At 48.3% G+C, this 473649-nt stretch overlaps 5 protein-coding genes and 1 non-coding gene across 14 annotated transcripts; 1 reads left to right on the top strand and 5 right to left on the bottom strand.

Annotated features, from left to right (window-relative positions):
• Positions 1 to 8252: 8252 nt before the first annotated feature.
• Positions 8253 to 15262, bottom strand: snrpd3 (small nuclear ribonucleoprotein D3 polypeptide). Its single transcript, XM_052032079.1, has 3 exons — positions 15094 to 15262; positions 10118 to 10310; positions 8253 to 8434 (listed from the first exon to the last, which is right to left on the bottom strand). Exons 1-3 carry the CDS (start codon positions 15217 to 15219, stop codon positions 8373 to 8375), a joined length of 381 nt encoding a protein of 126 aa, XP_051888039.1. The 5' UTR covers positions 15220 to 15262; the 3' UTR covers positions 8253 to 8372.
• gucd1 (guanylyl cyclase domain containing 1) lies at positions 15221 to 31826 on the top strand. 2 transcript variants are annotated; one of them, XM_052032077.1, is made up of 6 exons: positions 15221 to 15396; positions 19681 to 19765; positions 26804 to 26969; positions 28795 to 28886; positions 29693 to 29934; positions 30517 to 31826. In XM_052032077.1, exons 1-6 carry the CDS (start codon positions 15366 to 15368, stop codon positions 30606 to 30608), a joined length of 708 nt encoding a protein of 235 aa, XP_051888037.1. In that variant the 5' UTR covers positions 15221 to 15365; the 3' UTR covers positions 30609 to 31826. The 2 variants fall into 2 exon arrangements, with proteins under 2 accessions (XP_051888037.1, XP_051888038.1); XM_052032078.1 differs by having other exon boundaries at positions 15382 to 15430.
• A 3130-nt stretch (positions 31827 to 34956) lies between these two features.
• upb1 (ureidopropionase, beta) lies at positions 34957 to 117095 on the bottom strand. Of its 3 annotated transcripts, XM_052032061.1 has the most exons (11): positions 116907 to 117095; positions 109848 to 110019; positions 95972 to 96059; positions 91301 to 91395; positions 73777 to 73938; positions 62794 to 62910; positions 61831 to 62000; positions 51724 to 51805; positions 39313 to 39355; positions 38548 to 38702; positions 34957 to 35462 (listed from the first exon to the last, which is right to left on the bottom strand). In XM_052032061.1, the coding sequence occupies exons 1-11, from the start codon at positions 117035 to 117037 to the stop codon at positions 35376 to 35378; spliced, it is 1302 nt and encodes a 433-aa protein (XP_051888021.1). In that variant the 5' UTR covers positions 117038 to 117095; the 3' UTR covers positions 34957 to 35375. The 3 variants fall into 3 exon arrangements, with proteins under 3 accessions (XP_051888021.1, XP_051888023.1, XP_051888022.1); XM_052032063.1 differs by lacking the exon at positions 51724 to 51805; XM_052032062.1 differs by lacking the exon at positions 62794 to 62910.
• A 28962-nt stretch (positions 117096 to 146057) lies between these two features.
• trnar-ccu (transfer RNA arginine (anticodon CCU)) lies at positions 146058 to 146130 on the bottom strand. The gene has a single exon. It is a non-coding gene; the product is annotated as a tRNA-Arg (tRNA).
• Positions 146131 to 187238: 41108 nt separating this feature from the next.
• On the bottom strand, positions 187239 to 210639 carry adora2aa (adenosine A2a receptor a). Of its 6 annotated transcripts, none has more exons than XM_052032068.1 (3): positions 210623 to 210639; positions 204157 to 204860; positions 187239 to 188966 (listed from the first exon to the last, which is right to left on the bottom strand). In XM_052032068.1, the coding sequence occupies exons 2-3, from the start codon at positions 204501 to 204503 to the stop codon at positions 188087 to 188089; spliced, it is 1227 nt and encodes a 408-aa protein (XP_051888028.1). In that variant the 5' UTR covers positions 204504 to 204860; positions 210623 to 210639; the 3' UTR covers positions 187239 to 188086. The 6 variants fall into 6 exon arrangements, with proteins under 6 accessions (XP_051888028.1, XP_051888026.1, XP_051888024.1 ...); XM_052032066.1 differs by lacking the exon at positions 210623 to 210639 and adding an exon at positions 210404 to 210531; XM_052032064.1 differs by lacking the exon at positions 210623 to 210639 and adding an exon at positions 208142 to 208266.
• A 13339-nt stretch (positions 210640 to 223978) lies between these two features.
• On the bottom strand, positions 223979 to 472240 carry specc1la (sperm antigen with calponin homology and coiled-coil domains 1-like a). Its single transcript, XM_052032052.1, is given in 17 exon segments — positions 223979 to 225994; positions 225996 to 226058; positions 228761 to 228820; positions 235105 to 235221; positions 257657 to 257759; positions 259982 to 260141; positions 273353 to 273439; positions 286343 to 286433; positions 311218 to 311312; positions 324493 to 324656; positions 352620 to 352795; positions 361742 to 361815; positions 362218 to 362425; positions 367274 to 368898; positions 410733 to 410907; positions 448022 to 448214; positions 472100 to 472240. Coding segments are annotated over 16 exon segments (3381 nt in total). The 5' UTR covers positions 448178 to 448214; positions 472100 to 472240; the 3' UTR covers positions 223979 to 225967.
• Between the last annotated feature and the right edge of the window lie 1409 nt (positions 472241 to 473649).

Genomic DNA, 473649 nt, shown 5'->3' with positions numbered 1-473649 from the left:
TTTGCAGTCACCGATGGAATCCAGGGATCCCGGATTCTTTGCAATGCTCCTCCGCAAATTCCTATCTCACGGGCCAAGTGAAGGAGATTCTCCCCTTCCCTGCATGTCCCACTGTAGCTGCACGCGATGCCCTTCTCGTCCCAGTGACCTGTTGATTAATCCCTCCCAGTACAGCCAGCAACCACCATGGACCACACACTGGGCAGGATCTTTCCCAATGTGTGGAGCAAGGTCCCAGCGACATTTTAAAGTAATATTTAAAATAGAACATGCAGCAATTTGAAGAGGATGCAAGGAAGAGCCCTTCCTGTTCACAAACAAGGACGTGGTTTCTCCACCCCCGTTTTTCCCACAGGCCATCCGCAGAATTTCAGTAGAGGAAACACTTTTTATGGTACTGCTAAAACACAGAGCTCATCCCCATCACAGCAACCTTTCTGTGAAAACTGAAATACTGGAGGAATTGGGTGAAGGTGCAATCATCACAGAGAAAAAGGTTAAGAGTCACATAGCACAGAAACAGGCCCTTCGGCCCAACTGGTCCCATGCTGACCAAGATGCCCATCTAAGCAAAGTCCCATTTGCCTGCGTTTTGGCCCATATCCCTCTAAACCTTTCCTATCCACATACCTGTCCAAGTGTCTTTTAAATGTTGTTCATGGTATCTGCCTCAACCACTTCCTCTGGCAAACTCGTTCCATATGCGGACCAAACTCTGAGTGAAAAAGTTGCCCATCAGGTTCCTATTAAATCTCTCCCCTCTCATCTTAAACCTGTGCCCTCCAGTTCTCGATTCCCCAACCCTGGGGAAAAGACTGACTGTGCGCATTTACCCAATCTATGCCCCTCAAGATTTTTTAAGCCTCTATAAAATCACCCCTCATTCTTCTAGGTTTGAAGGAATAAAGTCCTAGCTTGTCCAACCTCTCCCTATAACTCAGTCCTGTGACCTGGCAACATCCTCATAAATCTCCTTGTGCTCTTCCCAGCTTAATAGCATCTTTCCCATAGCAGGGTGACCAAAACTGAACACAATATTCCAAGTGCGGCCTCACCAGCATCCTGTACAATTGCACCATGACCTCCCAACTTCTATACTCAATGTCCTGACTGATGAAGGCCAGTGTGCCAAAAGCCTTCACCACCCTGTCTACCTGTGACGTCACTTTCAGGGAACTATGCACTGTACTCTAAAGTCTCTCTGTTCTACAAACACTCCCCAGGGCCCCAACTGTTCACTGTGAAAGTCCTACCCTCATTTGTCTTCCCAAAATGCAAACACCTTGCACTTATCCAAATTAAACTCCATTTGCCATTCCTCGGCCCACTGATCAAGATCCCACTGTAGATTCTGATAACCACCTTCATTGTCAACAACACCACCTATTTTAGTGTCATTTGCAAACCTACTAGCCATGGCCTTGTAGATTCTCATCCAAATCAGTGATATAGATGACAAATAGCAATAGGCCCAGCACTGAGCCCCTGGGGAACATCACTAGTCAGGGGCCTCCAGTCCAAAAAACCAACCTTCCACCATCACCCTTTGCTTCCTACTGTCAGCCAATTCTGTATCCAATTAGCCAGCTCTCCCTGGATCCCATGTGGATCTAACCTTTCCATAGCTGCCTACCATGTGGCACCTTATCAAATGCTTCACTGAAGTCCATATGACCACGTCTACCACCCTGCCCTCATCAACCTTCTTGGCCACTTCTTCAAAAAACTCAGTCAAATTCATGAGGCATGATCTCCCACGCACAAAGCCTACCACAGATGTTAGGCTTCCTGGTCTATAGTTCCCAGGATTTTTTTGCAGCCCTTTTTTAAATAAAGGCACAACGTTCGCCACCCTCCAGTCTTCCCGCACTTCATCCGTTGCTAACGATGATGCACATATCTCAGCCAGGGTTCCCACAATTTCTTCTCCGGCTTCCCACAGTGTTCTTGGATATACCTGGTCAGGCCCTGAAGATTTGTCTACCTTCACACATCTTAAGAATTTCAGCACCTCCTCTACTGTAATGTGGACTGTCCCCAAGACATCCCATTAACTATCTCAAGTTCTGAAGTCTTCATGTCTCCATGGTAAAAACAGAGGAGAAATAGTCACTGAGGACCTCATCCATCTCCTGCGGCTCCACACGAAGATGTCCACTTTGGCTTTTGAGGGGCCTATTCCCTCCCAAGTTACTCTTTTTCCCTTAATATGCTTATTGACATCTCTTCGCCCTTCTAATTTCCTTCTTAAGTATACCATTTGTGTCAGTTATTTGTCACAATGATGATTCCTTTCTATGAAAGAAAGGAAGAAAGGGGGTTTGGGGACTAACTAGGGCAACTTGCAAGAGAACTATTGACAGGCCTGATTAATCTGTACTCATGATTGGGTTGGGGGGTGGGGGCAGAGCTTCAATGTCCATTACCCAGACTGGTTTGGTAGCAGCACCACAGACCGAGCCTGCCTGAGGGACAGAGTGGCTAGACTGGGTCTATGGCAGAGAATGAGTGAACCAACACTGGGGGTAAACCCACCTGACCTGTCCATCATAGCACTGGTAGAATTGACCACTGCACAGTCCTTAGGGAGACAACATTCCACTTTTACAACAAAGTGAGGCTCTACAAACATTTTAAATGGGACAGGCCCTGAACAGATCTGGCAGCTCAAAACCAGGCATCCATGAGGTACTGTGGATGATTAGTAGCAGAAATGTTCGCGAACATTACCTGTAGCCTCATGGCCCAGCATGTCCCTCACTCCGCTATTGTTTAGAGAGATGGGGAAGCCAGGAGCAGCTCCAGCCAAAGCTACAGAAGATGAGATGCCAGCCTGGTGAAGCTGCAACATTGGACTACTTGCAGTTCACCGTTCGACCTTGACCCTGGGCGCAGTCTGTGTGGAGTTTGCACATCATAGTTTTCTCCCGGGTGCTCCGGTTTGCTCCTACATCCCAAAGCTATGCAGGTCAGTAAATTAATTAGGTGCTGTAAATTGCCCCTGGTGTGTGGGTGAGGGAGGGTTGGTGGCAGTCTGGGGAAAATCAGTGGGAAACAGGATTGTTCTGAACCAGCAAAGACTCAATGGGCTGAACGAGCTCCTTCCGTGATGCAAGGATATATGAAGTAAACAGCATGCAACAGATGAATTGCATAAGCACTGGATCAGATCGAAACTCTGCTGCCCTGCCACATCGAGGTGGATGCAGAGATGTCCACATCACCCACACCATGCCAGGCACTGCCGGCGGCTGCAGTTGTCACCGCCAGACCCATTCGTTTATCTCCATCAACCTGGCCCCCAAACATCAGCACCAACAGAAGCATCCCCGCAAGGGGATTAATGTCAAAGCTGCCATGGACCCTGCAAAGGCAGCTGTTCTCAGACTGAACAAGTCATCAAATCCCAGCCTACAGAAGCCACGGAGAGTCCATGGCTTAAGGGCAGCCCTGGGCTTCACCAGAACTGGCAGCCGTGAGGAGAGTCTTGGCTGCTTCACCTTTATTAAGGGAAAAGAAACAGCTCTACAGGTACCCGAAGGTCCAACAGTAAGGCTAAGACCTAAAGAACAGACACACAAGAACACAAGGAAATAGGAGCAGGGGTAGGCCACTTGGCCCCTCTGATCTGCTACTCCATTTAGTATGATCATGGCCAATTTATGCTGACCTCATCTCATCTTCTGTGACGTTTTCTCCAAACCCTTGATTTTTTGATCCATTAAATATTTATCCACTTCCACATTAAGTACTTCTAATGATTCAGATTCCACCACCCACCGGGGCAGAGAATTCCAGAGATTTGAGAAGAAATTTTATGTATCTCAGTTTTAAATGACTGGCCCCTTATCTTGTAACTATGTCCCCTTGTTCAGAACTCTCCCACTAGTGGAAACATCTCGACATCTACCTTAGGATCTCATACGTTTCAATAAGATAACACTTCATTCCTCTAAACTCCAAGGAATACAGACCCAAACTGTTGAGCCTCTCCTGATACAACAAACCTCCCATGCCAGGAATTAGCCTGGTGAATCTCCTTTGGGCTGCTTGCAGTGTTACTATATTTTTTTTGGTAAGGGGACCAAACTGTGCCACAGTACTTCAGCTGAGGCCTCATCAACACCCTGTACAACTGTAATAAAACCTCCCTATTTTTAAACTCCAAACCCCTTTGCAATAAAGGCCAAAATGCTGTTTGCCTTCTTGTTGGACCTGGCAGCTAGGTTTATGAGATTCATGCACTAGAACACCAAGATCCCTCTGAACTTCACTTATTTGCAGTCTCTCTCCATCTAGATAATAATCCGCCTTTTGATTCCCCTTACCGAAGTGCATAACCTCACACTTGCCCACATTCAACTCCATTTGATGGTGGACGGAGAGAGGACAAGAGGCTCAGTAACTCACTGACAGCCATGACATACATGGCCATCTACAGTCGACACCCCACCCACTGAGAACCAACAACAGGATGAACTCACCAGCGTTGACAGACAGTCCATGCCTTCTGGAAGGAATACTTTGAAGACATTCTCAACTGTGACTGTTCTTGATGTGGGCACCTGGTCTCCATCTCACAGCAACCTACTGCCTAGCCTTACTGCCACACCGGATAGCTTGATAACTTGAGATTCTTAATCTCGGGATCATGGGTTCGAACCCCATGTCAGGGCAACTTTCTTTATTAAGATATGATGGTGATGCAGTGGTTTAGTCAGCAGACAAGTAATTGGGATAACAACCTAGAGATCCAATTCAAATCCTAGTAGCTGTGAATTTAAATTCAATTGATAATCTGAGAAAAAATAGCAGCTAGCCTTAGTGATATCTTTAAAAACTTCAATTTACACTTGGGCAGGTACATGGACAGAAAAAGCTCAGAGGGATATGGGCCAAATGCAGTCAAATTGCACTAGATCGGATAGACATCCTGGTCGGCATGGACAGGTTGGGCCGAAAGGCCTGTTCTGTGCTGTATGACTCCTGACCGACAGGAGGTTGAGCAGGAATATATAAATGTAAGAATAACAGGGCTCCAGGAGAAGATGGTGTCTCGAAATCCTAAAGCTTGGTGTGAGAGGAGCTTCAGTCACAAATCCACAATCTACACAGAACACAGAACAGTACAGCTCAGGAACAGGCCCTTCAGCCCACCATGTCTACATCAAGCACTATGCTGAATTAAACTAAATCTCTTCTGCCCTGCACACAATCTATATCCCTTCGTATTCATGTGCTTACCTAAAAGTCTCTTAAATGCCACTATTGCATCTGCTTCCCCCACCACCCCAGCAACCCATTTGAGGCACCCATTACCCCGTGCAAAAAAAAGCTTGCCCGCACATCTTGAAACTTTCCCCCTCTCACAAGGAAGAGAAATATATACCAGGACACTGATTTGTGACCATTTTCAAGAAAGGAGATCAAGTAAAACTGTGGTAATGACAGAGGGTCTCCCTGCTAGCTGCCGCTGGCAAGGTTCTTGCCAGGATCTTCCTCAGCCACTCCTGCCCAGTAGCCCCTATCAGCAGTCGCAGTGTGGATTCCATCCATCTAGAAATACAGTGGACGTGATCTTCACCACACGACTGAGAGGGATGCAGGGAACAGCACCAGACACTATCCATGGCCTTCCTCGACCTCACAAAATTCCGGCTCCATCAATCCTCAAATCCAGCTGCTCGCAGAAATTGTTTGCTCCACAATGTGCAAGCCATCCTACTAACCAACAGATCTACAACAGAACCAACCTCAGTGAAGACCATTGTCAGTCACTGCTCCAACACTTCTCTCAACCGTCTCCGCTGCAGCTCACCTCCAGTAAAGTTCCCACAAGAGTGGAGCTAATCGTAGGAAACTAATTGGAACCATGGCAATGACAGAACCAAGGAAACCCCAACCTCAGTGGCTGAGCTGTCTTATGTAGTCGACCCACTTCTGTGCACACTGAGAGCGAGCTCCAAGGCATCATCTTACTCACCAAAGGACACAACAGAATGGGCCTTACACTGAAGATCTGCAAGGTAAGGGTCCTCCACCAACCTCTCCCCAATGCACCACTCTGCCTATAAAGGCTCAAAGCAAAATCCTGGGAAATGCGAGGCACCCCACTTCTCGGTAAAGGCAGATGTGGATGAAATTCACCACTGCTTCCAGTGTGCCAGCACAGCTTTTGACCAACTGAGGGAGAACGTTTGAAGATCCAGATCTCAGAAGCTGGCACAGAACTCAGTCTACCGGGCAGCAGTGATTCCTGCCATCCTTTCTGCTTCTGAGACCTGGACCACCTGCAGCAGGTGTCTCGACAACTGTAGTCTGCACAAATCCTCCAAGTTCCCTGGATGGGATCAGTGTCCTCCCCAGTTATGTGCAGTTGGCTCCATTGGGCGGGCCACATTGTGCTTCCTTAGAAATAAAATGCAGCATCCCCACCGAATCCTGGTAACCTCTGACAGTGCAGAGGAGAGTTTGGGGTGGTATTGAGAACCTTGAGGTTCTCATAGAACCATAGAACACTACAGCACAGAAAACAGGCCATTCAGCCCTTCTAGTCTGTGCCGAAACTTTATTCCGCTAGTTCCATTGACCTGCACCCAGTCCATAAACCCTCCAGACCTCTCCATCCATGTACCTATCCAATTTATTCTTAAACTTAAGAGTGAGCCTGCATTTAGTACATCAGATGGCAGCCCATTCCACACTCCCACCACTCTTTGAGTGAAGAAGTTCCCCCTAATGTTCCCCCTAAACCTTTCCCCTTTCACCCTAAAGCCATGTCCTCTCGTACTTATCTCTCCTAATCTAGGTGGAAAGAACCTACTCACATTAACTCTGTCTATACCCCTCACCATTTTGTAAACCTCTATCAAATCTCCCCTCATTCTTCTGCGCTCCAAGGAATAAAGTCCTAACCTGTTCAATCTTTCCCCGTATCACAACTCCTGATGACCCGGCAACATTCTAGTAAATCTCCTCTGCACTCTTTCAGTCTTACTGATATCCTTCCTATAGTTAGGTGACCAGAACTGCACACAATACTCCAAATTTGGCCTCACCAATGTCTTATACAACCTCACCATAACATCCCAACTCCTGTACTCAACACTTTGATTTATAAATGCCAGGAGACAAAAGCCTTCTTTACAACCCTGTCTACCTGCGACGCCACTTTCAGGGAATTATGTATCTGAACTCCCAGATCCCTTTGTTCCTCCGCACTCCTCAGTGCCCTACCATTTACTGTGTATGTCCTCCCTTGATTTGTCCTTCCAAAATGCAACACCTCACACTTGTCTGCATTAAATTCCATCTGCCATTTTCTGGCCCATTCTTCCAGTTGGTTCAGATCCCTCTGCAAGCTTTGAAAGCCTTCCTCGCTGTCCACTACGCCTCCAATCTTAGTGTCATCAGCAAACTTGCTGATCCAATTTACCACATTATCATCTAGATCATTGATATAGACAACAAACAACAATGGCCCCAGCACAGATCCCGGAGGCACACCACTAGTCACAGGCCTCCAGTCTGAGAAACAATCATCCACTACCACTCTCTGTCTTCTCCCACACAGCCAATTTTGAATCCAGTTTACAACCTCTCCATGGATACCTAGTGTCTGAACCTTCTGAACTAACCTGCCATGTGGGACCTTGGGAGAAGCATTCAGAAGCCACGTGAGCTGTTACTGTAGTACCCCAGCTCACAAACTGCCCACCCACCCCAGGCACTCTCTGTCCCATCAATAGTCCCCACATTGCTCCCATCAGTCACCTTAGATCCAACAAACCCACAGTGGAAGCACGCCACTCTTAGTCCTGAGGGACAGTCTGAGAAGCCGTGAACAGTGGAGACAACCGAAAGCCCCCCGCTGCACCATTCTCAGTGATGGAGGGCCCAGTGTGCCAGTGCTAAAGGCTCGCAGCAATGTTCAGCCAGCAGTGACGAATGGTCTCGGCACAGCCTCCTCCCGAGATCCCCACCACCACAGAAGCCAGTCTCCAGCCAATTCCTTGTGATCCCAAGAGCACTGGATACAGTAAAGGCCAGGGCACCAGGCAACATCCCAGCTGTGGTACTGGAGACCCGTGCTCCACAACTGGCTGTGCCTCTGGCCAAGCTGTTCCAGAACATTTACAGCACCGGCCTGCACCCCACAATGTGTGTGGTATGTCCTATGTACAGCACGGACGTTGTGTGGTTAATGAAGGGGACACAATCCAATAAATCACCACCTACATGGGACCAAACAGTTTATGGAAAAAAGTTTATTGTCACCAGCCAGAACACAACGGACTCTGTGCACAGAATTATAAAACAACAAATACGTAGAGCAATCCTGGAAATCCTCTGTCCAGGTGAGTGGAAGGACCTCACCTCCTTTTCTGGAAGATGTTCCCTCGGCCCATACCACGGCCTCTCCCTCGCGCAGCCACTGTGGAGAGAAACAAACATCAGGGTCCAGACCTTCCCTTCCCGTCGGGCGCATCTCGAGCCCTCTCACACATGACCAAGCTCCCCTGACTTCACCCAGGACTGCCAGGGCAGGTACAGCCCAGGTGTGGTGCAGGGAGGGCCACATACAGAGTTCCCTCCTCAAATGATAAGAGTACAAGCAACAGGCGTATGCCGTGAGGGCCCCCAAGCCTCCAGCCGCAGGTCACCCATGGCAGGATCACAGCTGAACTACGAGAACACTTCCACAACCAAGCCCCACATCCCTCAGACCCCCGACTAACTGCCTGGATCATGTGACAGGCGCCGCTCTTCCTAATTAGCTGAACACATATTCAACAAGTAGCTGCTCTGTCAGTGACACAGCCCATCCAGATATGGATCGAAAAGCGAAACCCTTACCCAAGAGCCAGCAGCAAACTGACCTACCTCAGGGCTACCTGTCCCACCTTCCTCTCCAATCCTGCAACTCCCTTGGTGTCTGCCATTCCAATGGGAGTCCTCGGTGACCGAGTCTCCACAGCCCTCTTGGGTAGAGAATTCCGGAGACTCACCGCCCCCAGGTGAAATGTCTCCTCTCTGTCCTGAATGGTGGACCACTTACATTGAGACCCCCCCCCCCCAGCCAGGGGAATCCTCGCAGCATCTACCATCAACCCACATCACCGTTTTCACCTCTCATTCTCTAAAGCTCGTCAGGCCTCTCTCCTCATTGACCAACCCTCCCCAATCTGGTGAACCCCCAGTGCACTCCCTCCACTGGGAGTGCATCCTTCCTTAGGCAGGAGGCCGGGCCACAGTGGTCCAGGCAGGGTCTCACTGGGGCCCCGTCAGGTGGCTCCACTCTTGTCCTCAAATCCTTTCTTAAAAAAAGACCAACGCACTGTTTGCCTTCCCTCCTGCTTGTTGTAGCCCACATTAACTATCCATGTACACATGGGTCCCGCTGACCACAGGAGCGGTGTTCTCAGAGACGCCGCTTCCATCCACCCTTCACCTCACCCCTCGTGGTTCCCACGATCACCTTCCTTACATCAGACTCCAGCACTGTAGTCCCTGCTCCCGCCCATCACCCTCCCTGCTGCCTCCACCTTCACCCTCCTGACTCCATCTGCCCTGCATATCACCCACCTGCCTCTGCCCCACAACTCCACCCCTCCCCACCCGTACGGCTCTATCTGCCTGTCATCCTTCACCCCTCAGTCCACCAATCACCCAGTGGCCCCTGTCCTACCACTCCCCCTCTCCGCTTTATACCGGCCATCTCCCCTCTCAGTCCTGATGCAGGGTTTCGACCTGAAACGTCGACACTTCCTTCCTCCCCCACAGCTGCTGCTCGACCTGCTGAGTTCCTCCAGTGGACTGTTCACTCTGCCTTTTCCATCAGAGTGGATGGGATGATCCCACACTCCCACTGTACATTCCACCTGTCACCACCCTCCGGTCCAAACTGCCAAACATGTTTCTGCAGATGCTGTTAATCTGAAATAAAAACAAAACGCTGGAAACACTCAGCAGGTCAGGCAGCATCTGTGGAAAGAGAAACCGTTAACCTTTCAGGTTTGGATTGAAACCGCTTGAGGAATTCACTGCCTTCAGGGGCAGTAGATGGGCAAATCACATCAATGACATTCCCCAGGTGAGAGAGGACAGGCTCACCCACCTTGAGCTTTGAGAATAGCAGCCTTCCCTCGGCCAGCCCCCGTGCCCTGGTTTTTGTTCTTCATGCTCTTTAACATTGGCGCGTTCTTCAGCATGTCCGGTAAGATTAGAAAGCGGATCTTACTGCCACGGATGTACACTTGCTCCAGCTGTGCCACACGCCCGTCCCTGTACGTGACAGTGATGTTGGACATCTGGAGAGTAAAGGACAGGGTCAGTACAAGCACAGAGGTCACAGCATCACCCACTACAGACAGGCCGGTCAGGGGCAGAATGGAAACCCCCCATGGAATCAGTCGTCAGCCCCCTCACTGGGTGCACAGAACACCGGATGTTGAGAAGTTAATGGGAATTGGCAGCCTGTAGATCCTTCGGTGTGAAATGACAGCAGCACAAGACCACTGCATCCACCACAGTCCCGGAAACAGTGCCACAAAGCGAGTGTCGCCTGTGAAAAACTCCAGCTCTCCACCCTCAGAGAGCACACAGATAGGGCAGTTAGATTAGGGCGAGTCACTATCGAAAAGGAAACCAAACAAATGCTGGTTCTGCAGTTACCTCAGCTGTGGTGTGCATAGTGATAAGTACAACTCCAGGCACAGGACAATGGTGAATCTCACGGAAGGAATTGGCTGCATATGTCTCAGTGCTGATCTGGAGCAGACTGCACCTGACCAGAGACATCTGAACTACAGAGCCTGGGCCAGACTGTGGCTTCAATCACTGATATTCCAACACACAAGGTCCAGAGCACTGCAGCAAGAGGATCTCCAGCCAGTGCAGAGACTGCAATATAAGTATTATGGACTGGATTGCGAAGGGGATCAGAGGGAGAGAGGACTGAGACCTTGGGGTGGTAAAAATACAGTCACTGGATCAAGGCAGTTGAACACAGAGCTGGAGAGATGATCAGCAGTTGGCAGGTGATCTGGGGGTGGGGTGGGGTGTGGTGTACAGTGGCCGAGGACTTCAATAGGATGACCAATGGTGGAAGAAGCTTAAGAAACCACATCGAGGAGGCTGATGCCTCAGACCCTGTGGCAGTACCCAGGTAGGATGGAGTCCTCTAATAAATGCTTTAGTGTTTTCATGGAGCAGAGCTGGAGACAATTTCTGCCCATGGTCTTCTGCTCCAAAATGAAAATGGGCCTTCAAGTCCAGAGGTTTTGCCATCCTAGCTAAGTTTTGATCCTGGCACACCCAGCCCAAACAAAGACCAAGCCCAGTATGTGACAGCAATGAGGGATGAAATCAGGCAACTAAGAAACAGAGAATCAAAGAATTGCAGACCCCAGAAATTGAGACAGAATGCTGGGAATACTCAGCAGGTCAGGCAGCACCTGTCAAACCCTGTAAGAATTTTGACCGCTCCAATTAGAACAACTTTGATGAACAGTCACTGAGGTGAAACATTAAATATGCTGCTCAGCTTGCTGACCAGTGAGGAATGAGCAAGCTCTGTGCCCCACACCATTAACTTTTTGACTAATAAAATTTCGTCAGCTCACATTCCCAGAATCAGGGTCCAGCACCTCACCCGGGCCAAATGTCAGCACCCAATCTGTAAACAGGCAAACACTCCTCAGAGCCTACACAGCCTGACGAGGCCGTACTGCAGCCTCACAATAAAGTCAGCTCCAGGGACGGTGGCTCCAAACCACAGCAACTTGAATGAATTGGCTACATTCTGTGTTGGTCTGTCAGCCCTTGGTCCCTGACTCTTCCTCACCACACATCTCCCACCCTGTGCACACTCGCTACCTCCCCTCTACTCTCCTTGCATGCTTCCTCCCCCTCCAACCCAGGCTAAAAGTAGCAGTGTTGGTTAGAGAAGGTGATTAACACTAAAGTGAGGAAGGATATGAGCTCAGATGATGTGGAATCTGTTTGGGTAGAGCTGAAAAATAGCAAGGGCAGAGAACACTTGTGGGAGTTGGAATACAGACTTCAGAGCTGTGGTGATATTGAGGATGGAATTAGAAGCACATGCAATAAGTGTACAACTGTAATCAAGGGCAAGTTTAATCTACACACAGATTGGTTTTACCAATTTGATTAGTTCAATCAGCAGAAATCCCTGGAGTGTGTAGGGATGGTTGTCTGGACCACTACATTGAGGAAGTAACTAGACAGCAGACTGGGTAATGAGAAAGGATTACTTATCAATCTTGTTATGCAAAATGTCTTGGGGAGGGGCAACGCAATACAATAGAATTTTTCACTAAGGCAGAGAGTGGTGCAGTTGATTCAAGAATAGGATCGTGAATCTAGATAAAAGGCTAAAATGGATGGGAAATCATTACTTACAGGGTGGATGAGCAATGACAAGCATTTAAGGAGCACATGGGTGATCTACAACGATCTTCAGCACAAAGTTAAAACATGGGTCTTAACCACAGCTAGCGAGAAGAGTCAGGGAAAGTATCACATCCAAGGACGAGACGTATAAATTACTCCAAAAAGCAGCAAACCCAAGGACTGAGAAAAGTTTGGAATTCAGCAGAGGAGAACGAAGGATTAATGAGGTGGGGAAATACAGTACGAGTGCAGGCTTGCAGAGAACACACCAGCTGACTGATACAAACTAGATGTACACAGAGAAAAACACTACTGAAGACAAGTGTAGGTCCTTACACTCAGAAATGGGAAAATTATAACGGGGAACAGAAAAATGACAGAACAAATGAAGAAATGAAGGTGGGGGGGAGGAGGGAAGGTGGGGGGGAGGAGGGGAGGTGGGGGGGAGGAGGGGAGGTGGGGGGGAGAGATGGGATGGGGGATTGGGAGAGATTGGGAGAGATGGGGGGGAGGGGAGATGGGGGGGGAGGGGAGATGGGGGGGGAGGGGAGATGGGGGGGAGGGGAGATGGGGGGGGAGGGGAGATGGGGGGGAGGGGAGATGGGGGGGAGGGGAGATGGGGGGAGGGGAGATGGGGGGAGATGGGGGGGGAGGGGAGATGGGGGGGAGGGGAGATGGGGGGGAGGGGAGATGGGGGGGAGGGGAGATGGGGGAGGGGAGATGGGGGGAGGGGAGATGGGGGGAGGGGAGATGGGGGGGAGGGGAGATGGGGGGGAGGGGAGATGGGGGGGAGGGGAGATGGGGGGGAGGGAGATAGGAGATGGGGGGAGGGGGGGAGATGGAGGGAGGGGGGGAGATGGAGGGAGGGGGGGGAGATGGAGGGAGGGGGGGGAGATGGAGGGAGGGGGGGGAGATGGAGGGAGGGGGGGGAGATGGAGGGGGGGGAGATGGAGGGGGGGGAGATGGAGGGGGGGGAGATGGAGGGGGGGGGAGGGGGGGGAGATGGAGACGGGGGGGAGATGGAGGGGGGGAGGGGGGAGGGGAGATGGAGGGGGGGAGGGGGGAGGGGAGATGGAGGGGGGGAGGGGAGATGGAGGAGGGGAGATGGAGGGGGGAGGGAGGGAGGGGGGGAGGGGGGGAGGGGGGGAGGGGGGGAGGGAGGGAGGGAGGGGGGAGGGGGGGAGGGAGGGAGGGGGGGAGGGGGGGAGGGAGGGAGGGGGGGAGGGAGGGAGGGGGGGAGGGGGGGAGGGGAGGGAGGGGGGGAGGGAGGGGGGAGGAGGGGGGAGGGGGGAGGAGGGGGGGAGGGAGGGGGGAGGGGGGAGGAGGGGGGGAGGGAGGGGGGAGGGAGGGGGGGAGGGAGGGGGGGAGGGGGGGGGAGGGGGGGGGGAGGGGGGAGGGAGGAGGGGGGGGAGGAGGGGGGGGGAGGGGGGAGGGGGGAGGGGGGGAGGGGGGGGGAGGGGGAGGGGGGGGGAGGGGGAGGGGGGAGGGGGAGGGAGAGGGAAGGGGAGGGTGGGGGGACGGGGAGGGGGAAGGGGGAGGGGGGGAGGGGGAGGGGGGGAGGGGGAGGGGAATGGAGGGGGGGAGGGGGATGGAGGGGGGAGGGGGAGATGGGGAGGGAGGGGAGGGGGGAGATGGGGAGGGAGGGGGGAGATGGGGAGGGAGGGGGGAGATGGGGAGGGAGGGGGGAGATGGGGAGATGGGGAGGGAGATGGGGAGGGAGATGGGGAGGGAGTTGGGGAGAGGGAGATGGGGAGGGAGGGGAGGGGGGAGATGGGGAGGGAGGGGAGGGGGGAGATGGGGAGGGAGGGGAGGGGGGAGATGGGGAGGGGGAGATGGAGGGGAGGAAGGGGTGGGGGGAGGCGGAGGGAAGATGGAAGGGGAGGGGGAGATGCGGAGGGGGGGTGAGGATGGGGAGGGGGTGAGGGGGAGGGGGGTGAGGGGGAGGGAGGGGGGAGATGGGGAGGGGGAGATGGAGGGGAGTGAGGGGGGAGGCGGGAGGGGAGTGAGGGGGGAGGCGGGAGGGGGAGGGAGGGGGAGATGGGGAGGCGGGAGGGGGAGATGGAGGGGGAGATGGGGAGGGGGAGATGGAGGGGAGTGAGGGGGAGATGGAGGGGAGTGAGGGGGGAGGCGGGAGGGGGGAGGGGGGGAGGGAGGGGGGAGGGGGGGAGGGGGGGGGAGGGAGGGGGGGGGAGGGAGGGGAGGGGAGGGAGGGGGGGAGGGAGGGGGGGAGGAGGAGGGAGGGGGAGGAGGAGGGAGGGGGGGGAGGGGGGGGAGGGGGGAGGGAGGGAGGGGGGAGGGGGGAGGGGGGAGGGAGGGGGGAGGGGGGAGGCGGGAGGGAGGGGGAGGTGGGAGGGGGAGGTGGGGAGGGGGAGATGGAGGGGGGAGATGGGGAGGGGGAGATGGAGGGGCGGGAGGGGGGAGGGGGAGGGAGGGGTGAGGGGGAGGCGGGGAGGGGGGTGAGGGGGAGGCGGGGAGGGGGGTGAGGGGGAGGCGGGGAGGGAGGGAGGGGGAGGTGGAGGGAGGGAGGGGGGAGGCGGGAGGGGGAGGGAGGGGTGAGGGGGAGGCGGGGAGGGGGGTGAGGGGGAGGCGGGGGGGGAGGGAGGGAGGGGGAGGTGGAGGGAGGGAGGTGGTGCCGGTTGCCGGGGGTGGGGTGGTGAGGGGCCGGGGGCGGGGCGGCACCTGGCAGTTCATGTTGTCCTCGGCCTCGATCAGCTTGCCCCGGTAAACCTCGCCCGTGTTGGTCTCGCACGTCACCACGTGGCCCTCGGCCTCATGCAGAACCTTGATCGGGACCCCGATCGACATGGCGGCCGCTCCCTGCTCCCACACTGCAGCGCGCTGCCCGCCCCGCCCCCCAGACGTCACGTCCGCCGGTCCCTCGCACAACCTTCCCCCTGTGTCCGCCTCTGTCGGCGCCGGGCGGCCGGGGGAGGGACGGGGGCGGCCCCGACATGAAGCCGAGTGAGCCCGACATCCTGTCCAGTGAGTTAGCGGTCGGGGGGAGGGCGACCGGGAGGTAGGAGGTAGGAGGGAGAGAGAGGGAGAGGGGGAGAGAGGGAGAGGGGGGGAGAGGGAGAGGGAGAGAGAGGGAGAGGGAGAGGGAGGGAGAGGGGGGGAGGGGGAGAGGGGGAGGGGGGGGGGAGAGGGAGGGGGGGAGGGAGAGGGGGAGGGGGGGGGGGAGAGGGAGAGGGAGAGGGGGAGGGGGGGGGGAGAGGGAGAGGGGGAGGGGGGGAGAGGGAGGGAGAGGGAGAGGGAGGGAGAGGGAGAGGGGGGGAGAGGGAGAGGGGGGAGAGGGAGAGGGAGAGAGGGAGAGGGAGAGGGGGGGAGAGGGAGAGGGGGGGAGAGGGAGAGGGAGAGGGGGGGAGAGGGAGAGGGGGGGAGAGGGAGAGGGAGAGGGGGGGAGAGGGAGAGTGGGGGAGAGGGAGAGGGAGAGAGGGAGAGGGAGAGGGGGGGAGAGGGAGAGGGAGAGGGGGGGAGAGGGAGAGGGAGAGGGGGGAGAGGGAGAGGGGGGGAGAGGGAGAGGGAGAGGGGGGGAGAGGGAGAGGGGGGGAGAGGGAGAGAGGGAGAGGGAGAGGGGGGGAGAGGGAGAGGGAGAGGGGGGGAGAGGGAGAGGGGGGGAGAGGGAGAGAGGGAGAGGGAGAGGGGGGGAGAGGGAGAGGGAGAGGGGGGGAGAGGGAGAGGGAGAGGGGGGGAGAGGGAGAGGGGGGAGAGGGGGGGAGAGGGAGGGGGGAGAGAGGGAGAGGGGAGGGAGAGGGGAGGGAGAGGGGAGGGAGGGAGAGGGGAGGGAGAGGGGAGGGAGGGAGAGGAGAGGGAGGGAGAGAGGGAGAGGAGAGAGAGGGAGGGAGAGAGAGAGGGAGAGGGGAGAGAGGGAGAGGAGAGAGAGGGAGAGAGGAGAGAGGGAGAGGGGGGGAGAGGGAGAGGGGAGAGAGGGAGAGGGGGAGAGAGGGAGAGGAGAGAAGGAGAGGGGAGAGAGAGAGGGAGAGGAGAGAGAGGGAGGGGAGAGAGGGAGAGGGAGAGAGGGAGAGGAGAGAGAGAGAGGGAGTGATAGGGGTGAGAGTGGGGGAGAGAGGGAGAGAGGGGTAGAGAGAGGGGGAGGGAGAGAGGGGCAGAGAGAGTGGGGGGAGAGAGGGAGAGAGGGAGGGAGGGGGGAGAGAGGGAGGGAGGGGGGAGAGAGGGAGGGGGGGGAGAGAGGGAGAGGGGAGGGAGGGGAGAGAGAGTGAGGAGGGGAGAGAGGGAGGGAGGAGGGGGGAGAGAGGGAGGGGGAGAGGAGAGAGAGGGAGGAGGGGGGAGGGAGGAGAGGGAGAGGGGAGAGAGGGAGGGGAGAGAGGGAGGGAGGGGGGGAGAGTGGGAGGGAGGGGGGGAGAGAGGGAGGGAGGGGGGGGAGAGAGGGAGGGAGGGGGGGAGAGAGGGAGGGAGGGAGAGGAGAGAGGGGGGGAGAGGGGAGGGAGGAAGAGGGGGGAGAGGGGAGGGAGGAAGAGGGGGGAGAGGGGAGGGAGGAAGAGGGGGAGGAAGAGGGGGGGAGAGGGGAGGGAGGGAGGGGGGGAGAGGGGAGGGAGGGGGGGAGAGGGGAGGGAGGGAGGGAGGGGGGGGGGGGGGAGGGAGGGGGGGAGAGGGGAGGGAGGGAGGGGGAGGGGAGGGAGGGAGGGGGGGAGAGGGGAGGGAGGGAGGGGGGGAGAGGGGAGGGAGGGGGGAGAGAGAGAGAGAGAGAGGGAGGGGAGAGTGAGGGAGAGGGGAGAGAGTGAGGGAGAGGGGAGAGAGTGAGGGAGAGGGGAGGGAGGGAGGGAGAGGGGAGAGAGGGAGGGAGGGAGAGGGGAGAGAGGGAGGGAGGGAGAGGGGAGAGAGGGAGGGTGAGGGGAGGGAGGGTGAGGGGAGAGAGGGAGGGAGAGGGGAGAGAGGGAGGGAGAGGGGAGAGAGGGAGGGAGAGGGGAGGAGGGGAGAGAGAGAGAGGGAGGGAGAGGAGAGGGAGGGAGAGGGGAGGAGGGGAGAGGGGAGGAGGGGAGAGAGGGAGGGAGAGGAGAGGGAGGGAGAGGGGAGGGGGGGAGGGAGGGAGAGGGGAGAGGGGAGGGAGGAGGGGAGGGAGAGGGGAGGGGAGAGGGAGGGAGAGGAGAGAGGGAGGGAGAGGAGAGAGGGAGAGGAGAGAGGGAGGGAGAGGAGAGGGGAGAGAGGAGAGAGGGAGGGAGGGGGGAGAGGGTGGGAGGGAGGGGAGAGAGGGTGGGAGGGAGAGGGGAGAGAGGGAGGGAGGGAGAGGGGAGAGAGGGAGAGGAGAGGGGGGGAGAGGGAGGGAGGGAGAGGGGGAGGAGAGGAGAGGGGGGGAGAGGGGAGGAGAGGGAGGGAGGGAGAGGGGAGAGGAGAGGGAGGGAGGGAGAGGGGAGAGGAGAGGGGGGGAGAGGGAGGGAGGGAGAGGGGGGAGGAGAGGAGAGGGGGGGAGAGGGGGGGAGAGGGAGGGAGGGAGAGGGGGGAGGAGAGGGGAGGGGGGGAGAGGGGAGGAGAGGGAGGGAGGGAGAGGGGGGAGGAGAGGGAGAGGGGGGGAGGGGAGGAGAGAGAGGGAGAGGGGGGAGGGGAGGAGAGGGAGGGAGGGAGAGGAGGGAGGGGGAGGAGAGGGGAGAGGAGGGGGGAGGAGAGGAGGGAGAGTGGAGGGAGGGGGAGGGGAGGGAGTGGAGAGGGGGGGAGGGGAGGGAGGGGCGGGAGGGGAGAAGGGGGGAGCGAGAGGGGATGAGGGTGGAGGGGGAGGGGTGAGGGGGAGGGGAGGAGGTGGGGGAGATGTGGTGAGGGGAGGGTTTGGGGTGGGGAGGGTTTGAGGAGGGGAGTGGGGAGAGGCTGAAGGCAGGGGGGAGGTTCCTCGGACCTTGAGAGAGACTAGTGTAGAAATTGCAGGGCCCCTGGCAGATATACTCAAAATGTCCTTAGCCACAGGTGTGGTGCCGGAGGACTGGAGGGTAGCTCATGTTGTTCCGTTGTTTAAAAAAGGATCTAAAAGTAAAGCAGGTAATTACAGGCCAGTGAGCCTGGCATCAGTAGTGAGTAGAAGGTGTTCTGAGAGATCAGATATACAAGTATTTGGACAGTCAGGGGCTGATTAAGGATAGTCAGCATGGCTTTGTGCGTGGTAGATCGTGTTTAACTAATCTTGTGGAGTTTTTCGAGGAGGTTCCCAAGAAAGTAGATGAAGGAAAGGCTGTGGATGTTGTCTACATGGACTTTAGTAAGGCCTTTGACAAGGTCCCACATGGAAGGTTAGTTCAGAAGCTTCAGATACTAGGTATCCATGGAAAGGTTGTAAACTGGATTCGAAATTGGCTGTGTGGGAAAAGTCAGAGAGTGGTTGTGGATGATTGTTTCTCAGACTGGAGGCCTGTGACTAGTGGTGTGCCTCAGGGATCTGTGCTGGGGCCATATTTGTTTGTTGTCTATATCAATAATTAAATTTAAATTAAATTTTAAATTAACTTTTATTTACAACGTGGTAACAGGCCCTTCCGGCCCAATGAGTCCGCACCGCCCACTTTAAACCCATATTAACCTACCCGTACGTATTTTGGAATGTGGGAGGAAACCGGAGCACCCGGAGGAAACCCACACAGACGCAGGAGAACGTACAAACTCCTTACAGACAGCGGCGGGAATCGAACCCCGATCGCTGGCGCTGTAATAGTGCAATGATCCAGATGATAATGTGGTAAATTGGATCAGCAAGTTTGCTGATGATACTAAGATTGGAGGCGTTGTGGACAGTGAGGAAGGCTTTCAAAGCTTGCAGAGGGATCTGGACCAACTGGAAGAATGGGCCAGAAAATGGCAGATGGGATTTAATGCAGACAAGTGTGAGGTGTTGCATTTTGCAAGGACAAATCAAGGGAGGACATACACAGTAAATGGTAGGGCACTGAGGAGTGCGGAGGAACTAAGGGATCTGGGAGTTCCGATACATAATTCCCTGAAAGTGGCGTCGCAGGTAGACAGGGTTGTAAAGAAGGCTTTTGGCATCCTGGCGTTTATAAATCAAAGTATTGAGTATAGGATCCATGTTGCGGGGCCTAAGGCCAAGGGTCGGCAAGCAGGGTCCCAGGTTAGGGTTAGAGGCGACAGCCGGGGTCTGCAGCACGGCAGCGCTGTCCCCAGTCTGGGTGGAGACGGCGGTTGTCCCCCCGAAATTGTGGCTGCCTGCACCGCGGGCATCTGCTGGTGAGTGGGGAATGTGACGATTGGTTCGGCCTGGTGCACGCTGCAGCTTTTCTCAGGTCCTGCCTTCTCCTGTGCCCCCTGCAGGTGACCTGGTTCAGCTGAACGTTCCAGTCATCCAGCAGTCGTTTCACTGGGATTGTGGGCTTGCCTGCTCCAGGATGGTGTTGCAGTAAGTAGAATGGTTACAGCGCAGAAGGAGGCCCTTCGGCCCATTGTGTCCGCACTGGTTCTGTACCAGATCAACTAATTCCACCCTCTATCCACTTCCCTGCTGAGGTCCCCGGGGGAACCTGACCCCCTCACACCTGCAGGCTGCACACACTGCATACCCTTGGGGGTTTTCACCCATTTCCACACCCTCCCTCCCAACCCCACTTAAACTCGGATGAGTTAGTGGAGAATCTGTTTCTCAGGATTTGTAACTTGTGTTCCTCGTAAACCTCGGCTGCTGGAGACAAATGCAGGAGGTGATGATGGAGTACGAGGGTGAGCCTAATGCAGGCAGATGTAGAGACTTGTACACAGCAGTGTCGGGAAGTTTCCCTGCTGAGGTTCATAACTTCATGCAGTGTAGTACAAGACAGATTGCTGGCTAAACCACGGTGTGGGATGGTGACACTGGATCAGTCATCTCCGCCACCTTTATCAAGGAAGGACTTTGGAAATACTCACAGAACATAGTGACTATACTTGACATGTCAGTTCACTTTGCAAACATTTGCCACCTTCTGCAAGTAAAGTATTACAGAGCGAAGGGGGCTATTCCTGTCCAAATAGAAAATGGGCAACAGAGTGGAAAGGGGGGCAGTGGATTAAAAAACCACGTACTGGAAAACTAAAATAAAACAGAAATTGCTGGAAATATCAAAGACCCTTTGCCGTAAGGTTAACTCTATTTCTCTTCCACAGATGTGGCCTGGCCCGCTGAGTATTTCTGTCATTTTCTGTTTTTATTTTAGAATGGCGATGTGAGGTTTTATTTGAGCCTGAAGGGGGGTGGGAAGTGTGGGGTTTCCCTCCTTAAAAAAATTGTGAATAACCCAGACATGCTGGTCAAGGGTTTCAGAAGACAAGCGTGTAGATTCATTTTGGAAGGGCAGTGCATAAGACAACTAACCAAACAGTAAGATGTCAAACAGGAACGCTGGAAGAACTTGGCCAGTCAAGCAGCATCTGTGGTTAACCTTTGGGTGAATGACCCTCCCTCAGAACTGCCTCGGGTGACACACAAACAGAGTCGGGTCTGTACGTTAAATCCTGCAAGGTCAGAGTTGTACGGCATAGGAAACAGGCCCTTTGGCCCAACTCATCCATCCTGACCAAGTTGCCTACCTGAGCAAATCCGATTTGTGACAGGACAAGTTCAGAAAATCATTGAAGTAAATGGAATCCCGTGTTTATCAACAGAGGAAAGGAGCACAGGGGAGCTCTGCTTAGCGACTGGTTTGGCCTCGGCTGGAATTGTGTTCAGGGAGGATGTCACGGACTCGAGGGGCTTGGACTTGATGCAGCCCGTGCTGTTCTTTCCCGTGGGCTCTGAGCTGTTCTCCCTCATGTGCCCATCCACTTCCCTTTTGGAAGCTGTGACTGGACACCATCCTCCAGGCTGTGAGGTTAGGTTCAATACCACTCCCTGTGTTAAAGGGTTATCCATCTGTCCTGCCTGTCACTTGGTTTCTGTTCCGTCGTTCCTGCACTATTTGCAGATGGGGGCAGTTTCCCTCCATTTACACTATGGAAACACACCACGATCTTGCTGAATCCTAACAAATCTCCTCTCCACCTTGATGCAGGGTCTTGACCCGAAACATTGACCCGAGGCACCTTTAGCCTCCACAGATGCTGCTTGACCTGCTGAGTTCTTCAGTGTTGTGTTTGTGTTCTCTATTCCAGCATCTGCAGTCTCTTGTGTCTCCTCCCAACCTTCCTTGCTCCAAGAACAATGCACCCAGCTTTTCCTGCCTAACTTTGGAGCTAAAATCCCTCTCCCAGGGACCATTGTAATAAATCTCTCACCCTCTCCAAACCCTTAACGTCCTTCCTGCAATGTGGTGACCCGACCTGGATGCGTTACTCCACTTCTGGCCGAACTGCATCTGATGAAGGGTCAGTGCGCTCCCATACTCTGCTCCTCTGTGTAGCCCCAGATCCCACAAACTCCACTAACCTCCCTCTCAGCACGTCCTGCCACTTTCAAAGTTTTATGCTCATAAACCTGAACAAATGCAAATTTGTTGTTATCTGGACATTTTGAAATTCTGCCCTCCATACCCAAGTCTGAGATCATTCATTTTGCTTTAAAGAAGAGCTGTGGTCCTCGCCTGATACTGGGGGCAGTACCGTTTCTCTCCTTCCAGTCTGGAAAACATGCCCTCTGGAACTCTGCTGTTGATGTCAGCTCCTCACTCCATTCCCCAAAATGTCAGGAATTGGATAGTAATGAGGAATTTCGGGGATGTGAAGAGATGGGAGATGTTTTTGTTGGGACAGAGATGGTTAGTGAGGAGATTTGATAGAATTGATCAAAATCATAAAATAGAAGTGGTAGGAGAGCAGAGCGGACGGGGGGATGGGGGAGGGAACAGAGGGGCCAGGGGGTGGGGGGGGTTGTGCGGGTGGGGGGGGTGGTGCAGTCGGAGGGGCTGGGGGGGAGGTGCACGGCCAGAGGGGGCGGGGCGGACGGAGGGGCTGGGGGGTGGGGACAGAGGGGGTGGTGGGGCCAGAGGGGCCTGGGGAGGGGGACAGGGGCTGGGGGGGGCGGGTACGGGTGTGTGGCCGGAGGAGCCGGTGTGAGGTGACGAGATGGTTTACCCGCAGTAAGCCTGTGATCTGGAACACGCTCCCTGATGGAGTGGTGGGCAGGGGATCAGTGGGGGACAAACAACGGAGGGGAAGAAGCAGAGGACGATGAGCAAAAGGTGAAACGAGTTTGCCGGTTCCCTCAGTCAATGAAGGTGGCAGGGCCCGTAGCTGTCTCCTGAGCTCGTACCGTTCTCCGCTGCTGCCAGTGATGCTCCATTCGCCACCTCGCGTTGGACAGAAGACTTGATTGGTTTACTGTCACTCTTCAACGATTTGCCTCATCTGAACCTGATCCATCTTTCTCTGCTCTTTCTGTGCTTGTGCTCTGGAATACCGTGTCTAGCTGTCTCTCCACAGTTACTGACTCCTGGTTTGACTGCTCTCCTCATTGCTCAGTTGTTCTACTGTAGCTCGGCTAGTGTTGTTCTACCCAGTCTCTCATTCCAAACGATGTGACATCAGAGTGCAAGATGAACATCTGCCCTTTGTAGTTAAAGTGACTTTAATTTAGCATGATTGCACAGTTTAACCTATTTTTCTTATCCGTGGTATGCCAGTATTTATTCATAAAGCCTTTTAAATGCAAGTGTGTATTTTGAGATTTCTGCTCCTCACAATGCAAGGAATGGAAGAGATGGATGATTTAGACAGATTGTTATCTCTAGCTTTATTACAATTATGCCAACAAACGTACAAAAAGATATACCGTGCAAGTGAGCATTGACATCACGTACGCAGAGATCTCATGACTCCCTGTTTACTGACCAAATGTAACGAGCCTCTTCCAGTCACAACACAGGAGGCCACTTGGCCTAGTATCGGCTCCCAAATCCGATCCCACCCTCCTGCACCGGGACCATAACGGGCAGGTCACAGCTCTTCAAGCACAGCTCCCGGTACTGTTAAAATCTTTCTCGAAGGGTGCTGGGAAGATCCTGTGATCGTTTTGAAGGCAGAAGTAGATTTGTGATGGGTTGACATAGGTCTTCAGGATTGCAGAGCTGACATTGCAGTCAGATCAGCCATGAGCTCATTAAATGCGAGCGCAGGCTGGAAGGGCTGAGTGGCCTCCTCCTGCTCCTAATTCATACTTTTTTTTATTTTATTTTTTTATTCTTTTTTTATTTTATTTTATTTTTTTCTGCTAGTTAGGACAATGTCATTAAAATATCTAGTAATGTGTCACTCCATTGCAAGCATCATTCCAGTCACAGTGTTCCCTGCCACTTGACCAGCTTTGGACCTGATCTGCCACTTTCCCTTGGGTTCCATGGGTTTTATTTTAACGATCGGCCTGCTGCACAGTTTCTTATCAAAAGACTTGGTGCTGCCTCACAGCTCCGGAGACCCGGGTTCGATCCCGACTTCCGGTGCTGTCTGTGTGGAGTTTGCACGTTCTTCCCATGACTGTGTGGGTCTCCCCCCAGGTGCTCCGGTTTCCTCCCGCATCCCAAAGACGTACGGCTTGGTTAATTGTCCACTGTAAGCTGCCCTAGTGTGTAGGTGGCTGGCAGGAGAATTGATGGGCACATGAGAGAGAACAAGTTAGAGGGAAGTAAAGGGGAGCTGGCATACTCAATGGGCTGAATGGCCTCTTCCTATATTGTAAGGGAATAAATATATGGAAAATCCATATTGATACAAGATGGACCAAACAACATCCGAGCTGTGGTGCTGGAGACCTGGTGCTCCAGAACTGGCTGTGCCTCTCACCACACTGTTCCAGTACAGTCACAGCACTGGCACCTACCCAGCAACAAGGACAATTGGAGGCACAGAGACTGCGGACGCTGGAATCTGGAGCAACACATAATCCGCAGGAGGAACTCAGCGGGTCGAGCAGCGTCTGTGGGGAGGGGAAAGGGATTGTCGACGTTTCAGGTTGAGGCCTTGCGTCAGATCCTGGTGCAGATACTGCTCGACCCTCCGTTCCCCCAGCAGATTTTGTTGATTGACGAAAATTGGCCAAGTGTGTCTGTTCGTAAAGCATCACAAATCCAATCTGACTAATTATTGTCCAGTCAATCTGCTCAGCATCAACAGAAGGTGTTATCAACTGTGCTCTCAAGTGGCAATTATTCGCCACTGACGCCCCGTTTTAGTTGCTCCAGGACCACTCCATCAACATCCTGTGGGTCACCAATCAGAAACTCAGTTGGGCAAGTCACATGGATACTGCAGATGCAGGAGAGGCTCAGAGGCTGGGTGTCCTGTGGTGAGAGAGTCGCTTTCTGCCATCTCAAGGCCATTCCACCATTTACAGGTTAGCTACATGATGGAAGACTCTCCAGCTGCCTGGCTGATGCAGCTGCAACAATGCCAGAGAGGCTGGAGGCCATCCAGGGTAAAGCAGCCCATTGAATGGCACCCCATCCATCACCTTACCAACTCATTCCCTCCTCCACTGACGCACAGTGACTGCAATATGCAGCAGGCTGTACCTCCCGAAACCACACAGGCACTGTAGTTCCAAGGGAACACCACCACCTGCAGATTCCTCCCCACAGGTGCAGCTAGTGGAACTGCTGTCTCACAGCACCAGAGACCCGGGTGCAATCCTGACCTTGGGTGCTGTCTGTGTGGAGTTTGCACGTTCTCCCTGTGACCGTGTGGGTTTCCTTCAGGTGCTCTGGTTTCCTCCCACATCCCAAAGATTTGTAGGTCAGTGGGTTAATTGGCCGCTGTAGATCGCCCCTAGTGTGAGGGGTAGAGTGTGGGGAGGGTTGATGGGAATGTGGGGGGAATAGTGTAGGGTCAGTGGTGATGGTCAGCACGGACTCAATGGGCTGAAGGGTCTGTTTCCGTGTTGTACTTCTCTGTGACCATTCTGATTTGGAAGTACATCACCATTTCTCCAGTACGGTTGTGTCTAACCTAAGGAAGCTGCCCGGGCAGCACTGTGGGAGTACCTTCACTGGCTGGGCCGCTCACCACCCACCTCCCCGACAACCAGTTCGGTCCGGTAAATGACACCCAAACCCCCAAAAACACAAATCTCCCACCCCTCCCTCTCCCCACAAATCCATACCGACCACCTCTGACTGATCTGGTCCTCACCATCCCTTCGAGTCAGTGCCGTTGACTTGCCCACCACTGAAGTTGCAAGCACTGTAATCACTGAGTTGATCCCTCCTTTCTTAAACAACAGCACAATGTTTGTTGTCCTCCTGCCCTCTGCCCCCACCCCTGCAGCCAGGGAGCATTGAGAAATTGCAATCACAGCCCCTGCAATTCCCTCTTGTTTTAACAGCCTGGGATAGGTTTTCTCCAGGCCTGAAGGTTTACCCACCCAAAGATGTGGGAGCCTCATTCACATCCACCCACAGATTACCCCTTTGATTCCCGATCCTCTTTGCTATATAATGCACTGTTGTAATATCCTTGGATTTCCTTTGACGCTTACCTTCCAGTGAGCTTCCATTGTCACGGTCACAATGTTCTTTACTTTCCTGATTTCCTATTCAGTTTCACTCCCTTGCTTTCCGCCATCTTCCAGGCTTTCTGCTGCATTACACTCCCTGTGCCTGACACAGGCTTCCCGGTTCTGATGAAGGGTCTTCGAGCTGAAACATCTGCTCTTTTCCTACAGATGCTGTCTGATCAACATAAGTGTTTCCAGCACTCTCTGCTTTTGTTTAAGCTTCCCGCTAATCCCACTCTCCAAGCACCTCGTTACCCAGGGGTCCAGATCGAGCAGACCCATCCTTCTGAGGGAACATGTTGCCTTGAATGCCTCCCAATGCTCTGAGCTGGATTTCCCTTCCAGTGTCTGTTTCCAGTCCGCTTCTGCTGAGTCGTTTCACTTCAGTAACGTCGGTCTTGCCCAGATTTAGAAGCTTTACTCCTATCATCTTTGTTCTTTTCCGTAACTATGCTAAGATCCGTCTGAATTGTGATCACTGCCACTGCCACAAAACTGCTCTTCCACTCGTGCACCTTCCACTTGCTCAGCTTCGTTCCCGAAACTAGCTTCCCTAAATTCCCATCTTTCTTTGACTTTCCAGGTACTGGCTAGAAAGTTCTCCTGAAAGCTTTTTACACGAACTATAACCTCAGTTAATCTCAGGGCATTTAAGATCTCCTACTGTTACTGTGCCATTTCTCCTGCATTTGTCTGGTTTGCTTGCAAGTTTGTTCTTCTCCCTGACACTGTTTGCTCAGTACGGGTGTCCCCCACATTATGGAGGGGTTGTGTTGCTGGAAAACAGTCTGTATTTCTGTAACACGGACCCCCTTCTCCCATCGAATCCCATGTTATAAGCGGAGATCCATTCCTATAGAATATTTTTCTCTCATATTGAGCCATTTTGTTGGTGATGACTGGAGCTGGGTATCTGATGCTACCTCAGCCTGGCATGTGCACTGGTAAATCCCAGCTGTAACCCTTCCTCTCACCTTTGTAAAGGTACCTCCACCCTGTGAGTGAGGAAGAGTTCCAGACTGCCTGCTGGAGACTGCAGCTGGGTGAAAGTGTCTGGACAATTGACCTGGCTTATCTGATGCAGCAGTTTGGTGTTGTGCACAAGTTCTGCACACAAACCCTGGGAGTGGACAAGGGCTATCGATACCAGGTGAGCTTCCCATCACTTAGGGTTGGGAGGGGAGGAAGGGGTGGGGTGGGGCACTGAATATACCTCGTATTCCAGCTATCCCTGATATCTTTGCCTTCCCCTGCAGTGCATTCAACCTTTCTTCAGTCAGAGGTCTCTCCCTTCCTCAATCACGCTGCCCTGCTGGATTGTGTGTCCACAGAGAACAGAGGGACCTAGGAGTACAAGTACATGGTTCCCTGAAAGTGGCGTCACAGGTAGACATGGTGGTGAAGAAGGCATTTGGCTCGCTGGTCTTCATCAGTCAGGGCATTGAGTGTAGAAGTTGGGATGTTACATTGCAGTTGTACAAGATGCTGGTGAGGCTGCATTTGGATTATTGTGTTCAGTTTTGGTTACCCTGGTATAGGAAAGATGCCATTAGGCTGGAAAGAGTGCACAGGAGATTTACAAGGATGTTGCCAGGACTCGAGGGACTGAGTTATGGAGAGAGGTTGAGCAGGTTGGGACTGTTTTCATGGGAGCGTAGGAGAATAGAGGTGTATAAAATCACGAGGGGCATAGATAGGGTGAACGCGCACGGTCTTTTTCCCAGCGTTGGGGAATCGAGAACTAGAGGGCAAAGGTTTAATGTGAGAGAGGAGAGATTTAATAGGAACTTGAGGAGCAACTTTTTCACCCAGAGGGTGGTCAGTATATGGAACGAGCTGCCAGAGGAAGTGGTTGAGGCAGGTACATTAACAACATTTAGAAGGAACTTGGACAGGTACATGGATAGGAAAGGTTTAGAGGGATATGGGCTAAACACGGGTAAATGGGACTGGCTTAGATGGGAATCTTGGTTGGCATGGCCTAGTTGGGCCGAAGGGCCTGTTTCCATGTGGTACGAATCAATGACACGGACCCTGCAGCATCGTGCCCTCCCCCAGTGGCCCAATTCCTGACTGGTTTTAAGTATGAAGGCAGGCTGATCAACCATGGGACCGACTCGTTCTCTCCCCATGTTCATGTATTCACCTGGTTTCTGGCGGCAGCTGACTAACAACCACAGTTACATTCTTCTGCCCATTCCAAAGTCAGTGCTCGCTCCGTACTTATTGTTTCTGGCAATGCAGAGGAAACTATTGACTTGTGAACTTACTAACCCACCCAGCCACGAGTTCATCCAAGTCATTTATATACATCACAAACAGCAGAGGTCCCAGTACAGATCCCTGCGGCACACCACTGGTCACAGACCTCCAGCCAGAATGAGTCCCATCGACCACTACCCTCAGTCTTCTATGAGCAAGCCAATTCTGAATCCAAACAGTCACCGTGGATCCCATGCATCTCAATCTTCTGGATGAATGTCCCATGAGGGAGGCTCAGTATTAACCATTCTTCATGCTGAGGATGGTTGCTGAATGGAGATGTGTGTGAACTCTCGCACCTTCCTATTCTCAGAGATTCCTCCTGTTGGTCTGTGCTCCTTTTCGTCCCCTTACTACTGCCAGAATCCTTCCCTGACCTGGCCCCACTCTGTGTTGACATACTGCATGTCATGTCCATTTGTAGGGGTGGGCAGAGGATTCCTTGCCTTTCTGGGGGTGACCTACTGTCCGATCAATCAGTGTGTTACTGCATTCACAGGATACCTGGCCAGTGAACAAGCACTAGCAATATCAAAACAGAAAATGCTGGAAATACTCTTCCAACTGAAGAATTATCTCTGTTTCTCGTCCTGACCTGTTGAGTGTTTCCAGCATTTTCAGTTTTTATTTTAGGTTTCCAGGATCTGCAGTTTTGATTTTCATGTCCGGCCGTTGCCTTTAATGATCTGAGCCTTGCCTTTTCCTTTCCTCAGTCCTTCTATCGGAAGCATTTCGACACTGAAGAGGACCGGGTAAATCAGCTGTTTGCTCGTGCAGCAGCAAATTGCGTTAAAGTAGAGAAAAGGTAGGTTGTGCGCAGAGGACAAGTTGGACTTGACTCCGTGACGAGTGACGTTGAATCCAGGCCTGTTTGTTTCCAAGTGCCACGGAGGGACCCAAGGATGTTCCGAGTGTCTACGCCTGCTGCTCTTTCTACACATCAGCCCAACATCTCACGGCACACATGTGCACACATACCCTAATTACTAACCATCCCAATAACTGTCCACAGCTCTCCTGACTTCTCTGGTGTGCTTAACCTTTCTTGTACAATTAAGAAGACCCATCCTAAAAAAATCAGATCCACAGCTGTGACCTACGGGAAATTCACAGCATCAAGTGGGACATCAAAGGAGGTTCCTTGTAGTAAACAGCGCAGTGATCGCATACAGACTAGTACGGGAACCTCATGCTGACCAGCTAGTTTAGAACCACAACCTGCTCCTCCCTGATTGCTGTACAAACACCCATTTTCACTTCCACTGTTTGCCTGTGAGAGGAAGCCCTTTAGCTCCAAAGTTTTACTTTGAAGGGATGTGGTCCTCAGGGAGGGCTACCCGTGGACCTCAGGTGCAAGAGCAACAGGGATCCTTTGTACGAGACAAACGGGCACTGTTCCTGCGGCGGTGCTGCAGCTGCTCTGGTGCTGCCGAGGTCTCTGGGGGGAGGTGACCGGCGACCTTCGGCGGGCTCATGGTTTCCAGTGCACTGAACCGGACGACGTACTGTCTGCACTGCTCACAACCTTGCACAGTACCGGGGCTGGGCTTGGGCCTCTGGGTGTTCTGGCCCTTCAGTGGAGACTGAAATGATTTCTCTGCCCCAAAACAGGTCTGTCACCATTCAAGAGATCCAGGACCACCTGGCCCAGGGTCACGTGGTGGTGGTCCTGGTCAACGCCGTCCTGCTGGTCTGTGACCTCTGCTCAGCTCCACTCAAGTTCTGCTGCCTCCTCCCCATCGGTCAGAAATGCTTTTGCAGGAAGCCAGACTATCAGGGACATTTTATTGTGGTGTGTGGCTACAACAGGAACTCTGGCTGCATCTTCTACAACAACCCAGCATATGCTGACAGTAAGTGGAGCTGTGGGAGGGGGAACCATTCATTGTGACTGTCCTGTGGGACCCCGGGTGTACACAACGTACGGGAACCTTCCATTACCGGGTCACGGCAGCCGATTGCAACGAATGAGAAACAGTTGGAGTTTTACTCGGTGTTCAGCCTGTGCTTTGGGAGTGTTTGATGGGAAAATGTAAGGGTTTTGTGCCTCAGTGTTAATCCTTGTGCGGGACACAGAGAACTCCCTTTCTCCTGGGACCTACTGACGGGTTTGGACACTTACCACCTGAAATGTTGGACATTAAATGTACCAAGTGGATAGCAAAGCTGCTTCTGGTGAACATTAATGGTTTCTCTGCAGGGCTAATTGTGAGGGAAGTGTTTCTCAGTTTGCCATCTTCATCTGCTGGGCTGTTCCCTGCTCTCATGTTAAGTTGATCACACTGCAACAAGTCCCCGTAGCTCATCAGATTCCGACCTGGCGAAGAGGTTTCCGCTGTCAGTGTGACCTCCCCCAACAGCCGGGGGAAGGATCAGAATTAGCTCACAGTGGGCGATGTCTAACTTCAAACACGTCTCCTCTTTCTGCTTCACAGGAGTCTGCTGCACGTCCGTGAGTAACTTCAACGAGGCCCGCATGAGCTATGGGACAGACGAAGACATCCTGTTTGTGTACAAGGACAGCTGATGGCAGCGCTGCCCACAGGACCTTCTCTCCACCCACAGCACTCTAAGGATGTAGGAACATGGTACATGCCTGCGTTGCACAGAACATGCCCAATTCCACTGCTGCCCAGCACCCACAAACTGCTCCCCTCCTCCCCTTACCGATGGTCATCGAAAGGGATCTGTGTGCGACGCTTCCTGTGGGAATTCCTTCCCTTCTGCTCAAAACGTGCCAATGAATCTCTGGGAAAACGCACCAAGGAGAGGAGTAACAACCCAACCTGGTGCTTGTTCCCCTGCTGCCCTGCTGCTTACTCACTGAGCTAAACTGGTTTCAAAGGCCAGAGTCAAACCCATTTCCTTGTTCCCGAATCTTCTGTGAAGGAAATAATTTGAAATCTGGTAAACACTTTGGTTTTGTATGCTTGGAATGCTGCTGCTTGATTTTTGGGTGGGGTTGTAGGGAAGGTGGGAACCGTCCGGTACAGATTTGATGTGGTACAACATAGAATCTGGCTCCGTCTCCTGCCGTCGTCCTTCCTGTGTGACCTTTAATTGTGCTGGTGTCCTTGTCACTGGTGAGGCTGAGGGCTGTCAGACTCGGCAGCCAGTACGTGGCCAACTGAAGTATCAGGCTTGGGGATGGGCATTAGGAAGGACTGCACCTATATCCTGTGCATATGGTGGAGAACTGGAGTGCCTTGACCATTAACAGGCCCTTACTGACACTGGCTGCCCATCCACAGCACACTGTGGAGCAGCCTCCAGCCCTGGCCACCAGTGAGTGAAGGGGAAACATCCTTGCCTTGTCCTGGGACAGGATGCCCTGGACCCTGCACCCTTCCTGAAGGTGTAAAGTGCTAAATGGGATGCGTTTGTGTATGTCAAATCTGCTTAGCAAAAGAAAAATCTCCTCTCACTTCAGAGAGAGGACAAATCCCCTACACTGGTCTCACCACAGTTCAGATTCTGCCCTGATCCCCACCTGTCAGTCCATGTCTCAGTTCGGCAGGTCCTGTGTAACCACTAACTGGACCCCTGTGATGCCTGCAGGGGATATCGGACACACCTTGATTAGGATGGCGGATGTGCTTACGAATTTCTTTCAGATTTAGTTCTGTGGCTGTATTGATGCCATTTATCCACAAACATTTCTCCTTCATGTCGGTGATGCTTTTCTGGTTACGGTGACATTTACTTCACTATCATGGGTTGAATTAAAAGGTGATTTGGTAAGTTCTCCGGGCTATTGGATGGCTGTCTCATTTTCAGCACTTCAGTGAAGTTCAGGGGCGGTGTTGCTCATCTGTACAGAAAACTCCCTCAAGGATTGGTCCTGATGTCCTTTGACAAAACAATGTGGGTTGAATTTTAAAATGGAAGCAATTCTGTCTTTTATCACACGTCTTCACTGCCCAGTGGGCTGCACACCACCTGCCTCGCCTTTCTTTCCTTGATGGCCATTCATTATTGCCCTCGCGGATGGTGAACTACCATGTGGTGAAGATGCCCCCACACTGCTCCAGGATGGCTGGCTCTGACTGCAGATTGGGTGTGGGCAGCCCCGCTCAGCCGAACTGCAGACAAGCAATAGCTGATTGCACCATCCTCCTGTGTCCAGGGCGATTTGGACGAGTTGGAACCAGTTAAGGAAAGATAACAAAAATAGCTTCAGTTCGCACCACAGTTCTCCTCCCCAGCCACCAGCTTCATCCCTTTAACCTGGGGCTGAGCCAAACCAGCCACAAGCTCGGTGCTTCCAACACCACGTCCCCTCAGGCACACGGTCCCCTGCTCCCCCTTTGTAACATTGCCTATCACAGTCTCTGCTCTTGTTCACACTCTTGCCTTTGGCACCTCTGACCTGAACTGTTCATCGTCACAGAGTCACACAGCACGGAAACTGGCCCTTCGGTCCAACTTGAACACGACAACCAAGGTGCCTACCTGGGCTAGTCCCATTTGCCTGCATTTGGCCCATGTTCCTCGAAACCTCTCCGATCCGTGTACCTGTCCAAATGTTGTTTTAAACATTGTACCTGTACCCGCCTCCACCACTTCCTCTGGCAGCTCGTTCCACAGTACCCTCTGGGAAAAACTTGCTCAGGTCCCCTTTAAATCTTTCCCCTCTCACCTTTGCCCTCTAGTTAGACTCCCCAACCCTGGGAAAAAGCCGGTGACCATCCACCTTATCTACACTGCTCATGATTGTATAAGGTCACCCCTCAGCCTCCTGCGCTCCAGGGACACAATGCCAGCCTATCCACTCTCTCCTTGCAACTTAAATCCTCCAGTCCCAGCAACATCCTTGTAAATCTTTCCTGCTTATGACATTCTCCTTGTAGCTTGACGACCAGAACCGCACACAAGGGCGGTCTCGCCAATGTCTTGTACAGTTGTAACGTGATGTCGTGTACTCCATGCCTGACTGATGAAGGCAAGCGTGCCAAACACCACCTCCACTGCCCTGTCACCACTTTCAGGGAACTACGTCTCTCTGTCTGCAACACTCTCCCGGGCTGTGTATGTTCTTCCCAAAATGCAACACCCTCACACCTGTCGAATTAAATTCTGTCTGCCATTCCTTGGCCCAATATCCCAGTTGACCTGGATCCCAGTGCCTGCTGCACTACCAATTTTGGTGTCCTCTGCAGATTTACTAACTATGCCAACTTCATTGTCATCCAAGTAGTGAATATAGATGACAAACAACAGTGGCGCACTGATCCCTGTGGCACACCACTGCTCTGAATAACCACCAGCTGACTCCTTCCACCAAGCCAATTTTGTATGTATTTGGTTAGTTCACCCTGGATCCCATGTGATCTAACTTTCTGGACCAGCATCCCATTTGGGACCTTGCCGAAGTCCACGGAGACAATGTTTACCAGCCTTTCCTCTTCAGACCTCCTGGTCACCTCTTCAAAAAAGAAATCAAATTTGTGAGACGAGATTTCCCACGCACAAAGCCATGCTGACTGTCCCTGATCAGTCCTCGTCTTTCCAGATGCAGAGGGATCCTGTCTCTCAGAATATCCTCCACCACTTGTGTCGGGCTCACTGGCCTGTAGTTCCCTGGCTTGTCCTTGCAGCCCTTAAATAAAGGCACAACATTAGCCACCCTCCAGCCTTCTGGCACCTCGCCCATGGTTAACAGTGATACAAAGATCTCTGCCAGCAATTTCTTCCCTGGCTTTCCACAATATCCTACGATATTATTTGGTCAGGCCCCAGGGATTTATCCACCTCTAGGCACTTTAAGACCTCCAGCACCTCCTCATTTGTAACGAGGACAAGTTCCAAGACATCACTATTCCTTTCGCTGAAATCCCCAGCTTCCATGTCCTTCTCCATGGTAAATATTTAAGACCTGTGGCTCCACATAAACAACCACATCGTTCCTCAAGGGGACCTGAACAGCCACGGCGAACTGCTCTGCTCTCTGTCCGAGAGAATTCAAGCCCAAGTGACACATGCAGGGGCTAAGATGGGGAAAGTTTCCAAAAATAATTCAGTGAATCTTATAAAAACCGGGCCGAGCCTAGTGGGAGAAGGCCGTTGGAGGTGATGCACTGCTTCTAGATCGAGTGTTACGGAAGCCACAGGATATATTGTTCACTCAGTTAAATTCACTTACCTACGGTGCGGCAACAACAGGTCGGAAACATCAGAAGTGTGGAGTCAGGCAGTAACATTAAGGGATGGACTAAAATACACAGTGTGACTTTGTGTTCAAAACCCTTGCAGCTGTAGGATAAACATTACTGGCAGTAGCAAGCTCAGGCTGTTTTGAGAAGATAAAACTTGAGGGATGGGGAGGGTACCACTGGGATGTGTTTCACAATATAGGTGATGAAGGGGTGAGCACTGGGCTGGAGAGAGACCAGGGCCCACAGGACACAAGCATCAGTGTGCATGTGTAGAACAGAGGCTCACAAATGAAAAGGAGCAAGTTGAGTGCAAAACAGGCAACACACAACCTGAATAAAACTGGTGGTGGTAGATAATTAGAGTTGGGCAATGGCTCAAAGTGAAGAAATCCCCAATCGACATGTTATGAACTGACTTGGGGGAGAGCAGAGAGGCTCAGGCCCCAGAGGGGCAGTGTGCACTGTGTGCAAGCAAAGAGAAATTTGACTGCTGGCCACCGCTGTGGCAGAAACTTTGTGGTGACTGAACTTGATGATTTTCCTTTGGTTGTGTAACCAGAAAATCAGAAATCTAACCAATACCTTGAACAAGCTCGAGTGGATTTCTCCGGGCACTGACGTGTTTTATAGCACCAGAAACAGCAGCTGGGGTTAACACACAAGGTCACAGTGTATTGAAGAGCAGAGGTTTGAACACAACAGGGTTTGAACACAAGCAAAATCACTTGGATCATTTAATTAATCAAATGTTCTCACATCTTGTACTAGACCTATCATAATGATGAGAGATGCAATGGCTTCAGTAAACTCTGCCACTTGACACAGAACAAAGCAGCAGGTCCAGGAAGACTGCAGCTGTGTGACACCTCTGTCTGAGACCCTGGAGAAGGAGCCAGCTCAGTGGTGAGATGCAGCCAGGAGATCTTCACCCGAAAGGATGGTGTTGGGTGTCAGGTTGAGAGACAAATTGAGCAGGACAACTGGTGCTTTGAAGCTGTAGCCCAGGTCACAGAGTTGACAGCTCATTTTTAACATGGGACAGAGTGATCTGTGTAAAAACTGAATGATCTTGGGAGAGGGAGGAAGGTGAACTGGTGAAATCCTGTCCCCCTCTGTGTAGTCCAGGCCTCCAGCCTGTCTCACTGCTCAACGATGATGTTAGGCTGGAAGTCGTACTGCACTGCCTGCAGGAGTTCCTCTGCGTACATCTCCAGCCTCCCCGTCATCTGAGGAAGAAAAGTAAACAGGAGGCATTAGGAACACGTTACCCAGTGCAGAAACTGCCCCCGTTGTCAAGCTCACCCAGGGGCAAAGGCAGTCTCAAATCACCAATAAAGCATCCTATTGCCACACAACAAACATGGTGACCCACCCCAGCACTCACCACCCCCCACCTGTAGCCTTTGAGCATCAGCCTCTCCATTCTGGACTGTTTTGGGGGATACAGGGATCAGACGTTGCTCAGGAGAGACCCGTTAGGGAGCCCTGGGGTAGAGACTGCACCATACGGGCCTGTCCCACCGGAGAGTTCACCATGGCAGTATCTGCAGCGGGCTGTGCCTCAGAACTTCAGCAGGAGCTCACCAGATGTGGGTGCCCCAGTCCACTGGGCTTAGTGTGTTCAGGTCGAGTCAGCCTGGAGCTAGGAATGCCCCGATCTGGAGAAGGTTATGGTTACAAAGCTGTGCACGGAGCTCTCACAACCTTACGGCAAGTTCTATCTGGATTGCTCAGTCAGTCAGGACTCGACGAGCCAAAGCATTCTGTGACTCCACACTGAGTAACGGCAGAAGGATTGGGGGCAGACAAACCCCGCCCCCCCCCCCCCCCAGCAGAGCAAATGCTGGTCTGGGTAGGTACTGGACCTGACCGGTTATGAACGATCGGAGGTCAGAGACTTCGGTATCAGGTCCCGAGGCCTGCAGCGTACGCACACAGAAAGTGAGGCTCTGTTCCTCAGTCTTGTGCTGGGTCTGGGTTAACAGTTCAGGAGGCCACAGGCAGAAAGCTGAGAGTGGATGGGGAATTACAGTGTCGCAGGTGGAGAGCGAGACAATATGTAGTAAATGGAGTAGGGCAGAGATGGGTGGGGGAGCATGAGAGGGCCGGTAGGATTACGGTAGTGCAAGGAGCCTCACAGGATGGATGGATCAGCAAGTGGGATTATGATATTGTTGCAGTCACGGAAATGTGGTTGAGGGAAGGGCAGGACCAACCGGCAGCTCAGTGTTCTGAGGTTTTGAAGTTTCAGGTGTAACAGGAGGGGTTCCAGAAGGGGAGGGGGTGTTGCACTGCTGATTGGAGACAGCATTACCCCAGTACCAGGGAGGGTATCCTGCAGGGATCAGCCAATGAGGCTGTACAGGAAGAATTTAGGAATAAGGAAGGGGCAGCCACTTTGATGGGATCGTACTGTCAGCCTCCAAGTTGTCAGTGGGATTTGGAAGAACCAACATGTAGAACATGCAGTAAACGTTGTAAACGCAGTAGCGTTGTAGTAGTGGGTGATCTGAACCTTTTCAATGTTGGCTGAGACTGCCTCAGTACAAGGGGCCCGGATGGGGTGGAATTTGTTAAATGCGTCCGAGAGGGGTTTTTAAAACATTACGTAGAGAGGCAGTGAGCTGTACTTGCTCGACCTTATCCTAGGGAATAAGGATGGGGAAGTGGTGGTAGTGTTTGTGAAGGTAACCCTTTGGGAGCAATGACCACACTTCGGTAAACTTTACGGAAGTCATGGAAAAGAGGTTCTGAAAGGGATAAAAGGATAAGGATTAAGGTCTGTGGCTAGTGCTGTTCTGCAGGGATCAGAGCTGGGACCTCTGCTGTACGTGATATATACAAATGATCTGGATGAAAATGTAGGTGGGCTAATTCCTAAGTTTGCGAACGACACAAAAATTGGCAGAGTTGTCAAGAGTGACAAAGGTTGTCAAAGGATTCAGCAGGATATCGACCAGCTGGAAATGTGGGCAGAGGGACGGCAGGTGGTGTTTAATCCGGACAAGTGTGAGGTGTTGCACTTTGGCAGGTCAAATTCAAGGGGAAAGTGGACAGTAAATGTCAGGACCCTTGTGAGCATTGATGGACAGAGGGATCTAGGGGTGCATGTCCATGGCCCTCTCAAAGCTGCAATACAAGTAGGTAGGGTGGTAAAGGTGGCGTACAGTGTGCTTGTCTTCACTGGTTGGGTGTTGAATGTAAAACTCGAGAAGTCACGCTGCAGCTGTATAAAACTTTGCTTAGGCCACATTTAGAGTATTGTGTGTAGTTCCGGTCACATCACTGGATGTGGAGATTTTGGAGAGGGTGCAGGAGAGATTTACCAGGGTGGAAATGCAAAGCTAGAGGACATAGGGATAGGGTGAGAGGGGGAAAGTTTAAAGGGGATTTGCGGGGTAAGTAGTGTTTTATTTTACAGAGAGTGGTGGGTGCCTGGAACACACTGTCAGGGGAGGGGGTGGAAGCAGATACCAGAGCAACGTTTAAGAGACATTTGGACAGATACATGAACGGGCAGGGAATGGACGGATATGGACCCTGTGTAGGCAGATGTCCAGTTTAAATCAGCATCATGGTCGGCATAGACATTGTGGGCCGAAGGGCCTGTTCCTGAGCTCTACTGTTCTATTACAACATTTAACCATTTGGACATGGACATGGATAGGAAAGGAACAGAGGGATATGTGCCAAATGCAAGAAAGTGGGACTAGCGTAGATAGGCAGCTTGGTTAGAATGGACAAGTCAGGCCGAAGGGCCTCTTTCCATGCTGTATGACTAAGATTAGAAAGTAGTAGGCAACAGAAAGCTGAGGGTCACTCCTTTGGACAGAACGTAGGTGGTCCGCAAGGCAATCACCCAATCTGTGTCTGTTTTCTCCAGTGTAGGGGCGACCACACTGCCAACACTGAGGGCACTACGCTGGACTGGAAGTGCGAGTAATTCGCTGCTCCACCTGGGAGGGCTGGTTAGGTCTCCCTGGATGGTGGGAAGGGAAGAGCTGAAACCTCTTGTGTGTCTTGCAGCTGGATGGCAAAGTGCTGTAGGATGGGGAGTGGTTGGTAGGGATGGAGGAGAGGACCGGGGAGCAACCCCTTCAGAGAAGAGGAGGTATGTGTGACGATGCAGTGCTCGATGAGTGGTGATACTGAGCAAGTGACTGTATTGTTGTTTGGGCCGAGAGCTGACTGAGGCAGGAGTCAGTGGAAGGTGTATTAGGGGGCAATTTTACTCCGAGCCTGACACAGGCACAACATCCTGAGCTGCAAGGTCGGAGAGATAGAGCAGGGAGAATCATCTCTGTGAGTTACCTTGAAGCCCCATTTATCACTCATCTGTCTGCACAGATTGAGATCCAGCTCAGCAACAAGCAACCCATCCCTGGTACGAGACAGACCAGGAGTCCGACTACCATCAGGAGCAGCAATGTAGCTGGAGCCATAGAAATGGCCAAAGTCGTTGTGAGCTTCAAAAGGAAACAGAGAAAAATGGATCAGTGCAAATATGAGAGACCTCTAGCACTGTCCCTACAACGGCAGCCAGCCTCAAATCTTTAATGCCAGCTTAATCAATACATTTATCTGAGGCTGAAATATGATGTTATCCCCAAACGATAATGCCACAGTACACTCCTGACCAACGCATTGAGAAAACTATGCACCCTTGTCCCTCCCCTTCGTGACTGCCTTCCAACCAGGGTCAACTAGCCCACTGTTCCGACAGGGTGTTCCCTATCCCAACGAAGGGATGGATGTCCAGGATTGGATCTTTCCTGGTGATCCAGCTGCCAAATCAACAGCTCAGGCTGAGGTCGTAGTCTGGGGGAGCTGACTGCGGCAATGCTCCAGAACCAGTGATGGGAGGACTTGGGCTGGGCAAGGAGTGGTGCAAACTGCTGGCTCGGACAAGTGAGCAGCACAGAGCAGTGGTGAGCTCAGCCTGCAACACCGGCCTTTTCACAATATCACTGCCTTACACAGGTGCAGACTACAGAAGATGTGTTCCAGGGTAAGAGCTGGAAATAACAAAGACATCAGATTACAGACGTGAAGACACGGCTGGAGAGCTCTGCTTACCCTTCTTCCCATCGCCAGATGTGAACTCATTCTTGAACTGCTCCTGGTGGGGGAAAAGGCAGCAGATGAGGCACAGCGGGAGTGGACAAGCAGCCGAGAGTGTGTGCAGAGCAGCGAGGGCCTGGCGTTCCTCCAACAGTCCCCGGCTCCGGGTCAGGTGCTGCCCCGGTTTCTGCACCATGTTATTTACTCACAAACTACAACACAGGAGGACACTCAGCCCATCAGATCCATACCAGCCTCCAGCAGAGCAATCATAGAGTCATACACCATGGAAACAGGCCCTTCGGCCCAAATGGTCCATGCCAACCAAGACACCCATCTAAGCCAGTCCCATCTGCCACGTTTGGCCCATAACCCTCTAAACCTTTCCCATCCACGGACCTGTCCAAGTACCTTTTAAATGTTGTTTTATCTGCCTCAACCACTTCCTCTGGCAGCTCGTTCCATATACCGACCACACTCTGGGTGAAAAAATTGCCCCTCAGGTTTCTATTAAATCTCTCCCCTCTCACAATAAACCTGTGCCTTCCGGTTCTCCATTCCCCAACCCTGGGAAAAATACTGAGCGCATTCACCCTATCTATGGCCATCACGGTAGCGTAGCGGTTAGCGTAACGCTACTACACCAGCGATCAGGGTTCGATTCCCATCTCTGTCTGTAAGGAGGTTGTACGTTCTCCCGCGTCTGTGTGGGTTTCCTCCGGGTGCTCCGGTTTCCTCCCACATTCCAAAGACGTACGGGTAGGTTAATTTGGGTTTAAAATGGGCGGCGCGGACTCGTTGGGCCGAAAGGGCCTGTTAGCACGCTGTAAATAAAATTTAGTTTAAAATAATTTTATGCACCTCTATAAGGACCACCCCTCAGATCCTACACTCCAGGGAATAAAGTCCTAGCCAGTCCAACCTCTCCCTATAATCCAGTCCTGAGTCCCAGCAATATCCCTGTGAATTTCCCCTGCGCTCTTCCCAGTTTAATAGCATCCTTCCCATAGCAGGGTGACCAAAACTGAACACAATATTCCAAATGCAGCCTCACCAACGCCTTGTACAACTGCAACGTAACATCCCAACTTCTATACTCAGTGCCTTGACTGATGAAGGCCAGGGTGCCAAAAGCCTTCTTCAACATCCTGTCTACCTGACGGGGCTACCTGAGGAACACCACTAGTCAGGGCCTCCAGTCCGAGACACAACCTTCCACCGTCACCCTCTGCTTCCTACCATCAAGCCAATTGTGCATCCAGTTAGCCAGCTCTCCCTGGATCCCATGCGACCTAACTTTCCCGTACTCTACCATGCAGAACCTTATCAAAGGCTTTGTCAAAGATCTTGGACCATCCCCAAGATCTCCCCAGTAACTGTCTGAAGGTCAGCAGCCATGTTTCCCCTCTCCTTTCCCTGTAGACCACCACTTATTCTCTCTCACACCCCCCACCAACTCCTCTTTGATTCTTTTGCCTCCCACCTACACTGAGAGGAGTTTAGAGCAGCCAGTGATCCTTTGGGATGTGGGAAGAAGCTGGAGCACTGGGGAAAGCCACACGGTCACAGGGAGAATGTGCAAATACAAATGTATTTCTCCATGTGGTAGGGCATCACAAGAAGTCTGGGACTAGGATGGGGATAGCTCAGACACCGCGCTGCTCACCGGTACAACACACCGCTCTCTGTAAACACCGCAGGAATACACCTCCGTGCCTGGGCACTGTGCTGACTCACACCATCCAACCTGAGCTGCTCTCCACGGCGACAGGCTGCTCCATCTGGTCTGGGTCCGTCACTCCTGGGGGCCTCTGCTGTCAGTCACATTCCTCTTGCCTGGTCAGGAGATGTGGAGTGTGCTTGGGCTGGGGCTGCATTGGTGGCCTGGGTTTGACTTTGGATGGTGCCACAGAGTACCTAATCCAAGCTTGTGGCTCCTGACTGCACCCTTTCACTTTGGGAGGGGAGCATCCTGCTGGTTACATCCCACCACACAAAGCATTCCCCGTGCCGCCTCAGAAACAGGACGGCAGGGTTGGCTCTGCACAGGCCAACTTTGGAGGTCCCATCTCCCCCAGTGGTCACAGATCCCTTGGACCTGGAGAATGGGTGAGTGCCAGTGCTGGGTGGACTCCCTGCTCTTCCAATGGAGCACAAGGCACCTCCTTTATCTGAGGATCCCTGACCAGCAGACTGGCAGGGGTTGGCAACGAGAGGCACCACTCAGCTGCGGAGCAGGACAGGGTCGAGCACTGGTCAGAAAGCATCCGGGTTGTTGGTCACCTTGGGGCTTGATGACATCTGGGCTGAGGAAACACTGGGTCTGTACTGAGCTCCTGGAGTAGGACGGTCAGGAACTGGTGCGTCCACACCCAGTCTATGGCCACTGCGTCCCTGGCCCCACCTCAAGTACCCGCACTCCCCGTGCTAGAGACACAAGTCTTGCCACCAAGGTCACTGCCTTCACAGTGCTCATTGGCGAGTGTTAGCCATGTAGATGGTCGGCAGGGTATCTGGTATTGGGAATGGACAGGTGACAGAGGAGCAAGTCAGACAACACAACACAAGGATGCCCAGCCCTGGGGTGTCGAGGGCTCTCTGATGAGGTGACCCTAACCCATCTGACCCCTTCCTAGGGCAGAACTGCTGATTGGATCCAGCCCCGAAACCCCCCTTCAGCCATGTGCCTGACCTCAGTGAACTCAGCTCCAACCAGCCTCCAGTACACATGCAAGGAGTTCAAGCTCCTGTTCGGCAGTGCCCTGTGTTGCCACAGAGCAGGCGTCTACAGTGCTTTGCATCAGTAGTGGAGTCACCACACTGGCCACACTGGTGCACGGGCCACACGTGTGCTGAAGTCTCACTCCATCCCGCGGAAAAAACGCATGGAACGATCGACTTCACAGTCAGTCACACAGACAGGGACAGGCCCTTCGGCCAACCGTCAACCACACCAATCCTACGCTAATCCCATTTTATTCTCCCCACATTCTCATCAACTCCCCCCTGATTCTACCCCTCACCTACACACTAGGGGCATTTTTCACTGGCTAACTACCCTCCCATCCCCCCCGCCTTTGGGATGTGGGAGGAGAAACCAGGGGCCTTGGGGGAGACCCACGCGGTCACTGGGAGAACGTGCAAACTCCACACAGACAGCACCCGAGGTCAGGGTCAAACCCGGCTCCCTAGAGCTGCCCTCCCAGCTGTGCCACCCACCTCCTGCGATGAATTCCATGGCCACAGACAGCCCTTCCAGGCGAGGCAGTGCTTCACTGTCTGGCACACTGTCTGCACTGTTCACCCTCTACCCTGGAGATCGGGTGACCATCGCAGAGTGCCTGAGTTCCATCTGCAGCAGTGACCCTGAGCTCCCTGTTGCCCACCTTCCTTCCCCACCCCGCTCTCCCATCTCTGTCTGAGCCTCCTGCACTGGTACAACGAGGCCCAACAGAAGATCACCTCATCTTCTGCCTGCAGGGGCCCGATATCCAATCCTTCTTCTGATAGTTCCCTTTCTCTCTGTGTCCGAGCTGGCTCACGTAGTCTGGCCTGCGGGGTGTGTCCCACAGCCTCACCATTAGCAGGCAGGGTTAATCAGCTCTGCACTGCCCCTTCATGGCCACAGTAGGTTATCTGATCTCACCCTATCCCTCTCTCTGCCCCCCAACAACTGACTTGTTTTCTCTCTCCCAGTTCTGACGAAGGGTCCAGGACCTCAAACATTGACCGTTCCCCTTTCCGCGGATGCTGCCCGACTTGCTGAGCGTTTCCAGTATTTTCTGTTTTACTCCACCTTCGGTTATTCCCCAGTTGTCACTCAGTGCCTCCTGGTCTCCGCCCTGTCCCCGACAATCCCTCCAGTTGTCTCCACCCTGCCAGCTCCCCCACCCCACAACATGTCTAGAAAAGGTCTTTGACCCAAAACTCTGTTTCTCTCTCCACAGGTGCTGCCTGACCTGCTGAGGGTTTCCAGTCAATCCATCCATAACCTCTGAGATACAGCCCGCTGTACCACACCTGCCTCCCTATCACATCCCCCACCTGCCGTCAGGCGATCTGTATCCCAGACGAACTCAGCTGGGAGGCGGTGTGTGTGGAACACAAACACAACCTGACCCTGAAGCTGTCGTCGAGTGGCCTGTTCCGGTGAATAAGTAAAGGCAGAAAAATGGCCTTCCCCCAGTTCATCACTTCTCCCTAACAAGAGCAATATGCACTCAAAAGGCAATGTTAACACAGTAAAGCATCCAAGGTGCTACCAGCCAGTGAAGGATATTCCACCCGCAAGTGTCAACACGCTTCCGGCGCCAACATAGCATGCCCACAGCTTCCTAACCCGTACGTCTTTGGAATGTGGGAGGAAACTGGAGCACCCGGAGGAAACCCACGCAGACACGGGGAGAACGTGCAAACTCTTAACAGACAGCGGCCGGAATTGAACCTGGGTCGCTGGTGCTGTAATAGCGTTACGCTAACCGCTACACTATGCACCAAGAATCGGATGCAGATAGTTTTACTTTAATAGAAGCAAGGTGAACAAATAAATAATATCCCAGCTAAAAGTACTCCGTGCTTTAGAATTAAACCCCGGATTCTGCATAAATCCGTATCTGGGAATGTTGCTGTAATCCCCAGACTGAGTGTGAGACAGTATCTTGGAGTGTGGGTCATATTGATAGAGGCATTTGATACCATATGATAAGAGGCCTCTTTAGATAGGCACATGAATGTGCAGGGAATGCAGGGATATCGACATTGTGTGGGCAGGAGGGATTAGTTTAGTTGGGTGTTTAATTAGTTAAGCACAACATCATGGGCTGAAGGGCCTGGGCACAGTAGTGTAGCGGTTAGCGTGACGCTATTACAGCGCCAGCGACCCGGGTTCAATTTCGGCCGCTGTCTGTCAGAAGTTTGTACGTTCTCCCCGCGTCTGCGTGGGTTTCCTCCGGGTGCTCCAGTTTCCTCCCACATTCCAAAGACGTACGGGTTAGGAAGTTGTGGGCGTGCTATGTTGGTGCTGGAAGCGTGGCGACACTTGCGGGCTGCCCCCAGAACACTCTACGCAAAAAGATGCATTTCACTGTGTGTTTCAATGTACATGTGGCTAATAAAGAAATCTCATCTTATGTCCTCAATGGCAGTTAAGGGCTGGAGTTGAATCCCTGCAGCACCCTTATCCTGTAAACAAATACATTTTATAAACCTCAAGTCCCGAGCTCTGACCTCACTCAGATCCAGTCACGCGTCTGGGTCCCCAGCTCCGAATCAGACCCAAAACCGCAGACACATTGGCGGGGAGTCAAAGCCAGTCCGTCGACAAGGCTGCTGTGCTGCGAGGCCAACTCTCACAGGCAGCGGATAAGTTCTGGCCACTGTCTGTCAGCGATGGGATGGGGAAGTTGGCAAATGCACTGGGTGCAGTAGGAGCAGCACTGTGCCCGGCCAGGATTCACTCACCCGGCCCTGCAGAAAGCACCCCTCTCCCTGCCTGTGGGGAACCACAGTGGTGCAGCTGAGGAAAATAATCTCATCTCCAGGATAAATCAGCAACAACCAGATTCTAATCTACAGTCTGCTGCTAAGTATGAAAGTCGGCAAGTAATGTTGCAGCTGTATAAAACCTTGGTCAGGCTGCACTTGGAGCACTGTGTGCAGTTCTGGTCGCCCCATTACAGGAAGGATGTGGAGGCTTTGGAGAGGGTACAGAAGAGGTTCACCAGGATGCTGCCTGGATTACAGGACATGTGCTATAAGGAGAGGTTGGACAAACTTGGGTTGTTTTCCCTGGAGCGGCAGAGGCTGAAGGGAGACCTGATGGAGGTTTATCATATTATGAGAGGCACAGATAATGGAGGGTATACACCATGTTCAGTCAGACGTGCAGTTTAAGTTGGCATCGTGGTCAGCACAGGCATCGTGGGCCCAAGGGCCTGTTGTAGTGCTGTCCTGTTTGTTCTGTGTTGGCTTGAACCGTCAAACATTGACAAAAATCTATCACTGTTTAATATGACAAATCTACAAATAATCACAACTAATCTTTGTCAGTAGTTTGACCTCCCTGTGAAATGTTCAGCATTGAGTTACACTGCAGGTCTTTTCACCACTGCCATTTGATCAGGAGGCAATACTCTTTACTCAAATACTTCAGCAACTTTTCTGTCACATTGCTGACAAGCTCAAGGTAAGGAAACCCTCCAGCACCAGGGGGAGCTGCAGCCCCACAAATGGGCAGACACCGCAGGGAACGTGACGGTGGTGCAGTTCCTACCCCGCCGCAGGGAACATGACGGTGCTGTGACTCCTACCCCACTGCAGGGAACGTGACGGTGCTGTGACTCCTACCCCACTGCAGGGAACGTGACGGTGCTGTGACTCCTACCCCACCGCTGGGAACATGGCGGGGGTGTGGGTCCTACCCCACTGCAGGGAACGTGACGGTGGTGTGACTCCTACCCCACCGCGGGGAACATGGCGGTGGTGTGGGTCCTACCCTGCCACGGGGAACGTGACGGTGGTGTGGGTCCTACCCCACGGCAGGGAACATGGCGGTGGTGTGGGTCCTACCCTGCCGCGGGGAACATGACGGTGGTGTGGGTCCTACCCTGCCGCGGGGAACATGGCGGTGGTGTGGGTCCTACCCCGCCACGGGGAACATGGCGGTGGTGTGGGTCCTACCCCGCCGCGGGGAACACGGCAGTGGTGCAGATCCTACCCCACTGCACGGAATGTGACAGTGGAGTGGGTCCTACCCCACTGCAGGGAACATGACGGTGGTGTGGGTCCTACCCCGCCGTGGGGAACATGGCGGTGGTGTGGGTCCTACCCCACTGCAGGGAACATGGCGGTGGTGTGGGTCCTACCCCGCCGCGGGGAACATGACGGTAGTGTGGGTCCTACCCCGCTGCGGGGAACGTGACGGTGGTGTGGGTCCTACCCCGCCACGGGGAACGTGACGGTGGTGTGGGTCCTACCCCGCCACGGGGAACGTGACGGTGGTGTGACTCCTACAGTGGGGCAGCTGCATACTTTAACATTCCAGGATTCCCTCCCACAACCAGCTGCAGCTCCACATCTCCCCCTCCCACCTGCCTTTGGCTTTTCCTTGTGTCCAGAGGTGGCATGGAGGAAGGGTCAGATCAAGGCAATCCCCAGCACACCCAGTCCCAACCCTGCATTCCTGCCGGCTCGTGCTGTTTGGAATGCTTGAGGGGGCAGCTGTGGGAAGGGCACTTGGAGGGAAAATAGAATGTGAACTGCACGAGGGTCAGGCAGCGTGGGTTTGAGCTGATGGGTTACTGCCGTCCAGCTGCACTGTGTCCCACTGCCAAGTGTCAGCGTTCATCAGTAACATCTCCACAGGGAATCCGTGTCTGCAGAGGACAGCGCCCGCGCTTGGAGCAGTGAAAGAGCTGTCCTACCTGGGCTGTGCCCGGATCAGTGCGGTTCACCCCAGTCCCTGCCCCAGCTTTCTCCACGGCAGCCTCACCACAGCCCTGGCCAAACGTGCACCGAGGGTGAATTTAAGAGGCGAGGTGACTGACTGCCTTAAGTGTGACCAAAGTGTGGCATCAAGGAGCCCCTGTAAAATTAAGTCCATAAATATGGAAGGGGAAACAGTCCAGTGTTTGAAGATGAAACTCACACTGAGGAAGTGGTTGCTGGAGGGCAACTACTCCAGTCCCAGAGCGTTGCTGTGGGAGTTCCTCAGGACAGCCCTTAGGCCCGACCATCAGCTGAGATCAGTGCTCGACACCCATCCTTTTCCTGTCCTAATACCAGCTCATGCGGTTCTACGTCAAACACTGTCTGACAAGGTTTGTGCGGTGCTATGTAAATGTGGTGAGTTTCTGTGGTTGTTCAGTTGGACATTCTCCAGCTCATCCTCACCTTCCTTCACACTGCCTCTCATTCTCAGCCATTCCTTCCTGGAGTTCTGGTAGCACTCCCACACCCCACCCCACCCCAAATAACGTATCTGTAGTTGTTTATCTAACATCATGTTTAAAAGGTTCCAAAAGAACCAATCAACTGGAACTGCGGGTCAACAGCAGGCTGCTCCCTTGCTGTGACACGGTAATCTCCCCAGCTCGGCCAGCCAGGCTGATACCACACAGCAGAGTTGAGGGGGAAGGGTCCCAGCCACGATAATGGACCTGGTCCCGTCAGATTCCCTCAGTGAGCGACGGTAGCCGGTGGATCACCGACACTCCCTGAAGTCCCCGTGGCTACAGGCTCAGGTATCGTGCGTGCGACACATAAATTCACCTCAAGCCAAGTGTGACCCTGAATTTGGCGCCATGGTTGGCACAAACATCGTGGGCTGAAGGGCCTCTTCCTGTGCTGTAAAGTTCTAAGTTCTAGCTGCTGCAAAAACCTGCCATTAATGGAAAATGCCGTGCTGTATCCGACACCGGCAGCAGTACTCAGAGGAACTGGTAATATTGCTCTGTGAACCTCAACTGGAGCTGCTGATTGTTATGGCACTTTGACGACCAGCTTCAGTAGGACTGACCATGCTGTTTCAGTGCTGTTACAAGGCAGTAAAGCAAGTTCCAGACCATTGTCTTAAATCTTAATATGTCATTATTTTACATGACAGGAACCTGCAATCAGTATGGTGCACCTGGTTAATGCTGTGCTTGGCAGCCAGAGGTTGTAGATGTTTGTGGCCTCTTCAGTGTCACTAATTGCAGCACCAGAGGTGAAGCCAGCAAAAGAATAAGCTTTCTTGATGGCAGTGCCTAGAACAACAATGTATTGTCAAACCAAGAGCTGCCTTATCCAAGAGACCTGATCATCACAAGGCTCTCTCCACAGTGCATCTGCCAGCCAGATCCTTCCTACCTGCACCAGTTCTGGCTCCTCGTCACCAACACCGTTGTGGTTCTCAGATGTGTTCCGAGGGGAGACGTGCCTTTGCACACCTGAATCTAGAACACTCTTGTCACACAAGGATGGCAAAAATCCAGAACCCTGTGCCTTAAGCAGCTGTGGATGTGCAGGAGCTGATGAAGTTGATGGTGGACTTGTGTTGGTTGAGGGTATCAGAGGATCTTGGAGCAAAAGCAGATGGAGACGCGAGGTCCCTGTCAGTCACGGACCAACTGAATGACAGGATTGGCTCGAGGTGCAGAATGGCCTCCTTTCACAAAATCCCCCTCGCTCTCCAAGCTTCCCACGTGGGAACATTTACAACTATATCCAGTGAGGCAAGATGACAGAATCAACTTTCTTGCGCAGTTGTACATATCATGGATTCATTTTCAAGTTAACTTTTATCGTTAACAAGGATGCAACTTGGAAAAACCCTGCATTTAAAAAGCAACTTCAATGACTTCAGTGCAAGCACGTTTGAAAAATGCAGCAACTGCTTTAACAATGTATTCCTGCAGCCAGTGCTTTCCCTGACAGACTTACTACATCTTGTTCCCAGGCTTACCACAGGCAATCCGTGTCCCACAGGACGAATATCTTTCACTGGTGGAAGAACTCAGATGGCTGTTAGAATGAGAAGCTAACCAAAAATGTCTTCAGAATGTGGATTCTTCGGGTCAAAAGTTAGCCCAGAGCTTCCCACACTTCTGAAAGATCGAGGAGCTAAATAACGTCCTCGGCCCTGGGGGATTCTTCTGTTGTTTCTCTTAGAAACAACTCATTGATCTTGTTCCAGGGAATGCTTATGATGTTCCATAGAAACGATAGCTTGCATGCACATATGCTTTTTACAACCTCAGGAATTCCCAAAGCACTTTACAGCCAGTGAATGAATTTCTAAGTTTAGTCAGTGATATAATGTAGGAAAAACAGAAGCAACTGTGCAAAACAAGGCCCCACAAGCAGCAGTAACGTAACAACCAGATACCAGCAAGAAGTTGAACCGCACTAGAATTGTGAAGTGCTAAGGGAGTGATACCAGTCTGATCTGATGCAGCTCGAATGCAAAGTTGATGCATGTATCTCATTAGAAGGATTGCAGTTTATGGCCAGCACCAATCACTGCTTATTGTATCCGTGTGCAGTCACAGGGCACAATTTCAGGAGTCCCTCAAAACCTACTGAACCTAAACAGAGGCCACCTGCACCTCAAAGGAGGAGAACTCATTTCCTCCAAACCTTGCTCATCACAACCTTCAGAGGGGTGAATAAAAGCTTTGGCAGACTAGTTGTGGGAATCTGGAGCAACAAAGTGCTGGAGGAGCTCAGCGGGTCAGGCAGCACCTATCGACAGTCAACGTTTTGGGTCGAGACCTTTCATCAGTCCAGACGAAGGGCCTTGACCTGAAACGTTAACGGTCCATTTCCCTCCACAGACGCTGCCTGACCCGCTGAGCTCCTCCAGCGTCTTGTGTGTTGCTCCAGATTCCAGCATCTGCAGTCTCCGTGGGAACATGGTGTGTTGAGAGATTGGTAGGTTCATTGGCTGATGTAAATCACCCCTAGTGTAGGTGGGTGGTAGGAGAATTGTGCTGGGGGGGGTGGGGTGGGGGGGAGTCAATGAACATCTGAGAGAGAACAGGCTACAGGGAAATGCGGTGGGATGGGACTGAGGGGATTGCTCCGAGAGCTGGCATAGACTCGATGGGTTGAATGGCCTGCTTCTATGTCACGAGAAGCACGAGGAGGAGGGAGGTCCCTCCATGCCTAACAGAGAGATGGTAGGAAGATGTGACCAAGGAGATCCAAGTCAGAAGCTAAGTACCACCATCTCAATGCCTTGCTGGGAAAGGTCAGTGAAGCCCAACTACAGACGTCACACCCTGCTCCACCCGACACACTCCTCAATCACCAGCCAAACACTCGCACGTGGTCAGAGCTTGCACCCACTCCTGGCCACGGCAGACACACAGTCTGACCCGTCTGCCCTTCTCTCACTGGGATGGATGTCACACACCAAACCCCAGCAGTACCCTCACACAGGCTGGCTGCCCAGAGGAGAGGCACACACACAGTGAAGCCCGCTAACGCTCCCGGGTAGCAGACGCAAGCCTCCCAGGACCTGGGCTACAGGACGAGGGGATGTTGATGAGACATCCCAGAGCCCAGCTGCACGTCCCCAGATGTTTGGAAACAATCCTCAGCCACAGGGAGCAATGGCTCCATGGAGAATGAACCAGCTACTCCCCCAGGAGTAGCCGGACATCCCCAGCTACTACACCTGGGGATGTCCGGCTGACAGCTGGTTCACAGTCCAAATCCAGGCTGCCCTGGGACACAGCTGCTTGAGGGTGCCCTGCACCACCCGTCAGCAGCCTGGTGGGCCAATGTAACACAGCTGAGGGCTCACACACGGACCAGCAGCCGTGGTTACACCTGGCTGGCTGCTGACCTGGTGACCCTTGTAACTCTGACCTGGGTTCGGGGGACACGTGATCAGCCATGGGAGGGGGATATGGTTCTTTGTCAGACCCACCCTGGGGACTGGGATTGCCAGCAGGTCATCCCGTGGGTGTCAGAGGGTGCCCATGTGGCCCCCGTCCCACTGTGGGACTTGGCACAGCACAGGAGCAGACCCCTCAGCCCCAGGCCGATGGGGATGCCCCTCTGCACCGGTCCCATTTGCCCGCGTTAGGCCTGAATCCCTCCACCCCATACCTGTCCAAACGCCTTCTAAATGTTGTACCTGTACCCACCTCACCACCTCCTCCGGCAGCTCGTTCCACACACCCACCACCCTCTGTGGAAGACTTACCCCTCAGATATCCTTTAAAGTTCTCCCCTCTCACCTTAAACTTGTGCCCTCCACTTCTAGACTCCCCTGCCCTGAAGAAAAAGACTGACTACCTGTTCTATCTGTGCCCATCACTATGTTATAAACCTCTGTAAGGTCACCCCTCAGCCTCCTACGTTCCAGTGAGAGTAACCCCAGCCCGTCCAATCTCGCCTTACAACTACTGCCGTCCACTCCAGGCAACACCCTGGTGAATCTCTTCTGTACTCTCTCTATAGCTATCACATCCTTCCTGTAGTGTGATGCTCAGAACTGTACACAATACTCTGAGTGGGGCCTAACCAATGTTTTGTACAGAGACAACATGACGTCCCAACTCTTGTACTCAGTGCCTTGGCCTAAAAAGGCAAGCACATCAAATGGTTTCTTCGTTACTCTATCCACCTGCATTACCCCTTTCACCTAGGACTTGCACCCCAAGGTCTCTCTGTACATGAATGCTCCTAGTCCCACCAGAATTTGACCTCCCAAAGTGCATTACCTCACACTAGCCTGGATTAAGTTCCCAGACACTCGGGAGTAGGAACTCCCGGCGACTCACTGACATATATCCAAGTCAGGACAATATGAGAGGAGGTCACCGTGCCAGTGATGAAAACGTCCCCCTGGGATCCAGTTCCTAGACCGATCTGTTTCAGCGATGCCGATGGAGCGCGAGGTATTGATGCAGCACAGTTAGACCACAGAGTACTCACTGTTCCCACCCGGTTGATGGCACAGGTGAAGCAGTTGTTGGCGATAGCTGCATTCCTGGCTTCAATGGGCCACATTGGTTCACTGCAACAGTGACAAGAAGTTAACTTAACAGATGATTCCATTCGACAGGTGGAAGGTAAAAGCTCCCCAGCTTAAGGTGTCTCGGGAGCATTTGCTGATGGCCCATTTCTTTGGCTGAAGCGGTGTAAACAGTAATCCAGGTCTGCAACTTCCCTCTGGGATTCCATCAGTGACACTGGGAGAACACCACGGACGCTCAAAGTGGCTGTGCGGGTTGACTCTGTGGTTAAGAAGGCACATGGTGTATTGTCCTTCATCAATCGGGGAATTGAATTTAGGAGCCGTGAGGTATTGTTGCAGCTATACAGGACCCTGGTCAGACCCCACTTGGAGTACTGTGCTCAGTTCTGGTCGCCTCACTACAGGAAAGATGTGGAAGCCATAGAGAGGGCACAGAGGAGATTTACAAGGATGTTGCCTGGAATGCGGAGCATGCCTTATGAAAGCAGGCTGAGGGAACTCGGCCTTTTCTCCTTGGAGAGACGGAGGATGAGGGTGGACCTGATAGAGGTGTATAAGACGATGAGAGGTATTGATAGGGTGGATAGTCAGAGGCTTTTCCCCAGGGCTGAATTGGTGGCCACAAGAGGACACAGGTTTAAGGTGCTGGGGAGTAGGTACAGAGGAGATGTCAGGGGTAAGTTTTTTACTCAGAGAGTGGTGAGTGCTTGGAATGGGCTGCCAGAAATGGTGGTGGAGGCTGATACGATAGGGTCTTTTAAGAGACTGTTAGATCGGTACATGGAGCTGAGTAAAATAGAGGGCTATGGGTAAGCCTAGTAATTTCTAGGGTTAGGGACATGTTCGGCACAGTTTTGTGGGCCGAAGGGCCTGCATTGTGCTGTAATTGTTCTATGTTCTATATGCACCCTGTTATCTGTACAGGTCCTCCCCAGATTATCGGTGCCCGATTTATGGACAGCCCCCACATATGGACGAGCATCTGGGAGATTGGCAGGATGGACAGGGACGGGGGTGGATCTGCCAGCCGCTGCAGGCATCTTCTGCTGGGTGGGAACGGGGTATTTCCCCGTGCCTTCTCTCCCCACCACCCCTCGAGCCACAACAGTTGGGGGATGGGTGGAGCTGAGCAGACTCACTCACTCACTGTCAGTGAGGACGGCCGGCCGGGGGGGCGCTCCCCCCGTGCCTGCTCGATCCCCTGTCCCCGCTGTTTCTGGGATCCTCTCCCACACACCATGGTTGTTCATTAACCACTTATGAACAACTTTCAGGAACAGAACCCTGTCATAACCTGGGGACTGTGTGTAGTGCCAATAAAACCCCTTCAAAGTACAACACTGGCAAAGTATAACTGATAAGTAATGACCTTAACTTAGATCTAACAACATGCTTTGACCAAAGTGGAGCAAATGTCACCAGTACTTGCAGCTGCAAAGCAGTTTCACTCTCACAGGGATCTTCACACTCCTCCTGCTGCAGTAACTGGCTGGTCTGTCTGACAACAGGGAGGAGTGACAGATCTCAGAGTGCATGCCCACAGGTCCCTGAAGGTAGCAGGGTGGCAGATCTGACGGTTGTTGATGTGGTTAGTGTTTGTAATTATATCCTGGGGTCAAGCAGACACAGTCAGCACAGCTGGAAGGCAATGGGTATCCCGGTTCCAATGGCCTGCTTCCTTTTACCAGAGCAGAGTTAACCATTAGCCAGACCAGGAGTACTGTGTCAGCTCTGGGCACACCATTGGGAGGGCACGGGGCACAAGAGAGAGCATGGGGCATGAGGGAGGGCACAGACTAGAGCTATGAAGAGAGACAGGCTGGTTCAGGGCTACTTTCTTTGGAAGAAAGGAGGCTTAAGGGAGATTTAATGAAAGTGAACAGAATTATGAGCAGTCTAGACCAGGTGAAGAGGAAGGAGCTGTAACTGTGAGCAAAGAGGTCTGTAATTAGGGGCTGACTTAAGATAGTTGGTGGAATGATTAACACTGAGTTGTGGAACATTTTTCTTTCATCCAGAGAGTGCGGAGGGTGTGTAACTTATTTCCTGAGTGTGGTGGAGACAAATGAGGATGAAGTCCCAGACTGACACTCGAAGAGCCAAGACCCGCAGGACTAGGGGCTATACACCAGCATGTACAGGTACGATGGACCAAATTGCCTCCTTCTGTGACATTAACTTCTGGTTCCACCTCCAAGAAGGCAGCAGGTCCCTTCCAGAGCCAGCGGTCTGGGAGGGGGACGTACAGTGGAACACTTGTGGGTTTGTCTGAAATGGCAGAGGAGTTGAAATGGGTTGGGAGGAGAATTCTCTCGCTTTGGTACCCCTGTGGTGATATCCTGGGGCTGAGATCACTGGCTTCTGACAACCAGGGTCATCTTCTGAGGAGTCACATGCGACTCTGGTCACCCAGGTTTCCTGCTGAGTCCCAGTGACCTTCCATCACAGCCCTGAGGACTGGGAGCAGCCAGTTTCATGGACAGGGTGGAAACACAAAGCCACGTTGCAGCATTTAATGTGACGTAGCTGCGACTGTCAGACATCGGTAGTGTAGTCAGTGCCAGTGACCCGGGTTCAATTCCGGCTGCTGTCTGTAAGGAGTTTGTATGTTCTCCCCGTGTCTGCGTGGGTTTCCTCTGGGTGCTCCGGTTTCCTCCCACATTCCAAAAACGTACGGGTTAGGAAGTTGTGGACATGCTATGTTGGCGCCGGAAGCGTGGCGACACTTGCGGGCTGCCCCAGAACACTACGCAAAAGATGCATTTCACTGTGTGTTTCGATGTACATGTGACTAATAAATAAACATCTTATATCTGGGTAGGGCAGAGATGGTGGCACACCCTGCAGGGTGGGCCAGCTGTGCACACACGGAGATAGTGGCACACCCTGCAGGGTGGGCCAGCTGTGCACACACGGAGATAGTGGCAGACCCGACAGGGTGGACCAGCTGTGCACACACGGAGATAGTGGCAGACCCGACAGGGTGGGCCAGCTGTGCACACACGGAGATAGTGGCAGACCCGACAGGGTGGGCCAGCTGTGCACACACGGAGATAGTGGCACACCCTACAGGGTGGGCCAGCTGTGCACACACGGAGATAGTGGCACACCCTGCAGGGTGGGCCAGCTGTGCACACACGGAGATAGTGGCAGACCCGACAGGGTGGGCCAGCTGTGCACAGCAGCATTCAGCGTGTGGCTGGCACAAACCGCTCCAGTACTTGCAGCCTCACAGCACCTGGCTGCTCCTACACTGACACCTCACTGTCTGTGGAGCCCGTCACAGGGAACCCCTTACTGGAGGTGACAGCAGCTCCACGGCTTCACCCAGTCTGCCACCAGACCAGGCCTTCACCAGCTTGCCCTGCCTGTTCACAGACTTCTCCAGTGCCAACAGGCTGCCCTGGTTTCTGCTCACCAGCCACATTGTCAGACGGCTGCCCGATGGTACAGTTGCACTGGAATAAACCGCCCCAAGTGGTCATCTGTGGTGCAGTTAAAACCTTCCTTGGATTTTGTCAACAGTAGGTCCAGGAGATGGTTTGTTTGCAGAGAGCATCTTCAACCTCATTCAGCAACATCACTGAAGACGAGGACAGTAAACAGTCTGGCCCCTGCTAATCAGTTTACGGACCTTTCTACATGGCTACCAACAAGTGCTTGTGAAATCCTTCTGTAATCAGGTAGCCAACACACCTTGTAAAGCAGCACTATAGTCCTCACCTGCAGCTATTCCAAAGCAGAATATACTCGGTCACCTGAAGCCAGCCAGCACCACGCAGTTGGAACAGAGCCAAGATATGGACAAGGCAACACCACAGCCATGGCAAGTATGAGGTCACCCGTTCTGATCGAGAATGCTCACAGCCATTCTCTGAAAATCTGAGAAAGGTCCTTGGAGCTGAGCTATGATCCTGGTGTCCCTGCACAAAGATGGACAGGTGTAAGAATCGGTCAAAAGGTCAGTGAGGCACTGGCCGGTACCTTACAAAGGCCGAAGACAAAGGAGAGGAGATGATGCTTTTGTTGTTCCCAGCACTGATCAGGCTTCCTCCGTGGGGCCAAGGTACGTTGGGCTTAGATAGATTAACTAGAATGAAAACATCGCGATGAAGGGTTGCAGAAATTTGGCTTATACTCCCCTGATTTTGAATAGCTAAGGGGCAAGCTAAACAGACTTTCAAAAGGAATAAACTGTTACAGTTAGATGGGACCATCCAAAGCAGGCCAACCTCAGGCCACCGGAGCTATGCCGGAGGGGATGGGGAAGCATTATTTGGCTCGTGACATGGTGGGAATCTGTGACCCTCTCCACCAGTTCATACCCGGTCAATTCAAAGCTGCAAACCTCCACACGAGGCTCAATTTATATTCATTTCATCACTGGCCCATCCCCAGCTGCCCTTGAGAAAGTTGCGCGGAGCTGCCCAAGTGTGGCTTAGGTGCCAGAAGTTACAGTGGTGCATTCTGCGGAGGGAATAAATATTTAGGAGTAGAAGGGATGCCAATCAGGCAGGCTGCTTTGCCTTGGACAGTGAGCTTCTGAGAGTTGTTTAACGCTGCACACCTTCAGGCATGGGGGGTTGGACCAGCACATTCCTGATCCGTGCATTGTAGACACTGGGAAGACTTTGAGGCATCAAGAACCACTCACCACAGGATAGGCAGCCCCTGACCCAATCACGTAGCCAGGGAAAGTTTGGGCCCACAACCACCGCGATCTGCCGGACGTTGATGGCAGAGGTCAGTATAAAGCAACAATGCCAAGGGGAGGTAGTCAGGCACCCACTGGTCATTAGCTGCTAATTGCCACTCATCAGCCTAGGCCAGAATACTGAGCAGCTCCTGCAGGGTGGACTGCTTCACTATCAGGTGGTGGTGATCTGGGTCAGACTTCCCAGAGAGCTCACCACTGGAAACAACAGACTCTCTCTGGATAAGATATCTTTATTAGTCACATGTACATTGAAACACAGTGAAATGCATCATTTGCATTAAGTGTTCTGGGTGCAGCCCGCAAGTGTCGCCACGCTTCCGGCGCCAACATAGCATGCCCACAACTTCCTAACCTGTACGTCTTTGGAATGTGGGAGGAAACCAGAGCACCCGGAGGAAACCCACGCAGACACGGAGAGAACGTACAAACTCCTTATAGACAGCAGCCGGAATTGAACCCAGGTCGCTAGCCCGGAATGCCCCAGAGGGGACCTGCGTTCAGCTGAGTTGTCCCCTGGTCCTCAGACAGTGGACCTGGTACAGCTCTGTGTACGGAGAGACTCTCTGGCAAAGGGGATCCCAGGTCGAGGTGGAGCCCGGGGTGAGAGGGATCCCTGGAGTACCAGCTGTCTGTGGTTTTGTGCAGGAGGTGGCAACTTCTCCTCTCCCTGGACAGAGCACGTCTGCTACATCCCATCCCAGGGGGACAGCTGTAGTCTCCACAGACCCAGGGAAACAGTTCCACGTTTGCCCAGGGTTACAGCGCCGGGTGTCCCGGAGCAGAACCTCCGGCTGGAGACCTCCTCCCCTTCTGCGGCAGGTTGTCCTGCTGCACAGGCCCAGTCCTCTGTCACGTTGGAAACCCAGTCCCCGAACTCTCTCCTCCTCCTCCTCCTCCCCCACCCCCCCACAACCCCAGCCTCCCTCCTTCCCCCTCCTCCTCCTCCCCCACCCCCACAACCCCAGCCTCCCTCCCTCCCCCTCCTCCTCCTCCCCCACCCCCACAACCCCAGCCTCCCTCCCTCCCCCTCCTCCTCCTCCCCCCCCACACCCCCACAACCCCAGCCTCCCTCCCTCCCCCTCCTCCTCCTCCCCCACACCCCCAGCCTCCCTCCCTCCCCCTCCTCCTCCTCCCCCACACCCCCACAACCCCAGCCTCCCTCCCTCCCCCTCCTCCTCCTCCCCCACCCCACAACCCCAGCCTCCCTCCCACCCCCTCCTCCTCCTCCTCCCCCACCCCCATAACCCCAGCCTCCCTCCCTCCCCCTCCTCCCCCACACCCCCAGCCTCCCTCCCTCCCCCTCCTCCTCCTCCTCCCCCACACCCCCATAACTCCAGCCTCCCTCCCTCCCCCTCCTCCTCCTCCCCCACACCCCCCCACCCCAGCCTCCCTCCCTCCCCTCCTCCTCCTCCCCCACACCCCCAGCCTCCCTCCCTCCCCCTCCTCCTCCTCCCCCACACCCCCATAACCCCAGCCTCCCTCCTTCCCCCTCCTCCTCCTCCCCCACACCCCCCCACCCCAGCCTCCCTCCCTCCCCCTCCTCCTCCTCCCCCACCACAACCCCAGCCTCCCTCACTCCCCCTCCTCCTCCTCCCCCACACCCCCACAACCCCAGCCTCCCTCCCTCCCCCTCCTCCTCCTCCCCACACCCCCATAACCCCAACCTCCCTCCCTCCCCCTCCTCCTCCTCCCCACACCCCCATAACCCCAACCTCCCTCCCTCCCCCTCCTCCTCCTCCCCACACCCCCATAACCCCAACCTCCCTCCCTCCCCCTCCTCCTCCTCCCCACACCCCCACAACCCCAGCCTCCCTCCCTCCCCCTCCTCCTCCTCCCCACACCCCCACAACCCCAGCCTCCCTCCCTCCTCCTTGACCCCCCCAAACCCCAGCCTCCCTACTCTTCCTCCTCCTCCCACAGCCCTACCCACCCACGCTCCTCCTCTTCACCCCCCACCCACCCACCCCTCGGCCTCCCTCCTCCCCCCCCACCCACCCTTCGGCCTCCCTCCTCCCCCCTACCCCCCACCCCTCTGTCTCCCTCCTCCCCCACCCCCCGCACCCTCCCTCCTCCCCCACCCTCTGGCCTCCCTCCTCCCTAACCCCCACCCCCCACCCTCCCTCTCCAGGAACGTGCTGTGTTCATCAGACCTCCGGCCTGATCATGAGCAAAGGGCCCAAAGCCAACTCCTTGCAGACGGTCAGTGGGAAGAACTGGCAGCAAGGCTCCTGGTGACCTCTGGCTCACAGCCACACGGCCGCCACGTCACATACACATACACCTCATGTATCCCGCTCACATACGACGAAGGTGCCACAGGTAGGAGCCCAAGCTGGACCCTGCCCAGCTGCTCTGGTCTCCTCCCTCAGTCCACAGACGTGCATCCCGGGAGGTGAACTGCCATAGGCGTAGGCGAGTGGTAGACTCTGGGGGAGCTGATAGAATGCGGACACAGTGGTATGAATGAAGAATCAGTGTAAGTGGGTGGTTGGTCAGTTACGGACCCGGTGGGCCGAAGGGCCTGTTTCCGTACTGTACCTCTATGACTCGCGGCGTAGTGGACAGGTGGATGTTCCTGGGTAACTGGAAGCCGAGTGCAGAGGGTGGGGCCCACCAGCCAGCTGCATTTTGCAACTCAGATAAAAATACAGAACAAGGGCAGGAGGGTGGAGGACCAGGTCATCAGCGACAACCCCTGACCACCGCGCTGGGCATCCCAATAACGGCCAGCACCCTGCCCTTTGGACCACTGCCCTCTGCACCCATGAACGCCCAAGGCTGTCTATTGCAGCTTCTACCATTTCCTCCTGCAAGAGAGGAAGGTGCTGGTAAGGTAGACTGAGCGAGCTCGGGCTTTCCTCTTTGGAGAGGAGGATGAAAGGTGACTTGATAGATGTGTACAAGATGATAAGAGGCGTAGATCGAGTGGACAGTCAGAGACGTTTTCCCAGGATGACCACGGCTAACACAAGGGGACATAATTTTAAGGTGATTGGAGGAAGGGAGAAGGGGGATGTCAGGGGTAAGTTTTTTACACAGAGAGTGGTGGGTGCACTGCCGGCAGAGGTTGTGGGGGCAGATACATTCGGGACATTTAAGAGACTCTTAGACACATGAATGATAGAGAAATAGGGGGCTATGTGGGAGGGAAGGGTTGGATAGATCTTAGAGCAGGATAAAACGTCGGCACAACATTGTGGGCCGAAGGGCCTGTAGTGTGCTGTAATGTTCTATGACGCGTTCACCAGTGATGAACAGCTGGACGTGTGGGTAACTTGTGAGATTTGGGTGATTATGGTTTATTGGCAAGCAGGTGGGAGGGCAAGTGAATGGTAGGAATAGCTGGTGATGGACACAGGTTGCTGGTGAGTGGGAGGGGGAGGCGCGGTGCAGGGGAGGGGGAGGCGCGGTGCAGGGGAGGGGGAGGATGCACTGGCTGGGGAGGGGTTTGATGATATATTCATAAAGATCATGAAAGTTCCATCAGCATTACGCTTGTGGTTCAAATCTGAAGGTCACCATGTTGGACAGCTGCTGCTGGGGCCCAGGGTGGGTCACGCCGGTGTCCCCAGGCCCCACCCCGGAGCATCTACCTCCTTCTCTTCACACAGGCACCTGCCTAGTGCCCCTCATCCAGCTCCACCAAGGCTGGGTTCGACCTGCCTCCCTCCAACTGCACTCCCACAGCGGCTTCCGTGAGAACTGACAGCCACGCCTTCAGACTACACCCCTCTCCTGCAGCTGTGCAAGCAACAGCCCGAAAATGTGTGCTGAACAATGTGCAGGCAGAGGCTCCACCCTCTGAGACGTGTGCACAGACCACGGTTACAATTCTGCACCAGATCAAACGCACACGCTTTATTCGTACGTGTCTATCAGCACAGTCGGGTGCTCCCCATCAGCACCTTACTAAACAAAGAAATTCAAAAGGTGAACCTATCAAAACAATGCACTTTTAAACGAGCATAAGAAGTCGATACGTCACAGTCCATGAGCATTTTATCCCCAGAGGGAGCCTCATGCTGAGCAGCAACAGCTGCATTTTTATCAAAGTCATCCGCTGCTTTTAGAAAGTAAATACCGACCAATAGCTTAGAAGGAAGTGATGGACTTGTTTGGATCTGTGATCTTCTGTTGCAATTTGTTACTGGAAAGGAGCGTTCAAAGTTTGATATCGGATTGGTGCTGTGGAGGGCAGTATTGCCCAAATCTCAGACAAAACTCGAGGGTTAACGGGGTAAGTTCTGGTACCACAGCAAAATGACATTGCCTTGGCTGAGCAAGGTCACAACAGCCTGAAAACCATGGGAAAATATTTAGTATTTGCTTCTGATGCATTCACGAGTACTGAGACCTTCCCAGGGGTGGGTGCTGACTGACAATCTGCCAATTGGAGCCCAGTGATGTCCAACAGACCTCACCCCACCACATCCCCTGACACCCTCGATTCCTCTTCCGGCCCAGCTCGGTGTAGGAACCTGTGACACTCTAATTCCCAGCCTCTAACCAGTGAGCGGACACTAGCCCCAAGCTCGGTGTTCCTCAGCAATGCTCCCTTTAGAGGGAACAGTTCCACACAATTACGCCAGTGCTGGAAGTCCATCTCCCCCTCGCTGCCATGATACACAGCTCACATTCCCACTCAGGATGAATATTCAGAGGAATAGAGAGATGCAGCACAGAAATGGGCCCTTTGACTCACTGAGTCTGCACTGATTATCAACCAGTCATTTACTCTGATCCTACATTAATACAAGGATTGAGTATGCAGAACCCCAATCGATTAGCTGCCAGTGATGAAACGGCGCTCCCAGCTTCACCGTAAACAGAGAGAAATTTATGCTCATGTGCTGAGTTTAAATATGACAACATGCTCAGATTGAATTAGAAAGGTTCCATCTGGTGAAGGTACCTCCGTCAGTACCTTGCACAGCTTTCCAGCAAGGTCCTTATTTGGTTAATTGGACTTGCATTGCAGGCCCGTTAGTCTAGATATGCATGTAATTTAAAGCTGTGCATTAACATGGAGATTTCCTTCCTGAATACACCCCACCCACCCCTCCCCTCCCATTCCTAGTTCTCAACCTGAAGATTGCCAGTGTTTGGTAACGGTAGCTATTAGAAAACAGAAGACACTTTCACTGTCAAATCACTTGTCTAGTGTAAAGTTTCACCACAGTTAAAAGATGTCCCATGTTTTGCCCAATGCCAGCATATAAATGTTACTGACAAAACAAACTGCTCCTTTATACCAAGGCTACTTTGCTGAAGCACTCTAGGGTTCTGGCTAAACTCTGTGAAACGTGACTAAAGGTTACCATTAAATTGCTTTATACCATTCCCTTACCTCAGCTCCCCCACAGTAGCACAGGGGTTGAAGATAATTTCAGCTCCATTAATGCTGTACATCAACCAGTTCAAAGGGTGGTGTCGACCGTAGCAGATATTTACAGCAATCCGTCCAAACTGAGTCTGAAACACTGTGTGCCCAGTGTTTCCCTCCATGTAATATGTAGACTGTAAACAGAGAAATATAATTGTCACAAGTCCTAGAACCATAGAACATAGAACACTACAGCACAGAAAACAGGCCATTTGACCCTTCGAGTCTGTGCCGAAATGTTATTCCGCTAGTCCCATTTCCCTGCACCCAGTCCATAACCCTCCAGACCTCTCCCGTCCATGTATCTATCCAATTTATTCTTAAAGCTTAAGAGCGAGCCCGCATTTACTACATCAGATGGCAGCCTGTTCCACACTCCCACCACTCTCTGAGTGAAGAAGTTCCCCCTAATGCTCCCCCTAAACCTTTTCCCTTTCACCCTAAAGCCATATCCTCTTGTACTTATCTCTCCTAATCTAGGTGGAAAGAGCCTACTCACATTAACTCTGTCTATAGCCCTCATCATTTTGTAAACCTCTATCAAATCTCCCCTCATTCTTCTACACTCCAAGGAATAAAGTCCTAACCTGTTCAATCTTTCCCTGTAACTCAACTCCTGAAGACCCGGCAACATTCCAGTAAATCTCCTCTGCACTCTTTCAGTCTTACTGATATCCTTCCTATAGTTAGGTGACCAGAACTGCACACAATACTCCACATTTGGCCTCACCAGTGACTTATACCTCACCATAACATCTCAACTCCTATACTCAATACTTTGATTTATGAATGCCAGGATGCCAAAAGCCTTCCTTACAACCCTGTCTACCTGCGACGCCACTTTCAGGGAATTATGTATCTGAACTCCCAGATCCCTTTCTTCCTCCGCACTCCTCAGGGCCCTACCATTTACTGTGTATGTCCTACCTTGATTTGTCCTTCCAAAATGCAACACCTCACACTCGTCTGCATTAAATTCCATCTGCCATTTTCTGGCCCATTCTTCCAGTTGGTTCTAACTGAGTTAGAGTTGGTCCAGTTGTCCTGCAATACACATTAGAGCTGACCTGGCCCCTGGCCATTCCTACATTGACACTGGGTGAAACCTGGCAACAGCACCGTGGAAGCCCATTCAACACGTGGAGCCAGCAGGTCACAGAAGACCCAACGCCACCTCACCAAGGAGGACCTGAGGTGTCAATCATCTCGGTTTAACCAATCCGTTTTGGATCAGCCAGACCGAATGACTTCTGACTGACCCACCAGGTTCCTTCCAACTTTGCCCTTGCATTTCACACTTCCACTAATGTCCATTCATTTCAGACTTCCACAGAACAAAAACCTTTCATCCAAAAGCAAAATAATAGATATTGGAAAATGGAAATTAAGAAGAAAATGCTGAATGTACTCAGGTCAGTGGACTTCTGCTAGGCCAGAGCAAGAGGTAATATTTCAGGGCAATGACCTTAGATTTGAGTATGTACAGCATCTTCTGTTTTTATTTTATACTGAAAATAAACCTTCGTTAATCAATTTTTAAAAATCTTGAATCTTTTTTTGAAACAGAGGTGTGGGAGTCCCAGAGCAAAAGCATTGGACTGCTGCTCCTGCAGGTTCCCTTCTCCCAACACAAATTACTTGGATGCTCCAACCCCTGCCTACTGCTGACCAAACTTTCCATGGCTCAGGTTCCACTGCCCTGTGCCGTGTTGGTGTCTGGGGACAGGACGCTCTCCTGGACGCCGGCCTTTGGCTGACAACGACACCCGTTAACAATCAGAGAGGCCACCGAATGATAAACAGGACAATGGTTTCCAGCAAAGCCAAGCAAGAAACCACTGGGTTGTCGTAAAAACCCATCTGGCTCACAAGCGTCCTGCAGCGGAGGAAATCTGCCATCCTTACCCGCTGTGGACTGTCAGTGACGTCAGACCCACCAATGTGCACAACTCTTCGCACTCCTGCAGTTCAGGGGCAATTAGTAACGGACACTAAGTGCATGGCCAGTGACATCCACAGATTAAAAGATTCCAATAACCAGATGATGAGGGCACAGGTTTAAGGGGCAGGAATGTGTCTGGCCTGAGACAAACAGTGTAAGGTGGTGCTTGGTTGACGAGCCCTGCCGGGTTTACATGCACTGTCTCTCTGCTCCCTACCTACAGTGCGATGATTCTCTATAACTGCGCACCAAGCACTTGCTGTCGAACCAACCCCGTGCATTACGTGACATTAGGGCTCGAGCACTGAAAGGAGACCTGCCCACAAAAGCAGACACCACTGGAGGCTGTTGAAATGGATCCTCGGCTGGGCAGGGAGCAAACCCAGGAACCTGGTGCGTGAAGCTGAGAGGCTTTGTGAGGTGAGGGCAGGAAATCAGCCTTTTACGTGAGGCAGCATTGCGAGGTGATGGCCAGACGTACAGCATTACAGACCCAGCCCAGCGCAAAGGAAACTTACAGAATCTCACTTGATTGGTCAAGGTTAATGATGCAACCCCGGGATACAGCACAGGCTACTGGAGCACAGCAGCACTCCCACGTCTCGCACACTGATGGCAGTTCCACCATGACAGTCATTTCTCCTCAGGGCACTAAGTCACTCTTCACTGCAGAGAAAGGGGCCAGGAGTTGTAGGAGGGGATCCCTTCCGTGTGCAACATCGCACTGGGCTCGGGGGTCTCAGGATATGCCAAAAAATTAAAAGAGATGGTTAGAAAATTGAAAAAAAATGTTTTAACATTGTTAAAAAGCTATAAAGGGCACTCGTGGACTGAAAATCAATTTAAACGATTCACGTAAATAAATAACCTCCCCACTCCCAGGACTGATGTCTCTCCTCACTAAGCAGGGCAGTGGGATGGGAGGGTCCACGTGGCACCAGGTTTAGCCCATCACACACACATACACTTGGGGATGGGTTTTACGGGAGCCTGCAGAAGACAGTGCAGCCCCAGGGGACTCCGTGAGGATATACCAGGCAGCACAGTGTAGCTGATGCCAGCACTGGGACATCTGTGGGGATACCCGGGCAAGAAGAAACATCTGCTCTGGTCAATGAATCCTTCACAAATACAGAGACAAAACTGCACACCGACCACTGCACACATTCCCTTACTCCTGAAACCCAAGCCCTGCAGTGAAGGCCAGCGTACTCCTCCCTCACTACAAGAGTCACCTGACCTGCTGACCATGTCCAGTGATTCCGACTTTGTTTCCAGATTTCCAGCACCTGCGGTATTTTATAGGTTGGTTAGTTTTACTGTGGCCATCGGAAAATTCATGATACAAGTTCCAGGGGACATTCTTAAATCAAGGTATTGGGTATAAGAGTTGGGATGTTATGGTGAGGTTGTATGAGACATTGGTGAGGCCAAATTTGGAGTATTGTGTGCAGTTCTGGTCACCTAACTATAGGAAGGATATCAGTAAGATTGAAAGAGTGCAGAGGAGATTTACTAGAATGTTGCCGGGTCTTCAGGAGTTGAGTTACAGGGAAAGATTGAACAGGTTAGGACTTTATTCCTTGGAGCACAGAAGAATGAGGGGAGATTTGATAGAGGTTTACAAAATGATGAGGGGTATAGACAGTTAATGTGAGTAGGCTCTTTCCACCTAGATTAGGAGAGATAAGTACGAGAGGACATGGCTTTAGGGTGAAAGGGGAAAGGTTTAGGGGGAACATTAGGGGGAACTTCTTCACTCAAAGAGTGGTGGGAGTGTGGAACGAGCTGCCATCTGATGCAGTAAATGTGGGCTCACCCTTGAGTTTTAAGAATAAATTGGATAGATACATGGACGGGAGAGGTCTGGAGGGTTATGAACTGGGTGCAGGTAAATGGGACTAGCGGAATAACGTTTTGGCACAGACTAGAAGGGCTGAATGGCCCATTTTCTGTGCTGTAGTGTTCTATGGGACAATGGAAACCTTCATTTATATTCGTCACGGACAGTCAACAAGGATAAAAAGCAGAAAACTGCAGATGGGGTAAACCTGAAGATAAAACAGAAAATGCTCAGCAGGTGCCTTGTGCAATATTTAGGAATGATTTTGATCTAGATGTTGGGGCGTGAGAAAGAAATTTGCAGATGATGCAGGGACTGGCCGTGTGGTTGGTTTTAGCAAGGGAGGAGGCAGACAGATACAGATGGTCAGGTCAGTTGGGCTAAATGAAAATGGCACTTCATCCAAGAAGTGTGGAGTAATACAAGAGGGGAGGTGCAGCATGATGAAGGGAGTCTACAATAAGTGGGAGCATGCTGAGTGGTGTGAAGGAACAGAGAGACCTTGGCGTGTACGTCCACAGATCATTAAAAGGCAGCGGGAGAGGGAGAAAAGATGATTACAGGGGAATATCGGATGCTTTCCTTTATTAGTCAAGGGAAAGAAAGCCAGGGCAGGGAGGCGATGCTTGAATCGTCCAAAACACTAGTCAGACCACAGCTTGAGCACTGCGTACAGTTCTGGTCTCCACATTACAGGAACGATGTGATTGCATGGGAGAGGGTGCAGAGAGATTTAAGGAGATGGAAAACTGTAGCCACGAAGATTAGATGGGCTGGGATTGTTTTCTTTGGAACAGAGGTTGAAGGATTTAAAATTATGATGTGCCTAAAAAAGTAAATACAAAGGACTCATATCCTCTGACTGAGCAGCCAAAGGTTTAAAGTAATTGGTAAAGAATTTGAGAGAGGGACGATGAGGAAAAGTTACAGAGATCTGGAGGTCATTTCCTGAAAAGGGTAGTTGAGGCAGAGGCAATGATCATGTTTAAAACATACAGTAATACCTCATACGGTGAGGCTCATATCACACAAGATCCTTGTAGTGAAGCTTGTCCAGGAGTCTCCTCTCACATGTTATTTGGTCTAGTAAATAAATATTTGTCTGTTTATTTAATAGTTGTGTATGTGGTTCTTGTTTATTTATACATAATGAAATTGTGTATAATAAAGTGGATTCCAGGAAGACATCCCTTTGGTAATACGAGGTTTGACTGTACAGGGGGTGCTCTGGAAGAGCCATGACCTGCAGGGTATAGACACTGTGCTGGAGGTGGGATCGGGCTGGAGTTGGGACTGGGCTGGGCAAGACCTGCTCAGCAGCTCACGTGTGATGGGCTGAAATGTAAATTTGTTTTGGTTGTAGAAATGAACTGGCACACTTGGGAGAATCAGACAGCATATTTAACAAACAACGGATCCACAAGTTGTGTGTTCCCCTCCCACACCAACAATGATGCAACCTCCTTAGCAGCTGGAACGTTATTTACCAGTTGTGATACCTTTCTAGACAAATCTAAAGGTACATTAAAGAGATAAAAGCATCAAAATCACTTTCTGCAGGCAGCTTGGTGAAAAAAAAGGCCGACAATTGTCGAGCAGTTATCTTGTACAACAGTAGCACTGCTTCACACTCGCCCAGAGATCTCATGCTGCCAGGATTAGGCAGTCTAATGGAGTTATGAGCTTCTCATCATAAATCAAAGCACTTCCAGCCATTTATAAAGGATAGGCCAGAAAATGCAATTAACTGGTTTAATGTCTTCAAGTTTCAAAAACAAAAAAAAAATCAGGGTGATTTTTCAGAATATAGTGATTACACAAGAGTCCCAGCTGCTTCTCTAAGACAGTTTGCAGCTGTTGTTTGAAAGCAAATCCAAGACATGAAATTATTAGCTTTCTTTGGAGAGAAACTGGAAGCAGAGAGCTTGATCCTTAGACTAGGACTGATCTTGCAATACTTATTCAGCAAAATATGTGAATTCTTTTGAAAACAAAGCTCACCATTTTAATTATCATTAGCAGACAGGTTTACACCAAGAAAGACAAGGCTTACAACACAGTACTGGGCTGCAGCTGTGGTTTACATGATAGATAAACTTCCTGAGAATGATGCCGTCCAAGGGGAGAGGCACAGGGTGCTGGCAGGATGTGGTGGGCTTTGTGTGAACTGTGATAAGCAGAAATCAGTCCCTGCCCCATAGGAGAGAAAAGAAAGGATCAGGGAGGAATGGCTTGAAGTCTTCGCCGAACAGCCTCTAATGAAGTCTACAGAACAACTTCTGGATGAGTTGTGGGCACAACCACCACCTCACAGCTCCAGCGACTTGGGTTCAATCCTGACCTCTGGTGCTGTCTGTGGGGAGTTTGCACACTCTCCCTGTGACTGTGCGAGTCCCCCCCTCCGCAGCACCCCCCCCCACCCCCCCCCGGGTGCTCCGGTTTCCTCGCACACCCCAAAGACATGCGGGATGGCAGGTTGATCGGCCGCTGTGCCCCTAGCGTGGGGGCAAGTGGTAGAATCTGGCTGGGGTGGGCGGCAGCTGATGGGAATGCGGGGAGAACAAAATAGGGTTGGTGTAAAGGTGCGGTTGACGGTTGGCGTACACTCAGTGGGCTGAAGTGCCTGTTTCTGTGCTGTATCTCTGAGTCAGTAACTGGCTCTGCTGCTAAATGGTGGGCATTTAACCATCAGACTAAAACAACACTGCCTTAACCACAAGTTTACTAGCCCAAGTAGCATCAGGAGTGAGCAGCCCTCCCCTCATCCACTGCTACACCTACATGCCATGCAAGTACTGGCATATTTCGTGAGGATCTGAAGTCCCCCACATTCCTGCAACTACTGAGACTTGGACTGGCACACATCCAGCACACCTGGCTCCTGGACCCAGTTGACATTCCATGTGCAAGACCAGACGTTGCCCGGATTATTGGACTGTACAGGGCAGAGAGCTGGGGCTGATCCAGTCCTCATTTGCCATCCGCCCATACACGTGATCTCATATCCCTTACTGGAATATTGGGAAGAAAGCTGGCACACATCACAGGCACCATCGCTCCCCTTCCCCTCCATGCAGAAAGCCAGAGCCTAACCAGCACACGCCCCATTACAACAGGGCCTGCTGGTCACCTCTGTTAGTAACAACGCTTCTGGCAGTTCTGGAGACAAACAGTGGAAGGATCAAGACCACGGGACCAAGAAAAGAAGAGCTGGGACCCTCTGCTCTCCCAGACGACCCCAGAGCAATGGATGGCTTTAACCAAGAAGGAGGAGGTCCTACAATCAGATCAGAGGGTGGACATTACACCAGGGACACACCAGAAACTCTGCAGTCTTCCTGCCTAGACTAAATGGAGCCATCATCCTCATGGGAACAGCCAGAGTTTTGCTCAAGGTTTATGGTAAATTGTGATTCAACAGTATTTGTTGCTGCACATTAGTGCGTTGTGAATGGGAGCACAATGTTGGGTAGAATTATAACACCAGACAAGGGGAGATAGTCCAAGGTTAAAAAGAAAAGCATGAGAAAGTATTGGAGCAAATCTAAAAAACTATCAGAGCACATTTAATGTGGGGCGTCTAAAATGGTTTGGCATAAATAATAAGTTATATTTCCAGTAAAGTGTATCACGTACAGGCTAGTTCTCACTCATCTTCAGAATCAAACACTCTATTGTCTTACTACTCTTTCCTACCTCATTTAACGTCTACTGCATGCATCTGGGCTGATCCTTAATGGCTCATACAAAGGATGTGCTCCGTATAAATAAAACACATTAGACAGCCATCCAGTTCTCAATGTTAATAAAATGCAATAGCAGTGCTCTTAAAATGATTGCCAGTTCCTGTTGTATATTTAGGCCTCATTGCGTTTAATAACAGTTGCGTAGAGTGACTGTGATAAGTGCTTCCCTCTGAAATTAATGTGCAGTTTCCACTTTAATCTGTCTGCTGATGGTGCAAAGTCATAGATGTCAACACAGCGCAAGCTCCCAAATTCCTCAGGAAACTTCTTCATTAATCAGGATCAGGGGCAGATAGTATCGAGAAGGCTAACAGCACTCGGGCCTCAGCCACTCAATGACATGGAGAAGGGATCAGACCGTAATACTTTGAAGTTTGCTTACGACACACAACTGGGATTAAAAGTCTCGGGGGAGCATAAAAAGCAGCTTCAAGGCAACAGACAGATTGAGTGAGTGGGCAAGGACATGGCAGACGCAGTACAACTTGGGAAAAAGTGGCGAGGACGTCTTGCCTCGTTTATACACGGCCTCGGTGAGACCACACCGTGAGTACTGTGTGCGGTCCTGATCTCCTGCCTCAGGAAGGGTATACTTGCCTGAGGGGGGAGTGCAGACTGACTTTGAGGAGAGCGGGATTGTCAAATGAAGAGAGATCGAGTTGACTAGGTAGTCATTAGAACTTAAAGAGAAACTCTGACAGGACTAGAATACTGACTGTGGGAGAAAGTTTGCAGAGGGATCTGAACCAACTGGAAGAATGGGCCAGAAAATGGCAGATGGAATTTAATGCAGACAAGTGTGAGGTGTTGCATTTTGGAAGGACAAATCAAGGTAGGACATACACAGTAAATGGCAGGGCACTGAGGAGTGCGGAGGAACAAAGGGATCTGGGAGTTCAGATACATAATTCCCTGAAGGTGGCGTCACAGGTAGACAGGGTTGTAAAGAAGGCTTTTGGCATCCTGGCATTTATAAATCAAAGTTCTGAGTATAGGAGTTGGGATGTTATGGTGAGGTTGTATAAGACATTGGTGAGGCCAAATGTGGAGTATTGTGTGCAGTTCTGGTCACCTAACTATAGGAAGGATATCAGTAAGATTGAAAGAGTGCAGAGGAGATTTACTAGAATGTTGCCGGGTCTTCAGGAGTTGAGTTACAGGGAAAGATTGAACAGGTTAGGACTTTATTCCTTGGAGTGTAGAAGAATGAGGGGAGATTTGATAGAGGTTTACAAAATTATGAGGGGCATAGACAGAGTTAATACGAGTAGGCTCTTTCCACCTAGATTAGGAGAGATAAGTACGGGAGGACATGGCTTTAGGGTGAAGGGGGAAAGGTTTTAGGGGACCATTAGGGAGAACTTCTTCACTCAGAGAGTGGTGGGAGTGTGGAACGAGCTGCCATCTGATGTAGTGAATGCGGGCTCACTCTTAAGCTTTAAGAATAAATTGGATAGATACATGGACAGGAGAGGTCTGGAGGGTTATGGACTGGGTGCAGGGAAGTGGGACTAGTGGAATAACGTTTCAGCACAGACTAGAAGGGTCGAATGGCCTGTTTTCTGTGCTGTATTGTTCTATGGTTCTAAAGTTCCGCCTGGCTGGTACATCCAGAGGAGGTTACAGGCAGGAGATTAAGGATTGAGGTTATTCCAAAGAGGGTGTTGAACCTGTGGAATTTCTACCACAGAGGCCAAGCGGCTGGATGTTTTTGAGGTGGTAAATTTTTTAGATACAGAAGGCATTGAGGGATTTAAGGAGAGGGTGGTGGGGGAGAGCCATGACTGCGTTGAATGGCGGAACAGGCTAGAGGGGCTGAATGGCCTCCTCCTGCTCCTATATTCTATGTTTCTATGTCCAATCCTTGATGTTGCACCAAGTGGCTGAGAGGCCACACTACTTCCAATTACCTCACATCTTGTCCTCACTGTCACCCACCGGACTGGCCCACAGTCCCCAGAGCCTCCTGTGCAACATTCTCATCCAAATTAAATCCCTCCGTGGCCTCACTTTTCCACATCTCCACAACTTGACACATCCCTTGAACCGTCAGCCCCTAGCTGAGCATCCCTGACTGTGAGAACCCCTCCCCTACTTTCCAACACACCAGCCATTCAGGCGTCAAGCTCCCAAATTTAGCAGAGGAACAGGAAGAGGACAGTGGGAGAGATCTGCACAATAACCAGACTGAATGGGTTTCCCTCCAAACATCACAAGGGAGGGGTGAACAACAACACCCTCATCAAATTAATGACTTAATTCTCCAGAAATATGGAGAGTTTGATGGAAACAGGCCACCAGGGATACTTGGTACTTCTTCCACTGTTAGAGAAACCAATGAGAAGATTTGGAAGCACGGCCAACTATTATGAGGATTTATTGAGATCCACAGATTTGAAAAGGGCTAATTCTGAAAGGGGAAGGCAAAGCAGGTACAGGCAACCGCAGACGCATTAGATGTACTTCCATTCCATGTAGAAAGTTAGTGGTCAGTTAGTATGACAGTAACAACAGGGTTGCCAGCATCAGCAACCTGTTACCTCCAATCCAAGCCCTTAATCCATTATCCCAAAACCACAAGCCACATTCCTCAGTTAGCAATTCCCTAAAACGGGATTTATGTTCATTAGGAAAGGCAGGGCTGATTAGGAGTCAGCACGGTTTTGTGCAGGGGAATTCACATCTCACAAATCTGGTTGAGTTTTTTTTTGAGGAGATAACTGAGACTATTGATGAAGGCAGTACAGTAGACGTGGTTCACCTGGACTTCAGCAAGGCTTTTGACAAGGTCCTGCAGGGTTAAGGCACAAGGGATCTGATAAAGGATACAAATGCAGGTGGTCTGATGAGCAAGTTTGCAGATGACGTGAAAATTGGGGTTGTAGGTAGTGAAGAAGATAGCCCAAGGACGCGGTGGGATATAGATCAGATGGAGAGGTGGCAGATGGGATTATTACAGAAAAGAGGTGAGGTTATGAATTTGGGAAGTCAAATTCAGGTATATAGAGTAAATGGCAGGGACCTTCAGAGCGTTGATGTACAGAGACCTTCCAAGTCCATAGCTCCCCAAAGTGGTGACACAGGTGGATAGAGCAATGAAGAAGGCATTTGGTTACCTTCATAAGCTGAGGCATTGAGACGCCATGTTACAGCTGTACGAAACATTGGTTAGACTGCATTTGGAGCATTGTGTACAGTACTGGTCGCCACCACTATAGGAAGGGGGTGGTAGCAATAGAGAGAGTGCAGAAGAGATGTTGCCTGGAATGGAGGGCTGTGGTTATGGGGAGAGATTGGACAGGCTGGAGTGTCGGAGGCTGAGAGGTGACCTTATAGAGGTTTGTAACATCATGAGAGACAGTCAGAGTCTATTCGGGGCAGTGGAGTCTAGAAGTAGAGGGCACAAGGTGAGAGGGGAGAAATTTAAAGCAGATTTGAGGGGGAAGGTTTCCACACAGAGGGTGATGACTATCTGGAATGAGCTGCCAGAGGAGGTGGTGGAGGCAGATACAGTTACAAACACTTAAAGGGTGTTTGGACAGGCGCACTGACAGGAAAGGCCCAGGGTGATATGGGTCTAATGCAGGCAAATGGGGCGAGTGTAGAGGGGCGTCACGGTCGCCGTGGGCAAGGAGCGTCCACTTCAGTGCTCTACGATTCTATGGAAATCCCCACACTCGAATTCACCAAAGTCCTCAATCCCCAATATAATCCCACTCTCAGCTCTCCGTGAACAGTCAGAAAGCCACAGGCTGAAGACCCACACACACGTCCAGGCTGAGAATCCAGTGTAGTCCAGTGGGGTGTTGCTTGGTCAAAGGGTCTCTGTCAGATGGGATGTGTAACTGAGGCCATGCTGCTCTCTTAGATGGGCCTAGAAGAGCACATGACAGTACTCTGAGGAGCAGGGAGGTTCTCCTGGTGTCCTGATTATTTCTCTCAATCAACATAACCAAAAGGGTTAACAGGTCAATACCTGGTTGGTGCTGGAGGCAGCTTACTGCTGTGTTTCTCACCGATCTGACGATGGAGCACTCTGGGGAGGTCCTCACAGGGACATGAGAAGTGGTGCATAAAACCCAGACCTTCCTTTCAATCCCCAGTCAGCTGCAGGGTCAGTGGACAATAACATAAGCAGGGTCCCTTCCTTGGGCCAGGGGTTATGTCTGCAGCTCTCCGTCACCACAGCACGTCTTCACAGCACTGAGCAGGAGCTCCCTGCCCCAGTCAGTTCAACATCAGGGGGGCATCGTCAATCGGGAACACAACCTCATTACGGTGTTGCCACTGAGTAGCCAAAGAGACTGGACACAAGTGTCTCCTGCTGCAATCATCATGCTTTATACATTGAAGGGCTCAACATTTAACTTTGTTCTTACCTCATTAAAGTCTCCAACCCTGGGAATGTGGTTCTTCCTAGTCTTGCCCAGAACCCTGCCGGAGTTTGAAATCACCACCGCTGTGTTCCACAATGTGTCTCCGTGAAGCTCATCCCGCTCCAGGATTGGGGACACGACAACTAGGTTGTACTTCCTTGCAAGCTGCAGGAAGGGAGGCGGCGGGAGGGGACGAGAGAGCAGGAAAGAGAGAAGGAAAAACAAAAACGGTAATGAGAACCTGGTTTGTAGCTGATGAAAGGCCGGTGAAATGTTAATTCCATTTCTCTCGCTATGGATTCTGAGCATATCCAGAGCTTCCCGTTTATTTCAGATTTTTAACATTCTAGGTATTCTTTCAAATTTGGACCGGTCAGGTTTTGACAAAAATTAAGAGGTGAAACGAGCAGAGCCACTGACTACTCCACTTTTACTTACGACGCACATATTTGATGTCGGAATGCTGTGGAGCAGGGAGGATGCAGGACACCACCGCCAGCTCTGCCACAAGGGACGGTGTGGGGGTGATGGGCAGAGGCAGCACAGGACACTCTGCCACAGTACGGGAGGACCATGATCACCCTCCACAGGCAGTTCTCAGCTCCTGGGGGGAGGCAGCAAGTAACCCTGTCCCACGGGTCCGGCAGATGTGCTGAAACAGACTGCAGAAAACAGGCCCAGGGCATTCTGGCAGCTTTCCAAGTTACAGCCACTCCCAGCATACACAGCTAAGGTAACTCCAGGTGTCAGGTCCCTCGGGGGTCAGTACGTACGGGCCCTGCATCAGGTCCATCCGTGGTAAACTGGAGCTCTGTCATTGAGAACCAGATGTGGCTGCTGGCTCCGGATTCTGCCGGGCCTTTTGCTGCTGCTGTGACACCGGATTTGAGGACCGTGTTTATGGAACGTGCTTATGGAACTTCAGCTTACTCAGAAGCTGTTACTGCAAACTTAACTTCCTATCCAATTAAAAGTTAGCACTCGTTTCTCACAATTCCGTTCACACTCGTGTAAAGAGCTTTACTAATCCACTGTGGCCCAGTGTTTCCTCTTGAAGTGGCAGAATCGGAATCCAGCCGGAGAAGGAAATTCCCATCAAAACAAATGTTCTACAAAACGTTCAAACGTCATTGCAGAGACAGGAATGGACGACAGGTGCAAGAGCCACAGCAGCTATTGTAATCTGTCCACTGAACACACCAATTTAACAGTCCCAAATGGGGCAAAACTGCTCGGAAAAGGGAAGTCAGTACTTCTTCCCAATGCACAGAATGTGGGGCTGTTTGAGTAATGAACGCATACACCAAAGACAGTGATCCTTGCACTGCTCTCACTGGCCTCCACTTCTGTCTCCTTCTCCAGAAGGTCCTTGCTGGGATATGGTTCCACAGGTCCCGGCAGGTGTACCGCACCTTTCCTAAACACAGCTTTGCTCGAGTGAACCCCAGCTGGTCAGACAGCGGCGGAGTACATCACACCAGAGAAGAAGTGCATGCTTCTCCGGTTTTCAGAGAAAGCGATTCTCGGGTTGTGGACGCTACGGGAACGGTTCGCATTTACCGTCCACCCCTGGGTGCCTCCGAACAACCGAGTCGCCAAGCACAGAGTCATAGAATGTGAAAACAGGCCATTCAGCCCGCCACTTCCAAGCGCCCCACTGGGCACCCATTCGTGCTAATCCCATTTCCCAGCACTCCGCCCGTAGCCTTCCATGCCTCTTAAATGCTGTCAGCAACTCTGCCTCCACCTATGTCAGGCAGCATGTGCCAGGTACTCGCCACTCTCCGTGAAGGTGGTCCCCCTCAGATCCCCTTGACATATCTTACCCCTTAAATCTGCCTCCTCAAGTTTTACCTACCTCAGATGCGGGGAAAAGTTTCCTGTAGTCTACCCTATAATGTACCATTCAGAATTTTTTATGCCTCATTTATATCCCCCTTAGCCCATCTGCTCCAGAGAAAACAGATCCAGCCTCTCCAGTCGCTCCTCATAACTAAACGTTCCATCCCAGGCAGGAAGTGTTTCGATGTACATCTGACTAATAAAGATATCTTATCTTAATTCTCTGTGCGCCCTCTCCAATGCTTATTACTTTTCCTATAGCAACACATGCAAAACGCTGGAGGAACTCAGCGGGTCGGGCAGCATCCACGGAGGGAAATGAACAGTCGACGTTTCGGGCCGAGATCCTTCATCGGGACTGGAAAGGAGGAGGGCAGAAGCCAGAATAAGAAGGTGGGGGGAGGGGGAGGAGCACACGCAGGCAGGGGGTAGGTGAGTCAGGCACCTAGAGGTATAGATAGGGTGATAGAGTCTTTTCACCAGGGTGGAAATGCCAAATACTAGAGGGCATAGCTTTAAGGTGAGGGGGAGAAAGTTTAAAGGAGATTTGCGAGGCACTTTTTAAAAATTTACACAGAGAATGGTAGGTGCCTTGAACACGCTGCCATGGAAGTTGGTGGTAGAAGCAGATACAACAGCAACACTTACAAAACATTCAGACAGGCACATGAACAGGCAGGGAATGGAGGAATACACACTACATGCAGGCAGGTGGGATCAGTTTAATTTAGCATCATGGTTGGCACACACATGGAAGGTCAAATGGCCTGTTCCTGTGTTGTACTGTTCTGTAAACAGCTTATTTAATGCAAATGCTTTATCCATGACTACCATAGTGGAAAAGAAGCAACAGCTTGCAGACAGTGGCAGCGGTAATAATCTAGAGCCCTGGACAAGCCATTGGGTGACCAGAGTTCAGGCCCCACCTCAGCAGTGGAACTGGTTAGTAATCTGCAAGTAAGCAGCCATTAGTGATAATGACCACAAAACAGCAGAACCAGAAAGACCCATTGGATTCACCAATGTCCCTTAAGGAAATCTGCTGTTCTTACTCAGTCTGCTCTGCATGGGACTCCTTAACCACCAAAGTGCCCTGCCCCTAAATGCAAAATGAAATGGCCTCATAATCAGGGAATGGGAATAAACTCTGGCCTGACCAGTGATGCCCAGATCCCAAAAATAAAGAATAAACAGAAAAAATAACCCAAAACATTCACCTGCCTTTTCCTCTCCTGGAAACTGAAGAGTTAATTGCCTAGTTCAACATTTTCTGTTTGTATTTAATGATGGATTTATGTCTTTGAACTGTCACAGGTAAAAGGATTTGCACTTTAAACGAAAAGGGGCTGGAAAATCAATAGCCACTGACTCACAGAGTGCACTGTGGACAAAATATGCAATTAAACCAGCAAAGACAAAGCAATAAAAGCAAACCCAATCCCACCTGCATCCACAGAACAGCAGCAGTTAGTTTACATTTGACCTGAGTTAGTTTCTAATCTCTTTTCTAGCCAAGAGATCAAGCTGCAATCACACAAAGTCCTCATTTACTTGAAAAGGCGGACTGCACGTGCGTGCGTTTGGGTTTTCATTTGGCTCTGGGTGAAGGTGGCACAACTTGCACTCATCACCCATCCCCAATTACTCCCGAAGGTGGGGTGAGCCTCGTGTTGCTCCACCACTGCAGTCCTTCTGGGGAAGCCGCTCCCACTGTGCTGTGGCCGCCAAGTTATTTTCAAGTAACCGTTCTCTGTGCCTTGGAGGGATAGCTGCAGATTACGGTGTTCCCCTGCACCTTCTGCCCTCGTTGGTAGAGGCTGAGTCTGTCACAGGAGCCTGCAACAGTGCAAGTGTAGGTGGTACACATGCACCTCGATGTACTGCCGGCGAAGCGATTGCTGGCGGTCCTCCAGCACTCACCCCGGCCAGTGGAGACTGTTCCATCACACTCCTGACTTGTCCCTTGTAGAAGGTGGAAAGGCCACAGCAGGGGGTCAGGAGGGGAGTCACTTGCCACAGGACACCCAATCTCTGACTTCATGTCATAGTGAGATACAGCATGGAAACCTGCCCCCCAACCCACCCACCCCGACCTGCACCCACCCAACGAGCCCACCCCAACCCGCCCCCACCTGCCGAGCCCACCCCGGCCCACCGAGCCCACCCCCACCCACCAACCCGCCGAGCCTGCCCCCACCCCACCCCACCCCAACCTGCACCCACCGACCCGCCGAGCCCACCCCGAGCCCGCCCCCACCCCACCCCAACCTGCACCCACCGACCCGCCGAGCCCGCCCCGAGCCCGCACCCACCCGCCAAGCCCACCCCGACCTGCCAAGCCTGCCCCCACCTACCGACCCACTGAGCCCGCCCCGATCCGCCGAGCCCACCCCGACCCGCCAAGCCCACCCCCACCCAACGACCCGCCGAGCCCGCCCCCACCCCGACCCGACCTGCACCCACTGAACCGCCGAGCCCACCCCGACCCGCCGAGCCTACCCCCATCCACCGACCCGCCGAGCCCACCCCCATCCACTGACCCGCCGAGCCTGCACCCACCCACCCGCTGAGCCCACACCCATTCCACCCCGACCCACCAAGCCCACACCCACCCTACCCCGACCCCGCACCCACCCACCAAGCCCGCCCCCACCCCACCCCGAGATAACTGCAGCTGTTTCCCAGAGGCCTTGTTAATCATTCTGCAAGCACCATTATTTATTTTCCTGTAGCACCCTGGAACGTTTTGTGAACTTTGCTCGTATTTCAGGTTCATATAACTCCGAGATAACTCCCCCCAGATTCTACCTCTCACCCTTGGGACAATTTACTGTGGCCATTAACCTTTGTGACATGTGGGAGGAACCTGGGGCACCCGGAGGAAACCCACGTGGTCACAGGAACAACGTTTATAGGCTGTTCCAGGATCTAGACCCGGCAACAACGAAGGAACAGTGAGATATGGTCTGTGAGAGAGCCGTGGATGTGCAGGAAAAGTGAGGCGTGTGAATTTTCACATGTGCATGAGTGTGAATGTGTGGCTTGACAAGTTTACAACCTGAAACGTTCTTCCTGCTGAAGTCATCTGCCGAGGAGCAGATGGAAAATCCTCACTGAACATTTACAAGTGTATCGGGGACTATTTTTACTCCACACATAGTTTCTGCTGTGGAATGAGACCGGTGCACACACAACTGGTGGCCAACAGCCTTGCACCCAGTTACTGCCCCTCAGTGTCCAGGCTCACACGTGGAACCAGGAGGAACTGGTGTCAGTGACACCACACCCTGCATCAGGAAAGAAAATTGTTGATTGGATTGCAGTGTACCTTCTCTAGACTACAGTACCTTAAAACTGATACATTAAGTGTCAGAATCTGCTTCCTATTGATATGGTTCCATTCTGTCACAGGTTGGAGGTGATAATGAGCTGGCCTTGAGGCCAGTGACTCATTGTCTCTCCATCATCTCAAACACTGGGAGCCAATCACTTGCTGTGTGGAAAGTTCTAACACAAGATCACACGTTGTTATTAGTTGCTATAACGATGGCCTGTGCCAATAACCCAGCTGTTCAGAGGAGTTGCTTAGGGCCTCATTTTATAATCTGCATTGGAAACGTTCAGCTGAATTGTGCTGAGTAGTCAGATGGTCTCATCTGCGGCAAAGGTCTAATTCTTTAAAATTGGTTCATAGAGAGTGCACAACTAATTAAAACTTCTATTGGAAAAGCAAAGCATTTGCCTCAGTTGTTCCTGTCAATGACATCAAAGTAACTGCACTTCCTCTAAGTTCACCACAAGAAAACTAGAAGAGTGAATTTTGAACTGTGTCAACAGACAACTAACTTAGTTGGTTTAATACACCAAATGTGAATTTTATCAAAATACCAATGGGTCCCCCTCTCCTCTTTATATCAGTTATCTTCCCTCTCCATCCTTGATGCAGGGTTTCAACCTCAAATGTCAACAATTCCTCCCCCCAACAAATGCTGCTCAACCCACTGAGTTCCTCCAGCAGATTGTTTGTTGCTCCAGATTCCAGCATCTGCAGTCTCAAGAGAAATAATAGTTGTATGGTTCATCCTGCATCAACCAGGGCACTGACTCACATGCAGCAACGTAGTCAGCCTTGCAAAGTCCTCCCCTCTTCACAAACATCTGGGGACTGCTGTCTCAATTGGAGGAAGTGCTCGCAGATTGGCCCAGCAAATTAGTCATGTATAGTCCAAATCACAGAATCAGACCATACAATGTGGCAGACTCCTCCATCACAAGGGGATGAGGAGGGGGGCAGAGTGAGGAGGGGAGAGCACAGTGAAGAGAAGGAGGGAATAACCTCTGGAGCCTTCAAAAATGGACTCCAGGCCCCATTAAGTCTCAGGGCATCAGGTCAAACCTGGGCCAGCAAACCTCCTGTTCACCACCTACCATCCTCCGTCAGCTGAGGAATCAGTGCCTCTCCATGTTGAACAGCACTGGGAAGGAGCACTGAAAGTAGCAAGGGCACGGAATGTACTCAGGGTGGGAACTTCAATGTCCATCACCAAGAATGTTTTGGTAGCTCTACCACAGACCAAGCCAGCCAAGTCCTGAGGAACAGAGTGGCCAGACTGGGTCTGTGGTAGGTACAGAGTGAACAACACTGGGGATAAACCTAAACCTCGTCCTCACGAGTCCACCCCAGGCAGGGGCATCTGTCGTCGACGGCACTGGCAGAAGTGACTACCACACATACCTGTGAAGATGAAGCCCTCATCTTCATGCCAAGCAATCCCTTCATCGTGCTGTGTGCTGAATGGGACGGACTCTGAACAGATGTGGCAGCTCTAACCTGGGCATCCGAGGCACCGTGGACCATCAGCAGCAGATCACGGCCCAGCATATCCCTCACTCTGCCATCACTGTCCAACCAGGGGACCGACCCTGGGTCAGGGAGGAGTGCAGGAGGGAGGGAGGGAGGAGTGCAGGAGGGAGGGAGGGAGGGAGGGCAGGGAGCAGCACAGGCAAACCTAAAGAGCTTGGGGTCAACATGCTGGAGCAGCCACACGGGTCACACCTCCCCATCCCCATCCCCCAGTGCTGTGAAACCTGGCTCATTTCTATCTTTTCCCAGTTCTGATGGAGGATTGTCAACTTGAAACGTTAACCATTTCCCTTCCACAGAGGCTGCCCGACCTGCCCAGTTTCCCCAGCATCTTCTGTTTTCACATGATACAAAGGCACCCTAGCCCCCACCCCCGCTGTTCAACCTCACGCCTCCCGCCCCCCACATCCCGCCACCCCCCCCACCCCCAGCATCACGCCACCCCCCAGCATCCCCACGCACCCCCCCAGCATCACCACGTGCCCCCAGCATCGCACCGCCCCCCTGCATCACACCAGTGAGAGGTTGGGCATCCTGCTGCGACCAACTCACCTCTCGTGACCCTTCCATCATCTCCAAGGAACAAGTCAGGGGTGTGGTGCAACACTCCCCACTTACCCAGGCACTGCGCCAGTAACAAGAAACTCCACACACCCAGCAAATGGCAGCCCACTCGGTTAGTTCCCCATCCACCATGCTGAACATTCTTTCCCTCTGAGGGGAATGACCGTTTAGACCTGCAGATAGTCTAGGTCTTAGAGCAAGACCTGGGCTACCTGCTGCAGACATTGAGGCACTGCAGAGATAACCATTAAGTCTGTCACTGCCAAATTCTCCCAATTCACTGGAAAGATTCGCAAACCAACCTCTGCATCCTCTCCCAAAGCAACCTCGGCATCCTCTTCCAAACCAACCTCTGCATCCTCTCCCAAAGCAACCTCGGCATCCTCTTCCAAACCAACCTCTGCATCCTCTCCTAAAGCAACCTCAGCATCCTCTTCCAAACCAACGTCGGCATCCTCTCCCAGCACTGAGGATCTAATTACATCAGCTACCCTGGATGGACCACATCACTTGAAAATCAGACACCAAACTCCCAAAGCAGACACTACCCCAGGCTCTGTCACGGGAAGATGTTACTAAGTGGAAAGGGGAAAAGGTTCAAGGATACTCAAAATCTCCTTGAGGAAATGCAACAACCCTGAAATCTGGGTGTTCCTGGTCCGTCACCACTCAACATGGAGGGGGAGTGTTCAGTGTTCAGGAAGCACACAGAGTTCAGGAAGTGTTCAGGAAGCATAAACAGCACAAGGTGTACGTCAATTCACAAACTACCTGCCTGCCCCTTCAGGCACCTCCTGCTCCATCCGTGGAAGAGTCTGCAGTTCCCACAATCTTCAGAAGCCAGAAAACGCAAGTGGAAATAAACCATCCTCAAACCCGGGGACTACGCAAGATGACAGAAGATTCATTCCCTCCACTACTGCGCACTTTGGGAATCGTCCACAAAGTGCACTGCAGTTACTCGCCCTGACCCCTCCACAGCATCTCCCAGCCTGCATCCTCTTCCACCAACGACATAGAACAGATACATGGAAACACCACCCCCTGCAGCTTCCCTTCAGACGATCTCCCATCCATCAGGTGGTCAGAATTGGGGATATTCACTGACGGTTACACCCCTCAGCCAATGTAGCAAGGCCTAGACAACAATCAGGCATGGACTGACAAGTGGCAAAGGACAATTATAACACAAAACCAACAGCTTTTGACCATCTCCAACAGAAGAGAATCTAGCCACCTACCCTTGACATTCAAAGGCATTACTGTAGCAGAGTCCCCCACCATTACTGTCCTGAAGATCACCATTGACCAGAAAATCAACTGGATTAGCCACATAAATACCACGGCTACACAAAGAGGTCAGAGGCTGGCTATCCTGTGACAGCGGCACAGCGAGTAGAGACCTGGGTTCAAGCCTGACCTCTGGTGCTGTCTGTGTGGAGTTTGCAGGTCCTCCGTGACCATGTGGGTTTTCTCAAGGTGCTCCGATTTCCTCCCACATACCAAAAGCCCCACCGGTTGGTAAGTTAATTGGTCACTGTAAATTGCACCTAGTGTGTAGGTGAGAAATAGAATCTGGGGAGAGTTGATGAAAATGTGGGGAGAATAAAAGAAAACTGGATTAAGATAGGATTAGTGCGAATGGATACTGTTCGTCAGTGTGGACTCTGTTCAAAGTTTCTATGCTGTATCTCTATAACTAACGGGTAACTCATCTCCACCACCTACAAGGCATGAGTCAGGAATGAGATGGAATACTCCCCTTCTGCCTGGATGAGTCCAGCTCCAACAACTCTCAAGCTTGACACCGTCCAGGCCAAAGCCACTGTTTAGCAGCCCACCCACCATCCTGAGCATTTACTCCCTCCACTACCAGTGCAGTGAATGCCATGTGCACCGTCTAAATTCACTGCAGTTACTCAGCCGGGCTACTCAGACAGAACCTCCCAAACCCACATTCTCTGTCACCAAGTAAGACGAAGGCAGAAGGTGCACGGTAACACCACCACCTGAAGATTCCCCTCTAAGTCATGCGTCACCCTGACATGTAAGTATAATCGGTAGTCCATCACTGCAGCAGTCCTGGAGCTGCATCCCTGAGGAACATTCACTAGGAGCACTGCAGCAGTTCGAGGTGGTGCTGACCCCCACCTTCTCAAGGACAATTAATGGCAGCATCGCCCAGAACCCAAATACGAGCTATCAATGGCACGGTGACCTTCCCCTCGACAGACAGAGCAGCCCAAGCACAGGCAAGTGCCTGGAGCTGTCCCCACAAACCCCACAGCCTCCAGAAACCGTGCTGAGAGCTGACGGTGGGAGCCTGGCTCTCTCTGGGTTTATTCCTGCAGAAGCCATCACCCCCTCCTCCTTCCAGTGCCCAGGACCTGGCCCTTCCCACAGCACACACAGTGGGGTCCCCGAGACACCCAGAACGGGTCGGATCTCTGCCCACCCGAGGCTGCCATTCCAGCCAAGCTGGCACTCCGGGTGCGCGTCTGCCCCCAGACTCAGGCATACGCGCATCCAGGACCGGGTGGGCGATTGGACAGTGCAGCTGCTGCACACAGCGCGACATGAAAAGCTGTCCTGTACAAGTGCACTGCGCAGCTAAGTGTAGTTTCGAGTGCTGCAGGAGGACGGGTGTCATCCATGTGCCCCAGCACACCCACACCAGTTTGTGTGAAGGAGCTTTCCCACGCTGCAGCAACAGATAAATTCAGGAACAGTGTTAAAAAAAAACCCAGACCAATCCCACTGAATGGGCAGCCAGGTTTTGTCCCATTTAAAACCACGACAACGGGGAAGTGCAGCCTTATGGATGGATGAGAGCGAGGAAAGAGTGAATGTCTGTCATTCCGAACCAGCACCTCCAGTTGCACTCACAGTCCTCACACCCCTCCAGCACACAACTCTCTGCCTGGTAGAACAAACCAGAGGCCCACAGCCCAGACCAGACCGTGCTCGCTGGTCCCAGCTGGGAAACTACAACTGGCCTCCTTGGCCCAACAGCAGCGAGGTGGGAAGGAGGGAGGGAGGGAGTCATCACCTGTGATGACTATTAAATGGTTCCCTTATACGATGAGATGGACTCTAACCTCACGATCTACCTTGTGACCTTGCACCTTATTGCACAACACTTTCTCTGTAGCTGTGACACTTTACTCTGTACTGTTACTGTTTTTACCTGTGCTACCTCAATGCACTCTGTACTGACTCAATGTAACTGCACTGTGTAATGAATTGACCTGTACGATCGGTTTGCAAGACAAGTTTTTCACTGTACCTCGGTACAAGTGACAATAATAAACCAATACCAATACCTCACACTCCTTTGTTCGGTAAGAATGAATGGAAAGTGATGTATTTGGAGCTGGGCAAGGACACGGCCACAATGCTGCTTACAGTTCAATAACCTGGCATCACTCGCTGTCCAAAGTAAGTAGTCAGATGTTCAACAGAGAAAGGACCCATCAAAAAATGGGCCTGTGCACACCGCAGTGTCAGGGATCACGATGTACGACAGCACCAGCTCAGGCCATCCGTGTGCCTCCTTCAGAAACTCAGCCAGAGAGAGAGAAGAGCAGGGCAGGAGGGGGCAGATGTTTATACTGGACGCCACTGCCCTCACCCCTGCCAAAATCAGGACTCACAGTCAGGGCCTCGTCATGGGGCGACTCAGAGGGGGGTGGTTTTACCAGTTTAAGAAAGGAAAGTAACCAATTTGCCAGAAAAAATATAAATCTGAATGATAATTGAAATAGCAAACTGAGAAATACTGTAACTACACAGAGTGCAGAGTGCCCTATACAGGCACAAACACAGAGCTGCAGCAGGGAGCCAATCGACACCATCTGTAGTTGACTGCTCAGTAGTATCAGGCACAGCCGATGATGGATTTGTCCCACTGCTGATCTTGACAGTTTAATCAGAGATTCATTCACTTCCCACCTCACAACAACACACGTCCTTGTACACAGGATGGTAAAGGCAGCTATGGGGTGCACAGAAATTAGTTATGTCCTTGAACTACATCCACAGATCCAGCAGCTTTGTGACAAAGAAAAATTTATTTTACCATTAACTTCCTTCAAAACCAATGGCCACACATGGTGAGACAACAAACTGTGTTAGCCTCTGGATCACTCCAGCCCTTCACTCGCCCCAGCCCCCAGCCCCTCTCCCTGACGTTCCGTCCTGTCACCCGGCCTCTCCTCTCTCCACTTATTCAGCACCATGTGAAAGTTCCACAGCCATCTATGGTACTTGGCTACTTTGTCAAGAATGCGAGGAGGCCATTTGATCAAAGGGATATCCTCGCAGCCAGACCTGATCCTGCCCTCACCACGGCTGAGAATCTCCAGGAAGAGTGATGGGATACAGGAGCCCTGAGTGATCTCAGCACAGATCTCCTGCACCCTGAGTCTGTCTGTGCCATAGCTGGTCTCAACAGATCACCTACCATGGTGTCCAGACTGTTACACCTACACCAGAGATCAGGTGGGCTCAGTAGTGGTAGGATCTGTGAGCAAAGCAAGGGGAAACTGACAGAGGCTCACTGCCAGACGTGCAGGTCATACCACCAGCAATAAACACTGAAAATGCTGGACACACAACAGGTCAGGCAGCATCCGTGGAGGAAGAAACAGAGTTAGGGTTTCACGTTTCCACTGCCTGACCTGCTGAGTATTTCCTGCATTTCCTGTTTTTATTTCAGATTTCCAGCACTTCTTTGAACTTCAGACACAGTCAGGAGTTTGACAGGAGAAACACAGTCCACAAATAACCAGTCCCAGTCCGTGCGCTTCTCACCTCATGCATCTCAACGGGCCAAGGGCCGTCGAGTTAGTGATGCTGCAGAACGGTGTCCGGCAGCACGGCCGTGTGATCCAGTCAGGGCTGACCAAGTAACCACATGTTCCAGCAAAACTGTCAACATCCACACAGCTCCCACCAGAGACGGGAGTCAACCTCTGGGAACTCAGGGAGAACGGAAGTGATCACGATGGAGGGATGGCGTTGCACATCCAGGTAGAGAGACTGGTGTCAGCACCAAGATTCACAGATGCCAAGCCTGACATCGTTGCACAGATTTCAACAGCCCCAAGGGAACCCCAGGGGCCCGAGCAGAGTTGAGGCAGTAATGGAAGGGGGTGGTCTAGAAGCTCTGTCAACAGTCTTGGGGCTGGTCATGATTAATAGAGTCATCTATGTATCCCACCTAACACCGCACGCACTATATCCCACCTCCCACCTCCCTACAGCAGTGAAGCACACTCACCAACCTCGTCCCTTTTCTTACAGAACCTTACACCACACTGGAGGGGTCCTTGGGTCAGAGGGCAGAGGTTTCTAATCTCGAGCTCTGTGGCCAGAGACCCAACACAAGCAATGCACTCGCATCAAACCAGCCCTCAAACATCCCATCTGGCACCAGCGATCACCTCTGTCCGATGACAGCCATTGGGTTCAAGCACACTCCTTACCCACCCAACCCTTACCAAACCCTTCCCTACCTGCACTCTCCTTGCCACCTTCCCACCCATCTCCACAACGCCCCCCACCCCCACACAGGAACACGAGTGGGCTAGTTAGTCCATTCAGCCAGATCACAGCTGACCCATGACCACGTAACTGCCTTCTCTCCCAATCTACTACCAGTTCGGCTTAAAAAGCAATCCATCTCAGAACAAAACTCGATTGCTATATGTGGGCGAGAGCTCCCCCCACCCACTCCCACCCCAGAACACAGGCAGAAACATTTTCTGAATTTGACTCCCGGACAACTTTCCCTTTCAGATTCACCAATCCCTGGAGAAGGTATTCCCAGTCACCTTCAGAACTTGCCAGATCATCAGGAAGTTTCATCCAATCACCTTCTACCTTCCCAAATTCCAGGGAATACACCCTTGGTTTATGTAACCTGATGCAACAGCTGGACCCTAGCCCAGCACTCTGGGAACCTGTACCGTCAGTGTACCAGTGGTGTGTGCAGAGCTCACAGTTCTCCAAGTGGTCTGACCGAGGTGTAGTGTAACTAACCAACTCAAACTCCAGCCCTTCCCTCTACAGACCAGCATTCCAACAGCATCCACCTATCGCCCTCCACCCCTTCCCCCCACCTCCTTATACGGGCCATCTCCCCCTTTCTTTCCAGTCCTGAGGAAGTGTCTTGACCCAAAACGTCCAATGTCCATTTCCCTCCACAGACCCTGCCTGACCTAATGAGTTCCTCCAGCACTTCTTGTGTTATCGCATTAGTATTCTTCTCTCATCTTCTGCACTTGTCCACAACGTTTTACTGATTTCATTACACGGACCCTCAGATTTCTGCACCACCAACGCTCCCAGCTTTTCACCACCCAGAAAGCAGAAATGCCCAGCTTTATCATTTTTGGCTCAAGGGATGACCTCTTATTTGCAGGCTGAAGTCCATTTGCCACAGTTTTGCATGTTCACTCAAACTATTGCCTTCTCTTTTGAATACAGTGCTGCCAGCCTCACAAGCCTTGCCTACCCTGTCTTTATCGAACTCAGACACGCGACTTTCGATCAGCAAATAGCAGCAGCCTCTCCACAGACAGTCACTTAACCCAGTAATCTCACCCTGCAAGTTTGTGTCTCTGCCCATCTCTTAATGCCCTTATCATACAGGACCTCCCAAAGGACACTCCTGCATCCCGTGTACAGCCACGAGAATCCACTCTGGAAAAAGAGAACTAGATTGGTCTCTCCCAACTACAAGCTCTATTGTTTGCAGAATGTGTGGACAACATCCAAAGGGGAAAGGGCAGAGAGTGGACCTGTTTCCTGGAGTCACATATCAATCTGCTGCAGAGGAGCAGCTCCTAGAGGAAGCCTGACATACACGTCTGTGACAGTGACAAGGCATCGCCCAGTCTGTTCAACAGCCTGTGAGGGGCAGCAAGGAGAACGGAGCAGTGCAACGGCAGCCTTGATGAGTCTGTGATCAGTCCTTGCTGGCAGCTCTACCCTTGTTCTCTCTTCCTAGAACACTTGCCCAACCGCCCCAATACCACACGAGCCAATGTAGTCACGTCACTGGGGGCCCGGACAGACAGCCAGACAGTGAATTCCAATCTCACAGCAACAGAAATGCAACTACTCTTAAACAAAAGTCTGTCCAAATATACATGGTGTCAGTAGATCTCAATACAAAATCCCGCTGTATCAGTAACGTTCTTTCAGTGAAGGACATCCTATACATGATTCCAGACCCTTATTGACATGGTTTCTCTTAGTTGTGCTCAGAAGTGACCGAGCAAGTGAGTGACTTGCAATAAGCTGCTGCAGGAATTGGGTGGGCTCTCAAACCCTGCAGATCCAGTCACTGCTGCACCTTCACTAGAATGCAGTGGTTCACCACTTCTCAGACCAACACAGAGAGGTACCATACATATACAAGCTGCAGCAGCAGCATTTACTGATCCATACGCTCCACAACTGCCCACTGAATCGGTCATACTCTGTGGGGTAGTTATCCAGGACAATAACATCTATATAGGCAGGCACGGTAGTGTAGCAGTTAGCATAATGCTTTACAGCGCCAGCGACCCAGGTTCAATTCCGGCCACTGTCTGTAAAGAGTTTGTACATTCTCCCCGTGTCTGCGTGGGTTTTTTCCGGGTGCTCCAGTTTCCTCCCACATTCCTAAGACGTACGGGTTAGGAAGTTGCGGGCATGCTATGTTGGCGCCGGAAGCGTGGCGACACTTGCGGGCTGCCCCCAGAACACTCTATGCAAAGATGTGTGTTTCAATGTACATGTGACTAATAACGATATCTTATATCACACAGACAAAGACATCCTCAATACATGGGCTGTTTGATGCCGCCAGTCTTGGCTTTGTTGGACAGCATCAAGCAGGATGGTACAGACATGAACCATTCACCTCAACCATCCCAAAGCTTTGTTTCCATACACAAAGCTCCCCTTTTATTCCTCTCCTGAGACTTCAGTGGATTATGTTTTTTTTTACAAGCAGCCACTTTTGACTGGATAAATAAAAGACTTCTCAGTACACTGTAGCTCATGAACCTTCTCAGGCCCATTTCTGCCCCGATATACAATATTGGGCTGGATGTTATGAACCTGAAATACGAGCAAAGTTCACAAAACATTCCAGGGTGCTACAGGAAAATAAATAATGGTGCTTGCAGAATGATTAACAAGGCCTCTGGGAAACAGCTGCAGTGCACGGCTGAGGAAGGCCCACACTCGGCTGTAAATGTCAGCACGCAGAAGCGAGAGGCCCAAATGAAGTGAGACCAAAGGAAGGGGAGATTTGATGAAGACATGTTCCCAACCACATTAACAACTCCCAATAGCTCCCCTACCACCCACCTACACTAGTGAGTGTAGGTTGCAGTGTGACAACCAGCACATCTTTGGGGTGAACACCCAGAGAAAACCCACACAGTCACAGGAAGAATGTGCAAGCTCCACAGACAGTACTGGAGGTTCGGATGGAACTGGAGCTGTGAGACAGCTGCACTACCTGCAACACCTTTGTGCCTTAATGGGAGAGAGTGCTAGAGGGGCAGGCATGGTAGTGTAGTGGTTAACGTAACGCTACTACGGCGCCAGCAACCCAGGTTCAACTCTGGCCGCTGTCTGGAAGGAGTTTGTACGTTTTCCCCGTGTCTGTGTGGGTTTCCTCCGGGTGCTCCGGTTCCCTCCCACATTGCAAAGATGTACGGGTTAGGAAGTTGTGGGCGTGCTATGTTGGCGCCGGAAGCATGGCGACACTTGCGGGCTGCCCCCAGAACACTCTACGCAAAATGATGCATTTCACTGTGTGTTTCGATGTACATGTGACTAATAAAGATAGCTTAAAATTTCTTAAAATATCTTCCCCCCCCACCAAAGGTAATTTGGAGAGTGCCCCTGAATGTTTTGCCCTGTCCACCTGGGACTCCCTTCCCCTGACACTCAGAGTGGAGAGCCTGTTCAGGGAGTCCGGCATTGGGCACGCAAGTGACATTACCCACCAAACAAAGACAACCGAGTGTAATCAGACCCTCAACACTGGGGGTGTTGGTTTGAGAGAGGGCACCGATGTTGGTTCACTTACTCTCCCAATGGATTCGGGGGATTTTGCAGATATAGTTCCCAGTGCTCCGAGGTGTCTGCTGTCGGTGGGTGGTCCAGTCTCGGAAGGATACGAGGGCAGAGGTCACTGCTGATCAGCAGCTTGGTGCCTGATTCACATGGGAAATAGTCCACCGTTTCCAGCTCATGCTGCGGAGCTTTTTGTCAGAGGACGACGTTGTGTGGCAGGAACAGGTTGATGAATGACTCCTACCTTTTAGACGTTGAGCGTAAGGCTCATTCCCGTGTGTTAGCAAATGAGTTGACAATGACTTTCCTTACATGCACATCACTGGCAGTACCAACATTTCCTGTCCGTCCCCATCGGCCCCGGAGAAGCTGGTGGTGAGCCACTGAGTCCTTCTGGTGAAGGTGCTCTCACAGGGCTATGGAGAGGGAGGCCCAGGTTTTACACCCAGCGACGGTGAGGGACCAGTGATCCTTCCCAGTCAGAACAGTGTGCAGTGTGGAGGGGAACGACCAGGGGGTGGTGCTCCTCACACCTGCTGCACTCACCCGTCTTGGTGGGCCTGGGAGGTGCTATCAGAGTAACCCGGGCGAGCAACCACAGTGCATTTTGTAGATGGTGCACACGCTGCAGCCACCATGTACCACTGGTGGACAGGGTGAATATTCGTTGCTCATCAAGTGAGCTGCTTTGTTTGGAACTGTGCAAGGTTTCAAGTGTTATCACCACTGCACTCACCCAGGCAAGTGGGGAGCATCCCGAATTCCTAGCTGGTGAAAGGGGCTTTGTGGGATTAGGAGAAGAGTTGCTCACCACAGGACACACAGCCTTTGACCTGCTCGTAGCCACAGTATTTACCATAAAATTCTGGTAAATCCACTATCCAACCCATTGGAAACCAGATGGTTCAGCATCTGGGTCACAGGGTTAGGCTTCACCCCGCCCACTGGGAAATGTATTATAACGTTCTGAAACAGCTTTATAAAAATGAATTAAAAAGAGATCCGTTGTTTAAAAGTTTTAAGTTATTTGCCTGATCAGACAAAGATAATCAACATGGCTCCAACTGATACCATTCCAGCAAATGCCCCACAGGTACCTGCAGCTTTCAAACCAACCGAACTGCCGTGTTCCCCCGGATATCACGTGAATGGCTCACACTTTAGGTAATCGCTCACCTCCTGGCAAAACCTCGTCGTCGGTCCTTCCTCTGCAGATTCAGCAAATTCTGTCCACGGCAGCTTTTCTCTGGTGCAAAAGGCGAAGGGCATAGCTACAAAACAAAACGTTGCACTGAGCTCCAGCACCGAAACAGAACACTGTTCCCAAATCTGTTCATGGAGAGGTGGTACATTCCCAGAGATTCCGGTGAGTTACGAGTAAGAGGAAAAGCTCGGCCCCACCTCCCACACGACTGAGAACAGTGCGAGGACGCCAGCTTTAAGAACCACTGTGGAGCGGTACGTGGGAGCTCGCAATTCCACTCAGAGTTCCTCACCTCAGCTTAATACTTCACAGTCAAGAAGCCCAGCTCAAACCAGGAGGGCATCTTCAGATTTCCCCACCCACCCTCCTCCTGTCACTTCTGCCCTAGTCACACTCAGACTGACGGGAACTAACTGGCACCAAAATGCAAGCAGGAAGATCCTGATTTATAGGGCTCGGTTGCCCATTACATGACAGCACAGTGGCCCTCTGCAAGCACACTCCTGTTATACATCAACAGCCGCCATTCCAGCACATTTCAAAACAGCTCACAGTCAATGAAGTACACTCAGCATTGTGATGGGAAACTTGCACCTTGGCATTTCTGGCAGCCAGACAGGTCTGTCCCGCAGCTTGAGACAAAGCACCATCTTTGACAGCTACTGCAGTGGGTCGGTTTAATGGCTCATCCAAAAACGCCGCGCATGCAACAGTGCAGCACTTCGTCCGTACCCACAAGGAAGTAACATTTTAGAAAAGATTCGTGCTCTCCAGCTCTCAGCCTTGGCACAGGCCAGCACGCCCGCGGGAGATGGGATGTAAAATAAAGGACAAATTAAAGAAAACAACAGTTCAGAATCGTTGCGTCTCCTGAGCTGGTTATTCCATCACTGGATCTGGGTGGCAGAAACAGACGAGGCCCCCACTCCACATGGGGAACAGAGGGCTAGCGTAAAGGACCAGCAGTCAGAGTTCCTGACCAATGACACAGGGCCACAAGTTCCATTCTCACAGCAGCTGGGGAATTTAAATTCATCTACTTAATCAAATCCAGAATTTTAAAATTAAGCCAGTCTCAGTCATGTTAACAGAAGGACTAGATTGCTGCTAAACAAAGCCACACGACTGACTGACGAATGAATCCTGCTGTCCTCACCCAGTCTGGTCTATGTGCAACTCCAGAATCACCAATGCGACCTCCTCAGTTCAGAGGCAGTAGGGATGGGCAATAAGTGAAAGTGTTGCCAGCGATTTCATACCCAGTGAATGAATTAAAACAAAAGCACACCAGAGCCATCAGTACCAGGAGCGTATTGGAAGAGTGGTATGGATTGCAAACTTGAAAGCAAATTCTACTTTTCCAGTTTTCAAATGGATGACCATTTACCACTCAGCTGCCCGTGCCTTTAAATCTAGTCAGAGATGCACAGGTTTTAAGCCTCCTGCAGCTACAAAAGGCTGTGATCTAGCTGAATGGGTTGCAAAGATAATGAGGACAATCAAACAAACATTTCAAACTAAGGGCTTGAGGAAGGACACACACAAACAGAATAACATGTTCAGTTAAATGCACAATAGCCAGCGGTTTCTTAATTTGTGTCACTTTCTGAGAATTGAAACAAGCCACAGAACTGATGGCAGGCTATAGGTGACAGTATCTGCTCGTTAACCCAGCTGATGAAAGAGGTGCTTTCCCAGGAATGGGAGCTGTGGATCTGCTGCCCTGCACAGCCTGGAACTGGAGGAGAAGACGCACGGGCTCCACAGTGGGCGAGTTATGTTGGTAGTTTCAGTCAATCATTGAATCAACACGGGCCTCCTGTGAAATATCAAAAATAACTGCACTCGCTGGAAATCTGAAATTAAAACAGAAAATGATGGAAACACTCAGCAGGTCAGGTAATTTTTGTGGAAAGACAAACTGTTAACATTTCAGGTCCATGACTCTTTGAAATGTCGAATGTTTCTTCTTCTACAGATGCTGCTTGACCTGCTGAGTGTTTGTAAGATTCCACTGTCTTTGAAGATCAAAGCACTGCAGATGTTGGAGATCTGGAAAAAAAAGTGCAGGAAACACTCAGCAGGTCAGGCAGCATCTGTGGAGAGAGGAACAGGGTCAATGTTTGAAGATAACAACCATCAAAGAGTCATCTCTTCCACTGCTGCCTGACTCACTCAGCACTTCCTGCACTTTGTACTTTGAAATTTGCTTTGAAGTGATAAGTTTTCATTTTTCAAAGAAACCCATTTCCATTTAAATGGGGGGTGAACAAAGTAATTGAACGGAGACACTGGTGCAAACCATCCCCAGACATCTGCCAGCAGTGCACACTGTAACTCCAGCACTCTGGTGATCGAGATGGGAACTGTTCGTTCTGCCCTGAGTGACAGTGGTGATTGGGCCCTGGAGAGGAAAGAGTGCGCAGCCCACTGCATTATCTTGTCCCTCAGCCCAGTGTATTCCCTTTCAGCTGTTTACCAGCAATTACACAGTATTCAGAATTGAGTAAGCACTTTTTTGTTAAAAGAACTGAATTTCATTGACATGGGCAGAATTCCACAGATACTGCCTGACCTGCTGAGTGTTCCCAGCATGTTCTGCTTTTACTTCCGATTCGCAGCATCTGCAGTTTGAGAGATTTCACTGCAGAATCGCGTTGCATTCAGTGATGACGAAATCCAATGACGTCACCTCCCCCCCCCCCCCCCCCCCCCCCCCCCCCCCCACTGGGAGGTCTGAACATCTTCTCTTCCACTTCCAGACGGCAGGCCCAGCTGGTCCATTGTTCCCGGGAAGGCGACTCTTCAATTACTTTTTGTTAATTAATGAATTTTTGTTTGTTACAGATGTACAACTGATTTGCAGTTCACTCCACTTTTCAGGCATTTATCTTTCTCAAACAACTCCATGAAGGATCAGCACAGATGTTAGAACAATTCCGAATGTCAGACTCAAGAAGGTGGAGAGACAGTCTGCTCCAAGGGCTGAATGGCCTACTCTGTCATTCAATATGATCTCTCTCAACACCACATACCTACTCTCTCCCCATCCTCCTTAATGCCTTGTGTGTCTAGAAGTTCACCTATCTCAGAGTCGGTCACATAGCACAGAAAGTGCGCTCTCCCGACTCCACCCACCGAGTGAAAGAATCCTTGCCCAGCTCCCCTCGTACTTCTCACCTAAAACCGGAAGGAACCGGTTTAAGTCTCCATTGTGGGGAAGTTGCTCACTATTCATCTCATCTCTGCTCCTCATGATTTTGTATACCTTTGTCAGGTCCCCCTCCAGGAAAAGCAAACAGTCTCTCCTCAAAACTGAGACATTCCATTCTTCTCAAATATACTCAGTGACTTGGCCTCTACTACCTTCCGATTAACCAATCTCCGAGTGAAGAAATTTCTCCCCATTTCAGTCTGAAGTATCATGAGACCCCTGATTCTGGATCCCCCAACCAGGTAAACATCTGCTCTGCACTCACTTATCCCAGTCCTGTCAGAATCTTCTACATTTCATCCAGATCCCCTCTCACCCTTCTGAACTTAATGAATACAGGCCAGGTGACCCAAACTCTGCTTTACCAGAAACGAGTGAGGAACCCTCACTGTAGTCCCACAATAGCAAGTATCCTTTCTTAGGTAAGGGGACCACAGCTACAGACAGTTCCCCAGACGTGGTCTTACCAAGGTCCTGCAAGACATCCTTGCTCTTGTACTCAAAACCTCACCTTGGACTTGCTGCAGACACATTGCGGAGCCAGGCACTAACCGAACATCAACGTTATGCTGTAATTTGGTTAGGGTCCAGGGTGCCCGTCTGACCTGCTGAGTGTTTCTAGCATTTTGTTTTATTTCAGATTTTCAACATCTGCACTTTTTTTGATTTTCAAAAAGTTTCAAGGATCTTTTCAAAGTCTCTTTGGGGAAAAAAAATGCATCATCCTGTCCAAACTGTGGGACCCCTGGCCTATGATCATTCAAAGCGTTGGAGCATTTGGCACTGAGAACCTCAAGCCTTTTGGGCGTATGTGCACCCCACTGGGCACAAGAACATCGCCGCCCACACTGCCCATTCACCTAGCTAAGCATTTGTTGCTTGTAGCTGAAGCCGAGTCTGCAGATCCCACGATTCCCTCAGCACCAAAGGGAAAGCCCGAGCAACTACACTCCGGAAGTTTCTGCTCGAAGTTTCCTGTACCTCATTTCCTGGTGCAAATGTGAATTGCCACTGGTCAGTCCGTGCCTATGTGTTGTCTGTGTCTTGCTGCTTGGACTGATTTGTTATCAGACAATACAAATGGACCAGAAACTAATCAACAACAAACATCTCCACTTCTGACCTTATAAATGGAAGGAAAGCTCATGATGGGAGCAGCCGAAGAGGTCTGAGCTCAGAACGCCAGTTGGAGGAATAATTACACTGTCATCCTTTGTGCTACGTATGACTCTAGCCATTGAAGAGATTTTCCTTTTGATGCTCATTGACATGTTGGTTCCTTGTTGCCACACTCACCTCTTGACCACAATTGGGCCATGGTCATAAGGTCAAATGTTAAGCAAAGCTTGGGCACTGCGCAGGGAATCCTTGCTGGGTACTAGGTTTGCCAGTTACACTACGCTGCACCTTTTATGAAGAGATAACTTACTCCAAGCCTCCTGGAGACAGATGATGTTTACTCCACACATGGCAGCCACTTCCACAAGGTCTCCGATCCGTTTTTGGAGAGCTGCAACCTGGGGGGAGAAAGTTTACAATGAAAACACAGAAGATGGTTTGTTTTAAACACATTTACAATTTTACAAACTCTCTGGAGTGGTGACTTTGGATTTTCTGAACTGCTAAATCCCTCAGTGCTACAGCAGAGGGCCAGTCTCTGTCTGATCACTGTCTACATTCTCCACAAAACCACTTCAAACCTGAACAATTTGACAAATGTTTGTTGTAGCGACTCACCGTCCGGTCAGACGAACCGGCTCGGCGGTCGGGTCGCGCGGCGTCGGAACGACAAGGCCCAAGATGGCGGCGGGCCTCGTCTTTCCCGAGCGACGGGGAGAACCCGCGTGCGGGAAAGACTTGATGACGTAGTACCTATGTCATTGCCGGTTGCATTGGGCAGGAACAGTCTCCCTTAAAAGGCCTGCGCAAGGCGGGAAAATAAACCAGTTCTTGTTTGACAATCCTTCGACAAGCGTCTTGTTTTATTTCGCGGTAGCAACCGCTACATTGTCAATAATTAGAATCAAAAGGAAACGTAACCCCTCCACACCAGGTAGCCTCTCCCATCCTTTCCTTGTAAGCAAGAGCTCCAACATCAAACCAAATAATCAAAGATGGAGAGCAGTGAGGAATGGAAGTGGGCAAGGAGGACAGAGTTAACGGGCTTGTTAAAAGCAAAAACTGGGCATGTAGTTAGGTATCCACGTTGCAGCCTCTGGAAAGTTCCAATTTTTAAATCGCTCCACCACCGGCGGACACTAGCCACAAGCCTGGATTCCATCCTTAAACCTCTACCTCTTTTCTTTCTTTGAAAACCTGTCAAGACCTTTCGACACCTGCCTGGTGTTCTCTGTGGGTCCCTGTCAGTGACCGGAGACATAAACAACACTGAAGCCATGACAGAAATATAAATTGGTGATGATGTGGTTGCTTTGGATCAGATTGGTTCATTCCTCTTCATTATCTCCAAGACTGAAAGCCTTCCCTGTGTCACAGTGACCCAGCGTTCTTAGTTGGTCTGATCAGTATCATCCTAGCTCCTGGGGCACTCTGTGATATTACTGAATTGATGGACTGTTGGTGCAAAGTTAAAAATCACTTTCTTCTTTCCCACTGCTGGTTTCACAGTGTCAGAGGCACTCAGACATCCAGTAATTTGGGAAAAGTTGGAAATAGGTAGAAAGATGAACACATGAGTGTCACATAGAAGCAGAACAATTAGACACTTTCTACTTCCCATTAGACTGACTGTCCCAGACCCATTTTGACAATTACACACAGAGGACTACACTAACTCCTTGTATTCTCAGCACTTCACTGAATGTTATATTAACTTCCAATGGGATATTACAAACATCGAATATGTAAAATGTTGGTTAGGCCACAGTTCAAATACTGTCCACAGTTCTGCTCCTGACACTATAGAAGGGACATGATCGTACTGGAGATGCTGCAGAGGAGATTCACCAGGATGTTGTCAAAAAGCTTTCACAAGGTGCTTTACTCTACTTTACTGAACAGTTAGTATCAGAGTACAGCAGCGCAGGGAATTAACGACACACCCAACACTGCTGCCGCGGTGTCTGCAGACATCAGGCACTCAAGTTCCCGTCCCCTTCACCGTCAGGCCTGATTACCTGAAGGTGCTGGGGATCTGGTTCGGAGGGGCCGGGGCGTGCAACGAAAATTGGCGGGAGTGGATTGGGAAGGTGAAGCAGAGACTGGGACTGTGGGAACGGCACTCCCTATCGATAACTGGGAAGAACTTGGTCAGCAGGTGTGAGGCGCTCTCAGGGCTGCTGTACTTGGCGCAGGTGTGGCCTGTTCCTCGCTCCTCTGGCTTGGGAATCACCCATGCCGTCTTCCGGTTCATCTGGGGATCCAAGATGGAGCGGGTCCGATGGGTCACCATGCACAAGTCCCTGGACAATGGGGGTAAAGGTGTCCCCAATGTCACCCTCATGCTGATGACCACCTTCGTCTGTGGCTGCATCAGGCTGTGTGTGGAACCCAAGTACGTGGGCACCAAGTGTCACTACGTACCGAGGTTCTACCTGTCCCGGCTGTTGCGAAGGATGGGCCTGGCCCCGTTGCCACGCAACGTCCCAGTCAGCTGGACGCTGCCGCGCTACCTGTCCTTGGTGGAAAAGTTCTTCCAGACCAATACCTTTGACCACAAGTCCATCAGGCAGTGGTCAGCACGGAACATCCTGCAGGCACTGCAGGAGAAGGACTCGATGGACACTGTGGGGTGGTTCCCTGAGCAGACTGTCCAGACCATCTGGCAGAATGTCTCATCGCCAGAACTCACCAACAAGCACCAAGACCTCGCTTGGCTGGCGGTGAGAGGGGCCCTCCCAGTCAGATCCTTCCTGTATGGTTGGAACCTCACTCCCAGCGCGCGCTCCCCCCGGGAGGACTGCGCTGGGGACGAGACGGTCACCCACCTCTTTGCGGGCTGTAGGTTTGCGAGGAGGGTGTGGCGGAAGATGCAAGGGTCCTTGTCACGGTTCATCCCCGGCAGCAGCATAACAGAGGATTCTCTGATCTACGGGCTGTTCCCGGGGACACACACACAGACGGACATCAACTGCTGCTGGAAGGTCATCAACTCGGTGAAAGACGCCCTTTGGTCTGCCCGAAACTTGTTGGTCTCCCAGCACTGCGAGATGTCCGTAGGGGAATGCTGCCGGCTGGCACATTCCAGGCTGCAGGAGTCCGTGCTGAGGGACGCATTGAAGCTGGGCGCAGCCAACGCAAAGACTCGGTGGGGAAGGACTACAGTTTAGGGTTCTTCTGCCACTGGAGAGGGAGGGGCAGGGTCAGGGAGAAAGCCCCTAAATATTGTAAACATGGGACCGGGTAGTTTCCAGGGAGCCACACATGTGGCATCGGTGCTGTTTTTCTATATAAAAAGGTAACACTAATGAATGATCTGTACAAGAATGTAAAGGCTTTCACTGTTTTGTAATTGTATATAGTTTGTCTTTTATTATGAATAAAGTTGATTTTGTAAAAACAAAAGCAGGCACTCAAGTTCAGCAGTTGGTTCAAATCCACAAACCTCTGAGTTACCATTGAGCGAGAGGTGCTGCTGAGCGAAGGCCATTTTTTTACCATAATGCACGTTGTTGTATAATTTCAACACTGCCAGGGAGCACAAAACAGTTCAAACAGTTACAAAAAACTACCTGACTTCCTGCCCTTCATTTCAGTGGGAAGATCAGGTGGTGTCTATAACTCCTGACACAAAACAGATTCCTTCTACCCCTGAAGAGAGGCTAACAGGCCAATGTTCTGGATGAAGCCCTGTCCAATTCTATAGAATGTAGAAATGTGTAGCGGCTAGCTACACTACTATAAAGACACAGACTCCGTTGCTTGGAGTCAAAAGTCGATTGCTCGACAGGAGTGCAGTGCGCCTTTTATTCTCAAACTCCTCCCGCGCTTCAGTTCCCGCGCTGACGTCACGCGTGGGTCACCTGACCTTCCCACACGCGGGCTTTCCTAGCCCAACGATGGAGAAGGAGGAGGGCCCCGCGCCATCTTGGGTCGGGGCCTCCGACGACGCCCGCGATCTTGAGAGCCGGTTCGATATCGGTAAGGTGAGTCGCCACAAATGCATCAAAATTTCAACACTGACTGATACGTTTCCAGCATTCGTTCCTCTTTTTGCAAGAACGTTACAGTGATATAACCAGCAGATACCAGCATTAGTGGCAATCACTTTAGAGCCAGAGTTGGACAGCACAGAAACAGGCCCATCAGCCCACTCCCTCCATGCTGACCTTTTTGCGCACCTACACTAATCCCATTTGCCCACATTATGTCCATATCCCTCTATGCCTTGTCTACTTATATGTCTATCTAAATGCCTCTTAAACATAGTGATTGTATCTGATATTACCACCTCCTCCAGCTGCCAGAGTTGCAGAGAGCTACCATTCTCTGTTTAAAGTAAGTACCCCTTGGGTCCCCTTTAAAACTCCTTCCTCTCACCTTAAAGCTGTGCCCTACCATGAGAAAAAGACTTTGACCATCTACCCTATCGATGCCTCAAGCAACCCTATATGTTCCACCAGACCAGCCCTCAACTTCCTTCGTTCCAGCACAAACAAGCCCAGCGTTTCCAATCTCTCGCCACAACAGGCTTCGGTGAGGAGGCCGAGCTGTGATCAGGCAACGGTTCAGCCCATTTTCTCTCTCTTTCTTAGCAGAAGGATCTGGGGTAAAAAGTACATGGATGGTAAGGCAGTGATATGTTCCTCCTGCAGGACATGGGAGATCTGGGACACATCCATATGTGGAGGGGGGGTGGGTGGGTCGGAGGTGAACAAAGGGAGAAGAAGAAAAGGTCGATGGGTGAGTGTGTGCGGAGGAGAGCACAGCAGCAGCGGGTTACCTAAAAGTGGAAAATTCAGTGTTCGTACTACTGGGTTGCAAACTACCCAAGTGGAATATGAGACGTTGTTCTTCCGATTTGTGTTTGGCCTCTCAGTAGCCATGGAGAAGGCAGAGGACGGACAGGTCAGTGTGGGACTGGGAAGGAGAGTTAAACCGACATGCAACCAGAACCTCCAGATGGCCATCGTGGACAGAGCACAAGCACTCAGCAAAATGGCTGCCTAGTCTACACTTGGCTTCACCAATGTACCACAGCACGAGCACAGGATGCAGCAGACCAGGTTGGAAGAGGTGCAGGTGAACCTTTGCCTCAGCTGGAGGGGCTGCTTAGGTCCCGGGATGGTGATGAGGCAGGAGGTGTGGCAGCGGCAGAGGAAAGCGCCAGGGAACAGGAGGGATGGGCAGACCAGGGAGACATGAAGTGAGTGGTCCCCATGGAAGGCAGAAGGGGTGGGGCGGGGGGGTGGGGGGGGGAAGAGGGGAAGACGTGGTGGGATCTCCTTTGAGCTGGCGGAGATGACAGAGAATGATGAGTTGGATGTGGGGGCTGATGGGGTGAAAGGTGAGGAGCAAGGGAACTATTGCTGGCAGTCACACCACAGGCCCAGAGAGGAAGTGGGTGACCACCAGGAAAGGCAATAAGGGCAGGCAGGTACTGCAGGAGCCCCTGTGGTCATACCCCTCTCAAACAGGTATGTTGCGTTGGATACTGTTGGGAGGATAGCCTCCAAGAAGAAAACAGTAGCTACAGCCAGTTTCTTGGCACCACAGAGAGCTTTGCTGTATAGAAGGGGAGGAATACAACTAGGAAAGCAATAGTGTTAGTGGATTCAATAGTAAGTAGGATCGGGAGTGGTGGGTGTGGTGGGGGGGAAAACAGGCATCTCTGAGCTGCAAATGAGACTCTAGGATGGTATGTCGCCTTCCTGGTGCTAGGGACGTCTCAGAACTGCTGCAGGACATTCTGAAGGGGAAAGTCAACAGCCAGTGGTTGTGGTACATGTTGGTACCAACAACACAGGTAGGAGAAGGGACGAGGTCCTGCAATGTGAGTTTAGGGAGCTGTTTAAAAAGTAGGACCTCAAAGGTTGTCATCTCTGGATAGCTTCTGGTGCCACAAGGTGGTGGGTATAGGAATTAGAAACATAGAAAAAAACCAGCACAATTCAGGCCCTTTGGCCCACAAAGCTGTGCCGAACATGTCCCACCCTAGAAATTACTAGGCTTACCCATAGCCCTCTATTTTACTCAGCTCCATGTCTCTTAAAAGACCCTATTGTATCAGCCTCCACCACCGTTTCCGGCAGCCCATTCCATGCACTCACCACTCTCTGAGTAAAAAACTTACCCCTGACATCTCCTCTATATCTACTCCCCAGCACCTTAAACCTACGTCCTCTTGTGGCCACCATTTCAGCCCTGGGGAAAAGCCTCTGACTATCTATGAATTGAGGGAAAGGTCAGATGAATGCGTGCTTGAAGGGATGGTGCAGGGGAGTGGCTTTAAGATCCTGGGTCACTGACCGTTCCTGGGGAAGGTGGGACCTGTACAAGAGGGACAGGATGCTCCCATATCAGAGTGGAACCAACATGCTCGTGAGGAGGTTTGTTAGTGCCAGTGGGGAAAGGTTTAAACTGAGCTGGCAGGGGAATGTGGCTCAGAACAGATGTTCAGTCAACTGGAGGAGAAAGAGTTATCAGATACAGGTTTATTATCACTGATTTGTATGACGTAAAATTTGTTGTTTTGCAGCAGCAGTACAGTGCAAGACATAAAATTACTACAAATTACAAAAATAAATAAATACTGCAATAAAAAAGAACAATAAGGTAGTATTCATGGGTTCATGGACCGTTCAGAAATCTGATGGCGGAGGGGAAGAAGCTGTTCCTGAATCGTTGAGTGTGGGTCTTCAGGCTCCTGTACCTCCTCCCCGATGGTAGTTATGAGAAGAGGGCGTGATAAGTTAGTAAGTCCAGTAGGCAGAGCAGGTGGGTAGATACACGCGAGGGAAATACAAAGCTAAATTGCATCTCTTTTAATGCAAGAAGTCTAACTGGAAAGTAGATGAACTCAAAGCTTTAACACATGGGACTACAGCATTGTTGCCATCACTGAGACATGGTTGACATGGGCAGGACTGGCCCATGGGGTATGGAATTCTGAGAGACAGAGGGGGTGTAAAAGAGGAGCAGGCATTGCACTGTTAGTCACGGAATGTGTTACTTCAGTACTGAGGGAGGATACTCTGGAAGGTTCCTCAAACAAGGCCATATACGTACAAAGGAAGTTGTCACTTCACTGGGAGTGTATTGCAGACCTTCTAACAGTCAACAGGAGATAGGGGAACAGATATGGAGGCAATAGCAGAGAGATATGATTAAAATAGGGTTATGATACTGTGATTTCAATTTCCCAAATATTAACTGGGATTGTCTGAGCATTAAAGGCTCAAGCGGAGTGGAGTTTGAGGTGTGTCCAGGAGAGCTGTTTGAAACAGTTTGTAGATAGATCAACAAGGGAAGGAGCATTACTGGACCTTGGCTTAGGGGAAGTAGCCAGTCAAGTGGAGGGAATGCCAGTAGGGGTGCATTTTGGAGATAGTGACCATAAGAAGAGACTTGGCAAAGGTAGACTGGGAGCAGCTACTTGCAGGTAAGCCCACACGTACACAGTTAGAAGCACTCAGATGAGAAATAGCAAGAGTTCAGGGCCAACGTGTTCCTATAAGAGTGATAGCCAAGGGTAACAAGTACAGAATGGATCATGGATGTTGAGACAAAAAATAATGCTGATAGCAGGTATAGAGACCCAAGGATGGGGGAAGCCTGTCAAGAGTATAAGTGTAGGGAGATGCTTAAAAAGAAAAGTAAGAAGGCAAAGAAAGATCACTGGTGGATAGGACGGAGGTAAATCCAAAGGTATTTTATAAGTATGGTCACAGGTAGACATGGTGATGAAGAATGCATTTGGCACATTGGCCTTCAGCAGTCAGGTCACTTGAGTATAGGACTTAGGACATTACGGTACAGTGGTACATTGATGAGGCCGCACCTAGAGTATTGTGTGCAGATTTGGTTACCCTGTTACAGGAAAGATATCATTAAGCTGGAAAGAGTGCAAAGAAGATTTATGAGAATGTTGTCAGGACTTAAGGGCCTGAATTATAGGGAGAGGTTGGGCAGGCTGGGACTTTATTCCTTGGAGCGTGGGAAACTGAGGGGTGATTTTATAGAGGATAGGAAAGGTTTAGAGGGATATGTGCCAAATACAGGCAAATGGGCTTATATAGGCACCTTGGTCAGCATGGAGAAGTTGGGCCAAAGGGTTTGTTTCTGTGCTGTGACTCTATGAATAGGACTCTTAAGTATATTGAGGATAAAAGAATAACCAGAGGAAAAGGTAGGGCCTGTTAGGGATGACAGAGACAATCTGTGTGTGAAGCCAGAAGGTGTAGGTGAGGTCCAAAATGAATACTTTTCATCGGTGTGCACAAAGGAAATGGACTTTATAGTTGGAGAACTCGATGAAGGCGAAGGTGCAAGTCTAGTGGAGGTCTCCATACATAGAGTGGAGGTACTCGATGCCTCGGTGCGCTTAAAAGTGGATAAATCCCCAGGGGCAGATGAGATTTATCCCAGGCTGCTGTCAGACACGAGGGGAGAGATTGTTGGGGCTCTGGCTGAGATTTTTGCATCTTCACTGGCCACAAGTGAGGAACCAGGTGACTGGAGGACGGCAGATGTGGTCCCCTTTTCAAGGGAGGCAGCAGGGAAAAGCCTGGCAACTACAGACCTGCGAGCCGAATATCATCAAGAGGGGATGATCATGGAAAACATTCTGAGGGACAGGTTTAATGATCACTTGGAAAGGCAGGGACTGATCAGCATGGCTTTGTCAACAGCAGATCTTGTCCGACCCTAACCAAGTAGATCGATGAGGGTGGTGAAGTAGATATTGTTTACACGGACTTCAGTGAGGCCTCCGACAAAGTCCTACGAGTAACTGGTCCAAAAGGTTGGGGCCCCACGGGATCCAAGGCAAGATGGATCCAAAACTGGCTTGGCAGTAGGAGACAGAGGGTGATGGTAGAGGGTTGTTTTTGTGATCAGTGCTGGGACCTTTGCTGTTTATAACATACGCAAATGATTTGGATGTGGACGCAGGTGGCATGAACAGCAAGTCATAGGAAAGGTCATTGCACTGGAGAGGGTGCAGAGGAGATTCACCAGAATGCTGCCTGGATTGGAGCCATTATGAGGAGAGGCTGGGTCTGTTCTCCCTGGAAGTTAAGGGGAGGCATGATTGAGGTATATAAAATTCTGAGGGGTATAGATAGGGTAGGCTGCAGGAAGTGAATAAAACTAGAGGATATAGATTCAGGGTAAGGAGTGGGAATCGGAGGGAGACCTTTTATATCCAGAGTAGCGAGTACCTGGAATGTACTGCTGTAGAGTGGTGAGGGCAGAGTCACCGACAGCATTCAGTGAGTGTCTCGTCAAGCACTTGAGTTGCTTAGGCAGGGAAGGCGATGGGCCAGGTGCCAGAAGATGGGATCAATACAGATGGTGCCCACCAGATGTGGTGGGTGAATGGTCTGTTCCCATCTCTCTGACACTATAACTAAAGTCCTCCAATCCAACAGACCCAGCCTCTCCTCGTAACTGCTCCGTTCCAGCCAACATCCTGGGGAATCTCCTCCGCACTCCCTTCAGCGCAGGGAAAAAATACAGAAGTAAAATTACCCAGAGGGTTGAAGGGTGACACGATAACAGCTGTAAGATTTAAGGGGGCTAGAAATTGTCGATTCTAAGAAGCTCCCTCCTCTTCAGAAGCACAAACTCAAAGTTCACCCATGGAAGCCCCCAGATTCTGCCCCTCACCTACACACTTGGATCAATACACAGCAGCCAATTAACCTACCCACCTGCATGTCTCTGGGACATAGAAGGAAACTGGAGCACCTGGAGGAAACCCATGTGGTCACAGTGCAAATTCCACCGAGATCCAAGGATGATCCTGGATCTCTGGTGCTGAGGCAGCAGCCCCACTAACTGTGGCACTGTGCTGCTTTGTCCTGGATGGCTTGGAATTGTTGAAATTTGTTACTGCTGTACGTATCCAGGTAGGCGATAATATTCCATCGTGGTCCTGTTTTGTGCCAGGGAGATGCTGGAAAGGCCTCAGGATATCAGGGGGTGACTTCCTCACCTCAGGATACCCAGCCTCTGAACTGCTCTTGTAACCACACTATTTATGTGGCCAACAGTTTAGCTGCTGGTCAACAGTGACCCCCAGGTTACTGATGGTGGGGGACTTGGTGAAGGTAATGCCATTGAACGTCAAGGTTGCCTGGTTATACTCTCTCGGAGATGGTCGTTGCTTGGTACTTTTGTGGTGCAAACATTGCTTTCTACCTATCAGCAGTTGTTCAACTGTTGTCAAGGTACTGGCTGCTTCATTTGCCGAGGCTGTGAATGGAACTGAACATTGTGCAATCAGCAGCAAACATCCCCACTTCTGATGACAGAGGGAATCTCACTGATCTAACGCTGAAGGTGGTTGTGCCTAGGGCACTGACCCGAGGAACTCCTGCAACAATGTCCTGGGCTGGGATGGTTGACCCCAACAACTACACCTAGCTTCCTTTGTGCAAGCTACGATTCCCATCCACTTCAGTTTTCAGGACTTCCTGAAGCCTCACTCAGTCGAATCCCACCTTAAGACGAGGGGCAGTCACTCTCATCTCACCGACAGATCAGCTCTTTGGTCCACGTTTGGACCAAGGCCGGGATGAGACGTGGAGCTGAGTGGTTCTAGCAAAATCCAAACAGGGCATTGGTGAATCGATGACTGGGAGTAAGTGCTGTTTGACATCATTTTGCTGATGACAGAGTAGATTGATTGAGGAACAATTAGTCGGAGTGGAAGCATCCTGCTGTCCATGAACTAGACATATCTGGACAAGTCTGCACTTTGTCAGGCAGACGCCAGACTTGTAACTACTGGAACAGCTTGGCCATAGGTACAGCTAGTTCTGGAGATGAGATGAGATTTCTTTATTAGTCACATGTACATCGAAACCCACAGTGAAATGCATCTTTTGCATAGAGTGTTCTGGGGGCAGCCCGCAAGTGTCGCCACGCTTCCGGCACCAACATAGCATGCCCACAACTTCCTAACCCGTACGTCTTTGGAATGTGGGAGGAGACCGGAGCATCTGGAGGAAACCCACGCAGACACGGGGAGAACGTACAAACTCCTTACAGACAGCGGCTGGAATTGAACCGGGGTCACTGGCGCTGTAATAGTGTTACGCTAACCACTACACTACTGTGCCTGCCAAGCTGGACACAGCTGGGATGTTGTACCCAATGTTCTCAGCAACTTAATGATATCGAGTGCAGTGTATCAAATTGGTTGGAGACTGTCTTCTGGTTGGTGGGGATCTCAGGAGGAATACTTTATTGAAATTATACAAAATTTATCCGTGTGGATTTAAGAGACAGGGGTTGCATTGGGTTACGTCTGGCTCTTCACTGTTGTCTCATTACTTTCAGGTAAATAGCACAAGAATATCTTTTAGCAAGAGACAAAGGCTGGAAATGGTTTCAATCAAATGTGCAACTTTAGGATGCTCACCGACCGACTGTATTACCTCACCTGGGAGCCTTCAGTGCTAACATACAGTGGTTGTAACAGCAAGCACGAGAATGCCATTCCTCAAAGTGGTTTTCAGGAGACGAAAATTCAGATGAATTGTTTCAAAACCAGTTGTTTACCGATAACAATAATTAATTAGCCTCATCAGTGCCTTCTCCAGCCTTAAATTTCAGAGAACAGTTCATCCCTTCAAGTGCGACTTCTCTCTCTCTCTCACACACACACACACACACACACACACACACACACACACAGAGTGAAGCCCATTCATCCCATAACAATCTACTCTCAGAAGCCAAGAGTAACCTTTTTATTACATTTTTAAACAACAGCAATCAGTCAATAATTTATTAATAATAAACCTAATACATATTCTCTGGTACTAATCAACCATATAGAACCATAGAACCATACAGCACAAAACAGGCCCTTCGGCCCACCATGTTGTGCCGTCCATCAAACCACCCTCACACTACCTAACCCCTTCCTCCTGCATACCCCCCCATCCCACACTCCTCCATGTGCCTATCCAACAAGCTCTTGAACCTGTTCAATGTATCTGCCTCCACCACCACCCCAGGCAGTGCATTCCATGCACCAACCACTCTCTGGGTGAAAAACCTCCCCCTGACATCTCCCCTGAACCTCCCACCCATAACCTTAAAGCCATGCCCTCTCATCTTGAGCATTGGTGCCCTGGGAAGGAGGCGATGACTGTCTACTCTATCTATTCCTCTCAGTATTTTATATAGCTCTATCATGTCTCCTCTCATCCTGCTCCTTTCCAGTGAATAAAGCCCTAGCACCTCAAGCCTCTCCTCATATTCAATACTCTCTAATCCAGGCAGCATCCTGGTAAATCTCCTCTGCACCCTCTCCAATGCCTCCACATCCTTCCTATAATGAGGTGACCAGAACTGAACACAGTACTCTAAGTGTGGCCTAACTAGAGTTTTGTAAAGCTGCATCATCACCTCGCGGCTCTTAAACTCAATCCCACGATTTATGAAAGCCAACATCCCATTGGCCTTCTTAACTGCTCTTTCCACCTGTGAGGCAACTTTCAATGAACTGTGAATATGAACCCCCAGATCCCTCTGCTCCTCCACACTGCCAAGTACCTTGCCATTCACCCAGTGCTCTGCCCTGGAGTTTGTCCTTCCAAAGTGTACCAACTTGAATATGAATTGCTTTCCTGCAATTTACCATCTCCTCAGAGCCTCTTGATTTATCACCAGCTGCCAGAGAATTGCTGTACCTACAGCTTCACAATCCCAGGCACAACCATCAGGGAAAACAGAAACAATTATAAATTTCTCATTTGTTAAACAAAATGAGTAAATTGCCTGGTGGTATGCATCCCACAGCATTTTGTTAGTGTACATTACAGATTCACAAATCATGTACACAAAGTAGCACAGATTAACAGGCTTATAAAAAGCAGAAGGCAGGCACTGGGATTCACTGAGAAACAGAAATGAAAAGCAGGGAAGTTTTGTCAAGTTTGTAATGAACTTTAGTTTGACTACACTACAAATACCACACACAGGCTGGTCTCCACATCGGGAAAAAAATGAGGCAGCACCAGGGAAGAGGCAGTAAGAGACAGTACACAGTTAACGGCAGGTCCCTTAACAGTGTTACGTACAGAGGTACCTTGGAGTCCAGGTCCATGACTCCCTGAAAGTGGCCGTACAAGTTGATAGGGTGGTAAAGAAGGCGTATGGCATGCTTGCCCTTACTAGTCGAGGCACTAAGAGTCAGGAAGTTATGTTGCAGCTTTATAAAACTCTGGTTTGGCTGCATCTGGAGTACTGCATTCAGTTCTGGTCTCCCCATTATAGAAAGGATGTGGAGGCTTTGGAGAGGGTGCAGAAGAGGTTTACCAGGATGCTGCCTGGATTAGAGGGAATGTGCTATAAGGAGAAGTTTGAAAAACTTGGGTTGTTTTCTCTGGAGCGGCAGAGGCTGAGGGGAGACCTGATAAGAGTTTTATAAAACCATGAGAGGTATAGATAGGGTAGACAGCCAGAATCATCTTCCCCACGGTTGAAATGTCTAATTCTAGAAGGCATGAATTTAAGGTGAGGGGGGACAGTTCAAAGGAAATATGCGGGGCAGGTTTCTCTTTATTACATACAGAGTGGTGGGTGCCTGGAATGTGGTGCCTGGCATGCCGGTGGGGGGGGGGGGGGGGTGGGGGAGCAGTGGAGGCAGATATGATATAGGGGTGTTTTAAGAGGCTCTAAGACAGGAACATGAAGGGAGGGATGTGGACCACGTGCAGGCAGGAGGGATAATTAGGCGTCATTAGTTTAATTAGCTTGGGCAGTTCCTGTGCTGTACTGTTCGACACTGTCGAGGTTCACAAGAATATTCCCAGAATTGAGAAGCTAAATCCGTCAGGAAAGGATCATCAAGCTTCTCTCACCAGTCTCACATGGAGGAGGTTCTTGGCCCTTGAACAAGTTCATCTGTGGCACAGGAAAAGAAAAGCTCTGCTTTCTAATAAGTGTCCTACGACGCCTCCCAAAGGGATTGAATGGCATGCATACCTTTAAGGAAAATGTAGCTCATCCCAATGAGGCCGGGCTGATCCGGTGCAATGGGTTATGGTGGGAGCAGACTGACATGGTGCCAAACTCTGACACAGACAATCGGTGTTGTAAATCCCTTATCACATTGGTAATCATTGGCTCAGCTTAAACATTAACACAAACCCGTGCATCAGGCACACCTGCTCGGACACTGGTGAATCGGTGGGAAGGACAATCTTGTTCTGAATAAGTCCCACTCGAACAATGCGTGGCTGGCGGAGTTGCTCTGGGGCTGCCTCAAACCCAAAACCCTGCAGCTCAAAGTCCCCCTCCTGGGACGCTGCCACAGCGCACTCTGGCAAATCCAGTGTCCTGAAAAAGACCAGAGCAAACTTTCATCATCAAAGGCTGAAAGCTCGAGTTTTACTTTAGTGAAGATGTATAACAATATCTTGCCTCGGCTTCATTTCTTGAATTATCGTGAACAGATGATTTAGCAAATTTCGGATACCTCCTCTCGTCCTAGCACCTTGCTCTCCCCAGTAAATTCTTGCACCCCCACATCAGACAGACAGACAGGCGCGCACGCACGCACACACAGAGAGAGAGAGAGAGGAGGGAGACTCCCGCTTCCCAAGATGGAACAGACTCGAAGAACAGTGTTGAAAATTACAGGGACAGGGCCAATCCAGAGCCGAATCCCTGCAGAAACCCCAAGGATACAACAGGTAAAGGAGAGCCAGTAGTTATCCCGCTGGTTCAGATGCCAAAAACAGAAAGTGCTGGACACACTGGGGTCCGGCAGCATCCGTGGGGGAGAAAAGAAACACTTCAGGTTGACGACTTCACCAGAAACCAAGCCTGACAGAGGGTCTTTGACCTGAAGCACTGACCCTCATACTCTCACAACACTAAGGTATTTAGACAAATACTTAAAATATCGTGTCATAGAAAGTCCTGAGCCAAGAGTTGAAAGACAGACGAGTACAGATACAGACACGATGGCTGGCACAGATACGGTGCTTCCCTTCTGATGCTACTTCAGAGTACCAGCACCTACAGTTTTCTCCCCCCGTTCACTGCCATTTCAGATGCCTCCTCACTTCCCCCAGCACCTTGGTCTGTCTATCTATACATCAGCTGGGCATAACTCTTCAGAGAACCTTGCTCATGTGGTCTTTCGTCTTAATCATTGCTGATTCAGAAGAGATCCTGCCCACAAGGTACCCCATTCCCACAGGAGGAAGGCCCAAGGAGGAGAGGTACCAGCTCAGATCCTGGAATCATACGACTTATGGTGGAATACTTCACATGGGGAAGGGTGCGAGGTGGTGGGCATGTGTATTGTGAAGAGTCATGGCTGTCACTTGACACCACTGATCACCTGGTCGAAAGTAACATCACTGCCAATCAAGGTCTGGCTCCACCTACCCATTAGTCCACACTTGACCATTGGCCTCTGTAAACACCTGTGTACCTGGCCTTGGGCCATTGACTCATTTGAACTACCTGGGCTGGACCACCTAATCCTCCAGCCCTATAAAGAGTGCCACATGTGTGTGGTTCTCTCTCTTTTGACTGCTCCAGAAACTGTGAAACAACGCTGAAGAGACCATTGTGTGCACTTCCATAAGGGTTAGGAGTGTCCTAAGTAGATTCCCGGTAGCGTAGATCTGTGCCTGCACTGAGTTGAGGGGTGGCAGGCATCTTATTGTTTCTTCCTTGATTGTTTGTACCCAGCTCGTTGTGTGTGCATCTCACCCTTGTTGCCATTCCCCCCATGTTTGTGATCACCAGTGTGCACGTGTTCCTATTTATCCTGTCCTGCGTTTGTCTTTTATAAATAAATCATTTTAACTCCAAAGACTGTGTCCAGAGTCCTTGTCCCTCGAGACCCTCGAACTTGTCTCACAACATTATGGTGCCTGAGGGCTGCTGTTGGCAAACTAGCAAGGAAGCCAGCTTCCTGGAGGGACAGGTCACAGACCAGTTCTGCTCCAGGAGCCCAAACCTGAGCCGCTTGAAGCAATGGTCCTCAATGCCTTTGGTTCATCACTCCTGGGCCTGTCAGGAAGTTCAGAAAACCTTCCCCCAGTGGTCACACTGTACCAAGAGAAGACAAGTAGTTCTGTAACTCATCCAATCTGTACAGGTCCCACCTTCCCCGGAAGAGATCCCAATGATCCAAAACATCTATCTGGTCAGGATCTTAAGTTTCAGTATCATCCTTCAGTCTTCCAAGAACAAACCCATACACAGTCCTCCAGATGCAACCTCATCAATACCCCATACAAATGCAACAATACTTCTCCATTTCTAAAATTCAACCTCGTTGCAATGAAGGCCAATGTGCCAATAACTATTCGTAGTATGCAGGTACAGCTTTTAGTGATTCATATACAAGAACAACCAGATCACTCTGTATGCATTTATAACCTCGCTCCATTTAGACCATTGCATGTCTTTTGATTCCTCCTACCAAAGTGCATGACCCTCCCCTTCCTACATTAGACTCCATTTGCCAACCTTTAGCCCAATCTCTCAGCCTATCTATAACCTGTTGCAGAGTCGGAATATTCTCATTGCAACATGCCCTCCCACCTATTTTTGTGACATCGGCAAACTTGGATACCTTATACTTTGCCTCCTCCTCCCCATCATTAATTGTGAATAATCGAGGGCCAAGAACTGACCCTTGGGGCACTCAACTAGTTGCATCCTTCCAGCCTGAAAAAGACCCATTTATTCCGACTCTCTGTCCTCTATACGCTTACCAGTCTTCGATCCATGCTAACACACTTTCCCCATTACCATGAGTTTTTAATCTTTTCTGGCCTATCTATTGAATGCGTTCTGGAAATCCAAACGTACTTCAGCTACAGTTCCTCCTCTGCTTGTTACATCCTTGCAAATATGTCAAACAATTTTCCTTTCATAAAACCATGTGGACTTAGTTTGATCACATTAAACGTTTCCAAATGACTATTTCTTCGTAAACTATAGACTCCAGCAGCTTGCCAACAGCAAATTGGCATATCGTTTCCCCACTTTTTGCCCCCCCTTGAACAAACGGTGTCACATTTGACCCACTGAGTTCCTCCAGCAATTTGTGATTTGCTCCACGTTCCAGCATCTAGTCTCTCGTGTCACACTCACAGTTGGGAGTATGAAGAGGGAACAGAAAAGATTCACCAGGATAATGCCTGGGATGGACCATTTCAGTTATGAGAAAATAAATTGGAAATAGTGGGTTTGCTTTCCTTAGAACAGACGAGGATGATAGAAGTATAGATAGTGTGGAATTTATCCCCGTACCAGGGGTGTCTAAAACTAGAGGCATAGGTTTAGGATAAGGGGTAGGAGATTTAGAGGAATCTTTGGGAATAATTTCACCCAGTGGAGTACACTGCCTGAGAGGCTGGAGAAGGCAGAGACTCTCACATCACACAAGTATCTAGGCAAACATTTGAATCACCAAGGCATGGAAGACTACAGACCACAGTTAGTAAATGGAATTAGTACAGATAGGTACTTCATAACCAGTGTGGACTTGGTGGGCCAAAGGGCTGTCTCTGTGCTGTGTGATATTGACTATTAAAATCACCTGGTTCACTTTTCCATCTCCACTATCAACTCCCCTTCTTGGGGCACTTTCCCAGGCAACTACAGGAGATGTAGCACCCAAACTATTACCTCATCCCTTCCCATCATTGTCTTGCATTTCTCCCAGTTTGGTGAACTGCACTCAGTACTCACAGTATGGTCTTCTCTATACTGGGGAGGGAAGCTATTGGAGATGATTCTTAGGGATAGGATTTATGAGCATTTGGAAAACCATGGCCTGATTAGGGACAGTCAGCATGGCCTCGTGCTGGGCAGATCATGTCTTACTAACAATTGAGTTTTGAGGTGGTGACAAAGGTAACAGATGAAGGTAGAGCTGTGGATGATGTCCACAAGGTGTTTGGTCCCTCATGGCAGGCTCATCCAGAAGATTAAGATGCACAGGATCCATGGTGAATTAGCCGTTTGAATTCAGAATTGGCTTACCTATAAAAGACAGCGGATAGTGGTCGATGGGACTTAGTCTCGTTTGAGGTCTGTGACTAGTGGTGTTCCGCAAGGATCCGTACTGGGACCTCTGTGATGTGTAGGATGACTTGTAGGAAAACACAGATGGGTGGGATAGTAAGTTCGCAGATGACACAAAGATTAGTGTAGAAGATTGCCAAAGGATACAGTGGGATATAGATCAGTTGCCGATATGGGCGGAGAAATGGCAGATGGAGTTTAATCCAGCCAAGTGTGAGTTGTTGTGCTTTGGGAGGTAAAGGGACAGTACACAGTTAATGGCAGGACCTTTAACAGCATCGATGTACAGAGGTATCTTGGGGTCCAAGTCCATAGCTCCCCGAAAGTGGCTACACAGGTTGATAGGGTGGTAAAGGTGGCTTATGGCACGCTTGCCTTTATTAGTTGAGGCATTGAGATCAAGAATCCAGAAATTATGTTGCAGCTTTATAAAACTCTGGTTAGGCTGCATCTGGAGTATTGCATTCAATTCTGGTCGCCCCATTACAGTACAGGAAGGATGTGCTTTGGAGAGGATGCAGAAGAGGTTCACCACGATGCAGCCTCGATTAGAGGGTATGTGCTACAAGGAGAGATTGGACACACTTGGGTTGTTTTCTCTGGAGCAGCAGAGGCTGAGAGAATTTTATAAAACTATGAGGGGTGTAGATAGGGTACACAGCCAGAATCTTATACCCAGGGTCAAAATGTCGAATACTAGAGGGAGAAGCATTCAAAGAAGATGTGCGGGGCAAGATTGTTGTTTTCTTTGAAACAAGCAGAGAGTGGTGGGTGCCTGAAGTGCACTGCCAGGTGTGCTGGCGACAGATATGATAAAGGCATTTAAGAAGCTCTTAGATGCATGAATATGCAGAGACTGGAAGGATATGGACCATGTGCAGGCAGAAGGGGTTAGTGTAATTAGGCATCATTAGCTTAATTAGTTTGGCATAACATGGGGAGCCGAAGAGCCTGTTCCTGTGCTGTGCTAAATGTGGAGTGGGTGACCAGTTTGCACAACAGCCAAGTTCAGTCTGCCATGATGACCCAGAGCTACCAGTTGCCCTTTGCTCTAACTCGCACTCCCGCCATGCACGTGCTTGGAGAACAACAGCTCACCTCCTGTGTAGGCACATTATGGTCCTTTGGACTTAATACTGAATCCAACCGTTTAGATAACCAGGCAATTCTTATTTATGTCAGAACTGGCAAGGTCATTCACCAGTAACATTCTCAGTTTTTGTCACTCTGTCCACAGACACACAGTGCAGAAGGGAGCTAACTACACCCCACATCCATGCCAACTACACTAATCAGTTTCCAAAACTCCATGGCCTTTCATCTGCATACCTACCACGTTGTGAGAGGACCTGCCTCACCCCTCACACAGCGAGCACCAGGTTCCAACCAGCCTCTGTGGTTGAAAGTCCTTCCCCAAATCCCCCTCTAACCCCTTACACTTACCTTTGACCTACGCTGTGGTTATGGGCCTCTCTACCCTGAGAAATGCCCCTCACTATCTCTGCCTCCCAGGAATGTGTACATCACACCCCACCCGCTCCAACACAATCTGGGAAGGAAGGAGTGGGGTGGGGTGGAGTGGGGGGGGGGGGGGGGGGGGTGTGGTGGTGGGTGGTGTGCTCGGTGCAGGGAATCCTGCATCCCACACCTGCCCAGGACCGGTGGGGGTGACATTGGGGAGGGGGGGGGTCCGTGGGGTGACTACCTGCTCAGGGGGTGGGTGATTCCCTCCACACTGAATGCAGGAAAGGACCCCAAACCCAGCCACCCCCCATTGCACCCCCTTACACCACCCCCCCATTGCACCCCACTACACCGCCCCCCATGCGCGCCCTAACCACCCCACCCCCATTGCACCCCCTACACCACCCCGCCCCAACACCACCCCCATACACCGCCCCCTACACCACCCCCACCCCCCTACACCGCCTCCTCCCCATTGCACCCCCCTACACCACCCCCACCCCCAATGCACCCCCTACACCACCCCACCCCCCATTGCACCCCCTTACACCACCCCACCCCCCATTGCACCCCACTACACCGCCCCCCATGCACCCCCTACACCGCGCCCCCTCCCTATTGCATCCCCCTACACCGCGCCCCACCCCCCATTGCACCCCCTACACCGCCCCCTCCCCAATGCACCCCCTACACCGCCCCCTCCCCCCATTGCACTCCCTACGCCGCCTCCTCCCCATTGCACCCCCCACGCCGCCCCCTCCCCCCATTGCACCCCCTACGCCGCCTCCTCGCCCATTGCACCCCCTACACCGCTCCCTCCCCCCACTGCACCCCCTACACCGCCCCCTCGCCCATTGCACCCCCCCTACACCGCTCCCTCCCCCCACTGCACCCCCTACACCGCCCCCTCGCCCATTGCACCCCCTACACCGCTCCCTCCCCCCACTGCACCCCCTACACCGCCCCCTCGCCCATTGCACCCCCCCTACACCGCTCCCTCCCCCCACTGCACCCCCTACACCGCCCCCTCCCCCCACTGCACCCCCTACACCGCTCCCTCCCCCCACTGCACCCCCTACACCGCTCCCTCCCCCCACTGCACCCCCTACACCGCTCCCTCCCCCCACTGCACCCCCTACACCGCTCCCTCCCCCCACTGCACCCCCTACACCGCCCCCTCGCCCATTGCACCCCCTACACCGCTCCCTCCCCCCACTGCACCCCCTACACCGCTCCCTCCCCCCACTGCACCCCCTACACCGCCCCCTCGCCCATTGCACCCCCCCTACACCGCTCCCTCCCCCCACTGCACCCCCTACACCGCTCCCTCCCCCCACTGCACCCCCTACACCGCCCCCTCGCCCATTGCACCCCCCCTACACCGCTCCCTCCCCCCACTGCACCCCCTACACCGCCCCCTCCCCCCACTGCACCCCCTACACCGCTCCCTCCCCCCACTGCACCCCCTACACCGCCCCCTCCCCCCACTGCACCCCCCTACACCGCTCCCTCCCCCCACTGCACCCCCTACACCGCCCCCTCGCCCATTGCACCCCCCCTACACCGCCCCCCACACGGCGAGTCTGCGCAGGAGGCCGCGCACAGGCCGCTGGGATTGTAGTTCCCGCCCCCGCCGTGGTATCGCGGTTTTTGGCGGTGGGAACTACATCTCCCAGCAGCGCCCGCGGCGCCGCTCGGCTCACCTGAGTTCCTTGCCGTAGAGAAGCCTGTGGAGGTGAGCGAGCTGCTCGGGGCCGGGGCCGGGGGTAGACCCGGGGCCGGGACTGGCCTCCACGCCGCCGCCGGCCACACCGCTCGCCCTCCCCGCTAACATGTTACCTCAGCCGCCGCCACCCACTCCTCTCCGAGGCTCGGCGCAGACCAGCGGGCCCGCCCCTGCTCCTGATTGGTGCAGGGATGTGGGCGGGGCAAGGCGGGCCATTCGGCCCCTCGGGTCAAGCCATTCGGCCCCTCGGCTGATGGGCAGCAGGGCACCCACAGGACCTGCAACACCCGTCCTTTCACCTCTTCCCACCATCCAGGGACCCACACAGTCCCTCCAGGGTTCAGCCAGGCTTGTCTGCCGCACTAGGTGTTGGCAGTGTGGCCTCCTCTCACACAGGGTGCAGCAGCTGAAGCCACTGCCCTCACAGCACCGGAGACCCAGGTGCAGTCCTGACCCCCGGTGCCGCCTCCGTGGAGTTGACCCGTTCTCCCTGTGACTCCATGGGTTTCCTGCCGGTTCTCTGGTTTCCTCCCACGTCCTAAAGACGTGCGGGATGGTGGGTTAACTGGTAAATTCCCCCAAAGTGAGATAGGATAAGATCTCTTTATTAGTCACATGTACATCGAAACACACAGTGAGATGCATCTTTCGCGTCGAGGGTTCTGGGGGCAGCCCGCAAGTGTTGCCACGCTTCCGGCGCCAACGTAGCATCCCCACAACTTCCTAACCCGTACGCCTTTGGAATGTGGGAGGAAACCGGAGCACCTGGAAGAAACCCACGCAGACGCGGGGAAAACGTACAAACTCCTTACAGACAGCGGCCGGATTTGAACTCGGGTCGCTCGCACTGTAATAGCGTTACGCTAACCGCTACACTACCATGTGCGGTGAGTGCTAGAATCTGGGGAGAGTTGATGAGAATGTGAGGAGAATAAAAAGTGGTATTAATATAGGGTTAGTGTAAGTGGGTGGTTGACGGTCAGTCATGGCAGACTCAGTGAGACAAAGGGCCTGTTTCCGTGCTGCATCTCTTTATGACTCTAAACCAAACACAGCTTGAGTGATAGCTTGCAGAGCACAGTGTTCAGTCCACAGGAGCGACCCTGAGTTTCTGGTCGCCTGCCACTTTAATTCTCCATCCCACTCCCACTCTGACCACTCTGTCTATGGCCTCCTGCACTGGTACGACAGGACACAACGCAAGCTTGAGGAAAAACAATTCATCTTCTGTTCTGGGTATGTTGCAGCTTCAAGACTCGATAGCAAAGCGTTTCAGTTACGAGGGGAGACTGGATAAGCTGGGTTTATTTTCCTTGGAGCAGAGAAGGCTGAGGGGGGTGTGATAGAGATGCATAAACTTATGAGGAACATTCATAGGGTAGACAGTGGTAAACATTTTCCCCATAGCAGAGCTGTCTAAGACCAGAGGGCATATGTTTCAGTAAAGGTGTAGGGGGTTTAGAGGGGATCTGAGGAAGTTTTTTTCCATCCAGAGTCTGGAAGGCATCGTCTGAGCAGGTGTTGGAGGCAGACTCTCAAAACATTTAAAAAAGCATCTGGACGAGCATTTGAATTGTCATGGCATAGAAGGCCATGGACTGAGTGCTGGTAAATAGATGGGTACTTGATGATTCGTAAAAACCTGGTGGGCTGTGGGGCCTGTTTCTGTGCTATATTACTGTACGATGTATTGTAAACTACATCAACCTCACTAACCTCGTCAACACACTTAGTTTCCTCCTTGAAAAGCACAATCAAATTAGTCAAATACAATCATCCCTTAACAAAGCCACGCTGACTATCTCTGATCAAACCCTGCCTTTCCAAATGCAGATTAGTCCTATCACTCAGAATTTTTTCCAATAAATTCCCTACCACTGACTTCGAGCTCACTGATAGTATCTACAATCAGTAAAATGATCCCTTTTAGGACCAGTTTTGAGTCTACACCCACATTGACGAGGTATCTTTGCTGCCCTTCTTGAGCACAGGTACCACATTTGCTATCCTCCAGTCATCTGGCACCTACCTGTGGCTAATGAAGGTTTAAGAATCCCTGTCCAAGCCCCAGCAACCTCCTCTCTTGCCTCCAGTAGCAGGCTGGGATACATTTCATCGGGCCCTGAGGATTTATCCTGCTTTAAATCTGCAGAGACATCTAATACCTGGGTAGGCCACACTTGGATCTTTGACGTAGATTCCAGCATCTGCAGTCCTTTGTTGCTCTGGTAATACTGTGTACAGTTCTGGTCACCACATTATGGAAAGGATGTGGTACCACTAGAACCAGTGCAAAAGAAGTTCACCAGGATGTTGCCTGGAATGGTGGGCTTTAATTACAGGGAGATATTGGATAGGTTGGGGCTGTTCTCGCTGGAACACAGGAGGCTGAGGGGTGATTGTACAGAAGTTTATAAAGTTATGAACGGCGTAGACAGTCTGTTCCCCAGACTAGATGAGTCTAAAGCTAGAGGGCACAGGTTTAAGGTGAAAGGGGAAAAATTTAAAGGCGATTGAGGGGCAAGTTTGTCACACAGGGTGGTGGGTGTATGGAAAGAGCTGCCAGAGAAGGTGGTAGACGCAGGTACAATTACAGTTTTAAAAAACATTTGGACAGGTCCATGGATAGGAACAGAATAGAGGATGCAGGAAAATGAAATTAGCATAGATAGGCATCTCAGTCGGCATGGAAGGGCCTGTTTCTGTGCTGTAAGACTCTAAGATAAGATCTCTTTATTAGTCACATGTACATCGAAACACACAGTGAAATGCATCTTTTTTGCATGGAATGTTCTGGGGGGCAGCCCGCAAGTGTCGCCACGCTTCCGGTGCCAACATAGCATGCCCACAACTTCCTAACCCGCACGGCTTTGGAGTGTGGTAGGAAACATGACTCTACCTTCAACTTTACAGTGGTAATTTACACTAGAATTGCACAATTCCCCTCCCTACAATGTCCTTTTGTGAATACAGATCGATTCATTGAAGATGTCACCCACATGTAATTTTGGCCCCTAATCTCTCTACTTTTTCCCTGGTTACCCTCTTGCCCTTAATATGCCCAGAAATTCTTTGAGTATTTTCCTTAATCCTGCCTGCCAGTGAAATTTCTTTCCTCCCTTGTCCTTCCTGCACTAACCCCACATCCCTCAAATCCCTTAATGTCGAAATCTCTATCGATTTTTGTCTCGAATGTACTCAGTGAATGAGCAGCCGCATTCCCCACTCTCTAGCTGAACCTGGCAGCCACTTTCAAAGTATCTAAAAATATGTAGTGAAACGAGTTAGGCCACAGCTGGTGCACTGTGTACAGTTCTGGTCACCACACTACAGGAAGGATATGACTGCTCTGGAGAAGGTACAAAGGAGATTTGCCATGATGTTGCCTGGGACGGAGTGTTTCGGTCATGAGGAGAGACCGGGTTTGGTTTTCTTGGAGCGGAGGGGACCTGATAGAGGTGTACAAAATGATGAGGGTCATTGATAGGTAGGTAGTAGGAAACTTCTCCCCACCACAGAAGTATAGGTTTAAGGTGAGGGATACAGAATTTAGAAGGGTTTGAGGAAGGATTTTCACCCAGAGGCAGCTGGAATCTGGAACTCACTGGCTGAGGGGCAGTGATAGCTGGATGAACACTTGAACCGCCAAGGAATGGTTGACCGATGGCTGGCGTGGACACGGTGGGGAGAAGGGCTTGCTATATTACTAGTCTAACAGGCCTGAACCCACTGGATAGCAAAGCAACCACAACTCAGCAATACATCGCCAATCGAAAAGCAAATACCGCAGATGCTGGAAATCTGAAATAGAAACAGGAAATGTTGGAAATAATCAGCAGGCCAGACAGCGGCTGTGGAGGAAGAAACAGAGTTAACATTTCAGACTGATCAGGGTTTCTGTTCTTAATGCCGTACATTGCCAGTTTTGTGCCGAGATCCCAGAGCCGCTGGGAAGGCGGAAGGTATCAGATCAGCAGGTTGAGGGACGTGCTGCAGTCTGACCCGCCTTTGCCCTGTTGCTCCTTGACGTGGAGCACAGATACTGCTGCTTCCTGAGAGATGGTCAGAGCAATGGGAAAGGTTTGGCCCTCCTGAAACCCCATTCTCACCCTCCTGGTGTCCTTGAAATGATGGAGACATCACATCTCCAGTGTGGATGTTCGTATCGCCTGTTTTACAGTTAACTTCAAACAGATGAGAACACAGCATAAAAGTCCTGTAATTTCACTTGTAGCGTCAGGAGCCCGGATCAGTTCATTCCCTCAGGGTCTAAGCTTTTCCAAAAACAACAGCATCCCTTTGGACCCCACTGTCAGAACTTTGCTAACAAGGCCATTGCCAAAATCATGGTTCCTAGTGTTCATGGTTCACCAGCCTTCTGAGAACTCGGTGCATAACTTGTAGGTCTCTCCGCGATCCATGGGCTTTGAAGGTGTTGAGAATACCAGATGGTATTTCCAGATGGTAGTTATTCACAACAGTTAATTTTCAGGGCACTTAAACGGACAAAGACCTGGGGCAGTTTTTTCCTCATTCTAACTACTGTTCCACTTTGTAAGCACCTTAGGTTGCAGAGTTCTTTGGGAGCCTCTGGGACAGTAAAATATGCTGCCTTAATGCATGTGATTCTTTTTCTAATCATGCAGTTGTAAGGATGATCTGTTTTAATAGTTAAACAGATGTGCTAGCTGATATCTCAGCTATCTTCCCAAGAGCCCTTATATTTTTAAACACAGCTTTTTGCTTGTTTTGTTCATCTAATCCGCATGTGTTATCTATTTTGGCCTAATTTCATAAATGAGATCTTTAAAAAAAAATCTTGTTTTCATTGGGTTGCTCAGTGAGCAGAACTATTGTGTGATCTGTGGTTCAGCCAAAAGTAGGGATCAAAAACACGTGGGAAAGGTTTCCTGGTGCTCTTAGAGCAGTCGCAGTGCCTGTTGGGAAACAGGCCACATCAGTTCGATTGCTGGCTTTGCACCTTGCCCAATCTGCTCTCCACGAGCCTTCAACGATGTACAGAATTTCCCCTCCTGGATCTGTCAGCTCTGCCCTATGAGGGAAGCCCGCAGTAAGAGAGGCCAAGGAGCCTCAGGTCACCTTGCCCTGGGCCAGTGGTGTATGGAGAGCGGGACCTCACGGGGAGGAGGGGGTAACTGCTGCACTGACCGGCAAGGCCACAGTTCTGTAAACAGAGATGCAAGAACAGGGTGAACCATGCACATTTCTCATGGATATGGTCAAAAGCACCATTAAATTTGTTAACCAGGAGGTGATTTTGGCAAAAATGAGCGCCAGACAATGGTTTGAGCAAAGATGAGCACTTTGTAAGGCAGGGAGGAAGGCTCCACAGTGATCTGGTGTTGCCTACTCAGTCTCCCGTCATTGGCTGAGTGGTTAAAGCCTCATAAGGTAAGTTCAACCTCATCTGGAGGACTGTGCTCAGCACCGCCAGCCTCTCAGCAAGGGTGCCAATGCCCGGGAGAATCACTGGAAAGCTTATGGAGGGTAACAGAGTCACAGGTCTCCAGTTATGCGGAGGGGCTGGAGAAGTTGGGATTATTCTCCTCAGGGCAGAGTTTGACAGAGGAGCTTAAAACTGAGAGAATAGGTAAGATGCAGAAAGGTCAATCACCAGACATGGAGACAGGGTCTTGATCAAGATAACCAGAAGCAACATGAAGGTAAACCCTATTCACAGTGAGTTATTACTGTCTGGAGTTCACTTCCTGGAAGGAGAGAAGCAAATTCAATATTAAGTTCTGGAGGGAGATTGGATAAATAGTGCTCCCAAATTTACACGGTTATGGGGAAGGGAATTAGTGGGACAGCTCCTTCAAAGGGCCAGGGCACACTTGATAAGAAGCCTTCTTGTGCACAGTGAGATTCCTTGATCCTGTCCAATCTCCTACAGTTGGCATGTCCAAGGGGAACAAGTCCCAAAACTGCATCCCAAACACTCATCTTTTCACCACTTCCAGACTGAATTGCACCAGCCGAAAGATTTGACCAAAGGTGTTAGGATTCAACACCAACGTAGGTCCCACCACTGAAAGCACACCTAATGATGCCCACAGCATCGTTCCCAGCATTGCCGGTGGAGGCAGGAGCTCCCAGCCACAGGAGAGGACTTGACTAGCAGTCACACAATAAACAGGGCTGCACTGTGCTGTGTTCTCCATCCAAGGCCCACTCAGCCAAGTAGGATGTGATTGTTCTGGAGAAGGTGCAGGTGAGATTCGCCGGATGTTGCCTGGGATGCAGAGTCTCAGTTATGAGGAGAGACTGAATAGGCCAGGTTTGTTTTCCATGGAGTCGAGAAGACGGAGGAGGGACCTGACAGAGGTGTACACAATTATGAGAGGAATAGACATGGTAGATAGTAGGAAATTTTTCCCCAACAGCAGAGGTGTCTAAAACTAGAGGGCATAAGTTAGGGGTAGGGGTAAGAGTTTAGAGGGGATCTGAGACAGAATATTTTCACCCAGGGTGGTTGGAATCTGGAACACACTGCCTGAGGGGGTGGTGAAGGCAGAGACTCACACAACATTTATCAAGTATCAAGGTGAGCACTTGAATCATCAAGGTAGCATGGTAGTATAGCGGTTAGTGTAACACTTTACAGCGACAGCGACCCGGGTTCAATTCCGGCCACTGTCTGTAAGGAGTATGTACGTTCTCCCCGTGTCTGCGTGGGTTTCCTCCAGGTGCTCCGGTTTCCTCCCACATTCCAAAGATGTACAGCTTAGGAAGTTGTGGGCATGCTATGTTGGCGCCGGAAGCGTGGCGACACTTGCGGGCTGCTCCCCAGAACACTCTACACAAAAGATGCATTTCACTGTGACTAATAAAGATATCTTATCTTAGAAGGCTGTGGACCAAGTGCTGGTACATGGGATTAGTGTAGGCAAGTACTTAATGGTCCCTGTACTTTACAAAATGCCCACTTTTTGCATAAATTATAGCTTGGTGCTTTTTTTGTCGAGGTTACCTTCTGATTAATGAATTTAGTGGGCTTTGCTGGCCAGACCACTGACAGCAACATTTGAGTGGGAGCTTAAGCTAAGGGGACTGAGGGAGGCTCGGGACCCTGTGGGAGGAGTGGTGGTGTCCATGTATGGAGATCCTACTCTCAGAGCTTTCAGAGAGACAGGATGCCTCCATGATCTCAGACTGGGAGGTACACAGTCTCAGCCAGGTGCTTAGGCCTGGGCTGAGGTCAAAGTCGCGGTCACTCCCAACCTCCTGGCTTCAGGACTGTTCCAGGAGGCAGCCACTGATCTCTGCCACATATCATAGCCCGCTATTCACCACAGTGTAAGTACAGCATAAAGCCAGCTACAGTGCTGGAGGAGGAGCAACTTCATGAAGTAACATTGTATGTGTGGAGGTCTGCTGTCACCAGTCGCATCCTGGAGTTCCTGGCTACTGTCTACCACCAGTAGGAGCAGCCCTGAAAATCATGAGGTGTTCAACTCACTCAACGTCCGTGTCGTTGTTGATCACAAGGAGAATTTTCTTACTATCAATAGCAAGTTTCCTGGAAGGTCAGACAACTCCTTTATCCATAGTGGTTGCACTTGCCCTGTGGATAGATCCTTGCAGAGAGAAGCAGCCAGTCAGAAAGAATAAAGTGTAAAGTGGAGTAGCCATTCATACAAATCAGAACCAGTCTTCATAAACTATTGCAAAATGTTAGCTACAAGCAGTATTCAGTTTTGAAATTAAAAGAACAGCTGTATAAACAACAGCAGAGACCACTGCTCCACAGCTGGTGGTTTGTAAAATGACGTGACAATGAGACATTCTCCTATGCATTGGATGTACGGACAATAGAGCTGTGTTAATAGACCTGCATCAAGCCACGCACTAGTCATCTTCAGCTAAGTTGTTTTGCACCAATTGGGCAGAGATCAAGGAAGGTCCCAGACTGGTTAATTTGTCATTTAGCACATCGAGCATACTCATGGACATATTCACTCTGTCAGTCAGTCATCGGGGGTAATAAAGATAAAGATCTTATATTTGTCTACCCAGAAAGTGACCCCTCACTTCATGAATTATGAGTGTCTGGGGTGTTTGTCCTTAGAAGCTTTCAGACCACTCACACAAATTACTTTGTCCCAACAAAGGTCTGGTCAGTTTAGATGTGCTCCCATTGTAAATATGTAATTTGATGGAACTACTTTCTGCACACAAAATAGTGGCATAACCTATATGCAATTGTTGCTATTAAAATTGTATTCAATCACATGCTGTTATCTTTGTCCTCAAAAGTGTAAAAACTCGATGGACTTTGAGTTCAGAAAAATTCTACTGAGAGATTCAACAGAACAGTTTTCCACTGTGTCTGCTTGTACAGATCAGGGACAGACTGAATGGCTCTGCCTCACTAATTTGACTAAGAAGTAAGCAAAGAACTTGAGAGTGGTAGATGTTGCCCAAATGGATGTTTGACAAGGTCCTGCATGGTAGGTTGGTCCAGAAGGTTAAGGCACATGGGATCAAGGCGAGCCGGCTAATTGGATCCAACATTGGCTTGGTGTCAGGAGGCAGAGGGGAGCGGTGGAGGGATGTTTTTCTGACTGGAAGTCTGTGACTGGTGGTGTTCCACAGGGAACGGTGCTGGGAACTCGTTTGTATGTGATCTATACTAACAATTTGAACATGGACTTTGGAGTCATGGTCAGCAAGTTTGTGAACATGTAAACTAGTGGTGTTGTGGACAGTGAGGGAGGTTAAGGCTACAGCATGATGTAGATCGGCTGGATCATTGGCAGATGGAATTTAAACCTGAAAGTGTGAGGTGATGCATTTTGGGAAGTCAAATAGGGGTAGGACATTTACAGTAAATGGTAGGGCAGTGAGAATGTTGACGAACAGAGAGACCCAGGGATCCAAGTCAGTAGTTCCCTGAAAGTGGCAATGCAGGTGGATAGGATGTGAAGGGAACAAGTGGTACACTTGTCTTCAGAGGTTGGAACATAGAATATAAAAGTTGGGACATGATGTTGCAACTTTACAAAACACTGGTTTGGCCACACTCGGAGTACAGTGTGTGGTTCTGGTCGCCACGTGATAGGAAGGATGTGACTGCCCTGGAGAGGGTGCAGAGGAGATCCACCAGGATGTTGCCTGGATTGGAGGACCATTTCTGAATGGTCCATGAACACTACCTCGTTATTCCTCTTTTGCACTATTTGTTTTTGGTAACTTATAGTCATTTTTATGTTTTGCACTGTTCTGCTGCCACTTATGGGCAGAGACTGGATCAGGTGGGCTTGTGTTCCCTGGAACGAAGGAGGCTGAGGGGTGACCTGATACAGGTAGGGTATATTTAAGTTAAATTTTATTTACAGAGTGGTAACAGGCCCTTCTGGCCCAACGAGTCCGCGCCGCCAATTTTTTAAACCCAATTAACCTACCTGTACGTCTTTTTTGCAATGTGGGAGGAAACCAGAGCACCCGGAGGAAACCCACGCAGACACGGGGAGAACGTACAAACTCCTTACAGACAGCGACGGGAATCGAACCCCGACCGCTGGCGCTGTAATAGCGCCGATCGTCAGAATCTTTTTCCCAGGGTGGGGGTATCAAAAACTAGAGGGCGTGGGTTGAAGGTGGGAGGAAGGAGACGTAAAAGGGATCTGAGGGGTAACTATTTCACACAGAGAGTGGCTGATATCTGGAGCGTGCTGCCAGAGGAGGGGGTGGAGTCAGATACAGTCACTGTGTTTAAGAGGTATTTAGACAGACACTGAAATGGACAAGGCACAGAAGGGTACAGACCTATTGCCGGCAGATTTTTAAATTTTTTTTAAATTTTAAATTTTTAAGTTTTACTTACAGCGTGGTAACAGGCCCTTCCAGCCCAACGAGGCCACGCCGCCCATTTTTTAAACCCAAATTAACCTACCCATACGTCTTTGGAATGTGGGAGGAAACCGGAGCTCCCGGAGGAAACCCACGTAGGTGGGCAAAAGTGTTGGCCTGGACATGGGGGTCTTTGGGCCTGTTTCTGTGGTTGTTTCAACAACAGCTTCTTCCCCACTGCCATCAGGTTCTTGAACCCACCTGAGAAACCCCAACAGCACCGCGGACTGTATTTTCCACAAATTGCACTGATGTCGTTTTTGTTTATTTTGCCGTGTAAGTTATGTCAATTTTTTATGTTAATTTATGTTATTCGTGTCTGTAACATACTGCGCTGCTGCTGCAAGGAGCTAATTTTCACGGCATTTATACCCTGGGTATGTATGCCCATGACAATGAACTTGAACTTGACTGTGCTGTACAACTTGATGACATCTACAGTGCCGGTCTCCATATAACTCAAAGACACAACAGCCATCTGCTGCTCTCACAGCTTCTGACACCAGCACACAACCCACCCACTTCTGCTGAGTGTTACTACAAGAGTCACGCCACTCGCAGTGGGGAATACCATTAACCTCCTTATGGTGATACTCTACTGTCTAAACCAACCCAGGGTGTGTCCCGCATACACTGAAGGCGTGGAGACCCCAAGGTGTGGAGACCCCAGGGTGTGTCCAGTAGACACCATAACCTCACCAATAGAAGGGCACAGCCTGTGCATGAGCAGTCCGACCAGGGACAGGATACCAGAGGACCAGGAGTCACAGGACAAAGAGCAGATGGGTGGTGTTGCCGTGGATGAGGCACCTCAGCAAGATCAGGAGCTGGGCGGTGCACTTGTTCGGCAGAGGATGGAGGCAACATCTGGGTGGGCTGTTGAGGACTCTTCAATGCCGTAAGGTTCTCAGGAGTACACAGCACGGTCCCTGATTGTCCTCTGGTAACACTCTCTCCCCACACCCCATGTCCGCACACAACAGGATACCAGAATATTGGTCAGTGCAGAAAGCTTTCCCTCACACATTGATGCGAACATCCCCGCTCCATCGACATGCATTTCTGTCACCTGGTTGGCATTTTTTCCCTTAATGGAGGGCTCATTCACTGAGTCTGTATGGGTAGAATTCAAAAATAAGAAAGGTGCAATCTCTCTGATGGGATTATACTGCAGACCCCCCAGTAGCCACTGGGACATTGAAGAACAGATATGCAGGCAGGTCAGGGAAAGGTGTAAAAACAACAGGGTTGTTATAGTGGGGGACTTCAACTTCCCCAGTATAGACCGGGACGTACTTAGTGCAAGAGGGTTTACCAGGGCAGAATCATTAGGTGCATCCAGGAGAATTTCTTATAACACTGTGTGGATAGTCCAACAAGAGGAGGGGCCATCATACTGATGGCACCGTTGACACCACTGTTGGCAGAATCTCAGATGGTGACGAGGAGGCGTACAGGAGTGAGATAGATCAGCTGGTTGAGTGGTGTTGCAACAATAACCTCACACTCAACGTCAGCAAGACCAAGGAACTGACTGTGGACTTTAGGAAGGAGAGGTCAGGAGAACACACACCAGTCCTCATTGAGGGGTCAGCGGTGGAAAGCGTGAGGAGCTTCAAATTCCTGGGCGTCAACATCTCAGAGGATCTATCCCGGGCCCAACACATTGATGCAATCATAAAGAAGGCACGCCAGCAGCTCTACTTTGTTAGGAGTTTGAGGAGATTTGGTATGTCACCAAAGAGTCTTGCAAATTTCTACAGATGTACGGCGGAGAGCATTCTGACTGGTTGCATCACAGCCTGGTATGGAGGCTCCAATGCGCAGGATCAAAAGGGACTGCAGAGGGTTGTAGACTCAGCCAGCTCCGTCACGGGCACAACCCTCCCCACCATCGAGGACATCTTCAAGAGGCGGTGCCTCAAGAAGGTGGCATCCATCACTGAAGACCCTCACCATCCGGGACATGCCCTCTTCATGTTACTACCATCGGGGAGGAGGTACAGGAGCCTGAAGACCCACACTCAACATTTTAGGAGCTTCTTCCTCTCAGCCACCAGATTTCTGAATGGTCCGTGAACACTACCTTGTTATTTCCTCTTTTGCACTATTTGTTTTTGGTAACTTATAGTCATTTTTATGTCTTGCGCTGTTCTGCTGCCACAAAACAACACATTTCACAACATACGTCAGTGATAATGAACCTGATTCTGATTCTGACTCTGGACCTGATGTTGGGAAATGAGCCTGGCCAGGTGACTGATCTTTCAGTGGAGGAACTTTTAGGAAACGGCGGGAAAATATTAAATTGGGGCAGGGCAAACTACGATAGCATCAGGCAGGCATGAGGGAGAGTTAATTGGGAACAATTGTTTTTGGGCAATTCCACAGCTGACACAGGGAGGGTGTTTAAATTGCAACTGCACAGAGTACAGGACAGGGATGTTCCAGTCAGAAGGAAGGACAAGGATGGCAGGGGAAGGGAACCTTGGATGTTGAGAGAGGTGGTGAATTTAGTCAAGAAGGAAAAAGAATATGTAAGGTTTAGGAAGCTAAAATTGAACAGGGCTCTTGAGGATTATGAAGAAGCCAGAAAGGAACTCATGAAGGGAATTAGGAGAGCCAGAGGGGCCATGAAGTGTGCTTGGCAGATAGGATTAAAGGCATTCTATATATACATCAAGAGCAAGAGTTGTAGTTGTCTAAGTCATTGGTGAGGCTGCACTCGGAGCACTGTGTACAGTTTTGGTCACCCTGTTATTGGAAAGATGTGATGAAACTGGACAGAGCGCAGAGAAGATTTACGAGGATGTTGCAGAACTAGAGGGCCTGACTTATAGGGAGAGGTTGGCCAGGCTAGGAGAATGGAACATAGGAGAATGAGAGGTGACCTTACAGAAGTGTTTAAAATTATGAAAGGCATAGATAAGGTGGATGGTAACAGTCTTTTCCCCAGGGTAGGGGAGTCTAACACTAGGGGGCATAGGTTTAGGGTGAGAGGGGAAAGATTTAAAAGGAATCTGAGGGGCAACTTTTTCACAGAGAGGGTGGTGAGTATATGGAACGAGCTGCCAAGGGAAGTACAACAGTATCATTTAAGAAACACTTGGATAGGTACATGGAAGGGAGGGGCTCAGAGGGATATGGGCCAAATGCAGGAAATTGGGACTAGCTGGTTGGGCACCATGGTTAGCATGGATGGTTGGGCCGAAGGGCCTGTATCCACGTTGTATTGTTCTATGGCTCTATGACTCTATAACTAGGGAGAGGGTAGGAACACTCAAGGATAAGGAGGGAACATGTGCTTGGAGGCGGAGGATGTGGGTGAGGTCTTAAATGAGCACTTTGTGTCAGCGTTCACCAAGGAGAAGGACGTAGAGGATAGTGAGACCAGTGTGGAGCACACTAATATGCTAGCGCATTTTAAGATAAAGAAAGAGATGGTGTTGGGTCTCCTGAAGAACATTAAGATGGATAAGTCCCCAGTGCCAGATGGGATACACCCCAGGTTATGAGAGAGGCAAGAGATGAGATTGCTGGGGCTTTGTGTCCTCTCTAGCCACCAGCAAGGTCCCGGAGGACTGGCAAGTAGCTAATGTTGTTCCGTTGTTCAAGAAGGGAAATAGGGATAATCCTGGAAATTATAGACCGGTGAGTCTCACGTCAGTGGTAGAGAAGCTATTGAAGAGGGTTCTTAGGGATAGAATTTATGAGCACTTGGAAAACCATGGCTTAACTAGGAACAGCCAGCATGACTTTGTGGGGGGCAAGTTGTGTCTTACTAACTTGAGTTTTTCGTGGAGGTGACGAAGATGATTGATGAGGGTAGAGCTGTGGACGTCGTCTACATGGATTTTAGTAAGGTGTTTGACAAGGTGCCTCATGGGAGGCTCATCCAGAAGATTAAGATGCATGGAATCCACAGTAACTTGGCTGTTTGGATTCAGAATTGGCTTGTCCATAGAAGACAGAGGGTAGTGGTCGATGGGACTTATTCTGGCTGGAGGTCTGTGACCAGTGGTGTTCTGCAGGGATCTGTACTGGGACCTCTGCTGTCTGTGATGTATATAAATGACCTGGATGAAAACGTGGATGGGTGGGTTAGTAAGTTTGCAGATGACACAAAGATTGGTGGTGTTGTGGATAGTGTAGAAGGTTGCCAAAGTTTACAGAGGACATAGATCAGTTGCAGATGGAGTTTAATCTGGGCAAGTGTGAGGTGTGTGAAAAATGTACCCCTCAGATCCCCTTTACACTTCAGATGGCAGAGTGAGGGATATGCTGGGCCCTGAGGTTATCGGCAGTGGTGGGGAACATTTCTGCTGCTGATGGTCCACGGTACCTCATGGACGCTCAGATTTGGGTGGCCAGATCTGTTCAGGGTCTGTCCTGCGTAGCACGATCGTAGGAGAGGCTTTGGCTGGTATCTCATCAGGAGGGGCACCAGTGTGGGCCAAAGGTGCTAAAGAGAGCGGAGGAGCAGGGTGACGTGCGAAAGGTGTGGAAGTGAAGTGTGGAAGTGTGCAGTTCAGCTTCCCCACCAGCTCCGTCAGTAACAGCCAGGCTCACCGTGCTGAGGGAATCAACACTTGTCCTCACCAGCTGAGGCCTGACCCCAGTGACCCTTCCAGTCCCAGTGTCACCTTGCTGGGAGTTTCACCAGTTCCTCAGGACAGCCCCACCTTCATCATGTGACCATTCCTTGGGCAGGTTGTTACGTACCAGCAACAAAAGAAACACTCCGAGTCATGTATAAGTGTTAGAAGCTATTTTATTAATAACTACTTATGGTAATAAGAAAGGAAAAACAAGTGTTGGAATGTTAAAAGTAAAAATGTTAGATATTGAACATTAACCCCCAAAACTATGACAATCCCCGTTCGGTCACCAACGGGACAGCAGTGGGAAGTTCCTGCCGGCCTCGTTCAGGTGAACTCCTGGCCAAGGGGGCAGAAGGTTTACCAGACCTGTTGCGCTGTGTGTGGCCTGCCCTGTGCCCACCCCACCGTCACCCCCACAGCTTGGCCCCTCAACTCAACCCTCTGCTCACCTCCTGCATTCACCCTCCGATTGCCCCAGTGGAGGGGAGGGGCAAATTCCCAAACCCCAAGTCCAGGAATAGTTCTCAAAGTTCAGTTCAGCAAGCCGTAAGGTGAAACCTGAGCAAAGGCTTTTGCAAAACCACTGTTGACTGAAGAGAAAATGTAGAGAGAGAATAGAGAGAAATTACGAAATCTGAATGTTCCACGAGGGAACCCATACGACACCTCAATCACTGATGATCTCCGCTGCTTTGTTCCGAAGTATCTGCCACCCTGAAAGGCATCCGAGACGTGGCCGTCCACACAAATACCTCCTTCCCACTACAGGTTAACGACAAAGTGGACTCCACTGGATTAATCCAAAAATCCATACGTGGATTGTAGTGACAGACAGTTACTGTTTTTCATCCATCAATAGAAACTAGCAGGCAGTGTCTCTCTCCCTCTGTCTCTTTCCTGACTGAACCAAAACGTCAGCACGTCGTTATCTTCTGTTGTTGTCGTAATGATGCCAGACACGCACGCACGCACACACACATCACCCAATAGTAACCTAATCCATAGCAAGGTGAAGAGGTGGAGGTCCGGGAATGCAGGGAACTCAACCTGTGAAAACGTTTCCCACTCCGCTCCTGCCTGTCGAACCCAACACGGGGAACATCCGGGACGTCCTCTCCTGGGTCTGTTCAACCCTCACCTCAGGGGTAAGCTGGGGGTCAGCCTGAGGCACACCCGCATTGCCCCTCCCCTCCCCCTCCTCACCCTCTCATCTTCCCCTCCCACTCCCCTCTCCCCCTCCCCTCTCCCCCTCCTCCCCTTCCCTCCCCCCTCTCCCCCTCCCCTCTCCCCCTCCTCTCCTCCCCTCCTCCTTCCTCCCCTCTCCCCCTCCTCCCCTTCCCTCCCCCCTCCCTCCTCCTTCCTCCCCTCTCCCCCTCCCCTCTCCCCCTCCTCTCCTCCCCTCCTCCTTCCTCTCCTCTTCCCCTCCCCCTCCCCTCTCCCCCTCCTCCCCTTCCCTCCCCCCTCCCCCCTCCATCCCCTCCCCTCCCTTCCTCCCTTCCCCTCCCCCTCTCCTCCCCTCCCCCTCTCCCCTCTTGCCCCTCACTCCTCCCCCTCAGCCCCTCCCCGTCCCTTTCTTCCTCCTCTTCCCTATCCCCCTCCCCTTTCCCCTACACTCCCCTCCTTCCTTCCTCCCCCTCCCTTCCCACTCCATCCCACCCAGCCCCCTCCCCCCTCTTCCTACCTTCTCCTTTTCCTTCCCTCACTCCCCCCCCTCCACTGGGGCAATCGGAGGGTGAATGCAGGAGGTGAGCAGAGGGTTGAGTGGAGGGGCCAAGCTGTGGGGGTGACGGTGGGGTGGGCACAGGGCAGGCCACACACAGCGCAACAGGTCTGGTAAACCTTCTGCCCCCTTGGCCAGGAGTTCACCTGAACGAGGCCGGCAGGAACTTCCCACTGCTGTCCCGTTGGTGACCGAAAGGGGATTGTCACAGAGCCATGGACGCAGGCCCTTCGGCCCATCCGGTCCATGCCGACACACTGTCAGTACATACAACACTGCCTTTTTCAAGGGCCCCTGGAATATGCCCCACTTGTTGAAGCACTTGGAACTCGCAATAAACCAGGCAACTGTGGAGCGTTAGTGATCCATGGTATTGATGTGATGATACTTGTCCTTGGTGGGAAGAAGCTTGTGGTACGGAACTCTGCTCCCGTGTGAGGGAGATTGTCATCACACTGCCCTCAACAGCCCTCCTGTCCCAGGGATGGGTTCCTGCCCCCAACTGCAGACAAGTGAACCTGACTGCCTTACCACTGAGACTTAGTCTGGTCTGCCTCTGCCACTAAACCACTGGCATCCCTTGTAGGGAGGGGGCAAGGAAAATCAAGGCTTCCTAGGGGATTACAATGGCCAGAGCCCCCAGATCACACTGCCTCCCTGTCAGAGCCTCCTGACGGCAGAACTGTTGGCTGAACTCAAGCTAATGACTTGCCCTGTGAGGAAGGAGTCGCTGAGAGTGGTGAGGTGCCTGTGTGCATTGGCCACCAACCCATGAGTGGATTCCTCCTGCCTCTTGTTCCCATGCCCAACATAGATGAAGGACTCCACTATAATGTTCCAACTGCACGGCAGGTCAGGCAGGGTTTGTGTCTGCAGTGCTACGTTACAACATCCTCTGCGGTCCGTGCCAGTGACCAAAGTTGAAAACTGGAAAGTTTTCATGATTCCGTGTGTGTGTATCTGTACCTCCTGTGATTTCCATGCATGTGATCTCAAGTTCTGGGAGATCAAAGCCAGGGATCAATCTCAAGATGTGGAAAAGATGAGAGGCGTCCCGTTAGGGTGGATGTGGAGAGGATGCTTTCTGTGTGGGAGAATCTAGAACTGGGGTCACTTCAAATATAAGGGGTCAACCATTTAGGACCAGGATGAATCTAAATTTTTTTTTCTCATGAATCTTTGGAACTGTCTTCCTCAAAGGGCAGTGGAACAGAGTCCTTGAGTATTTTTAAGGCAGGGGGAGGTTGATACTTGGTAAGAGAGGGGGGTGAAAGGTTTTGGGGGTCGATCAGAATGCAGAGTTGACGTCACAATCAGATCAGCCGTGATGTTAGTGAATGGGGGAGCAGAGTCGGGGCAGAGTGGCCCATTCCTGCTCCTACTACATTGTCCGTGCCTGCGGTGTATGTCTTGACTTCACCAGGTTAACACTGTCAGAGGGGACAGTCTTACCCTGATCAACCCAATGGTGGTTCAGGGAAGGACTCTGGGCTGTGTCAGAGCTGGTGGGAAGGCTCCAACAGACGGGGAGTTGTGGGTCCTCGTCCATCCTGTTGATTGGATTTGGGAGTGACTTTAACAAGTAACGTTACAGTGTTTCCCAGTTCACTGGCTTCCCTCTCCGTTACCTTCAGAACTGCTGTTCCCAGTGGTCAGGTACAGTGAAATACCGTGACCTTCTGACTTCACACTGGAGCAGATACAGGTCATCGGCAAAGCAGCCTGCTCTGGTCTCCTTCTTGAACCAGTCCTCAGCCCACGGAAGGAATCCTGTTTATCTCCTTGCATTGTTCAGGGTCAATCGCTTCCATCTGTGCTCCCAGCAGGCAAGTGCAGAGAGCCTGAGAATGGAGGGGAAAGAGAATCAGCTCTGGCCGTCTCTCGGGACGAGGCAACCGGTCTCCCCATGACCCGTTCTCGTCGGACACAAAGCTGAGCAACAATCTGAGCCACAGTCTCCCTCAACGTTCCCAGCAAATCCAAGGGCAGTGTTACACATTCCGGCCGGGCGATGGGAAAAGACCGGATCAGGGGGCTGGTGTTCAGCCGCCCATTGCTAACCATGTGTGGCGGCCACCGGGATTGAAAAGGGATAGAAACATTCAGAAAGCTCAGGGTGATTTGTGTGGGGATTTGTAAAGTTGGGGCCTTCATGCCTCACTCCTCGCTGGCTCCTGTTATAAATGGGCACCATAAAACTCTTCCACATTCGATATAAATTTGACAAGGTCCCTCATGGGAGGCTCATCCAGAAGATTGAGATGCACGGGATCCATGGTCAATTGACCGTTTGGATTCGGAATTGTCTCACCCATAGAAGACTGAGGGTAGTGGTCGATGGGACTAATTCTGGCTGGAGGTCTGTGACCAGTGGTGTTCCGCAGGGATCCGTACTGGGACCCCTGCTGTTTGTGCTGTATATAAATGACCTGGATGAAAATGTGGATGGGTGGGTTAGTAAGTTTGCAGATGACACAAAGATTGGTGGTGTTGTGGATAGTGCAGAAGGTTGCCAAAGGATACAGTGGGATATAGATCAGTTGCAGATAAATGGCAGATGGAGTTTAATCTGGCCAAGTGTAAGGTGTTGCACTTTGGGAGATCAAATGTAAAGGGACAGTATGCTGTTAATAGAACCATAGAACAATACAGCACAATACAGGCCCCTCGGCCCACCATGTTGTGCCGACCTTCAAACCACACCTAAGACTATCTAACCCCTTCCTCCCACATATCCCTCTATCTTAACTTCCTCCATATGCTTACCTAACAATCTCTTGAACTTGACCAATGTATCAGCCTCCACCACCACCCCAGGCAGTGCATTCCATGCACCAACCACTCTCTGGGTGAAAAACCCCCCTCTGACATCTCCCTTGAACTTCCCACCCATTACCTTAAAGCCATGTCCTCTTGTATTGCGCATTGGTGCCCTGGGAAAGAGGCGCTGGCTGTCCACTCTATCTATTCCTCTTAATATTTTGTATACCTCTATCATGTCTCCTCTCATCCTCCTCCTCTCCAATGAGTAAAGCCCTAGCTCCTTTAGTCTCTCCCCATAATCCATCCTCTCTGATCCAGGCAGCATCCTGGTAAATCTCCTCTGCACCCTTTCCAACACCTCCACATACTTCCTATAATGAGGCGACCAGAACTGGACACAGTACTCTAAGTGTGGCCTAACCAGAGTTTTGTAAAGCTCCATCATTACTTCGCAGCTCTTAAACTCAATCCCACGATTTATGAAAGCTAACATCCCATAAGCTTTCTTAACTACCCTATCCACCTGTGAGGCAACTTTCAGTGAGGGAACCCCCAGATCCCTCTGCTCCTCTACACTGCCCAGAATCCTGCCATTTACCTTGTACTCCGCCTTGGAGTTTGTCCTTCCAAAGTCCTCACACTTCTCCAGATTGAACTCCATCAGCCACTTGTAAGCCCAGCTCTGCATCCTATCAATATCCCTCTGCAAGCTTCGACAGCCCTCCACACTATCCACAACACCACCGATCTTTGTGTCATCTGTAAACTTGCTAACCCAGCCTTCCACCCCCTTATCTAAGTCATTAATAAATATCACAAAAAGTAGAGGTCCCAGAACCGATCCCCGTGGGACACCACTAGTCACAGCCCTCCAATCCGAATGCACTCCCTCCACCACAACCCTCTGCTTTCTACAGGCAAGCCAATTCTGAATCCACACGGCCAAGCCTCCCTGAATCCCCTGGCCTCTGACCTTCTGAAGAAGCCTTGTGAAACGCCTTACTAAAATCCATGTAGACCACATCTACTACACTACCCTCAGCAATCTTCCTGGTCACCTCCTCAAAGAGCCCTATCACGCTCGTGAGGCAAGATCTTCTCTTCACAAAGCCATGCTGGCCGTCCCTAATCAGTCCATGATTCTCTAAATGCTCATAGATCCTATCTCTTAGAATCCTTTCTAACAGCTTACCCACCACAGATGTAAGGCTCACTGGTCTGTAATTCCCTGGACTATCCCTACTACCTTTTTTGAATAAGGGGACAACATTCGCCACCCTCCAATCCTCCAGTACCATCCCCGTGGCCAACGAGGACTCAAAGATCCTAGCCAATGGTTAAGCAGTCTCCTCCCCCACCTCCCGAAGCAGCCTGGGGAATATTCTGTCAGGCCCCGGGGACTTAACTGTCCTAATATTTTCTAACAGCTCCAACACATCCTCTCTCTTGATATCTACATACTCTAGAACATTATACATACCAACACTGTCCTCAGCATCATCAAAACCCCTCTCCTTGGTGAATACTGAAGAGAAATATTCATTGAGAACCTCACCCACTTCCACAGCTTCCAGGCACATCATCCCACCTTTGTCTTTAATCGGACCTACCTTTACTCTCGTCATCCTTCTGCTCTTCACGTACGAGAAAAAAGCCTTGGGATTCTCCTTAACCCTCCTCGCCAAAGCCTTTTCATGTCCCCTTCTCACTCTCCTCAGCCCCTTCTTAAGCTCCTTCCTTGCTACTCTATATTCCCCACGAGCCCTATCTGATCCTTGCTGCTTACACCTTATGTATGCTGCCGCCTTCTTCCTAACTAGTTGTTCCACCTCTCTTGTCACCCATGGTTCCTTCACCCTGCCATTCCTTCTCTGCCTCACCGGGACAAATTTATCCCTAACATCCTGCAAGAGATCCCTGAACATCGACCACATCTCCACAGCACATTTCCCTTCAAAAATGTCATCCCAATTCACACTCCCAAGTTCTCGCCTTACAGCCTCATAATTCGCCTTTCCCCAATTAAATATCTTCCCGTCCCCTTTGCTCCTATCCCTGTCCATGACAATGCTAAAGGTTATGGAGCAGTGGTCACTGTCCCCCAAATGCTCACCCACCGATAGATCTGTCACCTGACCCGGTTCATTACCTAAAACTAGATCTAATATGGCATCCCCTCTAGTCGGCCTGTCAACACACTGTGACAGGAATCCGTCCTGGACACACCTAACAAAATGCGCCCATCTAAACCTTTGGCACTAAGCACTAATGGCAGGAACCTTAACAGTGTTGATGTACAGAAGGATCTTGGGGTCCAAGTCCATAGCTCCCTGAAAGTGGCTGCACGGGTTGATAGGGTGGTCAAGAAGGCATTTGGCATGCTTTCCTTTATTAGTCGAGGCACTGAGCTCAAGAGTCAGAAAGTTATGCTGAAGCTCTATAAAACTCTGGTTAGCCCACATCTGGAGTATTGCATTCGATTCTGGTCGCCCCGTTACAAAAAGGATGTGGAGGCTTTGGAGAGGGTGCAGAAGAGGTTCACCAGGATGCTGCCTGGATCAGAGGGCATGCGTTGTCAGGAGAGGTTGGACAAACTTGGGTTGTCTTTTCTGGAGCAGCAGAGGCTGAGGGGAGACCCGATAGAAGTTTATAAGATTATGTGAGGCATAGATAGAGTAGACAGGCAGAATCTTTTTCCCAATGTTGAAATGTCTAATACTAGAGGGTGTGCATTTAATGTGAGAGGGGGTAAGTTCAGATGTGTGGGGCTGGTTTTTTACACAGAGAGCGGTGGGTGCCTGGAATGTGCTGCCAGGGGTGGTGGTGGAGGCAGATACAATGGAGGCGTTTAAGAGGCTCTTAGATAGGCACATGAATGTGCAGAGAATGGAGGTGTATGGGCATTGTTTGGGCAGAAGGGTTAGTTTAGTTAGGCAGTTAATTACTAGTTTAATTATTTTAGCACAACATTGTGGGCTGAAGGGCCTGTTCCTGTTCTACCTCCCATGTTCTATTGACCTGGAGCTTAGAAAAGGTCCACCAGTCAATGCTTCCCACTGAGCCCTGGCCTGTGAGCTGTGTTGCTTCCTCTGTACGTACTGATCTCTCTGCTCCTGAATCTGAGGCTGGATAAGAAGGAGTTGGGAAGCAATGTGTGATCCCATTTCACTCCACAAACTGAAATGAAATAGCGAACCGCCTTCTGACACAGTCTCCTCAGGAAGACCACCTGTCATACAGTTGGGTCAGAGTCCTACAGTGTGGTCAGTGGGGGTGCACGGTGAGGTGCTTTACCATCCAACACATGGTGACCACACCTTCCTTGCGATTGGACATGCTGGAGTTGCCCTGTGGATCACTTCCACACTTGGGCAACTGTTCCAGGGAGCTGTCTGCTGCAGTCCTGGGAGACTGTGCACTTGTTACTGATCTCTCCCACATCCTTGCCTTTCCCAGGACAATGGACAAAGCCACAGCTCTGGCTTCATGTTGTCCATAACCAGAGTGACCCACTCACTCCCGCCGTCAGTGACCCACCCACTCCTGCCGTCAGAGTGACCCACGCACTCCCACCACGGAGTGACCCACTCACTCCTGCCGTCGGAGTGACCCACCCACTCCCGCCGTCAGACTGACCCACTCACTCTGGTGAGGACGAACTTCCCGAGGTCTGTACCCGGCTCCTGACACTCAGTCCTCGCTCACCTCTGGTCTGAGTGGTCAGGGATACAGCTGCCCAGTGTGGTGTTACTTCAGTGTCCCAAACGTGCAGCAGAACTCCCCCCAGTACGGAGTCCAGCTGGTGGTGATGGAGGCCTTTGGTGTGATCGTCAGGTCAATTTCTGCGAGAGTGGTTAGGACATGGAAAATCAGAATCCCAGAATTCCTGCACGGTGCTCCCAGTGTGGGTCTCACCCAGGGATACGGAGACAGGAACCGTGCACGGTGCTCCCGATGTGGTCTGACCCAGGGATACGGAGACGGGAACTGTGCACGGTGCTCCCAGTGTGGTCTGACCCAGGGATACGGAGACGGGAACTGTGCACGGTGCTCCCGGTGTGGGTCAACCCACATACAGTAGGGTCCCTCTCCCACCCCTAATTTAACCCTCCAACCCCTCCAACACTCCCCTCATAAACTCCTTCCCCTGCTCTCTCTGTAGCCTGGCATCCAGACCTGGTCTCACATAGATGTAAGTAGCTGGGATGATGGAGAGAGACTCTGCAATAGTCTGACCCTTTGGGCTTACCCTAAACACCCGTCCAGTGTCTCACATCACCAACCAGAGTGAGAACAGGAGCACAGTGAGGTCACAGAGAGAGAGAGAGACGTCCCAAGATTCGACCCTCTTTGTGAGCTCACAGGGGCTGACCTCTCCCCCAAAATCTGGGCTAGCCCCGCCCCTTGCACCCTGATCACCAGTTTGTCTGCCTATCTCATCGTGTGTTAGAGGACACACTGGGACCAGGCATCATGGTACATTGGACCCCCTTTCCTCTCCCCCATGGGACCAGATGTCACAGTGCATTAGACACACCATCCTCTCCCCCTCTGGGACCAGGTGTCACAGTACATTAAACACCATGGACTGGGTGTCATGGTGTGTTATACAGCACTCGGTGGAGACAAAGTGAGAAGGAGATGAGAGCAGCAAGAGAGAGAGAGAGAGAGAGAGAGACGGAGAGACAGAGAGAGGGAGAGGGGGACCACGGAGGGCTGGAAATGTTACCACACTCAATTGTTAAATGTTTAAAGGGAGTAGGCTTCCCCACAAAGAAAGGGGACCTCCTACGAGTGGGATGGATAGTCAGCACTGCATCAATACAGCAGTGTCTGAAAAATGAAAAGCTCAACATTGAAATTGGATAAGTTAAGAAAAGGTTTGCCGCCTTACAAAAGCAAAATAGGTAGACAGGGTATTGAAAAAGGCATTTGGCACACTGGCCTTCATCATTCAGGGCACTGAGTACGGAAGTTGGGATGTTATGTTGCAGTTGTAGAAGATATTGGTGAGGTCGCATTTGGAATATTGTATTCAGTTTTGGTCACCCTGCTATAGGAAAGATGCCATTAAGCTGGAAGGAGTGCAGAGGAGATTTACAAGGATGTTGCCAGGATTCAAGGGACTGAGTTATGGAGAGAGGTTGAGCAGGTTGGAGGGTGAGGGGGGGTATCTCATTGAGGTATATGAAATCGAAATCATAAGGGGCATCGATAGGGTGAATGCACTCGGTCTTTTTCCCAGAGTTGGGGAATCAAGAACTAGAGGGCATAGGGTTAAGGTGAGAGGGGAGAGATTTTAGAGGAGTCTGTGGGGTAAGTTTTTCACCCAGAGGGTGGTCAGTATATGGAATGTGCTGCCAGAGGAAGTGGTTGAGGCAGGTACATGAACAACATTTAGAAGACACTGGGACAGGTACATGTATAGGAAAGGTTTAGAGGGATATGGGCCATATGGAGGCTAATGGAACCAGCTTGAAAGGCCACCTTGGTTGACACGAACTAGTTGGGCTGAAGGGCCTGCTTCCATGCTGTATGACTCTATCCCATGAACTGAGACAGCAAAGGGAACAGGACGGGGTCTGGAGGTCTAGGCAGATGAATGTAGTGTGTAAATTATCTACAGGACAACAGCAAAAGAAAATAAACAGAAAGGATTGGTGGGTGAGCCGGCAATGGTGCGCAGTATATTATCAGCAGACCGGGACACCAAGCGTTGGGACGGAGATATCTGGGACTCCAGCGACAGACAGGGGGGTGGAGAGGACAGTGGGTCAACAGCGGAGACGTGACCCTGATCTGGACATAAAGTTCAGGTAGAACACAGACTAGCAGAGGGCAGCTTTCCAGCACCGCCCACACAACAAGCATGGAGACCATTCCCAGGGATTTACAGCGACTGAGTTACAGGAGCCTGGGGACAACGGTGAGACAGAAGCCTGAGGAACAGCTTGTCTCTCGGCTCACCCGGTTACGGGATCAGCTACACGTTAATGAGGAGAAATCAGACACATGGGTGCCTCAAGTACGGATCTTATTGTGGGTGGAACATATGGAGTACCTTCTATTTGGGAATGGATCGACCAGCCAGTGGAGGAGGTACCAGTACCATGGACCGGCCCTGACGTACCGTACCAGGGGGAGTCTCCAGGTTTACGAGACATGGCCTCACAGATGGGACTGTGCAGACAGCAGGGGAAATATTTACCAGAGGTATGTGAGGCCATGTAATGAAAGTGGGGCCCAGACACGTACACGGCGCCTGTGGGCATTATTGGAACCGTCCGCGGGCCGACCGGTGCAGATGTTGTTAAACGTTGAGATGGTTCAAGCAAGTGGAAGACGAGTTAGAGCAGGGGTGACGAACGTGGCCCCAGGATAAAGGCTGGACCTTTAACGGGGAAAGTGGGAACAGGCTGGAGCAGACACAGAGGGTCACCAGGTGTTTACCTCCCTGCTAAAGGCCGCCCTGTCCGCGCCTCGCTCTGACTGCTGGACCTGACCTCGCTCTGCGACGGTGAACGGTGCTGGGGCCACTGAGTACTCCAGACCAGCCACCCCAGACCCGAGTCCCTGAGGGGCAGGAGGGCCTCAGACTCCAGGTTCTCTGTTCTCTTTCCATTAGTCCATGTACGTTCACAATAAACGCCTTTGTAAAGTTTATGGTGGGTTGCTCTCTTTTTCATGCATTAATTCGAATCCAAAAGAACCATTTCTCATTCTGGAAGGAGAGAGGGAGGGAGGGGGGGAGGGAGATTGGAGGGAGGGAGGGAGAGAGGGAGGGGGAGGGAGATTGGAGAGGGAGTGTGTCGGAGAGAGGGGGAAAGGGAGGGAGGGAGGTGGAGAGTGGGAGAGAGGAAATGAGGGAGAGGGATGGAGGGACGGAGAGAGGGAGACTCTAGTTTGGACAGGACGGTACACCTCTGATGCACCCTGTCCCTCCCCCCTCTGTCCAGCAGGACCTCCAACCTCGACCTTTGCCGTGGCGCCACCCCACTGGGCCATTGTTTCTGGGACAAAACCGGGAAAGCAGCTGCCCTCTGACCCTGGGCTCCCTGGCCATGTCCCAGTGATGGGCAATGCCCAGCCCTCCGCTCTGACGGGGCAGGACCTCTCCAAGCACACCCACAGGGCACTGCCACAGCTTCCTGATGGAATACTGCTGGAACGTGTCCCTGCCCTTCACTGGGTGTGAACATGCATGTCCCTGCCCTCCCCCCAGGGTGAGCCATCTAGTTTCAGGCGGAGTTTATAACCAGTGTTGGCAGGACACTGCTGAGTGTCCACGGCACCCCAGTGCCTGGTGCCCAGTGGCCGCCTGATACAGGAGGTTGTTCCTTATACCGGGTTTGTCCTGCAGAGATCCCTGTGGATGCCACTACCCAGCCCCTCACCCAGCTCCTCACCCCTCACCCAGCTCCCCTCCCCCACCGCCCCTCCCAGCCCCTCATCCACCTCCCCTCACCCAGCTCCCCTCCCCTCCCCCACCTCCCCTCACCCAGCTCCCCTCCCACCCAGCTCCCCTCCCCTCCCACCTCCCCTCACCCAGCTCCCCTCCCCTCACCCAGCTCCCCTCCCCTCTCCCACCTCCCCTCACCCACCGCCCCTCACCCACTGCCCCTCCCAGCCCCTCCCCCACCTCCCCTCACCCAGCTCCCCTCCCCTCCCCCACCTCCCCTCACCCACCTCCTCGCCCCTCTCCTAGCTCCTCACCCCTTACTTTCACCCTCTCCATGACCCCTCACCCTTCCTCTCCATCCCCTTTCCCACACAGGACACCTTCCCTGCCCCTCACTCACTGCCTCTCACACTCCCCACCCCCTCACGCACCAAGCCTCTCTCCCCTCGGCCTCTCCACCCACCCACTGGCCCCACAGCAGCCAGTCTCACCCCGCTGGCAGAGCCCAACCCTGCTTTGGTCATGTCGACCTCTGAAGGCATTGGACTGAACCGTGCCTTCAAATGTCGGCGGTGACGTGTCCTCACCTGTGGGCCGAGGGGCCGTGTCACAGGCGCCGTGTGGCTCTGCTCCCCCTCTCCCCCTCACCCCCATCCACCGCCAGAACCTCTCCAGCTGTTCCATGTGCAGGTCAAGCAGCTGGCACGTCGGACCCTCCCCTCACCAACACTGCGAGGTGGAGCAACACACAAGCCCAGCACGTCGGGCAGCGTCTACAGAGGGAAGTGGACGGGCGACGTTTCGGCTCGGGATTGAACGAGTGAGGGGAGGTAGTCGGTGTAAAGGGGGGTGGGGGGAGGGGGGGCAAGAGCTGGCAGGTGAGGGGTGGATCCAGGTGAGGGGGTGATAGGGAGGGGGGAAAGTGGGAATGATGTCAGAAGCTGGGAGGTGATAGGTGGAAGTGACAGAGGGTTGAAGAAGAAGGAATCTGATAGGTGAGGACAGTGGAGTCTGGGATAGAGGTGGGGAGGGGGACCGGTGGGGGGAGTGTGTGGGTGATGGGCAGGTGGTGGGGTGGGGGGGTGGGGGGAGTGTGTGGGTGATGGGCAGGTGGCGGGGTGGGGAGGTGGGGAGTGTGTGGGAGGTGGGCTGGTGGAGGGGTGGAGGGGTGGGGAGGTGGGGAGTGTGTGGGGGGTGGGCTGGTGGAGGGGTGGAGGGGTGGGGAGGTGGGCAGGTGGAGGGGTGGGGGGGTGGGGGGGGTGGGGGAGTGTGTGGGAGGTGGGCTGGTGGAGGGGTGGGGGGGTGGGGGAGTGTGTGGGGGGTGGAGGGGTGGAGGGGTGGGGTGGGGGAGTGTGTGGGGGGTGGAGGGGTGGGGTGGGGGAGTGTGTGGGGGGTGGAGGGGTGGAGGGGAGGGGTGGAGGGGTGGGGTGGGGTGGGGGAGTGTGTGGGGGGTGGAGGGGTGGAGTGGGGGAGTGTGTGGGGGGTGGAGGGGTGGAGGGGTGGGGTGGGGGAGTGTGTGGGGGGTGGAGGGGTGGAGGGGTGGGGTGGGGGAGTGTGTGAGGGGTGGAGGGGTGGGGTGGGGGAGTGTGTGGGGGGTGGAGGGGTGGGGGAGTGTGTGGGGGGTGGAGGGGTGGAGGGGTGGGGTGGGGGAGTGTGTGGGGGGTGGAGGGGTGGGGTGGGGGAGTGTGTGGGGGGTGGAGGGGTGGCGGGGTGGGGTGGGGGAGTGTGGGGGGGTGGAGGGGTGGGGTGGGGGAGTGTGTGGGGGGTGGAGGGGTGGGGTGGGGGAGTGTGTGGGGGGTGGAGGGGTGGGGTGGGGGAGTGTGTGGGGGGTGGAGGGGTGGAGGGGTGGGGTGGGGGAGTGTGTGGGGGGTGGAGGGGTGGAGGGGTGGGGTGGGGGAGTGTGGGGGGGTGGAGGGGTGGGGTGGGGGAGTGTGGGGGGGGTGGAGGGGTGGAGGGGTGGGGTGGGGGAGTGTGTGGGGGGTGGAGGGGTGGGGTGGGGGAGTGTGTGGGGGGTGGAGGGGTGGGGTGGGGGAGTGTGTGAGGGGTGGAGGGGTGGGGGAGTGTGTGGGGGGTGGAGGGGTGGAGGGGTGGGGTGGGGGAGTGTGTGGGGGGTGGAGGGGTGGAGGGGTGGGGTGGGGGAGTGTGTGGGGGGTGGAGGGGTGGAGGGGTGGGGTGGGGGAGTGTGGGGGGGTGGAGGGATGGGGTGGGGGAGTGTGTGGGGGGTGGAGGGGTGGGGTGGGGGAGTGTGTGGGGGGTGGAGGGGTGGGGGAGTGTGGGGGGGTGGAGGGGTGGGGTGGGGGAGTGTGTGGGGGGTGGAGGGGTGGAGGGGTGGGGTGGGGGAGTGTGTGGGGGGTGGAGGGGTGGAGGGGTGGGGTGGGGGAGTGTGGGGGGGGTGGGGGGACGGTAGGGGATTGGGAGACGGAAAGTTCCGGTGAGGAGAGAGAAAACAGAAAAATATGGGGAGAGGACGGAGGGGGAGCGGTCACCGTTGGTCACCGGTTTCTGATGGGCACATGTACGGAGACACAGACCCGGTGAGGGGCCATCCAGACAGCCCATTGCACACAGCAGCCCATGTGCCGGGGGTTCACTGGGTCTTGGTTCACCTTTCACTCAGCATTTGTGGGCTGCTGTTCTGCTCCGACCAGCGCAGGGAACCGCAGTGAAAACATTTCTGCGGAAGGGTTTGCTTTGCACATTAATGGAGTGGGCCGGCGGTGCTGGAAACACAAAGACGTGGAATGAAAACAAAAAATAAAGCAAAATGTTCCTCACCCCAGATGGGACTCGAACCCACAATCCCTGGCTTAGGAGGCCAGTGCCTTATCCATTAGGCCACTGGGGCTGCCCGGCTCCAGGGCGCGGCAGCGGCCCTTCATAGCGCGGCCGCCGGGGGGCGCGCAGCCGCAACCGACGCGGCAGCTGCAGCTGCAGCCGTGCGGGGCGGTGCGGGGGGACGGGAGGAGGGTCCGGTCCGTGGGGAGGGGAGGGGGGTCCGGTCCGTGGGGAGGGGAGGAGGGTCCGGTCCGTGGGGAGGGGAGGGGGGTCCGGTCCGTGGGGAGGGGAGGGGAGGGGGGTCCGGTCCGTGGGGAGGGGAGGGGGGTCCGGTCCGTGGGGAGGGGAGGGGAGGGGGGTCCGGTCCGTGGGGAGGGGAGGAGGGGAGGAGGGTCCGGTCCGTGGGGAGGGGAGGAGGGGAGGAGGGTCCGGTCCGTGGGGAGGGGAGGGGGGTCCGGTCCGTGGGGAGGGGAGGAGGGTCCGGTCCGTGGGGAGGGGAGGGGGGTCCGGTCCGTGGGGTGGAGAGTCCGGTCCATGGGGAGGCGGGGGCAGTCCGGCTCATGGGGGGTCCGGTCCAGGGGGAGGAGGGGGTCGGGTCCATGGGGAGGGGGGGGTCGGGTCCATGGGGTGCGGAGAGTCCGGTCCATGGGGTGGAGGGGGTCCAGTGTACAGATGCAGAGGGTCCAGTGTAGGGGTGTAGAGGGTCCGGTCCATGGGGTGTAGAGGGTCCGGTGTAGGGGTGTAGTTTGTCTGGTGTAGGGGTGTAGAGGGTCCGGTCCGTGAGGTGGAGAGGGTCTGGTCCATGAGGTGTAGAGGGTCCAGTGATGGGGTGTAGTGGGTCCGGTGTAGGGGTGTAGAGGGTCCGGTCCATGGGGTGTAGAGAGTCCAGTGTACGGGTGTAGAGGGTCTGGTGTAGGGGTGTAGTGGGTCCAGTGTAGGGGTGTAGAGGGTGCAGTGATGTGGTATAGAGGGTCCGGTCCATGGGGTGTAGAGGGTCCAGTGTAGGGGTGTAGAGGGTGCAGTGATGTGGTATAGAGGGTCCGGTCCATGGGGTGTAGAGGGTCCAGTGTAGGGGTGTAGAGGGTCCAGTGTAGGGGTGTAGAGGGTCCGGTGTAGGGGTGTAGTGGGTCCAGTGTATGGGGTGTAGAGGGTTCAGTGATGGGGTGTAGAGGGTGCAGTGATGTGGTGTAGAGGGTCCGGTCCATGGGGTGTAGTGGGTCCAGTGTACGGGTGAACAGGGTCCGGTCCATGGAGTGTAGAGGGTCTGGTGATGGGGTGTCGTGGGTCCAGTGATGGGGTGTAGAGGGTCCAGTGATGGGGCAGTGGGACACAACACCTTTGGACATGATTGCAACAGTTGAAATTAGCCGGCAGCTACATGAGGGCCACAACAGACCAGCCGCTGGCAGCAAGTAATTCCTGCAGCCACGGACATCTGAATCCCACACTACTTAACTCGGAGAGAAGCAGTAGCCATTGTCCGTGGTGACCGGAGGTTGCTGGGTTGTTGTGATTCACTGGTGCCCCTGCAGCCCTGTGCGGTCTGTGCTGCAGACCCACCAGCTGTACCGTGAGTTGACCCGAGTTGTACCTGGAGCTCCCGGATCTACCTGGCCCATGAGCTCAGACATGACAGAATTCAACCCCTTCATGATTGTCAGAATGGGAGCACAGTTCTCATTTACAAGAAGGTCGCATGGTGCAGCCGTTGTTTGTCAGGAGGCCTGGGAGGAGGAAATTCATTGGGATCGAGGAGTCTGCAGTAGGCTCCGGGGCGGTCCATAGTACACTTAGAGTTGAGATGATAGCAAATGTTGTGGAAGCCTACATGAGGAAGTAAAGGGTTAAAAACTGTCACCATACCTATAGCTGATAGAAAAAATACCTCGCAACCAACAGCATGCAAGCTGCTGACTCATGGATAAGATGTTAATTACTTTGTCCGGGACATTGGTTTCGGTCCCGTTATGCTAGACAATAGGAGTACTGGGTGCAATAAACAACGAGTGGGAAGCTTGTCCTGAACAATGAGGGTGATACATGTCTTTGAATCTCTTCTAGGAAAAGTACGGAACATATGTGGCAAATATTCAGGGGATATTTGTGTGGAGTTCTGCACAGACATGTTCCGATGAGACAGGGGAGTCACGAGAGGATACAGGAACCGTGGTGTACGAAGGCTATAGGAAATCTAGTCAAAAGAAAAAGAAAAGCATACAAAAGGTACAGAGAGCTAGGTAATGTTAGAGATCTGGAGGAGTACAAGGCTAAAAGGAAGGAAGTTAAGAAAGAGATTAGGAGAGCCAGAAGGGGACATGAGAAGGCCTTGGCGGGCAGGATTAAGCAAAACCCCAAGGCGTTCTACAAGTATGTGAAGAGTAAGAGGATGAGATGCGAAAGGATAGGGCCTATCAAGTGCAGCAGAGGGAAAGCGTGTATGGATCCAGAAGAAATAGCGGAGGTACTTAATGAATACTTTACGTTAGTATTCACCACGGGAAAAGATCTGGGGGATTGTAGTGAGGACTTGCAGCAGCCTGAAAAGCTTGAGCATGTAGATATTAGAAAAGAGGTGGTGCTGAAACTTTTGGAAAGCATCAAGTTAGATAAGTCGCCGGGGCCGGATGAGATGTACCCCAGGTTGCTGTGGGAAGTGAGGGAGGAGATCGCGGAGCCTCTGATGATGATCTTTGCATCATCGATGGAGACGGGAGAGGTTCCGGAAGATTGGAGGGTTGCAGATGTTGTTCCCTTATTCAAGAAAGGGAGCAGGGATAGCCCAGGAAATTATAGACCAGTGAGTCTTACCTCAGTGGTTGGTAAGCTGATGGAGAAGATCCTGAGAGGCAGGATTTATGAACATTTGGACAGGTATAATATGATTAGGAATAGTCAGCATGGCTTTGTCAAGGGCAGGTCCTGCCTTACGAGTCTGATTGAATTTTTTGAGGATGTGGCTAAACACATCGATGAAGGGAGAGCAGTAGATGGATTTCAGCAAGGCATTTGATAAGGTACCCCATGCGAGGCTTGTGGAGAAGGTGAGGAGACATGGGATCCAAGGGGGCATTGCAGTGTGGATCCAGAACTGGCTGGCCCACAGAAGGCAAAGATCGGTTGTTGAAGGGTCGTATTCTGCGTGGAGGTCGGTGACCAGTGGTGTACCTCAGGGATCTGTACTGGGACCCTTGCTCTTTGTGATTTTTATAAACGACCTGGATGAGGATGTGGAAGGGTGGGTTAGTAAGTCTGCGGATGACACGAAGGTTGGGGGTGTTGTGGATAGTTTGGAGGGCTGTCAGAGGTTACAGAGGGACATAGGTAGGATGCAGAGTTGGGCTGAGAAGTGGCAGATGCAGTTCAACCCAGAAAAGTCTGAAGTGGTTCATTTTGGTAGGTCAAATATGTTGGCGGAATACAGTATTAATGGTAGGACTCTTGGCAGTGTGGAGGATCAGAGGGATCTTGGGGTCCAAGCCTATAGGACGCTCAAAGCAGCTGTGCAGGTTGACACTGTGGTTAAGGAGGCATACGGTGTATTGTCCTTCATCAATCGTGGAATTGAATTTAGGAGTCGAGAGGCAGTGTTGCAGCTATATAGGTCCCTGGTCAGACCCCACTTGGAGTATTGTGCTCAGTTCTGGTCGCCTCACTACAGGAAAGATGTGGAAGCCATAGAGAGGGTGCAGAGGAGATCTATAAGGATGCTGCCTGGAATGCGGAGCATGCCTTATGAATGCAGGTTGAGGGAACTCGGCCTTTTCTCCTTGGAGATGGGGGGGACCTGATAGAGGTGTATAAGATGATAAGAGGTATTGATAGGGTAGATAGTCAGAGGCTTTTCCCCAGGGCTGAATTGGTGGCCACAACAGGACATAGGTTTAAGGTGCTGGGGAGTAGATATAGAGGAGATGTCAGGGGTAAGTTTTTTACTCAGAGAGTGGTGAGTGCATGGAATGGGCTGCCGGAAACGGTCGTGGAGGCTGATACGATAGGGTCTTTCAAGAGACTGTTGGATAGGTATATGGAGCTGAGTAAAATAGAGGGCTATGGGTAAGCCTAGTAATTTCTAGGGTAGGGACATGTTCAGCACAGCTTTGTGGGCCGAAGGGCCTGAATTGCGCTGTAGTTGTTCTATGTTCTGTGTTCTTGATTATAACTCAATTATGCTGGACAATAGGTGCGATGTCTGTCTCGGGATCTCTGTGGCTTGACCGAAACCTGCAGCGCCGCCTGCATTAAGTGTGCGTGACAACATCTGTATAAATTTCTGTCTGCTCCTTTGTACGAGAGAGACCTCAGGAAGCGACTCTCAACAAGTGCTGAAGAGACCTCTCAGCGGTGCACTGCTAATAAACGCGTTTTATCGAATGAACCTTGTGGCACTGTGCTACTTTACAGCAGACAGAAGTGAGAACTTAATTTGGAGACAACATACAGGCCAATGAAATTTTTAGTTGTTGACTGTAAGTTTCTCACAGAGTTGTGCAGCACGGAAACAGGCCCTTCAGCCCAACTCATCCATGCCGACCAAAGTGCATACTTCAGCCAGTCCCATCTGCCTGCGTTTGGCCCAGATCCCTCTAAACCTCTCCTATCCATGAACTTGTCCAAGTGACATTTAAACATTGTCTCACCTCTACCACTTCCTCTGGCAACTCGTTCAACACACCCTTCCTCTGTACTGCATGCACTTCCTCTGTAGCTGTGACACTTTACTCTGTATTCTGTTATTGTTTTTACCCTGTACTACCTCAATACACTGTGCAATGAATTGACCTTTATGATCAGTATGCAGGACAAGTTTTTCACTGTACCTCGGTACAAGTGACAATAATAAACCAGTTCCAATTCCTTCATTCTTTCCCCTATCACCTTAAACCTCTCGTTTTAGTCCCTGAGAGAAAGACACACCTTATCTATGCCTCCATGATTTGATATACATCTATAAAGTCACCCCTCAGTCTCCTGAGCTCCAGGGAGAATATCTGAATAATGTCTAACTATACGGACGTAATAGTGAAATGCTGGTATGATTTTGATGGTACTGTTAGTGGGGTTGGTGTGAGAAAACTGTGTTGTTTCCATTGAGTATGTGTGGACCTTGGGATCCATGTCTACCATGAGGGTTGAGGTTCTGCTCCATGCCTGCAGGCTGAGTGTTGCTCTTGAGCTCCATCCTTGGCAGTCACCACACTGAGGGAGGGGGTCGGGTGTCACTCATTCACCCAGTCTCCACGGTGCCTTGAACAAGGAGAGAGTGGTGAGGGCACAGGGAGGAGGTGGAGGGATGGGGAGGGGGGGGCTGCTGAGGGCAGGTACCCAGGGACGAGCTGCTGGGCAGAATCTCTGCTGTCGATTCTCTGCATTTGATGCGATCCGTCCCCGGGGGCCGTTCTCCACCAGCAGGCTGCACCCAGTCACATGGAGAGGAGCAATTCAGAGAAAACCCGTCATTCAGCCCCTCTTGTCCATACTGTTTGAGAGTGAGCCCAGCTGAACCTCCTCCCCTCACAGCTCTTCAAGCCCACCCCCAGGCACCATTTAAACATGGTGAGGCTGTCTGCCCCCCCTCCTTCTCAGGCAGTGAGTTCCGGCCCCCACCCCCTCTGCGTGCACAGGTTGATAGGGTGGTAAAGAAGGCTTATGGCATGCCTGCCTTTACTAGTCGAGGCCCTGAGTTCAAGAGTCAGGAAGTTATGTTGCAGCTTTATAAAACTCTGGTTAGGCTGCATCTGGAGTATTGCACTCAGTTCTGGTCGCCCCATTGCAGGAAGGATGTGGAGGCTTTAGAGAGGGTGCAGGAGAGGTTCACCGGGATGTTGCCTGGATTAGAGGGCATGAGCTATAAGGAGAGGTTGGACAAACTTGGATTGTTTTCTCTGGAGCAGCAGAGGCTGAGGGGAGACCTGATAGAGGTTTATAAGATTATGAGAGGCACAGATAGAGTAGACAGCCGGTATCTTTTTCCCAGGGTCACAATATCTAATACCAGAGGGCGTGCACTTAAGGTGAGAGGGGGTAAGTTCAAAGGAGATGTTCGGGGCAAGTTTTTTACAGAGAGCAGTGGGTGCCTGGAATGTTCTTCCAGGGGTGGGGGTGGAGGCAGATACGATAGAGGGTTTTAAGAGGCTCTTAGATCGGCAGGACTGTGATGGGATCAGAGTGGAGGGATCTGGACTGTGTGCAGGCAGAAGGGATTAGGTGCCATTAGTTTAATTAGTTCAGCACAACATGGCGGGCTGAAGGGCCTGTCCTGTGCTGTACTGATCTATGTTCTAACAACTCTGGTCCCCTCTGATCCTTCCCCAAGTACGTTAAATCTCCTCCCCACCCACCCAGCACAGTTTTTTGCCCCACAGCTCCTTCCCACCTGCGCCCGAGGCCCCTCAGAATCCTATCAGCTCGCTGAGAGTTCAGGCTGTGATCCGGGAACATGAGTGTGAGTGGACTCAGTGCTCACGGGGCAGGAACGTCACCGCATTCCCCATACAGACAGGCGCTGCCCTACGGGGCAGTAATGGATCTCTCTGTGACTCGGTGTGGGGAGGTCCCTGGGGGGCCGGTGTTGGACAGGCTGGGGCGGTCTCCATGCTACGATGTGGGGCTCAGGGCTGCACCCTGTCTGACACGGTGGGTGTTGGGGACCGGGAACAGTTGCCCCGCGTGGGGACAGACTGGCCGCATCCTGCAGTCTCCTCTTCACCTCCTGCAGTCTCCCTCATCCCCTCCTGCAGTCTCCTCATTGCCTCCCACAGGCTCCCTCATCCCCTCGGGCAGTCTCCCTCATCCACTCCTGCTGGGGCTGTGGAGACCGCCGTGTCCTCTGCCCGGACGTCCATCCATGGTAACAGGACATAGGACATGGGCGTGTTGTCACCACACAGAGCAGGTGCTCCAGGACACCGAGGACCTCACCCACTGTTCTGCCCAGGGCACACACCTTACACAACAAATCACTGTCACCGTTCAGGGTCATAGAGTCACGCAGCACGGAAACAGGCCCTTCGGCCCAACCGGTCCGTGCCGACCAAGATACCCGTCTAAACTAGTCCCATTTACCCGCATTTGGCCTATATCCCTCCAAACCTTTCCCATCCATGTACCTGTCCAGGTACACTTTAAATGTCATCAATGTACCTGCCTCAACCACTTCCTCTGGTAGCTCATTCCACATACGGACCACCCTCTGGGTGAAAAAGCTGCCCCTCAGGTCCCTATTAAATCTCTCCCCTCTCACCTTAAACCTATGCCCTCTAGTTCTTGATTCCCCAACCCTGGGAAACAGACTGTGCACATTCACCCTATCTATACACCTCATGATTTTATACACCTCTATAAGATCACCCTACACTCCAATAAGTAAAGTCCCAGCCTGCCCAACCTCTCTCCATAACTCAGTGCCTCGAGTCCCAGCAACATCCTCATAAATCACCTCCGCACTCTGTCCAGCTTAATGGCACTTTTCCCACAGCAGGGTGACCACAACTTTCCATTTCTGTGTGAAACTGCTCAGCGTTTCTGTTGCCCCTGAAGTGGATCCCCTCACGTTTTTCCACTGACTGCGTCATTGTCCAACAATGACCATTGAAGGGCACCTTCCACCATCAACATCTGGGGTACCATCAATTCCAAGCACAGCCGGACCAGCCACATAAAGACCGTGTCAACCAGAGCAGGTCAGAGGCTGGGAGTCCTGTGGTGGTGACTCATCTCCTGACAGCCCAGGGCCTTTCCGGCACCTCCGGGTCACAAGTCAGGAGTGTGACGGAACAGTCTCCGCTTCCCTGGGTGGGTGCAGCTCGACAAGCTCCACACCCCCCAGGACAGAGCGGCTGCTCAGTTGGCACCCCCCCCCCCCCACCTCCCCCAACCGTCGACACCCAGGGACTGCAGTGTGCATCATCTACACAACGCACCGCAGTTACTCACCCGGGCTACCCCGACAGCACCTTCCAAACCCCCACCTCTCCCACCCAGGACACGGGGAACACCACTGCCTGCAGCTTCCCCTCCGAGTCACGCACCGTCCTGACTTGGAAATGTATCATTGGTTCTTCGTCGCCGGGGATAAGTCCTGCAACTGCCTCCTCACTGTGGGCGTACCTTCACCAGGACTGCGCCCACCGTGGGAGCACCTTCACCAGGACTGCAGCAAGTCGAGGACCATCAGAGACAGGCATTGTGGGCAGGCACGGTTAGCGTAACGCTATTACAGCGCCAACGACCCGAGTTCAATTCCGGCCGCTGTCTGTAAGGAGTTTGTACATTCTCCCCGTGTCTGCGTGGGTTTCCTCCGGGTGCTCTGGTTTCCTCCCACATTCCAAAGACGTATGGGTTAGGAAGTTGTGGGCGTGCTATGTTGGCGCTGGAAGCGTGGCGACACTTGCGGGCTGCCCCCAGAACACTCTATGCAAAAGATGCATTTGTGTGTTTCGATGTACATGTGACTAAAAAGATCTCATCTCATCAGCCCCAGAAATGAATGACTAAGTTGTGCAGCCACCCTGCCCACTCTGAAATACGGGAGGGAGTGCTGCATGTTCAGAGTTGCCATCCTTCAGAGCGAATGTTAGTGAGGTCCCTGCAGTACAGAGGTGAGTGGGAGCAGCACTCCAGCTCTCCCAGCACTGGGTCAGCGCGTCACTGCCAGAGAGATCCTGCTCTGCACCCTCCGGCTGCCGTGTGTCACACGTCACGGCCCTGGCTGAGAGCCGTGCCGAGACTGGGAAAGGCACCGGGTTAATGGCATTCCATCTCTCGTCCTCCTGTGTAAGACAGAGGAAGCTCCAGGATTCTGGGGACAGGGCAGGAGAGGGAGACCGGTTTTGGAAGCAGTGGCCTTGGGGTGAAGGGATAACCTTGTTTGCTGGGAACCTCTGTTGTTGTGTGAGGGTGGGTAAAGCAGTCTCTGATGTTGCACGTGGCTCCATCAGGAACTAATTTACTTGCTCATTTCTCAGTCTCTCAAGCAGCAGAACGGAATTAAACACCCCTTCTCTCCCGGCTCCACCGGGGAACACACCTTCCAACAGCAATTTCACCCCAACGTGTTCTGACAGCCAGAACTGAGCCACAATTGTCTGCAACTGGACAGTCAGTGCACCAGGGCATCGCTCACCGTGGAGTGGCTGGCTGTGAGCCGGCTCGGTACTGCACACTGCGATGAGCCGCAGCACTGGACAGGGAGCTGGGTTGGCAGAGGTACCACAGACCCTGCAGTGCAAACTGTGGGAGGATCAGCAGCAGAGCAAGGCTCTGCTCACAGGCTCAGGGATCTGTGTGCACACTGGTGTGTGCCTGGGTCCGTCCACACACACACACGCACGCACGCACGCACGCACGTGCACACGCACACACAGACGCACGCGCACACACGCACACACACGCACGCACGTGCATACACACACGCACGTGCACACACACGCACACACACAGGCACACACACACATACACACATGCACGCGCACACACATGCGCGTGCACACACACACGTGCACACACACACACACAGGCGCACACACACACACACACACACACACACGACCGCGCACACATACACACACACACACACACACACACACACACACACACACACACACACACACACACACACACACACACTGACAGAACCAGACCCAGGGTGTGCCCAGTGCCGATCTGTGTCTTGAAGCCCTGCCTGATAACAGGTTGGAACAACCTCATGTCCGTCCCAGTGCAAGTGAGGCAGCAGGTGACAGACAGCCAGGGAGCCGCAGTTCCCAAGCCCCTGCTCCTTGGTGAATGCTGCCTTGGGATGAGCGTTAGGATCCACATTTAATCAGATTTCCCAGAGGAAAGGTCAGATCTTCAGTCGATGACTCAGCCTGTCACCAAGAGTTCAGAAGCAAATTAAATTGCAGTTTCATCACCAAGTCTCACAGCCCAGAGAAGATGCTGCAGTCTCAGACCTGCAGCACACTGTCTCTGGGATGCGGCTGCAGCTGGAGGGATGTTCCGGACGGTGGACAGGTTGGGCACGAGGGCTTCTGCTGGGCAGAGGCTGGGGCAGCCTCAGAGCCAGGTGATTAAGTGGAGACTGAATAGAGCTTACTCAGTTGGCCAGTGGCGCAGCTGGCAGAGCCGCTGCCTCACAGCTCCAGAGACCCGGGTTCGATCCCGACACCCAGCGCTGTCTGTGTGGAGTTTGCCCGTTCCCCCATGACCATGTGGGTTTCCTCCGGGTGCTCCAGTTTCCTCCCAAGAGCTGGTCATTGACTTCAGGAAAGGGGGCGGTGTACATGCACCCGGCTACATCAATGGTGCTGAGGTCAAGAGGGTTGAGAGCTTCAAGTTCCTGGGAGCGAACATCACCAACAGCATGTCCTGGTCAAGTCATGTAGATGCCACGGCCAAGAAAGCTCACTAGCGCCTCTACTTCCTCAGGAGGCTAAAGGAATTTGGTTTGACCCCTTTGACTCTCACCAGCTTTTACCGATGCACCATAGAAAGCATCCTATATGGATGTATCACGGCTTGGTACGAAAACTGATCTGCCCAGGACCGCAAGGAACTACAGACGCTTGTGGACACAGCCCAGTGCATCACAGATACCAGCCTCCCCTCCTTGGACTCTCGCTGCCTTGGTGAAGCAGCCAGCATAATCAAAGACGCCTCCCACCCGGGACATTCTCTCTTCTCTCCTCTTCCATCAAGTAGAAGATACAGGAGCCTGAGGGCACGCACCACCAGACTTAAGGACAGCTTCTACCTCATGCTGATAAGACTATTGAACGGTTCCCTTATACAATGAGATGGACTCTGACCTCACGATCTACCTTGTTGTGACCTTGCACCTTATTGCACTGCACTTTGTCTGTAGCTGCGACACTTTATTCTGTACTGTTACTGTTTTTACCTGTACTACATCAATGCACTCTGTACTAACTCAATGTAACTGCACTGTGTAATGAATTGACCTGTATGATCGGTTTGCAAGACAAGTTTTTCACTGTACCTTGGTACAAGTGACAATAATAAACCAACACCAATACATGTGTGTCAGTAGGTTAATTAGCCTCTGTAAATTGATCCCAGTGTGTAGGAACAGTACAGCACAGGAACAGGCCCTTCGGCCCACCATGTCTGTGCTGACCATGATGCCAATCTAAACCCATCCCACCTGTCTGCCTGTTCATGAGCCTGTCGAAATGCCTCCTGAATGTTGCTTTCATATCTGCTTCTACCACCCACCCCACCCCCCCAACCCCAGCAGCGCGTTCCAGGCACCTACAACTCGTTGGCTTCTAACTTGGCTTGTAAGCTCCCCCCATCCTCTGGTATTTGACATTTCCACCATGAATAAAAGACTCTGTCTACCCTGTCTATGCCCCTCATCACTTTATAAACTTCCATCAGGTCTCCCCTCAGCCTCCGCTGCTCCAGGGAGAAACAACACAAGTTTGTCCAACCTCTCCTTATAGCCCATGCCCTCTAATCCAGGCTGTGTCCTGGTGAACCTCTTCTGCACCGTCTCCAAAGCCTCCACATCCTTCTTATAGTGTGATGACCAGAACCGTACACAATACTCCAGATGTGGCCTAACCAAAGTTTCATACAGTTTGCCAATATGCCAAACTCAAATAACACCCCATATTCCCCTTGTGTAGCCTCCAACCCAACAGTATGAACACTGAATTTCCCAATTTCAGGTAACACACACCCCCTGTGTTACCCAGGTCCTCTCCCCCACGCCTTGACCCATCTGACCATCATCCACACACCTATTCACCTGGCTTTCTTCTCCCTTGGCCTACTTTTCCTATCCCCTTCCCCCCCCCTCACCTATCAAATGCTGGCCTCTGTCTCACCCCTCCCTCCTACCTCCGATCACTGGCTATCTTCCCTCTACACATCCAATCCTGATCCCTCTACCCTTAACACCGAGCATCCCTCCGCCATCCGCAGATGCTGCCTGACTCGCTGAGTCCTCCTGCGGTTTGTTCATTGCCCCAGATTCCGGCGTCTGCAGTTTCTTGAGTCTCCATTCCAACTTCTGTACACATCCGATGAAGGAACCAATGCCCCAAGCATGCAGTACGCCTATCTACTTGTGCTGCTACTTTCGGGGAGCTATGGACTGCACCCCAAGATCCCTCAGTCCATCAGTGCTCCCAAGAGTCCTGCCATTTACTGTTATTAGCTTCCTCGTGCATTTGACCTCCCAAGTGCAACACCTCACACTTGTCCGGATTAAACACCATCTGCCGTCCCTCTGCCCACATTTCCAGCTGGTCGATATCCTGCTGAATCTTTCCTCACTGTCCACAACTCTGCCAACTTTTCATTTCAACTGCAAACTTACTAAACACCTACATTTTCACCCAAATATTTACATAAGCTCGAGGATACCTAGGGAGGGGGTAGGACGACTCAAGGATAGAGGATGGGAACATGTTGCTTGGAGGCGGAGGATGTGGGCGAGGTCCTAAATGAGTACTTTGCGTCAGTATTTACCAAGTACGTGGAGGATCGTGAGGTCAGTGTGGGGCATACTAATATGCTCGGGCATTTCGAGATAAAGAAAGAGGTTCTCCTGAAGAGCATTAAGGTGGATAAATCCCCAGGTTATGAGGATGCAAGAGATGAGATTGCTGGGGCCTTGACCTAGATCTTCGTGTCCTCTCTAGTCACAGGCGAGGTCCCGGAGGACTGGTGAGTAGCTAATGTTGTTCTGTCGTTCAAGATGGGAAACAGGGATAATCCTGGAAACTACAGACTGGGTGAGTCTCACGTCAGTGGTAGGGAAGCTATTGGAGAGGATTCTTAGGGATAGCATTTATGAGCATTTGGAAAACCATGGCCTGATTAGGGACAGTCAGCATGGCTTTGTGCGGGGCAAGTTGTGTCTTACTAACTTGATTGAGGTTTTTGAGGAGGTGACAACGGTGATTGATGTAGTCTACATGGATTTTAGTACAGCGTTTGACAAGGTCCCTCATGGAAGGCTCATCCAGAAAATTAAGATGCATGGAATCCACGGTGACCTAATAGTTTGGATCCAGAATTGGCTTGTCCATAGAAGACAGAGGGTAGTGGTTGAGGGATTTATTCTGGCTGGAGGTCCGTGACCAGTGGTGTTCCATAGTGGAACCTCTGCTGTCTGTGATGTATATAAATGACCTGGATGGAAATGTGGATGGGTGGGTTAGTAAATTTGCAGATGATACAAAGATTGGTGGTGTTGTGGATAGTGCAGAAGGTTGCCAGAGGATGCAGTGGGATATAGACCAGTTGCAGATATAGGCGGAGAAATGGCAGATGGAGTTTAATCCGGCCAAGTCCGAGGTGTTGCAGTTCGGGAGATCACATGTAAAGGGACAGTACACAGTTAATGGTGGGCAGGGGGATCTTGGGGTCCAGGTCCATAGCTCCCTGAAAGTGGCTGCACAAGTTGATAGTGTGGTAAAGAGGCACTGAGTTCAAGAATCAGGAAGTTATGTTGCAGCTTTAGCAAACTCTGGTTAGGCCTCATCTGGAGTGTTGCATTCAGTTCTGGTCACCCCATTACAGGAAGGATGTGGAGGCTTTGGAGAGGGTGCAGAAGAGGTTTACCAGGATGCTGCCTGGATTAGAGGGCACGTGCTGTAAGGAGAGGTTGGACAGACTTGGGTTGTTTTCTCTGGAGCGGCAGAGGCTGAGGGGAGACCCGATAAGATTATGAGAAGCAGGGTAGACAGGCAACACTTTTTTCCCAGGGTGGAAATGTCTTATACCAGAGGGCATGGATTTAAGGTGAGAGGGGGAAAGTTCAAAGGAGAAGTTTTTTACACAGAGGGGTCAGTGTAACCAACGTGGTCCACCCAATGTAAGCGACTCAGTGTAACTCAGGCCTAGATCCCTGGGCCAGGGCCCTGCCAGAGGCCTGATCTTCCAGTGAGGCACCTGCTGCGGGGTCTCCAGGTCTCAGAAGCACACGGAAGGCAGGGGTCAATGTGGCCGTATTGACCAGGAGTTCCGCAGCTGCTCTGAGGCTGTGGCCTGATGGCCAGCGACGGTGTCGGTGGTGGCAGAGTGGGCATTATGGCAGTTCACACCCCTTGCTGTGAGGGTGTCAGCTCCCCACACCCACAGCGACACCCTGACAGGATTTGCGTATCAATGGCTCGCATTCACAGTGAACACTTCCCTGAACCAGAGCAACAGTGAACCAGCGCCCTGGTGTGAGCAGGGTGCATGGTGGCCAAGTGCTGGTGTGGGCTTCTGGCAACGGTATTGGTGTCAGCACCACACCCGTGAGAATGAGGTCAGTGGTGGTGCCAAGCGAAGGGCTGCAGTAGTGAGCACAGTGCTGGTGTGAGCAGGACTGGTGTGAGCAGGACTGGTGTGAGCAGCTCTGGTGTGAGAAGGGCTGGTGTGAGCAGGGCAGGTGTGAGCAGGTCTGGTGTGAGAAGGGCTGGTCTGAGCTATACTGGTGTGAGCTGCTGGTGTGAGCTGTGCTGGTGTGAGCAGGGCTGGTGTGAGCTGTATTGGTGTGAGCTGTGCTGGTGTGAGCAGGACTGGTGTGAGGAGGGCTGCTGTGAGCTGTGCTGGTGTGAGCAGGACTGATGTGAGCTGTGCTGGTGTTAGCAGGGCTGGTGTGAGCTATACGTGTGAGCTGGGCTGGTGTGAACTGTGCCGGTGTGAGCTGTGCTGATGTGAGCAGGGCTGGTGTGAGTAGGACAGGTGTGAACTGTGCTGGTGTGAGCTGTGTTGTTGTGAGCAGGACTGGTGTGAGCAGGGCTGGTGTGAGGAGGGTTGGTGTGAGCTGTGTTGTTGTGAGCAGGACTGGTGTGAGCAGGGCTGGTGTGAGGAGGGTTGGTGTGAGCTGTGCTGGTGTGAGCAGGGTTGGTGTGAGCTGTGCTCATGTGAGCAGGGCTGGTGTGAACAGGGCTGGTGTGAGGAGGGTTGGTGTGAGCTGTGCTGGTGTGAGGAGGGTTGGTGTGAGCAGGGCAGGTGTGAGCAGGGCTGGTGTGATCAAGGCTGGTGTGAGTGGGGCCAATGCGATGTCTGACCAGTTCCAGACAGCAGTAGATAACCTCTCCCCCACTCCTCCTCTCCCCCCTCCCTCTCCCCCCTCCCTCTCCCTTCCCTCTCCCCTTCCCATTTCTCCATTTCCCCCCCCCACCCAAATCCACTCCATCTCACCACACCTCCTGGAGTCATGCAGCAGGGTCACAGGCCCTTCGGCCCAGCCAGTCCATGCTGAGCAAGCTGCCCATGCAGGCCAGTTCCATATGCCAGCATTTGGCCCAGATCCCTCTGAACCATTGCTACCCACGTCCAAGCGTCTTTCAGTCTTTCACACATCTTGTCCCTGGTTCAACACTCCCCCTGGCAGCTCATTCCACACACCCACCACCGTCTGCGTGAAAAGGTTGCCCCTCAGATCTCCTTTCAGTCTTTCCCCTCTCAGCTTAAACCTGTGCCCTCTAATTTTGGACACCCCTACTCTGGGAAACAGACTGTGAGATTTGGTGTGGGGTCTGCGTGTGAGGGTTGGTGTGGGGTCAGTGTGTCAGGTTTGGTGTGGGGTCAGTGTGTGAGATTTGGTGTGGGGTCTGCGTGTGAGGGTTGGTGTGGGGTCAGTGTGTCAGGTTTGGTGTGGGTCTGTGTGTGAGAGTTGGTGTGGGGTCAGTGGGTCAGGTTGGTGTGGGGTCAGTGTTCAGGTTTGGTGTGGGGTCAGTGTGTCAGGTTTGGTGTGGGGTCAGGGTCAGGTTTGGTGTGGGGTCAGTGTGTCAGGTTTGGTGAGGGTCAGTGTGTGAGGGTTGGTGTGGGGTCAGTGTGTCAGGTTTGGTGTGGGGTCAGTGTGTGAGGGTTGGTGTGGGGTCAGTGTGTGAGGTTTGGTGTGGGGTCAGTGGGTCAGGTTTGGTGTGGGGTCAGTGTGTGAGGGTTGGTGTGGGGTCAGTGTGTGAGGTTTTGTGTGTGGTCAGTGTGTGAGGGTTGGTGTGGGGTCAGTGTGTGAGGTTTGGTGTGGGGTCAGTGTGTGAGGGTTGGTGTGGGGTCTGTGTGTGAGGGTTGGTGGGGGGTCAGTGTGTGAGATTTGGTGTGGGGTCAGTGTGTGAGGGTTGGTGTGGGGTCTGTGTGTGAGGGTTGGTGTGGGGTCAGTGTGTGAGGTTTTGTGTGTGGGGTCAGTGTGTGAGGGTTGGTGTGGGGTCAGTGTGTGAGGTTTGGTGTGGGGTCAGTGTGTCAGGTTTGGTGTGGGGTCAGTGTGTGAGGTTTGGTGTGGGGTCAGTGGGTCAGGTTTGGTGTGGGGTCAGTGTGTGAGGTTTGGTGTGGGGTCAGTGTGTCAGGTTTGGTGTGGGGTCAGTGTGTGAGGGTTGGTGTGGGGTCAGTGTGTCAGGTTTGGTGTGGGGTCAGTGTGTGAGATTTGGTGTGGGGTCAGTGGGTCAGGTTTGGTGTGGGGTCAGTGTGTGAGATTTGGTGTGGGGTCAGTGTGTCAGGTTTGGTGGGGTCAGTGCGTGAGGGTTGGTGTGGGGTCAGTGTGTGAGGGTTGGTGTGGGGTCAGTGGGTCAGGTTTGGTGTGGGGTCAGTGTGTGAGGGTTGGTGTGGGGTCAGTGTGTGAGATTTGGTGTGGGGTCAGTGGGTCAGGTTTGGTGTGGGGTCAGTGTGTGAGGGTTGGTGTGGGGTCAGTGGGTCAGGTTTGGTGTGGGGTCAGTGTGTGAGGGTTGGTGTGGGGTCAGTGGGTCAGGTTTGGTGTGGGGTCAGTGTGTCAGGTTTGGTGTGGGGTCAGTGTGTGAGGGTTGGTGTGGGGTCAGTGTGTCAGGTTTGGTGTGGGGTCAGTGTGTGAGGGTTGGTGTGGGGTCAGTGTGTGAGGTTTGGTGTGGGGTCAGTGGGTCAGGTTTGGTGTGGGGTCAGTGTGTGAGGGTTGGTGTGGGGTCAGTGTGTGAGGGTTGGTGTGGGGTCAGTGGGTCAGGTTTGGTGTGGGGTCAGTGTGTGAGGGTTGGTGTGGGGTCAGTGTGTGAGGTTTGGTGTGGGGTCAGTGTGTCAGGTTTGGTGTGGGGTCAGTGCGTGAGGGTTGGTGTGGGGTCAGTGTGTGAGGGTTGGTGTGGGGTCAGTGGGTCAGGTTTGGTGTGGGGTCAGTGGGTCAGGTTTGGTGTGGGGTCAGTGTGTGAGGTTTTGTGTGTGGGGTCAGTGTGTGAGATTTGGTGTGGGGTCAGTGTGTCAGGTTTGGTGTGGGGTCAGTGTGTCAGGTTTGGTGTGGGGTCAGTGTGTGAGGGTTGGTGTGGGGTCAGTGGGTCAGGTTTGGTGTGGGGTCTGTGTGTGAGGTTTGTGTGTGGGTCAGTGGGTCAGGTTTGGTGGGGTCAGTGTTTGGTGTGGGGTCAGTGTGTGAGTTGGTGTGGGGTCAGTGAGTCATTTGGTGTGGGTCAGTGTGTGAGGGTTGGTGGGGTCAGTGTGTGAGGTTTTGCGTGTGGGGTCAGTGTGTGAGATTTGGTGTGGGGTCAGTGTGTGAGGGTTGGTGTGGGGTCAGTGGGTCAGGTTTGGTGTGGGGTCAGTGTGTGAGGGTTGGTGTGGGGTCAGTGTGTGAGGTTTTGTGTGTGGGGTCAGTGTGTGAAGTTTGGTGTGGGGTCAGTGTGTGAGGATTGATGTGTGGGGTCTGTGGCAGGTAAGATTTGGAAGTATCCCATGTCTGGAGCAAGTGAGTAGCCGGAGAAAGAGTGGGTGTCCTTGGTGACCAGAGGAATAATCTGTGTGTGAAGCTGGGGGATGTGGGTGAGGTCCTATTGGAGTACTTCTTGTCTCATTCACCAAGGAGTGGGACCAGAGGATTGTTAGTTCAGGGAGTGATACATGGACCATGTAGATATTAAGGAAATGGATGCGTTAATTTGTTATCTTGGAACACATAACGATGGACAATTCCCCAGGGCCCGTTGAGATCTATCCCAGGATGCAGTAGGATTCGGGGTGGAAGGTATCTGGGGAGCTGACAGAGATTTTTGCTTTTGTGTTAGCCAGTGGCGAGAAAAGTGGCGGAATGCTTGCTCCTGCTCCCTACGTACCAACAACAACTTTAACGGTAGGATCCAACACAGAGAGTTGTGCAGTGCTGGTCTGAGGAAATAGATGAGCTCCTACGTGACTGCTTTGAGTCAGTGGACTGGTCCATGTTCAAAGACTCAGCTGCCAGCCTTGATGAGTGTGTCACCACCATCACGGACTTTGTCAGCAAGTGTGTGGAGGACTGTGTACCAAAGGGGACAATCTGGGTGTTCCCAAACCAGAAACCATGGATGAACCAGGAGATCCACTCCCTACTGAAGTCCAGGACTGCAGCGTTCCAATCAGGCGACCCTGACCTTTCCAAGAAATCGAGATACGACCTCCGTAAAGCTAACAGAGATGCCAAGAGACAATACTGGTTCAAAATAAGAGTCCCAGACCAGCTGTCAGTGTGGCAGGGCTTACAAACTATAACAGGCTACAAAACAAAGTCAGGCAGCATCACCGATGACAGCACGTTCCTTCCCGATGAGATTAACCCATTCTGTGCACGTTTCCAACAGAAAGGGATTGGTTCATCACCACCCACCCTGACAGCCTCCACTGCACCTGAACCCACGGTCACCGCTGCAGATGTAAGGTCAGTCTTCCCGAGAGTGAACCCACAGAAAGCATCTGGCCCGGATGGTGTCCCTGGCCGTGTCCTCAGATCCTGTGCAGATCAGCTGGCGGGGGTGTTTGCAGACATGCTCAACCTCTTCCTGCATCAATCTGAGGTTCCCACCTGCTTTGAAAAGACCACTTGCATCCCTGGTGCACAAAAAAAACAAGGTAACGTGCCTTAATGACTACTGACCGGTGGCTCTGACATCCACCATCATAAAGTGCTTTGAGAGGCTGGTCATGGCACGCATCAACACCAGCCTTCCAGACAATCTCGACCTACTGCAATTCACCTACCACTGAAACAGGTCTACAGTGAATGTCATCTCCCTGGCCCTACACTCATCTCTGGAGCATCTGGATAACAAAGACACCTACATCAGACTGCTATTTATTGACTACAGCTCCGCCTTCAATACTTCCAAGCAAACTCATCACCAAACTCCGAGACCTGGGACCCAACCGCTCCCTTTGCAATTGGATCTTTGACTTTCTAACCAACAGACGACAAACAGTGAGGATAGGCAGCAATACCTCCGCCATGATTATTCTCAACACTGGTGCCCTACAAGCCTGCGTCCTCAGCCCTCTACTCTACTCCCTATACACTCACAACTGCGTGGCCAGATTCTGCTCTAACTCCATCTACAGGTTTGTAGATGACACCACCATAGTAGGCCGTATCTCAAATAACGATGAGTCGGAGTACAGGAAGGAGACAGAGAGCCCAGTGACATGGTGTCATGACAACAACCTTTCCCTCAATATCAGCAAAACAAGAGCTGGTCATTGACTTCAGGAAGGGGGTGGTGTACATGCTCTTGTTCTACATCAATGGTGCTGAGGTCGAGAGGGTTGAGAGCTTCAAGTTCCTGGGAGTGAACATCACCAATAGCCTGTCCTAGTCCAACCACGTAGACACCACGGCCAAGAAAGCTCACCAGCACCTCTACTCCCTCAGGAGGCTAAAGAAATTTGGCATGTCCCCTTTGATCCTCAACAATTTTTATAGATGCACCGTAGAAAGCATCCTATCTGGATGTATCACGGCTTGGTACGGCAACTGCTCTGTCGGGGACCACAAGAAACTGCAGAGAGTTGTGGACACAGCCCAGCGCATCACGGAAACCAGCCTCCCCTCCATGGACTCTTGTCTACACTTCTCGCTGCCTCAGTGAAGCAGCCAACATGAAAACCCCACCCACCCCAGACATTCTCACTTCTCCCCTCTCCCATCGGGCAGGAGATACAAAAGCCTGAAAGCACGTACCGCTTCTATCCCACTGTTATAAGATTCTTGAATGGATCTCTTGTATGATGTTATTGTCTGCCTGCACTGCACTTTCTCTATTCTGCATTCTGTTATTGTTTCCCCTTGTGCTACCTCAATGCACTGATGTGATGAAATGATCTGTGTGGATGGCATGCAAAACAAAGTTTTTCACTGTACCTCGGTGCATGTGACAATAATAAACCAATTACCAATAATGTTGATCCTTTACTCAAGAAGGGCTAAAGATAAACCAGGTATCTGCAGACCAGTGAGCTTTACATCAGTGGTAGGGAACTTACTGAAGAAAATTCTCAGGAGCAGGATTTATGTCCATTGGAAAGGCAGAGACTGCTTCGGGAGAGTTAGCTTGGCCTTGTGCAGGGGGAACGCTGTCTGACTGGTGTGATTGATTTTTTTGATGAAGGCAGGGCAGTAGATGTTGTCTGTATGCACTTTAATAAAGCATTTGACAGGCCCCGCATGGTAGGCTGGTCCAGAAGGTTAAGGCACAGGGGATCCAAGGCGAACTGGCTAATTGGATACAAAATTGTTTTGGTGATAGGAGGCACAGGGTGGTGTTGGAAGGATGGTTTTTGATTGCACGTCTGTGACTTGTGATGTACCACAGGGATGGGTGCTGGAACCCTTGCTGTTCTGATATATACTGATGACTGGGATGTCAATGTGGGAGGTGTGATTAGTAAATTGTGGATGACACAAAGATTGCTGGTGTGGATAGTGAGGGACGTGTCTAAGGCTACAGCAGGATATTGATCTGTTGGCACATTGGCAGATAGAATTTAACCCCAACAAACATGAGGTGATGCATTTTGGGATGTCAGATAGGGGTAGGACACATACAGTGAATGGTCGGGCAGTGAGGAACGTTGATGAACAGAGGGACCCTGGGGTGCAGGTCCATAGTTCCCTGAAAGTGGCAACACAGGTAGATAGGGTGGTGAAACAGGCATGTGGCATGTTTGTCTTCATTGGTTAAACGTTTGGACATTATTTTGCGACTTTTAAAACACTGGTCAGAATCAGAATCAGGTTTATTAGCACTGATGTATGCCGTGAAATGTGTTGTTTTGCGGCAACAGAACAGTGCAAGACATAAAAATTACTCTGTTACAAAAATAACTAGTGCAAAAGAGGAATAACGAGGTCGTGTTCATGGGTTCATGGACCGTTCAGAAATCTGATGGCGGAGGGGAAGAAGCTGTCCCTGAATCATTGAGTGTGGGTCTTCAGGCTCCTGTACCTCCTCCCCGAGGCAGTAACAAGAGAGGGCATGTCCCAGGATGGTGAGAATCCTTAATGGTGGATGCCACTGCCTTGAGGCACCGTCTCTTGAAGATGTCCTCGATGGCGGGACTGCACTTGGAGTATCGTGTGCAGTTCTGGTCACCGTATCATACAAAGGATGTGGCTGCGCTGGAGAGGGCACGGAGGAGATTCACCAGGATGTTGCCTGGGATGGAGGACGTCAGTTACGGGCAGAGACCGGATCGGCCGGGCTTGTGTTCCCTGGAGCGAAGGAGGCCGAGTTTATACAATTATGAGAGGCATGGATCGGGTAATGGTCAGAGCCTTTTTTCAAAAACAAGAGGGCCCAGGTTTAAGGTGAAGCAAAGGAGATTTACAGGGAATCTGAGGGATGAGTATCTTACACAGAGAGTGGGTGATATTGGAAACTCACTGTCAGGAGGGGGTGGAATCCGATACAGTCACCGTGTCACCGTGAGACATTCAGACGGACACCAAATGGGCAAGGCACACAAGACACAGAAGGATACAGACCTAATGCAGGCAAATGGGATTAGTGCAGATGGGCAAATAGGTCAGCATGGAGGTGATGGGCAGAAGGGCCTGCCTGTGCTGTATGACTCTGTGAGCACAGTTGGGCACTGTGGTCACTCAGCGGAACTGTGAGCCACCAGAGGTGTGAGCCAGTGGCAGCCTCCCCCCACCCCCACCGGCTCTGCCGTTCCCACCCCGGGCTGGTTCAGTGAGTGGGGGGAGAGGTCGTCACAGCTGCAGCAGGAGGACCCAACCCTGCGGAGACCGGTTGCCCCCAGCCCACGTCAAGAGTCCTTCGACGTGACAACCCCGTCAGCTCTGATCAATGTGTGTCCCAGTATTAATCAGGTATTGAGAGGACAGGTCCTGCCACCGTGTCCCGAGGCAATGTTTATCTTTCCCCAGGAACACATTGACATCTGCCACCCCCATAATAGTTTAATAAAACACAAAACACCCTCTAGCAACTTAACAATCCGATGGCGAAATGACAAATGATATCTAATGTTCACAAAACTGAACCAAAACATATTGGTGCTAACAGCAGAACAGAAATAAAATCTCATTAAGGAGAAGGAAACGCCAGACCTTTAACCAATTTCGGAGCAGGAGTCTGTATTCTGTTGGGTTATAGCAGAGGGCAGGGCCTGGGTGACAGTCTGGGTCCTACCCCCTTAGCGCAGGGCTCCAAGCTCCCCGGAGATGAGCGGATAATGACCGGGGCCAGCGTTGGATTCTCTCTCCTGCAGCCAGATCACTGGAAAATGTCCTCTCCTCTGGGCCGAGACCCTGGGAAGAGCTGGCATCTGCCAGGCACAGCTGCTCCACATGGAGAGAGGACGCTTTGTGTGGGAAATGCAAATCTCCCCAAATCTCTTCATGAAATTTAAGTGGGTGGAGAGTGACGACGGACAGTGTCAGATCCATCACCCCCAGGACAACACGGCAGACAATGCTGACAACACGAGGTGAGAGAGGAGGTGAGGAGTCTGCGCTGGGACACCCATGGTTGAGCTCGTGGACAAAGTGTTGTCAGGTGGAGTATAGTGTCGGGAAATTGTTTAAATGTAGAGTCTGCAGAACAGTGCTGTGCAGGAGGATCTGAGGTCTGTGTGCACAGATCCCACTGTTGTTACCGCAGCTGGTTGGGAAGGAAGTGGAACATTGCCCTTTGTTGCAAAGGGAATGGGACACTAATCTCGTGACAACTGTCCAGAGTGCTGGTGAGATCACAGCTGGAGCGCTACGTACAATTTTACTCTCTGTATTTAAGGAATATTATACTTGTGTTGGAGGCAGTGTGGACAAGGTTGCTTCCTGAGATGAGGGGCTGGATATACGGGGGGGAAGGTTGATGCTCATTGGAGTTTAGAAGTTCCTGAATGATTCTGAAGGGGACTGACAGAGTGGATGCTGGGAGCATGTGTCCCCTTGTGGGGTATCTAGATCTAAGGGGGATAGTCTGAGAGTAGGGGGTCATCCATTTAAGATGGAGAAGAGGAGGAACATCTCTGGGAGAGTCATGGTTCTCTGGAGTCTATCCAGAGAACCATCTCTGGAACCTCCTCTGCACCCTCTCCTGTGCAGTCACATCCTTCCTGTAGTGTGGTGACCAGAACTGCACCCAGTGCTCCAGCTGTGGACTGACCAATATTCTCTACAGCTGTAACACAATCTCCCTGGCTCTTATAATCCCTGCCCTGGATAATGAAGGCAAGTATCTCAGGCACCTTCTTCACCACCCTACCCTTCAGGGATCTCTGGATTTGTACGCCAAGGTCATGCTGTTGTAAGTCAAGGGAAGTGGTCAAACTCTCTCCCGTTGGAGATGGCCATTAGCTGATATGTGTTAAGTGTGAATGGAAATAACCATCTGCAAATAACCCCATGCCTGGGCTCTGATGGAGGGTGGATTGTCTCAGCACCTGTTGGTGGTGGGGCTGAGGACGCTGCTTTGCAGAATGCCTCAGAAATGTTCTGGAGCTGAAACAGTTGGTCTCCAACATCCACCATTGCTCCCATGCTTCATGTGTCTCAGCTGCCTTGGATTCAGCACTTCAATCCCTGCTGGAATCAGCTGGATTAGGTGCTGAGTGATCCTGACACAACCATACCTCAGCACTGCTGATCCTAGCACTGCTGACTGACGGCACTTCCAGTTCTGAAGCATAACCCCGAGCTGCTGGGTTTGGTGCCAAGGTGGTCTCTCTGGTTAGGTGGCGCAGTGTGTCCTCCACCAACAGTGCCAACTTCGGGCTCACCAAGCCCCCATCGAAGCTGCAGCCTCTGCTTCCCTGTGGTGGGCTGTTGTAACTGGGCTGGAACAGCTTGGCTGGAGGCACAGCTGGTTCCACAGAGCAGGCCTTCAGAGCTGAATGGGGGATGGTGGGTTCCACAGCCTTTGCTGTATCCACTTTACAAAGGTCTGCAGAGGCTTATTTATTCTTTCTGCTGATACAGTCCCTCAACAGTAAACCCCTGTGCCGGTAACGGCATCCTGTGCAATGGAACTGACAGAATCTGCAGATGCTGAAAATGTGAGATAAAACAGAAAATACCAGAAACACTCAGAGTGTTTCAAGTCCTTAACTCAGTTTCTCTCTCCACAGATGCTGCCTGACCTGCTGAGTGTTTCCAGCATTGTCTGCTTTCCTCTCATGAGATGGAGCCTGCCCTTCACACCTCAATGCTCACTCGTCTTTCTGACCTAACAGTTCCTGCACTGAGGTCACCGATCCCACGATTATCATCAGTGGGTTCCTGATTTACAACCAGGTTGCTAGGTTCTGGTGCTCCCTCAGCACCTCTTCCTTGTTTCCTGTGTCATGGGCCTCACTGCGGGCCACAACAACTAGATATTCTTCACACCTCTCCGTCCGTCACTTGTCCTGGAACGCACGGCTGGAGAGAGTAGGTGAAGCTGGGTCACTGACACACCGAGAAATGTGTAGACAAAGCATTTAAATCGCTTAGGCATGGAGGGCTGGGTCCAAGTGCTGGGTGATGGGATTAATACACAAGGCTGCCCATTGCTCAGCTTGGATGAGTTGGGCCGAATGGCCTGTCCCCATGCTGTACCATTCTATGATTCTTTCCACTTTCCCAGTTGCTCTGTGGATACCCATGACCCTTCTGGACACTTCATGAGATAACGCAGATGCTGGGATCACCTTGTATTCTACCTGGGTGGTCCACAACCCAATGGTAGGAACATTGAACTTCCCAGTTTCAGGGAACCCACATCTCCTGTGTCGTTCCCCCCCCCCCTCTGATCCACGTCCAGTCCTCTCGTTTATGTTTGGATTTGGAGGACAGTGAATTCAGAATGGGGCATGCTAATGTGCTGGGACATTTTGAGATGAAGGAGGAGGTAGTGCTGGGTCTTCTGAAAAGCATTAAGGTGGATAAGTCCCCAGGCCCTGATGGCAGGTGTCCCAGAATGTTGAAAGAAGCAAGTCAGGAGATGGCTGGAGTTTTGACAAGGATCTTTGTGTCTTCACTAGAAACAGGCAAGGTCCTGGAGGATGCTGAGGGGTAAGATTGATGCACATTTGGAAAGGCATGGCCTGCTTAGGGACAGTTAGCATGGCTTTGTGTGGGGCAGGTCATGCCTTACACACTTGATAGAGTTTTTTGAGGAGGTGACAAAGGTGCTTGATGAGGTAAGACAGTGCTGTTATCTACATGGACTTTAACAAGGCATTTGATAAGGTCCCTCATGGTAGGTTGACTCAGAAGATAAAGATGAATGGGATCCAGGGTGAATTGCAGGTTTGGATTCAGTACTGGCCCACGGAAGACAGGGTGGAAGGCTGTTCTGGCTGGACATCCATGACCAGTAGTGTTCCGCAAGGATCGGTGCTGAGACCTCTGTTGTTTGTCACATATATCAATGTCTTGGATGAAAAGGTAGATAGGTGGGTTAGTAAATTTGCGGATGACACCAAGATTGGTGGAGTTGTGAACAGCGTAAAGGACTATCAAAGAATACAGCGAGATACAGATATGGGCAGAGAAGTGGCAGATGGCGTTTAATCTGGACAAATGTGAGGTGTCGCACTTTGGGAGGTCAAATGAAAGGAGAAAGTATATAGTTAATGGTAGGCTTTTAATAGCATTGAGGTACAGAGGGATCTTGGGGTCCAGGTCCGTCGTTCACTGGAAGTGGCTCCGCAAGTGGATAAGGTGGTAAAGAAGGCGTGCGGAATGCTTGTCTTCATTGGTATAAGAGTCAGGAAGTCATGCTGCAGCCATATAAAACTTCAGTCAGACCACACTTGGAGCACTGTGTGCAGTTCTGGTTGCCCCATTACAGGAAGGATGTGGAGGCTTTGGAGAGGGTGCAGAAGAGGTTCATCAGGATGCTGCCTAGATTAGAGGGAATGAGCTTGTTGTATGTTGGACAGACTTGATGCTGGAGCAACTCAGCAGGGCCATGCAGCATCCGTGGGAAAAAGCAGGCGGTCAACGTTTCAGGTCAGGACTGAAGATAGGAAAAGGGGAAGCCTTTTCCTCTATAAGAGGGAAAAGCAGAGCAGTGATAGGTGGACAAAAGGGGGAGGCGGGGTGGGCGCAGGGTGGTGATAGGTAGATGCAGGTAAGAGATAGTGATGGGCAGGTGTGGGGGAGGAGGGGAGAGCAGATCCACTGGGGGATGGGGCAAAGGGAAGGAAAGAGAGGGGAGAAAAAAGAGAGAGAGGCTGGGAAAGAGAAGGAGAGAAGAAGCACAGTGGGGGTGGGGGGGGGGGAGGGATGTGGGGAAGTGGGGTGGGGATTACCTAAAGTGGGAGAATTCGATGTTCATGCCGTCAGGCTGCAAGGTTCCAAGACGGAAAATGAGGTTTGTTCCTCCAGTTTGCGCTTGCAATTCTCCTGGCAGTGGAGGAGGCCGAGGACTGACAGATCAGTGACAGTGCGGGAGGGGGAGTTGAAGTGACTGGCAACGGGGAGATGCAGGTCGCGGTTACGGACGGAGCGCAGGTGTTCTGTGAAACAGTCACCTAGTCTGCGTTTGGTCTCCCCACTGTAGAGGAGGCCCCACTTGGAGCACCGAATGTAGTAGATTATATTCAAGGAGATGCAGGTGAATCTCTGTCTCACCTGAAAGGACTGTTTGGATCCCTGGTTGGAGGTGATGGAGGTGGTGTAGGGGCAGGTGTTGCACCTATGGCGGGGGGCAGTGGAAAGTTCCCTGGGTGGGAGCAGGATGGGTGGGGTGGGGGGAAACGAGTGAACGAGGGAGTTGCAGAGAGAGCGGTCCCTGCGAAAGGCTGGAAGGGGTGGGGAGGGGAAGATGTGCCTGGTGGTGGGGTCCCGTTGGAGATGGCGGAAGTGGCGGAGAATGAAGTGCTGGATACGTCGGCTGGTGGGATGGAATGTGAGGACAAGGGGGACCCTATCCCTGTTGGGTCTGGGAGGTTGGGGGTGAGAGCAGAGGTGCAGGGAATAGTAGAGATCCTCAGGTGGTCTCGCCATCTCAGGAAGACTTCTGAGCACATTTGCCTTCCTAATTGCTTGTTGTCCTTGCACATTTGATTTCTGTATCCACAGACCAAGATCCCTCTGTTGACAAACACATGCCAGCTTCTCAACATTTGAAGAAAGACCCTTTTCCTCCCACCTGGAGCTGGGACTATCCCCGAACCTGAAGAATCTTCGACCATCACCTCTAACTCTGCGGCCACCTCATCCCGAACCTGGATCCCAGCACTTCCACCTTTACCAGAGTTCAGGAGAGGCATGTTCCAGTAAGGAAGGACAAAGATGGCAAAGTAAGGGAAGCTTGGATGTCGAGAGAGGTTGTAAATTTAGTCAAAAAGGAAAAGGAAGCATATGTAAGGTTGGGAAGCTAAAATCAGAATCAGAAAGAACCCAAGCAAGGAATTAGGAAGCCAGGGGCCATGAAATGTCCTTGGCAAGTCGGATTAAAGAGAATCCCAGGCATTTTTTATGTACATTAAAAATAAGAGGGACAGGGTAGGACCGCTCAAGGATAAAGGAGGGAATTTATGCTTGGAGTCAGAGGAAGTGGGCAAGTACTAAATGAGCAGTTTGCATCAGTATTAACCAAGGAGAAGGGCGTGAAGGATTGTGAGATTATTCTAATGTGCAGGGGCATTTTGAGATCGAGAAGGACAGTGTTGGGTCTCTTGAAGAGCATCAAGGTGGATAGATCCTTAAGGCCTGAGGGGATATTCCCCAGGTTATTGAGAGAGGCAAGAGATGAGATTGCTGGGGCCTTGACCAAGATCTTTGTGTCCTCTCGAGTCACAGGTGAGGTCCTGGAGGACTGATGATGTTCCTTTATTTAAGAAGGGAAATGGGGATATGCAGGTAATAGGCCGGTGAGCCTCACGTCAGTGGAGGGGAAGCTGTTGGACAGGATTCATATGGATTGGATTCACTCACATTTGGAAGAAAATGCTCTAATTAGGGACAGTCGGTATGGTTTTGTGCAGGGCAAGTCGTGTCTTACAAACCTGATTGAGTTTTTGAGGAGGTCACCAAGCTTATTGATGAGGGTAGGGCAGTGGACTTTAGTCAGGCATTTGACAAGGTCCCTCATGGTAAGTTGAACAGGAAAGTTAAGATGCATGGGATCCACGATGACTGGGTGGTTTGGATTCAGAATTGGCTTGTCCATAGAAGAATGGGCAGCAGTGGAAGGGTGTTATTCTGGCTGGAGGTCTGAGACCAGTGGTGTTCCACAGGGATCAGTGCTGGGACCTCTGGTGTTTCTGATTTATACACAATATATAAATGACTTGGATGACAAGGTGGGTCAGTAAGTGTGCAGACAACACAAAAATTGCCAGAGTTGTGGACAGTGAAGAAGGCCATCAAACACTACAGCAGGATGGAGATCTGTAACACTTACAGGCGGAGAAATGGCAGTTGGAGTTTCAGTGTGCGGTGTTACACTTTGGGAGGTCAAACGTAAGGTACACAGTTGACGATAGAAGCTTTAACAGCATTGATGTACAGAGGGATCTTGGGATCTAAGTCCACAGCTCACTGAAAGTGGCCACACTTGTAGATATGGTGGTAAGGAAGGCATATGACATGCTTGCCTTCATTGGTCAGGGCACTGAGTACAAGAGTCAGGAAGTCATGTTGCAGCTGTATAACACTTTGGTTAGGCTGCACTTGGAGTATTGTGTGCTGTTCTGGTCGCCCCATTACAGGAAGGATGTGGAGGCTTTGGAGAGGGGGCAGAAGAGGTTCACCAGGATGCTGCCTGGATTAGAGGGCATGTGCTATAAGGAGAGGTTGGACAAACTTGGGCTGTTTTCTCTGAGGGGAGACCCGATAGAGGTTCATACAATTGTGAGAGGCATAGGTAGGCAGCCGGTATCTTTTACTCAGGGTTCGAAATGTCTAATATCAGACAACATGCATTTAAGGAGAGAGGGGGTAAAGTTTAAAGGAGCTGTGCGGGGCAAGCTTTTTACACAGAGAGTGGTGGGTGCCTGGAATGTGCTGTGGGGCGGGGTGGGAGTGGAGGCAGATATGATAGAGACATTTAAGAGGCTTTTAGACAGGCACATGGATATGCAGGGAATGGAGCGATATGGACCGTGTGCAGGCAGAAGGGATTAGTTTAATTTGGCACCGTGTTCAGCACAGACCTGATGAGCCGAAGGGCCTGTTCCTGTGCTGCACTGTTCTGTGTTCTGTGTTCATATCAGGGGATATGTGGGTCTTTAATCCCCTCATAACCCTTGCTGTCATTTGACCTTGTTCCCATCTATTTCTGTTATGTCCACCACAGACACCAAATAGTCATTGAATGCCTCCATCATTTCTTTATTCCCTTTAATTATCCTTCATTGTATTCCTTACAGCAGGCAGTGACTGCCTCGCTGCCCTGATAAATCCACCCCCATTCCTGCCCCAGTGAGCTGGTCTGGGGCATTGACAGTTGACGGCATTGACAGTGCTGAGGATCCCAGGCACGTCCCGACTTCCGGCCAGGTGCTGAGCTCCCTGTGCTCTCCCCCTCCACCACCCTGCTCCTCAGCCACGGCCTTGCTGCCGGGAGGCCTTCAGGTGCCTGCAGACTTCGACACACGGTGGAACGATTGAGTGGAAGCTTGTGGTTAATCTCCTGGACCCCCTGGTCATTCTCGTCAAACCTGTCCTGGATTTTCCTGCTGGAGAAGCCCAGACTCTCCTCACGGCTGCCAGTTGTGAGAACGTCAGGGGGCCCTTGAGCCGTGGGCACTGTGGCTCCCGTGGGCGGGGAGTGGACGGGCTGTGTGTGAGGCCCTGCCTTCGTGGTGTCCATGAGGACTTGACCTCCAGATGGCAGGTGGCGGTGCTGATATTTTGGAGCCAGGTTGATGGAGATAAACGCATGGATTAGACAGCGGTCAGTCCAGCCGCCATCGGTACCTGTCCTGGTGTGGGCGACATGGACATCCTCGCAGACCCTTGATCAGGCAATAATATAATCCAACAGGTGCCAGTGGTCGGTGTTACCACCAGATATTACTCTTATGACAAGACCACACTCCGAGGATTTTGACCCCAAGCCCTCCCCACCCCTTCCTTGGTGGGTAAGGGCTGTACGCTTACCCACCCTGACACCAACACTCCCACCAGGCTCAGTCTGGCTCCCTCTGGGGAACAGACGCCTTCAGCCACAACTCTTGCCCTTCACAAAACCACCCCTGACTCCATCAACGGCAACCCGCTCAGGCCAGGCCTGCACATCAAAGGGGACACTTGCGAGAATACAACGAGGCTCTGGAGCAGACCACATCCCTGATGAATTTCTAAACTTGACGGTGAGGAACTTGGGTGACAATCCCACCACCGCATGGTCCACATCTGACAAGTGGAGGATACACCAGGGCACCTTGACGCCATCATCGTGGGCATGGTCGGAGGCGGAGGTGAGTCCGACTGCAGTAATGACAAGGGGCTGCTTGCCACGGGGTAGGTCATCACCAGGGTCCTCCTTTCCCACCCCCACCCCCACCCAGCTCCCGGACTCACAGTGTGCACTCTGACCGCCAACGTGAATGTGATCCTCACTGTACGCCAGCTCTGAGGGAAATGCAGGGGCCAGCCACCATACAGGCCCCTCCTCAACCTCACTCCACCCTCCAACTCCATCAGTCGGGAGGGGAAGAAGACAAGAGTCAAACAGGCTGCATCATTGCCCCAGCCCTTCTCGCAACCGTTCCCGCTGGGACGCTGAGCCTCACCCCCAAGGCTTGCGGTAGGAGTGCGGCTAATACTCAGAGTTCATGGGAAATGTTCACACCCACCGCAACAACAGTGCAGGGACATGGGTCACCTGAACCTCAGCTGTCTTTGTGCACACTCAAAGGCCAAGCCCTGAGGTGACTATGGCCTTGCACTGATCCTCACATCAACAAGAATAAAGGTCCTCCACCAACAGCTCCCATCGGGCACTGCTACCCTGTGACAATAAAGCTTCAATGTGATTCCCTGGAAAATAGAGACCACCACATACCTCAGGGATCCCCTCTCTGACGAGACAGACACTGCTGATGAAATTCACCACCGTCTCCAGTACAACAGGACGGTCTGGGTTTGATGAGGGGATCAGTACCTCAGACCTGACACACAGCTTCTGGTCTACTGGGCAGCAGGGACCCCCGCCCTCCCGTACACCCCTGATACATGGACCACCTACAAGCAGGCACCTCAAGGCACCAGGAGACACCACCAATACTGTCTCTGCAAAATCCCTCAAATGCACTGGAACAATAAGTGACCCAACATCAGGGTCCTCGCCCGGGTCAGTATCCTCAGTATGGATGCCCCAGTTACAACCCTATTCATCCACATGGCCCGCTCCAGACTCCAGAAACGCAAACCATTTTCCAAGCTCTGTCATGGGAAGAAATTACCTGTCAGACAGAGGAGAAAAGCTCAAAGTGTTCCCTGCAAAATTACAAAAGCTCCACTGATCCCATCACCACTTAAAGCGGAGATAGAGCATTTGGGATGACAGTAGGAGCCTTGAATCCAGGCGTCGGGAACACATGGGGGCCTGGCAATGTGCAGAAGGAGCAGCCCACACACCACCCTGTCACATCCGCCTGCCATGACTGCAACAGTCTCTGGTTCCCACGTTGAACATGTCAGGCAAACAGTCGCTGACTGTTGGGGAATGTACACCTGATTCCCCGACTATTCTTGCTGCCTCTTCCTCTTCAGAACTGATGTTCTCCGGTTTCCAACCTATGCTGACAATTCCGGAGACTGACTCCAGCTCCTCCCGCCCTGCCGTGACATCCCCATCTCCTGTGTCCATGATCACTGAGCTCTCCGAGTGACCCCACTCATTCTCCCAGTTACTGCACACTCACATCCACAAGAGCAAACTGTTCCCATCTGCCATTGTTGACGGGGCCTTCTCTCCAGCCCCTTCCCCTCACTCCCAGACACACAGTGCGGTTACTCCTCCTCCCCTGTCCCTCATATTCCGGGGAATACACAAGTAGGGAGGTCAAGCTTCAGAAGACTATAAGATACAGAAGCAGAACTTGGCCATTTGGCCCATCGAGTCTGCTCCCCATTCAATCATGGCTGATTATTTTTTCAACCCCATTCTCCTGCCTTCTCCCCGTAAATCTTAACCTCCTCACCAATCACAAACATATCAATCTCTGCCTTAAATACACCAGTGACTTGGCCTCCACAGCAACGAATTCCACAGATTCACTACCTTCTGGCTGAAGAAATTCCTCCTCATCTCAGTTCTAAAGGGACATCCCTTTATTCTGAAACGGTGACCTCGGATCCTGGACTCTCCCACTGATGGAAACATCCTCTCCACATCCACTCTATCCAGGCCTTTCAGTATCTAGAAGGTTTCAATGAGATCCCCCCTCACGCTTCTGAATTCCATCGAGTACAGGCCCAGAGACATCTAACACTCCTTAGATGTGAAGCCTTTCGTTCCTGGGATCATTCTTGTGAACCTCCTCTGGACCCTCTCCAGGGCCAGCACATCCCTCCTCAGATATGGGGCTCAAAACTGCTCACAATACTCCAAAATGTGGTCTGACCAACGCCTTATAAAGCCTCAGCATTACGTCCTTGCTTTTATATTCTGGCCTTTTTGAAATGAATGCTGACATCGCATTTGCCTTCCTTACTACTGCTGACTCAACCTGCAAGTTAACTGTGAGGGGATCCTGAACTGGGACTCCCAAGTCCCTTTGCACCTCTGATTTCTGAATTCTCTCCCCTAATGTGCTGTACCCCGCATACCGGCCGTTCACAAATCGTGAACCACGGCATCCAGAATGCTCGGGGTGAGTCAGGCAACATCGGCGTTGAGGGGAACAGAGTCAACATCTGATTTCCAGGCATCTGCAGTTTTCTTGCTTCCTCTAGGTTGCCTGCAGACTTGAAAGAGTCTGTGTTGTATGATGGGCCAAAATGTGCTGGGATTTCAGCAAGGTGTTTGATAAGGTACCCCATGCGAGGCTTATGAAGAAGGTGAGGAGACATGGGATCCAAGGGGACATTGCAGTGTGGATCCAGAACTGACTGGCCCACAGAAGGCAAAAGAGCGTTGTCGAAGGGTCGTATTCTGAGTGGAGGTTGGTGACCAGTGGTGTACCTCAGGGATCTGTTCTGGGACCCTTGCTCTTTGTGATTTTTATAAATGACCTGGATGAGGAAGTGGAGGGGTGGGGTTAGTAAGTTTGCAGATGACACGAAGGTTGGGGGTGTTGTGGATAGTTTTGGAGGGCTGTCAGAGGTTACAGAGGGACATAGATAGGTTGCAGAGTTGGGCTGAGAAGTGGCAGATGCAGTTCAACCCAGATAAGTGTGAAGTGGTTCATTTTGGTAGGTCAAATATGTTGGCGGAATATAGTCTTAATGGTAGGACTCTTGGCAGTGTGGAGGATCAGAGGGCATTTTGGGGTCCGAGTCCATAGGACGCTCAAAGTGGCTGCGCAGGTTGACTCTGTGGTTAAGAAGGCATGTGGTGTATTGTCCTTCATCAATTGTGGAATTGAATTCAGGAGCCGAGAGGTATTGTTGCAGCTATATAGGCCCTGGTCAGAACCCCACTTGGAGTATTGTGTTCAGTTCTGGTCGCCTCACTACAGGAAAGATGTGGAAGCCATAGAAAGGGTGCAGAGGAGATTTACAGGATGCTGCCTGGAATGCGGAGCATGCCTTATGAAAGCAGGCTGAGGGAACTGGGCCTTTTCCTCCTTGGAGAGACGGAGGATGAGGGGGGACCTGACAGAGGTGTATAAGATGATGAGAGGTATTGATAGGGTAGATAGTCAGAGGCTTTTCCCCAGGGCTGAATTGGTGGCCACAAGAGGAGGAAGGTTTAAGATGCTGGAGAGTAGATCTAGAGGAGGTGTCGGGGGTAAGTTTTTTACTCAGAGAGTGGTGAGTGCGTGGAATGGGCTGCTGGTAATGGTGGTGGAGGCGGATACGATAGGGTCTTTCAAGAGACTGTTAGACAGGTACATGGAGCTGAGTAAAATAGAGGGCTATGGGTAAGCCTAGTAATTTCTAGGGTAGGGACATGTTCGGCACAGCTTTGTGGGCCAAAGGCCTGAATTGTGCTGTAATTGTTCTATGTTCTATGTTTCTAAAACTCCGGGATTTAAGGAATTGATGTTTCGAAGTAAACTTAGAACTCTATTAGACCTTGCACTTATTGTCTACCTGCACTGCACTTCCCTGTCACTGTACATTTAACTCTGTATTCTGTTATCGTTGTTACCCTGCACTACCTCAATGCACTGTGTAATGAATTGATCTGTATGAACGGTATGCAAGACAAGTTTTTCACTGTACCTTGGTACAGCTGACAATAATAAACCATACCAATTTCCATTCTGTTCAGATCAACAGTTATGACACCATTCTGACAGCGTTTGCCTCTCCCCTACTGGTAAGTGTAGATGTTGTGTGTAGTTCTGGCAATCTTCTTGTTCTCGTACAGTTCCTGAAGATGCAACTTCACCTGCAATGCTCCCCACCCAGGGCCCTCCCTGTACCATCGCTGGGACAGTCCCGCTGTGAACACTCCCCACCCAGGACCCTCCCGGACCGGCACGGGGACTGTCCCGCTGTGAACACTCCCCACCCAGGACCATCCCTGGGATTGTCCCACTGTGAACACTCCCCGCCCAGGACCCACATCTCTCCTCTCCACATGCAGCCTTTGCTTGCGGTTCAGCCCTTTTATTGCTCCCCCAGGACCCACAGCCACAGTCATACAGCACAGACTACTGCACCCACCCTGACCACTAATATTTGACAGTACTCATCCCATTTGACAAATCAAGTGCTGCGATCCCCTCGAAACCTTAAACATTGCCCTCTGGTTTTGGATGCCCCTCTGATGGGGAAACATTTCTTTCTCCATCCGTAGCTTGTGAGGTACTCCCGGCCCTCCTCTGGATCACTTCCGCCCTGTTTCCTGAACCACAGCTCCCCCAACCACAGTGGACAGAGCCCTTGACCACATCTGGTCTCTCCGTCCTTTGCTCTCCCCCGCCTCCTGGACAGGGCAAGGCCAGAATTGCCATGGTCCTTGCCTTCCACCCGGCCAACAACTGCATTCAATGGATCATCCTTCGCAATGACTGCCAGCTCCAAGATCCCACCACCACCGTTTCTAACCAATAGACCACAATCAGTGAGGGTAGGCAGCAATACCTCCAGCACGATTATTCTCAACACCAGTGCCCCACAAGGCTGTGTCCTCAGCCCTCTACTCTACTGTACACTCATGACTGTGTGGCCAGATTCTGCTCTAACTCCATCTACAAGTTTGCAGATGATATCGCCATTGTAGGCTGTATCTCAAACAGCGATGAGTCGGAGTACAGGAAGGAGATAGAGAGCTTAGTGGAATGGTGTCATGAAAAACAACCTTTCTCTCAATGTCAACAAAACAAAAGAGCTGGTCATTGACTTCAGGAAAGGGGGTGGTATACATGAACCTGTCTACATCAATGGTGCTGATGTCGAGAGGGTTGAGAGCTTCAAGTTCCTGGGAGTGAACATCACCAACAGCTTGTCCTGGTCAAATTGCATAGATGCCACGGCCAAGAAAGCTCACCAGCGCCTCTACTTCCTCAGGAGGCTAAAGAAATTTGGTTTGTCCCTTTTGACTCTCACCAACTTTTAACCGATGCACCATAGAACGCATCCTATCTGGATGTATCACGGCTTGGTACAGCAACTGCTCTGCCCAGGACTGCAAGAAACTGCAGAGAGTCCCAGCTGCAGAGAGTGCCCAGCACATCACGGACACCAGCATCCCCTCCTTGGACTCTTGTCTTTACCTCTCGTTGTCTTGGTGTAGCGGTCAGCATAATCAAAGACCCCACCCACCCGGGACATTCTCTCTTCTCTCCTCTTCCATCGGGCAGAAGATACAGCAGCCTGAGGGCATGTACCACCAGACTTAAGGACAGCTTCTACCCCACTGTGATAAGGCTATTGAACAGTTCCCTTATACAATGAGATGGACTCTAACCTTACGATCTACCTTGTTGTGACCTTGCACCTTATTGCACCGCACTTTCTCTGTAGCTGTGACACTTTACTCTGTACTGTTATTGTTTTTACCTGTACTACATCAATGCACTCTGTACTAACCCCATGTATCTGCACCGTGTAATGAATTGACCTGTACGATCGGTTTGTAAGACAAGTTTTTCACTGTACCTCGGTACAAGTGACAATAATAAACCAATACCAATACGTCTCCCATCTCCTCCCTTCCAACATTTTGAGGGACCATTCCCCTCACAACTCCCAGCTCCACACTGAAGGATTTACAACACCAGCCCTTTCATCTCGCCCCTTCCCACCATCCAGGGACCAACATGTTCCTTCCAGCTGAAGCAGTGAGTCAACGGTACTTCTTCCAATCCTGCATCTGGTGTCCACAGTGCGGTCTCCTCCACAGTGGGGAAACCAAGCGCAGGTTGGGTGATCGCCTTGCAGAACACCCGCGTTCTGTTCATGGGGGGCGACCCTCAGCTTCCCTTTGGTGCCACCTTAATGCTCCATCTCACCCCGACTCTGCCCTTCTGTACCTCTGCAACGAGGCGCAGAGCAAACTTGAGGAGCAGCACCTCACCTTCCAGCTGGGCACACCGCAGCCTTCCCGACTCAACGCACAACTTCACTTCAGGGAACTTGATGTGTGTCTGGATCAGAACAGGCTGTTCCTGTCTATTCTCCCTTGTCCTGGCCCAGAGCTCTCCACCTCCCCCAGAACCCTCCCCCCTCTCCCTCCCCTTCCCCAGAAGCCTCCCCCTCCCTAGAACCCTCCCTTCATCTCGCCTCCCCCCCACAGAACCCCCTCCTTTCCCCTCCCCCTCCCTCAGACCCCCCCTCCTCTCCCCCTCCCTCCCCAGAACCCTCCCCTTCTCCCAGGAACCCTCCCCCCCTCCCCAGAACCCTCCCCTTCATCTCGCCTCCCCCCCAGAACCCACTCCTCTCCCTCAGAACCCCCCTCCTCTCCCCTCCCCCTCCCTAGAACCCTCCCCTTCATCTCGCCTCCCCCCCCACAGAACCCCCTCCTTTCCCCTCCCCCTCCCTCAGAACCCCCCTCCTCTCCCCTCCCCCTCCCTCAGAACCCCCCTCCTCTCCCCTCCCCCTCCCCCTCCCCAGACCCTCTCCCTCCAGAACCATCCCCCACCCTTTCCGAACAGTTTCCCTCCCCCTCCCCTCCCCTGTACTCCACAAGTGTTGGTCACCGTCCTTCCTGGTTCACATCCTGCTCGGCTTCTCCAGGAAGGTTTGAGCTCACGGGGGCACAAGAGGTAGCACACGGTCACCACAGGACATACTTTAATACAGTGTTAATTCTTCACTCAATACAAAGCCCAGTACAACGCTGTGAGAGCAATGCAGTCAGCCACTTCTGGAACGATGTCCTGTACAGTCAGAGAGACTGGGGACTGGGCCCGGTACAACCAACCATCCCGGGACACAGCGATACCAGCTCTCGCTGTGCTGAGCTGCTGGCCAGTCCTGGACTCCCCGTCTGGTCCCCCCCCCCCGAGCCAACCTCAGTGGGGTCCGGCTGTGCCCCTGCAACACCCACTCGCAGTCACTGCCGCCGCCCACTCCACCCGTGGCCCCACCCACATCCCCCCTGGCCCCGCCCCGTGTCCACATTGACCGGTTCCCCCGGTTGCGGTGACACGGGCTCCAGCGGCACCCACGCGTTTCTTCACCAGGCTCCCTCTAATCTCCCAAGGTGTCGCCCGGAGTCCCTGCTCCCCCCCCCCCCCCGTGTGATCCCTGCTCCCCCCCCCCGTGTGATCCCTGCTCCCCCCCCGTGTGATCCCTGCTCCCCCCGTGTGATCCCTGCTCCCCCCCCGTGTGATCCCTGCTCCCCCCCCGTGTGATCCCTGCCCCCCGTGTGATCCCTGCCCCCCCGTGTGATCCCTGCCCCTGTGTGATCCCGTGCTCCCCCCCGTGTGGATCCCTGCCCCCGTGTGATCCCCTGCTCCCCCGTGTGATCCCTGCCCCCCCGTGTGATCCCTGCCCCCCCGTGTGATCCCTGCTCCCCCCCGTGTGATCCCTGCTCCCCCCGTGTGATCCCTGCTCCCCCCGTGTGATCCCTGCCCCGTGTGATTCCCTGCTCCCCCCGTGTGATCCCTGCCCCCGTGTGATCCCTGCCCCCCCCCCCCCCACACTGTGTGGGCCCCGCTCCCCGCGTCATCGACAGTCCAAGGGGGCAGCTGCACTCCTTGGGGCGGAACCGACGGGTGTTCCGACATGGGGGGAGTGGTAGCGACAGGGGGAGGGGGCGGTCGACACGGGAGGTCGGGAGGCTGCAACACTGGGGACAACGAACTACAAAGAACCACTTTCCCCGCCGGGGGTTGGGAGCCAGAACCGGGCTGGGGGTTGGGACGATCCGGAGTGGGAACGGGAGCCGGCGCTGACCCGGAGAATCCGCGCCTGGGACCAGCCCCAGTGGCAGAGACTGTGGGACAAGGGCGACGGCAATGGGAAGTTTGCCCCTTCCCAACCCCGCAACCTCCACAACACACAGGGTTAGGGAGGGGGGTCGGGGGACAGGCTAGGGGGGGGGGGGCAGAATGGGAGGGGGAAGCTGGGAATTCAGTGGGCCTGAGCGGAGGGGGGAGAGATCGGCAGCTGGGGCAGAAATGGGTGGTGGGGCATGGTCAGGGAGGTGGGGCTGAGGGGCAGGTGTGGCTGAGGGGGGTGGAGCAGAGGGGATGTGGGGCAGAGGGGGGAGGTGGGACAGGGTGAGGAGGGGCAGGGGGTGAGGTGGGGCTGGGGGTGAGGTGGGGCTGGGGGTGAGTTGTGGCTGGGGGGGGTTTGGCTGAGGGGGGTGGAGCAGAGGGGGGAGGTTGGGCAGAGGATGAGGTGGGGCAGAGGGGAGGTGGGATGGGGTGAGGTGGGGCCTTGTATTAGCAGTGCTGTGGCCAAGTTGCCCCCACCCCCATCCCACCAGTGGACAGACCCAGCAGAGTGGGTCCAGGTGGAAGGAGAAACCCCTGGGATATCAGCTCTGGAGCCCATGGGGTTTCAGGGCATCAGGTCAGATCTGGGCCAGCAAACCTCCTGTTTACCACCTACCATTCTCCATCAGCTGAGAAATCAGTGACTCTCCATGTTGAACAGCACTGGGAAGGAGCACTGAAAGTAGCAAGGGCACAGCATGTTCTCAGGGTGGGAACTTCAATGTCCATCACCAAGAATGTTTCTGGTAGCTCTACCACAGACTGAGCCTGCAGAGTCCTGATGAAGAGAGTGGCCAGAACTGGGTGTTGTGGTAGGTAGAGAGTGAACAACACTGGGGATAAACCTAAAACTCATCCTCACCACTCCACGCCAGGCAGGGGCATCTGTCTGTGACTGCAAGATAATCCACCACCAAACCAATCGTGCTCTTGGTTGGCACGGGACCAGTTGGATCCCATAACTGGTATCGAAAATCCCATTGTCACATCAGGGTCCCATCACATAGAACATAGAAAAACTACAGCACAATTCAGACCCTTCGGCCCACAAAGCTGTGCCAAACATGTCCCTACCCTAGAAATTACTAGGCTTACTCATAGCCCTCTATTTTACTCAGCTCCATATACCGATCTAACAGTCTCTTGAAAGACCCTATCGTATCAGCCTCCACCACCATTTCTGGCAGCCCATTCCATGCACTCACCACTCTCTGAGTAAAAAAACTTACCCCTGACATCGCCTCTAGATCTACTCCCCAGCACCTTAAACCTATGTCCTGTTGTGGCCAACCAATTCAGCCCTGGGGAAAAGCCTCCCCCTCTGCCCCACATCCCCTCTGCTCCACCCCCTCAGCCACACCTGCCCCTCAGCCCCACCTCCCCTGACCATGGCCCCACCACCCATTCTGCCCCAGCTGCCGATCTCTCCCCCCTCCGCTCAGGCCCACTGAATTCCCAGCTTCCCCCTCCCATTCTGCCCCCCCCCCCCCCGCCTCTCATCATCTTATACACCTCAATCAGGTCCCCACTCATCCTCTGTCTCTCCAAGGAGAAAAGGCCAAGTTCCCTCAACCTGCTTTCATAAGGCATGCTCCGCATTCCAGGCAGCATCCTTGTAAATCTCCTCTGCACCCTCTCTATGGCTTCCACGTCTTTCCTGTAGTGAGGCGACCAGAACTGAGCACAATCACGTTGTGCAGATCCTGGATCCGGCCGCTGAGAACTGGGCACCCACCGGGCACTGTGGACCATCAGAAACGTTCCCCACCATGGCCGGTAACCTCCTGGCCCAGCCATCCCTCAATCTCATCACTGTTACACCAGCGCATCAACCTACTCACCGATAACCCCCTCACTGATGCCCAGGACCTGGCTCCAGGCTCAGTACTTGTCCCAAGGCTGTGCTCCAGAGTTGAGAGTGAACGAGCGGGGCAGCGCCCGGTGTCAGTGGGCGCTGAGGAAACAAACACCACAGGTGGTTGGGGCCAAGGCTCACACAGAGGTGTGGTCAGAGGCCAACAGTACCATGAAGCCACTAAACGAACAACATTGGGGTGCGGGCCTGGTAGGTGGGAAGTGATACTGGTGCCGCTGACCTGCCAGGTGGTGACCATCTGTAGAAAGACAGAGTCAAACCTTTGACATTCAATGGTGTTACCAACGCCAGACCCCCAAAGCCAATTTCCTGGGGGTCAGCACTGACCGGACCCGCCACACCACCGAGCAGGTCAGAGGCTGGGTGTTCTGTGGTAGAGTCACCTCCTGACACCCCACAGGGCACGTCGGGGTTGTAAAGGAACATTCTCCACAGCCGGGGTGAGTGCCGCCCCAACGACTCCCACGGAGTTCGACCCTGTCCGGGACAAAGCTGCCCGTCCTGATTTTTATTTCAGCTTTCCTGCATCTGCAGTATTTTTTGATTATCACCTTCTATTTCATGGGTCCATCCCAGCAAACCCACCCCCCCCCCTCCCCCACACACCCCAGCAGTGTGGGAGCAGAGCGCAGCTCACCCACCACCTTCCCAAGCCCAGTCACATCTGCGTGTGGGAAGTGAATAAATGGATTAGACCGCGTCCCTGTCCCAGACGCGAAGCAACAGGATATCCAGCAGGAGAAGCTGGGGTCACCTCTCCGTCCTGGGAATTAATTCTAAAAGGAGACGTTTAACTTCCTCCACTTTGAATATTGCCGATGGAAATGAATTACAGAGCCCGGGGCTTAGTTGGGAACCTTGCCTGCTCCCCTTTTACCGACAGCCGTCGGTTACCCCAAGAAGCCGGCACTGACCCGTAAAGATGCAGCTAACTTGGAGCAGAGATTCAGAGGGCTGATGAAAGTGCTGGAAGGCAGGTGAAACATCAGCCGAGCGACCCCAGGGGGGTAGGCTTACAGCAGGCAAGATGTACCGAGTGAACCACCGTGGGCAATGTGTCCGGTCTTTACCTGCTCTACAGACCAGAAGTCCCAGTGTAATCATCACACAGTAGCCAACATATACAGACATCAAATGACAGCATCACCGGTGGATGTACAGTCGACAAATGACAGCATCACCGGTGGATGTACAGTCGACAAATGACAGCATCACCGGTGGATGTACAGTCGACAAATCACAGCATGAGCGGTGGTTTGAGAACAGACACCATCTTCTCTCCAGGAGACACAATGAGGGGTGTCCATCACTGCACCAATGCAGGGTCTACACTGAGCTGCTCCATCTCCTCGCACCCAGGACTGGTGGCCACACTCTTCGGCCTGAGTCCCTCTCTCTCTCTCTCTCTGTTTGCACCATGCAACCTCTCCCCTTGCTGTTGTGACAAGTTGAAGCCTTGTTCGGTTGCGGGTCAGGAGGCTTCAGCCAGAGGGCTGCAGGCGGCCTGGTGTGAGAAGGCCGTGTGGAAGTACAAATCCTGCTCCTCTGGCAGGTGTTGGCCTTGACAGAGAACCCGTTCATTCTGTGGGTCTCCTTGGCCGGTGCAGTTCGGCCGGAGGTGGAGGAGGTGCCGATCCTTCTCCGGCGCGCCTCCTTCCTCGCCCGCTGCCGCGTTGAGCCGGTCCAGGCCACAGCCGTTGATGTGAAGGTTGACGCTGCCCCCACCGATGTGAATGGAGCTCCTCGTGTTCTGCCTGGTGAACGTCTGCTCTGTTCTCCTCAGGATGTGCCTTTTCAGAATCTTTCGGAAGGTCTGCCGGAACTCCCTGATTCTGTAGGCGTAAATCAAGGGATTGACGACAGAGTTGGCGTGAGACAGGATGATGGCGAAGTACATGACGCTGGCTGGCGGCCGGCAGTTCTCACAGAAGAGGTTCACACAGTTGATGATGTGCAGAGGGAGCCAGCAGGCTGCGAAGAGCCCCACGATGATGGCCAGAGACTTGGCCGCCTGCACTTCCTTCTGCAGCGTGGACCTGCTCACGTCCATCTGCTTCAGCTGGTGCCGAGCAGCCATGAAGATCCTGGTGTAGATCCCCAACATTAGCAGCAAGGGAAGCAGGACACAGGCAAAGAAGTTGTAGTAGACCATGTAGTCCATGGTGACCACCTCTTCGAACAGGCAGGTGACCATGCCATCTCCGCAGCGCCGAGTCCCGTTCGCCGCCAGCGTCCCGTTGCCGCTGGATTTATTCCAGCCCAAGAGCGGGGTGAGGCCGATGAGGAAGGACAGGAGCCAGCAGATGCAGATCACCCCCCTGGCACGGGCACCTGTCACCAGGCTGTTGTACCTGCAACCAGAGGGCAGCGACTTCATTACACCGGCATCACTTCGGCGAACAACCGAGGACCACTAATTACAAGTGAGAAGTAAGATTTCCTGCTTCCACTCACACTAAGCAAAGCGACAGCGCTCTGCGGGGTGCCGCCGTTCGCCGGGAACAGTCGCGGCCCCTCCGTCACCCTGTCCAGTGCATGCTCTGCCTTCTCCCACAGCAAGGTCACCACCTTCAACCTGTCCTGACCCCGGGTACTCACCCCACATCCACCCTCAGCGCTGGGCAGTTGACCAAAGAGGGCAGAGACCCAAACTGGGCTGAGACTGGATCAAATCTCTCTCTGCATGTGGGCTGTTTCAGGTCATTTTCCCTGCAGTTCTACTGCGCACTCTGCTCTGTACACAGAGTGGGGCTAACTCCCACCAGCTCTGTGTACAGTGAGGCTAACTCCCACTGGCTCTGTGTACAGAGTGGGGCTAACTCCCACCAGCTCTGTGTACAGTGAGGCTAACTCCCACTGGCTCTGTGTACAGAGTGGGGCTAACTCCCACCAGCTGTGTACAGAGTGAGGCTAACTCCCACTGGCTCTGTGTACAGAGTGGGGCTAACTCCCACCAGCTCTGTGTACAGAGTGAGGCTAACTCCCACTGGCTCTGTGTACAGAGTGGGGCTAACTCCCACCAGCTCTGTGTACAGAGTGGGGCTAACTCCCACCAGCTCTGTGTACAGAGTGGGGCTAACTCCCACCAGCTCTGTGTACAGAGTGAGACTAACCCCCACCAGCTCTGTACACAGAGTAAGGCTAACCCCCACCAGCACTCTATACAGAGTGAGGCTAACCCTCTCCAGCTCTGTGCTCTGAGTCAGACCAACCCTGTGGTCAGACCACTGTGCTGTGTATCAATCCCTGCCTTTCCAAGTGCAGATTAATCCCATACCCCTGAATCCTTTCCAATAACCTTCCTACCGGTGACGTTAGTCTCATCTAACTGGAGTTACTGGGCCTTTCTTGAATAAATGTACCAGACTCTGCCTGACTAAAGGTTTCTCATGTCCCCATGCGGAGGTTTGCTGTACATGGTGTGATGAGGCACTTGGAATACCTGATTAAATCACATCTATTGTAATTGAAGGCGAACTCAGCGAGAAGGTGGAAGATGGATCAACACGTGGAAATATATCCAGAGCAGGAAGGGCAGGATTGGCAGCTCAGCATTCCAGGGTACAGGGTCTTCAGGTTTGGTGAGCAGAGAGGAGGTGGGGTTGCAATATTGATGAGCGAGTCCATTACTGAGGTCATGAGGGAGGATGTCCAGGAAGCCTCTTCAAATGAGGCCGTGTGGATAGGGCTCAGGAACAAAACGGGGGTGGTCACTCCGCTGGGGGTGGACCACAGACCTCCCAACGGCCAGCAGGAGATGGGAGGAGTGGACGTGTAGACAAATCAGAGAGAAATGTGAGCGTGAAAGGGTGTTAGTGGTCGGTGATCTTAACTTCAGTGTGAAAGGCCTTGAGGGCGTAGAATTTTTCAGGTGTGTCCTGGAGAGCTTTCTGAGCCGGTACGTACGGAGATAGTCCGACCAGAAGAGGAAGTGCTGGACCTGATCTCAGGGAACGTGGAGGGCAGATGAATGAGCAGGAGAGAGTTTAGTGATGGTGACTGTTTAGTGATATTTGACCGATGGTGACCATAACTCTGCAGGTTTCCAGTTAGCTATGGAAAGGGATAAGAATGGATTGGAAATGAAGGCACGGAATTGGGGATAGGTTGGTTTCAATGTCATATAACAAGGACAAGGCAAGAGTAGACTGGGAGCAGCTACCTACAGAGAGGTTGATACCCGACAAGTGGGAATCGTTCAAAACTTCAACCGAGAGACGTGTTCCCACAAAAGTAAAAGTAAAAACAGCAGGTCCACGACACCCTGGATGTCAATGGATATCACGGGTTGGATAGAGGGAAGAGGGAATCATGCAATTAGTGCAAGAGCTGGGAGAGGCCTCTTTGGAGCAGAAAGGGATGCTTAAGAAAGAAATGTCACCAGTGGACAAGCCTAAGGAAAATCCGAAAACATTTTAACTGCGAAGGGCAAGAGGGTACGTGGGAAGAAAGGGGTCTGTAAGGGACAAAAGTGTCCATCTGTGTGGAGCCTGTGCATATGGGTGAGGTCCTGTTGGAAAACTTCTCATCTGTCTTCATTATGGAGAAGGAGAATTCAGGGAGGGGGCGGTGAGGCTCCAGAATATGTTGTCATTAAACAGGATGTCTCCGTGGGATTAAGGGTGGATAAATCCCCAGAACCTGATGGGGTGTATCCCAGGTTGCTGTAGGAGGCAAGGGAGGAGATTGCTGGAGCCCTGACAGAGGTTTTTAAATCTTTGCTGGCCACGGATGAGGTACCAGATGACTGGAGGTCAGCAAATGTGGTTCCCTTGTTCGAGAAGGGAGGCAGGGACAAACCGGGTGAGTACCGAACAGTGAGTCTTTCAGTGGTAAGAAAATCCTGAGGGGCAGGATTACTCTACACTTGGGGAGTGTGACTGTCCCAGTCCTGAAGTTGGAGACACAGAGGCTGCAGACGCTGGAACCTGGAGCAACACACAAAGTGCTGGAGGAACTCAGCGGGTCAGGCAGCATCTGTGGGGGGAAACGGACGGTGGACGTTTCGGGTCAAGACCCTTCATCGGGACTGGATAGAAAGAGGGGACATGGCCTGTATGAAGAGGTGGGGGAGGGGGGGGCAAGAGCTGGTGGGTGAGGGGTGGATCCAGGTGAGGGGGTGATCAGCAGAGGGGGGGGGGAGTGGGAATGGTGTAAGAAGTGCATTCCCAGCTTCTTACACCATTCCCACTCTGCCCCTCCCTCACCCCCTCACCTGGATCCACCTCTCACCCGCCAGCTCTTGCCCCCCCCCTCCCCCACCTCTTCATACGGGCCATGTCCCCTCTTTCTATCCAGTCCCGATGAAGGGTCTCGACCCGAAACGTCCAATGTCCATTTCCCCCCCGCAGATGCTGCCTGACCCGCTGAGTTCCTCCAGCACTTTGTGTGTTGCTCCAGTCCTGCAGTTGCCCACCCAGAGGTCACCCTGTGCCCCTGCAGCACGCTGTCAGTTCTCCGGTTGTTGTTCAATGTGCCATACGAGACACGGGAGGACAGTCTGTCCGGCTTCTGAGTTAATGCCACAGCACTTCCACCTGTGGACCACTCTGTCCCTGACCTTCCCAGGGATGTGATGGAGCTGCCCGGCAGATTGACTGGAAGGTCTGACCTGTAAGGGTGACCACAGCTCCCCCAACCTCTCCCAACCTCCCCCAACCTCCCCCAACCTCTCCCAACCTCCCCCAACCTCTTCCAACCTCCCCCAACCTCCCCCAACCTCCCCCAACCTCTCCCAACCTCCCCCAACCTCCCCCAACCTCTCCCAACCTCCCCCAAGCTCTCCCAACCTCTCCCAACCTCTCCCAACCTCCCCCAACCTCTCCCAACCTCCCCCAACCTCCCCCAACCTCTCCCAACCTCCCTCAACCTCTCCCAACCTCCCCCAACCTCTCCCAACCTCCCCCAACCTCTCCCAAGCTCTCCCAACCTCCCCCAACCTCTCCCAACCTCCCCCAACCTCCCCCAACCTCCCCCAACCTCTCCCAACCTCTCCCAACCTCTCCCAACCTCCCCCAACCTCCCCCAACCTCTCCCAACCTCCCCCAAGCTCTCCCAACCTCCCCCAACCTCTCCCAACCTCCCCCAACCTCTCCCAACCTCTCCCAACCTCCCCCAACCTCTCCCAACCTCTCCCAACCTCTCCCAACCTCCCCCAACCTCCCCCAAACTGCCCCAACCTGTCCCAACCTCCCCCAACCTCTCCCAACCTCTCCCAACCTCTCCCAACCTCCCCCAACCTCCCCCAAGCTCCCCCAACCTCTCCCACCAGCTCTCCCAACCTCGACACCAGGCCCCAGATGTTTGTGAGGATTTGCAACGTGGACAGGGCCGGGTGTAGATCTGCCCTGTGTCTGACTTCTGTTTCTAGGTCGAAGCCAGATGTTTCATGTGGTTTTAGCCTTATCACAGGATGTGAGTGGCTGGGAACAGCTGGACAGCTTGCTGTGGGAGAGCAGCTACAGAGTCCAGAGGGGTGGGATTTTCTTCTCTGACATGAACAACAACTGCACAATAGTTTCTTGTACCAAACCTGACCAGATTAAACTCCCTCCTGACGGTGCTGGGATGTGGCCTCTGCCACCACCCACCCCCGTACCGGACACCTGAGGAGGATGGTTTTACTGGGCGTTAGGTGGTGGAGGTTCGGCGCGGCTGGCCCAGTGGTCGGTAGGTGAGAGGAGCGGGAGACTGCGCTCCCTCGGGACCCTGGTCACTCAGTGTTCAGTGTGGGAGCCCCAGACACTTCCACAAACAAACTGCAAATTCCACACTCTCCTCTGGGAAAAGGAATGGAACAGTTGAAACAGACCCCGTCTCATCCAAGTAATCCGACCCCCCGTGTGCTCATGGACAACAGGAGAGACTCGCACAGGTCAGCTCCTAAACCCAGCCCCCGGTGTCACGGCGCCACGGTCACCATGTGTACACAACCTCCCTCTGTCACCGGCAAACTCACACACGTCCCGCGGGCTGCGGGGGTCACCATCACCGTGAGGAGGGGTTGGGCAGAGGCTTCAGCTGTCGGAGGATGAAGGCAATGAGTTGGACAAAGGTGGGGAGATGCTCAGGGTTGGGGGAGTGGCGGCGGGTGGTAAACAGGAGGCGGGGAGTGAAAGAAAGCTGAAGCTGCCTTGAAGAGCCGTGGGAGGGATGGTCAGTGGGATGGGATCGGAAACTCAGCAACTCAGTGTTGTCTGGAAGGGAACGGGGTCTAGTTGAAGGATAGTTGCGGTGTCACCCCCCGGCACCCGGGCCGGTGTCACCCCCTACACCCAGTGTCACCCCCCAGACCCAGTGTCAACTCCCACACACGGGCCGGTGTCACCCCCCCCACACCCGGAGTCACCCCCCACACCTGGGCCGGTGTTACACCCACACCAGGCCGGTGTCACCCCCCCAGACCCGGTGTCACCCCCCGCACCTGTCCCGTGATACCCGGTGAGCTCCACATCCAGAGGTCCCGCCAGGAGGGGGAGGTGGGTGGGCGGGGGGGGACACTGAGCTCTGTGTATAACACAGGCACTGAGACAAAGAGCCGGCATTTCCCAAGGACCTTCAGTCAATTAAGCACTCCAAGTGTTGGCTGCAGGCAGAGCAAGATCCCACATATGGCGAGGCGGGAATGATTGGACGGTGGGTTGGGGGGGATGTGTATGGGGAGCAGACCTGCTAGTAGTTTCCAGGCGCCTTTCACACCCACGTCAGGCCGCAGGTCAGTACCTCTTGCAACAGGAGGGCGGCCTTGTCAACAACCTCAAAGGCATGGCACCAGAAGGAACACACAGTGGGAAGGGGGTCTTCGAAATGGAGGGAGCGAAACAAGCTCAGCGAAGGGAAAACACCAGAGGAACGGGCACACACAACAGGGTCAGCGGCAGGGGGACGCCAGAGCTTGGCTGCAGCCCAGCAAAGCTGGGGACTAAAGATCCCAGTGAAGGGGACATTTCCCTGGGACAGACAACAGGGAAGTTCACAGATGACACAAATATTGGTGGCTGGTTAATGGTTATAAACTTCAGGATGAGATTGTCAGAGCAATGGCAGGTGGACTTTAGTCCTGATAAATACTGGGGTTGTACCTTGGGAGGACTATGGAGGGTGGGATATATTGAATGGTGGGGCCCTGGTGAAGACTGAGGGACAAGGGGGAACTTGGTGGGTCCGAGGATCCCTGACAGCAGCAGCACAGAGAGCAGGTAGCGGAGAAGGCGTACAGGATACTTGCTTTTATTAGTGGGGCACAGAACGTAAGAGCAGAGTAGGCCTGGTGAAACTGGATCAAACACTGGTCAGGTCACACTTGGATACTGTGAGCAGTTTCCAGGCTCTGCGCTGTAAGAGGGGTGTGGTGGGGCTGGAGAGGGTGCGGGGGGAGACTCACCAGGACGGTGCCTGGAGCAGAACATTTCAGCTATGAGGAGAGGCTGGGTCTGTTCTCCTCGGAGATGGAGGGGTGACCTGATGGAGGTGTACACAATTACGAGGGGAGTAGATAGGGAAGGTGGAGGGAAGATTTTCCCCTTAGCAGAGGGCATAGGTTTACAGTGAGGGGTGAGTGGTTCGGAGGGGACTGAGGAAGAATGATTTCACCCAGGAACACACTGCCTGAGGAGGTGGTGGAGGCAGAAGTATGTGGACCAGCACTTGGTTCACCAAGGTACAGTAGCGGGTTATGGACCAAGTGCTGGTAAATAGTCACAGAGCCACACAGCGCAGAAACAGGCCCTTCGGCCCAACTGGTCCATGCCGACCAAGGGGCCTTCCTGAGATGGTCCACTTGTCTGTGTTTGGCCCTCATAGAGGGCCAAATTCCCCTCCATGAAGCTGTCCAAAGTCTTTTAAACTTTGTAATTGTATCTGTCTCTTCCATCTTGTCCCAAATACCCACTACCCTCTGGGTGAAAACCCTGCCCCCTAGCTCCCCCTTAAATCTTTCCCGTCTCATCTTAAACCTCCGCCCTCTGGCTTTAGACTCCCCTAGCCTGGGAAAGCCTATCACCACCCACCGTATGTCCCTCTATAAGGTCATCCCTCAGCCTCCTTCGCTCCAGGGAAAACAGCCCCAGCCTGTCCAGCCTCTCCTCATACTTGAAGCCCTCCAGTCCTGGCAACGTCCTTGTGAATCTTTCTGCCCCCTCTCTCTAATTTAATCACATCCTTGCCATATTTTGGCAATCAGAACTGTACACAATACTTCAAGTGCACGGTAGTGTAGTGGTTAGCGTGACGCTATTACAGCGCCAGCGACCCGGGTTCAATTCCCGCCACTGTCTGTAAGGAGTTTGTATGTTCTCCCCGTGTCTGCGTGGGTTTCCTCCGGGTGCTCCGGTTTCCTCCCACATTCTAAAGACGTATGGGTTAGGAAGTTGTGGGCGTGCTATGTTGGCGCTGGAAGTGTGGCGACACTTGTGGGCTGCCCCCAGAACACTCTACGCAAAGATGCATTTCACTGTGTGTTTCGATGAACATGTGACTAATAAAGAGATCTTATCTTATCATAAACGTCTTGTACAGCTGTAACATGACATCCTAATCGTTGTACTCAAGGTCCCGCCTAATGAAGGCCAGTCTACCAAATGCCACCTTCACCACCTTGTCTATCTGTGTCACCACTTTCAGGGAATGATGTACCTGCACCCCTAGGTCTCTCTGTTCTACAACACACTCCAGGATCCTGTCATTCACGATGTAAGCCCTGCCCTGGTTTAACTTCCCAAAAAGCATCACTTCGCACTTGTCTGAGTTAAATTCCACCTGCCGGTCCCTGGCCCACCTTCCCAGTCGATCCAGATCCTGTTGTAACCTGAGATAACCACCTGCACTGTCCCTACACCACCAGTTTTGGTGTCAGCTGCAAACTTACTAACCATCCCACCTACACTCTCATCCAAATCATTAATGGAGATGACAAACAACAGGGGACCCAGCACCGATCCCTGCGGCACACCACTGGTCACAGGCCTCCAGTCTGAAAACCACCCTCCACCAGCTTTCTCTTGTCCTTCCACCGAGCTAATTTTGTATCCAATTGGCTCGCTCACCCTGGATCCCATGTGACCTCACCTTCCAGACCAGCCTACCCTGAGAGACCTTGTCAAAGGCCTTGCTAAAGACCACGTCGACCGCCCTGCCCTCATCAATCCTCTTGGCCACCTCTTCAAAAAAGCTCAGTCAGATTGAAGAGACACAATTTCTCACGCACAAAGCCAGGCTGACATCTCTAATCAGGAGACACGAGACAAGGGGGTGGTGCCAGTTGTAAGGGGGGGAGAGCAGTGCAGTGTTGATGAATGACCTTGGCTTGACAGGTCATGAAGAGGAATTAGAATCAATGTGGGTCGAGCTCAGAGATGGTGAGAAGCAGCAAGTTGTCGTTATTTGTAGGTCAGCAAAAGACACCAGTGATATCGAGCAGGACATAAATCTGGAAATGAGACGTGCATGTGACAGTAACCATGGGAGACTGCAACCTACACACACACTGGGTGAACCAAACCTGCTGCTATAAAGAGGAAGAATTCATGGGATGTATGGGAGGCGCTCTCTGGAACAACATGTCACAGCACAGAAACAGGCCCTTTGGCCAATCACCTCTGCACTGACCCGATTACATTCATCTGACCCCATTTCACTCTCCCCAACTCCCCCCAGATTCCACCACTCAGCTACACACTAGGGGCACTTAACCTCCCAACCCGCACGTCTTTGGGGTGTGGAAGGAAACCAGAGCACCCAGGGGAAACACTGTGTGTCAGGACTGAACCTAGGTCACTGCAGCTGTGGGAAAACTGCTCTTTAGCTGCACCAAGTGCGGCGCCCCAGTGATCAGCGACTAATTAGAGAAAAGGCTATTTTGGTTGCTCATTTTCAACCAATTATCATTGGTTCCTGCAATGAGGAAAGGTTGACTGGTAATCATCGTCAAGTCCCTTTGGGGAAGATGGCCACATTACAACACAGTTCATCGCTAAACGATGGCCATGAACCTACACAGAGAAAACTGAAATGGAGAGTGGAGCTGGCTGTGGTGATTGGGGGAACACATTCGAAGGTTCACCTGCAGACGCGTGAGGGGTACAGGGGAAGTGAGGGGTACAGGAAAGGTTGGGGGGAACAGGGGAGGTGCGGGGATAAGGAGAGATGAGGGGTACAGGAGAGGTGAGGGGGTACAGGGGAGGTGAGGGGGTACAGGAGAGGTGAGGGGGTACAGGGGAGGTGAGGGGTACAGGAGATGTGAGGGGTACGGGAGAGGTGGGGGGTACAGGGGAGATGAGGGGTACAGGGAAGGTGAGGGGTACGGGGGAGGTGATGATGGCAGACATTGGGGGCCCCCAGGTCCCACCCTCCCTGCCATTGCTGCCTCTGCTCGGATCCACAGTCAGTTCGCAGATTCCCCACCACCTGTGACCACTTTGAGTTGGCCTCAGGAGCCACCCATGGGGAAAGTGAAGCCAGACTCTTCAGCACCTGATCCACCGCTCCCTCCACCATCAGCACCGGGGGAAGTGGGAAGCACTGGCTGGAGCGGGCCGGGGAAGTCCAACAATATCAGGGACTGTGGGAGCCATGTTCCCTCCCGGTGACGGGCAGGAACCTGGTCACCAGGTGTGAGGCGCACTCGGGGCTGCTGCACTTGGCGCAGGTGTGGCCCGTCACCCGCTTCCGCCTCGGAAATCACCTCCAGTTCATCTGGGGGTCCGAGAGTCCGAGAATGGTGGAGGGAGGGGAAGCGTACCCAACATCGCCCCCATCCTGATGACCACCTCCCTGTGTGGCTGCATCAGGCTGTGCGTGGAACCAAGGTACGTGAGCACCAAGTGTCAGTCCGTGCCGAGGTTCCACCTGTCCCCAGTGCTGCGGAGGATGGGTCCGGCCTCGTTACCGCACAACGTCCCAGTCAGCCGGATGTTGCCGCACTACCTGTCCTGGGTGGAAAAGCTTCCGTGGACAAACACCTTTGACCGCAAGTCCATCAGGCAGTGGTCAGCACGGAGCGTCCTGCAGACTCTGTGAGACAGGGACTCGATGGGGACTGTGGGGTGGTTCCCTGAGCAAATGGTCCAAACCTCCCGGCAGAACACCTCACCAACAAGCACCCAGACCTCACCGCTGGCAGTGAGAGGGGCCCACCCGGTCAGATCCTCCTGTATGGGCAGAACCTCACTCCCCACGCACGCTGCCCTCGGGACGGATGAGACGGTCGCCCACCTCCTGGTGGGAGGTGCATTTACCGAGAAGGTCAGGCAGGGGATGTGGTGATCCTTGTCCTCCCGACTCTTTGTGACCCACAGGCACACACCGAGATAGTCATCGACTGCCGCTGGAAGGTCACCAACTCGGTGAAGGACGCCTTTTGGTCTGCCCGAAACCTGCTACAAGATGTCCGTGAGGGAATGCTGCCGACGGGCACAGTCCCGGCTGCAGGAGTCCATGCTGAAGGACGCACTGAAGCTCGATGCAGCCAATGCAAGGGCTCTGTGAGGAAGGACCGCAGTCTCGGGTCCTGTCACTACTGGGCACTGAGGGGCTGCGTCTGTGGGACGGCCCCTCAACCATCTCACCGCTACATGGGTTGGGATTGATAAATGAATGGCATGTGGTTACATGTAAATGTAATGACAACAGACGACCATGCTCTCTGCAGAGTGAGTTTGATGGATGAGTTTTGTTCGGAAGGAAGGCCGTGCTGCAGGGAGGGATCACTGAAGCTTTGTCCCACGTGTGGCAAATGGACCAGGGCATGGAGAACGGGAGCCCCGGCAAGTGGGAAAGGCTGGCAGGAAGTAGGAAGGGGGGAGCTGTTGGATCTCGTCCCACTCAGTAGGGAGTGGGGAAGGGGTCACAGTCAGAGGCCAGGTGAGTGGGTCGCCCTGCGCACTGGGAGATCGCAGAGGCTGACTTCATTACTGGTCACTATGGGGGAAGCAGTGAGGTATCTGGTGGATAGATCACTGCAGAACAAGGTGGGAAAGGCACAGTGTGGTGGCAGCACTTCTGGGAGCAACTGGATTCAGAGTCACAGAGGTCAGTGACGGTTCCTGGCCGGGCACAGGAAGACTCCACCACTCCCCATTGCACACTTCCGAGATTCCATCCCATCCATCCTGCCTGTTCCTTCATCAGACTACCCCCACAAAATCTTTCTCTGAACCCCTCGCAAGGTTCGTGAACGGTTAACTTGAAGCAAAGGCTCCTTCGCTCTGTGGTCCTGGGCCGCTGGGGGCTCCTGAGGCACAGACTCAAGTCTCTCAGCTTCATCCCCAAAGCTCCTTCTCCACGCTGAGCGATGGTGGGCCATCGGCCTGGGATTGTGGGGGTCTTCCTGGGGCTCTGAGCATGTCCCTGAACCGTTTCTGCTCTCCTACTGTGCTGAGCTGAGCCAGTGAGCTCTGGTCACTGGAGAACCCCCTCCACAGGACAGTTCCCTCACTGGACAGAACCCTCACAGGACAGACCCCTCACTGGGGAATCCCCTCGCAGGACAGACCCTCATGGGACAGACCCCTAACTGGACAGAATCCTCACTGGACAGTCCCCTCACTGGACAGACCCCTCACTGGACAGAACCCTCACTGGACAGACATCTCACTGGACAGACCCCTCACAGGACAGACCCCTCACCAGACAGACCCCCCACGGGACAGACCCCTCACGGGACAGACCCTTCATTGGACAGAACACTCACGGGACAGACCCCTCACTGGACAGAACCCTCACTGGACAGAACCCTCACTAGACAGACCCCTCACGGGACAGAACCTTCTCACGTGATCAGTGAGTACCTGCTCCCTTCCATGAGGAGGCCCAAACTGAGCTCGGAGCCACAACTGCGCTTGTTGTAACAGCTTTTGTTGGGTCTCACCCCACGTCACACACCCTCTTCCTGCCCCTCGAGTAACTTGCTACATCCTCAGAGGGTTGTGTGGTGAACTTTATAGAATGTAGTGGTCTCTCCACTGAAACCAGATGCTGTGCATCTGTCCCTGCCCCCAGCTGGTAACCTCACGTTGCCCACGGCACGAGCAGCCACATCTGTGCCAGCACTTATCTCGATCCCTTGCAGAGAGTTCTGAGCTGCAGGTTCATGAAACAACAACAAAAAGCGTTGTTCTGTTGAGAATCAGGTTACGCTGAAGGCAAGCAATTTTGTATTTGTTTCTGTCCATAGCATTCTGCCTTCATTTCTCCAAGAGATGTTTGCGTTCTCCAGCACCTTCGCTCTTGCGTGAGACGTGTCCCGATCACACCAACAGGATTGGCCTGGCCTTTGTTGGCTTCACCCACTGACCTCCATTCACATTACTCGCTGAGAATGAGCGACTGAGGTGCAAACTTGCTTCAGTAGCACAGCGGTTAGCGTAACGCTGTTACAGCGCCAGTGACCCGGGTTCAATTCCAGCCACTGTCTGCAAGGAGTTTGTACGTTCTCCCCGTGTCTGCGTGGGTTTCCTCCAGGTGCTCCGGTTTCCTCCCACATTCCAAAGACGTACGGGTTAGGAAGTTGTGGGCATGCTATGTTGGTGCCGGAAGTGTGGCGACACTTGCGGGCTGCCCCCAGAACACTCTGCGCAAAATGATGCGTTTCACTGCGTGTTTCGATGTACATGTGACCAATAAAGATAGCTTATCTTATCTTAGTTGCCGGACTGACACCCAGCACCTGGCAGCTATAGCTCGGTCTGCACACTGCTCACACTGGAGTCAGAGCCTGAATCAGCCTGCCTGTGGGTGACGTGTCCCAAACTTGCACTCAGCAGGAGCCTTGGAGGCACCCGGAGGCCCTGTCAGACTCGGCACCATCTCAAGCTCCCAGGAACCACACGCTTATCCGAACTATTTGAAAGAACAACATCTGTGCACAAAAGTAACCAAATGACGTCTGGAAACACTCAGCAGATCAGAGAAGCAGAGGTAGCATTTCCAGGAATAGTCTCTCCCTCAGAAGGTGCACTCAGTCAACACAGGCGCTGGGGAAACCTTGCCGACACTCCTTGCCTCAGGAAACCTTAGGTACTGGCTCATTCGCAGCTCCCTCTGCTCTGGGGCTCCCTCACTCACAGCTCCCTCTGCTCTGGGGCTCCCTCACTCGCAGCTCCCTCTGCTCTGGGGCTCCCTCACTCGCAGCTCCCTCTGCTCTGGGGCTCCCTCACTCTTCGGCCCATCGAGTCCGTGCTGACCAGCAACACTTTTACACTGATCCTGATCATTCCCCCCAGATTCTACACCCCACCCCCCCCCCACCCGCAGCTGGGAGTGATTTACTCTCACTCCCATTTCTCACACGTCCCCACTCATTCCTTCATACTCTCACCTTTCACTCACTCTTAATCAACCTCCTTCTCTATCCCTCAATCTCTCCTTCCATCTCTCTCTTTCCATCTCTCTCTTTCTATTTCATACTGTTTCTGTGACTCTCTTTCCATCTGTCTGCTTCTCTCTTTTTCTCTCTCACACACTCTCTCTCACTCTCACACTCTCTCACAGTCACACACAAACACTCTCACACACATGCTCTCACACTCTGACACACTCTCTCACACACCCTGTGTGTCTCTCACACACACTCTCTCACTCTCTCTCACACCCTCTCACCCTCTCACACTCTCCCTCACACACACATACACTCTCACACACAGTCATACACACGCTCTCACACTCTCACACACACTGTCTCTCTCTCACGCACTCTCATGCGCACACTTGCTCTCGCGCACTCTCACACACTCACACACTTTCTCTCTCACAGACTCTCTCTCTCTCTCACACACACACACATGCTGTCTCTGTCTCACACATGCTGCCTCTCTTTCCCTCACGCACTCTCTATCGTGCATGATCTCACTCTTGCGCAACTCTCTCACGCACTCACCCTCCCTCACACACATTCTCTCTCACACATGCTCTCCCTTTCTCACACACTCTCCCTTTCTCTCTCACACACTCTCTCACACACACTCACACACACTCTCACACATGTACATTCTCACACACGTTCACTCACACACTCTCTCACTCACACATTCTCTCCCACTCTCATGCTCTCTCTCACACATTCTCTCACACACACACTCCCTCTCTCACACATTCTCTCACACACACACTCCCTCTCTCACACATTCTCTCACGCACACACTCTCACACACGTACACTCTCTTACACACGCTCTGTCTCACACACTCTCACACTCTTTCACACACTCTCTCACACACTCACACGGTCTCTCACATACACTCTCTCTCTTGCACACACACACTCTCACACACTCCGTGTGTCTCTCTCTTACACACACTCTCTCACACACACACTCCCTCTCTCACACAGTCACACACACACACTCTCACGCACGTACACTCTTACACACATTCTCCCTCTCACACTTTCTCTCACACACTCACTCTCTCTCACATACACTCTCTCTCGCACACACACACACTCTCTCACACACGCACACTCTCACACGGTGTCTCTCTCTCACACATACTCTCTCCCTCTCTCACACACTCTCTCTCTCACACACACTCTCTCACACACTCACACATTCTCTCACACACTCTCTCTCAGTCTCCCCTTTCAGTCCATCCTGCAGAATACAACATGACAGCTGATTTGATTGTCAGTTCCTGTCAGCCTCACCAGGAAACTACAATTTTCACCCAGCTGTCTCCGTTCCCCACACTGGAGCACCCCTGACACACAACCCTCCTCACTCAGACACACCTTACTAACCTGTTAAGTATGTACATTTCAATTTAGCAACATGTTTTACAAGGACAAAAGTGTCCAACCATCAGGATTTAGTAACAAGCAGCTTACTTCAGTGAGCCACAAGTGTCTGGAGGGACCCAATGGGCCAGCCCGCATCAGCGGAGGGCGTGAACCGGCTGATGCTGGGCTCCTGCAGCGACTCGTGGCTCAGGTTCCAGCCTCTGCCATGTTTTGTCTCTCCAGTTTCTGTCACATGTTGGACGGTTCAGTGGTGCCCCGTTTGAACATCACATTACACGTTCCAGCCACTGCCTCCCAGCGCCGGAGACCCGGGTTCGATCCCGACCTCCGGCACTGTCTGTGTGGAGTTTGCACGTTCTCCCTGAGACCACATGGGTTTCCCTGGGGGACTCCGATTTCCTCCCACATCCCAACAATGTTTGGGTCAGTGGGTTACTTGGCCGCTGTAAATTGCCCCCCTGGTGTGTGGGGTGAGGGGTAGGATCTGGGAGGGAGGGGGGTGGGGGGAGCTGGTGGGGATGTGGGGAATGGTGGAAACAGGTGCTTGGTTGTGGGCACAGACTCGATGGGCTGAAGGGCCTGTTTCTGTGCTGCGTGGCTCCAATCTGCCTCAGGCTGACCTGAGACTTCCTCGCACACCCCCACTCCTGGGTTAACCGTTCCTCCTCCCCCCTCCCCATTCCACTGCACCCCCCCACCCCCTGGTTCCAGAGCACTGCCCTCCTTCCCCTGAACAAGTGGGAACCCCGGGGGGAGAGGGGGCGACCGAGGTCATGGAGCCCCCCCAAGCGGTGAGCTGCAGATACTCCCTACCTGAGTGGGATTTTGATGCAGATGTAGCGATCGACAGCAATGGCCAGCAGGCTGAAGATGGAGCTCTGGGTCAGCACCACCACGAAGCAGGCGAGGAACAGGCAGCCATAGAAGAGGGAGCAGAACCCGGTGCTGACGGTGACGGCGAAGGGGATGGCCAGGACTCCGACCGCGATGTCCGCCACGGCCAGGGACACCACGAAGAAGTTGGTGATGTTCTGCAGGTTGCTGTTCAGGTAGACGGCCCAGCAAACCAGTACATTCCCCAGCACTGCCAGGACCGCGATCACCAGCTCAAACACGATGTAGGTCACACTATCCCAGACCTGCTTCTCCGGCACCTGCATGTTGCAGTGAGCAGCAAGGTGTGGGAGCCCTGTGGTGAAACACAGTCCATATCTGCAGGTCACGGCTGGGTGGGGAGGCAGCTCAACGTGACTGAGGCCAGAGGTCCGGACTGCCAGCTGTGGGCTTCTCCCTCCTCACCAACGGTACGTGGCTTCCTGCTCTCCGGGGACCTCACGGGCACATTCCTCGCTCAGCTCCGCGGCTTGACCCACTGCTCTGAACACAACAGGTGGCTGCTGTCCACCAGCAGAGGTGCCATTCACACTCAGCCACTGCAGTCAGTGAGACACCGGCACACACTGGTTGCACGCCCACCACGGCTCCCGTCTCTCCGGTCGCTGGCTGGCAGCTCCGCACTGCAACAGTTCAAGACACAAGTGAACACGAGGCAGATTCAGATTCAGATTCAGATTCAGACTCAGGAGCCTGAGGGCACGTACCACCAGGGTCCAGGACAGCTTCTACCCGACTGTGATAAGACTATTGAACTGTTCCCTTATAAAATGAGATGGACTCTGACCTCATGATCTACCTTGTTGTGACCTCGCACCTTATTGCACTGCACTTTCTCTGTAGCTGTGACACTTTACTCTGTACTGTTATTGTTCTTACCTGTACTACCTCAATGCACTCTGTACTAACCCAATGCAGTTGCACTGTGTAATGAATTGACCTGTACGATCGGTTTGTAAGACAAGTTTTTCACTGTACCTCAGTACAAGTGACAATAATAAACCAATTGCAAGTTAACAAGTGTCTGCACCTTGGGAATGTCACAGAGTCTGAGCAAAGGCTGCTGTGGTGCATCAGAGACCAGGAGGCAGTCACGCCCTGCGCTGGGCGGGGGTCTGCATTGAGGCAGATTGAGGTCAGAGGGGAGTGTTGTTTGGAGATGGAATGAGGTTGGGGGGGTGGGAAGTCTTGGACCTCTTCCAACAGACCCTTGCTGGTGTTCAGACATCCACACAGACAACAAGGAGGGGGCAGTCAGAGGTGGCGCCTTTCCGATGGTGGAGCAGAGGGAGTGAAGGGGCGGCAAGGCCAGGGGACCGGAGAACAGTGTGTGGGGGCGACGCTGCCCCGGGACAGTGAGGCAGCACCTCATCAACATCACAACATACAGACACCAGACAGTCAGATCCTGAGGAAGGTGCTGTGTCCGCACACACGCACACATATACACACACACACGCGCGCACACACACACGCACACACACACGTGCACACACACACACACATGCACACACGCGCACACAGACAGACGGACAGACACACACACACCAACACATGCACACACACCGACACACGCACACACATGCATGCATATGCACACACACACGTGGGGACAGGACGCAGGGACCAGCGGCCAGTTCATGGTCCGAGAGTGGCTCCAGGGCGCTGGTTATGTGATGCCCACACACCTCAGCCCCAAGCCCACCAGTGGCAGTGCAGGCCCTCGGCAGGGGCACGGGAACACGACCATGGACAGGAGGTAGCCACCTGGGTCCTCGCCACCGGGCCACCGTCCCCGGGGCCCCACAGAGCTCCGGCCAATGGACAGGGTCCTGGGTCAGGTGCAGAAGCTGAGGCACAGCCCAGGCATGTATCCTCACTGCCCCGGTGGAGGCACTGACCCCCCGGCACAGACAGACCCCCGGGCACTCAGACCCCGCCCCCCCCCAGTGCCAGAGCTGTCACAGGCAGCTCAACACCTCCCCTGGGTTCTGCTCTGTCGCAGAGCCTGTGAACCCCCCCAGGCACAGAACAGGGCCCCCCAGCTCCCACTGAAGGTTCAGGTACCTCTGTATCCGAATTCCAGAGGTGAGGCAGTGGGTCATTGGGAACACCTGTGGGTCACAGCACCCATGGGTCACACACCCTGTGGGTCACAGCACCCATGGGTCACACCCCGTGGGTCACAGCACCCATGGGTCACAGCACCCATGGGTCACACACCCTGTGGGTCACAGCACCCGTGGGTCACACACCCTGTGGGTCACAGCACCCATGGGTCACACCCCGTGGGTCACAGCACCCATGGGTCACACACCCTGTGGGTCACAGCACCCGTGGGTCACACACCCTGTGGGTCACAGCACCCATGGGTCACACCCCGTGGGTCACAGCACCCATGGGTCACACACACTGTGGGTCATGGCACCCATGGGTCACAGCACCCCTGGGTTAAATCCCCATGGGTCACTCTCCCCACTGCCCATCTATAGAGCCAGAGTTGGGCCACAGGAACGGCCCTTCGGCCCATCACACGACTGACCCTTTTACCCACCGACACTGGTGCAGGTGCCCACACCTTGTCCGTGTCCAATGTCTCTAAAACCCAGCGACACGGACAGGGGCTGCTGTGGGCACCTGGATCAGTGTCGGTGGGTAAAAGGGTCGCTGGTGTGACGGGCCGAAGGGCCGTGACCGCGCCTCCTCCGGGAGCGCGCTCCGGGTATCACCCCCTCTGTGTGAAATACCTGCCCCTCGGGTGCCCTTCACATCTCCTTCCTCCCACCTTACACCTCTGCCCCTTGTTCTTGACCCTCCCCCACCCCGCCCCCACTCTGGGAAAAGACTCTGACCCCCCCCCCCCCCGGGCCTCTCATAACCTCAGCAGCTCAGCAGGTCCGATCTCTGCCCAGAACTCCGTCTGTCCAGGCACCACCCTGGTGACTGACCCCAGCACACCCCCTCCCCCCCCCCCCCCCCACACCCTAGCACGTCCCGCCTTTGGTGTGGAGACCAGAACCACACACAGTGCTCCGGGAGCCGGGACCGGGGGCAGGGAGCCGGGTCCGTGCCCCGACCCCTCGCCCGGTTCATGTCCTCAGTCAGTGGAGGCCGCTCCGAGCGGACTCGTTCAGCCTTCGGACCCTCCCGCCCCACCCGCAGCGCCGTCCACCCCGGGAACTGCTCCCCGCCCGTCCGGGACCTCTCGGGCACCCCCGCCCTCTCGGTGGGTCCGGATCCCGGGCGGGACAGCAGGCAGAGCCGGGCCGGAACTCCGTGCGCTTCCCGCCCCCACCCCCCCCCCCCAACCCGGTCCCCGCATCCCACCCGGTGACGGAGCCGTCCCGGGACACCCGGCCCCATTCTCAGCCCCACAAACCGGGCACGGATTCCGGGGCACCCCCGCCTCCTTAAACCGGTCCTGACCGAGCGCCGCGCCCTCGGGAGAGTCCCGGCCTCGGGGGTCTGTGGGTCCCGGGAGTCTGCGGGTCCCTGTCCCGGTCCCGGGGGTCTGTGGGTCCCGGGAGTCTGCGGGTCCCGGGGTCTGCGGGTCACCGCCCAGTTGACAGCCCCGGGATGTCCCACAGTTGAAGAGTTGATCAGATCCGTTCGCCCCCGGACGGAACGCGGCTCCGGGTCTCCGCTCCCACATCCCCCCCCCCCCCTCGTCCCCGAACCCCTCTCACGTCCGGCAGCGCAGCCAAACCTTGTCCCGTCCGCCCGAGCCCGGATCGCGGGCGCCGCGTCTCTCTCTCCGTCCCACTGAGCGCCGGCCCAGACTCCGCTCCAGTGCCTTCCCTCCCCTTCCCCTCCCCCTGCACTCAATCCCTCCGCTCCACCCCACTCCCCACCCTCCACCCTCCACCCCACCTCTCCCTCTCCCTCCCCCGGCTCCGGACTGCACCGTCCGATCTCTCCGGCGCTGCGAACACGGGCGGGCGCGGGAGCCGCTCCGTTCCCGGCACCGCTTCCCTGACCGCGGATCGGGAGTCCCGGGACAAGTTACTCCCGGGAGCGGGATTGCGGAGGTTGAAGCCGTGTCCCGGACACCGGGGACCCGTCGGTGCCTCAGAGGCACAACGCGGGCTCTTCATGATCCGGAGGATCGCTTCTTGCCGAGGCTGACCCTCCCCGCGGTCCGACCGGAGCCGCGCCTGGTACCGGTGTCCCGGGGCCGGGCACTGAGCCCCGTTCTCCCGGGCTTGTCCTGCAGCCTTGCAGCCTCGCCAAATCTACCAGACAAGCCTCTTGTGCCCGAACTGATGCCGTTCCTGCATCTACAGCGTGTCCGCCTGCATCCTGAGCCGGGGCGCCGGGTGTGTCCGGCGGCCACTGCCTGGGGCCCCCTCTTGTGGGGTCCACCCTCACTCCGATGCCGGCGGCAGGCGCTGCCCAGCGGCCTGTGGCCTCAGTCGTTGACTCTGGTTCTGTCCCCACAGACGCTGCCCGAGCCGCTGAGTGTGTGCGGTGTCCCTGCCTCCCACCCCACCCCCCGGCTCCGCACACCTCCCGCCTTCCCAGTCCCACCGTGTACCCCACAGAGAGCTGCCCCCACCCCTCACCCGTTGTCCCCGGGTCAGGGTGAAAGGTCACGGGCTGCCCTTGCCCCAGGACCTGGGTGCACACACTGGGGCTCCAGAAACTGCGGGTTCAGTGGTGCTGGGACTGCGACCCTCCCTCTGTCCCGGCCCCTGTCGCGCTGCTCCACGGACCACTGGCGGCCCCTTCCTCGGGCACTGTTTGTGGAAAGGATTCCCCGACCCAGGTCCCGGACGTGGGGCAGTTCTTCCTCAGTGTCTCGGTCTGCGCCCACAGTACTGGTAACTTCACCCCGCCCCGCCTGATCCCCCGCCCCGCCTGATCCCCCGCCCCGCCTGATCCCCCGCCCCGCCTGATCCCCCGCCCGCCTGATCCCCCGCCCCGCCTGTCCTCACAATTCTGTTCTCCGGGAGTCACAATGTTGTGCGGCTCAGGAACAGGCCATTCGGCCCAGTCCGTCCATTCCTTCTCCACCCACAGGAGTCCCAGTTGCCTGCATCAGGACCGCATCTTCCACCCCTTGTCCATTTCACTGTCTTTCCAAAATGTCTCTTAAACACAGTGCCGGTATCGGACCCCTCCTCAGGCAGTGAGTTCCAGGTACCACCCTCCCTGTGTGAAAAACACCCCTCAGATCCCCTGTAAAACTCCTTCCTCCCCACCTTAAACCTGTGCCCTCTTGTTTCTGATGCCCCCACCCTGGGAAAAGATCTCCTATCTCTGTCTCTTACAAAGTTATGAACCTCTGCAGGTCACCCCTCGGCCTCCTTCGCTCCAGGGAACACAAGCCCAGCCGATCCCGTCTCTGCCCATAACTGACGTCCTCCAATCCAGGCATCATCCCTTGGAGAGACGGAGGATGAGGGGGGACCTGATAGAGGTGTATAAGATGATGAGAGGTATTGATCGGGTGGATAGTCAGAGGCTTTTCCCCAGGGCTGAAATGGTGGCCACAAGAGGACATAGGTTTAAGGTGCTGGGGAGTAGATCTAGAGGAGGTGTCAGGGGTACGTTTTTTACTCAGAGAGTGGTGAGTGCGTGGAATGGGCTGCCGGCAACGGTGGTGGAGGCTGATAGGATAGGGACTGTTAGATAGGTACATGGAGCTGAGTAAAATAGAGGGCTATGGGTAAGCCTAGTAATTTCTAGGGTTAGGGACGTGTTCGGCACAGCTTTGTTGGCCGAAGGGCCTGAATTGTGCTGTAGGTTTTCTATGTTCTATGAATCTCCTCCGCACCCAGTCCAGCGGGACCATGTCATGTAGACCGGTGAGCAGACCTGCACCCACTGCTCCCAAGTGTTGGCCACCAAGTCTTTGCAAAGTTGCAACGTAACGTTCCAACTGGCCCGATCTATGGCGACAAGTTTACCACACACCTTCCTCCCACCCCATCCGCCCGTGCTGGCGCTTTCTTGGACCCTCCGTTCACCGACATTCCTCTCTGCCCCACCATTTACTGTACGTGTCCTACCCCTGGCTCCCCAACATGCATCACCATACACTTATTGGGATTAAATTCCATCTGCCAAAGCCCCACCCAGCTTCCCATCTGCTCTGTGTCCAGCTGTGGCTACAGACACCTCCCCCCACCACCCCCTCCGCCCAACTGTCCACAATACCACCGACCTTTGTGTCATCCACAAACTTCCTGATCACATTCACATCCAGCTCGTTGATGGATATCACAGTCAGCTAAGGTCCCAGCACCGATCCCTGTGGAACACCACCGGTCACAGACCCCTGGTCAGAAAAACATCCCTCCACCGCTCCCCTCTGCCTCCTGACACCAAGCCAATGTTGGATCCACTGAGCCGGCTCGCCTTGATCCCATGTGGACCAACCTACCGCGCGGGACCTTGTCAAACGCCTCCCTCAAGTCCACACAGACATCATGGACCGCCCTGACCGCACCAGCCTCCTTGTTACCGCCTCAAAAAACTCAATCAAATTCCCCACCCGCACCCAGCCCTGACTGTTCCCCGCCCCCGTTCCCCGGACCCTCCCCCCTGTCCTCCCCCCGCCCGTTGACCACCCGACATCTGCCGCCCGCTGTCACGGTTGGGCCGGCCTGCAGCACATTCCCGGGGCTCGCTCCGTCCCGCACAGCAGCCGCTCCCCCCGGACCCCACCAATGATCCCATCGCCTGACCGTCCCGGCTGGGTAAAGTAACGAGAGTCCTCCCCGCCCCTGGTGCGAGCACAGACCGGTAGCGGCTCTGTCACAGGCCCTTCGGCCCGCCGACTCCGTGCCGACCACCCTATATCGATGGCAATGTTCTCCTCCCCACAATCCAGCCAGCTCCCTCTGGAGCCCGCCGACCGCACGTCTTTGGGCAGCCGGGGGGACCCGCGCCGGCACCGGGACGCTCCTCGCAGACGGCGCCCGAGGCGGGGATTGAACCCGGGTGGCTGTGAGCGGCGGCGGTCCCAGCGGTGCCCCTGTGCGGGCTGGCACCGGGGTGGGTGAATCTCCACCGTCTCACCTCCACGGTCGGGCACGGCCCCCTTTCCCCGGGACCACCGAGTTACCAGCGGAGCTTCACCACCCCCGCTGACCCGCCCAGTGTCCGCTCCACATAAAAACACTCGCCTGGAAAATCCACCCGATCAAGCGGCGTCTTCCATCGGACTACTCTGGTGGGAAACCCAGAGCTCGCCGCCTCCGCCCGGCTCAGATCGGGGCTGGAGGGGTCTCTCCCAGAGCTCGGGGTGAGGTTCAAACCTTGTTCCCCGACCTGCACCTGTGACACCGCCTGTCAGGCCCGGCAATTCAAACTCACAGCGCAGGCACGCTGTCAAGGCAGGTTCAGAGTGTGAGGACCGCTTCCTGTTGAGAGTTGCTCTGCAGCCACACTACACGCCAGCCTGTTGCAAACACAGTCTGGGCAGTGGTCAATGATACAGGGTCAGCGAGCAGAGTCTCACATCACTGGTGCTGTGTGTCCCAGCCACACCTCCCGGTCAACATGTCCCGCACGGTGCACGGCTCAGACCTGCCTTCCCGGCACGGTCGCTCTGTGGCAAAGCTGCAGATCAGGAAAGGAGCAAGAGAGGACGTGTACAAGAGCCATCAGCGCCCTTGTCTCCGCTTCACCCGAGGACTTTAAATCAGTTCAAAGCAACAGCTGCTATTAAACAAATACGCCCCTCCAACCATTCATCCCATCCAGTCTGTGCCAGCTCTCAGACCATTTCCATCAGTCCCAATCTCTCTCCTGACACTCCAACCAACTCCCCTCAGATTCCTGAAGGGTCCTGACCCGAAACGTTGACCGCCTGCGTTTCTCCACGGATGTTGCCTGGCTTGCTGAGATCCTCCGGCATCATCGGGTTTTTCATCCTTCATGTGGATTGGGATTTGTGTTCACTTGGAAAGGCAGGGTCTGGCTTTGTGCAGGGGAGATCATGACTTACAAATCACAGTGAGCTTTTTGAGGAAGCAACTCAGGAAATTGACGAGGGCAGGGCGTTAGGTGGGATTTGCATTGACTTTAGCAGGACTTTTCACAAGGTCCAAAAGGTTAAGGCACAAAGGATCCAAGGTGGATCCAACGTTGGCTTGGTGATGGGAGGCAGAGGGTAGTCTATAACTGGTGATATACCTCCAGGATCGGTGCTGGGACCTTTGTTGTTTGTCATAAATATAACTGGAAGAAAAGTTATTATAAATTTATTTGCCATAAGTATAACCGGTGGTCTGATTAGTAAGTTTGCAGGTAACACAGCTTATTGGTATTGGTTTATTATTGTCACTTGTACCGAGGTACAGTTAAAAGCTTGTCTTACAAACGGATCGTACAGGTCAGTTCATTACACAGTACAGTTACATTGAGTTAGTACAGAGTGCATTGATGTAGTACAGGTAAAAACAATAACAGTACAGAGTAAAGTGTCCCAGCTACAGAGAAAGTGCAGTGCAATAAAGTGTGAGGTCACAGCAAGGTAGATCGCGAGGTCATAGTCCATCTCATCATATAAGGGAACCATTCAATAGTCTTATCACCATGGGATAGAAGCTGTCCTTGTCTGGTGGTACGTGCCCTCAGGCTCCTGTATCTTCTACCTGATGGAAGAGGAGAGAAGAGAGAATGACCCGGGTGGGTGGGTTCTTTGATTATGCTGGCTGCTTCACCAAGGCAGTGAGAAGTAAAGACAAGGAGGGGAGGCTGGTTTCTGTGACATGCAGGGCTGTGTCCACAACTCTCTGCAGTTTCTTGCGGTCCTGGGCGGCAAGAATTTGGAGTCTCAAGTAGCAAAGAAGTTTGTCTAAGGATACAGTGGGATATCGATCCACTGGAAAGTTGGGTGGATGGAATTGACTCTGGACCAGTGTGAGGTAACGCACTTTGAGAGATCAAATGCTGGTAGGACATATGGAGTAAATGGCAGGGATCTTATGAGCATTGATGTACAGAGGGACCTTGGGGTGTAAGTCCATAGCTCCCTCTAAGTGGTGACACAGGTGGATAGGGTAGTGAAGAAGGCATTTGGTATACTTGCCTTCAGAGACCGAGGCACTGAGTATAAGAGTTGGGACATCATGTTACGGCTGTACAAAACATTGGTTAGACTGCACTTGGAGTATTGTGTACAGTTCTGGTCCCCACACTACAGGAAGGGGTGGTAGCAATAGGGAGAGTGCAGAAGAGATTCACCAGGGTGTTGCCTGGAATGGAGGGCTGTAGGTATAGGGAGAGATTGGACAGGCTGGGTTTGTTCTCGCTGGAACATAGGAGGGCCATAGATAGGGTTAAAATCTTTTTCCCAGGGTAGGAGAGTCTAGAAATAGAGGGGAGAAATTTGTGGGAGATCTGAGCAGTAAGTTTTCATTCCAAGGGTGGTGGGTGTGTGGATCGAGCTGCAGAGAAGCTGGTGGAGGCAGTTACAACATCTAAAGGGCATTTGAAAGGTACATGGACGGTGTGATACGGACCTAATGCAGGCAAATGGGACCAGTGTAGATGGGCATCACTGTGGGCATGCACCAGGGGGTGTCACAGTGGACATGCACTGGGGGTGTCACAGTGGGCATGCACCAAGGGGTGTCACAGCGGGCATACACCAGCTAGATCAAAGGGGCCATTTCTGTGCTGGAGGATTCCGTGTTTCTGTGAGTTGGCTGGAGCTCTGCAGTGGTGGGACTGCAGGGCATGGGATCGATCAGAAAACAGAGGTGTGTGTAACGGGGGGGGGGGGGGGGGCGGGCGGGGGGATCTTTAACCTACATGTACACTGGGCAAATAAGCAGTAAGTGTGGAGTGTGAATTCATGCAGAATGTGATACAGTTTTCTATTTCATTAACAGAGTACAGCACAGGAACAGGCCCTTCAGCCCACAATGCTGTGCCAAACTAATTAAACTAGTAATTAAATGCCTAACTAAACCAATCCCTCCTGCCTACACAATGCCCATATCCCTCCACTCTCTGCGTACTCACGTGCCTATCTAAGAGTCTCTTAAATGTCTCTACCATATCTGCCTTCACCACCCCCCATGCAGCCCATTCCAGGCACCTACCGCTCTCTGTGTAAAAAACTTGCCCCACACATCTCCTTTGAACTTAAGCCCTCTCACCTTAAATGCATGGCCTCTTGTATTAGACATTTTGACCCTGGGAAAAAATACTGGTTGTCTATCTATGCCTCTCATAATCTTATAAACTTCTATCAGGTCTTCCCTCAGCCTCTGCTGCTCCAGAGAAAACAACCCAAGTCTGTCCAACCTCTCCTTATAGCCCATGCCCTTGAATCCAGGCAGCATCCTGGTGAACCTCTTCTGCACCCTCTCCAAAGCCTCCACATCCTTCCTATAATGGGGTGACCAGAACTGAATGCAATACTCCAGATGCGGCCTAACCAGAGTTTTATAAAGCTGCAACATAACTTCCTGACTCTTGAATTCAATGTCCTGACTAATGCCATACACCTTCCTTACCACCCTGTCAACCTGTGCAGCCACTTTCAGGGAGCTATGGACTTGACCCCCAAGATTCCTCTGTACATCAACACTGTTAAGAGTCCTGCCATTTACTCTGTACAGTACTATGTATTAGATTTGAAACAGACTGCTCCAGAAATGAGAAAGGGTTAATTAGTTATCTTGGAATTAATAAGGCAGAATTTCATATTAAATGCGGAGGCGATTGTGTTCAATTCAAAATTAAGGTCTTAACTCTAATTAAAGGAAGGAAACTACAAAGTTATGAGGTGTGAGTTGGCTGTGGTGGATTGTGAAGTCACATTGTAAGGTATTATGGTGGATGAGCAGTGGCTAACGTTTAACAAACTAGTTCTTGGTTTACAATACATATGTACAAAGGCCTAACAGGTAAAATGGTCCGTCTGTGGTCATCGAGAGGAGTTAAAGACGGTATTGGATCAAAGGAAAAGGCTTAAATATTGACAAAAGACCGGTGTCTGTGGATTGGAAAAGTTCAGAGTTTGGGTAAGCGGGACCCAGACGTTGAGTAAAGAGGAAACAGGAGTGGCCTCGTGAGAAATGTAAAAACAGACAAACCTTCTGCGGGTGTGCAGGAAGGAAAAAAGCAGCAAACGTTCATGTGTGTCCCTTGCAGATCATGGCAGGAGAAATTAGACCACAGGGGTGGCCCTGAGCTTGCTGTTACCTGTCTCTTTAGTTTCCCATCCCACTCTGACCAATTGGTCTCTGGTTTCCTGCACTGGAATTTTGGGACTCAATGCAAGCACCTCATCTTCAGTCTGGGCACGTTGGAGTCTGCAGGACTCGACACTGTATCAGAGCGAGCCAGGTTGTCCGACCTGACCTGCTGAGTATGTCCTGCACTTCACAACCTTTCACATTCCTTTGAGTTCTCACTCTCTAACTGCCCTCATTAACCCATGGATGGGATGATCCTGACAACTTATCTCCCCAGCAACTCTGTCGGATACATTCCCTTTCTCCTATCCACCCCTCCCCCACCCCCCAGCAACTTAAAACCAACTTGTTTTCTCTCTTTCCCAGTTATGATGAGGGGCCTAGAGCCTGAAACATTAACCCTGTTCCTATCTCCACAGAGGCTGCCTGACCCGCTGAGTGTTCTCAACATTTCTGTTTTTGTTTCAGGTTTCCAGCATCTACAGTATTTGGAATTACTTAGGAGAAATAATATTGGGAAATAGGAAATGGCAGAGAAAGTGAACAAATATTTTGATTTCATCGAAGAGGACACCAAAACAAATGGAAACAGTGAACAACAAGCCAGGAGTGAATGAGGAACTGGTAGGGACGAGCATTAATGGAATGACTGAGACTGAAAGCTGATAAATCAGCAGGTGTTTGTGAGCTGCATCCTAACATGTTGAAGGTGGCAGCTTTGGAGATGTTGATGCATCGGTTGTCATCTTCCGTTCCACAGATTGTGGAATGGTTCCGACACATTGGAAAGCAGCTATGGTAACCCCATTATTTCAGAAAGGAGGGAGAAACGATCTGACCAGTTAGTCTGCCATCAGCAGTCGGGAAGGCAGTAGAATCTATTACTGTGGGAGTGGTAACGGGGCACAGGATATTAGGAATTTTTAGCTGGCATTTAGCAAGTCCAGCAGGGGGGTGGGTGGGGTTGTAGTTCAGAGAATGAAGCTGGGCAGGTTCAAGGAGTGAGGGGGCGGGGGGCAGTTCACAATTCAGATTGATTTAATTAAATTATGAAAAAGAACAAAGAAGAGATGGGAATGAAGTTTATAAATTGGGGTAAGGCCAGTTTTTACTGGACTGACCAGTGGGTCAGCAAAGTCACTGATCTCTGGACTCAGCTGCTGTAGGTCGGAGACACGACAGACCATGACAGACACGGGGACCAAGTCGGGAGCCCCCTCATTGATCAAGTGCATGGCGGGCAGGAAAAGGCAAAATGGGAAGGTTACATCAGACACTGGATTAACAACAGAAAGCACGGGACGAGTACTGGAAGTGCAGGATTGAAATTAGACAGCAATTTGGTACTGGTATTGGTTTATTATTGTCACTTGTACCGAGGTACAGTGAAAAGTTGTCTTGCAAACTGATCGTACAGGTCAATTCATTACACAGTGCAGATACATTGCGTTGGTACAGAGTGCATTGATGTAGTACAGGTAAAACAATAACAGTACAGAGTAAAGTGTCACAGCTACAGAGAAAGTGCATTGCAGGCAGACAATAAGGTGCAAGGTCCACAACAAGGTAGATCGTGAGGTCAGAATCCATCTCATCATATAAGGGAACTATTCCATAATCTTATCACAGAGGGATAGAGGCTGTCCTTGAGCCTGGTGGTACGTGCCCTAAGGTTCCTGTATCTTCTACCTGATGGAAGAGGAGAGAGAATGACCCGGGAGGGCGGGGTCTTTGATTATGCCGGCTGCTTCGCCCAGAGGTCAATTTGGGATTAAAATGGGCGGCGCGGACTCGTTGGGCTGGAAGGGCCTGTTACCATGCTTTAAATAAAAATAAAAAAAAGATAGAGAGTCCATGGAGGGGATGCTGGTTTCAATGACGCGCTGAGCTGTGTCCACAACTCTCTGCAGTTTCTTGCAGTCCTGGGCAGAACAGTTGCCGTACCAAGCCGTGATACATCCAGATAGGATGCTTTCTATGGTGCATCGGTAAAAGTTGGTGAGAATCAAAGGGGACAAACCAAATTTCTTTAGCCTCCTCAGGAAGTAGAGGCGCTGGTGAGCTTTCTTGGCTGTGGTGTCCACGTGATTTGACCAGGACAGGCTGTTGGTGATGTTCGCTCCCAGGAACTTGAAGCTCTCAACCCTCTCGACATCAGCACCATTGATGTAGACAGGTGCATGTACACCGCCCCCCTTCCTTAAGTCAATGACAAGCTCTTCTGTTTTGCTGACATTGAGGGAAAGGCTGTTGTCAAAACTTGCCTGTATTCACAAAGGAGAAGAACAAGGTAGAGGGAGAGTTCAGGGAGAGGGCCGGTGACATTTGGGGGGATGTTGGCATTAAGAAGGAGGAGGTGTTAGATGCCTTGGATAAATTCCCAGGCCCAATGGGGTAAATCCCAGACAAGGGAGGAGATCGCTGGGGCCCTGACGGAGATTTTTTTTCATCTTTGTTAGTCACAAGTGAGGTGCCACATGACTGGACGACAGCAGATGTCTTTCCTTTGTTCGAGAAGGGCAGCGGGAGGTAAGCCAGGTAACTGCAGGCTGGTGAGTCTTACCTCAGGGGTAGGGAAAGTACTGGAAACAATTCTAAGGCACAGGATTTACCTTCACTTGGAAAGGCAGGGACTGAGTAGCAGGAGTCAGCATGGCTTTGTTGGTGAAAAAATCCTGCCTCCCTAATGTGACCGAATTGTTTGAGGAGGTAACTAAGAATATTGATGAGGACAGTCTATAGATGCTGTCAATACCGACTCAGTAAGGCATTTAGAAAGGGTAGTTGATCCAGAAGGTTAGAACCCTGGAATCAGGGGCAAGCTGACAAAGTGGATGTTTCCTGACTGCAGGAGTGGTGCCGGGGGAGTGCAGGGCTGCTGAGTTTGCATTGTTATTTAAAACAGGAGGAAAGGATTAACTGAGTAAACAGGTCAATTAATTTAACTGCACTGTCTGGGAAGTTACTGCAACGTTATTGCTGTACTAATGTAGCAGATAAATTCAAAGAATGTGTAAGGGTACTTTCGAGATCAATATGTTGATCAGTCAGGGAAAAGGCTATTGTGGATCTTGTTTTCTGCAAAGGGGAAGGGTTGATTGATAGTCATTGTGGAGGCCCTTTGGGGAACAGTGAGCATTACCTGATAGAGCGTTACATCAGGCTGGAAACTAATGTAGTTCAATGCAAAGCAAGGGTCATAAATCTAAACAGAGGGAAGTGTGAGGGTAAGAGAGGTGAGCTGACGGCTGTTGATTGGACAGGTGATGGTTGGCACTGAGAGAGGAAATGCAGATGCTGCAACAGAAATAAAATAGAAAAGGCTGGAAGTACTATTTCTGTTCAGTTTTAGTTTCAAAAGAAATATATTCCTTTAAACACAAGAGAAAAGTCATTCCACCATGTCTGACAAGAGAAATTATAGACAGCGATAAATCCAAGAGAGAGACGGCAGTAGGCCCGAGGACTGGGAGCACATTCAACCAGTGGAGGAGGAGAGCCAACACATTGATAACGACAGAACGTGAGTGCAGACCAATGAGGACAGAGTGGAGGAACGTGTGTCAATGAGGGCACTGTGGTTGATGTAGTCTACTGGGACCTGTGAAAGTTTCCACATGGGAGACTGGTCCAGAAGTTTTGAGCCCATGGGATCCAGGGCAAGTTCGGCAAATTGGATTCCAAAATTGACTGAGAGTTGTTTTTTGTGATTGGAGGTCTGGATTGGAAGCGATGTACCTCAGGGATCGGTGATGAGACCCTTGCTGTTTGTTATATAAATTAATGACTAGATATGAAAGTAAGAGGTATTATTACGAAGTCGATGGTGAGGAGGGTCCTCCTCCATGAATGGGATTAGTATAGAGAGGTACAATGGGCATCATGGCCATGATGGGCCGAAGGGTCTGTTTCTGCGCTATATGTTCACAGAGCTAGATCCAAGAGATTATCCTGCTGAGGATTCCCAATTCTGTATCTCAGTGCATACTTTCCCAGAGCCTTGTGCTGCTGATGACCACTGTACTATCTCCCGAGGTTTACCCTGTGCCATATCCCAATCGAAATTCACAATGCCATATCCCATTTAGGGATTACAGTGACAAATTGCACTGTGTGCCATGATATATCACACTGCGTTCACAGAACTGCTCAGGGTTGTCACGTCCCCATTCACTGATCACTCTGCCATACGTGTTGTATTGCAGTATCCCAGCGAGAGTGTGTACATCATAGTCCACCATCACACAGCACTCCCAGCAATCTCACTAATCCTATTTACCAGCACTTGGTTTGTAGTCTACTATGTCTCAGTGATTCAAGTTACTTGTCCAGATGCTTCTTAAATGCTGTGAGAGCACCTGCCTCTGCCACATTCTTAGGCAGCATGGTCCAGACTGCAACCACCTCTGGGTGAAAAAATTCCTCAGATCCCCTCCAAACCTCTTACCCTTTCCCCTAACCCTGTGCCCTCTGGTCTTGGACACTCCTGCCATGGGGAAGTATTTCTCTCTAGCCTATCTATGCCTCTCATCAGTTTTGATATACATCTCAGATCCAGACACCAAGGAGCAACCCCCCCCCCCCCCCCCCCCCCCCCCCCCCCCCCCCGGGGATCTGCTGCCACAGGAGCTCCTGCCCATTCTCCCCACAATCCAGTGGCCTATCACACTGCCCTTGGACTCTCGCTCCTCCTCCCTTCTGCATCAGAGCTACCCACAGATCTTGGCTCTGGCTGGATTGTCAGACCATGCTACTTCACCCTTCTGTCACTCATTCCCCCCCTTCTCATTTCACCTCCACCATCTTGCAACACAGAGCAATGGTTCTGGAGGTTTCCCTGCCTCCCCTCCTGTTTTCTGGGAGTTACGCTTTCCTTCCCCGTCTTTAATCTGCAGGGTGATCACCTCAAGTATGCACCGTGGCTTTTCCATTTGGTCAATTTGTGATTCCCAGAACTCAAACTGGAGGCAACTCCTGCAGATGTTGTGAACCAGACCACAAGAAGGAAAGCTCAGCCAGCCCAGTGGGTAGAGCAGACCTGGGCATGGTAAGGCACATGGAGGAACACAAGCCTAAGTTGCATCTACTTTAATGCAAGGAGTCTGATGAGTAAGGCACATGAACTGTGGGCATTATTCAGCACATGGAATATTGTCACCATCAGAGGAATGGCTGACAGAAGGGGGGACTGGTAACAACGTTCCATGGTATAGAATCATTGGTGTGGCAGGAAAGACGTATAGAGGAGGTGGGATTGTCATATTGACTCATATTCCCAAGATGTACAGGTTAGGAGCTGTGGGCGTGCTATGTTGGCGCCGGAAGAGCGGCGACACTTGTGGGCTGCCCACAGCACATTGTCAGTAACGCAAAAAGACATTTCACTGTGTGTTTTGATATACATATAACTAATAAATAAATATCTTATCTTGATTAAGGATTCCATAGAGGATATTCAAGAAAACTTTCAAATGAGGCTTTATGGGTTGATTTAAGATCACTTTGCTGGGGATATACTACAGAGTTCCCAACAATTAGCAGGTGAATTCAAGAAGGTGCAGTGAAATTCTAGAATAAGTTATTGTTAAAAAGGAGGCATTAGATGCCTTAGAGAGCTTAAAAAGTGGATACACCCCAGGCTGCTTTGGGAGGCAAGGCAGGAGATTGCTGGCACCCTGGTCTTGGTGATTCAAGTGCTCGAGGAAGTTGAGGGGACCTGACAGAGGAACACAAAATTATGAGGGGCATACACAGGGTAGATGGTAGGAAACCTTTCCTCATGGCAGAGGTGTCTAAAACCAGAGGGCAAGGTTTGGAGGTGATGAGGAAGGAATTTTTCAGGGGGTGGTTGCAGTCTGAGTGAGTGGTGAGACCAGTTAGGAAGTATCTCGCCAAGCATTTGAATTGCTAATGCATAGAAGGCTAGGAACTAAGTACCAGTAAAAGGAATGAGTGAAGATATGGACATGGCAGACCAAGGGCCACATGTTTTACGATGACAATCTGACTCTATATTCAGCAGGGCAGGCAGCATCTGTGGAGAGTGATCACGTCAGGTCAAGGACTCTTCATCAGCAATGGGAACCATTCCAAAGGGAGGAAGAGGGGAATGAGTAAAGGGAAGGCAGGAGTCACTGAGGGTGAAGTAGCACGCTCTGGAGGAGAAATTGGAGAAGGGGAGAATTAAAGTTGTTAGGAGAACAAGAACAATGCTGGAAATGTGAAATACAAATTCTGGAAAGGGATCATTTGATGGGTGGAGTTGAGAATCGAGCCTGGATGTACCCTGCCAATGGTGAGACACCCCTCCTCAAAAACAAACAAGAGTGCTGCAGATACTCAGCAGTTGTCATTCAGGTCAACCCTCTGAAGAGGCAGGGAAGGCAGCATGAGGAGCAGAGAGAGAGAGAGATGCAGGAGAAGGGTGTGGCGGGGTGGAAGGGGGAGGGGAGGAAGGTGTCAGAGGGAAGGGGGTGGGGAGGAAGGTGTCAGAGGGAAAGGGGAGGGGAGACAGTCGGCCGAAGTGGTTTTGTGGAAAATGTGCTGGCAGAAGGTGAGGGGGATAAGGGGAAAAGAGGTGGGATAGGAAGGAGGGCAGGGAGAAAATGGATTTGGGAAAGGGGGAAAGAAGGGTCAGGAAGGAGGGGGAGAAAAGGGGGAAGGCAGGAGAGGGTGAGGGCAGGGCAGGGAGCAGAATGAGGTAGGATTGAGAGAGAGCAAGGAGAGGGGAGAATGGATGAGGAGATGGGGAAGAGAAGGGGCAAGAGGGAAGGGTGGGAAAGAAGACAAAGGTGGATAAGGAGGAGGGGGCCCGGACGAGGAGGTGGCTTCAGCAGGTACTGCTGCTGCCTCACAGCTCCAGTGACAGAGGTTTGACACCAGTGTGGTTTGCACATTCTCTCTGTCAGTCTCGTGGTTTACTTCAAGTGCTCCTGTTTCCCAAAGACATGGGTTGGTTAATTGGCGGCTGTCAGTGGGAGGCAGAAGAATCAGTTGATGGTTCGGTGAAGGAATTGCAGAGACAATCGGATTGCTGGAATGAAATTCAAATTAATTAGCTACAGGATTCATCCCTAATAGGATTGGAGCTTGTTACTTCATTAGACCACAGTGAAATAAAACATCACTTAATGCAAAGAAAAGTGGACTTTTAATGTGGATAATGTTACACTTCCCAAAGTTAATCATGGTTGTTCAGCAAACTTGTCCAGAAAGCAACCTGTTGCATCCTACACTGAATGCCCGGATTGGACACCGCCACTTTCTGCAGGCGACTGTGATAGCATAGTGTTACAGAAATACTTACCAAATATATGCAATCAAAATACATGATTTTTATACTAATCATGGCCTGGCACTCACTACTGCTAACAGGTAAATAACATAAATAATGCCCAAAGCTTTGAATACTGAGCAGAGCTGCAGAATTAAACATTTAGTAATATATGACCTGTATCGATCAAAGTACAAGTTACTGAAAATCAAAAAAAACTGCAGATGCTGGAAATCTAAAATAAACACAGAAAATGCTGGAAACACTCAGCAGGTCAGGCAGTGTCTGTGGAAACACTACCTCTGACATGAAACATTAATTCTGATACTGCCTGACCTGCTGAGTGTTTCTAGCATTTTCTGTGTTTATTACAAGTTACTGACATGTATCAAGAATAGCCATCACTGAACACAAAACATTCAAAGGATGTAGAATGGATATTCCTAGGAGTTCAGTCTTCACACCACGGTGTGTGTGCCATCTGATGTGTTATGGGTCACAACAGGTTACCTGTATCAATGGAAAGAAGACATCGTACAGCTGAGGCACCTTATGATGGGATAAGGCTATTTATTGTAAAAAAGGAAATGTGCTTGTCTGACAGATCATTGTCCACTGCCTCAGAAAGCACACCACACCGTGAACCACATGGTGAACAACAACCAGTGGGGCCAAGAGGTGCAGCCAGAAGATAAACGGGAGTCCAGAGTAGAAGGCATCAACCATCAGACCCATTTCAATAGAAATTACTCATGAGGCTAATGTAAGAGCAGTCTCTGTTACTTCAGAGACCAGACAACAAGGAGGGTTGTAACATAAACAGGCCTGACCAATACTTCCAGTTATTACCTATCTGCCCATTTAGATTTATAAACTTATCTTTCAATCATGTTAAAGAGGTGTAAAGCAACGGGTGTGTATCAGAAAGTGAAGATATAGAGCAGCTGTGTTAATATTGACCGCAGATGAAGATGTGGGACATCCATTAGGGCAGACCATTGGTTACAGAGAGCAGTACAACAGCTACCTCGTGCAGCTTGGTGGAGCTCCCCTGGAACCTCCAACAGTAACCACAGCAGTGTGTACGAGCTCCACCAAATACCTCAGGCAGCCTAGCAGATGTTCCAAGAAGTTATACAGGGTAATCTAGGAGACATCAGTCAGTACAATCTATCAGTTTACAGGGCAGTCTTGTCCAAGAGTATTTCACCAGTACACAGGGTGTAGGTCCATCTGGGCATTCCATCAGTCATCTGAGGAGGTTTGCTAGAGCTCCATCAGCAGATTGCATCAGTTATACAGGCAGTCTGGTCAAGGTCCATCGGGATCTTCACCAGTTGGACAGGGCAGTCTGGTCAAGGTCCATCGGGATCTTCCACCAGTTGGACAGGGCAGTCTGGTCAGGTCCATCGGGATCTTCCACCAGTTGGACAGGTCAATCTCGTGGAAGTCCACAATGACGTTCTCCATCAGTTACACAATGGTATAATATTCAAAGAATCATAAAACCATTAAAATATACAACAACAGTCAAAGATCTTAATCAGAATGGAGGCTGAGAAATTCAAACCTGCCTTTTTACCTCTGAGATACTGCTGGGAACGTGGTGTATTTTTCTGCATTTATAGACATTCTAATCACTGCAACACCCTGCTAACAGTAACAAGGCAGCACTCAAACTGAGAGCAGCAGATAAGAGATAAAATTTTTTAAGTTCTGCCCAGGTGCTGCATTACCTCTGAATTCCTTGACAAATCCCTGCCTTTTTTGGAGCTTGGTAAAGTTTATGGAGGTTATCCAACAGGTATTGGGTGAAACGCTCCTAGTACAGAGCTTTACTCTGCATGTAATAAATGTTGTATCTCTGCTGGGAATGCTTTAATGGGTCACTGTAAAATTTTCCTCTACAGTGACCCATTATAGCATTCCCAGCAGAGATACAGCATATATTAAATATAGAGTAAAGCTCCTTTAGCACAGTATCATCAGACAATCCATGTGGGTGCCCTGAAGCATGACTTATGTGCAGTGTAAACTGACTGTATGTTGTTAGAAGTGCATCAGAGCTGACCTGAGAACAGTGGTATTGTTGCATGCATGGTTTTTTTAATTTCCTGCTGCAACGATGATGTGGTGACTAATTTGTCCCAGTAACAGAAGGTTTGTAGTTTTGACATGTACCTACCAGGAGTGATTTTGAAAAGCTAAAGCAATGGAACCGTTCAAATATCAAACTGTCGTATAGATGTGCAGACTGCTTTTGAATCTGGATGGTGTGGTTCACGTGAAGGACTGCTGGATGTGTACACTGACAGATTGTGAGGCTGATGTGTAAACAGGTATACCTCAGGCTGACATGACGGTCTTGTAATGATGTTAATCCCTAACCAAGTCATACAGACGTTGAGTGTGCACTTTGACAGATTTACAGGAATAGAAGCTGTTGATGATATGAACAGTTTCTCTCAAGAAATTAAAAACATAATAAGCAGAAATAAAAATTACTAGGTTCTTGTAATTGGTTAATATTCTAAATAAGGACAGTTATGAAGACACTAGCTTTGTGACACAGGAGACTTCACCTCACTGGTCTGCGTTGGATTCAACTTCTTTTCTGAAAGGGGAAAGAGTAATTGTTCAAACCCATGTAGCAGCTGATCCTTTGGGGAAGTCTTTCTATAAATCGTGGACCATGATTTTAGGATGCGACAGAGTCAAAAGACTGTCCAGAGTGCCGGCCTCAGGATTGAGTTCTAATGCGAAGCCTGTGACTATTCAACCCGAAAAACATTGTCCAGGTGATTTATCTTGGCAATTTCAAGGCGATGTTTGAGATTTTACCGCAGCTTGTGGCTTTACAATGGGACATGAGCATTGCCTAAGGCCAGCACCGTGGATCTTACTGTGTGGACAGACACCTGAAAAACACTCTGCTTGACTGCCTCCACAGAACTTCATCTTTCTTCTCAGAGCAGTGGAGCAAGTCTTTGAAGGTTAGCTGGAATGGATACTTCATTTTTTTGCTATTAGAAGCTGTTACCATTCATCAGTTCACCACTGCAAGCACATCCCACAGATAAAGCTGGAAACAACTGTGATATTCCTCAGCTGCAATTCTCCTTACTGGACATATTATAGAACCAGAGGGAACATTCTTCCTTTCAAAGTGATGCTGCTTGAAGTTGCTGGATATGAGTGTCTATCAGTGCAGGTTGTAACATGAAGGGCACGATCAACACTTGTGCCCAAAGCCAACTGTGCTCTGCAAGCTCCGGCTCACTGGTCACAGGTGCAAGACTCATGTTTCAAAGTACTTGTATATCGCCAGTCACGTACTGCATCAGACTCTGCCAGTCTGGCCGTTCTGTGCTCACCATCTCGTTGATATCCTGGAGTGGGAAACACAACAGAATCGTAATAAAAGGACTAATAATTTGCCCAAGGGTACACAATCTCAAACTCCCCCAAGGACTTTTTTGTTGCAAGCTCTCTCCAGCAGCAGGATTTTATATTGTTTACAGATCCATGGAAAAGGAGAGCATGGTATGAAGAAAAGTAAAATACACCAAAATCATAAATGTCCTGCAGGTGACCCTCACGTTATGGCTGATGGGTTACAGAAATCCACCCTTATGGAATTCACAAATCACTACCAAAAATTTGAGGTGCAGAATAAACTCACTCTCACGGAATTTATGTGGGAAAATAAAGTAAATAAATCAACACTTTTTTTTCCAACTCGTGTTTCCTGATGCATGCGCAGATGACATAGCTTTGCATTACAGAAAGTCATGATGTGGCCCATTTTCTAGGAATGCAGGAGTCGCCTGTACAAGATTAAGTAACATTTCCATTAATGTTTCCAGTAAAGGTTCTGCAGTGTCTGGGCCCAATGGCAGCACTCACAGTTTGTCTCATTCAGAGACCTGAGTGTGAACAGAGCATTATGTTCTTGTGTGGTACTGAGGGAGTGCTGGATAGTGATGCCATTCAGATGAAACCTTACATCAAAGTCCTGTCTGCTTCCCAGCTTGGACAACAATGACCAGGCACTATTTAAATGCAGGAAAGTGCCCTCTTGTGCCTTGGCCAATATTTATTTCTTATTTAGGGGTGCAAGCCTCGTATGGCACAGGATCTGAAAGAAAACTTGGCCGTCCTGTACAACTTCAATGCAGTGCACCAACTTTGCTGCAACCCCAACAGGTAGTAAGGGGAAGAGCCAGGAATCCCCAGGCATTGACATCACTCTTTGTACATGTAATGAGTGACATCTGTTGTGTGTACAACAATGATCCATGTTAGCAAGTGCCCACTCCAGCTTCTGGAATGACACCATGTTTACAAGAAGCTGATTCAGTTTCTGCAGTGACACAATCCCTCCCAGAAACCTTTGCAATTATATTTTACAACACTTGGAAGAAAAAGCACCATGTGATTGAAACTCTAGCCAGCATGCCTTACTCATCTCCTGGGACCACGTGTCCACTGCGGCAGACAAATTCTAGTAACATACAGCTCAGTTAGTAGTACTCTTCCTCTGAGTTAGAAACTTGTGAATTCAAACCCTACTTCAGAGGCTCTGGGGCTGTGCCACATGTACGCTGGCTGCTCCATTCCCTATACCATACCACCAACTTCAGAAGTATCTCATTCGCTGTAAAGTGGTTTGGGACCTTGTGTTTTGTAATGCAAGGGCGTTTTCTCTTTGACATCCTCAGCAACCAGGATTCAACAGGTCACATCACTGTTTATGCTTTCTCAATCACTGGCACCTGAGGGGCTGCCTCGTACTTCACTGATATAATAGCCACCAGCATCTTCCAGGATCTATACTACACATGTTCCATGACTTTGATGTTGTGAAAAAAAACCAAATAATCTAGTGGACTAGGATTTACAAACTGGTGCTGACCGTTTTACAGTGGCTGGAATCACAAGCTGAGTCATATATTAGATACATTAGATGTTTTAGAATACATTTGAGCAAGATTACCAAGCAGTCAGGTTGGGGTGGATTTGAAACCTGGTCCCAGATATGAAAACTTAATGGACAGATTTGTTTCTTCCTGCTTCAGGTCACAATAATTACTGGGATCAAAAACTCAGTGTCACATACCCAGGCAGAGCACTGATGGAACCAGCACACTATTCACTGACTGTATCTAATATCTCAGATCATGAACAGTGTGCCTGCTGTTTCTAAAGCCTTGCACAGACTGTATCTAGAATCTCAGAGCATGGCATGATACACTGACAGTAATGATACACTGACAGTCCAAAGCGTCAGACTATGGGATGATGCATGGACTGTGCCTGGTCTAAGACTAGGATGGTGTGACAATTGATTCTAAACTCTCAAAATGTGCCATCAATATCTCACGTCTCAGACCGTGGCCCACGCTGGTTCACTGTTTGCATCTAAAGCCTCAGCTATGGCATGGTGCATTCACTGTATTTAAAGACTCAGGCTGTTTCATGGTGTGCTCACTGAGTGTTCATACTCAAGTCTGGCGATGGTCAGCTGACTGTACTCAGAGGATGGTGCAAGGCACTGACTGTATTTAAAGACTCAGGCTGTACATGGTTGCCAGCTGTACCTAAAGTCTCAGATGATGACTGAACTGAAGTTTCAGACCAGGTACGGCTTGCTCATCGCATCTCAAGTCTTAGACCACAATGTTACCTGAATGCCAACACAGAGTTTTGATGGTTTTAAGGACTCTTGAACTGTAGATTATTCCTGTACTTTATTTCTGTACTATATTATATACATACCACGTTTAGTAGAATAAACATTGAATAAACATCAGCAAATTCACAATAGTCTGGAAACTAAATACCCAGGAAAGGCAGCCCAGCACACGGGGGATGGAAGGTGTCTGCACCCGCGCGCACCCAAAGCAATGCTTCGTCCAGAGCTGAAAATCTGCACTTGTAAATAAAAAGCGTAATAAATTGTATTCTCCACTCCTGGGAGTATAACACCACATTAAAAAGAGAATAATAAAGAGAACTAAGAGAGGAAGTGCCTCAGATAATGTGTTTACCAACTGACCATTTAATTCAAGCGTTTCATTTAAAAGCTCACCAGAGTAGACTTGATGCCAACACTTTCAGCTGCCTGGAAGGCGAGAGAAAAATTTCTTCTCTGCAAAACAAAGACACAGAAGGTTAAAAGTCTGCTGTCACAAAATGTCTTAAGCTTTTGGGTGCGTCACCACCGGGGGAGTTTTGTTAATACAGATCAATCCAGAAGGCCATCATGTCAATCCATATAGTCTTTACCCCTGCTCTTTCCCCAGAGCCCGACACACAATGTTCCCTCAACAGCTTACTCAAACCTCTTTTAAAAATCCCACTGATTCTGTTTGCACACATTAAACTTTTCCTCACAGATCTCTCATTTGCCCATCATAAAATCTGTGCCCCTGGTCCTTGAATCATCTGCTAAAAGGAACAGCTTCTCTCAATTTACTCTACTTACAACTATTGTGATCTTGTACACCTCAATCAAATCTCCTCTCAACCTGCTATTGTCGAAGGAGAACTGCTCCATTTACTCCTTGTAGTTGCAATCCTCAGGTCTGGGACCCACGGAATTAACCCCTCCTGCCACCTTGTCTGGGATCTTTACATCCAATAATCCAGTTGTGGCCTTAGCAAGTGCTTTATACAGGTTCAACATTACCTCAGAAAACTGGAAGAACTCAGCGGGTCAATCTGTGGAGGCAAAAGGTATAAGTAGTTGTTTCGGATTCTTGATGCAGGAATGTAGTTGATGGGAGATCCATGACCCGAAACGCTGCCTCCACAGATGCTGACTGACCAGCTGAGTTCTTCCAATGTTCTGTTTTTTGTTTCAGATTGCAGCATTTGCAATCTTTTTGTCTTCAACATGACCTCCCTGATTTTGTACCATATACTGCTATGTATGAAGCCCAGGATCCCATTAACTGTTCTCTCAATAACTGTCTCCTTCATTGTCATTTACATCCAGGTCTTGCACAGCTGTTTACAATATATTTAATGATTTCGAGGAAGGAACCGGATGTACTGGAGCCAAGTATATGGAATGATATGAAAGTACAGGAAAAGCAAGCTGTGAGAAGGATACAATGAGTTCACATACGTACTGATAGGTTAAGTGAGCAGGGACTAAGTTGGCAGTTGGAGTATAATGTGGGAAAATGTGAAATTGTTCACCATGGAAGAAAAAACAATAAAACAGATTATTCTTTAAATGAAGAAAGACTGCAGAAGATATTGAGGGGTCCTTGTAAATGAAACACAAAGTTGGCATAAAGTATGGTAGGTAACTGGTAAGGATAATGGAATACTGGCTTTTATTTCAAGGGGTTTGTGTATAGAAGTTAGGAAACCTTATTACAACTGTTCAATGCACTAGTTAGGCTACAACTAGAGTACTGTATACAGTTTTGGCCCCCTCAATTTAAGGAAGGATTTATTATCACGGGGGCTGTTCAGAGAAGGTTCACAAGGATGATCCATTAGAGGAATGAGAGACGATCTTATTGAAACATAGAAGGTTCTTGGGAGCTGGACAGGGTAAATGTTTGGAGGACATTTCTTCTTGTGGCAGAGTCCAGGACCAGAGGTTATGGTCTCAGAAAAAGTGGGTACTCAAAGGACTGAAATAAGGAAGAATTTGGTGGTGAGACTTGGTAATTTCATTCTCTGGAAAGCTAAGGAGGCTGAATTCTTGAATATATTCAAAGCCAGGTTAGATTTCTAATCATGAAGGGTATCAAAGTTCTGAGGGATCAGCCATGATCTTACTGAACAACAGGAGTGTTACTGGATCGAGGAGCAGAATGACCTACTGCTGGCTCAGTTTCCCACCACTGTCCCAGTTTCTTATGTTACAGATATTCCAAGTGAAAGAATGTACTGTTGCCATGGAACCCCAGCTATTAAATCCAAATGTTCTGTGGTGTCGTTGGGCTATAACTGCCCGAGTCGTTGCCTTCCTGCCTAGTGCAGAGACATTGGAGAATCTCCAGAGTACGGCAGCACGTCAGAGAACTCTCTTTGTTGCTGTCTCTTGACCTCCTCCCACAGATGGAGGCTTTCAGGTGAAGTGCTTTTCAGATGCAGCTATAAATGTCCAAACCTCCCTGGGGGTACTGCAGGGTAGGATGGATTCATGCAGATATTGGAGCATGGTCTGGAGGACCACAGGTGCACTCCATAGAACAGTACAGCACAGAACAGGCCCTTCGGCCCACAATGTTGTGCCGACATAGCTAATCCCTCCTACCTACAGAATGCCCATATCCCTCCATTTTCCTCTCATTCATGTACCCACCAAGCCCCTCTTAAAGCCCCCAATGAATTTGCCTCCACCACCCTATCAGGCAACACATTCCAGGCATCCACCACTCTCTCAGTAAAAAACATACCCCTCACATCTGTTCTGAACCTACCCCCTCTCACCTTAAGTGCATGCCCTCTAGTACTGGATTGCTCAATAATGGGAAAAAGATATTGCTTGTCCACCCTATCTATGCCCCTCATAATTTTACACACTTCCAACAGATCACCCTCAGCCTCCGCCGCTCTAAAGAAAAGAGCTCAAGTTTGTCCAGCCTCTCTGATAGCACATGCCCTCTAATCAGGCAGCATCCTAGTAAACCTTCTCTGCATCCTCTCTAAAGCCTCAACATCCTTCCTATAGTGAGGCGACCAGAAATTGCACACAATACTATAAATGTGGTCTAACCAGAGTTTCTATAGAGATGCATCATAACTTCCTGACTCCTGTACTCAATACCTCGACTAATGAAAGCAAGCCTTCCATAAGCCTTCTTAACCACCCGTCTACCTGTGTAGCCACTTTCAGTGAGCCATTGACTTGCACCCCCAATGGTTCTCTCTGCTCTTCAACACTGTTAAGGGCCTTTCCGTAAGAGTGTACTCTCCATGAAGCTTCAACAGAGGTGAGGAACCAGAAGTGGAAGTGAATGTTGTGGTCTCCAGTAGGTAAGTTACTGCATGTTGTGGCAGCTGAAATTGTGGAGGGCAATGTTGACTGCCTGAGAATGGATGTCAGAAGAGCTCCCTGCACACAGGTCAAGACCAGGAGAAACAGCATCTCACTACAGCAGGGCAGTTAGATGTTCAGGGTGTCACTTGCATCACTTGCAGTCTATCACTGCTGGACCTTTCGGAAGCCTGAAGTCCTTGAAAATCCATGTGCCTGATCCTAAAGGTCTATGCTTCTGGCCAGCATTTATCGCTCACTCCTAACTGGCCTTGAGAAAGTGGTGGTGAGCTGCCTCTTAATCCATAGCAGTCGTTCTGGTGATGGCACATCCACAATGCTTTTATTATTTGTTCATTTCCTTATGACATAGGAGGAGGCTGTTTGGCCCATTAAGTCTATGCTGGTTTTCAGAACAATCCCATTAATCCCATTCCTTCACTTAATTTCCTATAACCTAATCTCTCTCACATGCCCATTAACTTCAACCTAATTTTCCTACACCCACCTACATGAGGTAATGATCCTACCAATCCATATATCTTTTGCGATGTTGAAGGAAGCTGGAGCACCGTGAGGAAACTCATGAGGCACAGGGAGAACGTGCAAACTCCACACAGACTGCAATGGAGGTCAGGATTGAACTCCGGTTGCTGAGGCTATGAGCTAGCAGCTCTATTTGCAAACAGTGTAGAAGGAACTTGGTGTAGAAGGAACAATGGTGTAGAAGGAATCTTGGTGAAGAAAGAACACCGGTTGTAGAAGAAGCACATTTCCAAATCAGCCTGGTGGGTGACCAGGAGAGGAACCCGTAGGTGGGATGTTCACAGGTACCCGCCTGGTCTTGTCCTTTCTGGTGGTAGAGATTGCAGGTGGGGGATGCTGTTGTAGCCTAGGTGAATAACTGCAGTGCATTTTGCAGATGATCACGAACGCAGCCCACAGTTTGCTGGTGTTGGAGGGAAGTAATGTTTAGGGTAGTTGATGATCAATCTCGGGTTTGGCACTGCCCTGGATGAGATCAGGCTTCTTGAGTGCTGTTGGAACTGCCTTGTAGAAGGTGGAATGGCTTGTGATGTCAGGTGGTGAGTCACTCACTACAGGATAACGAGCTGGAACTGCTCTCGCAGCCACAGTGTTTATCTGGGTTGGTCAGTGGTGACCCTCAGGATGTTAATGATGGGACACCAGTGATAGTAATAGCCTCACATTATGTGGTGCGAATGCTGCCTTCCACTTATCAACCTTTGTCTGCATAATGTCTAGGTCTTGCTGCATGCAGGCACGGACTGCTCATCTGCTGAGCTGGGAATGGAATCAGCAAACATCCTCACTCCTGACCTCATGATGGAAGGAAGATCACTGAAGCAGCAGTTGAAGAGGGCTGGCCTAGGAAATGGTGCTGAGAAGCTCATGAAGTGATGTCCTGGACTGGGATGATTGACCTACAACCACCACGACCATCTTCTTGTCCGTGAGGTGTGGCTCTAGTTTTACCAGGGTTGGTTGGTGGCACACTCAGTCAAACACTGCCTTAATGTCAGGGCCAGTCATTCTCACCTCACTTCTGGACTTCAGCTCGTTAGTCCAATGTTTGGACCAAGGGTTGTGATGGGGTCTGGGGCTGAGTGTCCCGGTGAAATCTGAACTGGCATTGGTAAGTAGGTTATTGGTGAGCAGCCTCTGAACCACTGCATCTTTGTCATCAAGACATACAGCACAGAAACAGGAGGACACAAGAGACTGCAGATACTGGAATTTGGAATAACACACAAAGCGCTGGAGCAGGTCAGCAGCATCTGTGGAGGGAAATGGACAGTCGATTTTGTTGAGACCCTTCATCTGGACCACTTCAACCACCACGTTCATGCTTACTGTCAAATGCCTCTCTAAACTAATCCTATTAGCAAGCACTTGGTCCCACAGCTCTCTGTGCCTCGGCGATTCAAGGTGCTCATCCATACACTTCTAAATTACTGGGAGAGGACCTGCCTCCACAATCCACTCAGGCAGTATGTTCCATATTTCAACACCCGCTGGGTGAAAAAAGTTCTTCTCTGGTCACCTCTTAAAACCTCTCACCCATTACTTGAAACCAATGCCCTCTAGTTTTAGGCACCTCTGCTACAGGGAATAGTTTCATACTATCCATTTTTCTCTATGCCTCTCATAATTTGGTATAACTTTGGGTCACCCCCTCAATCTCTGATGTCCCAAGGAAAAATAGTCCTTGCCTGCCCAACCTCTCCCTGTAACTTAGTCCCTTGAGTCCAGGCAGCATCCTCGTAGATCTTCTCTGCACTCTTTCCAGTTCAATGATGTCTTTCTTATAAAAGGGCGCCCAAATGGTACACAATACTCCAAGTGCAGTCTCACCAATCTCTTGTACCCTTGAGATCTCTTAACATCAACTTGCCTAATTTTCCTTTCACCTTTGTGGGAACATATTGCTCCTGAACTCTGCACTTTTGAACGACTCCCACTTGTCAGATGTCGACCTCCCTGCAAGTAGCTGCTCGCAGTCCTGTTTTATGACATTGCAATCAGCCTTTCCCCACTGCAGGACCTTAATTTCTGGATCATTCTTACTCCTTTCCATAACTCCCGTGAAAGCTAGAGTTATGCGTCACTATCTCCACAATGCTCTCCAACTGACACTTTAGTCACTTGCCTAGTTACAGTCCCCAAGATTAATGGACTCTTCCAGTACTGCCCTTTCTCTAGGAGGACATCTATGTACTGGTTCAAAAAGTTCTCCTGGACACAATTTAAACATTCCAACCTCGTTACACCTTTCACACTAAAACAATCTGAGTTAATACTGGGGAAGTGAAATTCCCTACTACTATAACCTTGCTACTGTTACATCTCTTTCCATTTGTCTACATGTTTGTTCCCCTAATCTCCTGCTGACTGTATATACCCAATAAATTGATTGCTCCCTTTTTGTTCCCAAGGTCTCCACATAGAGCTTTGTTTGAAGAGTTTTCTAGGATGTCCTTCCACATTTGTAGGAATACTGCAAGTAAGGAATTTTCAGCAACAGTTCTGGTTTAATTTACTCCATTAATACGGAGATTTATAAACACTCGTATTACTGCATGGATATTGGAGAGTCATAAGCACCCCAGTTACTGCAAGGACATTATCAGCACACTTCAGTCTGTGCTAAATTAACAAGGTGAGATATCTGGCAGAGCTGAAGATTTGGAACATTGGATGATATTGTCCCAGGCCCCATCATCCACTTATTGGGATTGGCTATGGATTTATATCAGTACCTTCCGATATGTTATGCAATTGTCCAGATGAGGAAGGGTACCAAAATATGTTAAAATAAAACATGCACATCTGTAAGTTGTGAAGAGCGTAAAATATTCACATTATTACAAAAATATTTTCAGTTGATATATCAGCATGCTGTCTTTAACCTTGTCCTGACTGTTCAGCTCCTGATATGGGATGTGCGCTGGAAGGTAGGTGTGAAGCACAGCACAGAATGCAAGGCCATCGTTCCAACTACTGCTGAAATTTGTGATGTCAATGTTCTAGTGTAAGGAATAAAACAAAATACCTTGAATAATCCAGTGCTACTGGTTAACAGTCCACTGAGCTGCAACTCTTTAAAATACAGTATAAGTACTGGGAAGGAGGAAATACTTTACACCACCTTGTACTTATGCTGTTCATTTGGTGCCACATGAATTTTTTGCTAAGTCCAGAAGATGCCTACCCTCTCACTTGGGAGCTCACAGATCTCAATCCACCATAACACATCCGCTGACTCAAATCTTCTGCCCTGTCCCTTCCAAGCATTAGAACCTGGGGTTGGGAGGTGCTGTCAAAGATACCTTGGCGAATTACTGCAGTACACGGTGGAGCTGTGTGCATTGCAGCCACTCTAGGCAGTGAGTAGGGGAGTGGATGTTTAATAAATGGTCGATTATCTAATATTTGTATGTGAGGTTGTTGGACTGTCCCGACCTGCTTCCATTCTAACATATCTGTTGCACCTAATTTCTCGGTGGAGATACTCTCCTCTTCGACTGTCTGGCTGAATTCCACCTTTTGAGGCACGTTAAGACAAGTCAGAGGAAAATTAAACCAAAGGAGCCACAGACAATTTATGCCATTCAGTACATCACATGCACACCAGTTGATAGAGGGTTACACAGCCTAACTCCACCTTCACACATTGGGTCTATGCCCCTTCAGGTCATCCAAGTGCTGTTTACATGTGCTGAAGATCTGTCTCTACCACCCTCTCAGTCAGTGAATTCCACAGAGCCCCTATCCTCTTGGTGAAAAAACATCCTCTCATCTCACCTTTAATATTTTAATTCCCTGTTGGCTCCTTGGCCAAGGGAAATATGTCTTTCTTTTTAATCAATACAGGCCCCTGGTAATGTTATACACCTGTCCATGCTCAGCCTCATCTGTTCCAAAGAAAGCACCCTCAGCTTATCCTGGGACTTGAAGTTGAGAGTGAGGGGAATGTGGATGGTTCCTGTGGGAGCTCAGGAGTCACCTTTGCCTCTCAAGTTGTTTATAATAAAATCAGAAACACTGGCAACACTCAGCAGGTCAGGCAGTATCCGGGTTGACATTTCAGGTCGGAGACCCTTCATCAGTACTGGTAAAGAGAAAAAATAAGATAGTTTTAAGTTGCAGAGAGGGTCGGAGAGGAATCGTAAAAACAAAGGAAATATATCTGATAGGGTGAGGTCAAATGGGTTAAATAGGATGTTAGAGACAGATCATGTGAACGATGATCCATTGCATGGGAAAGTGCCACAAAGATGGGGGTGTGGTTATTGGAGACAAAAGGATGGACCAGGAAGTCGCTAAGAGAACAGTTCCTTTGAAATGCTGAAAGGGGAGGGGAGAGGAGGATGTGTCCGGTGTAGCATTTTGTTGGAGCCGGCAGAAATTGTGCAGGATGACCTGTTGGAGGCTGGTGGGGTGGGAGATGAGGACCAGGGAACATTGTTCTTGCTCTGTCCAGGAGGAGACTGGGGGAAGGTCAAGATTCGGGATATAAGTGAAGTGTGGTCAAGGGCTCTGTTCACTGTGGTAGAGGGAAAGCTATGGTTCAGGAAGAAGACTTTTCACAGACACTGTGGAAGGCACTGTCATCAGATCAATGACAACAGAAAAATACAGAGGAACTGGGAGAATGGAAGGGAGTCCTTACAGAAGACGGAGTGGGAAGAAATGTTGTTGAATTGCTGTGGGAGTCTGTAAGGCTTGGAATGGATGTTTATGCCCAGCCTATCTTCTGGAATTGAGATGGAGGGATCTAGAAAGGGAAGAGAAGAATCAATGAACCATGTAAAGGTGAGAGCAGGGAAACCGGCATTAAAAGTAACGAAATGAGGACACAAGACAGTGCAAATGCTGGAATCTGGTGCAACAAACAATTGTGTTGGTGGAGGGAAGCTGATTAAGCTTCAAGGAAGGAGCAAGTGCCCTCAGACACTCCTGAAGTGGGATAAAGGAGTAGAGGAATTGAACATCCACGGTAAAGATGAGCCACATAGAATACCAGCAATGTTCAATGCATTATGATTTCAGGCACATAACATCGTTCAGTGTGCAGACAAATTATAATGGCATGGCAGCTGCTGGTATTATTGCATTCCCTATGATAACTCATGGGGGATGCAATAACATCCTAAAAGGCCTTCCTCACCATTCTGTCACATACTCTGATATTCATTACTCTCAGCTGTATTTGCTACAATAGAAAATATCCAGTATTGATGTTGCCAAAGCATTCAAGTTCTCAACTATTGTTTACACATGTGGATGGAGTTCACTGTGTGCAGAAGTCAATTTAAGCAAGGTGCCATTCTTCATTCAGAACAGAGCTGAGGCTGGGAAATAGTTATGGGAACAAGGAGATTGCAGAGAAGTTAAAGACATTCTGCATCAGCCTTTACGGCAGATGATACCATGAACATCCTATTAATACTGAATAATTCTGGGGAGGATTAAGTACCACTACCCTCACCAGAGAAATGGTATGATGCAAATTTAGTCTTTTAGGGCTAAGACTGATAAGTCCTCCGGCCTGGACGGCTTGTATTCTTGGATCTTAAAGGAAATGTCGATGGAGATAGTGTATGTATTAGTTGCAATCTTCCCAAAAATCTTAGATTCTGGAGGAGTGCCAGAGGGCTGGAAAACTGCCAATGTGACAAGCCCATTCAAAAAGGAGGGAGGTAAAACCAGATAATTAAAGGGCAATTAGCCTATCATCGATTGTTGAAAAATGTTGCAATCAATTATTAAGGAAGTAAAAGCAGCGCAATTGGAAAATCATAATCTGATCAAGTAGAGTCAGCATGGTTTATGAAGGGGAAATCATGTCTGACACATTTATCCGGTTATTTTCAGGAAGTCTCCACCACAGAGGGAAACAGCAGACCTATTTCTTAGTTCCTTATGAGATAGAAAAAGGCAATTTCAACTCATTATGTCCACATTGGCTCATTGAACAATCTCATTTCCCACTAATCTTCCCTATTCTCCCTACATTCCCATCAACTTCCCCCTCAACTCCACCACTCACCTACACACTTTAGGCAATTACAGTTGCCAATTAATCTACCAACCCACACATCTCTGGGGCACCTGGGGAAAACCCACATGGTCACAGAAAACGCCACACAAGGTAGTGCCTCCATAGATGCTGTCAGTGGTTGGGAGAGCTGTGCCCATGATGGACTGGGCTCTGCAGCCTCTTGTGTTTCCTGTGTGTTAGAATTGGTGTACCAGGACATGATGCAAAGCAGTCAGGTTGCTACTTTCTTCTCACTGAAATAAAGAAAGTAACTGTTTCATTTATGAGCAGAGAGCCTTGTTGACCTCTTTGATGCAAGGGTGGTGCAGTGCTGCAGCTGATGCTTTACAGTGTCTGCGACCAGAGTTCAATTCTGACCTTGGGTGTCGTGTGGAATTGGCACATTTCACTGGCTGCACTTTCTCCTGGATCATCCGGACAACAGTAATGTACAGCTCGGCATTCAACACTATTATCCCCTCCAAACTTATCGCAAGCTCCAGGACCTCTGTACCTCCCTTTGCAAATGGAACCTTGACTCCTCATGGGCAGACCTCAATCAGTACAGATTTCAGAATCAGATTTATTATCAGTGACATATGATGTGAAGTTCGTTATTTTGTGGCAGCAGAACAGTGCAAGACATAAAAATTACTATAAATTATAAAGATAAATAACTAGTGCAAAAAGAAAGGAATAACAAGGACCGTTCAGATCCTGATGGTGGAGGGAAGAAGTTGTTCCTAAGTCGTTAAGTGTGGGGTCTTCAGGTTCCTGTACCTCCTCCCCGATGCCCAGTAACGAGAAGAGGGCATGTCCCGGATGAGTGAGGGTCCTTAGTGATGGATGCCGCCTCCTGGAGGCACCGCCTCTTGAAGATGTCCTCAATGGTGGACAATCCTCCTCACTTGTTCATCAACACAGCTACACCACAAGGCTGCATGCTTTGCCCCCTGCCTTCTCTTTACACCCACGACAATGTGGCTAAGTACATCTCCAATACCATCTACAAATTCACCGATGACACCACTGTTGTTGGCTGAATCACAGGTGGTGATGAGTCAGCGTACAGGAGTGAGATAGAGCATCTGTTTGAGGTGCCACAATAATAACCTCAAGCTCATTGTCACCAAAACAAGGAGCTAATCATTGACTTTGGATAGGGGAAGTCAGGAAACCCCAAGCCAATTCTCACTGGTGGGTCAAAGATGGATGAGAGCGAGCAGCGCCAAATTCCTGGGCGTTAACATGTCGATGACCTGTCCTGGTCCACCATATTGATGCAATCTTGAAGAAGGCACACCAGTGCCTCTCCTTTCTTAGAAGTTTAAGGAGATTTGGCATGCTAGCAGATACTCTAACAAACTTCTACAGATGCACTTTGAAACTATCCTTACTGGTTGCATCATGGCCTGGTACGGCAATTCCGACGGACAGGAATGCAAGAGGCTGCGGAGAGTAGTGGACACAGCCCGGTCCATCACAGGCACAGCCCTCCCCACAATTAACAGCATCTACAGGAGGTGCTGCCTCAAGAAGGCAGCATCTATCGTCAAAGATCCGCACCATTTGGGTCATGCCCTCTTCTCACTGCTACTGTCAGGCAGGAGGTACAGAAGCCGCTAGTCCCACACCACCAGGTTCAGGAACAGGTATCTTTCTACAACCATCAGGTTCTTGAACTAACATGCACACCCTTGATCCTACCTCAGCAATGGAACACTACAAACACCCTCTTTGCACTACCATGGACGTCTTTGATTGTATCTTTTCTTTTTGCACTAATATCTTGTTTTTAGTAGTCTTTCCTTTCTCTTCACTGTCTTCTGTAATTTCTGTATAATTTATATTCTGTGTGTTGTCCTGTACCTACGTGCCTGTGGTGCTGCCACGAGCAGTATATCATTGTACTTGTGCACATGACAATAAACTCAACTTGACTTGACTGTGACCATGATGGTTTCCTCCAGGTGCTCTAGTTTCCTCCCATATCCCAAACAGGTTAACTGGACACTGGGTCAGTAGGTTAATTGGACACTGTAAATTGCCCCCCAGTGTAAATGAGTGGCAGAACCTCGGGGGGAGAGAATGAGAATGTGGGGAGAATAAAATGAGGTTAACGTAGGATTACTGTTCATAGTGATAAATGGTGGGTGAAACTCCGTGTCCCTGAGGGCCTGTTTTCTGTGCTCCATCTCTCTGTGATGCTTGAGCACATGCTGCAAAGTGCAACATGTGGTCTAAACCACCAGCAGCCACAGTAGTGAGCTAGTGGGTGGGAAGGGGAGAATTATGGTGGTTTCATTTCTACAAAGAGGGCAGTCCATGCAGGAGAGTGTGGCCAAAGGTTGCCCCACAGAAGGACACCCATCTCTGTAACTAGAAAACATGGTCATGATTAGTCTTCTTCTTTTAAGATAGACATGTTTGTACCCCTGCCCTGAGGTACTTGAGACTCCCTTGACATGGAGACCAATCGTAACTGAGTGCTGCCAGCAGTGTTCTCACTGAGGCCCAGTACAGTGGATCAGCAGCTGAACGCTGCAAAAACTCCCTGGTAGTTTTAACACATCCTGTTGACTTTGGGAACTGACTGCAGGCAGTCAGTTCCAAAGCTGCCCTGTGGGTTTCCCCATGTCAGCAGAGTGCCCCTTTAAATTGCAAGTAGAGCAAGAATACTTTTAGTTCGCTTGAGGCTGTCACACAGGTCACTGTACAGCCCTGAGTTCCAATTTTTGTCCATACAGGCTGAAAACTCAATGACAATTAATGTCATTTGGGCCCAACACCTGATACCTGGAAAACATCAGGTGCATTAATGTGGATAGAATAGACCAGAAGTGCGAGTTCCAATTTTGCGACTGGCTCAACTTCACCCAGAAATGGTCATTAATGTGAATTACTTGCAGACAACATCAATTTTGGACCACATAACACCAAAAAAAGAGTTCAGTACAACTGACAATCAGATGGAGGGAACTCAGTGGGGTCGGGCAGCATCTGTGGGGAGAAAGATGTTTTGGGCCCAGACCCACAGACGCTGCTCGACCCACTGAGTTCCTCCAGCAGATTGTTGCTCCAGATTCCAGCGTCTGCCGTTTCTTGTGTCTCCAGTTCACTACAATTGAAATTTAGGCACAGTTGCTATCTGGAACATAGAGCATAGAACAGTACAGTACACGAACAGGCCCTTCGACCCACCAAGTTGTGCTGAACTAATTAAGTTAATAATGCTTAATTATACTAATCCCTTCTGCCTGCACATGGTCCATGTGCTTCCATTCTCTGCATATTCATGTGTCTATCTAAGAGCATCTCAAACACCTCAATTGTATCTGGCTCCACCATCATCCCTGGCAAAGCATTCCAGGCACCTGCCACTCTCTATGTAAAAAAAATTGCCCTGCACGTCTCCTTTGAACTTACCCCCTCTCATCTTAAATGCATGTGCTCTAGTATTAGACATTTTGACCCCAGTAAAAAGATACCAGCTGTCTATCTATGCCTCTCAAAATTTTATAAACTTCTATCAGGTCTCCCCTCAGCCTCCGCCGCTTCAGAGAAAACAACCCAAGTTTGTCCAACCTCTCCTTATAGCACATACCCTCTAATCCTGGCAAACCTCTTCTGCACTGTCTCCAAAGCCTCCACATCCTTCTTAGAATGGGGTGACCAGAATTGAATGCAATACTCCAGAGGCGACCTAACCAGAGTTTTATGAAGCTGCAACATAACTTCCTGACTCTTGAACTTAATGCCTTGACAATAAAGGCAAGCATGCCAAATGCCATCTCTGCTCACACACATCAGAGGTTCCTGACGGAGGTAGCTGTGCAGAATAGATTCCTAGTCCCTGTTCAAACTGCTGCACAAAAGGTTGTGAATTGTCTGTGAGTGGCTGCCAGTGTACTGAATAGTACACACCAGACCTTTGTCACTGACTGCAAAGTTCAGGCCTGTAATTCAGAATCCACCTTCAGATGTTCACGAACTCTAGTGCTGGTGCTTACCCAGAATCTATCAAATGTAGATTCTGAGGTTAATGTCAGGGATCTTGCACGTGGCAGTTGTCTTCTGAATGGTCTGCCTGTGGCTGTGTGCTCCATTAAACATAAAGTAGTCTTTGACTTCTTTTTAAAAAAATCTATATCATTAAATCAAATCAAAGAAACAAGCAGCATTGTTATGTTAAAGATCAAACATTTCTAAACTGGTTCATTTCCTGTTCCAATAGAACTCCTTTTCCTAACATTGTCACCCATTTCTCTGGCTAGAAGTGATGTCATTGTGCATGTCACGACTCACAGACATCATTCAAACTATAAACAGCTGACTCAGAGCAGCTCGCAATGCAATAGAAGAGTCCTGGCATCGGAAAGCCTTTGTTAAAATGTTTTCACTGTGTGGTGGGAAACATGGTCTTAATATAGTCTCAGCTGATTCAAGTCTCAAATAACGATGGAAGACCCCTAGTTCAAGCCAGAAAAGCAGGCTGCTGCCAGAGTTAGCATGAATGCGGGTTTACTGAGAGTTGATGCCTGCTGCTCCTTATCTGTCAATCACTTAAATCAGTACACAATGCCTTTTTACTGTGAAATAATCTTCTTCCAATGCATAATTGAGACTATCTGCATAAGCATTCATCACTTGTAGTAAGATGCAATTCCTGTGCAGGAGACACTGGACATCAGTCTCTGGCTAACTTAGATGGATATAATTCCAAATAAAAAATATTCTATAAAGATCCAAACTTCAGTAAGCTGCCAGTGATACCACCTCCTCAGCCCACTCTTACTGTGATGGCTGCAGCATTTCACACTAACAGCCATAGATCAACTTCAACATCAAGACTCAATTCTGCTCACTTTTTAACCACTGGGAGACATTATACCTCCAGGGTGTAGCCAGCTTTCACAGGCATCATTTACTTCCAACAATTAGTTTTCTCTCTCCACAAATGCCCTGTTATGCTACTGACCAAGCTACTGATGGATAATCCAGCTCTGGAAGAAGAACTTGGTCAAACCAAAACAAAACCGGTTCTAGTTTCACCAGCACTTCCAGCTCCCAAACCTGCCTATACCCAGCACAAACCCAGAACCATCCCACCTGGTCTCTGACTGCTGCACCTAGCCCACACTCTACAAGTGTTGACAAGTATCACAGAATGAACAGGTGACCAGTTAGCCTACTGACTCTGGGCCAGTTCATTGCAGAGAAAACAAACAAGCCCTATGTCCTTGTTATTTGCCTGTAGTCCTAGCACATTACTCTCCTTGTGATACAAAGTATTCATTTAAGACCTCAACCTCGACTTCTGGCTCCATACACAGACTGCCCCTACTGTCCTTAATGGACCATGCTTTTTTCTTTGGTTATTCTCTTGCCCTTAATATTTTTAAAATGCGTTGGGATTTTCCTTAATTTTGCCCACCAGTCATCTTTTGTGTCCCCTCCTTGCCCTCCTAATTTCTTTTTTAGGCACCCCCTACTCTCTGTTCATTCAACTGGTTTCTCATTTTCCCAGCTGAGTTAACACAACTCTCGACAAAAATAAAAAAAACTGCTGATGCTGGAAATCTGAAATAAAACAAAAAATTGTTGGGAGAAATTCAGTAGGTTACAGAGTCAGAGTTATACAGCACAGAAAGAGGCCCTTCGGCCCAACTCGTCCATGCTGACCAAGATGCCCATCTAAAGCTAGTCCCATATCTCTCTAAACCTTTCCTATCCCTCTACCTGTCCAGGTGTCTTTTGATGCTGTTAGTGTACCCGCCTCAACTACTTCCTCTGGCAGCTCGTTCCATCTATGGACCACACACTGCACGAAGAAGTTGCCCCTCAGGTTCCTTTTAAATCTTTCCACTCTCACCTTAAACCTATGCCCGTTAGTTCTTGATTCCCCAATGCTGGGAAAAAGATAGTGCATTCGTTCTATCTATGCCCCTCAAGATTTTATACATCTCTATAAGGTCACCTCCAAGGAATGTAGTCCTAGCCCGCCCAACCCCCGAGTCCTGGCAACATTCTTGTAAATCTTCTGAACATTCTTTCCAGCTTAATGATCACTTTCCTATAACAGAGTAACCAAAACTGTACACCATACTCCAGGTGCGGCCTCACCAACGTCTTGTACGAGGTTAGGCGGCATCCGTGGAAAGAGAAACAGTCAATGTTTTGGGTCTGCGTCCCTGCGTCAGAACTGGGAAACATAGGGGTACAAATTAGTTTTCAGTAGGAGAGAAGGTGGAGGAGAAATAAGGAAATGTTGGCTCAGTTTTTCTTATCCTCCTTGTACAAGTCTATCCTGCTGGATAGATCCAACCACCTTACCATTAACAACTCAATACACAGGCCAACAACCTTAATGTGCTTGTAACTGCCACCATTAAGCCACTTACACTCATCCTATCACACGCGTTCCCTTTAATCTACGCATTCGTCCCCATCTGAAAACTAACTTGAATCCCTCTCTTTCCCAGTTCTGACAGAGGTTGCCGACCTGAAACGTTGACTGCTTCTCTTTCCTCAGATGCTGTCTGACCTGCTGAGTCTTTCCAGCATTTTCTGTTTTTATTTAGTACAACTCCATTGAACCTTCTCTAAGGCTGAAGCTTCAAAACCAGCAAATGTCTTGTGACATCTATTATTACCTAATCTGGGTTTAGAATATTCTGGTTTTTTTTGCACTATTTATTTTGTAATTTATAGTAACTTTGTGTTCGCACTGTACTGCTGTTGCAAAACAAATTTCACGACATATAAGTCAGTGATAATAAACCTGATTCTGACTTAGAGGTACTACCTTCTCAACACACTGGGATAGCATTTGGTATTCTCCAATGGACAGATGGCAGATCCCAGCACCACCCTGCCACCTTTCCTTCCCCACATTGTCCCTGCTTAATTATGCACACAGTTGCTTTTCTTCCATTGACCTTTGTGCGATTTTCCATCTTGAAAGTACTTTTTTAAGTTTTGGAGTGGAGAAGCAGAACGTAGCAGGAAATTTGAGATGCTAAATAAGAAATATGATATTAAGGATCATTTTGGAGATAAGGGGGCTTTAATGATGCTGGCATTTCTTAAACCCAATTAAAATAATTTGATATTAATGTTCCTTTATCCAGACAGGAAATGGTCATTGCTGCATAGTCAAAAGCAATATTGTATTAATATGCTGTCTAAACCTATATTAAAAAATTCTAATATTGGGTTGATATTTTCTCTGATGTTTGGATAACAGTGATTATGTGGGTTTCAGCAGTCACTACGATTTGAATTTACACAGTTGCTTCCTTCTGCCATATCCAATTTCCTGAGCATTTCCCTCTGAACATTAAAGATTGCCTTCCAGCTAAAGGTGTTGTGGGATAACGTGCTCTGCTTTTAATAAATCTTACAATTTTGTGCACCTTCTACAGAATTCATACTGTCCTTTTATAATGATTTTGGCAGCTTTGGAGTTACAATACGATACACAAAAAGTGCTGGAGGAACTCAGTAGGTCAGGCAGCATCCATGGAGGGAAATAAACAGTCAAAGTTTTGGGCCGAGACCTTTCATCAGGACTGGACAGGAAGAGGGCAGAAGCCAGAATACGAAGGTGGGGGAGGGGGAGGGGGAGAAAATGTATAAGCTGAGAGGTGATAGGTAGAAGAGGCCGAGGAGGAGGAAGCCAGTAGGAGAGGGCAGTGGACCATGGAATAAAGGATGGGGGAGAGGAGGAGAGGAGATGGGCATGTCATCAAGGCTTCTTCTCCCCCTCCCCCCACCCACCCACTACCATCCCCCTCTCACTTGGACTCGCCTATTACCTGATCTCACCTGTCCCCTGCCTGCGTGTGCTCCTCCCCCTCCCCCCACCCTTCTTATTCTGGCTTCTGCCCTCTTCCTTTCCGGTCCCGATGAAGGGTCTCGGCCTGAAATGTCGACTGTTTTGTTTCCCTCCATGGATGCTGCTTGACCTGCTGAGTTCCTCCAGCACTTTTTGTGTATTGCTCCAGATTCCAGCATCTGCAGAATTTCTTGTGTCTTGGAGTTACAATGGCTTGTTTCTCTTTCTTGCAGTCAAAAGTTACACAATACAAAGAGATCTTAGTAAAGCACCATCAGATCTCTTCTACCAACAACTCAAGATCTAGTTCGGGCTAATCTATTTTTAAAATAGTTGTTTATATTCATCAGGTAGCAAGGTGTGGTGTCCTGAATGAATACTTCACGTCAGTATTCACCAGGGAGAAGGATGGGGAGGATGGAGAGTTAGGGGACATGTACGCTGATCATCTGGAACATGCGTGTATCAGGATAGAGGAACTGCCACGCATTAAGGTGGACATATCCACACGGCCTGATGAAATTTATCCCAGGGTATTTTAGGAAGCATGGGAGATCGCTGGAGTTCTGATGGAGATCTTTGCTTCATTTTTAGCCATGGGCGAGGTTCCTCACTGCATGATTGATGTGTTGGTTGGTGGTGAAGGGAAGGGGTAAGACACAACATGCATTCTGAGCAGGGAGTAATTTACCAGACAGTGAGAGAGCGAAGGGCAGCATGAGCACTCGAACAGTATACATTATATGAAATAAGACTTCAAGCACACTTTAAAGTTGTGAAGCTTTGAGATACGACCCATTCCTTCCAACTCTATTGCTCGAAGAAATGAGAATCATTTGACATTATTAAACACACTGAATCAGTATGCACTTTGATCAAAGGACAGAAAATGCTGTTATTCAAGTACCTCAATATTATGAAGGGCTTGTTAACCGTGAGCAAACTTGCTCAACAAAACCTCAAGTAATTCAATTTTTTTCCACTGGTGATGGGGCAGAGCCCTGGAATGACCACTTCTCAGGCAGTTTTACCGTCAAGTATGATTCGTCTAGCTTTCCATTGGAAAAGTGTAAAATTGCCCATTGTAGTAAACACATAAATGAATCTTTCAGAAGCTCCCAAACCATTGCAGGGAATTACGGCACCCATTTTAGGCAGCGAATAGATTAAATTGGCAGACTAAGAAAGAGTGAGAGGCAGCATCATTGCTCGAAAAATATACAATTAGCTGGAATAAAACTCTTCAAACTTGTGAAGCAAAGAAAATCAATTGAGGGAATGATCCTATATTGCAAACTAAATCAATCATTGTTGGTCGTTTCTCTGTCTACCATAATGAAATAAATACAGAGACATAACAACGCTGCCCTAGATCTGACTCCAATTAGCAGCAATTATCCCAGAAGCTGAAAGGCAATGTCCTTGAGTTTGTTAAATTAAATTCTGAGGAAGGACAGTACAAAATGTGGGCACGTGCTTTTCACAGCTACAACTCTTAAAAGGCAAACATCTCTTGTCTCCTTCAACTTGATAAAATTCCCTTCTTCATTTACTTAACTTAGTCTCAAACCCTTACTACTTTCATGCATTAAACACTTTGCTGGATTATTTTAAATGTAACTGTCAAATGTCAGGTGAAGTTGCAGGCAAGGAATTAAAACAGAATCTATATACTCTAATTCAATGAATCATTTAGTTGATGTATTTTTGGAATTTTTCACCTCAGACGGCTGTGAATGCTCAGCAGCAGATAAGTTTTCAGACACAAAGGGACGAGGTGAGCCTGGAAATACTGTGGGAAGATGCAAAAGAAGGTGGGATGGGGAAAGGGGATGGATGACCACTGAGAAAGGCACATCTTCTGGTGATGCACTGCACTGTGGAATATCCATGCTTGCATCTGCATTTGGTGGCACCAAAGCCAATGTAAAGTGTGCAGCAACAAAGCAGGATCAGACTGGTCACTGATTACATGTTATAGTATACTTCTGGAGCTCCAGATGTAGTGATTTTCAGTTAGTGTGCGGTGAACAGTAGTAGTGTAATGAAGAGCTTCAATTTTAACGCTTACAATTAGAGCTGAGAATGACCAAAGAAACAGAAAAAGGAACTCTCTATGAATTGGGGCATTGTGAAAATGTTTTGGAATCTTCAGAGGCAGCAGATCAATCACAATCCGATCCAATGTCAGAGTTGGCTTGAAGGGCCAAACCGCTGTTCCTATTTCTTACCTATTAATAAATTAAGCACTCACAGGAAAAACTTGTTGCATTAGCCATCCATCTGTAGCCTAGGAATTGGATTTATTTTCTTATACTCATCAGTTCCTTGAATTTTCATTAAAAAAGCAGATTTTGAGTTACATCTACTAACTGGCAAAATTTCTGCACATCACTGTTGTAGAATCTTGAGAATGTAGATAGTCATTTAAAATAAATCAGTTTACAGCCATCTTGATATTTAGATTGTTCAATGGTTGCCTAAAGAACTTGGAGCACAACATAGCCACACAGTAGATAAACTAACCCCTAAGACAAATTAAAATCAAAAAATTTGGTTGGTCATTGTGTCTGATTTTGTGATTAGGATTTAGTTGGATCATTCTCTCATTATGGAAAAATAAACAGTACAAAGTTGTGTTTGTGACTTCACCAATGTGTAGGTGGTTCCTGATGGAATTAGGTTCAGCTGGTCATTATTAGATCAGGCTGGAGCACATAAAACGGGTCAAGTCTCATTTTCTTCTGCAACAACGACTGCAGTCAGGAGTGAGATACAATGCCTGTCTGGATGAGTGTGGCTCCAAACATCTCCCACAAAGCTCAACACCAAATAAGGCAGAATCCTCCAAACTCACTGCGGCCAACACCTTAAACATTAATTCTTTCATTAGCACTGCATCATTGTTGTGTGCCTCATCTACAAAATGCACTGCAGAAGCTTGTCAAGATCACTCCACGTCACTTTCACCTGCAACCCCCAATACCATTGCTTGCTGTGTTTTCATTATCCCCTCTGCTCTTCTCCTCTGATCCCAATCGATTAGTCCTCAGCAGGAGCCTCGGCTTCATCCCCATATAACCGAACTTAATGAGTTCCAAGTCCAACATGATGCTGAGCTCTTCCTTTCTGGCCGGGAGTCTTCACACCAAGCTATGGACTCCTTCCCTCAATTCCTGACTTTCTGATCCCACCAGACCCTCCCACTTCTACGCTCTCTGGATCTATCCAATGCTAATTGCTGAAGGACAGTGACCGTCTCAATATTTCCACTGCCCTTCCTCACCCTAACCTCACTTCCTCTGAATGTGCAGCATTCCACTTACTGATGACCAACTTCAAGATCCTACCAAACCTGCTGACAAGGGCGGTGCTGTTGGGACTTGGCTACCTGACCACCCCCCCCTCCCCCACCCCCCAGTCCCCCCCCAGATGCATCATGTCAACACTCGGACACCTCCTCGTACTTCCCTCTGGACCACGACCCCACCACTGAACAGCAGCCAGTCTCCCTGACTGTCATGGACCTCAGGAGGTCTTCCCTCCGCGGCCTCCAGACTCATAGTCCCCAACCTCATCTTAGTGTGCCTCTATCTCCTCCCCAAGATCCACAGGCAGCACTGTCCTGATAGACCCATCTTTTCAACTTGCTTCTCTTCTACTGCACTTATGTCTTCATCTGTTTACTTAATTCTTCCTTCAACTTCCCGCTTGCATCCATCACACTCTAATGCCCTCCACCACTTTGTCAGTTTCTAGTTTCCTGGTCCCAACCTGGATGTCCAAACACTCTACCCCTCCACCCCACTCCAAGACGTTCTGAGGGCCATCCAGGTTCTTCCTTGGACCAGTTCCCCTCTGCCACCACACTGATTCCTCTGGTTAAACTCCTTCTCACATTGAACAATTTTGTCTTTTAACTCCATTTTCTCAAAATTAAAGGTGTGACTCTGTGAACCTGCATGGGTCCAAGCAACACCTGCATCTTCTTGGGATCTGTGGAACAGATCTTATTTCAGCCTATTCAGGCCCCCTACCTCAACCTTTTCCTAGTAACTTGATGGCTGTACTGGTGCATTAGCACAAGACTCAAATGTTTCATTGCTTTTAATGCAAACTTCCATTCTGTTTTCACTTTCATATAGCCCACCTCTGACTCTTCTGATAGCCCACCTCTGACTCTTCTGTTCCCTTTTTTGATTCCTTCATCTCCATCTCAGGAGACAGGCAAATGACAGTACCTATTACAAGCCCATGGTCTCCCACAGCTACCTTGACCACAGCACTTCCCAGCATGCTACCTGTAAGAGCTCCATTCCATTCTCTCAGTTCCTCCATCTGCAGGGTATCTGTTCTGATGACAAGACTTTCCACACTCTTGAGATGTGTTCCTTTGTCCTTAACTATTGCTTCCCCCCAGGGCTCTTGTTTCCTGTATTTCCTACACTCCCTCTCCTTTCAGCCTGAGCAAAGATTTGTCCACACCTTCCACCCTACCAATAGTTTCTGCCACCTCCACATACAGATTCCCGTCTCCCCTTTCAGTGCTCCCTCCACAACTCCCTGATTTGCTCTTCCACCTCCACCTACCATCTCTTGACACTGCATGTTCCATGTAGGAGAGGCAATACTTGCACTTCCCTGCTCCCCATTCAGGTACCAATACTGTCCTTCCAGGTGAAGAGATTCACTTGCACCTCTTCTATCATACTGTATTTAATGCTTCTGATGTGACTGGGTGTATATTGGGTGATCACCTTGGGGGCAACCTCTGAGAGTAGAGACACAGAATCATACAGCATAGAAATAAACCTCTTGGCCCACTGTCTATGCAAAATACCCACAGTGAGGCTGGCCCTGGACTGCTCAGTTAGGTTGCCTGTCCTCCTCCAGCCTCTCTATCTGTGGTGAAGCTCAAACTAAGCTCAAGTAACAGAACCCCGTCTTCTGCTAGCCCTCAGGACTCGATACAATTTCAGAAGAGCAGCCTTAGCCTTGTGTTGGAACTGGCCAGTTCTGATGTAGGTTCATCCAGCTGAAATATTAACTCCATTTTTTCCCTCTCCAAAGTTGTGCTTGTCCCATTGGATATTTCTAGCTTTGTCTTTTGTTTTAGGTTTCCAGAAACTGCTGTGTTCTGCCTTGCACAATTCCAAAGAGTTCTTTTGCTTTTTCTTCCCCTCTCTGATTGTCCATTCATCTGTTATTTAGCTAGCTCCAGAAGAATTGTGCTACCTGGACAACCTTTGTCACCATAGTGTGAACATTCATAATGTTCTCTTTATTTCAAAGACACTTTCTCACTTTTCCAGTTCTGAGGAAAGGTTATTGCCCTAAAAGGTTAACTCTGTTTCTCTCTTGTGGTGCAGCTGGTAGAGCTGCTATCTCACAACTCCAGTGACCATAGCTACGAATAAGGATAAATATAGACCTTGCAGTAAAGTATTAATTTGGGGGAGGGAAAATTGCAAGAGTATTAGGCAGGCACTAGGGAGAGTTAGGTGGGAACAGCTGTTTTTGGGCAAGTCCACATCTGACATGTGGAGGGTGTTTAATGACCAACTGCACAGAGTACAGGACAGGTGTGTTCCAGTTAGAAGGAAGGACAAGGATGGCAGGGGAAGGGAACTTTGGATGTCAAGAGAGGTGGTGAATTTAGTTAAGAAGGAAAAGGAAGCATATGCAATATTTAGGAAGCTAAAATCAAGCAGGGCCCTTGAGGATTATAAAGCCAGAAAAGAAATCAAGAAGGGAATTAGGAGAGCCAGGAGGGGCTCTTGGCAAGTCCTTGGCAAGTAGGACTAAAGAGAACCTCAAGCCATCAAGAGCAAGACAATAACCAGGGAAAGGGTAGGACCACTCAAGGATAAAAGAGGAAACATGTGCTTGGAGATGGAGGCTATAGGCGAGGTCCTAAATGAGTACTTTGCATCAGTGTTCACCAAGGAGGAAGGCATGGAGGATTGTGAGATCAGTGTGGAATACGGTAATTTTGAGGGCATTTTGAGATAAAGGAAGAGGTGGTGTTTGGTCTCTTGAAGAATGTTAAGGTGGGTAATTCCCCAGAGCCTGATGGGATACCCCAGGTTATTGAGAGAGGCAAGAGATGAGATTGCTGGGGTCTTGACCAAGATCTTTGTATCCTCTCTAGCCACAGGGGAGGTCCTGGAGGACTGACCGGTAGCTAATGTTGTTCCTTTGTTCAAGAAGGGAAAAAGGGATAATCCTGGAAACTATGGACCAGCGAGTCTTAGATTAGTGGTAGGAAAGCTATTGGAGAGGGTTCTTAGGGGTAGTATTTATGAGCATTTGGAAAACCATGGCCTGATTAGGGACAGTCAGCAGGGTTTTGTGCAGGGCAAGTTGTGCCTTACTAACTTGATTGAGTTTTTCAAGGGTGTAACAAAGAGGATAGAGTGGTGGATGTTGTCTACCTGAATCTTAGTAAGGCACTTGACAAGGTTCCTCACGGTAGCTCAATCAGATGGTTAAGATGCATGGGATCCACAGTGACTTGGTAGTTTGGATTCAGAATTGGCTTGCCCACAGAAGACAGAGGGTAGTGATGGAGGGGTGTTATTCTGATTGGAGGTCCATGACCAGTGGTGAGTGTTGTACTTTGGGAGATCAAAGGTAAAGGCAAAGTACACTCTTATTGGCAGGACCCTTAACAGTATTGATGTACAGAGGGATCCTGGAGTCCAAGTCCATAGCTCCCTGAAAGTGGCTGCACAAGTTGATAAGGTGGTAAAGAAGGCATTTGCCTTTATTAGTTGAGGCACTGAGTTCAAGAGTCAGAAAGTTATGTTGCAGCTTTATCAAACTCTGGTTAGGGCGCTTTGGGAGTATTGCATTCAATTCTGGTTACCACATTACAGGAAGGATATGGAGGCTTTGGAGACGTTACAGAAAAGGTTTGCCAGAATGTGGGGTGGGAAATCTGGGGTGAGAGGAGGAAAAAATTCCTCACTCAGAGAGTGGTGAACCTTTGGATTTCTCAACAAGGAGGGTTATGGACTCCAACTCATTATGTCCATTCAAAACAGTCAAAGAAAAATTTCTGGATAAGGGAATCAAGGGATACGGTGTGATAGTGCAGGAAAGTGGCTGGGAGAAAATCCATACTGCCACAGAGGGAACATGCAAACTCCACACAGACAGCACTGGAGGTCAGGATTGAACCCAGGTCACTTTCACTCACAGCTCCAGTGTGTGTTCAGTCCAGATCTCCAGTGCTGTCTGTGTTGAGTTTGTACATTCTTCCTATTTCCTCCAGGTGCTCTGGTTTCCTCCACTTCGCAAGACGTGTGGGTTGACAGGACTCTATAAAACTCACCGTGTTGTTTAGGTGAGTGGTAGAATCTGGGGGCAATAAAATGGGATTAGCAAAGAATTTGCAGACGATACTAAAATAGGTGGTATCGTAGATGGTGAAGGTGGTTCTCAAAAATTACAAGGGGATCTTGATCAGCTGGATAAGTGGGCCAAGGAATGGCAAATGGCTTTCAATTTGGATAAGTGCAAAGTATTGCATTTTGGGAAGTATAACCAAGGTAGGACTTATACAGTGAATGGTTGGGCCCTGGGGAATGTTGAGGAACAGAGGGACCTAGGAATAGAACATAGAACAATTACAGCACAATTCAGGCCCCTCGGCCCACAAAGCTGTGCTGAACATGTCCCTACCCTAGAAATTACTAGGCTTACCCATAGCCCTCTATTTTACTCAGCTCCATGTACCTATCTAACAGTCTTTTAAAAGACCCTATCGTATTGACCTCCACCACCGTTTCTGGCAGCCCATTCCACACACTCACCACTCTCTGAGTAAAAAACTTACCCCTGACATCTCCTTTATATCTATACCCCAGCACCTTAAACCTATGTCCTCTTGTGGCCACCAAGTCAGCCCTGGGGAAAGCCTCTGAGTATCTATCCTATCAATACCTCTCATCATCTTATACACGTCTATCAGGTCCCCCTCATCCTCCAAGGAGAAAAGGCCGAGTTCCCTCAACCTGCATTCATAAGGCATGCTCCGCATTCCAGGCAGCATCCTTGTAAATCTCCTCTGCACTCTCTCTGTGGCTTCCACATCTTTCCTGTAGTGAGGCGACCAGAACTGAGCACAATACTCCAAGTTGGGTCTGACCAGGGACCTATACAGCTGCAACAATACCTCTCAGCTCCTAAATTCAATTCCACGATTGATGAAAGACAATACACCATATGCCTTCTTTACCACAGAGTCTCAAGTCGCGCAGCCGCTTTGAGTGTCCTATGGACTCGGACCCCAAGATCCCTCTGATCCTCCACACTGCCAGGAGTCCTACCATTAATACTATATTCTGCCAACATATTTGACCTACCAAAATGAACCACTTCACACTTACCTGGGTTGAACTGCATCTGCCACTTCTCAGCCCAACTCTGCATCCTATCTATGTCCCTCTGTGACAGCCCTCCAAACTATCCACAGCACCCCCAATCTTCATGTCATCCGCAAACTTACTAACCCACCCCTCCACTTCTTCATTCAGGTCATTTACAAAAATCACGAAGAGTATGGGTCCCAGTACAGATCCCTGAGGTACACCACCAGTCACCAACCTCCACTCAGAATACGACCCTTCAACAACCGATCTTTGCCTTCTGTGGGCCAGTCAGTTCTGGATCCACACTGCAATGTCCCCTTGGATCCCATGTCTCCTCACCTTCTCCATAAGCCTCGCATGGGGTACCTTATCAAATGCCTTGCTGAAATCCATATACACTACATATACTGCTCTCCCTTCATCGATGTGCTTAGTCACATCCTCAAAAAATTCAATCAGGCTCGTAAGACAGGACCTGCCCTTAACAAAGCCATGCTGACTATTCCTAATCATATTATACCTCTCCAAATGTTCATAAATCCTGCCTCTCAGGATCTTTTCCATCAGCTTACCAACCACTGAGGTAAGAATCACCGGTCTATAATTTCCTGGGCTATCCCTACTCCCCTTCTTGAATAAGGGAACAACATCCGCAACCCAATCTTCCGGAACCTCTCCCATCTCCATGGACGACACAAAGATCATCGTCAGAGGTTCTGCAATCTCCTCCCTCGCCTCCCACAGCAGCCTGGGGTACATCTCATCCGGTCCCGGTGACTTATCTAACTTGATGCTTTCAAAAAGTTTCAGCACCACCTCTTTTCTAATATCTACATGCTCAAGCTTTTCAGGCCGCTGCAAGTCCCCACTACAATCCCCCAGATCTTTTACCGTGATGAATACTGACGTAAAGTATTCATTAAGTACCTCCGCTATTTCTTCCGGATCCATACACGCTTTCCCACTGCTGCACTTGATAGGCCCTATCCTTTCGCATCTCATCCTCTTACTCTTCACATACTTGTAGAATGCCTTGGGGTTTTCCTTAATCTTGCCCGCCAAGGCCTTCTCATGTCCCCTTCTGGCTCTCCTAATTTCTTTCTTAAGTTCCTTCCTTTTAGCCTTGTACTCCTCCAGATCTCTAACATTACCTAGCTCTCTGTACCTTTTGTATGCTTTTCTTTTCCTTTTGACTAGATTTATTATAGCCTTCGTACACCACGGTTCCTGTAACCTATCATGACTCCCCGTCTCATCGGAACATGTCTGTGCAGAGCTCCACACAAATATCCCCTGAATATTTGCCACATCTCTTCCGTACTTTTCCCAGAGAACATCTGTTCCCAATTTAATCTTCCAATTTCCTGCCTGAGAGCCTCATAATTCCCTTTACTCCAAGTAAACACCTTTCTAGCCTGTCTGTTCCTATCCCTCTCCAGTGCTAACGTAAAGGAGATAGAATTATGATCACTATCACCAAAATGTTCACCCACTGAGAGATCTGACACCTGACCAGGTTCATTACCCAATATCAAATCAAGCACAGCCTCTCCTCTTGTAGGTCTATCTACATACTGTGTCAAGAACCCTTCCTGAACACACCTAACAAACTCCACCCCATCTAAACCCCTCACTGTCTGGAGATGCCAATTGGTTTGGGAAATTAAAATCCCCCATCACAACAACTCTGTTATTCTCACACCTTTCTAGGATCTGCTTCCGTATCTGCTCCTCAATAACCCTGTCACTATTGGGCGGCCTATAAAAAACACTCAGCACCGTTATCGACCCCTTCCTGTTCCTAACCTCCACCCACAGAGACTCCGTAGACAATCCCTCCACAACGTCCACCTTTTCCGCAGCTGTGACACTATCTCTGATCAAGTGCCACCCCCCCCACCTCTCTTGCCTCCCTCCCTGTCCCTCCTGAAACATCTAAAACCTGGCACTTGAATCAACCACTCCAGCCCTGGAGCCATGCAAGTCTCCGTAATGGCCACCACATCATAGCTCCAAGTATTGATCCAAGCTCTAAGCTCATCCGCCTTGTTCACAACGCTCCTTGCGTTAAAATAGACACATCTCAAGCCTGTCTGAACACGTCCCTTCTCTATCACCTGCCTATGGTACTTACTCCTAGCCTCCTCTATTTGAGAGCCAAACATCTCTTCCCCAGTATCTCCAGGTACATAGTTCACTGAAAGCAGCATCACAGGTAGGCAGGGTGGTGAAGAAGGCGTTTGGCACACTGGCTTTCATCAGTGAGGGCATTGAGTATAGAAGTTGGGACGTTATGTCACAGTTGTACAAGACATTGGTGAGGCCACACTTGGAGTGCTGTGTACAGTTCTGGTCACCCAGTTATAGGAAAGACATCATTAAACTGGAGAGAGTGCAGGGAAGATTTACGAGGATGCTGCCAGGACTCCAGGGCCTGAGTTACAGGGAGAGGTTGGACAGGCTAGGACTTTACTACATGGAGCATAGGAGATTAAGAGGTGTATAAGATCACAGGGGACACAGATAAGGTGAACGCACATGGTTGTTTTCCCAAGGAAGGGGAACTTAAAAGGCATCAGTTTGTGAGAGATGAAAGATTTAGAATGGACCTGAGGGGCAACTTCTTCACGCAGAGGATGGTGTGTATATGGAACAAGCTGCCAGAGAAAGTGGTCGATGCAGATACAGTAACAACATTCAAAAGACATTTGGTTAATTACATGGATAGGAGGGGTTTAGAAGGATATGGGCCAAATGCAGGCAAACTGGACTAGCATGATGGGCACCACAGATGGCATGGCCTGTTTCTGTACTGCATGACTCTATTAGCCCTGTTTTTGAGGAATGGCAGAGCAGGCTCAAAGGGCCTGATGGCCTTATTCTGCTCCTATTTGTTATGTTCTTGTCATTTATGTGGAGACCTCAGAACACCACAAAATCATCCTCATTTATTTGTAAACTTCAAGTGAATAGGCCAAAGATTGGGGAGACTGTTGAGAACTAACAATTCCATGAGTGGGTATCGTGCAATTTGCTCTCTTCAAGGTAAATAATGCCAATCTGATTAAGTAATTAAATTTTTTGAGGATTTCAAGATCATTAGTATTCACTTCATGTTTTGATATTTTTCACTTTCCCTGAACCACTCCTTCACTTACATTTTAAAACATTCCTCTTGTTGTGCAAACATAGTGCTCCTCACTTACCTGATAACCTTCTGTCTTCTTCTGACACCATTTCAGAAGGGCATTCCTCTTGGAACCACCATATTCACGAGCCAATGCTGACAATGGATCTTTTCTCTCTTCCCTGGACAAACCAAACAATAGCATTCAGTAATTGCCAGTTGGCAAGTAAACCAACTCTGATCAGATTTAAGAAGCTTACTTTCAGTGACAAACAATGTGCAAACTCTGTTATGAACTGTGTAACATCGGATAACATATCAGAGTTGTTGACTTACATTGAGACCAAAGTTTCACCTATGTCCACCCTTACAGCAGAAATGGACACCAGTGAGAGTAGAACCAAGAACGAGATGGCAGCAGCACCTGGGCGCCTGCATCCTCCAATCAGTTCATTATGACCGCTACAAACTGGAAGCAGTGGGAGATACATTTTCCAAAGCAAACATTACAATTTCCATGCAGGCATAAGTGGAGGCTGTTCAAAATCTCTGCACAGTCTTAGACAGCCTGTATTAGACCTCTGCTAACTGTAACCTGGGAACAGGTTGCTGTCATTAGAGAAAAGACAGAAGTCAGCTGTGAATAGTTTTCCCCAGGAACAGAGAGAAGCCACATATGATCTCATTATCAGTTATACGGAGAGACTGGATAGATGGGGTTTATTTTCCTTGGATTGGAGGAAGCTTAAGGAGGACTTCATAGAAGTGTACAAAATAATGAGAGGAATAGATAGGGTAAACTTTTCCCCTTAGCAGAGGTGTCTAAAACCAGAGCTAGTGTACAGTAAATGGCAGGAGCATTGATGTACAGAGGTGTAAGTCCTTAGCTCTCTGAAAATGGCGACACAGGTAGATATGGTGATAATGAAGGCATAGGGCATGCCTATCTTTATCCGTTGGGGCATCAAGTGTAAGACTTGGGAATTCACACTGCAGCTGTATAAAACTTTGGTTAGGCCACATTTGGAGTACTGTGTGCTGTTCTGGTCACCGCATTACAGGAAGGATGTGGAAGCTTTGGAGAAGGCGCAGGAGAGGTTCAGCAGGAGGTTGTCTGGATTGGAGAGTAATAGCTTTAAGGAGAAGTTGGACAAACTTGGAACGTTTTCTCTGAAGCATCAGAGTCTGAGGGGTGACCTTACAGAAATATATAAAACTATGAGTGCTCTGGTTTCCTCCCACATTCCAAAGACGTATGGGTTAGGAAGTTGTGGGCATGCTATATTGGTGCCGGAAGCGTGGCAACACTTACGGGCTGCTCCCAGAACACTCCATGCAAAAGATGCATTTCACTATGTGTTTCGATGTACGTGACTACTCTCTCTTATCTCTCACAGACATGGTAAATAGTCAAGAGTCTTTTCACAGGGTGGAAATGTCAAATAATAGAGGGTATAGATTTAAGGTGAGAGTGTCAAGTTTAAAGGAGATTTGTGAGGCAAGTTTTTTTTACACATAGAGTAGTAGGTGCCTGGAACATGCTGCCGGGGAGGGGGTAGAAGCAGATACAATTGCAACACCTAAGAGGCATTTAGACAGGCACATGAACAGCAGGGAATAGAGGGATATAGACCATGTGCAGGCAGATGGGATTAGATTAAATTGGTACCATGCTCAGCACAGACATCATGGGCTGAAGGGTCTGTTCCTGTGCTGTACTGTTCTATTTTCTTTGTAGAGGGCAAAAGTTTAAGGTAATGGGTAAGAGGTTTAGAGGAGATCCGAAGACAAACTTTTTTCAACCAGAGGGCGATAGGAGTTTGAAGTGGGAGTGGTGGAGGCAAAGACTCTGGACAAGCAGTTGAATCACCAAGGCTTGGAAGTCTTTGGACCAGGTGCTGGTAAGTGGGATTAGTACAGATGGGGACTTGGTTGGCATGGGTACGGTGGGCCAAGAGGCTTCTTTTCTGTGATATTCTGTGATTTTAAATTGTGGTGATGCTGGCTGAGAGAGCAGAAGAGGTGCGTGGGTAAAATGTAAATAGGGAGGAGGTGAGTGAAACCTCAATCACCAGAAAGGGAGAGGAAAAAATCCCTGATTGTTGGAAATGAGAGATATAAGACTGGAATGGTTGAGTTCAAGTACTGTGCCAAGTCAGAAGGTGAGGTGCCATTCCTCGAGCTTCGGTTCAGCTCTGTTGGAAGAGTATCTGGAGAATTCAGAGTGGGAGCGGGAGATTTACAGTGACTGGCAACTGGATGCTGTGACCTTGTTCAGTTTTAAATTACCTTCATTATATAGTTCAATCACTCTATCAGATTTAATATGAATATTAATGCTGTAAGGTTATAACTGTGTTAGGTATGCAAAGGTGATTCAGTGACTTGGCCACATGACCCTTACCTGAGACGGCTACGTGCAGTTGGCGTTACTGAAGCTGTAGGAGATGAAGATGTCAAAGACAGCTGCGGAGATGTGGTAGTCATTCCCATCAATGACGAAGGAGAGGAGCTATCTGTGACTGTCAGATCACGTTTAATCTCCTCACTGCTTCTTCGAGACACTGTAGGAGAAAAGTCAAAAATGTGATCACTGAAACTGTACCCCTGGTGACTGACACTGACCAATACTTGGGAGGACAGTACAATGACTAAACTGAGACGAGCACAATGGCTCATTCCAGCACAAGTCTCAGGCTGTACATAAAATACCAGTACACTTTAAGCCTAAGATCACTGCAAATAAATTCTTTGGACTCTCTAGGGTTTTAGATTTAGGATCAAATAGCAAGGAAAATGACAAGATTCCATGACACATATACAGAAACTGCAGAATATTCAATATAAGATTAAAATCCCATTTACAATGTACTGAAAAAAATGTTTGTACATTCTGCTTCTGAGTTTAGTAATGAAGTGGCCACATTGAAGAGAATTCTGAAAATCAAAAGGACTGCAGATGCTGGAAATCTGAAAAAAAACAGAAAATGCTTGGAAAATTCAGCAGTCCAGCAGCATCTGTGGAAAGAGAAACAAAGTTAATATTCCAGGTCTGATGAAGGATTACAGATCCAAAGCATTGACTGTTTCTTTGTCCACAGATGCTGCCTGACCTACTGAGTTTTTCCGGCATTTTCGGTCTTTACTACTGAAGAGAATTCTTATCACTCCCAACCCAATGACCAAGAACATCACATCACTATCCTCAGTAGAGTGACTTATTCAGAATTCTTGTATCTGTGAGTTAAAGAAAATTATTGAAGTGATATTATTTGTAAATACACCACAGAATTTTTGCTTTTTATTTGTTTTTAGTAGTTTCAATAAATTGAACTCCTTAAAGTTATTTTTTTAATATAAAAGAGTTTAACACCTTTGGTACTAAATGTCGTCCTCATTACCTTCATTAGAACTGTGATCAAACACCCCATGCTGTAGGTCCTGCACTCTCTTACTCATGACGTGCGCACTATCTGGTAACTCAGACTCTGCCTCCTTGTTAGCCACAGATCAAGTCAGCACAAGTATCACTGTCTCTTCATCTGCCTTCATAGACTAAATGAAGTCATGTAGCCCATGGAATTTAGAATATGGATCATTTGCCTATTCTTACAATGTCTCAGGGTGGCCAGTGAGAAAACAGGTAAATATTCCTCAGCAACTCTGGGTGACATCTAACTCTGAATGCTATGGAAAGCAAGTGAGGCCCTAATGGAGCCCTAATTGAGGCCTGGGACCTTAATGGAGAATTTTGGCAACTTCATTATCCACAGGTGAGGGACCAAAAGCAAATGTTGTTCCTGTATTTGAGAAGGACAGCAGGGATAAGCCTGGTAACTAAAGGATAGTGGAATGGAAATTATTGGAGAAAATTCTCAGAAAAGGTACATTTGGAAAGGCAGGGGCTGATCAGGAACAGTAAGCATGGCTTTGTGCAATGGAAATCCTGCCTCACAACTTAAGATTTTTGAGGGGTGACTAGGAAGATTTATGAAGGCAGTGCAGTAGATATTGTCCATATGGACTTCCATGAGGCATTTGACAAGGTTCTGCATGGTAGGCTAGTACATAAGGTTAAGGCACATGGGGTCCAAAACTGGCTTGATGATAGGGAGGTAGAGGATGGTGGAAAGTTGCTTTTCTCATTGAAAATCTGTGACCAGTTGTGTACGACATGGATTGGTACTAGGATCCTTGTTGCTTGTTGTATGTATTAACAACTCTGATGTGAGTGTAGGAGGAATTAGCAATAAGTTTGTGGATGACATGAAAATTGATGGTGCTGTGGATAGTGTGAAAGGTTGTCCAAGGCTCCAGCAGGTTGCACAGACAGATAGAATTTCATCCCAACAAGTGTGAGGTGATGCATGCTGGACGTGTACAGTAAATGGTAGGGTGCTAAGGAATGCCAATGAACAGAGGGACTGGGATTCATCCATAATACCCTGAAAGTGGCAACACACGAGGATAGGGTGAAGAAGGCACATGGAATGCTTGCCTTCATAGGTCGGGGCATAGAATATAAAAGTTGGGATATTCTGTTGCTGGTTAGACTGTACTTGGAATATTGTGTGCAGTTCTGGTTGCCACACTATAGGAAGGATGTGGTGGCACTGGAGAAAGTGCAGAGGAGATTCACCAGGATGTTGCCTGGATTGGAGGACTTTAGTTAATGGGGAGAGATTGGATAGGCTGGGCTTGTTTTCCCTGGAGCGAGGGAGGCTGAGGGGTGATCTGATAGAGGTTTATAACATTATAATAGGCATAGATAGGGTTACAGACACAGGCCCTTCGACTCACCACGTCCATACTGACCTCTTTCCCATCTACAGTCATCCCAATTGCCTGCGTTAGGACCGTATCCTTCTGTGCCTTGTCTATTTCAGTGTCTGTCTAAATGCCTCTTAAAAGTAGTGATTGTATCTGATCCCACAACCTCCTCTGGCTTTGATTTCCAAATATCAACCACTCTCTGAGTGAAAAACTTACCCCTCAGATCGCTTTTAAAACTTCTTCCTCCCACCTTGTTTTTGATACCTTTGCCATGGGAAAAAGGTCTTGACTATCTACCTTAAATATGCCTTACATAATCTTATATACTTCTAGTATAGAAGTAACCAGTAAGTAACCATAAGTAATCAGTGCTTTGTAACATTGGTAGGGCCATCAAGAAGAAGAGGTTTAAGGTGAAAAGAAGAAACTTTAAAGAGGACCTGAGGGGCAATTCCTTTTTACACAATGTGGTTAATACCTGGAACTCACTGCCAGAGGTGGTGGTGAAATCAAATACAATCACTACTTTTAAGGGACATTTAGATCAGCTAAGACTTAAATAGGCAAGACATAGAAGGAGAGACTGCAGATGCCGGAACCTGGAGCAAAAAACTACAGGAGGAACTCATCAGGCCAGGCAGCATCTGTGGAGGAAAATGGGCACTTGATGTTTTGGGTCAAGACTCTTCATCTGGACTCAAAGAGTAGAGGGGGCGTAATTAAGAGGTGAGGGGGAGGGATGGAGCAAGAGCTGGCAAGTGGTAGGCAGATCCAGGTGAGCAGGGGTAATTGGCAGATGGAGGAGGGAAGGGTGGGAAAAGCACCAGAGGCTGGGAGGTGATAGGTGGAGGTGATAGGTGGGCTGCAGACAGTGGAGTCTGACGGGAGAGGAAGGTGGAGCGTGGAAGCAAATAATTGAGGTGGGGAGGGCAGATGAGAACAGAGGGGGGAGGGGGCCCAGTGGGAGGTGTGTGGGTGATGGGCAGATGGAGTGTGTGGTGGAGGGGAAAGAAACTGGGTGATGGGGAGCTGGGGGGGTGGTGTAGGACGAACTGAGTAGATTCGGAGAGAGAAAGGGACAGAGGGAGAACAGGTGAGCTGAAATTGGAGAATTCAATGTCCATGCCATTGGGTTGTAGACTCCCCAGGCAGAATATGAGGCGCTGTTCCTCTAGTTTGCATCTAGCCTCACCCTGGCAGTGGAGGAGGCCAACGACAAGCAGGTCAGTGTGGAAATGAGCAGGGGAATTAAAATGGCTGGTAATCAGGAGCTCCAGACGGCCACAGCAGACGGAGCACAGGTGCTCACCAAAGCAGTCGCCTTGTCTGTACTTGTCTCACCATGGAGAGGAGGCCACATCGGGAGCACTGAGTGCAATAAACAAGGTTGGAGGAGATGCATGTAAATCTCTGCCTCACCCGGAAGGGCTGTTTAGGTACCTCGATGGTGGTGAGGGAGGAGGTTGTAGGGACAAGTGTTACACCTCCTCTGGTTACAGTGGGAAGTGCCTGGGGAGAGGGAGGGATGGGTGGGGCCAGATGAGTGAACCAGGGAGTCACAGTGAGAGTGGTCCCTGAGGAAAGCAAGAAGGGATGGGGAGGGGAAAGCATAGAGGGATATGGACCTAATGTGGGCAAATGGGATTAGTGTAGGTTGGCAAAAAGGTCAGCATGGATGTGGTGGGCTGAAGGGCCTGTTTGTGTGCTGTACAACTCTGTCACTGTTCAGAGCTTGTGACAAATTCTCATATTTTTCTTTGCCTCTTAAGTCAGTACTAGAGAGAAGCATCACCTAAACAAGTAGAAACGTAACATAACAGTTAAAGCAATGTTGATCTTTATCTTAAGAACTGAAATTGAAAAGTGAGGAAGTTTTATTACAATGTTACAAAGGTTTGGCCAGCCCCTCTGAATCACTGAGACACATTTCACATGATGGGACAATGTGAACATAGAAGAGTACAGCAGAGGAACAGGCGCTTTGACCCACAGTGTCTGTGCTGATCATGAGGTCAATATAAACTAAACCTATCTGCCAGCACATGATCCACATCCCTCCACTCCCTGCATGTTCACGTGTCTGTCTAAATGCTTCTTAAACGTCACTATTGTGTCTGCTTCCATGACCACCCCTGGCAGCACATTCCAGACACCCACCGCTCTGTAAAATACTTACCCTGCACACCTTCTTTAAACATCCTGCCTCTCACCTTAAAGCCATGCCCTCTAGTATTAGGCATTTCTACCCTGAGAAAGTTAGCACTGTTACTACACAGCTCCAGGCACTTGGGTTTGGACCTACCTTGTAAAGTCTGCATGCTTTCCCCATGACCACCTGAGTTGCCTGCAGTTTCTTCCAACATCTCAAAGACATGCTAATAGATTAATTGGCCACAGTAAGCTACCCCTAGTTGATGGATATGTGAGGGAGAATAAGGTGCAGGGCCACAGGGTAATAAGGAGGGAGGAATGGGTCTGATAGGGTTGCTCTGCTGGGAACAGACCAGGATTCAATGGACTGAATGGCATCCTTCCGAACTGTAATATGTAAAATCATTCACTCAACCAGCCTATATTCCTTTTTAGATTTTGTGTGTTCTTCACAACTTACTTTTCCATTCTTAAAAAAAAAATTTATTTACACCATGGTAACAGGCCCTTCTGGCCCAATGAGTCCGCGCCGCCCATTTTAAACCCAAATTAACCTACCCGTACATCTTTGGAATGTGGGAGAAAACTGGAGCACCCGGAGGAAACCCACGCAGACGCGGGAGAACGCACAAACTCCTTACAGACAGCAACGGGAATCGAACCCCGATCGCTTGCGCTGTAATAGCGTCGCGCTAACCGCTACGCTACCGTTGTATTGTTTACCTTTGTATTGTCAGCAATACCCTTGCCTATCTGTATACAATAAACTGATTACGGCACAGGAGGCCATTCAGCCCATCATGTCCACAATGACTCTGCACAAGATCATCAACTCGCTAATTCCACCCTCTGGCCCCTTTTCTGTAGCTTGCAAATTTTCCCTTATTGTATATTTATTCATTTCCCTGCTGAGGTCCCCCTCCACCCCTCCCACACCTAAAGGCAGCGCTTCCCAGATTCCACCCAAAAGGTTTTTCTCATGTCATTCTTGATTCACTTCCCCTCTGTGTTGTACTTTGGTGCAAGTCCTCGAGCCCTTCACCAAAGGGAGCCTCCCACTGCCCATTCTGTCCAAACCCCTCATCATCTTATATCCTTCTTTCCAATCTCCCTTTAACCTTCCCTTCTCCAACGCAGTCCCACCCTCTCCAATCTATCCATGCAACAGTAATCCCTCATCCCAAGAACCACTCTGGCAAACCTCCACTGGATTCTCTCCATGCATCCACATCCTTCCAGTTATGAGGTGACCAGAAGTGAACACAATACACATGACCCACACACAGAAACCCTCCTGTCAAACCCAGATCATAGACACCCCCTAATCTCAAACCCAGGACATAGACACCCCCTAATCTCAAACCCAGGACATAGACACTACCTACTGTCAAACTCAGGTCACAGACACCCCCTAATCTCAAACCCAGGACCAGGACACCCCCTAATCTCAAACCGAGGACACAGGCACCCCCTAATCTCAAACCCAGGACCAGGACACCCCCTAATCTCAGAGATCCACAGACACCCCTGACTGTCAAAGCAGAGACCCACAGGACAGCAAAACTCCTATAATCCAGCACTCTTGGGTCTTTGATGTTGCTGGAATGGCCAATTTTCTGGACTATTGGATGTCATTTCTACCAACACTGTTCTCACTCCCTCCTTTACTTAGATATTACGCTCCACTGTGAAACATTTTCCAGTGAACCAGGAGTTGAGGGGCAGTCTGGGAACTGGGGCTCCTGTATGTGGGAAGGGAATGCAGGAACTGGGGCCGATTAGTGGAAAGGCAGCAGGGAAACCAGGACCTAGGTTTGTGGAAAGGCAGCAGGGGTACCTATGTCCCAGGAGAGTGGATGGGAGGGTGAAAACTGGGGCTTGGGTGAGAAGAAAGGAAACAGGGGAATCTGGGCCCTGGAGCATGAATGAAAGTTACCCATGGCCTGGGTAAGTGGAAAGAGACCATGACAAGCATTACCTCGTGAGACAGGTGCCAAAGCACCTCACAGAGGATTCTCGGGCTTTTACTGTATTGCCTAAGCCGAGACACACACACAGCCATCTCCAACAACGAACAGCACCTTCCTTTGTGTGAGGTATGACTCAACCATTAGAGTGCTCCCTTCTTGATGCCACTGACTTTGGTTTTACCAGAGCCTGCTATGCTGCACTCGGTCAAATGCCTTGTTGTCAAGGGCAGTCATATCCCCCGTTGCCTTTAGAAGTTAGCTTTTCGGATCATTTAATGAAGTTCAGAGCCAAGTGGTTTAGGCAAAGCCCAAGGTGACTATACGGAGTGACCACTTGTAGGCACTGCCGACAACACTTTCAATAACGCTTCTGATAACTGAGAACAGACTGTTTGAATGGTGATTACCTGGATTGGTTTGATTGTATTATTTGAGGATAGGAAATATATAGTCCGTTTTCCCCATTGTTGGTTAGGTGCCAGTGTTATAAATGTACTGGAACAACTTGGCAAGAACCATGGTTGGTTCTGGCACAAGTTCTCAGCACTACTTCTGGCATGTTATCTGGTCTTGAGGCTTTTGCTGCATTCTGTACTTCCAGCTATTCCTTAATATGTGAACTGAATTAAATTGGCTGAAGATTAACTTCTGTGAGACCTCAGCGAAATCAAAATGAATTATTCACTCAGTGTACCTGATGGATGCAAGTCTGTGCTGTTAATGGTTCACAGCTATTATGGATGCAGAGATCTGAGCTGTCAGATAGCTATGATTCCCTGGTCACTCCTACCAGTGCTGTCATGGACTGGTGCATCTGCCAAAGGTAGACTGGTGAGGATAGGGATGTGGGTGTATCCCTCACCGACCCAGTGTGTCAGCCATGTCCTTGTCTTGTTGTGATGCTGCCTAGCTACTCTTGATGGGCACTGAAGACCCTCACCCATAGTACATTCTGCCTTTGCTCCTTCCAGCCGTTGTTCAGTATGGAGAAGTATTGATTCCTCAGCTGAGAGAGGGCGGTACATGATATGCCAGTGTTTGGCTCAATGCCAGGTAACTTCATTGGACCTCCCTGGCATCTGTATACCATAGAGCTGCCACCTCTGGTGCGTCAGTTCTGTTGGTGAGGCAAGGGATTGTGATGGATGCACACGGTACATTAAGGTCTGATGCTGTAAGAATGACAATGAATGCTAGTTGGCTAGTCTGTGGGACAGCCGTCCTATTTAGAATGTAGTTCCCAAATTCTCAGCAAGGCTTTGCAAGGTCAACTGGCAGCCACGTCTAAATCTGGTGCCTTGGTTGAGACTAGGTGGTCAACACTGGGCTTTTCATAAAACTGAATGGCTCACTGAAGTTATGTCTCCTAGTTGCTGTTGTAGTACTAGAAGTCATGTTTCTGGATAATGAGTCCCAGTTCCTGGATTACTAGTCCAGTACTTTAAGCTCTGTGGGACAGTTCCATCCAAGCACCTAACACAATTTTAAATAGCAAACCCAGTGCATGCACTGACACACCCACAGCTGCCAAATCCAAGGGAGCCCAGTTATCCTTTACCAGAGGGGTCAAAAACAGAGGATATAGGTTTAAAGCAGGATTGGTAGAAGGATTAAAGGAGAGATGGACAAAAAAAATCACCCAAAGGCCATGGGTTTGGACCTCAGAGCCTGAAAGGGTGGTGGAAGCAGAAACACTCAGCACGTTTAAAGAGGAAAAGGGTCAGTACTGGAAGGTGTACTTAGGTTCGATGACCAAGATAGTCATGATAGGCGGAATGTCCTCCTTCTGCATTGTATATTTTCAGTGACTCACTGCAGGGAATTCAGAACCAGAGTGATCTACAAGGTTCATTGATTCCCTACTTCAGCTGCAGAGGAATTTTTTCAAACTGACTTTGTTTCTAACTCACTTTTTCACTTCTTCAAGGAGTTTCCGTAACTTTGGGTGAAGCGTTAACATACTGCAATACACAGGAAACTGCTCTATTGACTCAGGCTGGGTAGACCAGATGGTCTTAATTTATCTTTGACTCATCTACAGAAGCAATCTTGCATTTCAGATTGAGACTTCCCCAAGAACATTTCCAAAGGAGAACAAGCCTGTGTGTTAGTCAATAGTTCTGGGTACTGTCAGACTTGCTGTCCACCTACATTTTACATCTCCTACTTTGAAGCTCACAGATCTGAAACATTACTGTTTCTTTTTCCACAGATGCTGTATGACCTGCTGAGGTTTTCCACCACTTTCTGTTTTGGTTTCAGATTTCCAGTATCTGCAACATTTTTTTATTTTTGTTTACTCGGAAAATGAGGAGGAATGTTTTTGCTAAATGTGTTACCAACTGATTAAAAGCATTGTTAAAACAAATTCAGTAGTAACTTTCAAAAGGCAAACATTGACTTCATTTGGATAGTTGAACAGACTTGAGATGGATATCAGAACTGATTCACCTTGGACCATGATAATAACTCCCTGATGGTATGAATGGTACAAATTCAGAACCATGTCTCTAATTAGAGGCCTGTGCCTGATCTTTATAAGTCATGCGTACATCGAAACACACAGTGAAATGCATCTTTGCATAGAGTGTTCTGGGGGAGCCCACAAGATTCGCCACGCTTCCGGCGCCAACATAGCATGCCCACAACTTCCTAACCCGTATGTCTTTGGAATGTGGGAGGAAACCAGAGCACCCGGAGGAAATCCACGCAGACACGTGGGGAGAACGTACAAACTCCTTACAGACAGCAGCCAGAATTGAACCCAGGTCGCTGGCGCTGTAACAGCGTTATGCTAACCGCTACACTACCATGTCTGCCCAGCTTCAAGGTGTTTGTCATGGTACATCAGCAGTGGGCAAAGCTCTTGGTTGCCCCAGCAGTCTCTCCACATTACCATGGGGATTCTTAATCCTTCGTTCTGCAAACGGACTCATTCCTACCATAGGAGTTAGCTCCATTCTTCATGGATTAATCTCAGGCATAAACTAAACTGGGGGTGAGAAATGCCTGATTCAGCTTGGCAGGGTGGTTGAACCAGACTTTCATAGAGTTTCAACCTGTAAAAAGTTAATACTCAATAAACCAAGAGTCAGGAAGTTACACTGCAACTCTGGTTAGGCTACATCTGAAGTATTGAATTCAATTCTTGTCACCCCATTACAGGAAGGATGTGGAGGCTTTGGAGAGGGTGCAGAAGAGGTTTACCAGGACACTGCCTGGATTAGAGGGCACGTGCTATGAGGAGAGGTTTGAAAAACTTGGGTTGTTTTCTCTGGAGCGGCAGAGGTTGAGGGGAGACCTGATAAAAGTTTATAAAACCATGAGAGGTATAGACAGGGTCGAAATATCTAGTACTAGAGGACATGAATTTAAGGTGAGAGGGGGAAACTTCAAAGGAGATGTGTGGGGCAAGTTTTTTGTTTACACAGAAGTGGTGGGTGCCTGGAATGCGCTGCCAGTGGTGGTGGTTGTGGTGTAGGCATATAGGATAGAGGTGCTTAAGAAGCTCTTAGATTGGTACATGTATATGCAGAGAATGGAGGGATATGGGCTGTGTGCAGGCAGAAGGGATTAGGTGTCATTTGCTTCATTAATTCGGCACAACATTGTGGGCTGAAGGGCCTGTTCCTGCGCTGTACTGTTCTATATTCTAGTAACAAACTTAAATACATACAGAATAAGAGTCATAGAGCTGTACAGTACAGAAATGGCCCTTTGGCCCAACTTGTGCACGCTGACTGTGATGCCTACCTATGCTAACCCCATTTGCCTGCATTAGGTCCATATTCCTTTATGCCTTTCCTATTGGAAGTACCTGTCCAAATTCCTTCTAAGCATAATTGCATGTGCCGTCTCATTCCATAAAACTACCACTCTCTGTGTGAAAAACTTGCCACTTAGATCTCCTTTAAATTTCCCCACTCTTAACTTAAACCCGTGCCCTCTAGTTTTAGACTCCCTTACCTTGGGAAAAAGACCCTGACTAACTCTCCTATCTACACCTCTCATCATGTTATAAACCTCCAGAAGGTCACCTCCCAGCCTCCAACACCAGTAAAAGCAAAAACCAGTCTATCTAATCCCTCTTGTAACTAAAGCCCTCCAATCCAGACAACATCCTGGTGAATCTCTCCTCCACTCTTTCTACTGCTATCACATTCTTCCTGTAGTGTATCAAACGGAACGGTACACAGTACTCCAAGTGTGGCCTAACCAACAGCTGCAACATGACATCCTGACTTTTATACTCAATGCCTCAGCCTATGAAGGTAAGCATGCCAAATGCCTTCTTCACCACCCTATCCACCTGTGTCATTGCTCACAGAGAACTATGAAGTTGCACCCCAAGGTCCCTCTGTACATCAACACTCCTAAGGTCCTTGCCATTTACCTTATATGTTCTGTCAATATTTGATGTTCCAAAATGCATTACCTCACACTTACCTGGACTTAATTCCATATACACAAAAGGTGGGCAACAGGTCAGAAGTTTGGGAGTTCATAAACAACAACAAAGAATAAACAAAAGATTAAGGAAATAACATTTGGAGCAGGAGAGAGGGCTAACGAGAAATATAAAGACACATAGTAAGAGTTTCTATAGATATTTAAAAAATAACAGGGAGTGCCGATCTGAAGCAAGTCTAGGAATTAATAATGCAAAGCAAGGATGAATTAAACGGGTGCTTAACTAATTTCAAGTAATTAATAGGTAATTAATTAATTTAGTTAATAAAAAAACAGGTAATTAATAATCAGTCTTCACCAAGAAGGACACAAGTGGAATGGAGGAGAAACTCAGGAAAATTATAATCAACAGGGCAGTGGTTCTGAGCAATTTGTGGGAGTTGCAGGCTGGCAAGTCTCCGGGTTCTAATGGACTGCATTTTAGGGTCTTAAATGCTAGTGACATAGTTGATGTATTAGATTTAACTTTTCAAAATCCCTTAGATTTAGGGAAGGTTATATTGGATTAGAAAACAGCAAATGTAACTGCTTAATTCAAAACACGAGACAGAAAGGAGGAAACTACAGGTCATTTAGCTTAATATCTGCGATAGGGAAAATACTAGAACCTATAATTAAAAGTATTATAGCTCATGGTAGGAGGTAACATATGGGTGTGGATAGAAGATTGGCTGGATCACACCAAACAGAGTGTAGGTTTAAATGGGTCTGTTCCTGGTTGGCAAAGTGTAATGAGTGGTGTGCCACAGGAATTATGCTGGGGCTTCAACATTTTACAATTCATATGACTTAGATGAAGGCTCTGAAGATATGGCGCATAAACTTATTGATGAAACAAAGACAGGTTGGAAAGTAAGCTGTAAAGAAGATATAAGGAGGCTACAAAGGGAAATAAGTAGATGAAGTGAATGGACAAAGATCTGTCAAAGGCTATATGGAAAAATGTGAAACTGTCCAACTTGGCAGGAAAAATAAATGAAATATCTAAATGGTGAGAGATTGCAGAGTTCTGAGATGCAGAGGGATCTGGTACACAATTCACATAAGTACAGCAAGTAACGAGGGAAGCTAAAACAGTACACAAGAGAATGCAGATGCTGGAATCTGGAGCAAAGAAGGAACTCAGCCGGTTGAGCATCATCTGTGGCAGGAAAGGAATTTTCAACTTTTTGGTTCGAGACAACCCAGCATCAGGACTATTATAGAATACTATTGTTTATTGCCAGTAGAACTGAATACAAATATAGGTAGTGATGCTTCAGTTATGAAGGTGACTGGACTACTGTGTACAATACTGGTTTCCTTAGTTATGGATGGAAGTAAATGCATAGGAAGTTCAGTGGGTTGCTAGACTCATACCTGGAATGGGCAGGTTGTCTTATGAAGAGGGGAGCAGCACAGTGAGGCAGCTAGTGGAGCTGCTGCCTCACGGCTTCAGGTTCAATCCTGACCTCTGGTGTTGTTTGCGTGAAGTTTGTATGGTGCTCCATTTTCGTCCCACATCCCAAAGATATGTGGGTTGGTCAATTAATTGGCTGCTGCAAATTGCCCCCAGTATGTAGGTGAGGGGTAGAATCTGGGTTGGGGGGGGGGGAGAATAAAATGAGTTAGGGTGGAACCAATGTAAATGGATGCTTGATGGTCAGTGCGGATCATGTGGGCCAGAGGCATGATTCCGTGCAGTATCTCCCTCTATGACTCAGTGTAAAGTTGGACAGGATAGGCTTGTATCTGCTGGAGCTTAGGAGTGAGGACTGACAGGGAGTTGTGGAAAGGATGTTTCCTCTTGTGGGAGAATCGAGAATTAAGGGTCACTGTTTAAAAGTGAAGGATTGCTCTTTGAGGAGTCAGATGTGGCAACTTTTTTCACTCATGGATCCCAAGTCTTTGGAACTCTTTTCCTTAATTGGCAGTGGAAGCAAAGTGATTATCCATAAGGCAGAAGTTGATAGATTCTTAATTAACAAGGAGGTGGGGCAGGGGGTGGTGGTGAAAGGGTACCCGGGGAGACGGGAATGCAGAGTCACAGTCAGATCAGTCACGACCTTATTAAGCAGTGGAGCAGGCTTGAGGGGCTGAGTGCCTACTCCTGCTCGTAATTTGTGTGTTCAAAAATTAAAAGCAAACCATACAACATGTGCTGCAGTGAGCTCTACAATTTCAGATGGTGAAGGATACATTGATACTTTTGCTTCAGTGAGGTGTTTGAGATTGTGAGAAAATTTCTTTCTTACTAATAACAGCAGGAAGAATCTTAAACAGGAAATGTGGTTGTCTCCACTTCAAAGCACATTTTCTGTAGTTCTACCTCTGCATCTTCTTTAATGCAAAGCAAAGTTTCCACACAGCAGAACAACTGCGCAAAAATAGCTGTGGCTTATAGAGATCTTCCAAACTCCGGCTCTACTCACCGGACATGGACTTTGCTGAGTCAATGGCCTGAACTCTCTGTAAAGAAGCTGGTGATCGATTTGCAGAAGAAGATCTCAGTAAGTGATCTGCTACAAAGCAAATAGACAACAATGAAATGTGAGGCGTCAATTGAACTAGACTAAACTCAGCAAGAAAGACAACTGCAACACAATTTAAAGTTACATCTAGTTTTTTTTTTGTATAATTGCCTCTATGATGGAGAAGGGGGAGGGGTGGGGAAGGAGGGGAGTGGTGAGGAACAGAGAGGGGAGGGAGGGTCAATGGTGGAGTGGGGAGTGGTGGAGACAGCAGGATGGGGAGGGGGGATTGGAAGGGAGGGGGAAAGAAGGGGATGGAGGGTAGAGAAGGTGGGGAGGGGTAAGAGGTAGGGATGGAAGGGGGAGGGGTGGGAAGGGAGGGGGGAGGAGTGGGAAGGGAGAGAGCTGGGGGAAAGAGAGGGAGAGGGGGTGGGGTAGGGAGAGGGGATGGGGAGGGAGAGGGGGAGGGGTGGGGAAGGGGGAGGGTAAGGGTGGGGAAGGGAGCGGGGGAGGGAACAGAGGGGGAGGGAGGATACGTCTTGTACAGTTGTAACATGACATCCCATCCCTTGTACTCAATGCTCTGAACAATGACAAGGGTGTCAAGCAACTTCTTCACCACCCTGACTACCTGTGTTGCCACCGTCAGGGAACTATGCATTTGTACCCTTAGCTCTCTCCGTTCTATAACACATTTCAGGGCCTTGTCATTTACTGTGCAAGTCCTGCCCTGCTTTAACTTACCAAACTGCAACACCTCGCACTTGTCTGTGTTAAATTCCATCTGTCATTCCATGGCCCACTTTCCCAGTTGATCTAGATGTTGTTGTAATCTTTGACAACCTTCTTCACTGTCCACTATACCACCAATTTTGGTGTCATCCACATTATTTGCCTACTGTTCTTCATGGTGGTCACCCATCGCAATGTGCAAAAGTAGGGTTAGTAGGTTTGCAGATGACACTAAAATAGGTGGTGTTGCTGACAGTGAAGGTGGTTCAGGATCTACAGCAGGATCTTGATCAGCTGGGTAAGTGGGCCGAGGAATGGCAAATGGAGTTTAATTCAGGTAAGTGCGAGATGCTGCATTTCGGGAAGACAAATTAGGGTAGGACTTTCACAGTGAATGGTAGGGCCCTGAGGATTTATGTAGAACATAGGGACCTAGGAGTACAAGTACATGGTTGAAAATGGTGTTGCAGGTAGACAGGGTGGTGAAGAAGGCTTTTGGCACGCTGGCCTTCATCAGTCAGGGTACTGAGTATAGAAGTTGGGGTGTTATGTTGCAGTTGTACAAGGCGTCGGCAAGGTTACATTTGGAATATTGTGTTCAGTTTTAGTTACCTGCTATAGGAAAAATGCCATTAAGCTGGAAGGAGTGCAGAGGAATTTATGAGGATGTTGCTGTGATTTGAGGGGCTGAGTTATAGAGAGAGGTTGGGAAGGTTGGGACTTTTGTCATTGGAACATAGGAGAATGAGGAGTGATCTTATAGAGGTGTATAAAATTATGAGGGCCATAGATAGGGTGAATGCACAGTCTGTTTTCCAGGATTGGAGAATCAAGAACTAGAGGGCACAGGATTGGAGAATCAAGAACTAGAGGGGAGAGATTTAATAGGAACTTGAGGGACAACTTTTTCACACAGAGAGTCGTCAGTATATGGAATGATCTGCCAGAGGAAGTGGTTGAGGCAGGTACATTAACAACATTTAAAAGGAACTTGGACAGGTACATGGATAGGAAAGATTAAGAGCGATATGGGCCCAACCTGGGCAAATGGGACTAACTTAGATGGGAATCTTGGTCAACATGGACCAGTTGGGCTGAAGGGCCTGTTTCCCTGCTGTATGATGACTCTACACTGATCTGCACATACAGTGGCATGCAAAAGGTAGGGCACCCCTGGTCAAAATTTCTGTTACTGTGAATAGTTAATGAGTAGAAGATGAACTGATCTCCAAAAGTCATAAAGTTAAAGATGAAACATTCTTTTCAACATTTTAAGCAAGATTAGTGTATTTTTTTTTGTTTTGTACAATTTTAGAGTGAAAGAAGGAAAGGAGCACCATGCAAATGTTTGGGCACCCCAAGAGATTTGAGCTCTCAGGTAACTTTTACCAAGGTCTCAGACCTTCATTAGCTTGTTAGGGCTATGGCTTGGTCATAGTCATCGTTACGAAAGGCCAGGTGATGCAAATCTCAAAGCTTTATAAATAACCTGACTCTTCAAACCTTATCCCAACAATCAGCAGCCATGGGCTCCTCTTAGCAGCTGCCTAGCACTCTGAAAGTTAAAATAAATGATGCCCACAAAGTAGGAGAAGGCTGTAAGAAGATAGCAAAGCGCTTTCAGGTAGCTGTTCCCTCAATTCGTAATGTAATTAAGAAATGGCAGTTAACAGGAACGGTGGAGGTCAAGTTGAGGTCTGAAAGACCAAGAAAACTTTCCGAGAGAACTGCTTGTAGGATTGCTAGAAAGGCAAATCAAAACCCCTGTTTGACTGCAAAAGACCTCCAGGAAGATTTTGCAGACTCTGGAGTGATGGTGCACTGTTCTACTGTGCAGTGACAACTGCACAAATATGGCCCTCATGGAAGAGACATCAGAAGAAAACCCTTCCTGTGTCCTCACCACAAAATTTAGCGTCAGAAGTTTGCAAAGGAACATCTGAACAAGCCTGATGCATTTTGGAAACAAGTCCTGTACACTGATGGTTAAAATAGAACTTTTTGGCCACAATGAGCAAAGGTATGTTTGGAGAAAAAAGGGTGCAGAATTTCATGAAAAGAACACGTCTCCAACTGTTAAGCACGGGGGTGGATCGATCAGGCTTTGGGCTTGTGTTGCAGCCAGTGGCACGGGGAACATATCACTGGTAGAGGGAAGTGTGGCGACTCACTGTCTGCGCAAGCGAACCGGCTTGGCGGTCGGGGCGCGTGTCATTGGAGCAGCGAGGCCCAAGATGGCACTTGGCCTTTGTCTTCCCTGAATGATGGGAGAGAACCCGTGCGCACGAAAAGTTTTGATGACGTAGCGCATACGTCATTTCCGTTTTCGGAGGGCGGGAACCGCGCCGCTTAGAAGGCCCGCGCAAGGCGGGTAAAAGAATCAGTCTTGTTCCACAGCTTGCAGCCTCGTGTCTTTATTCTCGCATCCTGGTAGCAGCCGCTACATTGGTGACCCCGACGGTCCAAACGGATTTTGGACCCACACAATGACCGACAACGCAGCAGCCAACGCAGTGGCACTCCAGCTGCCCACCTTTTGGATGCTTCGGCCCCGTGTGTTGTTCGACCAGGCCGAAGCCCAGTTCCAACTTCGCCAGATCACCTCCGACTCCACACGGTACTACCACGTGGTCAGCTCCCTGGACCAGGAGACAGCCACCCAGGTTGGAGACTTCATTCAGTCTCCTCTGGAGGAAGGTAAGTACCCAGCTTTCAAGGCCCTTCTCATTCGGACCTTCGGCCTCTCCCATCATAAGCGTTTCGCCCGCCTGCTTCATTTCGACGGCCTGGGGGACAGATCTCCATCGGCCCTGATGAACGAGATGCTGGCCTTGGCTGAGGGACACAAGCCCTGCCTGACGTTCGAGCAGACCTTCCTCGAACAGCTGCCCGATGACATTCACCTACTGTTGGCCGACGCCGACTTCAGCAACTTCAGGGCAGATGTCCTGTGGAAGGCCAAACGCGGGAGCGGTTCGTCCGTTGGCCAAATCGCCAGACTGTGTGCCCTACGCCTACCTAGACCAGTCCCAGCAGCCGAGCGACCACACCCCAGAAACATAGATGACGACACTGACGACCAGCTGTGTTTCTACCATCAGAGGTGGGGCGCAGAGGCCTGTCAATGCCGCCCACCCTGTAAGTTTCAGGGAAACGCCAGGGCCAGCTGCCGCGAATGGCTACGGCAGCTGGCCGCCAACACAGCCTCCTATTCGTTTGGGACAAGCAGTCTGGACGTCGTTTCCTTGTCAATACTGGAGCAGAGGTCAGTGTTTTACCCCCGACTGGCTGCGACACTTGTAGCAGGCAACAGGGACCTGCCCTCAAAGCCACAAACAGCACAACAATACGGACTTTCGGTACCTGTACAGTCCAATTACAATTCGACGACAGCTGTTTTACCTGGAACTTTACCCTTGCCACCGTTGCCCAGCCACTCCTGGGAGCCGACTTCCTTCGGGCCCAGAACCTGTTAGTCAACCTACTAGGGAAACGGCTAGTGCACTCCAGAACCTTCCAAACTTACTCTCTGGGAGAAGCCAGCCTACCAGCCCCGCGCCTGGATTCCGTTTCCCTGTCTGGCAACAAGTTCACCAAGCTCCTAGCCGAGTTCCCATCGGTTCTGGCACCTCAGTTCACGAATTCGATGCCCAAACACAGGGTGCAGCACCACAACACTACGACAGGGCCACCCCTTCACGCCCAAGCATGACGACTACCTCCAGACAAGCTCCACCCGGCAAAGGAGGAGTTCCGCCGCTTGGAGGAGCTGGGGATCATTCGCAGGTCAGACAGCCCCTGGGCCTCCCCCCTGCACATGGTCCCCAAAGCCGCCGGCGGGTGGAGGCCCTATGGCGACTACCGCGGGCTGAACAACGCCACCACCCCAGACCGCTACCCCGTCCCTCAATATCCAGGACCGCGGCAAACCTACACGGGGCCCACATCTTCTCCAAGGTGGACCTCGTCCGGGGATACCACCAAATCCCGGTCCACCCTGACGATGCCCCCAAAACTGCGCTCATCACTCCGTTCGGCCTCTTCGAATTCCCTCGAATGCCGTTCAGCCTTAAGAACGCCGCGCAGACATTCCAGCGGCTGATGGATGTGGTAGGCCGCAATCTGGACTTCGTGTTCATTTATTTAGATGACGTTCTCATTGCCAGCCATAACCGCTAAGAAGACTTTTTCCACCTCCGCCAACTGTACTCCTGCCTCAGTGATTTCAGCCTCACTATCAACCCGGCCAAGTGCCAATTCGGCCTCGACTCTATCGATTTCCTCGGCCACAGAATCACCAGCGAGGGAGCAACACCCTTACCCGCCAAGGTAGACGCTATCCGCCATTTTGCCCATCCCAACACGGTTAAAGGCCTGCAGGAGTTCGTTGGGATGGTCAATTTTTACCATCGTTTCATCCCTGCAGCAGCCCGTATCATGCGCCCTTTGTTCTCGCTGGTGTCTGGCAAGGGCAAGGACATCGCCTGGAACGACGAGGCCGCGGCTGCCTTCGTTAAGGCCAAAGAAGCCCTAGCAGATGCCATGATGCTGGTACACCCCAGGACAGATGTACCAACCGCCCTCACGGTGGACGCATCCAACACCGCGGTTGGTGGGATACTGGAACAACTAACTGAAGCCGTTGGCAACCCTTGGCGTTTTTCAGCAAGCACCTTAGGCCACCCGAACTTAAATACAGCGCCTTTGAGCGAGAACTACTAGCGCTGTACCTGGCGATCTGGCATTTCTGGTACTTTTTAGAAGGCAGGCCTTTCACCGCATTCACTGACCACAAGCCGTTGTCTTTTTGCCTTCTCCAAGGTCTCCGATCCCTGGTCAGTCCACCAGCAGTGACATTTGTCCTACATTTCCGAGTTCACAATGGATATCCAACATGTCTCCGGAAAGGACAATGGCGTTGCTGACGCACTCTCCAGACCGACCATCCACAGCCTGTCCCTGGGTGTTGACTACACGGCCCTGGCTGATGCACAGCAAGCCGACGACGAGCTGCCCAGCCACAGAACCGCAGTCTCAGGCCTGCAGCTCCAAGATTTCGTAGTTGGCCCAGGTCAACGGACCCTCCTGTGCGACGTTGCAACAGGTCAGCCCCGCCCTATAGTTCCTGCAGCCTGGCGGAGCACGTTTTCGACTCGGTACACGGGTTGGCGCACCTGTCCATCAGCAAGTTCGTCTGGCACGGCCTGCGCAAACAGGTCAGTGAGTGGGCCAAGACTTGTCCGCACCACCAGATGTCAAAAATCCAACGACACACCAAGGTCCTGCCACATCAGTTTGAGCCTACCTGTAGAAGGTTCGACCACATTCACATTGACCTTGTTGGTCCCCTGCCTGTTTCAAGAGGAGCACGGTACCTCCTTACCATCGTGGACTAGTTCACGAGGTGGCCAGAGGCAACCCCTCTCTCAGACATCATGACCGATTCCTCTGCCCGGGCACTGCTCACAACTTGGGTCTCGTGCTTTGGTGTTCCGGCCCACATCACTTCAGACAGAGGCGCCCAGTTTACCTCCAGCCTATGGTCTGCATTAGCGAACATGCTAGGAACGTAGCTCCACACCACCATGGCCTACCACCCTCAGTCAAATGGGTTGATAGAACGTTTCCACCGCCATCGGAAATCAGCCCTGATGGCCCGCCTGAAAGGATCTAACTGGGTCAATGAACTTCCTTGGGTCCTGCTCGGCATACGCACTGCCCCCAAGGAGGATCTCCACGCTTCATCAGCTGAACTCGTGTACGGTGCGCCCCTGGTCGTCCCAGGGGAGTTCATAACCGCCCTTAGGGGGCAAGATGAACAACCTGTGGCAGTCCTAGGAAGACTGCGTGAGAGGCTCGGCAGCTTGGCACCGATTCCCATCGCGACATGGCCAGTCCCCATCCTGTGTGCCCAAGGAACTACGAGACTGTAAGTTCGTTTTCATTCGCAGGGGCACACCCCGGGCACCGTTGCAACGACCATACGAGGGGCCGTTCTGGGTCGTCAGAAATAATGGGTCCACCTTTATTTTGGACACTGGGGGCAAGGAAGAAGTCTTCACGACGGACCGCCTCCAACCAGCCCATTTAGACCTACAACAACCGGTCGAAGTCCCAACACTGCAACGCAGAGGCCAACCACCCAAGCAACAGCTAGCACAGCCCGTGAACTTTGGGGGCCGTATCGCCGGTTCTGGGGGGTGGGGTTTGTGTGGCGACTCACTGTCCACGCAAGTGAACTGGCTCGGCGGTCGGGGCACGTGTTGTTGGAGCGGCGAGGCCCAAGATGGCGCTGGGCCTTTGTCTTCCCCAAGCGACGGGGGAGAACCCGCGCGTGCGAAAAGTACATCATTTCCGTTTTTGGAGGGCGGGAACCACGCCGCTTAAAAGGCCCACGCAAGGCGGGTAAATAAATCAGTCTTGTTCCACAGCTTGCAGCCTCGTGTTTTTATTCTTGCATCGCGGTAGCAGCCGCTACAGAAGAATGAATTCAATTAAATACCAGCAAATTCTGGAAGCAAACATCACACTGTTTGTCAGAAAGCTGAAGATGAAAGGAGGATGGCTTCTACAACAGGATAGTGATCCTAAACACACCTCAAATCCACAATGGACTACCTCAAGAGGCACAAGCTGAAGGTTTTACCATGGCCCTCACAGTCCCCCCACCTAAACATCATTGAAAATCTGTGGATAGACCTCAAAAGAGCAGTGCATGCAAGATGGCCCAAGAATCTCACAGAACTAGAAGCCTTTTGCAAGGAAGAATGGGCGAAAATCCCCCAAACAAGAATTGAAAGACTTAGCTGGCTACAGAAAGCGTTTACAAGCTGTGATACTTGCCAAAGGGGGTGTTACTAAGTACTGACCATGCAGGGTGCCCAAACTTTTGCTTTGGGCCCTTTTCCTTTTTTGTTATTTTGAAACTGTAAAAGATGGAAATAAAAAAGTAATCTTGCGTAAAATATTAAAGAAATGTGTCATCTTTAACTTTATGCCTTTTGGAAATCAGGTCATCTTTTACTTGCTTAGCTACTCACAGTAACAGAAATTTTGACCAGGGGTGCCCAAACCTTTGCATGCCATTGTAAGTAAGTCAGCAGATAATGAGGTCTTAGTACAGTTCAGGATGATAGGTCTGAAATAATGGATGGGATAAGCACAGTGAAGAAAGGCTCACATTCATCAGGGACAGCCAGCAAGGGACTAACTCAGGTGCCTGAACTAATTTGATTGAATTTTGTCAGGAGTTAAAAGAAGAATTGATGGAACAGTGCACTGATGTATCTACACATCCACAAGGCTTTTGACATGGTCCCACGTGGCAGGCTGGTCGTTACATTTAAAGCCTATTGGATCCAAATGAGTGCAACAAACTGAAATTGCCCTAGTGGCAACAAGCAAAAAGGTGCGTTTTGACCAGTAGAGTTCATGCTTTCAAAACTGTTCATATTCATGACTGAGACTTAATTGCAGGAGCATTAAAAAGGTTGCCGATGACGTAGTATTGTCTCTGTGATTGGCAGGGGAAAGCCTGAAGAAAGAAAGATACAGATGCCCTGGCTATTTCAGTAGAAAAATGGCAAGAGGAATTGCAGGGAAGTATGTGATGCCTCAAGAACGCAATAGCAGCAGAAAAAGGACGTCTGACCTCTCAGTCCTGACTCTCCAATTAATGTGATCATGCCTGATCTACCTCAGCTCCTCCTGTTCTAGTTCATCATAGTCTCAATTCCTTGCTCTTTGGAAACTGTATCTACCTTTACTTTAAACGATCCAGCCCCCATCATTTTCTGGTGGTTTTTCAGAGATTCCAGAGATTCACCACTCCCTGCGAGAAGAAATTTCTATGTACCTCAGTTTTGAATGATTGACCATTTACCTTTAAAATAGTCTCCTCATTCAGGACTCTCCCACTAGTGAAAACATCTTGATGTTTAACTTGTCATGCCCCTTAGGATCACGTATGTTTCAACAAGATCACCTTTCATTCTTCTAAACTCCAAAAAATACAGACACAACCTGTTTAGTCTCTCTAGACAGGACAACCTTCTCATTCCAGACACTAGCCTGGCTGGCGAAACTCCTTTGGACTGCCTCCAATACTACTGTCTCCTTTCTTAGGTACAGGGACCAAAACTGTGTGCAGTACTCCAGATGTGGCTTCACCAACTCTATGTACATTTGTAACAAAACTATTTCTAAACTCCAACTTCTTTGCGGTAAAGACCAATATGCCATATGCCCCCTTACCTACTTGCTGCACCTGCCTACTAACTTTCTGATTCATGGTCAGCAACACCTGAATCCCTTTGAGCTTCACTCATTTGCAGTCTCTCTCCATTTTGATAACAGTCCACTTTTTGATTCCTCTGACCGAAGTGCAGGACCTCACAGCTCCCTACATTAAGCTTCATTTGCCAAGGTTTTGCCGATTCACTTATATATACTTATATATATCCTGTTGCAGAGTTACAATATCCTCATCACAACGTGCCCTTCCATCTATTTTTGGGACTTCAGCAAACTTGGATACCTTATATTCTGCCCACTTCTCTAGGTCACTAATATAAATAGTAAATAATTGGAGGCCAAGAACTGATCCTTGAGGTAATCCATTAGTTACATCCTTCGAACCTGAAAAAGATCCACTTATTCCAACTTTTTGTTTTTTATGTGATAACCAATTTTCAATCCATGCTAACAGACTTCTTCCAATACCACGGGCTCTTAACTTCTACATCAGTGTTTGATGTGGCACCTTGTAGAAATCACCACACCTACAGGTTCTCCTCTGGTTACATTCTCAAAGAACTCAAGCAAATTTGCCAAACATCATTTGCCTTTCATGAAATCAGTCATGGAGTTGTACAGCACAGAAATGGCTCTTCAGTCCACCCTGTCCATGCCAACCTTTCTTCTCATTTGCCTGCATCCTTCTGTGCCTTGCTTATTTAAGTGCCTGTCAAAATGTCTCGAATGTAGTGATTATACCCGATTCCACTGGCAGCAAGTTCCAATTCTCAACCAGACATGTCTGTGTAAAAACATTCCCCTCAAGTTCCCTTTAAAACACCCTCCCCTCACTTTAAATCTACGGCCTCTTGCTTTTGATACCCTTACCATGGGAGAAAGATTCTGACTATCTACCCTATCTATGCCTCTTCTAATTGAGTTACACAGCACAGAAACAGGCCTTTCGGCCCAACTCATCTCATTTGCCTGCATTGGCCTATATCCCTCTAAACCTTTCCTATACATGTACCTGTCCAAGAGTCTTTTAAATGTTGTTAATGTACCTGCCTCAACCACTTCCTCTGGCAGCTCGTTCCATATACTGACCACCCTCTGGGTGAAAAAGTTGCCCCTCAGGTTCCTATTAAATCTTTTTCCTCTCACCCTAAACCTATACCCTCTAGTTCTTGATTCCTCTGTGAGCATTGACCACCTCTTGATTTCATACACCTCTATAAGATCACGCCTCATTCTCCTACGCGCCAATGAATAAAGTCCCAACCTGCTCAACCTCTCTCCATAACTCAGTCTATCGAGTCCCGGCAACATCCTCATAAATCTCCTCTGCACTCTTTCCAGCTTAATGGCATCTTTCCTATAGCAGGGCGACCAAAACTGAACACAATATTCCAAATGCGACCTCACCAATATCTTGTACAACTGCAACATAACATCCCAACTTCTACATTCATTGCCGTGACTGACGAAGGCCAGCATGACACCTGCTGATTGTAATATACATTAACAATTTGGACATGAATATAAGAGGCATGATTAGTTAATTTGCAGATGATTCAAAAGCCTTCTTCACTGCCCAAATTTTTGCTCACATTAATGAAGCAGTTCTGGCTTCAGCCACACACCTATTTTCACAAACCTCTTGTAATGCAGTTTCCAGCCTTTCCAGGTAACATTCAGTCACACCATTGCGATTGGGCTCCCAGAATGCAGTTTGCCCTCCCGTCTGTGATTTAAAGAGCCACAGACCCATATACTTGCACCTTACACTGCTCCACAAGATCCTGAGGGTTGACCTACTCCATTCCACTGACCTACTCAGTAATTTCAGGACAGGAAACTATGGCCACTTAGGTGATGCTATCTCTGGAAGGTTTGGAAAGGTATTGAGAGAAGATAAAGGCACGTTGTAGACTATGGAGGAGACTAGATACTGCAGAGCACATCTCTCCAGGGTCTAGCGGAGTCCAAGCTCTAATCTCATCCTTTGAAGCAATGTCCATAGGTGCTGAGGTTTACCAGAGAACCTTCACAGAAACCTGCACCTTTCTGTGGTCTTAACCAGAGGCTTACAGTGGCACCTGGACTGTTCTCAGTCCAGATCAAGGCTACTCTCAGACTCAATTTCCTGGCCTCAGAATTCTATCAAACTGAGTCTATGTGAACTTCAGTAAGGCTACTGACAAGGTCCTACATGGAAGACTGGTCAGAAAGGGTAGAGCCCATGGGATCCAAGGTAAGCTGGCAAATTGGATCCAAAGTAGGCTTGATAATAGGAGTTAGAGGGTGATGGGTGGAGGGTTGCTTTTGTGATTGGAAGCCTGTGACCAGTGGTGTACCACAGCAATCGGTGCAAGGACACTTGCTGTTTGTTATATACATTAACAATTTGGATATGAATATGGGAGGTATGATTAGTTAATTTGCAGGTGATTCAAAAATTGGTGGTGTTGTTAATACAGAGGACATTACAGAGATCAGCTGGTAAATTGGTGGAGCAATGACAGAGGAATTTAATCCTGATAAATGCGTTTTGGGAGGTCTAAAAAGGGTAGGATTTACACTAAAGGAGTTTTGAAAAACAGAAAGATCTTGGTGTACAAGTCCATAGATCCCTAAAGGTGGCAGCACAGGTAGATGAGGTGAAGAAGGTATATAGGATGTTGCTCTTCATTAGCTGGGCATAGAATATAAGAGCACGAAGTCATGGTACCACTTTATAAAACACTGGTTAGGCCACAGCTACAGTATATGGGGTGGCACAGTGAGTAGAGCCACTGCCCCACAGCGCCAGAAACCTGGGTTCAATTCTGGCCTCAGGTGCTGTCTGTGAGGAGTTTGCACGTTCTCCCAGTGACCACGTGGGTCTCCTCCAGGTGCTGTTTTCCTCCCACATCCCAAAGATGTGCGGATTGGTAGGTTAATTGGCAGCTGTAAATTGCCCCTAGTGTGTGGATGAGGGGTTGAATCCGAGTGAAGTTTGCGGTGCACTGCCAGGGGTGGTGATGGAGGCAGATATGATAGAGGCGTTTAAAAGGCTCTTAAATAGACACATGAATATGCGGAGAATGGAGGGATGTGAACCATGTGCAGACAGAAGGGTTTAGGTGTCGTTAGCTTAATTAGTACAGCACAACATGGTGAGCTGAAGGGCCTGTTCCTGCACTGTACTGTTCTATGTTCTATGAAGTTGACAGAATGTGGGGAAAATGAAAAAACAGGATTAATGTAGGAGTGTTGTAAATGAGTGGTTGAAGGTTGGTGCTGACCTGGTGGGCTGAAGGGCCTGTTTACATGCGGTATCCCTCTATGACTCTACTGTGTGTAGTTCTGATTGCCAGACTAAAGGAAGCACATGACTGCACTGGAGAGGGTACAGAGGAGATCAAGATGTTGCCTGGAATGGAGCATTTCAGTTATGAGGAGAGAGTGGACAGTTGGAATTTGTTTTCCTTGGGCTGGAGGAGGCTGAGGGGGACCTGACAGAGGTGTACAAAATTATAAGGGGCATAGATAGGGAGGATGGTGAGAAACTTTTCCCTCTAATGGAGATGTCTAAAACCCAGGGGCATAGTTAAAGGTGAGGAGTAAGAGGGTTAGAGGGTTTCTGAAGGAGCAGATACTCTCATGTTTAAAAATTATCTGAACCATACAACCATAGAACCATACAGCACAAAACGAGCACTTGAATCACCAGGGCATAGGAGGTTACAGATCAAGTGCTAGTAAATGGGATTAGTGTAGTGGATACTTGATGGTGGACCAAAGGCCTGTTTCTGTGCTGCACCATATCTCTTAACTTGCCACAGCATTACTGAAGGGAAGCCATCTCTTAGCTGATCGTTGAGGCTCTATACACTCTTGGGCCAACTGACTGTAGATTCATAGAAATGTTTTACGAGTGAATTGAGCCATGCCCTCAGTGGAACCAGATGTCAAACAGCACGAATGCTGGAAAAGACTCACCTGGAACTGAAATCTCAGTGTAGCTTGATCGTTTGTCTGTAAGTGCTGATAGAGTCTTTGGTGCTGATATTGGTCCACTGATGGAATGTCTCTGCAAGCAAAGATACACATTTACAGATTGTTACTTAGACTCAGATACTGTGTGTTAACTCTAAATGCACATGGATGCCCTTCTCAAACTACTTTGGGTTCAAAGCCCATTTCAGTCATGGCTGTACTAATAATTTGAATTAAACAACAGTTTGTGAACTTGTGAATTCACTGTTTAAAAAGAGAATTATCATGATTTTTAAATAACTTCGAATGTGAAATGAGAGGATTGTAAAGATATGGAATAATGGAATGTTTCCAGACAACACCACATGAGTGGAGATTTTCCCTAAAGAAACTTTGCATATACTGGGAATATCACTCTAAATGAATGATTTATGTTGACACAAGAAAGACTACAGATGCTGGAAATCTAGAGCAACACACACAAGATGCTGGAGGAACTCAGCAGGTCAGGCAGCATCTATGGAGGGAAAAGAATAGTTGATGTTTCGGGCCGACACCCTTATTCAGGACATCAGTATAACATCCCAAGATGCTTCCTAGTGCTCTGTGAATACAAGCCTATTATAGTTACGATGATAAAATATACCTAAACAAAAACGTAGTTTCATATTACGGCACCAAATATGTAACTATTTGCTCCCTGTCAAGTTATATTATGATTTAAGTATTCAAAATATAGAAAGGCTTGGATTTATTTTAAATAAGACACAGGAAATGCATTCAGCAAGTCAGCCAGTGTCTAGGGAAAGAGAAAGAGATTTGATGTTTTAGGTTGAAAACCCTGGATCAGAACTGGCAGAAAGGGCAATTTTCCATGATGATGCCAGCGTTATAACTGCATTGGAACAGTTTGGTTCAAGGCACAGCTAGTACTGAGCACAAATATTCAGTACTACAGCTGGGATGTTGTCTGTTCCCATTATTTTTGCTGTATCCAGTACTCTCTAACGTTTTTGACATTAAGTTAGTGTGAATGGAATTGGCTGGAAACTGGCTTGGAGAAGTTAACATGGATCACCGACAGCACTTCTGAGTGAAAGCACTTGCAAATATTTTTGCTTCGTCACCAGTGCTCACTGAGGATGGGGATGTTAATGGGGATGTGGATGGGGCTGCCTCCTCTCACTAGCTGTTTAATTAGCCACCACCTCGGGGAGCATTGAGGAACAGAAGGACCTCAGAGTACACATCCATAGATCCCTGAAGGTGACAATGCAGGTAGACAACATGGTTATAGAACAATACAGCACAATATCTGTGTCATCTGCAAACTTGCTGATCAGGCCACCTACATTTCTGTTCAAAATATCCAAAGATCCTAGCACTGATCCTTGTGGAACACCATTGGTCACAGACCTCCACAACTACTCTCTGTCTTCTATGGCCAAGCCAATTTTGAATCTGACCTACCAAGTCACTGTGAATCCCATGTGACTTAATCTTCTGGATCAGCCTATGTGACAGACCTTATCAAATACTTCAATAAAGTCCATATGGACAACATCCACTGCCCTACCCTGATCAATTATCTTCGTAACCTTCTTTTAAAAAAAAACTCAATCAAGCTTGTGAGACATGATCTCTCCCTCACAAAGCCATACAATAATTTCCCTAACACTGATGTGTGGCTCACCGGCCTATAATTTCCTAGATTATCCTGATTACCCTCCTTAAACAAAAGAACGACATTGACTATTCTCTGGTCTTCTGGGACCTTGCCTACGGCTGAAGAGGATACAAAGACCTTGGCCAAGGCCCCAGCAATGACTTGCCTTGCATGTCTCAATAACCTGGAATAGATCCATACAGCACAATACAGGTCCTTCAGCCCACGATGTTGTGCTAACCTTTAAACCACGCCTAATACTAACTAACCCCTTCCTCCCACATATCCCCCTATTTTAAATTCCTCCATATGCGTATCTAACAATCTCTTGAACTTGACCAACGTATCAGCCTCCACCACCACCCCAGGCAGCGCATTCCGTGCACCAACCACTCTCTGGGTGAAAAACCTCTCTCTGATATCTCCCTTGAACTTCCCCCCCATTACCTTAAAGCCATGCCCTCTTGTATTGAGCACTGGTGCCCTGGGAAAGAGGCGCTGGCTGTCCACTCTATCTATTCCTCTTAATATTTTGTACACCTCTATCATGTCTCCCCTCATCCTCCTTCTCTCCAATGAGTAAAGCCCTAGCTCCTTTAGTCTCTCCTCATAATGCATACCCTCTAAACTAGGCAGCATCCTGGTAAATCTCCTCTGCACCCTTTCCAACGCCTCTACATCCTTCCTATAATGAGGCGACCAGAACTGGACACAGTACTCTAAGTGTGGTCTAACCAGAGTTTTGTAAAGCTTCATCATTACCTCGTGGCTCTTAAACTCAATCCCACGATTTATGAAAGCTAACTTTATAAAACCTTGGTCAGATCTCATCTGGAGTGCTGTGTGCAGTTCTGGCTGCCAAGGTATAGGAAGGATGTGATAGCGCTGCAGAAGGTGAAAACCAGTCCTGATGCAGGGTTTCGATCTGAAATGCCGATAATTCCCTCCACAGATGCTGCTCGACCCGCTGAGTTCCTCCAGCAGATTGTGTGTTGCTCCAGATTCCAGCGTCTGCAGTCTCTTGTGTCTCCATTTCACCAGAATGTTGCCTGGGATGGAGTAGTTCAGTTATGAAGAGAGACTGGAGAAGCCAGGTCTGTTTTCCTTGGAGTAAGAAGATTAAAAGGGACATGATTGAGGTATATAAAATTATGAAGGGTATAGATAGGATGGACTGCAGGAAACCTTTCCCCATATCAGACATAGATAAAACTAGAGGAAATAGATTTAGGGTAAGGGAGAAACAGAGAGTACAGTTTTGGTTGCCCTGCTACAGGAAGGATCTCATTAAACCAGAGAGGGTGAAAAAAAGATTTATGAGTATGTTACTGGGACTGGACGTCTTGGGTTATAAGGCTAGAGAGGCTAGGACTTTTCCCTGGTAGGAGACTTTGGGGAGATCTCACAGAGGTTTATAAAATCATGAGGGGCATAGATAAGGTGATTAGCCAAAGTCTTTTCCCCAGGGTAGGGGAGTCCAAATTAGAAGGCATAGGTTTAAAGTGAGAGGGGCAAGATTTAAAAGGGACCTGAGGGGCAACCTTTTCATCCAGAGGGTGGTGGGTGTATGGTTCAAGCTGCCAGAGGAAGTGGTAGAGGTGGGTAGAATGACAACATTTAAAAGGCATTTGGACAGTTACATGGATAGGAAAGGTTTAGAGGGATATGGGCCAAAATGGGACTAGCTCAGGTAGGCAACTTGGTCAGTGTGGACAGGTTGGACCAAAGGGCCTGTTTCAGTGCTGTATAATTCTATGCCTCTATGGGAGGATATGAGCAGCACCTCCTTCAAACAGACAATGGTAAATGCCTGAATTCATTGCCTGTGAGTGGTTGAAGCTGAGTTGCTGACAGCATTTAAGAACTGTCTGGATGAAAACCTGAATCGCTAAGGCATGGAAGGCCACGGACAAATGCTGTGTTAATACAGAAGGGTGCCCACTGGTTGGCTTGGATGAGTTGGGCCGAATGGCCTGTTTCCATGCTGTACAATTCTGCGTTCCTTTCATGACTGGATGTGGTAGGACTGTGGAGCTTTGATCTAACCTGACTTTGTTGGATTTAGGATCATTGACCTTGGTCAGTTGCATTCTACTTTTGCAGGTTAGCACACACCTAGTCCCACGTTGCAGCTTCACTGGACTGGCACTTTCTATAATCCTCAGTAAACCACATTTGATGCCCTGGCTTGACTGTAAAAACAAAGGCTATGAAGTTATAGATTGTGCTGGAATGTATTGCTGCTGCTACTGTTGGTGATAATCCATAGCACCTCGGATCCCACTTCTGAGCTGCCAAATCTGTCGAGCCTGTCCCATTTAACATGATGGCAGTGTAATACAACTCAGTGGAGGCTAATGAAATAGTCTGAAATGCAATTGCTGTGGTAATGTCAGAACATGGTAATCAAACACAGCAGAGCAAGCTTCCAGAAATGTTGACTGAGGTTTAAGTACTGGTCAGGATAACAATCTTATTCTTCTTCGGATCTGTGCCACAGAAACTTTTACCTCCAATAGACCAACAGACCTCAATTTAACATCTCACTGAAAGTAAATTGTTCTGAATACAAGGGCCCCCTGCAGTAGCACTCCAAAATGCCTGACTAGCTTTTACTGCATGAAACTATACTTTAAAATAAGTTGCACAGGGAACTTGAGTCAGTTGTCCCAGTGGCCTTGATGCATGTTTTCCATGCACACACCTTGTGCAAGGTAAGTGCACCTTAGAGCTGCCAATCGCTATGTTTTACCCATTAGTGTGCATCTGTTGAAACTGATCAGTGTCAAATGCTATTGCATTTGAACCTCTTTTGTAGAGACAGTCAGCAGATCCAAAGACTGCTAGAAGTCAATGCACAGGGAATAGGCCCGTTTCACTGATGCTTGCCTTAAGATCCTGGTGGAAAAAGTAGCCAGTGGACAACAGTCCTGAAGTCAAGCTCAGGTTCCCTCCTGTTTCAGGAAGACCACTATCATCCCACTACCAAAGAAAAACAAGGTAACTTTGAGAAGTTGGTCATGGCACGCATCAACTCCAGCCTACCAGACAAAGTGGACCCATTGCAATTCACCTATCGGTGAAACAGGTCTACAGCGGATGCCATCTCCCTGGCCCTACACTCAGCTCTGGAGCATCTGGACAGTAAAGACACCTACGTTAGCCTATTGTTTATTGACTACAGCTCTGCCTTCAATACAATAATTCCAAGCCAGCTTGTCACCAAACTCCGACACCTAGGACTCAACACCTCCCTCTGTAACTGGATCCTCGACTTTCTAACAAACAGACCGCAATCAGTGAGGACAGACAGCAATACCTCCGGCACGATTATTCTCAACACTGGTGCCCCACAAGTCTGTGTCCTCAGCCCTCTACTCTACTCCCTATACACTCACAACTGTGTAGCCAGATTCTGCTCTAACTCCATCTACAAGTTTGCAGATGGTACCACCGTTGTAGGCCGTATCTCAAACAGCGATGAGTAGGAGTACAGGAAGGAGATAGAGTGTCATGACAACAACCTTTCCCTCAATGTCAACAAAACAAAAGAGCTGGTCATTGACTTCAGGAAAGGGGGCAGTGTACATGCACCTGGTGCTGAGGTCGAGAGGGTTGAGAGCTTCAAGTTCCTGGGTATGAACATCACCAACAGCCTGTCCTGGTCAGCTCACGTAGAAAGCTCACCAGCGCCTCTACTTCCTCAGGAGGCTAAAGAAATTTGGTTTGTCCCCTTTGACTCTCACCAACTTTTACCGATGCACCATAGAAAGCATCCTATCTGGATGTATCATGGCTTGGTACAGCAACTGCTCTGAACAGGACCACAAGAAGCTGCAGAGAGTTGTAGACACAGGCCAGCACATCACGGACATCAGCCTCCCCTCCCTGGACTCTGTATTTACCTCTCGTTGTCTTGGTGTAGCAGCCAGCATAATCAAAGACCCCACCCACCTGGGACATTCTCTCTTCTCTCCTCTTCCATTGGGTAGAAGATACAGGAGCCTGAGGGCATGTACCACCAGACTTAAGGACAGCTTCTACCCCACTGTGATAAGACTATTGAACGGTTCCCTTATACAATGAGATGGACTATGACCTCACGATCTACCTTGTCGTGACCTTGCACCTTATTGCACCGCACTTTCTCTGTAGCTGTGACACTTTACTCTGTACTGTTACTGTCCTTACCTGTACTACATCAATGCACTTTGTACTAACTCAATGTAACAGCACTGTGTAATGAATTGACCTGTACGATCGGTTTGTAAGACAAGCTTTTCACTGTACCTCGGTACAAGTGACAATAATAAACCAATACCAATAATAAACCAATACCAATACCAGTGGGAGGTGGCAGCCAGAGAGATCAACACATGCAATGGTTCTCCAAGGACATGGCGCAATGCCACAAGAATTCTGATGATCTCACACATCAAATCAAGCTTTGTGGAAATGGTAACACACTCCATTTGCCAACAGCTATCTGCACTGTATGGCTTAAATTAGTAATGGGAAAGGGAAAGGAACAATCTAATGTTTTTGGACTGCAAAGGATTTCACCGGAACCATAATATGAATCCCTCACAACCATCTGCAGCCTCCACTACCTTCCTGCAGCCAGGGTGTCCAGAAAGGATGTGGTTGGAAAGAACTCAGTCTCATCAGTGTACATCAGGAACTGAACACAAAGCTGAGATTAGATGTGTCCTTCCTCACCTGAACAAATGCAGGCTATACGGAAATATGGGGAGGCTATAGGGAAAATATTTCTTTGTAACTTATATTTACACCAGCTGCTCGGATTATTAGGCTGACAGTCATGATGTTTACATTTATTCCCATGCAATCAGGTTTTATAACACTCTTTATAAATGAAATAAAATTGAGCTTAAGTATATAATTATTCCATGAAGAAAATGATTAGGGGTTTAAAATTATGTAGTTTAACACAAGGTACCAATAAAAATACACCAATGAACATAAAAGTGTATACAAAAATTACACTTAATATAGTTCTCTTTAAGCAGCTATGTACCTATGCACAATATATAAATTTATTTGATTTCAATGTTAAAATGCTTCAGAATACACTGTACTTCTTGTTTTTGAATCTGGTGCGATAATGTATAGATTATTTTTATCTCCATCTCTGGCGCAAACAACATATAGCTGACTGTTGAATTTTTGAGATCACGGCCAACAACTTTTAGTGGATGTCCTTACACCTTGTTAATGCTCATAGCAAAGCTAAGTTGGACAAAGAACTGAAATCACTTGAATTGAAAAGGTAGATTAGATGGGGTATCTGAGGGATGGAGACATATAGAAACATAGAAAAACTACAGCACAATTCAGGCCCTTCGGCCCACAAAGCTGTGCCGAACATGTCCCTACCCTAGAAATTACTAGGCTTACCCATAGCCCTCTATTTTATTCAGCTTCATGTACCTATCTAACAGTCTGTTGAAAGACCCTATCGTATCAGCCTCCACCACCGTTTCCGGCAGCCCATTCCATGCACTCACCACTCTCTGAGTAAAAAACTTACCCCTGACATCTCCTCTATATCTACTCCCCAGCACCTTAAACCTATGTCCTCTTGTGGCCACCATTTCAGCCCTGGGGAAAAGCCTCCGACTATCTACCCGATCAATACCTCTCATCATCTTATACACCTCTATCAGGTTCCCCCTCATCCTCCATCTCTCCAAGGAGAAAAGGCCGAGTTCCCTCAGCCTGCCTTCATAAGGCATGCTCCGCATTCCAGGCAGCATCCTTGTAAATCTCCTCTGCACCCTTTCTATGGCTTCCACATCTTTCCTGTAGTGAGGCGACCAGAACTGAGCACAATACTCCAAGTGGGGTCTGACCAGGGACCTATATAGCTGCAACAATACCTCTCGGCTCCTGAATTCAATTCCCTGATTGATGAAGAAAATTCCTCAACTGATGAAGGAATTCCCCGACTGATGAAGGAATTCCCCGATTGATGAAGGAAATTCCCCGATTGATGAAGGAATTCCCCGACTGATGAAGGGAATTAACATTTTCAACAACAGCATTACCAGTCTTTATAATAGTCTTTACAACATGTGGTAGTAATTTTTGAACTGATAATCTTGTGCTGTTGCACAGTATTGGTGAATCTAAATTCCTGAGTATCATGATTGGAGCTCCTTTTAATTCAAGATTATGTGATGGCACACCAGGTCATGACAGGGTTTAAAAATTCAACAGGAAAATGCACAGCCTCATCAATATCTGTCATACTATCTGTCATACTATCAGTAGATTTATATTGTACAGGTTGTATGGGAAACTTTGAAAGAAGGTTTTAATTCATGATGCATTGCATCATGTTTGGCTAAAATTGCCCTTTCCTGCAATCATTGGTAATTTAAATAGTGTTAAGTGATATTTGAGAGAACAGCGTGCATCAGATCATGAATGATGTGATCAGGCCGAAGTTCTTCTCCACAATCATTCCTGCTGAGTCTTCGTGTTTAATTTCCTCATTTCCTAATTTGAGTAAACTTGAAGCAAACTTTCTCGCTGATGGATCACTTGTCAAATGTGCTAATATATTAGCTTTCAAGTGTAATTACTTAACATTTTTCCAAATACACGATGCTTTCAATTCATCTGCTTTAGTACCTCATGGAATTACCAGTAGCGTTTGACAAGAATCTCCAGCTAGCACTGAAGTAACACCTCCCATTCATTTACTGTGTCTGAGAAACAGATCCTTCGGCCCAACTTGTCTACCTGAACTAGTCACATTTGCCTGCAATTGGACCATATCCCTTTAAACCTTTCCTATCCATGTACCTGTCTAAATGACTTAAATTTTGTAATTATACCCACCTCCAACACTTCTTCTGGTAGCTCATTCCACATACCCACCAGTCTCTGTGTGAAAAGTTGCTCCTCAGGTCTCCTTTAAATCTTTTTCCTCTCACCTTAACCATTACCTCTACCCTCCTCTACCCTGGGAAAAAGACTGTGACCATCCGCCTTATCTATGCCCCTCATGATTTAACATACCTCTACAAAGTCACCCCTCAGCCTCCTATGCTCTAGGGAAACAAGCCCCAGTCTATCCAGCTACATTTGATCTAATGCTTCAATGGCTGCTTTGTGAGCCATTGTATGTTCATCCCAAACAATAAACTTACAATCTTTTAGAATTTTTTCCTTTGCAGTTCCTTGACCAATGTTACATGGTGGAATGTCCACATTTGTCAACTTTAAAGGGCGTTTGAATGTCAGATGTACAGCTTTCCCCTGTCAAAAATGTTGAAGCAATGCCTGATGATGCCACAGCCAGGAAATGTATGTTTTGTCTTCGAACTTTGGCCAAAAGTAGATTAATAAGGAAAGTTATTCCCATTCCACTAGAAGCACCCAAAAATAAAAGATTCCTTGGTTATTGTAAACAATCCTCTGTAATAGTATCTAAGGCTTTTGCCATCTCACTAAGCTCGTTTTTTTTTATTCTGCATTCTGTTATTATTTTACTTTGTACTACCTCAATGCACTGTGTAATGAATTGATCTGTATGAACGGTATGCAAGATGAGTTTTTCACTGTACCTCAGTGCATGTGACAATAATAAACCAATTTCTCTCTTTTGGCTACATTCATCTAACTGGTTGAAATCGTAGCTGGTCTCCTGCAGAAACTCGGTGCACAAACTTTCAGTTTCTCTGTGGTTCAGGTACACCAAAAGTACTTAGGTCAGTTCTACCTAAATATTTAGTACCCAAAATTAGATCACAAAAAAACTCATTAATTTTCAAAGGGGAAAATTAAAATTAGGCCCTTTTGGTCTGTGGAGGGCCTCCTGTGGGGTTTTTAGAGAATCTACGAGTGTAGGTGCACATCCTTATTCTAAACCTAACCTACATGTAAAATCTCAGATTTCTAGGTTGTTTTGCTACTGAACTATGCACGGGACACACACATCATTCTGATGATACTCTGCAATATCGCATTGTTTTTTTTGGTAAGGCGATGATGGATATAATTATGAATTGAATCAATTAAACCTGATTTCAAAACAACCATCTCAAAAGAAAATCTCAGCTGTGTACCTCAAAAATGCATCTGAAAAAAATCTCATCAATGTTCAATGGGAAAAATTAAAATTATAGATTCACAGATTCATGGAGTTATACAGCACTGAAACAGGCCCTTCTGCCTAATTTGTCCATACCAACCAAGGTGCCGATGTGCACTAATCCCCTTTGTTTTCATTTGGTCCATATCCCTCTAAGCCTTTCTCATCTATATACCTCGACCCACTGCAATTCGCCTACCGCTGAAGCAGGTCTATGGTAGACACCATCGCCCTGGCCCTTCACTCATCTCTGGAGCATCTGGACAGTAAAGACACCTATGTCAGACTACTATTTATTGACTACAGCTCTGCCTTCAATGCTATAATTCCAAGCAAATTCATCTCCAAACTCCTAGACCTGGGACTCAACCCCTCCTTTTGCAACTGGATCCTTGACTTCCTGACCAACAGCCTGCAATCAGTAAGGATAGGCAGCAACACCTCCGTCATGATTATCCTCATGACTCATGACTGGTGCCCCACAAGGCTGCGTCTCTCCAGACCCCTACTCTATTCCTGAGACACTCACGGCCGCACGGCCAGATTCTGCTCTAACCCCATCTACAAGTTAGTGGGCTGAATCTCAAATGACGATGAGTCAGAGTACAGGAAGGAGATAGAGAGCCTAGTGGCATGGTGTCATGACAACAACCTTTCCCTCAATGTCAGCAAAACAAAAGAGCTGGTCATTGATTTCAGGTGCACATGTTCCTGTTTACATCAACAGTGCTGAGGTCGAGGGAGCTGAGAGCTTCATCTTCCTAGGCGTGAACATCAGCAATAGCCTGTCCTGGTCCAACCTATTAAACACCATGGCCAAGAAAGCTCACCAGCCCCTCTACTTACTCAGGAGGCTAAGGAAATTCGGCACGTCCCTGTCAACCCTCACCAATTTTTATCGATGCACTATAGAAAGCATTCTATCCAGATGCATCACAGCTTGGTATGGCAATTGCTCTGCCCAAGACTGCAAGAAACTGCAGAGAGTTGTGGACACAGATCAGAATATCACGGAAACCAGACTCCCCTCCATGGACTCTGTCGACACTTCTTGCTGCCTCGGCAAACATAATCAAAGACCCCATTCACCCCAGACATTCTCTCTTCTTCCCCCTCCCATCAGGCAAAAGATACAAAAGCCTGAAAGCACGTACCACCGGGTTCAAGGATGGCTTCTAATCCTGCTGTTATAAGACTTCTGAACGGCTCCCTAGTATGATAAGATGGACTCTTGACCTCACAATCTTCCTCATTATGGCCTTGCACCTTACTGTCTGCCTGCACTGCACTTTCTCTGTAACTGTAACACTTTATTCTGCATTTCTGTTTTTCCCTTGTACTACCTCTATGCACTGATGTGATTAAATGATCTGTATGAATGACATGCAAAACAAAGTTTTTTCACTGTTCCTTGGTACATGTGACAATAATAAACCAATTTACCTGTCCAAATGCTTTCCAAAACATTGTAATTGTACTTGCCTCTGCCACCTCCTCCAGCAGCTCATCCCATATACCTGATGCAGGGTTTTGACCCGAAAAGACAACAATTCCTTTCGCCTCACAGATGCTGCTCAACCCACTGAGTTCCTCCAGCAGATTGCTTACTGTTCCATATACCCATCGCCCTGTGTGAAAAACTTGCCCCTCAGATCTCTCTTAAATCTTTCCCCTCTCAACTTAAACCTATGACCTCTAGATCACCCCTCAGCTTCCTACGTGGGTCTCAGCCCGAAATGTCGACTGTTTATTTCCATCCATGGATGCTGCCTGACCTGCTGAGTTCCTCCAGCACTTTTTGTGTATTGCTCCAGATTCCAGCATCTGCAGAATTTCATGTGTCCCAGCCTAGCACCCTCTAAAGCTCTTTACTAAAGTGCAGTGACCAGAACTGCACACAATACACCCAAGCGCGGCCGAACTAATGATTTGTACAACTGAAACATGACTTTCCAACCCACTTTCTGGGAACTATGTACTGATACCCCCCAAGGTCTTGCTGTTCAATATGTCCTGCCCTGGTTTAACTTCCCAAAATGCTTTACTTTGCACTTGTCTGAGTTAAGTTCCACCTACCATTCCTTTGCCCACTTCCCCAGTTGATCTAGATCCCATTGTAACCTTAGACAACCTTCTTCACTATCCACTATACCACCAAATTCGATATTATCTGCAAACTTATTAATCATGCCACTTATATTCTCTTCCAATTCATGAAGATATATACGATGAACAATAACGGACCAAGCGCTGATCCCTGCGGCACACCACTGGTCATAGGCCTCCAATCTGAAAAGCAACCCTCCACTACCACCCTCTGACTCCTTCCACCAAGCCAATGTCTATCCAATTTGTGATTTCAAACTGGATCCCATGTACTCTAACCTGGATCAGCCTATCATGCTGGACCTCGTCAAAGGCCTTGCTAATGTCCAAGTACACAAGGTCTACCACTCTGCTCTCGTCAATCCTCTTCATCAGCTCTTCAAAAAAACTCAATTAAATTAGAGTCATAGAGTTATACAGCACAGAAACAGGCCCTTCAGCCCAACTGGTCCATGCTGACCAAGGTGCCCATCCAAGCTCCCATTTGCCAGTGTTTGGCCCATAACCTTCTAAACCTTTCCAATCCATGCACCTGTCCAACTGTATTTTAAAAGTTGTTGTTGTGCCTGCCTCAACCATGTCCTCTGGCAGCTGATTCCATATAGCTACCACACATTGTGTAAAAAAACTTGCCCCTCATGTTTCTCTTAAGTCTCTTCCCTCTCACCTTAAACCTGTGCCCTCTAGTTCTCGATTCCACAACTCTGGGAAAAAGACTGAGGGCATTCACCTGAACTATGCCCCTCATGATTTTATACACCTCCATAAGATCATTTCCCAGTCTCCTATGCTCTAAGGAATAAAGTCCTGGCCTGTCCAACCTCTCCCTATAACTCAGTCCCCCAAGTTCTGACAGCATCCTTATAATCTTTTCTGCACTCTTTCCGGTTTAATAACATCCTTCCTATAGCAGGGCATCCAAAACTGAACACAATACTCCAAGTGCGGCCTCGCCACTGATTCATGAGACATGATCTGCCATGAACAAAGTCATGACCACTATCCCTAATCAGTCCTTGCCATTTTATTCTATTATAGATTTTTAGATTTGTCTCAGTAAAATTCATTCAATAAAACATCTTTCTCATAGTTTAAAGTTTCCTCCATGAATACAACCCATCACTATTCCATTTGTGACCACAGAAAAATTAAACAATTTCACAGGTACTCTATGTAAATGATTCTAATAACTAATGCCTCAGTTAGTCACCCTGGTTCCTGAACACAATGGCTTAGAATAACATATCAACAGCTTTTTGCAGTACAGGATGCCATTCCATATTGCAAGAATTTTGAACGGCGAGGTGAGCCAAGTAGGAAACAAAACAAAAAGAAAGAAGTTGAGGAAAGACCGTAAATTTCAGAAGTTGGAGAGGTCAGTACCTGGACATTATATAAGTGATCTCCATAGCAAAAATGAACAATTCCTGATGACATGAAAATAAGACCAGCAAAGATGGAGGAAAGAGCCATAGACAGAGTCATACAGCAGAATAACAGGCTTTTCAGCCCACTGTGTCTATGCCGCCCATCAAGTACCCACCTACACTAATCCCATTTACTAGGAATTGGTGCACAGCCTACTATGCCTAAGAGGCATCATCCGGATGCTTCTTAAATGTTCTGAGAGTATCTTTACCACATCCTCAGGCAGTGCAAATAATCTCTGCATGAAAATATTCTTCACATCCCCTCTAAACTTGTTACACCTCCACCTTAAATCTTTGCTCACTGGTTTCAGACAATTCTGCATTGGGGCAAAGCTTTTTACTATTTATCCTATCTATGCCTCTCTTAATTCTGAGTACCTCTTTCAGGTACCCCTCGGTCTCCTCTGCACTGAAAACAAATCCAGCCTATTCGGACTCTCTATGTTCTATGTTCTTAGAAAAACTACAGCACAATTCAGGCTCTTCGGCCCACGAAGCTGTGCTGAACATGTCCCTACCCTAGAAATTACTAGGCTTACCCATAGCCCTCTATTTTACTCAGCTCCATATACCTATCTAACAGTCTGTTGAAAGACCCTATCGTATCAGCCTCCACCACCGTTTCCGGCAGCCCATTCCATGCACTCACCACTCTCTGAGTAAAAAACTTACTCCTGACATCTCCTCTAGATCTACTCCCCAGCACCTTAAACCTATGTCCTCTTGTGGCCATCAATTTAGCCCTGGGGAAAAGCCTCTATCTACCCTATCAATACCTCTCATCATCTTATACACCTCTATCAGGTCCCCCCTCATCCTCTGTCTCTCCAAGAAGAAAAGGCCGAGTTCCCTCAGCCTGCTTTCATAAGGCATGCTCCACATTCCAGGCAGCATCCTTGTAAATCTCCTCTGCACCCTCTCTATGGCTTCCACATCTTTCCTGTAGTGAGGCGACCAGAACTGAGCACAATACTCCAAGTGGGGTCTGACCAGGGACCTATATAGCTGCAACAATACCTCTCAGCTCCTAAATTCAATTCCACGATTGATGAAGGACAATACACCATATGCCTTCTTAACCACAGAGTCAACCTGCGCAGCCACTTTGAGCGTCCTATGGACTCGGACCCCAAGATCCCTCTGATCCTCCACACCGCCAAGAGTCCTACCATTAATACTATATTCCACCAACATATTTGACCTACCAAAATGAACCACTTCACACTTATCTGGGTTGAACTACATCTGCCACTTCTCAGCCCAACTCTGCATCCTATCTATGTCCCTCTGTAACCTCTGACAGCCCTCCAAACTATCCACAACACCCCCAACCTTCGTCTCATCCACAAACTTACTAACCCACCCCTCCACTTCTTCATCCAGGTCGTTTATAAAAATCACAAAGAGTAAGGGTCCCAGTACAGATCCCTGAGGCACACCACTGGTCACCGACCTCCACTCAGAATACGACCCTTCAACAACCACTCTTTGCCTTCTGTGGGCCAGCCAGTTCTGGATCCACACTGCAATGTCCCCTTGGCTCCCATGTCTCCTCACCTTCTCCACAAGCCTCACATGGGGACCTTATCAAACGCTTTGCTGAAATCCATTCTTGTTTTGCTGTTTCCCCATCGGGTCCAGTCTTAAATTGAGAAGTGAGGCTGAGGCTTTTTTAAAAAGTAGATGTGCCCGACGGTAATAATGTATTTTAAACCATGTTCTAATCCCACGGCTATTGTGTCTATTTTTGGAAATGCAACCTGCTCTGCAAAATTAAAATAACCTGAAACACACAAACAAAAGGCTCCACACAACCCGCCACCAAGACTGACTGCAGCCACTGCGCACGCACGCGGGGCGCCAACATGGCCGTAACTGATATCTCCATGCCCGGCAACATCCTGGTGAACTTCCTCTGCACCATCTCCAGTGCAATCGCATCTTCCTACAGTGAGTCTGACAACCAGAACTACACATAATGCTGTGGCATAACCAATGCTTTATAAAATTGTACTCCGACCTTCCTGCTCTCATCCTGTATGCCTTTTTCACCACTCTATCAACCTATGGTGCCACCTTCAGGGACGTTTGGACTTGTACATCTGGGTCTCTGTTTCTCAATACCTCCTGGGGGCCTAACATTCATTGTATATGTTCCTACCTTTATTTAACCCCCAGCTCACACTTATCAGGATTAGATTCCATATGCCATTGTCCTATCCAATTTACCAATTTTTGCGCCATCTCCAAACTTACTACATATACTACTTACATTCCTATTTAAGTCATTAATGTATATAACAAACACCAAGCATCCCAGCATCAATCCCTGTGGTAGACCACTGGTCACAGGCTTCCGATCACAAAAGCACCCCTCTGTCATCATTCTCTGTCTCCTATTACCAAGCCAGTTTTGGATCCAATTTGCCAACATGCCTTGGATTCCATGGGCTTTAACTGATAGAGCAGCCCTCCATGTGGGACCTTACAGAAGTCCACGCAAACCACACCAACTGCACTGTGTTCATCAATTTTTTTTAACTTTTCAAAGAACATAATTATATTGGCCAGACAGGACCTCCCATCGTGAAACAAAATGCTGGAGGAATTCAGCGGTTAAGGCAGCATTTTGTGCAGGCAGAGATTTGGTGGGCAGGGGCTGTCTGCATTTTGGGTTGAGACCTTGTACCAATCCTGATTCAGGGTCTCAACCCAAAACGCTGACCATCCCTCTGCCTCCATAGATGATGACTGACCCACTGAGTTCCTCCAGCAGTTTGTTTTGTTGGTCCAGATTACAGCATTTGCAGTAATTTGTGTCTCCCACCATGAAATCCTTGCTGATTATATAACATAGAACATAGAAAAACTACAGCACCGTTCAGACCCTTCGGCCCACAAAGCTGTGCCGAACATGTCCCTACCCTAGAAATTACTAGGCTTACCCATAGCCCTCTATTTTATTCAGCTCCATGTACCTATCTAACAGTCTCTTGAAAGACCCTACCGTATCAGCCTCCACCACCGTTTCCGGCAGCCCATTCCACGCACTCACCACTCTCTGAGTAAAAAACTTACCCCTGACTTCTCCTCTAGATCTACTCCCCAGCACCTTAAACCTATGTCCTCTTGTGGCCACCATTTCAGCCCTGGGGAAAAACCTCCGACTATCTACCCGATCAATACCTCTCATCATCTTATACACCTCTATCAGGTCCCCCCTCATCCTCTGTCTCTCCAAGGAGAAAAGGCCGAGTTCCCTCAGCCTGCTTTCATAAGGCATGCTCCACATTCCAGGCAGCATCCTTGTAAATCTCCTCTGCACCCTCTCTATGGCTCCCACATCTTTCCTGTAGTGAGGCGACCAAAACTGAGCACAATACTCCAAGTGGGGTCTGACCAGGGACCTATATAGCTGCAACAATACCTCACGGCTCCTAAATTCAATTCCCCAATTGATGAAGGACAATACACCATATGCCTTCTTAACCACAGAGTCAACCTGCGCAGCCACTTTGAGCGTCCTATGGACTCGGACCCCAAGATCCCTCTGATCCTCCACACTGCCAAGAGTCCTACCATTAAGACTATATTCCGCCAACATATTTGACCTAAGCAATCCTTGCCTTTCCAAGTGTAGGTTAATCCCATCCCTCAGAATTTTTTTCCAATAGTCTCCCTACCACTGACACCATCATAGTGGGCCGAATCTAAAACAACTATGAGTTGGAGTACAGGAAAGATATAGAGAGCTGGGTGACATGGTGTCATGACAATGACCTTTCCCTCAACATCAGCAAAACAAAAGAGCTGGTCATTGATCTCAGGAATGGGGGCGGTGCACACGCTCATGTTTACATCAACGGTGCTGAGGTCAAGAGCTTCAAATTCCTTGGAGTGAACATCACCAATAGCCTGTCCTGGTCCAACCACATAGACGCCATGGCCAAGAAAGCTCATCAGCACCTCTGCTTCCTCAGGAGGCTAAAGAAATTCAGAATGTCTCCATCAACCCTCAATTTTTGTCGATGCACCATAGAAAGCATCCTATCTGGATGCATCATGGCTTGGTACGGCAACTGCTCTGCTTGAGATTGCAAGAAACTGCATAAAGTTGTGGACACAGCTCAGCATGTCAAAAAAACGAGCCTCCACTCCACAGACTCTGTTTACACTTCCCGCTGCCTTAGTAAACAAGTCAACATAATCAAAGACCCCTCCCACCCTGAACATTCTCTCTTCTACCCCCTCCCATCGGGCAGAAGATACAAAAACTTGAAAGCACATACCACCAGGCTCAAGGACACTGTTATAAGAATATTGAATGGACCTCTTATAGGATAAGGTGGACTCAACCTCACAATCTACCTCGTCATGGCCTTGCACCTTATTGTCTGCCAGCACTGCACTCTCCCTGTAACTGTAACACTTTATTCTGCATCCTGTTATTGTTTTCCCTTGTACTGCCGTGATGTACTGACATGATGAAATGATCTGTATGCATGGATTGCAAAACAAAGTTTTCATGGTTCCTCAGTACATGTAACAATAATAAAGCAATTTACCATCTGCTTCCTTCTTTATTAGACCTTCATTATCCCTTGACATCCAACAATCCCTGGATTTGTTGTTCTTACCCTTCACCCTTACAGAAACACGTTCGCACTGAGCTTTCAGTATTTCAGTTTTAATAATATCCCATTTCCTGAATGTAGATTTACCTGCAAGTGGCTACCCCCAGTCAACATTTGCCGGGTTGTCTAATGATAGTAAAATTGGCCTTCTCCCAATTCAGACACTTAACTTCTAGACCATCTTTACTCTTTTTCGTAACTACTTTGAAAGTTACCAAGTTATGGTCACTATCCCCAAAGCACTCGCCCACTGACACTTCATCCATGTCTGGCTTCATTCCTATGGTTAGGTCTAGCATCTTCCCATCCATGAAAGGTATCTATGTACTGATTTCATAGAGAGAGAGAGCATGGAAACAGGCCCTTCGCCCTATTGAGTCCATGCTGACCAATAATCTCCTCCCCCCCCTTTACAATGACCCTATTTGTATTCTCCCCAAACTCGCATCAACTCCCCCCAGATTCTACCACTCACCAACACACTAGGGACATTTTACAATGGTCAATAACCTACCAACCCACACACCTTTGGGATGTGGGAGGAAATCAGAGCACAGGAGGAAACCCACGTGGTTACAGGGGAATGTGTAAACTCCAGACAGACAACACCCGGGGTCAGGATTGAACCCAGGTCTCTGGTGCTGTGAGGCAGTAGCTCTCCCAGCTGTGCCACTATACCACCAGGAACAATTATTTTTACTGAAGGATTAGTTTAGTTATGCAATTCAAAAAGTGAAAAACTGCAGATGCTGGCAGTCTGAAATAAAAGCGTTGGGGAGAACGTGAGGGAATGGGAACTGAGGGCATTGGGAGAGGGTGTAAATAGAAGGGGACATTGAAAGGAGAGTGAGGTTTGAGGTGAGGGGTATGCGGCAGAGATGTTCTTGGGGGAGGAGGTCTCAAAGGATGGCATTGGGGAGGGGGCTGAAGAAGGGAGAGTGAACAAGAGCATGATTGTGGGCACGGGGGACAAACTGAGTCTGTATGTGGGTAAAGCATGAGAAGGCATCTTTGAGTGAAGTCCATGCAGCAATTATCTTGGATACCTTGCCATTGGAACAAGAGCAGGCATCTCTAAGACCACACGGTAGCTGGTGTGCAACAGCCACCCAACAGGCTGCTTCCACTTTGTGGAAACAAGTCATCTTCAGCCCTGGGAAACTGTCCAAGCAGAGGACATTTTTTGTTCAGTTAGGGGAGAGAGCTTTGAAAATGGATCTGGGACTGAAGACCAATGGATCCATGTCAATGTTGGGCCATGAGGTTACAGGTAGTGATGGTGAACCTTCTGCTGCTGCTGATGGTCCTCAGTGCCTCAGATGCCCAGTTTTGAGCTGCCAGATTTGTTCGGAATCTGTCCCATTTAGCATGTTTGTAGAGCCAGACAACACAATGAAGGCTGTCCTCAGGGTGAACACTGTACTGAGTGGTGAACACTGTACAGCATGAAAGATGCCTCTGCCAGGTGGGGAGTGGTGAGGACGAGGTTCAGGTTTATCCCCAGTGTTGTTCACTCTGTACCTACCACAGACCCAGTCTGGCCACTCTGTTCGTCAGGACCCGGCAGGCTCGGTCTGTGGTAGAGCTACCAAAACATTCTTGGTGATGGACATTGAAGTTCCCACCCTGAGTACATTCTGTGCCCTTGTTACTTTCAGTGCTCCTTCCCAGTGCTGTTCAACATGGAGAGGCACTGATTCCTCAGCTGATGGATGGTAGGTGGTAAACAGGAGGTTTGCTGGCCCAGATTTGACCTAATGTCACAGGTTTCATGAGGTCTGGAATCTACATTGAGGACTCCAAGGGTAACTCCCTCCTAACTGCCACCTCGGCTGTTGCCTGACTAGTCTGTGGATCGGCTCTCCCAACATAGACACTAGTCCTCATGAGTTTGTAAGGAGGACTTTGCAAGCGCTGGTGGACTCTTTGTTGGGTCCCAGTTCGGTGCCTCGGCTAATGCCAGGTGATCCATCCAGTCTTACACTTCCCTTTGAATGCAGTGACCAAGTGTCTCGGTCAATAAGGGCACAGCTGCCAGATTGAACTATGGACGGTAGTGACCGAACCAACGTCTCATCCTCACAATCTACCCACAGCAGATACAGCTGTCTGTGATAGCACTGGTAGAAGTAACGACCACACAGGAGGAAAAGTTCCATCATCACACGAAGGATTTCTTCCACTGTGGTGTGTGACAGGACAACCATGCTCAATGCGGCAGTGAATGAACAGATCTGGCTGCTCAAATCTGGGCATTCTTGAGGCACCGTGGACCATCAGCAGCAGATCATGGCCCAGCATATCCCTCACTCTGCCATTACTGTCCAGCCAGGGGACCGACCCTGGGTCAGTGAGGAGTGCGGGAGGGCATGCTGGGAGCAGCACAGGCAAACCTGGAACTGAGCTCCCACCCTGGAGAGGCTGCAGCATGGGACTGTATACTGCTGAACAGTAACAGCAGCATGCATGCAGCTGGTCAGATCAAAGCTCTGCAGTCCTGCCACATCTGCTCATGAATGGTGGTGGACAATCAAACAACTAACATGAGGAGTTCTAAGAACATCCCCATCCTCAGCGATGGAGGGGCCTGGGGTGTGAGTGTTAAAGAAAAGGTTGAAGCACTCGCACCATGCACAGCCTGAAGTGCTGGATGCAAATGCACAAGTCAATAGCACGATGGAAGGTGAGAGTGGTAGGTAATATAACCACTTGCAGCTCCAACAACTCTCAGGAGCTCAACACCATCCAGGACAAAGCAGCCTGCCCACCACCCTAAATATTCACTCCCTCCACCACTGGCACACAGCGGTTGCAGCATGGGTACCACCTCCTCTTGTCTGGCAGGTGAAGCCAAATTGGCACTAACAGACACTTGCACAGATGGGGCTGGATGTGCCTGGTGCGGATGCTCCTTCACCCTTTTGGGTGGTCATAGGCCGAGGATCCCCAGGAATGAGGAGAATATTGTACTTTCTAAAGAAGGGTTTAAGAACATCCTTGAATCTTTCCCCAGACTCTCTGAACCCACACCCCACCCTCTCCTTCCTCTACAAGGCTCCATCTCCCCTCTCCCCCCCCGACAACTTTTTTCTCTTTCCTTACATGTCTCTCTGACTGGCCACTGCCTCCCAATTCCACCCCTTCCCCTCCCTCACCTGCTCCATCTGCCCATCATCTCCCTCCTTACCTGTTCCACCTATCATCTGCCAACCCCTGCCTCATCTCTCCTTCTCCCCTCTTTATAGTGGCTACCTCCCCTCAAGACACTCAGTCCTGATGCAGGGTCTTGACCCAAAACCTTCACCATTCTCCACAGACTCTGCCTGCCAGCTGAGTTCCTCCAGCAGTTTGTTTTTTTTTGCTTGAATCTTTTCCTCTATCTGCCGTTTTGCAAGCCTAGTATCAGGCAAACAAAAAGCCTGGTCTGCCCATTGGTGCCCACTGGGTGTAATTAGGGTGTCAATGCTGGGGAAGTTGTTCTGGGAGAGGACACTGACATTGGTCCACTTATCCCACATGTGGATTTGGAAGATTTGGTGGAGACAGGTTTGGTATTAACATTCAAACACAATATGCAAAGTGGTCCACATTTTCCATAGGGAACCATTATTGCGAGAGGGCACTGTACAGCAGAGGCAGGTTGGTGAAGGACCTTTGTCTGGTGGATGTGGGTTATAGGGCCCATCCTGTTGTATGCTTCACCTGAGAAGTTGATGACTTGAAGCTCGCCCTCTGCATATGCGGAAGCACATGTTGTCCGCACACTGCAGCTCAACTCATGAGGTTGGCTCTGAAGTCGAGGGGACATAGGCTGAATGGTTAGCTGTTAATCTTGAAGACTCCACTCCAGCAGGAGATGAGGTGCAGCATTATGACGAGAAAACTATTGGGGCAGTGACGCCGCCTCTACCAACATTTGGAGAGACAGTCTGATTTGGGACAGTCAGCATGGCTTTGTGCGTGGGAAGCCGTGCGTGCAAGGAAGTAACCAAGAGGGTAGATGAGGGGAGGGCAGTGGATGTTGTCTGTATGAACTTCAGCAAGGCATTTGACAAGGTCCCTCATGGCAGGCTAGTCTGGAAGGTTAGATAGCATGGGATCCAGAAGGAGATAACGGATTGGATTCATAATTGGCTCAGTGGTAGGTGATGATTGTTTCTCGGACTGGAGGCCTGTGTCTAGTGGTGTGCCACAGGGGTCAATGCTGGGACCTTTGTTGTTTGTAATTTATATAAACGATTTGAATGTGAATGTACAAGGCATAATTATAAGTTTGCAGATGATACTAAAATAGCTGGTGTTGTAGAGAGTGTGGAAGTTATGAAAAATTTCATGGGGGGTTCTTGATCAGCTGGGTCTGTGTGCTGAGGACTGGAAAATGGCTTTCAATCCAAATAAATGTGAGCTATTGCATTTTGGGAGATCAAACCAGGGCAGGACTCATACAGTGAGTCTTGGAGTCCCAGGGCCCTGGGGAATGTTATGGAACAGAGGGACCTAGGAGTGCAGGTGCATAGTTTGCTGAAAGTGGTGTCATAGGTAGACAGTGGTGAAGGTTTTTGGCACGCTGGCCTTCATCAGTCAGGGCATTGAGTATAGGAGTTGGGAAGTTATGTTGCAGTTATATAAGGTGTTGGTGAGGACACACTTGAAGCATCGTGTACAGATTTAGTCACACAGTCATAGGAAAGGTATTAGTAAACTAGAAAAAGTATAGAAAAGATTTACCAGGATGTTACCTGGACTTGGGGCCTGAGCTACAAGGAGAGATTGCGTAGTGACCTGATAGAGGTGTATAAGATCATGAGGGGCACAGACAGGGTGAAAGCACACAGTCTTTTTCTTAGGGAGGGGAGCTAAAAACAAGAGGGCAAAGGTTTAAAATCAGAAGTGAGAGATTTAAAAGGGACATCATGGGCAGCTTCTTCACGCAAAGGGTGGTGTGTATTTGAAATGAGCTGCTAGAAATAGTGGTTGAGGCGAGCACATTAGAAACATTTAAAAGTCATCTAGATAAGTCCATGGATAGGAGAGGTTTAGAGGACTATGGGCCAAACACGGGCAGATGGGACTAGCTTGTTGGGCAACAAAGATGGCATGGATGAGTTGGGCCAAAGGGCCTGTTTCCATGCTGCATGACTCTATGACAACTGCTTGCACCAAGACTGGCTGTGATGTAAAGCCACTGGTTAGAACCATGGCTTGCACGGCATCATGAAGCAAAGATAAAATGGGGACAAATTTCTGTGAGGAGCCATTTTGGGTTAAGACCCTGCATCAGCCTTCTGTGTGGATGCTCCATGATCTCTCCCAGTTAGAGTCAAAGGCTTCAGTGAGGGCAGGAAAAACCACATACAGTGATTGCAGCTGCTCGTTGCATTTATCTTAGAGTTAACGTTTTGAAGATCATGTCCACTGAGCTGGAGGATGGACAGGATCTATGCTGTGACTGGGGTAGCAGCTCTCCGGCTGAGGATTCTGGTGATAGTTACTGTAGTCAGATTTTGTAACTCCTTTGAAGATGGTCAGGACTCCAAAATCTCGGAGGTGCCCTGGCATATTCTTCCCATCCCAGTTATGGACAAGAGATTGTGGATTGACGAACTGAGCTCCTCACCACAGAGTTTTAGAACAGCAATGGGAACATCACTGGGGACATTCCATCTTTTTGACTTCCTGCTGGCTGGATTGGTGGCGAGGCAGGACCAAATAGGCTGCTGTGCGAGGAAGTCAGGAGCACTTACGTGAAGGTCAGGGCTGCAGCTGAAGTGTTCCCTCCAGCGGCCGTTGACTGTCTCACTGCTCTTGATAAGATCAGCTCTGTTCTCGACTCTCAGTGGGTGGGGCTTTGGGCTGTGAATGCCCTTGTCAGTGCAGAAGAACCCACAGAAGTCAGGGCTGTCAGCAAGCTGCTAGAATTCCCATTCCCTTTCTGTAGGTCATGGCTTTTCTACAGAACCTCGGCCTTCAGCTGTCTGTAGAGCCGCTTTCTTCCATGGAGATGTGGTGGAGCTTCCAATCCAGGGATATTTTGCATTTGTGGCTAATTGGATCCTGGATCTCCTGGTTAAGAAAAGACTATCTCAAAGAACAAGGTGGTGGGTAAAGCAGGTGAGTGCTTCAGACCAGGTTGATGGAGATAAAAGTGGCATAGATAGACAGCTGGTATGTTTTTCCAGTCGAAATGTCTAATATTAGAGGGCATGGATTTCAGGGGAGAGGGGGTAAGTTCAAATGAGATGTGCGGGCAAGTTTATTTTACACAGAGAGTGGTGGGTGCTTGGAATGTGCTGCCAGGGGTGGTAGTGGAGGCAAATATGATTGAGGCATTTAAGAAGCTCTTAGACAGGCACATGAATGTGCAGGGAATGGAGGGATACGGACATTGTGTAGGCAGAAGGGATTAGTTTAGTTTGGCATTTAATTACTAGTTTAATTAGTTCGGCACAAAATGGTGGGTTGAAGGGCCTGTTCCTGTGCTGTACTGTTCTATGTTCTAACAGCAAAGTGATGGGTAATGTTGTCAGCAGTGCTGTCATGCAGCACTTACCAATAAGTGATGTTCTGTTTTCCTATATGTACTCAGCTCACAAATCAAATACTGTCAACAGCACTGCCTTTATATCTTTTGAAACCTCTTATAGAAGAGAAAATAACAGAAATACATATTCTACATGACGTTTCCCAATGTTTGAAGCTGCAGAAATCCAATAATGTCCAAGAAAACGAGCAGTGTAAAGTACATCACTAAATTACATGTTAAATGCCCAAGGGCATTGAGGCCAGGGAAAAGGGTGCATCAAGATTGAGATTTGAAGCCTGGTTCAACAAACAGTTACTGCTGCTACACATTATTAGTAAGTCAGAATATCACCTCAATCACACTCTTACTTGCAGACTGGCTATTGTTGGTTACGTACCTGTATCGGTGACACAGCAGCTGCTGGTGGGGTTTTCAGGGGGCTTGGACTAAGAGGGCTCCGCGGAATGGCAGTTGCACTAGTGTTAGGGACAACTAGAAAACAAAATAGTTATTTTTAGTACAGAAAGTAATGTTACATTCACAGTTCTGAAATATTGTTCAACTTTAACGGTATCGCAAACTAATCAATGCAGAGTGAAGTCAAATGAATTCCCATTATCTTAGTAACCTCAAAAAGCAAAATGTGGAACTTTGAAAGCAAGCAAGGTCTTTTAATTCTGTACTGCAAATATCCTTTTACTACTGTGTCAGGCAGCTCTGTTCCTCGAACCATTCCGACTGCGTTGGCAATATGCTGTGCTTATTGGTTTGAGAGAGGATGTATTTGTAAAGCATATTTTTAAATACATATATTAGAGTACTTTAAAGGAATACACTCCAAGTTTTATGTCAAAAATGTCCATCTAATCAGTCCCACTTAAAATATTAACATCTGCTGTATAAACAAAAATAATTTGTAAAATACATACCTTTGAATCACTGTGCTTAGAACTGAAATCAGCTGGTGTATTGTCATGTTGTAACATTTTGCTCATGGAAAGATGGAGAGAAGTTATGAGCCACTAGGTGGTTAACTAGTCAACATTCTACCACAGGCAGGAGGAGGAAATATGGAGTAAAAAGTTCGGTATTTGTGAAGGCAGTGAGAAGATTACGTTCATAGCAGTGAATCACTTTTCATCAAGCTGTTTTTGTTCCCCTATTTAAAGGTGACACACAATCATCCATATTCAACGACATGGCTTGCACATACAATCTGTCCCACAACAATGAACACAGGAATTTGCCAACACAACCTAAATAGTTTTAGGAATAGAGCTGTCTGACAACAATGAAAACACATTTGTACCACTAGGTTGAGTGAGCTACAATGGAGATGGTAATGTTTACTAACAACCATACTGATAGAAACACAGTTATGTAACCAGCAAAATATGTGAAGTATTTTGGATTAAAATACCAAGATATCCATGAACACAGCTTGGAAACTAAGGAAAAATCTGACATACACAAGCACTATTGCCTAGAAATTGGGATTCAGCCATTCTTTGTGTGTTGTGTCCTTCAAAAAAATTGTGAAACTGGCTGTGAACATCTTTAATTGTGGTAATATGGTGGTGGTGCTATATTACAAGGTCCACAATCTAATCAACAGACTGTCACAACCTTTGCTGCACACCTAACCCGCAAGGGATCGGCTCCTGTGGGACCAATTGCTGGCAAGTACAGTGACAAAAATAACAGCAGCAAGTCTGACAGGGAGGCTACAGGGAAGAGGGAAAATGTTTCACAACACTAAAATACTCATTAACATCACAGAGGCAAAAAAGGGAGGTCCAATGCTTTTGGGATACCAGGAGACTTGGTAGGACTGTCACTGAGAGCCCAGCAGCTGATGGCTGCACTGGTGTCTGGCTGCAGACAATCCCCATATCATGAAGTAACGCTGCAAGAAATTTCTGATTTGAGAAAAGATGTGTAAAGCCACATAAAGGACCTGTTCCACACTGACACTGAAGACAAAACTCCCACAAATACAAAACAGAGCTGTGCTGACACTCCTGTGGCAACCCCTCCCCCCCCACCCCTCACACTGCCATTCACGTGCCGGCAGCATAGCCCTCGCTCACAGGTTATGTGTTACAATAGAAACACATGACATGTTTACCAGTGTTCTCAATCTTCTCCATTTGGGAGAAAGTCAGGAATAGGAGGTGGGGGTAGCCACAGACAGCAGCATCTCACTAGTCAACCATACTGAAGACTGATGGTCACAGTGGAATCAGAGTGACTGAAAACTTGGAGAGCAGGCAACATCAGCCAGGTATGTGCTCTAATATTTCATTCTGATAACAATATTCCTACTGAGTTCCTCAGCCATGCATATCCTTATATTTCCTCAGCATGATCAGATGACATGAACATTGATGGTATTGTGGATAGCAAAGGCTGTCTAGGGCTACAGCAGTATACAGCTCAGTTGGAAGGTTGGGCAAACGCAATGTAATCCTGACAGATGAGATTGATGCATTTTGGCAAGTCCAATAGGGGTAGGACACGTATAGTAAATTGTAGGGGATAAATGAACATCGATGAACAGACTGACCTTGGGGTTCAAGTTCATAGTTCCCTGAAACGCAGGCAGATGGGGTGGTAAAGAAGGCACATAGGTCAGGGCGAAGAATGCAAGAGGTGGGACGATATGCTGCAACTTTACGAAATACTGGTTCAGCCACACCGGGGGTTTTGTGTGCAGTTCTGGTCACCACACCATAGGTAGGATTTGACTGCACTGGAGAGGGTGTCGAGGAGATTCACCAGCATGTTGCCTGGATTGGAAGAGTTTAGTCTTGGCTGTTTGGATTCAGAATTGGCTTGCCCATAGAAGACAGAGGGTACTGCTGGAAGGGTGTTATGCTGGCTGGAGATCCATGATCAGTGGTGCTGAGGTCTCAGTTGTTTGTGATATATATATGACATGGATGAAAATGTAGATGGGTGGGTTAGTAAATCTGCAGATGACACAAAGATTGGTGGAGCTGTGGACAGTGTAGAGGGCTGTCAAAGGATGCAGTAGAATATAGACAAGTTACAGATATGGGTGGAGAAATGGCAGATGGAGCTTAATCAGAGCAAGTCTTTGGGAGGTAAAATGTAAAGGGACAGTACACAGTTAATGGCAGAACCCTTAACAGTATTGATGTGCAGAGGGATCTTGGGGTCCAAGTCGAGAACTCAGTGAAAGTGGCCACGCAAGTAGATAGGGTGGTAAGGAAGGCATACGGCATGCTTGCCTTCATTGGTCAGGGGCACTGAGTATATGAGTCACAAAGTCATGTTGCAGCTGTATAAAACTTTGGTTATCTGCACTTGAGAGTATTAAGTGCAATTCAGGTCACCACTTTACAGGAAGGATGTGGAGACTTTGGAGAGGGTGCAGAACAGGTTTACCACAATGTAGCCTGGATTAGAGGGTATGAGCTACAAGGAGAGGTTGGACAAACTTGGGTTGTTTTCTCTGGAACGTTGGAGGCTAAGGGGAGACCTGATAGAAGTTTATAAGATTACGAGGGGCACAGATAGGGTAGAGAGTCAGAGTCCTTTTCCCAGGATAGAAATGTCAAGTAGTAGAGGACGTGCATTTAAGGTGAGGCGGGGAAACGGGGAAAGCTTGAAGGGGATGTGTAGAGCAAGTTTTTTACATCGGGCTTCGGTTCGGAGGACTTCGGAGCAGCTAAGTGTTTTCTCTGTTTATCACTTTTATTAGGGTTTTTGGGTGTAAGGGTTAGTTTTTGTTAGGGTTTTTAGTGTAAGGTTTAGATTTTTTAGTAAGTTTTTTAAGTAGTCGAGTGGGGGCTGGACTGTGCAGGCTCGGCGCGGGCAGCTTAAAAAGCAAACAGCCCAGAGAGCGGGCAGCATCGGAGCGGGCAGCGGAGTGAGTGGCAGCAGAGTGTTCTGGGCTTTGGCTCAAGGGGCTTCGGCGTGAAGGGGCAAGGAGGGTAAGTAGGTAAAGGCAAGGTTTAGCTTTTGGTCATTATAGATTTGTAGGTGGGACCAACTAGGGAAAAAAAAAGGTGGTCAGATGGAGGACATGGTGGTGTGCTGCAGCTGTTTGATGTGGGAACTCGTGGACCTTGCTGCGGTCCAAGATGGCCACATCTGCAGTAAGTGCTTGAGGCTGGACGAACTTCGGCTCAGAGTTGATGAGCTGGAGTCGCAGCTACAAACACTGCGCAGCATAAGGGAGGGAGAGAGTTTTGTAGACACGGTGCATCAGGTGACAGTCACCCCCCTTAGGGTAGGTACATCTGAGGTTCAGGAGGCAGATAGAATGGTGACTGTCAGGGGAGGGAAGAGGAAGAAGAAGTCAGGCAGGCAGACAGGACAGAGAGCCCCGGAGGCTGTTCCCCTCAGTAACAAGTTTTCTGCCTTGGAAGCTGTTGAGGGGGATGACCTGGTTACCAGGTCTCTGGCACTGGGACTGGTACTGCTGCTCAGAAGGGAAGGGTGGGAAAGAGACATGCGGTAGTGATAGGGGACTCGATAGTCAGGGAAACAGACAGGAGGTTCTGTGGCAGTGAGCATGAATCCCGGATGGTATGTTGCCTCCCAGGTGCCAGGGTCCAGGATGTCACTGATCAGGTCCACAGAATTCTTGAGTGGGAGGGAGAGCAGCCAGAAGTTGTGGTCCATATTGGCACCAATGACATAGGTAGGAAGGGGGATGAGGTCCTGAAGAGTGAGTTCAGGGAGCTAGGCAGAAAATTGAGTAACAGGACCTCAAGGGTAGCAATCTCGGGATTGCTGCCAGTGCCACGTGATAGTGAAGGTAGGAATAGGAGGAGGTGGCAGATAAATGTGTGGCTGAGAAGTTGGTGCAGGAGGGAGGGTTTTAGATTTCTGGATCATTGGGATCTCTTCTCGGGAAGGTGGGACCTGTACAGAGAGGACGGGTTACACCCGAACCAGAAGGGGGCCAATATCCTTGCAGCGAGATTTGCTAGGGTGGTACAGGAGGGTTTAAACTAGTTTGTGAGGGGGAAGGGAACTGGAGGAGTAGGTCAGAGGAAGAAGGGAATGGGGAAAAGTTAGATCAAACAGGTAGAGAGGCTTTGGGGAAGGAGAAGCAGAATACAGGCTGTAAAAGTAGTAAGATAGATGGACTGAAGTGTGTTTACTTAAATGCAAGAAGTGTCAGGAATAAGGGGGATGAACTGAGGGCTTGGATAAGTATGGGGGACTATGATATCGTGGCTATTACTGAGACGTGGCTGACGTCAGGAGAGGAGTGGATATTGAATATTCCTGGTTTTCGGTGTTTTAAGAGGGATAGGGAAGGGGGGAGAAGAGGGGGAGGGGTGGCGATACTGGTCAGGGACACTGTTACGGCTGTGGAAAAGATGGATGTTGTAGAAGGATCATCTCTAGAGTCTGTATGGGTGGAGTTAAGGAACAAGAAAGGAGCAGTTACTCTACTAGGAGTATTCTATAGGCCCCCCCGGTAGCAGTAGAGATATAGAGGAGCAGATTGGCAGGCAGTGTTTGGAGAGAAGCAGAAATAACAGGGTTATTATAATGGGAGACTTCAACTTCCCAAATATAGACTGGAACCTGCTTAGTGCCAAAGGTTTAGATGGGACGGAATTTGTTAAGTGTGTCCAGGAGGGATTCCTGACGCAGTATGTTGACAGGCCAACTAGAGGGAATGCCATGTTAGATCTAGTTTTAGGAAATGAACCGGGACAAGTGAAGGATCTATTGGTGGGTGAGCATTTGGGGGACAGTGACCATTGCTCCATAACCTTTAAAATTGTCATGGACAGGGACAGGTGCAGAGAGGACAAGAGGTTTTTCAATTGAGGAAGGGCTAACTACGAGGCTATAAGGAGAGAACTTGGGAGTGTAAATTGGGATGTCCTTTTTGAAGGAAAATGTACCATGGGGATGTGGTCGATATTCAGGGATCTTATGCAGGATGGTAGGGATAAATATGTCCCGGTGAGGCAGAGAAGGAATGGCAGGGTGAAGGAACCGTGGGTGACGAGAGAGGTGGAACGACTTGTTAGGGAGAAGAAGGTAGCATACGTGAGGTATAAGCAGCAAGGTTCAGACAGGGCCCATGAGGAATATAGGGTAGCAAGGAAGGAACTTAAGAAAGGGCTGAGGAGAGCTAGAAGGGGACATGAAAAGGCTTTGGCTAGTAAGGTTAAGGAAAATCCCAAGGCCTTTTTCAAGTATGTGAAGGGTAGGAGGATGGCTAGGGTGAAGGTAGGTCCGATTAAGGACAAAGGTGGGAGAATTTGCCTGGAGGCGGCGGAAGTGGGAGAAGTTCTCAATGAGTACTTCTCTTCGGTATTCACCAGGGAGTGGGGTCTTGATGATGCGGAAGGGAGTGCTGGTAGGGGTAATGTTCTCGAGGTTGTTGATATCAAGAGAGAGGATGTGTTGAAGTTGTTAAATAATATTAAGACAGATAAATCTCCGGGGCCTGACGGGATTTTCCCCAGGCTGCTTCGAGAGGCTAGGGAGGAGATTGCTGAACCGCTGGTAAGGATCTTTGAGTCCTCGTTGTCTACGGGGGTGGTGCCGGAGGATTGGAGGGTTGCGAATGTGGTCCCCTTGTTCAAAAAAGGTAATAGGGATAGGCCAGGGAATTATAGACCGGTGAGTCTCACGTCTGTGCTGGGTAAGCTCTTAGAAAGGATTCTAAGGGATAGGATTTATGAACACCTTGAGAATCATGGACTGATTAGGGACAGCCAGCATGGCTTTGTGAAGGGAAGATCTTGCCTCACAAGCCTGACAGAGTTCTTTGAGGAGGTGACCAGGAAGATTGATGAGGGCAGTGTGGTGGATGTGGTTTACATGGATTTTAGTAAGGCGTTTGATAAGGTTCCTCATGGTAGGCTTCTTCAGAAGGTCAGAGGCCAAGGGATCCAAGGAAGCTTGGCTGTGTGGATTAGGAATTGGCTTGCATGTAGAAAGCAGAGGGTTGTGGTGGAAGGAGTGCCCTCGGATTGGAAGGCAGTGACTAGTGGTGTCCCGCAGGGATCGGTTCTGGGACCTCTACTTTTTGTGATATTTATAGATGACTTAGATGAGGGGGTGGAGGGCTAGGTTAGTAAGTTTGCGGACGACACTAAGATAGGCGGTGTTGTGGATAGTGTGGAGGGCTGTCGGAGCTTACAGAGGGATATTGATAGGATGCAGAGCTGGGCTGACAAGTGGCAGATGGAGTTCAATCCGGAGAAGTGTGAGGTGGTACACTTTGGAAGGACAAACTCCAGGGCAGAGTACAGGGTAAACGGCAAGGTACTTGGCAGTGTGGAGGAGCAGAGGGATCTGGGGGTTCATATTCACAGTTCGTTGAAAGTTGCCTCACAGGTGGAAAGAGCAGTTAAGAAGGCCAATGGGATGTTGGCTTTCATAAATCGCGGGATTGAGTTTAAGAGCCGCGAGGTTATGATGCAGCTTTACAAAACTCTAGTTAGGCCACACTTAGAGTACTGTGTTCAGTTCTGGTCGCCTCATTATAGGAAGGATGTGGAGGCATTGGAGAGGGTGCAGAGGAGACTTACCAGGATGCTGCCTGGATTGGAGAGTATTGAATATGAAGAGAGGCTTAAGGTGCTAGGGCTTTATTCACTGGAAAGGAGGAGGATGAGAGGAGACATGATAGAGGTATATAAAATATTCAGAGGAATAGATAGAGTAGACAGTCAGCGCCTCCTTCCCAGGGCACCAATGCTCAAGACGAGAGGTCATGGCTTGAGCCTCTCCCATGGGTGGGAGGTTCAGGGGAGATGTCAGAGGGAGGTTTTTCACCCAAAGAGTGTTTGGTGCATGGAATGCACTGCCTGGGGTGGTGGTGGAGGCAGATACATTGAACAGGTTCAAGAGCTTGTTGGATAGGCATATGGAGGAACGTGAGATAGAGGGATATGCGGGAGGAAGGGGTTAGGTAGTGTGAGGGTGGTCTGATGGACGGCACGACACGGTGGGCCGAAGGGCCTGTTTTGTGCTGTATGGTTCTATGGAGAGTGGTGGATGCCTGGAGTTGGCTGCCAGGGGTCGGGGGTGGGGGGGGCGGGGGCGCAGTGTGGTGGAGGCAGATACAATAGTGGCATTTAATTAGATGGACAAATGAATATGCAGGGAATGGAGGGATATGGATCACGTACAGGCAGAAGACAATTATTTTAATTCGGTATCGTGTTCGACACAGACATTGTCTGTACTGTACTGTTCCACGATCTATGTACAGGAGTGCCCCAGACATTGTCTGTGCTGTACTGTTCTACGATCTATGTACAGGAGTGCCCCAGACTGATGAAGACATCGTGAGGTTTCGCTATAGTAATACTCTGTTGCAGTGTGAGGAAATCACATAACGGTGAGGAGCCAGAGAAGGAGAGGATCTCTCTTTTTCTCCAAGATCTATCCCTCTGGGCAGCAGTGGCCTTAGAACTGCTCAGTCTTCCTGGGGAGGCATTGAGCACAGGGATCAGCTTCTGATGATCCACCATGACCAGTGCATTCAGTGAGTGATGAAAAGGTCAAAGCTCAAGTTGAGTTCCTAGCATCATAGGAGTGGAGTTACTGTGAGCAGAAGAGTGCATACCAATGGAAGCTAGTCAATATCAAACATACCATCAGGGAGTTAGTTTTAAGGAGATGAAGGAAACCAGGTAATTAAAATTTCGTTTCGTTTCAGCGAGAGAATCCGCCGAGGACTTCGGAGCAGCTAAGTGTTTTTTTTAACTAATTGGGAATAGTGGGGCAAGACTGCACAGGCATGTGACGTCAGTGGGTAGTGTGCAAACAGTTTAAAAAGAGAAAAGAAAACTTCAGCAGTTTCATTTCGTTTCGGCAAGAGAATTGGCCAAGGACTTCGGAGTGGCTAAGCGTTTTTTTTTACTAGTCGGGAATAGTGGGGCAAGACTGCGCAGACGTGTGATGTCAGTGGGTAGCGCGCAAACAGTTTAAAAAGACCGCCATATCCAGCGGGCAGCGTCGGAGCGGGCAGCGGAGTGAGAGGTAGCAAAGTGATTGGGCTTTGGCTCAATGGGTTTAGGGGGAAACGGGGCGAGGCGGGATCCACTTATCTATTATTCTCCGGCATCAAGAGGCGGAGGCCATCTGCAACAACACTGGTGAGTAGCTGGTAAGTAAGGGTAAGGTTTAACTGTTATTGTTATAATTTTGAAGTAGAAAACTTAAATTTAATTTTTTAATTAAATTTAAATTTAATTAAATTAAATTTAATTTTTAAGTAGGGGCGGCATGGTAGTGTAGCGGTTAGCACGACTCTATTACAGCGCCAGCGATTGGAGTTCGATTCCCGTCAATGTCTGTAAGGAGTTTGTATGTTCTCCCGTGTCTGCGTGGGTTTCCTCCGGGTGCTCCAGTTTCCTCCCACATTGCAAAGACGTACGGGCAGGTTTATTTGGGTTTAAAATGGGCGGCACGGACTCATTGGGCCGGAAAGGCCTGTTACCACGCTGGAAATAAAAAATTTTAAAAAAAAATTTAAAATTTTAAAATTTTAGCTGGGTAGGGAAAAAATAGTTCAGATGGAGGACAAGGCGATGTGCTGCGGGAGCTCATGGACCGTGCTGTGGTGCACGGTGACCACATCTGCAGTAAGTGCTTGAGGCTGGAGGAACTTCAGCTCAGAATTGATGAGCTGGAGTCACAGCTTCAAACACTGAGCAGCATCAGGGAGGGAGAGAGATATGTAGGTGCAGTGCTTTGGGAGGCAGTTACCCCCCCCTTAGAGCAGGTACTTCTCAGGTCCAGGAGGCAGATAGAAGGGTGACTGTCAGGGAAGAGAAAGTGAAAGGGAACAGGCAGACAGTGCAAAGGACCCTGGAGGCTGTCCCCCTCAGTAATAGGTATTCTGCTTTGGATGCTGTTGAGTGGGATGACCTACAGGGATCAAGCTGCAGAAGCCAGGTCTCTGGCACTGGGACTGGTTCTGCTGCTCAGAAGGGAAGGGAGGAGAAGAGGAGGGCAATAGTGATAGGGCACTCGATAGGCAGGGGAACAGACAGGAGGTTCTGTGGATGTGAGCGAGAATCCCGGATGGTATGTTGCCTCCCAGGTGCCAGGGTCCAGGATGTCCCTGATCGGGTCCACAGCATTCTTCAGCGGGAGGTAACGCAGCCAGAAGTCATGGTACATGTTGGTACCAACGACATAGGTAGGAAGGGGATGAGGTCCTGAAAAGGGAATATAGGGAGCTAGGCAGAAGGCTGAAGAACAGGACCTCAAGGGTAGCAATCTCAGGATTGCTGCCAGTGCCACGTGATAGTGAAGGGAAGATTAGGAGGGCAGTTGAATGCGTGGCTGAGGAGTTGGTGCAGGGGGCAAGCTTTTAGATTTTTGGATCATTGGGATCTCTTCTGGGGAAGGTGGGACCTGTACAGATTGGATGGGTTACAGCTGAACTTGAGGAGGACCAATATCCTTGCAGGCAGGTTTGCTAGTGTGGTTCGGGAGGGTTTGAACTAGTTTGCAAGGGGATGGGAACAAGAGCAATAGGTCAGTGGAAGAAGTGCATGGAGTAAAGTCAGATCTAACATATAGAGGGGCTTTGAGGAAGGAGAAGCAGAGTAGAGGGTATAAAAGTAGAAAGTAGATGGGCTAAAGTGCATTTACTTAAATGCATGAAGTATCAGGAATAAGGGTGATGAATTGAGAGCTTGGATAAATAAAATAAGATCTTTATTAGTCACATGTACATCGAAACCCACAGTGAAATGCATCTTTTGCGTAGAGTGTTCTGGGGGCAGCCCACAAGTGTCGCCACGCTTCCAGCGCCAACATAGCATGCCCACAACTTCCTAACCCGTACGTCTTTGGAATGTGGAAGGAAACCCACACAGACACGGGGAGAACGTACAAACTCCTTACAGCAAGTGGCCGGAATTGAACCCGGGTCTCTGGCATTACGCTAACTGCTACACTACAGTGCCATAAATACATGGACTATGATATTGTGGCTCTTGCAGAGACTTGGCTGCCACCAGGGCAGGAATGGATACTAAATATTCCTGGATTTCAGTGTTTTGAAAGAGATGGTGGGGGGGTAAAAGAGGAGGAGGGGTGGTGTTACTGGTGAGGGATACTATTACAGCTGCAGAAAGGGTGGATAATGTAGAAGGATCTTCTCTGGAGTCAGTATGGGTGGAAATTAGGAACAAGAAAGGAGCAGTTACTCTACTGGGAGTATTCTATAGGCCCCCTGGTAGCAGCAAAGATACTGAGGAGCAGATCTGGAGGCAGATTTTGGAAAGGTGCAAGAATAACAGGGTTGCTATCATGGGAGACTTCAACTTCCCAAATATTGATTGGCACCTGCTTAGATTTAAACGGGGCAGTGTTTGTTAAGTGTGTCCAGGACGGATTCCTGTCACAGTATGTTGACAGGCCAACTAGAGGGAATGCCATATTAGATCTAGTATTAGGTAATGAACTAGGTCAGGTGACAGATCTATCAGTGGGTGAGAATTTGGGGGACAGTGACCACTGCTCTCTAACCTTTAGCATTGTCATGGACAAGGATAGGAGCAAAGAGGACAGGAAGATATTTAATTGGGGAAGGGCAAATTATGAGGCTATAAGGCTAGAACTTGCGAGTGTGAATTGGGATGACATTTTTGAAGGGAAATGTACTATGGAGATGTGGTCGATGTTCAGGGATCTCTTGCAGGATGTTAGGGATAAATTTGTCCCGGTGAGGCAGAGAAGGAATGGCAGGGTGAAGGAACCGTGGGTGACAAGAGAGGTCGAACATCTAGTTAGGAGGAAGAAGGCAGCATACATAAGGTGTAGGCAGCAAGGATCAGATAGGGTTCATGAGGAATATAGGGTAGCGAGGAAGGAACTTAAGAAAGGGCTGAGGAGAGCAAGAAGGGGACATGAAAAGGCCTTGGCGAGTAGGGTTAAGAAAAATCCCAAGGCATTTTTCACTTATGTGAAGAGCTGAAGGATGACGAGAGTAAAGGTAAGTCTGATTAGAGACAAAGGTGGGAAGATGTGCCTGGAATCTGTGGAAGTGGGTGAGGTCCTCAATGAATACTTCTCTTCAGTATTCACCAAGGCCTTGATGACGCTGAGGACAGTGTTGGTAAGGTTAATGTTCTAGAGCATGTTGATATCAAGAGAGAGGATATGTTAGAGCTGTTAGAAAATATTAGGACAGATAAGTCCCCGAGGTCTGATGGATATTCCCCAGGCTGCTCCGCGAGGCAAGGGAGGAGATTGCTGAACCGTTGGCTAGGATTTTTGAGTCCTCGCTGTCCACGGGAATAGTACCGGAGGATTGGAGGGTGGCAAATGTTGTCCCCTTATTCAAATAAGGTAGTAGGGATAGTCCAGGGAATTACAGACCAGTGAGCCTTACGCCTGTGGTGGGCAACCTGTTGGAAAGGATTCTTAGAGATAGGATCTATGGGCATTTAGAGAATCATGGTGTGATCAGGGACAGCCAGCATGGCTATGTGAAGGGCAGATCATGTCTCACAAGCCTGATAGGGTTCTTTGAGGAGGTGACCAGGCAGATTGATGAAGGTAGTGCAGTAGATGTGGTCTGCATGGATTTTAGTAAGGCATTTGACAAGGTTCCACATGGTAGGCTTCTTCAGAAGGTCAGAGGGCATGGGATCCAGGACAGCTTGGCCGTGTGGATTCAGAATTGGCTTGCCTGTTGTGATGGAGGGATTGCATTCAGATTGGAGGGCTGTGACTAGCAGTGTCCCACAAGGATCGGTTCTGGGACCTCTGCTTTTCGTGATTTTTATTAATGACTTGGGTGAGGGGGTAGAAAGGTGGGTTGGCAAGTTTGCAGACGACACAAAAGTTGGTGGTGTTGTGGATAGTGTGGAGGATTTTCGAAGATTGCAGAGGGATATTGATAGGATGTACAGCTGGGCTGAGAAGTGGCAGATGGAGTTCAATCCAGAGAAGTGTGAGGTGGTACACGTTGGAAGGACAAACTCCAAGGCAGAGTACAAAGTTAATGGCAGGATTCTGGGTAGCGTGGAGGAGCAGAGGGATCTGGGGGTTCATATCCACAGATCCTTGAAAGTTGCCTCACAGGTGGATAGGGTAGTTAAGAAAGATTATGGGACGTTAGCATTCATAAGTCGTGGGATCGAGTTTAGGAGCCGCGAGGTAATGATGCAGCTCTACAAAACTCTGGTTAGACCACACTTAAGAGTACTGTGTCCAGTTCTGGTCGCCTGGGGTGGAGGTGGAGGCAAGTACATTGGTCAAATTCAAGAGATTGCTAGATAAACATATGGAGGAATTTAAAATAGAGGGATATGGGGGAGGTAGAGGTTATATAGTCTCAGGTGAGGTTTAAAGGTCGGCACAACATTGTGGGCCGAAGGGCCTGTATTGTGCTGTACTGTTCTATGATTCTATGAAAATGAACCAAATTTCTAACTGGTGAGTGGCTTGTTCCAGTTGCAAGAACCCCATTTAAAATGATGCCATAGCAGTAAATCTACTAAACCCACTTGTACAAATAAGTGTCTGATTCATGTTAACTATTTCAAAGGAGAAATTTAGTTTCTTGAAACAATAGTTTTACAATCAACCTCAGATAAATGGAATCACATCTGAACTGCTTAAAGGAATTTGCTTCATTTAAATTTATAGACGTTTTAAAATAATAAATTAATTACAAATAGAAGATTGTTACCTTGGGAAGCACTGTCGAAGGATTTAATTAGTGTTTTGACAGTTGGGGATGGCTCAGAAGACGTGGATGATCTGCGACTCAGACCCATACCTTGTCTTAAAGCAGCAAGGTCTCGCTCTACAGCATTCATGTAATTGTACATACGCCCCCGCTCTTCATCTTGCCTAAAGGTCATATTTAATGATACCATTAATTATATAAAACATTCTGTAGCTTTTCCAACAGACATTTAACAACAAACTCCTTTATACTCAATTATGCTATTGTTATGTTGACATGAAAGCTGGAAATAACATTCTGCTGGTAGGTGACTTCATGCATTCAAGACTTGACATAGTGAGTTTGTGGTATCAGCTGCATCATACCAGAGTATTTCTGTTCAGTTCAGATGTAGCTTTCAGTAATTTTTCACAATACATGGTTTCTCAGTGCTATTTCACCCAGTTTTACACCAAGGACATTGTGATGCAGGAATCCAGAGAATATTCAAAACTATAAGACTCTTCATTTGGAAAAAGCATAAAGCTTTTATCATAATCTAACCCTACGTCCAACTTTTTCATCTTACTCTTCCGTCTCTCTCCAGGACCCTTCCAATTACTCTTGCACTAATTCACAGTCTACATTTCACACAGCACAATCCCAGTATCTTTTGAATCTATAGGGCTGCTTTTCCATCCTCTCACATTTAAAATATGCAAATAATAGGTTATCTTGTACCTTTGACCCAGAGATCAATTCCCCAGGATCAATTTTGTCAATTCTTCTCAAAAGCTGGAAAACTTTATATAAAGACATCATTAAAAGGTGCAAAGACTTATGAGGATGCTGCCAGGCCTTCGAGTTATAGGGAGAGGTTGGTCAGGCTAGGACTTTATTCCTTGGAACATAGGAGACTGAGGGGTGACATTATAGAGGTGTATAAAATCATTAGGAGTATAAATAGGGTGAACGCACATAGTGTTTTTCCCAGGGAAGGGGAGCTAAAAACTAGAGGGCACAGGTTTAAGGTGAGAAGTGAAAGATTTAAAACGGACCTGAGGGTCAACTTCTTCATGCAAAAGGTGGTGCATATATGGAACGAAGTGCCAGGGGAAGTGGTTGAGGCAGGTACAATAACAACATTTAAAAGACATTTGGATAAGTACATGGATAAGAGTAGTTTCGAGGGAAAGGGGCCAAATGCAGATGGATAGGACTAGCTTGCTGGGCACCATGGTTGGCATGGACGAGTTGGACCAAAGGACCTGTTTCTGTGCTCTATTACTCTATAAAGCTCTTTGACACTTTAACCAAATTAATTTCCAGAAGTTTAAATTTCCGGCACTCAGCATCACTTCAGCTACTTTTGCCAATATACCAATAAAAATTCACAGGAAAGAATCATGGTTTGCAAAGCTGGGTTCATAATCTGATGCTAACACACATGGATGCTTAAAGGTCTCATCCACCCATTGTTACTCCTTGCCGGCCTGCTGACTGATTTTTCACCTGCTGTTGCAAACCACAATATACCACATTTCATAATGGATTCCCAGTCACTGTAATTACTATTGAAAGGTTTAAGTCCTCCAGTTTGGTTATCCTTGTAAAAACTGATGCTATGGATACCCTCCACACTAAGAAGAATTCTATCAATTGACCTTCCTTAATTTCCCCTATTTTATTAACTGCCTGTATCAAATCTACCTGCATAGACATACTCCTGCAGCTCACTGGAGATAATTAGCTTACTAGAACTGAACAACACAACTGCTTTTGATCTGGTCCATCTGACAATATTTGGCACTTTTAAGGAATTACCCAAGATTTTTGATGCAATGGGATGACCATTTCTTTACCTTAACATTTCCTGCTCAGGGCCATGAACCTGCTGTCCCACTTTTGGATCTTTTCAGCAAGACTAACAGTTTATCAACAATGAACCGTTGAACTGAATCTATGTGCCCAGATGCAAGTCCATCAACAATTGTTTGTATTATTCATTATTATTAATTCTGCAGGCAAATTTCAAATCAATTGCTAATCATTGTCACAAATCAGTAAGTAATATTAAACAATCTGGCCACTTCTGAGCTGTAAGCTGAAACTGGGGAGCATACAAACTTGTAAACCCCCACGATTGGAAAATAAAATCTGATATAAAAACAGAAAATGAGAGGGAAGCAGAGTTAGTGTTTCAGGTCAATGACCTTTCATGCAAACACAGAAAGTTAGAAAAGAGGCACGTTTTACAAAGGGGATGTGGGGCGAACACGGTGGAAGAGAACAAAGGGAATGTCTTTGACAGAGTGAAGACCAAGAGAAGATGGAGGACACAGTTTGGTGTCAGTTGAGAAAGGGTGGTGAAGGCTTCTTAATGACAGCTGAGCTGTCTGAAGAAGGTGTAAATGGATGGGGAAAAAAATACAATGTTGGAGCCTGAAATGTTAGAGAAAGCTGGTAAAGCCAGCAGGAGAAGAAACATCTGTTTGGGAAAATATTACTTCAGGTTATATTTACTTTCAGCAATTTCTTTTCCTAAAAGGACTTTAAAACAGAGGTCCAGTTTAGGAAGAGAATAGTGTATCAGGTAATCCATGGTACAGTTGTTATTGTGAGCAATATCAGGAAATAAGATAAGATATGATATTCAGATAAGATATTTATTTATTAGTCACATGTACATCGAAACACACAGTAAAATGCATCTTTTCACATTACTGAGAATGTGCTGGGGGCAGCCCACAAGCATTGCCGTAAAGCATACTCATAGCTCCTAACCTGTACGTCTTTGGAATGTGGGAGGAAACTGGAGCACCCAAGGAAACCCACACAGACAGGAGGAGAACTTACAAACTCCTTACAGGCAGCAGCAGGAATTGAACCCGGTCGCTGGCGCTGTAATAGCATTACGCTAACCGCTACACTACTGTGCGATTTCTGGAAAATATCTCCTCACATTGAAAAGTTTATATTCATCAGTTCCTCTTTTAGTTTTCAGCACCAACACTATTTAATATTCCATGGCTCACTGTAGATTCATGGAATCACTCCCCTGGTCAACTTAGAATCAGCAGCCATTTGGTTACAACTGGCAAGAGAAACTCATCTTGCTGAAGATACAGATTGGTCTTATCTGGCTGGAGCTGGAATAACTTTCCTTCTTCTTAGGCAGTCCCTCAGGATCAAGGATCCCTTACATCATCCACTCTTCTGTGGGTTCTGAGCTGGCTAATGAGGTCAATGTGGGAACTGCAGACTCTTCCACAGTTGCTGTACTGCCAGGTAATTCATGAGATGACGCGCTCCTTCCATTACTTGCACAGGGCCTCAAGATTCTCAGCACCATCCAGAATGCTCCTTCACCATAGAATTTTTTCCTCTATCCACTTGGTAATCTCAGAATAGAGTGTCTGCTTCGGGTGTCCAGTGTTGGGCATGTGAATGTTGTGGCCTTCCCAATGCAGCCTGAATGTAACAATACCGGGGAAGTTGGCCTGGGAGAGGACACTGACATCAGTTTGCTTGTCCTGGTGAACTTGGAAGATTTTATGCAGACAATGTTGATGGTATTTTCCCAGTGCCTTGAGATGTCTGATACAGGTAGTCCAGGTTTCAGAAGCATATATATAAAACTAAAAACCATTACTCTTCACACCCAACAATCCTCCTTCTATATCAGGAAATCTTAAGATAAGATATAAGATTTATCATAGGAACCATACTGACCTGTTTCTTTGGTAACAACACATTGCCTGATTGCAACATAACCAAACTTTCTTCTAAAAACGTCATTTAATTGGCTGCAGTATGACACTGCTGGAATTAGATTCTCAGAATGGCCCATGATCCTCAGTCACATAAGTGGAGGCGAAGAGAACCACAGTCAGGGGAAAATAAAAGTAAGGCAATAAACCTTACAGGGACAGATCATTCTTTGTGACAGCCTGCCTGAGATGTCATTCTGTGCCAAATCTACAATCATAGTTTACAACAGAAACAAAAAAAATCCTTGGGAGGCAGCTGATTCAGGTTAAGACCATTTCTCATGAGATACTCCAAGGGCACTGACAATTATCCAAGCAAAGGTGGAACAAAAGTCCTTTACCACAAGGAATCGAGTGAACAAGTTATGACAACCTGACATGTTTTCTAGCCATTTTCCATGCAAGCACTGGAATTTACAGACTGATGAAACTCGGTTTCAAGTTTGTGATGGTGGCTTTGGAGCTTGTAACCAGTTACTCGACCCAGTACCACAACCACAGAGTTGGAGTCGACGGGGAGGCACCTCACAGTATCAGTCAGCCATGTTCCTCTGGTTGGCTTTTAATCCCAGCAGGACTGATGTGCTGAGGTCTCTACATGGAACTGTGAGCACAAGGTCCTTAAATTATCATTGTGATAAGTGTTTATTAGTGTATCCCAGTGAGTCCTCAACAGAAAAGAAATACATAGACCAAGTATGCTGACAGCTTAAATTGCAATAAGCACACATAAGAACTTAAATAACAATAATAATAACATGAAATAACATGAACATAATAGCACTGTCCCTATCTCCACGGTTTCCTCAATGTCCAGAAACATACTGATCTCTGCTTTGAATGAACACAACCACTGAGTCACCACAGCCCTCTGGGGCAGAGAATCCCAAAGGTTCACTGCCTCTCTCCTTATCTTAGTCAGAAACAGAGTACCCCTTAATCTCAAACTGTGCTGCTGCTCCGAGACTCCACACTCAGGGGAACCATCCTCGCTCTATTCAACATCTCCTCAAATGGCAAACCCGGCATCTCTGGGACGCTGCACTCCCTCTACAGCAAATACATCTTTTCTAACGTAAGGAGGGCAAAGCTGCGTAGAATATCCTGGGTATGAGCTCACCAAGGCCTGATAAAATTGCAGGAAGACTTCCCTACTCCTGCACTCAAAACTTTTTTGTTATAAAGGCCAACCATTTGCCCTGATAATCATTTGCTGCTTCTAAACGTTGGCTTTCACTGACGTGTGTACAAGCACCCAGGTTCCATTGAACATTATCTCCACCTAATCTCACATCACTCTGCTTTTCTGTTACCTGCACCAAAGTGGATGACCTTATACTTTTCGCATTATATTCCACTGGCCATTTTCTCACCCGCTCACTCAGTTTGTTCATATCTCCTAGAAGTCCCTTTACGTCCTCCTCTGTACTCACAACCTCGCCTAATTTACTATTGTCAGTTAAACATGGACAAACTGTTGATATAGGTTGTGAGCAGCTGGGGCCCAAGCATCGATCTGCAGTACCTCACTGGTCACAGCCTGCCAGTTTGAGGAGGATCTGTTTATTCCTACATTTATCCTTCTGTCCACTCACCAGTCCTCAACCCCCATCAGTATATTATCCCCATTCTACTCATTGAAAGTCTTCCAGTAATCCAAATACACCACATCCACTGGATCCTTCTTATATTTTCAAGCAGTCAAATCCTCAAAGAACTCCAGTAGATAAATTAACGTGATTTTTCTTTCATAAATCCATGTCAACTTGGCTCAATCCTATTGTTCTTTTCGAGGTGTTCTGTCAGTACATCCTCCATTATAAATTCCAGCATTTTTTCTACCACTGACATCAGGCGGATAGTTCAGTAGTTCTCTGCTTTCACTCTTCCTCCTTTCTTAAAGAGTGGGGTCAAACTTATTATCATCCAATCCACAGGAACAAAACAAGAATCTAAAGAAACTTGGAAGACGATAACTTGAGTATCAAGATCTTTAAAGCCATTTCCTTCATTTAGGTATAGATCATCAGGTCCCTGAAATTTATCCGCTTTCAAGCTGCAACATTCTCTAGTACTGTCTTTTTAGTAATTAGTTACTTCCTTCTGTTCCTCAGTCTCACCAGACACTTGACTCTCTTACATATCCAGCAGGTCTTCTGTGAAGATGGATGCCAAGTAATGGTTTAATTCCTCTGCCATTTCCTTATTCCCAATTATAAATTCTCCTGTCTCTATTTGTAAGGGGGCAACATTTCCCCTCACTAGTCTTCTCCTTTTATACCTACCTAAAGAGTCATAAAATAACACAGGAAACAGGCCCTTCGGCCCAACTCATTCATGCTGACGTTGCCCATCTAAGTTAGTCCCATTTGCCCCCGTTTGGCTGATATTCCTCTAAACCTAAACCATGTACCTGTCCAGCTGTCTTCTAAATGTTGTTATTGTACCTGCCCCATCCACTTCCTCTGGCAGCTCGTTCCATATACGCACCACCTTCTGCATGAAGAAGTTGCTCCTCATGTCCCTTTTAAGACTTCCTCTCTCTAACACTAACCTTAGACCTATACCTCTAGTTTCTGATTCCCGTTCCCTGGGAAAAAGACTGTGTACTTTCACCCTATCCATGCCCCTCATGATTTTATACACCTCTACAAGGTCACCCCTCAGTATCCTACATTCCAAGGAATAAAGTTCTAGCCTGCCCAACCTCTCCCTATAGTTCAGGGCCCAGAGTCCTAGCAACATTCACGTAAATCTTCTCTGCACTCTTTCCAGCTTAATGACGTCTTTACTCTAACAGGGTGACCAAAACTATACACAATACTCCATGTACAGCCTCACCAACATCTTGTACAACTGCAACATCCCAACTTCTATACTCAATGCCCTGACTGATGAAAGCCAGCGTGCCTAAAACCTTCGTCACCACCCTGTTTACTTATAAAAGCTGCTGTAGTCTGTTTTTATAGTTCTCGCTATTTGCCTTTCTTTATCAATTTCTTCTTTCTCTTTTGTTGATTTCAAAAATGTTCGCAGTTGTGAGGCCTACTAGGATTTCTGGCAATCTTATAAGTTTCTTCCTTTCATCTTTAATTTCTCTGGTCAGCCATTGATGAAACACTTTTCCTTTTGGGTATTTGTGCTCTAAAGCCGTAACATCTTCCTGTATTGTGCATAAAATGCTGCTTTCTCAGTGTTGGCATGGATGTTAGGTTTTGTTTCACAAGGTTAGATTCCAAATTGTGAAGTAGGTTCATGAAACGTTGGAGGTGTTTCTAGAATTCCATTTCAAGTTCAAGTTTATTGTCATAGGCAAACATAAACACGTGGTATAAATGCCATGAAAATTAGCTTTCTGCAGCAGCAGCACAGTACATTACAAACATGACCCACATAAGTTAACGTAAACTTAAGTTGACATAGATTATACATAATTTACATGACAAAATAAACATAACGACATTAGTGCAAGGTGAGAGAGAGAAAAATAGTCCGAGGGAGTGCTGGAGTTTTTCAGGTCAGTTCAAGAACTCGATAGCAGTGGGGAAAAAGCTGTTGCTGAACCTTGAGGTGCAAGTCGTCTAGCTCCTGTAGTACCTGCCTGATGGCAGCAATGAGAAGAAGACATGGCCCAGATAATGGGGGGGGGGGGGGGGGGGGTCCCTGATGATAGATGTCGTCTTCCTGAGATGTCCTCGATGGTGGGGAGAACTGTACCCGTGATGGAATTGGCAGAGTCCACCACTCTCTGTAGCCTCTTGCATTCCTGTACATTGGAGTTTCCATCCCAGGTCATGATGCAACCAGTCAGAATGCCTTCCGCTGTACATCTGTAGAAGTTTGTCAGAGTCTTTGATGACATGCTGAATCTCCTTAAACTTGTATGAAAGTAGAGATGCTGGTGTGCCTTCTTCGTGGTTGCATCTATGTACTGTGCCCAGAATAGGTCCTCCGAGACGTTGACACCCAGGAACTTGAAGCTGCTCACCCTTTCCATCATAGACCCTTCAATGAGGACTGGTGTGTGTTTGCCTGACTCCCCCTTCCCGAAGTCCACAATAAGTTCCTTGGTTTTGCTGACACTGAGTGCAAGGTTGTTACGAAATCACTCAACCAGCTGACCTAGCTCACTCCTGAATGCCACCTCGTCACCATCCATGATTCAGCCAATAACAGTAGTGTCATCAGCGAACTTGTGGATGCTCTGCTCTCTCTAAGTTTAGCTGCACAGTTGTTGGTATAGAGAGACTAGTGCAGGAAGCTAAGCACACATCTCTGAGGTCAGTGAGGAGGAGATGAGGTTACCGATCTGCACTGACTGGTCTCCCAGTGAGGAAGTTGAGGATCCAAATGTAGAGGGAGGTACAGAGGCCCAGGTCTGATGATAAGTTTTGAGGGGATGATGGTGTTGAATGTCAAGCTGTAGTCATTGAACAACAGCCTGATGTGTGTGTTTTAGTTGTCCAAGTGTCCAGAGCAGAGTGGAGAACCAGTGAGATATAGTTTTGTCTATAACTGATCATATGTCTATAACCTGGGCTGGGCTTTTAGAAGTTGAGGTACAGATAAATCATGGTATAAGTATAGGACATAGAGAATGGAGCTCTTTTACCTTTGTTAAAGAGGTAACAACTATTATTTATGGGAGGTGAGCCAGTGTAAGCTCGGTGATCAATGCATTAAGTGACAGAGGGAGTGAATGCTGAGGGTGGTCAATAGGGTGCCAACCACATAGGCTGTTTTGTCCTTGATAATGTCAAGCTTCTGAGTGTGGTTGGAGCTACACACATCCAGGCAACAGAAAGGTATTCCAGGACACACTTCGCTTGTGCTTCAAGATTCAGGAGGTGAGTCACTCCACAGGATACCCTGCCTCTAACTTCCTCTCGTAGCCCAGGTTTTTAAAGCAGAATGTTGATAACAGGAACTCTGCATTGGTAATGTCACTGAATTGTCTCTTATCAGAGATGGCTTGTTATTTGTGTGGCGTGTGTGTTAATTGCCACTTGTCTGCACATGCCCGAATGTTGCCAACATCTTGCTGCACATAGGCATGTAGGCCTCATATGCTGGAGCGCAGTGAAGGGAAATGAACATTGTGCAATAACCAGTGACTGCTCCTTCTTCTGACCCTAACGCAAATGGTCATTGATGAGGGAGCTGTGTGGGCAAAGACTATGCCATTATATGAAAAGTTGTAAACAGATCTGCAATCAGTTAACTTCCCCATTTTATTTCTTATGTTAGAGGGAAGATTGTTGATGAAGCAGCTAAATGTAGTTGTCCAAATTCAAAGTCGAGTTTATAGTCACATGCACAAGTATATGTATGCACAGACGCAATGAGAAACTTACTTGCAGCAGCATCACAGGCACAGTGCATTGGATAAGCATTCACAAGAAAAACATAAATTATACACAATTTTTACAAGAAAGAACACAATTAGACAAAAGAACCAAAGTCCATTGTAGTGCACAGTGGTCATGGTGTTGCTGTACTGAGGTAGTGATTAGGGTTGTGCAGGTTGGTTCAAGAACCAAATGGTTGATGGGAAGTAGCTGTTCCTGAACCTGGTGGTGTGGGACTTCAGGCTTCTGTACCTCCTGCTCGATGGTAACTGCGAGAAGATGGCATGGACCAGATGATGGGGATCTCTGATGATAAATGTTGCCCTCCTGAGGCAGTGCCTCCTGTAGATACTACTGATGGTGGGGAGGGATGTGCCCATGACCCTGAGGAACAGCTTGGATGAATGGCCTCCAGCAACTATATTCCATTATACCAGGTATGATTCCAGCCAGTGGAGAGTTTTCCCTTGCATTCCTATTCACAATGCTCTCTGATGGCGCACTATGTCAAATGCTGTCTTGACATCTCTCTCTACCTTGTTAAGGGCTTACTGAAAATCTAGACACATCAGTCACTTTCCCACCTACCACGTCAGTAAATAGAATCATGAAGTTGTGGTATACAGCATGGAAACAGACCCTTTAACACTGAGTCCACACCAACCATAAACCAACTGCTTTTACACCAATCCTACCCTAACCCATTTTGTTCTCCCTACATTCCTATCAACTCCTCCCCAGAAGCTAAAAAGCAGGACCTCAAGGGTAGTAATCTCTGGATTACCTCTCGTGCCATGAGCTAGTGAGGGTAAAAATAGGAGGATATGGCAAATGAATGTGTGGCTGAAAAATTGGTGCGGGGGCAGGGATATCTTCTGGGGCAGAGGTGACCTGTACAAGGAGGATCGGTTGCATCTGAACTGGAGGAGGAACCAATATTGTGGCGGGCAGACTTGCTAGTGCTACTAGGGAGAGTTTAAACTAGACTGGCAAGGGGGTGGGGTTGGGGGGTGGATTCCCAAGCAGCAGGGAGACAAACGAGAGGCTGGAAAGTGATATAGAAGTCAGTGACAGTAAGTTCAAAAGACAAGACAGGTAGGAGCACAGCAGGGAGTGAGGAAAGTCTATGGGATTAAATTGCATTCATTTCAATGCAAGAGGTCTGACAGGTAAGGCAGATGAACTCAGAACATGGATAGTTACATGGGACTAGGACACTATAGCCTTTACAGAAACATTGCTAAGGGAGGGACAGGACTGGCAGCTAAATGTTCCAGGGTACAGGTCTTTAGGCAGGATAGAGGTGGAGGAAAGAGAGGAGGGCGAGTAGCACTTTTGATTAAAGAGAACAAATCTGAGACGAAGGATCATTCAGTGAGGATTTATGGGTGGAGATGAGAAATAGGAAGGGGATGATCACTTTGTTGAGATTGTACTATAGGCCCCCTAATAGTCAACAGGAATCAAGAGGAACAAATATGCAGGGAGGTTGTGGAGAGTTACAAGAATAATTGGGTTGTCATAGTAGGGGATTTTAACTTCCCTAACATACACTGGGACTGCCATAGTGTGAAGGGCTTAGAATTTGCTAAGTGTATTCAGGAAAGTTTCCCCAGACAATATATAGAAGGCCCTACTAGGGAGAGAGTAAAGCTTGACCTACTCTTCGGCAGGGCAAGTGACTGAGGTGACAGTGGGGGAGCACTTTGGGATCAGTGACCATAATTCTACTATTTTTTAAATACTTATAGGAAGGGACAGAACTAGTTCACAAGTTAAAGTTCTAAATTGGGGCAAGATGAATTTTGACAGTATTAGACAGGAACTTCCTAAAGTTGATTGGAGTTGGTTATTTGCAGGCAAAGGGACAATGGCAAGTGGGAGGCTTTTAAAAGTGAGATACCGAGAGCTGAAGGTCCACATGTTCCTATTGGAGCAAAGGGCAAGGCTGGTAGGAGTAGAGAACCCTGGATGACAAGAGACAGTGAGGTCCTGGACAGGAATCAGGAGGCATGCATCAGGTACAAGAGCTGGGACCAAGTGAATCCCTGGAAGAGTATAGGGGTGTACTCAGAACAGAAATCAGGAGGACAAAGAGGGGTCATGAGATAGCTTTGGCAGAGAAGATTAAGGGGAATCCAAAGAGATTTTATATTAAGGGAAAAGAGCAACTAGACAGAGAATAGGGCACTTCAAAGACCAAGTGGGCGTCTATGTGTGGAGCCACAGGAGATGGGCAAGGTCCTCAATGAATATTTTTCCTCTGTTTTTACTGTGGAGAAAGACGTGAAGACTTCAGAACCTGGGAAAGTTAATATGGATGTCTTGGGGATAGTCCGCATTACAGCAGAGGAGGTGCTGTACGTCTTAAAATGTATAAGGGTAGACAAATCTCTGGGGCCTGACCAGGTATAGCCAAGAACATTGTGGGAGCTCAGTAAGACCTTTGATAAGGTTCCACATGGTAGGCTGCTCTGCAAGGTTAGATCACATGGAATCCAGGGAGAGCTGGCTAATTGGATACAAAATTGGCTTGATGGTAAAAAGCAGAGAGTGATGGTGGAAGGATGTTTGTTGGACTGGAGACCCGTGACTAGTGGTGTGCCTCAGGGTCGGTGCTGAGCCCACGGATGTTTGTCATCTATATCAATGACTTGGATGAGAATGTACAAGGTTAGTAAGTCTGCGGATGACACTATTATTGACAGTGAAGAGGGGTATCAAAAATTACAGAGGGATCTTGATCACCTGGGTAAATGGGCCAAGGAATGGCAAATGGAGTTTAATTCAGATAATGTACGTGTGAGATGCTCCATTTCTGAAAGTCAAATTAAGGTTAGACTTTCACAGTGAACAGTAGGGTCCTGGGGAGTGTTGTTTAACACAGGGACCTAGGAGTTTAGGTACATGGTTCCCTGGAAGTGGAGTCACAGGTAGACAGGGTGGGAAAGAAGGCTTTTGGCACGCTGGGCTTCATTGGTCAGGGCATTGCGTATTGAAGTTAGGAGGTTATGTTGCAGATGTACAAGTTGCTGGCACTTGAGTATTGTGTTCAGGACTCGATGGACTGAGTTACAGGGAGAGGTTGGATAGGCTAGGACTTTTTTCCCTGGAGCATAGGAGACTGAGAGGTGATCTTACAGAGGTGTAGAAAATCATGAGGGGCATAGATAGTATGAATGTACACAGTCTTTTACCCAGCGCTGGGGAATCTAGACATAAGAGGGCATAGGTTTAAGGGGAGAGGGGAGAGATTTATAGAACAGTACAGCACAGGAACAGGCCCTTCAATGTTCAGGCCCACAATGTTGTGCCGAACTAGTTAAATTGGTAACCAAATGCCCAACTAAACTAATCCCTTCTGTTTACACAATGTCCATATCCTTCCATTTCCCTCACATTCATGTGCCTAAGAGCCTCCTGAATGCCTTTAGCATATTTGGTGGGGGAGTGGCACTGTTGATCAGAGATAGTGCCACGGCTGCAGAAAAGGTGGACGTCATGGAGGGACTGTCTACGGAGTCTCTGTGGGTGGAGGTTAGGAACAGGAAGGGGTCAATAACTTCACTGGGTGATTTTTTTATAGGCCGCCCAATAGTAACAGGGATATTGAGGAGCAGACAGGGAAGCAGATCCTAGAAAGATGTGATTTTAATTTCCCAAATATGATTGGTATCTCCATACAGTGAGGGGTTTAAATGGGGTAGAGTTTAAGTGTGTTTAGGAAGGATTCTTGACACAATATTCTTGACAAGGCTACAAGAGGAGAGGCTGTGCTTGATTTGGTATTGGGAAATGAGCCTGGTGAGGTGTCAGATCTCTCAGTGGGAGAGCATTTTGGAGATAGTGATCATAATTCTATCTCCTTTACAATAGCATTGGAGAGAGATAGGAGTAGACAGACTAGAAAGGTGTTTAGTTGGAGTAAAGGGAATTATGAGGCTCTCAGGCAGGAAATCAGAAGTTTAAATTGGGAACAGATGTTCTCAGGTAAAAGTACAGAAGAAATGTGGCAAATATTCAGGGGATATTTGTGTGGAGTTCTGCATAGGCATGTTCCGATGAGACAGGGAAGTTACAATAGGATACAGGAACTGTGGTGTACAAAGACTATAATAAATCTAGTCAAAAGAAAAGCTTACAAAAGGTTCAGAGAGCTAGGTAATGTTAGAGATCTGGAAGAGTATAAGGCTAACAGGAAGGAGCTTAAGAAGGAAATTAGGAGAGCCAGAAGGGGCCATGAGAAGGCCTTGGTGGGCCGGATTAAGGAAAACCCCAAGGCATTCTACAAGTATGTGAAGAGCAAGAGGATAAGACGTGAAGGAATAGGACCTATCAAGTGTAACAGTGGGAAAGTGTGTATGGATCTGGAGGAAATAGTAGAGGTACTTAATGAATACTTTACTTCAATATTCACTATGGAAATGGATCTTAGTGATTATAGTGATGACTTGCAGCAGACTGAAAAGCTTGAGCATGTAGATATTAAGAAAGAGGATGTGCTGGAGCTTTTGGAAAGCATCGTTCGATAAGTCGCCGGGACCGGATGAGATGTACCCCAGGCTATTGTGGGAGGTGAGGGAGGAGATTGCGGAGCCTCTAGCGATGATCTTTGCATCATCAATGGAAACAGGAGTGGTTCTAGAGGATTGCGGATGTTGTTCCCTTATTCAAGAAAGGGAGTAGAGATAGCCCAGAAAATTATAGACCAGTGAGTCTTACTTCAGTGATGGAGAAGATCCTGAGAGGCAGGATTTATAAACATTTGGAGAGGTATAATGTGATTAGGAATAGTCAGCATTGCTTTGTCAAAGGCAGGTCCTGCCTTATGAGCCTGACTGAATTTTTTGAGGATGTGACTAAACACATCGATGAAGGGAGAGCAGTAGATGTAGAGTATATGGATTTCAGCAAGGCATTTGATAAGGTACCCCATGCAAGGCTTATAGAGAAAGTAAGGAGGCATGGGATCCAAGGGGACATTGCAGTGTGGATCCAGAACCGGCTGGCCACAGAAGGCAAGGAGTGGTTGTTGAAGGGTCGTATTTTGCATGGAGGTCGGTGACCAGTGGTGTACCTCAGGGACCTGTTCTGGGACCCTTGCTCTTTGTGATTTTTTATAAACGACCTGGATGAGGAAGTGGAGGGATGGGTTAGTAAGTTTGCGGATGACACAAAGGTTGGAGGTGTTGTAGATAGTGTGGAGGGCTGTCAGAGGTTACAGAGGGACATAGGTAGGATGCAAAGCTGGGCTGAGAAGTGGCAGATGGAGTTCAACCCAGTTAAGTGTGAAGTGGTTCATTTTGGTAGGTCAAATATGATGGCAGAGTATAGTATTAATGGTAGGCAGTGTGGAGGTTCAGAGGGATCTTGGGGTCCATATCCATAGGACACTCAAAGCAGCTGTACAGGTTGACTCTGTGGTTAAGGCAGCATATTGGTGTATTCTCCTTCATCAACCATGGAATTGAATTTAGTAGCTATATAGTACCCTGGTCAGACCCCACTTGGAATACTGTGTTCAGTTCCGGTCCCCTCACTACAGGAAGGATGTGGAAGCCATATAAAGGGTGCAGAGGAGATTTACAAGGATGCTGCCTGGAATGCTGAGCATGCCTTATGAAAGCAGGTTGCGGGAACTCAGCCTTTTCTCCTTGGAGCGATGGAGGATGAGGGGGGACCTGATAGAGCTGTATAAGATGATGAGAGGCATTGATCGGGTGGATAGTCAGAGGCTTTTCCCCAGAGCTGAAATGGTGGCTACAAGAGGACATAGGTTTAAGGTGCTGGGGAGTAGATACAGAGGAGATGTCAGGGGTAAGTTTTTTACTCAGAGAGTGGTGAGTGCGTGGAATGGGCTGCCGGTAACGGTGGTGGAGGTGGATACGATAGGGTCTTTTAAGAGACTTTTGGAGAGGTACATGGAGCTGAGAAAAATAGAGGGCTATGGGTCTCTAAAGTAGGGACATGTTCAGCACAGCTTCGTGGGCCAAAGGGCCTGAATTGTGCTGTAGGTTTTCTATGTTTCTATGTAGTTCTATGTTTTTTACAGAAGCAGCTCGGCAGCCGTTGGAGCAGCAGTTCCCTTTCAGGTCCGGTGAGTGTATTTAAAAAGCTTAATAAGTGGAGGGCAACTGAAGGGTTAAACAGTGTTGAGTGGTTGATTAGAGGGAGTGTGTACTTGAGGTCATTGGCAGGGACAAATATAAGGAGTAACTGAAAAGGAGTGGCAAGTGTGTGAGTGGCTCAGGGTAGGAGTGGAGCTTTGTGGCTTTGGTGAGCAGAGGCTGAGGAAGTGCTTGCTCCCTGAAAGGTAAGGCTGGTAAGTTCCTTTAATTTTATTAACTTAGGAGTAGGTAGTGATGGCAGCAGTCAGGGCAGTTGTGTGCTCTTTATGTGGGAAGTCAGGGACAGCACACTTGTCTGTGATGACTACACCTGTAAAAGGTGCATCTAGCTGCAGCTCCTGACAAACCGAGTTAGGGAACTGGAGCTGGATGAACTCCAGATCATTTGTGAGGCAGAAATAGACAGGAGTTTCAGGGAGATAGTCACCCCTAAAAGTCAGGAGGCAGGTAGCTGGGTCCCTGTCAGGAAAGGGAAGGGGTATAGACAGAAAGGGCAGAGCACCCCTGTGGCTGTTCCCATCAACAATAAATATATTGTTTTGAATACTGCTGGTGGGGACAACCTACCAGGGACAAGTTGCAGTGGTTGTCTCTGGCACTGAGACAGGACCCTTGGCTCAGAAAGGAAGGAGGGAAAAGAAGAGAGCAGTAGTGATAGGGGATTAAATAGTTAGGGGGACAGATAAGAGGTTCTGTGGGAGAGATTGAGAATCCTGGATGCTCCGTTGTCTCCCTGGTGCTAGGGTCTGTGATATCTTGGATTGAGTTCTTGATATTCTCAGGAGGGAGGGTGAGTAGCCAGATGCTGTAGTCCATGTAGGAACCAATGACATGGATAGGGAGGAGGAGGTCCTGTAAAGAGTTTAGAGAATTAGGTGCAAAGTTAAAGGACAGTACCTCCAAGGTTGCAATCTCAGGATTGCTACCTGTGCCATGAGCTAGTGAGGCTAGAAATAGGAGGATCATGCAGCTAAACACATGGCTAAGGAGATGGTGCAGGAGGGAGGGTGTCATGTTTCTAGACAATTGGGCTTTCCTCCAGGGAAGATGGGACTGTTTGCACCTGAACTGGAGGGGGACTAACATACTTGCTGCTAGGTTTGCTAGTGCTACTCTGGGGGGGAGGGGGGGTGGTGGTTAAACTAGATTTGCAGGGGGAGGGGAACCAGTGTTAGAACAGATAGTGAGGTGGAGAAGGAAAGTCATGTGAGGATGTCAGGTATAGACAGTAATCAAAGGTTTGTATGTGATAGAAATGTTGTCAGGTGCATCTATTTCAATGCAAGGAGTATTGTAGGTAAGGCAGATGAGCTTAGGGTGTGGATTGGCGTGTGGGATTATGACATTATTGCTATTAGTGAGACTTGGATGCAGGAGGGGCAGGACTGGCAGCTTAATGTTCTGGGGTCTGTTTCAGATGTGATAGAGGGGGAGGGATGAAAGGGGAGGAGTGGCATTACTAGTCAGGGAAAATATCTCAGCTGTGTGTAGACAGCCTGTAGGGCTCATCTACAGACTCGTATGGGTGGAGCTGAGGAACAGGAAAGGTGTGGCCACACTAATAGGGTTGTATTATAGACCACCCAATAGTCAGAATTGGAGGAACAAATCTGTAGTGAGATAGCAACAGACCAATGTAAGAAACAAAGTTGTAATAGTAGGGGATTTTAACCTTCCACATTGACTGGGACTCCCACACTGTGAAAGGGCTGGATAGCTTGAAATTTGTCAAATGTGTTCAGGAAAGTTTTCTAAATCAATATAGAGGTACCAATGAGTGAGAATGCAATACTTGATCTCCTATTAGGGAACCAGACAGGTCAGGTGACAGAAGTATGTGTAGGTAAGCATGGGTCCAGTGACCATAATGTCATTAGTTTCAAGTTAATTATGGATAAAGACTGGTCTGGTCCCTGAGTTGAGGTTCTAAATTGGAGAAAGGCCAATTTGGTGGAAATAACAGGATCTAGGAAGAGTGGATTGGAGTAAGTTGTTTTCTGGCAAGGATGTGTTCAGTAAGTGGAAGGCCTTCAAAGGCAATTTTGAGAGTGCAGAGTTTGCATGTTCCTGCCAGGATCAAAGGCAAAGTTAACAAGCATAGGGAACCTTGGTTTTCAAGGGATATTGGTGATCTGGTTAAAGGTGTATAGCAGGCATAGGCAACTAGGAACAAATGAGGTTCTTGAAGAGTATAGAAAAAGTAAGAAAAAACTAAAGGAAAGCAAAAAGACATGAGGTTGCTTTGGCAGATAATGTGAAGGTAAACCTGAAGGGTTTCTACAAGTATATGAAGACTAAAAGGATAGTAAGGGACAAAATTGGTCCCCTAGAAGATCAGCATGGTTGTCTGTGTGGAGCCTCAGGAGATGGGGGAGATTGTAAACAGCTTTTTACATCAGTATTTACTCAGGAAACTGGCATGTGGATATGGAAGGAAGGGAAACAAGCAGTAGTGTCATGGAACATAGATTAAAGGGGAGGAGGTGCTTGCTGCCTTACAGCAAATAAAGGTAGACTAAATCCCCTGGGCCTGATAAGATATTTCCCCTCACTAAGAGACTAGTGTAGAAATTGCAGGAGCCCTAGCAGATGTATTTAAAATGTCCTTAGCCACAAGTGTGGTGCTGGAGGACTAGAGGGTAGCTCAAGTTGTTCTGCCTCTTTTAAAAAAGATCTAAAAGTAAACCAGGTAATTACAGGCCAGTGAGCCTGACATCAGTAGTGGGTAAACTATTGGAAGGTGTTCTGAGATCAGATATACAAGTACTTCGACAACCAAGGACTGATTAAGGATAGTCGGCATAGCTTTGTGCGTGGTAGATCGTGTTTAATGAGTCTTGTAGAGATTTTTGAGGAGGTTACCAAGAAAGATGAAGGAAAGGCTGTGGACGTTGTCTACATGACCTTTAAGGCCTTTCCCAAGGTCCCACATGGGAGGTTGGTTCAGATGCTAGGTATCCATGGAAAGGTTGTAAATGGGATTTGAAATTCTGTGTGGGAGAAGACAGTGGTAGTGGATGATTGTTTCTCAGACTGGAGGTCTGTGACTAATGGTGTTCCTCAGGGATCTGTGCTGGGGCCATTGTTTGTCTATATCAATGATCTAGATGTGGTAAATTGGATCAGCAAGTTTGCTGATGATACTAAGATTGGAGGTGTTGTGGACAGCAAGGAAGGCTTTCAAAGCTTGCAGAGGGATCTAGACTAACTGGGAAAAATGGGCCAGAAAATGGCAGATGGAATTTAATGCAGACAAATGAGGTGTTGCATTTTGGCAGGACATGCACAGTAACTAGCAGGGCACTGAGGAGTGCGGAGGAACAAAGGGATCTGGGAGTTCAGATACATAATTCCCTGAAAGTCAGTCACAGGTAGACAGGGTTGTAAAGAAGGCTTTTGGCAGCCTGGCATTCATAAATCAAAGCATTGAGTATAGGAGTGGGATGTTGTGATGAGGTTGTATGAGACATTGGGGAGGCCAAATTTGGAGTATTGTGTGCAGTTCTAGTCACCTAACTATAGGAAGGATATCAGTAAGATTGAAAAAGTGCAGAGGAGATTTACTAGAATGTTGCTGGGTCTTCAGGAGCTGAGTTACAGGGAAAGATTGAACAGGTTAGGACTTCATTCCTTGGTGTGCAGAAGAATGAGGAGATTTGATAGAGGTTTACAAAATTGAGGGGCATAGATAGTAAATGTGAGCAGGCTCTTTCCACCTAGATTAGGAGAGATAAGTATGAGGACATGGCTTTAGGGTGAAAGGTTTAAGGGGAACGTCACTCAAGAGTGGGAGTATGGAATGGGCTGCCATCTGATGTAGTAAATGTGGGCTCATGCTTGAATTTTAAGAACAAATTGGATAGATACATGAACAGGAGAGGTCTGGAGGGTTATGGACTGGGTGCCAGTAAATGGGACTAGTGGCATAATGTTTCAGCACAGACTAAAGGGCCAAATGGCCTGTTTTCTGTGCTGTAGTGTTCTATGGTTCTAACTAGGAACAGCTGTTTTTAGGCAAGTCCACATCTAACATGTGCAGGGTGTTTAAAGACCAAATGCACAGAGTACAGGACAGGTATCTTCCAGTAAGAAGGAAGGTCAAGAATGGCAAGGTAAGGGAACCTTTATGTTGAGAGAAGTAGTGAATTTCTTCAAGAAGGAAAAGCTTATGCAAGGTTTAGGAAGCTAAATTGAAACAGGGCCCTTATGGATTATAAAGAAGCTCAAAAGGAACTCAAGGGAATTCAAGCCAGGAGGGGCCATGAAAGGTCCTTGGCAAGTAGGATAAAGGCATTCTATACATCAAGAGGATAACTAGAGTGTAGGACCACTTGGCTAAAGGAGGAACATGTGCTTGGAAGCAGAGGAGGTAGGTGAAGTCCTTAATGAGTACTTTGCATCAGTATTTACCTAGGCAAAGGATGTGGAGTACAAGGAGATCAGTGTGGTGCATGCTAATATGCTCAGGCATTTCAAAATAGAGGAGAGTGTTGTCTCAGAGCATTAAGTTGAATAAGTCCCCAGGGCCTGATGGGGCTATGCCCCAGGTTATTGAAGGATGCAAGAGATGAGATTGCTGGGGCCTTGACCAAGATCTTCATGTCCTCTCTAGCCACAGGAGAGGTCTGAGGACTGGTGAGTAGCTAATCTTGTTCTATTATTCAAGAAGGGAAACAGGGATAATCCTGGTAACTATAGACCAGTGAGTCTCAAATCAGTGGTAGGGAAGTTACTAGAAAGGATACTCAGGGATAGGATTTATGAGCATTTGAAAAACCATGTCCTAATTAGGGACAGTCAGCATAGCTTTGTGCAGGGCAAGTCATGCCTTACTAACTTGATTGAGTTTTTTGATGAGGTGACAAAGGTGATTGAGGGTAGAGCTGTGGATGTTGTCTACATTGACTTTAATACGGTGTTTGACAAGGTCCCTTATGGGAGGCACATCCAGAAGATTAAGATGCATGGGATCCACAGTGAATTCTCTGTAGAAGACAGGGTAGTGGTTGATGGGACTTGTTCTAGCTGGAGGTCTGTGACTAGTGGTGGTCCTCAGGGATCTGTACTGGGACCTCTGCTGCTTGTGATGTGTATATAAATGACCTGGATGAAAATATACATGGATGGGTTAGTAAATTTGCAGATACAAAGATTGGTTGTGATGTGGATAGTGTAGAAGACTGGCAAAGGATAGTGGGATGTAGATTAGTTGCAGATGTGTGTGGGGAAATGGCAGATGGGGTTCAACCTGGCCAAATGTGAGGCATTGCACCTTGGGAGATCAGATGTAAAGAGACAGTACAAATAGCAAGATCCTTAAGTGTTGATGAGCAGAGGGATCTTGGGGTCAAAGTTCATAGCTCCCTGAAAGTGGCTGCACAAGTTGATAGGGCAGTTAAGGCATTTGGCATGCTTGCCTTCATTAGTTGAGGCATTGAGTTCAAGAGTCAGGAAGTTATGCTGCAGCTTTATAAAATTTTAGTTTGGCTGCATCTGGCATATTGCATTCAGTTCTGGTTGCTCTGTTGTAAGAAGGATGTTGAGGCTTTGGAGAGGGTGCAGAAGAGGTTTACCAAGATGCTGCCTAGATTAGAGGGCATGTGCTATGAGGAGAGGTTGGACAAACTTGTGGTGTTTTCTCTGGAGTGGCAGAGGCTCAGGAGATCTGAGGTTTATAAGATGATAGGCACAGATAGAATAGACAGCCAGTACTTTTCCCCAGGATTGACATGTCTAATACCAGAGGGCATGCATTTAAAGTGAGAGGAGGAAAATTCAAAGATGTGTGGGGGCGTCTTCAATCACACAGTAGTGGATGCCTGGAATGCACTGCCTGGGATGGTGATGGAGGCAAATACAATAGGGGTGTTCAAGAAGCTCTTGGATAGGCACATGAATGTGAGGGAAATGGCAGGATATGGACATTGTGTAGGCAGAAGGGATTAGTTTAGTTGGGCATTTTATTACTAATGTAATTGGTTCTGCATATATTGTGGGCTGAAGGGCCTGTTCCTGTGCTGTTCTGTATCTCCTTTGAACTTGCCCCTCACCTAAAATGCATGCTCTCTGGTACTAGACATTTCAACCCAAGGAAAAATACCAGTGGTCTACACTACCTATGCCCCTCATAATCTTAAACCTCTATCAGGTCTCCACCACTCCAGAAAACAGTCCAAGTTTGTCCACCCTCTCCCTCTAATCCAGGCAGCATCCTGTTAAACCTCTTCTGCCCCCTCTCCAAAGCCTCCACATCCTTTCTGCAATGGGGTGACCAGATCTGACCTAACCAAGTTTGATAAAGTTGCAACATAATTGCCCAACTCTTGAATTCAACACCTTGACTAATAAAGGGAAGCATGTCATATGCAGCCTTTACCACACTTTCAATCTGTGCAGCCACTGTCAGGGAGCTCTGGACTTGGACCCCAAGATCCCTCTGCATATCAACACTCAAGGGTCTTGCCATTAACTGTGTACTGTCCCTTTACATTTGATCTCCCAAGGTGCAACACCTCACCTGACCAGGTTAAACTCCATCTGCTATTTCTCTACCTGTATCTGCAACTGGTCTATATCCCACTGTATCCTTTGGCAACCTTCTGCACTATCCACAATGCCACCAATCTTTGTATCATCTGCAAATTACTAACCCACCAATCTGCCTTCATCCAGGTCATTTATATATCATGAACAGCGGAGGTCCCAGTACAAGAGCAGGAAGTCTCATTGCCATGGTAAGTACCACAAGAACTAGAGCAGCAATGAGTGAGAAGCAGTTTAAAAAGGTAGGCCCCTTGTTCTTGTTGCTGTGGTGAGTTGATAGGCCCATTGATTAGCTAATTGGATAATTAGGCAGTAGCTGCCAATAAAAAGTTAGGTTCAATTCCACAGTGTTGGAGTGGACAGCTGAGGCTTTGGCTCAAGAGGCAGTATTTTCTTTGTATAGAACAGTGGGAATGGCAGTCAGGGCAGAAGTATGCTCCTCCTGTAGGATGTGGGAGATCAAGGAGACCTCCAGTGTCCCTGATGACTACCTGCAGGAAATGTCCAGCTGCAGCTCCTTACCAACCACGTTACAGACAGTGAGTCTTGCGTCAGTGGTTTCCAAACTATTGGACAGGATTCTTGGACAGGATTTATAAGCATTTGGAGAAGTGTAGTCTTATTACAGATAGACAACATGGCTTTGTGAAGAGCAAGTCATGCCTCACAAGCTTGAGTTTTTTTTGAGGAAGTGACAAGACAAATTGAAGGTAGTGCAGTGGATGTGGTATATACAAGGTGTTTGACAAGGTTCCCCATGGTAGACTCATCCAGAAAGTCATGAGGTATAGGATCCATGGAAAATTGGCTGTGGATTCAGAATTGGCTTGCCCACAGAAGGCAGAGGGTGGTTATAGAAGTATTTGACCTGGAGGTTGGTGACTAGTAATGTTCTGCAGGAATCTGTTCTGGGACTCCAGCTCTGATTTTTTTAATATAAATGACTTGGAAGAAGTGGGAGGGTGGGTTGGTAAGTTTGCAGATGACATGAAGGTTGGTGTAGTAGATAGTGCAGAAGGTGGTTGTAGGTTGCAATGGGATAGACAGGATGCAGAGCTGGGCAGAGAAGTGGCAGATAGAGTTCAATCCTGAGAAGTGAGGTGCTACACTTCAAAAGATCAAACTTGAAGGCGAAGTACATGGTTAATGGCAGGATCCTTAGTGCTGTGGAAGAACAGTGAGATCTCAGAATCCAAATCTATAGATCCCTCAAAGTTGCTGTGCAAGTTTGTAGGATGGTTAAGAAGGCGTATGTTGTGCTGGCCTTCATTAGCTGAGGGATTGCGTTCAAGAGCAGAGGTAATGTTGCAGGTCTAAGATTCTGGTTAGACCACACTTGGAATGTGTTCAGTTCTGGTCACCTCACTAGAAAGGATGTGGAAGGTTTAGAGGGTGCAGAGGAGATTTACAAGGATGCTGCCTAGATTGCAGAACATCTCATGAGGAGAGGCTGAGTGAGTTAGGGCTCTTCTGGAGTGATGCAAGATGAGAGATCAAAGTGGACAGCCAGCATCTTTTCCCCAGGGTGGTAATGGCCAATACTAGAGATCAGTTTGGTGGTCCCACTGGTAACATCTGACTGGTGGCTAAAGTGACTTTTAGAACTCCAAGTGAAGGCTATGTGGCCACACCCTCTCAATGAGAAATGTCAACCATATGGATTGTTCACAAACCCAGTAGGGCAGATAACTGGACAAATAACTGCCCTGTTGAAACACTTGCAATGGTGTTCTCTGCTAAATGCATTAGTTGCAAATGCTACAATGCCTGGCCTGCATTAGAGAAAATGTCCTCAAACTTCTGAGGAGAATCAGAGGCTTAAGATTACTGTGGGTGCTCTGAAGATTCCACAATGGGGCAACATTCAGGAAGAGCATGAGACAATTAAACCCACTTGAGTTAGGGTCTGTCAGAGATCTGACTGAATCCATCAAGACTTATATTTTACAATTCAAAATAAAAGGATGAAATGGGTAAGTCAGATTCAATGAACAGAAGACATGGGACTGAGACCCTTGTCAAAATACTGTTCACAGAATTGCATTGTGCAACAGAGGGTGCCTTGATATTTTCACCACCATTGGAGCCTTTCATGCACAAGTGAAGAAAAGACATTGAATCAGTTGGTAAAGGTGATCTGCTCAAAATGTGGTAAGACTGAGTTCCATCTGTGGCATGTCATCATGCTAAATGTAAAGGGGCAAGAGAAGTCACAAGATCATGTGTGAATCTGACATCTGTATTGAGTCTTTGAGACCAAGAGTGGGCTAAGCCAACATGAAAGATATAGCCATGCTGTGCTTAGAAATACCAAGAGCTTAAGAAATCCTGACAAAGAAAGTCTGGGAGAAAAGAAATATGGATCAATGAAGAAGTGGCACTCTTGTTGGAACTTGAGGAAAAACATCAATGCTGAAATTGCTCAAATCTTGAAGACCAAAACACAGGGCACTACAGAAAAAATGCACCACTGGCCAGATGCAGGGCCCTGGGTTAGTCAGTTTTAACATAAACACTTCCAAGGACCATCAAATAGCTGATTCACCACTTAAGCTGAAAAGGAGTATTCCCATGGGGAGAAACTCAGCTGACCACAACATCGATAAAAACCTGGAGCGAGTGGATATCCTGTTGAGAGCCAGGAAGAGTAAGAACAATCTAGCCTCTGGGATTGAATTGAGCGAACATCTCACAACTGGTGAAGAGGTATGGAAAGGACCAGGGACAAAAGCATGTCAGGCTTAAGCAGATGAAAAACCATTGATTAATATGGGAAATAGAGGATGACTCTAAGAAGGCCAAATATGACATCAAATGTATGAGAAAGATAATAAAAGATTGGTCAGACAACTGATGAGAACCCCTGCACAACAGGACTGTACCCTCAACAAAGGAGGGTACAACAAAACATAAATGCTTCCTGGAAAAAATGGGAGTAGCTAACAACAAAGCAGACCTTGGCAAACTTGAGGGTTATTCCAGGAATGTGGAAACCAAAAAACTCTACAAGAAGATTGAAAGAGGAGATTGAAGAAGCAATGAATGGCATCAAGGAGGACAGTGCCTCAGGACCAGATGGCATTGAGAAAAGCAATCTGGATAGACTGATAGAGGCTAATGAGACCACACTGCCTCAGCTCTTCTTTGGCTCAAGTCTGGCACCATTCCTGAATGTTTGAAGAACAGCTGCACAGTATTAATACCAAAGACAGATGACAGCAATTAAAGAACCTGGATAACTGGAGACCAATTACCATCGGTCCATGCCCCTGAGATTGTTTACTAAGATCATAGCAAAATGCCTCAGTGAATCTGTCAGGATTAATCCCAGACAAAAGGGATTCCTGCTTAATATACCCAGATGCAAAGAGAACATCAATCTTGCAGAACATCATTAGAGATGCCAAAAAGATCTGGCAGTTCTATTTGTGGATCTTGCCAGGGCTTTTGACTTGGTAGGCCACAAATTGATCATGAAGGCATCACAAAGGATGGGACTGCTGTAGATTTTTATCAACCTCATTATAAATCTTTACAGCAAAATGACAACTTTTGTTGAGGTAGGGAAGGAAAGAACAGAGCACATTAACATCAAAAGGGGTGTAAAACTAGGAGAACCCCCTTCACCCATCCTGTTTAATACTGCCATGGACCCACTCATTTGCACTCTGGAGAGCAGGGGGAGGGGAGTCCAATTTGAAATGAGGGGGTAATCGGGTACATTGCACTGGCCTTTGCTGATGACATAGTAATCTTAAGTGACTCCCACAAAGGAATAGCATGTATATTAAAATCCTATATCTTTTGTAGGTCAACTGGACTTGAGGTGAAACATTGAGAAAACAGTTTTCATGTCACCTGTCAAAGACTTTCTTGTACATTATAAGATCTCTAACTCATTGGCAAACCAGTACTGGAAAGGGTATCATGTAATCAATGCCCTGCTGCTTTAATGTGGGCAATATCTAACTAGATACAGTCAAGGAAGGCCAGATGTGGTGAAAACCTGTAGAAGATGCAGGATTGCCAACAAGATGCTGGCACACATTTATGCATAGTGCTTAAGTATGAAGAATGCCTGAATTAAAATACACAACCAGATTGCTGATCATCTGAAAATCAAGGCAAATCAGCATGGATGGGCATCATATGTAGAAGCTCACTTAATAGATGACATTGTTGTGGATGCCTGACCTGATCTTTGTCAGGGACATAAAGCTGCTGTTGTTGATGTCACTATTTGGTACAAAGACAACACTCAAGTGATCAAGGCAGCCTGGGAAGGAAAACAGCAGAAATACCAACATCTAGTGAAGTCAAAGAATTGACTGGTGCTGAGGCTGTGGACTTTTATCTTTTTGTAATTGGAGCCAGAGGTCTGTAGTCTAATAATAATCACAAGTGGCTTAAATTCCTTGGCATCCCAAAATACAAGATCTTTGTGGCGTGTCTTGTGGACTATCCAATTTGACAAGACTAACAATTGATGTAATGCAGATTTTTATGGACTTAAGTAATCATGGTTACTGTGTACATGATTTGGATTAAATGTGTATTAAAGTGCAGTACATACACTGCACAGCCCATCGTGCCCCAAACTTTAGACTAGCTTTGAGCTCACGTTCCAGAGCTCACATCTTGGGCCTGTAATGCCAATGGCTGGGTCTTCACTGACATCGACCTGCTACATTCCATCTGGCCTTTTATCACTTCCCCTGCATCAGGGTAGGGACCTACTTTATCCACAGACATAATGTGTAATACTACGAAAAAGGGTCTCCTCTGGTGCATGGAGGAAAGTTCAGGGGAAATATGAGGTAGAATTTTTTACACAGCAGTGGGTGCAGGAATGCACTGCTGGGGCTGGTGGTAAGGGGCAATAGGACAGGGTTATTTGAGAGGCTCTTAAATAGGCACATAGATGAAAGGAAAAACAGGGTTATGGGAGGTGAAGTAGAGAAGGGGATAGATTGAATTTGGATAAGGTTTATAAAGGTTGGCACAACATTGTGGGCTGAAGGGCTGGACTGTTCTATGTTCAGATCCCTGTGGAAGACCACTAGTCACAGACCCCACCCCTGCCAGAACAAGTCCCATCAACCACTACCCTCTGCCTTCTATAGGTAAGCTAATTCTGAATCCAAATGGCCTTTACACCATGGATCCCATGCATCTTAATCTTCTGGATGAGCCTCCTATGAGGAACTTGTCAAATGCCTGACTAAAATCATGCAAACAACATCCACAGCTCTACCTTCATCAAACACCTTTGTCAGCTCCTCAAAAAAAAAATCAATCAAATTAGTAAGATGCTACTTGCCCCATGCAAAGCTATGCTGACTCTCTAATTAGGCCATAGTTTTCCAAATGCTTACAAATCCTATCCCTAAGAATTTTCTCCAGTAACTTCCCTACCACTGATGTGAGACTCACCAGTCTGTAGTTTCCAGGATTATCCCTACTTCCCTTCTTGAAAAATGGAACAACATTAGCTACTCGCCAGTCCTCTGGATCCTCTCCTAGGGCTAGAGAGGACACAAAGATATTGCTCAAGGCCCCAGCAATCTCATCTCTTGCCTCTCAATAACCTGAGGTACATCCCATCAGGCCCTGGGCCTATTAGGAACTTGAGGGGCAACTTTTTTTGTTTTACACAGACATAGTGCACATATGGAATGAGCTGCCAGAGGATATGCTTGAGGCAGGTACAATAACAATTTTTAAAAGACACTTGGACAGGCACATGGATAGGAAAGGTTTAGAAGGATATGGGACAAATGGGGCTAGCTTGGATGGGCATCTTGGTTGGCGCTGACCGGTTAGGCCAAAGGGCCTTTTTTCATGCTGTATGACCCTGAGATTCTACCTCTCAACTACACTTCAGGGGCAATTTATAGTGATCAATTAACTTAACAACCTGCCTATTTTGTGATGAGGGGGGAAACTGGAGTAGCTAGAGGAAACCCATGTTATCGAGCCAGATGGCACAGAAGCTGGGTTGCTGGGGCTGTGAGGTAGCAGCTCTACCAGCTGCACCACTGCTGTTGCAAATATTCTCTAAATTTATAGTATCCTTTAATCATTAGTTCATGTACCAGATTTTTCAAAACCATTTCACGAGTTTCCCTACATTGGCTGCTAAATTCATAAATCAGTAACTTAGTAGATCTAGATACTCCAACCTCATGCTTCACTCTTTATACCCGCTTTCTCCCTGGACCTCTGAAAATCCCTTCACAAGTATTATGTGCCAATATTAATATGCATTTGCAAACAATGACACACTGCATTCATCCAGACCGAGATGCAGTTCCAGCTAATGTACAACGTACCAAATCACATCACAACATCCCACGTACTTGCGTGCCTTCACTTCCTCTAGTTCTTTGGTGAGCTTCTCGCTCTTCTCCATTGACTCTTGCAGCCTCCGCCTTAGATCACTGATCTCCTCTTGTGCTTCAGATTTAATATCATTAGCGATGACAACAGCAGTCTGGAGGTCGGCTTGAAACTGCCGCCACTCAGCCGACTCCTCCTGTTTAAAAAAAAATTCCATTTTAAATAAAAGCAAACGCTACCTTCATCTCTTTTCATAATGGCAGGATGACCATATCATCCCAAATAATACAAATATTTGAGATGTGACCCTATGTCCATTAAGAATGGGTTGAGCGAACAGTTGATCATACACCTTCCTATGTGCACTGATTATGAAACAAACACAAATTATCCACATTCTCATTTACTTCATCTTTCTTTGCCATAATATTATACTTAATAATCAGCTTCATGCACTTCAAAGAAAAATTCTCTTTCTAATCTTCCTTCATATCTAAAGTGTTCTAGTCCTGGGCCACATTCCTGTAAATCTCCTCTGCAGCACAAACAACGCACCCCCTCCCCACCCCCCTGCAGGAGACTCATGCTCCTGACTGTGGAGAACATGACAATGTACAGTGAGGGATCATCCACCAATAACAATGGGTACCTCAAAATTGATCACATTTATTTCAGTGGAACTTGACTAGATATGTTTATCACTGAGAGAAAGTTTGTGATGGGCAAAGACCAGGCCAACTAAGATGACAAAGGCACTGTCGGAGAGATATGAGAGAGTATAATGAAGCTTATTTGATCTGTCTTGAGGCGTAAAAATTGGGAATGAAAGTGGAATGGGTGGGGGGGGGGGGGGAGAAAAAATCAGTTTTATTCAGTGCTGGCCAGTTCCAATTCAAGGTCATTAACCTGTGTAATGTTAACAATGTTTTTTTTCTCCACAGATGCTATTTGCAGCATTCCCTTTTATTCCAGAATTCCAGCAATTGCAACAGTTCCTGTATTTTTTTTCCTCTCCTTTGCTCTCATTCATCTGGATTCTCTCGTTTCCACCCTATTGCAAATACTCCTTTTGTTCTTTGCATAGTTCTCACTTCCTTGCAATGTAAAACACTTGTTTTCTCACTTTTTCCAGTCCCAATGAAAGATCATCGACTGAAACAAATGTTTCTAAGTCATCACGTGACATTCAGGAAATTCAACTGTTTGCACGTGTTCCCAGCCAGACGTTTCCTTGGATCAGGGGATGGGAGTGAAGTTAATGGGGGCATGGAACACTTGTGTCACAAATATGCCATACAATGAACTCTTTAACAAGATAGAGTCTAACCACTGGAGTCCCGTGTTTGAATCAGGTTGTGGGGAACAGGAAGATGGGGCGTGAGGGGAGAGGAGAGTCTTGAATTCTGGGACCTGTACCTTGAATCTGGGGTAGGTAAGTGAAGGGGCAAAGAAGGATCACACCAAGGTTAGGCCAAGCTTGGGGGCAAGGCTAAGGTAAGTGGCAGTTAAGAATGTTTGGGTATCCTCCATGGTGACCTCTGGGAATCATATCATACAGTCCAGACGAAGGATGAAAAGAAAATATGCAGATCACCCAACAGTTGTCTGAGACTGTGGCCACAAGGTCTCTTATTTGCACTGTAAAGACCCAGCTATACTTGGAATGGACAACAATGGCCCAACTACCCCAGATATCAGAGAGAATGGACACCACACCACCACCCAACAGATAGAGCTAAATATCGTATAAAAAAGACCAGAAGTTCTGCATTCCTGGCATATTTACCCATCAACAGACAATTAGCAGGAGGAGGCAGCTCCAAGAACATCCCAATCCTCAATTATGTCTTCTTCTGAGATTGCTGCATCACAGAAACCAGTTTCCAGCCAATTTGATTCACTCCACATGATCTCAAGATATGGCTAACAGCAGGAGGTAGAGAAAAGGCCACGGACCAGGTGACATCCCAGCCGTTGTCCTATCAGGCAGCATTTGCTTACCAGTAACCTACCCACATGCCCAGTTTGGATTTTGCCAGGACTTGGCTCCAGACTCATCACAGCCTTGAATCAAATATGGAACGAAGGGTTAAAATCCAGAGATGACGTGAGAGTGACCTCCCTTGACATCAAAGCCATTTGACCAGGTGTGGCATCAAGTAATCCTGGTAAAGAATGGTCAATGGGCCTCAAGGGATAAACAGCCCTACTGCTGGTGTAACATCTTGCACAAGGAAGCCTGTTGTTGGAGGTCAATCATCCCAGCCCTACGTCATCTCTGTAGGAATTCCTCAAAACAGAGTCCTAGGTTCAACCATCTTCAGCTGCTTCATCAATGACCTTCTATGTTAGAAGTGGTGATGTTTGCTGATGACTGTACAATGTTCAATTTATATTCTATTCACCACTCCTCAGCAAACTGAAGCAGCCATGCTTGCGTGTAGCAAGACCTAGACAACATTCCAGCGTTGGCCAATGGGGGCATGCAACATTTATGACACAAAAATGCCATACAATGAACAGTGAGCCTTACGTCAGTGGTAGGAAAATTACTGGAGAAAATTCTGAGGGTCAGGATTTATATACATTTGGAAAGGCAGGGACTGATTGGGGATAGTCAGTACGGCTTTGTCAGGGGAAGTCCTATCTCACTAATTTGAGTAGGTAACCAAGGAGATTGATGAAGGCAGGGCGGTAGATGTTGTCTATATGGATGTTAGTAAGGGTTTTGACAAGGTCCTGCATGGTAGGATGGTCAGAACATAGAACAATACAGCACAGGAACAGGCCCTTTGGCCGACAATGTCTGCACCGAACACGATGCCGAATTAAACTGAGTCTCTTCTGTTGTACGTGATCCATATCCCTCCATTCCCTGCATATTCACGTGTCCATCTAACAGCCTCTTAAACGGAGGTGAAAGGTGCATGGGATCCAAGGCGACTGCCTAAATGGATCCAAAACTGGCTTGGTAATAGGAGGCAGAGGGTAGTGATGGGGAGGTCTGTGGTATATCACAGGGACTGGTGCTGGGACCTTTGCTGTTTGTGATATATAATAATAACTTGGAATGAATGTGGGAGAAATGATCAGTAAATTATGGATGACATGAAAATTGGTGGTGTTGTGGATGGTGAGGAAGGTTGTCTAAGACAAGGTATAAATCTGATGGACAGTTAGACAGAACACAGGCAGATGGAAGTTAATCCCAAGTGCATAGTGATATATTTTGGGAAGTCAAATATGGGTAGGACAAGTACAATAAATGGAGGGGCACTGAGAAATGCTGAACAGAGGGAGCCTGGGTCCAGTCTCTAGCTCCTTGAAAGCAGCAACACAGGTCGATAGGATAGTAAAGAAGGCATGTGGTATGCTAGCCTTCTCCCTGAAAGTGGCAAGACAGGTCGATAAAGGGTGAAGAAGGCAAATGGCATGTTTGCCTTCATAGTTCGGGGCACAGAGTATAATAGTTGGGATGTTATGTTACAACTTTACAAAACACTGGTTAGGCCACACTTGAAGCACTGCAGGAAGGATGGGGAGATTGCAGAAGAGGTTCACATGGGGCGAGATTGGATCGGTTGGACCTGTTTTCCCTGGAGTGAAGGAGGCCGAGGAGTGATCTGATAAAAGTATACAAGACTATGAGAGGTATATATAGGGTAGAGAGTCAAAATCTTTTTCCCATGGTAAGGGCATCAAAAAAAGGAGCATAGATTTAAGGTGAGAGGTAGCAGTTATAAAGTAGATGCTGAGGGGTAAGTTTTTTTTACACAGAGAGTGGTTGATATCTGGAATGGGCTACCAGAGGAGGTGCTGGAATCAGATACAATTACTATACTTCAGAAGCATCTAGCAGGCACAGAAGATACCGTCCTAATGTGGGTAAATGGGATTAGCGTAGATGGGCAAAATGGTTAGCATGGACATGTTGGGCTGAAAATTCCATTTCTGTGTTGTACAATTCTATGACCCCTCACTTAGAATGTAAGAACATAAGAATCAGAAGTCAGGGTTGTCCAATTGACATCCTTGTGCCAGACCATCTCTTATCTCAGCACCCCTTTCCTGCACTAATCCAATATTCATTGGTTCCTTTAATATCTAAAAATCTATTGATTCTGTCTTGATCATACTCAATGATTGAGTCTCCACAGCCCTCTTAGGTAGAGAATTCCAAGGATTCACCACACTCATAGAATCACAGAACAGTACAGCACAATACAGGCCCTTCGGCCCACAATGTTGTGCCGACCTTTAAACCAGACTGTCTAACCCCTTCTTCCCACATATCCCTCTATGAGATTTTAAATTCCTCCATATGCTTATCTAGCAATCTCTTGAATTTGACCAATGTACCTGCCCCAGGCAGCACATTCCATGCACCAACCACTCTCTGGGTAAAAACCTTCCTCTGGTATCTCCCTTGAACTTCCCACCCAGTACTTTAAAGCCATGCCCTCTTGTATTGAGCACTGGTGCCCTGGGAAAGAGGTGCTGGCTGTCCACTCTATCTATTCCTCTTAATCTTTTGTACACCTCTATCACGTCTCTCATCCTCCTTCTCTCCAAAGAGTAAAGCCCTAGCTCCCTTAGTCTCTCCTCATAATGCATACCCTGTAAACCAGGCAGCCTCCTGGTAAATCTCCTCTGTACCGTTTCCAACGCTTCCACATCCTTCCTATAACGAGGCGACCAGAACTGGACTCGAAGTGCGGTTTAACCAGAGTTTTGTAGAGCTGCATCATTACCTCGCGGCTCTTAAACTCAATCCCACGACTTATGAAAGCTAACATCCCATATGCTTTCTTAACTACCCTATCCACCTGTGAGGCAACTTTCAGGGATCTCTGGATATGAACCCCCAGATCCCTCTGCTCCTCCACACTGCCCAGAATCCTGACATTAACCTTGTACTCCGCTTTGGAGTTTGTCCTTCCAAAGTGTACCACCTCACATTTCTCCGGATTGAACTCCATCTGCCACTTCTCAGCCCAGCTCTGCATCCTACCAATGTCCCTCTGCAATCTTTGACAATCCTCCACACTATCCCCAACACCACCAACCTTTGTGTCGTCTGCAAACTTGCCAACCCACCCTTCTACCCCCTCATCCAAGTCATTAATAAAAATCACGAAAAGCAGAGGTCCCAGAACCGACCCTTGTGGGACACCGCTAGTCACAGCCCTCCAATCTGAATGTACTCCCTCCACCACAACCCTCTGCTTTCTACAGGCAAGCCATGGCGAAGACATTTCTTCTCATCTGGGTTCTGAATGGCTCACCGTATTTTTTGACCTCTGGCAGGGGAAATCATCACCCCTGAATCTACCTGTCACGTCCTATAAGATTTAAGTACATATGTTTCAGTGAGATCACCACTTATTCTTCTAAATTCAAGAGTGCCTGAATTTAGAGTCACAGAGCCAAACAGCACAGAAACAGGCCCTTCAGCCTAACTGGTCCATGCGACCAAGATTTCCACCTAAGCCATTCCCAATTTTCTTCGTTTGGCCCATATCCTTCTAAACCCTTCCCATCCATGAACCTGTCCAACTGTCCAATTTAGGCCATACCAATTTAATTTCTCCTCTTACAACAAACCTGATATGCCCAGTATCAACTTGGTGAACCCTTGCTGCATTTTCCCTACAGAAAAGAAAAAAGATAAAGTAGATGACCTCACATTTTTCCATATTATATTCCATCTGCTATACCCTTGTCCATTCACTTAACTTATTAACATTGCCCTGAAGAATCCTTGCATACTCCTAGCAGCTCCCACTGCCACCCAGCTTAGTATCAGCAACAAACCGGAGGTGCCAGTGCAGTGCCGGAGGACTTGGAGGGTAGCTCATGTAGTTCCGTTGTTTAAAAAAGGATCTAAAAGTAAACCAGGTAATTACAGGCCAGTGAGCCTGGCATCAGTAGTGGGTAAATTATTGGAAGGTATTCTGAGAGATCGGATATACAAGTATTTGGACAGCCAAGGGTTGATTAAGGATAGTCAGCATGGCTTTGTGCGTAGTAGATCGTGTTTAACGTATCTTGTAGAGTTTTTCGAGGAGGTTACCAAGAAAGTAGATGAAGGAAAGGCTGTGGATGTTGTCTACATGGACTTTAGTAAGGCCCACATCAGTCCCACATGGGAGGTTAGTTCAGAAGGTTCAGACACTAGGTATCCATGGAGAGGTTGTAAACTAGATTCAAAATTGGCTGTGTGGGAGAAGACAGAGAGTGGTTGTGGATGACTGTTTCTCAGACTGGAGGCCTGTGACTAGTGGTGTGCCTCAGGGATCTGTGCTGGGGCCGTTATTGTTTGTTGTCTATGTCAATGATCTAGATGATAATGTGGTAAATTGGATCAGCAAGTTTGCTGATGACACTAAGATCGGAGGCGTAGTGGACAGCGAGGAAGGCTTTCAAAGCTTGCAGGGGGATCTGAACCAACTGGAAGAATGGGCCAGAAAATGGCAGATGGAATTTAATGCAGACAAGTGTGAGGTGTTGCATTTTGGAAGGACAAATCAAGGAAGGACATACACAGTAAATGGTAGGGCACTGAGGAGTGCAGAGGAACAAAGGGATCTGGGAGTTCCCTTTGTCCCTGAAAGTGGCGTCACAGGTAGACAGGGTTGTAAAGAAGGCTTTTGGCATTCTGGCATTCTTAAATCAAAGTATTGAGTATAGGAGTTGGGATGTTACGGTAAGGTTGTATGAGACATTGGTGAGGCCAAATTTGGAGTATTGTGTGCAGTTCTGGTCACCTAACTATAGGAAGGATATTTGTAAGATTGAAAGAGTGCAGAGGAGATTTACTAGAATGTTGCCAGGTCTTCAGGAGTTGAGTTACAGGGAAAGATTGAACAGGTAAGGACTTTATTCCTTGGAGCGCAGAAGAATGAGGGGAGATTTGATAGAGGTTTACAAAATTATGAGGGGTATATACAGAGTTAATACGAGTAGGCTCTTTCCACCTAGATTAGGAGAGATAAGCACGAGAGGACATGGCTTTAGGGTGAAAGGGGAAAAGTTTAGGGGCAACATTGGGGGAACTTCTTCACTCAAAGAGTGGTGGGAGTGTGGAACGGGCTGCCATCTGATGTAGTAAATGCGGGCTCACTCTTGAATTTTAAGAATAAATTGGAGAGATACATGGACGGGAGAGGACTGGAGGGTTATGGACTGGGTGCAGGTAAATGGGACTAGCAGAATACCGTTTCGGCACAGACTAATGGCCTGTTTTCTGTGCTGTAGTGTTCTATGGTTCTAAACCTAGATATACTATACTTGATTCTCTCACCCAAATCACTGATATAGGTTGGGTACAGCTGGGGCCCCACCAGGGACCCATGCTGCACCCCACGAGTGACACCCTTCCAACCTAAATGTTACCAGTTTGTTCCAATTTTCAATTCACATCAGTATATTCTTCCCAATATTGTTGTTTGATTTTGTTTAATAATCTCAGTGGCACTTATTAAAGGCCTCCTGAAGATCCAAATATACCAATTAGGTTTTCCTTACCTACTCTGCTAGTTGCAACAGCTAAAACCTGGAACAGATTTATCAAATGTGATTTCCTTTTCCTAAATCCACGTTAACTCACTTCAGTCCAATTATTATTTTCAAAGTGCCTTGTTACTCTTAATTTCTGATTTCAACATTTTCCCTGCTACTGATATCAGGCTAACTGGTTGACAGTTCCCTCCTTCCTTTCTTCTCCTGCTTTCTCAACTTGAATGGCATCCCCCCCTTCACTGGGCCCAGCCCACTCTTACACTGAACATCTCCTCTTTTAATTCTACTTACTTCCTCAGAATCAAAAAGATAGCGATGCAAACCCACATGGGTCCAAGCTACGCTTGTCTCTTTGCGGGATACTTGGAACAGTCCTCATTTCAGTTTTAGTCAGGCCCCACTCTACCACCCCCTTTTCCAGGACATTGATGACTACATTGGTACTGTTTCCTGCTCATGTGCAGAACTCAAATTTCAACGCCTTTGCTGCCGATTTCCACCTTGCTGTTGCTGTCACATGGTCCATCTTTGGCTCTTTTTCTTTTCTGGCCTTCTCTATCTCCATTTCGGGAATAGGTTGGTGATCAATATTCACCACAAGCCCATAGACACCCACAGCTATCTTGACCACATCCCCAACCTGCTTTCTGTTAGGACCCCATTTCATAACATTGGCCTACCTGTTAGCCTTCCATACCAGAGCATCCAAGGTGTCTTTCTTTTTCTTTAACCATGGTCTCCCCTCCACCATAATTGACAGGGCTCTCAACAGCGTCTGTAGCATTTCTGCCATGTCAGCATCTCATCTTCTAACCAGGCACATTATAGCCTTCAGGACTCAACACTGAATTCAACAATTTCACTAACCAGACCTTGCAATTTATATTCAAACTGGCCAGTTCTGATGAAAAGTCATCAACAAGTTATGTTACTCCTCTCTCTGCATATGCTGCTTGGTATTTTCAGCATTCTCTGTTATTTCAAGTTCTGACATCTGCAAAGTTTTCCATTTCATTAACCTCTCTTGTCCTCCTTCACCTCCCCTACTTACACCCCCTTCCAATGGATAAGCTGCGATTAACAAGCCTTCAGCTCCAGTTGGCAGCATCACCACTTGTATCATTCAGTCCCTCCTCGTCTCCACCAATCACAGTCATTCCCCTTATTCTCTTCACCATGTGATCTAAAACATGTTTATTTCTAAATTTGCCAAGTTCTGATAAAATGGTTATTAACCTGAAACATTAACTCTGTTCCTCCTTCCACAGATGCTGCCTGACCTGCTGGGTACTTTTTGATTTTATACCAGATTTCCAGTAGCTGTGGATTTTTGCACTGTACAGGGAATGGCATCATCCTGTACATCTCCAGCCCCAAGCCCAGCACTGACAGGGAAATCACAGGGACCAGGAGTGACTTACACCCAGAAGCGCCCAGGTGAATTTCCACAGGGCTGCATTATTGTGTTTCATGCTGTGGGAAAAATAATCTTCAGCACAAAGCTGTTCGTAACAGCAATCACATTTCTAGGCAAACAAGGTTGGTTTAAGTTTCATAAAGATTGAAATACAATCTTCATTTTGAAAGAAGGCATTCAAATTACATTAAAAAAGAAACTTACCCTGAGTCTCCTGTTAAGGATTTTGGTCTCCCTATCCATGTCATGCTTCTGGTCTTGAAGCTTTTTAACGGAGTCTGTGGACAGGAAGTCACAGAAATAATTTGTGAAGTTGGGTCATTCTTGTTTTAAGAGAATTTAAAATTTAAGCTATTTGCATTTCAGTCAGTTTCAGAGCTGCCTGCTAGGCTCATAGCAGCCATAAAAAGTGGGTCAGCACTGTTGGGTGTGGGGGAGTAGAAATCACAGGGAGACAGGAAGAGTGGGGGAGAGAGATGGAGAGAGTGGGGGGAGAGACAGAGAGAGGGTCGAGGGGACATGGCGAGAGGGATTGAGGAAACATGGCTGGGGGGGGGGAAGAGGGGGGGAGGGGGAGAGGATGACATACATACAGATTTCAATGTCACTCAGCCATCAACTTCCAAATAAACAGAAAAAGTTTGGAGTTTTGGTGCACCATTTGGATGTTATGTACTTACTTTCCAGGTCTGAAATAATGAGGTTGTCATGGAGTTTGACTGTTCGATGTTGTTCCACTTCATCTTCAAGTTCAAAGATGGTCTCCTTCATGTCATTTATCTCAGTTTCCTTTTCTTCCAGTTCCACTCGCTGTTTTTCAACATTCAGGCTAAGTTCGTCTATCTGTTTTTTGGCTTCCTCTTGGAAGATTCTGTATTCATCTTCAACCTAAAACAACAGCTTAGAAACTATCAAGGATACAACATGGGAAAATGTCACATCAAGTGTCTAATGCAGCTGGAGTCTGTGCTTTCTAACAGGAAAGGGCGCAAAAGAAAGATGATAGGGAACTACATAACGCATGCTTTCAGAAGAAGAAAGCAACGTCTCTTCAACGTTGGCCTGGAAACTTTATTGGGTTAAGACCATAACAGGTTAAAGATGTGCCAGACTTTGTGAAAGATGGTTACCTGGCTGTTATCACATGTCAGTGTGTGAGAGCTTGTTATGTGCAAATTGGTATAGTACATCAGCAACTACATTTACAAATTTCACAGGGCGAAGCTGTGAAAGATGTCTGAGAATTGCACATGCTTGTCTTTTCTATATTATAGGCAACTTCGATATTATTCCTCTAGCGTCTGTTGCTGAATAAACTAAGCTAATTGGTAACTAGGAACTCCTTTCAATAACCATGACCCAAATCCAAACCACACGCCGACAGGATTCTTGACTATATAGAGAAGTAAGAGTATAAAAAATGTACAACGAAACATTAGCAAGGACCCAAGAGTTAGATGAAAAGATAATAAAAAGTTGGCAAGCATTCCATTTGATTGAACATTTAGGACTTTAAAAGGAATTATTAGGATTAAAAAAAGAGCAGTATTATCTGCTTGTTGAGGAATCTGGATCCTGAGAACACAAGAGTGAAATAGAGTGGGGCCACACTGGAGACAGCGAAGCCATACTTCTTCATGCAAAAGATGCTGCTAGGTGTTGAACTCTCTCCCAATAAAAGCAGTAGATTCTAACTCACTCACCAGGGCATTGTTGGTGAATGGAGAGGAAATCAAGCACAATCTAACTAAATAACAAAACAGGATCAAGCAACTTCTGTTCTCAAGTTCCCAGGTTATGTAAACTTCTATAAATCATTGGCTTTGCTGCAGCATTTATGGCACCACATTTTGGATCTTGGAGAGGGTGTTGAGAAAATTTACTGCAATGGTACCAGTGAAGAAATATTTTATTTATTTGGGGAGAAACTAAAGAAATCGGGATTTTTTTCAGATCAGAACCGATTTAACAGACATACTGAAAAGCAAGGAAGCATTCTGATGGAATAGACAAGAAACTGTTTCCAACAGCAGACTGGCAATCACAGATTAAAGATAAGAAGTTAAGTGACAAGGAATGATTTCAGACAGTAAGTTATTATGATCTGAAATGCACTTCCTTAAAGTGCAGCAACACACAAAGGCACTGGAGGAACTCAGTGAGTCAGGCAGCATCTATGGAGGGAAATGGACAGTTGACGTTTCAGGTTGAGACCTTTCATCTGCCTAGTCCAGGGTCTCAACCTGAAACATTGACAGTCCACTTCCCTCCATAGATGCTGCCTGACTCACTGAGTTTCTCCAGTGCCTTTGTGTGTTGATCCAGATTTCTAGCAGTCTCGAGTCTCCTGAAGGTGCAGGTAAGTTGATTCAGTAATAATTCTGATAAAGGGCCTTCCCCTTTCCCTATCTTCGGTCCTGAACCAAAACATTGACTGCCTGCTTTTCTCCACAGATGCTGCCTGGCCTGCTGAGTTCCTCCAGCATCATTGTGTTTTTCATTCTGATAAAGGAATTGTACAAAATATTTGAAGGGAGAAAGAAGCTGCAGTGTTATGATGGAGCAGGAAAGTGGGATAGTTCTTTAAAAAGCACCCAAGGGGAAAATTGAAAAGCTTCCATCTGTACTGGACGATTCTAATTACTTAATCTATTCAAATTGAACAAACATTGGCATCCTCTCAATAGTTAAATTACTGTTGATTTCATCTCCATCCACCAAGCAAAAAACATTGATCTTTGTCTCTGGTTATAAAAAGTAATGGCCCCAATCTTTCATTTAAAAGCCAACACATGCCCCACAATTAGGCCGAAGCTTGGGAATCCCAAACACAGGCTGACATCCAGCCTCTGAAACAACTATGTGCCAATCCTAGGACACCTATGATTCCTCCTGATGTCCAACTCTCCTATGCAGATTTCCTCAGATTTCTTAGCAATTTGGTTGGAAAGAAATAGTGTGGATGGAACATTAAGTAGAAGTTGGATTCTTTCCATCATTAGCTGAGAACATTAGAATACAAGAGCAGAGAACTCCTTGAACTTCACCATATAGCCTTGGAGAGGGATAGGAGCAGATGATATGGGAAAGTATTTAATTGGGGGAGGGGGAATTATGATGCTTTTAGGCAGGAACATGGGAGCATAAATTGGGAACAGATATTCTTGGGGAAGTGCACAATGGAAATGTGGAGGCTGTTTAGAGAGTACTTGAATGGGATTCTGGATAGGTTTGTCCCATTGAGGCAGGGTAAGGATGGTAGAGTGAAGGAACCGTGATTGACAAGAGATGTAGAACATCTTGTCAAGAGGAAGAAACAAGCTTACCTAAGGTTTAGAAAGCAAGGATCAGACAGAGCCCTGGTGTGTTGCAAGGTAGTCAGGAAGGAGCTTAAGAATGGACTTTGGAGAGCTGGAAGGCCTTGGCGAGTAGGACTAAGGAAAACCCCAAGGCGTCCTACACGTATGTGAAGAATAGGAGGATGACTAGAGTGAGGGTAGGAATGATCAGGGATAAAAGAGGAAACATTTGCCTGGAGTCGAAAGGGGTAGGGGAGGTCCTTAATGAATACTTTGCTTCAGTATTCACCAGTGAGAGAGACCTTGACGTTTGGGAGGATGGCGTATGACAGGCTGATACACTCAGGTATGTCGACCTGAGGAAAGAGGATGTGCTGGAACTTTTGAAAAACATTAGGATAGATAAGTCACCCAGGTTGGACTGGATATATCCAAGGTTATTACGGGAAGCGAGGAAACAGATTGCGTCCTCACTGGCCACAAGAATAGTGCCAGATGATTGGAGGGTGGCAAATGTTGTTCCTTTATTCAAGAAAGGGAGTAGGGATAACCCTGAGTATTACTTCAGTGATGGGCAAATTACTGGAGAAGATTCTTAGAGACAGGATTTATGGGCATCTGAAGAAGCATAGGTTGATTAGGGACATTGCTTTGTGAGGGGCAGGTTGTACCTCATGAGCCTGATTGAATTCTTTGAGGTTGTGACAAAGAACATTGAAGAAGAATGACCAGTGGATGTAGTGTACATGGATTTCAGTAAGGCACTGTGTGTTTCGATGTACATGTGACTAATACAGTTCTCTTATAAGGTTCTTCATGGAAGGCTTATTCAGAAAGTCAGGAGGCATGGGATCTAGTAAAACTTGGCAGTGCAGATTCAGAATTGGCTCACCCATAGGTGGTTGTATATGGAACGTATTCTGCCTGAAGGTCAGTGACCCGTGGTGTTCTGCAGGGATCTGTTCTGGGACCCCTGTTCTTTGCGATTTTTATAAATGACTTGGATGAGGATGTGGAAGGGTGGGTTAGTAAGTTTGGAGATGACACGAAGGTTGGTGGTGTTGTGGATAGTGTAGAAGATTGCTGTAGGTTACAACATTGATAGCATGCAGACCTGGGCTGAGAAGTGGCAGATGGTGTTCAACCCGGAAAAGTGTGAAGTGATACACTTTGGAAGATTGAATTTGAGGGCAGAATACAAGGTTAATGGCAGGACTCTTATGCAGTGTGGAGGAACAGAGGGATCTTGGGGTCCACATCCACAGATCCCTCAATGTTGTCGCGCAGGTTAATAGGGTTGTTAAGAAGGCATATGATGTGTTGGGCTTCATTAGTCGGGGTATTGAGTTCAAGAGCTGTCTGGTAATGTTGCAGCTCTATAAAACTGTGGTAAGACCACACTTGGAGTATTGTGTTCAGTTCTGGTCGCCTCATCATAAGAAGGATGTGGAAGCTTTAGAAAGGATACAGAGGAGATTTACCAGGATGCTGCCTGGATTGGAGAGCATGTCTTATGAGGATAGGTTGAGTGAGCTCGGGCTTTTCTCTTTGGAGCAAAGGAGGATGAGAGGTGACTTGATAGAGGTGTACAAGATGATAAGAGGCATAGATCGAGTGGACTTTTTCCCAGGGTGAAAATGGCTCACACGAGGGGGCATAATTTTAAGGTGATTGGTAATTTTAAGGGATGTTAGAGGCAATTTTTTTTTACACAAGAGAGTGGTGGGTGCGTGGAACGTATTGCCAGCAGAGGTGGTGGAGGCGTACATTAGGGACAGTTAAGAGACCCTTAGATAGCCACATGAATGATAGAAAAATGGAGGGCTATGTGGGAGGGAAGGGTTAGATAGATCTTAGAGTAGGCATATGGAGGAACGTGAGATAGAGGGATATGCGGGAGGAAGGGGTTAGGTAGTGTGAGGGTGGTCTGATGGACGGCACGACACGGTGGGCCGAAGGGCCTGTTTTGTGCTGTATGGTTCTATGGTTCTAAAATGTCGGCACAACATCGTGGGCCGAAGAGCCTGTACTATGCTGTAATGTTCTGTGTCCTATGTCATTTGTGCTAGAACTGTACAAAATACCAGCCAGGCCATGGCTTGAATACTTCTGTACAATGCTGGACACTATATTACAGGAGAGGTGTGAATGCACCAGAGAGGGGAAGTGACAACATGATGAGGTAGGGAGAGAACATTATCTTAGCTGGAGCAATGCACAACTCAAACATGAGTAAGCATTTCAGGTAGGAATTGCTTACACAGAATGCTAATTGATAAGAAATTCATTAGCTTCAACCCAAATCTATGCATTAACAAGTCAACAGACAGTACTTAATGCTCAAGGGAGATAAAATTCACATAACTAGAAAACATTTGTACAAGCCCTTTTGCTTCCCTTAAAAGTGATACTTGAGCACAACTTTAACCCATTATACCTTGGCTAAGGCATCTTGTAGTCGATTAGCATCATTACGAGTATGGGCCAGTTCCTCCTGGAGGTTGTTGTATAAGGCCTCAATTTTCTCTTTGTCCAGTCGTGTTGTCTCCAACAGTTCCTGTAAATCTGACTTGTCACCTGCATTGTGAAAAGCATACAATTCTGCAACCTTCTGTTTCTCGTGTTCTAACAGAGCCTTGAACCTGTTCAGCTCAATCTGATCATTTGCAACAGTTACTTTATATTCTTCCAATGCTCCAGCAAGCGCTGTTTTGGCCTTTTGCTCAGAATCCATGATCCGTTCCATTTGGTGGTTGCGTTCTTTCAGAGCACCTATCAATTCCTGAGCATCCTTGTTGTCTTGTTCTGCCATCTTTAAAGTGTTGCTTAAATGCTGCTGTACTCCAAGAAGCTGCTCACGTTCAAAACGAGCGTTTTCAGCAAGATCCATGTAACGCTGCTCTAGTTCCATGTAGCGGCCACTTTTTACATCTTCATCTAGAACATAAGAAATGTGGTGCTCATCCAGTAAAGAAAGAAAATACTCACTCTGTCTGCTGAAGTGCTCCAGTTTATCACTCTGCTGGCATAAGGAATCCATCAGAATGGCCTTTTCCTCCCCTAACCTCTCATTTTCAGAATTCAGCTCCTGTGTGATCTGTTGCAAGTCTGCAAGCTCCTGAAGGGTAGCCTGGAGCTCCTCTGCTGTGCTGTGTTGGTTCTCTTCCATCTGGTGAATGCGCTCTGTTAAACAGGCCACTGAGACTTCACTCACGTTCCCACTGCTCCCCTTCCTTGACCGCTCCCTGCTTGGTGCACCCTCAGATTCAGAAGATGACGAGGGAGCATCTAATGCATCATCACTGGAAGTAAGGGGTTGGTAGACCTCACTGGATTCACTGTCCAGGTTGTCAAGAGAATTGCTGCGGTTGTCGGTTAAAGTGTTCTCATCCTGGCTCAGGAGGTCTTCCATGGAACCAAGTGCTGATCCCTCCACTGAGGAAGTTAATGTGCCGCCATCACTTTGGTTGCCAGCAACTACCTCAGGGCTCGAGGACTGAAAACCAAACAGCTTCTCTGCACTGTCCACCTTTTGCTCCAAAGAGAAGCCAAGAGCATTTAGACGATCTTTTAGCATTCGGTTCTCATTTTTCATCTGGTTCAGCTCGTCCCGGATTGTACTGTTCTGCTCTTCCAACTGAAGCAGACTTGACTCTACATCTCTGGACTGATGGGGTACAGCATCCTCTTTTGTCTCAGTCTTTTCCTCTCCTTCCAGCAAATCGCTGCTCAGTCCCAGCTGGGTACGCATATCTCGAAGTTCATTTCTCAGATGCAGAATCTCCACGTCCTTATTTTTAGCCAAAGCAAGGAGATCTTTTACCTTTGCTTCCAGAGCAACTTTGTCACTGATCTGGCCATCAGATTTGGATTTACTAATTCGAGTGTCAGACTCTGCTGCCATCCGACCGTGTGACCTTTTAATGACATCATTACCTCCCTGGCTGGCAGATGACAACTTTTTGATTGTGCTTTGTCGTGACCGCTCACGAGTTTTGTCTCTGCTACAATTGATCTCTTTATTTCCTGGAGCTGGATTCCGTTTGGACGTAGCACTCAAACCTGGATATTGAAAATAAACAAGACTCTTAATCCTCCACAAATGACATTTAAAAATTATTTTACTAGTTATACAGTGAGTTTTTCCTCGACACAGTTGTGGTTTCTTCACAAGAGATTGTGAAAAATTTCTGGCAACCTTCTCAAAGCTATAGTAACCTGAGTGATACTGTTTTACAGAACTAGAAATCTTGGCGTTGATTTGTGAGGCAGAAAAAGTAAATGTGCAGGTACAACAAGCAGTTGGCCTTAACCACGAGGGGTTATAGTACAAAAATAAGTCCTCCCGAGTTTGTGCAGGGACCTGGTGAGATGAGATTTGGAGTGTTGTGTGCAGTCACACTACCTCAGAAAGGATATGCTTGGTGTGGAGTCCATGCAGTGCAGATTCACTGGCGTTGTTTCTGGGACGCAGGTGAATTCCAAGAGGACAAAGTAAGTAACAGTGCAGAAACATGGCAGGGAAACATTGGCTTACAAGCTCAATAACTGAAAATAAAAAGGTGTGTTAGATAGATGCTAAAATGGGAAACCCAATGACCCTACTGAGATATCAAGTGACACTGTGGGAGCACTTTTACCAGAAAGACTGCAGTTGCTCAAGACAGCAACTCAACACCATTTTCTCAAGGATGGGCAACGAACACTGGCCTTTCCATCAATACCTACATCCCATAAAAGGAAAATTGTTCTGTTCATGGTAGTTTGCTGTGTTTAAATTGCAGCCACATTTCCTACATCACAACAATGATTGTATTTCAGAAACACTTAACTGATTGTAAAGCACTTTGAGATGTTCTGAAAATCATATTTAAAGGCACCACAGAAACAAAAAGAAATAAAAACATGAACAGGAGTCATTTGCCCCCTTATACTTGCTCCACCATTCAAAGATATCATGGCTGAGCTACTTCAAACAGTATTTTCCTCTCCTATATACATATCCCTTGATTCCTTTAATATGTCGTGAATGAATTCAATACTGAGCCTCCACAGCCCTCCAGGGTAGAGAGTTCCAAAGGTTCACCACTGTCTATGTGAAGAAATTTGTTCCCATTTCAGCACCAAGATAAGACAAGACATCTTTATTAGTCACATGTACATGGAAACACACAGTGAAATATATCTTTTACGTAGAGTGTTCTGGGGGCAGCCCGCAAGTGTCGCCATGCTTCCTGCGCCATGATAGCTTGCCCACAACTTCCTAACCCGTATGTCTTTGGAATGTGCCTCATTCTCAAACTGTCCCTCCAGTCCTAGACTCCTCAATCAATGAAAGTATTCTTCCTGCATCTAGCCTGTTAAGCCCTTTATAAGTTTCAATGAGATTTCCTACTCACTTGGAGATGCTACAAAAATTGACACCACCAGACAAGAGGAAGTGAAGATGAGTCTGGACTTTGGGGACCCCAGGAGCTGGGAAGTGCACTGCACAGGAGTCTGGCTAAGGCCAACACAGGGAAGTTCTACTGGGATAGTTTCCCTGGGAACTGTTACTGTGACTGTTTAGCACAAGAATTTTGTACCGGTGATGAAATACCTCATGTCTGCACCCTTGTCCCTGAAGGAGCTGAGAACCAGACTTTTTGAGCTGCTGTGAACATTAATATTCTCAAATTAAAGGCTGAGAACAAAGCCCAGAGGTCTTGCCATTCCACTGTCTTCAACAATTACTCTCTGCCCGTGCTCACAGATTTCAACTCATGGCAGATGGTACTGAAGAGAGAAACAAGACTGCTTCCACACATGGCTTCTCCTGTTCCTGCTCACCGACTGGTGGGGTTATTATACAGGATTCAGTTAGTCCCATTGTCAATCATATTCAAACAGAAAAGAAAGTGAGATTAGTGCTGCCTCACCCTACGCCACTTCATCACTACCCTGGCTGTCTCAGCAAAAGCCCCCAGGCCCAGTGGACACACTCTGTGACAGTTTGGTATTGGTATTGGTTTATTATTGTCACTTGTACCAAGGTACAGTGAAAAGCTTGTCTTACAAACCGATCGTACAGGTCAATTCATTGCTCATTGAGTTAGTACAGTCAAAGCATTGCCCTACAAAAAGGTTTGTATCTGTCCTCATTAGACACTGAAGCTGCTTGTTCACACCCCTCTCTTCCTCCTGAGTCACTGGCCCTCTTCGTATTCCTTAAGAATATAAGAAGTAGGAACAGGAGTAGGCCAACCAACCCTGTGAGCCTGCTCCACCACGGTTGATCATTTTCTGGCACTATACCATATCCCTCAATTCCCTTGAAATCCAAAAATCTTTGATCTCTGTTTTGAACAAACACAAGGACAGAGTCTCCACAGGGGTTAAGAATTCTTAATGTTCACCAGCCTCCAAGTGAAGACATTTTTCATCTTGGTGGTGCTATAGTGAAGGTTGTCGAAGGTTAAATACAGCAGGATATAGATCACATGGAAAGATGGGCATAGGATTGGCGGAAGTAATTTAATCCCTTCAAGAGTGAGTTGATGCATTTTGGCTTTGTTCCAGGGAAGGTGGAACCTGTTCCGACGGGACGGTTTGCACCTGAACCGGAGGGGGACTAACATACTTGCGGGTAGGTTTGCTAGTGCTGCTCCGGGGGGTTTAAACTAGATTTGCAGGGGGAGGGGAACCAGAGTGTGAAGCAGAGGAGGTTAAAGGCCATGCGAGGATGGCATGTTCTGATGGAAATCAAAGGTTTGTACGTGATAGAAATGTTGTCAGGTGCATCTCTTTCAATGCAAGGAGTATTGTAGGTAAGGCAGACGAGCTTAGGGCGGGGATTGGTACATGGGATTATGACATGATGGCTATTAGTGAGACTTGGATGCAGGAGGGGCAGGACTGGCAGCTTAATGTTCCGGGGTTCCATTGTTTTAGATGTGATAGAGGGGAGGGATGAAAGGGGGAGGAGTGGCATTACTAGTCAGGGAAAATATCACAGCTGTGCGTAGACAAGACAGCCCGGAGGGCTCGTCTAGAGGCCGTACGGGTGGAGCTGAGGAACGGGAAAGGTGTGACCACACTAATAGGGTTGTATAATAGACCGCCCAATAGTCAGAGAGAATTGGAGGAACAAATCTGTAGTGAGATAGCAGACTGATGTAAGAAACAGAAAGTTGTAATAGTAGGGGATTTTAACTTTCCACATATTGACTGGGACTCCCACACTGTGAAAGGGCTGGATAGCTTGGAATTTGTCAAATGTGTTCAGGAAAGTTTTCTAAATCAATATATAGAGGTACCAATGAGAGAGAATGCAATAATTGATCTCCTATTAGGGAACCAGGCAGGTCAGGTGACAGAAGTATGTGTAGGTGAACATTTTGGGTCCACTGACCATAATGTCATTAGTTTCAAGTTAATTATGGATAAGGACAGGTCTGGTCCCCGAGTTGAGGTTCTAAATTGGAGAAAGGCCAATTTGGTGGAAATGAGAAAGGACCTAGGAAGAGTGGATTGGGATAAGTTGTTTTCTGGCAAGGATGTGTTCAGTAAGTGGAAGGCCTTCAAAGGTGAAATTTTGAGAGTGCAGAGTTTGCATGTTCCTGCCAGGATTAAAGGCAAAGTTAACAAGCATAGGGAACCTTGGTTTTCAAGGGATATCGGCGATCTGGTTAAGAAAAAGAGACAGGTGTATAGCAGGTATAGGCAACTAGGAACAGACGAGGTACTTGAAGAGTATAGAAGATTTAAGAAAATACTAAAGAAGGAAATCAGGAAAGCAAAAAGAAGACATGAGGTTGCACTGGCAGATAATGTGAAGGTAAACCCGAAGGGTTTCTACAGGTATATTAAGAGTAAAAGGATAGTAAAGGACAAAATTAGTCCCTTAGAAGATCAGAGTGGTCAGCTAGGTGTGGAGCCTCAGAAGATGGGGGAGATCTTAAACAGTTTTTTTGCATCAGCATTACTCAGGAAACTGGGATAGTGGATATGGAAGGAAGGGTAACAAACAGTAGTGTTATGGAACATATAGAGATTAAAGAGGAGGAGGTGCTTGCTGCCTTAAATAAAGGTAGCAAATAATGCTGCCTGCAAATAAAGGTAGATAAATCACCTGGGCCTGATAAGATGTTTCCTCGGACCTTGAGAGAGACTAGTGTAGAAATTGCAGGGGCCCTGGCAGATATATTTAAAATGTCCTTAGTCATTTGGGGGAAACAGCCTCCCTGTATCTAGCCTGTCAAGACTTTTAAAAACGTTGTAAGTTTTGATGAGGTGATGCCCAGAAGGGGCAGTGAGACTGGCAGCACCTACGGGATCTTCAAGGGCAAGAGACTAAGGCCTAAAGGCGTCAGTGAGACTGGCAGCAACAGCGGGATCGACAACAGCAAGTTATAAAAGGAGCACCAGGGTGAGTGGGAGCAGCTTCTCTGTGATGGCAGGGAGGTTGAAGTGCTGATGTTAAAGTGTGGGCTGTGGTGAGGAGGGTGAATAGTGACCAGGTAAGGTTTTTTATTCTTTTTTTCTATTAAGGACTGGGGATTAAGGATATGGAAGCAAGGGCAGTGGTATGCTCCTCCTGCAGGATGTGAGAGATCAGACATTTCCAATATCCTTGTGGGAAGTGTGTCCAGCTGCAGCTCCTATCAGACTGCACAGAGCAGCTGGAGTTGATGTGTGACTTGCTATGTACAATCCAGGATGCAGAAAAATTGTGTGAGTTTAGTGAGTTAGTCACACCATATGAAAGAGAAGAGATGGGTGACTATCAGGAAGGGCATTGAGAGCAGGCAGGTAGTGCAGGTGTCCCCTGTAGTCACTCCCCTCTCAAACAGATTAACTGTGTTGGATACTGTGGGGGGGGGGGGGGGGCGGGGGGTGGATGGCCTCCCCAACAGTATAATTGGGTTATAACCTCAGGATTACTCCCTGTGCCACAAGCTGGAGAAGCACGAAGAGGATAGGACAGATGAATGCGAGGCTGGTGTGAGAGGGAAGGCTTTAGGGATTTGGATCTTTGAGATCACTTCCAGGGCAACGTGGGACCTGTACAAAATATGTGGGTTCCATCTAAACAAGAGGGAGACCAAAACCCTTGCAGTGAGGTTTGTTCAAGCTACTCAGGAGGGTTTAAACTAATCCGGCGGGGGGGAGGGGGAGGGAAACTCGGTAGTAATGTCACAGTGGGGAGAATGACCTGAATACAGAGGATAAATCAAACCAGTATCGCAAATCTTCGCTGTGCTTCACAAGTACATCCTTTCTTTCCCCTCTTCTGTCACTATCCCCCTTCATTCCTCTCTCCTGCTCCATTACCGGCTCTCTTCAGACTGCACTCATCCCCTCAGAGGATCACTAGGCCTCAATATTATAGAAATAGTCTTAATTAAAAAGATCTTCTAGCAGTGTTTGACTGAACAGCTTGAACATGCATCCAATGGGAATCTAACTGCCCTACTGCAGTATCAAGGACCTCGGCGAGGTCGTTGATAATGGTGAGCCCCATTACCCGATATACCACCAATGGGCCTCACCTTGCTCTCCAGCTCTTCCCTCAAATTAACACACCTCTTTGTAGCAGCTTGGCATGGCCTCCTACACCATAAAAGATACACAGGAAACACGAGAGACTGCAGATGCTGGAATCTGGAGCAACAAACAATGTGCTGGAAGAACTCAGCAGGTCGAGCAGCATCTGTTGGGGGGGCGGTGTGGGGGTGGGCGGGAGGAATTGTCGACATTTCAGGTCGAAACCCTGCAATCAGGACTAATGTAGGATTTTGACTCAAAATGTGGCCTCCCACAGGTGCTGCTCGACTCGCTGAGTTCTTCCAGCAGATTAAATCATAGAGTCATGGAGATGCAGCACAGAAATGGGCTCTTCATCCCATTGAGTCCACAATGACCACCAACTATCCATTTTTACACTAAACCTGGACTAATCACATATTTTCTCCCCACATTCTCTTCAACTCCCCCCGGATTCTACCACTCACCTACACATAGAACAGCAACAGGCCCTTCGGCCCACGATGTTGTGCCCGAACTAATGACATCTAATCGCTTCTGCCTGCTCATGGTCCATATCCCTCCATTCTCTGCATACGCATGTACCTATCTAAGAGTCTCTTAAAATGCCTCTACTGTAGCTGCCTCCACCACCACCCCTGGCAGCGTATTCCAGGCACACTAAGGGCAATTTTAAAAGCGGCCAATTAACCTACCAACCCATGAGTCTTTTGGGATGTGGGAGGAAACCGGAGCACCTGGAGGAAACCCACGCAGTCACAGGGAGAATGTGCAGGTAGCAGTATTCACTGGAGGATATGCTTTCTTCAGAGGTGATGAGGAAGGTATACAAGATCAGTACTGTGGCATTCAGGAGGGAAGATTAAGCAGCACCGGGGGTCAGGAATGAAGCCGTTTCTCTGGCTCTAAGGCAGCAGCTCTTCCAGCTACACCACTGTGCCATGTGTAAAGTGTTCAGTCTATGTTCCTCTGGAAAAATAACACCCAGAGCAGATGTTTTGATTGCCATTACTGCCTTGAAACCCAAGAATCAGAACTCCAGAAATGCCAGTTGCAGTGATGAGTAATTAATTGCCAAAGCCCATTTTGCTGTCAGTTAAAGAATGGCCAATTGCAGGGCCAGCATCGGCATGGCTACAGCAGCGTTTTCCAGGGCAAGCACTTGATGTTGGTTGCACATACAGTACGCATGGTCCTGGCTCAGGAATTTTGTGTTGGTTACAAGGAACAACACCCATGTCCTGGGATAGGCTACTGGTTGCAAGGAACTGGACTCCTAGAGAGCCTAGTGGCATGGTGTCAAAACAACAACCTCTCCCTCAATGTCAGCGCTGGTCATTGACTTCAGAAAGGAGGGAGAGCACATGCTCCTGTGTATATCAATGGTGCTGAGGTGGAGATGGTTGAGAGCTTCAAGTTTGTAGGTGTAAACATCACCAATAGCCTGTTCTGGTCCAACCATGTAGACGCCACGGCCAAGAAAGCTCACAAGCACTGCTACTTCCTCAGAAGGCTATGGAGAAGCCTGCTGGTCATTAATGCAGTAACAGCTATTTGCCGTTGCTCGTACTCTATCTAACTTTTTCAATCCGGTTTGAAATCCTTTTTCCAAACGTGCTATTACTCTACTATGACTTCAAGGAGTGCCAAAGGTACTAAAACTACCAAGGAACATGACCCCCCTGCATCTTTGGAATCTATTTTACAATTGCTTTGATTCTTCCGAGCAATTTCAACAGCGACTTCAACAGCTTAATTCCACGTTGGACTCTATTCAAAAAACCTTACACAATCATGACGAAGAAATTGAAGTGACTGAAATGACTCTTTCGATTTTGGATGGGAAAATTGATGATTTAGAAAAGCTTTGTAAAAAGCAATCAAAGTCTAATGAAAAATTAATACAGAAGCTTATCAACTCGGAAAACAGAAGTAGAAGAAACAATCTACGTATTCTGGGTCTTAAAGAATCGGTTGAAGGTAACTAGCCTATGGAATTCTTTGCAAGCCTTTTGGCTCAACTATTTCCTACTACTTTAAAATCTCCACCTAAGGTTGATCGAGTACACAGATCACCGCTGTACAAACCTCCTATGGAAGACAGATGCAGGTCAGTCATTATGTGCCTGATGACTTTCAAATTAAAGAGCTTCTAATTTGTGATTCCTGAAGAGGAATGATTAATTACCAAGATTACAAGATCAGAATTGTTGAAGATTTCTCACCCGAGGTTATGAATGAACGCGTTAAATTTAAAAAGGTCATGTCGGAACTTTATAACAAAGGCTTCAAGCCTTCTCTTCGTTACCCTGCAAGGCTTAGAATTATTCCGAAAAATGGCTCGCAGAAGTGGTTTTGTTTGGCTGAAGAGGCTCAAGATTTTCTGGAAGCTGAGGATTAGTTGACTCTGTACTTTTCTGCATGAACATTTATCGTTTTCACTCTTGGTAACCCATACTAATAATTAAATGTCTATGTATTTTGATTTTTGATCTTTTTTTGATAAGTTACTTTATATATTCTTTTGAGGTTTTTTATTAACAAAACTTAATAAGGATATTTATAATTTCAAAATCGTGGGTTTTTTTTCAATTTACTGTTTTGACTGGGTTGGAATTATACGCTGTCTGTAGCATTAGCTGCCAGCCGTCTATTGGTCGGCTTTCTGTTTTTGGGTGGTGGGAGGGGGGATGGGTTCTCTCTTTGGAAGCTGTTTTGGGCTCTTAGCCAAGTCTGTTGCTTAGTTACGTTATCTGGAAGTTCGCCGTTTGGTTTGAATCTACATTCCAGTATGATTTATTATCCTTTCTTTTTAACTGCATTTAAACAATATTAAAATGGATCAAGTTATCAATTTACTTAGTTTTAACGTGAAAGGATTAAATCACCCTGTGAAACGAAATAAGATTTTTGCCTATATTAAAAAATTCAAGGTCCCAATTATCTTTTTACAAGAAACTCATATACGTAATTGTGATATTCCACGCTTTTTTAGTTGATGGAAAGGGTTGCAATTTCATTCCTCTTTCCAAGCTAAATCTGGGGGAGGTCTCAATTTTTATAGATAATACAGTTTCATTTGTTCAACACAAGGTAATAACTGATACTAATGGATGTTTTGTTATAGTATCAGGAAAATTAGATAATAGATTAATTATATTTGCCAATATTTATGCCCCGAATACGGATGACCCAGGATTTTTTGAACTATTTTTTGCACTTGCCAGATTTGAATTTTTATTCTACGGTTTTAGGAGGAAACTTTAATTCTTGGTTAGATAGGTCATCTACTAAACCAGCAGCTCTTAATAAATCAGCTTTATTTCTTCAATTGTTTTTAATGAAATCTGGTGTTACTGATGTTTGGCATTTTTTACATCCAGAAGATAGGGAATATTTGTTTTTCTCTCATGTTCACCATACATATTCCAGGATTGACTACTTTTATTGATAGTCAAGTGACTCCATCAGTTTGATACTGTGAATATAAAGAGATTGCTCTTTCAGATCATGCTCCTGTGTTTTTAATCTTTAAACCTCCCCAGACTCCCTCAAACAAATAGATTTTGGCATTTTAATTTAACTTTGTTATCTGATAAAGGCTTTTTAAAATTTTTGGAGAAACAAGTTATTCTTTTCTTTAAAGAGAATACGCCGGGAGAGACTTCCAGTCTTATTATATGGGATGCTTTTAAAGCCTTTATTAGAAGACAAATTATTTCTTATACAGCAAGCGTTAAGAAAAAAGCTAACAGAGAGAGAATTGATTTAGCTAATCAATTGAAAATACTAGACCAAAAATATGCCTTGGATCCAGATCCTGCTTTATACAAAAGGCAAGTTGAAATTAAAATTAAATATGATCTCCTATTAACATATCCAATTTAGAGTCAACTTTTAAAAGATAAAAGTCAATTTTATATTCATGGAGACAAAACAGGTAAATTACAGGCTAACCAATTGAAAACCTCTATTGCTAGACGGCAAATTAAAGAAATTTGCAAAGCTAATGGTGAAAGGACAACTGATCATTTAGAAATAAACGATACTTTTATAGAATTTTATTCTAAACTTTATAGTTCTGATTCTCCTAAAGACGATACTGTAATGAACAATTTTTTTGACCAATTAAACATTCTTACATTCTCTGCTGATAACCGAAAACAGTTGGATCAATCTATTGTTTATGAGGAAGTTGCCAAGATTATACGTTCATTGCATTCTGGGAAGGCTCCGGATCCTGATGGATTTCCTGGAGAATTTTATAAGGCCTTTTCCCCTTTGCTTATACCTTATTTATGTTCTGTTTTTTCGGACTCTTTTAAATTGGGTAGGTTACCACAATCCTTTTATGAAGCTTCCATTTCTTTATTCTCAAGAAAAATAAGAACCCAATGGAATGTTCTTCATACAGACCAATTCCTTTACTTAATGTTGATGTTAAAATTTTATCTAAAGTTTTGGCTCATAGATTGGAAAATATGTTACCATTAATTATATCCGATGATCAGACTGGTTTTATTAAAAATCACTATTCCCATTTTAATATTTGTTGTTTACTGAATATTACCTACCCTCCCTCTAAGGAAATATCGGAATGTGTGATATCTCTAGATGCTGAGAAGGCCTTTGATCGGGTTGAATGGAGTTACTTATTTAGGCCCGATTTCATTCAATGGATTAAATTACTTTGTTTATCTCCCTCTGCTCATGTTCTTACTAACTTCCAAAATTCTAAACCTTTTAAACTTCAAAGTGGAACCAGACAGGGATGCCCTTTGAGCCCTTTGCTATTCGATCTGGGTTTAGAACCTTTAGCTATTGCTTTTCAAGGATCTAGAGATATCGCTGGTATCTTTAGAAGAGGTATTATCCACAAAGTTTTGCTCTATGCGGATGATTTACTGCTTTTTATCTCTAATGTTGAGACCTTGTTACCTCCTATGCTTTCTCTACTTTCCTGTTTTAGCCAGTTTTCAGGATATAAACAGGATTTATACAAGAGTGAATTTTTCCCTTTGAATAATCTGATGTCATTTGATACTAACCTTCCTTATAAAATTGTAAGAAATCATATTTGGGTGTAACAATTACTAAAAATTATAAACACTTAGTTCAATAAAGAATGAATGTTTTCTTTAAATATGTGAAAAGGGTTTTATCAAATTGGTCACCCCTCTCTATATTATTGATTGGCCAAATTAATTCTATTAAAATGAATATTTTACCTAAATTTATATACTTATTTCAGGCCTTGCCTGTTTTTATTCCTAAGTCCTTTTTTGATTCTCTTGATATCATCTTACATACAGAAAAACAAACATCCTAGATTAAATAAAGTTTACTTTCAGGAAGTTAAAAAGAATGGAGGTTCTTTCTTACCCAACTTTAGGAATCTTACATTTCGGTTACACTACATTAAGACCACAAGACAAAGGAGCAGAAGTAGGCCATTCGGCCCATCGAGTCTGCTCCATGAGCTAAACTAATACTATTCCTATCTAGCCCCAATTTCCGGCCTGATCCCCATCTCCCTTGATACCTTATCAGGTAATTAGACTAATTAGATACCTATCAATCTCCTCCTTAAACGCCTCCAATGATCTAGCCTCCACTGCTGTATGTGGCAAGGAATTCCATAATTTCACTACCCTCTGGCTAAAGAAATTTCTCCTCATCCCTGTTTTAATCCAGTGCCCTCTAATTCTAAAACTGTGCCCTCTAGTCCTTGACTCACCCACCAAAGGAAACAGCTTAACTACATCTACTCTGTCCAGTCCTTTCAACATTCTAAATGTTTCTGTGAGGTCCCCTCTCATTCTTCTGTACTCCAGTGAGTACAGTCCAAGTGCCGACAAACGCTCATCACAAGTAAGCCCTTTCATTCTGGGAATTGTCCTCATAAATCTTCTCCGAACCCTCTCCAACATCAGTTCATCCTTCCTAAGATACAGGGCCCAAAACTGAGCACAGTACTCCAAATGAGGCCTCACTAGTGCCCCGTGGAGCCTCATCAACACTTCGTTACTTTTATACATTATACCTCTCAAAATGAATGCCAACATAGCATTCGCTTTCTTTACCACCGATCCGACCTGGTGGTTAACCCTTGGGGTATCCTGCACGAGTACCCCCCAAGTCCCTTTGTACTTCTATACTTTGAATCTTCTCCCCTTCTAGATAATAATCTGCCCGTTTATTTCTTTTTCCAAAGTGTACAACGGCACATTTCTCAACATTGAATCTCATCTGCCATTTCCTTGCCCATTCTCCGAAGCTATCTAAGTCTTTCTGCAACCTTCCTGTTTCTTCAATACTCCCTACTCCTCCACCTACCTTAGTGTCATCTGCAAACTTAGCCACAAAACCATTTACCTCATCATCCAAATCATTAATGTACAGAGTAAAAAGAAGCGGCCCCAACACCGACCCCTGCGGAACACCACTAGTAACCGGTAGCCAATCTGAACAAGATCCTTTTTATTCCCACCCTTTGCTTCCTGCCAACCAGCCAATGCTCCACCCATTCTGTTACCCTACCTGTAATTCCATGACCTCTCATCTTATTAATCAGCCTCTTGTGCCGCATCTTGTCAAAGATCTTTTGGAAGTCTAAATACACAACATCCACAGCCTCTCCCTTATCCACCCTACCTGAGATTTCCTCAAAAAACTCCAATAGGTTGGTCAGGCAGGATCTTCCCTTCGTGAAACCATGCTGGCTTGGACCTATCTTGCCTTGCACCTCTAGGTATTTCATAACCTCATCCTTGAGGATCGATTCCAATAACTTTCCCGCCACCGATGTCAGACTAATAGGTCTGTAATTTCCTTTCTGCTGCCTCCCACCCTTCTTATACAGCGGAACTACATTTGCGACCCTCCAGTCCTCCGGAACCATGCCAGAGTCTATTGATTCCTGGAAAATTATCACCAATGCCTCCGCAATCTCTGAAGCCACCTCCTTCAGAACCTGGGGGTGCACATCCGGTCTGGGAGACTTATCTGTCTTTAGTCCATTTAAGCTTCCCAAGCACCTTCTCTTTAGTAATCTTAACTGAATTCAGTTCTATCCCCTGAGACCCCTGACTATCCGGTACATTGCTGATGTCCTCCACAGTGAAGACCGATGCAAAATACTCATTTAAATCCTCTGCCATCTCTTTGTCATCCATTATAATCTCTCCCGCACCGTTATCGATTGGTCCTATATCTACCCATGTCTCTCTTTAACTCCTCATATATTTAAAAAAAACTCTTAGTATCTTTTTGAATGTTATCTGCCAACTTCCTTTCATAATTCATCTTTTCTTTCCTAATGACCTTCTTAGTTTCTTTCTGTAAGTTTTTAAAAGTTTCCCAGTCTTTTGTTTTCCCACTAATTTTTGCTTCCTTGTATGCCCTCCCTTTTGCTTTTATTTTAGCCTTCACCTCTCTCATTATCCACATTTGTGCCATTTTTCCGTTCAAAACCTTTTTTCTTGGAATATATCTATCCTGCACTTTCCTTATTTCTTGTAGAAATTCCATCCATTTCTGCTCTGCCGTCCCTCCAACTAGCTTACTTTTCCAATCAATTTGGGCCGGTTCCTCTCTCATGCCACTGTAATTTCCTTTGTTCCACTGAAATATTGACACATCTGATATCAGCTTCTCCTTTTCAGATTTGAAACTGAACTCAATCATATTGTGATCGCTAGTTCCTAATGGTTCCTTTACCTTTAGTTCCCTAATCACATCCGGTTCGTTACACAGCACCCAATCCAAAACAGCCGATCCCCTGGTGGGCTCATCAACAAGTTGCTCCAAACTTGCTCTCCTGAGATCCACTGCCTTCCTGGCTTTCCCAATCCACCTTCATGTTAAAATCCTCCATGTTAAAATCTCATGGGCGGCACGGTAGCGTAGCGGTTAGCGCGATGCTATTACAGCGTCAGCGATCGGGGTTCAATTTCGGCCGCTGTCTGTAAGGAGTTTGTACGTTCTCCCGTGTCTGCGTGGGTTTCCTCCGGGTGCTCCAGTTTCCTCCCACATTGCAAAGACGTACGGGTAGGTTAATTTGGGTTTAAAATGGGTGGCGTGGACTCGTTGGGCCGGAAGGGCCTGTTACCACGCCGTAAATAAAGTTTAAAATATAATTTAAAATAATTATCTTGACGTTGTCTCTCTGACACGTTTTTTCTATTTCTAGCTGTAATTTATAGTCCACATCCCGGCTGCTGTTAGGGGGCCTATTATATAACTGTTATTATTGTCCTTTTACCCTTGCCATTTCTTAGCTCCACCCATAAGGATTCCACTTCTTCTGACCCTAATCATGAGGCTCGTCCAGTATGGGTTTCTTTGGAAGCTAATTCTGTTAAAAATGTTTCTATTATTTCTTTGCTCGGTTCTTCACTTCCTTTATCATTAAATAAACTGATAATCTGGTAGTTAAACGTGCTTTGAGGATTTGGCTACAATTTAGAAAATATTGTGGTTTATCGAGATTTTCTTTGTCGAGTCCCACTTTCGCTAATTGTGGTTTTAAACTTTCTATGACTGATGTAGTTTTTAAAGAGTGGGATATATTGGGTATTACTTGTTTTCAGGATCTGTTTATTGGAGGAAATCTCTCTTCATTTGAACAATTGTCAACTAAATATAGTTTACCAAAAACCCACTTTTTTTGATATTTACAAAGTAGAGACTTTCTCCGATCTCAATTACATACATTCCCCATGAGTCCTGATAAGAACTTATTAGATGTAATTTTTAATTTGAAGCCTTTTTATGATGGGTCAATATCTAATATTTATAGCATGTTATTAGGAACGAGTAAGGTTCCCTTAGACAAAATTAAAAATGCTTGGGAACAAGATCTGCAGATTTCAATTTCAATTTTTTTAAATTGGTCAATACTTCATCATTATGCGCGTGTCACTCTCTCCTTCAATTTAAAGTGGTCCATAGAGCTCACTTGTCCAAAGACAAGCTATCTTGTTTTTATTCGAATATATCTCCTTATTGTGATAAATGCAATAATGGAGAGGCTTCTTTAATCCACATGTTTTGGACATGTACGAGTCTTAAAAAATACTGGACAGAGGACTTTCAAACTTTTTCTGTGCTTTTTAAAATAAATTTCAAGCCTAATCCTTTGACTGCATTATGTGGGATTGTTGGAGAAAAAGATATAACTTTGGACACTTCTGATTTACACGTATTGGCCTTTATTTCTCTTATAGCCAGGGGGGCTGTGTTGCTTCACAAGATCACAAGACAAGGGAGCAGAAGCAGGCCATTCGGCCCATCGAGTCTGCTCCAAGGAAAGGGAAATAGAAATGCGAAATGGGGAATGGGGGAAGAAGAAAAAAAACTACTCTAATCCCAATTTCTGGCCTTATCCCCATATCCCTTGATATCCTGACTATTTAGATATCTATCTATCTCCTCCTTGAACGCCCCCACTGATCTGGCTTCCACTGCTGTACGTGGCAAGGAGTTCCACAAATTCACCACCCTCTGGCTAAAGAAATTTTTCCTCATCTCTGTTTTGAAACTGTACCCTCTAATTCTAAGATTGTGCCCTCTGGTCCTGGACTCACCCACCAAGGGAAACAGCCTAGCCACATCTACTCTGTCCTTTCCTATCAATATTTTAAATGTCGCTATGAGGTCCCCTCTCATTCTTCTGTACTCCAGCGAGTACAGTCCAAGAGCCGACAAATGCTCCTCATACTTAAGCCCTTTCATTCCTGGAATCATCCTCGTAAATCTCCTCTGAACCCTCTCCAACGTCAACACATCCCTCCTAAGATGTGGGGCCCAAAACAGCGCACAATATTCCAAATGAGGCCTCACTAGTGCCCCGTAGAGCCTTATTAACACTTCCTTACTTTTATACACTATACCTCTCGAAATGAATGCCAACATAGCATTCGCTTTCTTTCCCACCGATCCGACCTGGTGGTTAACCTTTAAGGTATCCTGCACGAGTACCCCCAAGTCCCTTTGTACTTCCATGCTTTGGATTTTCTCTCCTCCTAGATAATAATCTGCCCGCTTATTTCTGCTTCCAAAGTGTACAACTGCACATTTCCCTTCATTGAATCTCATCTGCCATTTCCTTGCCCATTCTCCTAAACTGTCTAGGTCCCTCTGCAACCTTCCTATCTCTTCAATACTCCCTACTCCTCCCCCTATCTTGGTGTCATCTGAAAACTTAGCCACGAAACCATTTATTCCATCATCCAAATCGTTAATATACAAGGTAAAAAGGAGCAGTCCCAACACCGACCCCTGCGGCACACCACTAGTAACCGGTAACCAACCAGAACGAGATCCTTTTATTTCCACTCTTTGCTTCCTGTCAACCAGCCAATGCTCCACCCATTCTGTTATCCTACCTGTAATTCCATGACGTCTCATCTTATTAATCAGTCTCTTGTGAGGCACCTTATCAAAGGCCTTTTGAAAGTCTAAATACACATCTACCGCCTCTCCCTTATCCACCTTGCCTGTGATTTCTTCAAAAAACTCCAATAGGTTGGTCAGGCAGGATCTTCCCTTCACAAAACCATGTTGGCTAGGACCTATCCTGCCCTGCGCCTCTAGGTATTCCGTAACCCCGTCTTTGAGGATAGATTCCAATAACTTTCCCACCACTGACGTCAGACTAATAGGTCTGTAATTTCCTTTATGCTGCCTCCCTCCTTTCTGATACAACGGAACTACATTTGCGACCCTCCAGTCCTCCGGAACCACGCCTAAATCTATCGATTTCTGAAAAATAATCGCCAATGCCTCCGCTATCTCTAAAGCCACCTCCTTCAGAACCCGGGGATGCACCTCATCCGGTCCGGGAGACTTATCAGTCTTTAGCCCATTTAGTTTTCCTAGCACATTCTCCCTAGTAATCTTAACTGAACTCAATTCCATTTCGTGAGACTCCTGACTAACCGGCACATTGCTGATGTCCTCCACGGTGAAGACCAATGCAAAATATTCATTCAATTCCTCTGCCATCTCTCTATCGTCCATTATAATAGCTCCTGCACCGTTATCAATTGGTCCTATATCAACCCGTGTCTCTCTTTTACACCTTAAGTATTTAAAAAAACTCTTAGTATCCTTTCGAATGTTATCCGCCAACTTCCTTTCATAATTCCTCTTTTCTTTCCTAACGACCTTCTTAGTTTCTCTCTGCAGGTTTTTAAAAGCTTCCCAGTCCTCTGTTTTGCCACTAATTTTTGCTTCTTTGTACGCCGCCCCTTTTGCTTTTATTTTAGCCTTCACCTCTCTCGTTATCCACATTTGTGCCTTTTTTCCATTAAAAACCTTCTTTTTTCTTGGAATATATCTATCCTGCAATTTCCTTATTTCCTGTAGAAATTCCTTCCATTTCTCCTCTGCCGTCCCTCCAGCCAGCTTACTCTTCCAATCAATTTGGGCCAACTCCTCTCTCATACCATTGTAATTTCCTTTGTTCCACTGAAATATCGATACACCAGTTACCAGTTTCTCCTTCTCAAACTTGAAACTGAACTCAATCATATTGTGATCACTGCTTCCCAGTGGTTCCTTTACCTTTAGTTCCCTAATCACCTCCGGTTCATTACACAGCACCCAATCCAAAACAGCCGATCCCCTGGTGGGCTCATCAACAAGTTGCTCTAGAAAAACGTCCCGTAGACATTCCACAAACTCCCTCTCCTGAGTACTACCGCCATTCTGGATTTCCCAGTCCACCTTCATGTTAAAATCCCCCATAATTATCTTCACATTGTCACTCTGGCATGCTTTTTCTATCTCAAACTGCAACTTATCGTCCACTTGCTGACTGCTATTAGGGGGCCTATATATGACTGCAACCATTGTCCTTTTACCCTTGCTATTCCTTAGCTCCACCCACAAGGATTCCACCTCCTCTGACCCAATATCCTTCCTTTCTATCGATTTTATATCACTACTAACCATCATGGCCACACCTCCCCCTCTGCCTACCCGCCTATCCTTCCTATACACTGTGTACCCCTGGACATTCAGTTCCCAATCACATCCGTCATAAAGCCATGACTTGGTGATTGCCACAATGTCGTATTTATTAACCTGTAGTTGTGCCACTAGGTCATCTACCTTATTCCTAATGCTACGTGCGTTTAAATACAGTACGTTTAGTCCGGTATCTGCTATTAATTTTGTTGTACTTCTATTGTTCAGCAGATTATCCTGGCTTTCCACCTGTCTATCCTTCTTACCATCTTCACTACATACTACCTTAGACATGTTCCTATATACCTCATCCCCTATCCTAACATTCTGTATCCTAACATCCTGACTTGTTGTACTTCTATTATTCAGCAAATTATCCTGACCTCTCACTTGCCTGTCCTTCTTGCCATCCTCATTGGACTTGTTTCTATAAACTCCCTCCTTTACCTTAGCATCTTGTAACCTAATGGAAGGAAGTTACTCCGCCTACTCATGTTCAACGTTTACGGGATGTTATGTCACACCTAAATTTAGAGAAGATCCGTTGTTCAACTTCTGAATCTAACTTAGACTTTGAAACATTTTGAACTATTTTCAAAACCTTTGATTTGGTGGTTAAAGTACAGATGTTGGCTAATATTATGTGTTAAGGATTTTTCTTGGTCCTTTTTTTAATCAAACAGCTTCGGTCTTTGGTAGTGGGGTTTAGATTTTTTTAAATAATAAAATTATTCCAATTTAATTGTTAGCAATCAACTATCATTTTTGTTTATCAATATGGGGTATTTGATTTCAAGTATGATCTAACACAATGTATTTTGTTGCATTTTTATCTTTTTTCTGATTCATTTACTCTGTATTTTCTATCTGGAATCAATAAAAATATTGTAAAAAAAAGGCTACGGAAATTTGCCATGTCTCCATTGACACTCAGCAATTTTTATAGATGCACCATTGAAAGCATCCTAATTGGATGCATCATAGCTTGATACAGTGACTGCTCTGCCCAAGACAAGAAATTGCAAAGAATTGTGGACACAGCTTAGTCCATCATGAAAATGAGCCTCCCCTCCATGGACTGTCTACACTTCTCACTGCCTAGAAAGCAGCCAACATAATCAAAGACCTCCCCCACACATTCTCTCTTCTCCCCCTCCCACCTCCCATCAGGCAGAAGATACAAAAAGTTGAAAACACACACCACCAGACTTAAGGACAGCCCTATCCCACTGTTATAAGACTCTCGAATGGACGTCTTATATGTTAATGATAAACTCTTGACCTCACAATCTACCTCACCATGGCCCTTCCACCTTATTGTCTGCCTGCACTGCACTTTCTCTGTAACTGTCGCACTACATTCTGCATTGTGTTATTGCTTTTCCCTTGTACTACCTCAGTGTACTTATGTTTTGAAGTGATCTGTATGGATGACATGCAAAATTAAGTTTTTCACTGTACCTCAGTACATGTGGCAATAATAAACCGATTCCAATTCACATCCCACTGCAGCATGTGACCTCAGTTATAGAGAGAAGCATCCTTATCTAGGGTAGATATCAATTGCTACCCCAGGGTACAGGTGCTGTTCCCTGAACCTGAGGATACAAGGGAAAGTACCCCTGTCCTACGGCAGGTTACGGTGAACACTGCCTATGTCTGAAAGCACATTACTTTGATGCTGGGAACTGGTCAGGTTACTTTGCTGTTGGATACTAACAGCTATACTCTGAGGTTGCTTTTGATGATAATGTTAACAGGGAACAGCACCCCCATGCTTGTGCAGGTTCTTTTCCACATAATATAGAAAAATAGCTTCCATGCCCTGAGGCTGTGTAAAGTGCCAGTTCCAGGAACAGCTTTCAATGTTAATTATTGGAAAAAGGCAGATTATTTGAGTTAATTTGGGAATGACGCCCATAGCAGTTTTTTTAAAGTTTTTTTTTAAAAGAGTCGTAGCTACAGCAATGGAAACAGGCCCCTTGGCCCACCGAGTCCATGCAATCTACTTGAGCAACCATGTACACTAATCCTACTCTAACCCATTTTATCCTCACCACACTCCCATCAACTCACTGCAGGTTCTACCACTCACCTACACAGTAGGTACCAATTCACCTTCCAACCTGCAAATGTTTGGGATGTGGGAAGAAACCAGAGCACGTGGTCACAGGGAGAACAGCGAGCTCCACGTAGACAGCATTGGAGGTCACGACTGAACCGTGGTCTCTGGTACTATGAGGCAGTGGTTCTATCTGCTGTGTCACTGTGCTAATTATATTCATATAGCTCACAACAAGGGAGGCAATACAGTTGTTTGAATCCACACTGACTCTCAGAGCAACTGTAGATAATCCAACCAGGGAAGAGACCATACTAGATCTTGTATTGGGAAATGAGGCTGGCCAGGTGGTCAGAGTTTCAGTGAAAGAGCATTTTGGGACCAGTGATCATAACTCCTTAAGGATAAAACTGGACTTTGGGAGGAAGTGCTAAATTGGGGAAAAGCTAATTACAACAGTGTTGGACAGGAACTAAGGAAAACAGATTGGGAGCATGTGTATATATCACATGGGTATATCATGTGGTAGTCTTTTAAAGGCCAGCTGAGTAGAAGTTAGGACCAGCAGGTTGCTGTGAAGATGAAGGATAGGGACAGCAAGTTCAGGAACCTTGGATAACAAGAGAAGTTGTAAGTTCAAGAGAAGAGCAAGTGAGCAAAGTACGAAATTGGTATTCACCAAAGGGAAGGACGCGGATGATAATGAGACCAGAGAGAAGTATGTTGATATTCAGGAGGAAGAGGTGTTGAGTCTCTTTAAGAACATTAAGGTGGGTAGGTCCTCAGGGCCTTACTTTGAGTACTGTGTCCAGTTCTGGTCGCTTCATTATAGGAAGGATGTGGAGGTGTTGGAAAGGGTGCAGAGGAGATTTACCAGGATGCTGCCTGGATTAGAGAGCATGGATTATGAGGAGAGAGTAAAGGAGCCTGGGCTTTACTCATTGGAGAGAAGGAGGATGAGGGGCGATATGATAGAGGTGTACAAAATATTAAGAGGAATAGATAGAGTGGACAGCCAGCATCTCTTTCCCAGGGCACCAGTGCTCAATACAAGAGGGCATGGCTTTAAGGTAATGAGTGGGAAGTTCAAGGAAGATATCAGAGGGAGCTTTTTCACCCAGAGAGTGGTTGGTGCATGGAATGCGCTGCCTGGGGTGGTGGTGGAGGCTGATACGTTGGTCAAGTTCAAGAGATTGTTAGATAAGCATATGGAGGAATTTAAAATAGGGGGATATGTGGGAGGAAGGGGTTAGTTAGTCTTGTGTGGTTTAAAGGTTGGCACAACATGGTGGGCTGAAGGTCCTGTATTGTGCTGTATGGATCTATTCCAGGTTATTGAGACATGCAAGGCAAGTCATTGCTGGGGCCTTGGCCAAGGTCTTCGTATCCTCTTCAGCTGTAGGCAAGGTCCCAGAAGACCAGAGAATAGTCAATGTCGTTCTTTTGTTTAAGGAGGGTAATCAGGATAATCTAGCAAATTATAGGCCAGTGAGCCACACATCAGTGTTAGGGAAATTATTGTATGGCTTTGTGAGGGAGAGTTCATGTCTCACAAGCTTGATTGAGTTTTTTTTAAAAGAAGGTTACGAAGATAATTGATCAGGGTAGGGCAGTGGATGTTGTCCATATGGACTTTATTGAAGTATTTGATAAGGTCTCTCACATAGGCTGATCCAGAAGATTAAGTCACATGGGATCCACAGTGACTTGGTAGGTCAGATTCAAAATTGGCTTGGCCATAGAAGACAGAGAGTAGTTGTAGAAGTCTGTGACCAGTGGTGTTCCACAAGGATCAGTGCTAGGATCTTTGAATATTTTGAACAGAAATGTAGGTGGCCTGATCAGCAAGTTTGCAGATGATACAGAAATTGGTGGAGTTACTGGTAGTGAGGAAGGTTCTCAAAGTATACAGCAGGATATAGATTCGTTGGAAATTTGGGCAGAGAGATGGCAGATGGAGTTTAATCTGGACAAGCATAAGATGTTGCATACAGCACGGAAATACAGATGTCATACAGCACAGGAATAGGCCCTTCGGCCCATGCTGACCAAGATTCTCATCTAAGCTGGTACCATTTGCCTATGTTTGGCCCATATCCTTTCCCATCCATGTACCTGTTTTTGGGGGGGGGGGGGGGTGTTAAATGCAAGAGGAAAGTATACAGTAAATAGGAAGACCCTTTGGAGCACTGATGTACAGAGGGATCTTGGGGTACAAGTCCATAGCTCCCCGAAAGTGGCAACAGAAGTGGACAGGGTAGTAAAGAAGGCATGCTTGTCTTCATTGGTTGGGGCGCTAAGTATAAAAGTTGGCAAGCCATGTTACAGCTGTATAACACTTTAGCTGGGCCACATTTGGTGTGCAGTTCTGGTTGCCACATTACAGGAAGGATGTGGAAGCTTTAGAGAGGATGCAGAAGAGGTTCACCAGGACGTTGCCTGGATTAGCTATAAGGAGAGGTTGGATAAACTTGTATTGTTTTTACTGGAGAGGAGGCGGCTGAGGGGGTGAGCTGATAGAAGTATACAAGATCATGAAAGGCATAGATAGAGTAGATGGTCAGTCTTTTGCTCAGGGTGGAAATGTCAAATTCTGAAGGGCATAGGTTTAAGGTGACGGGGGCAAGTTTAAAGAAGATTAATGAGGCAAGTTTTTTTTTACACAGAGGTGCGCATGTGCCTGGAATGTGCTACCAGGGAGGTGGTAGGGTCAGATACGATAGCAATGTTTAAGCAGCATCTAGACAGTCACATAAGCAGGCAGGGAATACATGGACATGGGCCTTGTGGAGGCAGATGGGATTAGTTTAGGTTGGCACAAAGGGCCTGTTCCTATGATGTACTGTTCAATGTTCTAATGCCTAAATCTCATTCCCCCATTTATTTCCCAGTCAGTAGTGGGTATATTCCCTGATGATTTCACAATGTTTACTTCCATTCACAACTCCTCAGCAAATAAAGCCCATGTGTCCATACAGCAAGACCCAGTAAACATTCAGCATGGACTGTTAGGTTGCAAGTAAAATTCAAGTCACAAATGTGCCAGGCAGTGACCATCACCAAGAAGAGGTTCTGACCACCATCCCTTGATATTCAATGACATTACCATCCCTGAGTGTCTCACCATCACCAATGACCATGAACTTATTGGGCCAGTCACATGAATATCATGGCTACAGAATGGGTCCGGGGCTGGGTTTCCCCTGGCACCTCCTAACACCCCAAAGCCATCCCACCATATACAAGGCCCAAGTCAGGATTGTGATGGAATACTACACCTTTCCCTGGATAAGTGCAGCTCCAACAACTCTCAGAAGCTTGACACCATCCAAGACAAAGCAGCCCACTTAACTGGAAACCCCATCAACCATCCTGAACATTCATTATTCTCTTCACCACCAGCACAGTGTCTACAGTGTGTACCATCTACAACATGCATTCCCGTTACTTGCCTTGATATTGTGGATAAATGTGAGATTATCTACCCGGGCGGCAAAAACTGGAAGGTACGTTATCTTAGCAGCAAGGGATTACGAAGGCAGGAGATGCAAAAAGACCTGGGGAAGCCTTGTGCACCAGTTCATGAAACTAACTGGTTAGTGCAGCAGCTGGTTAACAAGATGCCACTGCGAGAGGATCTGAGTACAGGAACAGAGATAGCTTACTGCAACCATACAGGGCTTTGGTGAGACCACACGTCAATATTGTGCGCAGTTTTCCTCTCCTTATCTGTGGAAGGATGTTCTTGCTATGAAGGGAATTCAGCAAAGATTCACCAGACTGATTCCTGGAATGGCAGGACTAACATATGAAAAGAGAATAGGACAACTGTACCTGCATCTGCCAGAGTTCAGAAGAATGCAAACGAACCTCATTGAAATTTATCAGATTTTGATGGGATTAGATAGATTAGGTGCAGGAAACATGTTCCTGGTGATGGGGAAGTCCAGAACCAGTGGTCACAGGCTAAGATACAGGGTAAGCCACTTAGGACCAAGATGAGGAGAAATTTCTTCACCCAAAAAGGGGCGAACCTGTGGAATTCTCAACCACAGAAGGCAGTTGAAAACAATTCATTAAATATATTCAAGGAGGAGTTGGACATAATACAAATGGTTAAAGATCTGGGGAGAAAGAACAGGGCACTGAATTTGGATGGGTAGACGTGATCACTTCGAATGGTGCAGCAGACTCGAAAGACCTCCTGCTGCTTCTAATTTCTGTATTTCTGTGACACTTGGACAGCAGCTCCTGAACCTGTAATCTCTACTAATAAGGACAGGGCAGCAGGTGCAGGGGAACATCGCCGCCTGCAGGTCCCCTCCAAGGTGCACACTGCCCTGATTTGTAAATATATCCTGGACCAAGTCCAGCAACTCCCCAACAGCACTCTCGGAGTACCTTCACCAGAAGGACTCAGTGGTTCAGGGCACACCCTACCACCTTCTCAATGGACAATAAACATGGGTCTTGATGGCAACACCCAGGTCCTGAAAAATTAATAAATAAAAAAAGACAATATATGTGCAATGAACTTGCTTTTGAAATTCAGTTCTTAAAGGTGTACAGAACAAGGACATAGTGGGTGTATGCACACAAAGGTTTGAAAGCTGCAGGGTTTTAAAGGATTAAACGGGTTCTTTAATATTATGCATAAAAGTCAAGGAAAAAGTCATGAAGTTACGAACCAAGGCAAACACTTGTGGAGAAAGGATCACCAATTAAAGGTCATGTATTCCATATAGTAAAGCTCTCATAATGCACACTCCAAGTATCGGGAAATCCTGATAGTTTAGCATCTGATGGACAGGCCCCAGTTCCCACACTCCCTGTCACACACCGGGGCCCCAGTTCCCACACTCCCTGTCACACACCGGGACCCCAGTTCCCACACTCCCTGTCACACACCGGGGCCCCAGTTCCCACACTCCCTGTCACACACCGGGGCCCCAGTTCCCACACTCCCTGTCACACACCGGGGCCCCAGTTCCCACACTCCCTGTCACACACCGGGGCCCCAGTTCCCACACTCCCTGTCACACACCGGGACACCAGTTCCCACACTCCCTGTCACACACCGGGACACCAGTTCCCACACTCCCTGTCACACACCGGGGCCCCAGTTCCCACACTCCCTGTCACACACCGGGACACCAGTTCCCACACTCCCTGTCACACACCGGGGCCCCAGTTCCCACACTCCCTGTCACACACCGGGGCCCCAGTGCCCACACTCCCTGTCACACACCGGGGCCCCAGTTCCCACACTCCCTGTCACACACCGGGGCCCCAGTTCCCACACTCCCTGTCACACACCGGGGCCCCAGTTCCCACACTCCCTGTCACACACCGGGGTCCCAGTTCCCACACTCCCTGTCACACACCGGGGCCCCAGTGCCCACACTCCCTGTCACACACCGGGGCCCCAGTTCCCACACTCCCTGTCACACACCGGGGCCCCAGTTCCCACACTCCCTGTCACACACCGGGGCCCCAGTTCCCACACTCCCTGTCACACACCGGGACCCCAGTTCCCACACTCCCTGTCACACACCGGGACCCCAGTTCCCACACTCCCTGTCACACACCGGGACCCCAGTTCCCACACTCCCTGTCACACACCGGGGCCCCAGTTCCCACACTCCCTGTCACACACCGGGACCCCAGTTCCCACACTCCCTGTCACACACCGGGGCCCCAGTTCCCACACTCCCTGTCACACACCGGGGCCCCAGTGCCCACACTCCCTGTCACACACCGGGGCCCCAGTGCCCACACTCCCTGTCACACACCGGAGCCCCAGTTCCCACACTCCCTGTCACACACCGGGGCCCCAGTTCCCACACTCCCTGTCACACACCGGGGTCCCAGTTCCCACACTCCCTGTCACACACCGGGGCCCCAGTTCCCACACTCCCTGTCACACACCGGGGTCCCAGTTCCCACACTCCCTGTCACACACCGGGGCCCCAGTGCCCACACTCCCTGTCACACACCGGGGCCCCAGTTCCCACACTCCCTGTCACACACCGGGGCCCCAGTTCCCACACTCCCTGTCACACACCGGGGTCCCAGTTCCCATACTTCCTGTCACACACCCATGACAGTGTTGAGGTCGCTCCAGCCTACCTCAAAACTCAGCAGGCTCTGTTTTCTCATGCTCTCAGTACACTAGGTCCCCTAGTCCTTACCTTCCCCTCCACCAACCGCCACATCTTCCCCTCCCCACCCCCTTTCTGCATTCAGCAGGGACCATTCTCTCTCTGACTCCCTGGTTTGCTCATTCCTCCCCAGGCACTTACTTTGTAACTGTCAGTGTAACACCTGTCCCTCCACCTCCTCCCTCACCACCAACCACGGCCGTAAACCGCCCTTCCTGGTGAGGCAGAGATTGAATGCGTCTCCTCCAACCTTGTTTATTTGGTGCTCTGCATGTCGCCCCGCTACATCAGTGAGACAAGGTGCAGACTGGACGACTGCTTTACCGAGCACCTGCGCTGCATCCACCAAGGCCTTCGGGAGGAACAGTACCTCAGATTCTGCCTGGGTAATCTGCAGCCCAATGGCAGCAACAGTCAATTCTCCAATTTCAGCTCCCGCTGTCCCTCTTTGCTCTCCATGATTTACCCAGTTCCTCCTGCCTCCAATCACCCTCTTCCTTTCACACACACCTCCCACTGGGTCTCCTCCCCCCCACTGATCCCATCTGCTCTCCTCACTTCCCTGATCTGGTTCCATGCTCCACCTTCCTTTCCCATCAGATTCCACCATCGGCAGCCCTTTGTCGCCTCCACTTCTCACCTCCCAGCTGCCGTCGCTATTTCCACCCTCCCCTCCTCCATCTGCCTGATGCCCCTCCTCACCAGGCTCCACCTATCGCCTGCCACCTCTTGCTCCACCCTTCCCCCTCACCTCTTTATACCGGCGATCTCCCCTCTATTTTTCAGTCCAAATGAAGGGTCTCAACCCAAAACACCCACTGTCCATTTCCCTCCACAGATGCTGCCTGACCCGCTGAGCTCCCCCAGCAGGTTGTTTATTGCTCTCTTTAAACCTACTGGGTTTGCTGGAAAATGTATTCTTCTATTATGTAGAATCTAAACAAAGGTGAATTAAAACTGTGTTGGAATATTAATAGAGTAATATCTAATAATCCAGAAGGTCTGCCAGTCCAGCACTGCCAAAGTCCCACGTGTGCCACAGCAACAGTACTTAAAGTAATCATGAAGTACATGGTGAGTAAAAGATACAAAAAGATCAGCCGATAATATCAAAAATGATGTTTATATGCACACAAGAGTGGAAGAGAGGTGGGATCTCACAAGCAAGATAAAGGGGAGGAATTTAGTGCAGTTTGAAAGCTCAGTGAAGGGTATCCATTATCAAGTGAATGGTGAGCAGACCGTCCTCTACAGACTACTGCAGAAGGTGGTGCTGTACACAATGTCCCACGATTGTTCTGATGTAGGGTCTTCCGCCAGAGACGCTAACCGTTTCTCTTTCCTGCTGACCTGCTGAGTGTTTCCAGTATTTTCTGCAGTTTCTTTGATTTTCATTCAGTGTTACAAGACAATTGGTCATATGAAGAGCCAATGGAAAATTTTACAAACTCTGAGCACATTGCACTCTTTCCTTCCATCACAGTACTACCATTCTCATGCTTACAACGGCTTTTCAACTGTTGTGTTGTGCTATTACGAATGGAGAACAAAACTATTCATACTGTGAATATTCAGTTCAACTACTGTTAATAAATAGGAGGTCCTCCAACTCAACCCCATCAGCCTTAGCCATGCACCCTGTCACTGATGCTATTCCCCTCTCCAATCCAATCAATTCATTACCTCAAAGTCAACATGTTCCCAAGCCGACTCCCCAACATCATATCCCCTTCATCACAGTGAATGACTAGTCCCATCTCCATAACACCCCATCCCAGCCATTACTGATCTTCTCATCACTTCAAATCCTTTCAATACCCTTCAGGCTGACTTTCTATAAACATGAGAGCTTAACTGATCCCACAGCCTACCCAGCAACGTCTTGTTCATCCATCACCCCCAACAACTTCCAGTCCTCAATATCTCCCTTTGCATCGTTCTGTTAAACACCATCATGACCATGGCATTCTGCAGCTTTTTCCAGTCTGACAACAAACCCCTCCACGCTACTTCAAGCAGTCTGCAAATACCTGCATTCCCCTTCTCTCCCCACCAATGCCAACAGCATCTGGGTCTTAAGCTCTACGAATACATCTTTAGGTTCTCCTCTGCCCATACCCTAAAGTGCACCTCTGACCAAACTTACATCAACTATTTACTTCTATGGCTTTGCTTTCATTTTACTGGGATTACTCTTCTATGAATTGCCATGATTATTTTAGGTTGAAGAGAATATACAAATTCTGCTCCTTCAATTCTTACTGGCTAGTTCAGATGAAGGGTCTCAATCCGAAACTTCAACTGTCCATTTCCCTCCACAGATAGAGTCACAAAGTCATAGAGTTGTACAGCACAGAAAAAGGCCCTTCAGCCCACACGTCCATGCCAACCAAGATGTACGTATATTCAAGCTAATCCCATTTCCCAGCACATGGCCCACATCCCTCTAAACTCTTGTCATCCAAATACCATCTGCCATCATGAAGTGCTTTGAGAGGCTGGTCATGGCACGCATCATCTCCAGCCTCCCAGAAAACCTTGACCCACTGCAATTCCCCTATCACCAAAACAGGTCTCCAGTCGACGCCATCTCCCCAGCCCTACGCTCATCTCTGGAGCATCTGGACAGTAAAGACACCAATGTCAGACTATTGTTTATTGACTACAGCTCTATCTTCAACACTGTAATTCCAAGCAAACTCATAACCAAACTCCAAGACCTAGAACTCAACACCTCCCTTTACAACTGGATCCTTGAGTTTCTGACCAACAAAATGCAATCAGTGAGGACAGGCAGCAACACCTCCAGCACGATTATTCTCAACACTGGTGCCCCACAAAGCTGCATCCTCAGACCCCTACTCTACTCCCTATATACTCATAACTGCGTAGCCAGATTCTGCTCTAACTCCATCTACAAGTTTGCAGGTGACATCACCGTAGTTGCATCTCCAATAATGATGAGTCGGAGTACAGGAAGGAGATAGAGAGCCCAGTGACATGGTGTCATGACAACAACCTTTCCCTCAATATCAGCAAAACAAAAGAGCTGGTCATTGACTTCAGGAAGGGGGGCAGTGCACATGCTCTTGTCTACATCAACGGTGCTGAGGTCGAGAGGGTTGAGAGCTTCAAGTTCCCAGGACTGAACATCACCAATAGCCTGTTCTGATCCAAACACATAGACGTCACGATCAAGAAAGCTCACCGGTGCCTCTACTTCCTCAGGAGACTAAAGAAATTCGGTATATCTCCTTTGACACTCACCAACTTTTATCGATGCACCATAGACAGCATCCAACTGCTCTGCCCAGGACCACAAGAAACTGCAGTGAGTTGTGGACACAGCCCAGCACGTCACGGAAACCACCCTCCCCTCAATAGACGCTGCCTTAATTCTAGCTGCCTTGGTAAAGCAGCCAACAAAGACCCCACCCACTCCGGATATTCTCTCCTCTCCCCTCTCCCATCGGACAGAAGATACAAAAGCCTGAAAGCAAATACCACTGGGCTCAAGGACATCTTCTATTCCACTGTTGTAAGACTATTGAATGATTTCCTAGTATGATAAGATGGACTCTTGACCTCACAATCTTCCTCGTTATGGCCTTGCACCTTATTGTCTACCTGCACTGCACTTTCTCTGTAGCTGTGTCACTTTATGCTGCATTCTGTATTATTTTCCCTTGTGACGAGAGACTGAGGAAGGTAGAGTTGAGGATGTCATCTATATGGACTTCAGTAAGGCATTTGACAAGGTACAACATATAGGTTAATCAAAAAAGTTCAGATGCATGGGGTCAGTGAAGAATTGGCTGTGTGGATCCAGAACTGACTTGCCCGTAGAAGACAGTGTGGTGGTTGAAGGGACTTATTTGGACTGGAGGCCTGTGAGTAGTGGTTCCACAGGAATCTGTACTGGGTCCTCTGCTGTTTCTGATGTACGTAAATGACCTGGATGAGTATGTTGATGGGTGGGTTAGTAAGTTTGCAGACGATACCAAGATTGGTGGAGTTGTGAATAGTGTAGAAGACTGGCGACGGATACAGTGTGATATAGATCAGCTGCAGATGTGGGCAGAGAAATGGCAGATGGAGCTTAACCCGGATAAATGTGAGGTCTTGACTAATGTCAAGAGGCAGTACATTTCACAAGGGCAAGACCCTTAACAGTGTTGAAGAGCAGAGAGACCTTAGGGTGCAAGTCCATGACTCATTGAAAGTGGCTATGCAGGTAGATAGGGTGGTTAAGAAGGCTAATGGAATGCTTGCATTTATTAATCGAGGTATTGAGTAGAGGAGTCAAATTATGATGCATCTCTATAGAACTCTGGTTAGGCCGCAGAGCATTGCGTGCAGTTCTGGTCACCTCACTATAGGAAGGACATCGAGGTTTCAGAGAGGATGCAGAGGAGTTTTACTAGGACGCTGCCTGGATTAGAGGGCTTGTACTATCAGGAGAGGCTGGACAAACTTGGGCTCTTTTCTCTAGAGCAGCAGAGGCTGAGGGGTGATCTGAGGGGTGAAATTATGAGGGGCATAGACAGGGTGGACAAGCAATATCTTTTTCCCATTATTGAGCGATCCAATACCAGAGGGCATGCATCTAAGGTGAGAGAGGGTAGGTTCAGAACGGGTGTGAGGGGTATGTTTTTTACTGAGAGAGTTGTGAATGCCTCGAATGCGTTGCCTGATGGGGTGGTGGAGGCAAATTCATTGCGGGCTTTTAAGAGGGGCTTGGATGGGCATATGAATGAGAGGAAAATAGAGGGATATGGGCATTCTGTAGGTAGGAGGGATTAGCTATGTCGGCACAACCTGCTCTGTGCTGTTCTGTTTTATGTTCTGTTACTACCTCAGTGCACTGTGTAATGAATTGATCTGTATGAACGGTATGCAAGATGTGTTTTTCACTGTATCTCTGTACAACTGACAATAATAAACCAATTCCAATTCCTGTCCACATACTTTTAAAATGTATCTAATGTACCTGCCTCAACCCCTTCCTCCAGCAGCTGGTTCCATATATCTACCAACCGCTGTGTAAAAAAAGTTGCCCCTCGGGTTCTTAGTAAACCTTTCACCTCTAACCTTAAAATTATATCCTCTAGTTTTTGATTCCCCAATCCTGGAAAAAAGACAGCTCACCCTACCTGTGCCCCTCATGATCTTCTATACCTCTATGAGATCAGCCCTCAGTCTCCTACACTCCGGGAGTAAAGGCCCAGCCTGCCTAACCTCTCCCTATATCTCAGTCCCTCAAGACTTAGCAACATCCTTGTAAATCTTTTTTTGCACTCTTTCCAGTTTAATCACATCCTTCTTATAACAGGGTGACCAAAGTGAACACAATACTCCAAGTGTGGCCTCACCAACATCTTGTACAATCACAACATACTCCCAACTTCTATATTCAATGCCCCAATTGATGAAGGCCAGTGTGCCAAAAGCCTCCTTCACTGCCCTGTCTACCTGTGACTCTGAGGTCCCTCTGTTCTACAAGAGTACCTGGGGCCTTCCGTTCAATGTAAAAGTCCTACCTTGATTTGTCCTTCCAAAATGTAACACTCCACACTTATCTGAATTAAACTCCATTTGCCATTCCTCAGCCCACCTACCCAACCGATCAAGATCCCACTGCAATTCTCGATACTCCTCTTCACTGTCTACGATACTACTTATTTTTGTGTCATCTGCAAACTTACTAACTATTCCTCATATTTTCTCATCCAAATCATTAATATAGATGACAAATAACAATGGGCCCAGCACCGACCCCTGGGACACACCACTAGTCACAGACCTTCAGTCTCAGAAACATCCTTCCACCATCGCCCTCTGTTTCCCACCATCCAGCCAATGTTGTATCCAGTTTCCCAGCTCTCCTTGGATAAGATAAGATGTCACGTAATCTAACCTTCCATGTGGAACCTTATCAAAAGCCTTACTGAAATCCATGTTATATCTACCGCCCTTCCCTCATCAACCTTCCTCATCACTTCATCAGAAGACTCAAGACAAGATCTAAACACAAATCCATGCTGGCTACCCCTAATCAACCCCTGCCTTTCCAAATGTAAGTATCCCTCAGAATACTTTCCAGCAACTTCCCTACCATGGATGTTAGGCTAACGGGTCTATAATTACCAGGTCTATCCTCACTGCCCTTCTTACATAAAGGCACAACATTTGCTGTCCTCCAGTCTTCTGGCACCTCGCCAGAGGACAGTGATGTTGCAAATATCTCACAGAGGGCTCCTGCAATTTCTTCTCTAGCTTCCCATAGTGTTCTTGGATGTACTTCGTCCAAACCTGGAGATTTGTCTACCTTCATGCATCCTAACACATGCAACATCTAAGTGAGAAACTTGTCAGTTGCCCAATATTTGCATGAGGGTCATGAGGGGGGTGGGGTGGGGGGGGGAGATGAAGTGCCAGAAGGAAAAGGGGAGCAGATAATGCTTTGTTATTGCATCAGTGGAGGTTCACCCACTTCACAAAGTTCCATCTGGAGTTCACCCTGTAATATGGACTGCTCCCAAAACAACTCCATTAACTTTGCCAGGTTCCCAAATCTCCACATCTTTCTCCATTGTGAAAACAAAAGAGAAATAATCATCGAGGATTCTGCCCATCCCCAGCAGATCCACACATGGATTTCTGTCTTGGTCTTTCAGGGGCATTATTTATTCTCTCATCACTCTTTTTCCCTTAGTATCCTTAAAAAATCCCAAAATGTTAATCTTTTCTATTTCCACAGATGCTGCCTAACCTGCCAATTTCCTCCAGCAGCTTGTTTTTTGCTCCAGATTCCAGCATTGGCAGTCTCGTGTCTCTATGAAGACAATGTCCACCACCCTGCCCTCATCAATCCTCTTGGTCACCTCTTAAGATCTGGCATGGTATAGGATGAGGAAGAACAAAATAAAAAGCAAGTGCTGATGCTGGAAATCAGGAACAAAAGCAGAAATAACTGGAAACCCTCAGCAGGTCAGGCAACATCCGTGGAGGTAGACAATGTTAACATTTTCGGCCTGCAACCCTTTGTGAGATTTTGGCAAAGGGTCGCCAACCCGGAATATTGACTATTTCCCTTTCCACAGATGCTGCCTGACCTGTTGAGTTTTTCCGGCCATTTCTGTTTTTGTTACTGAAAATCGTTCACTTTGTTTCAGCTTGCTGTCCTTGTGAATCAAAGCTTAATCTTGAGGAAAAGGGAAACAAATTTCTACCCCCCACCCTGCCTAAATCTGTCATCTTCTTATTATCCTTAGTTGTCTTTTCTCTTTGTTTTCCTCTCAAGCTTATGCTGCAGTAACTTGGTCCCTGAAGCTGGCCCCTAACTGCCAAGGCCCTGCAGTTTTGAAAGCTGTTTAAACTATTCCCCCAAGTCAAACGACGTGGAGGTTCAGAAGGCAATGTCAGCACTCCTCTCTGCTAAGAAACAGCAGGAAGCTGGTGCTCCACAGCAGGTAGTATCCAACATTACAGCACCGATGGACTGACCGCTGTGAGGATCCCTAAGGAAGTTCAGGCCTTCCATGTTCACATGAGTGGCCCTCAGGAGCGTTCTGAATTGTTCATCTAGCCCAGCTGTGCATCACCGAGTTTGGAGCAGAAAAGATGTTTCCATTTGAAGAAGAGTCCAAAAATAAAACAAAATTAAGATATTCAATTAAAAATTCATTAAAGAATTCAGGAGAAACTCCATTAATTAGTGTAAAGAACATGGAATTCAATACCACAGAGTTGAGCTAAATAGATCCATTTAAGGGAAAACTTGATAAGCACACTTAAAGTGGAATTAACAAGGCCATAATGGAGCCCATTTTTCTGACTTCTGTAATGTAATTTGCAAGTGTTAATTAAAGTGGGCAGGTCGTGCAGGAGTGCCCAGAATCCATCTCCCTTACATATACATTCTCTCCTTTGGACAATGATGAGAGCGATGTTTCCTCAGTAGAGTGCAGACAGAACCAGGAGAATACACTACAAGTGACCCATCTGCACAGGAAACAGTTTGAGAAAGCAATAGGGAATTCAGCAGTTAGGGCGACCAACTGGCATTTCTGTGATCTAGGATGGTATGTTATCACTCTAGTGTCAGGGTCAAGGATGTCACTGAAAGGGGAGGGTTAGGGGAAATTAATTAATTGAAGTTAATTTTAATGGGAGTGAATGTGGCCCAAGTAAATTGGAACCAAAAGTTGACAAACATAACTGTAGCAGAACAATGGGCTGCCTTTAAAAAAAGAAATAATTCAGATACGCTTTTAGTACGTTCCCAAGAGCAGGAAAGAAAGAACAAATCTAGAGCTCTCTAGATGACGAAAGAGATAGTGAGAAAGATAAAGGAAAAAGATTTTTTATGACATGTTGCATTGTAAATACCAGTGAGAACAGGATTCACTGGAGAAGCATATGAAGACTTCGGAACTAGGAAATGTTAATGGGGAGATCTTGGGGATAGTCCGCATTACAGCAGAGGAGGTGCTGGATGTCCTAAAATGTATGAAGGGAGACAAATCTCCAGGGCCTGACCAGGTATATCCAAGAACACTGTGGGAAGCTACAGAAGAAATTGCAGGAGCCCTGGCTGAGATATTTGCGTCATTGTTAGCCACAGGTGAGATGCTGGTAGACAGGAGGGTAGTGAATATTGTGCCTTTATTTAAGAAGGGCTGCAAAGAAAAACCTGGGAACTATAGACCAGTAAGTCTAACATGTCTTCCTTTCCAGTGCTGATGAAGGGTCTCGACCCGAAACATCGACTGTTTATTTCCCCTCCATAGTCGCTGCCTGACCTGCTGAGTTCCTGCAGCATTTTGTGTGTGTTAGTCTAATATCTGTGGTAGGTAAGTTACAGGAGAGGATTCTGAGGGATAAGATATACATGCATCTGGAAAGACAGAGGTTGAGTAGGGATAGTCAGCACAGCTTTGTGTATGGGAGATCATGTGGACTTGTATGGACTTCAGTGAGGCTTTTGATAAGGTTCCACATGGTAGGCTGCTCTGGAAGGTTAGATCACATGAAATCCAGGGAGAGCTGGCTAATTGGATACACTATTAGCTTGATGGTAGGAAGTAGAGGTTGATGGTGGAAAGTTATTTCTTGGACTGGAGGTCCCTGACTAGTGGTGTGCCTCAGCGGTCAGTGCTGGGCCTATTGTTGTTTATCATCTATATCAAAGATTTGGATGAGAATGTACAAGGCATCGTTAGTAAGTTTGCAGATGACACTAAAATAGGCAGTACGGTGGACAATGAAGAGGTTTATCAAAAATTACAGGGGGATCTTGATCAGATGAGTAAGTGGGCCGAGGAATGGCAAATGGAGTTTAATTCAAATAAATGCAAAGTGTTGCATTTTGGAAAGTCAAATCAAGGTAGGACTTTCGCAGCGAACGGTAGAGCCCTGGGGAGTGTTGTAGAACAAAGGGACCTTGGAGTTCAAATATATGGTTAACTGAAAGTAGAGTCACAGGGTGTTGAAAAAGGCTTTTGGCACACTGGCCTTCACCAGTCAGGGCATCGAGTATAGAAGCTGGAAGGTCATGGTGCAGCTGTACAGGACACTGGAGAGGCTGTATTTTATTATGTGTTCAGTTTTGGTCACTCTGCTTTAGGAAAGACGTTGTTAAACTGTAAAGAGTGCAGAAAAGATTTACAAGGATGTTACCAGGACTTGAAAGACTGAGTTGTTGGAAGAGGGTAGACAGGCTGGGAATTTTTCCTTTGGAGCATAGGAGACTGAGAGGTGATCTTATAAGTGTATAAAATCATGAGGGGCACAGATAGAGTAAATGCACTCAGTTTTTTTCCCAGGGTTGGGGAATCAAGAACTAAAGGGCACAGGTTTAAGGTGAGAGGGGAGAGATTCAATAGGAACTTGAAGGTCAACTTTTTTTTACACCAAGGATGGTATACAGGTGGAACGACCTACCGGAGGAAGTGGTTGAGGCAGGAACATTAACAACATTTAAATGACACTTGGACAGGTACGTGGATAGGAAAGATTTAGAAGGTTATCGGCCAAATGGTGGCAAATGGGACTAGCTTGGAAGGGACATCTTGGTCGGTGTAGACCAGTTGAGCCAAGGGGCCTGTTCCATGCTGTATGACTATCCCTCTATCACAAAAGAATCGGAAGGGAAGTGAAAATTAAGAGAAGAAAGGCAAGTACAGTATGAAAGGAAAGATTACATTTTATAGGCAGGCAGATATAGAAAAATAGAAACACTGAAAAACTACAGCACAATTCAGGCCCTTTGGCCCACAAAGCTGTGCTGAACATGTCCCTACCCTAGACATTACCCATAGCCCTCTATTTTACTCAGCTCCATATACCTATCTAACAGTCTCTTGAAAGACCCTATCGTATCTGCCTCCACCACTGTTTCCGGCAGCCCATTCCACGCACTCACCACTCTCTGAGTAAAAACTTACCCCTGACATCTCCTCTATATCTACTCCCCAGCACCTTAAACCTATGTCCTCTTGTGGCCACCATTTCAGCCCTGGCGAAAAGCCTCTGACTATCCCCACGGTCAATACCTCTCATCATCTTATACACCTCTATCAGGTCCCCCCTCATCCTCTGTCTCTCCAAGGAGAAAAGGCCGAGTTCCCTCAGCCTGCATTCATAAGGCATGCTCCGCATTCCGGGCAGCATCCTTGTAAATCTCCTCTGCACCCTCTCTATGGCTTCCACATCTTTCCTGTAGTGAGGCGACCAGAGCACAATACTCCAAGTGGGGTCTGACCAGGGCCTATATAGCTGCAACAATACCTCTCGGCTCTGAAATTCAAATCCCCGATTGATGAAGGACAATAGACCATATGCCTTCTTAAGCACAGAGTCAACCTGTGCAGCTGCTTTGAGCGTCCTATGGACTCGGACCCCAAGATCCCTCTGATCCTCCACACTGCCAAGAGTCCTACCATTAATACTATATTCTGCCAACATATTTGGCCTCCTAAAATGAACCACTTCACACTTATCTGGGTTAAACTGCATCTGCCACTTCTCAGCCCCTCTGTAACCTCTGACAGCCCTCCAAACTATCCACAACACCCCCAACCTTCGTGTCATCCGCAAACTTACTAACCCACCCCTCCACTTCCTCATCCAGGTCGTTTATAAAAATCACAAAGAGTAAGGGTCCTAGTACAGATCCCTGAGGTACACCACTGGTCACCGACCTCCATTCAGAATACGACCCCTCAACAACCACTCTTTGCCTTCTGTGGGCCAGCCAGTTCTGGATCCACACTGCAATGTCCCCTTGGATCCCATGTCTCCTCACCTTCTCCATAAGCCTCGCATGGGGTACCTTATCAAACGCCTTGCTGAAATCCATATACACTACATCTACTACTCTCCCTTCATCGATGTGCTTAGTCACATCCTCAAAAAATTCAATCAGGCTCGTAAGGCAGGACCTGCCCTTGACAAAGCCATGCTGACTATTCCTAATCATATTATACCTCTCCAAATGTTCATAAATCCTGCCTCTCAGGATCTTCTCCATCAGCTTACCAACCACTGAGGTAAGACTCACTGGTCTATAATTCCCTGGGCTAACCCTACTCCCTTTCTTGAATAAGGGAACAACATCCGCAACCCTCCAATCTTCCGGAACCTCTCCCGTCTCCATCGACGACGGAAAGATCATCATCAGAGGCTCCACGATCTCCTCCCTCACCTCCAACAGCAACCTGGGGTATATCTCATCCGGTCCCGGCAACTTATCTAACTTGATGCTTTCCAAAAGTTTCAGCACCACCTCTTTTCAGGCCGCTGCAAGTTCCCACTACAATGCCCCAGATCTTTTTCTGTAGTGAATACTGATGTAAAGTATTCATTAAGTACCTCCACTATTTCTTCCGGATCCATACACACTTTCCCACTGCTGCACTTGATAGGCCCTATCCTTTCTCTTACTCTTCACATACTTGTAGAACGCCTTGGGGTTTTCCTTAATCCTGCCCGCCAAGGCCTTCTCATGTCCCCTTCTGGCTCTCCTAATTTCTTTCTTAAGTTCCTTCCTTTTAGCCTTGTACTCCTCCAGATCTCTAACATTACCTAGCTCTCTGTACCTTTTGTATGCTTTTCTTTTTCTTTTGACTAGATTTATTATAGCCTTTGTACACCACGGTTCCTGTATCCTCTCGTGACTCCCGTCTCATTGGAACATGTCTATGCAGAACTCCACATAAATACCCCCTAAATATTTGCCACATATCTTCCGTACTTTTCCCAGAGAACATCGGTTCCCAATTTAATCTTCCAATTTCCTGCCTGAGAGCCTCATAATTCCCTTTACTCCAACTAAACGCCTTTCTAGTCTGTCTGTTCCTATCTCTCTCCAGTGCTAACGTAAAGGAGATAGAATTATGATCACTAACACCAAAATGTTCACCCACTGAGAGATCTGACACCTGACCAGGTTCATTTCCCAATATCTAATCAAGCAAAGCCTCTCCTCTTGTAGGCCTATCTACATACTGTGTCAAGAACCCTTCCTGAACACACCTAACAAACTCCACCCCATCTAAACCCCTCACTGTCTGGAGATGCCAGTCAATGTTTGGGAAATTAAAATCCCCCATCACAACAACTCCATTATTCTCACACCTTTCTAGGATCTGCTTCCCTATCTGCTCCTCAATAACCCTGTCACTATTGGGAGGCCTATAAAAAACACCCAGTAAAGTTATCGACCCCTTCCTGTTCCTAACCTCCACCCACAGAGACTCCGTAGACAATCCCTTCACAACGTCCGCCTTTTCCACAGCCGTGACACTATCTCTGATCAACAGTGCCACTCCCCCACCTCTCTTGCCTCCCTCCTTGTCCTTCCTGAAACATCTAAAACCCGGCACTTGAATCAACCATTCCAGCCACAGAGCCATCCAAGTCTCCGTAATGGCCACCACATCATAGCTCCAAGTATCGATCCAAGTTATCGATCCACCTGCCTATAACTCATCCGCCTTGTTCACAATACTCCTTGCATTAAAATAGACACACCTCAAGCCTGTCTTTCTCTATCACCTGCCTATGGTACTTACTCCTAGCTTCCTCTATTTGAGAGCCAAACACCTCTTCCCCAGCCTCTCCAGTACGGATCCCACCACCCAACAATTCTAGTTTAAACTCTCCCCAGTAGCCTTAGCAAACCTCCCTGTGAGTATGTTGGTCCCCCTAGGATTCAAGTGCAACCCATCCTCTTTGAACAGGTCACACCTGCCCCAAAAGAGGCCCCAATGATCCAGAAAACTGAATCCCTGCTCCTTACTCCAATCCCTCAACCACGCATTTAACCTCCTCCTCATTCTGTTCCTATACCCACTGTCATTTAGCACAGGCAGTAATCCGGAAATTACTACCTTTGAGGTCCTGCTTCTCAACTTCCTTCCTAGTTCTCTATAGTCTCTTTTCAGGACTTCATTCCTTTCCCTACCTATGTCGTTGGTACCAATTTGTACCACGACCTCTGGCTGTTCTCCCTCCCCCTTCAGGACATCTTGGACGCAATCAGAAACATCCCGGACCCTGGCACCTGGGTGGCAAACTATCTTCCGACTTTCTTTCCTACACCCACAGAGTCGCTTGCCTGCCCACTTAGCTATAGAGTCCCCTATTACTAGTGCCCTCCTCACTCCTTCCCTACCCACCTGAGCCACAGGGCCAGGCTCTGTGCCAGAGACACTGCCACTGTTGCTTCCCCCAGGTAGGCTGTCTCCCCCAACAGCAGTCAAACAGGAGTACTCATTATCAAAGGGTACAGCCACAGGGGTACTCTCTAGTACCTGACTCTTCCCCTTCCCCCTCCTGACTGTGACCCAATTGCCTGATTCCGATGGTCCTGGTGTGACCACCTGCCTATAACTCCTCTCTACCACCTCCTCACTCTCCCTGACCATACAAAGGTCATTGAGCTACATCTCTAGTTCCCTAACACAGTCCCTCAGGAGCTGCAGCTCGACACACCGGGCGCAGACGTAGCCTCCCAGAGGTAGGGAGACCTTGCCTGAGGTATGAAGGAAGAGTTATCTAGAATGCACTAGGAAAATAGGCTAACGGAAAGGTCAGGAGATGAGCAGTGGAAGACATTTAAGCTGAAATTTATCCTAATCAGAAAGAAGGATCCCAGGAAAAAAATGAATCATCTTCTGGAAGTCCATTTATGGTTAACAAAGGAGGTCAAGGAAAATATTAAATCAAAACACCAACTTGTGTTAGACCAGAGGACTGGGAATTTTTCAGAAACCAGCTACAGTGTTCTAAAGAGCCAATGAGGAGGGAGAAAACTGATCATGAGAGTAAACTGGCAAGCAATAACAAAAGAGACAGCAAGGGCTTCCGTGGATGTGCTTGGAGGAAGTGGGTAGCTAGGTAAGTGTTGGACCCCTGAAGAGTGAAACTGGAGAATAACAGGAAGCAAGGAAACGGCAGATAATTTAAACTAATTCTTTGAATCAGTCTTCATGAAGGAGGACACCGCAAATATCGCAAGGCTAGTTTCAAACAGGACGCTAGAACTTGTAACACAATGAACAAAGTATTGGAAAACTAATGGTACTAAAGGAAGACAAGTCCCCAGGTCCCGATGACTTGCATGTAGGGATTTTAAAGGAAGTCACTGCACAGGGGGCACGGTGGTGCAGCTAGTACAGCCGCTGCCTCACAGTGCCACAGACCTTGGGTACTATGTGCACGGAATTTGCATGTCCTCCTGTGACCACATGGGTTTCTTCTGGGTGCTCCCACATCCCAAAGACACGCTGTTTTGTAAATTGCCCCTAGTGTGTAGGTTAGTGGTAGAATCTGGAAGTAGTTGAGGAGCGCGTGGGGAGAATAAAAACTGGGAATAATGTACGATTAATGTAAATGGGCAGTTAATGGTCAGTATGGACTCTGGGCTGAAAGACCTGTTTTCGTGTGCACGAGTCCATCTGAATTTAGAGCCATTGGTTGAAACTTTTCAAAACTCACTGAACTCTGGGAGAGTACTGGCAGATTGGAAAACCACAAATCTTATTCAAGAAGAAAGTGAGACAAAAAACTGGAAGCTATAGGTCTGTTGGCTTAACATCTGTTATTGCCAAGATGCTGAAGTCTAAAATCAAGGAAGAAATAGCTGAACATTTAAACCAAGTCAACGTGGAGTTATACAAGGAAAATCACTTTAGACAAATTTGCCAGAGTTCTTCACAGATATAAAATGTAGATTGAGGGGAACCTGTAGATGTAGTGTATTTGGATTTCCATGATCATATTTATAAGCTGCCACATAAAAGGGTGGTGTACCAGCTAAGAGGTCACGGTCTTTGGAAAAGTGTTTAACATGGGTGGAAGACTTGGTGTCATAGAAAAGATAAGTGTCAAAATAAATGGGTCTTTCTCAGGCTGGAAGGATACAACCTGTGGCGTGCACAAGGATCAGTTCTTGGCTCTCAATTATTTACGATCTACATAAATGACTTTCAGAGGGGCATAAGGTGTCTCAGTTTGCTGCTGACATGAAAACAGGTGGGAGGTCACATTGCAATGAGAATATCTGGACTCTGTAGCAGGATGCAGGTTGAACGAGTTGGTGAAAACATGGCAAATGGAATATAACATAGGCAATTGTGAGGTCATGCACTTTGGTCAGAAGAATCAAAAAGCAGATTATTATCTAAATGGAGAGAGGACTGCATAGGAGTGGAGTACCAAGGGATCTAGGTGTTCTTGTACATGAATCACAAAGCTGGCACGCAAGTGCAGCAAATAACAAAGGCGGCAAGCAGTACATCGGCTATTTTTGCTAAGGGGCTTGAGTTTTAAACCCTTGTACAGGGTGTTAGTGAGGCCGTAGTTCTGGGGAGTTAATCCCTTATTTAAGAAGGGATATATTAGCATTGGAGGTGGCCCAAAAGAGATTTGTTGGAGTTATTTCTGGGATAAGAGGGGTTTCCTGTCGCAAACAGTGAAAAAATCTATATTCTTCGGAGTTTGGAAGAATGATTGGTGATTTTATTGAAACTTGAGAGAAAGGACCAGGCAGTGGAGCTAGTGACTTAGTCTCGTGGAGAGCCAGTGTGGTCATGATGGGTCAAATGGCCTTCTGCTGTGCTGTAAATGTTCTAGAATTCAATGAGAAATGTACCCGAGTAGGAACAAACCTGCAGGATTCTTTAGTTTGCCATCAGGATTGCTACTTGTGGTTGATGCAGTTGCTGCAGAGCCCGTTCCTACTGATGATGGCAGGCAAACACTCTTCTTAGCTTTGGTTGCGTTGTTCACTGTCAGTCCACCAGGCACCCCGGCCAACAGATCATCGTTGCTTCTACTCTTGGTCTATCGTAGAAGGAGAAATCACAGACGTCACAGGACATTTTAAAAGCATTATTCCAAATTGCTCCAGAGTGACTCTCAAAATATGGTGATGTACCAGTAGCACATCCAGCTACAACTATCTCAAAATAATGCACTTCTTTATTGGACAAGTTAGGCTAACTATTGATTGGTCCTTATGGTTGCACTACTACATACTACTACAATTTTGGTTATAAGCAAGGCCACTTCAAGTTTCAAAACATTCAAAATAACGAACGACTAAGGTGGAAGAATGTAACAGGATTATTCGGCAGTTATTGGTAAAGACCTCGGCTCAACTTAATTCTGCTCTTCTCCTTCACTTCCCTCCTTTACAATTTCCATTTTCAATCACTCTGTTGACTGATAATTCTTGCACACGACCTCTGGCTGACTAGTCCATATAATTGATGATGGCTGCAATTAGGAAACTGCTGCTCAAATTTCAACAAATCGTAAATTTTTCCAGAAGTTTTACACAATCTTTGTGAATAAAAACTTCTGGTGTTGAACTTCCAACTTCCAGATGCCTTCAAATAGGGCGTACATCAAAAATATGCAAACATTAAAAATCTTGAGAATCTAGAGTTAGAGAGAGAAACAATGCGGATACAGGCCCTTCAGCCCATTGAATCTGTGCCATCAACCACCCATTTATTTTAATCCTACATTAAGCCCATATTCCAATCAACACTACCCGCCCCCCCCCCCCCCCCACCAAAAGACTGCACCACTCTCCTATAAACAAGAGGCAATTAACCAACCAGCCCACGTGTGTTTGGGATGTGGGAGGAAACCAGAGCACCCAGGGGAAATCCACGAGGTCACAGGGAGAACGTCCAAACTCCACACAGACAGCACCCAAGGTCAGGATTGAACCTAGACCTCTAGTGCTGTGAGGTAGTCTTTACTCACTGAGCCACTGTGCTGCTGAGAAAAATATCAAATATAAATGGAGCAAATTAAGTCAAAAATTTCGGATGCTGGAAATCTGAAATATAAAACACTGCCAGAAACATGTAACAAATCAGGCAGTATCTATGGAAAGAGAAACAGTTAATGTTTCAGGTCAAAAACCTAACAAGATCTGGCACAGAGAAAAACATGGTTTGTTTTAAACTGCAGAGAAGGTGAAGAGAGGAACAGATTGAACAAAGAGAATATCTGCGACAACGTGAGGCCAGAGTTGCCATGGGGATAAGTTGCAGAGTCTTCCAGTCAAATGGCTTGAAAGGGACTGTTGGTGGGTGATAATACAAACAACGTGTAGTATGTTCAAACAGCAAGGCTATGGGACATCACCAGGAGGTCAAGTCGTACCAAAACTGTCACAGCTGGATGCCTTACAGCAGAAGTGGCCTGTCCTGACACAGAGGAAGTCAGAAAGCAAGATACTTGAAGCTGAAGCATTTGAGATCAAGTCTGGAAGGCCACAATGTGCCAGACTGAAGACTAGGTGCTGTTGCTCAAGTTTGCATTAGGCATCATTATAACTGAGCAGGAGATCACAGATTGATATAACAGAGTGAGAGTTCATGGAGACTTACACTGGCAGGCTATAGGGTGCTCAGGGTTGCTGCTGTGGATGGAATGCAGATACTCCTGTAAACATCACTCAGCCTGCATTTGGACTCTCCAATGTAGAGGAGACCACATTACGAATACCGAATGCAATGCAGTCAATTGGAATTGCTACAGCATCTGGAGAGACTGTTTGAGTGCCTAGATGGCAGGAAGGGAAGAAATAAAAGAACATGTGTTGCATCGTCTGCAGTTGGATGGAAATGTGCTCATCTGTTCTTCTGTCCCACCAACCATACCCCTTCTAATGGGCAGAAAAGCAGATGAGGAATTTGCAAAGGGAATGCTCCCTTTGAAATGCTGAAATGGGAGGGGTGGGTAAGATGTGTCTGATGGTAGAATCTTGTTCAAGCTGATGGAGACTGCAAAGAGGGATCTGTTGAAGGTTGAGGCTGGTGGGATGGAAGGTGACACAAAGGGCAACCCCTGCACTGTCCAGAAGGAGGGGGGATGAAAGAGAGGTGTGGGAAATAAATGAGATGCGGTCAACAGCTTTGTCCACTCTGGTAAAGGAGAAGCCATGATTAAGGAAGGAGGCAGATACAATGACATTTAAAAGATAGATAGGAAATGAACAGAGGGATACGGGCCTAATGCAGACAAATGGGATTAGCATAGATAGGCATCACGGTCAGGATGGGGAGAAATGAAGCTGATTGGGTTTATTCTCGAGTTCAGAAGAATGAGAAGCGATCTCACTGAAACATACACAATTCTTAAAGAGCTTGACAAGGTTGATGCTGGGATGCCTCGAACCAGAGGTCACATTCTCAAAATAAGAGGTTCATTCAGGATTGAGATGAGGAGAATCTCTTTACTTGGAGAGTAGTGCATCTTTTGGATGCTCCACCCAAGAGGGCTATGGAGGGTCTGTATATTCAATAGATTTTTAGGTATTAATGGAAGTCAAGGAATGGGGTCAGTATAGGAAAATGGTGATGAGGTAAAAAATCATTCATGATCTTATTTTACAGTGAATTAGGCACAAGCGGTGAATGGTCTCCTACTTCTATTTCTTATGATCTCAAAACTTATTAACAGTACAATGATGAACTTTAACTGTGTGTTGATAATACTCAAATCCTCTTTAAAACTTCTTTTTCTTGCCCTCTTGTTTCTGACTACCTGCCCTATCTATGCCTCTAATAATTCTATACACCGCTATGAGGTCACCCCTCAGCCTTCCCTGCTCCAGGCTAGTTATGGGGAGAGTCCTCCAATCCAGGCAACATCTATGTCACAAATAGCAAACGCTCCAGCACTAATCCCTATAGTACTCCACTAGTCATGGATTTCCATTCAGAAAAGCACCCTTTCTACCACTACCCTCTGCCTTCTATCCAAGCCTGTTTTGGATCAATTTAGCCAGCTCAACCAATGAGAAAGTTTAAAGGGGATGTGTGGCTCCCCAGGGGTGGTAGTGGAAACAGATACAACAGTGACATTCAAGAGGTTTTTAGACATGGATATCCAGGGAATAGAGGGATATGATTTACATGCAGGCAGAAGGGATTAGTTTAATTTGGCATCATGGTTGGTACAGACATCATGGGCTGAAGGGCCTCTTCCTATGCTGTACTGTTCTGTGTTCATTTTGGATCCCATGCAGGACCTTGTCAAATGCTTTACTGAAGTCCATATGGACAACATCAACTGTCTGCCTTCATGAATCTCCTTGGTTACCTCCTCATCAAATGAGTGAGACAGGATTTCCGTCTCACAAAGCCATGCCTAACAAGTCCGTCTTTCCAAATAAAGTTATATCCCATCCCTTAGAAATTTCTCCAATAATTTCCCTATCACAGATGCAAGGCTCGCCGGCCTGTAGTTACCTGGCTTATCCCCAATGCTCTTTGTAAATAAAGGAACAAAATTAGCTGCGGTCCAGTTTTCTGGTACCTCATTTTGTGGAGTCAATCGAATTGGCTGAAGACTGGCTAAGATTGTGGGGTTCTGAAGAGGAGGTAAAGATGAATCATCTACTTGGCAGTCCCAGCTGAATGTGGTTGTGAATCCTTCCTCATTTTTATCAGTGAGGATGGAGCTTCCTCCTCTTATTAACTGTTTAATTGTCCACTGCTATTCACAACAAGATGTGGTAGGACTGGAGGGCTTTGACCTAATCTGTTGGCTGTAAGATTTCCTAGCTCTAGCCATCGTGCATTGTTTTTGCCGTTTAGTACACATGCAGTCCTATAGTGCAGCTTCACCAAGTTGGCAACTCATTTTTAGTTATGATTAGTTCAACTTGTCGTATTTTTTTCTGCACTCTGATTGACCCAGGATAGATCCCCTGGCTCAGCAGTAATGACAGAGTGAGGGATATGCTGGGCCATGAGGTTACAGGCAGTGGTGGTGAACATTTCTGCTGCTGCTGCTGATGGTCCACAGTACTGTATGGATGCCCAGTTGTATGGATGCCCAGTTTTGAACTGCCAGATCTGTTCTGAGTCTATCACTTTTAGCAAAATGGTAACAACAGAGGGCTCCTCGGTGTGAAGACAGAACTTCATCTCCACAGGGACTGTGGAGTGGCCACTTCTGCTGAACAGGGAGAATGTCAGGTTTGCTCGCTCAGTTCCTGGCTCTTACCCAGTTTGGCAGCCGCATCCTTAAGCAATCGGCCAGCTCGGTCAGCGATGGTGCTATCAAGACACATGGTGATGGACATCAATGTCCCCACCCAGAGTACATCCTGTGCCTTTGCTGCTTTCAGTGCTTCCCTGAGTATTGTTCAAGGTGGAGGAGCACTAATTCATCAGTTGTGAGAGGACAGTAAGTGGTTGATGTCTTGACAAATGTCTTGAGAGGTCTGGAGTGTCATAGAGTTACACAGATTGGAAACGGGCACTTCGGCCCAACTCGTCCATGCCGACCAAGTTGTCTACCTGAGCTAGTCCCACTTGCCTGTATTTGGCCTATATCTGTCCGCAGGAAGGGGGGGGGGGGGGCGCAATACATATGCTCCTGTTTACATCAACAGTGCTGAGGTTGAGAGGGTTGAAAGCTTCCAGGAGGGAACATCACCAATAGCCTGCCCTGGTCTAACCATGTAGATGCCACAGACAAGAAAGCTCATCAGCATCTCTACTTCCTAAGGCGGCTAAAGAAATTTGGCATGACCCCTTTGATCCTCATCAATTTTTAATCGATACACCATAGAAACCATCCTATCTGGATACATCACAGCTTGGTATGACAACTGCTCTGCCGTGACCGCAAGAAACTGCAGAGTTGTGGACATAGCTCAGCACGTCACAGAAACCAGCCTCCCCTCCACGGACTCTGTCTACACTTCCTACTGCTTCGGTAAAGCAGCCAACATAATCAAAGGCCCCACCCACCCCAAACATTTTCCCTTCTCCCCCCTCCCATCGGGCAAAGACACAAAAGCCTGAAAACACTAACACCAGGCTCAAGGACAGCTTCTATCCCGCTGTTATAAGACTATTGAACGGTCCCCTAGTACGATAAAATGGACCCTTGACCTCGCAATCTACTTCGTTATGACCTTGCACCTTATTGTCTGGCTGCACTTTCTCTGAAACTGTAACACTTTATTCTGCATTCTGTTAATGTTTTGCCTTGTACTACCTCAGTGTGCCGTTGTAATGAAATGATCTATGTGGATGGCATGCGAAACAGAAGTTTTTCACTGTACCTCAGTACATACGACAATAATAAACTAATTTATCTTTCAAATCCATAAACCTGTCCAAATGTCTTTTAAACAGCGCTACTGTCCCTGCCTCTACAGCTTCCTCTGGCAGCTCGTCCCATATACCCACCACCCTCAGCGTGGATGAATGGAATCCAGAGTGTTTGAACTTCCTGACAACGTCACGGATGGAGGCCTTTTGGCCCACTGGATCTATAATGGCTCCCAACACAACCATCCCATTAGTCCCATTGCCCCCTCCCTGCAGCTTTTCCTTTCACATGGCCATCAACTCTCCTTTGATTCTTTTGCCACTTATCTGCACTACGGGGTAATTTTTACAATGCCGATTAAACCATTAGCATGTCTTTGGGATGTGGGAGGAAACTGGAGCACCCAGCAGAAACCCGCACAGACGTGGGGATAATGTGCAAACTCCACTCCCTGGAGCTGTGGGGCAGCCGCACCAACTGCTGTGCCGCCCTAAGTCACACAGCAGGGACGGGTAGGGTGGAAGGAAGTGTAGGCAAGTTAATAGTGGGAATGGATTGGATATTGTCCAGGTCTCCACCCTATTTCAGCGATTACATTTCATTCATTGTTCTATCTCCACTCCCATTTTCTCTACGACTTAAGCTTTTACCACTAACTTTTCCCAGTTCTGATCAAAGGTCATTGATCTAAAACGCCTGCTCTGGTTTTCTCCCTCTACTGATATTTCCAACATTTTCTGTTTTTATTTCAGACCTCCAGCATCTACAGTATTTTCCTTTTGGATTGACAGTCATCACAATTGTTGCAACCTAGGGTTTTACTGATGTTGGACCTAAAGCAGAAGATGAAGTTAAAACATATACCTGCCACAATGGTATCCTCCTGTATTTGGTCAGGTCACCCTTCAACAACTTCTTCAGGGAGATTAAACTGGATAGAACTTACTGCTGAACTCACTTTCAAATATACTACAAATATATCCAGTCCTGATGAAGGGTCTCAGCCTGAAACATCAACTGTTTATTTCCCTCCATAGATGCTGCCTGACCTGCTGAGTTCCTCCAGCATTTTGTGTATATTGCTCCAGATTCCAATAACTGCAGAATCTCGTCTTCAAATATACATTTTTGTAATGACCAATCACTGTCACCAGATGGCAATGTATTCCATCTAGATGGACAACCGCAGCTGCTAAATGTCACAAACACAGATGTGCAAAAAACAAGAATTCAAGTATAATTAAAGAACTACAAATAATTTTAAATCAAAAATATAAATGGTATATATCCTTTCCTTCTCTATTTAGAGATGATTCAATGCATCCCATGATATGCTAGGCACATAGGCATGGGGTAATTAGAGTCATAGAATCATACAACACGGAAACAGGCCCTTCGGCCCAACCAGCCCACACTGACCAAGATGCCCCATCCAAGCTAGTCCCATTTGCCAGCGTTTGGCCCATAACCTTCTAAACCTTTCCTTTCCATATACCTGTTCATCAGACTTAAAAGTTGTTATTGTACCTGCCTCAAATGCTTCCTCTGGCAACTCATTCCACATATATACATGCACAATTTACATCTGTTTAAAAAAAGTTGCCCCTCAAGTTCCTATTAAATCTTTCCCCTCTCACCTTAAACCTATGCCCTCTAGTTCTTGATTCCCCAGTCTTGGGGAAAAAGACCAGATGTCTTGACAATGATGGTGGAAGGTTGTTCCTCAGGTGGGAGGCCCGGGCCTAGTGGTGTGCCTCGGGTCAGTGCTGGGCCCATTGTTGTTTGTCATCTATATTAACGATTTGGATAAGAATGTACAAAGCACAGTGAGTAAGTTTGCAGATGACACTAAAACAGGTGGTATAGTGGACAATGAAGAAGGTTATCAAAAATTACAGAGGGATCTTGATCAGCTGAGTAAGTGGGCTGAGGAATGGCAAATGGAGTTTAATTCCGATAAGTGCGAGGCGTTGCATTTTCTAAAGTCAAATCCAGAGAGGACTTTCACAGTGAATGGCAGGGCCGTGGAGAATGTTGTGGAACATCAATGTTGTGGACCTTAGAGCACAAGTACATAGTTCATTGAAAGTGGAGTCACAGGTAGACAGAGTGGCGCAAAAGGCTATTGGCACGCTGCCCATAAGTCAGGGCACTGAGTATAAAAGTTGAGAGGTCATGCTGCGGTTGCACGGGATGCTGGTGAGGCCGCACTTGGGAGTATTGTTTTCAGTTTTGGTCACCCTGCTATAGGAAAGATGTTATTAAACTGGAAAGAGTACAGAAAAGATTCACAAGGAGGCTGCCAGGACTTGCTGATTTATAGGGAGAGACCCTGATACAACTATGTAAGTTGGAGTATTATGTGCAGTTCTGGTCACCACACCATAGGAAGGATGTGAATGCTCTGGAAGGATGCAGAAGAGATTCACCAGGACGTTGCCTGGGACGGAGCATTTCAGTTATGAGAACACACAGGATAGGCTGGGTTTGTTTTGTTTGGAGCAAAGGAGGAACCTGATAGAAATGTACAAAATTTTAAGGGCATAGAAGGTGGATAGTGAGAAACCTTTCCCCCATAATGGAGACATCCAAAATCAGAGGGCATAGGTTCAAGCTGAGGGGTTAGAGGGAATCTGAAGATTTTTTTTCATCCAGATAGTGGTTGCAACCTTGAACACACTGTCCGAGGTGGTGAAGGTAAATACTCTCACAATGCTTAAAAGTATCTGGATGAGCACTTGTATTGCCAGGAGCATAGAAGGGTATGGAGTAAATTCTGATAAATTGAATCAGTACAGATGGGTACTTGGTGCTGGCATGGACAAGGTGGGCCAAAGGGCAGGTGCTGTGCCGGATTACTCTCTGACTGATGAATCGTATCTTGAAGACTGCTGATGATATGAGGCAAGGTGGCAGAATGGGCTGTGAGGAGAATGTGGAAGCGTTTTGGAGGGGATATAGATAGTTAAGTTAGTGGGCAAGGACATAGGACATGACAGATGGATTATATTGTGGAAAAATGTGAATAAGCCGAGTGTCCTTGTACACAAGTTACTGGAAGTTAATATGCTGGTTAAGCAAGCAATAAGGAAGGCAAAGAGCAGTTTGACACTTACTGCAAGAGGGTTCAAGTACAAGAGTAGTGATGTCTTGCTTCAATTACATAGGGCCTGGTGAGACTGCATCTGGTCTGGTGTCTCTACTCAAGGAGGAATACATTTGCAACAGAGGGATAGCAGGAAAGATGTACCATATTGATTCCTGAGATGAGAGAGGTCAGGTAGAACATGCCTATAAATCTTTGCAGTTTAGGATGTGGACTTCCTATTTCCCCTACCTGGGATATCTAAAATAAGGGATTGCAGTATCAAAATAAGGTGATAGCCATTCAGGACAAAGAAAAGGAGAAATTTCTTCACCCAGAAGATAGCGAATCTTTACAATGCTCTACCCAGAAGGGCTGTAGAGGCTCAGTTGTGGAGTATATTCATGAAAGAGACTGATAGATTTATGCACGTTAAAGGAATCAAGGGACACGCGATTTGCACAGGAAAGTAGTGCTGAAGTAAAAGATCAGCCATGATCTCAGTGAATGACAGAACAAGAGCTAGGAGCCCAATAGCCGACTTCTGCTTCTATTTCTTGTGTTCTTCTAGATTTTTGATAACATCTTCCATGTTCTTCAAAAGAAGTTTTCATAGAATCATAGGAAGTACAGCACAATACAGGCCCACAATGTTGTGCCGACCTTTAAACCTCACCAAAAAACTATCTAACTCCTTCCTCCCACATATCCCTCTATTTCAAATTCCTCCATATGCTTATCTAGCAATCTCTTGAATTTGACCAATGTACCTGCCTCCACCACCACCCCAGGCACCGCATTCCATGCCCTAACCACACTCTGGGTAAAAAACATTCCTATGTAAAGGAACAGTTACCAAATTATGAGAACTTCAGAAGGTTACAGTTAGAGTGACTGCAATGATCAGTTTCATTTCCTTCAAAACCCTGGGATGGAAATCACCTCCACTTCCATGTCATTATTTTCTTCAAAGCTCTCATCTTGCTTATGTTGACCTTAGCAAATCCTTGTCCCCAATTTAAGATCATGTTCCAATGGGACACCTCTCCTCTCTTGTAAATAAAGGGTTTCTTAAAGAACATTAAGGTAGGTAAGTCCCCAGGGCCTGATGGGATATACGCCGGGTTACCGAGAGAGGCAAAATATGAGATTGCTGGGGCCTTGACCAAGATCTTCAGGTCCGCTATAGCCACAGGCAAGGTACCGGAGAACTAGTGAGTAGTTAATGTGTTCCATTATTCAAGAAAGAAAATAGGGATAATCCTGGAAACTATAGACTGGCGAGTCTCATGTCAGTGGTAGGGAAGCTATTGGACAGGATTCTTAGGGATAGGATTTATGAGCATTTGGAAAACTGTGGCCTAATTAGGAACAGTCAGCATGGCTTTGTGTGGGGCAAGTCGTGCCTTACTAACTTCATTGAGTTTTTTTTGAGGAAGTGACGAGGGTGATTGATGAAGGTAGAGCTGTGGATGTTGTCTATATGGATGTTAGTGAGGTGTTTGACAAGGTACCTCATGGTAGGCTCATCCAGAAGATTAAGATGCATGAGATCCACGGTGACCTGGCCGTTTGGATTCAGAATTGGCTTGTGAGTCAGAGGTTAGTGATCAATGGGACTTAATCTAGCTGGAGGTCCATAACTAGTGGTATTTCCCTGCGATCTATACACACACACACACACACGTGTATATATATAAAATGACTTGGCTAAAAATGTGGATGGGTAAGTTAGTAAGTTCTCAGAAGTAAAACCAGCGTAGAATTTACACTATTGATGGTAGGGCACTAGGGATTGTAAGGGAACTTAGGAGTATAAGTGCATAGCTCATTGAAAGCAGCGTCACTGAAAAAGGTAGCGTAGTGAAAAAGGTGTTTAGCACGCTGGCCTTCATCAGTCAGGGCACTGAGTACAGGAGTTGGGACATTATGTTGCAGTTGTAAAAGTCGTTGGTGAGGCCGCACTTGGACAACCGTGCACCTCGGTCACCCTATTAAAGAAAAGATGTAGTTAATGTGGAAAGAGTGCAGAAAAGATTTACGAGGATGTTGCCAGGACTAGCGGTTAGGTCCTTATTTCCTAGGACAATGAGGGGCAACCTTATAGACAGGCATAGATAACAGTCTTTTCCCCAGGGTAGGGGAGTCCAAAACTAGGAGGTATAGGTTTAGGGTGAGAAGGAAAAGATTTAAAAGGGAGCTGGGGGGGCAACTTTTTCATGCAGAGGGTGGTGAGTATATGGAATGAGCTGCCTGAGGAAGTGGTTCAGGCAAGTACGATATCATTCAAGAAACACTTGCACAGGTACATGGACGGGTGGGGCCTGGAGAGATATGGACCGAACACAGGAAATTGGGACTAGCTGGTTGGGCACAGTGGTCGGCATGGACTGGTTAGGCTGAAGGGCCTGTATCCGTGGTGTATTGCTCTATGACTCTATGATACAAAGATTGGTGGCGTTGTGGATAGTGTAGACGATTGCCGAAGGAGACAGCGGATACAGATCAGTTGCAGATATAGCAGAGAATCAAGTAATCTAGCTAAGTGAGAGGTGTTGCACTTTGGGAGATCAAATGTAAAAGGACATCAATACTGTTAATGGCAGGACCCCTAACATTGTTGATGTACTGAGGGATTTTGGGGTCCAAGTCCATAGCTCCCCAAAAGTGGCTGCACCAATTGATGGGGGGGGGGGGGGGGGGTGGGGGAGGTAAAGAAGGCGTATGGCATGCTTGCCATTATTAGTTGAGTAACTGAGTGCAGGAGTCAGGAAGTTATGTTGCAGCTTTATAAAACTCTGGTTAGGCCGCATCTGGAGTATTGCATTCAATTCTGTTCGCCCCATTACAGGAAGGATGTGGAGGCTTTAGAGAGGGTGCGGAAGAGGTTCACCGGGATGCTGCCTGGATTAGAGAGCATGTGTTATATGGAGAGGTTGGACAAACTTGGATTGTTTTCTCTGGAGCGGCGGAGGCTGAGGGGAGACCTGATAGAGGTTTATAAGATTATGAGAGGAGTAGACAGCTGGTATCTTTTTCCCAGGGTTGAAGTGTCCAATACTAGAGGGATGCATTTAAGGTGAGGGGGGTAAGTTCAAAGGAGATGTGCGGGGCAAGTATTTTTACAGAGAGTGGTGGGTGCCTGGAATGCGCTGCCAGGGGTAGTGGTGGGGGCAAATATGACAGAGGCATTTAAGAGGCTCTTGGTAGGGAAATGAATGTGCAGAGAATGGAGGGATATGGACATTGTGTGGGCTAAAGGGATTAGTTTAGTTAGGCATTTAATTACTAGTTTAATTAGTCTGGCACAACATTGTGGGCTGAAGGGCCTGTTCCTGTGCTTTGTTCTACTTTGTAGGTTTTTCCTGACAAACACCACAGACGGATTCACTTTACATTGGAGAAATTAAACACAGTTTGGGTGATTGATTTGCAGAAACAGTTGAGTTTAGTCCGCAACAGTGATCCTGAGCTTCCCGTAAGTTTAATTCATCGTCCTACTCCCACTCTGACTTTCCATTTGTCATCTCCTGCACTGTTACAACAAGGCCCAATGCAAGAACAGCACCTTATCTTCCAACTGAGCATGTTGCAGCCTTCTGGACTCAATATTGAATCAACTTTAGGCAATCAGCACTTGGTTTCAGTGTGTATCAGAAATGGCCATTTCTGCCAGTCAACCATCTAGGATTATGGCTCAGTTTCTCTCTCTCTCTAACCTGGCCTGCTGAGCATGTGCCACAGTCCTGCTATTCATAACATACAACACAGACAAAAAACAAAAGGTGCTTCCACCAGATGAATTAACTTCAGGTGGATCTTGATCAGCTGGGTAAGTGGGCTGAGGAATAGAAAAGATGTTATTAAACTGGCAAGAGTGCAGAAACGATTTACAAGGATGTTGCCAGGACTTGAGGGACTGAGTTATAGGGAGAGGTTGGACAGGTTTGGACATTTTTCCTTAGAGCATAGGAGACTGAGAAGTGATCTTATAGAGGTATATAAAATCATGAGGCACATATGTCAATATACTCAGTATTTTTCCCAGGGTTGGGGAATCAAGAACTAGAGGGCATAGGTTTAAACTGAGGGGAAAGATTTAATGGGAATTTGAGGGGTAACTTTTTTTTTTACGCAGAGGGTGGTACATATATGGAATGAGCTGCCAGAGGAAGTGGTTCAGCCAAGTACGATAACAACTTTTTAAAAAAAAGAGTTGGACAGGTACATGGAGAGCAAAGGTTTTGAAGGTTATGGGCCAAACATGGGCAAATGGGACCAGCTTGGATGGGCATCTTGGTTGGCATGGGCCAGTTGGGCTGAAGGGCCTGTTTCTGTGCTGTATGACTGTAAGTGATCTGCTATTACCCAGAAGTATTCACTCTGTTCTATCCACCCCTCTCCCATCTCCTCTGCTACCTAAACAGAACTTGTTTTCTTTCCCATTTCTGACAAAGGGTCTCAGACCTGAAACATCAACTGTTTCTCTTTCCACAGATGCTGCCTGACCTGCAGAGTGTTTTCTGCATTTTCTGTTTTTATATCAATGTCCAGCATTTGTAGGTTTTGATTATTGAAATCTGATTCAGCCTTGAAATTTATAAGAAACACAAGCAAAAGTAGGCCCTTCAAACTTCTGCCATTCATCAAGATCATGACTAATCATGTATCTCAGCACTAGTTTCCAGCATCCACCCCATGTCCTTTGATTCCCTCAGTATTCAGAAATCTATCAAGCTCTGTTGTGAATAACTCAGTGATTGAGCCTCCACAGCCCTCAGTGAAAAACTCTCTCCCTATCTCTGCTCCAAATTGCCTAACACTTCTCTTAAAACTGACCCCTGGTTCTAGATTTCACAGCTCAGGAAGAGGAAGTGGTTTCACATTTTAGTGGTTTCACTAGATTTCACAGCACAGCTCTTTCCTACATTCAGCCTGTTGAGCCCTGTAGGAATTTTTTTAAATTAAATTTCAATGAGATTTCTTTTTGTTCTTCAAAACTCTAGAGCATACGGTCCAGTCTACTCAGTCTCTCCTCACACAGCAAACGCATTATCCCAGGAACCAGTCCAGCCAATCTTTGCTGCACCCCCTCTATGGAATGTATATCTTTTCTGTACATGATACTGCAGGTGCTGTCTCACCAGGGCCCTGAATAACGATGGTAAGTTATCTTTACTCCTGCGGTCAAATCCTCTTGCAATAAAGATCAACATACCATGTGTTTCCTAATCGCCTGTTGAGCTCACACGCAGGATTTTGTGACGTGTACAAGGTCACCTTAGTGCCTTTGAACATCAACATTACCCTTGGTTTTTCTCAGCTCCACCCAAAACTGATTCCACTTGAATTTCTTATCTAATGTTCCCTTTCTCTCTACTGCCTTTATCCTATACTTCAGAGTTTCTCTGACTTATTTTTCATTTGTAGGTCTCCTCTAAAAGTTACGTATCCCAAAATATTGAATTCCAATCAGTCTCTGTAATGACTATTAGATTGTACCCATTTAGTTCTACTTGTGCTATTAATTCACCTCCCTTGTTACAAATGCTGCACACAACTACATAATTTTGTCTTTCTGTGATATTTTTCCTGTTCTGACTAACTCGAAAGTTACTCTCAAGTTTATAGGCAGTGTCCCTTCCTTAGATACTGTTTGTTATTACCCATTTACTACCCTGCCGAATTGCTGTTCTTTCTCTTAAACTCTCCAAATTTCCCCTTACCAGAAAACACACACGCGCACACAGACACACACACAGAGTCACACAGACACACACACACACCAATAACTACATTCTTATCTACCTCCCTCTTTATTTTACTCACAGGACACCGGTCCTAGCCCAATTCAACTGAAGCACATCCCACCAAACCTCTTTCCTCTTTCTTTCCCCAGTACTCCATGAACAAAACCTATTCCTCCCACACAACCTTTGATCTATGCAATCAGTTATTTTTTGCACTTTCCCAATTTACACGTGGCTCAGATAATAATCCAAAGGTTATTACTTTGTGGTTCTGCTTTTTAATTTGGATGCTCGCTGCTCACTTCCCTCCGGCAGAATCACTGACTTTGTCTTATCCATGCCATTGGTTCCCAGAATGGACCACAACCATGGGAGCTTTCCCCTCCCACTATTAAGTTTCTTTCCAACCCTGAGATGTTCTTAACCCTGGTACAGGGCAGTCATCACAGCCTTCAGTACTCACTAATGACTGCAGAGAACAAATGTATACAGTAAAGATCGTTAATCTGGCACACACTGGACTTCAGTGGTGCCCAATTCGTAGATTTTCCAGATGTTACTGCCATTAATACCAACACATTTTAAGTTCATTTTTTTTAAAGATATTACAGAAGTTTCAAGGGAGCGCAGTAACTGGAGCCCAGTGTGTCAAAGAACACATGGGAACTAGGACCCTGTGTGTCAAAGGGAAAGCCCAGAATCAGCATCCACTGAGCCAGATGCCAAACCATCAGCATTTCTGAACAATGGGATAGCAACTTTACTGTATACCCCTAACTATACTGTTCCTAGTACCATTGCATTCCTTTTCACTCGCCCAACTTGAATGGCCTCCTGTTGATAATTCGTTCATCACCTCCCTCATCACTCCTCTCATCCACACAGGCTCCTCCTTGTGGGTGCAGAACACTAAAGTGTACTGACATTAGTAAGGCTAGCAAAATAATAGAAGTATTTTCTTGCAGTGGAGGGAGTGGAGCGATGGTTCATCAGATTAATTCCTGCGTTTGTGTACGAGGGGAGATTAAGCAGAAATTTGATTAGGGAAGAACAAGAGCTAATTTTGTTGAAACATACAAAGTGCTTACAGTTCATGAGAGGGTAATGTAAGGATGAGGTCTTAGGTGTCCAGAACTGGCTGAGTCTCAAAATAAGGGGTCAACCATACAGAATTAAGATGAGAACTTTCTTAACCCAGAAGGTGATGAATCTTTGGAAAGATTCTTCTCTATCCAAAAGGCTATAGGAACTCGGTCACTGAGTATATTCATAACAAGAGATGGATACATTTTTAGATATTAAGAGAATCAAAGGATAATGGGGATAGTGAAAGGAAGTAATTTTTTTGTACCAACTATGCCAGTTATATTAACATGTACTTACTGTTCATTTATAGTGAAACTTCAATAATCTGCTACCAATTTCAGATGGTTCAGCATCTGGCACACCATCAGGATTTCCAAAAAATTGGAAGCGGTTCTGTTTCCCCTCCCTCCCTTTATACTCATTTGGTTCACTAGACAACTTATTATACTACTGTGCAACATCTTTAAAATAAAGTGATTTAAGAGTATTGGGGTATTAAGAGGAGTAATATCCAACAGTCCAGAGCATCTGCTAGTCAGGCACCACCAAAGTTCCAAGGGTGCTTGATTATAGATTTACTCTAGTTAAGTTTTATTTGGAACGGTGGGGTTGGGAGATTCGTAAGGGGCTTTACAAGGGATGTGGAGTTGTTATTTCCCCAGCTAGAGTGCCTAGAACCAGGGATCATTGTCTCAACATAAGAGTTTAGCAATTCAGAACGAGGAGAAGAAATCCCTTCACTTAGAGGTCATAAATTCTCTACCTAAGACAGCTGTGGAGACTCAGTTGTTGAGTGTATTCAAGCAAGAGATCAATGGAATTTGAGGTATTAAGATAACTTGAGGGATATTGATTATTGCAGGAAAGTGGCACTGAGATAAAAGACAAGCCATTTTCTTATTGAATGGCAGAGCAGGTATGAAGGCACCCCCGCCCCCCATGACCTTCTGCTTTTGTTTCTGATATTCTCATGTGCTCAAGTGTAGGTCTTTCATACCAACTGGCACAGAGAGCCAGAGTGATGTTTTATTGTTCCAATACCTTTTCCTGACATTGTTCTATGGCACAGGGTGTCACTCCTGTGTGATATTTTAGCTGCCAGCTGATGCCAGCTTCTCACAGCTACATCCTTGAAGGTCTCCTCACACTTCTGATGCAAAGCACCTCCCTAGTGAACCATTGACTCCTCACAGCAGGGTGCTCCTGGTCACTGTCTGAAAAACCTAGAACTCACTTCCTTCCTTGTCGTGCCTTTATGTTAGCTATAAAACTTGCTGCAAAGGTGTGGCCTCAGGAAGTAAAGGAGCTGCAGTCAAGCACACAATTAAATTGGGAACAATCAGGACTTGTGCTGTTTTCCTTAAATGGAAACATTGTCAAGAAAATCCATCTGTGCAGTTGAACTAGGATCACAAATTAAAAGTGCACTCCTGAGGAAGTGGAATGATCTGGCCCAGGTAAACCAGTGACCTGTTAGTTTTCCAAAAACAGAGGAAATTCATTTCTAAACACTTGTTCTTTTCTCCCTCATTCTTCTTTATATCCATTTTAAAAGTGACTTCCAACTTCACCCAGCTCTGAGGAAAGGTTATTGGATATGAACTATTAACTGTTTCCTTCTCCATAGATGCTGCCTGGCCTACCAAATATTTCTAGCAATTTCTGATTTTATTTCAGATTTCCAACATGCAGAGAAGACTGTTTCCATAGTGCAGTCAAGAACTACTTGTTTATGATGATTTCAATTTTACCTGAACAGACATGGTATCATAATGGTTAAGTGAAAACTAGCATGGAATAATTCAACCAAATCCATTCCCATTCCCTTCACATAATATTTTGCCTCATGATTCGCTATGGTTAACTCTACACTCACCAATTTAACCTTTCCAAAACTACAATGACACCTAGAAAGCCCCACGTCCTCGTTCAGAATGCAACCTATTCTGAGTGATTGCATTTGCCAACAAAGAAATTAGTTCCACATTGATCTCTGAAAACAGCACAATCAGAGCAGAAAAGCTCATATGTCCCATCAAGGAGATTATGCTGACCTTCTGCCTCAACCCCATCCTTCCCGCACTACCCCCAGTCTCGTCAGTAAAATTCAGTAAGTGGGTGGTCTTAAATGAACTCAATGACTAAAAACATTTCTCCAAAAGAATTTTAAAACCTCTCAGTATCCCAAGAAATTTTTTCTCATCTTTGTTCTAGATAGCATATGCTCAATTCTAACATGGTGACCCATTCCCTACCAACTGTGGCTCTGACATACCATTTGCCTCACTCCTAATTTAGCCCACAGGAAAAACGTAAGGAAACAAAAGGTCTGCAGATGCTGGAATCTAGATGAAAAAAAAACAAGATGTTGGAGACACTTAAGGAAGGGTCCTGACCCAAAACATTGACCGTCTGCTTTTCTCCACAGATGCTGCCTGACCTGTTAAGTTCCTCCAGCATCTTAGCTTTTTCCTAATGAAAAATCAACAAGACTTTATTTTAAGGAGGCATTTCATTGCCCTAAAAGTGTATTGGTTGCCTGCCCATCCATGGCTAGGGTGCCATTCCAGGATGCCTCTCACCCTTGGGTGCCATACAAGGACATGGCTGATTGGGACAGGTGCCATCTCATCACAGACAGCTGCTCAGACTGAACCTAGGAGACCCAACCAACCCTACAATATCACTGGGTGTCAAATGTTTGTAGCTATATTTGATATTCAAACAGTAACAATTAGAACTGGTTAAAAAAAAATAAAACCTTTTATACTTCAAATACTGAAAAACACATTCATGTGTTAAAGTCAATTTAAAAACATCAAAATCACTTAAATAAATATAGGACTTTATATTGCCAGCCAATCCCTTCCATTCGTTTGAATGGCAGACCACTCTGCTGGTGCTGAGTTTAACCCAGTGCATGCTCATTGCTTGGGTGGGAACTAGGGTGCTGCCCCAGTGAACTTGAGTAATACAGTCAGTAGTGCATGGGCAGAAAACGCTACCTCTGGTTTAAGACAACACCAACACTGGAAGCTGGGACTTCCATGGGATTACATCGTGGAAAAATGCAAACTACCACAGAATAATGTAATCAAATGCATTCCCATTCCCTCCACACAAAATGGATAGTCTGGGGCAGGAGACATGCCCTATAAATTGGGTTGATGCTCAAGTGCAATGGTAAGCAGATGCTTTAACATTGTAGGTGTCTTGTTCACAGATTAGACGTTCTCTCAGGTGGATGTGTTTAGTATGAGAACACATGGCTGTCACGTGACAGTACCAACACTGACCCCTCTGGTTGGAGGACAGCATTGCTTATCAGATTGGAAGTGACACCACTGTCAATCAAGGTTTGGCTTCACCCCACCTATCAGGTGTGGGCATAGGGATTGGCCTTGGAGAGCACCTTTGTTCCTGAACCTGCCTGACCATTGGCCTTGGTAAACACCTTTGTCCTTGACCTCCAAGCCATTGGCCTGTCCAAATTACCTGGCCGGGCTCCACCTAGCCTTCCAGCACTATAAAGGGTGTTGCACATTCCTGGCTCTTCCTCTTTTGACTGCCCCAAGAATAGTGAGACAATGCTACAGAGACCACTGGTAAGAGTGTGCACCACTACCTGGTTTGGGAGTGTTAGGGCCAATGCTTGTTTGGGTCAAGGTGTTCAGGCAATGAAGTGTTTATCTCTTGATAAGCTGTACCTTGTTTAGTGTGTGTGTCATCCTCGTTGTGATTTCCCCCTCACGTTCGTGGTCTCCTGTGCGTGTGTGAGTGTGCACCCATTCCCATTCATTCTGTCCCTGCATTTGTCTTTGTGATTAAACTATTTTTAAAATCCAAAGATTGTGTCCAGAGTCCTCCATCTTTAAGACCAAAAGAACCTTTTCACACAACATTGTGAGTATACCATGGCATTAACCAGGGTTGGCAGGGTCATGTTCCAGTCTCATATATAATAATCTTAATTTCCTGAAAACATTCTGTTTAGAACTTGAATGTCACATTTCCATCATTACTTTAAAAGTGCTTCAATGGCTGCAGGGCACTTTGGGGAAGGTAAGATGATGAACAACTGATTGAGTTGGTTAATTGCTGAAGTAGCAGCTAGACTGGGCCTATGGCAGGTAATGAGTGAACCAGCACAAGTGATGTCCCAACCTGACCTCCTCGTCACCAATCTACCTGTGGCAGAGGCATCTGTCCATGACAGCTCCAGTAGAATCTAAAGTGCCAATAAATTATTCATTCTCTTTATATTACAAGTCACCAACCAGTCACAATATTTTTGTTTAAATTATCAAATCTTTCACAATTTTGGAAATGATTAGAACCTTACAATATTAGAACTAGTCCTTATAGCAATGACTAGTTAGGTTGTGGTGCTGTTCCAGATGTTCATAAGGTATTGTATTGCATATTACATCTGATCACATGGTAATGTTCACATAACCCTCAATCTTTTATAAACAGATCCAGCATTTTTTTCCACTTAGAAACGAAAGGGGTACAGAACTAATTGATTATACAGTTTCACATACCTACCCAGCTCATAGTTAAATCAATACCCAAACCACATGAAATCAACCACTAAAATAGTTTCTGTTCACTCAATGTTAAGCAGAAACAGTCAGGAAATGCACAAGTGTGGTTAACATTTCTGCCACACATTCACCACCTTTCAGTCAGAATAAACCGCAACAACATTGTGGCTTAACACTGTTCTCATATCAACAGAATCGTGTGACAAGTATTGAGAAGCATCAGCCATTTCAAGCTGCTCACCAGCATGTCCTGGTGTTCATATTTTTTCCCCAGATTGGACAAGGATAATCAGGCTATGTCAAGATTTAGTTCAGAAATAGAACCTAACCTAGAGTAAGCTTAAGGTGATAAGAAAATACAATTGCTCTTGTTGGGGCTGCAGCAGTCAAATTAACAGACTAATAATTCAGAGGCCTACAATGACAATGCCAAGGCCCATATTCAAATCACACCATGGCAGCCGTGGAATTTCAATTCAGTTGATAATCCGGACCTTGAAATAAAGAAACTGTAGAACAAAGGGACCCAGGAGTACAAGTACATAGCTCCCTGAAAGAGGCGTCACAAGTAGACAGAGCAGTGAAGGAGGCTTTTGGCATGCTGGCTTTCACCAGTCAAGAGTATTGAGTATAGAAGTCGGGATGTTATGTTGAAGTTATATAAGATGTTGGTGAGGCTGCATTTGGAATATTTTGTACAGTATTGGCCACTTGCTATAAGAAAGATCCCATTAAGCTGGGAAGAGTGTCCTCCAGATAAATTTATCTGAGGTTTGAGTTCTCGGAGTAATAAAGGTTAAGGGGTTTGAGTCCCCAGTTTCGGGCTTTGTGAATTTTAAGGTTTTGAGTTTTAAGTTTTGAGATCGGTTCTCCAGTACTACCACCCTGCCTTAGACCAGTTCTTAAGAGGGGAAATCCCCCACGGAAATGTCAGGAACCTGAAGTGGGTGAAGAAAAGAGAACGATCTTACAGAGAATCAGAGCGATTTGTACCTTACAGTCGAAAGATGAAAATAACTTCCGTAAATTATCGGCATGCCTCAAGAAGAAACTGGGAAATGAAATATGGCCATTAGGGGGAACTTGGGATATGGGTAAGTGTCTAAAGGCATAAAAAGTAATTTGTGAATGCAATACAGGGGAAAAATGGAAAATATTAATGTCTACTTGGAGAAAAACAGCCGAAGACCCGACAAATAGATCTAAACAGAGTAGTTGGGAACATAATGCACATAGAAGGGGGATTAGTGTACGTGATGAAAAAGGAAGTCCCAAGAGTTGGGAAGTTTTTAAGTCTCAGTGTGGAGACCACGACGCTGAGAGAAGTAGAAGGGAGAGGGAAGGGGTAGATCAGAAGAATGAGGAAAAACGTAGGAATAAAAATAGAAAAAATAAGGATAAAGTGGAGGTACCTCCCGACATGTCTGGCGTGCCCCTGTTGTTCCAAAGTAATGATACGGACAAGAGAGGATTGGATGGTTCAATCCACAGCCCCTATCTAACCCCCAATTTCACTGCCGCCCCCATATAATGCGACTAGTCTGCAAACCGTTCTGCTCTCACCACCAATGACTGCTGGCCAAATCCCGTCCCAAGGACAATTCCACGACCCTATTGCATCCTAAACTAGAAATCAGCTTAGATGGCGAGGAAGCCCACATACGAATGGTTCTAAGGCCACAGGGAAGCAACGGAACTTCTCGGTAGGGGACAGACCTTTAGTAGATCCTCAGACGGACACCGATTATGACTCCGATTCTACCACTGATAATGACGACCCTAAAGATCCCGACCCATCACCCATGTTGAATGAGGTAAAGGGAGCCAAGGCTAAAAGACAGTTCCCCAACAGGAGTGTTCCCAATCCCAATCCAGCCCAAGCGAGTGCTAATCCTATGATCCACATCTACACCCCTTGGAAGCCTCAGGAGATGTGCCTAACCATGAGTCATGCACCCAAACATAAAACCAACCCGGAGGATTTTACTTAACGCACTCCATTCTTGGGGACACGTAATACCTCCATAGAAAGTAAAACAAACCCAGCGCCAGGTGGAATTTCTAGGCACCCTTTTAAGTGCAACTGAGCGACAGCTCACTCCTGAATGCATTACACCCATTATTGCCACCCCACCACCCTCTACCCCGAAGGGTATGTGCGCCTTCTTAGGTTTAGTACATTTCTGCAGGCAATGGCTACCTAATGTGGCCCTCCTTACTAAGCACCTCATCCCCCTGGCTTCAAGCCAGTCCATAGGACCTTCTGAACTTAACAGGAACAAAAGGAGGCCTTTGATAAGCTCAAACAGGCCCTTGCCAGTGCCCCAGCCCTGGGATGCCCTCTATATGATTGCCCATTTCAGCTTTTTGAGAGTGTTCTGGAGGACTGCGCTACAGCTGTCCTTACTCAAACCCATGGGGATAGAAAAAGACCGGTGGCATATTACTCCACTTGGCTGGACCCGGTTGCCAGGGGGCTCCCACCATGCTCACAGATGCTTCCAGCCATCTACTCCCTGGTAACAGCAGCCTCCAATATAACCCTGCAACAGTCAGCAGTTGTTTATTCCTCCCATACCGTAACAGCACTCCTGACCTCCCATCAGATGCAACACCTTACCCAGGCCCGCTTAAACAAATATGAGGTAGCACTCCTGAATAACCCACTCCTCACTTTTGCCTACTGCACTACCATTAACCCTGCCATCTTTCTAGAGGCCCAACTGGAGGATCTTGAAGGTGCACCACATGACTGTTTAATGCGTAACCACTTTTTGACTACACCCCATCCCGACCTTTCGGCTAAAGCCTTCCAGTCAGCAGACTTAAACCTGTACGTCGATGGCAGTTCCTCCGTTTGCGAACAGGGAATCCACTTTTGCGGCTACGCCATAGTAGACGACTCCCATGTTGTGGAGTCTGCGTCTTTGCAGCCCCCAGTCTCTGCCGAAAAAGCAGAACTCTTTGCCCTGACCAGTGCTTGTATTTTAGCCAAGGATAAAGTAGATAATATCTTTACTGATTCCCCATCTGGTTTACGAATTTTATTAATCTGATGTTTAGATAAAGTAGCTTTCAAATGGTTGGCCAATAATTTACCTGTTTGTCACCATGTATATAAAATTGACTTTTGTTTTTAAGTAGTAGATTTTCAATTGAAGATGTTATTTCAATTGAAGAAATACTAAACTATGTTGTAATTGGAGTTCTGTTCTCTTTTTAAAAAGCTCCAGATTAGGAGTATCAGAACATTTTTTTTTAATCGATTTCTTTAATCTTGTCAGCTAATATACGTATTTCGTTATTAGTTCGTTTTTCAATCCAGTGGAATATGAAATAATTTGACCATGGATATATGCTTTAAAAGTATCCCATATTATCCCACTGGAGATTTCTTCAGTAAACTTAGTTAAGAAGAAAAATGAAATCTGTTCTTTATGAAATCTAAGTCTTGTAATAGAGAAGGGTTGAATCGCCATTGTCTGACATCAAAGGATACTTCTGGTAATTTAATTGATAAACTCAATGGTGCATGATCAGAAATGGCAATTGCATCATATTTACAGTCCATAGTAAGTGGAGCTAGTCTAGCATCAATAAAAAAATAATCAATCCTCGAGTAATTATGGTAGACATGAGAAAAGAATGAAAATTTATCATATGGGTGTAGAAATCTCCAAACATCTAAAATTCCAGATTCAACTAAGAAGGAATTAATAAAGGATTTGACACAGATCTATCCATCAAAGGGTTTAGACAGCAGTTAAAATCTCCACCCATAATCACAGTGTATTCATGTAAATTAGGAAGAAATACAAACTGATGTTTTAAAAAATTCAGAGTGATAATAAACGTTAACCATAACTTTTTTTTATTATGAAGTAGACCAGTAATTAATAAAAATCTACCATTTGGGTCTGATATTGTCTCATGATGGACAAACAAAACTGAGGAGTCTATAAAAATAGAAACTCCTTTCACCTTTGCTTGTGAATTTGAATGGAACTGTTGACCCCTCCAAAATCTAAAAAAAAGTTGATTATCTTTCTTCCTGATGTGAGTCTCCTGAATGAAAATAATCTGAGCATTTAATCTACGAAAAATTTTAAAAATCTTCTTGCGCTTAACCAGATTATTTAAGCCGTTAACAGTCCATGAAATAAGATTAATAGTCTTATCCATTTTAACAGATTAAAAAACATACAGTATATAAAGGGTTAATCTTGGTATATGCAAGTCTTACCATCAGGAAGTAGTTAAAAAAAATGTTCAGAGGAAACGGATATGACGACAATTTAGAAAAATTTGTAGTTTAGCCCAGAAAAAAACCTAAAAACAGCCCCACCCCCGCCCAACAGCCCGAAAACTGACCAATAAGCAGCCAGAAAGCTACCCTCTAATTGAACTAATCCCAGTTCTATTGGTGGCAGTAGTCCAAACTGAAAAATATACAAACCACCCATGTTTTGTCTAAAGGTGAACAACATAATCCAAACAAAGATATCGAACTAACTACATAGTTGTGAGATTGAAACAGAGCCAAAGGGAGTTAACAGTCGACATTTAAAAAATACAGTTTAATAATAATTCTGAAAAGAAAGCAAACGATCATTTTGTTAAATTCTTAATTATTATTAAAACAAAACATTAAAATATTAAAAGCAAAAAAGGTTTAAATCTAAAAATTAATTGGATAATAAAGCAAGTAGGTAGTAAATCAAAGGAAAAACACTGTTTCTTCCGCATTTCTTAGCTTCTAAAATTAAAAGCTAGTTCAAAAGAAATTCCTCAGCCTCTTGGACGGATTTAAACCATTTGCGAGATTTATCAGGTAGTGTAACTCTCAACAATGCAGAATGATAATTGCTTTGATAGAGACGAGCCATAATTGGTTTGTAGGTCAGCCTTTCTTTCATAACTTTGGGGGTGTAATCTTCAACTATTCGAAATTTCCATTGTTTAAATTGAATCATTCCATGTCCACAAGCGTTACGAATCAAGAGTTCCTTGACGTTGACATAATGGAATCTCAGTATTACTGGCTGAGGTTTTTGATCTGGAGCAGGTTTGGATCTTAATGCTCTGTGAGCCCTATCCAGAATGGGCTGAACAGGGAACATTTCGGAACCAAGTACATCAACCAAAAGTTTAGAAAAGAATTCCGTAGGGTTACCAGTCTCGGTGTTCTCTGGAAAATTGAGGAGTCTTAAATTTTTCCTCCTGCTACGTCCTTGCAGGTCGATGATCCTCGGTTGTTGCTTTTCCAGGTTTTGCTTGGTCGTAATTAAGTCTTTTTCAAGTGAACGGAGTTTGGCATCTGTCTTTACCAGCTTGGTCGAGTTCAGCAATTAGTTGCATTTGTTTGGCATTTTCCTGGATAAGAGTACAGAAGTCCCTGGGTTACGAACGAGTTCAGTTTTTGAGACTGTTCGCAACCCGATTTTGTATGCAACTCGGAACAGTGTCCGCGCATGCGCACTTGGGCCGGGGATCACGGCCGCGCATGGCCCCAGCCGCATATGCACACTTGGCCCGGGGTTGGGCCAAAGAAGGTGTACCGCTGCCGTGGTAGGATTGGGGGCCGGGCTCGCTCACAAACCAACCACGAAGGTTGGTTCATAAGTATGGGTGTTCGTAAGTTGGGGACTTCCTGTATTTTGTTCGTCTTCAAAGTCCTTTAAAATGGACTTCAATTCAGCAAAGCTCCAGTCAAAATTTCTATCCAGATTAAAAATAGCTTCCAAAATAGGTTGGTCTCCAATATCTTTACCATTAGCTGACGGTTTAGATCTGGTGCTCATTTTAACAGTTAAAGATCAAGATTAAACTTGTGCCAGTATTGTAAAAGACTTATTAGACAGTGGTAAATAGTAGATTGAAAAGTGCCTGGACCAAAGCCAAGTTATGACTTAGTCCATCGAGCACCACCGACAGACTCCCCGTCTTTACTGATTCCCGCTATGCTTTTGGAGTCGCCCATGATTCTGGCCAACTATGGACGCACAGGGGATTTCTGACCTCTACAGGTAGCCCCATACAGAATGAGGCTTACTTAAAGAACCTCCTCCAAGCCATCATCCTCCTTAATAAATTGGCCATCATTAAATGCTCAGCTCACCTCTCAGACGCCTCCCTAGTAACACAGGGCAATAACAGAGCACATGCAGAGGCTAAATTAGCAGCACACCACGGGACTAATATCGTTTCGACTGCGGAAAAATAGGCGGTGGCTTGTAAGCCAACAATAACAACGCAGGGCACCCCAGACATGGTCACTGTGCGACACTTACAGGGGGACGCCCCTGACTCAGAAAAACAAGTATGGAAGGCACACAGGTGTACGCACTCTGCACCACATGGCCTCTGGACTACTCCAGTCGGTCAAGTATGTATACCTGATTCCTTGTTACCAATGCTTATTGACTGCATACATTCTGACACCCACTTTGGCAAGGAGGGAATGAGTAACATTTTACTATGTACCTGGTGGCACCCCAGATTGGAAGAAGCAGCACAAAACAAAATACGATCATGTTTAATATGCCAACAAACCAATGCTGGGAAAGGGGTGAGGTGCACCCCAGGCAAAACCCCCTTGCCAGGGGGTCCTTTTGAATGTATACAACTTGATTTTACTGAATTACCACGTGTACATTGCTATAAGCACTGTCTTATTATTGTTGATATATCTAGTAGATGGATTGAAGCTTTTCCAACCACCAATACGGCCTCAACGGTGGTGAAGTGGTACCCCGACAGATAAGTTCAGACAATGGGCCCCACGTCATAGGGAAAATAAATAAGGAATTGTGCGAGGCACTGCATATCGAACAGCAGTTCCATTGCACCTACCACCCTCAGGCAGTGGGTATAGTAGAACGAGCTAATGGCACCCTGAAGAATAAATTAACTAAATTAGTGTCAGAGACAGGTCTAAATTTGCTGAAGATTCTCCCATTAGCATTATACCACATAAGAATTACCCCCCACTCGGCCACCGGGGTGTCGGTTGCCAAAATTGTCTATAGACGTCCAGGAAGAACCCCATGGGATGCTGACACCCAGCCCCCCACCCAGAACCATAGAACAATACAACACAATACAGGCCCTTCGGCCCACCATATTGTGCTGCCCTTCAAACCACACCTAAGACTATCTAACCCCTTCCTCCCACGGCTCTTAAATTCCTCCATATGCTTATCTAACAATCTCTTGAACTTGACCAACATATCAGCCTCCACCACCACCCCAGGCAGCACATTCCATGCACCAACCACTCTCTGGGTGAAAAACGTCCCTCTGACATCTCCCTTGAACCTCCTACCCATTACGTTAAAGCCATGTCCTCTTGTTTTGAGCATTGGCGCCCTGGGAAAGAGGCGCTGGCTGTCCACTCTATTCCTCCTTATATCTTGTATACCTCTATCATGTCTCCCCTCATCCTCCTTCTCTCCAGTGAGAACAGCCCTAGCTCCTTTAGTCTCTCCTCATAATCCAAACTCTCTAATCCAGGCAGCATCCTGGTAAATCTCCTCTGCACCCTTTCCAACGCCTCCACATACTTCCTATAATGAGGCAACCAGAACTGGACACAGTACTCTGTGGTCTAACCAGAGTTTTGTAAAGCTGCATCATTACTTCGTGGCTATTAAACTCGATCCCACGACTTATGAAAGCTAACATCCCATAAACTTTCTTAACTACCCTATCTACCTGTGAGGTGACTTTCAGTGATCTGTGGATATGAACTCCCAGATCCCTCTGCTCCTCTACACTGCCCAGAATCCTGCCATTTACCTTGTACTCCGCCTTGGAGTTTGTTCTTCCAAAGTGTACTACCTCACACTTCTCTGGATTGAACTCCATCTGCCACTTATCAGCCCAGCTCTGCATCCTATCAATATCCCTCTGTAAGCTTTGACAGATCTCCACACTATCCACACCACCACCGATCTTTGCGTCATCTGCAAATTTGCTAACCCAGCCTTCCACCCCCTCATCTGTCATTAATAAATAACACAAAAAGAAGACGCCCCAGAACTGATCCCTGTGGGACACCACTAGTCACAGCCCTCCAATCTGAATGCACTCCCTCCACCATAACCCTCTGCTTTCTACCGGCAAGCCAATTCTGAATCCACACTGCCAAGCCTCCCTGAATCCCTTGGTCTCTGACCTTCTGAAGAAGCCTACCATGCAGAACCTTATCAAACACCTTACTAAAATCCATGTAGACCACATCCACTGCACTACCCTCATCAATCTTCCTGGTCACCTCCTCAAAGAACCCTATCAGGCTTGTGAGGCAAGATCTTCCCTTCACAAATCCATGCTGGCTGTCCCTAATCAGTCCATGATCCTCTAAATGCTCATAGATCCTATCTTTTAGAATCCTTTCTAACAGCTTACCCACCACAGACGTAAGGCTCACTGGTCTGTAATTCCCTGGACTATCCCTACTACCTTTCTTGAATGAGGGGACAACATTTGCCACCCTCCAATCCTCCGGTACCATCCCCGTGGACAATGAGGACTCAAAGATCCTAACCAATGGTTCAGCAATCTCCTCCCTCGCCTTGCGAAGCAGCCTGGGGAATATTCCGTCAGGCCCCAGGGACTTATCTGTCCTAATATTTTCTGACAACTTCAACACATCCTCTCTTGATATCTACATACTCTAGAACATTACCAACACCATCCTCAGCGTCATCAAGACCCCTCTCCTTGGTGAATACTGAAGAGAAGTATTCACTGAGAACCTCACCCACCTCCACAGCTTCCAGGCACATCCTCCCACCCTTGTCTTTAATCGGACCTACCTTTACTCTAGCCATCCTTCTGCTCTTCACAAACGAGAAAAAAGCCTTGGGATTCTCCTTAACCCTACTCGCCAAAGCCTTTTCATGTCCCCTTCTCGCTCTCCTCAGCCTCTTCTTAAGTACCTTCCTTGCTACTCTATATTCCTCACGAGCCCTATCTGATCCTTGCTGCTTACACCTTATGTCTGCTGCCTTCTTCTTCCTAACTAGTTGTTCCACCTCTCTTCTTCCTAACTAGTTGTTCCACCTCTCTTCTTCCTAACTAGTTGTTCCACCTCTCTCATCGCCCACGGTTCCTTCACCCTGCCATTCCTTCTCTGCCTCACTGGGACAAATTTATCCCTAACATCCTGCAAGAGATCCCTGAACATCGACCACATCTCCATAGTACATTTCCCTTCAAAAATGTCGTCCCAATTTACACTCCCAAGTTCTCGCCTCATAGCCTCATAATTCGCCTTTCCCCAATTAAATATCTTCCCATCCTCTTTGCTTCTATCCCTGTCCACGACAATTCTAAAGGTTATGGAGCAATGGTCACTGTCCCCCAAATGCTCACTCACCGATAGATCTATCACCTGTTTTGGTTCATTACCTAAAACTAGATCTAATATGGCATTCCCTCTAGTCGGCCTGTCAACATACTGCGTCAGGAATCCGTCCTGGACACACAAACTCCACCCCGTCTAAACCTTTGGCACTAAGTAGGTGCCAATCAATATTTGGAAAGTTGAAGTCTCCCATTATAATAACCCTGTTATTTTCGCATCTTTCTGAAAACTGCCTCCCAATCTGCTCCTCAGTATCCCTACTGCTACTGGGGGGCCTATAGAATACTCCCAGGAGGGTAACTGCTCCTTTCTTGTTCCTAACTTCCAGCCATATTGACACTAGAGAGGATCCTTCTACATTATCTACCCTTCCTGCAGCTGTAACAGTGTCCCTGACCAGTATCGCCACCCCTCCTCCTCCCCTCCCTATTCCCCCTTACAATCTAGTTTAAACCCTCCTGACCTTAACATCATAGGGAATGAACTACAAAGGTATTTCACAGACAGCTTACGTCCTCCTTAAAGTTTCTTCATTCACAGGTAAAGAGCGCCTTTAAACCACTGGAAGGACAGGATGCGGAGTTGCCTGATCTGGAAATCGGAGATTTGGTACTGATGAGAGATTGGAAGCACCCTAAATTGGGACCTCGGTGGAAAGGCCCCTCCAGATACTACTCCAAACTGCCACAGCTGTGAAAGTACAGGGCCAGGAACACTGGATTCATCTGAGTGACTGTAAATGATGGCCACCGGAAGGAAAATGACGTTTCTTAGATTTGGACTCCTTACCATTACCGGTACTCTTGCGTTGGCATTAGAGGAAAATTTGTTTTACAAAGCACATATGCAGCTACATGGGAATCGCACCATTTGCTACCCCCTGGCAGAATCAGTGGAAGGTCTCTTTGTAGCCACACCAAGTTGGAGCCCCAGATCTCCCTTAAAATATTCAGAAACAAAGTATATTGGGCAGAAAGGAACATACAGGAGGGTGTTGCCAGGTAAATGTTTGCAAAGAACAATAGCAGATCCTAGTAGCACAACTAGCTACCAGTCCTTTCCCCACTGCTTTGACTGTAAAGGAGGGGGTTGTGGGATAGCGATCGTACAGCATACGTTATCACGTGCCACCACCACCTGTATAGAGAGAATATGTGGATTTGGGGAGGATGGTGTAGGTGTGAGTGTGCCACCACTAGGTGTGTTAAATTACTTGCAGGGGAGCGATGGGTTTGTGGGGAAGGGAACGGAACCCATGTGAAATTGTCTAATGTCACTTTGGAATGGCTAACCAGGGAAACTGGAAAATCATGGAAGGAATGTTGCTGGAATCTCCTGGTATTCTCAGATGCCCAGTCCACAGCAAGTGGGTAATGTAACCTGTTACGGGGCCAAGGAGAGGTATGTGTTCCTTTTCAATGATACTTACACTACTGCCACCCCCACTCTGCCAGCCTGGTTTGCAATAGGAACGATTGGGCTGGTCCCCTGCCCCAAGAAGGCTCATGTCCGACGAAGACTTGTGGCGTAGTCAGTAAGTGAGGAGTTCTGTGAAGACTGGAGGGATCCTGTTACAAATGGGCTCTCCCTTATCGTCATTAGGCTATGGGTTTCTGAGTACTCTCTCTTTCTGGGGGGTTCGGCAGGAACTATAGCTGCAAAAACCAGAACTACCTTATCTGTGTACTGACCGTGCTGGGAAACAGTACCATAAAGGGCCTGGAGGCAGTGAACCAGAAAATGGCAGAACTTTGACTTGGTATGCTGTGGACTACCAGTTGGCTCAGCAAGGAGGAGTATGTGACATAGTAGGGGACAAATGTGTCACCAATGTGAGAGATGAGTCCTACAACATTTCCCATGCCATTCTGGACATTCAGAAGCAAGTAGATAGCTTTAGGCAGGGACTTGCAGGAGGGGAGGGTTGGTTGAGGTGGCTATTAGGAGGATCATGGACATCATACCTGCTGCACGGAGCAGTACTGTTAATCATTATTATTATAGCATGCTGTGTGGTGCTGGCCTGTTTAAATACCTGTTGCAAGGTCCTTATTAATATACTCTCGGCCCCGTTCTCGGCACCCCTCTAGGTTATCATGATAATGATAACAGGAGGGAATGAGGAAGTAAAGGGTTAAGAAATTGTGACTGTACATATAACTATATGAAAAAATACCACGCAAGCAAACCCCTGACTCAGGACTAGGTGGTAATTACTATGTCTGGAACTTGATTGCAAGCCAATTATACTAAACAATAAGGGTGATGGTTGTATTAAACAGTAAGTGTGAGGTTTGTCCTAAACAATGAGTGTGATTGTAAATCAATTATACTGAACAATGAGTGCGATGTCTGTCTTTGAATCTCAGGAGCCTGATCGAAACTCTCGGAGCCGCATTCATTAAGTGTGCGTGACAATATCTGTATAAATTGATGTCTGCCCCTCTGTATTGTGGAGACCTCCGATAAAGACTCTACATGAGTCAGGAGAATTCTCCCTGGCAGTATACTGCTAATAAATGCGTTTTAACAGAATTAATCTGTGGCACTGTGTGATTTTGCAGCAGGCAGGAGTGGGAACTTAAAATTGGGATAACAAATTTAGCAAACAACAAATATCTTGAGCCTTGTATAATTTCTGCTGCTTTTGTAAAAGGGATTTTAGCTCAATGTGCAACCACTTCTTGACCTTTGGACAGGTCATGCTGCCATGCTAAATAGCTGAGGTTAGCAATAGCCATTTTGGGACCTGGTAAGTGAATATCCATGACTAGAGCACCAATGAAATATTCAGCTTTGGTTGACAACAGCTTAACACATCAACCTCAGGAATATGGAGACACAAGAGACTGACACTCTGCAGGATCCATTCTTCCTCTGCCACCGATCTCACCACCTTCCTCTTCCCCCCCCCCCCCCACCTCTGACCTCATATCCCACCTTCAACCCTTCTCCCTCTCCTCAGAGCTCCCCTGCCTCCACTTTTACCTCCCCAAGTCCACCTTCCCATTACCCCCTTCTGACCACTTGCTTTGCCTCAGCTCCAACCCATGCCAGGTCTTCATCACCACCCCCCACCCCAACCACCCCTTGTGTGCTGCTGAACATTCTATCCTCAACAAAAGCCTCACCTCTGTACCACTGCGCCCACACCTGAACGAGTTCTGGACCTGTCACGGTGTTGAGCTCTTCATCTGTCACATCCACGCCTATTTCTTTGGCAAGGAGTCCTCATCCCCCACTGATGACCGCTTTTCATATCTCCAACATTCCTCTTCCTCTTGGACACCTCCTCCTGGCCTTTTCACCCTATCTTGACCTTTTCATTTCCAACTGCTGGTGCAGCATCAACTGCCTTGAATTCTCCACTTCAACCTCACCCCCTCTGAACGTACAGCACCCTGCTCACTTCGCATCTGTACTCTCCTGATGCAGGGCCTCGACCCAAAATATTGACCATCTCTCTGCCTCCACAAGATGCTGCCTGACCTGCTGAGTTCCTCCAACAATTGTTTTTAAGTTCAAGAATATACCCATCTTAGTTTGATCACTAAAACATACTAATGTCCCAAACAGATCATTTGGAAGCACAACACTCCCCAGGTCCCAATCATTCACAACACAAGTCCCAAAATGCAACACCTCACACATAGAACATTACAGCACAGTACAGGCCCTTTGGCCCACAATGTTGTGTTGACATTTTATCCTGCTCTAAGATCTATCTAACCTTTCCCTCCCACATAGCCCTCCACTTCTCTGTTATTCATGTGTCTAAGAGTCTCTTAAATGTCCCTAATGTATCTGCCCCCACAACCCCTGCCGGCAGTGCACCCACCACTTTCTGTGTAAAAAAAACTTACCTCTGACATCCCCCTTATATCTTCCTCCAATCACCTTAAAATTATGTCCCCTCGTGTTAGCCATTGTCACCCTGGGAAAGTCTCCGACTGTCCACTTGATCTATGCCTCTTATCATCTTGTACACCTCTATCAAGTCACCTCTCATCCTCCTCCTCTCCTGCTAAGAGTCCTGCCATTAACCTTGTATTCTGCCTTCATATTCGATCTCCCAAAGTGTATCACCTCATACTTCTCCCGGGTTGAACTCCATCTGCCACTTCTCAGCCCGGGTCTGCATTCTATCAATATCCTGTTGTAATTTACAGCAACCTTCTACACTATCCACAACACCACCAACCTTTGTATCATCAGCAAATTAACTAATGCACCCTTCCACATCCTCATCCAAGTCATTTATAAAAATCACACAGAGCAGGGTCCCAGAACTGATCCCTGCAGTACACCACTGGTCACTGACCCTCAGGCAGAGTACGCTCCATCTACCATCACCTTCTGTCTTCTATGAGCAAGCCAATTCTGAATCCACACGGCCAAGTTTCCCTGGATCCCATGCCTCCTGACTTTCTGAATGAGCTTTCCATGAGGAACCTTATCAAATGCCTTACTAAAGTCCATGTACACCACATCCACTCCTCTACCTTCAATGTGCTTTGTCACAGCCTCAAAGAATTCAGTCAGGCTCGTGAGGCACGACCTACCCTTCACAAAGCCATGCTGACTGTCCCTAATCAGCCTATGCTTCACCAAATGCCCACAAATCCTGTCTCTAAGAACCTTCTCCAGTAATTTGCCCACCACTGAAGTAAGACTCACTGGTCTGTAATTCCCAGGGTTATCCCTACTCCCTTTCTTAAACAAAGGAACAACATTTTCCACCCTCCAATCATCTGGCACTACTCCTGCGGCCAGCGAGGATGCAAAGATCATCACCAAAGGCAAAAATCACTAAGGTAAATCTCTTACCTTACTTCCCATAATAACCTTGGATATATCCCGTCTGGCCCCGGTGACTTATCTATCCTAATGTTTCTCAGTAGCTCCAGCATATCCTCATTCCTCATGTCGACATGCCCTAGCATATCAGCCTGCCGTACGCCATCCTCACAAACGTCAAGGTTCCTCTCTCTCTCTCTCTGCCTCTGGTGAATACTGAAGGAAAGTATTCATTAAGGATCTCCCCTACCTCTTCCAACTCCAGGCACGTTTCCTTTTTTTTTATCCCTGATCAGTCCTACCTGTTCTTCACATACGTGTAGAATGCCTTGGGGTTTTCCTCGATCCTACTCGCCAAGGACTTCTCACGCCCCCTTCTAGCTCTCCTAAGTCCATTCTTAAGCTCCTTCCTGGCTACCTTGTAACTCTCCAGAGGTCATCCAGCTGCAGCTCCAGTTCCCTAACACGGTCTGTAAGGAGCTGCAGTTGGATGCACCTCGTGCAGATGTAGTTATCAGGGAGACTGAATGTCTCCCGGAACTCCCACATCTCACAAGCTGAACACACCACTGACCCTGGAGCCATTCTCACTACTCTGGCAAGTGATACGTCCCAAAAGCCTCGAGAACCAGTGGGCTACCAGTTCAAACTAGTATTCAGTATTAACCCTGGGTTGTGCCTAAACATCTTCCATTAAACCCCTTGTCGATTTTACCATTCAATTTCCAAGCTAGATCATTCCAACTGGCTTTCACTAAGGCTTGGCCAGACTCACAACTGAAGCTCAGTTATGACAGGACACAGTGAACTCACCAGGCCTGTCAAGGCTGCCCTTGTCCCCTCTTCCACAGATTGGGGACCTCACACCTGAATCTCTCAATTCTACTCATTGGTACAATTGAGCTTTGCTCCCAAGTTCGGCAGCATCCTTGCAATTGCCTAAACCTCTTGATCCCTACCTACTTTCTAGTATTACTGTCACATTACTGGACACTGGCTGTGTCTCATCTTTAGGCAGTAGTCTAGGGAGAACAGTGCCAGACTGCAGCCACTCACAGAACATAGAACAGTACACCACAGGAAAAGGCCCTTTGACCCAAGATGTCTGTGCTGACCATGATGCCAATTTAAACTAATACCACCTGCCTGCAAATGGCCTATAACACTCCATCCTGTCTATTCATGTGCTTGTCTAAATGCCTCAAATGTTGTTGTGTCTGCTTCCATGATCTTCCCTGGCAGTGTGTTCTAGACTCTGCCACTCTAAGACCTGCCTCTTTTAAACTTTCCCCCTCTCACCTTAAAGCTATGCCTTCTAGTATTAAACATTTCCACCCTGGGAGAAAGACTGTCTATCCAACGATGCCTCTCATAATTTTATAAACTTCTATCAGGTCACCCCTCAACCTCCAATACTCTGGAGAAAACCATCCAAGTTTGTTGAACCTCTCCTTAGAGCTAATGCTCTCTAATCCAGGCAACATCCTGGTGAACCTCATCTGCACCCTCTCCAAAGCCTCCACATCCTTCCTGTAAAGTGGTGACCAGATCTGCACACAGTACTCTAATGTGGCCTAACCAGAGTTTTATAGCGCTGCAACATAAATTGCCAACTTTTATACTCAATGCCCTGACCAATAAATGCTAGTATGCCTTATCACCTTATCCACTTGCATCGCCACTTTCAGGGAGCTATGGGCTTACACCCCAGGATCCCTCAGTACAACAATGCTCCTAAGGGCCCTGCCATTTACTGTATAATTTCCTCTTGCATTTGACCTTGCAAAGTGCAACACCTCACACCTGTCTGGATTAAACGTCATCTGCTATTTCTCTGCCCATATTTGCCCCCAGAACACTACGCAAAAGGTGCATTTCACTGTGTTTCGATGTACATGTGACCAATAAAGATACCATCATCATATTTCCACTCCATTCACTTCCATCCCAGCGCTCAAGCTTGGGCCACTCTTTCCTCTACTTCTACCATTTCTGGTCAGAGAACTTGCTACTCTCTTCACGGTCTGCCTCAGATGAGGCTGCGAACAATGGCACTTCAGGAGGAACTGATGGCACATGGGCTTTTTTTTAAACTAGCAGACAAACAGGGCATAGGTGCCACTGGAGCTCTGTTAGCCTGCCAGTGTTGCAACCTTCAACAACTTTCTTCACTGTTCACCACACCACCAATCTTGGTGACACCCACAAACTTACTTATCATGCCACCTACATTTTCATCCAAATGGTTAATATAGATGACAAACAACAGGAGACCCAGCACAGGCCTCCAATCTGAAAAACCACACCTCATGCCACCTTCTGTCTTCTTCCACCAAGCCAACTTTGTATTCAATTGGCCAGCTCAGCCTGTTTCCCATGTGGTCTCACCTTCCTGACCAGTCTATCATGTGGGACCTTGTCAAAAGCCTTGCTAAAGTCCACGTAGACATTGACTACTGCCCCTGCCCTCGTCAATCCTCTTGGTCACCTCCTCAAGGAAACTCAATCAAGTTTATGAAACATGATTTCCCACACATAAAGCCATGCGAACTATCCCTAATCAGTCCTTTCCTTTCCAAATGCAGATAGATCCTGTCTCTCATTATCCCCTCCAGTAATTTCCCCACCACTGATATTAGGCTCACTGGCCTGTAGTTCCCTGGCTTGTCCTTGCAGCCCTTCTTAAATAAAGGCACAATATTAACCACCCTCCAGCCTCTGGTACCTCACTCATGATAAAGAAAGATACAAAATTCTCTGCCAGTGCCCCAGTAATTTCTTCTCTTGCTTCCCACAACATCCTAGGATACACTTAGTCCAGCACCACCTCACCTGGGTGGGGATGTGTGACGGAGCCACTGTTTGCAGCCTCCTGCAGACTGAGCTGGACCAAGAGGAGAAGGTGCACTGAGAACAGTAACTGCAGGTGGCCCTAAAGAAGCTTTGGCCCATTTTATTCCCCATGCACTCCTGAAAACCACTAACTGAACACCAGAGGAAAGAAAGTTTATAACCGCCATTATTTAAGTTCATATCATTGTTTCAATTGCTAGGAAGTTTGAGCTTACAAGGATTCATCCCTGGATGGGAAATGACAAACCTGAAGAAGAACAGAGAAAATGAGCAAAGAGTAAACAGACTGCAGCAATCTCTAGCAATCTGCTTCTACCATGAATTGTAACGTCAACAGGAATGTTCATCCACAGCCTAAGTGTAACAATCAAGTTACCTTGGTCAAAGTTGCTGTTGTCCCTGGTGTTTTTGAGGTCTTTGTGATTGTATTCAGTGAAGAACAGTTGTCAGATTTAACTTTCTCAACAGTCTGCATTTTACAAGTACCCTGGACTTTGGATGCCGCAGGTGCGGACCTGCTTGCCTTCTTCATTCTGTGCTTGCAGTTTGTGATGCATTTACAACCGAATCTGGAAAATAAATTCATCTGTACAGTCAGGGATGTATGTAGAGGAACAAGGAACATTTGAAAGTTGAAGTCTGTAATGTCAATATTGTTAAATTTCCCCAAACAACTCAAGAACAAAAGAAAATAGCAGGAGTAGGTCATCATATCCCTTAAGCCTGCCCTGCCATTCAATATGATCATGGCTGATCATATGATTGATGCTAGCCTGAAATCTTCTTCTGTGCCAGTTCCCCATTACCCCCAATTCCTTGATCTTTCAAATATTTATTGCCACCTGAAATAGATCTAATGATTTGGCCTCCACCAAAAATTCAAAATCTTTCCTCTGTTTTATCATTAAGGCTTTGGCTTGCAGGTCAACCTGAGCTTTTACCCTTTAAATTTGAGTCTACGAAATAAGTGTCCAACCATGCCATTCAACTCCATTTCCATACTTATCTCTGGAAAGATGTGGAAGATCATTTTTTCAGTAGAATATAGATCATTCAGCTGTTTCCGCTGCACTTTGTTCCTCCGCACAAAACCAAACATCTTCTAGCAGCTTGATTTTAGATGAGAGTGTATTTCTCTCTCACCTGACCTCAAGCTTTCTCCATCCAGAAACTCAACAATCTGCCCCTAGCCACCATTCCCACTGAAATGCTAACCACATAAATAACTTCATAACCCTCACATTGGCTGAAATTGTGCATGGTTCCCTGTCCTCAGGTACTGCTCCTCTCCTCTTGGTGCTCCCATTTACTCCCACATCCCAAAGATGTGCAGGTTAGTAGGTTAATTAGACATTGTAAATTGCCCCTAATGTAGGTGAGTGGTATAATCTGGGGAGAGTTAATGAGAAGAAAGGCATAGACTATTTTCGAAATGGGAAGTGAATTCAGAAATCGGAGGTGCAAGGGGACTTGGGAGTCCTAGTGCAGGATTCCCTAAAGGTTAACTTGCAGGTTGAGTCAGTAGTAAGGAAGGAAAATGCAATGTTAGCATTCATTTTGAGAGGACCAGAGTATAAAAGCAAGGATGTAATGCTGAGGCTTTATAAGGCATTGGTCAGACCACATTTGGAGTATTGTGAGCAGTTTTGGGGCCCATATCCTAGAACGTAGAAAAACTACAGCACAATTCAGGCCCTTCAGCCCACAAAGCTGTGTCGAACATGTCCCTACCCTAGAAATTACTAGGCTTACCCACAGCCCTCTATTTTTCTCAGCTCCATGTACCTATCCAACAGTCTCTGAAAAGACCCTATTGTATCCGCCTCCACCACCGTTGCTGGCAGCCCATTCCACGCACTCACCCCTGACATCTCCTCTATACCTACTCCCCAGCACCTTAAACCTATGTCCTCTTGTGGCCACCATTTCAGCCCTGGGGAAAAGCCTCTGACTGACTACCTGATCAATACCTCTCATCATCTTATACACCTCTATCAGGTCCCTCCTCATCCTCCGTTGCTCCAAGGAAAAAAGGCAGAGCTCCCTCAACCTGCTTTCATAAGGCATGCTCCGCAATCCAGGCAGCATCCTTGTGAATCTCCTCTGCACCCTCTCTATGGCTTCCACATGCTTCCTGTAGTGAGATGACCAGAACTGAGCACAGTACTCCAAGTGGGGTCTGACCAGGGACCTATATAGCTGCAACAATACCTTTCGGCTCCTAAATTCAATTCCACAATTGATGAAGGACAATACTTCTTAACCAGAGTCAACCTGCACAGCCGCTTTGAGCGTCCTATGGACTTGGACCCCAAGATCCCTCTGATCCTCCACACTGCCAAGAGTCCTACCATTAAGACTATATTCTGCCAACATATTTGACCTACCAAAATGAACCACTTCACATTTATATGGGTTGAACTGCATCTGCCACTTCTCAGCCCACTTGCATCCTATCTATGTCCCTCTATAACCTCTGACAGCCCTCCAAATTATCCACAACACCCCCAACCTTTGTCTCATCTGCAAACTTACTAACCCACCCCTCCACTTCCTCATCCAGGTCGTTTATAAAAATCACGAAGAGCAAGGGTCCCAGTACAGATCGCGGAGGTACACCACTGGTCACTGACCTCCACACAGAATACGACCCTTCAACAACCACTCTTTGCCTTCTGTGGGCCAGCCAGTTCTGGATCCACATTGCAATGTCCCCTTGGATCCCAAGCCTCCTTACTTTCTCAATAAGCCTTGCATGGAATCCTTATCAAATGCCTTGCTGAAATCCATATACACTACATGCTCTCCCTTCATCGATGTGTTTAGTCACATCCTCAAAAAATTCAATCAGGCTTGTAAGGCAGGACCTGCCCTTGACAAAGCCATGCTGACGATTCCTAGTCATATTATACCTCTCCAAATGTTCATAAATCCTGCCTCTCAGGATCTTCTCCATTAGCTTACCAGCCACTGAGGTAAGACTCACTGGTCTATAATTCCCAGGGCTATCCCTACTCCCGTTCTTGAATAAGGAAACAACATCTGCAACCCTCCAATCTTCTGGAACCTCTCCCGTCTCCATCGACGACGCAAAGATCATTGTCAGAGGCTCCGCAATCTCTTCCTTCGCCTCCCACGGCAGCCTGGGGTACATATCGAAGGAAGGATGTGCTGGCATTGGAGAGGGTCCGAAGGAAGTTTACAAGAATGATCCCAGGAATGAAAAGGTTAACGTATGAGGAGCATTTGACGTCTCTGGGCCTGCACTGACTGGAGTTTAGAAGGATGAGGGGGGGGATCTCATTGAAACCTACCGAATATTTAAAGGCCTAGATAGAGTGCACATGGAGAGGATGTTTCCAGTGGTGTCCAGGACCAGAGGGCACAGCCTCAGAATAGGATGTCACTTTAGAACAAAGATGAGGAATAATTTTTTTGGCCAGAGGTTGGTGAATCTGCGGAATTTATTGCCACAGACAGCTGTGGAGGCCAAGTCATTGTGTATATTTAAAGCAGTGGTTGATAGGTTCTTGATTAGTAAGGGCATCAAAGGTTACAGGAAGAAGGCAGGAGAATGAGGTTGAGAGGGAAAAATAAATCAGCCATGACTGAATGACAGAGCAGACTCGATGGGCCAAATGGCCTAATTCTGCTCTTATGTCTTATGGTCTTGTGGTCTAACATGGGGAGAAAAAAAATTGGCATTTATGTAGGATCAGTGTAAATGGGTGGTTGATGGTCAGCACAGATGTGGGCAGAAGGGCCTGTTTCCGTACTGTATGTCTCTGAACGTAATGGTTTGGGTATGAATGTAGGACGTATGATTAAGTCTGCAGATGAGACAAAATAGTGGAGAGGATGATTGTGGACTACAGGATGATACTGATTAATTGGTAAGTAAAGCAAAGCAATGCAAATGAAATTTAATCCTGGTAAGTGCAAGGTGATGCACTTTGAAACAACTAATAACGGTAGGGCAAACACAATGAATAGTTGAGTCCTAGGGAGTACTGAAAATCTTGGTGTACATCCATGGATCCCTGAAGATGGTGGCACAGGTAGATAAGGTGAGGAAGGTGATGAAGAAGATGGATGAGATACTAGCCTTCCTTAATGGGCATAGAATACAAGAACATGGATGTTATAGTCAAAGAACTCAAAATATTGGTTAGGCCAGAGCGAGAGCACTGTGTACAGTTCTGGTAACCACACTACAGCAAGGATGTGATTTCACTGCAGAGGATGCTCACCAGGATATTTTCTGCGACGGAATGTTTCTGTTGTAAAGAGAGATTAGGAAGGATGGGTTTGTTTTCCTTAGAGCCAAGGAGACTGAGGGGAGACCTGATTGAGGGGTGTAGATAATAGGAAACATTCCCCCTTGGCAGAGGTATCTAAAACCAGAGGGCATGGGTTAGGGTGATGGAATTAGAGGGGATCTGAGGAGGAACATTTTCACCCAGAGAGAGGTTGGAAAATGCTGCCTGAGTGGGTGGCAGAGGCAGTTACTCTCACAGCATTTAAGAAGCACCTAGAGGAGCACTTGAGTTGCCGAGGCATGAAAGGCTACTGACCAAGTGCTGGCAAAAGGGATTAGTTGAGATTGATACTTGAGATTCAGCATGTAAATGGTGGGCCAAAGGGCCTATTTCCATACAATTCCCTGACTCTACTACAAAACTGTCATTTATAGCTTCAGTGATCAAAAAGCAGAAATATGCAGATGTTAATATGCAGATCTGAAATAAAATGCTGGAAGCATTCAGCATGTCAGGCAGCACCTCCAGACGGAGAAATAGAATTAACATTAAGGTCAATTAATGTTTACTAGAACTAGGCAGATTTAGAAAATGGGCACATTTTAAATTACAAAGAAGGGAGTGGCATGCAGAGAACAAAGGCACTGTCCAAGATAAGGTAGAGACTAGAATGTGTAAATATTGATGAGGCCATTGAGGGGGTGAAAGTTCATTAATCATGGCTGATTTGTTGAGAGGAAAACTGCTGTAACTGTCAGATACTTTACACTGCAGTTGCTGGAAATATGAAAGTTGCTGGAAACTATCAGCCCATCAGATAGCATCTTGGCGACAGAAAAACAAACATTACGCTTACGGGTAGAATTTGCAGGTGGCAGAACTGCCAAGTTCTGACACTTAAGACTGGTGATCTTAAAGTAGCCAATTGAGGTCATAGATGTGGTTGTGGAAAGGTACCTTTTCGGTTTGTATCAAAACTGAACAGTCCTGTAGAAAGATCAGCCTATAATGTTTACTGTAATACTCCTCAAAAGGACCAGACACAAGGTACAGTCAAGCACATTTTTTGTTGTACATCCTTGCAGGCAGTCCCAGAGTTGCCCACAACCCCCAATCAACCTTTTCAAGTTTCTGTCTAATGCCATCAAGATTAGCCAGTGACTGGATGGGGCAGAATTTAAATTTGTCCAGGGAAGTTTTCTCAAGCAATATGTAGATGGCCCTACTAGAGAAAGCGCAACACTTGAATTCCTGTTCGGAAATGAGGTTGGCTAATATGTGAGTGGAAGAACACTTTAGGACCAGTGACCATAATACTATCAGTTTTAAAATAGTTGTGGAAAAAGGGAGTCTTAAAGTCCTAAATTGGGGTAAGGCTAATTTTGATGGCATTGGACAGAAACTTGCAAATGTTGATTGGGAGAGGCTGTTAGCAGGTAAAGGGACATCTGGCAAGTGGGGGGCTTTAAAGTGAGATAGGGATAGTTCAGGGCCAACATGTATCTGTCAGAGTGAAGGGCAAGGCTGGCAGGATGAGGGAACCCTGGGTGATGAGGGATATGGAGGCTCTGGTCAAGAATAAGGAGGTGGCAGCTGGGATCATGTAAATGTTGAGTATAAGAGATATAGGAGTACACTTAAAAAGGAAACCAGGAAGGCATAAAGGAGACACAAGATATCCTTGGCAGATGAGAAAAAGTAGAATCTCTCAAGATTCTCTAAGCATATAAAGAGCAAAAGGGTAACTAGTGAGAGAATAAGTCCCTCTAAGGATCAGCATGGTTGTGTATGTGTGAAGCCATGGGAGAGTGGCAAGGTCTTAAATGAATACTTCTCATCAGTATTTACTGTGGAGAATGTTATGGAAGTTAGAGAATTCAGGGAAGAGAACAGTGATATGCTGAAAAATTGTGACATTACAAAAGAGTGTTTGTGGACTTAAAGCATATACAGTGGCATGCAAAAGTTTGGGCACCCCGGTCAAAATTTCTGTTACTGTGAATAGTTAATGAGTAGAAGATGAACTGATCTCCAAAAGTCATAAAGTTAAAGATGAAACATTCTTTTCAACATTTTAAGCAAGATTAGTGTATTATTTTTGTTTTGTACCATTTTAGAGTGAAAAAAAGGAAAGGAGCACCATGCAAAAGTTTGGGCACCCCAAGAGATTTGAGCTCTCAGATAACTTTTACCAAGGTCTCAGACCTTCATTAGCTTGTTAGGGCTATGGCTTGTCCACAGTCATCGTTAGGAAAGGCCAGGTGATGCAAATTTCAAAGCTTTATAAATATACTGACTCCTCAAACCTTGTCCCAACAATCAGCAGCCATGGGCTCCTCTAAGCAGCTGCCTAGCACTCTGAAAATTAAAATAAATGATGCCCACAAAGCATGAGAAGGCTATAAGAAGATAGCAAAGCGTTTTCAGGTAACCGTTTCCTCAATTCGTAATGTAATTAAGAAATGGCAGTTAACAGGAACGGTGGAGGTCGAGTTGAGGTCTGGAAGACCAAGAAAACTTTCCAAGGGAACTGTTCGTAGGATTACTGGAAAGGCAAATCAAAACCCCTGTTTGACTGCAAAATACCTTCAGGAAGATTTTGCAGACTCTGGAGTGGTGGTGCACTGTTATACTGTGCAGCGACACCTGCATAAATATGACCTTCATGGAAGAGTCATCAGAAAAAAACCTTTCCTGCATCCTCACCACAGAATTCAGTGTCAGAAGTTTGCAAAGGAACATCTAAACAAGCCTGATGCAATTTGGAAACAAGTCCTGTGGACTGATGACGTTAATCTAGAGCTTTTTGGCCACAATGAGCAAAGGTATGTTTGGAGAAAAAAGGGTGCAGAATTTCATGAAAAAAACACCTCTCCAACTGTTAAGCACAGGGGTGGATCGATCATGCTTTGGGCTTGTGTTGCAGCCAGTGGCACAGGGAACATTTCAATGGTAGAGGGAAGAATGAATTCAATAAAATTATCGTCTGTAAAAAAGCTGAAGATGAAAAGAGGATGGCTTCTACAACAAGATAATGATCCTAAACACACCTCAAAATCCACAATGGATTACCTCAAGAGGCACAAGCTGAAGGTTTTGCCATGGCCCTCACAGTCCCCTGACCTAAACAACATCAAAAATCTGTGGATAGACCTCAAAAGAGCAGAGCATGCAAGACGGTCCAAGAATCTCACAGAACTAGAGACCTTCTGCAAGGAAGAATGGGCGAAAATCCCCCAAACAAGAACTGAAAGACTCTTAGCGTTTACAAGCTGTGATACTTGCCAAAGGGGGTGTTACTAAGTACTGACTATGCAGGGTGCCCAAACTTTTGCTTCAAGCCCTTTTCCTTTTTTGTTATTTTGAAACTGTAAAAGATGGAAATAAAAAAGTAATCTTACTTAAAGTATTAAAGAAATGTGTCATCTTTAACTTTATGCCTTTTGGAAATCAGGTCATCTTTTACTCGCTTAGCTATTCACAGTAAAAGAAATTTTGACCAGGGGTGCCCAAACATTTGCATGCCACTGTAAACATGCATAAATCCCCATGGCATGACCAATTGTATCTTAGGATGTTATGGGAAGCCTGCTTCTGTGCTGGATAATTTTATGACCCCATGAATCTATTGTGCCAGTACTCAGGGAACATATCCTAGAGGATTGGCCAGTGAGGTTGTATGGGTAGAACTTAGAAATAAGAAAGGGATGATCACACTTTGCAGGGGTTATGCTATAGATCTCCCAGCTGTCAGCAGGAATTAGAAGAACAGATGTGTATGCTGATTGCAGAAAGGTGTAAATGCAATATAGTGGGGGATTTTAACTCTCCCAATATGGACTGGGATTGCCTTAGTGCAAGGGGCTTAAATGAGGTGGAATTTGTAAAATGCATTAGAGAATTTTCTGAAGCAGTGTGTAGACAGTTCTACTGGGTCAGGGCTGTGCTAGACCTTAGGATGGGCAAGTGATACTGGCTCTGCAGGAATTCTTTGGGAACAGTGACCATAGTTCAGTAAGCTTCAAGACAGTCATGGAAAACTAAAAATTTGGTCCTCGAGTGAGGGCCCAAAACTAGGGAAGAATGATTCCAATAGTGCAAGATAGAAGCTGGCAGAATTGGATTGGAAGCAGCTGCTAGAGGGAAAATCAGCATCCGATAAGTGGGAGGTGTTTAAAACTGAGATCGTAAGATTTCAGAGTCACCATGCAAGGGTAAGAAGCCAAGAATGTCAAGTGTTAACCAAAGTTCCCTAAAAAGGATGTTGAAGATTTGATCAGGATAAAGGAGGAAGTGTACGTCAGGCATAGGAAATTGGTATCAAGTTAAGTCCTTTGAGGTTTGTATAGGAGAAACTTGAGAAATTGGGAGAGCAAAAAGGGGCAATGAAATGGCCTTGGCGAGTGTGATTGTAGGATTCTCCTTGACCTTTTGGAAGTATATTAGAAGCAAGAGGGCAACTAATGAAAGAGTAGGTCCATGAGGGGTATTCTGTGTGGAGTTGGGGTTATGAGTGAGTTGGTATTCACCAGATAGAATGAGGTGGAGAGTTGTGGGAGGGGTATGCTGATATTCTGAAGCATGTCTGTAAAGAAGTGTTGGAATTAATATTAGGGTAAATGAATCCCCAGGCATGGTTTATTGCAGGGGATATCATGTCTCACATAAGTTTTTTGAAGAGGTAACTAAGAAAATTGACGAAGGCAGTGTGGTAGATGTGATTTACATGGACTTCAGTTAGTCTTTTAAAAAAATTGTGTATGGTTAGACTGGTCCAGAAGATTAAGGCACAAGGGGTGTGTTGGCAAATTGAATCCAAAATTGCCCTGGTGATAGGAGGCAAAGTATAGTGGTGGATGGGTTCTTTACTGGAAGTCTGTAACAAGTGGTCTACTGCAGGGATCTGTGCTGGGACCATAGACTTGGAAAAGAATGTAGATTTCTGATTTGTAAGATTGCAGATGACACAAAAATTGGAGTTGTAGACGGTGAAGGTAGTGTAAGGATCCAGCAAAGTGTTGCTGGGACTCGAAGGCCTGAGTTATAGGCAGAGGTTGAGCGGGCTAGGACTTTATTACTTGGAGTGTAGGAGACCGAAGGGTGACCTTACAGAGGTGTATAAAATCATGAGGGGCATAGATAGAGTGAATGCAAGGCTTTTTCCCCCCAGGGAAAAGGAATCAAAAATTAGGGGACATGGGTTTAAGGTGAGAGGGGAGAGATCTAAAAGGGACTGAGGGGCAACTTCCTGCAGACAGTGGTGCGTGTATGGAATGAGCTGCCAGAGGAAGTGGTTGAGGCAGGTACGATAACAACATTGAAAAGACATTTGGACAGGTATACGGATAGGAAAGGTTGAGAGTAATATGGGCCAAATGGGACTAGCTTAGATGGACACTTTGGTTGGCATGGGTGAGTTGGGCTGAAGGGCCTGTTTCACTTTGACTCTGGCATAGATCAGCTGGAAAGTTGGGTGGAGTGGTGGCAGATGAAATTTAATCCTGACAAGTGTGAGGTAATGCACTTTGGGAGGTCAGCTTCTGGTATGACATAGTAAATAGCTGGGACCTTAGGAGCTCTTACGTACAGAGGGTCCTTGGGCTACAATTCCATCGCTCCCTGACAGTTACCACAAAGGTGGATAGGGTAATGAGGAAGGTATTTGGTATGGTTACTTTCACAGGCTGAAGCATTGAGTATAAGAGTTGGGATGTCATGTTGCAGCTGTACAATACATTAGTTAGACTGCACTTGGAGTATTGTGTACAGTTCTGGTCACCACACTACAGGAAGGATGTGGTAGAAATACGGAGTACAGAAGAGATTCACCACAATGAATACCCAGAATGAAGGGCTATAATTATGAGAAGAGATTGGGTAGGCTAGGTTTATTCTCATTGGAGCATAGGAGGCTAAGGGATGATCATAGAGGTTTATAAAATGAGTTACATTGATAGAGAATTTTTCCCAAGGCAGGGAATTTAGAACTAGAGGGCCCAGGAATAAGATGAGGGGAAAAGCTTAAAGGAGATCTAAGAGCTAAGTATTTCCATGCAGGGTGGTGGTTATCTGGAACAAGCTGCCAGAGGCAGTGGTAGAGGTGGAAACAATTACAACACTTAAGGCATTTGGACAGGTACTTGGAAAGGAAAAGCATGGAGAGATACAGACCTAATGCAGGCAAATGGGATTAGTGTCGATAGGCATCACAGTCAGCATGAACGAGTTGGGCCAAGAGGACCCATTTCTGTAGTGTGCGATTCTAAGATTCTTTGATTCTATTCCTTTGCAGACTTGTGCTTCCCAGACACGTTAAATTTCTGGTTTAATTTGCCACTTTTCTGCATAACTATATCTTCCTGCAATCTACAGATTTCTTCCTCACCATTAAGCAAACAACCAACAGTTTCTTTCTCATGCCCCCTACATTTTGTTCTAAACACTAAGGAAAGGACTGAGTACTGAGACCTGTGGGACTCCACTGGTAACAGCCTTCCGGTCACACAAATGCCCAAACATTAGCTGTGAGTTTCCTGCCATTAAGCCGTTATTGAATCCAATTTGCTAATACAATGGTTTTTACTCTTTTGACCAGTCAGCCATGCAGGAGCTTGCTGAAATCATCATTAAACCACACTGCCCTCATCTCCTTTTCACCATCTCAACAAATTCAGTTAAGTTGGTGAAACTGGACCTTCCTTTAAATCCATACTGACTCAGCCAGGCCACTCTTAATTACTTGCCCACCACCAACGATAAATTAACTGGCCTATAATTACTCAAAATTTAAAATGTGCATTCAGGGTGTGTAAAACAAGTAAGCTAGTAATAGTAGTTAAGAATATTCTGGTAATTTAGTAACTAGAGAGAAAGCAGCATAGCTCATGATTTGTGGGAACAACATCTGAACTCTAGGACACGTCTAATGCCCTGGATAACCACAAGATCATAAAGCCTGAGCCATTGGTTTCTTCCTTGGGCTGGATGAATTTTGGACAATGCAGTTCAGGTGGTGGTCACCCCATGTGCAGGCAGAGGGGGAATGGGAGCTGCCAAAAATGAGTTCTAAAGAGCCAAAGGTACATTGTTCTCTAATCAGTATGCTGAGTACAGATGAGGGAGAGGTTTCCTCTGAGGACTGCAATCTGAGCCAATACCACAGCTCAGCAGTGCAATAATGGGAGGGAGAAAGGGCAAGAGCAACAATTACAGGATTTCTATAGTTGGGGGAACAGCTTTTGCAGCTCTATCGTTGCACATATTCCTAGATAGTCCGTGTTAAGGATATCATTGGGGAGCTGCAGGAAGAGGTCATGGTCCTCATTGGAACCAATGATGTAGGCAGAAAAAAAAGAGATGACATCCTCTGGGCAGAGGAAGGAAATCTCCAGATTACTCCCTATGCCACAACTGTATAGAAATAGCAGGATAGCACAGACAAATGGCTGACTGGAGAGAGGGTGCAAAACAGGGGGCCTTGCATTCTTAGAGCATTAGGAACCAGTTCCGGCAAAATGGGACCTGTACAGGCCAGAGAGATTTCGCCTCAACAGGAAGGTTCACTCGTATCACAAGAGAGTGACATTGAGAATAAAGATAATTGGTGCCAGAACAAATTATGAAGTATTTAGACAGAACCAGACTGATTATAGTGCCTCAGATAGGTTTGCAGTACATATATGTAAGTGCAAGAAGCACATTAAACAGCTGGTGAAGTACAGGCCACATGAGGTTACAATGTTGTCATAACAACAGACCTAGCTTTAAAAAAGGGTTTTAAGTATCCCTAAATAAATGATGATTCTGAACTGAAGGGTCTCAACCCAAAACGTTGACTGTCCATTTCCTTTCCCCCTCCATAGATGCTGCCTGACCCACTGAGTTCCTCCAGTTCTTTTTGTGATGAAAAGTAGAGCTGCCTCAGCTCCAGTCTGGGTACATTCCCATCAGGGTAGGAAAATTAAAGCCAGAGCTCCCCTGGATGACCAAAAAGATATGGCAAAATGTGGCATATGATGGGTGCCAGGTTATTAACTGGAGAACCAGGTGATTACAGGAAGTTCAGAAGTGAAGTAAAAATGGAAATGAGAGAGGCAGAAAGAGCGCACAAAGAGCAGCAGCAAAATTAGACGGGAATCCAAAAATATGCAACAGACATACGAATGGAAAAACAGCAATAAAAGAAGTGAGACCCTTCCAGAGATTGAATTTATTCATACATTGAGGTACTAAATGAGTACTTTACATTAACGTCAAGGAAGATGATGCTGCTGGAGATGTAGAAACATGGAAAATAGGCAAAGGCCACTTGGCTCTTTGAGCCAATTTTACCATTCAATGCTAATGCGACTTGCCTTTTATTTCTAAACCATATTCCCACTTTCCCCATACCCTCAATGCATTTTCTGTCCAGAAATCCACTTGCTTCACAAATGTATTCAGCCACATGGCCTCCTCTTGGTCTTCTTGACAGAGAATTCTAGAGGTAAACCACCCACAAACAAAGACATTTCTCCTCTTCAGTCCCAAATGACTTGTCTTTATCCTGAGATTGTGACCTGTTGGTGAGGGAAAATGTCCTCCTGCATCCAATCTATATAGCCCTGTAAGCATTTTATTTGATGGAGATCCTTCCTCATTCTCCTGTTTCTCGTAAATACAGGCATCGTCAATCCAACGTCCCCTTGCATGACTATCCTGCCATCCAAGCAAAGTGTCCAGCAAACCTTTGCTGGATTCATTCTATGCCAAGTATATCCTTTAAAACCAAAATTGCACGCACATTCCAGATGTGGGCTCCCCAATGACCTGTGTAACTGTAACAATACAATTCTTGTCCCGGTTGTCATTTCCCTCCATGGACTGTTTACTTACCTCCATGGATGCTGCCTGATCTGTTAAGTTCCTCCAGCACTTTATGTATATTGCTGGTAGTCAAACCACTTGCAAAGGAGGCTAATGTACCAGTTGCCTTAACTGCTTGCTGGACCTGCATGTTTGCTTTCAGAGACTGATACACAAGGACACCCAGGTCCAAATCTCAATGTCCCAAACAAGATACCCAATCTCTCACCAATTAAATAATACTGTCTTGTTGTTGTTTCCTACTTAGGTGGGGATTTCACATTTGTCCACTTTATACCGTATCTGCCAATGATTTGCCCACCCATTGAACTTTCCAAATTACTTTGACCTCCTCGCAGCCCAGGTTGCCGAGGGAAGGGAGAGAAGAAATTAGAGGCCCTGGCCATAATCTCTCCGATATTTATAGTTTCAAAGAGTGGTGCCAGACTGCAAAACTGCAAATGTTATACTTCTGTTCAAATAAAGACTTTCCAAAACTACTTAAAGTGCCACATACTAGGCTTGTCATCAAGATTGAAGGCCATGGAATAAATGGGGCTGTAGTATCATGGATAGAGATGGGCTAGATAGCAGAAACTGTGGCAACTTCAACTGAACTGCAGAGAGTGTGTAGTGGCATTCTCCAGCAGCTGGTACTAGGACCCCTACTTAATATTTATGCATGATTTAGACTTGGATCTACTGGGCACAATTCCCAAACCTGTAGCAGTATTTGTGGTGGACTGTGAGGACATTAGTTATGGACTTCATGGAGATGTAGATAAGCTGACAGAACAGGTGTATAGGTGGCAGAAGAAATGCTGAGAAACATGCAGTGTTAACATTGGGCAGGTAGAATGAAAAGGCAATTGAACCCAGCAAGAACAACTCTAAAGGGTACAAGAAGAGATCCAAGTTACAATCAGTAAACGCACTCAGCAAGTCAGTCAGGCAGCATCTGGTTAAAATGTTGAGTCTAGGACCTTTTGTCAGAAGGACACTATCAAATTCTCCAACATCAGGTAATTCACTCTGTATCAGAACTGGCCATTGCTGCCTGTCATTTGTCATCTTTATTTATTCCATTTGTATATCCTGGCATGATGACCATGTCTCACTATTGACAACAAATTAAACAGACAAAGCAGCACCATGTGCTTGTAACTGCTCCCATTAAACTCACCTGCCCCCCCAGAGAGTCAGTTGTATATCACAAAAACAGGCCCTTCAGCCCACGGTCCGTGCTGACCAACAACCACCCATTTCTTCCTTTGTTCTGCTCATCCCTCCCACACTGCCTCTACAACTGAAAACTATATTGCTTTTTTCTCTTTCCCAGTTCTCAAGGGGTGCCAGTTGCTGAATATTAATTGTTTCTTTTAATTCACACACCAAGTGTTTCCAGCATTTTCTGTTCTGACTTCAGATTTCTGGTTTTGCCATTTGTTTCATTTTCAGAGGTAAGATGGAATCTTACAGAACAGAAACAGGCCCCTTCAGCGCACCTTGTCCATGCTGATTGTGATGCCCATCTATGCTAATCCCATTAGGTTCGCATCTTTCTATGCCTTTCCTTTCCAAGAACCTGTCCACATGCCTTTGGTATCTGCCTCCACTATCTCCTGACAACTCATTCCAGGTATTCACCACCGTGTGAAAACCTTACCCCTCATATCTCCTTCAAATTTCTCCCCCTCATCTTAAACCTGAGCCCTGGCAATTTTAGGGTCCACTGCCCTGACAATCTATCCTACTTATTGCCCTCAATGTTATAAACCTACAAGGCGATCCCTCAGTCTCCTACGTTCCCAGCTTATCCAATATTTCCCTTTAACAACAGCCCTCTATTCCAAGCAACATCCTTGTGAATCTCTTCTGCACTCTATTGTTACCACATCCTTCCTGTAGTGTGGTGACCAGAACTGTACACAATACTCCAAGCAGAGTCTAACCAATGTTTTGGAGACACAAGTGCCTGTGGATGCTGGAATCTGGAGCAAAAAAACAAACAACTGGAGGAACTAGCAGGGCAGACAGCATCTACGGAGGGAAATGAACAGTCATCATTTCTGTTTGAGATATCCAGTTTGTTTTATGTCTCTAACCAATGTTTTGCAGCTGCAACATTACGTCTCAACTCTTATGCTCAATGCATTGCCCTATGAAGGCAAGCATACCAAATGCCTCCTTCACTACCTTATCCAACTGTGTTGCCACTTTCAGCTAGTTCTAGACTTGCACCCCAATTTCTCTCTGTACATCAACCCTTCTAAGGTCCCTGCCATTTGCTCTATATTTCCTACCAGAATTTGATTTCCCAAATGCATTACCCCGCATTTGTCTGATTTAAATTCCATCTGTCGCTGCTCCACCCAACTTTTCGGCCGATCTATGTCCTGCTGTATCCTTGGGCAACCTTCTTCACTATCTACGACTCCACCAATTTTCACGTCATCTGCAAACTTGCCAATCTTACTACCTACATCATCAACCAAGTTACTTGTATATTACAAACAACAAAGGTCCCGGTAACCATCCCTGCAGTACACTATTTATTACAGATTTCCAGTCAAGTGAAGCATTCATCCACCACAACCCTCCGCTTCCTGTCACCCACTAATTTTGTATCCAGTTTGCCAACATTCCTTGGATCCCTTGTCTTAATATTATAGATCCATCTATCATGTGGGAATTGGTCAAAGAATTAACATCCATGTAAGCCAGGTCTACTGTGCTGCCTTCATCAACTCAATCAGATTTGTGAGACATGATTTGCCCTGCACAAAACCACGAAAACGCCTCTTAATTAGCCTCTGCCTTTTCAACTTGAGGTACATGTACTTGGATGAATGTCATAAAGCAGGCTGAGAAAGTGGCTGAAAACAGAACCAAGGGACATGGGGTACCAAGAACAAGGGAGTCGAGATTAACCTTTATAACACAATGGTCAACCATGAATAAGAGACAAAGATGACTAAGCATAGTTGGATTGGGGAAATAAAGAGAACCAAGAGTGACAGCAGCCCTTGGTTCCTTACAAGTGCTTGGGGTTGAGATACACTGCAGTGGGTACCACATTAGAAATGTGCAAGAATAGGCCAATTGGTTCCTTGTGTTAGCTCAGCCATCTTTCACCCCAGTTCACTTTCCTGCACTAACCTCACAACACTGAATTCCTTAATATCCAAAAATCTATCAGTATGTCTTAAATATACCCTATGCCTCTCTGACACTCTTGTGTAGAAAATTCTGAATGAATGGCAGAACAAGCATCTATTTTGAGTGGTAGCCCCAGCAGTGTATTCTCAACCCCAAGCAGTAGCATGCATATCTGGTTGTTGTAATAGGTTTCTCTTAAATTGAAAACTGCAGATGCTGGAAACCATAAAATGAAAACAAAATCCTGCACTCAACAGGTCAGGGAACACCTGGAATGTTAACCGTTTCTCTTTCCAGGTCAGAGACCCTTTATTGGAGCTGGGAAGGAGAGAGAAGTTGTTGGAAGGTGGGAGGGATGGATGGGACAAATGGAACACTTGTTTTTAATGCTTCTGGCACTGGAGTGCCCGATGTGGAGCTCACCAGCTCAGAATGGATGCCAGTAACAATGGTAAAAAGCAGAACACTTTCTCAAAGCTCACTGTACCACTGAATTCTGTAAATGGTTTAGAAACTGTATTCAGTGCAAAGTAAGTGATATCTAAGTGGATCAGCTGCTGTCATTGTTTATAGATAACAATAATTAAAATCATTTACAAGTGGTATATTGCTAATGCACAGTCAACTCTCAAGAAAGCTGTCACCAAATATGCAAAAGGATATTTGAATCCAATGAAGCATTGCTGCTACCTCCTTGCAGAGTGGTCTCAATAACCGCATGTTATATATTGGGAAAAATCTTGAGATTAAAAACAACATCTAAAGCTTGAAGCACTTCAGCCCCTCCTGTCCACTCCAGCATTCAATAAGATCATGGCTGATCTTTAACCTAGTGCCACTCTCCTGCACTAACCCCAGTCTAAGAATTATGTGTTTGCTTCCAGTAATTTTTTGCATCTAGGATATAGCAATGTTATGTCAATGACTGTAAACTCCATGCTGATTATGTGTAGCCTCACAGAATGCTCTAACATCGTCCTTTTATGAGAATCCAGTATTTCATTTGGGTTCTTATCAAAAGTTCACTAGAATCAAAGGGAACAGTTGTCATGGAACAGTAACATTTTGTCAGGAGCTGCTATCCACTAGGAATAAATGGCTGGAAAAATGGACTCCCAAAGCCTAGGAGTCATGAGCTTCCTGGATAAAACTCATGACCAAGCATGAATTGAATATGGGACTAGTATGATTCATAAGCTGAATTCTGAAAGGGAGTCTGATGCACATATTGATGGGGAGCTTCATTACAGACATTGCAGGCTCCATTGACAAGATTGAGATCCCCAAAGGAGAAGTCTTAAAAGTACCCTCAACAGGATTCCACCATTGGACATCTTCCCCACCCACCATTCCATAGGGACAGTTTTCTTCGCAACTCCCTGATGCAGTCTATCATTACCTAAAGACTGCAATGCTTGTAAATTCACTCAGTTGTCTTCTGTGCTGAGGAAAAAGGAAAGTCTCTTGAACATGTCGTGAATAGTATGGAGGGCTGTCAGAGATTATAGCAGGACATATATAAGATGCAAAACTGGGCTGAGGAGTGGCAGGTGGAGTTCAACCCAGATAAGTGTGAAGTGGTTCATTTTGGTAGGTCAAATACGATGGCAGAGTATAGTACTAATGGTAGGACTCTTGGCAGTGTGGAGGATCAGAGGGATCTTGGGGTCCGAGTCCATAGGACGCCCAAAGCAGCTGCAAAATTTGGCTCTGTGGTTAAGAAGGCATACGGTGTATTGTCCTTCATCAATTGTGGAATTGAATTTAGGAGACTAGAGGTAATGTTGCAGCTATATAGGAAACCTGGTCGGACCCCACTTGGAGTACTGTGCTTAGTTCTGGTCGCCTCACTACAGGAAGGATGTGGAAACCATAGAAAGGGTGCAGAGGAGATTTACAAGGATGCTGCCTGGATTGCAGAGCATGCCTTATGAAAGGTTGAGGGAACTCAGCCTTTTCTCCTTGGAATGACAAGGATGAGGGGGGACCTGATAGAGGTGTACAAGATGATGATTGATCGTGTGGATAGTCAGAGGCTTTTTCCCAGGGCTGAAATGGTTGCCAAAAGAGGACATAGGTTTAAGGCGCTGGGGAGAAGACATAGAGGAGATGTCAAGGGTAATTTTTTTTAAACTCAGAGAGTGGTGAGTGCGTGGAATGGGCTGCCGGCAACTGTGGTGGAGGCAGATACGATAGGGTCTTTTAAGAGACTTTTGGAAAGGTACATGGAACTGAGAAAAATAGAGGGCTATGGGTAAGCCTAGTAATTTCTAAGGTAGGGACATGTTTGGCACAGCTTTGTGGGTCGAAGGGCCTGAATTGTGCTGTAGGTTTTCTATGTTCTATGCAGCATCATTGCTGCAATAAGCAGAAAACAAATGTGGCCTAGATCACCTATGGCTGTCTGGAATTAGAGGCTAAGAGGCTGACGGTGATAGTGACCTCCACAGGAAAGGAAGGTCTGCCTGCAGAATGTTACAGGTAGCTTGAACTAGAGATTTTGTTCCTCTGAAAGGTCAAGAAGTGGCAGAACCTGCAAATGTGAGCAGTTAGTGAAAATCTAAAACTGTGGATGCTGGAAGTCTGAAACAAAATATTGGTAACACTCAGATCAGACAGTATTTGGGGAAGGAAAAACGGTTACTGTTATAGGTTGAAGACCATTCGTCAGAAATGGTAAAGGCAGAAATCTAGTTTTGTGTTGCAGAGAGGGTGGGAGAAGGATAAATAAGACGAAGGGAATATATTAGGCAAGATCAGATTTGCCATGGGGATAAGCTGTTCAGGTACCTTGTTGATGTATTAATGAGAGCAGTTATAAAGAAAAACTGTAATTAAAGATACATTAAATCTGTGAGATGAGGGGGTTAGGCAGAGAAAATACCAAAGAAATGTAAAAGCTGTGAAACATTGCAACTGCTCAGGTCAGAGCATGCTAATGGAGGGAGAGAATATTAGAACTGACGTTAGCGATGGACCATTTATCAAATGGTCTATAGTTCAGATGCAGAGTGAGACACCTGAAGCTGTTGAAGTCAATAGGTTCAGAAGGCTGTAACACGCCCAGACAGGTGCTTTTCCCCGACTTGCATTGGGCCTTGTTATAATACCGTAGGAAGCCACGGACAGACAGGTCCAAGTGTGATGAAGAATTTAAGCAATAAGCTTGGGGTCACTCCTGCAGACTGAACACAGGTGTCTGCAACGTAATCACCCAATCTGCGTTTGGGTTCTCCAATGTAGAGACAACAATGAATGCAGTGCATGACATTGGGAAAGGTACAAGTGAATTGCTGCTTCAGGAAGGATTGAATCCCTGGATGATGGAAAGACAGTGCAGCATCTGCTATGCCAAAAAAGGGAGTCGATCAAGCTGTTGTGAAGAAAGTTGTCCCTATGAAATGGTGGGAGGGGAAGATGTCTGATGGTGGAATCTGAAGGCACTTTTAAGGCTTCTCCCTGGAGTTCTCAATATTGCCTATGGTACCTGCAATGTCTGTGCCGAAGCTCCCCATCAAAAAGTGCAGCTACGACCACCAACTAAGCACCCACAGAGTAGTTTCCAAATGATGACATGGCAGAGTAGATCAGCAGAAATGCCTATAAGCAATTGTAGTTTCCAGAATAAAGAGTGCTCTGCAAAAGTTTAAAATTCCCATTGAGTGGCTCTTTGAATGGCACTGCTGGAGCAGGCAGCACTGGACAACCTGATGTTAGGTACAAGTTAGAACAACACAGCACTGTAGCGTAGCGGTTAGCGCGATGCTATTACAGCGCCAGTGACCGGGGTTCGATTCCCGTCGCTGTCTGTAAGGAGTTTGTACGTTCTCCCGTGTCTGCGTGGGTTTCCTCCGGTTTCCTCCCACATTCAAAAGACGTACGGGTAGGTTAATTTGGGGTTTTAAAAAAATGGGCGGCGCGGACTCGTTGGGCCAAAAGAGCCTGTTACCACGCTGTAAATAAAATTTTTTTAAAAATGTAATTTAATTTGTACATGGAATGCCTAAAACTGAGTAGCATCATTAAGTGTACAACCAACATGGGAAAAAGCTGCTTCAACATAAGGATCCCCAACCAGAAGCATCAGCTGCAGCTTCCAGAATGGTACGACGTCAGAAATTGAGCGCTGAAGCATTCCAGTCTGCAAATGATGTGTTTTCATTCTTCTCACACAAAACAGCATTTTTCAATCAACTTTGTGGACATCTCTGTTCTAGGGGGCATCAAGGAGGAAAGAGACCAAAAGGATGTGAATTCCAGAGTCTTGAGTGCTGGCTACTGCATCTTAAACAGTAAAGGGAGGAACCACTAACTTCAAGAGATCAGAGGTTCAGAACTGAAGGGCCATGATAACAGGGCAATAGGGCCAAACAAAACTACAACTCCTTTACAAGAAGCAGCCTGTCATATCATTGCGTGGAGCACCATACAGGAGGTAGAACTCAGCTATCCGCGCAGGCCTGAAACTGATGATTCAAATAGGCCTGGAACTAGGAATGTGGGTGTTTTATTTCCAAATGCAAGGATAGTGCATCAGTGGGTACAGCTATGTTGCTGTATAAAAATGGAGTACACTACTAGTGGGTAGTCATCTGTACCTAAATAACTGGACTAAGGGTGGGCACAGTCTACTCACTGGGGCACAGTATGCTGGCACAAGTAATTTTAGCTAATATCACACTAGTGTACATGAGTGCTGTAACTGTATAATGGGATATAGACAGACATAAACCTGAAGGTACAATGCTGTGGTACTGTACCAGGGGCACAAGTTGGTCACTGCACTGGCAGGCACAATAATATAGTGCACAGGTCACTAAAGAAAAAACTAGCTACTGTACAGATGCACACAGGTATGCTCGCTATAACAGGTACAGTACTGGGGTACAGATCTGTCACTTTGTAACGGATACTGTTCAGATACTACTGGTGGGGATAGATCAGTCACTGACACTGGGGTACAGTAGTGATGGGGGCAGGTTTGTTCCTGTACAACATTGAAATGTACATCAAGTCCTTGGGATGCAGTTCAAGTGGGCATGGGTCTGTTCACTAGCATTAGCTGCATTATCAAAGAGCTGTTTTGAATAGTTAGTACATGTACAATGGACTACGGTTCCTTGAGTTTCCATCCCTGCTGTGGCCATCATCCTAGATTTTTTTTTCCTTGTTTGACACTAGCATAGGACATGAATGTTCCCTCATTATGCTAATGCTGCAGCGGTGACTGGAAAAGTGATAGGGAGGAAACATGACCAGCTTCCTGACTTAAGTGAGTGGGAAATGTTTGCCCCAAGGGTACGTGTGAGCTCCTAGTTCTTGGTGGGTGGGGTGAAAAAAGTTTATTTCTGAATGGCTTACACTTTTGCTTCAATCCTGACCTACGATGCTGTTTGTGTGAAGTTTGCACATTCTCCCTGTAACCAGATGGATCTCCCCTGATGCGACATTTCCTCTTTCATCCCAAAGACATGCTGGTTGATTGGCTGCTGTAAGTTGACCCTTGTGCTGGTGGGTGATGGGGGAAATCAGGGTTGGCTAATGGTCATATTCAGAATCAGGCTTATTATCACTAACTTGTACGTCGTGAAATTTGACCTGAGGGAAAAGGTAAAAGGGAAATAAGTGGGGGAATGGGACTGCTGAGAGATGGCATAGATTGCATGGGCCAAGTGCTTTTGTCATTAGTAAATACATGAAATAAAATGTGCTGTGACTCTCAAGATGCTGTATTTGTTCAAATTAAGAAAGAAAAATGCTCATTATTTAGGTTGCAGACTCCTCTCCTGGAAAATGGCAAACAAACTCCACCTCCCTACCACCTTAAATTACAGATTTACAAAGTCTAACCTACTTGATCTCTCATGACAGTAACCAGTTTGGTGAATCTTCACTGCATTCCCTCTGGAGCAAGGTTATCCTACTTTATTTGAAAAAAAATTATATACAATTCTCAACAAAGCTCTTTGCAATACGTTCATGAAATTACACAGCATGGAAATAGGCCCTTCAGCCCAACTTGTCCTTGCTGATCAAGACACCTACCTACACTAACTGCATTGGCCTGCACGGAGCCCATATCCCTCGAAACCTTTCCGATCCAAGGAGTAACATTTACTCATGTACACAAATACTTTTGAAATTAAAACCAATTTAGCTTTTGCCTTCCAAAGCAAATTTGGAAGTATAACATTTGGTCCCCTCAACTTGATACACATTGTGAATCGGTCAGGTTCTTCAGTACCCCACAAGTCTCAGCCTCAGAAGGTTGCTTGTTTGTTCTCTGTTTTCCATCTGTTAACTAAACCTTAATCCACCTCAATAAATTACCCACAATTCCATATGCTCAAACTGTTCACAAGCTCCTGTGTGGGGCCACAATGAAAGCATTAGAAAAATCCAAGCACACCGTAACTAATGATTTGCGCCAGATACATCCTCCAAGAACTTCAAAAGATTAGACAAACATGATTTCCCTTTCATAAATCCATGCTGACTCTGCTCAACTGTATTATTTCCCAGGAATATTGTATCACATTCCTTACTAAAGATTGCAATATTTTCACCATTACCAGTGCCAGGCTAACATGTCAATAGTACCTTGTTTCCTCTGTCGCTTCTTTCTTCAACAGTGGGGTCACTAATCTGCAGGCACCATTCCAGAATCAAATGAATATGGAAAAAGCAACCACCATTTTTAAAATCACCTCTTTCAAAACTCTGGATTGCAGATCATCTGGTCCTTGAGATTTATAAATTTTCAGGCTTAATAAGTTTGTTAAATTCCTCTGCCATTTCCTCATCCCCCATTATAAATTTTCTCATCCATCAGTACACCTAGTAAGGGGATAGATTTTGACAACATTCAAAAAATTCCCTACAGGAATTTGGAAACAGGATGAGACGATTAAAATGGAGGCCTTGCCAGACTGCAAACATTCATGAGTATCAGGGAATGGCTAAGCAAATGTCAGAGTTCAGATGCTGACAACATCAAAGCTGTAGTGAAGATTTGTGCACCTGAACATGCACTTCCACACGTGAGCTATTCAAGGGCAGCTGCAATAACCAGAAGTGCTGATAGAAGTCAATGCTCAACAGAAACCGGGCTTTGGAAAGCCTTGATAGCCTGAAAGGATTGTTTGATGATTTACAGATCCTAAACGTCAGCGAACCATCCCTCTGTCCCTGGAATCCGCTCCCTTTCCTCCCTCCCTCCTCCCCCATGGTCTCATTTTCTTCCTATTTCAACTCCAACTGCCTCTGCCTCCCGTCTTTCCAGAAACCAACGTCTCTTCGCCCCCTCCCACCTGCTCTTCCACCTTACCACAACACTGTCCCTCACGACCCACAGCCCCTCTATCCCAACCCCTTTGCTCTCACACATTCTCCAGTCTCAGGTCTCTAACCTAGAGCTGTCTGTCTGTCTCTCTGCCTCCTCCCTTCCCCCTCAACGTCCCCTTCCTCTCCCCCTCCCTCCAACGCCCCCTTCCTCTCCCCCTCCCTCCAACGTCCCCTCTTCCCCCTCCCTCCCTCAAACGCCCTTCTCTCCCTCCCGCACTCCCTTAAACGCCCTTATCTCTTCCCATCCCTCCCCCTCCCCTCCCTCTCTCCCTCCCCTCTCCCTCCCTCCCCCTCCCTCCCCCCTCCCCCTCCCTCTCCCTCCCTCCCCCTCCCTCCCTCTCCCTCCCTCCCCCTCCCTCTCCCTCCCCCTCCCCCTCCCTCCCCCTCTCTCCCTCCCTCTCTCTCCCCCTCCCCTCTCCCCTCCCCCTCCCTCCCTCCCCCTCCCTCCCTCCCCCTCCCTCCCCCTCCCTCCCTCCCCCTCCCTCCCTCACCCTCCCGTCCCTCCCTCCCCCTCCCTTCCCTCACCCTCCTCCCTCCCGTCCCTCCCTCCCCACTCCCGTCCCTCCCCCTCCCTTCCCTCCCTTCCCTCACCCTCCTCCCTCCCGTCCCTCCCTCCCTCCCCCTCCCTCCCTCTCCCTCCCTCCCCCTCCCTCCCTCCCTCTCCCTCCCCCTCCCCCTCCCTCCCTCCCTCCCTCTCTCCCTCCCTCCCTCTCCCTCCCTCTCCCTCCCTCTCCCTCCCTCAAACCACCCCCCTCCCCTCCTCAAACCACCCCCCTCCCCTCAAGCCCCAACTCCGGTGCGTGCCTGTGCCTTTCCGCTAGTTCGCTGGCCCGCGGCGCCTCGGTTACCTGCCGGGCCGGCGCCTGAGGAAGAAGCCGAGCGGCGGCCGGCGCCGCGCCGCATCCACTCCCACCCCTCCGCCAACGTCGCCCCGCGGCGGCGGCCGTCAGCGCGCCTCCGTCAGCCCGCCGCCCGCCGCCCTCTCCCGGCCGCGCATGCGCGCACTGCGGACCGCCTCCGTCAGCCCGCCGCCCGCTCCCGGCCGCGCATGCGCGCACTGCGGACCGCCTCCCCGCTGCAATGCGGCTGCGCGTGGCGGCACGCGGCGTTGGCGCCGCGACGCGGGTGCTGCTGGGAAACGGCGGCGCTCAGGCCGCGGGTGAGGTGGTTCTCGTTGGCGCGACGCCCGGCCCCCGGCCCCCGGCCCCGCAGGCGGGACTGCAGCTGCTGGATATCTGGAGCAACGCACACAAGATGCTGGAGGAACTCAGCGACACAACAGGTGAAGGCTCTCGGCCCGAAACACCGACCGTCCGTTTCCCCTCACAGACGCTGCCCGCCCCGCCGAGCTCCTGCAGCAGCGCCCGTGGGTGGGTGTGTTACCCTCGGGACCGCGCTGCCGGCTCCCACTGGGTCTGCTTTCCCGTGGTCAGGGGAGCACCCTGTGTCCGGACCCTGGAGTCCGGCCCCGTCCCCCTACACCCCCCGGCTCCCCGCCGAACCCCACCCCTGGCCGCCATCCCCCTCCCCCCCCACCCACCCAACCCCACCACCCCTGGCCGCCATCCCCCTCCCCCCCCCCACCCACCCAACCCCACCACCCCTGGCCGCCATCCCCCTCCCCCACCCCACCCCACCCACCCAACCCCACCACCCCTGGCCGCCATCCCCCTCCCCCACCCCACCCACCCAACCCCACCACCCCTGGCCGCCATCCCCCTCTTCCCCCCCCCCCCAACCCCACCACCTCTGGCCGCCATCCCACTCCCCATCCCCCCTCCCCACCCCTGGCCGCCATCCCCCCTCCCCACCCCTGGCCGCCATCCCCTCTCCCCACCCGTGGCCCCCTCCCCCCTCCTCACCCCGGGCTGCCATCCCCCCTCCCCCTTCCCCACCCCAGGCCGCCATCCCCCCTCCCCCTAGCCCACCATCCCTTCCCACCCCACTCTTCAAACACATGCCCATGAATTGACACAAAGGTGAATTTATTGTCCCATGCACGTCCACGTTTGCACAGGTGCAATGAAAAACTTACTTGCAGCAGCACCACAGGCACATAGCATCAGATAAGCAGCATTCACAAGAAAAACATAAATTAAATATAATAGTCGCAGCCCTCGGTAATGGATCTGGTGATCGGTGACTGGGGTTCTAAGGAAGCTCCCTGGGCAGTTCCATGAAGCACCTGTACAATACAATGCAGAGTGTTTATTGTTCAATCCTCCTTCAGTTGCTGGAGATCACCTTCAGTCCAGTTGTCTCTAGTAATGGAAATCAAAACTGTAGAAGCTGGAATCTGAAACAGAAATGCAGTTCTCATACTTGCAGGCAGGTTTGCTAGAACTCTTGGGGAGGGTTTAAACCAGTTTGGCAAGGGGATGGGAACCAGTGAGAGGTC

The sequence above is a fragment of the Pristis pectinata genome, chromosome 17, assembly GCF_009764475.1.
Source record: "Pristis pectinata isolate sPriPec2 chromosome 17, sPriPec2.1.pri, whole genome shotgun sequence".
Classification (NCBI taxonomy): domain Eukaryota; kingdom Metazoa; phylum Chordata; class Chondrichthyes; order Rhinopristiformes; family Pristidae; genus Pristis; species Pristis pectinata.
The sequence above is the reverse complement of the archived record's forward strand: the minus strand, read 5'-3'. Positions and strand labels throughout refer to the sequence as shown.

Coding starts and splice junctions, on each gene's coding strand:
- snrpd3 (XM_052032079.1), bottom strand. CDS start 15,219: ATGTCGATCGGGGTCCCGATCAAGGTTCTGCATGAGGCCGAGGGCCAC. Junction 10,311..15,093: donor AGGACAACATGAACTGCCAG/GTGCCGCCCCGC, acceptor TTTACTCTCCAG/ATGTCCAACATCACTGTCAC. Junction 8,435..10,117: donor TGCTATTCTCAAAGCTCAAG/GTGGGTGAGCCT, acceptor TTCTCTCCACAG/TGGCTGCGCGAGGGAGAGGC.
- gucd1 (XM_052032077.1), top strand. CDS start 15,366: ATGAAGCCGAGTGAGCCCGACATCCTGTCCA. Junction 15,397..19,680: donor TGAGCCCGACATCCTGTCCA/GTGAGTTAGCGG, acceptor TGCCCCCTGCAG/GTGACCTGGTTCAGCTGAAC. Junction 29,935..30,516: donor CAACCCAGCATATGCTGACA/GTAAGTGGAGCT, acceptor TCTGCTTCACAG/GAGTCTGCTGCACGTCCGTG.
- upb1 (XM_052032061.1), bottom strand. CDS start 117,037: ATGTTAGCGGGGAGGGCGAGCGGTGTGGCCGGCGGCGGCGTGGAGGCC. Junction 96,060..109,847: donor ATTCACCAGTGTCCGAGCAG/GTGTGCCTGATG, acceptor TTCTCCCCCCAG/GTTGCAGCTCTCCAAAAACG. Junction 39,356..51,723: donor CCATCAACCGGGTGGGAACA/GTGAGTACTCTG, acceptor TTCCCCCACCAG/GAGCAGTTCAAGAATGAGTT.
- adora2aa (XM_052032068.1), bottom strand. CDS start 204,503: ATGCAGGTGCCGGAGAAGCAGGTCTGGGATAGTGTGACCTACATCGTG. Junction 188,967..204,156: donor TGCATCAAAATCCCACTCAG/GTAGGGAGTATC, acceptor CTCTGGTTGCAG/GTACAACAGCCTGGTGACAG.